The sequence below is a fragment of the Lygodium microphyllum genome, chromosome 9 (genome assembly GCF_053477565.2).
Source record: "Lygodium microphyllum isolate KBCC chromosome 9, Lygodium_microphyllum_v1.1.10, whole genome shotgun sequence".
Lineage (NCBI taxonomy): Eukaryota > Viridiplantae > Streptophyta > Polypodiopsida > Schizaeales > Lygodiaceae > Lygodium > Lygodium microphyllum.
Window position 1 is genome coordinate 113116837 of NC_141143.1, and position 548103 is coordinate 113664939.

General features: G+C 42.8%; 4 protein-coding genes across 12 annotated transcripts; 2 read left to right on the top strand and 2 right to left on the bottom strand.

Annotated features, from left to right (window-relative positions):
- Nucleotides 1-41715: 41715 nt before the first annotated feature.
- LOC148031437 (uncharacterized) lies at nt 41716-45545 on the bottom strand. Of its 2 annotated transcripts, XM_087685756.1 has the most exons (4): nt 45169-45392; nt 44191-44315; nt 42956-43160; nt 41726-42602 (listed from the first exon to the last, which is right to left on the bottom strand). In XM_087685756.1, exons 1-4 carry the CDS (start codon nt 45257-45259, stop codon nt 42001-42003), a joined length of 1023 nt encoding a protein of 340 aa, XP_087541882.1. In that variant the 5' UTR covers nt 45260-45392; the 3' UTR covers nt 41726-42000. The 2 variants fall into 2 exon arrangements, with proteins under 2 accessions (XP_087541881.1, XP_087541882.1); XM_087685755.1 differs by lacking the exon at nt 44191-44315 and having other exon boundaries at nt 41716-42602; nt 45169-45545.
- A 6151-nt stretch (nt 45546-51696) lies between these two features.
- On the top strand, nt 51697-56874 carry LOC148031438 (uncharacterized). Its single transcript, XM_087685570.1, has one exon. It carries the CDS (start codon nt 51697-51699, stop codon nt 56872-56874), a length of 5178 nt encoding a protein of 1725 aa, XP_087541696.1.
- Nucleotides 56875-100338: 43464 nt separating this feature from the next.
- On the top strand, nt 100339-391805 carry LOC148031439 (uncharacterized). Of its 6 annotated transcripts, none has more exons than XR_015691896.1 (22): nt 100339-100435; nt 100530-100638; nt 167598-167678; nt 170872-170979; nt 171075-171188; nt 202368-202457; nt 202733-202782; nt 203968-204076; nt 204173-204241; nt 237022-237084; nt 258145-258243; nt 258323-258409; nt 258528-258602; nt 347747-347796; nt 387410-387461; nt 387581-387718; nt 387829-387894; nt 387993-388052; nt 390781-390852; nt 390928-390957; nt 391073-391298; nt 391667-391805. XR_015691896.1 is itself a non-coding variant. In XM_087684974.1 (21 exons), the coding sequence occupies exons 1-21, from the start codon at nt 100431-100433 to the stop codon at nt 391223-391225; spliced, it is 1680 nt and encodes a 559-aa protein (XP_087541100.1). In that variant the 5' UTR covers nt 100339-100430; the 3' UTR covers nt 391226-391654. The 6 variants fall into 6 exon arrangements, 2 of the variants coding, with proteins under 2 accessions (XP_087541100.1, XP_087541101.1); XR_015691898.1 differs by having other exon boundaries at nt 100410-100435; nt 167593-167678; XR_015691897.1 differs by lacking the exon at nt 202368-202457.
- A 30765-nt stretch (nt 391806-422570) lies between these two features.
- Nucleotides 422571-425483, bottom strand: PDS1 (4-hydroxyphenylpyruvate dioxygenase). 3 transcript variants are annotated; one of them, XM_087684979.1, is made up of 4 exons: nt 424888-425483; nt 423962-424211; nt 423627-423826; nt 422571-423066 (listed from the first exon to the last, which is right to left on the bottom strand). In XM_087684979.1, the coding sequence occupies exons 1-4, from the start codon at nt 425409-425411 to the stop codon at nt 422895-422897; spliced, it is 1146 nt and encodes a 381-aa protein (XP_087541105.1). In that variant the 5' UTR covers nt 425412-425483; the 3' UTR covers nt 422571-422894. The 3 variants fall into 3 exon arrangements, with proteins under 3 accessions (XP_087541105.1, XP_087541103.1, XP_087541102.1); XM_087684977.1 differs by having other exon boundaries at nt 423938-424211; XM_087684976.1 differs by having other exon boundaries at nt 423627-424211; nt 424888-425482.
- Nucleotides 425484-548103: the final 122620 nt, after the last annotated feature.

Below are 548103 nucleotides of genomic sequence, written 5' to 3' on the forward strand. Positions count from 1 at the left end.
TACAAACAGGGAGAAGATCTAAGCAAGCTCATTTCACATATGAAGGGGCTTATGGCACAGCTTGCCTCTATTCAAGCTCCTATCCATGATGAAGATGCCATTGCCATCCTGCTAAATTTTGTGAAGAAGGCTTTTCCAACCTTGATGACTACCCTAACTAATATCCCGAACCCAACTTTAGCAAGTACCATCTAGTCATACCTGGATGAAGAGAAGAGAAACCATACTGAAGGGTCTTCAGCATTTACTTCCCGTGAGCAAGTGTTAGTTCATACAACTTCTACTAAGTGCTCTTTTTGTCACAAAAAGGGGCATATTATGAACAACTGCTAGAAGAAATATCCTGACAAAATGAAGTGCAATAAATGCAAAAAGACCAGACATATCATCAGTAAGTGTCCCGATGTTCCAGAAGTACCCAAGGAATTGGAGGTCAACTTTGCCTTCCAATCCACAGATGATCGACTCTTTTGAGCCTTGTAACACTCTCTACCTATAACCTTTTCTTGTAGCCTGATTTATAAAGGCATCTCATTGAGAATTAAGGGGAGGCATCCTATTTGTATCCAATGCCACCTAGCATTGAGGGGGGGTGTTGAAAGGTAAGCCTAGGAACTCTCCCTACATTAGAGAGGATAAGGGTAGCTAAGTGTAAAAGGGATGGAGGACACGGGAAACCCTAACCTAACTCCTGTAGTGGCTATATAAACAGTCTAAAGTACACACTCAATTGAGAGGAGAGTGTACTAGTTGTACTTTGAGCAACTAACTAAACAAGATCTTGTATTGTACTTGAGCTCTCTCTCTCTTCCCCTTGTGCACACTCTATCAAGCCTCTAACTCTGATTCGCAACACTGTCTACCATTTTACAAGTTGCACAGGAGGGATCTTGGCGCCCTTTTACAAAAATTTTGGGGTGCCTTTCACTTAAAAATGCACTTTTTCCTTTAGCTTGATTTTAGAGGCCATCCTTGCGCCTTTGCCTGTTCCCCGTCATCCTACTTCTTCCATTGCCTCCGTATTCTACCTCTTTTTCTTTCATCTCGAGTTGGTGTTAACATGGATTGTCACTCGGTGGATGGGTTACGTCGGGGCCGGGTGGTCTAGGGATGCCTGTAGGGTTTATCTCCATCCTATGGTGGATGGCCGGCATAGTGTCGTTAGGTGATGGGAGGGATAATGGGGCTCCTCTTCCAAAGAAGTTTGGCAGCCTATTCGCAAGGTAGGGTTGACCGTAAGGCTGCGAGTATGGGAATCTCTGAGGTAATCGACAATGCATGGCGTCATGGTGGAACCTACCGCAATTAGCACAAGGTCATGACCTAGGGTCCTAACACTAGGTTGGCAAGTGGTTTTCGCCACAATATACACATTGGACATGTGGGCGCTTGGTTGTCTCATCATCTCCTACAATTTGGCTATGTACATCTTCATCTCTGCTAGCTCTTGTCCTAAATCAATGCCATTCCCTTTATCTTGAGCACTTGGACCTGATCTCCTGGTTGGCATTGAAGGTCTCTCAGAATTCTTGGAGCTAGAATCTTCTCGATTTGAGCTCTTGGAGCTTCTCTCCTTGAGCTGGTCATCCACTCTAAACTCTTCTCAGAGACTCTTCCCACCAGCGCGTCTCGCTGCAAGATCAAGTTTCTTGCCAAGGCTTTATAGAGCTCTTCACTTCGTATTTCATTAATGAATATTGTGGAAACCGCTCTTTTGGTTAGTCTCTCGCCCATAGGGATTCTCTTGAAGAGGCTCCTCACATGGATCATGTAATCTCGGATGTCCTCTTTCTCTTTCCACTTGACATTCATGAGTCGCACCAGTAGGTTATCAAAGTATCCTGGTTCGGAGAATCTCTTAATGAAGAGATTTTTCAGGCCATTGAAATTGGCTTGCTCAATCACATCTAAACTTGTGTACCAAGTCCTACCCTTGTCACCTAAGCATGGACCGAAAGCTTGCAAGCATTGAGTGAGAGCGATGAGGCCAGTGGGCTCGCAAACCTGCTTGAACTGCTCTACGAAGCTATATGGGTTGTCATTCTATTGTGCTGGTATTTGTCTAGCTTCTTTGCTACTATGGGAATTTTCAATTGGCTCTTAGAGCCTTGGTTGACTCCTAGTCCTGCCAGTAGCGATGTTGTTAATGCTACAACACTCTACTCCACTACCATGTTATCTAGCAACTGCTTCATTGTCAGAAGCTCGCTTAGCGTGAGGTCTCCTTCTAGCGCTCTCTGGTTCTCTGTTTGATTTCTACCTGCTAGGGCTAGCGCTCTCTAGATCTCTTGCATTTCCATGCTCTGGCATAAGCTCCTAGTCTGTTAATCCTAGTTGTAAGTGACTATGCCTTGTAAAGCATTGCGTACTAGTTTCCTCTCCTCCTTAAGGTCTACTATGATGTCTTCTTCTGCAGAGGTATGCCACGATGTTCTAGCCGGGTTTGAGCATCATACTTGCTCACTACTTGTTGGATTGCCTCAAGAAGTCTCCTAGGTTGAGTTCTTTGTTGCTTTTACCATCTGAACTGCCCTCTACCATGTCTAAGATATCTTGTTTATCAAGGTTGTCAATCAGGTTGATGAGGTCGGGTAGATCCACTTCCTCGATAGTGTTGGTCCTTGTTGCGTCTGGCTTTTCTATTGTGTTCTTTGCTGGGTCCTACACTTGGGGATTCGATCACCCATCTATGTCTTGGGATCTTCTCTTAATCGTGGGTTCTTCCAAGTTTTTTATGTCTGAGTTAGTTCCTTGTTAATTACAAATAGTCCTCAGCTTACCTTTACTCTGTGTGTATGTGTGTGTATTCTTTTCCGTGCACTATGCGCAATCAGACTTTTAGCTCTTCTTAAGTGTGTTTTTGAGTGCTAGAAATTAGAGTGAGTGAGAAAACAAGGTGGTTAAGCGGCTTTTGCACTCTCATTCCTAGGTTTGATAGACTTGTATGCTTGGATAATAGACATCCTCGCCGGTTTATAGGGTTTTCGCTGTGCCTTTTGCTCAGTCAAGATTCATCTAGTGGTTTATGACTCCAGTTGATGCCGCTCACAGGCTAGGTCACCAGATAGTCAACTAGTGTTGCCCCTACGTCTATGTCTTGCTGATTCTTCTATTCCTTGCACCAGAAAGGTGTTTCAAGTGTCTGTATGGCCTTTCGAGGTTTGTACGGCCGGTGTCTAGGTGGGTCTAGTAAAAATTTTGGAAAAAATCAAATTTGGCCCAACATGTCTGAATTGCAAGGGCCAAGTGGCCGATGCTAAGTGGCCAAGGGAAGAAGCCATAGAAGTTGTGAGCAAGGTGATGAGGAAAAGAGTTAGTAATATATTAATGTTTCAAAAAGATAGGAAAATTTGCACGTCTCTTCCTTTTATGCCAATGTTAGTGTGACATGGTAATATTCTTAGTTCTACACTCTCTTCTTCCTAGCTTCTTATAGCTATAGTCAAAGGGGGGGTATTTTGTCAATCTACAACCCATGTAAAGTCATCCATGTACTCATTTGAGCATACCAGTAGTGTTTGTCACCATCTACTGCTAGTTGTCTAGAAGAGGTCATGGCTAGTCGTGGGTATCTATCTTGGGGGAGCTCCCATAGTCTCTGTATGAAAGTCATTGCCTAGACCAAGGCCTCAACCACCATGGGTGAGGCTCCCAACTTATCTATGATGAAATCATGTGGGGTTGAGCTCTTTGCTCATATCATGTGTGTGATCATCATGACTAGTGGTCTTTCCATATGCTCCCACCCATCATAGTATTCCTTCTTCGGTCCATCTTGGTCTCTCAAAGGTTATCTCCTCGGGTGAAAGAGACTTGGACCCCAAATAGTTGCCCCATACAGGACTGTGAATGTAATCAGGGTGTCAAAAAGCCACAGTTTGGTGCTCGGTTCATGAGACTATATGTGAGCACATTGCCTCTCCAATGCACCTAAGCCTGCATACACTTTTGCCGAATGAGCCTATGATGTCTCTCTTCAAGAGAACTGTGGTCCCTTCAATGTGACCCCCAAATATGCATACTACATAACCATCTCCATTGGTTCTCCATGGAGAGAGAGAGAGAGAGAGGGAAAATGAAAATGGAGAGAGAGAGAGAGGAGTCTGAGAGAGTTAACAAATAGGCAAGAAAGTTCAAAGAGAGGAGAGGGGTGAAAAAGGGTAGGGAGAGAGACTGGAAATATATATATATATATAGAGAGAGAGAGAGAGAGAGAGAGAGATACAAATGAGAGAGAGAAAAGTAATGAGAAATATAAGAGGAAGAAATCGATGAAAGTGAAATACAATGTATGGGGGAAGAAGTGAGAGGAGTCAATATTGTTTCATGGCAGCATTACACAATAGTGTGACTACAAAACCTAACACTTTGAAATTGTAGAGAGAGAGAGAGAGAGAGAGAGAGAGAGAGAGAGAGAGAGAGAGAGAGAGAGAGCATAGGTGAAAGAAGGTCCCCTTTTCATTTCGTTTGAAAATCCAAGGCCATGCCAAGTGTTTGAAATCCTTTCTCCTTTTCCTAGCCCAAGAATAAAAGAATATATTTCTTTCATCTCTCAGGCATTTATGGAATATGAGGCTAAAATGTTAGCTATCTCTTGAGAAACTCTTCAATGGGCAATAAATAAGGACTAGCCATTATATATGGATGCTTTTCTCCCTTTGAGATATCTTGAAATTCTACTCCCAACCAAAAATAACAAAGCAAGAAACTTTGGCAATTATATTTTATTGGCACCCATCTCTAATGAAATGTGGCTTCCTCTCTTAGTAGAAAAAGACTAACAAGGTATTGTGCTTGAATATATAAGCCTATTATTTCTCTCAGGTATGACTTGATTGTCAAGACCACTCTCCATGTAGACATTTGAAGGGGGAAGATGCCCATCCCCATATGGCCTATGTATTGCCACCAAGGTACATAAAGATTTGAATGGAAAAAAAGATGCCAAATTCTTTTATGGATACATGAACTATTTTAAGCCATTCATAAAATGTGCATGTGATGCCATTGGACATAGAGTTGAGTGTAAGAATAGCTATATATTTTGGTTTGACCATTCATTATGGTATATTATACATAATGTGGAAAAAAAATTGTGGGAATATCCCTTTGGGAATCCATGATTCTTCTCTTCAAATGGATCAATGATGTGCATGATTTCATCAAGGCCTCTTTGGTTTTTGCCTATCGTAGAGAATTAGTTCTCATAATGTGGCCATGAAAAAGTCTCTTACACATAGGGGTTCATCGATAAATGTATCCTCCCATTACAAATGAGTAGGTTTCATAATCATGCTCAAAAAATTGGAGAGAAAATGTGTGCACATAGTTTCTCCTCACTAATATGCGTCACTATTTCTCCTATGCGGGACTCCAAAAATAAATCCCTTTGAAGCATGGATTGCTAGCATTACAACCTTAAATAAAAAGTGACATGATGCAAGAAGTACTACAAGAGATGACTTTATCTAGCTACCTTACGATCATCCTATCTTTGGCCATTAACTAGATGATGCCATCACTTTTTTGATGTAATAAACTTCTCCAATATGTATAATAACTTTTATTTTTATAAAAAAAATTGTCCTTATATAAAGGACACCCTTGTCAACTTCAGATCTCTCAAATTTCTATCATCTCATGCTATGGCTACTTACATATTTTACATGTTGGACATGTCTTCTTCATCTTCTACTCATGTTTTGTAACTAAGTTTGATATGATGGGATGACAATCGATGGTGAAGTGTTGATGCCTATATCTTGTAATAGTGTGTTTTTTCTTACTAGCCCATTATTATGTATGGTTTTTCATTCAATCCCTCATCAAAATTGGTTTATCTTAACTTATTTATGGAAGATTGGAGAGGTTAATCATCTTGAATCAAAAACCTTTTCTAGGGTTTTCCTGGTGATTCGTGAGATACCAACATCAAAGAACATTGTGCATTTTATTTTGATATATTTTACTTTGAACTATGGACTTTTTTTCAAATTTTCACCATAGTAGGAAGTTGATATTCTCTATATGGCTATATTAGCCCCTTCTACACACATTAAAATATCGAGGACATTTTCATTTGATAAGTTTGTTATCTTGTATTTTAATTTCAAAATGCACGCATACATACACAAAGGTACTTTTTAGTTGTATGCTATATAGCACTCCACTCTAGTATTCTTTCTAAGACTATGTTGATGACTTTTAATCAATATTTATTGGTTTTAAATGATTTGGTTTATGTTATTCATAATGGAGGCTAGAATTTTTACCAATGCCTAGAGACATTTATGGTAATGCATCTACATATATAACATATTGTTTTTCTTATACTTGGGCTAACATTTTATGCAAGTCTTCCTTATTCTTACTTTAGAATCTTAAGAGTCTTTTGTATTCCTAAATCTATGTCAAATAACATCTAATGCAATGGTTATTTACCCCACACTTCATTACTTTAATAGAATCATGTTCTTTTGGTCTACCTTTATACATTTCATTTTCCACCTTTTTAATGATAGATTAGTATGACTATACCTAACTTTATAAGATCATTGCTACAAATGTTGTCATACATTCTATATAAACAATATTTACAATCAAATGCTTTCATTCTTTTCATACATCCACAACATTCAACTAACACACCATTATTGGGATTTGAATGTTATTTTTGGTTTTTGTGATTTTTTAATGTTGTAAGAGTTATATTATTGTAGCACTTGAGACTAATGTTTTCTTTCTTTTTAAACATGCATAACGTCATTTTGTTCATGTTTTTTTTCTAATAAATAGATAATTGGAGTCTACAGATTGCATCATGATTGGTATAATGTAGAAATATTTTAATTTTATTCCTCTTTTATTATGAAGCACCTTAAAAGCCATGTTTCTATGTCACTCTATGTTTTTTTTTTGCCTCCTTATTTGATATTCTATTAACAATTTATAAAGTAAGTTACATTATAATGCACTATGTAACATCGTACTTCAGTGTACATGACTTACATTACTACTCTCTCTCTATTTTATCTATAGATTAAAAGGGCTTCTATTACTAAAATATTTGCAATAACTAGGATGAGTTTGATTTCTAGCTTAGTTATTTCTTTTTATAATGGTATTATAAGTGGGTCCTCTAACTATTTATCATTATTACAATTATATTAAAACCTTGGTATCAATTTATAAGTATGGGTTTTCACAATAATTGTGGATATTAACTACCTAGTGGTGCTCCAAACATTTTCTTATAATACTTCTCTTTTGTCATTCTTTTATCCTCTTATTACATCACTTCTCTCCTCTCTTACCTTAGAGGAAACTACCTTCTCTCTCTTCATAAACAACTTCAATCCAATGCATTCTCACAAACCTATAAATGCCATTTGTACTTGGGGACATTGTAATTTCTCACATTCTCTATGCAAAGGACATCCTTATTCCATTCTTGGCAATACTTTTTTTCTTCCTTTACCATCAAACTATTTGCTTGGTCTTATTACCCATGCGCATGAAGCATTCTCTCAGAAACTCAAGAGTTGGTCCTGGTGCGCAGATCGGACGCAGATAGCTCACGTGGTGAATTCCCAAAGGTCCCCAAGAACAATGTACTCTACTTTTTAGCACAAAAACCCATGTAAAAGCAAGCACGACATGAGACAAGAGACAAATTGGGTTCAATCTCCCCCATGCCTTGTGTGAGCGCTTCACAAAGCATGTATTTAATGTATATTTCCAATCTTTATGCTCAAAAATAGCCCAATTACAAAAATATGACAAGCTTTTAGCTTTTGAGTTTGCTTTCTACCAAAAATAGGAAAATAAAGCTAATGGACGGTGCCCAAAGAGTCTGGCACGCCCAATCTCAATGTCCAAATAAAAATAACATATCCAGGCGCATAAGCGCATACAAAATAATAATAAATAATCGATGTCTCTATAGACATAACAAAATATAGGCGTGGCGCCTATCAAAATATAGTCCAAAGGTCGAAAACCCGCTAGACTCCAATGCTTTCCTCCGCCACTGCTGCTATCTCTACACATCAACTGAAGCATTCACAATCGTTAGTAAAATAACACAATTAAACCGACAAAAGTGAATACCTAGCAGTCTTCAGCTACATAAATAAATCAACTGGTTAGAAATAAATCCTAACCTTAATTTATTACGAGTGCGCACTCTAAACTCATAAACGTTTATTAATTTAATATGCATTTTGCGGAATCACCCGCTATGGAATCACCCATGTACACACTAAATTAATGAAACGCCCGAAAAGGACAGGCGTCCCCATCAACTTCTCGCACAAAGAATCCTCTTTGCGTATGAGCCCCGGTCATCTAAGTTTACGGAATCCACCGTAAAACCTCACGGAATCCACCGTGGAATATGCCTCCTGGCATCATACCCCCGGGGTGGGATAGCAATTGACCTCAATTGCTATTAGCTCAATGTGGAGCTAACAGAGTGGGGAAAGCATTTAAGTCTCTAGCGTGCATCCATTGTGCTTCTTCTACAGGATGGTTCTTAAATTTCACTAGATATCTAGAATACCTTCGGCCAGTTCTAGTGGTCATGTAGTCAGTGTCTATAATGGCTTCTGGTTCAAGTATTTCAGTCTCTTCTTCTAGTAAAGGTGGGTTTTCATAGACAGGGTGGATAGGTAATTGTCCTCTAAATGGTCTCAATAAACTAATATGAAATGTATTATGAATTTTCCAATGTGATGGCAGTTCTAACTTGAATGCATTGTCATTAATCTTATGAATGATTCTAAATGGTCCGTAGAATCTAGGGGCTAATTTGACAACTGGATGTCTATCTACACTTTGCAGTCTACGCTTTTCTATTCTAAGCCAAACATAATCATTAACTTTGAAATTCATGGCTTGTCTTTTCTTGTTGGCTTGTTTGGTATATGATTGTTGGGCTTTAGCAATCATATCCTTGACCTCATAAAAAATAGTGTTATGCATAACAGCAATATCATCGGCACTTTGTATTCTATTAGACAAAGATGCAACAGGTGTAGATAATCTATATCCATAAATAACTTCAAAAGGTGCTTTCTTTGTAGATGTGTGTGGTGTATTATTGTAAGCAAATTGTAATAAATGCAAATGAGTATCCCATGTCTGAGGTTTAGAGATAGTGTATGCACGTAAAAGATCTAAAATAGTGCTATTTGTGGCTTCTGTTTGTCCATTTGTTTCTGGATAAAATGCAGATGAAAAATCAATCTTTGTGCCTAGATTTGCAAACAGTGTAATCCAGAAATTATTACAAAATCTAGAATCTCTATCTGAAATAATCACTTTCGGCAATCCATGGTTAGTAAAAACAGTTTTCAAAAATAACTGTGCTGCTTGTGATGCTGTTAAAGTTTTCTTACATACAATGAAATATGCTTGCTTACTAAATCTATCTACAATTGTCCAAATCATGTCATGGTTAGATTTAGTATTTGGTAAGCCAGTAATGAAATCCATAGATATATGTTCCCAAGGTTTAGATGGAATAGATAAAGGCATTAATAGTCCATACTGTTTACCATGATGTCTTTTTATTCTTTGACAAATCAGACATTCAGAAACAAAATTAGACACATCTGCATCCATATGCGGCCAATAAAAATCTTCAGTTAACATGCGTAATGTAGAAATGATACCTCTATGACCTTGATATGGGGGACAATGAATTTCATTCAAAACAAAAGATCGGAATGGAATAGTAACACACAGTCTCTTTTCAAAGAACATGAATCCATCATTATATGACAATGAATCAACAGGAATGAAATTATTTTGAACTAATTTTTGCCAATCAGAATGAAAAGTAATATCCTGGTGATATGTGTCTTTCATAGCAATTAAAGAATCAAAAGATATGATAGAAATATTATGAATTGCAGGTCTTCTACTCAATGCATCAGCAACTACATTTTCTTTTCCAGGTTGGTATTGAATGATAGGATGGAAACTTTGAATGAATGAAGCCCATTTGATATGGCGGTCAGAAATTTGGGGTTGGCTAAGTAGATGTCTAATGCTTTGCTGGTCGGTCTTTATCATGAATTCTGAACCCATTAAATAATGCTTCCATTGTTTTAATGCTTGGACAACTGCTAAGAGTTCCTTGTCATAAGTGGAATATTTAAGCTCAGAGGGTTTCAACTTAGAACTAGAATATGCTATTGGATGGTTGTCTTGCATTAGCACGGCTCCTATTCCTGATCCGCTAGCATCGGTCACAACTAGAAAGAATGGTCTATTAAAGTCAGGCAATTGTAGGACAGGGGCATTGGTCAATGCACGTTTGAGTAAATCAAAGGATTTCTGCTGGTTTTCAGTCCATTGATAAACAATGCCTTTCTTAAGAAGTTTGGTCAGTGGTAAAGCAAGTAATGAGAAATTACGTACAAACTTCCTATAGAAACTAGCAAGACCAAGAAATGAGCGTAATTCATGTACATTTTTAGGAATAGGCCAATGCAATATTGCATCAATTTTCTTAGGATCAACTTTTATTCCTTCTTTTGATACAATATGACCTAGATATTCTATTTCTGTCTTAAAGAATTCACTTTTATCAGGATTTGCAAACAATTGATTTTCTTTCAGTAATTGAAAAACTAATGATAAATGCTCATAATGCTCTTTTTCACTTTGACTGAACACTAAAATATCATCAAAGAAAACAATCACACAATACTGATATTTTAGAAAAATACGGTTCATCATTCTACTGAAAGTGGCAGGTGCATTAGTTAATCCGAATGGCATAACTAAGAATTCGTAATGGCCAAACTGTGTCCTGAATGCAGTCTTAAATATGTCGGATCTATCTAACCTCACCTGATGATATCCAGATTTAAGGTCAATTTTACTAAATATAGAAGATCCTTGCAGTTTGTCCATAAGGTCGTCAACTCTAGGTATAGGATACCTATTCTTTACAGTGATCTTGTTTAATGCTCGGTAGTCAATACACATCCGATAAGTATTATTCTTTTTCTTGACTAAGAGCACAGGTGCACCGAATGGAGAACTGCTAGGTCGAATTAAACCTCTATTTAGTAATTCTTCTACTTGACTCTGGATTTCTTTTTGCTCTATTTGATTGTGCCTATATGGGGCTTTGCAAGGTGGTTGTGTGCCACGTATTAGGTCAATCTTATGGTCTTCTGGACGTGATGGAGGTAAACCTGGTGGTAGGTCTTCTGCAAAACAGTCCTTAAAATATGCAAGAAATTCCTTATGTCTAGGGTGCATATGAGTTTCTTTTGCGTGTAATTCATTCACCCAAATGAGATATGATTTAGTATTCTTGCGTAGTGCACGTTTTGCTTGAGTATGCGAAAGCAGTGGAAACATATGAGATGCATGCATACCAAATAATGTAATAGATTTTCCTTGAAAATTTATATTCATTGTGTGTGTGGAATAATCTATATTGGGATTATGTTGGTGTCTCCATGGCATTCCTAGAATAATGTCGCTAGACTGTAATGGGATAACTAAGAAATTTCTTCTTTCAATATATGGACCAATTTGAATTTCTAGATCTTGAACTTCTTGTGTGCCATTGTACCTAGTGCCTAAAAATGCAGCTTTTATGCGATAATGCGTAGGTACTGTATGCAATTTCAATTCCTTTACCAATTTTGCTAAAATAAAATCATGCGTACTACCGTCATCATGCAATATAATTCTTTCTTTTCCATGCACCATACATTTCATAGTCAACAATGAATGTAAAGTAGGCATACCTGGTAAAGTGTCGGAAGTAGTAGTAGGATCATCTTCTTCTTCAGTGAAGTCCGGCATATCCTCATGCTCGTCCTCGTCCATAGCTCCAAGGTAGTTGATATGTGCTGATGGCTTCTTTGAATGACAATTTGCTGCGAGATGGCCTGGCTGGTGACACTTGTAGCATACGATGGGCTTGGCTTTGGTCACATTATTTGCAATGGCTGGGAGTCTGGGTATATTTGAATTTGCTTGTGGAATAGGCTTAGGATTTGGATTGACAGTGGATGGTAATGCAGGTGGTTTAGGCCAATTCTTGCGGAAAGATGGTGATGAGAAACGACCTGGATTAAACCTTCTGAAATTGGAATTGAATTGTTTAGATCCATAATTACCGTTTGCTTGGAATGGCTGTGGTCGTCGATCTCTTCCACGTAACTTATCTTCAGTGTCGTGAGCTAAGGAGATGGCATCTTCAAGGGTAGCAGGCTTGAACATATTCACCTCAGCGTAGTAATGTCCAAGAAGTCCAGACATGTACTTCCGCTTATGTGTCGTCTCTAGTACGTCTTCAAGCATGCGTAACTGTAGGAGTGCATTCCAAAAACGCTCTGTATACTGTGGAATAGGCTCACGGTCGCGCTGTTGGAGTAAATCCCATTGCTTGATTGCCTTCTCATGAAATTGCGGTGGAAGGAAATTTTGCATGAACTTCTTCTTAAAATCTTCCCATGTAGCAGGACATTCTATACTCTTGCGGACTACAGTCCACCAAAGTGATGCTCTATCTATCAGATGATTAGTAACACACTTGATTTTATCTTTCTCGGGATAAGTTTCCTCATGGAAATAATCATCAAACTGGCTAATGAATGATAAAACAGTATTTCCTTCTCTTATGCCATTGAAAGTGCGAAACTTGAAACTTCGTTTACTTATCTTGGATTCCTTGCGAATGGTTTGTGCTTCAAGAGTGGTGTCGATGGTACGGCGAATCAGATCTTCAGCTTGGGGTTCTTCTTTATCAGTGGACGCTCCTTGTAGCTTTGTCAATTGCGCTTGCAAGGCTTGCCTAGCTCTTCGCTCTTCGTCCAATTGTAGCATGATAAGATCCAGCTTTTGTTCCATGGTAGGCTCGGGTAGGTCGTCTTCAGCCATAGGATCATCCATAAGTGGGGTAGTCATCCTGTAAAACTCAACAAACCTTTCTCACTCAAAATCAGTTAGCGAGATGAGCGTAGCTCAAATTTGGGGTTACAAGGCTATGTATTTTTGGGTATTTTCTTCTTCAATTTTCAGAAATTCTGAAATATTTCTGTCTCCGTTTGCTGAAAGTACTTCAACGAACTTGTAGATAGGTAAAACAGCTTGCTGCGAACAACTTTCCAGTTCTGAGTTTTTGCAAACGAACAAGTCTTCTAGGAGTTTTAAGCACTAGTCAGTTCTGATTTAGTCTGACTTGCAGAGTTGCAGACTTAACAGACTTGCAGGGTTGTTGACTTGCTGAACTTAGCCGATTTGCAGAACTTGCAGGACTTGATTCCAAGTGACTTACTGAACTTGTCTTCTAGAGCGCGAGACCCGGAGTATTTTGACTTCTCTGTCCTGTAGAACTTGCAGAGTATAGAAGGACTTAAGCTTAATAAATTAAGCTTAAGCTTAATAAGCTTAAACAGGCCGCCGTTTTTTTCGTGAAGGGGGGGGATCCGTTTTTTTTTTCCGCCGAAAATTTCGGGGCCCTCCTCTTGCCAGTCGACTGATAATTATGAAGCTTATAAAGCTTCCTAAGCTTTGTCTTAAGCTTTTTGTTTAATGAAATAATGAGAAAATTAGTCAAGCTTATCTGTAACTCCACGACTTCATGAAGGAAGTGTTTGAGTGGTCCTCCGCCGACAGAGATTGGTCCTTCGCAATCTGACAGTGGAAATAGGGGTTCTTGATCGCCAGAAGTCTGCCTGTATCGACGGTTCGCGACGAGATTGACTGTAGAGGCCGTTTGTTCCTAAAGCTCCGCCTTCGCCCGAGATTGGTAGCGATTGGAAGCCCTTGATCTCTGCTCAGCTCTGATACCACTGGTGCGCAGATCGGACGCAGATAGCTCACGTGGTGAATTCCCAAAGGTCCCCAAGAACAATGTACTCTACTTTTTAGCACAAAAACCCATGTAAAAGCAAGCACGACATGAGACAAGAGACAAATTGGGTTCAATCTCCCCCATGCCTTGTGTGAGCGCTTCACAAAGCATGTATTTAATGTATATTTCCAATCTTTATGCTCAAAAATAGCCCAATTACAAAAATATGACAAGCTTTTAGCTTTTGAGTTTGCTTTCTACCAAAAATAGGAAAATAAAGCTAATGGACGGTGCCCAAAGAGTCTGGCACGCCCAATCTCAATGTCCAAATAAAAATAACATATCCAGGCGCATAAGCGCATACAAAATAATAATAAATAATCGATGTCTCTATAGACATAACAAAATATAGGCGTGGCGCCTATCAAAATATAGTCCAAAGGTCGAAAACCCGCTAGACTCCAATGCTTTCCTCCGCCACTGCTGCTATCTCTACACATCAACTGAAGCATTCACAATCGTTAGTAAAATAACACAATTAAACCGACAAAAGTGAATACCTAGCAGTCTTCAGCTACATAAATAAATCAACTGGTTAGAAATAAATCCTAACCTTAATTTATTACGAGTGCGCACTCTAAACTCATAAACGTTTATTAATTTAATATGCATTTTGCGGAATCACCCGCTATGGAATCACCCATGTACACACTAAATTAATGAAACGCCCGAAAAGGACAGGCGTCCCCATCAACTTCTCGCACAAAGAATCCTCTTTGCGTATGAGCCCCGGTCATCTAAGTTTACGGAATCCACCGTAAAACCTCACGGAATCCACCGTGGAATATGCCTCCTGGCATCAGGTCCAATTTCATTGCACTATCTCTCATTCTAATAATGATACAATTAATCAGGCCCATGCAATGATGTGTAGGCTACATTGTCATCATCATTTGCCTTCTTTTTTTTTGGCTTTGCAATTTTGAAGGGCAAAATCCTTCATGAATGAAAGCCAAATCTTATACTTGCTGATAGACATACTAATGTCTATGTATGAGATAGGAGAGTATGTTTGATTAATCCTTAGTTGGTACGTTTTTTTTCCCCTCAATTTCCTTGTGTCCATGTCATCAAATTGAGCCCATGCTCTTAGTGAAACTCTTGTATTATGTAGCAATAGAACCTTTATTGGAGTGGTGGTGTAAAGTGATTGACATGTTTGGAATCAAAACATGGTATCTAGGCTTAAACTAGCTCCCTCAAGACCTCCTAAGTCTTCAAAAGCATATCTAGTTGTGGCAAACCAACCCATGAGTGATTCAAACCTAAAAAAACATCCAAGGAATGATATAACATGCCCAATCAAACCCTCATAAAAATGGGCCCTTTGGAGTGCAAACTATATTTGTAGTGTTTATCCGATAAGAGCTAGTCAAGCTCTATCACTATGCCCGATAGATACCAACTTCCAATACAAAATCCATCATTTGCAACTCAAAATGACTAGATACTCATTCCTAATGCTAGTTAATTTAAGGTAATATCTAATCGAACCATATAGATGCACAAGGTTGAGATACCTTGTCTCCACACCATTGTACAAGCATATGCCCTAAAAGGCAATGCTAATACACAACATATGTTTGATAATTCCTTAAAGTATATATGTTAGTACAAAACCCCAATTGATGCAAGCAATTACAAGTTTTTTAAGATTAGCTAATCAAGGGGGTAGCTAGTTAATCAAATCATGTTGATAGCACCCCAATAATTTACCAAGATCATGTTCATGAAAAATTAGTAAATTTAGTAAAAATGCAATAAATACTCATAGACTTATTGATCAAATATCGTCACCATGACATATAAAATTCGTGCCTCTTGAGTGGCTCATTCAAGCATATGCATCTAAGCAATGTTAGATAAGAGGATGGGTCTATTTTTAGAGTTTTAAAGTCTTTTTACAAAATAAATAAAGGGATTTTTAAATCTAACACATAGATCAACAAATTAATATACTCTAATCTAACCTACAATCACTCACATGGATTGGTTGTCTTTCAACCCATCCTTCTTACTCTATACCAATGAGGTTCCGACTATCTACGGATGCTTCATTACAAGACCTCATGTCTCACTCACATCAATGGCGTATTCTGTTATGGAATTATATTTTTATTGTAGAGTTTATCTTTTTGTTGCATAATTCATGACTTACTGTGTGGATGTGTTACGTACTTGTTGCATTATGCATGGTAGATAGATGAAAGGATACTAAAGTGTTTTTTATGGTGAGTAGATAATTAAATGGAGTTAAGTGGAATTATTATTTTGGAGTGTGCATTTCAATGCGTGGAATTTATGCACTTCACAATGTGAAAAAATATTATATTTTATATAAGCCTATTAGCACAAGGACTTTGCATGCAATATTTTAAACACCAATGCCTTTATAAGCATGTAGAGATGGGTATCATCATTTTAAAATACTTGAGGAATAACATGTTGTATGAAAATATTAAAAAACAAAATAGCATAAGAAAAACTAGCTCGGACCTTATGGCGCATAAGGAACCATTCCAACACTCTCAAAATGGCTCCATGTATGTTGTAGGGTTTGGATCACAAAATGACTTAATCATGAAAGATAAGTGCAACATTCAAGATTGGAAAGTCTATCAATATTCATTTTGAAGTACTTGATGAATAAAATGTACCACGAGAATAAAAAATCAATAATTTTTTGTACTAGAAATCACAAGATTCAATCAATGGATACATTGATAGTCATTGATCTGTAACAATATTAAAGAACATGCTACACACATTGAGTTAGAGACTTACAATGTGTTATTGCATGACATAGAATCTTATGTGCTTGAGGAAAATAGATCATAATTGCTAGACAACCCAAGTGCTCAAAAAATTTAGATCCTCACATAGCATGTATGCCAAGTTTGATCTAGTGTATTTGATTTGAGTCCAATTTAAGCTTGGATCTACCACACTATACCTGAGAGGAAAACCATTCATCAAGCAATATTTTTTAAGCTAAACCAAATTTTGAGCAACATTGGAAAAGAAATATCTCTATAAATAGTATGAAATGAAGATATCATATTTTATAATGTATTATTATGTTGTCCATATAGAAGCAATCCCCATTGTTATTTGACCACAATTTTCCAAAACATGGTTCACTAAACTTAGTAGATTCACCTCTTGTTTACATTTTAGTCTAGAGATAATCTTGATGGACAAAGAGATACATGGTTGACAAATCTTCTAAAGCTTCCAAAAAGCCACATCTTGTTTACATATCATAGAAGTACGTGAGAGGACAAGCACCATCCATGAAGATGACCACAAATTTGTAGTATTCTAGTAGCATGTACAATGACATATGCTTGCACATCATGGAGATATTTTACATCAAGTGAGGTACCTTGGAGATGAATAGTTTAACTTAGTTCTCTCCAAGTGTTGTAGCCCTCAATTTGGCACCCCTATTGAAGGTTGTGTTTAACATGAGCAACATGTTGCCATCATTGTTCTAGAAGTGTTGCCACTATGTATTATGCTAACTTTTGTATTTATGTTACTATCAATATTACTATTGCTATTAATTATTAGTCTGGTGATTAAGGTTTACGAAGTTGTAGTCAATCACTAGGGAGTAAAGCATGTTAAAATGATAGTCCAAGTTTTAATTACCAACGATAAGATAGGAACTCGAATCTCTATATTGGTGGGGCCAAACTATGACCTTTGGTGCATAGATGAGTATTCTCATTTCCAATGCTTCTTCACGATTCCATGTGGCTTGTTTGGCCAACTAGTCCAGATGCTCACATCATCCCTTCACAAAGGCAATATTCCTAAGTCTTTGTTCATTGTAAAGGGTCATTTCTTGACAATTACTACAAGGTTGCAATTTCCCTCATGCACTTGGCCACTCGGTATTCCTACCATGTTTGAAAAGTTTAGATGTGGGTTGTTCATAATCTCCAAAATTGTTGATGACTTCATTGAAGCCATGATTTCCTTTTTGAATCATTTCATGATTATGTCCCCTAGAATTGTCTTGGGGATTGCATCTCAAAAAGAACTTGCACCACATGCAATCAAAAGGTGGGTTACTTTTACTGAAGAAATTTGAATAAATCTCCAGGGTCATACATACAAAAGGGTATTTTGTTTTGCACTTTAAGAAACACATGTAACCTTCTTAAGAAAAGGGATCGTGATATCACTTTATAAAATACAAGTAAAGAGGATTTCTTAATATCTTTTGAGCATGTGTGATATGGGTGATTCCTTATACATTCACCCCTAGAGATTTTGCTCAACTTGTTGTGCTAAGGAGAGGCCACATAACAACATATATTGGTCTACTATGGTGTCTATATATCATCCTCAATTAGGGTTGGTGAGAAGAACACAAGATGTCAAGCTATTACAAAGACTCCATGTGTTGCACCCAAGCACCATTGACCTTGACACCATTCACTTTATTTGTGTTAGAGTCATGCAACCACTCTAAGCAACTACAATTTTTGGATGTGCTATGTGCTTTCCATGAAAATAATGACAATGCCTCAAGTATCCTTCATCATAGGAGAGCTACATGATTTGAGAAAATTCTATTTTGAGTTAGACTAGGCATCTCTCAATAGGTGAGATTATTTTAATATCTTCCATAATTGGAATAAAGGAGAATATATATTTGCGATTGCATTCAAGTGTGTGCAGTGTGTTCTTGATGATGATAGAAATGTGTTGAGTCTTCCATGTGCTTAACAATGGGAAATGAGTGGAACTCTTATTCTTTAAAGAGTCCAACCCTTCCTTAACTAACTAGCTCTCACTTACTCACTCTCTTCCCCTCTCTAAACCCTTCAATTCACTCCCACAAGCATGCAAAATAAAATCGACAATTTTGAGATAGTAGTAGATACACCTCATTCTCCCTCTCATTATAGTGAATTTATTCATTCTCCCTCCTCAACTAACTAGCTCTCACTTAGTCATGCTCTTCCCCTCTCCAAACCCTTCAATTCACTCCCACAAGCATGCAAAAGAAAACATATAATTCTGAGATAGTAGCAGATACACCTCATCCTCCCTCTCATTATAGTTGATTTAGTCCATAGGTGGAGATGGTCTCACAATCCTCATGCCATCTCTCCACTCCAAGCACTCAAGCTATGCTTCCCACCCACTCCAAGCTTAAGCCATCATTGCAACAAGAAGAAGAACAAGAACAAGAAGAACAAGAACAAGAACAAGAAGATGAAGAACAAAAAGAAGAAGAAGAACAACAACAACAACAACATAGTGTCTAATTCATGAAGAAGAAGAAGAAGAAGAACAACAACAACAACAACAACATACAAAGATTTTCTTCTATGTATAGACAACATGGTATGTAGGTACCATGTCCCAAGCCTTACTTGGTAAAAAGAGCCACAAGTTGGACAATGCTTCCACATGGTGTCTAGGCCCCATGTCTTTTTGGCTTAGCATTATGGGATACACATGTCTTGTGCGGTCACATTTTTATCCATAATTGTTGAAGCTTTTAACTTGAGAATTACTAACATGTCACTTTGTGACCATGTTTCAAGCCACACTTGCCACAAAGAGTCACATAAATTAGATTATGCTTACACATAACATGGTGTCTAGGTTCTATGTCTTTATGGCTTGGTACCAATAAATATCATGCTTACTATAATTACATTATTCCCCATAGTTTTGCTAGCATGTAACTAATATTATACTTTTTCTCCATGTCCCATTGGCACTAGCAAGCACAATGATTACCTTATTGTGTTTACACACAACATGTTGTCTAGGTGTCCCATGTCTTTATGTCTTAGTATGAAGGGATATCACGTTTATTGTAGCTACATTATTAGCCATATTTTTTGTAGCTTGTACCTTGAGAATTACTAATACTTTTCTAATGACAATTTTCAAAGCCTCTATTGTCACAAAGAGTTGTAAATGTTGGAGCCATAATGATTATATTATAATGGGTGCACAACATGGTGTTGACGAAATGGCAGCCTCTATGCTATGCCAAACTCCCTTCTGCCACAAAGTGAATGAGATAAGGGTACCACCTAGTCATGGAAGAGCGGACTAGGATGCTATGCAAGAGGGAGAGGAGCTTGTGAGGGAGAAGAGAGGAAAACTAAGAGAGAGAGAGAGAGAGAGAGAGAGAGAGAGAGAGAGAGAGAGAACTACAAAAAATAGATGAATCAATAAGACTTAAGAGGGCACAAGAGATGGAGAAGCCTCAAGGCATAACCAATATACACAATATGGACACCAATAGCATGGGCTTATTACACTGTAGAGAATGCATAAGCTATAGTAAGGGAATTTAACTGCATAAGCTCATGAGAGAGAATTGGGAAGGCTCAATAGGGCTGAAGAAGGCCTCTTGGCTCTCTCTTGCAAATTACAAAGGAGAATGCCTCTTTATATAGGCCTTGAGGGTGTTTAGGGAGGAGGTTAAGATAGAATAGGAATTAACACCACCAAAGCTGCATTAAGGCGGTTCCACCAATGTGGAAACTCCATCTAGATGTTTTGTTGATTAATTTTGTACTTAATCAAGTTCCATCATAGGTGAGTTGTCTCCATTCTCCCCCCCATAGCTTGAGTCCAAGAGCTCTCCTATAAAAAAATATAGAGAATCTTCATAAAATAAGACCATATCTAGCAATAATGGAGAGAGAGTAGTGAGAATTGATCCATTACTACTACAATTAAGGATAATTTGAGGGTGATTTAAGAGGGGAATTCTAATGGTAGCTCCAAAAAATTATAAAAAAATATGAACCAAAACTTCAGCTCACGTGCTAAAACTTTGATGTTGAAAAGTTTTTTTGGATCAGAGTGGAAGTATTTTTAAAAAATCTTACAAAATCATGTGCCTGATTTTTCTTCCGCTAATGCTTCCAAGAAGGGTCCCATTCATTTGAATTATCGTAAGGCTCCAAAGCCATGACATTATGAGCTTCACATGCCCTTTGGATGGCTCCAAATCCATTTCATGTCTTTTCTTTTCACATTACACATTTTCCCTTCACCTTCCTCCATTGATCTTTACTCTTCATCCCCCCTTCGTAAACCGGTCCATGAAATATTTCCATCCAGTGATTTCTTGGATTTCCTAAGAGGTTGTTCCCACCCTCTTCTTTGTTTCAAACCTCCAAATGTACAAAAAATCAACAAAGTGTTAGACCAATATTTTTTTGTAATTTTCTCGGATCAGTGTCAAGGTCCCATGCCTTTATGGCATGGCACTAATCAATACACATATTTCATGCATTTACCTTATTACCAATACTTGTGTAGCCTATAGCTTGAGAACTATTAAGACTTTTCTTTTTTTCCTTGTCCCAAGTCTTAGTGGGCACAAACAAACACAAAGTTTGTGTTATTCTTGTAGAAAACATGACATTAATTTACCAAGAAATTGCTTTGTGTTCATGTCCCAAGTCTCAATTAGCACAAATAAGCAGTAAGATTATATTGTGCTTGCATACAACATGGTCCCTAGGTCCCTTATCTTTATTGTGTTCATGTCCTAAGCAATAAGAAAAACATGGTATCAGCTTAGAACTAAGAAACATTGTGCACAATGACGTTGAAAGCTCATAGGATTTCTCTTTTCTTAATTCATCTCAATCATCTTTGCTGTCACATATTTTTTTCTCTTTTGGTCGGTTCCCTTTCTCCTATAAGTTTCATGTTTAGTCTCCTCCTTTCTATGCCCATAAACAACCACTCTTAATGCTCCATAAAGAATACAATGTATAAAGAACTAATGTTGTAAAAGGCCTTATATGTGTCTTCAAGACACATAACTAGAGATATTTTAAGTCCAAACAAACTAACCATGAGTTTGTGTGATGCCATTTTGACTCTCGAATACACTAATTACCTTTCATGAGATAGGAATATCCAAGAATGTGTCATATTAGCACTCTTTGTATTCCTCGTCTACATTAGAGTGACATAAGAAGAATTCATATTTTGACATGTGGTTATATATCAATGTAAATGCACATGTTATTAGTGACTTCAAGATTAATTACTTGCAATTTTGAGCTAAAAACCTTGATTGGGAATTGCTATGCATTGCTAGAATGGAATCGTGTCGGTCACAAACTGCATCCCCTTTCTTAGGCACAAGAAAGGAGCATTAAGACAATGCATGTGATTTTCCTTGTCGGTTGCCAAGTCAATACGATATGACAAATTAAATCTAGAAAGGAAGATGATCCATCTTGCTTGCTACCAATCCAACAACTCATGAAATACACAAATTTTCAATGGTTTGTAAATATTGTGATTTTGAGGGATGCTTCTTTTAGAAGATGTCTCCATGTTTCAAAAGAGTCAATCATAGCCAAAAGTTTCTAATAATGAATTTGATCATTTATCTCATTTGCTAAGATTTTTCTAGAATAGAAGGCCACTTGTATTCAACCATCATTCCAAACCTAAGGAAGGATAGCACCAAAAGCAAACTTTGATGCATTAGTCTCTCAGAAAAAGGCCGTAGATGGATCTACATGTATCAATATGGGGGCTATAGTGAAGTCTTTCTTAAGTGTTTGAAAATCCTTCTCTACATCAAAATTTCACATAAATTTATCATTTACCAAATGGCATGACATCATTCTCAAAGTGGCCATATCTTGTGCAAAAAGCTATCTTCCACTCATCACATTCTGATAAGATATAAGACCTAGAAAGATCAATATTTGTAAGTATATTTGTTCTTCCAATTCTCCCCAAGAGTTTTTGGATCAAGGAAAGTGAATAACAATTCTTGACGGTTATCTTGTTGAGTCCTCTATAGTCGACATACATATGGAGATCAACCTTTATAAATAGCTTTACTATTCCAAGTTGCTCCAAGATTTATAGGATCAAGGGAAGTGGATAAAAATTCTTGATGGTTATCTTGTTGAGTCCTTTGTAGTTGACACACACATGGAGAGAGGTATCCTTCTTCTTGACAAATAATATTGGAGCTCCTATCAATGACTTCAAGTGCCATATTTTCATAACTCTAGTAATTCATCTTGAAATAGCTTATAGATTAGACTAAAAGGCAGTTGAGTCTCTCTTGCAACTGAATAGAACAATCCTAAAAATGTTGGTACTTGGAAGTACATTTATATTTATCCTTTTAAACAAATATGAGTGTTCTATAATTTTGTGATTGCAAATTGTACAAGTGTGTGTTTACATCATATGATAGGTTTAATTGAGGATTGGAGAACTAATCTAAAGAATCTTTGTTCTTAAAAAAGAAGATCCCTCAAAAAGCATAATGCTAAAGGAAGCGAAATAGCTACAATTGTTGTAACTATCTAAGCAAGATAGTTGGTAGGAAAATTTCCATAACTTGGTATAGATATGTCCAAATCTAGCAAATGACATGTCATTAGAAAATAAACATCCATTAGAAGTTGATCCATCCATAAAAGAGACATTTTGATGAAGTTAGTCCAATTACTTTCATGATAGAATTTTAATACAACAAGCTATCCATTTCAAGTTTTCATTGCTCTTCATGTAAAAGCCATGGAAAAGAATCAAGAATGGTGAAAGGTGAGAAGGATCGAAGCTTGCACTTGAGTGCTATGGTGGGAGAGCAAGAGCAAGAAAGAGAGAGACAAGAAATGGGAACTCCAACTATCACAATGTGTGACCGAGCCTTCCTTTATTCAAACTATCACTAAAATAATAAAGAATAAAGTGATGGTGATGAGCGTCTGCCACCTGCAGTGTGCAGTGGCGGTGACTATCAGTGTAGTAATACACGAGTGGCTAGGCAGAGGCACCTTTACCCCTAACAACCTCCCACCTAAAGGCGAATCTGCCCTAGTGAGGAGTGAAAAGAAAAAAAGGAAAAAGACAGTACAACATGTACACATGTACAACAGGATGAGGAAAGATGTCATCTCATCTCACACCCACTGAGGAAGGCAAAGCACTCTATAGAGAGGCTTTTCGTGAGCAGATCTGTAGGATTCTGGTCAGTCCAGATCTTGACAAGGTCAACAGACTTGTCCTCAACGACCCCACGTATGAAGTGATACCTCACCTCAATGTGTTTCGTCTTCGCATTGAAGACTGGATTCTTGGCTAACTGAATAGCACTCATAGAATCTGAATGCAGTGTAGGGATAGCATTAATACCAAGGTTAGCAACCAAACGACCTAACCAAATGGCCTCCTTGCAAGCCTCAATGGCTGCAACATACTCGGCCTCTATAGTAGAAAGGGCCATGCATTTCTGCACCCTGGACATCCAAGAAACAGCACCTCCAGCATAGGTGAATACATAGCTGGAAGTGGACTTCCTACTATCTGCATGTCCTGCATAATCAGAGTCAGTGTACCCCATGACTCTTGTATCTTGGCTGCCATAGCATATGCACATATCTGCAGTGCCCTTCAGGTACCTCATGATACCCTTCACGATATCCCAATGCTTCTTGCCAGGTGTAGCCATATAGTGTGCCACAACACCAACTGCAAAGGCAATATCTACACGAGTGGCTATCATGGCATACATAAGATTGCCCATTGTGGATGCATAGGGAATCTTGGCCATCTCGGCCCTCTACTCATCTGTTTGCAGACAATCAGCCTGTGATACCTTCACATAAGAAGGCAATGGATAGCCAATAAGCTTAACGTCTTGCATGCGGAAGCGCTCAAGGACTTTATGAATGTACTCCCTCTCTGACAAGTAGAGGAGTCCCTGATGCCTGTCGCGTCGAATCCACATACCAAGTATGTAAGAGGCCTATCCCAGATCTTTCATCTCAAAGCTCTTCTTGAGTTGAGCCTTAAGAGCATCTAGCTCATCATGAGCTTTCCCTGCTATCATCATATCATCCACATAGATTACCAAATTCAATAAAGAACCATCACGGGCTTTCTTCGTGTAAAGACACGGATCTATAGCACTCCTGTTGTAGCCTTGTGACTGTATAAAGGCATCAAACTTATGATACCACTCCCTAGGTGCCTGCTTCAAGCCATAAAGACTTTTCTTCAATTTGCACACTAGGTGCTCCCTGCCAGGTTCTGCAAAGCCCTTAGGCTGCTCCATATAAATCTCATCATGCAAGTCCCCATGTAAGAAAGTCGTCTTGATATCCATCTGGTATAAATCTAAGTCAAGCTGAGCAACCAAAGCCAAGACTAAGCGTAAGGTGGTCATCTTAACCACATGAGAAAAGACCTCATCAAATTTCATACCATGCTCCTACTTAAAACCCTTTGCTACCAGTCTAGCCTTGTATGCTGGCTTGGGGTGTCCTGGGGAACTTTTCAGCTTGTACACCCACTTGCATGGCAAATCCTTCTTGCCCTAAGGCACTGAAACCAAATCCCAAGTCTCATCCTTATGTAAGGAGTCTATCTCAAACTGCATAGCCCTTTCCCAGGAGTAATTATCACCCCTGTGCATAGCCTCATCATAAGTGAAAGGCTCTCATGCATCTGTAACCAAGACATAATGCATCGAGGGTTGAAATCTATCAGGTGGACGTCTATCTCTAGTAGACCGTCTCACAGCAGGCTCTGTTGCCTGCCGAGCTGCCTATCCAACACCCTAACCATGAGCATCTGCTGCAGCTATAGGCCATCCAACTGGCTGTGCGGAAGCTCTCGGCTCCTCCTGAAATATGACCCTGCGAATCTCAATAACAACTCTCTCAAGCTGCCTATGCATCTTATCTTCATGGAAGAATACATCATGACTGCGAATGACTTTCCGTGCCTACAGATCCCAGCGACGGTAACGCATCTCGCATGCATCCCCATAACCAAGGAAAATGCATTTGACACTCTTAGGATCCAGCTTACTTCTCTTGTCCTTGGGCACATGGCAAAATGCCTCACATCCAAAGACACGGATATGCGCATAAGAGAGAGGTTTTCCAATTCATACCTCCTCTCCAACCTGGAAATCCAAACCACTAGAAGGTGATCTATTTATGATATGCATAGCTGTACTAACTGCCTCAACCCAAAAGCTCTGTGGTAGGCCTACATGGCGAAGTATACTGCGTACATTCTCCTGGATGATTCTATTCATCCGCTCAGCCAAACCATTCTAGGGGGGGTGTAGGGGGCGGTCAACTGACGCTTAATACCCATCTTATCACATAACTTCTCAAAAGCACGTGAGACATACTCACCCCCATTATCTGTCCTTAGGCATTTTAGCCTATACCTAGACTTGTTCTCAACCAATCCAAGCCATCTCTGAAACACAGTCAAGACATCGAATTTCAGCTTAATGGGATAATCCCAAACTTTCCATGAAAAATCATCTATGAAAGTAACAAAATACTTTGCACCACCCATAGACTGACAAGGCATGCATGGGCGCACAGACATCCGAATGTACCAATGCCAAGGGCTCACTCATGCGTGGCCTACCAGACTTCTTATGCGTAGACTTAGTATGCATGCCATAAAGACAATGCTCACATGAATCAAAACATGCATAATCAAGGGGTAGTAAGTACTGCAAACCAAAAAGCATTTTCATTCCCTTCAAAGACATATGGCCCAAATGGGCATGCCAAAGAGATACATGTGGGATAGAACCCACAGAAAAAACATGATCAAGGGAAGAAGCGAATACAATCAAGGGATAGAGGCTGCCAGCCCTGGCACCTCTCGCAATCACAAGTTTGCCACGAGTGATCTTCCATGCAGAGTCTCCAAAAGATACATGATAACCTACATCGTCAAGCTGTCCAGCTGACATGAGACTGTGTGTCAAAGCAAGTACATGACGTACATCCTGCATAACAAAATTGCTGCCAGAAGGAAATTGCAGCCTAACATCACCAATGCCCACAATATCAAGAGAGCTATCATCACCCAAGCGCACAGAACCCGAAACAGTATGGTATGAATGAAACCACTCTCGTCAAGGTGTCACATGAAAGGACACACCTGAGTCCAAGAGCCAACACTGTGCATACATAGAGTGTATCTCTGTCATCTGTGAAGCACTAGAAGAAGCTGCAAGGATATAATCATCATGAGCATTCTCAGGCTGCATAACATTGATCTCTTCAATTTTAACACTGGACTTTGTAGGCACTATGCTGCAATTTGAAGACTTATCCTGCACTTTGTCTTTCCCCTTATCTTTGCGCCTTTTATTGCGTAGTTCATGGCATTGTGGCCTAATATGGCCCTTTTTCCCACAGTGGTGACAAGTAACATCTGCATTTCTACCACAGGATTTGCTGCGTGACTTCCCACGAGACTTGGATTGAGATTTCTGAGAATCCCGTCCACGGCCACTACCACTGCCATGCTTTCCATATCCATCATTCCTACCTCTAACTGTCATAGCATGCGACACATGAGAGGCGTCCAAATTCTTACGGTTAACCTCTTCCTGTAGAAGAGCACTCTTAACATTAGATAATTTAAAGGTAGCAGTAGAGGCACATAATGCAGTCTGACAACTGCCATGCACTCTGTTCTTCCTCAAATACATTGTAATGAACCTGTTCTGTGAGAGATAATACAATAATGGACTTGCATAACTCATCAAGCTCAAGCCATTCCTCATCTGGCATAGTTGTAGGCGAATGCCCGCTCAACCTCAATGGTTTGATCTGCGATTTTTGCACCAACACTTGCCAAATCTGGCTCTTCCAATAAGAGTAATTTGTACCATCAAGCTTAGTGATGTTGAAAATAGCACGATCAGTGGACGAACTCGCCATAATGCAGGCTGGAAGACTGCAGACAGCTCAAAAAACTGCTTGTTGTTTACTACAGAAAATGACAAAAAAATCACCAAAATCGAGAGAAAATGGTGAGAAAAGTGCAACCAAAGTTGCTTTCCACCAAGTACTAGTGAAAGTACATCATTTCAAAATATTTCAGCATGAAAAATCCATGTCAGCTCGAAGTTATATGCTTGCTGTAATAAATGACAACAGGGTACTGTGAGAGTCAATTGCTGACCAAATCATTGCACCAAGTCAATAAATGATAGCCAAGACATGACCAGCCATAAACAGGCATAAATCAGCACCAAACAGTCATCAAGACCCTGAGCAAACACCCAAACATGTCACCAAAGCATCTGTCAGTGGAGTAGGCATACCCCCTGGAAAGTAGGGCAAAGTATGCATAACACTGGCAAGACCTGACACCAGTAGGTGTATGCTCACAAGAGTGCAAAGCCCAAGCTCAGGTCAAAAGCAACTCCAAGATATCAATGTATGAACCATGCAACATGTAAGTGTAAGAGATCCCAAAGTCTCAAGTATCTGCAAAATGCTCAAATAGTATAAACCTCCTACTCAATGTCGGTCAAGCATACAAGATGCTACCACTAGAACAAAAGGCGGATAAATGAGCTCAACAACTCAATCAAACCAAATCAAACCACCAAAGACATGTAACCAAGACAATGTTTCAATAGCATCCCAAGAGCATGACGGCTACAAGGCAACTGTAGGTAGCATCCATGAGCAAGACATACATCCCAATAAAGATCTTTGACAACCAAAGTGACATCCAATACAAAATTCCGAAATAGCAAATGAGAATCCAAGCAAGTCTTTAGAGAGCACTAAAGCTCAACAAGTACATGGTACACTGTGCCAAGATAAATACATCAAGTCATAGTATGTACCCAAAGAGCATATAACTATCAAAGCACTGACCACTATCAAGCAAAGACCGATGTCAATAAGTGCGGGCTGAAATAAGCTCAAGATTCCAAAAGCATCCGGATCCAATGACAAGCTCGAAGTCGTCCCTCGATGATCAATACATCATAGCATAACCCAAGACATACACCTGGAACCAATAGGCTTATGTCAAAGCATGAAAGATAGCTTCAGCCCAAGAGTATTTAGCATGCATTTACTATTATAAACTATGTATTTCCAGCCCCACAATCAGGCAAAAATCATAGCATGACATGTAGCTTCAATCCCCCAATCAATTGGGATGCAATAGGCTTTTATAACAGTCTTGAAACACTGTTTTCAGCCACCAAACCAATGCCTAATCTCAAAGAATCAATGCCAAGTATCCATACATGTGCAAGAAGCCCGAAATGGAGCCGGAACAAGCGCTTAATGCCAAGCTGGAGCTAGAGCTGAAGTGGTTGAATGGTGGTTATCCAGGATCAGGCATAGATTTGCATGATGATGTTGCTGCTCCTGCTGGTCCACGTGGCAGATCTAGAGAGGTTGGAGGGCTCAAACATGAGCCAAAGAGGCCTTGGAACAAGCCTCTAGTAGCCCACAACCAGTGGCAAGGAGATATGAAGGTTGGAAGCTTCAATGGTGGCTGCCCTGTTTACCTAGACCTGTGGACTAAAATGAATCTCTGACCTCAATTTTAATGCCTTGATGGTGCCTCAATAGGAGGAGAAGAAGCTTGAGAAGCCGAGGAGTAACGGGAGCTCAAGAGAATGAGCTATGGTTGCCGGGAAGGAGACCCAATGCAAGTGGGGAGTCGATGGAAAGCTAAGAATGCCATGAGCCAAGCTCAAGAGTCGGGAAGACGAGATCTGATACCAGTTGAAAGGTGAGAAGGATCGAAGCTTGCACTCGAGAGCTATGGCGGGAGAGCAAGAGCAAGAAAGAGAGAGACAAGAAATGGGAACTCCAACTGTCACAATGTGTGATCGGGCCTTCATTTATTCAAACTGTGACTAAAAGAATAAAGAATAAAGTGACGGTGACAGGCGCCCACCACTTGCAGTGTGCAATGGCAGTGTCAGTGTAGTAATACACGGGCGGCTAGATGGAGGCGCCTTTACCCCCAACAAATGGAGGATGACTGTCAAGCAAACTCTTCAATAGGCAACCTGCCATTCAATAACATATTCCAACAATTTTGTATTCCTCAAAACTTTCTTTCTCTTTCCAATAACTTTTTTCGACTCATAAATGATAAGACCATCTTCATTGGTTGGATGCAATTCTTTCAAAACTACAATGGATGGACCCACACACTTCTTTAATTTTAGAGACATTAAAGACATCATGAATGTCCATTGAAGAAGACAATTCAAGCTTATAAGCAAGCTCTCCCACTCACTTGAGCATTTGGTAAGGGCCATAAGATGGATGAGCAAGATTATTGTTACCTTCCTCTTTAAAGATGCATACTTAGACTTAGATGCTTTCAGAAAAACCTAGTCACCCCTGTCATATTCCAATACCCTTCGTTTCTCATCGACATAAGCCTTCATGATGTCTTGAGATTTGTGAATATTTTTGTTGCATTGACTCATTAAAGATTCCATCTTCTCAAGTTTGGCCTTATCTTGCATGTTTACATTGTCATGGAAACGAGTGGAAGGCATATATGTACCATTGGGTCCCAAAAAGCTTGAGTATCATGGTAAAAATAGCAAAGATAGGCTTCCAAATGCACTCCATTTGTCCATCTATTTGGGGGTGATAGACCATGCTAGGAGTCAACTTAGTGTCCATGGAAGAAAAGACTCCACAACTCTTTTTTCCATATATTTAGTATCACAATTGAATATTATCTTTAATGGCATTCCATGAAGCTTGAACATACTCTCCATAGACTGATCAACCACTTTTTTGGCCATAAATTAGACTTTAGTAGGGATGAAATGGTTGGGTAGATGGTGTCAACTGATCAACAACCATTTAAATGCTATTCCAACCATGCTTTGTTATGGGTAGTCCCATGATGAAATCCATGCTAATATTAGTCCATTTTTCTTAAGGAATAGGTAGTGGTTGAAATAATCCACTAGGTAGAAGTGTCGAATCTATATTTTGTTGAACTATTAGCACGCAAGACATTCCATGACATACTCTTTGACATCTCTCCAAATACCCTTCCAATTAAAACTCTTATGGATAGTGTTAAATATCTTAAACAACCCATGCTGACATACCACACGTGAAGAATGCATTTCTTACAAAATGCAATGCTTGAAGGACAAATTTGGATACTCTTCATCTCTTCCTCACTGAAATGTTCTCATCATAGTGGCTATGCTTTCACTAAAAAACTAATCTTCTTGTATATCATGAATCCACTCTTTGAACAAAATAAAAATAGAAGAAAGTGAGCATGCCTATATTCTTGAAAAAGCATCTACCACAATATTGTTTTTACGCACCATTTATGAAATGTCAAAATCATAGCCTTGAAGTATAGACAATCATTGTCATTGTTTAGGAGATAAAGTGGATTGCGAAAGGAAATATTTCAGCATCTATGATTATTGTTGATCTTAAAATGGTTGCCATAAATGTAGTGATGCCACTTTTTATTTACATGAATGGCTAGTATTTTCTACTCATAAACATAGAGTTGAAATTCCTTTCCATCCAATTATTTGCTCTCATAAGTAATTAATATAGAATAGCCACAATACCTCTTCCACCGGCATCCACACATATAGTGAATTCCTGATAAAAATCTAGAAAAACTAAAATGGGTGCTAAAACTAACATAGATTTCATGTTGGTTTGTTCTGTGGAATCCCAAAAGAAAGATTCTTTCTTCAATCTCTTAGTTAATGGAGCTACAATACGAGCATAATTTTTAATGAACTGTCAATAGAAAGAAGATAGTCTAAGGAAACCTCTCAAAGATGTAGAAGTAGTAGGCACATTGCACATTCTTTGGGTCCACTCTAATCCCACTCTCATCAACTATGTGGCCCAAATATTCTACCTCATTTTGTATTTTGCAAAGAGTTTGTGTCTTCTTAATGTGTCAAACACCTCCCTTACATATTGTAAATGCTCATTCTTAGACATGCTATATATGAATATATCATAAAAAAAGACAAGGATTGTCTTGAACAAGAATGGCTGCAAAATCTTATTCATTAGAGCATGAAAAGTAGCTAGAGAATTTGATAGACCGGGGGTCATAAGAATTTGATAGACCAGGGGTCATAAGAATTTGATGTAATTTTCTCTCAGTTGTAAATGCAGTCTTATACTCATTCCCCTCTTTCAGGCAAATCTGATTGTACCCTGAATCTTTGTGAAAGCCTTATCATCCTTGAGTTCATCCAAAAGATCCTCAATGCAAGTAATGGGATACTTGTTTTTTATGGTAGACTTATTCAATTCAGTGTCATTAATACACATGCAAAATGTCCCATCTTTCTTCTTCACAAAAAGTATTGGAGAGGCAAAAGGTAACTGGCTAGGTTATATCAAACCCATTTGTAGCAACTCTTTAACCTATCACTCCATCTCTTCACACTTAAACTTTGACAATTTGTAAGGAAGTTTATTCATGGGCTTGGTATTAGGAATCAAGTTATGGGTGATCAACCTCTCTCTTGGGGTGGCAATGAAGATGAGGATTGAAATATGTTTTTGTATTCTTCTAACAATTTACTCAATGCTGAATTCTTATTCGTTTGAATAAGTATGGGCTGATCTTCATTCTCTTTAGAAAGAAGAAAGGTGAATACACAGGACTTGGCATTAATCTCTCTCCTTAATTTCTTCATGGGAATGAGCTCCACATACTTATGATCCACTCCATGCAAGGTAATTGGTTTTCAATTCCAAGAGAATTTCAAATGCATTGCATTCAAATCCATAGTAAATTTACCAATTGTTTTCATCCAATCACATCCAAGGACTATGTTAATGAGTCCCATTTTCAAGGTTACAAGATTAGCTTGTATAGCCCATGATGATGAAAGTTCAATAGGAGTGCATGGGTACACTTCATGATTGGCTTCAAAAGCCCTATATTGGCAACTTGTATCCTCAATGGTGTCTCCATATCCTTAGGTAGTAGTTGTATCCCTTCCAAAGATTTGATATTCACAAAATTATGTATGCTACCCATATCTATAAGAATATAGGCAACTTTTCCATTTACAAGCCCTTTTAGACAAATAATATTTTCACATCTTCTATCCATCCATGCATCATGAGATATCAAACAAACCATAGAAGAACCACCTAGGTCAAAAGAAAACCCATCCGTCGAATTATAAAACTCTTCATTTCTAGCTTCTTTATCTTTATGTGGCCCATCTCCTATAGAGACTAACATTTGAAAAAGTTCACTCTCATTTACTTCCTCATTTGATTCCTCTTCTATGATCATGTTGATTTTAGCTCCCTTTGACTTGCACTTTGTCTTATGGTCAGGGGTCCATTTCTCCCTATACTTAAAATATAATCCTTTGGTATACATATATTTCAACTTGTCATTATTAGACACATGCTTTCCTTGAGAGTTATTGGTTGTAGCATTCCCTCCAAAATTTGTCCTTTTAAAATCTGATTTAAAATTAGCATTATCCCTTGGATTTATTCTCTATTTTGTGCCATAAACTATAGGGAAAGTTGGAACCTTGCTATAATAATTTTGGAATGTGTCCTCTTGTCTAAAAGGCTCCCTTTGCTGGTTGAATTGTTATCCCAACCTAGAAGACTAATTTGAAATTGTACTTCCCACAGTTTTTGATTGAAATGAAGACATGTCTCAACAATACTTTTGGCTATACCATTCAACAAGTTGAATCGTTTTGTGCATGTTCTTGTGCTGCATTGCACCTACCTCTAAAGAAAGATGTAAATCAAGCCCATAGATATACTTATTCAACTTGACTATATCAGTGATTCCTTCTACATACATGGATAATTTCAAGAACATATTTGAGTAATCATGCACAGACATCCCCCTTTGCTTCAAGTCATACCATTTTATTTGCAACTTTTCCTTCTCCATTGAAGATACAGACACATCAAACATTACCCACTTGAATTCATCCCAAGTATCAAACACTTCTCTAATCTTTTGCATATACCTCCACCAAGTGTGGGCATAACCTTCAAGGTAAATGACTATGTAATAAATCTTGGCTTCATCGGTCCTTAGGTAGAGTGTAGAGTACATTTTAAGCTTACAAATCTATTCTTCTCATTTTGTAGTCGAATAATTATCCCCCTTGAAGTTGATAATGTTGATCCTTCTCCTTATATTCACAATCATTGTAAGGTGACTGATTAGAATTGGGATGTCTAAAGGATTGTTATTTCCAAGAGTATTTGTTCCATGAATGTTGCTTATGATAGAGCTATCCATTTTGATTGCTACTAAACCCTTGATGAGGTGACTAACCATTGCCATGATTAAGAGGGTCTCTCAAATGATTGACACTCTCTTGGAAGTTGATCATGCATAGTTCTTCATCTACCATCATGTCTATAATCAAGATTTACCTCCAATCTTCTTGGTATGGTAGCAAGTTGAGTATAGAATGACTTATAAAAGGGATTGCATCAATGTTCATATTCATCCACTCTTATATCCTCTTTATGCCTAATGTCATTCTTTTGGTTGAATTGAGGTCTTGATTTATTCTTGGGCTCATATGAGTCGGATTAATTGTATCTTTGAATCTAGAAGGCTCTCCCTTCTCAAAAATTGTGGAATCAAGAAGTGGAGTAGAAATGGAACTGTTGGGGGTGGAACACTACCAACTATAAGTTATGTTTCCTATGTCTTGATTTCCAAGTTCTTAATAATAGCAATCGCTACATCAAATTTGTAGTCCATTGACTTGTTAAGAATGTGTATACCCCCAAGAATCCCTTCATTCATGCTTTTCAACTCCTTTGACAGTTATAGTAGCCGTTAGAGCCTTGAGACACATGAGAATCTGCATTTTCAAGATAATGATGTTGAGCATTAATTGTGCTTGTATCATTATCATGTTCTTGGCATTGATTTAGTCCAAGATTAGATCCATTAGGCTCAGATTGGTGCGTCTTGACATCCTCATTAATTGTTTCTAAGATCTGGTATTTTCTCTTATTCTAGACCATCTTGAATACGAATCTATCTACAATGATCAATAGTCACAAAAACTATAATAACTTTTGATTGGAGTGTCCAAACGAGGTGATTTTTATCTTGATACCATGGCAACAAATTCCCCTATCCATTTGTGATTAGTGATTTCCATTAGAACTAATCTTATTGGTCCTAGATGTGAAGAACCAAGCTCATCTTGTTGTACTCGACATGACATGTGTAGACCCTAGTTGTCACCTGCATGTGTGTGTGTGTGTGTGTGTGTGTGTGTGTGTGTGTGTGTGTGTGTGTGTGTGTGTGTGTGTGTGTGTGTGTGTGTGTGTGTGTGTGTGTGTGTGTGTGTGTGTGTGTGTGTGTGTGTGTGTGTGTGTGTGTGTGTGTGTGTGTGTGTGTGTGTGTGTGTGTGTGTGTGTGTGTGTGTGTGTGTGTGTGTGTGTGTGTGTGTGTGTGTGTGTGTGTGTGTGTGTAAATAAGTTAGGTAGACTAGACTTAACTCTAGTTAGTATGATGGTTAGTTAGACCTAGTGTGACCTATTCTTTGTTATGTCACCAATGTAATGTGTGTAATTTAGATGGATGTATAAGAAGAAGAAGCATGAGAGTACTTTGCACTTTGAGCTTGCTCTATGTCTATGTCTCTTTCTCTCTCTCTAAATCTTGAACATGGTATGAGAGCTATAAAGCCATGAGACCCTGAGAGCCTATGAGCTCAATATTGGTATTGGGGGAGCTAGAGTCTAAGGATAGGAGCTGCATTTGACCTAGAAATGTTCATTGGGAACCATTGCTATATTTGAATTGATATGTATAACAGATTTTGAGGCTTACATTGGAAGAAATTATGGAGGCTTGCAGAGAGGGTCAATGTCATGCATTTGAGCTTGTTGATAATCTCATTTAGGACCAGCAATCTCCACAGCAAATCAATGTGAATTGGACAAATTATGCTTGTATTTTTAATGCAACGAAGGGGGTAGCACTAAGCTATCAAGGCAAGCATGATATGCCTCAGCGATTGTGGGTATTTTGACTATTTGTGTTGGAGCTTATGTAGCTTAATGGGATGCCAATCATGTCCACCATTAGCAACATGAATTGTAGCAACCATAACAAAGCTGAGATCAATGTGATAGGGCAAAAAATGCACCTAGTTTTCTTGTGGTGTACATTAGATTGGTTGAACTACAAATTGATTGGTCTTGGGCATATTCAATCATTATAGATTCTTGACAACTAATGTGTCATCATTCATGTGTACTTTGGGCAATGGTACAAGGACATGAAGGTCGATTCGGTAGGTTTATCTACATGTAGAGTGTTGTCTTGAATTTATGACAACTCACACTTAAATTCTTAAAGCTCAGTGAAGCTTGATTGGTATCCAAAAATGCTTGGATCTTTGCCACATGAGTTGGGGATGCTTTGTGGATGCAATGAGCACTAAATTCTTAGATCTGGACTGAAATACTACTGGTTATAATAGGGAATCTACCATTGCTAGTTGAGGACTAAGTAAGCATTGATGTTTGTATAGTTATGTGTTGATCTATGAATGTATTGGCCTATGTCTACTATGCTTTAAGAGGGGTTTGAGCTAAGAATTCTCTGGTTTGTGTAAAGTTTACACTGCTGGTAATTATAGACCATTGATTGTCACAGTGAACCTAGAGCATACATACATGTGTATTATCTAGTTAATGAGACTTGCATGCACTGTTAGTATTCCCAAAGGTTATGAGATATGTTAGGAAGAAAAATTTAATGAGTTGGTCTCATTGCTTATTCATGAGAAGGTGAAACAGGGTTTAGCTGCTAGCTCAAGTCACTCGAAAGACATATATGCAATTTTCCACTCTAATCAGAGAGGCCGTGGCAGTCATCATAGGGGCTCATGTTCTGTGGTCAAGGGACTCAGCAAATGCATCTCAGCATATGCAAAATTGGCAAGGTCATAATGCTAAAGGTGGTGGATAATCTTGAGCAAGGGGGAGATCCAACTCCAGAGGTAGAAGAACTTGGCAGTCATAGAGTACGCAGCATATTTCAATGGATTTTATTACTGGTCTGCCTAACACTCAAGCTAATCACGATATGATATGGACTATTGTAGATCAATTTAGCAAACATGCATATTTCATTCCATGTAATAAAATATTAACTGCATCTCAAGTTGCTCAATTGTTTCTGAATTTTTTTTTCACTAACCATGGTTTACCAAAAGTTATTATTTTTTATCGAGATTCTAGATTCTGCAATAATTGGACTACTTTGTTTGCTAACTTAGGAACAAAGATTGATTTTTCATCTGCATTTCATCCTGAAACAAATGGACAAACAGAAGCTACAAACAGCACAATCTTAGATCTTTTACGTGCATACACAATTTCAAAACTACAAACCTAGGATACACACTTGCATTTACTTCAGTTTGCATATAATAACACACCCCATACAGCTACACGAAAAGCATCTTTTGAAATCATTTATGGATATAGATTGCCTACACCTCTTATTTCATTGTCAAACAAAGTTAAAGCTGCTAATGTTATTGCCCACATGCATGCTACTATTTTCATTGAAGTTAAAGATATGATTGTGAAAGCCCAGCAATCATATACTAAACAAGCAAATAAGAAAAGAAAAGCTATGAATTTTACAATTGATGATTATGTCTAGTTACGAATTGACAAGCGAAGACTACAAAGTGTTGAGAAGCACCCTGTTGTAAAGTTAGCTCCTAGATTTTATGGACCTTTCAAAATCATTCACAAAATCAATGATAATGCCTTTAAACTAGAACTACCCCAACACTGGAAAATCCACAACACTTTTCATATTAGTTTGTTATGACCTTTCAAAGGTGAATTACATGTCCATCTTGTTTATGAAAATCCTCCTTTGTTAGAAGAAGAAACTGAAATCCTTGAACCTGAGACTATTCTAGATACCGACTTTATGACCACTAGAACCGACCATAGATATTCTAGATATTTGGTGAAATTTAAAAATCATGCTGTTGAAGAGGCCAAATAGATGCACACTTGTGACCTAGGTGCTTACCCCTTACTGCTCGCTCCACATTGAGCTAATAGCAATTGAGGACAATTGCTATCCCACCCCGGGGGTATGATGCTAGGAGGCATATTCCACGGTGGATTTCATGAGGTTTTGCGGTGGATTCTGTAAAATTATATTTATTTCTGGGGCTCATACACAAGGTGGATTCCTTGTGTGAAAAGTCAATGGAGACGCTTGTTCTTTTCGGGTGCCTCGTTAATTTAATGTGCAAGTGGGTAATTCCATAGCGGGTGATTTCACAAAATATATATTTAAATTAATAGACGTTTATGAGTTTAGAGTGCGTATTCGTAATAAATTAAGGTTAGGACTAAGTTCTAACCAATTTATTTATTTTGTAGCTAAAGACTGCTAGGTATTCACTTTTGTCGATTTAATTTTATTATTTTTCTAACATTTGTGAAGTCTTCAGTTGATGTGTAGAGCAGGTGGCGCTGGGAAGCACTGGGTGATAGCGTGTATTCAAGTTATTTAGAAGAAATTCTCATTTTTGATGGGCGCGCATATTAGGAGTGGCACCAATATTTATTTTGGTACGCTTATTTATTAAAGTGCTTGATATATATTTATTATTTTGTATGCGCATGGATGCACGATTTAAATATTTGTTATTGGACATTGTATTTGGGCACAACCTGACTCTTTGGGCGCCCAACCAATTTATTCTTTATTTTGACAAAATCAAACACAAAAGCTAAAGCGTGCTAATTGTAAATTTGGGCTATTTTTGAACTTGGAGATGAATAATATATTAAATACATGCTTTGTGGAGCGCTCACACAAGGTATGGGGGGAGATTGTACCCAATGAGTTTTCTTGCTTCATGTCGTGCAAATTTTCTCTCTTGGTTTTTGAGCAAAAAGTAGAGTTCTTTGTTCTTGGGGGCCTTCCGACACTCACTACGTACGCATACAGCATCCGATTTGTGCACCAGATACAGGAAATAACATTGAGAATGTGAATGTGTACAAAGAGATGGTTGGTAGCTTGATTTATCTTACCATCACTCGACCTGATCTCTGTTATGCAGTTGGGTTGATGAGTCGGTTCATGCAAAGGCCAAGGAAACCTAATTAAGATATAGTAAGAAGGATTATGAGGTATGTAAAGGCTACACTACATTATGGACTATTTTATGAGTATGTTAAGCCTCTTGAGCTTACAGGATATAGTGATGTAGATTAGACTGGATATGCATATGATAGAAGATCAACAAGTGGGTATGCATTTGGTCTCGGCAATGGCATGATTAGCTAGAGGAATAAAAAGCAACCCAATGTGGCTCTCTTGAGAAGAATTGAAGCATAATACAGAGGTGCAGCCTTAGCTGCATGTGAATTTGTTTGACTAGTTAAGGTGCTAGATGATTTGGGACTACATGTGGATAAACCAATCAAGCTATAGTGTGACAATATGAGCAGTGTGCCTTTGGCAAGTAATTCTATTTATCATGGAAGATTGAAGCACATAGAGGTGCATTACCATTTCATTAGGGAAATGGCACTTGGAGGCAAGATATATATTATCCATGTGAAGACATAAGACCAAGTGGCAAATATCTTTACCAAATTACTTGGTAGAGATAAGTTTACTCATTTTAGATTGCTACTTGGGATACAGGAGGTGACTTGAGCTTGAAGGGTAGTGTGAAGAATCAAGCTCATCAGTCATACTCGACATGAAAGCTATAGGCCTTAGCTATCACCTGCATGTGTGTCTGTTAAATAAGCCACACAAACTAGTATGATGGTTAGTTAGACCTAGTGTGACAACCTATCCTTTGTTATGTCACCAGTTTAAGGTGTGTAAGTTAGATGGATGAATAATGAAGAAGAAGCATGAGAGTGCTCTTGTCTCTGAGATTGCTCTATGTCTATGTCTCTTTCTCTCTCTCTGAATCTTGACAACTAGAACCAAATTTAGTTATTTGTCCAAAACTATCCAGGCACATGTCTAAAGTTTGTTTACACCTACTATGAGTGGTCTTTCCTATGCCAAACCTTGTATAATATTGGATTGCACCTATAAGGTACATGTATGACCTATAGTAACACTTCAAGAGTGGTAAAAATAACTTCAAGTACCTATATAAGTTTGAAATATATATTTGAAATTTTCTATTTATCCTTGTTTGGCTCAAATCCACCTATAGAGGGTAAAAACCACTTGCAAGTGCCTATACGAATCTTCCATACCTTTGTAAATTGCATTAAAAGTCATGTTTTGTCCCAATTGAGTTGACATCACCCTGTAAGACCTGTAATAATGTTGAGGTAAAAGGATATTGCTATAGGGATGCAGAATGAGACCCAAATTCAATGCCATGGTACCATCTTCAATCCACCACCACATTGTACTTGTGTGAAGGATAAAATGGTAGGATGGGCACCTACATGGGTTCCAAGACTTGGGGATGTGCAAATTTCCTCCCCTCCTGATGTAAAAGAGCCAAATCGATTTCATTTTCTTTTCAGCCCAACTTACATTGAAATTTTGCAGCATAATGCATGGCAAGGTCCACTCAGATCCAACAAGTATGGTGGCACCTAAGATCCTAGAGAAGATAAGAATCAAGCTTTGAAGTCTCTCTCAAGAGATCAGGTTAACAAATGAAGATCAAGCCCAAGGAGAATCCATGGAAGCTTCAACCCTGAGAGAAGAAGCTAAAGTGAAAACCTAGAATCTCAAAAGAAAAGGCACTTTAGTTGTCTTCAACTCCAGTCCCTTTCTCTTTTGATAAGAAAACCTTTGAAAATGACTTTAGTTTGATGACAACCTGCTAAAATAGCATCTTAGCTATCATTTCTTCCACAACCTTGACCATGGTTAAGCATGGTAAAGCTTGTCTAGCCAAAATCATGATGTGACCACACCTTGTGACCAAGATCTAACCATAGTTTCCTACCTTCAATGACTACAACTAAATGCTAACACTAAAAATGACTCTCTAACATGATCAAAATCTAAACTCTGATACCAATGTAAAAGATCCAGACTCCATAGCGAAAGAAATACAAAATAGACCCAAGAGATTTATGGAAGCCACGATTAAGATTATCATAGCCTATGATGTAATTATTAATCTAAAGTAATACACCAAGGAAATTTGAGCTCAAGCCTTCTTCTACATCTTGCAAGATTTGAGATGTAGATCTACTTATTAGTAAGAGGGAAGTTTCAAATTATCTCTATTGACAAGTAAGGACCAGTAACTACCAAAGAAGGAACTACATGCCAACCTTGCCACCCAAACATCTTAAGAGGGAAGCCATTAGATAAGAAACTATTCATATATAAATGCATTGCTAAAAAATGTCATCATCTTCTTCTAGTAATAATTTCCAAATTCCATAATTCTGAGAAGCCATATCCAAGTAAAAAAATTTGTACACAACCTCAAAAATGATGTGGTATAGTAGATCACTTAAAATAATATTCTATTAAGTGAAATGTAAGAGGCTTAGAATATCCAACGTTGTAAAGTGCTAGCCTAGATTTAGAAGGGTAATAAGTATACATCTATCAATGGTGATCTTCATTTTCCACTCTGGAGAGATATGGACATATGAAGCAAAGACCTTTCCAACTAAAGTTTATGTTTCAAAAAGCTTGAAGGGAATATGTTCAACCTCATGCCTGAGAATTATCTATAGCCCATGCTTTTATCAACAAGAATTTGAGCTTACAAAACAATGCCAGTTTTTAATTCATGAAAGAATTTTAAATTGAAGATTAAACATAGGAAATCACATGTTAAAACTAGGTTTTATATCTAAATTTTTTGAATAACATGTGAAGTAGCTTCTTCTTGAATATTCATAAGGTGCAAATATGTTGTACAAGAACATCTCATATGGAAAAAGTAATCACTATATACATGAATCCCTTTCTGAAACATAAAAATGAAGCCTTGACATATGTCATGAATGACCATCTATATATATTTAAATGTAGACCCATTGATATCAATGTTTCCATAATTTAACACTTAATTAATGTAGCTGTCATACAATATTTCCAATGTCCAAGCACTCATAATGGTGGATATAATCTCATGTTTGATACATGACATGGATTCTTTCTTCTCAAAATTGTCAACAATTTTGGTGCTACATACAAAGAAATAATATTTGAGATCCTTCTAATAGCCCTTTGGCTTACGTTATAGAACCAAATAGCTATGTTGATTTGTAAGAGAACTATATCCCATTATAGTATATTGAAGGTGGAAGGCTAGGAGCAACTAATGTAGGTTCAGGTTGAGAGTACATTGGTGCATATGGATATTGGGGCTCTCCATTATAAGGTGGCTCAACGGATGTTGGTGGCATAGAGGAGCTATGTGGAGGCTCTTCATATGGATATGGAGGTTCAATGTATGGGTTTGAGTTGGGTGGTTCAGCATATGGATGTGGATATGGGGGCTCTGGATATGGGAATGGCAAGGGTGCCTCTACCTTTGGATATGGATATGGATATGGGGGCTCTAGATATGGGAATGGCAAGGGAGCCTCTACCTCTGGATGATGTGGATATGAATATCGATCATGTGGATGTGGGTTTCTATGGTGTCGATATGGGTATGGTGGTTCTACATGAGGGAAGGGATGTGGATATGGGGATTCTACAAAAGAGGGCCAAATTGCAATATCTCTTGTGTTCTCATTTTGGGCATATAGCTTTTTCATTGTTCTTGTGTTAAGTTTAAATGTGGGTTGTGGTTCAACAAATGCACCTCCTATTTGTATCCGATGAGAAGTTGTTGCTTCTAGTGAGTCACAAAGATTTGGGAGATGTATGCCTGAGAGAAAAAAGAAGAAGAATGTTAGAATAGTTTTATTCTTCTACCAAGGTTATGTCTCTTGTTTTCATGTGATGACTCAAAGGCTATATTCTTAGGGATCCTATGAAATTATCTCTAGGAAATGAACATGAGAGCTTCATTTTAATCATGAACAAACTTGAGCTTGCATGATCACACATATATAATTCATACAGCTATTAGACATTTTGCATTAAGTATAAGAGTGAGCCCCCTTAAGAAATATGATGTTACTAACCTATAGATGCTAATTTGTATACGTGCACAAAGATCATGTAATATTAATAAACTTCATAGATCTTTATCATGTGACAAGCTTTAGCTTTCATTACCTTCTTCAGCAGCAAGCTTTGTGTATATGTCTATGATATTGGGGCAATTACCAACACATCTATTCGAGCATATTCCTTGAAGAAATCGAGGTTCTAAAAGGGCATCACTTGAGAGGCCAACTGAGAGCCTCTTAAGTCCACAAGAGTTTATACATTCATCTGTCTCAATCCATTCAAGGGGCCTTTCTGCCAAGATCATTGAAGTCTGCAATTGTTAAACAACTAAAATTTAGCAATGTGAAAGCATCTATATGATTATTACACATCCTTAGAAGATAATGGAATTTAAACACACTCAAGCTCTTAAGTCATGCAAAAATAGTGCTATATTCGAAGTTCCAAAAATAGTTATACTTGTTAGATCCCACTTGGAATGGTGCACTATGATTTTCTTCTCAATTAGTTTGGAGTATTCTTGTTATGTATTGAAATAGAGTATTCAATGGCCTATGAATGTCTCTTGCCAAGACCTACAAGATACAAGAACCAAGCTAGAATAAAATATCCGATGTGACACAAACCTAGAAGATATGTTGTATCATTCTTGTACTAGAATATTTATTGAAATGAACTAAAATTTTCACTCTTAAATGATATTATATCATTCAACCATCTACAAATGTTCCCTTATAGTAATTGAATGCTATAAAGGGCAACCAAGTCATTCATTCAAATATAAACTAAAAATAAAGATGAGGACCTTAGTCACAAACTTGAAGAAAGGCCCCATGCATTTCCTAGAGGTATTAGCATCTACTTAGAGTGTTGCTCATTATCCTTCGAACTAATAAATATTATCAATCCAGATCACTTGATGCTCTTTGATATTGAATAATCTTTTCCTTGTCAAATTTTAATATTTCCCTCTAGAATTCTAAATACTATGGCTTCTATGCTATTAATGATTCCAAACATGAAAACACAACATGGTTGAAATTTGTGCCTTTATTAGACCTTTAGAGTCAATGCGTTTTTTCTTATTATTCTCTTCCTCTCCTTACAAATATGAATTTTCGACCTAGGGCCAATCATTAACCTCCCACATGGACTTAAAATTTAGCTTTTGGTTCTTAAAAAACACTTATGCAAAACAATCTAATATCTTTATTGAAACTCTACAACTAAACACCAATGAGATCATTCACAAAACGTCATGTTTTTTGTTTTGTGCAAACAAAAGACAATTTGGAACTTGGAACCCATAATCCCATGATGTAATCGATATATGTATGTACCTGGCACTTATAATCCACTTTGCCACTTTGTCGTGTGTATTGCTTCTCAAGCACACATCGTGCACCATTAGAGGCCACAGCAAATGCACAATCCTCCACAGGAAGTTCTTCACACTCAAGGTTTCCTATTAAAGTGTATAGTTTTCTAGTGTGAAAGATTGATGGGAAGTGAGATGTAGAGAGTAGAGACACTAAGATCAAGGATCATGAGTTGAAGGAACATAAAAAATCAATTGATGATAATTGAGAAGTTGTGAGACTAACAAAAGAGAGATCAAAGTTTATTAAAGTCTTAAGAAATGATGAGGTTAAGAAGCCTTATAATACCTACATTTTAAGGATCTCTAAAAGATTAGCATCTAGTTGATGCCTAAATATATTAAGTTAAGACTCGTTATTTGAGAATATAGCTTCAAAAAGGTCATTCTACCTTTTGTTTAAATATAAACCTTATATATATGTGTGTGTGTGTGTGTGTGTGTGTGTGTGTGTGACAAATTTCCAATTTCTTTAATGCTAAACCTAAGCTTATAGGTTTTCCCAAGTTCTCTAAAGAACATTTTTACAAAAGTATATAGTGAAAATGAATTCCCTCTCCCAAAAAAAGTAAAAATTAAAAGGTTGAATCTTTATCTCTTCTCCCCCACCCCACCCCACCGTAAACTCCTTGCCCCCCCCCCCAAAAAAAAACCAATAAAAATCAAACATATTAGTGAAAATGATCTAGCTCTCCAAATATAATAATGATTAAAAGTTAGCATTTTTTCAATGGTCCACCCCCCCCCCCCCCCCCCCCCCCGCCCAAAAAAAAGAAAAAGGAAAAACAAGTATATTAATGAAAATGAGCTGCCTCTAGAAAGATAATAATAATAATTAAAAGTTAAAAACTTTAGAAAACACACCGCCCCAACCCCCCCAAAAAGGAGGAAACCTGAACATAAAGAATGTCACCATGAAAGCAGAGATGGATGGAGTTACCGAGGGTTTGATGAAACAGCAAGAGGAGCGAGGTGAGGAGGAGGAGGCTGCAGCAGCATGCTTGAGGGCTCTTCCACCCACAGCAGGCCATGATGGAAGGCGCCTGTGGCAGACCCAGAAAGACAAGCCTGATTGCTTGGGGCAAACGACAAGAAAGGAAGAAAGAAGGTGCTGGCAATGGCAGCAGATAAGGCACAGACTTGCACTCTTGCTGCCGCTGCCGCCGCCGCTGCTGCTGCTGCTGCTGGCTGTGTGTGTGTGTAAAAGGGTGCTGCGTGAGGACCGCCGAGGACGACGACGCTTCACCAAGCCGGTTTCTTGCAATGGCGCGCTTGCGTCACTTTGCGATGGCTTCATTAGAATCGGTTACCGTTATTATTATATGATCGGTATTCATTACGTCCACTCTCGTGTTACGATTATGATTCAACTTTTAAGGTAACGTTACACCGCCTTGCTAACCCATCTTTATCTATACTATATGTTAAGGGGAGGTCGGGGGCTGCTGCCACGTGGCAGCCCCCGACCCCCCCCTTCCCTTTCGGGGGGGGTGCCACGCGTCGGCACCTCCGTCGTGAGTCGCTCGCCCGCTGCCCTCGCCTCGGCCTGCGTGCGCCCGCGTGGATCCTCCCTCGGCTTGCGTTGAAGCCTCCTCGGCTTGCGTGGCGCCCACCGCCTCCTCCTACGAATCGGCTCCTCGAGCTGCTGCAGGCTGCGAGTATCGATTTAATGCCTCGACCTCCTCGACCTGTGTGGCGAAGCCTCTACCTCCTCGACCTGCGTGCGAACGAATCGCACCCAGCCAACTCTATATAAAGAGCTGCTACGACTCCTCCGAGTATCTTCTTCTGTTGTGCATGTGCGACTCCATAATCCACGTCTGCCACCATTGCTGGGAGCGACTGCTGCAACTCCAGCGAGCTACTTCAGCAAGCGATTGCTTCTGCAGAGGTACCTCATTATCCTCTGCCTATTCATCATCATTTGAGTACCAATTTTTTGCATGCCTCAAACACAATGATTCCAATACACACACACACACACACACACACTCTCTCTCTCTCTCTCTTTGTGGCTCCACCCCCTTGAAAATTTCTATTGTGGAGTAGGGGTCTCTCCCTCTCTCTGCTGAAAACAAAGAAAACACACACACACACACACGTAGGTATACATACTCACCTTCCCTTTCAATGACACACACACACACACATACACACACACACACACACACACATGTAGGTATACATACTCACCTTCCCTTTCAATGTGCCTTAAAAAAATATTTTATGTGTAGAGGCATTGTTTGAGTGCCGCATAAGATTAGAGTTAGGTTAGCTAGATCCATACATTAAAAAAATATTCTAGGTTTGGAGTCATTGTTTGAGTGCCACATAGGGTAGGAGTTAGGTTAGGTAGATTCGTAGATTAGTTACATCCATACTCAGCTCAACCTCCATAGCACACACACACACACACACACACACACGTAGGTATACATACTCACCTTCCCTTTCAATGACACACACACACACACATACACACACACACACACACACACGTAGGTATACATACTCACCTTCCCTTTCAATGTGCCTTAAAAAAATATTTTATGTGTAGAGGCATTGTTTGAGTGACGCATAAGATTGGAGTTAGGTTAGCTAGATCCATACATTAAAAAAATATTCTAGGTTTGGAGTCATTGTTTGAGTGCCACATAGGGTAGGAGTTAGGTTAGGTAGATTCGTAGATTAGTTACATCCATACTTAGCTCAACCTCCATAGCACGCACACACACACACACACACACACAAACACACACACACACGTAGGTATACATACTCACCTTCCCTTTCAATGACACACACACACACAGACATACACACACACACACACACACACGTAGGTATACATACTCACCTTCCCTTTAATGTGCCTTAAAAAAATATTTTATGTGTAGAGGCATTGTTTGAGTGCCGCATAAGATTGGAGTTAGGTTAGCTAGATCCATACATTAAAAAAATATTGTAGGTTTGGAGTCATTGTTTGAGTGCCACATAGGGTAGGAGTTAGGTTAGGTAGATTCGTAGATTAGTTACATCCATACTCAGCTCAACCTCCATAGCACACACACACACACACACACACGTAGGTATACATACTCACCTTCCCTTTCAATGACACACACACACACATACACACACACACACACACACACGTAGGTATACATACTCACCTTCCCTTTCAATGTGCCTTAAAAAAATATTTTATGTGTAGAGGCATTGTTTGAGTGCCGCATAAGATTGGAGTTAGGTTAGCTAGATCCATACATTAAAAAAATATTCTAGGTTTGGAATCATTGTTTGAGTGCCACATAGGGTAGGAGTTAGGTTAGGTAGATTCGTAGATTAGTTACATCCATACTTAGCTCAACCTCCATAGCACGCACACACACACACACACACACACACACAAACACACACACACACGTAGGTATACATACTCACCTTCCCTTTCAATGACACACACACACACATACACACACACACACACGTAGGTATACATACTCACCTTCCCTTTAATGTGCCTTAAAAAAATATTTTATGTATAGAGGCATTGTTTGAGTGCCGCATAAGATTGGAGTTAGGTTAGCTAGATCCATACATTAAAAAAATATTCTAGGTTTGGAGTCATTGTTTGAGTGCCACATAGGGTAGGAGTTAGGTTAGGTAGATTCGTAGATTAGTTACATCCATACTCAGCTCAACCTCCATATTTGAGTCATTGTTTGAGTGTCACATAGGGTAGGAGTTAGGTTAGGTAGATTCGTAGATTAGTTGCATCCATACTCAGCTCAACCTCCAAATTTGAGTGCCACATAGGGTAGGAGTTAGGTTAGGTAGATTCGTAGATTAGTTACATCCATACTTAGCTCAACCTCCATATTCTAGGTTTGGAGTCATTGTTTGAGTGCCACATAGGGTAGGAGTTAGGTTAGGTAGATTCGTAGATTAGTTGCATCCATACTCAGCTCAACCTCCATATTTGAGTGCCACATAGGGTAGGAGTTAGGTTAGGTAGATTCGTAGATTAGTTACATCCATACTCAGCTCAACCTCCATATTTGAGTCATTGTTTGAGTGCCACATAGGGTAGGAGTTAGGTTAGGTAGATTCGTAGATTAGTTGCATCCATACTCAGCTCAACCTCCATATTTGAGTGCCACATAGGGTAGGAGTTAGGTTAGGTAGATTCGTAGATTAGTTACATCCATACTCATCTCAACCTCCATATTTGAGTGCCACATAGGGTAGGAGTTAGGTTAGGTACATTCTTACATTATAATGTAATAGAGGTATGGAGTCATCAGTTGAGTGCCATATATTAAAAGAACGTAAATAAATATTTTATGTGTAGAGGCATTGTTTGAGTGCCGCATAAGATTGGAGTTAGGTTAGCTAGATCCATACATTAAAAAAATATTCTAGGTTTGGAGTCATTGTTTGAGTGCCACATAGGGTAGGAGTTAGGTTAGGTAGATTCGTAGATTAGTTACATCCATACTCAGCTCAACCTCCATAGCACACACACATACACACACACACACACACACGTAGGTATACATACTCACCTTCCCTTTCAATGTGCCTTAAAAAAATATTTTATGTGTAGAGGCATTGTTTGAGTGCCGCATAAGATTGGAGTTAGGTTAGCTAGATCCATACAATAAAAAAAAAAACCAGGTTTGGAGTCATTGTTTGAGTGCCACATAGGGTAGGAGTTAGGTTAGGTAGATTCGTAGATTACTTACATCCATACTCAACTCAACCTCCATATTTGAGTGCCACATAGGGTAGGAGTTAGGTTAGGTAGATTCGTAGATTAGTTACATCCATACTCAGCTCAACCTCCATAGCACACACACACAGATACACACACACACACACACGTAGGTATACATACTCACCTTCCCTTTCAATGTGCCTAGAGAAAACTTAGCTTACACCAATTTTTTGCATGCCTCAAACACAATGATTCCAACACACACACACCTTTTTTTTTGTTTTTTGAAGATGGTCTTTGTTTTCAGCAGAGAGAGGGAGAGACCCCTACTCCACAATAGAATTTTTTAAGGGGGTGGAGCCACAGAGAGAGAGAGAGAGAGAGAGAGAGAGAGAGAGAGAGAGAGAGAGAGAGAGTAGCTTGAGTGCAGCTTACCTGATCACTTTTTCTCCTTGCACCAACCTATCACTCACCTCAACCTCCTTGGTGAGTCCTTTTGTGTAATGGTAGCCATTTCTATAACTTTCTTAAATAGGTCAAAGTTCAAAATAGCAAATGCATCTTTCAAAACTAAAGATGCGTGCTACATTAAAGTGTTTTGATATGAAAGTGTGTTAATATTATTTCTTAATGTGTTTATGCGTGTTATTAATTAATGTATTATGTTTGTCATTACATTGTTAACGTGTATTACGTGTTTTAAGTGTTTGATTAATTAATGTGTGTATGTGTTTTAGTATAAAAAATGTGTGATAACATTGTTATGTTTGTGTTAATAGTATGTATTCATATGTTATCTTTACATCATAAGGATGATATTTGTGGTTCATATTGATCAAGTGCTATGACTTTTTTTTTCCAAATAATAGACATTTTAGCCCATGTGCAAGACCCAAACCCCCATGTGAAAAATGCTTGCATGGTTTCAAATTCTCTATCTTATCTTTACATAGTAAGGATGATTTTAGTGGTTAATATTGATCAAGTGCTATGACTTTTTTTTCTCCAAATAATAGGCATTTTGGCCCATGTGCAAGACTCAAACTTTACATCTTAAAAAGGCTTGCGTGGTTTCAAATTATCTGTCTTATCTTTATATCATAAGGATGATTTTAGTGGTTAATATTGATCAAGTGCTATGACTTTCTTTTTCCAAATTGAACTTAGGAATCCAAAGTTTAGTAGGCTCAATAAAATATTTTTGGAAAGAAGAGTCCCACAATTTGAAGCACAACTATAAAGTCCACATATGATTTCTCACATATTCAGTGCATAACTCTAAGTCACATTCTTTAGGTTCCTTCTAAAAGCTATATACTTGATAGCTTACAAACAATAAAGTATAGCTCTAAGTCTCATTTTCTAGGTGAGTCCTTTTGTGTAATGGTAGCCATTTCTATAACTTTCTTAAATAGGTCAAAGTTAAAATAGCAAATGCATCTTTCATAACTAAAGATTTGTGCTACATTAAAGTCTTTTGATATGAAAGTGTGTTAATATTATTTCTTGATGTGTTTATGCGTTTATTAATTAATGTGTTATATGTGTCATTACATTGTTAAGGTGTATTACGTGTTTTAAGTATTTGATTAATTAATGTGTGTATGTGTTTTAGTATAAAAATGTGTGATAACATTATTATGTTTGTGTTGATGTGTGTGTGTGTGTGTGTGTGTGTGTGTGTGTGTGTGTGTGTGTGTGTGTGTGTGTGTGTGTGATCTCTTAATACTTTGTGTAACCATGGCAGTATGGAGCATGCTGAAACATCTCATGCAAGAAACAATGTCCATGTACCAGACATTGTTTTGTGTACTCCCAATGCACGAATGAATGTGCGTAAAGCCAAAGACATGGCTAGGAGGAAGTCAGTACAGCGTGCCCTCAAACGTGTCAAAGGACACAACACTTCCGTTGTATCCCTAAAGATCCTGCATCGGTTAGATGCAATTGAGAAGCAAATCAAGAGTTTAAACAAACGTCAAAGAGCTTCAAACTCCTTCTGTCAAAAGTTTGGTGATCGCCTTCAAAGAATCGAAAAAATCTTAGCAGAAAAATATGAAGGAGGCTTGGCTGATGGGATAATGTTGCAAGACGAGATAGATGAAATAAAGGGCTATATAGGAGAAATCTATGAGTTGGTTCGTAAGCACTGGCCAGGGTGTTCTTTGGAAGACCATGCAGAAAAGTTACGAGACCTTGCTAAGAGCAATAATCGTATAGAGGATGGAGTGTGTGAATTACTGGCTCAAAGGAATGCAAGCGTGCTTGCACCTGAGAGCATTTGCCTCGATGTGCATGTCACTTCTCTAAAAGTTTGCCTCAATAGGTTCTCTGCAATGTTGAACCTATTGAATCGTCGCATGAGTTCATCATCCAGTGCATAGTGCTCTTAGCATATCAGGCGATTTCAATAACTTTTTGTCGGATCCTCCGATAGATATGTCATTCTATTGTTGGGTTGGAAAATTTTCATGTCATTTAGACTTTTGTATGCCCCATGATAATGACATAATATGCTCTTTCAATTTATATTCTTGCACATGTAAGATTATATTGTTGCTTATGTGATGTTATAATCTTCAAATTTTATATTGAAATAGTGTTTAGAACAAATTTATCTTGAAGAAAAATCTTTGCTAAAGTCTTCCCTAAAAGATAGGAAGAAATTTTAGTGTGCAAGGGACATAAAAGTATGCAATTACTAATATCAAAGTACATTTTTCTTTTTATATCAGGTTTTTCTCGGCAATGGTACTTCCAACACATTCTGTGCCTAGAGATCGTGTATTGCGTGCACGTAGAGAAACACTCAAAATTACTAGACATAAACGTAGGCACGTTGCAAGAGTTAGGACTGAATTACATGTTCGTGACCATGCAAGATATATGTATGAACAACATCATGCAAATGGAAACTATATGGATGTCGGCATCCCAAATCAGCTATATCAAACCAATCAATTTCGGGCTGCATCTTGCTCTACTGCTCATGATTTGGTATCCTTTGAGGTTCAGATGTCTACCGCAGCTCGACAATACAATCCTAATGGTGGCTTGAGTGTGCGTAGGCAAATGCTTAATGTTACGAGAGCTGAACGTATGCACATGGCAATAGTTAGAACAGAATTGCAACAACTGCATCATGCTACCATAGATAGAGATAGATACAATAGCATCCAAGCTACAAGTGACCAAATGCCAGTTGCACCATTATTGCCGTTGAAAGTTCAACCACCTCCTATTCGTCAAGGAGACAATGCAACTATCCACAATACAGATGTTGAGATGTTGGATAACCATGAATTGCTACCCTTCGGAGTGGGGGTATGTAGCACAAGTCCACAAAGAAATGGAAACACAAATAATCCAAATGGTGGATTAAGAAATTGTAGGCAAATGCTTGATGCTACTAGAGCTGAACGTAGACACAGGGCAAGAGCAAGAACGCAATTACAACAATTGTGTCGCACTACAACAAATACAATTGATATAAATGCTCAAATGCCTGGTGCACCATTATTGTCCTTAGATGTTCAATTGCCTCGCCTTATTCAAGAAGAGAATGAAGCTATCCATAATGCTGATGTAAGTACTGAGATGCTACATGACCAGTATAATATTCAAGCTCCTATGTTTCTACCTCAGAATGGTGGATTTTGTTCAATTCTCCATGACATGCCACCTAATTTGGATATTCATCCATCAGTAACAATTTTGCTCTTCCAAAAACCAGATTTGCATGCAATTGGTACCCTTTGCAAGGTTTGTCACCATTGCATGGCTAAGTTGTGGCACGATGAAACTAAAACAATGCGTACAACTTCGATTGGAAAGCATTGCTGTAGAGAAGGGAAAGTAATTTTGCCACCTCTACAACAACCACCACAACCTCTGTGTAATTTGCTTGATGGCACACATCCACAAAGCAGAGAGTTTAAAAAAAATATACGTGCTTATAATAGCGCATTGGCTTTTGTTTCAATGGGTGCAAAAATTGATGAGCTTTTGCCTCAAAATGGAAATGGTTATACTTTTCGAGTTCATGGATCAATATATCATCGGATGGGTTCCCTATTGCCAAGTGAGGATGGACAACAAATGCCAAAGTTTGCACAACTTTATATTTATGACACCGATCATGAGTTATTGAATCGCATGGGGGTTTTACCTGGGCTTTTGCCAGACTTACTACAAGAGCTTCAACAAATGATGCATGATCACAATGCATACGCACGGGCCTTTATAGCAGTTGGTGCAAGCTTGCAACGCAATCCATCAGTAGAAATAAGAATGTCCATTTTTCAGAATCGATCCACGTCTAGACGATATTCAGTTCCCACTGCAAGTGAGGTTGCTGCGATCATGCCTGGACAAGGTGATGATGATACACTTGATCATCGTAGCATTCAAGTTCGCACACGACAAGGCCATTTGATTTATATTTCTAACTTACACAAGGCATATATGCCACTATTATATGTTCTTCTTTTTCCAAATGGAGAGGATGGATGGCATACTAAAGTTCCATATGCATTTATTGATGCTCATATTAATGCCAATAATCTTGCAAATAAAGATTGTATCACTCAAATGCAATATTACGCTTTTCGACTTCAGATTCGAGATGATACTAATGGATGTCTTTTAAGGGGTGGTCGCTTGCTACAACAATACATTGTCGATGCTTATTGTAGCATTGAACAATGTAGATTGGCTTGGTGTCGTCATAATCAAGCAACATTGCGAGTTGAAATGTATAGGGGATTGGCTGATATGGTCAATGGTTCAGATGCAGTTGATACTAATATCGCTGGGATTGGTGTGGGCAGGAGAATAGTATTGCCATCTAGCTTTACAGGTGGACCAAGATTCATGTACCAATTACACCAAGATGCTATGGCAATTGTACGTAGCAAAGGTAGACCTGATTTATTTATCACCATGACATGCAATCCTAAGTGGTCTGAAATTACAGATGCTTTGTTGCCTGGTCAAACTGCACATGATCGACCAGATTTAACTGCTAGAGTTTTTCATTTGAAACATAAGGACATGATGCAGTCAATAGTGAAAAAAGAGTTGTTTGGTAAAGTTGCTGGATATGTGTCCGTTATAGAATTCCAAAAGAGAGGCTTGCCTCATTCACATACGCTCTTGATATTAGAACCACGCTTTAAGCCACTAGAAGCACATCATTATGATAGACTGGTGTACGCTGAGCTGCCTGATAAGGAAAGGTTTTCTGATTTGTATCGAATTATTACTAAATGTAACATACATGGTCCGTGTGGTGAGTTCAATCCAAAAAGTGCTTGCATGGTGGACGGAAAGTGTATAAAGGATTATCCAAAAAAGTTTATACATACAACTACAGTTGATAAATCTGGTTATCCTTTATACAGACGTCGAGAGGATGGAAAAACTCATAATGCTAATGGTAACCTCTTGGATAACCGATGGATAGTGCCTTACAATCCTTATTTGAGTTCCAAGTATAGTGCTCACATAAATGTTGAGGTTTGCTCGACAATTGCAGCTGTCAAATATTTGTATAAATATGTATATAAGGGCCATGATCGAGCAACCATTCGGTTTACAAGTACGCGTGGTTCCGGATCCAATGATATTGCCGCAGAAAATATTGATGCACAAAATATTGATGAGATTGAGAGGTACTTAGATGCACGATATATTTCAGCTTCTGAAGCATGTTGGCGAATATTTGAATTCAAACTTCATGATGAGAAACCCGATATTCAACGATTGCAAATACATTTACCTGGAGAGAATACTATTTCCTTTCGTGACTCTGATAACATACGTGATGTGGTGCAAAATGAAAATGCTCAAAAAACAACTCTCACAGAATGGTTTACATGCAATCGTTTGCACCCTGATGCTAACACAGTTCTCTATCAAGACTTTCCGATGTTTTGGGTTTGGAATGCACGCAAAAAAAAGTGGACAAAGAGAAAGCAAGGAAACACATGTGGTCGAATATACTTTGTTTCACCTACGTGTGGAGAAAAATACTATTTGCGGTTACTACTCACTGTATGCAAGGGGTGCACATCCTTTGAGGCATTGCGTACGGTTGATAATGTGGTATATTCAACTTTTAAGGAGGCTTGCATTGCAAAAGGAATGTTGGAAACAGATGATGAATGGCAAATGTGTTTGTGTGAAGCTGCATTGATGCAAACCGGTGCTCAATTAAGAAATTTATTTGCATCCATCTTGGTATTTTGTTCGCCTGCCCGACTTGGGGCTCTATGGGAAGAGTTCTTAGGTCCGCTGACAGAGGATATAAAACATCGACTCTCCTTGCAAAATAGGCGAAATGTCGATATGCAAGATGAGGCGAATAATCATGCATTGATGCATATTCAAAAACTTTTAGATCAACATGGTCGCAATTTGACAGAGTATCATGGATTGCCTGAGGTGACAATGCAAGAGTATACAAATCCTTTGATCCTTGATGAACAACTATATGATAAAGTAGAACAAGAGAATACATTCTTAACAATGCAAGCTTTGTTGAATGATGGACAAAGAAATTGTTTTATGGCAATAATGAATGCTATTGATAGTGGTTTGGGTAAACCATTTTTCTTAGATGGCCCAGGCGGTTCCGGAAAAACATTCCTATACAAATGTTTGCTTGCAAAGCTTCGCAGTCAAGGTCGCATTGCAATAGCTACAGCATCCTCTGGTGTTGCTGCATTGCTTTTGCCACATGGTCGTACTGCCCATTCAAAGTTCAAAATTCCATTACAGGCAGATAATAATTCTACATGCAATATACCTGTTCAAAGTCATCTTGCAGCACTGTTAAAAGAGGCAAGTCTTATTTTGTGGGATGAAGCTCCTATGTTGCATCGTAATACCTTTGAGGCACTGGACAGAACTTTAAAGGATATAATGCAGTGTGATATGCCATTTGGTGGTAAAGTTATTCTACTAGGTGGAGATTTTAGGCAAATATTGCATGTTGTACCAAAGGGTACCCGTGAGGATATTGTCGGTGCTGCTATATGTTGTTCCAATTTGTGGCAATATTTCAATGTTTTGAAACTTACACAGAATATGCGGGTCGCATCAGACGAGGGTCATTTTGTTGCATGGTTGCAAGACATTGGAGATGGAAAAGATTTGATACATACTAATAATATATTGCAAATTCCACCTGCATTGTTGTTAAAGGGAGGATCTATGCAAGACTTGATCAATTTTGTCTATTGTGAAATGAATTGTGTAATTGATTACAAAACATTCTTTAGTGGACGTGCCATTCTTGCACCTCGAAACAATGATGTGGAAATGATAAACAATCATGCATTGCAGCTGATGCCGGGAGAGGTTAAACAATACTACAGTGCTGATTCTCTGGATAGAACCGAGGAGAACTCATTCCTCTATTCTGTGGAATATCTAAATTCCCTTGACCTCGGTGGAGGTCTTCCTCCTCATATCTTGCTGCTCAAAGTAAATCCTCCAATAATATTGCTCAGGAACTTGAATCCTTCTAAAGGTTTATGCAATGGTACTAGGCTGGTATGCAAGGCTTTCAATAACAAGGTCATTGATGCAGAGATAATTACGGGGACCAATATTGGTGACAGAGTTTTTATCCCGAGTATAACTTTCATCCCAACTACACTGGAACTTCCTTTCTCAATGAAACGCTTGCAATTCCCAGTCCGATTGGCATTTGCAATGACAATCAACAAATCTCAAGGCCAAACGTCATCATGTTTGGGAATATATCTAAAAACCCCAGTCTTTACTCATGGTCAACTCTATGTTGCTTTCTCCAGAGTAAAGTTTCCGGATAGATTGAAAGTCTTGATTAATGAGAAAGAGGACATGGTAAATGGTACAATCAATATTGTATATAATGAAGTTTTACAGAAAGTATTGTAACCTCTGTTTTTGCAAAAGTGTAATGTTTGTTCTCTCATATTATATTTGCATAATGTTTTTATTTTAATACAATCAAAGCCTTTTTTTCTTCTTTGTTCGCATATCTATAAAATGTAGTGTTATACTTTCTTATGCTCTTTTTCAGTAGTGAGTTCTTTGTCGATGAAAAGCAAGTTTGACTTATTTTCTCTGGTTTAATACTTTAATGTTTTAATCATATCTCTCATGTATGGATAGATATTCATGATTTTATGTGAAGTTAGACGTATGTTTGTTTTACTATACATTGTGTTTAAATTATTTCTACCATAAAAGTTATTTGATCTTTCTATTATATTATATTTGCATTAATTTTTTGGTGCAATATCATCAAAGTTTATTTATTATTTTTTAATCATATATTTTTATGTTTTCTAATTTTTATTGATAGATGGCCCAAACAGTATTTGAATATTATCGTGCCTCTCCTTATCAAATGAGACTTCAAGAAGCATTGCGAACTGTTGCTACGGATGCTATTATCCTGAGAACTTTGGCTAGGGTAATCGAAAGATTACCCAATGATGGATTTACTAATGGAAACACTCCTTTATATATAGAAATTATATATTTTGGATGGATCCAATGCTATTATGTTAGACAAACAGATGTTGAGTACTTCATATCTCGGTCCCATACTAGACACATACCGAATGACTGGAGTAAATGGGAGTTTAAAGATTTATCATGTTTTGTAACTTTGCATCAGTTTCATCCAAATTCCGCCGATTGCTCTACTAATGTGAGAGCTAATCTTATCACGTCCCCAGGTAATACTTACCATTTTTATTAATTAATGTTTTGCTTTATAAATTTAATATTCTTATTTCTAAAGTTTTTTTTTCGTTTTTAGATGTTGCAGCACAATCTGGGGCGGGGCGTGTCACAGTTTCGCCCACACATGTTCACCGTGCTAGATCCACGGTTGATAATTCATCTAAGAAGAGAAAGCTTTCTTTTCAATAGTTGATTTTCTACAAGACAACTATCTTTTTGAAAAGATTTTATACTTTCTTTTCCATTTACCTGTTGTCATAGTTGGAATTCTTTCAGTGATATTTAAAAATCACTTTTGCTTCAGTTATGTTTTTCAATTATTATGGTTGAGATAATCGATGTTATTGTGTTGAATTATTAGATTTTTTAATGAAGTTTAAAATTTGCAAGACTACTTGATTCATTTCTAAGTGGAAGAATGTGTGAACAAATTAAAACATTTGTGCTTCACATCCCGGCGCGAAGCGCCGGACTGAGTCTAGGCGCGGAGCGCCTAGTTATTAGTTAAGGGGAGGTTGGGGCGGGTGCCACGTGGCAGCCCCCAACCTCCCCACAAAGAAACGCGAGGGCGGGTGCCACACGTCCAGCACCCGCCCTCGCCGCAAAAATCGCGCCCGCCCTACCGCGAAGCGCGGGGGCGAGTCTAGGTGCGGCCGTGCCTAGTTTGCATTAAAAGCCAAGGTGGCCTCACACAAATCCACGAAACACAACCTTAACCACATTGTATAACCCTTCCAAATCCCCAACCTTCCGTCCTTCACAGCTTGCAATTGGGGGAGGCCGAGGACAATATGGTTACCTTCTCTGGACAGACTTGGGGCGGGGGGGGTCGGGGGGTCGACTCTGCACGGTTACCTTCCACAAGTGCTTTGTTTGGGTCACCTTCTCTAGATTGCCAATATGGTTAGACAAAGAGGTGTCAATGTTGGTTGATGCTTTTTTTTTTGGGGGGGGGGGGGGGGGGCGGCGGAAGTCCTATATACCCCCTCACTTGCTGCATAGAATGGAGCCCTCAAACTAAAGAAAAAAGTGTGTTTTGTGGTTCAATAGAAGGAAGCCACAATCGAAGTCTTGGAAGTCTTTGATGTAGATGGCATTGAGGTGGTCATTGACATCAAATTCTCACCATACCCAAATGCTTGCTCTGTTTGCAAAGAGTACATGCACTTTGTAAGAGAGTATCCAAACAAGAGTATAGAAGGAGAAAGGGTATAGAAAGCTCAAGAGGCCCGAAAGGACATGGAACCTCAAGCACAACTCAAAACACTTTTGACATCACCTATGCCAATCCAAAGAGTTGAGCACCATGAAGCTATATACGTAGATAAGGCAAAAGATATGCAAGTGTAAGAGTCTTCCTAGACTCAAGAAAAAGAGAAGGAAAAGGCACAGCAAAACAAGTCTATGGATCCAACTTAAGACATCATCAAAAAACAAAATATGCAGCCAAAGGCTAATCAAGTAAAAAAGACAATAGCAACACAACCTAAGAGCAACAAGTTACAAATGTAAGAAAAATATATCCTCGAAGAAGCTTGCCTACAAACCTTTGGTGGATTGCTATTACTTTTCCACTTTGGATGGAAAGGATGACATCCTTGATGATGCCTATAACCTATATTAATACTTCAAGTGGTGATTTAAGGTGCATGTTCATTACATGGAACATACATGGAAACCTTTGGTGGATCATAATTACTTTATTACTTTGGATGGAAAGGATGACATCTTGGATGACATTTAGTAGTGATTTAAGGTGCGCGACCGTTACATGGAATATGCATGGGATGGGCTTCCAACATAGGAAAGAGTTATGCTATTCAATTTTGAAAATGAATCTTGCTTTGCCCAAAGATAGACCTTTTACAATCACTCTTTTTGCAAAAGAGTTTGAGTTCACGAAATGGTTCCAATCAGTTGAACAACTCATAACTGCTAAGAGCCATAAAATATTTCTAGAATATCTTTAATATATCTCCTGGAATCTCAAGTATTAATAAATATTTACAAAGTGGGTGTGTGCATGTCTTAGAATAGACATGGGTATGTCTATTTAAATAATTCAATGAAGAAGTCTATGGAATAAATTGCACTTGCCGTGTGTATCCAATTCAACTTACTCTACACATCAACTCTATCAAAAATTTAGAAAATCATGTTAGAAAAATAATTAACTCATTAAATATAACTAGCACAATAATAAATCAAATAATCATTGAAATTTTATTAAATAATCAAATCACGTAGATATTAGTACTTGAGATATGAATATTGTGGCATCACCCATGTACATCTTCACCCGTGTTCACACCTGCAAGTCTCACACCCAAAAAGGATAGACATCCCCATCAACCTTTTACCCAAGACAAAAAGTTATTCAATCTTAGGAATGTGCCCCATGTTAACGAAAAACCATAGAAAGCACTCATCCCATCAACATGCACACAAGGGAGAACCATTGAAGGCGCTCATTCTCTCCTGTAGGTGCCACCTGGCAACATACCCTCGAGGTGGGATAGCAATTGTCCTCAATTGCTATTGGCAGGATGTGGAGTCAATAAATCTAGAGAACCACGCAAAGCACGTGCATCATCCATTGAGCTTCCTCAATAGGATGGTTTTGAGAGTTTACAAGATAGCAAGGAAAAGTATTGTCAGTGCAAGTTGTCATATAATCAGCATCAATGATCATCTTCAAGCAATGGTGGAGGATCATACATAGGATGGGTAGGTCATGAACCTTTAAATGGACAGAGAAGACTAATATGAAAGGTATTATGAATTTTCCAGTGTGGCCTGGCAATTCTAAGCTAAAAGCATTAGTATTAATACAATGAATAATTTTAAATGGTCCATAAAATCGAGATGCAAGTTTAACATTAGGATTCTTCTCAACACTATGCAATCTACGTTTCTCAATTCACAACCAAACATAATCACCTTCTTTAAAACACAACTTGGCATTTCTTATTAGCTTGCTTAACATAAGATATGCATCAGTTATAATATTTTCTTTACCTGGCTGATACTAGATTAAAGGATGGAAAGATTGAATGAAAGATGCCCATTGTATATGCCTATCAAAAATTTGCAGTTGAGAAAGAAGGTGTTTCATACTTTGTTGATATGTCTTAATCATAAATTCTGAGACCATTAAATAATGTTTCCATATTCGTAATGCATGTACTACAACTAAAAGTTCCTTATCATAGGTACTATATTTAAGTTCAGAAGATTTCAATTTACAACTAAAGTACAAAATCGGATAGTCATCTTACATCAATACAACACCAATGCCATAACCACTAGCATCAATAAACAACTAGAAAGAATGGTTTGTTTAAATTAGGGAGTTATAAAATAAGTACGTGAGTTAGTATATGCTTTAGTAAATCAAAGGATCGTAGTTGGCTATCATCCCAATGAAATACAAAACCTTCCTTTAATAACAAAGTTAATGGCAAAGCAAGTAATAATTTTTTTAACAAATTTACGATAAAAATTGGCTAGTCCTAAAAGTGAATAGACTTTATGCACATTTTTAAGTGTAGGCTATGTATTAATAGCCTTAAATTTGCATGGGTCAACTCGTATTCCTTTAGCAGACATAATATGACCAAAATATTCAATTTTTGTTTTAAAAGAAGTGCTCTTTTTTGGGTTAGCAAAAAGATGATTTTGTTTTAGTAAACTAAAGACTAAAGATAAATTATATTCATGTTCTCTTTTTTAGTTTGACTAAAAACAAGGATATCATCGAAAAAGACAATAACACAATGCTGAAATTTTAAAAATATTCAATTCATCATTCTATTGAAGGTGGCAAGTGCATTAATAAGACCGAAGGGCATTACTAGAAATTCATAATAGCCAAATTGGGTCCTAAAGATAGTTTTATAAATGTCAAGTGTAGCCATGTAGATTTAATGATAGCCAAACTTGAGGTCAATTTTGCTAAACATAGTAGCACCTTGCAATTCGTGTAACAGATAATCTATACGAGGAATTGAATATCGATTTTTAACCGTAATTTTATTTAAAGCTCTATAGTCTATGCACACATGATAGGTTTGATTCTTTTTCTTTACTAAAAGAACGGGAGCTCCAAAAGATGAACTACTAGGTTGGATTAACTTTCTATTTAATAGTTCTTCAACATGTTTTTGGATTTCTTTTTGTTCTACCTAATTATGGCGATAAGGAGCTTTACAAGGAGGTTGACTACTAGTTAGAAGGAAAATTTGATGATCCTCGGGTCATGATGGAGGAAGTTGAAGAGGCAAGTCAAAAGAAAAATAATAATTATAATTATAAATTAAATTTTGATATCTTATGATTAACTTAGACTTGGTATCTTCCACTTCATTAATTAATACAAGAAAAGCTTTATATTATTTTCAAATAACATACTTCACCTAAGTATGACTAATTAATGGTTATAGCTCAGTGTTTGTTAGTCCTTCAAGAAAAAGAATTTTATCTTCATGTTGAATATGCATCAATTGCATGCCATAATCAATGTTAGGATTAAATTGATGCCACCAAGGCATACCTAAAATTATGTCAAAAGATTATAACAGTGCTATTAATTTTGTTTATTTTTCTTATAAGGTCCAATGCAAATTTCCAATCCATATACTTTTTTAGTTCCATTATATTATTGCCCTAAAAATGTAGCCTTAATTTTATAAGTGGATAGAACAGTTTTAAGTTGCAAATTTTTTACTACATTTTCTAAAACACAGTCATGCATATTGTCGTCATGTATAAAACAATCATTTCATTATTATGGATTTTACATATAAATTTCAATAAAGTATGGATAGAAATTTTACCAATAATTTTGTCAGTGTCTTTGGAGTTTTCTCCCATAATAAGCATACCTTCATCAAAATCAAGCATCCTTTCAAGGTCTTCAATTGCTTCATCAGCTCCAAGTTAATTCAATTGTGCAATATCATTTTTCCAATCATGAGTGTTGCCCATAAGACAATGACTCGCAATATGGCCAAAGAGATTATATTTATAACAATTTACATTCTTGGAATTGGTATTTGAGACACTTGGATTAACATTTTTAGGTTCATATGACTTAGGTAGATTAGAAGGTAGATGAGAAATCTTGGGATTAGAATTTGAAGTAGGTTGGCCTACATTATTGTAAAAATTTCTCATCCAAGGTTGGCCAATTAGGACTATTCTTTCCAAATTGAAAGTTATAAGCATGAAAAGAATTAAAATGAGAGTTGTTGTTATCCATATCATTTCATGTGGAAGCTGGAAGTTGTCACCGCGATCTTTAGTTTGTTTCTTTTTGACATCATGCACTAAGAGATAGTCTCATCCAATGTGTTGGGTTTAAACATGGAGACTTTAGCTTGGAAAATTTTGAGAGGAAATTTGAGATAGTGTATGGCATCCCACCATAAAGATAGCGTCGTCGGCAGAGGAAATTTGAGATGAGGGATGCTTGAGAGATCGCAGCTCTTGCTCTAGTTGGGCTTAATGTTGATGCCCTTCTTCTAATTGCATGGACAATAAATCCATGCTTTTCTCCATGGTTGGTTCAGGAAGCGGCGATATGGAATCTAAATTTACAGTGCTACTAGATGGTCCTTCATGAGATATGGCGATTGCTTATGGGTTGATGAAGATATCTGAATAATAAAGATGCCTTGTAATTAAAAGGCACTTTGCCTATGGCAATAAAATTTAGGTTTGTAGGTACCAAAATAAAGAGCATCTTCTTGACAAAATGATAAGACATAATAATTTTTAAAATTTGGGATTTTTAATGGTATTTTGATGAAATTTCGCAGCCCCGGACTGACCGTGCAAGAATCCCCTCTTAAAGACTAGAAGTCAATGGTGATTTAGGCTGATCAGAAAAGTCAGCAAGTGACTTGGCCTAGAAGATGTTGGAGGTAGTTAAGTAAGAGATTTTTAATCAAGTCTTTTAGCCTTAATAAAAGAAAGTTGACCTTGTAGGACAAGAACATGTCGTCAATCTAATCATGACGGCCAAAAAATACAACCCCCCCTCTCCCCTCCCCCCCCGAATTGGGAAAAGAAGCTTTAAGCTTCTTAAAGCTTAAGCAAGGCTCAATTACAAAGCTTAAATAAGCTCCTACAAATCTTATTTTGGCCTAAAACTCATAGATTGATGGCGCCATGGTAAGGGGGGGTTGGATTTTTCAATGTTGGACTGAATTGCAAAATTTCTAGGTAGAGATAGAGGGGTTTGGGGTTTGAAGCCTTGGAAATCTAGCCATGAAGTCAGTTTAAGCTAAGATGAACCAAAGAGTTTGATTGCTCCAGAGTGTGACTTGCACGTAGTAAGCAAAAGAAGCTCTCCCTCACTCTTTTTTTCTTATAAAAATGAAAGCATGACTCATGAAACTCAAAATAGACTTAAAGAAGAGTAAAGCAAAATTGAGTGACACACTATTGGGTGCAATTTTCCCTCGTACATTGAGGGGGCATCTTCTCCATGCCGTATTTGTAATATTAGAATGAATCTTACTTTGCCCAAAGATAGGCCCTTTACAATCACTCTTTTCACACAAGAGTTTGAGTTTACTAAATAGATGGTTGCAATTAGTTGCACAACTCATATTTGCTAAGAGCCATAAAATATTTCTATAATATCTTTAATATATATCCTATAATCTCAAGTATTAATAAATATTTACAAAGAGGATGTGTACATGCCTTAGAATAAACGGCGATACATCTATTTAAATAATTCATTGAAGAAGTCTATGGAATAAATTGTGCTTTGCTGTGTGTATCCAATTCATCTTGCTCTACACATCAGCTTGCCAAAAAATTAGAAAATCATGTTAGAAAAATAATTAACTAAATAAATACATCTAGCCATAATAAATCAAATATTCATTAGAATTTCATTAAATAATCAAATTACGTAGATGTTAGCACTTGAGATATGAATATTGTGGACCCACCCACGTACACTTTCACCTGTGTTTGCACCTGCAAGTCTCATGCCTAGAAAGGATAGGTGTCCCCATCAACCTTCAGCCCAAGACAAAAAGTAATTTACTCTTAGGAATGTGTCCTGTGCTAATGGAGAACCATTCAAGGAACTCATCCCGTCAACGTGCATACAAGGGAGAACCATTGAAGGCACTCATCCCCTTGTGTAGGTGCCACCTAGCAACATAAACTAACTCTCCAAGCCAAATGTAGTTACAATGTGGCCTAAAGTTTCACCATTTTCTTGTACATTATGGGATCCTCCAAGCCAATTATGTAGTTACAATGTGGCATGGTGAAGATCAAACTCCTACCATCTTCTTGTACATTGCGGGATCCTCTAGTATCTCACCCACATCAGCACTTAGCTTCACATTATGATCTAATGATACTGAGATTGGCTTATAAATAGCCATACTATACTTTGTCAATATATCCAAGATATACTACCTTTGTGAGAGGGATATCCCATTAGATGTCCTAATTACCTCAATGGCAAGAAAGTACTTCAACTCTGCCCAGTCTTTCATATCAATTTCTACTTGAGAAGACTCTTCACATGCTCCACCTCTTGCATATTATCACCTCCCAACAATCAAATCATCCATATACAAGTTAATTACAATAAGGTAAAAGCATAGGAAGGTGGTACTACCAAAATAAGTTGTCTAGGGCATGACTAGAAAAAGGTGATATTAGGTGTAGATAGGTTCATGGTTAACCCATGGTTAGAAGGATAAGGAATAGAGCTTTGGCACCTTAGGATTTTTAATGGATTTTTTAAAACATGCATGAGTCCACTTATTAGTGTTTCTTTTTGTAATTGTTTGGTAATTGCCTACTAATAAGTTCAAGCTTCTCTCTCTCTCTCTCTCTCTCTCTCTCTCTATGCATGTTTTCTTGGAAAGATAACATGAAGGATCCTTCTCTCTCTATGATCAATAATTCCTAGTAATCAATAGAAAGAGGGAGTTCAACAGTGCATTAGCGTGGCATAGAGCAAATGAGTTCAAGGTATGCTATTGGCACAGTTGCATTGTTGATGCCCATCAAGAGACACTACTCATAGCAGAGTATGGATGTGGGAATATATGAAGCAAAGAGAAAAAGAGAATACCACCAAAAAGTACAAAGAGAGAAGACTCCAATAGGTTACAAGTGAGGTTAGTGAAGAGGAGAGGAGTAGGGTGGCTAGGTTCTTTGCTAAAGAGACTTTTAGTATGGATGAATAGTGGTGAAGAATATTTTTTGCCGCATTTTCCTTCTTTCATTAGTCAAAAAATTCACACATTGGTTGCATGGATCAGAGGCCAAAGCAAATGAGGTGCTTGTTTCAAGAATGTGGTATACCTTGAACTCAATAAAGTAACCCAGTTATTCAAGTAAACTATTTGTCAAAAGGTCCAACATGCTAATGCTAATGGATGTACCCTCAATGATACCACAAGTCTTGCTCTAAGTGTTTGAGTAGCATCCTAACATAACATCCATTGACTCATGGGGTTGGAAGTACTTAGGCACCTACTTACTTGTCTTATAGCTAGGTGATTTCTAGACTAGAAAATAGCTTAGCTTTTGTTTCACCAACCTACATGGATGAGGTTTGAGCCAGCAACCTACACCACAACCAAGTCATCAAGTGAATAACTAGTCATCTACTAAATTTTCAAGTAATGAATTAGTTCTAACAAGCTACAATTCCAATTGAAGAACTACTTGGAAATTCCAATTAAAGCTAGAATATCTAGCTTGGTGGCTACAATTCTAACTATGCAACTAGCTGGTTTGCTAGATAGTTATTACATGAGAAACTACCTAGATGGCCATACTTTCAAGTGTGAAGCTAGCTAGGTAGCCAATCACTAGTTCAATGATGACCAACTAGCTAGCTTGATAATAATCTAGTTGCCTAGAGTATATGGATAGCTATTCACTAGTTTTTAGGTTGAGAGCTACTTAGGTTACTAGTTAAGGGATGGCTATGTTAGGGATGCTTGGCTCAATAACTACTTTGTTAGTCTTGGAATGCTTAGGTCACATATTCTCAGTTGAAGGCACTACCTAGTTAGGGGATGCTTAAAATCCAATCCAAATAATAAAAGTTCAGAAGAGTCTATATCTTTATTCTTCGAACGGCAAATAAAAAGAAAGCAGAAAAAAAATGCCCTAAGACTACATGGTTAAAGAAAAAACAAAAACACCAAAAGAAGATAGCCATCACCTTTGAGGTCCTGGTAGGCTGTAGGGATTTCTTTAATGGGTGCTTTGCGTCTGATGCCTTGCATCTCTTTGGGGTGGGACCTTTTGAGAAGGAGAATAAATGTATATACTCTTTTGGCATTAAAAGAAAGCCACTACTATTAAATAATAATAAACAAACAAACAAACACTTTAGATAGTTGGAAGTTAGGGACCATTGACTAGTTGTTCTAGTGGAACATGGAGGGTTAGCAACTAAACCATAGGAGTCCTATTTGGTGTCGCAATATTAGCTTGCTTTGTTTGGGTTCTTTGTTAGGCATGGACCTTATCAGTGCGGCTATTTTAGAAGCAATATTCCTAGTGGGATAGTAGTGTGGCATTTTCTTGCCTAGAGGGATTATTGTTATTTAGCGGCTCTAAAAAGCTTCCTAGTTTGTATATTCTATGCACTATATGAAGCTCTGTTATGCACTTAAGTGGGGAGAGTGGAAATAGGAAATGTAAGTATGCACAAGTTTTTATATAACTTAACTGAAATATTTGTCTTGTTGGATTTATTATATGACACGAATAAATCTTTGCCTATCTTTGTTAGTGTCTACTAGTTTTCTATGTGTGGTTTTGTAGCTCTTGTAGGTGTGCTTGCAAGGATGATTTGCAATTACGTGAGGGAGAGTATGTTTATTCTTTTGAGGTTGCATAGCAGTGCTCATGGTAGTTGTGTTTGCGATGTTGGATGTTTGTGATGTAGTAGCGTTCGTGAGGACACTTCACAATTAAGTGGGGGAGAATGACAACACCTAGAAACAATGCCTAATAATGCAAAAAAATTAGCAAAATTGTACACAATTGGCACATTGTTACTAACTTTTTACATTAATTTAATGCAAATGCATTGTTCACTGTTGCTGTTGGCCAGGAGATGTCGATACAAGGAAATTCTTATATGAGTGGAAGGTAGAGTTTTAGATAAAATCTAAATGATTTACTTATTGAATCTTAGCTATGACCATTTAAAATTGTCTCTTGGAGTTCACTCAAAGAAAATAAGACCTTGTTACTAATTAGAGATTCTATTGAACGAGATGGAGCCAATGTTAATGCTCATAGACCGGTACCATTTGGCTTTCATCTTAAGCAAACATTGGCAATTGCGTGACAACAAAGGCTTGTTTCATTTAGGAAAACACTTGGACTCTCCATGAATTATTAAGCCCCTGCAAACTTTCAAAGTGATAGTGAAACCGTTGGTTCATGCTTTGAAATGACAAGGTGTCAAATGTGTTCCAAACTTCGCTTTAGGCCTTGTGCTCATTTATCAATCTTTATTTTTCGGAGGAACCAAGTGAGGAAATCCATACTATTGCAATAGATATCATTGCAATGAGAAATTGGGGCACACTCATGTGCGAACAAGAGAAGCTGATGTATAAGCTTTATTGTTTATTGCCACCATCAAAGAAATTGGTTTAAATGTTGTTGCTCCTATTTTGAAGTTAATTGCAAGATTTTAGAATTAGTAGTAATGAATTTTTTTTAAAAAGGAAAAAAACAAATGGTTGCAACCGAGGAGGTGGATGAGGGGCATGATGAAAGGGAATCGGTCCCTTCTTGGTAGTAGGGGGGGGGAGAAGAGAAGAGATTCCAACGAATGGTGTGGAAGGAGAGAGAGAGAGATATGTCAGCATTGGCATTCGTCTCGCTAATGGGAGAGACGCCATGCTTAGCAGGTTGATGGTAATAGGGATGTCGTGCTCAACATCAACGCTACCATTTATTTCTGCACCATCATGACGACAAAGAGAGAGGTCTGCGTTGGCACTAGCTATGGGTATTAGTTACAATCAAAGAAAGAGAAATGCATGCATATATCATTAGTCTTTTCATTGTATCACAAGAAGTTTTGATTTAAAAATATTCCCTCTGAGTCTGTGCAGCAGCACATGACATTTTAATAAGGGAAGGCAATATGGCTGATAATTCTCGCAAGAGGAGAGCTAGCAACACGTACTGAAGAAATGTATCGCTTGAAAATGGTGCTCTAACACCGACTGTATATTATCTCAGAAAGAGAGAGAGAGAGAGAGAGAGAGAGAGAGAGAGAAAGAATCTTCAATTGGGTGCCATCTTGGGAGAGGAGAGAGGAAGAGAGAATGGTGATTGACCTTGAAGCAGAGAAACCACCGTGGAAATAATATTCAAATTTTCTAATTAATGGAATCATTAGTAAGAAATGCTCATGGCCATGAAGAAAGGGGTGACATATTGAAATGCTGATCACAAGAGGAGGAAGAGGGCACCTTCTTGGGGCCCATTGATCTGCAGAGGGAGAGAGAGAGAATGTCTGAGAGACAATGCCAAAGCTAGAGAGACACTGTCATTCTCTCTTCTTCAACTTCATCGCTCTATTTTCTCCTTCATCCCAATATGGAACCTCAATATGCTTGGGCAAACTAAGATTATAGGCTGATACAAGAATTTCTCCTCTTCAAATCGCTCTACTTCGCGCGCATATTGGTGGAGAGATGGGCCGAATTTTCAATTAGTTCTCTTTTCCTAATGAAGACGTCGCCTTCCAATTAGCCATAGGCATGGCTTTTAAGATTTTGATTAAAGCTTCATAACTTTACATTTTAAAGGCCATTCATATTATCATAAGGCGATTAGCGCGTGAGGAGCTGCAAGGAAGTGAAGGTGAAGAGCTCATGTTTGAGATGACTAGGTGGAAGGCAAACCTAGACTGCAGGATGCACACCTTCAAAGACAAGATTTTGAGTTGCGTGTTTTCAAGTAAGCGCCTGACCCATGTAACAAAAATAAGTAATATGGAATTTTAACTTTATTGGTTTATAATTTTTTTAAAATGTATTTTCCAACTCTGAATAGTTGTTAGTATTTAAGTACGTTTGATTTTATACTTTAAAAATAAAAAATTATTAAAAATGCTTTAAAATGGCTTTATAATAGCATAAATGAATTTTTTTAAATAAAAAATTTGGTTGCATAATTATGATTTATAAAAAATTTCCATGATTTTTATAATGTTAAAAGTTTATTAAATTTTTTTAATAATATTTGGAGATCATTTAACATGTTGAAAAATTCAAAAATGGTTATTTTTAAGTAAAAATTTTAGTTTTTATTTAAAATTTTATGTTTTGCATCAATAAAAATTATGATATTTCCATGGAAAAGCTGAAAGTCAAATTTATGTTGTTTGATTTGACATAATTAAGAGTATACAAAGTGTGTTAATCTACGACATAGGGAGAAAAAAAGAAATGTAAGGGTATTTTATGATAGTTGCTAAGTTAGAAAATAACTACAATCTTTAATTGAATTGTAAACAACATTAAATTAACCATTTATTTATATGATGGCTTGAGGGGACATCTGAGCATCTAGATTAAACTTTTACAAGTTACTCATTTTAAAAATGCTTAGATGATCGTTAAGATAAAGAGTGGAGGGCCACTAGGATAATTGATAATTAAGGGGAGATATGGGGGTTTAAAATAAACAATGTATGTGTACACATAAGAGTGCAAAGAGAGCTTGTTTTTATCATGATCGATGTTTAGTAGTGAAGAGGAAAGAAGAACGTTTACTGATTAATAAATAATAAAAGGAATTCATTATATAAAGGCAGAGAAGAGATAATTTTAAAGGAATTTAAATGGAGATGTATAGATAGATCCATTGGATCTATACCCTGAAACCAATCTCTTTAAAGTCAAACACAAAATTTCTTGGATAAACCGCCACTAGTATGGCAAGAGCAATTTATAATGAGCTGCCCTTGAAAGATGGAGAGAAGCCATAGTTTTCTTAGGTTAGTATCCTAGTATAGAGACATGGCCGTGAAGGTTAAAAACAAAAATGAAGTGCAAGAATAAATAAGCTTATTGAGTTCTCGATATTAGATTAGTTGGACTACTACAAATGAGTGTCGTAACTATCGAGGAAGGCTAGATAAATCATAGGAATTAGTTACCAATATCACCTATTCAATGCAACAACTCGCAGGAGTTGTCTTGGCAACCCGGTTAAAAGTGACTCGATCTTTGGCTGGTCATATCACATGTTGCATGTGGATACAAAGGGATGTCATGTAGCAAGGGTGCATTATATTGTGACATTATTAGAGTTTCAAAGTTACTCTTGCCCAGATTTTCAAAAGAGAGAAGCAAAGCATGCAGTGTATCTCCCTTGCAAGCACATGTATTACATCTTCTTGCGAGTATTAAACCTTCATGATATTGTCCATGATTTTATGCACTAGCAAGCTCTAGTTGAGTTGTTCTAGTCATTGTTGAGCCATCAATATTATGCAAACTTGGCAATGCCATGATGTTTTGTGAAGCTTTGCTACATTGCATTCATTTTTTTGGCATTTGCGAGTGCTTATATTTGGTTTAAACATTCTTGAGATATGGTTAGCTCATTAACAAAGACAAGATGTGCATGTGTGAGATTTTTCTCATCTTTATCTAAGAGTAGCCATCAGTTGTGTAGTGAGAAGAAAACCATCTACATTTCAATATGCTAATATAATCTAGAACTTTTCCTTGGGACAATCATCTTGTGTTTCTCCAATTCCATATGAATTTGGATTTTATGTGTGTGTAGTGCTTCTTGTTTGCTTTCTTGAATAGATGTTGATTGAGCTCCCGAATGAGGAGATATTACAAGCTTCTTGCCAGAGACAAGGTATACATGTGTGAGATTTTTCTCATTTGTATCCAAGAGCAATCATCACATCTATAGTGAGGTGAAAACTATCTACTTTCAATGTGCTAATATATTCTAGTGTTTTTCCTTGGGATAGTTGTCCTATGTTTCTCCAATTATTCTATTCAAGTTTGGATTTTTTGTGTGTAGCACTTACTATTTTCTTTTATTAATTGGAATTGGCCGAAATTCCCAAGATTAATTGTGATCATGGAGCTCCTTAATTGATGTATTTGGTCTTACAGTTTCTCATTCCTTGGTTGCACTTATTCTCTCTTTCCCATGAAATGGGAATCCTCCACATGGCTTTACAATGTCTTTACCTAGCTCTTTATGTCATCTTGAATCAAGCGAGTCTTCACCAAACCTTTGCCACCAAAACCTTCTTTTAAGGAACTCAACCACATGCCTGGGGATACATCATGATTAGAAAGATGATACAAGTTCAACCTTCTAAGCTCCAGCCATATTACCGATGAAATTCTTCTTTTGTAGTGCAAAAGGCCACTCAAGAGTTTGAATTTCCCTATGCTTGGTGCATCAAGTATGCATTTATTTTTTGTTTCTTTGTATAGGCCATGTTTGATAATAAGTAGCATTGTGGCTATAAACATACTAAAATAAGACAGAGTAGGGAAGTTGAGCAGAAGTAATATTCCATGCAAGTAGTTCCCAATGCACATGAAGGAGAATACACCTAACTAGGAGCCACAACATAGAGCGTCTTTGGAAAAGAGAGCTCATAGCTTGCAAGGAGATGATTGAGGACCTGCAAGACCTATCAAGGGAGCTGCCAGTACGAAATAGATTACACTTGGGTCATATCACTACTTTGACAGGGCATGCGCGAAGTTTCAGTTTTCTTTCTTTTCAAATCTAGAATATTTTTATTATCAAATCTTTTACTCTTTTCAATATAATGCAAACTATGCCCAATGACCATAGCACCATAACTACAGAGGTCCCAAAGTGGTCCACCTTAGCATGATTTCATCCAATTAGACCCCTATCAATTTGGCACCCATAAAGTGAGTGATTTGCATTTCCAACATGAAAACCAATAAAGACAAGATATTGTGCTATCTTTCCATGACATACTCTTGATGCTTGTTTTAGTCCATACAAGGCTTTGTATAATCTATACACATAATTGGGGTGAACCTTACTCTCATAACCTTGTGGTTGCTCCATGTGCACTTTTTCTTGCAACTCGTTATACAAGAATGTGCCAAATTAAATACTATACTTAGATGAAGCTAATCTTTATGAGAAGTAAAGAAAGCTCAAAGAAAAGGCCTGAGAAACTTCAATTATCTCATAGTATCTACATCTATAGCAAAGGATCTTCCAAGATTATTTGTAGGACATGTAAAAATGTTTGACCCAAGGACCAAGAAAATTGGAACAAAGGAAAACCCATGCAAAAATGACAACAAATTTTGACACAATGAGAACTAAATCCCACAACCGAAGAGAGAAGAGTATATCCTAGCTACAATGGCTATAAAATAATGTACTTGATACAACTATCAAACAAGAAAGTCTCTTTCATAACATTATTCTACTCTACTTGTTCTTTTTCTTTCCCTACTAGATCATTTTCATCTTTCTGCCCAAATCATGCTTTGTAACATAGAAGTGTTATTCACATGCAACCTACCACTCCATGATCTCTCAATAGACCTACTACAAGAGATTCTTTTGGCCCTATCAATGTCTATGTGTATAGACCCATATTTTTTGCAACCGCCTTTTCTTTCACATCATCTTCGCCTGTTTTTTAGTAGTATACTAACTACTTATCTCATCAAATACCACATCTCTACTCACTCATATGTTGCATGTACTTGGATTATAACACATGTACTCATTTTACTCAAGGGAATAACCAACAAATACACAATAATTAGCTTTTGGATCCAACTTCTTTCTTATCTCATCAACACATGTATACTTTACCATGTGAAAAATTTGGTTTCTTATCAATAAACTTCTCCTCTTATGTAACATCATGCAACACTACAATAGTGGAATCCTATTCATAATATACACAGCTATAGAGATAGCTTTAGCCCAATGATAATGATGCATCTTCTTTTTAGCCATCAAGGCTACTTGCATGTGAAGTGCGTTTAAATTATATGCTATTTCAAAAAAGTACCGAATTCATTGGAGAGGTACTCTTCCTCTCCATTTGACTTTAGGCACTTAATCTACACATCTATTTGTTTCTCAACCTCCTTCTAAAAATCCTAAAAGTGAAAGAACACCTCACTTTTCTTCTTCATGAAATACACCCATACTTACATCCATAATACTTACATCCAATCATTGATGCAATATTTTTAGGACCTCACACATCAAAACTTACAGCATCAAGTAAATGCATGCTTGCATTTTTAATCATGAAGAAATGCATACCTTACATAGCCTATTATAATTTCATATGATTGCATATTCTTCCACCGCTACACATTTATTTGGCCAATAAGTTTATGGCATGTCAATATTAGTGGCAACTCATGTATCTTATGCAAGTATAGCAACCTTTAGCTTGAGTATATTTACATCCAAGGTAAACATTTTTTCTAGATGCTTGCCTTTTATAACTACTATGCATCCATTCTTGGGATCTTCTACAAAGCAACCATCCTAATTAAACTTTTCTTGTAATACCTACTCAACCATTTGCTCCCTAGAAGACAAATTCTTTGTAATGTTAGGTATATGTAGAACATCAAGCACACACTTGACTTTTTCATCCTTCATAGACAATGGGAGACTCTCAACATGAGCAACAAAATGCAGTGTATTGTCATGTATTTCCACAACACTAAGCATTTCAAGATTTTTCATTTCTTTAAACCATTCTCCACAAGGTGTCATATGGTTAGAGGCACCTAAATCCACATATCATACATCACCACTCACAATTGATGCATTTGTATTTACTACATTCATCATGTGCTACATAACAAATAACTTTTTATTATCAACCTAATTCTGGTAGATCCAAAACTGTTATGCTACCTTCTCTCATTTTTTTGTTCCCACCTCTTCTCTTTTCTAGACAATCATATGGAGGATGACATTTTGGATCATAATTGTAGCATTCTCTATTATCATAACCCGTGTTTTGTGTACCATATCCTCTATGGATCCCCTACCTCAAGATTGACCTCTACCACCTATACATGGCTACTCTTATGATTCATAAGATGCCCCTAATTTTACCCATAATTGCCACCATTGTGTCTTCTATCACCATGACCTCTACCTCTACTTATGTTAGAGTAGAGCACCTATTTTGAGCTATTTTTGCTTTGTGATGAGGATGCAACAAGACTCAAGTTTCTCTCTTCTAACATCAACATAGATATTAGGTATGAAAAATCAGGAATGGTATCTCTTGTGTTAATGAAGGTTCGTAACTGCTCGTACTTCTCACCCAATCCATCCAAATATGCAGCCACTATATCATCATCATCAATTTACACTTTAATATATCCAAGAGCTTCAATAATGCTTTAATCTTCAATGCATAATCATTGATAGATAGATTGATATGCTTGACATTGTTTAACTCGCACTTTAACTATGACTTTCTAGCTTTAATATTTATAACAAACAGCTTGACAAGGTTATTCCATGCTTCTAGTATAGGACTACTTGTATCTTGTATATGCCCAATCACATTGTCTAAAGCACTAATGGAAAGTCAATATATAGCTTTTAAGCACCCTGTTCCATTCCTTAAATATTTGATCTGCTAAAGCATATCATTTTTATCTGATAACTCTCAACCTTATAATTATCTCATTTAGTGTAGTCCCAGTAACCTTTAGCCATAAGAAAATTGGTTAATCTGAACTTTCAAGCATGGAATTTAGGTACACTATCACATGTATTGATCTTAGTACATAATCATACGCTAAGCAACACATGTAATGTCAAATAGTCTATAAATATTGCCTACCACATCTAACACCTCCAACCTGTTTACAAAAAACCAAGGTTTGCTAAGTTCTCAACCCTTAGTAAATTCACACATAAACAATCTCAAACTCATGAATGGAGGCAAAATGTGCCTGGGATATGGATTTGACTGCACAGGAATAGACTAGAGGTCTATTACACTCCCTTAAGAACTTTCAGCTCACAAAGGAAACTCAACAATTTGAGATCCTATGAGAGAGATCTCCACATGTGTACTCTATAACAAGGCTTTCTTGTAGACTCTTGTCCTTGTGGCTCATAAATCCTCAGCTGCTAGACGTTGCTATAATACCACAAGAAGATGGAGGGAGAGAGAGGGAGCTCGAGCTCTTGCAAGACATGTAACACATAGAGAATGCACACAAGATAAGAAGCTAAAAGACTCAATCTATTTTCTTCCTCCTCCTCTTCCTATTCTTTATGACAATCTACCAAGTATAAAGAGAGAGTATGACATACATAATATACAAGTGGTCTATAGTATGAACATACTAGCTAGAAAAATGACTAATAGATATCTCATAACTTAAATATGTAGACTAAATGTCCAACTATAAAGTATCATTGAAAGCATATACCGATACATAGGTACCAACCACAACATTAATATGAATGCAAAAATAGTCATCTAAGTATATGAGTGCTAGCTCATGTTGTGCTTGTCTCAATAGATATAAGTTATTTTTTCTTCCCTCTCTTTCTCTCTCTCCTTTCTATATTGTGTGTGTGGAGAGAGAGAGAGAGAGAGAGAGAGAGAGAGAGAGAGAGAGAGAGAGAGAGAGAGAGAGAGAGAGAGAGAGAGAGAGAGAGAGAGAGAGAGAGAGGAGAGGAGAGGGAGAGGGAGAGGGAGAGCAAGAGAGAGGGAGGAAATAAAGGAGATGGAGAGGAAGATCAGGGAGGTAAAGAAAAAGAGAGATCAAGGAAGGGGGATAGAGATAGGGAAAGAGGGAGAGGAAGAGAGAGAGAGAAAAATAGAAAAAGAGGGGGGAGGGAGCTGGAGAGGAAGAGAGATATATATATTCAAAAGTGGAAGAGGGAGAAAATTATTAAAATTTGGAAAGAGAGAGACAATGAAGGAGATGAAAATAGAGAGTAACAAAAAAAGGAGAAAAAAGAGAGAAAATTTTGTAAATTTTTAATATAAACTATATAAATTAAAATTTTCAAGGGTGTATAAGAAATATAGTGATTTAAATGTTGTATTTATTATAAAATATTATTTTTATAAAAGCAAAGGGAATAAGAGAGAGAGAGAGAGAGAGAGAGAGAGAGAGAGAGAGAGAGAGAGAGAGATTAAGGGAGAGTAAGAGAGAAAGAAAGAAAGAGAGTTTCAATCAGCTTCTAGCTTTGCCTCTAGCCTCTCAAACTCTTCTCTCTCTTTCTTCTTTCCTTCCTCCGCTTCTTGCTTCGACTCTTTCTTGTTAATCTGCAAATCCACTTTCTCCTTTTTCTTCCTTTCTTCCTCCTGCTTTTCATGTGTCGTCTTCTTCTTCGACTTCTTTGATTTCCTTCTATAGGACTAAGCTTCTTGCTCTACTCCTCTTCACTAACTATCCTTTCACTCAATTGTTCTCTATCATGATGAGGAGATGACTTGTCAGGTGTTTCATCCACTCCCTCCTCTCCATCTTGTGCCTTCTTTATCACTTCCTAGATAAGAGTGGCCAAGGTTCCTCCTTACCCAACGAATGAGGCTTTGGCTGAAGGCTTCTTCCTCTCGGCTCCTTTTGACATTGGGGACTCTCCACCCGCCCGTTTGCTTCCAAGGGCTAGTGCTTTAGTGGATTGGTCAATGGTTTTCTGCACGTAGCCATTCCAATCCACCTCATCGACCAAGTGAGCTACCATGCTCTCCAACACAGACATGCTAATCCTGTGCATAAGCGAGTTGTTGTACCTTTGGCTGGAGAAGAGGGAGTGGATCACCTTAGCCTACAATTTGACTTTTGAGTTGGGGATGTCTTGGATGCTTATGCCATCATTTGTCAAGACATTCTTCTTTTTCATCTTTAGCATGGCATAAATATCTCTCTTCTACCTCTTTTCCACCTCTGAGTGGGATCTGCACTTGCTTGGTTCCTTCTCTACTCCCCACAATTTATTGTCCCATACTCCTTGTCAGGGTCATATGTTCTTAAGGATTCCACACACTTAGTGTGGTCGAGCTCTTATATGAACTTTTTGATATACTTAGCAAGGTTGCACTATTCTACAACCCTCTTGACAGCCTCCTCATTGGCCACCACCTCTTCGATGTTGTGAACACTCTTGAATTTGAGATGGGGTTGTAGGCTTGGTTTTCAAGGGAGAGGCCATACTTCACCCTTTCCTCTTCCGTGAAGGGAAGGTGATGGGCACGGTCTCTTGCTGTGACATCTTCAGCTCCTATCGTCAACATGAACCATGTTTTACCATTAGTGCTTTCCAAAATAGTTACTTGTTGGGAGAAAAGACTTCATGCTTGCTGAATTGAAATGTGTTTAGTACAGAAATAGACTATCCCTTCAAGATTTATTTCAAAATTTTGTGACATTTTCTTCAATCACGAGTTAATGTTTTCCTTTCTTCTCTATTCTTAGGTGTGGATTGAGGCTTTTAAGGTATGTTTTTCCTTTTTGTTTCCTTGTGTGTTTGATTTGACTTTGAATCACCTTACCCCCTTACATCCTCCTCCTTGCAATTGAGAAGAATCCTTCCTAGGATTGAAGGTTAGAAAGTAGAGGGCGTTTAGCACATGGGCATAGTGTTTTATATTGGCATGAGCCAAGCATAGAAGTTTGGATTATATTCCATATGAGCATATCGGTCCATGTCAACAAGTTGGATGCCTACCTGGGTGATGTGAATAAGGACATCAAGCAAGAACTCATCGGAGTCTACGTGACTAGCAATGTGCAGTTCCTCCTCCCGGTGAGGATGCAATCTAAGTAGGAGTGTCCTTGAATGTATTCTTCCATGGGTCGGTCACAAATGGTTGTAAATACCCTATAAGAGGTTGGAGAGACATAAATTGGGTCATACTCTGATGATTGTGTGTTATTGCTCTGCATTTGTCATGATATGACATCCTTCGAGCTCCCAGTGAAGGCAAAGAGTGTACCATTTCTTCAAGAAATGGGAGTTACTTTTAGCTAGCTGTTTCAAGTCTTCTATCACTTGATCGTTGGCATAAGATATGCGCTTTTCATATGAAGTGATGAGGCATTGTTTCTGCACTTATTTGTGGGAAACATCGGTGGCAATCAGCTCCTCAACTGCCTCTAAAACCTTGAAAAACACAAATTCCAATTCTTCCCAAGAAGAAGGGAGTGTCCGTACTTTTGTTGCCATAGGCTCGTCCAAGAGTCCGAAGTCTAAGCAGTCATAACTTTTAGCAAGCAACATGAAGTTGGCATCTAGGTGTCTAAGACAGGCAACCAAGTCATCCCCTGTGTTCTTTGCTAAGTCCAGGGCCACAGTTAGAATCAATCATCGCTCATAAGAGGGTCTAAGGCTAGCAAGGGGGTTAGGGTTTGATAGAACTAGAGAGTTTAGCAGTTGATGGTGGCCACTTTGGTTATTCCTGAGCTTGCAATTGGGCCTTTTGTACAGTAGGCTAGGCTATGGGTGATAATGCACTGTGATATTTGGGTGATGTTTCATGAGCTCTAAGACTAGTCATGGCATATGTGTGAGTAGTAGGCTGTGGTTTGGGTTGATAGACTTGCTCAGTCTTCACTAGTTTGTGTGTTTGTGATTTTGAAGGCTTTGAATCCAAAGGCTTTTGCAACCTTGGCCTTGGATGTGTCATATGGCCTTGTGTGGTCAAAGCTTGAGGAGGGCGGCATTCGATTAGTGCCTTTGGCTATTTTTGCCTTAGGATTCCATATCCAAGCATTACCCTCATAAGAGCCTTGCGCTTGCAATAGGGTCTTGGGGACCCATCATGGCTTGAGCGTACGTCGATGTCTATAGTTGTGTCTTGGCCTCCTAGGGCATAAGGTGGGGTTCTTAGCCATGCGAGGTTGTGGGTGTCTACTCCTAGGTGGCGGTCATTGTAGTTTAGGCATCCATTGAAGTTTTGGCTCATGGGCCTTAGCTTTGAATTCAATGATTTGCTGGTCTTGAGTCTTGGTGGGTTGTGACAAAGCACTACCCCTCTCCTTAGACTTGGCGCAGGTTTCTCTACTAGTGTCTTTGCAGACTTGGAAGGAGTCACACAGCCCTTGCTTAAAGTTGTAACTATGCGAACATTGCCCATGACTAAGTGGATACGCTGTGACTTATAGTCGACATTACAACGAGCTTGCTTCTTAAAGGTTCATGTCCTAACAACGACTCCATGCATGCATCTTTAGTGTTAGGCAACACATAGAAGATCATCGGCATGCTTTCAAACTTAATAGAAACTGCAGCCTTGCACTTTCCCAAGAGTGCATATGATTGGCCCCCATACAAGCTGAGTTTAGCATTAGTGGGTTGTAGCTGCAGTTTGCCAATTTGGGTCTAATGATCTTGAGTTAAGACATTAAAGTTAGCTCCCTCATCGATCAATGCATTGAAGGTGCATGTGTGCTTGGCAGTCACTATTATGCTTAGGTAAGTTGGTTCTACAGCTTCCTCATCCTCATCGTCCATCTCATTGATAGTGGCCAAGGGAAGCTAGCATTGGAGGATCATGCAATGGGTGCAAGGGAGGGTAGTACTTCTTTATGTGGCTGCCATTGAAGAAGCCTATGCCCTCACCTTCCAGGGTTTTGAGTTCTACATTGCCAATTCGGTTGATGGCCCAAACTCTGAAAGATCCTAACCCCTTAAACTTCATTTTTTGTTTATGTCCCTTGACTGAGTACAACAGTACTAAGTTGCCCTATTCAAAGTATCATCGCTTGACGTGCTTGGAAAACTAGCTTTTGTGTCTTGCCTTCTTGCATATTAGCTCATGGGCAGCTAGAAGCTGAGTTTTTGATAAGCATTCAAGCTCAACTAGGCATTCCGTCCATGCCTCCTTCCCATCCCATCTCTCTTGAAGGGCTATCCTCAGGCTAAGAACGAAGAACTCTAAGGGTAGAATTGCCTCATTTCCATAGGTCAACCTAAAGGGAGTTTGACCCATAGCCATTTTATAAGCTCTACAGTAGACCCACAAGTCCGCCATTATCCCGAGTCACTGCACGAAGCAAAGACTACCTTGGTTAGGACATTCACCAAGACTTTATTTGTGGATTCAACTTGGCCATTTTACTAAGGGTAATAAGGCAAAGATTTTTGATGGATGATTAGGAAGGTGGATAGGAAATGAGTTATCACTTCGTTGATGAAGTGTGTGCCTTGGACACTAACAAGTTCGATGGGGCAGCCTAATCATGAGATCACTTGCTCCCATAATAACTTGGCAATGGTCCTAGCATAATTTTTTCTCATAGCAAATGCTTCTACCCATTTCGTTAGATAATCGGTGGTGACAATGATGTACTTAGCTTGTGAATATTGTGTCGCGGGACTAATGGGTCTGATGAAGTCAATCCCCCATTTCTCGAAGGGTTGTCATGAAATGATTGGGGTTAGCTCCATGTGATCCTTACAAAAAGGGACCTTAGTCCATTGGTACTCATCACAATGCTTTACGAATCATGATGCATCTCGAAAAAGAATGGGCCACCACAGTCGGGACTGCAACACCTTGTGGGCTGTCGTGTCTCCACTAAAGTATCCTCCTACGATTTCACCGTGTGTCTCTGTGAGTACGTCATGCATTTCATGCTCACACACACATCTGCCATCAACCCGTCTTGTCCCAATCTATAGAATTGGCATTCTATCAACTGATAGGATTAGATCTTCAGGATGAGTCACCTAAGTCGGGCCTTTTCTATTGGTTGTTCAGGTAGTCTGTGCTCAAGTACTTGGACTATTTTAGCTGCCCAATATGGCATCATGTTGGCTCTAAAAAAATCTCTTTCACTGAATAAGCTGAATAGATGCGCATCTAGCAGTTTGCATCTATAGTGCCTTGTCCAGTAGCTTCTCCTGTGGGGATGTGAGACATATGGTTAGCCATGTAGTGCTACTTTCCTTTACGTACCACCACGGAGAAGTCAAACTCTAAAAGTAGAAGTAGTCATTTAGTGATGTGTCCCTATAGCACAAGATTTATTAACAAGATATAACAAGGCTTGATGGTCAACAAAGAAGGTAAAAGGCGTAGCTAAAAGATAATGCCAAAATTTCTTTACAACAAATATCATGGCCAAACCCTCTCTCTCCATTGTTGAGTATTTCATTTTGGTCTCAGTGAGTTGTATGCTAGAAAAGCTCACTTGGTAATCTAGGTTGTGTTCACCAAGCTAGCACAATATAGCTCTTACGGTGAATTTCAACGCGTCAATGTGCACATGAAACGTGAGTGTCCAATTTAGGGCTTATAGAATTGGTATACTAGTCAGAGCCCTTTTCAATTTCTCATATGCGTGTTGGCATTCCTCAATGCATTCAAATATGATCAACAGCTTGTATAAAGGTCTAGTAATCAATACATAGTTCAACACAAATTGCCAATAATACCTTGTATGGCCTAAGAAGCATTGAACGCCCTTGTAGTCACTTGGAGGTGGAAGATTGACAATGACCGTGACCTTTGAGATGTCTGTGGTGATGCCGTTCTTTGACACTACGTGCCCCAGGATGCATCCATGAATCTAGGATGTAACCTTCCAATCCCCCAACTAGGTACAACCTAAGGGACTATACCTCATTCTAGGCAACTAGCAAGGTGATAAGCTACCAAGAAAACCTCCCTAGACAGAGTAATCAACCCTTTAGCTCCTCCAAGGGATGCCATGTAGTAGGATTTTATTTTATCCACTATCTATCATGTACGCACAATGCTAGGTGGCTTTTCAAACAACACAGCTCACTCCTAGTGACCACATGATCCAAGCTCCATGGTCATGCTACTCCAAGACTTGAGGGATGCCTTGATTACATCACAATCAATCTTAAATAATAGTCCTCCCCACAAAATAAGCATGCCACTAATATTTTATCAATGCACTTTTTAATTGTAGGAAAATGTCCATTCTCAAACGGTAGATTATTTCTTAATTAATACAAAATATAAGCAACAATTTGAATCTAGGATATCATAATTTTGCTCTACAATATGGGATTTTGGTTGCTCAAAGGAATAGTTTTTTGGTCTCTTTGCTTGGTTTTGCATCCACCTCATTAGTTACATTGAGGTGGTGGGGCAACAATAGCGATGGCACAAGTGACACTAGCACTCGAACATTGGCATGGGGCCATGAGGTCACTAATTGATAATGTTTCTCACATTCATGGTACAAGAAGATATTAGGCTCCTCGCTTGAGAAAATTTTTAGTCAAGGAGGGTACATGATGGGTGTGGTGAGACAGGAGATTGTGGATTATCAATTCACTCATATTAATAGTGTCCTCATCTTCTTCTCTTCTTGGGGCCATGAGGTCACTAATTGATAATGTTTCTCGCATTAAAGGTACAAGAAGAGATTAGGCTCCTCACTTGAGCAGGAAGGGTACATGATGAGTGTGGTGAGACAAGAGATGGTGGTTTATCAATGCACTCATCTTAAGAGTATCCTCATCTTCTTCTATTCTTGTGGTTGTTCCTCCCAAGGTGCTTGCTCTCACTCTTGGGCCACTTGCTTGAAGTGGAGAGGGATTGTATATTGTGGGGAGGGATTTTGATGGGTGCTTTTAGAGCTTTTCTTTCTTGGGTGAGAGGGGGAGGGGGGTTGTGTTGGTGGGGGGCAAAGGGGGCAATGGGGCTTATGTGTAAGCTTAATGAAATTTCGTGGGGGGAGGGGTGGGGGTGACATGATTATCCTACACTTGGAGGATTTTTAAATATAAAATTATAACAAATTACTATAAAATTTTCTTAATTCTATGTTTAATCACTTTTGAGGCAATATTCATGATAAAATGGCCAAGATCACAAAAACTAAGAGGTTAAAAGCATCCACCTCCAAAAGAATGGCCTACTTTGCTTTTTCTAATTTTTTTGCTATTACTATTCTTGATCAATGTGTTTTAAAGAATTATATTTGCTTTTTTATTAATGAGAGTGTCATCGGTGATCCTAGTAGCATCAATAGAGGCACTCTACCAAAATGGTGGCCAGTGATTCCAAGGGGCCATGTTCATTTTTAGCATGGCAATAGCTCATGAATTGTTTAATATGATTTATTAACTTTGTTACAAAGATTAATGTTTTTTTATTCTTAAGGGTAGCTCATATGATGTGATTCCCAACCTATATTTTTTAGCCACAAATGGGATAATGAAATTGATCATTCATGAAATTGCACATGGATATTAACCTTTGCAATTGTGTTTGATGGACAAGAAATGGAAATAGTAACCCACTCCCCCTTTAAGAACTTGAGATGTCCTTATCTCAACAAGGACTGGGGGTATTCATTTACAAAGGGGGCTTTCACTAGGTGATGAGGCATCCTCTTTTGGATAATGTTTCCACTACATCAAGTGGTCGATGGTGGTATGGTTTCAAAGATGCCTAGTCTTGGAGTCTAAGATCCTAGTAGGTTGTACTTTCAGGATTCCTATTTTTAACATTACAAATTGTTGATCATTTAGAAGTTGGTTAGGGTTAGATACATAAGGAAAAAACAACTTGGGTAGAAAGCGTCAAGGGCTTTCACATTAGCTGGAAGTTGTTCTACACTTGAAGCAATTGACCTTAAACTACTCTGGTTCCTTATAGTAATAGAAAGTAGGCCTTTCTCAAGGTTGCTCTTTTGCTTCCCTCATGGCATAAGGTTGAGATCCATATTGGGTTTTCTTGAAGGTTTTTTCTCTCAGGGTAAGATTCACATTCCCTCTTTGATGAGACTATATTAGATTACGATGGATTTGTTTATTAACAAGTAATATGGATTTGATGAGCACATATTGTAAGGATGTAAGTCTTATTGACTCTAGACAATGGTTTAGGGAGTATTAAGGCCTAGTAAAAATTGAGCCACATGTTTAATAGTCATTGCCAACACATACTTAATGAAGGCAATAAACTTTGAATAGTACTCTTCTAGGGTTAATTTGCATTACTTTAGACTAGAAAACTCATTCATGCTTATGGATTCATGAGAGGGCACTAGATGACACTTTTTCATCAATCCCTTGACACCTTCCCAAGTTTGAGATGCTTTTGTCATTTGATCATCTTATATCATTGTTTCCACCAAAATTTCACATCGACAATCACATGCAATCGTGGACTTATTGGTAGAAACAATACCAATGGTAGAAAGATAGGCATCCATGGCCTCTATCCAAACCCCAACATCCCTCTCCAATTTGAATCCCTCTCCATTGAAGGAGGGTGGCATCATCTTCTTAAAAGCAGCTTCTTCTCTTACACCTTTGTATATAAGGCATCAATCTAAGGGTAAAAGTTATAGATTGTCCTAAAGTATAAGGAGACTTTGCATAAGGAAAATCACTTTGGATTATTTTGGGAGACTAGTAATTGACTTGCAAGGCAAGATACATGACAAATATCATAAGTTTCAAAATTCAACAATGTTCCATTGTCTAGCAAGTATAAATAACAAGCTTAAGTACTATGTGAGCCAATTTCTCTTCCACTCAATCTTAGTGTGATTGATCAGAAAGAAGCTTGATCTCACCTCAATTAAACCATCACAAAATCATTTTCCAATCAAGTTTTTGTTATTTGTTTTCCTTCATTCCAAGCATCCTCATTCTTCTTTTATTGATAGTATTCACTTGGCACATGAGATGAGAGACCCACATTGACCTCTATCCCTAAATCATCCTCAAATCTTTAAATTTAAAAAGAGTTTAATGGATACTTACTAGAAGTTCAAGTGAATTGCTAACTCGTGTATAGAAGATTATTCTCTGAAGATCTCTAATCATCAATTCATATTATACTTTTTTGTTCAAAATTCTCCTATGTAACCTCCAGTTATAAGTCGATATTTTTTTGTAATTTCTTTTTCTATGATACCATGTGTAAGGTATCTTCCTCAATGAAACCTTAGAGGGGTCCTTGATTAGTCAATCAAAACTCCTTGTTCCATGAGCAACACCATCTACGAACCAATAAAATTGGATGAATGATGGAGTTTCAATTTTATTTCACAATGGAAACATCAGAAGGCCACCCTAGTAGTAGTCTAAGGCCTATCTAAGATAGTCGCTTGGCAACAATGAATAAGAGATAAGAGTAGCTAACATTGCACTTCATTGATAGAGAGAAATTGTTGCTTCCATGGCTAAAGCTCCAATATTTTATCACATTCTTCTAAAGTGATATTAGCTAACTCCCATCCCTATTTAAAGGATGAGATCGCTCAACTCTAATCACAATAATAACATAGAAAGCCACTTGACCAATCAGGTCTAATCATGCATAGGATGGGGTCCTTGGGATCTCCATCTACCCACTTTTCACCCACTCACTTGGTAATATTTAGGTTTCTAAACAATCTATGCTACCACACTATTTTAATATATAGATAACTTCCTTAATTAATCTATTATACAAGGCATGCTAAATGATTCCTTTAAGCATAACACATTAATCAATAAATGCAAAAACATTCTTTCACTAGCAAAGAAATACATTTCCACTAACATAAAAACCAAAGATCCCATATTTAGCAAAACTATCCCACTAGTAACCTACAATTTAGCCTTCCAATCCACCAAGACTGGGTAAAACTATCCACTACTAACCTACAATCTAGCCTTTCAACCCATTCATATTGGATATGCCCTTAAGGACTACATCCTTGTCCTAGGAAGTTGTTGGCAAGATGACGATTTGGGATTTATTCATCCCTCTCTCATCCCCACAATGCTAGGTAGACTTTCATATCATAGGTTCAATCCTAATGTATGGTGCACCCTCAATGGTCATTCTACTTCAAGGCTAAAAGGACACCTTGATTATATCACAACCAATCCTCCATAATAATCCTCCCTAGCTTTACAAGCACAGTGGAGAAGTCAATAGAAAGAGAAAAAGACCCATCACAAATAAGCATGCACTAGAAAATTTAGCAATGCACTTCTTAATCACATCCATTTTCAAAAAATATATTATGTCTTTATTTACACATAATAGCAACAACATTTTGAACCTAGGCCACAACAATTTGGTTCTTGATATGGCATTTTGGTTGCTAGATGGAATATTATTTGTGATGGGCCCCAATTAGGTCTATAAATTACTTGCATTGAGAGTGGAGGGAACAATTGCGGTGGCACAAGGTCTAGTGGCACTTGAATGATGAAGTGGGGCCATAAGAACTATTTGATAATTTTTCTTGCATTAGTGGTGCAACAAGAGGTCATGACTCCTTACTCGACTAGAGAGGATAAGCGATGAGTGTGGCGATGGTGGCTCCTCGATTCTCTTATCAATTCCCTTGTCTCACACTCCTTTACAATGGCTTCTCCCAAGGTGACTCCTTTTACGCTTGCATCACTTGCTTGAAGCAAAGAGGGTTTGCAAGTTGTGGGGAGGGGTTTTTTTCAAGGGAGGGGGTAGGGGGCTAAGATCCCCTCTCGCCCTTCCCCACTTTAAAGATTTGTAGCTATTCCTTGGTACTATGCCCAAAATGCATCTATATAGGGAGTAGAAGTGACTTTGAGCTCTACTTGCTTTCCACTCTACATGTGATTCCCTATACCCAATGGTAAACCCTTACTTGTGATCATAAGGATGTAGACTTGGGGTGTGCTTATGTTGTGCCTTTTCTTTTATTGAGTAGTACAAGAGTATACCTTGCTCTCACATATAGTGTTAACTTTCTGTGCTATGTCAAGTGAGTGATTAAGTGCCATGATAACTTAAGAGAGGAAGGGAGAAGTGGTAGCCATCTATCTCGAAGAGAATGCGAGTAGTTGGTACTTAAAGGAACAAGAGAAAAGACATACCATCTTCTCATGGGAGGAACTGCAAGATGAGATGGACTATTTCATCCCAAACATAGATAAATTCAAGGTTAGGGATGAGTGGGGGAACCTCAAGCAAGCACAAGGGAAGATGAAGGAGTATGTCAGCAAAGTATTGGCAATCGATGCTTCAACTCTAAAACATGAATATGGATACCGTTACATGGATTCCTATTTAGTATGCAACAGTGGGCAAGAAGAGATGTAGAGAGACAAGGACCTCAAAGTCTATCCAAGGCCATGAGAATGTCTGAGGGATTGGTGGACTTGGAAGGAAGGGGAACAACCCAAGGGAACCAAATTAGATTCAACTCAAACCTCACCACCAACACTTAGACCCCAAGACCAAACCCTAGAGATGACCTATTGTCATGAGGCTATAGGTTTAGTGAAGGAAAAGGAAGGAAAAGACATTTGTAATATATATATATATATGAGCTTATGAGATACTTAAACATGATCTTTATAGGATCTTCAAGTAGTAGAACTAGTCCACCAAAATAGCCTAAATTTCCAATATTAAGTTCTAATGACTTATTGAGAACTTTGGATGTATCTAAATATATATAACGACCTATTTTGAATACTACAAGTCATCCAAGACCAAAAATATAAAAAAGTAATGTATTTTATGAAAAACACCATTTTTGGATGTTTTCAGAAGATTTTTGCAATTTTGCCTATGTAGACCTATAGACAATGGTCGTTCCAATCGTTTTGAGTACCTAGATAACCATATTTGGAGTTTGTATGACAAAGTTATGGCCAAAACAAGTAGCAACCAAACTTAGGAGCTACACAAAAATGAAAACTAGAAAAAGCAAAAAACAAGGCATGAAAGGAAAAAGCCTATGCTTTTAGCATGAAAAGCAAAGCAATGAATTTCTATATAAGATGCATAGTTTGGTGTATGAAGGTATAGGTAATCGAAATTCTAAAGATAACTTGTGTCTTAGCAAAAAGGATGCAAGCTTGAATTCTAAATGGGGTGCCTTAGCCCATATGAAGGCTACCTGAATAAGAAGATTGAGCAAAGACTCTACATGACTTTGGCTTAAAAGCTTAATGTCTCCCAAAGAGTAATCATTCTTGTATAGTTAGAGTTTTCTTAAGGGTTTCTCATCATTGTACGGTGCTTGTTTTCAATAATACACAATGTTCTTTGGTGTCTATTCTTCTTGTCTCCTGTCTTTCGTGTTGTCTGATCAAGAACCCCTACGATTAGTGGCTATTCGCAAACACCCTCAACATCATCTTTAAAATTAGAATTCATATCTCAAGAATAACCCCAACCACATCACAATTTTCCTTGCTACCAAGGAGAGAATTTGGAAGGTGAGGAAACAATCATTATAGACCAACTCCAAGTGCATCTTATGGGTTAGTAGGGTCAATGCATCCTAGTGGAGACCCCAAGCCTCAACCATGGGAGTTAGATGTTTCTAGTGTAACAACCCACACTATCATAAAAGATGACCCATGGAGACTCTCACAACATCAAGTGGTCCAGAGTAGAAACTAGGAGTGCATATGGAGGAGATGAGCCACAACCCCCATGCATTCAAGAGATTCCAAATGGGAGTGAGAAGAAGCAAGATCATCCAAGATTGGAAACAATGAATGTATGTCCCCAATGCATGGCAACACAATTAGAAATAGTGCACCACCTATATTTGAAAGGAAGAGTAAGTGAGAAGGATCAAGCAACCATGGTGGATATAGGAGCAACTCACAATTTTATCACTCTAGAGTGTGAAACAAAGCTTGGATGAGATTGACCAAGGCACCATAAGGACTAATAGTAACCTTTGCACAAGGAGAAGCAAAAGAAGTAAAAAAAGTATTTGCAATTCAAGTGAAAGAAATAAAATGAAAGGCTAAACTCAACTTCCTAGTGGTACCTATGGATGACTATGAAGTCATTCTGGGCATTGAGTTTTATGACAAGCATGTTATTGCAATATTTGGGAAAGAAGTCAATGAGATGTTAGTAGATATACAAGGAGAAGGAGTATGAGTCCCATGTAAGGAAATGCAACTCCCAAATAGATCATCAATCAAAGTGAAAATGAAGGAAAACAAACCAAAAGCCTCTTGCCAAGCCAAAAAGCTAGGACCTAGCTACCCAAGAGCTCCAACTCAATCAACCCACTTGTCACAAGCATTAGCTACACATCATGACATGCAGTGCTAAACAAGTGGAGAAGCTAGTGAAGCAAGGGAATATGGTGTATCTATGCATGATAAGACCTATGGAGAATGAGTCAACCAAAGTACCAAAACTACAAGTAGGCAACAAAGAAGTAGAAGAATTGATCAAGGAGTATGAGGATGTGATGCCCTTACAACTACCCAAAGGATTATACCTAAAGAGAGATGTTGATCATAAGATCGAGTTGATCCTAGGGTTAATTCCACCAACTAAGGTCGAGTATCAAATGAATCACACTGAGTTGATGGAACTGAAGAAGCAACTACATGAGTTGGAAGAGCAAGGTTTCATATAGCCAAGAAAGTCACCATTCAAAGCCCACTGTTGTTCATCAAAAAGAAGGATGGAGGACTTAGGCTATGTGTAGAATATAGAGCACGCAACAAGATCACCATAAAGAAAAAATACCCCATGCCCTTAGTGGATGACTTGTTAGATAGACTTCATGGATCCAACTATTTTAGCTGAATAGAATCTTAGGTCAAGCTACCACCAAACCCACTTAGCTGAAGAAGACATCCCAAAGACTGCCTTTTGCACTAGATATGAAAGCTTTGAATGGCTAGTCATAGGATTTAGGCTTAGCAATGGATTGGGAACCTTTATGGGTTGATGGATGGAGTATTCAAGCAAAAGATAGAAGCATTTGTCATCATTTACATAGATGATCTATCAGTCTTTAGCAAAATCTTAGAGGATAAGAAAGAACACTTAAAGATGGTATTTAAGAAACTGAGGCAGTACAAAATGTATGCCAAGATAGAGAAGTGTGAGTTTGCAGTAATAAAGCACTTATAATCCTTGGGGTTTATTATTGTAGGCAAGAAAGAAATCAAAGTAGACCCAAAGAAAGTATTAGTGTAGTACTAGAAAATAGTTTGGGAATTTAGAAAATTTTTAGGTTTCCCAATAGTTTGTAGAAAGATTGTGAAACATTATAGCATGGTCACTGCCCCATTATCTTAGCTTACCAAGGGAGAAGGAAATGTCAAGTGGGGGGATGACCAACAAGTAGCTTTTGACCTTATGAAGGAGTGTATGAGTAGGACCCCCATGTTCAAAGTAGCAAACTTCAACAAAACCTTCAAGATTTCAATAGATGCCTCAAATTATGACATTGGTGGAGTGTTGATGCAAAATGACCACCCAATTGTATATGAATACAAAAAATTCATGAAAGTAGAAACTCAATGGAGCACCTATGAGAAGGAGGTGCTAGTAATGATACATTGCCTTAGGAAGTGGAAGCACAATGTGTAAGACAACAAACACACAATACTCTTCAGTGACAACATCTATATTAAATACTTCTAGTCCCAACCTAAGTTGTCTGCCAAACAAGCAAGATGGCTACCTTGAAAAATTTGGCACTGAGATCAAGCATAAGCCAAGTTTCACAAACAAAATAGCCAATGTACTTAGCTAGAAAGTAGACTTGCAAGCAGTGGGTGTAGCCAACAACAATTTCCTAGTGTTAGAGAAGGAGGCACTAGAGCATGACAAGGAGATGACAACTTGATAGAAGAAGTGAAAGCTAAGAAAACATTGCATGGAATGTATACATTTGAAGAAGGATTCTTCTTCATAGGTAAGAGACTATACATCCCAATAGTGTGGAGTTGGAGAAGATAATCTTACATGAAGTGCATGATGAAAAACTAGTGGCATATAAGGGCCAAACATGAAGGAAGAGGTTATTGACTATGTGAAGACATGTCCAACTTGCCAACTAGTGAAAGCTCCACTCACAAAGGTGGCTGTCTTGCTTCAACCCATGCCGATACCAAGCCACCCATGGGAACATCATAAGCATGGACTTCACTATGGAACTCCTAGAATCCCATGGGCATGCCATCATCTTTGTCGTGGTTGACTATTTCTCCAAGGAAGCACACTTCATCCCAACCAACAAATCACCATTGAATGCCAAGCAAGTAGCCTGCCTTTTCTTCACTCATCTTCAAGTTACATGGACTACCCTAGCCATTGTATCAAATTGGAATGGTCACTTCATAAGCAAAATGTGGAAGGAAATCTTCAAGACTTTGGAGACACAATTTAGGTTTTCATCATTCTTCCGCCTGGAGATAAATGGGCAAACGGAGCAAGTAAACTAGGGAATTGAAGACTATCTTAGAAGATATGCTCTAGTAGATAAAAAATATTGGGCACTCTCCTTAATGTGCTTGAGTTCCATTACAATAGCTCAATCCACTCAGCAACAACTAGGTACACCCCCTTTGAGTTAGCCATAGGGAAAGAGATCATCACCCCTTTGGCCTCAGCCTTCAAATCCACAAAGGCAAAAAATCAAGATGCAAAAATTTTCTTAAGGAAATGGAGACAGAAATGTAGTAGCCAAGTAGAGTCTAGAAAATGCAAAATTACCATGATAGAACAAGCCAACAAGAAGTGGAAAGTAGTCCTTTTCACTTAGGGAGACATGGTCCTTGTCAGCTCCAAGCATATATCCTTACACAATAGAAACCCAAAGTTCAATGATCGATACTATAGACCATACTGAATCACCTAAGTTCTAAATGATGTCATCTACAAGTTGGACCTATAGGAGAGCATCTTTGTGCACAATGTCTTTCATGCTCACCTTTTGCACAAGTTCTATCTAGACACTCAACGGATACAACACATTCCACTACTCCATTTCAACAACCCATTCAAAGTAGAGGCAAGCTTTTGGTGCTAAGAGCACAAGGGTTACCATGAGTACCTCACTAAGTGGAAAGGATGGCCTCTCAAAGAAGCCACTTGAATTTCAGAAGGGAAGGGTCATGAAGGTGGCAAAGAGGGCTTTGCTACCTAGCTCAAGGAGAATTCCAAAAATACATCAAATGTATCTTCATCCCTTACTTAGATTGTACTAGGACTATGAAGCAGTGTATCTTTTCCTTGAAGTAGCTTATACTGGGTTAGCAAAGCATTGTAATAAGTAGGCTCCGTATCGAACTGCTTAAAAGGGACTTTAAGCTCATTCAAAGAGGGGTGAGTGTAAGGTCCCCTCTCCCCCTTCCTCACATTGGGGATTTATCCGTTGCTTGGTGTCGCATCCAAATGCATTTATATAGGAAGTATAAATTACTTTGACTTCTGCTTGGTTTCCACTCTATGTATGTTTCTCTATACCCAATTTTGAACATTGCTTATGTGGCATCATGAGGGTGTAATCTTAGGGTGTGCCTATGTTGTATCTTTTCTTTCATTGAGTAATACAAGAGTATACCTCGCTCTCACATATCATGCTACTTTTCTAAGCCATGTCGAGTGAGTGATCGAGTGTAGGTGCATTACAAAGGGGGGGGGTTGTTTTTATATAGTTGGAATGTGTTTATCTTCAATGATAAGTAGGGTGAGGGTGTATGATTTTCTTATAACTAGAGGCTCCTTAAACACAAGGGTCTTACAAATGACTATACGCCTTTGTTAATGCAATGTTTAATCATTTTTAGAGCATCATTCATGATAAAAATGTAAAGACCAAAAATGCCAAGAGATTAAAACATCCATCTCTAAAAGCATTGATCCAATACACTGGAGTGATTCAAAATGACATGATTTACTTTTTCTACTATATTGTCATGATTTCTAATTGATACATTTTAAGGTAGCTTTTTTTTCTTTTTCATTCATGGTAGCTTTTTTAATGTCCCTAATGGCATGAATAAAGGCAATCTGCTAAAATGGCAGTTAATGATTCTGAATTATAGTATTCATTTTAGCATGGTGGTAGCTTTGAATGATCTAATATGAGTTATTGCATTCACTGCTAAGGCTAATTCTTTTGATATTTAATGATAATTCATTTGATGCAATGTCCAATCTATGTTTTTAAGCCCCAAGTGTGCAATTGAACTACATTATCCACGAACTTGAAAGTGGATATGAAATTTTGATAGTCTCGTTTGATGGGAAGGAAATGAGAACATCACATTGAATCACTTAACATAATAAACTCCAATCTAGATACATTTTTTTATATCATTATTTGCTTAAAATAGGTTAAATTGTTCAAGATCAAAGAATACTTGTATTGTATAATGACAATGGCACACATGACTTATATTTCTAAAAAAGGCTAGCAGGATATTGAACCCAGAAATTGTACGTTCTAATTATAAAATCAAATCAATCTTTTGAAGCACCAAACACAATGGTAACAAAGAAATTAAGGGATAAGGAAGTATATGGGTTCTTATATTGAAAACATCTACTTTCTTCTTACACCTTTTGTGGTGTAGTGATTTCATTTTGTGATTGCCTTAGCAACATCACCTCAAACTAGTAACATACTATAACACATAGACACACCATGCCAATCATACGTAATAATCCACATATTTCTTTCGAAGGAAGAAAAATACTTTTATTCTTTGATTGCTCATTCACAAGCTAGGTGTGCAATAAGAAAGCACACTAAATCTTACTTGGTTTTAACCATTGAGATTCAAGCCTAAGGATCCAATATAACTCTTGCACAATAAGTTTTTATAAAGTTATCAGTTGTTTTGTTGGGGATCTATCACCTAGTTTACCAATGTCTAGATTGGAAGATCACACTACCAATTTGATTCCAAGAATTTGGGCACATTGTAAAGTGCTCCTATAAACAAAATTTGCTAGAGTAAAAGGAAATTCAAACCCAAGTTGAAGAGTTAGTAACTTGCGGCCTTATAAGACATAGCAGTTAAACTTTAAGAGATTGAATTTTTTTGGCCAAGAAAAATAATCAAACTTATTGGATGTTATTAACCATAGAGCTCTCAATAAGATCACTAATTGATAGAATGATGAACCGTGTTTTTGAATCTATCAGTTGTGCTCTTTGTCAATGCCACAATATTCATCTCCATTAATGGCTACCATGCAAGAGAGCTCTCTCTAAAGTGATGAGTGAGATAGGGGTACCCTATTGCCTCTCTTCTCTTTGCACTACTTGCTAAGCCGCCACACCTCAAGAACCTTGAGCTCAAACTCGAGGAAGTTACTATACGTATATTCTCCACAGCACGTGTGTTCAAGGCCTATTTATAAATATCCTTGTTTGTGATTTTTTCTTGAATAAAATAAAACCCTTTTCTATTCAATCAGTAAATAATACATTTATATTACGCCCTTTTGTATGTACAAAATGTATAAAATTGGTATTTTATAAATACTTTATTTTGAACCCACGTGATGCACACACATATTCATGAGTAACTTACCCGAGAGCTCAAAGCAAAAGGTAATTCTCTCAAGGCATTAACTCTCCAAGATGGGAGCAAGTTTGTATCACAAATGTTCACAAATGATAACTCCAATGTAGTGGTTGTATGTCAACAATTACGATGTTGTTGAATGTGTGTCATGATTTTGCCAAGCTCTTAGGTTTAAAAATTTGCACTCATAAAGCTAAGCTAATTACCTAGGTTGGAAGAATCTATTATTATAAACAGAGAAAAGAGTGACTTCTTTCAATCTATATCAAAATATCTAGATCATATTGTTTCAAGAGAAGGTGTTAAAGTCAATATAAAGAAGGTTGGGGCGATTTCAACTTAGCCAAAACCTTAAAAATATTCATGAAATTAGGTTTTTCCTAGGGTGGTAACTTTATATTGCAAGTTTGTTCATAATTTCTCTTTGCTTGCTTTACCATTGGCAATGTTACTACATTTGTAATAACAATTGGGTTCTTATTGATACTTTACCTATGTCAATTGCTTTGTTTTCTTTGAAAAATGTCTTTGTACACCTCATTCTCTTCAATCTTAAGTATATAATCCCCTCTATATGGGACATTGTGATATTATTTCTCCTCTACATAATCTCAAAAATGTTTTTAAAAAAAACCTCATATGGATAAGATTTTCATTGCTTTCGAATGACAAATTAATCAAATGGTAAAAAGAAAACATGTGAAACAATATGGTTTGCTTCTACCTCTTTCAATTCCTAGTTTGCCTTGGCAACAAATCTCTCTAGATTTTATTACTAGGTTTGCTACTAGCCCTTATTTATCGAAACAATATGATCTAGACAATAGTTGACCATTTTGATAAACAAAGCCTATTTCCTTCCATGTAACAAAATCTTGATACCAAGCTACTAATTTATTCCTTGCAACCATTTTTGTGCATCATGTTAACTTAAGGTTATCATCTCTTATTGTGATCCTTGTTTTTGCAATAACTTTTGGGCTACTTTGTTTGTTAATTTTGGCACTAAACTTAACTTTAGTTTTGCATTTCATCTTGAAAATAATCGTCAAATGGAAGCTACTAATAATGTTGTATGCATAGACTATCTCATATACTAACCATTGGCAGACTTACATTCATTTGCTTCAAGTTGCATGCAACAAGACACCTCACACTATAACTAAAATACACACAATTTGAAATTATTTACAATCAAAGAATTCCTACCTTTTCAAATCATATGTCTAATCATATTCTACCTGCCCATGATTCATTCAAGATTACTCTACTATTTTTTAAGAAGTAAAAGAAATAATTGTTGAAGCTCAATCATCTCACATTGATCAAGCCAATTTAAAACAAAAGGCTATGGAATGTAAAGAAGATGGTTGCTTTGGTAGAGAATTGAAAAGTTTTTGTTGTAAAATGTAGAGAAAAACCAAAATGCTAAACTTGCACCTAGATTTAGTGGACCTTTTAAAATCTTGAGAAAAATCGATGATAATGCCTTTAAACTTGGCTTGCCATCTCATTGGAACATTCATAAAACCTTTCATATTAGTCTTCTGCAACCTTTTAAGGGGAGCTTGCATATTCATTCCTTTCATTAACCCTTCTCTTTCTTTTAAATGAGGATATCAAAATCTTAGAACTTGATGCTATCATAGATATGGATCATATAAGCACTTACTTCAGATATCTTGCCAAATTTAAGAGTCACCTAGTTAAGGAGTCCCAATGGATGATAACCCATAGTTTATGCTCTTATCTTGCCTTGCTATCCATACATGTTTAATAGAGGAGAATCACTTTTCTACACTGAGGATATATTGCTATGAGATACTAATTTTCTTGTTAGAGAGATGATAGCGTTAAATTGTTCTCCTCTATGTGTTGAGGCACATTCTTAAGGGGATGACAATATTTGATGGTTCTTCTTTAGGCAAAAAGTTAATAGAGATGTTTGTCCTTTTTGGACACAATGCTTATTCTTTTGTGCATAGATGATAACATCAACACGCACTTATATAATATATGCGCATTAGTCAATATTAGTGTTTATATGTGTTAGGAGTTCTTGCTAGCACTTTATTGTATTTGTGTGCCGATGCAGATCCTTTGACTATTGATTTTTATGATCAATACTATTAACTAATATTTTTAATGTTGTTAAAAATGATCAATCTTATCAATCATCTCATTAGTTTTATTTTGTTAGACTTAGTTTATGTCTAGAGAGAGGTGACGGCTATGTTCACACACAATGCCTAGTTGGGAACTAATTAGAAATTTACACTATTTTGGAATTTTATTTACAAGATAAAACCCTTCTAGGTTACGAAATCCTCAAAACTAATTGGCTCTATGATAAGCTAAGATACCACTTTCTTGAGCAGTGCCTAGAAACCAAAAACTCTACTATCGTAACAACTTTTCTCAATAAGAGAGCCTCTGGAAAATTTCACTTATTTAAAGTTTTTTAAATGTGATACCATTTCTAGTAGTTCACTTAGTACCCTTACAAGGCCTCATATAGGTAAAACTACCAATCCACGAGTTTGTCCTTGGGAATCAAAGTTAGCTTCTCATGCAACAAAAATAGATGCAATATCACGACTACTCTATGCATTATTGGGTTACATATAAATCCACTTATTAATTAACTACAATCGGTTTTAATTTGGTGTTTCTACTCAAACTAAAAAATTCAGTTAGATAATATTAATCGGATATGTCTTTATCCAAAACCAATTCTCATACCTTTTATTTAACGATTCTTAGAATGATTATAGATTAATATTTTTTGCTACATTGTGGCTAATTGGCTAAGGGATGACAATTGGAAGCGAAAAAAAGCAGATTAGGAATATTCTCAAGCAGTAAACAATAGTAATCAATAGTGAAAAAGAGCAAAGTAGGAATATTTCTTAAGTAGTAAACAATAGTCGAGAAGCCTTTGTAGATAAGCTACAATGGGGATGAAAATTAGCTAGTTTGCTATGGTATCTATTCTCAAGCAATAAACAATAGTAATCAACATTGAAAAAAAGCAAATTAGACATATTTTCAAGTAGTAAACAACAATCAAGGAGCCTTTGTAGATAAGCTACAATGGGGAGGAAAATTGGTGAGTTTGTTATGGTATTCATGAGAGTCTGCAATGGTTATGTGAGAGGTTGCCATAGCTACATCACTTGAAGTACTTGAAATAATAAGCATTCCATTAGATCTGGCATTGAGCTTGAGAAAGCTTTGATGGTCGTCTTAAGGAAATGTGTGTTATGGATAGACTCTCTTTATACCCTGTAAGAGATATATATTGCCTTCAAATTCAAGTTCAATTCGGGAAGTAGAATTTGGAAAAAGAACTAGTTTTTAAAACAAATCTAGAGGGGAGTTGTTGTAAAAGTGTGGAAAGGGCTCTTTGAGTGGGCTACAAGACCAACAACAGCAACATCAACAACAACAACAATAGCCACAATATGCACAGCATCAACAACACCAACATCCACAACAGTAACCACAACATACTGGTGCTATCACCCAGTAGGGGACCATGGCACAATAGCTTGGTCAACAATAGTAGCATCCACAATTGCCACCAATCTCACAATCACAACTACTCCAACAGTCGTAGTCAATCTCCTTGCAACAGTTGTCACATCCACAGCCACATTTGTAGCAACAAGTATAGTCATAGCCACAACCACAACAACAACCACATGCACGACAACTTCAACAACAGCTGGAGACACAGTTTTAGTCACATCAATCAACAGCCGCAAACAGTAGCCCTTGTAGCTCTAACAAACAGCTCTAATGCAACATCGGTTGCAATAGTCAGCTATGTTCAAACACAAATTGCAGCAGTAGTAACTCTCTTTGCAACAACATCAACTTTCTTTGCAACAACAGACTCCATCACTGCTTCAGCATCAAGTAGTCCTTCAACAACAGCCACTGTCAGGTCTTCAACAGCAGGTGATTTTACCACAGCAACAATAGCAACTTATTGGGCAAAACAGTCTTTAGGTTTCACAACAGCAACAAAATCTCTTACATATGCGAAGTTGGCACAATAGCAACAAGCTCAATCACAGCAGCAACAACATCACCAGACATAAGCTTCCTTGGCAACTTTGATGCCTCTACCTCAAGCCCCTCCTCAAACACAATCAGCCCATATTGTTCTTCAACCACAGTCTCAATCACAAATCGCTCATCAGCAAGAGGTGCAATAGGAAGCTAGGTCAACCCAACCAGACCAACAATAGAGGCTTGTACATCCAAGTGGTGTGATGCAGCAACAAGTTGAAGAACAAAAACAAGCGCAATCATAGCCAAGTAAGTAATTTTCAATCATCCTTGCATGATTTTTCTAATTTTTGTTGCTTGGCCTTCACAAAATTGAGGTTTTGATGTTTTGTAGCATTTAGCTAAGTGTAGCCCTACATGCTAAAATATTAAGTAACTATTACACTTCTTATGGGAAATTTTAAGGTCAAAAGGGAGGGGTTTGGGGGGGTCAAAAATTTATGAATTGCAGTGCTCTTCACAAATGAATGTCTAGTTTGCCATGCTTCTTATTCATCAATTGTACTTGACTTTGTTCATATACGTGGTCTATAAGTCTTGGATGAACAAGTGAGATTGCTATTTGACTTTAAAGTCTCTTTGGGATGCTAAAATTTGCATAGATTGGATCTTACTTCAAGAGAAATGTTTTTTATGGGCTACAAGAAGACAATGGTGAGTAAACTTTTGTAGCATTTGCAATGCAAGTGGAAAGAGGGGTGGTGTGGTAAAATTTTTTCCCTCTTTTCACCTTTTCACAGAGAGCTCGGTAGAGCCATGCCTCGACAACATGGTGAAGGGATTCAACACCCCTGCTCTCTTTTTCATTACTAATTTTTTTAGTTAGTATTTTTTTAAAGTTTTATAATACTTCTAGTTTTATTAGTGACTTTTTTAAAAGTTTTATTAGTTGGTTTAAAGTGTTTAATCAAGTATTTTAATAATAATTATTGTGAGAATGATGATCAACATCCGTAGTATCTTTTCACACATGCGATTCAAGAAGTGCTCGGTGCATAAGTGATAGCTGGTGTGTAAACGATTGCGAATGGAAGATGGACGGACATTTTATCGACGACGAAAAGTGTCTCCTGCCCAATGTGTAAGCAGGTGGTGGTGCCCAAGTCAACTTTTCCTCTGCCCACCAACTCGGTGCAGATTGCGCGGGCAATGCCTGTGTGCAACGAGCTTTATATCGTTGGTGGGTCATGTGAGGCGGAAAACTTAAAAGCCGTGGGACTTCAAGTGAACGTCCAACTGAATCAGCTGGCCGTCAACTGAAGCAGGCAGACAGACACAGAGAGAGAGAGAGAGAGAGAGAGAGAATATATCATATTCTGCGTCCATCAGTGGCCTCCCCCGCCATGAGGTATGCTCACAGAGCGCCGACCTCCCGTCCTCGGATTGATTTATCGGGTTCCTGGTCTTGTCCTACTGCTTACAGAGCGATAAATTTTTGGCAGTGTCATTGGCGATTATCGCTGGATCAGCCTGCGTCAAACCTCATTGGATGATGAAGCGCATGATCTGGATGCTCTCTTGGCGAAACTGTACGATGACTTAGACTCCAAGGTAAAGCTCTCTGCATCTTCCATAGCCTCAACAGACCTCAAGTTACATGAGCCAAGTAACGCACGTGCCGAGAGAGAGAGAGAGAGAGAGAGAGAGAGAGAGAGAGAGGCTGTATGTGTACTGTCAATCAGACCTCCGAGGAAAAAGGTTTTCCATCCTTGACGATGGAGACTTGTTCATCCGTCATATCTTCGGAAGAAGTTAAAAACATTGCCACATTATTTTACAAGCATTCTAATGGGCTCTGCAATGTCTTTTTGATTCATCGAGAATTAGTGAATCATGCTTTTCATGCACAGTACTTAGATTGGCCAAATTCTGTAACCAGCTGGTGTTATATGTATTGAGGCTACTGTCAATATTATTGCGTCTCCTTTGAGCTGCTCCTTGGATTACTTTCAAACTATAGACACATGTACTGCCTCATCTATAGTCTCTATCTTGAATGCTGGAAATCGGTGGGTAATAGTACAGGCTCAGCTTTTTTAACACATGATTTGTGGAACCTAGCAAGTGTTGAAATCTAGTGATATTCCCTTTGGCATCTTATGTGTGAGCGCCAAAGTCTTGGGGAATATCGATGCTTCTACATATATGATTAACCTACAACCAAAATAATATAGTAGTAAGGAGAGAGAGAGAGAGAGAGAGAGAGAGAGAGAGAGGTGTTAGGTTGGAGTGCTGTGTTTGCATCGAGCAGTATGCTTTCTTCCTTGCCATTGGAATCGTGCTAGTGGTAGGCTAGAGAAGGGCTAAGGGTGGAGATGGCCGACGCCCCGCAGGTCTTGACAGTCCGCCATCTCTGAACCCTAACATTTCTCGTCTTGCTCCGTCGCCAACCTCTTTCCATGGCTGAAGACGCGGAAAAGAGCGGCGTCGATCGTGTCGTCTATGGATCTTCTTCCCCCACGCCAGCTGTCAGCCGCTGAACCCGTCGCTCGTCGCTGCGCCCGTTTGTCCCTGCGCCCGTCTGCACCTGTCCTTCGTACGCCTGTCGCAGCAGCCGTCGCCCGTCTGTACCTGCGCCTGTCATGCTCGCCACGTCGTCTGTACCTGCGCTCGCTTTCGTCCACACCTAGCGTCTGCCCGCCTTCGTCAGACGCTGACGTCCGCCACGCCTGTCGAACGCTCCCCGTCGCCTCTACCTGCTGCACCTGACGTCTGACATCTGATGCCTGACGTCTGCCCGCCTCACGCCTGACGTCTGCCCCGCCGGTCCAACGCTGCCCGTCACCGGTACCTGCAGCGCCCTGCAATGCTGCACCGCCTGTGCCTGACCCCTTGACACCGCGTGTGAAGACAGCAGTATGGCTGGCCTGGACTTGGATTTTCTTGACCGGACGGTGGCAGCCCTTGGCCCTGATTCTGATGCAGAGGAGCCGGAAGATATGGTGCCATGCACGGAGGAGTTGCCGCCGAGTTCTGAACTGCCGCCTGCCAGCAAACGCTCCAAGCATACGCCTGATGAGCCAATGAGTCCTCCGGAACGCTCCTATGCGCAAGTGGCCTCTGATCCTGTGGATTCGCAGGAAATTGACTAGGAGCATTTGCTGGACTTCGCCAATACTCTGCTCGGCGATTATGTCCAGCATAATACCGAATCTTTTTCTGTTGCGGGAACGGATGATGTGCTGGAAGCCACGGTGGACCCCAAATCAGTCTTGCGATCCTTCTCGGTGTTCTATGACCGTGCAATTATACTTTTCTTCACTGGCAGGATCCCAGTGATTTCGCATATTCGCCAGTGGTTGCACCATCTATTGCAAGGGGAGTCTGTTGAGGAGATCTTCCTTGGACCTCGTGGCTTTTATGAGGTCCTGCTGAAATCGGAAACGCATCGCGCTGAGCTCCTGTCCAAGTTGCCGCTATTCTTTGATCGCCGCTTGGTCCATGTTGTGCCATGGCGCCCCATGGCCGACTTCCAGCGTCTGCTTCAACGCGAATGCCCGGTGTGGGTGGAGGTGGAAAACTGTCCGGCGGTCTATTGGCCCATGTTGAAGGATGCGATGGCAGTTGTGGGAACAGTGCTGGTTCCCCCAAGCCTCAGGGCGATGAACCGCAACCGTTTATGCATGCTATGGGACACGGCCAGGAAAAGGCCCGCGTGGCTTCGCCTCAATTGTTCGGGCATGCATCCTTTGTATTTTCGCTTACAATGGAGCAACTTTGCGGGCCACTGCTTTTCATGTGGAAAATTGGGGCATTTCATGGCCGAATGCCCTGAAAAGCAATCGTCTTCGGAGGATGCGCAGGTTGTGCTGCCCAAGGATGACATGGTGCTTGATGCCATGCCCCAGGAAGCCCTTCAGTCTCCTCATGTCATGGATAAAGGCAAACAACAGGTCCTGAGTGTGGATTCCCGTCGCACTGATTGGATTGAGGCACGTCCCAAAAAAGGTAAAAAGTTGGATGCAGGCCTGGCGGATCCTGGGCCTCCCGCTTCCCAGGATTCCGTGCGCACGTATACGCGCCGGAAAGAAATGGCCACTTCACAGCAGGCTGCGCGTCCTACGGCCCCGTCTGCCCCCCGTAATCAGTCTCCAAGGAGAGCCTATACCGACGGCCCCAAAGGCCCACCTGCCAAGCTGGCGTTCGATGCCAAAGGAAATGTTATTACACCCTGGGATCGGCGTTATCCCTGCCCCTCTCCCAAGGTAGTGGATTTCCCTTCTACCTCCAAAGCAGGTCGCCAGAATTCTTTTGCAGTATTGGCTGATTTTTTGGATGAGGGTGTCCTGGATGCTCTCGCGGAAAAGGTGAAATCGAGGCAGCAGGCGCCTCGTTCCTGACTTCCTTCTTTGAGGATACATGAAGATAGCCACGTGGAATGTGCGAGGCATTTGCTCTCGCCATAAGCAACATGCCATGTGGACCGTCTTGCATGAGAACCAGTGGGATGTGTTGTGTGCAGTTGAGCACAAAAGTCACGGTGAAGCAGGAAAAGTAATGGATTGTCATGGATTCCGTCTATTTTATGCAGGAACCCCTGCTACGTACTATTCGGGCGTGCTAATGATTGTCCATGAGAAATATCAGCCTGTCCTTGTCAAAAATGATGTGCAGGGCCGCTTTCTGGTGATCGAAGTCTTATTTGAAGGAGAGATTTTATGGCTGTTGGGCCTCTATGCTCCGAATGATCCCGCATCCCGACGGGATCTTTGGTCCACTTTGCAGGGCTCCATGTCACTCGGCCGAAGGGGGTTTTTGATGGGAGATTTCAATATGTGTGTTGACTCTTCGCAGTCCACTTCAGGGCATTCGGTAATGGATACGCCGGAAAGCCGGGTGTGGAGTTCCTTTGCTTTGCACGTACTCAAGCAAGATCTTTGGTCGTGGCTTCACCCTTCTTTTTCAGGGTTTACTTTTCATTCCGCACAATATGCAACTACCTGGTCGCGACTGGACAGAATGTATATCATGCAGGGCGGTGATTTTCTTCCCGAGATGCTGGAAATGAAGGTCTTGCAGCAATATGCGTTGTCGGATCATTTCCCCCTCCAGCTTGAGATACGGGCACACTCTATTGCACCTTTTGTGCAATTGCTGGATAGGCTTCCTTTATGTTTCAACTCCTCTTATTTGAAGCATTCAATTTTCCAGGGCTATATGCAGCAGCTGATTGAGAGGTTCTTATTGGACTTCGCCTCTGAGGGCTTGCCTTCATTTGCACGGCTGCTCTCTAATGTGCAGCGGGTTGCTCGCCAGTATGGGATCCATCATGCCTCGCTTTGCCGCCAACGTCGACATGCAGCGGAAGACTTACTGGCTTTGGTCCGTTCCTTGCTTCTGGATTCCCCTGATGATGATTTTCTGCTGTCTCTGGAGAGGCGGTTGGCCCATCTTATTCAAGTATTTCAGCTGAAATCTTATCAACAGGCCAAGCTGCGCAACTTGACGGACTCATTGCAAGATAGCGCCTGCCAGTCTCATAAGTTCTTTCGCGCCTTGCATGCGTCTCCGGCTCGCGAAAATATGACCAGACTCCAGGATTCAGAAGGTCGCATGGTCACGGATCCGCAGACCATTGTCACTATGTGCAGAAACTATTTTATGGAACTTCTTGGCTCTTCTTCCTCGCCTTCTAGCCAGGTTACGCATGCCCGCTCGGTCTTCTATCATCTGGTCCGCCAGCAGGTTCCAGTTGATATGCAAGCCACGTTGGAGACGGATATTTGCGAGGAAGAGGTTATGGACGTCCTGCTGCACCTGCCGAATGATAAAAGTCCTGGCTGGGATGGTCTCACTAATGAATTCTTTCAGACCTCGGCCACGCAGTTGGTGAAGCCATTGGTGGCCATGTTTCAGCAGGTGTGGGAAACGGGGGTCATGCCCTCCTCATGGAAAGAAGGCCTTATCAAACTAATTCCAAAGGTCCCTTCGCCGTCAAAGTTGCAACATTGGAGACCAATCTCTTTGATGGGCTCCATGTATAAAATCTACTCCAAAGTGCTGGCGAATCGGCTTCACAAGCACCTTCCAGCTATTGTGCATCCTCTCCAATATGGTTTCATTAAGGGCCGCAACATTCTGCATAATATCTTAAATGTGCAAATGGCTATTGACTATGCGCGGCACTCCGGTCAGGAAGTGGTATTGATTCAATTGGACTTGGAAAAGGCGTTTGATTATGTGGACTGGTCTTTCATTGCAGACCTCATGTCGGCTATGGGCTTTGGTACCCGAATGTCCCGATTGATCTACACCATTAGTGCTGAGGCTTCCTCCAGAGTTATGCTTAATGGTGGGGTTACAGAGCCATTTGTCCTTGCACGCTCGGTCAGACAGGGTTGTCCTTTGAGCCCTCTCTTCTTTGCCCTGGCGACTCACCCGATTCTTTCAATGTTATCCTCCATGGCAGCCTCTGCTCAGTTGGCCGGGCTGTCTCTTCCGTTGGGTTAACACTTCGTCAGCCAATCTTTGGCTGATGACACCTTTATGATTTTGCAGGCGGACAGGGACAACATTCGAAGGGCATTAGATGTTTGGACACTCTTTGGTCAGGCCTCTGGGCTTCGCATCAATGCCCTTAAGTCAGCCATTCTCAGTTGTACGGAGACTGATTTACAGTCCCTAGGCTGGCAAGGACAGGTGGTTTCCCGTGGCTCCATTGTCAGGCATCTTGGATACCCATTGGGGGTGGATGTACGGCCAAAAGACCTGTTGGAGTGGATTTCACAAAAACTGGCGGCGAAGTTTATGTACTGGAAGTCGCAAGCGTGGCCATTCCATGTCCGCCTCAAAGTGGCCCAAACAATCATGCTACCAATGCTAACGTATTTCCTGCCTTTGTTGCCATGGACGCCTACTACTTTGAAGGCCCTCACTTATCCCATCCGTTTCATGCTGTGGAAGAAGGATTCACTGCAGGCAGGCATTTCGTGGATTTCATGGTCACATGCATGTACCCCTAAGCGCATGGGTGGTGGAGCTATTTTGGATGCACACACTCATATGTTAGCTCTCCGTTGGTCCCTTTTCCGTGCCATGTGTGTGGATGATCACCCATGGACCATCATAGCCCGTTATTTTCTTGAGGACAGCAGGCTCCGCCATGGCAACACACGGCTTCGGACCTCCTGGTGGCATGTCCTTAATGCTGACTCTCGTGTTTCCAGTCCCTCTTCCTCTTTGTTACTGCACTTGGTCGGCTCTTGGAAAGTGGTGCTCCAAAAGGCCCGTTGGCACCCAGTAGGGGACCGCTTGCAGACTAATTCCTTTCAGCTGGAATTGTTGGCAGTATCGAGACTCCTTTCATGGGAAGATAAACATCAGCTCAGACCAAGATTTAATCGCATGGCCCGTTTAGGTGTGACGTCGGTTGCGGATGCTACCCTTGCCACTCGCAATGTCCTCGTATCGTTTCGGACTGCTCGGCGACTCTTCAAGATCCCGCGTGGATACCGTGATTTATGGGAGCAGCTTTCGTCGGAGCTTCAGGGTAGGCAACCCTTTCCTGCCTTGGCTGTGGATTGCCCTTGGCAGGATTGGGACCTTGCAGGCCGCCTGAGTCTGGAAAAGGCCTCTACTAATCAGGTGTATCATCTTCTTGTTCAAGATCACCAATGACTGGGAGAGAAAGCTAATACTGTTTGGGGACTGCGGAAATCGCTGTCATGGTGGCAGAAAACGCTGATGGAGGGCTGGCTAAATAAGACACCTTTCAAATGCAAGGTTTTTCTTTGGCAGGTCATGATTGGTGGTCTTCCTCTGGCCTCGGCCCTTGCCAAGCGTCGCATCTCGAATGGCAATTGTTTCTTCTGTACCACACCGGCGGAATCGGATCGACATCGTTTTCTCTCTTGCCCGCTCGCCAAGAATATCTGGTCACTCTTGTCGCACATTTGGCGCGCGGTGGTGGGGTCCTCGCTAACTCCTTTCGACTGGGTTTTTGTGTGCCCGAAGTATCCCGCACCGCCACAGTTGCATGAGAAGATCTTATTTCACTTTTTCAGATATTGGGGATGCTGGCACATTTGGACCACGCGCAATGCTTTTCTCTTTGATTCGGCCTCTAATGTACCGCGACATATTGCCAGGCTTAAAGGCCTCTTGCATTGGCAGCTAGATCTCATCCGACACTCCGACTTGCTCCCTCGGGAGGATTTGCATCCGTGGCATATGGCAATTGCCTCTGGGTCGTTGCCATGATTGGTGTAACCTTTTCAGTGCATTACTACGGGGCTTCCCCACACGTTGGCCTAGGGCCCTCGTGTATCTTGTAATCAGAAAAAAGAGAAAGAGAAAGAAAGAGAAAACCTCTTCACATGATGGCTTTGTGTCATCATGTATCTTGTAATCTTGTAATCCAGTAATCTTGTATTTTTTTTCGTAATTAATACAATTACCTTTTACGAAAAAAAAAAGAGAGGTGTTAGGTTGAGAGAGAGAGAGAGAGAGAGACCGCGTACAACCGGCATAGGCCGTCGCCCGCCTGTATCGTCCCTGCCGTCGCCCGCCTGTGGAGTCCCTGCCGTCGCCTGCCTGTATTGTCCGCGTTCGTTTCATGCGACTGGCTCCGCAGCGCCGTCCTGGTCCTTCACGGATTCCCTTGCGCCGTTTTCCTGACCACTCCCACTGCCACGCCGGCCGACGCCCGTCTGCTTTCGCCTACGCTGCTGTCCGCAGGTACGCCTGCTTATTCTCTTCCCTTCTACAAAGCCGCCCGGCGGCGGTCAACCCTAAGCCCCACAGTCGTCAGCAAGGCAGCGTCTCGACCTGAGTGCTTGCTGATCTACACGGCGAGAGAGAGAGAGAGAGAGAGAGAGAGAGAGAGAGAGAGAGAGAGTGAGAGAGAGACGCGCCACCCCGTCTGCAGCCGCCCTGTCTCCCTGCCGTCGCCTGTCACCGCCCTCGTGTCGTCACCCACAGGCTCCTCGCCTGCATCTGGCAGCCCGTCAGTTGCGCCTCCAGCCCTGCTGTCGCCCGCGTGCACTGCGGGCTCTGCGCCTGGTTCACGCCCGTCCGCCTTGTGCGTCCGGCCTTCTGCCCACGCCTGAGGTCCACCCTCGCCTGTCGGTCGCCCCCCTCGCCTATGCGTCAGTCCTCCTTCGAGATCAGCTCGTCATCCAAGATGGCTGGATTGGATCTGGATTTCATAGACCAAGCGGTGGCAGCACTTGGTCCAGATTCTGATGCTGAGGAACCGGAGGATATGGTTCCGTGCATTGAAGAGATGCCCTCGGGTCCTGACATCCAGCCTGTGGGTAAACGTACCAAGCATACCTCGGCAGAGATAGGTGTTATTCAGGATCGTTCCTATGCGCAGGTTGCTTCGGATTCTGTGGACCCTCAGGATGTGGACTGGGAACATCTGCTGGAATTTGCCAACACTCTGCTTGGCGAATATGTTCAACATAATCAGGAAGCCTTTTTTGACTCTGCACCTGACGATGTTCTGGAAGCTACCGTTGACCCAAAAACTGTCCTACGATCTTTTTCGGTGTTTTATGAACGCGCTGTGATACTCTTCTTCACTGGTCGAATCCCGCTGCTTTCCCGTATTCGCCAATGGCTGCAGAGTCTGCTACAAGGAGAATGTGTTGAAGAGATTTTTGTTGGGTCTCGGGGTTTTTTTGAGGTCCTCTTGAAAACTGAGACGCACCGTGCTGCTCTCCTGTCTAAACTGCCTTTGTTTTTTGATCGTCGGTTGGTTCATGTGGTTCCATGGCGCCCGATGGCAGATTTTCAGCGCCTACTGCAACGTGAATGCCCTGTGTGGGTAGAAGTGGAAAATTGTCCGGCTGTTTATTGGCCGCTATTGAAGGATGCTATGGCCGCTGTGGGCACGGTTCTGGTCCCTCCCAGTCTTAGGGCTGTGAATCGCAACCGCTTGTGCATGTTATGGGATACTGCAAGGAAAAGGCCTGCTTGGTTACGCCTCAATTGCTCTGGCATGCATCCGTTACACTTTCGTTTGAAATGGGGCAATTTTGCAGGCCATTGCTTTTCCTGTGGACAGTTGGGGCATTTTATGGCAGAATGCCCAGAGCAGCAACACATTTCAGATGCGGGCCATGTTGCTCCGCCCATGGAAGATATGGTGTGTGATGCTCCGTCGCTGGATACTATCCACCCGCCCCAAGTTCTGGCTAAAGGTAAACAACAGGTTTCAGGTCTGGATTCCCGTGCCACTGATTGGGTTGAAGTACGTGCAAAAAAAGGCAACAGGATTGTTGCCGGCATGGAGAGTATTGTGCCTACTATCTCACAAGATTCCATGCGTACATATATGCGCAGGAAGGAAATGTTGTCTTCCGAGTGCTCTGCTCCTGCTATGGTTTCCTCAGCCCCCCGTCCTCAGCCCGCCAGGAAAATGTATTCGGATCGTCTAAAGGGTCCACCTGCAAAGCTGGCTTTTGATACCAGAGGCAACGTCATTACCCCATGGGACCGTCGTTATCCATGTTCCAACCCCAAACAAGCAGATATGCCGTCTACTTTCAAATCTGGTCCTCAGAACTCTTTTGCGGTGTTGGCGGATTTCTTGGATGAGGGAGTCCTGGACATTCTCGCCGACAAAGTCAAATCGAGGCAAGCTGTGCCTCGTATCTGATTTTATTTTGCATACACATGAAAATAGCCACGTGGAATGTGCGAGGAATTTGTTCTCGACACAAGCAACATGCCATGTGGACTGCCTTGTATGAGAATCAGTGGGATGTCCTGTGCGCTGTTGAGCACAAGAGTCACGGTGACGCCGGAAAAGTTGTGGATTGCCATGGCTTTCGTTTGTTCTATGCAGGAACACAGGCCATGCATTATTCGGGTGTGCTCATGATTGTACATGCCCAATATCAGCCTGTTCTTATTAAAAATGATGTTCATGGCCGCTTTTTGGTGGTTGAAATTTTATTTGAAGGGGAAATCTTATGGTTACTTGGCCTCTATGCTCCGAATGATTCCTTATCTCGCCGGGAGCTTTGACAGACTTTGCAGACTTCCTTGTCACTTGGCAAACGGGGCTTCTTCATGGGGGATTTCAATATGTGTGTTGATTCTTCCCAGTCCACATTGGAGCACTCGGTCATGGATGCACCGGAAAGTCGTATGTGGCATGAGTTGGCTCTTGCTGTTCTTAAGCAAGATCTCTGGTCCTGGCTACACCCGTCTTCTACCGGGTTTGCTTTTCATTCGGCCCAGTATGCAACAACATGGTCGCGGTTGGACCGTATATATATAATGCAGAATGATGATTTTCTTCCTGAGATGCTCGAAATAAAAGTGTTGCAGCAATATGCCTTGTCGGATCATTTCCCTTTGCAGTTCGAGTTGCTTGCACAACCCATTGCACCTTTCAAGCAATTTCTGGAGAGACTCCCTTTGCGTTTCAACTCGTCCTACTTGAAGCATGCAATTTTTCAGGGCTATATGCAGCAATTGCTTGACAGATTCTTCTTGGACTTTTCCTCTCAGGGCACTGCGTCATTTGACAGATTGCTCTCTAATGTGCAGCGGGTTGCTCGGCAGTATGGGATCTATCATGCCTCTCTTTGTCGGCGCCGTCGACAGGCAGCGGAGGACCTGCTGGTTTTGGTTCGCTCTCTGCTGGTGGACACTCCGGATGATGCATTTCTGCTTGCACTGGCCATGCGGGTGGCTGATCTTATTAAAGAATTCCAGTTAAAATCGTATCAACAGGCCAAATTGCAACATCTGACAGAGACTTTGCAAGATAGTGCATGCCAGACCCATAAGTTCTTTCGAGCTCTCCATGCCTCTCCTGCTCGCGAGAATATGACCAGACTCGAGGATGCAGAAGGCCACCTTATCCTGGATCCACATTCTATTGTGCATATGTGCAAGAATTATTTCCGTGACCTTCTCGGTTCCGCTTCTCCACCTTCAGCCCAAATTACTCAGGCCCGTTCGGTTTTTTATGACCTGGTCCACAATCAGCTTCCGCAGGACATCCAAGCTACTATGGAGTCAGATATTGGTGAGGCAGAGGTTATGGACGTCTTGTTACACTTGCCTAAAGATAAAAGTCCGGGTTGGGATGGTCTCATCAATGAGTTCTTTGAAGCTTTCGCTACTCAACTGGCGAAACCATTGCAGGCTTTATTCCAGCAGGTGTGGGAAACGGGGATCATGCCTCCCTCATGGAAACAAGGACTTATCAAACTACTTCCAAAAGTTCCTTCGCCATCTAAGTTGACACAGTGGCGCCCAATTTCTTTGATGGGTTCAATGTACAAAATCTTTTCCAAAGTAATGGCAAATCGGCTCCATAAGCATCTCCCTGCCCTTGTGCACCCTCTCCAGTATGGTTTCATTAAGGGCCGAAATATTCTGCACAATGTTTTGAATGCCCAATTGGCCATTTATTATGCCAGGCATTCTAATCAGGAGGTAGTACTGGTTCAATTGGACCTGGAAAAGGCTTTTGACTATCTGGACTGGTCTTTCGTTGCTGAACTTATGTCTGCTATGGGCTTTGGTGCTCGGATGTCTCGTCTAATCTACACCATTAGTGCTGCGGCGTCTTCGCGAGTCATGCTGAACGGAGGTGTTACTGAGCCATTTGTCCTTGCCCGTTCCGTCAGACAGGGGTGCCCTTTGAGCCCTCTATTCTTTGCCCTGGCGACACATCCAGTTCTTTCCATGTTATCTCATATGGCCTCCTCCTCTCAGTTGGCTGGACTGTTGCTTCCCACAGGACAGCACTTCATTAGCCAATCTCTGGGGGATGACACCTTTATGATTTTTCGTGCGGACAAAAATAACCTTCGAAAAGCATTGGATGTTTGGGGTCTCTTTGGTCAGGCGTCAGGCCTTCGTATCAATGCGCTCAAATCAGCCATTCTAAACTGCACGGAGTCGAATTTGCAGTCCTTGGACTGGCAGGGTCTGGTTGTTCCTCGTGGCTCCATTGTCAGACATCTTGGATACCCTTTGGGTGTTGATGTTCCCCCAAAGCAGCTTCTGCAGTGGATTTCTCAGAAAATGGTGGCTAAGTTTATGTATTGGAAGTCTCAGGCCTGGCCCTTCCATGTTCGCCTCAAAGTAGCCCAGATAATTATGTTGCCAATGCTCACCTATTTCTTGCCATTGTTGCCCTGGACTACTACGACTCTGAATGCTCTTACTCAGTCTATTCGCTTCATGCTATGGAAGAAGGACTCATTGCATGCAGGTATTTCCTGGATCTCGTGGTCGCATGCGTGCACCCCCAAACGCATGGGTGGCGGAGCTATTTTAGATGCCCAAACTCACATGCAGGCACTCCGTTGGTCTCTTTTCCGCGCCATGTGCTTGGATCATCATCCATGGGTCGATATAGCTCGTTATTTCCTAGAGGCCCATGGGCTTCTGCATGGCAATACCCAAATCCGGAGTTCTTGGTGGCATGTTATTAATGCTGATTCGCGGTTCTCCACTTCTTCTTCATCGTTGCTTACTCATTTGGTATGTTCCTGGAAACATGTCCTTCAAAAGGCTCAGTGGCATCCAACGGAGGATCGCTTGGCTACTAACTCTTTTCAATTGGAATTACTGGCAGTCTCGCGTTTACTTTCGTGGGAAGGTAAACATGAGCTTAGACCACAATTCAATAGGATGGCACGTTTGGGCTTGTCTTCGGTTGCGGATGCCACCCTTGCCAGTCGCAATGTGCTTATATCGTTTCGTACAGCTAGGAGGCTTTTCAGGATCCCTCGTGGATATAGGCCTTTATGGGAACAGCTTTTGACGGTGCTCCAGAGCAGACAACCCTTTCCTGCCCTTGCTTCGGATCGTCCCTGGCAGGATTGGGACCTACAAGGCCGGCTGAATTTGAGCAAAGCTTCTGCTAACCAAGTGTATCATCTTCTGATTAAAGATCATCAATGGCTAGTTCCTAAAGCGAATGCTTTATGGGGATTGCGTAAATCCCGGTCATGGTGGAGGGCAACTGTGATGGAGGGCTGGTTGAACAAGACACCCTTTAAATATAAAGTCTTTCTTTGGCGAGTGATGATTGGGGGTCTTCCACTTGCTTCGGCTCTTTCCAAGCGACGAATCTCCAATGGCACCTGTTTCTTTTGCACCACTACTATGGAATCCGCCCGCCACCGATTTATTTCTTGCCCCGTCGCTAAGAAAGTCTGGTTATTTTTGTCGGCTGTTTGGCGAGGGGTGGTTGGTATCACCCTGCGTCCCTTTCATTGGGTTTTTGGCCAGCCCAAATACCCTACTCCTGCACAGCCCCATATGAAGCTCATGTATCACTTTCTTCGATACTGGGGCTGTTGGCATAACTGGACCATTCGGAATGCTTTTCTGTTTGACTCCGCCTATAATGTTCAGCGGCATATTGTGAGGCTTAAGGGCCTCTTGTATTGGCAGTTAGCTCTTCTCCATCGTTCTGATTTGCTCTCTACGGAGGACTTCCGTCCCTGGTATATGGCAATTTCCTCCGCATCCTTGCCATGACATTGTAACTTGTAGTACTTAGAACCTCTTCACATGATGGCTTGGATTGTCGTCATGTATCTTGTAATCCAGTAATCTTGTATTTTTTTCGTAATTAATACAATTACCTTTTACGAAAAAAAAAAGAGAGGTGTTAGGCTGGTTGAGTCTGGAAAAGGCCTCTGCTAATCAGGTGTATCATCTTCTCATTAAAGATCATCAATGGCTGGGTGTGAAAGCTAATACTGTATGGGGATTGCGGAAATCTCAGTCATGGTGGAAGGCAACTGTGATGGAAGGCTGGTTGAATAAGACACCTTTCAAATGCAAGGTCTTTCTTTGGCGGGTGATGATTGGTGGTCTTCCTCTTGCCTCGACCCTTTTCAAGCGTAGAATCTCGAATGGCAATTGTTTCTTCTGTACCACTATTGTGGAATCGGCCCGACATCGATTTCTTTCTTGCCCGCTCGCCAAGAATATCTGGTCATTCTTGTCACAAGTTTGGCGCGCAGTGGTGGGGTCCTTACTAACTCCTTTCGATTGGGCTTTTGTGCGCCCAAACTACCCCACACCGCCACAGTTGCATATGAAGATCTTACTCCGCTTTTTCAGATACTGGGGATGCTGGCACATTTGGACCACGCGGAATGCCTTTCTTTTTGATTCGGCCTCTAATGTACAGAGACACATTGCCCGGCTTAAAGGTCTCTTGCATTGGCAAATAGATCTCATTCGGCACTCGGACTTGCTTCCTATGCAACAACATGGTCGCGGTTAGACCACATATATATCATGCAGAATGATGATTTCCTTCCTGAGATGCTCGAAATGAAAGTGTTGCAACAATATGCCTTGTTGGACCATTTCCCTCTCCAGCTTGAGCTCCTTGCACAACCCATTGCACCTTTTAAGCAATTTCTGGATAGACTCCCTTTGCGTTTCAACTCGTCTTATTTGAAGCATGCAATCTTTCAGGGTTATATACAGCAATTGATTAATAGATTCTTATCGGACTTCTCCTCTCAGGGCACTGCTTCATTTGAAAGATTTCTCTCTAATGTGTAGCGGGTTGCTTGGCAGTATGGGATCCATCATGCCTCTCTTTGCTGGCGGCGTCGACAAGCAGCGGAGGACCTGCTGGCTTTGGTTCGTTCTTTGCTGGTGGACACTCCAGATGATGTATTTTTGCTGTCACTGGCAATGCGCCTGGCTGATCTTATTAAAGAGTTTCAGTTGAAATCTTATCAGCAGGTCAAATTGCAACATCTAACGGAGACTTTGCAAGATAGTGCTTGTCAGACTCATAAGTGCTTTCGAGCTCTCCATGCCTCTCCTGCTCGAGAGAATATGACTAGACTCCAGGATACAGAAGGTCAACTGATCCTTGATCCGCAGACTATTGTGAATATGTGTAGGAATTATTTCCTCGACCTTCTTGGTTCCACTTCTGCTCCTTCAGGCCAAATTGCTCATGTTTGTTCAGTCTTTTATGATCTGGTCCGCAATCAGGTTCCGTAGGACATGCAATCTACTCTGGAGGCAGATATTTGTGAGGCGGAGGTTATGGATGTTCTGTTACACTTGCCCAAGGATAAAAGTCTTGGCTGGGATGGTCTCACCAATGAGTTCTTTGAGATTTTTGCCACCCAGCTCGCGAAACCATTGACGGCTTTGTTTCAGCAGGTGTGGGAAACAGGGATCATGCCTTCCTCATGGAAAAAAGGTCTTATAAAACTACTTCCAAAAGTTCCTTCGCCGTCTATGTTGAAACAATGGCGCCCAATTTCTTTGATGGGTTCTATGTATATAATCTTTTCCAAAGTAATGGCGAATCGGCTCCATAAGCATCTTCCTGCCATTGTGCATCCTCTCCAATATGGTTTCATTAAGGGTAGAAACATTTTGCACAATGTATTAAATGCGCAAGTGGCGATTGATTATGCAAGGCATTCTAATCAGGAGGTCGTACTGGTTCAACTGGACCTGGAAAAGGCTTTTGATTATCTGGACTGGTCTTTCATTGCAGAACTCATGTCTTCTATGGGCTTTGGTGCTCGGATGTCTCGTCTGATCTACACTATCAGTGCTGCAGCGTCTTCGCGAGTTATGCTGAATGGAGGCGTTACCAAGCCAATTGTCCTTGCCCGCTCAGTCAGACAGGGGTGCCCTTTGAGTCCTCTCTTCTTTGCCCTTGCGACTCATCCCGTTTTTTCGATGTTATCTCACATGGGAGCTTCTACTCAGTTGGCTGGATTGTCGCTTTCCTCTGGATAGCACTTCATTAGTCAATCCTTGGCTGATGACAGCTTTATGATTCTACGTGCGGACAAGGATAACCTTCGCAAAGCTTTAGATGTTTGGGCTCTCTTTGGTCAGGCTTCCAGTCTTCGCATCAATGCTTTGAAATCAGCCATTCTCAACTGCACGGAGTCGGATTTGCAGTCATTGGACTTGGTTGTTCCCCGTGGCTCCATTGTCAGGCATCTTGGGTACCCTTTGGGTGTTGATGTTCCCCCAAAGCAGCTACTACAACGGATTTCACAGAAACTGGCGGCTAAGTTTCTGTATTGGAAGTCTCAGGCCTGGCCCTTCCATGTTCGCCTCAAAGTAGCCCAGACAATTATGTTGCCAATGCTCACATATTTCTTGCCATTGCTGCCCTGGACTACTACTACACTCAATGCTTTTACTCAGTCTATTCGTTTCATGTTATGGAAGAAGGATTCCTTGCATGCAGGCATTTCCTGGATTTCTTGGTCGCATGCGTGCACCCCCAAACGCATGGGTGGAGGGGTTATTTTAGATGCCCAAACTCATATGCTGGCTCTCCGTTGGTCTCTTTTTCGCGCCATGTGCTCGGAGCATCATCCATGGGTCGTTATAGCCCGTTATTTTCTTGAGGATCACGGGCTTCTGCATGGCAATACTCAAATCCGGGGTTCTTGGTGGCATGTTCTTAATGCAGATTCGTGGTTTTCCAGTTCTTCATCTCTGCTTGCCCATTTGGTGTGTTCCTGGAGACTGGTTCTCCGGAAGGCTCAGTGGCATCCAGCGGAGGATCGCTTAGCTACAAATTCTTTTCAATTGGAATTGTTGGCAGTCTCGTGGTTAATTTCGTGGGAAGGTAAACATGAGCTTCGACCAAAATTCAACCGCATGGCATGTTTGGGCTTAACTTCGGTAGCGGATGCCACCCTTGCTAGTCGCAATGTGTTGATATCATTTTGTATAGCCGGGAGTCTTTTCAGGATCCCTCGTGGATACATGTATTTATGGGAACAGCTTTTGTTGGTGCTCCAGAGTGTGAAAGATGCAGGATCTAGAGCATGGCAGTGAGTTATGGTGGATGGAAGGAGAAGTGTGGACTCATGATGGAGAAGACAAAGACACTGTTTGTTACACAAGTGAATTAGGTTCCAAGATTGAGACTTGGACTCATAAACACAATCTTGTGTATGTGGTCAATGACACTGACACTTCACTGAAAAGAAAAGAGTATTATCATTGCATTAAGAAAAGGAAGCAAGTACAATGCTTTATAGGAAAGTAGGAAACTGCAGTAGGTACCACTATGCATATGGGATAGGTTAGCCTGCATGTCCTTAGCCCTGAAGCTCCATACAAAGCGGCTGTTTAGTGAGTGTGATTGCTGATTCTCAACACCCCTCCTCAATCACAACTAGAAATGTACAAAGTGTGTAGAGGCTGTAATGAGAACCACCTGCAAAGTGTGGGCACACCACAAACATGGTAGACACCAGAGGTTGTCGCAGAAAAGGCTAAGTGTGGGCACCAAAACATGATGGACATCTAGAGGCTGTAACAGGGGCCTCACAAAGTGTATAGGGACTGTAATGCCAAGTTATATGAGGAGTTTACAAAGCTTATGGCAGGAAGCATTAGGGCAAGGAAGTACAAGGCTTTTAAAACAGTCTATCAGAGTAATGAGAGTAGAAGGACTGATGAGTCTTGTCCTTCCGATCCTGGTGGTCTTCATCTTCATCTTTTTCTTCATCTTTTGGTCCATGGTCTTCTTCTTCCTTCACAGCTGCAAGATAGGCCTTTTGGGATCTCTTCCTAGCATGACAGAACTTCTCAGTATGTCCGGTCTTTTTACAGAAGTCACAGAAGAGCGGTTCCTTTTTACCTTTGTATCTATTGTTTACATATAACATTTGTTCATCCTTTGAAGTGCTGGGCTCTTCTTTGCTTTTAAGTTTCTTTTCTTCTTCTAACAGAGAGGCTTTAATATCAACAAGTTGAGGATCAGGCATATTGGTTAAAGTGGTTGATACATTATCATAGGCAGGAGGCAGACTTTTTAGCAAGACACCAATACAAACATCTTCATCCATTTTTAGCTTTATTCCTGCAAGTTGAGTAAGCAGGCTTTCCATGTAGTTCAGATGGGATGCCAGGGATGTATGAGGCTTCATATCAAGTCGGAAAAATTCAATTAATAGACCATACTTAGACGATTTTGACTGTGCACCAAATAAGGTATCCAATTTATCCCAAGTGTCATGGGACGTGTCACAGGCATCCACATGATGGATGTAGCTGTCGTCTAATTCTAGTTTGATGATGGCTTGTGCCTTGTCATCATTCTTCTGCCAAGTAACTGCAAGGTCCGCATCTCGAGGTTTCTTCTCTTTGCCGTTTGTGATGGCCCAAAGACCCTTCTTCATCAGGATGAGCTTGATGCGGGTTTGCCAAGTGTGGAACCCGACTCCTTTGAATCGAGCATTTGGAGAGTCTTTTCCCATGTTGAGGTTGCAAGATCAGCAGCAAATCAACACCAGAATTCTGAGATTTTATCAGTAGAAGAGTAGATTGCAATGTGTCAAGAGACACAATTAATGACAGTGTGAAAACACACTATGTCAGTGTTGATGTTGAGCTTGATTCTTCTTGTTCGGGATCGTTCGGTCGTTCTTCAATCTTCTCAAGTCCTTCCTCTCCTTGATTTGATGCTGGGTCAATGGATTAGAGTGGGCTTTAGCTTGGTTTAGTGTCAGGAGCGAGAAAAATGAGGAAAAAAGAAGCTTGAGAGATTTTGGCTATGGCTGACAGTTTAGGGTTTCAGAGAGAGGCCTGGTTTTTTGCAGATTGCAGGAGCTATGGTTGATCATTTCCAAAACTTTTTTTATGGAAATGTAGCTCTTTCCAAGGCCTATCAAAGCCCTATGATCTTCGTCAGCATCGCGACGTGTGCAGGCGAAAAATGACGTACGAATCAGCAGCAGCGCAGTCTGAACAGCGACGACGAATTTTCGCAATGCTGGAGTTACAGGTCACCAATGTTATGGATTGAGGTGCTGGGATGAAGCGCCTTGAAGTGAGGAACAATTTCTCAGAAGGAAGCAAGTGAAGATATGCCCTGTAAGTGGAGATCCAGCTCCTCCAACAGAGGTAGGTTGCAAGTTGGCTATGGCTGCCAAGGGGTAGAGAGTGAAAATGGAGTTGGAGATGAAGTCAAACACTTGAGCTGAGCTGGATAGAGATTATGAGAGACTGAGAGAGCAGAGAGAGGACCTGAAACATGCTAAGCCATGCTCAGCTACGCTCTGATACCATGTGAAAGATGCGGGATCTAGAGCATGGCAGTGAGTTATGGTGGATGGAAGGAGAAGTGTGGACTCATGATGGAGAAGACAAAGACACTGTTTGTTACACAAGTGAATTAGGTTCCAAGATTGAGACTTGGACTCATAAACACAATCTTATGTATGTGGTCAATGACACTGACACTTCACTGAAAAGAAAAGAGTACTATCATTGCATTAAGAAAAGGAAGCAAGTACAATGCTTTATAGGAAAGTAGGAAACTGCAGTAGGCACCACTGTGCATATGGGATAGGTTAGCCTGCATGTCCTTAGCCCTGAAGCTCCATACAAAGAGGCTGTTTAGTGAGTGTGATTGCTGATTCTCAACACAGAGCAAATAGCCCTTTCCTGCCTTTGCTACGGATCGTCCCTGGCAGGACTGGGACTTTGTAGGCCGGCTGAATTTAGAAAAGGCTTCAGCTAACCAAGTGTACCATCTTCTGATTAAAGATCATCAATGGTTGGTTACTAAAGCTAATACTCTATGGGGATTGCATAAAACCCAAACCCGGTCATGGTGGAGGGTAATTGTGATGGAGGGCTGGTTAAACAAGACACCCTTCAAATATAAGGTCTTTCTTTGGAGGGTGATGATTGGTGGTCTTTCGCTTGCTTCAGCTCTTTCCAAGCGTCGAATCTCCAACGGCAATTATTTCTTTTGCACTACCACTGTGGAATCCGCCCGTCATCGTTTTATTTCTTGCCCCCTCGCTCAGAAAATCTGGTCCTTCCTGTCAGCTGTTTGGCGAGCGGTGGTTGGTCTCTTGCTACGCCCGTTTGATTGGGTTTTTGCGCGGCCTAAATATCCCGCACCGACATAGCCACACATGAAGATCCTGTTTCACTTTCTTCGATATTGGGGCTGTTGGCATAACTGGACCATTCGGAATGCTTTTCTTTTTGATTCCGCCTATAATGTTCAGCTGCATATTGCTCGGCTTAAAGGTCTCTTGTATTGGCAGATAGATCTTCTTCGGCACTCTGACATGCTCCCTCGGGAGGACTTACATCCCTAGCATATGGCAATTTCCTCTGTGTCTTTGCCATGACTTTGTAACTCTTAGGTTGTCTGGTTCTTGTAGAGAGTCAGCATGTATACATGATGGGGTAGAGCCATCGTGTATCTTGTAATCATGCAAACTTGTACCTTTTTCGTAATTAATACAATTACCTTTTACGAAAAAAGAGAGGTTAGGCCCTAGGTGCTACACATGAGAGAGAGGGAGAGAGGGGGGGGGGGGGGGAAGAAAAGGGTTTAATTTAAAAAAGACTATTCTCTTTCCTCTTTTTCCCCCTCTCTTCGTGAGGATCAGAGGTATTTGGAATTCTTCCTCTCAAAGCTTCAAAGATGTAAGACTATTATTCTATGAGATAGGAGCCTTTCACAACTAGGTGAGTTACCATAGGTGTGACTCTATCCAAGCAACCTAATAGGGATAAATCATATTTTTGTAGAAATAAGCACCAAGCGAATAGGGAAGCTTTATTTGAATAAGTGGAGGTGGATATGAGGGATTAGCCAAGTCATCCTATGTAGTCTTAGCAATATTGAATGTGAGATACACTCCGTTTTGTAGAGGAAACACAACTAACATAGAGTGAAGTTAGAGAGCTTTTTAGATGAAGACAAAGATAATGAAGAATGCATGTTGTAATGAATGTTGGGTTTGACTCATGCCTATGCTCACGGAGGAGTGTCGGCAATCTGCAGTAGGACACTGGGGCACTTTTTACTCTCCATAAGGGAGGTTTTTCCCCCCAATCACATTATTCTCTATTTGTGTGTTTATGTTACACAGTTTGGTCACTTACTGCACTTCACACACTTTTGGGTGTAAATGCACCTTGAGGCACTTACACAACCTTAAGGTCTAAGAGTTGTCCTTTGTACTTTCACTTACACATTGGGAATTGAATCGTGTGTCTAGCTGGATCTACACTCTCACTCTCTCTCTACTGTTCACTTTATTTTGAGTTGATAGCTGCCATCTCCATCTTTAATATTTGGTATCAAAGCTCCCAGGTTCGCCGAGCTCTTCATCAACTCCAGCTTTGTTAGGTCTAGCTCCTCCCAGCCAGCCAGTAGCTCACCACCCTGCTGCCACCTTTGACTAGCAACATAGCAGCTGCTGCCTACAGCACCACTGTCCAATTGTTGTCGTCCACTTGCACTGCCCCCTGGATCAGCTGCCGCTGCCTCCCAGCTCCGCCTGTGCAGCCTTTAGCACCGTCTGCTCTGTAGTGTAGCAGGTTGCGCCACCTGCACCTGCACCCGTGCCTGTCACCAAGGCAGTCAGCTCTGCCTTGCTCGCCAACCCCGCCCTTAAGTGCCTCCTCCATCTCCATCTACCACTTGTTCGCTAGCTGGCCCCAGGTTCTCCAGCTCATCCAGGCCGTCGCCACCAGTCCGGGTAGCTCAAGCATCGACCCGGCTTGCGTCTCAGAGGTGACAGGTATATTTTATTATTTTTATTCAGGAGGTCAAAACTACAGCTAGGGGCTTTTGCCAGAAAGGTGCATTTCCGCTCCAAAAAGTGCTGTTGGGCACACATTGCAGAAATTTCTTGGAATTTGGGACAGAAAATTTGGGGCTTTTGCATGTTTGGCAGATATTGGGATATTCACTGAAGATTCAGTCTGAAATTGATTGAAATTTTGCATACTGGACAGCTTAATTTTGGGGCTTTTGCATTTTTTCATGCTGTTGAGCAGTGTTCGTGTATTGGACAGTGTGCTATTTGCTGAAACCTGTGGAAATTTCAGCACATTGGATAGTAGTGATCAAGTGTAACACAGTTTTGTAAATTACAGCTTGGTGTTTGCTGTAATTTCTGGAAATTTGCAGATTTTCAAGTTAATCCAGCTTTTGTTATTGCTCTTGTGCCTTTTGATAGAGTGACATTTGTCATGGCCAATCAAGGACAGAGTGATGTATTCACTTATGTATCTAAAGAGGATAGATTGGACAGTAATAACTATTCTTTGTGGTCCTTCATGACAAAGAATGTGCTCATTGTTAAAAATCTTTGGGAGTATGTAAGTGGTGAAGAAGTCTGTTGTAGAGTTGTGGTTCCTGCAACTCCTCCCCAAGGAGGACGTGGTTAGCGGCCAGCTCTAGCTCAACCACTTCCCCAAAGAACAGCTGCACAGAAGGCTTGGGACACTTCGAATGCCCAAGCATTGTCACTTATCGCATTGGTAGTTCAGCGGTCCATAATTCCGCATATGTGATCTGCTACTTTTTCACGAGTAGCATGGCTTATACTTGAGCAAATGTGAAGATTGAAAAAATGAGACACATTTCTTTCTTATAAAAGGATCTTGAAAATGTGAAGATGGATGAAGGTGATGCTATGGAGGATCATCTTAACAAAATTTAGGACTTGCGTGAGCAATTGATAAATGTAGATGAGTATTATTCTGATGCACAGATGATCTCTACTACTTTGAATTCCTTGCCACCTTCTTATTTGGCTTTTCACACGGCATTGAATCTCACAATGAGAATTTCTCCACATCCACTTATCTTTCTTCAGTTGGTTAGTTTGCTACTGGAGGAAGAGCAAATACAGAAGAACAGTGGGGTGGATGTTGTAGCCTCTGAATAGGCTTTTATGGCAAGACAGAAGGGCAAGGGCAGTTAGTCTAGGAATGCTCTGCAGAGTATTGCAAGTTCATGTACTTCACAAAACAACAAGAAGTAGGGGGCACGCAAGCCAAAGAGGGCAAGTGCCATTATTGTAAAAAGCCAAGTCACTATATCACAGAATGTTAAAAACGTATTGCCATGGAGAAGGAGTCTGCGATGTTTGTTTCTGATACACCTTCTATTGCTATTGCTATAGAGTCCGCGTCATTTGTTGTTGACCATGATGACTACTATTTTTACACTTGTAGTTATGATACTTTTTGGGCAAATAGAGCATTCAGCTCTATAGAGGATGCTAGCACTTGGTTCTTTTGATAGTAGTGCTTCTAAGCACATTACATCCCGTTGGGATTTTTTTACCTCTATTGTTGCAGCTCCTGTTGGCAAATCTGTACAATGTGTCAACAATGCATCTTATCTTGTTAGAAGTGTTGGAGACATTGTCTTGAAAGCCATTTTGTAGGATGCATTATATGTACCAGGGAGAAAGAAGAATTTGTTGTCAATTTCTTCTTTACCAAAGTGTGGAATGCAAGTCATGTTTGATGATGGCAAATGCATGGTCAGGGATAAGGAGTTCTTGACTTTGGTATTGATTGGCACATTATGTCATGGAATCTATGAGTTAGATGCTTATTTGACTGATTAGTCAGTCTATTTGGCATCTACTATTACTTCTGCTATGTCATGGGCAGAGTTATGGCATGCTTGCATGGGGCATGTTAACTATGACAGTTTGATGCTTATGCAACGTACTCAGATGTTAGATGGTTAACCTCTCTTGGAGAGACCTCTTGAGTATATTTGTGAGGGATACGTTTTGGAAAAAATGCATTGGTTCTCTTTTCCTCGTGATGTTGCTTTTAAGGCAACGACCAAGTTGCAGATTGTGCATTTGGATGTATGTGGACCTATGTAGACAAAGTCATTGGGTGGACATTATTATTTTGTCATCTTCATTGATGACTTTACTCACTTTTGTTGGGTCTATTCATTTTGGTGAAAAAGTTAGAGGTGTATGATGCATTTTTGGCTTTTATTGCACTTGTGGAAAATCAATGTGGTTGTTGGATTAAGACTCTCTGTTCGGACTAAGGGGGGGAATACACGTCTTCTTTGTTGAATTTTGAAGTAAAAAGGCATTGCACATTAGTATACTAGTACATATACTCCATAGCAGAATGGGGTTGTAGAAAGAAAGAATCGGTCACTCATGGAGATGGCTAGATGTATGCTGAAAGCTAACAATCTACTACATGGTTTTTGGAAGGAAGTAGTCATGTGTGCTTGTCATGTTTTGAATAGGTAACCTACCAAGGCATTGAAAAATGTCATGCCTTTTGGGGCTTGGAACAACCGTAAATCTTCAGTTGGTCACTTTCGTACTTTTGGGTGTCTTGCATATGCTCATATTACCTAAGTATTGAGAAAGAAGTTGGACAATAAGACTGTCAAGTGCATATTTGTGGGGTACAACAGTGAGAGCAAAGGGTACAGATTGTATGATCTTGTTTCCAAGAAAGTCTTTGTCACTAGATATATGATTTTTGATGAAAAATCGGAATTATCTCTTGCTAGTTTTGACACATATCAGACTGCAAATGATATGTTTGAAGGGCTGTTGCCCATTTCTTTTGGTGATATAACTGGAGCTTCATTAAATGAACAAAGTGTTCAGCTAGCTGCTCCATTAAACAATGCAGAAATTCAGCCTATGGCTGATTTGAATGTTCAGCAAGATGCTGAACTTGAGGTTTATCGGGAGCATGTACATAATCAGAAGGCTAGACAAATGTCTAGATGGTACTTGCAGACTTTAAAAGACAGTCATTTGAATGCTTCTCTTGCTGGTCGTACGTGAAGACAAGCACGTTTGTATGATCATGCTAACACAATGGAGTTTGTTATGGTAACACACACTTGATGATGAGGAGCCTGATTGTTTTGAAGATTCACGATAGAGTGTGCATTGGATGGTAGCAATGCAAGCTGAAGTTGATTCTATCATGAAGAATCAAACATGGGATTTAGTTACATTGCCTGTTGGAAAGAAAGCTATTGGTACTAAATGGGTCCATAAGCTGAAAAGAAAAGTGGATGGATCCATTGATAAGTATAAAGCCAGGCTTGTGGCAAAAGGTATGTGCAAAAGAAGGACATTGATTATGAGGAGACATTTGCTCCTACATCCCGTATAACCACCATTAGATGTATGGTTGGTTTGGCTGCCCATTATGATCAGATTGTGCACCAGCCTGATATTAAAACTGCATTTTTACATGGGGAACTTCATGAAGAAGTGTATGTACAACAGTCCATTGGTTTTGCAGTTGAAGGATCCGAACACTTGGTATGTAAGTTGAAAAAGGCTTTGCATGGTTTGAAGGAAGCTCCATGGGATTGGTATTCAAAAATTGATGTCTTTTAACTCAGCCAAAGATTCATTAACAGCTCATCAAAGTCTACTCTTTACATATGCAAAGAGGGGGTATCCTTACTGGTCATGTCTTTATGTGGATGATCTTCTACTCACAGGAACACATGTTGATCAGATTTTAGCATTTAAGAAAAATTTGCAACAAACTTTTGAAACGTCAGATTTAGGGCCTTTGCATTTAGCCCTCCAATAATCTACGATCCAAGAGTCCTAGTACCCTATAGGTAATTAAAAAACACGCCTCACAACTTGCCAATGTGGCATGCGTGGGTTGTGCATATATTTGCTCAAGGCTAAAACAACAAACTAAATATCTAGCATTGTTTTGCATAAATAAATGAGGCATCCCAACTACTAGAGCATATGTATGAATGTCAAACAAATTATTGTTATCATTCAAAGACAGCTTGAGTCCAGTCTCCATCACTGTGCTAACTGGCTTGCAATCCTAGAAGCCAAATCTCTCAAGGAGTTTACCAATATATCTGGACTGTGAAATCCAATGCCTCTAGCATCATGAATAAACTAAATGACAAATGCTTGAGCTATTGCGCCAAACACACACAATGCATGTAAGAGGAAGCTCATTTGTATTGCAAATTGAATGAAGTACACTAAGGTTTCTCCAATCTCCTTCACTTTCCAATGCTTCTTGCTCTCATAAGTGACCAGCAAGCCTTCTTACCAATTCTCCCTTTGATTCATCTAGGGAATCAGCCTTCAATTATCCCTTGGCTGGTCAAATCTAGTCACAAATCTAACTAGGATAGGCTGATCTCTTGGAAAAGCTTAAATTACACAACCAACAATTGTTCCAAATGCTAGGCCTTCAATCTTTGAGCGTAGAACCCAAGGTGGTTGGTAAACCTTGATTTCTACTCTGTAAATTAGGGTTTATAGCAGTAAATGCTCCTAGTGTCCACCATTAATGGCTGAATCCTGTTGAGCGCTACTAAGGAAAAGCTTTTCTAGGAGAGAGAAAGCTAATAAGAGAGAATGTCCTGATTTTTGTCGTGAGAAAAGGGTTGTAACTACTGGCAACACACCTAGACTGCTCCAAATGTGGTTGCCTATAGCCAACAATGGCCGAAATGCTATGGCCAATTGTACAATGGACCAAGGAAGTAGCCACCAAAAGCTAGCAGCTCTCTTCCTATTGTTGCATGGTCACACCTAGACTGCTCCAAATGTGGTTGCCTATAGCCAACAATGGCCGAAATGCTATGGCCAATTGTACAATGGACCAAGGAAGTAGCCACCAAAAGCTAGCAGCTCTCTTCCTATTGTTGCATGGTCTTGGGCTGTGGTCCCTAGCAGCTGAATATCAGATTAGTAGCATCTCCCTATCTCTCACAGTTTCCTCCCTCTCCAAAACGGCTAGGATCCTCCTACAACAACCTCCCACACTCTTTCCCTTAGTTACATGGGAAAGTTTTCCCCTTGGAAACTTTCCAAATGGATTTTATAGCCAGTTAAATTAATTTTAGAATCAATAATGTAATCCATTGTCCTTGCCCTAAAAATTAAAAATCCCTGCAATTCAATTGGCTAGGCCATTTTGACACCCAAGCTATCTTGAGCATTACTTGATGCCTAAATTGGCGTTCATTATTAATTAATGCCTAATTCCTAGTGTCACCACTAACACTTACTGGTCAAATAAATGTCCTAGGCGAAAACTAACACCAAGCACCTCCTCGTACTTGTCTAGTATAACTTGTTACAACTTTTCCTTCTAACAGCCACCACTGACATCTCAGGGTCCTTGGCACATTTGATTAACAACTAAATCAAATTCTCTAAGGAAAGAATAAAAAATTCACATCCCTATGACAACAAGAGTATTCTAGCTCCATTATTTGATTCATTTTTATGTAGCTACATTTTTGTTTTTAAGATGAAGTGCTTGCAAGTTACAACTCATTGCCCTTTAGTTCAAAGAAGGCTATTGGGTGTGTGGAATAGATGGAAACCTATATCCCTCCAAATGACAACCCATGCATTGTGTAGCATGATTCACTTTTTACCTCATCAAGCACATCATTGTGAGCATCCATTGTTGACCTAGGATCTTGAGTAGCTACCACACACCTTGCAGCAATTTCCCTCATCTACTTTATCAACACCCTTGCCACATGGCTATCATTTACAGGGTACCCTATCAGTAGTTGGTTTTTTAATAACTCTCCTCAGACTCACTCACTTGAGCTACCCAAAAGAAGATATCCATCACCTTTGCAACCATGGCAGGCCATTGTGACAGCTTTGGTCCGATGCATTGGTCCCTTTGGGGTGGAACCTTTGGGGCACATGAGGACACACCTTTGATCCCCAATCCCTCATTCTATGCCAACTCTTCATTATCTTCATCCTTCCTTCACTCCACTAGCTACTGCCTGTCACCTGGCTGCCGCCTGTGTCACCTGGCTGCAGCAGCCTACTCCATCAGTCAGATGCTACCCCTGCTATTGACATGATCACATGCTCCTTGAAGACTACAGTTTTCTCACCCAGCTGCATTTAATCTCTGACAGATACCAGCTGTGTTTTGATCCATTGCTGCTCCTACTTCAGTCTGCCCTTTCAGCCAGGATGCATTTTCATCTCCTACTGCTGTCTACATTGACTGGATGTGCTCTCTCGACTGTGCGCTGCTATGTTTTGGTGTTCTCATCTTTCTCCTTAGCTACAAACCCTAGCATATCTCCACACTCCCAAATCGACCTCTGCCCCATTGGGCAGTTGTAATACTTACGATTCCTAGGTTACTCTTGGGCCCATAGGCTACATGTCTTTGGGGTATATACCATCTTAGGCATCTTTAGGATATAATAGGTTAAACTATGCTATTCCTTGTATACATAATGCCCTTTTTAAGCTCTTTTCATCCTCTTACTTCTTCTTTCCTCTTTCTGCTGCACATACACTCTCTTAGATTCATTTAGCATCTCAATATGAAGCACTAGTATGCAGGTTCTAGATTCTCCTCTAAGACTTACATATTCGGTTTTGGCATGTTAGTTAAAAACTAACATTATGGAAATCTACTAGTCCTAGCTCAGTTGGAGGCATGGACTTTTGGTCTTACCTTGATGGGCACACCTTCACATCCTTGATCAAACATGGAGATGAAGGTCGTGTTTCCTCTCCCAAGTCTGAGTTTCGAGGATCATTCCAATTACCATGGTAGTTGTGCTTCCTAATTGTTCTTCCAGTTGAGGTGCTTCTCCTTCTACTTCGATTTACTTCTCCTCTAGGTTCTTCTTCTTCTTGTTAAGCAAGTTCCTACTATGACAATTGGCCAACAAAGAGTTGTTGAGCTAAAAATGCATTAGCCTAACTTAAATAGCCCCAAAACACACTTAATGAATGAATAAATCTTATTATTTTAAAGAGAAACACGATCCTAGAGAGTTATTGTGTCCCACATGCAAAACCCTAATTCGGATATCCTAAACTTTTTATAAATAGACATGCAGCCCACCACTCTCGCAGAGTCTCGTTTTTGCAAGTTTCAAGCCCTTTAGCTTTGTTGTCCACACCACGTTCACGGAGGACATCTCATCTGAAGCTGCCCATTTCTGTCTACATTAGTCTGGCGCCACTTTCTAGCCTCCATTGCGCAGTCTATGTTGATTTCTACTTCTTTGGCTGATCAACCACATCATCTATAGCTAGTGAATTGATGAACTATTGCTTTCTACGGCTATTGTACAGACTGCCTCCTCATCACACCTGCGTTTTTGCTGCCATCAGCCTGCTACATCATCATGCTTGTGTGTTTGCTGCCATTAGCTTGCTGCAAATTTTCTTTCTCCAGGTACCACCGTTTTTAGTCTTTCTCTCTCCTCACAAGCTGTCTGCATTAGATCCAACCTCTCTGGTTATATTTGTTGCTGTTCAATGTTGAGATGTAGAGAGAGATGACATGTAGAGAGGCGATAGGGAGAGGAGACACACCATATACACTCCCAAAGACTACATCATATTGATCACAATCTACATATATATAGGTGAGGCCTAGTCTAGATAGGGTGAGCTATATATAGCTCCAACACCTCCACTCAAACAAAGGTCTCTAGCTACAGATGAAAAAACCCTTGGGGAGCACAAGGGAAAAATCCAACCTCCTATATACAAATGTACAAACATGATCAAGAATGATTATTGTGTGCATGTAAGGTGAATCTGTACATGTGAAGTGAAACTGAATATATATGTACAAAGATGACCAAGAGGTCTAAGGTGTGTGTGTGTATGTGAAGTGTATAATGCCTACAAAGAGTATGTACAATGGCACTACAATATCATAGTAGATTAATTCCCAAAGATTAAAGTTAAGACAACTCCAACTTTGGAGCCCAACAAAGTGAAGCGTGCTTCATTGAGTCCTTTGGTGAATATATCTACAATCATCTGATCACTTGGACAATGTTCAATCATGATCGTGCCTTTCTTTACTTCATATTGAACATAATGATAATGCACTGCAATATGTTTAGACTTGTTATGTTGAACATAGTCTTTAGCAAGACTTATAGCACTTTGGTTATCACATCGAAGTGGTGTACTAGAGAGAAGAGAATGGCCAATATCTGATAGAACTTGTCGAAGCCATACTAACTCTCGAGCCGCTAAAGATGCAACTACATATTCAGTCTCTGTAGTGGAAACAACAACACAATGTTGTTTCTTGCTAGTTCAAGAAACAAGACAACTATTGATAAAGAAACAATTTCCACTTGTAGAATGCATAGATAAGTGAGAGCTTGCCCAATCTGCATTTGTATAACCCAAAAGTTAAAGTGAATGTAGAGAATCAAAGTTTTGTTGGCGTCGATAAACCAAACCAAAATCTTTAGTGCCTTTCGAATACTTCAAAACTCACTTAGCTACAGTCCAATGTTTAAGGCATGGAGAACTAAAATGTTGTCCAAGAGAATTTGCAGTAAAAAGAATGTCAGGGTAAGAATTTAAGCCAACAAATTGAAGACATCCAACAAGATTAGCATAAGGTTGATGTAATGCTAATTGTCCATCATTTTATAGAAAGCGAGAGTTTTTGGTAGAGCTCACAAGACAAGGAGTACTAACAGGATGCGTTGAATCCAAACCAAACTTCTGAATAATATCTTCAATGAACTTTGTTTAACGTAGTAATAAAACACTCTTTTCTCGATAGCATTGAATCTAAATACCAAGACATGAGTGTATATCTCTAAGATCGACTATGTCAAATGCAAAAGATAAAACCTTTACTTGTTGAAGGAAGTTGAGATTATTAGAAACAAGTATGGTATCATCCACATATAGAGCCAGAATAACAAAACTATCATTGTAGCACTTGACATATAAGTTAGGATCTGAAGAACAAGAGATAAAACCTTGTTTTGTAAGGAAGAGATTAATCTTTTGATACCAAGCTTGTGAAGATTGTTTGAGACCATAGAGTGTCCGATGAAGTTTGCAAGTAAGATTTTCCTTATGTTTGACTACAAATCCCTCTGGTTGCTCCATATATATCTCTTCCTTTAAATCACCATTAAGAAAAGTAGTTCTCCCATCCATTTGGTGAATCTCCAAATCAAACTCAACAACAAAAACTAACAAGACGTGATTATTGGCAATACGAACAACAGGTGAGAAAGTTTCTTGATAATCAACTCCTGCATTTGTGAGAAACCTTTGGCAACTAGCCTTGCTTTGAATTTGTAAGATGTTCTATTTTTTTTTTTTAGTTTTATAAACCCACTTGCATTTAGTAGTACATCCAAGTGGTAACTCAGTTAGAACCTATGTATCTTTAGAGAGGAGAGATTCATACTCAGCTTCCATGACCTCCTTCCATTGTTCCTTTTGTAAGGATGACATGGCATCACTATAAGAGACAGGGTCTTCACAAATATTGAGAGTATTCTCAAGAATATTAGCATCATAAACATGACAAGTACCATGCTCATTATCAATTGGAAGATCAACATAAAGCTCAATGCCAAGGTCATCATCAACAATAATAGGTGCAAGTTGTGAATCTTGATTTGAAGAGTCAATATTATCTTGTGAAGGAGGTTCATCATCATATAGAAAAGGAAAAGAAGTGAGTAATGACTTTGTATCATCAATGTCCTCTAGTGACCATGTTCTCCTAGCATACTCTTGAGACCATGTGCTACCCATAAGTTGCTCAATTGAAAATAGCATCACGACTTATAATTATCTTCTTGCAAGATGGATCATAAAACGTGTATCCCTTAGAAAAAGTTGAATATCCAATGAAAATAACTTTCAAACCGGGAGGATCAAGTTTTCTACCAGTCTCTTTGGGTACATGAATATATGCAATACATCCAAAAGTTCGAAAATATCAAATAGGAGTGTCACTTGTCCAAGTAGTAATCGGTATTTAACCAGGAGCACTTGTAGAAAGATGATTTTGCATAAATACTGCTGTTAAGACTGCTTCAGCCCAAAAACATTGAGATAAGCTAGAATGAATGAGCATACATTGCATGGCATTGAGAATAGTCTTGTTTTTACATTCAACAATACCATTTTGTTGTTGAGAGTAGGGAACCGTATATTCATGATGAATATCCTGATTATTACAATAATCATCAAAATCATTTGAAATGTATTCTCCACCATTATCACTGCGAAGTTTCTTGATGCGACAACCAATATGAAGTTCTACAGCTTTTTAATATTGCTTAAAAGATAATAAAGCTTCTAATTTGTTTCGCAAGAGAAAAACAGTGGCGTATCTTGAGGTCATCAATAAAAGTCATGAAATACCGATATTGAGATTTTGATGGAGGAAAAGGTCCACAAATATTAGTGTGAATAAGATCAAGCAAATCTCTAGAATGAGTTGTGGTGGAAATGGAAAAGGGTGAAAATGCTTTTCAAGTGCACAATATTCACAAATATCCATATGAGGACGAGCTTTGAATTCCATACCTTGAACAAGGTCACGCCGATAAAGATCGACAAGCTTGGAAAAATTAGAGTGAACAAAGCGATGATGCCATATTTTGCTGTTAAGATCGCCAGGAGCTATAACAACATTTACAACATCTTCATTTAAAGATAACTCAAAAAGATTACCGTTTCGAGGAGCAACATCTATGGTTTGGCCATCTTTGTCAATGTGACACTTGGTATGGTCAAAACTGACAAAGAGACCAAGATCCACAAGTCTTGCAATTGAAAGAAGATTCCTTTGTAGATCTGGGACATGTAAAAATCCACATAGAATTCTTGTTGAAGAAAGAGTATTGAGATATAAATCACCTATATCTTTGACTTGGCAGGTTGTGTCATCATCAACAAGATAAACCAATTTCTTGACAGGAATAGACTGATAATTATGAAACCATTGGGACTAATATGTCATGTTTTCCATAGCACTAGAATCAATAATAAAAAGAGATCCGTCACGAACATGAAGTATCCTTTCTGGAGAGAGAGAATAACTCATACAATTTGCTTCTTCAGTAGTATTATCATGTGTAGCAGCATATACTCTATTACGATCTAAATCAAAACACCTCTTGAAACATAGATGGGTTGGATGATCACTATTTTTGCAATAGTCACAAGGAGAATAATCTCTGGATAAATGCGCTTGTTTATTTGTAATACCATGTTCTTTATCATATTGTTTCGCCCAACAATCATTTGTAGTGTGACCATTTCTATTGCAATAAGAACAATGTTTGTTAGGAAACTTGAGACAAGAGAAGTTACCACCACGCGCTTGATCAAAGATATAGAAGCTTGATCAAAATTGAATGATCAAAATTGATTCCATCTTTGTTAGATAATATGGTAACAATATTATCATAAGTAGGATCCTTTATAGTATCAAGAAGCTGTGTTACCAATTGCTTTCGTGGAATAGCATTACCAGTAGCAAGCTGATTGATAATGTTCTTAAATGATTTGATATGTGTTGATATAGAAGTTCCAATGTTATATTGTAACTTAGTGAGTTGACTACGAAGCTAAAGTATTTCTGTAATAGATTTCTTCTCAAAATTTGCTATCAAATACTTTCATATAACTTGTGAGAATGAAAGATTACATACATCAAGCATAAGAGATTCTTGAAGAGTAGAAAGAATATACCGACGAGCTGCTTTGTCGCGTCTGATCCACTCATTATAAAGAGTTTGCCATTCTTCAAAGATAGGTCCTTCAGTTACAAGGGTATTATCATAAGCTTGATTAATTGGTTGAGGCGGATATTCATAAACAATATCATGCAAGTCATGGCCTTCAAGAATTAGCAGCATCTTTACTTTCCACCCAAGGAATCCTTGTCCTTGAAAGTGAGGAACAAAACGTTGTTCAGAACGAAATCCGTTGACGATTATTGAATTTGACATAGTTAGCAGAGAGAATACGTACGATATAAGATCACAGAATCTGCACACCATGTACAAAATAACGATACGAAAGTGCAGCACAACAAATCGTACGTAGAAGCTATGTTGTAAGGAAAGATGTTTAGCTAAAAAAGCATACTCCTAAAGAAAGAGACCCAAGGTAGATGAAACATGGGCAAGAATAAAGTGACCCAAAATAGACAAAACGTGTGAGAGAAGAAATTGATTCAACATAGAGGAGAAATATGAACAACAATCAAAACATTATTGCTTTACTTTTTGGCCAAGAATAGATGATGATCTGGCTAATTTTGGTATAGACGCAGAAACGCAAGAGTGTGTAATCGTGATGAAACTTGTGTTGTAGAAGTGTGCATAAAAAGCTATTGTCTTGTTTGTTTTCCTATTTCAAGTCCAGTTTACTTGAAGTGACATAACTTTTGACACAGAACTCCAAATTGAGCTCAGATTTGATAGGAAGAAAGCTCACGAGTCCTAGCACATGACAAAACCTGGTTTTTTTGAGAAAGGCATTTCCTTAAGAGTTTCCCAAATAGAAACTTTTAGGGTGTCCAAGCAATGCATATCTACAATTCAACATATCTGTAATCTAAATGATGATCGAGTTACCTTCTTCTATGCTTAAAATTCATAACATAAGATGCTCATAACATACACAATACATCAAATTTACGCATGAAAAGAATATGAATCAATAATTGAAGAGATACTATATAGATATACTTCCTGGTTATCTTCTTCAAGGAATTGGTAGTAGTCGATTGTGATAGCTGTGATACCATGTTGAGATGTAGAGAGAGATGATATGTAGAGACGTGATAGGGAGAGAAGAGACACACCATATACACTCCCAAAGACTACATTATATTGATCACAATCTACATATATGTAGGTAAGACCTAGTCTAGATAGGGTGAGCTATATATAGCTCCAATATTTAATACATGGAGGATGCCTTTATGCGTTTCGGATTCAATCGGAGTAGGACACACTCTCCAACTTATAACCTCTGCCTTGATCCTAGAGATAGGAGAGTTCGATGTTCAGTATTCACTGCATAATGTATTTGCTACATGAGCACTATATATTCAGTAGACATTCACTTCAGTATTCTCTGTGTTCATTGTCTCTGTGTGATCCTAACCTGAACTGTATTCTATGTTATAAATTTGTACTTTGTCGTACGATTGGTTTTGTGTTTCCTATGTTTATAGCATTTTTTCACATGGTATCAGAGCCAAGCTCTGTTTGAGATATCTAGGACTTTGATCGGAAAGCTCATCTGTAAAAGTAGGAACAATAAAAGGGTCAGATGACTTCTAACACTTCCACACCGCTTCATCTCCACAACCAAACATTTCCAGAAACAATTAGGAGTGGATCTCCCAACTTGCCTCTCATAGATCTAGCATGGTTGGAGAGACTTCAAACTACCATGGAGTACTGACCATATGAGATTTCAGCAACGGAGTACGATCTCATTCTTATGCATAGGGCTTAATAGCAGATTGAAGATATGAGCGAGTTTTCTCCTTTAGCTTCACTGCATAAAACTAATGACCATGCATGAAAACGGAATCTCCACCAGGGATTGGCCATCCACAAGTGGAAACTAGCATGGACTATACACCACTTCCATCATTCATCTTTACTCCAGTGTTAGGTATGAATATATCTATTGATGTTGATTCCTCTTTTTATCAAGGGTTGGGAGATCCTCTTAATGAAGGGACTATCCACAATAATTTTTGGTTTGTGAGCAATGAAGAAGATAGATATTTCTTTTTGAACTCAAAAGAAGGTATTTAGTTGAAAGCAAAAGCTCTCAGTATCCCTTCATCTCCTTTTTCTTCAAATGATTTTGTTTCTCATGGCCAAACTGTGAGAGGGTGAGAGGATTGAACCTCAGTTGAGAGTGCAGTAGACAGTGTGGAGAGTGAAGCATGACACCCAATGCAATAGACTAAAAGAGTGTAAATTGAAAGTACAAAGTACAACTCTTAAACCTTAGGGTTGTAGGGGTGGTTTACACCTGAACACAATAAGTGCCCGTAAGTGTGTGACATAAGCACATAGGAAAGAAGACAATAAGTCTGGGGGAAAAAACCTCTCGTACCGAGAGTAAAAAGTGCCCCAGTGTCCTACTGATCACCAACACTCCTCTGTGACCGTAGGCGTGAGTGAAACCCAACAAACCCTTTGGAGTGAAGAGTGATTAAAAGTACAAGGATCATCTGCCACCAAAGGAGATCAAATTTAAAGCATTGCGAAATGCTTCAACCCCTTGGAGTGAAGAGTGATCAAAAGTACAAGGATCATCTGCCACCAAAGGAGATCAAATTTAAAGCATCGCGAAATGCTTCAAATTTGTCATGAGGAAGAGCTTTGGTGGAGATGTTTGCCACATTATTGGTGGTAGGGCAATAGACAAGACTGATATCACCTGCATGTAGTCTCTCTCTGACAAAGTGATAATGTATCTTAATGTGTTTCGTGCGTGCATGAAACACTGGGTTCCGTGCCATTGCAATGGCACTCTGATTGTCACAGTGAACAAAGGAGTAGGCTTTGTAATAGATACATCGAGATCAACTAGCAAGTGTCTAATCCATATGCATTAAATTGTGGCAGTGAAAGCTGCCTTGTATTCGGTTTCACATGACGATGTGGCAATAGTGGATTGTTTCTTGCTAAGCCAAGATATGCAAGATGAGCCAAGAAAGAAACAATTGCCGCTAGTGGAGTGACGTGAATTATAATCACCAGCCCAATCATAATCACTATAAGCATGCATGTAACTTTAGTGGTTCCCCCTTGGCATAAAGCAATCCAAGAGATCTAGTATCCTGCAAGTAACGAAAGACACACTTAGTAGCTTGCCAATGTGACATGTGTGGTTGATGCATATATCTGCTTAGGGCTGAAACTACAAACTGTATGTCCAGTCTAGTGTTGCATAAGTAAATAAGACATCCAACTGTTGGAGCATATGTGTACATATCAAATAAATCATTGCCATCATGTAATGACAACTTTAGTCCAGGTTCCATTGGTGTACTGATTAGCTTGCAATCCTGTAAGCCAAACTTCTCAAGAAGTTTACCAATGTATCTTGACTATGATAAACCAATACCTCTAGCATCATGTATGAACTGAATGCCCAAATAATAATGCAAAGACCCCTAGTCTGACATCTCAAAAGTTTGCTACAAATTTTGTTTAAATGCTGAAATCTGATCAGCATGTGTCCCTGTAAGCAAAAGATCATCAACATATAGACAAATGATCAGCATGGATCTCCCCTCTTTACATATGTAAAGGGTAGACTCAGATGAGCTGTTTATAAATCCTTCATTGAGTAAAAAGGCATCAATCTTTGCATACCAAGCTCTAGGAGCTTGTTTTAAGCCATTTAAAGTCTTTTTCAGCTTGCGAACCAAGTGTTCGGATCCCTCAACTGCAAAACCAATGGGCTGCTGTCCATATACTTCCTCATGAAGTTCCCCATGTAAAAATGCAGTTTTAATATCTAACTGATGCACAGTCCATCCATAATGGGCAGCCAAAGCAACCATAGACCTAATGGTAGTCATTCAGGAGGTAGGAGCAAATGTCTCCTCATAGTCAATGCCTTTCTTCTGCACATAGCCTTTGGCTACAAGCCTTGCCTTATATTTGTCAATGGATCCATCTGCATTCCGTTTCAGCTTGTAGACCCATTTTGTTCCAATGACTTTCTTCCCAAATGGCAAAGACACCAAATCCCATGTTTGATTCTTAGTGATAGAATCCAATTCAACTTTCATTGTTGCCATCCAATGCACACTCTATTGTGCATCTTCAAAACATTCAGGCTCCTCATCATCAAAGGTGCTTACTGCCATAACGAACTCCATGGTATGTGCAGTATTATGCATACGAGCTTGCCTTCTAGTACGACCAGCCATGGGTGCATCCAAATGACTATCTTTCATAGTCTGTAAATACCATCTAGGCATTTGTCTTGCCTCTTGACTATGCACAAGCTCTTCCTAAATTTCAGTTTCAACACTTTGTTGAATATTCGGATCAGCCAATGGCTGATGATTTGCATTACCTAATGGAACAGCTGGCTGAACATTGAGTTCACTTGCTGAAACTCCAGCTGAATCACCAAATGTAATGGGCAGCAACCCTTCAAATACATCACGGGCAGCCTGATATGTATCTAAACCAGCCAAGGACAATTCTGATTTTTCATCAAATAGTACATCCCTACTGACAAACACCTTTTTAGAAACAGGATCGTAGAGTTTGTAGCCTTTGCTTTCACTACTATATCCCACAAAAATGAATTTAACAGCATTGTTATCCAACTTTTTTCTAAGTACTTGGGGAATATGTGTATATGCAAGACACCCAAAGGTACGAAAGTGCCCAACAGAAGGTTTCTGGCTGTTCCAAGCCTCAAAAGGTGTAATTTTTTTTAATGCTTTGGTGGGGCATCTATTCAAAACATGGCAAGTACACATAACGACTTCCATCCAAAAAATGTGTGGCAAGCTCTTTGCTTTTTGTATACATCTCGCCATCTCCATGAGTGACCGATTCTTCCTCTCTGTGCAACCCCATTCTGCTGTGGAGTATGAGCAGTAGTGGACTGATGAACAATGCCCTTCAGCTTCAAAAAAGAATTCAGCATAGAGGACATATATTCCCCCCCTCGGTCCAAACGGAGAGTCTTTATTTTATAGCTAGACTGGTTCGCAACAAGTGCAACAAAAGCCAAGAATGCATCATACACTTTTGACTTTTTCACCAAAGAATAGACCTAGTAGAAGTGACTAAAGTCATCAATAAAAGTCACAAAATAGTAACATCCACCCAATGACTTTGTTTGCATAGGTCCACATAGATCTGAATGCATGAATTGTAACCTGGCTCTCGCTTTAAAAGCAACATCACGGGGAAACGAAAACCGATACATTTTTTCATAAATACATCCTTCATACAAGTGCTCAAGAGGTCTCTCCAGAAGAGGTAATCCATCTAGCATCTGTGTACGCTGTAAGAGCATCAAGCTACCATAGTTCACATGACCCATCCGAGCATGCCATAACTCTGCCTGTATCATAGCAGGAGTAAGAGTGGATGCCAGGTATGCGGACCGATCAACTGAAAGAGCATCCAACTCATACAATCCATGACATAAAGTGCCAGTCAAGACCAAAGTCATGTGTTCCTTATCTCTCACCATGCATCTATCATCATCAAAGGTGATCTGCAATCCACAATGTGCCAAAGAAGAAATAGAGAGCAAATTCTTTTTGATACTTGGCACAAACAAAGCATCCTGTAAGCGGAGAACAGAGCCATCAATGGCTGCAAGCAAAATCTCCCCAATACCACGAATAAGGTATGATGTATTGTTGGCACACTGTACAAACTTGCCAAATGGAGCTGCACCGACAGAAGCAAATAAATCTTTGTGAGATGTGATGTGCTTAGAAGCACCACTGTCAAAAAACCAAGTGCCTGCATCCTCAGTAGAGCTAAATGCTCTATTAACCCAAGAAGAGTTATAACTGCATGTGTAAAAGCGATAGTTCCTGTTTGCAACAAAGGACGCTGGCTCAATAGTAGTGGAAGGAGCATTAGAAACAAATATCCTTGACTCCTTTTTCTTCTCCTTGGCGATGCGCTCTCTCTACACTCAGTGATGTAGTGGTCTGGCTTCTTGTAATAATGGCATTTTTCCTTCTTGGCTTGCATGCCCCCTTGTTTTTTATTACCCTGTGAAGTGCTTGAAGTCCCAGAGGTCTACGGAGCATTCTTTAATTGGCTGCCTTTGCCTTTCTGTCTAGCCATAAAACCTGGTGAGTCTCATTCTTACAGGTAAGCACTTGCTCCAAAGTTAGCCAAGCTTCTTGTGAAGAAGTTGCAGAGAATGTGAGGGATGATGGACCGTTGAACCGCCAATGCAATTAGCAACAAAGCCTGTGTATCCTGTGTATCCCATGCTTTTTGAGCTGTTGATCTTTGGGGAAGTGGAGTAGGCTGAATGGGCTGAGGTACACGTTGTCCACGTCTTCCCGGAGGAGTAGCAGGAGCCACAACTCCGGGCCTAGCTTCTTCTCCACTAACGTAGTCCGAAAGATTTTTTGCAACAAGCACATTCTTCATCATGAAGTACCAAAGTGAGTAGTTGTTAACATCCAATCTATCCTCCTTGGATACATAGATAAATACATCTCCTCCTTGATTTGCCATGATAGTCAATACCAAGAGAAGGCAAAAGAGCAATGTCCAAACTGAAATAACCTGGAAATCTCCAAAATTTTCAGAAATTACAGCAAATAGCTTGCTGCAATTAGAACACTGAGGTACACTCTATCAAAACTGTCTGTAATGCACGCAGTCCAAGGTGCAATAAATGCTCAGCAACACTGTAGAAGCAAAAACCGCAAAATTTCTTGCCCCAAAATTGTACAAAACAGTATATCTCTGACGAAGACTGCAGTACATGTGCCAATGTCTTCAAAAACCTTAAAAGCCCAAAAATTTCACAAAATCTTTGCGTGAAATGTGTCCCAGACATGTGCAAATGTAGAGATGTGGTGCCTAGACACAATGCTTTTCTGCAAATAATATTTGAAATAAAAATTAATAAAAATTTTCTTTTACCTTGATTAGCTGGACTGTCAAGCAATGCGATACACACTAAGCCAGGCGGTGCTGGAGGCGTGTACTGGAGGCGACGTCAGCAGTCTAGGGGCGGCGTAGGTTGTACAGGGGCAGGTGTGACGAGCTGGAGGCAGGCGTTAGAGGTGGGCTTGGTCAGGCGTCGTCAGAAGTAGGCATGACAAGTGCATGCGTCGTCAGGAGGCGGGTGTGATGGGCATTGACTAGGGGCGGCACAGCCAATGCAGGCAGGTGGGAGTGCAAACAGGCTGCAGGGGCAGTGGTGGGCAATGTAGGGGCGTAGGGGAGCTGCACTTGGTGGATGTTTGCGGGCGGCTCAGGCACAGGTGGGTTGGTGTCGCAAGGCATAGGCGGGTTGCGCTGGTTAGGGGTAGCAATTAAGCGCAGCTTGCGGGGCAGCTGGCGTTGGTGCTGGTACAGGCTGCAGGTCGTTGGCTGTTCTAACTAACAGATACACCTTGAGTGGGTGGCTGCCTCTGAAACAGGTTGGTGGTTACTGAGCAAAGGAAGTGCAGTCTGAGCTGAACATAAAGAGCAGATTGAGCTGTACTCCGCTCTGATACCAAATGTGAGAGGGTGAGAGGATCGAAGCTTAGGTGAGAGTGCAGTAGACAGTGTGGAGAGTGAAGCACGATACCCAATGCAATAGACTGAAAGAGTGTAAACTGAAAGTACAAAGTACAACCCTTAAATCTTAGGGTTGTAGGGGGTGTTCACACCCGAACACAATAAGTGCCCGTAAGTGTGTGACATAAGCACATAAAAAAAGAAGACTAAGTCTGGGGGGAAAAACCTCTCGTATCGAGAGCAAAAAGTGCCCCGGTGTCCTACTGATCATCGACACTCCTCTGTGAGCGTAGGCTTGAGTGAAACGGAACACAAACGGAAGTAGTTGCATCCGCATCCTCATCACAATCATCTTTTCAATTTTATGCATTTAATTGACAAAACGAACCCACTTTATTTCCCATTTCCACACCTGCCACAAATCCTTTCTGGCTTCCACTCATCCCACCGTCACATTTTGATGCATCTTCCTTTTAGTCTCCATTCAATGCACCACATGTTCCACCACCCACCACTTTGGGGGGTTTCATCCACCTAGGCACAGCCATTAGGATCTCTCCCTTTCCCTACCCAGGCAATGTAGCCGTGATGGAGTCTAGGCCTTCCCCCTACACACTTTCGAGATATCCCTTTGGGAGTGCATCCCAAATATATGTGAGTATGCCCCAAGTGATACCATAGTTTGTCTCCATGGCCTTACCTAGTGGCTAGACTGGTCATTCTTCCATTCCCTAGGCAACATTTGGGTAGGGCTTATGTGTCCCGGTTCCTCCACCTTCCCCATTGGCACCTTACAGAAACATTCATATTTTCGTGCCTCCGTATCAATCATCACCCATTGGACACTCATAACCTATGTCTGCCTACCCGCTCCACCAAATCCATCGTATCCACCTCCATATTTTACACCACCCATCTATCCCCCCCAGCTTCCCCTTCATTCTCATTTTCCAAGCATGCTTTTTCAAACAAGACTCGTTTTAATGGGTTGAAATTTACTACTTGGTCCAATTAGATGAGGCATGTATTGGATTCCCAAGGTTTGTGGAAACTTGTTCTCAGCCAAGAACCTCAGCCTAACCCTTGTTGGTATCCATATAAGGTTTTTCGCTCTTGGAAAAGTAGAAATGCCATAGCCATTGTCAAGTTGATGCAAGGTCTCCTTTCTAAATTTCACTCACAACTCCAACATTTTGATCTTGCCTCTAAGCGTTGGGCTCATCTCATTGACCACTATGCGATGCGGGATTGGACCTTTCACATCAACTTAGATCACGAGCTTCAAAACTTCACCATCACTTATAAGGATGACTTGAAAGTCAAGTTGGGTGAGTATTGACGTTTACTTTGCTGAGTTCTCAACCATTGGAGTTCCTAAATCCCTTGACGATCAGGTTACATTATTTCTAAATAAGATGCTACAGAAATATTTCCATTTCCTTCAGCAAGTAATCTCACAGCATTAGATGCCCAAGTTCTATGATTTGAGTATCAACTACTACATTATGCTTGGCTATTTAATCAGTTTCATAGGACATCCTCCACATAGGGGACCTTTGTTGCATCTTCTCTGAAGGGGTAGCAAGGAATGGGCAAGAAAACTCAATGTTCGAATCAATATCCAAATCCAAACCAAGCTTGTTAGAAGGCTAGTAACTTTGACGACGAGTATCATTCAAATGCTAAGGACATTTGTACATTATGGTCATTTGCACGTCCATATGCACTATCACGATGATATGATTGTAAAATGGCACTTGGACAAGCAAACAATTTCCCTATGAGAACGCTGTCCAAGTGGCACCGTTGCATCGCATTTTGCATGAGCATGAAAACTTGCATCTTTCTTTGCATTACCCCATGCATTGGTGTTTTGTTTATGTAAACATACATATGTGTACATTTATTCCTTTTCGTTCACCCTTGGAGTGGTTGACTCTTGATCCACCATACTCGTAGCATAGCACTTAGCAATCTCCAAAGGTAGTTTTTTTTCCCCTATGTTTGCATGCTAGCTTTGCTTGTCTTGCTTGCTCCCATGTCGTATTTTGCTCGTCTCTCCACATATTCTCCATATGATTGATGCACACACATACATACCCTTAAGTAATCCCTAGGCACTTATCCTAGTAGTTTGTGGGATTCTTTTACTTGTTTTATGAAGGCAGTGGAGCTATCTATCCTTATTTTTTGTACTTTGGGACACGAAGACTCAATAGGACGAATACTAATTTGAAACCCTCACTTAATGCTAAATCTTGTGACAAACTAAAACATAGCTCTCTCTAAAAAAACAAAAGGTCCATTGTTGATTTCATCTGCCTTTGCAGGACTTGATAGGTCCCTTGGCAGTCGACAAGCACCCTTGGTTCAATGCCCTAGCCTCTCTAGGGTGATCATTTGGACTTCCTTGGTAAAATAACCATTGCCTTTGTAGTCTTGGTAGGTCATTGGGCAACCAATGTTTACCCTTTGCCCAATAACTTGGATGCTTTGGGATGGGATACCTTGGCATAAAAGAAAATAAACAAAAGGGCTTATTTCTCATGGCTTAGTTTTGGGCTTGAGGAGGGGGTGTTGAACTAAATGTGAGAGTGGAGGTCAGGATTGAAGCTCAGCACAAAAAATAGTAGTCAGTAGAGAGTAAAGTACGACACCCAATGGAATAGAATAAAAGGGTGTAAATTGAAAGTACAAGGTACAATCCTTAAACCTTAGGGTTGTAGGGGGGTGTTCACATCACCCGAACATGGTAAGTGCCTGTAAGTGTGTGTCATAAGCGCATACGAAATAATACCATAAGTATGGGGAAAAAAACCTCTCCTATCGAGAGTAAAAAGTGCCCAAGTGTCCTACTGATCACCGACACTCCGATGTGAGCGTAGACGTAAGTGAGGCGTGAGTGAAATACCCAACAAACCCCCCTGGAGTGAAGAGTGATCAAGTGTACAAGGATCATCCGCCACCAAAGGAGATCAAATTTAGAGCATGGCGAAATGCTTCAAATTTCTCACGAGGAAGAGCTTTGGTGAAGATGTCTGTCACATTACTGGTGGTAGGACAATAGACAAGGTTGATATCACCTGCATGTAACCTCACTCTGACAAAGTGATAATGTATCTCAATGTGTTTCGTGCGTGCATGAAACACTGGGTTCCCTGCCACTGCAATGGCACTCTGACTATTAGTGAACAAAGGAGTAGGCTCCATAACAGATACATCCAGATCAGCAAGCAACCGTCTAATACATACGCATTCAACTGTGGTAGTGAAAGCTGCCTTGTATTCAGCTTCACATAACGATGTGGCAACAGTGGATTGTTTCTTGCTAAGCCAATATATGCAAGACGAGCCAAGAAAGAAACAATTGCCACTAGTGGAGTGATGTGAATCATAATCACTAGCCCAATCAGAATCACTGTAAGTATGTAACTCTAGGGGTCCCCCCTTGGCATAAAGCAATCCAAGAGATCTAGTACACTACAAGTAACAGAAGACACGCTTAACAGCTTGCCAATGTGACATGCGTGGCTGATGCATATATCTGCTCAGGGCTAAAACTGCAAACTGTATGTCTAGCTTAGTGTTGTGTAATTAAATAAGACATCCAACTGCTGGAGCATATGTGTGTATATCAAACAAATCACTGTCATCATGTAATGACAGTTTAAGTCCAGGTTCCATTGGTGTACAAATTGGCTTGTAATCTTGTAAGCCAAACTTCTCAAGAAGTTTACCAATGTATCTTGACTATGATAACCCAATACCTCTAGCATCATGTATGAACTGAATGCCCAAGTAATAATGCAAAGATCCCAAGTCTGACATGTCAAAAGTTTGCTGCAAATTTTGTTTAAATGCTGAAATCTGATTAGCATGTGTCCCTGTAAGCAAGAGATCATCAACATAAAGACAAATGATCAGCATGGATCCCCCCTCTTTACATACGTAAAGGGTAGACTTAGATGAGTTGTTTATGAACCCTTGGCTAATCAAGAAAGCATCTATCTTTGCATATCAAGGTCTAGGAGCTTGTTTCAAACCATATAAAGCTTTTTTCAGCTTGCATACCAAGTGTTCCCAGCCCTCAACTGCAAAACCAATGGGTTATTGTACATATATTTCCTCATGAAGTTCCCCATGTAAAAATGTAGTTTTAATATCCAATTGATGCACAGTCCATCCATAATGAGCAGCCAAAGCAACCATAGACCTGATGGTCGTCGTACGGGAGGTAGGAACAAATGTCTCCTCATAGTCAATGCCTTTTTCCTGTTCATAGCCTTTAGGCACAAGCCTTGCCTTGTATTTGTCAATGGATCCATCTGCATTCCGTTTCAGCTTGTAGACCCATTTTTTTCCAATGGCTTTCTTCCCAAATGGCAAAGACACCAAATCCCATGTTTGATTCTTAGTGATAGAATCCAATTCAGCTTTCATTGTTGCCATCCAATGCACACTCTGTTGTGCATCTTCAAAACATTCAGGCTCCTCATCATCGAAGGTGCTTGCTGCCATAACGAACTCCATGGTATGTACAGTATCATGCATAGGAGCTTGCCTTCTAGTACGACCAGCCATGGGTGCATCCAAATGACTATCTTTCATAGTCTGTAAATACCATCTAGGCATTTGTCTTGCCTCCTGACTGTGCATAAGCTCTTACTGAATTTCAGTTTCAGCACTTTGCTGAATATTCAGATCAGCCAATGGCTGATGATTTGCATTACCTAATGGAACAGCTGGCTGAACATTGAGTTCACTTGCTGAAACTCCAGCTGAATCACCAAATGTAATGGGCAGCAGCCCTTCAAATACATCACGGGCAGCTTGATATGTATCTAAACCAGCCAAGGACAATTCTGATTTTTCATCAAATAGTACATCCCTACTGACAAACACCTTTTTAGAAACAGGATCATAGAGTTTGTAGCCTTTGCTCTCACTGCGATATCCCATAAAAATGCATTTAACAGCCTTGTTATCCAACTTTTTCCTGAGTACCTTTGGAATATGTGTATATGCAAGGCACCCAAAGGTACGAAAGTGTCCAACAGAAGGTTTTCTGGCTGTTCCAAGCCTCATAAGGTGTAATTTTCTTCAATGCTTTGGTGGGGCATCTGTTCAAAACATGGCAAGCACACATGAAGACTCTTATCTAGAAACTGTGAGGCAAGCTCTTTGCCTTCAGCATACATCTGGCCATCTCCATGAGTGACCGATTCTTTCTCTCTGCAATCCCATTCTACTGTGGAGTATAAGCAGTAGTGTACTGATGGACAATGCCCTTCTGCTTAAAAAAAGAATTCAGCATAGAGGACATGTATTCCCCCCCTTGGTCCGAATGGAGAGTCTTAATTTTACAACCAAACTGGTTTTCAGCAAGTGCAAGAAAAGCCAAGAATGCATCATACACTTCCGACTTTTTGACCAAAGAGTAGACCCAGCAAAATCGTGTAAAGTAATCAATAAAAGTCACAAAATAGTAACATCCTCCCAATGACTTTGTCTGCATACGTCCACATACATCTGAATGCACTAAGTGCAACCTGGCTATTGCTTGAAAAGCAACATCATGGGGAAACAAAAAACGATGCATTTTCCCCAAAATACATCCTTCGCACAAGTGCTCAGGAGTTCTCTCCAGTAGAGGTAATCCATCTAGCATGTGCGTACGCTGTAAGAGCATCAAGCTGCCAAAGTTTACATGCGCCATCCTAGCGTGCCGTAACTCTGCCGTATCATAGCAGGAGTAAGAGTGGATGCCAAGTATGCAGACTAATCAACTGAAAGAGCATCCATCTCGTATAAGCCATGACATAAAGTGTTGAGAAATCAAATGATGTATGCCTAGAAGAGGCTTTGTATAAGAGAGATGACAAAAGTTGTATGCTCCAGAAGAGATGTCCAAAATCCCATAAGCACAGAGAGGAAGAGTGGTACTATCCAAAAAAGCTATGTAAGCATATAGTTAACACTCATTTCAATGTAATGGTACTTTCATTTTTGTGTCACTCAAGATTGTGTTTATGAGTCCAAGCTAAATCCATCTTGGAACCTAATTTACTTGAGTTACAATCTTTCACCTCTACCATGTTCCATATCTATAATCTGCGTCCTCCATAGCTAGCCTAGCTCTAGATCTGTGTTTCTCAACATGGTATCAGAGCCATGGCTAAGCTAGGTAGCTAGTGGTGTGTTTTCTTCTTCCTTGCAAGCTCTACAATCTTTCAGTCTATTTCTATTCCAATCTCTCAAGCTATTCAACATCCATTGGTGTGTATGAGGTAAAGGAGCTCCAGAAGGAGGTGTTGTGGTGCAGCCATTGAAGGCTAGTTTACGGTTCATGTTGGTGTGCCCTTGAGGGTAGCTAAGGGCCTTCTTAAGCAAGGGGGTTGCTTGTCCAAAGAAACAGGGGGTCTACTTTCTGGTTTTGAGATCGAGAGAAAAGAGAAGAAGAAGTGGATGAAGCAACAAGTCATTTGCTATTGCTTCAGCTTGATAAATTTGGTTTTTTCACAATAGCAAATCTGAGAGCCATTGCTCACAGAAGCCACAACTAATAAAGAAGATTGTGAAGCAGGTTTTGAGTCAGAGAGAAGAGTGAAGAGAGCCTTGAAGCTCCATACTTCATAGCATTTTGTCACAGCATCTCCCAGCCTATTGCAGTGGCGTACATAGCCTCTACAAGCACATCCTCAGCTCCCAACAGCTAGCCCACAGTAGCGCTTGTCAGTGCATCAAGAATAATGCAAAAAGAAAACCTTGGCTCCAGCAAGTCAGTACCAGCTCCCTTCCTGGCCAATGCGGCGTCAACCTTGGCTACATCATCTCTGCCTCCACCTATTCCGTAAAGCTCGCCCTGTAGTTCCACTCGAACTGCCTCTCACAAGCCTCCAAACCGAACCAGTAGTCCACTTTGTTGCATGCCACTCTTGGGACATCTCTAAGGCTACTAGGTCTTGAAGAACGACAAGAAGAAGGTTGTTCAATCTTAGGTACAAGTCATGAATCTGTGAAGGACTCTGGAGCGTGCTGAAGCCTCAAATGGAAGCCCTCATCACAATCAACATTAATAGATCGAAAGACACCAGAAGATCTGTCGCGAACCACAGCAGAGAAGCGACGCAGTCTGACGGATGAGACTGCGGGTTTGCATAGAAGAGAGTGTGAAAAATAAAGGGTTTTGGTCTATTCAATTTAGCCTTAACATTAAGATTAAAATCAACCCTTCCTAAAGTACCCCCGTTCACACTATATCTCTCTAACCAACGTAGCACAAGCCTAGTTCATGCACGTAGCCTTTGAATTCATTTGTGCAATCATTGTGATAACAGTTCATACTCATAAGCACGCAAATACTCATAAAAGTATTGTTGTTACCAAGACACTTTTTCACATAAAAAATTATTTGCTTGCATAATTATCGAATCCCTTGTAAATCTCAATCTTCTTGTAAAAGGATAGACACTGTCCGAGAGTTCTCGTGGTAAGACCTCCTACTAACGATGACTGAAGTGGAACATATAGCAAAATTTAATGGTGAAGGCTTCCATGCTTGGAAGGAGAAGACCATGTACCATCTTATGCGGAAAGACTTATGGGACTTTTTTGAAGATGATGTAGATAACAAGAAGAAAGATGATGAAGATGGGTTTGTTGAAGAAGACCAGTTCAAAACCAAAGAATGGAAGAAGATGAATAACAAGGCACTAGGCATCATTGCCTGGGGACTAAGTGATGATGTGCTACATCATATATCTGGCATAAGAAATGCTAGAACCGCTTGGGAGGAACTTGACAGAATGTTTGGGATCCAAGTAAAGAACTCAAAGGTAAAACTACTCATGCAGTTTTATAAACTAGATATCAAAGACAGTGCTTCTATGACCATGCACATTAACAAGTTCAAGAGCCTAAAAACCCAGCTTGCAACTCTTAAGAAGAATATTGATGAAGATGAAGCAATAGCCATACTACTTGCAAGCGTAAACAAGGATCCATATGAAAATCTTGTCTACTCTAAGTAATGTTCCAAGTCTCTGACTCAAAGATATTGAGCACTCACTGCTTGATGGAGAAAGTAAATTTAAAAGCAAAGATGTAAAAGAGACCAGCTCAAGGGAAAACCTCTTATACAGTAGAGGAGCTACTGGACCCAAGGGAAGAGGTCGAGGATTCAACACCGACAACAGGAATCGGATGACATGTCATTATTGTGGTAAAACTGGCTATATTGTCAGTGAATGATTCCACAAGAAAAGAGCACAGCAGATGCAGAATAACCACCACCAAAATCAATTCATGAATGAAGAAGAAGAAAAAGATACTTCCGCTACCATCAACAACTATGACAAACTGTTTTAAGGAATTTATTCCCATAGTGGATATTGTAAAAACCCTACCAAAGATGTAAAGTTTCAAGCCTTAACTTGACTAGGCTGCCAAAGAGCTAGTCTCTTGGTCCATGTTTACATGCAGGGGGGGGCAAAAGCTAGCAAGGGTAGAGACTCATCATTTGAGGGGGGGTGTTGAGAAATCAAATGATATATGCCTAGAAGAGGCTTTGTATAAGAGAGATGACAAAAGTTGTATGCTCCAGAAGAGATGTCCAAAATCCCATAAGCACAGAGAGGAAGAGTGGTACTATCCAAAAAAGCTATATAAGCATGTACTTGACACTCATTTCAATGTAATGGTACTTTCATTTTTGTGTCACTCACGATTGTGTTTATAAGTCCATCTTGGAACCTAATTCACTTGAGTTACAATCTTTCACCTCTACCATGTTCCATATCTATAATCTACGTCCTCCATAGCTAGCTACCTCTAGATCCTGTGAAGACCAAAGTCATGTGTTCTTTGTCTCTCACCATGCATCGGCCATCATCAAATGTGACTTGCAATTGACAACGTGCCAAAGAAGAGATAGAGAGCAAATTTTTTTTTATGCCTGGCACAAATAAAGCATCCTATAGGCAGAGAATAGAGCCATCAATGGCTATGAGCACAATCTCCCCAATACCTCTAACAGGGTATGATGCATTGTTGGCACACTGTACAGACTTGCCAATTGGAGCTGTATGAACAGATGCAAATGAATCTCTGCGAGATGTAATATGCCTAGAAGCACCACTGTCAAAAAACTAAGTGCTTGCATCCTCAGTAGAGCTAAATTATTGATCTGCCCAAGAGGTGTCATAACTGCATGTGTAAAAACGATAGTCCCTGTCTGCAACAAACGCGGACTCAGTAGCAGTGGAAGGAGCATAAAAAACAGACATTCCTGACTCCTTTTTATTCTCTTTGGCAATGCGCTTTCTGCACTCAGTGATGTAGTGGCCTGGCTTCTTGCAATAATGGCATTTTTCCTTTTTGGCTTGCGTGCCCCCTTGTTTTTTGTTTGCCTGGGATGTGCCAGAAGTCCCAGAACTCTGCGGAGCATTTTTCACTTGGCTGCCTTTGCCCTTTTGTCTAGCCATAAAAGCCTGCTTAGAGGCTATAGCATCCACACCACTATTCCTCCGTGTTTGCTCCTCCTCTAGAAGCAAACTGACTAACTGAAGAAAAGTGATTACGAAGGAGGTAATGAGTTCAAAGTGGTGGATATCATGTGTGCATCCGAATAGTACTCATCAACATTCATGAGTTGCTCTCGCAAGTCTTGAATTTTGTTCAAGTGATCCTGAATAGAATCACCTTCATCCATTTTCAATGTCTCTAGCTCTTTCTTTAGGAAAGAGATACGAGTCTCATTCTTGCCTGCAAACATCTGCTCCAAAGTTAGCCAAGCTTCTCGTAAAGAAGTTGCTGAATGAATGTGGGGGATGATTGCCTGCTGAACTGCTAATGCAATCAACGGCAAAGCTTGTGAATCCCGTGTATCCCATGCTTTTTGAGTTGCTGTTCTTTGGGGAAGTGGCTGAAGTGGAGCAGGCTGAGGTGCCAGTGGTGCACGTCCTCCTGGAGGAGTAGTAGCTCGAGCCACAACTCTAGGTCGAGCTTCTTCTCCACTGACATAATCCCAAAGATTTTTGGCCACAAGTACATTCTTCATCATGAAGGACCAAAGTGAATAGTTATTTCCATCCAATCTGTTCTCCTTGGATACATAGGTGAAAACATCTCCTCCCTGATTTGCCATGATTTTTCAATTACTGAAAATGTAAAAGAGCAATGTCGAAGCAGAACTTCACTAGAAATCTGATAATTTTCAGAAATTGTAGGAAATAACTTTCTGCAATGAGTGTACAGAGGTGCACTCTGTCAAAACTGTCTGTTATGCACGCAGTCCAACGTGCAATCAGTGTTCAACAATACTATACTAGCAAAATCCCCGAAATTTCTTGCCCCAGATTTTTTCAAAACAGTCTATCAATGACTATGATTGCAGTACATATACCAATGTCCTTAAAAAACATAAAAGCCCCAAAAAGTTTTGATGACTGTATCCAGAAATTGCATTTTATGTGTCCCAGACACGTTTCTGAATGTTGTGCCTATTGCGTAAGAACCCCTACTTGCAGAAATTGCAAGAGATTAAAAATAAAAAAAAAATACTAGACAAAAACGCAGAGCTGTCAGGCACTCCTTCGACGGGTATGGGTTGACTAGCGTTGGGCGTCGCAGGCAAGCTGGCAGACGTGGCGATTGACGTCGCAGGCGATCTGGCGGGCTTGGGGATTGATGGCTGACGACTGATGGCTGATGTGGTGTTTGATGGGCAGGCAGCATGACTAACAGTCGGGACGCGTAGGGTGACGGGTGACGGGCGGCGTAGCAGTTGGCAGGCGACACTGTTGACGGGCACAGGGGTCCGCGATGGGCAAACGGACGAGTTGTGGACGCAGGTTCGAAATGGCGCAGGTAGAGGCAAGCGCCTGACGTCTAGGCGGCAGGAGCTGGATGAGTAGCTGATGAGGCAGGCACTGGTGGGGTAAGAGCTGTCTGACGAGTGCAGGACGAAGTGCTGCAGGACAGGGCGCTGGTCGAGCTGCTGCAGTCTTGTCAAATCCGACGGGCAAAGTTGAAGCTCCCACAGGCTGAGCGGAGCTGAGCTGAACGGAACCTCGGCTGAACAGAGCCAATGTTGCTCTGATACCAAATGTGAGAGTGGAGGTTAGGATCGAAGCTCAGCATAGAAAACAGTAGACAGTAGAGAGTGAAGCATGACACCCAATGCAATAGACTGAAAGAGTGTAAACTGAAAGTACAAGGTACAACCCTTAAACCTTAGGGTTGTAGGGGGGTGTTCACACTCGAACACGGTAACTGCCCGTAAGTGTGTGTCATAAGCACATACGAAATAATACCATAAGTCTGGGGGAAAAAACCTCTGCTACCAAGAGTAAAAAGTGCCCTAGTGTCCTACTGATCACTGATACTCCAATGTGAGCGTAGGCGTGAGGCATGAGTGAAATACCCAACACTAAAAATGCATTAGCATGACTTAAACAGTCCCAAAATACACTTAATTGATGAATAAACCTTATCATTTTAACAAGAAACGCGATCGTAGAGAGTTACTATGTCATACATGCAAGACCCTAATTTGGGTACCCTAAACTTTATATAAATAGGCATGCCGCTCACCACTCTCCCACAATCTCGTTTTTGAAGGTTTCAAGCCCTTTAGCTTTGCTGCTGCCCACACCCCATTTGTAGAGGACATCTTATCTGAAGCTGCCCATTGTTGTCTATATCAGTCTGGTGCTTGTTTCCAGTCTCTAACGCGTAATCTACATCGATTTCTGCTATGTTTGCTAATTAGCCACATTGCCTACAGCTAGCAAATTGCTGAACTACTGCATTTGTAATCTATGGCTACTGTATGGATTGCCTCGTCATCATACGTGCGTTTTTGCTACCATCAGCTTGCCACATCATCATCAACTTGTTGCAATTTTTCTCTCCTCAAGTACGTGCATTCTTAGCCTTTCTCACTCCTCACTGCCTGTTTGCATTAGATCCAGCCTCTCTATCTGCGTTTGCTAATGCTCAACACACAGAGGTTGCCTTCTTGTATTTCGGGATCCATCCAAAGTATGACACACTCTTTAACTCGTAACCTTTGCCTTGATCTCACAGATACGAGAGTTCGAGGTTCCGTATTCATTGCATGGCCTGTTTGCTACATGAGCACTGTATATTCAATAAACATTCACTTCAATATTCTTTGTGTTCATTATCTCAGTGCTACCTTGATCCTAATTGTGTTCTGTGTTATCAGTTTGTCCTTTGTCCTACAATTGGTTTTGTGTTTTCTATGTTTATAGCATTTCTTTACAAAAACCCTCTCCCCAAGCCAAGTATGGGCAGTTTCCAACAACCTTGGTGGCTAATTCTCCTTCTAGCTTTTCCAATTGAGAAATATTAAGTGTTTCTTCCTCTTCTTCATTAGGCTACTCTAAGCCCTTGTTCATTGCATACTCATTTGACATCATCACCTTGTCCTTCGCCATCAACATCCATGGTTTGAGGGGGGGTTTCTTTCCCTACATGGAACATTCTGTTGGGATAAAGGGCAGTGCCTGTGTCCGCTCGTAAGGGCCAGGTTGTACATAGTACATATACCTATCTAAAATCATTATTGATGTACACTTTTCAGTACCACAAATCGTGTCTCTCTCTCTTCTCTCTCTCTCAACTTGCATCTCTATACAGAAGCTTCATTGCAGCTAACTCAACAAAGTGGTATTAGAGCTTGGTTCAGGCAATTAGGAGCTTGACATTTCTTCAGGTGCAGGAGCTTGAAGTTGAAGAAGAGTTCAATGTGAAGAGTTTGCAGACAAAGCAACAAGGTTTGAAGCTTCTTCTTGAAGCTTCCCTCTTCATTTGAGCTTGTTGGCAGCCATCATTGGCCACTTGGGGACCCTCCCCATCATCTCCAACACTTGGACCAGCATTCCAATCTCTTTAGGGCTGAAGGCGTCATCAGCATGGGTATGCAGATTTGGTTTTCAGCATGCTCAGGACTTATAGCAGTTGCTCCTTTTCATTTGGCATCATGGTTGTGCTCCATAATTTGCATCTAATGGTTAGTATTGAGCATTGAAGTGTAGTATTACACTTGGGGTTGATATACATTCAGCTTCAGGTTTGAAATACACAGTATTTAGATTTGTAATAAATAGGGCAACAACTATTTCTTGAGTGAATAATGCTTATGATTCACTTAGGTGATGACTATCTGATGCTCATTTGGTGTTACATGACTTGGAGATGTTATGTCTATGATTAGAGATCATTTTGGGGTGATTAGAGTCATCATTTTCCTTGGTTTTGACAGAGATTTGGCTGCTGGAATAACAGGGCTGAATGACATTTTGATTGCGTATGCATTGTCTTGCTTCTAGACTTGGTCTCGAGCATTCTAAACCATGTATTTATGCTTATGGTTGATGTTACATGCTTGGATTTGATTCCGCAATGGATTTGAGCAGTGATTAAAGCTCATTTTTGGATCAGCTTTACCTACATGTATATTGCTGTACATTTGGGATAGTTTCCTGCATATTCAGGACAACATACCTCATTGTCAAGAAATTTGATATGTTTCTATGCAAGAACATTATGGTGATGTTTTGAGCAGCTTTGTATGATCTTTAGAGCTCAATCTTAGTCAGTCTGAGAGGTTATTTCAGTTCTGAATTTTCAGGACAGATTTTTCCTGAATGTCAGGACTACACTTTTGAATTGCAGGACAGCCACCTGTATTGTCAGGAATTTCAGGACTACACTCTGTTTTTGTCAAGAAATTGAAATGTTTACTGTCATTGAATGCTTTTGAGGCATTTTGAGTAATGAACTGATGTATGTTCTTGCTGCTATATACTGGGGATATTCCTAACATACTACTGAGTGGATTTTAGAGCTTCCATTAATTGGCATCAGCTATCATTTACTGTCATACAGTTATTTGGTCATGAGTCATGGCTAGCAGCAATGACAATCATCTTATGCATATCAAGAAGCTTGAAGGAGCACACAACTTTGCAGTTTGACAAAAGCAGTGCTATAATATCTTGTTGTAGAAGAAGCAAGCAAAGCCAATTAAAGTAAAGGAAACAAAACTAGTTGATGTAGAGCAGGATGACTGGTATGAGGTGAATGAGCGATTGGAAGAATTGTATGCCTAGAAGAGTGCCGCAAGCAAAGTCTACTGGCTGAAGAAACTCATGGATTTGTGTATGAAAGAGGGTACTGCAATGTCTACTCACCTTAGTGAGTTTAACTCCATTTTCAGCCAGCTTGCCGCTTTGAAGTTCAATATCGATGATGAGTTCAAAGCTACGTTCTTGCTTTGCACTCTGCCAGAGAGCTGGGATACCTTTAGAATTGCTATGAGCAATTCTAATGCTATGCTTTTGTATGCTGATATAGAGAGTGCTCTACTCATGGAAGAAATGAATCGATAGAATAATGTATCTAGTAAGTCTTCCAGTGCTTTGCATACTAGAGGTAGATCACAGAAGAAAGGCAAATCTGATAGCAAGGGACGTAGTAAATCACATAATAAGAATATTGAATGCCATCACTGTAGCAAGAAGGGTCACTTTAAACGTGATTGCTATAAATGGAAGAAAGAGAAAGGAAAGGTCAAGAAGACAGATAACAACAAGGAAGAGAAGAAAGAGAGTCAGTCTGCTAAGAAGAGCAGTATAAAGATCAAAGAGGTGAATGTGGTTAGCCATGAGAGTGATAGTTGGAATGAAGTACTCTTCGTCTCTTCATGTTTCAGTCCACATGCTTTGATGGCCGAAATGGATGATGACATGTACACTTGAATTTTGGATTTAGGTACCTCTTTTCATGTCACCCCTCACCGTGAGTGGTTTACAAACTATTGAGAAGGTCAACATGGTATTGTCCATCTTGGGAACAATTATGCATGTGACATTGCAGCATTGGCAGTGTGCAATTGCAGTTTCAGCATGGATGTGTCTTCACTCTTCAGAGTGTAAGGCATGTACCTCAACTCAAGAAGAGCTTGATTAGTACTGGACAGCTAGATGACGATGGATTTCATACCACCTTTGGCGATGGGAAATGGAAGATTTGTAGAGGATCTAGGATTATTGCCATAGGCTCAAAGAGCGATACTTTGTATCCTCTCCATGTATCTAGTGTGCATGACCATGTTGTTGCCGTGACTGAACAACCAAGTGTTTTCTTGTGGCATGGCCGATTGGGACATATGAGTCAAACATGAATGAAAGTACTTTCTTGTTTGGGTTATTTGCATTGTCTTCCTTATGCTAATTTTGAGCATTGTGATCATTGTGTTTATGGTAAGCATGCACAGACATCTCATAAAAAGTCTCTTTCACTGAAATCTTTTCCTCTAGATTTAGTACATTCCGATGTATGTCAGATGCCAGGGCTATCTCTAGGAGGAAAGAATTACTTTGTCACATTTGTCGATAATGCTACTCGAAAGGTATGGGTTTACCCTATTCGTAGCAAGGACAAACTGCTTGACAAGTTTTAGAAATCCTTGGCATTGGTTGAGAACCAGACTGATAAGACACTTAAGTATCTTCGCTCTGACAACAGTGGGGAGTATGTGTCCAAAGCCTTTCAGGCCTTTTGTGATAGCAAGGGGATAAAGAGGGAGCTCAGTGCCCCTCATAATCCACCTCAAAATAGAGTTGCAGAGCGCATAAATCAGACTATATAGGATAAGGTCCATACGATGCTGTCTCATGTTGCATTACCCCATGGCTTTTGGGCAGAGGTTGTTATGACAGCCGTTCATCTGATTAACAGGTCACCAAACAGGTCTTTGGAGGGGAGAGTCCCTCAGGAAGAGTGGTTGAGCAAGCCACCTTCTTATGCTCATTTGCGAGTGTTTGGCTGCGAGGCTTTTGTGCACATATGGAAAGAAGAATGTAACAAACTTGAACCAAAGTCCTGAAAATGCATATTCCTGGGATATGGTGATGAGGGTGAGATGGGGTATAGACTTTGGGATCCCGAGAAAAGAAAGATAGTATGGAGCAATGACGTCATCTTCCGTGAAGATCGCATGCGTAAGTAGCCGGAGAACCTTCGCTGTGTAGGTCAACCTGACCTTCAAGGCAGCCAAATAGGTTTGTTCCTTGGTGCGCAGTATGCTGTAGATTATGTCATGGTTATGAATTGTGGTGAACCATTATGCTTCAAGGAAGCTACGACTAGACCGGATAGTAAGAAGTGGTTCAAGGCCATGTTGTTTGAAATGGAATCACTTGATAAGAATAGTACTTGGGGGCTTGGTGCAATTGCCTAAAGGGCAGAATACTCTTCCATGTAAGTGGTTTACAAGATGAAGGTCACTTTTGGTTCCTCATCAAAGTACAAAGCAAGATTGGTTGCAAAGGGGTATAAGCAGGAACATGGAATTAACTTTGACGAGATCTTATCTCTCGTAGTTAAAATGATTACTCTAAGAACCATTTTGGGCTTGGTTGCAGCTGAAGATATGGAGCTCATACAGATGGATATAAAGATTGCATTTTACATGATGATCTGCATGAAGACATATACACACAATCACCTGAAGGTTTTGTTGCTAAAGGCAAAGAGACGATGGTATGTAAACTGAAATGGAGTTTGTATGCACCGCAAGAATGGTATCATAAGTTTGATACTTTCATGCAATCTCAAGGCTTTCAGAGAAGTCAAGTTGATCACTGCTTGTACACCAAGAAGGCAACAGATGGCAACTTGATTATCTTGGTTTTGTATGTTGATGACATGTTGATTGCTGGTAGGGATACTCATGCCTTGGATTCATTGAAGCAAAGTCTTTATGGTAGCTTTGACATGAAGGATCTTGGTGATGCCATTCACATTCTTGGGATATGGATATTCAGAGATAGATCGAAGGGGTTACTCTACTCAATAGGAGTATGTATCCAAGATTTTGCAGCTTTTTAATATGGAGAGGGGGAAAGCAATCGGAGTTCCATTGCCTCTATATGTGAAACTCAGTGCAGAGAACAATCCTACATCTGATGATGAAAAGGCTGAAATGGCCAAAATTCCGTATGCTTCAGCTGTTGGCAGTTTGATGTATGCTATGGTTGCTACATGTCCTGACATTACCTTTGTAGTGGGAGTGGTTAGCAGGTACATGGCAAACCCTGGCAAGAAGCATTGGGAAGCAGTGAAAGGTATTATGAGATACCTCAAGGGCACAAAGAATTTGTGGATATGCTTTGGCAAGCAGAAGATATTTGTCGTTGGCTTTACGGATGTTGACTATGTTGGACATGCGGACTGTAGGAAGTCCACTATAGGGCATGTGTTTACCTTCATAGGGGGATCTGTCTCTTGGATATCCATACTACAGAAGTGTGTTGCACTGTCTACTACGGAGGCAGAGTATGTGGCTGCCACCATTGAGGCATGCAAAGAAGCCTTATGGCTGTCATGTTTGGTTGCCGAGCTTGGGATTACTGAGGTTCCTGTTCTCCACTGTGATAGTCAGAGTGCTATCATGCTAGCACAAAATCCTATCTTTCATGCAAAGACAAAACACATATAGGTGAAGTATCATTTCATCAGAGAGATACTTGACACTAAGAGCATTGAGTTAGTCGAGGTGGCACAATGCATTGTAATCGAGGATGATAGTAGGGGTTTAAGGGGGAGGTTTGTCATGGGGACGTTAAATTTTAAGATGATTTAATCTTTCTGATAACACTTGATTAAGTTATTAATCAAATGTGAAAGGTTGTTTAGCACATGTGATGCACATGGCAGTTATTCCATGGTAATAGGCCAACAACCTTGAGGATGCAGTGGGGGTGTCAAGTGCAATTGTTGTGATAAGTTATGCCAGCTGGTGTTTGGGGGTCAGTTGATATTAGTTTTGACCTAGGATAGCTGTTTGGCCAATAAGTGTTAGTGGTGATACTAGGGACCAATATTAATTAATTAATTAATACTAGTCTAAGGGTCAACAGAGGTTGGGGACCACTGTTGATTAATTAATTAATTAATACTAGTCTAAGGGTCAACAGAGGTTGGGGACCACTCTAGGTTGCAAATGGCCTAGCTAATTTAATTATGGATGGACATATTTAATTTTGGGTAGGGTCAGAAGGGCTAAAATTAATTTTTAGGATTCTTTAATTTTGAAAATTAATAAAATGGCTAGATAATATAGAAAAATGGGTTTAGAAGGCTACCACTTGACAAAAGTGCCCATGCAAACTGAGAAAACGTTTTTGGGGCTTGGTCTCAGCCATTCACTTAGTTTACAACCAACCTAGGAGAGAGAGAGTGAGTTGCTGGTTCATTTTTTGATCAGAGAACAACAATTTGCTACAGAAGATGGCCATTTGGGAGCCTTTGTAGGCAGGGGATAGTAGGGAGACACTTCTAGGGGCTGGCAACAACGTGGCTTATCATGTAATAACATTTTGGAGATGCCTTGTAGTAGGTGACTAAATTAAATGCAAACTAGAGCAGGCAAGAGACAAATTTTAGGGTTTTCTTGCGAATAAAATCAGATTTCTCTCTCATCTTGGCTTTCTCTCACCTTCTCTAGTATTTCTCAAAAGATCTCGGCACTTCATAGCCATCCTTAGCAGATCTTAGCTAGATTTGGTGGATAGTAGGAGGATTTCTACTGTAAACCCTAAATTTTTGCAGAAATCCGGTTTGACAGTCACCTTGAGACCCGTGCCAATAGAAGGCATCGCACACTGAAATTAGCACCTGAAATTTGTGGAATTGATAGGGATTTCAAATGCTAGCCCATCTATTGTAAATTGGGGCAGCATTTGTTGGTGGTTCCATTTGTGCAAATCTCGGGTGAAAATCAAGGGGCAATTGGTCCAAATTGCTTGCTGATTGTATGTATAGCAAGGGGCTTTTGGATCAGCAAAGGAGATTATGGAATCTCAACTTGTACACTGTCCATTGGCAATTATAGCTAAAGACATACTGAAAGGGGTGCCAGTTTAGGGGTCAATTGGGTTTCTATTATCGAAGGTTGTTAAAGTAATGTGCGCATTTTAGTTTATGCTTAGTTACTAATAGTTGTAATTAAGTGCTTAATTAGGTTTTACCATTCTATCTGAAGAGGAAGGCTAGTTTCAAGATCTCTCTTGGATGCCATGAATCACAGTTAGAAAGCACAAAACTTGGCAAAAGAGGATTGAATAGCTCTAGAGTAGCATCATCCAACCTAGGAAAACATCATTTGCACCAAAACATCCATCGCCGTCTCTAGAGTAGCTTTGATAGTAGCACCACCATCATTAGAACAACTTCATTAGCATGGTAGATAGCATTACCAGCTTGGGAAACAATATGATTAGCACCCAAGCAACTACGACCAATAGCAAGAGGCTATGGGTGTGTAGGTGTGAGCCATGATCTGCCCAAATATAGCTTTCATGTGTGGAGAAAGCTATGTTCTTACCCCTTTCGCATCTTTTTTCTACTTCTCTTGCATTTTGTTAGCTTTCAATTAAACAATCAAATTCATTGTTAATAATCTTCTATGGTTTTAGTCTAGATATTGATATGGATCTCAACCTTGGATCCTTCGCCATTGAAATTTGGTTGCTTGATCTCTTTTAGAAACAAGTGAAAATTTGTTGACTTGAAATGCTCAGGTATGACCAAAGTCCTTGAAAGAAATCTTACAAAAAGGGTTGGCAATGTAGGAAAAAGAATTTGGCACTCAATGTAGAAGAGTTTGAAGCTCGTGGCCTCCTCTTCGTTTATGGCATTGTTTTTGTCTCTTCACCAAAGAAAGCCTTCCAAAATATATGAAGAGAAATCCTGTGAGGGTTTGGCTAATAGGAAGGTTTTATGGTAGGTGAAGGGAACAAGGGTGGTAGGGAAAGAAAGTGGGAGGAGGAAAGGTGTGGGTAGGAGGAAGAGGGAAACTTCAAAAACCAGCAGGTGATAAGGAGGGATTGACGAGTGCTAGCAAGGGTAGGAGGTGGAGGAGAATGCAGTAATGAGGGAGCTTGTACGAGTCTAATTGGAGGAGTCTAATTGGATGTTCATCTAGTCAAGCGATTAGTGCCACGTGGGAGTAAGGAAGGAGGGAGTGTGAAGAAATGCTCTAAACAAAGAAAACACAAAACCAATTGTACGATAAAGCACAAACTGATAGAACATAGTTAGTATTAGGGTAACTTAGAGACAATGAACATAGAGAATATTGAAGTGAATGTCTACTGAAAATAGAGTGCTCATGCAGCAAACACACTACGCAACGAATGAATCTTGAACCTCCAATTCATGTGTCTCAAGGACCAAGGCAAAGGTAATGAGTTGAAGAGTGTGTTTGTGAGGGAGGATAGGATCGAAGCTCAGCACAGAAAACCAGTAGACAGTAGAGAGTGAAGCATGACACCCAATGCAATAGATTGAAAGAGTGTAAAACCAAAGTACAAGGTACAACCCTTAAACCTTAGGGTTGTAGGGGGGTGTTCACACCCGAACACGGTAAGTGCTTGTAAGTGTGTGTCATAAGCACATACGAAATAATACCATAAGTCTGGGGGGAAAAACCTCTCCTACTGAGAGTAAAATGTGTCCTAGTGTCCTATTGATCACCGACACTCCTATGTGAGCGTAGACGTAAGTGAGGTGTGAGTGAAATACCCAACAAACCCCCCTGGAGTGAAGAGTGATCAAGAGTACAAGGATCATCCGTCACCAAAGGAGATCAAATTTAAAGCATTGCGAAATGCTTCAAATTTCTCACGAGGAAGAGCTTTGGTGAAGATATCTGCCACAGTACTGGTGGTAGGACAATAGACAAGGCTGATATCACCTACATGTAGCCTGTCTCTGACAAAGTGATAATGTATCTCAATGTGTTTCGTGCGTGCATGAAACATTGGGTTCCATGCCATTGCAATGGCACTCTGACTCTCAGTGAACAAAGGAGTAGGCTCCGTAACAGATACATCCAGATCAGCAAGAAAGGGTCTAATCCATACACATTCAACTGTGGTAGTGAAAGCTGTCTTGTATTCAGCTTCACATGACGATGTGGCAACAATGGACTGTTTTTTGCTAAGCCAAGATATACAAGACGAGCCAAGAAAGAAACAATTGCCACTAGTGGAGTGACGTGAATCATAATCACCAGCCCAATCAGAATCACTGTAAGCATGTAACTGCAATGGTCCCCCCTTGGCATAAAGCAATCCAAGAGATCTAGTACCTTGCAAGTAATGGAAGATGCGCTTAACAACTTGCCAATGTGATATGCGTGGCTGATGCATATATCTGCTCACGGCTGAAACTGCAAATTGTATGTCTAGCCTAGTGTTGCATAAGTAAATAAGACATCCAACTGCTGGAGCATGTGTGTGTATATCAAACAAATCACTGTCATCATGTAATGACAGTTTAAGTCCAGGTTCCATTGGTGTACAAACTGGCTTGCAATCTTGTAAGCCAAACTTCTCAAGCAGTTTACCAATGTATCTTGACTGTGATAACCCAATATCTCTAGCATCATGTATAAATTGAATGCCCAAGTAATAATGCAAAGATCCCAAGTTTGACATGTCAAAAGTTTTCTGCAAATTTTGTTTAAATGCTGAAATTTAATCAGGATGTGTTCCTGTAAGCAAGAGATCATCAACATAAAGACAAATGATCAGCATGGATCCCCCCTCTTTACATACGTAAAGGGTAGACTTAGATGAGTTGTTTGTGAACCCTTGGCTAAGCAAGAAAGCATCTATCTTTGCATACAAGCTCTAAGAGCTTGTTTCAAACCATACAAAGCTTTTTTCAGCTTGCATACCAAGTGTTTCAAGCCCTCAACTGCAAAACCAATGGGCTGCTGTACATATACTTCCTCATGAAGTTCCCCATGTAAAAATGCAGTTTTAATATCCAATTGATGCACAGTCCATCCATAATGAGCAGCCAAAGCAACCATAGACCTGATGGTCATCATACGGGAAATAGGAGCAAATGTCTCCTCATAGTCAATGCCTTTTTTCTATGCATAGCCTTTAGGTACAAGCCTTGCCTTGTATTTGTCAATGGATCCATCTGCATTCCGTTTCATCTTGTAGACCCATTTTGATCCAGTGGCTTTCTTCCCAAATGGCAAAGACACCAAATCCCATGTTTGATTCTTAGTGATAGAATCCAATTCAGCTTTCATTGCTGCCATCCAATGCACACTTTGTTGTGCATCTTCAAAACATTCAGGCTCCTTATCATCGAAGGTACTTGGTGCCATAACGAAGTCCATGGTATGTGCAGTATCATGCATGGGAGCTTGCCTTCTAGTACGACCAGCCATGGGTGCATCCAAATGACTATCTTTCATAGTCTGTAAATACCATCTAGGCATTTGTCTTGCCTCCTGACTGTGCATAAGCTCTTACTGAATTTCAGTTTCAGCACTTTGCTGAATATTCAGATCAGCCAATGGCCGATTTTCTGCATTTTCCTGTAAACGCCCCGAACAACGTAGTATGCTTAACAATTATGATATTTGCTTATTTTCGAGATTTAATATAAAAGAGAATGAACACTTAAAGCTGAAAATGAAAATTACTCACAAAATTACAGCCATGAAAATGTAAAAGTAATGGAGACAAGATTGAGGGTTGAAGATGGGCAACCCCCCCTGAAGGAATGTATTTCTGCTCAACCCAAGTCCCTTAGGGAAGAGCTCAGTTACAATGAACCTGAGAGTGAGAAGAAGTAATTCTCACTCTCACAAGATCATGCAAAGATGTACAAACACACATGCATTATCTATTATGCAATGATAAGAACTGATTTTTTTACAGTATGAGAGAAGAAAAAGGGGAATTCAGCCTTTCTCCATCGTTGATCAGCAGTACATGGATAGAGCTTGCTTCTTGTAGCTAAAATGGAAGAAAGAGCTCAAGAAGGAGGTGTTGTGATGAATTTACAGGCTTGCTGTCCTGTAAACAGCAGTGATAGAAGAGGGAATATGGAGGAATTTGATAATGAAGAAGTGGGGGATGATGATGGGGATGGATGGGGCCAGTTTTTGGCTATCTGTGGGTGCTGTACATGAGTTTACAACAAAGAAAAATGATGATCAATGAAGAAAAACGAGCTCTTATTTATAGGAGAGGGGAGAGCTAGTACAAAAGGGGAAAGTGGAGTAGTATAAGACAAGTGTCCAGCCACATGTCATGAGATGTGACAAGTGGTGGGACACTTGGAAACTTGTGTGACAAGTGTCTTGACACTTGTTTCTTCTCTATGGCCTTCCTTTTTGTGTTGAATACTGTCAAGAATAGAAACAACCAAATTTAGTAAGCACAGTCAGAGTACAGAACTTACTATTTTTAGAATGACATCCCTATTTTTTAGGACTAGCATTTTTAGGCTAATTCGAGGCTCCTAAATTTTAGAGACCTCCTAAAAGTTAGGGATCTCCTAAAATTTAGGGACCCCCCCAATATAGGTGTCATATGAAAGCTTTTTCCGTGTACATCGCAAAAATGGTATTCGAATCTTCATGTGACTTTCCTATGCAAAGAGATGTGCATTTCAAGCTTTCAGCCCACACATGCACATTATACAAGCATTTCATGATCATGCCATCTTGTTGATTGTAACTGTTTGTTCTGGTGGATCTAGCCCACACTTCAAGGCATCAATCCTTTCTGTGTGCGAGTCTAACCCTGATATGCGTGAGTTCTAGTCACAGGTGTCCAATCGGGTCATATAGGTGGAAGTGTGAACTATCTTTTCTCTAACCCACTGCGTGGGTCCACCATAACCTGTGACCACTCATCAGTGGCCAGCTCCAATGGACTTTTCTTTATATCTAATTAGTGCAAAGGAAATAAATTTAATAAATCATTATATAGACAAATTAATGAAAAAGGATACAAATTCTGTTTCTATAGAGTTGTGACATTTCCAAAGGAGCAGCTGGCTGAACATTGAGTTCACTTGCTGAAACTCCAGCTGAATCACCAAATGTAATGGGCAGCAGTCCTTCAAATACATCATGGGCAGCCTGATATGTGTCTAAACTAGCCAGGGAAAATTCTGATTTTTCATCAAATAGTACATCCCTCTTGACAAATACCTTTTTAGAAATAGGATCATAGAGTCTGTAGCCTTTGCTCTCACTGCTATATCCCATAAAAATGCATTTAACATCCTTGTTGTCCAACTTTTTCTTGAGTACCTTTGGAATATGTGCATATGTAAGGCACCCAAAGGTACGAAAGTGTCCAATAGAAGGTTTCCGGCTGTTCCGAGCCTCAAAAGGTATAATTTTCTTCAAAGCTTTGGTGGGGCATTTGTTCAAAACATGGCAAGCACACATGACGGCTTTCATCCAGAAATTGTGAGGCAAGCTCTTTGCCTTCTGGCCATCTCCATGAGTGACTGATTCTCTCTCTGAAACCCCATTCTGTTGTGGAGTATAAGTAGTAGTTTACTGATGGACAATGCCCTTCTGCTTTAAAAAGGAATTCAGCATAGAGGACATGTATTCCCCCCCTTGGTCCGAATGGAGAGTCTTAATTTTACAACTAGATTGGTTTTCAACAAGTGCAATAAAAGCCAAGAATGCATCATACACTTTTGACTTTTTGACCAAAGAATAGACCCAGCAAAATCAAATTGCATGCAATGTGTCCCAGACACGTTTTTTAATGCTTTGCCAGTGGTGTAGGAACCCTTGCTTCCAGAAATTGCATGAATTAAAAAAAAAAACCATTAAAATATTGGGTCTGAAGTGGCGACGATTGGCGACTGGCGAGCTAGCACTGGACATCGGGCGACGAGCTGGAGCTGGCGGTGTTGGCAAGAAGGGCGCCAGGCAGGCAACGTGTTGTAGGGCAAGGGGCAACTTCCTCTAGGCGTCAAGTGGTACAGGTAGGCGACATAGTAGGCAAAAGTGTCACAGCACCACAGGGGTGTTTGGAGACTGGTGAGCGGGTGCAGAAGGCTAGAGCGGCGTGGTCAAATAGAAACGACTGAGCAGGCAAGGGCCTAGGCAGAGTCTTGGCGAGAGGGAGAACACTGGCACTATTCTAGGCGGGCGTAGGTCATAGGGCAAGAAGTTGCAGGGGCAAGGTTAGGCGGCTCCAGGAAGCAGGTCGAGCTGTTGCAAGTCGTGGTGAATTTGACGGGTGGCAAAGTTGGACTGAGCCACAAGCTCCCAAAGGCTAAGCAGAGCAGAGCAGAGCTGAACGGAACCTCAGTTGAACAAAGCCAATGCTTTGATACCAAATGTGAGGGAGGACAAGATCGAAGCTCAGCATAGAAAACTAGTAGATAGTAGAGAGTGAAGCACGACACCCGATGCAATAGACTGAAAGAGTGTAAAACCAAAGTACAAGGTACAACCCTTAAACCTTAGGGTTGTAGGGGGTGTTTACACCCGAACACGGTAAGTGCCCGTAAGTGTGTGTCATAAGCACATACGAAATAATATTATAAGTCTGGGAGAAAAAACCCCTCCTACTGAGAGTAAAAAGTGCCCCAGTGTCCTACTGATCACCGACACTCCTATGTGAGCGTAGGCATAAGTGAGGCATGAGTGAAATACCCAATAGTGTCGTAGTCCGAACGGATTTCCAAATGTAGCAGGGTAGCCTTCAAGAGCCAAACACTAGCAAATGCAACTCTAGAAGTTGGATCTTATGCAAACAGGCAATGAGGAGAGAGAGAGGCTGAAAATGTAGGTACCTAAGGAGAGTAAAAAACTACAGCAAGCTGATGATGACGTGGTAGGGTAGTGGCAGCAAAAACGTAGGTATGATGACGTGGCAGGCTGGCGACAACAAAAACGCAGGTATGATGATGTGGCAGCCCGTACATCAGTCGTAGATCACAAATGTAGCAGTTTAGCAATTTGCCAACTATAGACAATGTGGCTGATCAGCAAACGTAGCAGAAATCAATGTAGACTGTGCAATGGAGGCTAGAAACATGCATCAGATTGATGTAGACAGCAATGGGAAGCTTTGGATGAGATGTCCTCCGCGAATGGGGTGTGGGCAGCAAAGCTAGAGGGCTTGAAACCTGCAAAAATGATGTTGGGCTGAGTGGAGGGTAGCCTACCTATTTATAGAAAGTTTTGGGATCTCGTACCATGCACCATTTTAAAACTCTCTTGAACTGTGCACCAATTTAGGGTTTTGGTTAATTAAGCATTTTTGGGGCTGTTTAAGTTGCTAATTCAGCATGTAATGCTTATATTAGCTCAACAGGGAGGAGGTGGCATAGGGGAGTGTGAGGGAAAGGAGGATAGGTGGTTGCAGCAGTTAGCAGTAGACTTGGTAAGGGCGTGAGGCAACGATGGGATAGAAGATGACTATGTCAAATTTCAATCCACATCAGCAGTAATTATCACCAGAACTGATGCACATCCCATAGGGGAATACACCTTAGATTAAAGCCTAAGCTCTAAAGGCATCTCACAACTGCATAGCAGATTTGGTTGGCAATATGTTTCTTAGCATTCAAGTTCTGAACTGGTGTACTTTCAGCCTTTAAATGCTGTAATCTTTGTTGCCAGCTGGAATCTAGTTTTCAATGCAAAATAGTGAGCCACATTTTTTACATTGAATTTAAATGAATGTTGGAAGTTTGCACCTCCATTGATTAAGATATTAGAAGAGAAGCATTGCTATTAACAAATAAAATACATATCCTGCAGAAGTATCTAATAATTTTGTGACCTCCAGTCCTTTTAGCACCTAAAAGGATCATCTTTCTGACTGTAGGACAGGTTCGAGCCTCTAATATGATATATTCTATGAGTTTGGACATAGATCGACTTGGAGCTATAGCATCTCATGGCAGTGCCATTGTAAGCACTATTTTTACCTTGGTTACTCTTGTATTTCTGTAGTGTTGTTTTAAAGAAAAGGATCAAATTCACATCTACTTTACGTGCGTGCACATGTGAAACATATGGAATTGGTATGCATCATTGGCCTTCTTGGAGACAAATAAGGAATTTGCTGGAACCTATTCAGTCTGTGCCTCCAAATGAAATTGACATTTTACAAGGTTTTGGATTGGAGTACCAAGGATAACACTCCAGGATGTCGCACATTTAACTGACGCCCATGAAGGCCTACAGACACATCCTCCTCTTCAGAGAAGAGAAACATTCTATTAATAAATCCCCCTGGGAGCTTTCATAGATAAGCATGGAAATGTACTTTGGTATTGGACTAGATCCCTAAAATGTTGGAAAACAAAACTTACCGAACTTGAAAAAAGTTAAATTGTTCTTGAGACAGGTTGTTACTTTGGAGATAAATGACAGGAGTACTACTGGCAGTCCAAAGATTGGAAAAATGCTGCATTGTGTCACCTCAATGTGTGAGATCATGACCCTGAGACTATTCCCCATCTCCCGTGGCACTGCTTGTTCACTACAGACTTTTTGGAGATTTCCTCAGCAAGATTTGGGAAATTCTTCTGGTTCTTTGGCCAGCCTTTGTCTCAACTTTCTGAACATTCTGTGTTCTTCAACTAGGTCACATTTTGCGGACCCATTTGGACTCAAGGGATCGTGCATTTATACATTTTTAGCCATTTTGGACTTTAGCTACTTTTGTTCCTTAATCTAGCAATCTGTAGATCATTGCTGCCATGTAAGTGATGTATATCTCTTTCATATGGATGTGTTTCACTATAGTTTTTGATTTTTTGGAAAAGATTTTGTCTTGAAGCCTTCTATGGGATAATGAACATTGGTACTCTCAGGCTATTCTTTGTCAGCAACTGGGCAGGCTGGTGTTATTATGGGTAGCACATTTGCATGGATTACCTTTTTGGCACCAATGCATCACCTGCAGCACTTTAGTGCCAACAGGCTGATGTGTCACGTTTTGTTGCATGCAATCACTACTCTGTGCTGTCAGAACAGCCCACACAATCCCTTCAATAACTGTTTTAGCCAATGTGTCTTGTGTCTCTGAGGCTCTCCTCTTCTGCAATATCAAATTTTCTTGTAGATGCACTTCATCTTTAATAGAAACCCTCTACAGTTAGGGGGTATGTGTGCATGCATGTGTACAGGACTCACTGAATCAGTTTTCAATGACATGGGATCAGAATCTCATTTGTACAATTGAAGGGGTAAGATGATAGAAACAAGTAAAAGACAGCTTGTGTTACTTGAGAATGATCCAGCAATGCCTTTTTGGACAGCAAGATTCTGCTGAAGCCTAGTTTGATGCTTTGCATGAAGATTTTGTTGAAGGTAGGAATAAGTGGACTGATTCTTTGCCAACTTCCAATTATGAAATAAAATTGCCAAACTGGCCTTTGAAGTACTCAGAAAAAGCTATTATGATTTTCTTGAAAACTTGCCATTGGCTTAGGATATTTACAATGGAGTGCACTTTGTTGCACCTGGTGTGCTACTTAGCCATAGCAAGCATAAACAAATAATGCTGGAAAAATATCATCTCATGTATGTATGGCACACAGATGGCTTACATCTTCCATGGTTGCTTACGAAGGATTATCAGTCTTTGATAAGACATTGTTGCCAGGTTTGGGTGGAAGTTGTGGACTTCCCTGAGTGCAAGAAAAAGCATCTCACAGACATTTGTGGAAAGCCTGAGCAAAGTTGTTTGTCCACCTCAACCTTCTAGAAATAATAATGTTTTTCATAGACTTTGGCATATGGACAGGAAAAAGCTACCTACCATTTCCATTGAAGTTGAGATATGGGTGCCTGTTTTTTCCAATCGAATTGGAGAGTATCTGTTGATGTTGCATGCTTTGCTTGCCACAAATTTATGCATATATTCAAACCGACCTTAAGCGTTGTGTCCCCCATCCCAAGTGCTACTGTTCCTTGCACGGACAATATCCATAGGCAGGACTTAGAATCAAATGTCAACAAAATAGACAAGTTATGCAGCATGAAAAGACGAAGAGAAGGTCAAGCAAAAATATCGTCATGATAGGCACCAGTTAATGTTTTTTCTCCCATGTGAGCGAAAGGCAAGGAAAAGGTTGATTTTGAGGCTTGGCAAGCTCCTTAAAAACCTGTTTCTGCTCATACAATTATTTTCTAACCTCAGAATTGAATCCGGTATTTTAGAGGGTAGACTTCTATGCCATCTGCTTGTATAACAGTCACTAGGTTGTGGTCGGAAGTTGTAAAAAGGGGACCTAATTTATGGATTTTCATTGCAGAGAAGCACAAGATATACATATTCTGATAGTGAAAATGATTAGGTTAGTTTTGCATGATGATTCTGATCTCATGCAAGATGTTTGGTTTTTGACTCTTGTACATAGATGACTATCATCATATGTATATAACATGTTTAATGTACCTCTCAAATGTCAAAGATACAATATAAGAGGCATCTCTGATCTTAATAAATGCAGGCATTTTTTGGCACTATATACATACCATGAAAGAGCACATTCCTCATACTCAAAAGCAGGAAGTATGAGATCACAGATCCTTGGGCTTCTCCATGTCTTTCTTGGCCTTGAGATTTTTTAGTTAGCAGTAGAGGGATGTTGCAACATTAATATTAGCTTTTGGCCTGGTTGCATGCAGGCCATTTCTTTTCCTATGGAACTAGAGTCTGAGCTGTCCTAGCATGTACCTCATTAGTTGGTGGATGCTTCCAGGTAGAGGACTCTTGTTGGGTCACTGATTTGGCTAATTTATAGCCAGTTGCATGTATACATTTCAGTTGTGATTCTCAGTTCTTTTATTGAGAGGTCCCTTCTACCTGGGTCCTGATTGGCAGCCTGCATTCCGGGTACTGTGGTACTTATAGGACACTTGGACACACAAATCATGTATGAAGGAGTTACCATGATAGGTTGGATTGATTCAAAATGGGCAGGTGAGATAGACACCCAGAGCTCCACTATAAATTTTTGTTTTACCTTTGGAGTTTGTATGATTCTTAATTAAGTTTGCTAATGTGAACCTTTGTAGTTCTGTTTTTATATATATATTTTTTATAAAATTGTCACTAATATAGATAAAATGCTACTGTGTTTTTCTTTAGGGTGCACTAGCAAGGGTGCTTCGGGAGGAGGGAAAAAAGAGTTTTGCTCTACGCTTGAACACAATTTCTACATTCTTTATTTTTGCTTTCTTCCAAAATTTTCATGAGGTATGTGATTAAGTGCGAGCTTGCATGGCATCTGAGAAAATTATGAAGAGGAAATCTTCTTTTTTACTAAAAAGACCTTGCTATTTGGACTGCAGCTTTTGGTTGAATACCAAATTGGCCGAACAACCTTGAACATTATCGACCTTGAAAATTTAAGAAGTCAAAATTTATCTAGCGGTTGCTCTAAGATTCAATCAAATTTTGAACAGGTTGTTTACACAGACTAAACGGTTTCTAGGGGTTCAAATTCCTTAATATCCTGGATATACCATCTAATGTACATTCAACATATTAAACAGGTAGGTGAAGTGATATGATTGTAGTTTATTTGCTCTTTCCTTTATTGCTAGAAAGGAAAATTCAATTCGAATCTTCTCAACGATACTCATCATTAGAGCTAAAAAGAAAGAGTGCAAAATCCAATATCATGAATGACTATAAGCATAGGGAATATACACATTCATCAATGACTATAAGCATAGGGAGTGTACACATCCAGAGTTGGCTGCTCTCAAGGGAGAACATTTAGTACAAGGGCTAACAGAGAAACAAGCTGGTGCTCAGTATGCCACACGTTATGAGGAGTCCCTACTCATCCACTCCAAATCTTCGTGCAATCTCTCATTTTTGCCTGTGATGCTATGAATGATCTCTGTCCACATGGAGTGAGGGTCTCAGATGTGGAAGTGTGCTGCTGGTATGTGGTCTCATTGTATCTTGTGTCTAGATGTACGAAGCACTAATACTAGAGATGAGGTACTATCTTTGGTAGTGTCCATAGTTCACTCCCATCAAGGTTAGATCTAGAGCATGGATGACTCAAATGACTGCCAAAGGTGCGCAAAGAGATGCTCCGTTATAATGGTCCTACGTCTACAGTCTAAGCCATTGCTTTCCAAGTCATGATCATCTCCTTCCGAGTGCCCTGAAAAACAAGCTTGAGAACTCTAGTCTGGGTCTCTTGTGCTCCAGGACAGTCCCAAATATCTTGTCTTGGAGTTTCCTCAGTTGCACTAGGCACAGCTATGAATACTTTGCCAAAACCAGCCCAAGTGCCTACTGCCAAAATGCCCATGTGTCATAAGCCAAGGAAAAAGCGTATTCTTCCTTTGCCCAAAGCTGTCCTTTACAACCCCCTTCAAAAGTCTGTCAAGAATTGGTTAGTTGATATCCTCTCTATATGAGTATGGTGCAGCAATTGTAGCCATTTTTAACAACAACCAAACCCCAAACTGTTCTCTAAGTCTCTGAAATATGTCTTTAAATGTCGTGGAAGGTCTTTGGAGAGATACCATCTTTTGATTTGCTAGCAACCTCTGAGAGAATCTATCCTAGTATAGATGAGACCCATGCCCTAGTGTGCCATGCTGATATGTGATGTGATTTTGAAAAGAAAATCCTCTCTTCAACAGTCCAAGCTGCCCTTTGGAGAAAAGAAGTAGAAACTGGCCTTAGAATTTAGTGATGGATGCTACAAACTTACCTGAAATCCCCTCCCCATTTGCAGTTTTGGTTGGTTGAGTGGAAAATTAAAAACCTCAATATAGCATGCAAGACAAGCTATTCCTGAAAGATTATTGCAATGCTGTATTAAAATTTTTGTATTCCTTCTAAAATCTTGGAAAGCGGAGTGATATTTATCCTTCTTTATGTGAGGCGTTGGTTGTGATTTGCATTTTGACAATGTAGTGCTGCCAAGTATTTTAGCAAGACAAGCTATGAAGAGCTATCAAATGCTGAAGTACTAAGGACCACCCAGCTTATCTCCTCCAATCTAGTTTCTTTTTTTTGAGTGACAAGTAGACCCCCAACTTGAGCCTTCCTCCTACTTTTGACAAGTAGTCCCTGTGCTTCTAAAAAAATGTGACCTGTCAAGATGTTCTTGCGCTGATGTGGGAGAGCCAATGTTACATCTTTGATGGACCTTCTGTTTTGTGCCTGCTCTTCAAGATTGTTGTCAATACTTGTCGCCTTCTTGCTCGATTGCCATTGTTGCCAACTCAACCCCATATGCTTTTTTTTTTGGCAAATAAAGTGTGGCTAATAATATTACTTTTAAAAAAAACCTGAATACAAGGAAGTGCTCATGCTCAACAGAATAGATGGAGCTAATGCAGAGTCATAGATATATCAGATGTACAAGCCTCGCAGGTCGGTCTAGGGGGGATAGGAGCAAGAAGCCATGGAGGGGGGGTGTATCGCCATCTGGGGCTGCTTGCTTGCATCATGAAAAACAGATCTTGGCCGCCCCAAGCGCGCATGAAATGACAATGAAGCTCCTGGCGAGCCCTGGACTCGCCCTGCACCTGGTCTTATCGACTATGGAGGGAGTGGATGATGGAGGTCCAGAGCTCTACTAAGGTCGCTTGTACTGAAAGCCTCTCTCTGCCAAAACCCTCCTAACACCGCGCCTTCCAGATATGCCATCCAGTAAGACTCCCTATGATCTCCCAAATCTTAGAGCGGTCTGCTCTAGGCTCTAGTACCTGGTAGATGGGTAGAGCCTCCAAACTGACCACTGCGCACGACCCTGCCTCAATAATGAATATCCTGTCCTGCATCCTGGCCTCATATAGAAGGTGACGGCCTTGACTGACTGCTTGCGAGCAGAAAGCTCCCCATGAGATACATCCAAGACTGGTTGCAATACAACGAAGGATGTGGCATGCTCCTCTCCGAGCTGCGCCGCCTCACACGACCAAAGGTAGTGCTTTGGGGTTTCCAGAGGCTGCTATGTGCAACACTTACAACCTCTCTCCTTTTGCATCTAGGCTAGCCAACTTCCCACCGCCAAGCCTCCATGTGCCACCAACCATAAGAAATAGATACCCTCCTCGGCCTCCAGCTATTCCATAGACGCTGCCAGAAGGTCTTTCGGAAAGGCTCCGTGATGTTGTGCCCCGCCCAATACTTGCTATGTGATGGCACCCAATCCATGCCCTCCTGCATCAGTATGTGTCTGCTAATCCTAGCGGTGTACTCTAGGGACCTCGATGGCTTCTTGGGGATGGTAGTGGCTAACCATAGCCATTCTCCCGGATCCCACTCCAGCTCATCAAGTGGCCTGCCCTCCCAGATCCAGAGGCGGCAGTCCCTGAGCTCCTTCCAGAAGACATAAGGGTCTAGCCGCCATGTCTTCCCCTGAAGACCAATCGCCTGAATCCTCCTCCATGAAAGAACAACTATCCCCTCATCCTGCTGCCCTTGTCAAGGGCTAGACTCCACTCCTCTCTGGCATCCTGATACTCGCTATAGCACCATCTCATCCACCATCCTGTACACTACACATGATGAGGAGAAGCACCAACACGAGGCAATGTACCAAGCCGTTGCTAGGTGGACCTGGTTCACTACTAAGGCTCGGCTTGCTAGGGATAGGCGAGCAGTACTCCAGTAGATCAGCTTTCTCCAAATAGAATCGAGAACTGGAAGAAACTGCTGGGCGGGGGTGATTTCGAGTCCCACTTAGAACCCTAGGTAACAGACAATCTGCCCTCTGCTCACCCATCTAAAACCCAAGTGGACGCCCCACTCCATACTAGAGTCTGGGTCTGTAAGAAAACCAACCGACTTTCGCCAGTTGATTTTCGCTCCCCTTGCAGTATAGAACACCTCAAGAGCCAGTCGCACTCTCTCCAGCATCAACTCATCGTCCTCTATGTAGAGTGCTGTGTCATCTGTATACTCTGAGTCTAACAACTCCGTCTCCTCTCACTGGAAGTCGAAGGGCATGTAAACCGCTCACGCATGACCTGAGGAAGTGAGACATCGTCTCTGCAAAGAGTCCTCTTCTTGCCTGCTACCTATGAGAATCCTGCTAGTAGCCAATCTGTAAAGTGCGGAAACCCCGTTGATCCATGCATGGGGGAAGCCCAACCCCACCATGGTGCCCTCTAAGAAATCCCATCCACCCTGTCGTAGGCTTTCTCGAAATCCAGGAGTAGTATGGCCATTCCCTACCCGCTGTGCTGAGCCCACTTTGTCGCCTCAAAGAAGGTGAATACATTGTTTAGGATGCTCCTGCTGTCCTGGACAAAGCCTGTCCGTGTGTCATGAATGATGTCTGGAAGCACAGGGCGTAGTTGCCTACCAATCATCTTTGCCAATGCCTTATAGGCCACCGATAATAAAGTGATTGCTCTCCTTTGGGAAAGCTCCAGCTGGTCTCCCCCATTGGGGAGAAGACTGATGAGGCATGCCAAAAGACTCCCTAGTATCTGTCGTGAAGTGAAAATCTCCTGGAATGCCATCAGTAAGGGGTCCTTCACCACCTCCCAGTAGGCAGTGAAGAAGGCCTTAGAAAGGCCATCCTCTCTCGGGCATTTCTGCCCGTCGTGTGTGGAAAGCCTCCTCTAATTCCTTCTCTGTGAAGGGGTCTAGGAGGGAGCGTCCCATCTCCTCTCTGACGAGGGACGGGATGTGATCCCAGACCTGCTGTCTGGAAAGCTGTCCTCCAGTTGAGGTTGTCTCTTGTTGGAAAAGGTGTCGGTAGTAGTTGGTGGCAATCTCCATCACCTCGTTTGGGCTAGAGCGAATCCTCCCATACTGATCCCGAAGGCTGTGTATATGCTCTCCTGAGGTGTGGGGCTAGTGTGCCTAAAAAAACTCCTTGCACATCGTGTCCCCCTTCTACGCCTAGAAGGTTGTTGAGGTGTGAAATGAGAACTCTGAGCGCCTCTCCTCTAGGCCGGCTCATGCATGCACGTCCTGTCCATGGAGGATGGAATCCCCTGGTGTCTCCTGTAATAATCCTTGCGTGGCTGCTAGGTCCTGCTAGAGTGCTCTCTTCTCCTCCCAACTCTGTTGCCTGGCTTTTAGGGCTGCCTCCCGGCAGATCCTGCTCGTCTCGGCTAGGACCTTTGCGACCTCCTCTGCGATCTAGTCCCTCTTGCCCCACTCCCTAGTCCAAATGTGCTCAATCTGTCTCTTCATTTGCTCTCTCCTGTAGATCGAGTCAGGGATCCGACAGGATCATGTACGTAGGAAAGATGCTGGGTGATGAAGTGCCAAGTGGATCGGGCAGTGATCGGATAGAGTAGTGCCAGCCAACTGCCCTATCTGGCCTCTGCGAGAGCATCTCCACTCCCCCACATAGAACCTGTCCAACCGCTCCAGCAAGACTTCGCCTAGTTGCTTGTATCCCAACGAGAAGTCCAACGACCTTTCCCTTTTGTGGAAATTTGGGTCTCTCCAAGCATCGGGAGCTCCTACTGCCTGTAGGAAGATCTCCCATGCCTCCTGCTCCAGCCAAAACTCCTCTCCTCGCTTGCTACCTATGAGAATCCTGCTGGTAGTCGATCTATAAAGTGCGGAGATCCCGCGGATCCATGCATGGGGGAAGCCCAACCTCACCATGGTGCCCTCTAGGAAATCCTAGTCCATCTAGTCCCTGCCCACCGTGCTGAGCCCACTCTGTCGCCTCAAAGAAGGTGAATACATTGTCTAGGATGGCCCTGTCCTGGACAAAGCTTGTCTGTGTGTCATGAATGATGTCTGGAAGCACAAGGCGTAGTCGCCTACCAATCATCTTTGCCAGTGCCTTATAGTCCATTGACAATAAAGTGATCGATCTCCCTTGGGAAAGCTCCAGTCGGTCTTCCTCGTTGGAGAGAAGACTGATGAGGCATGCCGAAAGACTCCCTGGCATCTGTCCAGAAGTGAAAATCTCTTGGAAGGCCATCAATAAGGGGTTCTTCACCACCTCCCAGTAGGTAGTGAAGAAGGCCTTAGAAAGGCCATCCTCTCTCAGGCATTTCTGCCTGCGTCTTGTCTGTGGAAAGCTTCTAATTCCTTTTTTGTGAAGGGGTCTAAGAGGGAGCGTTCCATCTCCTCTGTGATGAGGGACGGGATGTGATCCCAGACCTGCTGTATGCTGTCAGATGGGAGAGGATCGAGGTGCAGCTGAAGTGCAGTAGACAGTGTGAGAGTGAGAGACAGAGTTGAGCACGACACCCAATGCAATAGTACTGAATAGAGTGTAAGACTGAAAGTACAAATGATAACCCTTATACCTTAGAGTTATAAGGGGCTGTTCACACCCGAACACAGTAAGTGCCCGTAAGTGTGCACCACAAGCACATACAAAATAGTACACATAATCTGGGGGAAAAAACCTCTCCTACCGAGAGTAAAAAGTGCCCCAGTGTCCTAGTGATCACCCGCACACTCCCATATGAGCGTAGGCGTAAGTAAGGCGTGTGAGATACCCAACAAACCCCCCTGGAGTGAAGAGTGATCAAGTGTACAAGGATCATCCGCCACCAAAGGGCGTCAAATTCAAAGCATCGCGAAATGCTTCAAATTTGTCTCGTGGAAGAGCTTTGGTGAAGATGTCTGCCACATTGCTGGTGGTAGGACAGTAGACAAGGCTGATATCACCTGCATGTAGCCTCTCTCTGACAAAGTGGTAGTGAATCTCTGTGTTTCGTGCGAGCATGAAACACAGGGTTCCGTGCCACTGCAATGGCACTCTGACTGTCAGTATATAAAGGAGTAGGCTCCGTAACAGATACATCCAAATCAGCAAGTAAGCGTCTAAGCCATACGCACTCAACTGCAGTAGTGAAGGCTGCCTTGTACTCAGCTTCACATGACGACGTGGCAACAGTGGATTGTTTCTTGCTAAGCCAAGAAATGCATGACGAGCCAAGAAAGAAACAATTGCCACTAGTGGAGTGACGAGTATCAAAATCACCAGCCCAATCAGAGTCACTGTAAGCATGTAACTGCAGTGGTCCCCCCTTGGCATAAAGCAATCCAAGAGTTCTAGTACCCTGCAAGTAACGAAACACACGCTTCACAGCTTGCCAATGCGACATACGAGGCTGATGCATGTACCTGCTCAAAACTGAAACGGCAAACTGTATGTCTGGCCGAGTGTGGCATAGATAGATGAGACATCCCACTGCTGGAGCATAAGTATGGATATCAAACAAATCACTGTCATCATGTAATGACAGTTTGAGCCCAGGTTCCATGGGTGTACAAACTGGCTTGCAATCCTGTAAGCCAAACTTCTCAAGAAGTTGCCCAATGTACCTTGACTGACATAATCCAATGCCTCTAGCATCATGTACAAACTGGATGCCCAAGTAATAGTGCAAAATACCCAAGTCAGACATGTCAAAAGTTTGCTGTAAATTATTTTTGAATGCTGAAATCTGATCAGCACGTGTTCCAGTGAGCAAAAGGTCGTCTACATATAGACACAAAATCAGCATGGATACCCCTTCTTTATGTACATAAAGGGTAGACTCAGATGGGCTGTTTACAAACCCCTGACTAAGCAAGAAAGCATCTATCTTTGCGTACCAAGCTCGTGGAGCTTGTTTCAAACCATATAGAGCTTTTTTCAGCTTGCATACTAAATTTTCTGAGCCTTCAACTGCAAAACCAACGGGCTGCTGTACATACACTTCTTCCTGAAGTTCCCCATGTAAGAATGCAGTCTTTATATCCAGCTGATGCACTTTCCAACCAAAATGTGCAGCCAAGGCAATCATAGACCGAATGGTCGTCATACGGGAGGTAGGAGCAAAGGTCTCCTCATAGTCAATGCCCTTTTTCTGTGCGTAGCCTTTAGCTACCAGCCGTGCTTTGTACTTATCTATGGATCCATCTGCATTCCTTTTCAATTTGTAGACCCATTTCGTACCAATGGCACGCTTGCCAACTGGCAAAGACACCAAATCCCAAGTATGATTCTTATGAATAGAATCCGATTCAGCTTGCATGGCTGCCATCCAATGCACACTATGTCGTGCATCCTCAAAACATTCAGGCTCCTCATTATCATGAGTACATGCTGCCATAACAAACTCCATGGAATGTGCTGAATCATGCAGTCGAGTTTGCCTTCGAGTACGACCAGCCAATGGTGTTTCCAAATGACTATCTCTCATAGTCTGCGTGTACCATCTAGGCACCTGTCTTGCTTCCTGACTGTGTACAAGTTCCTGCTGAATTTCAGTTTCAGCAATGTGCTGATTTACTGCATGTTCCATAGGAGCAGCTGGCTGAACATTAGGTTCATTTGCTGAAGTACCAGCTGAATCACAAAATGTGATGGGCAGCAGCCCTTCAAAGACATCACGGGCAGCCTGATATGTATCAAAACCAGCCAAGGATAATTCTGATTTTTCATCAAATACAACATCCCTGCTGACAAAAACCTTCTTGGTCACGGGATCATAGAGTCTGTAGCCTTTGCTTTCGCTGCTATATCCCATAAAGATGCATTTTACAGCCTTGCTGTCCAACTTCTTTCGAAGTACCTGTGGAATATGGGCATATGCAAGACACCCAAAAGTACGGAAGTGGCCAACAGAAGGTTTGCGGCTGTGCCAAGCCTCAAAAGGTGTGACGGTTTTCAAGGCCTTGGTAGGGCATCTGTTCAAAATGTGGCAAGCGCACATGACGGCTTCCATCCAAAAACTATGAGGCAAACTCTTTGCCTTCAGCATACATCTGGCCATCTCCATGAGTGACCGATTTTTCCTCTCTGCTACCCCATTCTGCTGTGGAGTATATGCAGTAGTGTACTGATGGATAATGCCCTTCTGCTGCAAATAAGAATTCAGCATAGAGGACATGTATTCCCCCCCTCGGTCCGAACGGAGAGTCTTAATCTTGCAACCAGACTGAGTTTCCACAAGTGCACTGAAAGCCAAAAATGCATCATACACTTCTGACTTCTTTTTCAAACAGTAGACCCAGCACAAACGTGTAAAGTCATCAATAAATGTTACAAAATAGTAACAACCACCCAATGACTGTGTCTGCATGGGCCCACAAACATCCGAATGCACAAGCTGCAATCTGGCTGTTGCTCTAAAAGCAACATCACGGGGAAAAGAGAAACGATGCATTTTCCCCAAAATGCAACCCTCGCATAAATGCTCAGGAGGTCTCTCCAAGAGAGGTAATCCTTCCAACATCTTAGTACGCTGTAATAGCATCAAGCTGCCATAGTTTACATGCCCCAAACGAGCATGCCATAACTCTGCCTCTAACATAGCAGGAGTAAGAGTGGATGTCAAATATGCAGACTGATCTACCGAAAGAGCATCCAACTCATATAACCCATGACACAGAGAACCTGTCAAGACCAATGTCATGTGTTCCTTGTCACGGACCATGCAACGGTCATCATCAAAGGTGACCTGCAAACCACAACGTGCCATAGAAGAAATGGAAAGCAGATTCTTCTTAATGCCAGGCACATACAAAGCATCCTGTAGGCGGAGAATAGAGCCATCAATGGCTGTAAGCTGAATCTCCCCAATACCACGAACAGGGTATGATGCATTATTAGCACACTGAACAGACTTCCCAACGGGAGGTGCACCAAGAGAAGCAAACAAATCTCTACGAGATGTGATATGCCGTGAAGCACCACTGTCAAAGAACCAAGTGTCAGCATCTTCTGTAGAGCTAAATGCTCTATCAGCCCAAGAGACATCATAACTGCAAGTGTAAAAACAATAGTCCCTGTCTGCAACAAAGGACGCGGACTCACTGGCAGTGGAAGGAGCTGCAGAAACAGACATCCCTGACTCCTTCTTCTTCTCTTTGGCGATGCGCTTCCTGCACTCAGTGATGTAGTGGCCAGGCTTCTTGCAGTAATGGCATTTTCCTTTCTTGGCTTGCGTGCCCCCCTGTTTCTGACTTGTCTGTGAAGTGTTACTACTACCAGAACTCTGCGAAGCATTTTTCCCTTGGCTGTTTTTACCCTTCTGCCTTGACATAATAGCCTGCTCAGAGGCTATACTATCCACACCACTGTTCCGTCTAGTTTGCTCTTCCTCTAGAAGCAAACTGACAAGCTGAATGAAAGTGATGGGCTCTTTCGAAATCCTCATAGTGAGGTTCAAGGCAGTATGAAAAGCCAAGTAAGAGGGAGCCAGTGAATTCAATGTCGTAGAAATCAGCTGCGCATCTGAGTAGTACTCATCCACATTCATGAGTTGCTCCCGCAAGTCTTGAATTTTGTTGAGATGATCCTGCATAGAATCACCCTCATTCATCTTTAGAGTCTCTAGCTCTTTCTTCAAGAAAGAGATGCGAGTCTCATTCTTTCCTGCAAACATCTGCTCCAATATCAACCAAGCTTCTTGTGAAGAAGCTGCTGAACGAATATGAGGAATGATAGAACGCTGAACTGCCAATGCAATCAGCGACATAGCCTGTGCATCCCGTGTATCCCAAGTTTTCTGAGCTGCAGTTCTTGGGGGAAGTGGCTGAGCGAGCTGAGGTGGAGGGGGCTGAGGTTGCCCTCTTGCACGTCCTCCTGGAGGAGGAGTAGCGGGAGCCACAACTCCCGGTCGTGCTTCCTCTCCACTGACATAATCCCACAAATTTTTTGCCACTAATACATTCTTCATCATAAAAGACCAAAGGGAATAATTGTTCCCATCCAATCGGTCTTCCTTGGACACATAGGTGAATACATTTCCTCCCTGATTTGCCATTATTTCCCAAAAGGCAATAGAGCAATGTCAATGCAGTACGGACTGGAAATCTGCAAATTTCCAGAAATTGCAGCAAACACAAGTCTGCAATTAATGTGCAAAGGGTACTCTGTCACAAAAAACTGTCACTGATGCACGCTTCCCAAGGTGCAATTAGTGCTCAGCAGCACTAAAACATCAAAAGCCCCAAAATTTTCTGCCCAAAATTTCTGTCACAAATGTCTGTTACAAAAGCCCCAAAATGTGCATTCAATGTGTCACAGACAGACACAGCACGTTTCCCAATGTGCAAACAGTGCAGTGCAACACTGTTATGAATAAATCCCCAAAATTTTGCCAAAATCTCTGTCAAAAACAGTCGGTCTGTGACTGTATCAGCAGTTTAAATGCATCTGTCCTCCAAATACACAAAAGCCCCAAAATTTTCTGACCATTCAGTCAGAAATTTGCATGAAATTTACTTTTCCAGTAAATTTGTGCCAACCGCGTGTGAACCGCCGCTCCCAGAATTTTATTCTGGGCTGAAATAATAAAATTTTTGAAAATTTTACCTGGTCGTGCAGCACGTCGCGAGCTGCTGACGTGACAAAGGCAGGCGGGAGCAGGTTGTCAGACGGGCTGACCAGTCGCGATGGGCAGGCGGGCTGCACGTGGTCAAAAACGGCGGGAGGCTGATTGGCGGGCTGCGCGAATCTGAAGCGGGCAGGCAGGTCGCGAGCAGGCGTTGACTCCGCCTGCACGAAACAGGGCCCTGGCGAAGTGGAGCTGCTCGCGAGCTGACGAGCGACTGCTGACGGGCAGCTGCTGACGTGGACGACTGTAGTGAGAAGACGGGCAGCTGCTGACGTGGAGATTGTGAGCTGCGCGCAGGGCAGTACTGGGCAGGTCTAGAGCTGGCGACTCGGGGGCAAGACTGACGGGGACTCCAGGCTGCTGACTGAGGACAGCTCTGATACCAAATGTCAGATGGGAGAGGATCGAGGTGCAGTTGAAGTGCAGTAGACAGTGTGAGAGTGAGAGACAGAGTTGAGCACGACACCCAATGCAATAGTACTGAATAGAGTGTAAGACTGAAAGTACAAATGATAACCCTTATACCTTAGAGTTATAAGGGGCTGTTCACACCCGAACACAGTAAGTGCCCGTAAGTGTGCACCACAAGCACATACAAAATAGTACACATAATCTGGGGGAAAAAACCTCTCCTACCGAGAGTAAAAAGTGCCCCAGTGTCCTAGTGATCACCCGCACACTCCCATATGAGCGTAGGCGTAAGTAAGGCGTGTGAGATACCCAACATATGCGACGTCCTCTGGCTGAGACTGTCTCCTGCTGGAAAAGGCGTCTGTAGTAGTTGGTGGCAATCTCCATCACCTTGTCTGGGCTAGAGCGAATCCTCCCATACTGATCCTGAAGGGTGTGTATTTGCTCTCCTGAGGTGCGGGGCTAGTGTGCTTGAAAAAACTCCCTATACATTGTGTCCCCCTTCCGCGCCCAGAAAGCTGCTAAGGTGCGGAATGAGAATTCCGAGCGCTTGTCCTTTAGGCCGGCTATGGCTGCTCGGGCACGCTTCTCCTGTGCGTGGAGGATGGGATCCCCTAGCGCCTCATGTAATAATCTTTGCGTGGCTGCTAGGTTATGCCGGATTGCTCTCTTCTTCTCTCCACTCTGTTGCTTGGCTTTTAGGGCTGTCTCTTGGCAGATCTTGCTCGACTCGGCTAGGACCTCTGCGACCTTTGCGATCTGGTCCCTCCTGCCCCACTCCGTAGTCCAAATGTGCTCAATTCGCCTCTTCACCTCCTCCCTCCAGTAGATCGAGTTGGGTCTGAGATAAATGTCATTGAGCGTGGATTGTACGAAAATGGTGTATGGTCTGTAGATACTAATCATGGTTGGGGTATGAGGGCTGCAAATAATTCTTCGGAAGAGCTTTATGCTGCATGTCCTAATGTAAAAGTGACAATTGGTGATGTATAAGAAGAGCAACATTTCTTTGTGCAAGATAATTTCTCATATGCAATGATTTTACAAGTACATCCGTGTTTTGTACCTTTGCTAAATATGCATACACTGAATATGCATCTATTGGTGATTCCCAACCAGTTATGCCATGAATGTCTTGCCCTGCATGAGACATTTCACTATTAGTGACCTTTCTCTTTTCAGCTGCATGGAAAGCACGTGTCCATATTTCAGATTTTGGACCAACCATCACTTGGCCATGCATTCTATCCAACTATAGACCAAAAGTAGAAGCATGTACCGCTACATAAGCATTTCGAACTGCCAAGCCTTCCAACAACTTCTGCATACCTCCCTCTCCGAAATTCAAAGCAAGAGGCAATCCCGTTTTTTGTACATGGATCTTGCCATCTTTCCAAAAGATGAGTTGTCGTGCCAAGGCCTCTTGATAGGCAACACAATCCTTTCTTTTATGCTGCAAACTATCACACTACATACATCTTTTTCTTGGCTTAGGGGCTGCTGCCCGTCCCCTTTCCTCTTGTCCTTTTTCATCCAATTTTGCAACCTTTAATTGAAGATCCCACATGTCTTTGACCAATTCATCTAAGACATCTTCTCTAACAGAGGGAACAATAGCAGGTACAACCATAGGGTTAGCCACAGAAGTAGGTGGCTTATTGGATACATCAACTGTCTTGCTCGTAACAGTGGGCAAGCTAGAGACATGCAGTCTTTCTCTTATGCACTACTCAGAAGCAATCTCTAGGCATTAGATCTCTTGGAGCTTCTTCATAGAACAAAACGTGCATCAAAATTACAGCTCCTTTTGTGTTGCTCGGAATCCAAATTTAGTATTTTTAGATAATCCATGCCACAGACACTAGCACTAATGACTCAGATCACATAGACTCTCTTGATTAATAAGAAAGTCGGATGATGATGCATTCTATGCTTTTTCACACAGTGTCCGCATAGCATCACGACACCGCAAGCCAAGAAGGGAAAGTGCTACTATTGCAAGAGCCAAGTCACTATATCATAGAATGTAGGAAGGGCATAGCCAAGGAGAAGGAGTCAGGGATGTATTTTTCAGATGCACCTTCTACTACTACTAAGCTTGCATCTTCTGTTGCACACCGTGACTATTATTTCTACAGTTGTAGTTATGACTCTTCTTGGGCTGATAGAGCATTTAGCTCTACTAAGGATGTGAGCACATGGTTCTTCGACAGTGGTGCTTCTAGGCATATTACATCCCATAGGGATTTGTTTTCCTCCATTATTGCAGTTCCTGTTGGCAAGTCTATGCAGTGTGCTAACGATGCATCATACCTTGTTAGAGGTATTGGGGAGATTGTGTTGACAGCCATATTGGCTCTATTCTTTGTTTGGAGGATACATTATTTGTGCCAGGTATAAAGAAGAATTTGTTGTCTATTTCTTCTTTGGTAAAGTGTGGTCTGCAAGTCACATTTGATGATGACAGATGTATGGTCAAAGATAAAGAACCCATGAATTTGGTTTTGATTACACTTTATGTCATGGGCTATATGAGTTAGATACTTCTTTAGTTGATCGGTCAGTCTATCTAGCATCTACTCTCACTCTTGCTATGTCACCGGGCAGAGTTATAGCATGCTCCCGTGGGGCATGTGAACTATGGTAGCTTGATGCTTATGTAGTGTACACAGATGCTTGATGGCTTACCTCTCTTGGAGAGACCTCCTGAGTATATATGTAAGGGATGCATTTTGGGAAAAATGCATTGTTTTTTGGTTCCTCATGATGTTGCTTTTAGAGCAATTGCCAGATTACAAATTGTGCATTCGGATGTATGTGGCCCTATGCAAACAAAGTCATTGAGTGGCTGTTACTATTTTATCACCTTTTTTTATGACTTTACTCGTTTTTGCTGGGTCTACTCTTTGGTGTAAAAGTTAGAGGTATATGATGTATTTTTGGCTTTTGTAGCACTTGCTGAAAATCAATCTGGCTGTGCAGGATTAAGACTCTTTGTTCGGACCGTAGGCGGGAATACATGTCTTCCATGCTGAATAATTTTTGAAGCAGAAAGGCATTGTCCATTAGTACACTATTGCTTATACTCCATAGTAGAATGGGGTTGTAGAGAGAAAGAATTGGTCACTCATGGAGATGGCCGAATATATGTTGAAAGCAAAGAGTTTGCCACAGTTTTTGCATGGAAGCAATTATGTGTGCTTGCCATGTTTTGAAGAGGTGCCCTACCAAAGCATTAAAGAATGTCACACCTTTTGAGGTTTGGAATAGCCAAAACCCTTCTTTTCGACATTTTCATACTTTTGGGTGTCTTACGTATGTTCATGTTCCCAAGGTACTGAGAAAGAAGTTGGACAACAAGGCTATTAAATGCATTTTGTGGGGTACAATAGTGAGAGCAAAGGATATAGATTATGTGATCTTGTCTCTAAGAAGGTATTTGTCAGTAGGGATGTGGTTTTTGATGAAAAATCAGAATTATCCCTTGCTGATTTTGATACATATCAGGCTACCAATGATGTATTTGAAGGACTGCCCCATTTCTTTTGGTGATATAGGTGGAGCTTCAACAAGTGAACATAATGTTCAGCTAGTTGCTCCATTGAATAATGCAAAAAATCAGCCTATGGCTGATCTGAATATTCAATAAGATGATGAATTTGAAGTTTAGTAGGAGCTTGTACACAGTCAGGAAGCTAGGCAGATGCCTAGATGATACTTGCAAACTATGAAAGATAGTCATTTGGATGCTCCTATTTCTGGTCGTACTAGAAGACAAGCTCGTCTGCATGATGGTGCTAATACAGTGGAGTTTGTTATGGCAACATATATACTTGATGATGAGGAGCCTAAATGTTTTGAGGATGCACAACATAGTATGCATTGGATGGTAGCAATGCAAGCTGAGTTTGATTCTATCATAAAGAATCAAACATGGGATTTAGTGACCTTGCTTGTTGGGAAGAAATCCATTGGTACATAGTGGGTCTATAAGCTGAAAAGGAATGCAGGTGGATCTATTGAGAAATATAAGGCTATATTTGTGGCCAAAGGCTATGCACAAATGAAAGGCATTGACTATGAGGAAACATTTGCTCCTACATCCCACATGACTAACATTCGGTCTATGGTTGCTTCGGCTGCCCATTATGGTTGAAGTGTGCACCAACTTGATATTAAGACTGCATTTTTACATGGGGAATTTCAAGAAGAAGTGCATGTACAACAACTCATTGGTTTTGCAGTTGTTGGATCCGAACACTTGGTATGTAAGTTGAAAAAGCCTTTGTATGGTTTGAAGTAAGCTCCTCGAGCTTGGTATGCAAAGATTGATGCCTTTTTACTTAGCCAAGGGTTCATTAACAGCTCATTGGAGCCTACACTTACATATGTAAAGAGGGGGGATGCTTGTTGGTCATATATCTTTATGTTGATGATCTTTTGCTCACAGGGACACAAGCTAATCAGATTTCAAGATTCAAACAAAGTTTGCAACAAACTTTTGAGATGTTAGACTTAGGGCCTTTGCACTATTATTTGGGCATTTAGCTCATTCATGATGCTAGAGGCATTGGATTGTCATAGTTTAGATACATTGGTAAACTTCTTGAGAGGTTTGGCTTACGGGATTGCAGGCCAGTTTCTACACCAATGGAGATTGGACTCAAGCTGTCGTTCCATGATGACAGTGATCTGTTCAATATCCATACGTATGCTCCAGCAATTGGATGTCTCATTTACTTATGCAACACAAGGCTGCACATTCAGTTTGTAGTTTCAACCTTGAGCAGAAGGAGATATCAACCTTGTCTATTGTCTGACCACCAATAATGTGGCAAACATCTTCACCAAAGCTCTTCCTCGTGACAAATTTGAAGCGTTCCGCAATGCTTTAAATTTGATCTCCTTTGATGGATGATCCTTGTATATTGATTACTCTTCACTCCAAGGGGTTTGTTAGGTTTGACTCATGCCTATACTCACACAGGATGCCGATGATCCTTGATATAGGGCACCGGGACACTTTTTACCCTCCTTACAAGAGGTTTTTTTTCCCTATATTTATTCTCTTTTATTTTATGTGCCTTAGCAACCCTAAGGCTTAAGGGTTGTACTTTGTACTTGCACATTACACACTCTTTGATTATTGTATTGGGAATCGTGTCTTCTCTCACATACACTCACTTCACTGCCAACTGTACTCTCAACTGAGCTTCGATCTCTATGCATCCTCTCACCATTCACACGGTGCTGCTTGCTGAGTTAATATGATTTATAAATATCTTGAAATAGCTTCAAGCGTGGAAGGCTCTTAACCATCTGAAAACATGACAACTCGTAAAGAGAGTTGTATTCAAGATGTCTTGAACAAAAATGTTAGAGATGCTCGGTGTGTGTAGGCTCCCGTATAGAGGCTAAAGCTTGGAAGCCATGGAACTCAAAGCCCTTGGCTATCTTTGTAGAAAGAAATTGAGTCATGTGGTACGGGCCATTAGGATGTGCCTTACCGTGAGAAATCACTAAACTAGTTTGAGAGTCAGCAACCTTGATTGTGGTCATTGTAAAGAAGATTGCTCATCCAACCAACAAAGATCATGAATGGATATTACTAGGTTGTGACAAGTAGGCCTTTGCAACCACCTCGTCAGGAGAAACCTCGTAGATATGGACGAAACTTGCATCCTCAAATGTCTTGAAGGAGATAATGTGGGCCTCTGTAGACCAATTTAACATGCTCTCTGGCATTGAGAACGATCTAGATTGTGACATTTGACTGGTGGCAGCGTGGGTCTGCTGGCTTCACCACTGCCCTTGTTGAGGGATGCCACCACCTTGCCTTCCCCACTGGGGTTGCTTTCTAACTAGGGGGGATGGGGGTCTAATTCTTGGATTTTGGTGTTATACCTCTTGCTTTTGATCAACACTTGTCATCAAAATGGTGTTCTATCCTAAGCCACATAGCGGTTAGTCAAGTGTGCCCAACGCTCGAATGCTAAATCAAAATGCTGAAGTTGAGAATGAAACTCCAACAATAAGCCTTGCATCAACACAACAATAGCGAAGGCATTCCTATTCTTCCATGAACATATGACCTCGTATGGAACAAGTGCGAGATCAGGTTGGGGTTCCAACCCTTGCACAATATCTCATATGTTCAGGGAGTCAAGAACATGTCTCATCAAATTGGGCCAAGTAGTGAAGTTCAACCCACTAAAACGAGTCTTGTCATTAGAGGCATGTTTGACTAATGAGGACGAAGAACCATGAGGTATCTGATAAGTGGGATAAGATGGATAAGGAGGTGGTGGAGGCAGATAAGTAGGAGGAAGAGAAGGTGGATAGGTAGAAATAGGTTGGAAGTGTCAAATGAGTGCCGATTGATTTAGAGTCATTGGAACATGAATATTTCCATAGGTTGCTGGTGGAGGTGGAGGCACTGAACATGTGATTGGTCCAAAAGTTGGTTGGGGCACAACATAATGATGAGAAGGCCAACTAGATAATGCCATGGAGGCAAACTATGGTATCTATTGATCCACACTTGGAAATGGTCGGATGGTAGGCTGTGAAAAACTTGAAAGTGTGGGGAGGGGAAGATGAGCGTCCATTATGGATACAACACCCGGATGAGGAAAAGACAATGTCCTAAAGGCTACACCTAAGAATGGACCCCCTGGTGTGATGTGTGATGACATGTAAGGTGCACTTAATGGAGACGGAAAGGAATGTGCAGTGGAAGTAGCGGGAGGGATGGGTGCGAGATGAAATGGATTGGTTGATGTAGTTGTTGGAAATTATTTTGCTTCCTTTTTTCCATTAAATACATTGAATGAAGATTGTTCACCTGCTTCAAAATGACCTCGAGAAGGAAAAACTGAAGGAAAGAAGGGGGAGAACTTAAAGGTGTTTGAGTTAATCTTTTTACCCATTGCCTTTCTTTGTGTTAAAAAACAAGAATCTTTCTTCTTTAGGATTGATGAACCAATACAATGTTTGTGTAGTCCCTTCTTCATGAGAATCGCCTACACCTTACTAAAAAGAGGAAGAAAACTCAAAAGATTGAAAGTGTTGTTTTGCATACCTAATAGAGATAAAAGAGGTAGAGATGTGTATGGAAGAGATAAAAGAGGTAGACATGGAGATGCAGGTGGTAGGGAGATGAAGGGTTTATACTCCATGCCAATTTCTACATCAAGATGGCTAGAACTTTGTAGAGCTTGCATCCTTCTTGCAAAAATCATTAGACTAGTGCACCCAATCTAAAGGGGAAAACTCAAATTTACCTTCAATCTATTGTTAAGCCTGATACATGAGATTGAGATCATATTCAGCTCTTGAAATCTCGTATGGTCAATGGACTCCATGGTAGTTCAAAGTCTCTTTAGCCATGTCAGAGGATGGCAGTGCAAGCTATCAGACCGGTCCACTATATCTCATTTTTTGATGGGTTTGGATCTAGAGAATTAAGCGGCGATGGCATGTTTGAAGTCATCTTGCCCTCCTCTTGTTCTTGCTTCTTGTAAAGGCCTTTCAGATCAAAGGCCTAGGTTTCTTCAAAGAGATCCTAGCTCTGATACCATGTAAAGAAATACCCTAATGCAAAACAACAAAGGAAAGCATAGACAATGAGCACAGTTAAGATCATAAATGAATGAATATGAATAATACAAATCTCATGCAACAAACACACCATGTAGTGAAGGAATCTTGTACCTTGAACTCTCATATCTCAGGTAGAGTTAATGAGTTGGAGAGTGTGTCATACTCTTGACGAATCTCGAATTGCAACAAGGCAGTCTCCAAGATGTTGAAAAGTAGCAAACGCTACAAAAGATGAGTGTCAAATGAGTGTTGGATGCATAGAGGAGAGAGAAAACTGCAAACAAGTTGGCGATGACGTGGCAGGTTGTATGACAGCTAGTAGATCAAAATGCAGTAGTTGTTGCAGTCATTGTAGGTTGGGCAATAGCCAGCAGATCCAAATGCAAATGAAGCAGATGCTGCCACGTGGCCAACTGGCAACAGCAAGGAGAGCGAGTAGCAGTAGTCTAGATAGCAACAACAGATGGCATGGACTATGCAATGAAGGCTTGAAATAAGTGCCAGATGGATGTAGACAAGGTTGGGCAGTTAACCCCTCCCGCCTTGGTTCCGCTCTGGCTTTGCCATTAAACCACTCCGCATCATCCCCCCCCTCCACCCTAGCTCCGCTCTAACGCCTAGTGGTCCCCCAATCTTGCGTTGTCTCTTGACGCCCAACCTGATGTTTTTTCTTTTGCCCCCCATTCTCCCCCCTCTACGCTTCCCCAATCTGATGCCCAGCCGCCCGCACCCCCCCCCCCCCCCCCCCCCCCCCCCCACTCCCGTTCGGTCCCCCATCCCATTCAAGTGGCAGCTCTACGCTCCTCACCCATGCGAATCCAATCTGGAAACATCTCTCGTGGCACCCAGTGCTTCCATCATAATCATAAAAGAGAACATAACCCCCCCTCCTTCCCCGCATTGCTCCCTCCATTTGCAGCAACACCCCCCCCCCCCCCCCCCCTTTCAATAGTTTTAGCACTGTGATCGGTGCATTTCTCAGTAGGGACGCGCAATGGTAACCTTTGGTTAGACGTTGGCGCATTCTGCGAGTGCTCCCCAGTCAAACACTTTGCGCATTATCCTCTCGGAGGAACAACTCTTAGCCGTCCATGCCACAGAGCTGGAGTTGAAAGAAATAGCGATCTTTGGTCAGGTTGTTGGACTCTCCCCATCGAGGGTCCAGCTTCGGGATTCATGCTACTCATTGGCACAACGCAAATCGCGGAGGCTGTCCTCATGGGCCAAGGGATCTTCATGGTTCGACTCACCTCTGCAGATGCAACTTGTGAGTTAGTGGAGAGCTCACCCTATGCCTCCACGAAGGGGGTCATTTGCATGGTTCCCTGGTATAGTGACTTCACAGTGGAGACATTTGCGCTCCATAACAGATTTCTCTGACATCCAGTCACTTTACTTTTCCCTGGACTGGCGGTAGAGTATGGCCAGTTAGTGGAGGACTTTGGACGGCTCTTCGGCACAGCTCTTCCTGCCTCCTTCGCGGATGTAGTGATAGCTGCAGGAGTCCCAAAGGTACGAGTGGCCGTGAAAGACACAAAGAGCATACCAACCTGGTATAGTGACTTCACAGTGGAGACATTTGCGCTCCATAACAGATTTCTCTGACATCCAGTCACTTTACTTTTCCCTGGACTGGCGGTAGAGTATGGCGAGTTAGTGGAGGACTTTGGACGGCTCTTCGGCACAGTTCTTCCTGCCTCCTTCGCGGATGTAGTGATAGCTGCAGGAGTCCCAAAGGTACGAGTGGCCGTGAAAGACACAAAGAGTATACCAAAGTTCCTGGAGATTGAGGCAGGAGGTCACTCCTTTAGGTAGCACGCCAAAGTGATTAGGCAACCAGGCAGTGCCTGAGCTGCCATGACTTTGGGCATTAGGCAACAGATTGCACGCGTTTCGGAGCCAAGGCGGCTCCGTTGATAGGCCCGCAGAGGTGGATGCTGACGGCTTCACATGGGTCTAGAGATGACAGAGAGGGAGACGGCAAGGGGGGCCGCAGCCAGCTCCTTAGACATAGCCACGATAGTAGGGAGAAGGAGGGCGACCGATGCCCCCCTCGGCAGAGTACTCCGTAGCCCCCCCTACCTACCCCACCCATTTGGACCGCAATCCTCTCCACATCGATCTCCTGCGCCATCGACTACCTCACCAAAGATTCCCCCCCGCCCCCCCCCACCCGCCCCACTGACCTTGGCGCATAGCCCCCCCCTTCCAGGGCCACTACTACCCCCCCACCTGCCCCACTGACTTTGGCGCATAGTCCCCCCCCTTCCAGGGCCACTACCCCCCCCACACACACCCGCCACCTACCTCCGAGCACCCCACCATCCCTTGATCTTCTTCCCCCCCACCACCTCCCCTCCCGAGCACCCCCCCTGATCCGCACCCAATACATGTGATCCGCCCTAAACCCATCCCCCTTCCTTCCACAGGAGGTGATGAGCCACACATGCCTACATCCTCCTCGCACCAGCAGTCTTGCTCTCCCCACACAGCCACTAGCTCATCTGCCTTTGCCGCCCGTTACACTTTCCCGAGACAGGTGCAACTATTACCACAGGAGTTCTTCCGCAATGGCCCGTGGTCCTACCTGAGAGTTGCGGAGTGCGGAGAGTTCCCACTATCTCTAGAGGTGGGGATCTTTGTGGTTCGTAAGTCAAGGAGGGGCAAGATCCATCTACTAGCACCACCGGATGGACCAAACTACGCTTTTTTCTTTCAATCCTCTCACTCAGGGGATTGGACGACGACAGAGATAAAGGAGGAGGTGAAGAATCAGGTGGCGGACCACATTTCCCAGTCGATGGGAGGAGAACTAGCACTGTTTTCATAGCAGTGGCGGGGTTGCATGATGGACATTAACTCGTGGGCTAGTGCCGAGGTCTCACATTTGAGCATCATCTTTTGAGCCCCTCCACAGTGGAGAGCTCTAGTGGATGTGATCGAGTGGCCCCTGGCACAGGCGGCTCGTTTCTACCAGTGTACAGAGTCAGGACTCTCAGCACGGTTGATAGATGCAATGGTAGTACCATTTGGAGCATCTATCACCCCTATGGTCCCGAGGGCCACCATGGGGGACTGGAGCTCGCCGTCTAGATCTGCGGCAAAGCGTACATGCATGCCCCATAGTTCTTCCTCCTCATCAGCAGCTTCCACACTGAATAGATGCATGTTCGGTTAGTCACAGGTTTCCCCATGAGCTTACACCTTGCATCTTGGAATGTGAATAGTCTCCACTACAGTGGGGCACATGGTTCCAGGAAGTTGATTGTTCGGCAGGAGTTGCAGCCGGCCCTTGTGGGATGGATAGACATCCTACTTCTACAGGAGCACAAGCTCACCCCCACCCAAGCCCATCAGGTAGGGAAGGTTCTCCTAGGCAAGTCACACACCTACTGGGAGTATGCCATTGGTGCTCATGGCATGAGTGGAGATGTATGCACCTCTATTGGCCCGAGCCTTACTGCCTGCGTATGAGATCATGGGGCGATTGTGGCAGGGAGGGTTCTATGGGTCAGGTTGGATATTGGGGATTCCTGCCTCGGAGTCCTCAATGTCTACGCCCCCAGTGAGGTCAGGGCACGCAGCAAGTTCTAGGTGGAGATTGCAGCAGGACTTCTAGAGGTGGACTTCTGGATTGTTGGAGGAGACTTTAACAACCTGGAGGCCTTGGAGGACTAGCAAGGTAGACTTAGAAACTACCAGGGCATGGTTGGGGAGGAGCAGGAGGCATGGGAGGTCTTCCTACTGGTAGTAGGAGCTCGGGATGCTTGGAGAGACCCAGCTAAAGGAGGGAAAGGTCGTTGAACTTCTCGTGGGGATACAAGCTGCTAGGCGGAGTCTTGCTGAAGCGGTAGGACAGGTTTTACGTGGGAGAGTGGGGATGCTCTCGTGGAGGCAAGATGGGGCAGTTGGCTGGTACCACTCTATTCGATCACTGCCCGGTCCTCCTGACACTTTATCCCCCAGCATCTTCCCTAGGTACACGATCATGTCGGATCCTTGACTCGATCCACACGAGAGAGGAGATGAAGAGAAAGATTGAGCAGATTTGGACTAGGAAGTGGAGCAAGAGGGATTGGATCATAGAGGAGGTTGCAGAGGTCCTAGCTGAGTCGAGTAGTATCTGCTAGGAGGCAACCCTACAGGCCAGGTAGCAATGCTCGGAGGAGGAGAGAGCACTCCGGTCGGACTTAGCAGCCACGTAGAGATTATTACATGAGACATCATGGGAACCCATTCTCCATGCACAGGAGTGTGTGCACGAGGAACCATCGCCGGCCTAGAGGGCAAGCACTCGGAGTTCTCATTCCGCACCTCAGCAACCTTTTGGGCGCGGAAGGGGGACACGATGTGCAAGGAGTTCTTTCAGGCACACCAGCCCGCATCTCAGGAGAGTAGATACACAGCCTTCGGGATCAGTATGGGAGGATTTGCTCTAGCCTAGAGGAGGTGATGGAGATTGCCACCGATTACTACAAATGCCTTTTCCAGTAGGAGATAGTCTTAGTTAGAGGACAGCGTTGCAGACATTAGGTCTGGGAACACATCCCGTCCCTCGTCACAGAGGAGATGGGATGCTCCCTCCTAGCCCCCTTCACAGAGAAGGAATTAGAGGGTTTCCACACACAGGACGGGCAGAAATGCCCGAGAGAGGATGGCCTCTCTAAGGCCTTCTTCGCACCACCTTTTGGGAGGTAGTGAAGGACCCCTTACTACTGGCTTTTGAGGAGATTTTCAGCTCAGGTCGAATGCCAGGGAGTTTATCGGCAAGTCTTATCAGTCTTCTCCCCAAAGGGGCGAGATCAGTTGGAGAAATCCTAGTGGAGACCGATCACCTTTTTGCCTGTTGCCTATAAGGCATTGGCAAAGATGACTGGTAGGCGACTCCGCCTCGTGCTTCCAGACATCATTCATGACACATAGACATGCTTTGTCTAGGATAGGAGCATCCTAGACAATGTCTTTACCTTCTTTGAGGTGACAGAGTAGGCCCAACACAATGGTTAGGGATTGGCTGTACTACTCCTGGAGTTTGAGAAAGCCTATGATAGGGTGGACTGGGACTTCTTGGAGGGCACCATGGAGAGGTTGGGCTTCCCCCAGCCATGGATTCTTGGGGTCTCTTCACTCTACAGATTGGCTACCAACAGGGTTTTCATAGGTGGTAGGAAAGGGGAGGAGTTTCGGCTGGAGAGATCGGTACGGCAAGGCTGCCCTCTGGCTCCATACGTGTTTCTACTCTTTGCAGAGGCGATGTCTCACTTCCTCAGATCATGTGTGAGTGGGTTACGCGGCCTCCGACTTCCAGTGAGAGAGGAGATAGAGCTGCTAGACTCAGAGTATGCAGATGATACAACACTTTACATGGAGAACAATGAGTTGATGCTAGAGAGAGTGAGACTAGCTCTCGAGGTGTTCTGTACTGCAGCTCAAGCGAAAATCAATTGGGGAAGTCGGTTGGTTTCCTTATACACCTGACATAGAAACATGAAACGGGGAACGAGAACGGGGAATGGGGATGGGGACGGTGATGGGGACGCCAAACCTAGGGAACGGGGACGTGGGAATGGGAACGACATTTAAAAAGTTAAAATTCATGAAAAAAAATTAATATTTCACTCATAATCCATGTGGACTCTGGAGTGTTAAAACCAAGGTATATAATCCACAAGGACAAATCATTTTAAGTTTTAACTTAAAGATATCATGCATCGTTCTAAAACTACTCATTAGAAATTGAATTGCAACTTACAAGGCTCAATAGATAAGCTATTCAATTATAAATAATAAAATGCATAATACATATGCAATAAATGATAAAATAATGAACAATGAACTAAACTTTAAAGTAAGTTAAAAGAACATGCCTATGGTCCCATTGCCAAGAAACTTAAACGATTACAAATATGAAGTCTAATCTTTGAAAGAACATGCTCATTGCCCCAAAAAAGACTATAAATATAAAGTCTAATCTCTAGATTGAAGCAAAATGCGGCATGCCAAAATAACCCAAAGGGCAACTGCAAGGCTGCAAGACTCAAGTACAAATAGGCTATCATATACAATGTACATGTGTCATGTATCATGAGACTCATGATAAGTAAACTAAATCAAAGATCATCATCATGATCTGAGGTTGCTCGATCTACTCCTGAAGTGCCAGCCTCATCATCATATGTACCATGAATTGCTGCATCTCCCTCAACATCAACATGTGTCTCCTCTTCTTGCATCTCCAACTCTATGAATGGATCGGGCTTTGTTGTCATACTGTTCCATAACATCCTCAAATTAGCACTAACGAATAGTAGATCGTTTGCCCTCTCCACATCAAGACAGTTCCTCTTCTCTGAAGCAATGTGAGCATATGTACTCCACAATTGCTCCAAACAAGAGGAGCTAACTGACTGACTCAAAATACGGATGGCTAGTTGCTGCAACTCAGGACCATCTGAACCATAGTCCTTCCACCACGAAGCTGCCCCAATCTTACAGCGATCCTCCTGTGTATCCCCACAGCCAAAAGAACCCCGAAAGGTCCTATAACATAAAAGGTAATCTTTGATCTTTCGTATAGTGCCATGATAAGGCACTAGACGAGACAATATAAGTCTCCATGCATCCATAACCTCAGTGTCATTCTCCTGACCCTTGCCCTGGAACTCAAGATTCACAACAAATGCAGTTGCATGCATGGGTGAGCTATAGGAGTTCCACCTCGTCACAATTAAATGGCGTATCTCCTCATACGCCTCATCATTTGGTGCCAACTCCTGCAACTTTTCATTCAGCCTATCCATAGCCTCATATACCTTGCCAATGCAAGGCTGCATAGCATCCATAACCCTCAATAAATGTACAATAGGTGATACCATAGCATCTTTCCGCTTTACATCATCCCAAAAAGTGAAGTTATTTGCTTTCTCCAAGCATAAGATACGTGTAGGAGTATTTGCCAATGTTGATGAGGTAAACTCATCACTAAGAAATAATTGCCTTAAGGCACCACTGCATTCTCTTAATCTGCCTAGCATCAAGAAGTTAAAGGAAAATCTGGTATCAAAGTAATTTAAAAGTGTCTTCTTTGGTTGTTCAAGCAATGAGCCATACAATATGAAACTGTGATATGCGGATAATATCCTTGGATAATAGCACCTGCTGCCCTATTTGCGGGCTCTCCATCTACAACAAATCCCACAACATGCTCTGGCCCAATAAGCTCAATATCTGTAACCCACTCTGCTGCAAGTACATTTGCTGACTTTTTTGTCCTCGATGTATCAGGTGAAGATATGAAATACATTTCCCCACGAGAATAAGCAACCATACCATGAATGGATCACTTGCGTGTATCACTCCAACCATCAGCAACAATCAAGGAAACTCCATTTTTAGCCCACAAGCTCTTTCTAGTCACTGCTACTTGCTCAAGAAGGCGCTTTTCCTTGTTGAGCAAAGTGGTGTGTAAGGTCCCTGATGATGGAGGTACATACGAAGGGCCATACTCACCAATCTTCTTACACATCAATTTAAAATAATTTGACCTAGCTGCACGAAATTGAATGTGGTCATAATAAAAAAAGCGTGCCGTAGATGTATCCACCTCTTTCTTCTTCTTGGGATCCGAACTAGCATTAAGTGTGGTGCTGTTGATGCCATGGCCGATGCAATGCTTGCAGTAGGTGTGGAGGTAGCACTTCTTGATACCGACTCTGCTCTAGATACATTTGATGGGGATGGTGTCACAAAAGTTGCAGGGTCAACTGCAACACGTCGTGGTCTAGAGAAGGAAGAAGAAAGAAGGAAGAAGGAAGAAGGAAGAAGAGAAGGGAGAAGGAAGAAGAAAGAAGAGAGGTTGGAGGTAGGAGGAGATGAGGGGACTGGCGCTGATTCCGTGTGCCGGGGGACGGTGATTCCGCGTGCCGGGGGGACCGTTCCGGACGTTTCTTGTCACTACGAGACCCGGACTCTAGTATGAAGTGGAGCGTCCACTTGGGATTTAGATGGGTGTACAGAGGGCAAACCATCCGCTATCTAGGTTTCCAGGTGGGACTTGACATCACCCCTGCCCAACAGTTTCTCCCAGTCCTTGACTCTATTCGAAGGAAGCTAACCTATTGGAGTAGTGCTTGCCTCTCCCTAGCAGGCCAAGCCCTAGTGGTCAACCAGAACCTCCTAGTGACGGCTTGGTACATCACCTCATGTTGGTGCTTCTCCTTGTCTTGTGTTGCTTAGCTTTGCCGCCTAGTGCGGAATTTGCTATGGGCCGGGTCGAACGATTCCAGGGACTCTCGGGTCAAGGTGGTGTGGGTGACCATCATCCGGCATTGGTCAGAGAGGGAGAGCTTGGGATCATTGACTTAGAGTATCAGAGTATGGCCCTTTTGGGCAAGCTTGTAGTCTGCGGTCTCACACCAGGAGGGAAGACCTGGAAGGTCCTACTGCAGGAGGGTCTCCAGGAGTGCAGGCTTGGCGGGGATTGGAGACCATCCTTGAGATGGATCTTCACGATGGCCTAGATCACGGCTCCCAGATCCCCCTTCCTATCTAGCTTACTTCGTGTGTGGCAGGGCCTTTGTAAAACCCTAATTCAAAGTCCCCCAGGTTGCCAGGAGGAGATAGACTGTCAGCTGATGATCTGGAACTCCCAGGTCAGAAATTAGGAGGGGGTACAAATCGGCGAGCGCCCCCACATCTAGGGGGTTGGTTGGGAGGCCGGCCTGGCCCGCACCATCAGGACCTGGCGGGTGGTGTACAGGTTGGTGGATGAGGGGGTGTTGCAGCGGGCTTCAGGTTGCCGGAGAGGAGTCGAGTTGAGGAAAAGGGAGATTGACGCAGCAATACCTCAAGAGTGGCTTGGCCCCTCGATAGGAGAGCCGGTAGAGCTCGGGGAGGTATGGGCGGCAAAGTTTTCACCGACATGTATCCCCCTAGAGGTGGCACGTAGAGTGGGTGACGCCCCGCAGGGGACTTTCTTCACCGTTCAAGAGGGGGGGCATCTGGCCCTTGACAAAGGGCAGCAGTATGAGGGGATAGCTGTCCTTTTGTGGAGAACTCGAGTGGTGGGCCTTCAAGGGAAGACATGGCGACTGGACCCCTATGTTTTCTGGAAGGAGCTACGGGAGTGGCGCCTCTCTGGATTTGGGAGGGTAGACCACTTGATGAGTTGGAGTGGGATCCAGGAGAGTGGCTATGGCAAGCCACTACGGTTGCCAAGAAGCCATTGAGGTTCTTGGAGTACATAGCCAGGATTAGCAAACAAGTGCTGATGCAGAAGGACAAGGATTGGGCGTCATCGCGTAGTAGGTATTGGGTGGAGCATAGCATCACGGATGCTTTCCGACGGACTTTTTGGAGCCGCCTATGGGACAGCTGGAGGCCGAGGAGGGTATTATATTTCGTATGGTTGGTGGCACATGGAGGCTTGGCGGTAGGGAGTTGGTTATCCTAGATGTAGAAGGATGGAGGATGTAAATGTTGCACACAACAGCTTTTAGAAACTCCAAAGCATTGGCTCTAGTCGTGTGAGGTGGCGTAGCTAGTGTGGAGAGGAGCATGCCGCATCCTCCGCCGTATAGCACCCAGCCTTGGATGTATCTCATGGGGAGCTTTCTGCTGGTAGGCAGTCAGCTAGGGTCGTCAATCATCTTCTGTATGAGGCTGGGATACAAGACACGATCTTCCTTATTGAGGTTGGGTTGTGCCTCTACCCATCCGACAAGTACTGGAGTCCATAGTAGACCGCTTTGAGGTATGGGAGATTGTAGGAAGTCTCATTGGATGGCATATCTAGAAGGCACGGTGTCAAGAGGTTTTTGGAGGAGAGAGACTTTCGGTATAGGCGACTTTGGCAAAGCTCTGGACCTCCATCATTCACTCCCTTCACGGCCGATGGGATCAGGTGCAAGGTGAGTCTCAAGCTCATCAGGAGCTCCGTCTTCACTTCATGCGCACTTGGGGCTGTTAGGACTTGTTTTTTGTGATGCAGGCAGGCAGCCCCAAATGGCGATACACCCTCCCTCCATGGCTTCTTGCCCCCATCCCCCCTAGACCGCCGTGAGAGGCTTGTATATTTGATATTTTTGTGACTGTGTATCAGCTCTAGCTAGTCTGTTGAGCAGGAGCACCTCTTTGTATTCAGGGTTTTTCTGAAGTAATATAATTAGCCACACTTTATTTGAAAAAAAAAAGAAAGACAAGGTTGGGCAACTTGGACTGAGATGTTCTTCGTGAATAGGGTGTGGATAGTGAAGCTAGAGCAGTTGAAATGTGCAAAAATGAGATTTGCTGAATGGGAGGGCAAGCTGTGTATTTATAGAAAGTTTGGGACCTTTTAAATTAGGGTTTTACATGTGGGACATTTAAACTTTATTGAACCACTCATGATTCAAAAGAATGGTTAAAATTCATTAGTTAATTTGAGTTTTGGGGTTTTTTAATGAAAGCTAATGGTAATTTAGCTCATCGGGTGCTAAGAAGCTTTGAAGATTTCAAAGCTTACTTGGAGTCATAGTTGCTTTGAGTTTTGGAAATGGTGAAACATAAATGCGTTTCGCACAAGGTGGAGTTTTGGCCCGAGGCTAAAACAATGAAATGGAAAAACTGATTTTACATCTATTTTTAAGAATATTTTAATATTAGACATATAAAGAGAAATAATATCATTTGTATGTTAAACCTCTACACTAAATCACTTAACTTCCTCAACAATAGAGTATACGTGTAACATTAGAAGAGATTTGACAAGTATACATGATTCTACCAAAGATTAAAACAGCCATGAGTTTCAAAAACTTTCAAGATCAAGATTTAGAATTCAATATAAAAGATTGTAGTATACCATGGCCGATGAATGATGATGATAGATGTCAAGATTGAAGACTCAATAGTGAATAGCCATGCATCCATATTAAGTTATAGAGACTCAAAAAAGAGAGTACTTAGTAAACAATGCATGACAAATAAATAAACTATGAGGATTCATGTATCATTGTCAAGTGATTGTAGTATCTCATCCAAATGCCAATGTTCCATGAAAATGATAAACTAACAACAAGTCTACAAAGTATAAGTCTATGAATCGTGATCTATCATCTAATGGGGGATGTAGGATTACAAGGCTGTAGATAGTAGTAGATGTGAAAGGAGTGAAGCAAACAATAGCTAAGGAGAGTGATCAGCTAAGAAAGAGGGTGGAGAGCAGACGAAAACAAGTGGAGACAGTGCGCAATGAGGCCAAATGAGCTAGTCATCATGAAATTGGGGTAAAACTGGAGTCAATGGCCATGTGAGGGTCATAATGATCACCGCTATGCTAAGTGTAGATGTTCAAAACCATCTCACTAGGTGGTCCATCATCAATGTCCACACACGTTGAGCTGGCCATCTCAACGCTCCCCCTCAAGTTCATGTGCAAATTTGCAACTCCAAGCATAGTTGCTGGCATTTCGGGCTCCCCAAAACAGAAACGTTTCAGTCCCGAAACGTGTTTCAGGGCAGGTGTGAGTTAGTTATGCACTATTTGACTTAGTAGGCCTCTTTTCCTGATGTTGATCTACGCTCCGTGTGCATTGTATAGTGTGTGGAAGAAGAAAGAAAAAAAACCAGCAAAAAAACATTTTGGGCTCCATCTTTGTTATTGTGCTCGAGTGAGCCTCTTCTCACATGTACTGTGTGTGTTCAGTGTAGTAGTTTGAGCAAATCCTCCCACCATGCAATTCGTGAGAGGATGGTGTTTTGTTAGGCTACCTTAGTAGGGGAGTCCATGAACTTGTCTAATCTGGATCGCAAGAAATTTTGGACTAAGGGGTGTATCTAAGTGACACATGGTGGTGAGAACACTAGCAATCAGCTGTATAGCAAGGCCTTGCCAACAAGACCTGGTTGGCCACTAGAGCTTGGCTCACAAGGGAGAGGTGGGCTGTGCTCTAGTAGGTCAGCTTCCTGCCAGATGGAGTCCAACACTAGCACAATCTGCTGGGCTGCTGTAATATCAGGGTTCCACCTGAAACGGAGGGTATCTATCTGCTGGCTGATCTGAAACCCAAGTGAACCCTTGCTGGAAATGGGGTCTGTAAGGAGACCAACTTTCACCAGTTGATTTTTGCATCTGCTGGAGCTATATAGCAACTTGTTCAAATAGTTAAGAGTCTGATATCTTAGCTCTCTTCAAATCCCAGAATGTTGTAATTTCAGCTAGGTCAATTTTTTTTTGGACATACATGAGGATGATTAAGCACAGATGATTCTGTAGACATTATTACCATTGTCATATCTTGAAAAGCCAACCATTTGATCTTATCCAATGAGTTTCAATATTACGTAACTCTGCAGGATAAACTTCTTTACTTGTCGGTTTATCTACTCTTTAATCTTGCTCAAGATGTGCAAATTGAAAAGAAAATGAGGAAGTTCAATCTGGTGGTATGTTGCCAACCTTATTTTCTCTAATAAGTCTCAACTTACGTTAACTCCACAGGATAAATTTCTTTATTTGTCAGTTTATCTACTTTTAGATATTGTTCGGTTATGCAAACTGAAAATAAAATGAGGTGTTTCAGTCTTGTGGAATGTTGCCAGAGGCGTGTGTAACAGTGAAATTATTCTCGTTGTTTGGTAATCTATTCTTATTATTTGGTATGTGATGATTTAGATTCGTCAGTATGAAATTAGATATTGAGTTTCAGTCTTTATTGCAGGCTTCTTTGAGCAATTTTCTTCATAAGACAAACGTGCTATTGCTAACCATGTAAGATCCTAATTTTCATCCTTCTTCCAATCATGTCATACTGGCCTAGCTTATGTTATACATCGCACAAGCATAGATGTCTTGTTTTCCAGTAGGCCTGACAGAGGTAAATGGTGCGTAAGAGGGTAGGAATTTGATATTAAATCTTGTGCACAATGTATTGCTATACATAGCTTCTCGTAATCAATAATTATCTCAAAGTGAACAGAGTTAATAAGCTGAAGGAACTGAAACAGCTGGGATGTTTGGTATGTAGAAGTCAAATCAGCTAGGTGGATGTGGAGAATAGGCTGATTTTGTTGTTTGATGTGGGGAAGAGCTTGGCTGCCCTCTTTTGACAAAAATAGAGGCTTCCTATTTGTCAAACTGAAAAGTTGCAAAGAGCGCAGGGAACATACAAATTCATCTTACGATCCCCTTCTTCTTTCTCAAAACAACAGAAAATCTCAATAGATTAGCCCGAGACCAGTGTACAAAGCAGTATATTCTGGGAAGCAATGTGTTCCCTCTTTATTGACTAATACATACTGGAGATATGGAAAATTTCAGCCCCTTCTCTTAGTCTAGGGGTTCAAGCTCATTTAATTGATCAGTCTTAATCATGTAAGTCAAATTACTTTGCCACAAAACCTATTTGCTACTCCTCATGCTGAAATGTTAGTTTCTGGGAACCCAAATTATAAATTTGTCATCACACTGCTTGGGACTTGGTCTATTTGTTTTGACCTAAATACCTACTTCTCAACATGTGGGGCATGGATGGCCGTGCAAAGTCTACGATAGCTCTCAAATTGTCCATGTGCACTTTTGGGAATATAGACTTTTGCCTGTTCTATGAAAATTCAAGACCTTACACAGTTGCACAAGCAGTCTATAGAAGTTAGAGTCTTGGGGTCTTCTCATCTTCCTTGATCAAAGTGTTTTACTTGGTGGAAATGAGATTTTGTACAACCACATGAATTTCACTATATTGTATAGCATCAGGAAAAGAGGAATGTTGCATTCCAGACATTTTTCTCAATGAAGAAACTGCACATTTGTTTAATCACTATGGCATCAGATAAAAACGGTGGTGTTTCTTGCATATAGATTTCTTTGTGCCTTGTTTATCCAGAATTTTGTTATTTAATGATTGGTTTGAGTCTAAATGTTTTCTTGACAAACTTGCAATACTAGCTCTTGCAGAACAGTTTTATTCTTGAAGAAATTAAGTGTATTTAAGGAGAACCTAGACGCTATTAAAGAAAGTTCAGTTATCTTTAAGGTTTTACACATTCTGAACTATGACGATCAGGTTACTTCTCTGAACATTCTATATGACTTCAGTTGTTTTGTATAATAGTTTTTGCAACATCATACTAAACAGTCTCCATTCACTCGTGATTTGCAGTCATTGACAGTCTGCACATTGCGACTTCTTCAAAACCTGTCATTTGAGAGAAGTTTGAGAGAAGAAATGGTACAGAACATTCTCAGGTTTTGAAAATAGTTTATTCTGTAGGCAAGTGACATAAGGATTCATCATCACTAGTACAAAACATAATGAAGTTAGTTCTTCTTGACCAATTAATTGACATGAAAGTCAATCTTGATACTTTTGTTCTTTGAAATCAGGTACTTTTCTCAATGCATGCAAATGACTCTTGGTGTGATGAAGTTTTTCCACTAGTCCATTCTTTTCCTCCCAAGAAAAGATACTTCCATTAATTGACCATAAAAATTCATCAAAGGAGACAAAAAGTGAATGCATGAAATAGACTGCACACTTTAAAAGGCAACACCCTGCTAGCCAAGGCTGATTGGTGAGTTCATACAGCAGGGCTACGGGAAATAACCAAAGTGGTTGAATCCTCATTCTCCTGAAGACTGCCATTCTCTCTGGCATTCTCTTATGTGCACATGATCTTGATAGTAAAAATAACTTATGACAATCTACTATGAAGTCAGGTGAAGTCTATAGCAGCAATAGATGAAAATTGATGTGTTTGGAAACTAGCAATGGAATGTGTTGGATCAAACAGTATATGAGTGATATACTGTACAGTGTCTGTTTGAGGACTGCTCCGAAAAGGAAGAACATGTTAGACAGGATTCAGATGTCCCAAACTATGATGAAACCAATTATCGGCTTCTTATTTGGAGGATTCTGGAGGAGCATCCACTGCTGTAAACCCAAAGCCTGAATATGAACTTGTCTTATATCAAAGCCATATACAAGCATTAAAATTCTCTAATTCGGATCCTCTGGGATGAACGATGGATCTTGAAGACCTGAAATGATTGCCTGACTCGACTGCCTCTCACTTCATTCACCTGGCTGTGATCCATCACCCTGCCTGTCCCCTCCTGCACTGGTGCTCTTTGCCCAGGCAGCACCACTGCCTTGCCTGTCTATCCCTTTCTCCCTGCTTTGCAACACCCCTTCTTTCTGAGGCGATGCCTCAACCCTTCCTGTCTTCTTCTGCCATGGCTTACTGCTGCCAGCTCTGCACCAGCGCCGCCCAGCTCTAATCCTGCTGTCCTTGCCACCACCCTCTGTTCTCACTGCTGCCCAGCTGTCTGCTTAGCCTACTGCCCACCATCATCCTGCCCATCCAACTCTAGTGCTTTGTAGCAGCTCACTTCTGTCCAACAGCAACATCCTCAGCTTCCTCTTCCATGGAGCCCTTCTTCACTTCTTCACCGCAGCTCTTCCTTTTCCACCTCCTCCATCTTTCCTCCCAATGGGCACTGAATTTAGCCCAGCCAGCCCTGGCAGCACATACAGTCCAAGACAATTCAGCAAACCAAAGAGTGAGTGAGAGTGTGAGATAAAAGCTGGTCCTAAGGGACTCTAGTGCAGCTCCCTGTACACCCTTGGCTGATGTTTTCCTGCCTAACTGCTTTGTTCCAGACACACGGCTTTTCCTCAGGGGGGATGAGCAATGGCCCTCGTGGTGTTAACCTTTGCTTGCCGGTTGGTTGGAGATTGCCCTCCCTTGTACAACCCATTAGACTCCATCCAGGAGCTTTTACTAGCACCCTAGAGGTGCTTGGGGGTACAGTTAGGTTCTCCCGAGTAGGTGAAAGAAGTATTTGCTAATAGCCCACTCAATATTGGGTCATCGGAAGCTTACTTTGACAGGTGGGTCAAAGGTAGGGACTATTCTTCTTTAGAGACTAGGAGATAGTGTTGCCATCACCATACCATTCTTTGGCCTTCACATCAAAGGTAGGAACTATTCTTCTTTAGAGACTAGGAGATAGTGTTGCCATCACCATATCATTCTTTGGCTTTCACAAGTACTTTACTCCCTTCTTGTCTAGGATCAACAATGCCTTTTGGAGATGTTATCCATAGAGACAGGACCTTTGATGACATGGTTCTGGAGAGTCCCCCTTGATATCCATGGATTAGGGTTATTGTCCCTACTGCTTCTATCCACATCCTCCTTGGGTAATTAGGGTTCCCTCTGTTCATGGAGGACTCTTGGTACAATCAGTCTCCTACTTCTACCTTCTTGGGAAGTGCTTCACATGCAGGATGATTAGGCATCTTGCAGTAGACTACCCTAGGAGGGACTTCTTGCCAGGATGAGGGAAGTGGCAAACCTCAACCACATAGGAGCAAACGAGACACAAGATGTAGTGATAGAGACAGAGAGAGCATGGATAGGATGGTGGTCCTGAGAGAGGAGTGAGAAATCTTAGACTTGCTACTCACGGAGTTGCACAGTTTGCAGCAAGAAGCCTTCAGTCACCCACCCCATTAGTCCACTAAAAGCATCCCATGAGGTTGAGATGTCACAGCCATGTGAGTAGTTATTGATACACCTGTTGCCCAGCTTCCGTAGGGAACCAGATCCCCAACACATCATAGTTACGGATGTTGTCCTAGCCTACACAAGAACCTCCTTGGTCATGAGCCCCAACTCTGCAGCCAAGGCAGTTCTCGGTGAGAGTGGAGAATGCACTTGTTGGTTTTGCCCCAAATGGCTACTGTGACACAAGATAGTTTTGAACCATTGCTAGTCAATCCTTAACCCAGGTTGATGATTGGATAGTTGGTGGAACTTCAACATGGTGGAGGCCTTGGAGCATAGGAAAGGCAAATGCACAAAAGCATTAGAGGAGGAGAGGAGGCTGCATGATAGGATTTCATATTTCAGATCGTAGGGCAAGATCCTTGGTTCATAGTGGAGTTTGGGAGATCTTCAGTTCTCTAGCAGATACAAGGTAGTAGGAGGTAGGGTCCTTTCCAAGATCAACAAACTTTATGTGGATGATTGGGCTTGTGATAGAGGAGACATAGTTGATATCATTCTTGATACCACTGTATGGGACCATTCACTAGTTCAGCTAGCTCTTTTTAAGAGAGTCTAAGGACCCCACTTTAGTGCCAAGATGTCATAGCACTTGTTCTACAATAACAATCTCAAAGTGTTTCTTGCACCAGTTTTGGGGTCTAGACCTTTCTCAGCTGGATAGGGAGTCAGATACTTGGATGAGAGAATGTAGGAGATCAGCTTCTTCTTAAGGGAGGAGTCCATGAGGAGGAGACATGCCCTTCTTGAGAGGGAAAGTACTACTAGAGCATCATTGGCTGTAGTCATAGTTGTCAGGTACGAAAAGTATAGTACGGTATGGTACGATAAAATACGGTACTAAATGGTACCTTAAGATTTTATAAGGTACGGTACAATATTAGTATGAAAAAAAAAAAACTTCATTATTTTGAACTATAGATGATAGAACAGATGTTAAGAGTCTAAATAGCAATGCTATTGGTGTATGTAAGATGAATACTTGAGGGTAACACGCAAAAACCTCTATGGCATATGCTGCATGCGCAACATGTGCTACAACTTACAAGTACATACATAGGAGTGGATACATCATACATGAATGATCATACAAATAAGAGGCATGTATGGTTGAGAGAGAAGGTTGAGAGAGAGAGAGAGAGAGAGAGAGAGAGAGAGAGAGAAGAAAGAAAGAAGTTATATTAACGTCTATAACAGGCCAAGTTGGCCTATGAAACCAAAATGTTGCATACAAAATGTTTGGGAGATTTCAAAAGTCCCAGTGAAGCTAACGTTTATGCTATGTTGAACTAAATTGAGTAGGTACAAAATGATATCTAGACTAGATACAATCTAGAGGTACTCCCAGTGCAGTGTGGAACTGCTCCTAGGGTGTTCATCCTAGGATGTCCCGCATGGGTCGGTCTAACATGGAGAGACTAAAGCGGCGGGGCAGGGCCCACGAAACAAAAAAGAGAGAGAGAGAAGAGAGATGGCGACCAAGGTGCTGTCGTGCTCTGTGTGCAGCCTGTGTGGAGATGATCGCTGCCTAATTGCCTGATTTAGGGCACGATTTCAGCGTTTCTTCCCTGTTCGTGGGCCCTGCAGCCCTACATGAACTGCCTACCGTTCTGGGTATCTGGATTTTGCTGTTGCGGGACCTCCAGGTCTGCTGCGACCCTACTGTGAATCTGCAGGGACGACTTTGTTGAGGAGAGACAAATCGATTGCACCAGATGACCTACGCCAGTGCAGTTCTGCCCTGCCCCTGTGTGAACAGCCTTCTCACTGCCAGTTAGGTACAGACCTGTTGTGCGAGCAGCCCAGACTTCAGCACAATCCCTGTGCGCCCTTCTACAGGTAGTCAGGCATACATTTTGCTGCTTCAGTTCAACACACACTTGGGCAACTTCCTGCAGGGTATAAACGCAGACAGTTACAGGCCCCCAGACTTACAGGCTTAGACCTGCGGTCAAAAGGCTTGCATACAGGAATCTGCAAGGGTAGAGAAATCTGATTGCAAGGACAGATCACGTCAGGTGAGATTTGCAGGCAACTCACAGGCAGCAGGCAGAGAGAGAGAGAGAGAGTTGAAAGTCATATGGCAGCTTCTACTCAGTTGGCGGGATTGTCTCTTCCTTTTGGATAGCACTTCATTTGTCAATCCTTGGCTGATGATAGCTTTATGATTTTGCGTGCGGACAAGGATAATCTTCACAAAGCATTGGATGTTTGGACTCTTTTTGGTCATGCTTTTGGTCTTTGTATCAATGCTTTGAAATCAGCCATTCTCATCAGATTTATAGTCATTGGATTGGTAGGGAATGGTTGTTTCCCGTGGTTCCATTGTCAGGCACCTTGGGTACCCGTTGGGTGTTGATGTTCGGCCGAAGCAACTACTACAGTGGATTTCACAGAAACTCGCAGCTAAGTTTCTGTATTGGAAGTTGCAGGCTTGGCCCTTCCATGTTCGCCTCAAAGTGGCTCAGACAATTATGTTGCCAATGCTCACATATTTCTTGCCACTGCTGCCTTGGACTACTACTACATTGAATGCTCTTACTCAGTACATTCGTTTCATGTTATGGAAGAAGGACTCCTTGCATGCAGGCATTTTATGGATTTCTTGGTCGGATGTATGTACCCCCAAACGCATGGGTGGTGGGGCTATTTTGGATGCCAAAACTCATATGCTGGCACTCCATTGGTCTCTTTTTCGTGCCATATGCTTGGATCATCACCCGTGGGTCTTTATTGCTCGTTATGTTCTTGAGGATCACGGACTTGTGCATGGTAATACCCAAATTCGGAGCTCCTGGTGGCATGTTCTTAATGCAGACTCGCTGTTTTCTAGTCCTTCATCATCCCTGCTTGCTAATTTGGTATGTTCTTGGAAATTGGTTCTCCAGAAGGCTCAATGGCATCCAGCGGAGGACCGCTTAGCTACTAACTCTTTCCAATTGGAATTGTTGGCAGCCTCACGATTACTTTCTTGGGAAGGTAAACATGAGCTCAAACCAAAATTTAACCGCATGGCACGTTTGGGCTTGACTTCAGTTTTGCAGATGCCACCCTTGCCAGCCGCAATGTGTTGATATCGTTTCGTACAACCAGGAGGCTTTTTAGGATCCCTCGTGGATACCATGATTTATGGGGTCAGCTTTTGATGGTCCTCCAGAGCAGACAAGCCTTTCTTGCCCTTGCTTTGGATCGTCCCTGGCAGGATTGGGACCTTGCAGGCACGCTGACTTTGGAAAAGGCCTCAGCTAACTAGGTGTATCATCTTCTGATTAAAGATCATCAATGGCTGCTTACTAAAGCTAATACTGTATGGGGATTGCGTAAATTTCAGTCGTGGTGGAAGGTAACTGTGATGGAGGGTTGGTTGAACAAGACACCTTTCAAATGCAAGGTCTTTCTTTGGAGGGTGATGATTGGTGGTCTTCCTCTTGCTTCAACCCTTTCCAAGCGTCGAATCTCCAACGGCAATTGTTTCTTTTGCACCACCAGTGTGGAATCGGCCCGTCATCGATTTATTTCTTGCCCTCTCGCTAAGAAAATTTGGTCACTCTTGTCAGTGGTTTGGGAAGCAGTGGTTGGTTTCTCGCTAAGCCCTTTTGATTGGGTTTTTGTGCGGCCCAAATATCCCACACCGGCACAGTCGCATATGAAGATCTTATTTCACTTTCTTAGATACTGGGGCTGTTGGCACAATTGGACCATTCGGAATGCTTTTCTTTTTGATTCAACCTCTAATGTTCAGGGACATATTGCTAGGCTTAAAGGTCTCTTACATTGGCAGATAGATCTCATTCGGCACTCTGACTTACTCCCTCGGGAGGACTTACTTCCTTGGCATATGGTAATTTCCTCTGCGTCTTTGCCATGACTTTTGTAACTCTTTTGTCGTTTAGTACTTTATAAATATAACATCCATTATGAAAAAAAAAACAAAAGAGAGTTGAAAAAGAGAGAGAGAGAGTTGTTAAAAGTGGTGATACAACATGGCTGGTCTGGACATGGACTTTATTGACCAAACAGTGGTAGCCCTTGGTCCGGATTCCGAAACAGAGGAACCTGAGGATATGGTTCCTTGCACAGAGGAGATGCCACCTGCTCCTGACTTCTAGCATGCGGGCAAACGCACCAAGCATACTTCGGAAGATACAACCGATGTCATGAGGACGTGAAAGTTTGATGCTTTGCTTATGTTTAATTGACATTTGATTAAAGGATTAATCAAATGTGCAATTAAAAGATGCACATGTGTTGCACATGTGAGGTGCAAGCTACTTTCTCACAGTTGAAGACCGAAGGACCCTGTGAAAAAGATGGGTGTCAAAGGCAAAAGTTGTAACAAGTTACACTTGTTAGATTCTAGGTGAATTTTGGTGTCAGTTTGCCCCTAGGACCATTAATTGGCCAATAAGTGTTAGTGGTGACACTAGGGACTAGGCATTAATTAATGGATTAATGCTTGTCCAAGGGTCAATTAATGCATGGGACCACTTTGGGTTGCAAATGGCCTAGTCAATTAATTTTTGGATGGGCAAGGTCAATTTTTTGGGCATGGATTAAGGGCTGAATTAATTTTCAGAATTAATTAATTTTGAAAATTAATTAAATGGCTGGAAATTGCTGAAAATTGATTAAGAAAGCTGCCACTTGGCAAAACTTTCTCATGCAAGTGGGGGAAAGGCTAAATAGGGCTGAAGGGAGAGGGAAATCTCGTTTTTTCATTTTTGGAGTTGTTGGAAAGAGGTGTTGGACTGTTGCTGCCAGCTTTTGGGGCCAATTCCTAGCCATTGGAGACCATTTTGGTGATGGAGATTGCATATTCTTGACCTTGGGAAGCTGACAATTGCTGTTGATGCACTTTCTCCTGAAGATCACAGTCTCTGATGCTCCTATTGTTGTTGGTGCATCCATTTGGGGCTGGTACAGCAGCGCAGCAGCTGATTTTGATCAGTTCTTCGCGACAAATCTCAAAATTTTCTCTCTCTATAGTATTCTCTCATCTCCTTCAGCCTATGCTCAGCCATTCTCAGCAATTCTCAGCCATTCGGAGGAGAACTCAGCCATTTTTGGTGGGCTGATCTGCAATTTCTGCAGTAAACCCTAATTCACAGCAGAAATTAGGGTTTAGCAGCCACCTTGGGATCCGTGCTAGAGATTGAAGGCTCAAGGGACTGAAATCAGCAGCTGATAATTGAAGGTTATCAAGGAATTTCAGGAGCCAGCCCATCTCGAATTGATTTGGGGCAGCATTTGGCCAGCCAAGGGTCAAATTGGAGAAGAAGTCCTAGGTGAAACAAGGGGCAAATGACCTAAAAGGCTTGCTGGACATTTATGACAGCAAGAGCAATTGGTTAGCAGGAGGAGATTGAAGAATCTCAAGTCGTACTCCTTCCAATTGAATGAAAGCTAAAGAAATACCACAAGGGGCGCCAATTTTGGGGCCAACAGGGTGTCTACTGTTCAAGAATGCTATGGTAAAGTGTGTATTTCATTTTATGTGCATTTATTCATTGCTGTAATTAACTTTTAAATCAGGTTATCACCACCCATTCCAAGAAGGAAGGCTGGTTTCATGGTTCCATTGCCAGGATACATCAAATCTCTTGATTTGGTGGGCTTGAGGCACCTGATTGCAAGCCAAAGCTTTGTGCTAGTGCTAATTTTTGTGCTCAGCTGAGAAATTACAGCAACATGTCTTCATACAGTGAGATAGAATCAAGCAGTGATGATGCCTCTCAGTATGGACATTCTCATGGAAACGAAGGAAATGCAATGCCTAATCTTGGACAAGGCTCTCATGATGGACAACAAGCTGAAAATGTTGCTGTTGAACAAGATGTAGGGCCTTCAAGCCGTCATGAGGTAGATGACCAACAAAGAGAAATGGAATTCGATGATGCATTCAAGAATCGAATAAGGGCAGCACAGCCAATATCTTTGCTGAATTGGCAAAAGATCCTTAGTTTACTCGGTTCTTGAACACTCCTACGAAGGACAACAAGGGCAAGAAGAGAAAATCCTCTTCTAGAACTTTGGGACAATCAGATGCACCAAAGAACAAGCCAAAGCCTTCTCAAGATGCTCCTAAAGATGCACATGGTCAAAAGCAGTTGGTGCCAGTTGGGCAAGAAATGCATATGCAAGTTCATGATGTAAATGCTAATCTTATGGTTTTTGGGCAGCAAGGTTTGCATGAGAATTTGGGGCAGCCAGCTTACTTTGGTGGTAGCACAATTTTTCATGCTATGGTGGGTGAGCGATCGAATGTGGGAATGTATGGCACACTTCCCCCTAACTTTTAGCAACCAATGCATGGCTTGCATAATCCAATGTACTCGGGTATGGCTCATGGAATGCATAATCCGATGTATGGCGGCATCGGTATGATGCCTCGTGTGCAAAATCACGCATATGGGCAAGCATCGGTACCTAGTCATGCTTTTGGGGCTCAAGGAATAAGTGCTGGTCATGCAAATGCTCTGTTTAATGCTGGCTATCATAGAAATTGCCTCTACAATAGCGGATACACTATGCCTTTCATGTGAGCTTGTTGAGGCCTTTTTATGCTGATGTGCCTAAGGATGTATCTGCTGAAATTCAGTTCAATGTAGAGGAGCTGAATGAGATATTGGTATCCGAGCAGATTTTGGCACATAAAGAGAAAAGGTCAAAGGTAAAGCTTCCATAAGCTATTGGGTGAAGTTTCACAACTGTTCACCAATGGATGCTAAATGTCTTGTGTGTTGTTAAGCACAAGAGTCACAGTGAAGCAGGAAAAGTTTTGGATTGCCATGAGTTTTGCTTGTTTTATGCAGGGACACATGCCATGCATTATTCTGGTGTGCTTATGATTGTATATGAGAAATATCACCCTGTTCTTATTAAAAATGATGTACATGGTCGTTTTGTGGTGATTGAAGTTCTATTTGAAGGAGAGATCTAATGGTTGCTTGGGCTCTATGCTCCAAATGACCCTTTATCCCACCGGGATCTTTGAAATACTTAGCAGACCTCCTTGTCACTTGGCAGATGGGGGATTTTAATATGTGTGTTGATTCTTCACAGTCCACATCAGAGCATTCGGTGATGAATGCTCCGGAAAGCTGTGTGTGGAATGCGTTTGCTCTTGCCATACTTAAGCAAGATCTCTGGTCATGGCTACACCCTTCTTCTACAAGGTTTACTTTTCATTCTACGTAGTATACGACTACATGGTCGCGGTTGGACCGCATGTACATCATGCAGGATGATGCTTTTCTTCTTGAGATGCTAGAAATGAAAGTGTTGCAGCAATATGCCTTGTCGGACCATTTTCCTCTACAGCATGAGATGCTTGTTCAACCCATACACCTTTTAAGCAAATTTTGAATAGAATCCCTTTGCGTTTCAACTCGTCTTATTTGAAGCATTCAATCTTTCAGGGTTATATGCAGCAATTGATGGATAGATTTTTATTGGACTTCTCCTCTGAGGGCAATGCTTCTTTTGAACGATTGCTCTCTAATGTGCAGCGGGTTGTTCGGCAGTATGGGATCCATCATGCCTCTCTTTGTCGGTGGCGTCGACAAGCAGCGGAGGGATTATTGGCTTTGGTTCGTTCTCTACTGGTGGAGACTCCAGATGATGTATTTCTGCTGCCATTGGCTATGCGTTTGGCTGATCTTATTAAAGAGTTTGAGTTGAAATCTTATCAGCAGGCCAAACTGCAAAATTTGACTGAGAATTTGGAAGATAGTGCTTGTTAGACTCATAGGTTCGTTCGAGCTCTCCATGCATCTCTTGCTCGAGAGAATATGACTAGACTCCAGGATGCAGAAGGTCAAATGGTCATTGATCCTCAGACTATTGTGAATATGTGCAGGAATTATTTTCTAGACCTTCTTGGTTCTACTCCTTCACTTTCTGACCAAATTACTCATGCCCGCTCAGTTTTCTATGATTTGGTCCGCAATCAGGTTCCACATGACATGCAAACTACTTTGGAGACAGATATTCATGAGGCGGAGGTTATGGATGTCTTGTTACACTTGCCCAAGGATAAAAGTCCTGGTTGGGATGGTCTCACCAATGAATTCTTTGAGGTTTTTGCTACCCGACTGATGAAACCATTGATGGCTATGTTTCAGCAGGTTTGGGAAACGGGGTTCATGCCTTCCTCATGGAAAGAAGGACTTATCAAACTGCTTCCAAAAGTTCCTTCGCTGTCTATGTTGAAACATTGGCGACCAATTTCTTTGATGGGTTCTATGTATAAAATCTCTTCCAAAGTAATGGCAAACCGGCTCCATAAGCATCTTCCTACCATTGTGCATCCTCTTCAATATGGTTTCATTAAGGGCCGAAACATTTTGCATAATGTCTTAAATGTGCAAATGGCTATTGACTATGCAAGGCACTCTAATCAGGAGGTGGTATTGATTCAATTGGACCTGAAAAAGGCTTTTGATTATTTAGATTGGTCTTTCATTGCAGAACTTATGTCTACTATGGGCTTTGGTACTTGGATGTCTCGTTTGATCTACACCATTAGTGTTGCGGCTTCTTCGCGAGTTATGCTGAATGGTGGTGTTACCGAGCCATTTGTCCTTGCATGCTCTGTGAGACAGGGTTGCTCTTTTGAGTCCTCTCTTTTTTGCCCTTGCGACTCATCCGGTTCTTTCGATGTTATCTCATATAGCAGCTTCTACTCAGTTCGCTGGATTGTCTCTTCCTTTTGGACAACACTTCATTAGTCAATCCTTGGCTGATGATAGCTTTATGATTTTGCGTGCGGACAAGGATAATCTTCGCAAAGCATTAGATTTTTGGACTCTTTTTGGTCATGCTTCTGGTCTTCATATCAATGCTTTGAAATCAGCCATTCTCAGTTGCACGGAGTCAGATTTACAGTCATTGGACTGGTAGAGAATGGTTGTTCCCCGTGGTTCCATTGTCAGGCATCTTGGGTACCCTTTGGGTGTTGATGTTCGGCCGAAGCAACTACTAGAGTGGATTTCACAGAAACTGGCAGCTAAGTTTCTATATTGGAAGTCGCAGGCTTGGCCCTTCCATGTTTGCCTCAAAGTGGCTCAGACAATTATGTTGCCGATGCTCACATATTTCTTACCATTGCTGCCTTGGACTATTACTATATTGAATGCTCTTACTCAGTACATTCGTTTCATGTTATGGAAGAAGGACTCCTTGCATGCAGGCATTTCATGGATTTCTTGGTCGCATGCATGTACCCCCAAACGCATGGGTGGTGGGGCTATTTTGGATGTCGAAACTCATATGCTGGCACTCCGTTGGGTCTCTTTTTCGTGCCACGTGCTTGGATCATCACCCGTGGGTCTTTATAGCCCGTTATTTTCTTAAGGATCACGGGCTTGTGCATGGTAATACCCAAATTCAGAGCTCCTGGTGGCATGTTCTTAATGCAGACTCTCGGTTTTCTAGTCCTTCATCATCCCTGCTTGCTCATTTGGTATGTTCCTGGAAATTGGTTCTCCAAAAGGCTCAGTGGCATCTAATGGAGGACCGCTTAGCTACTAAGTCTTTCCAACTGGAATTGTTGGCAGCCTCACGATTACTTTCTTGGGAAGGCAGACATGAGCTCAGACCAAAATTTAACCGCATGGCACGTTTGGGCTTGACTTCAGTTGCAAATTCCACCCTTGCTAGTGGGAATGTGTTGATATCGTTTCGTACAGCCAGGAGGCTTTTCAGGATTCCTTGTGGATACCGTGATTTATGGGGACAACTTTTGATGGTGCTCCAGAGCGGACAACCCTTTCCTGCCCTTGCTTCGGATCATCCCCGGCAGGACTGGGACCTTGCAGGCTGGCTGAATTTGGAAAAGGCCTTACCTAACCAGGTGTATTACCTTCTGATTAAAGATCATCAATGGCTGCTTACTAAAGCTAATACTGTATGGGGAAATCTCAGTCATGGTGGAAGCTAATTGTGATGGAGGGCTGGTTGAACAAGGCACCTTTCAAATACAAGGTCTTTCTTTGGAGGGTGATGGTTGGTGGTCTTCCTCTTGCTTCAGCCCTTTCCAAATGTCGAATCTCCAACGGCAATCGTTTCTTTTGCACCACCAGTGTGGAATCGGCCCGTCATCGATTTATTTCTTGCCCTCTCGCTAAGAAAATCTGGTCACTCTTGTCAGTGTTTTGGCGAGCAGTGGTTGGTTTCTCGCTAAGCCCTTTTGATTGGGTTTTTGTGCGGCCCAAATACCCCACACCGGTACAGTCGCATATGAAGATCTTGTTTCACTTTCTTAGATACTAGGGTTGTTGGCACAATTGGACCATTTGGAATGCTTTTCTTTTTGTTTCAGCCTCTAATGTTCAGGGACATATTGCTAGGCTTAAAGGTCTCTTGCATTGGCAGATAGATCTCATTCGGCACTGTGACTTACTCCCTCAGGAGGACTTACTTCCTAGGCATATGGCAATTTCCTCTGTGTCTTTGCCATGACTTTTTTAACTCTTTTGTCGTTTAGTACTTTATAAATATAACATCCATTACGAAAAAGAGAGAGAGAGATGAAATGACATGAGATGCTTTATTAACATCTACAAGAGGCCAAAATGACCTGTGAGACCAGCAGTTACCAAACAGACCACCAAGGGTTTTGGTAAAAGATTTATGAATTTTGTTATGGTTTTGTTTGGCATTGCTAAGGCTAAAGTAGCTAGCGATGGTACATTCACTAATTCGTGAACTCTCAGAAGGTACATTAGGCCAAGCTATCCTCTGGCCTAGTTTTATTAGCAATGTGTACTAATGCTTTGGGTTGGGTGGTGCAAAATGAGTTGTGAACAAAGGTAAAATCAACAGGATTAAGCTACTTGATGATTGTCAAATGGTGCTGAATTTATTTATTGATGACACTAACATATTGTGAAAAATGATGAGACATCAATTAGAAACGTTTGGAATTGCTTTAATACCTTATATGTATGGCCTTTGGCTCCAGGATAAATCATAACAAAACATGTATGAGGAGTCTAATCAAGCTTCCACCCCCATCTTGGTTGATCGATCAAGGCTACAAAATCACCACCATCACCACAACAACAACTGTGAACAACCGAAACCACCACCACCCACACAAAAGAAAGAAAAAGAAAAAAAAGGAAAAAAGTGCTTTCTAGATTAAAAGTGTGGAGATTCAAGAGAGTCAATGGGTCCACAGCATAGGGTTGTCAAAAGGCATGACAAATGGCTTCAAAATACTTCACAGCCTTGTTGAGATCCATGACTAGAATGCCTGGTTATGAGATGTGAGGGATGGGATTTCTGGAGCACTGGATTAGAGAAGTTGCAACCCTCTATTCTTTGGCCCATAGCTAGATCCTTGTCACTAGGGCTAGCGAGGAGGGATTCAATATTTGGAGATCAGTGAGACGTGGATGTTTGTCAGTCCCCCTTCTTTCTATTTGTAATAGAGGCTGTTTTCTTTTCTTTTTTCAAGAGAAATGTGGCTAGCTATATTACTCAAAAGATTTTACAATGCTGCACGTGTGCTTAACAAACTGGCTGGAGCTTATACAAAGTCATACTAGAACCATATATACAAGCTTCTCAAGGTGCTTGGGGAGGCATGAGGGATAGAAGCCACGAAGGAGGAGAGTACCACCACTTGGGGTTGCTTGCCTCCATTATGAAGAATAGATCATGGGTACCCCAAGAGCATAAGAAATGGTGTCAGAGCTCCTCACCAACTTGAGAGTCACCCTACACATGATCTTAGCATCTATGGAGGAAGTGGACAATTGAGGTCCAAAGCTATGCTAAAGTCACATATGTGGACAGGCACTTGCCACCTAGAACCAATTGATAGTATGCCTTCCAAATGTGCCACACTATGAGGCTCCTAGTAATCTCCTACACCTCTGTTATAGGCTCTAGTATGTGACGGATGGGTAGTGCCTACAAGCTGACCGTAGCACATGAATCTACCTCAATGAGAAATAGTGTCACACATCTCCATCTTGTACAGTAAGTGGCGATCTTTGCTAATCGTCTCCCAACAAATGGTTCCCCTAGGATATATAACCCAAGTTAGGCGCCAGTAGGCGGAGAATATGGTAGGCTCCTCTCCATACCAGTCGCGTTACCTTACATGACAAGGTAGTGCTTGCAAACTCAATTCTACTCCATCTAGACCGACCAACTTCCAACAACCAAGCCTCCATGTGCAAGTAGTAGCTGCAAGAAGTATGACACCCTTTGTGGCCTCCAGCTATCCCATAGGTATCACCAAAAGGTTCGTCAGAAGGCCTATGTGATGATGTGTTCTACCCAGTGTCTAATGCATGAGGGCGTCCACCTGCCAATCCATGTTGTGTAGGCCAAGAAGCCTTGGGGATTCTTGGCAACTATTGTGGTCGGCCAAAACCACTCTCTAAGGTTCCACTCCACCACATCTAGAGGCTGACTCTTCTTGATCACATGTCCTAGAGCTTATGTTCAAGTTGTCTCTTTCTTAAGCAGAAAAACCCATTTTTAGTATAGGACACAATCTTCATGAGAACATAAAAAAGGAATGTTATTTTCAAGATGTTTGAGTCGTAACCACCACCACATGTTCACAAAGACAAAAACTTCAAATCCTTTCCAAGAATATACTTTCAAGAAAACATTTCCACAATGTTGATCACAAAACTATCAAATGACCCTTATGTACAAAGGTACATGACCTTCATCTCAATTTCTCACATGCTCTAGAAGAAACTTATGAAAGAGCTTTTCACATGTTTGATCATGGACATTTATTCACACCACCTTGATATTTCTTTCAAAAACATTACCATATGGTAATCTCAACTCAAAATAAAAATGAGAACAATATTGAATCCTTTGTTAATGAACTTGAAAAGATGTTTTCAAGAAGGCTTTCTACATTTTTCATTCCACAAGATGTTTTGATTTTTTAAAGATTGTCAATAAACTTAAAATCAAGATTGTGCATAAGACCTTAGAAATAAGGGAAGGAAGATGATTTGATTTTTTAAATCAAAAGGAAGAAAGAAGAGTACAAATTATCATGGCATACAATCAACTTACTTTTCTCCTCGATACTTGAGCTTGTCTTGATGTTGATGTCTTCTCCTTGTGATTGGAGAGAGAATGATGGATCCTCCATTACATCTCTCAAAATGATTTGACTCTAATGATTTCTATTTTCTCAATGCTCTCTCCTTGCATCAAGTCGTTCTCAATGCTCTCTCCTTGCATCAAGACTATTTCCCCTTGCTGTTATAACCATTTTCTATTTCTTTTCTTGCATGATAACAAGTTTCATTCATGCACTCTCTTTTCTTCCAAAAACCCACGATTTCGTTTCTTTTTTTTTTCCTCACTCCTATCAAAGGTTAATTAATTTCCCTTAAGAAATATGCTTGATGGAATAATGTTAGGCTCATTCACACATTTTGTGAAGAAAGTACAACCCTAAAGTCAATGAATGCAACCAAACATTCCAGGATCATATGCAAGATTTTCCCTGCTTTGAAAAGATTTGTGCCTATCCCACTTGTGTGCGCTTGTGTAATCTCTTATCTCACTTCTCAAAAGACAAACAAAACTCCTCTCCACCCAATGCTCTCTCACTGAGACCTCTCGAATAACAATAGCCGTACACGATGAGCCATAATGAAATCCCTTCTCACAATTGTACACGTCCTCCACGACCCTCCAAGTACTTTCTGTCCTGAAAAAAAATCCTTTGCATTGAATGATTAAAGTGCTCAATCACTCATGACTAAAAGAGGATGCATCTTTGGAAAAGAAATGATATGCGCTTTTATCAATCTATGCTCATATGTGAAGATGTATGCAATGACAAATTTGTGTCTAGTTTTGCATTCAGTATTCTATGCATTCATGCATTACATCAAGTTCCTTAATTATAGTCCTTAAGATTCTGAACCTCACCTCTCAAAGATAAATGGGAAGGATCTCTCTTGCTCCCCCTCACGATTTCATGAAAAAATGTTTAACAATAAATCCCTTTTTAATCTTGATAAAGACCTTCATGACTCTTACTCTCCCATCCTCTTTACATCTCACCCCTTGGTTCCTAATGAGTGAATGATTATCCCAATGTATAGTGGCAAGAAGTGTGTGGTCAATGGAAGGTGCAACTCTCAAGTGCTTGTGAATCTAAATTTTTTTACATATAGCTCTAGCAAGGCTCATGCCATACAATGCCATTGATGGTGCTTTCAATGCTTCTTTGCCCTTGGCATGGAAATTATTTGAGAGAAAAAGGGGTATATGAAGCCCTAGTACATGTTAGAAAAGAATGTGTGAATGCTTGTGCTTGCATCCCTTAAGCACAAGTGGTGCAACAAGATAGAAAGGAATAACATACTATGTTTAAGATTCCTTAATTGCCTTGACAAATTGCTCTACATCATGTCTCAAAGCTGGCCAATAAAAGAAATGCTCCATTGCCTTGACTGTGGCATCAATACCTTTATATCCTACATACGGAGGAGTATGACTTTCAGATATCACTCTAGGCCTGAACTGCTTTGTGATACACAGTCATCCAGGCATAATTAGAAACCCATCTCTAAGCATAATTTTCTCACGTCTCTGACCATTGCAAAGCTGATCATAAACATTAACAAAATCTGAATCAATAGCATACTACTTTTTCATGGCATCCAATTCAATGTGGTAGGCCATGCTGATGGTTGAAATTTTTGGCTTACGTGATAGTGCATCAGCCATAACATTCTTTTTACTATCGATTTGTACAATTTGAAAATGAAACATGAGAAAAAAATTGCTCATCTCATATGCTTTTCTAACAACTTTTTCCATGTCAGAAAGTACCTCAATGTTTGATGATCTATTTGCACTATAAAATCAGCCCTTAACAAATAATGTTTCCACGTAGATAATGCATGAATTATAGTCAAGAGATCTTTCTCATAGACCTACAAAGTTCTCTCTACACTATGGAGAAGACAACTCTCATAAGCCACAACTTGGCCACTTGCATTAAAACAACGGTAAAACAAGCATAGGATTTAAAGTCATCTTTTCTTTAACTTTTCAAATGCTGAAATTTTCATTTTTGACCATCTAAATGATGGATTATTCTTTTGCAAAGCATGCAATGGAGATGCAAGTTCAGCAACCCGTGTATATACTTTCTATACTAGGAATATAAACCCAAGAAGCCGTTGATCTCATGTTTATTCTTTAATGGTGGCCATGACCATATTGCTTCAATCTTCGCAGGTTCCATAACGAATACTATCAAGCGATACAAAATGCCCCAAAAACTGGATTTCATGCAAGAAGAATTCACTTTTCTTGTCATTAATAACCAGCCTATGCTTACTTAACTCATTGAACAAAATGTCCAAGTGCCTTCTATGCTGTGCCCCATTCTTTGAGTAAACAATCATGTCATCAAAAAAAGTGTCCACAAATTCTCTATGTGGCTTGAAAATGCAATCTATTATCCGATTAAAAGTGGCAAGAGCATTTGTAAGTCCAAAAGGCAAGACAAGGAACTCATGCAACCTAGAGATGCCCTGAAAGCTATTTTAGGCACATCCTCTAATCTAATGTGTATTTAATGATGCCCACTTTTCAAATCTAGACGGTGGAATATGGCTATCCCCTGCAAGCTATCTATAATATGATCGATTTGAGAAATTGGAAACCGATTCTTTATTATGATTTTGTTCAAAGCATAATAGTCAATGCACATGTATCATGAATCGTTCTTTTTTTGCACTAAAAGCACTAGAGAGCAAAACAGTGAAGAGCTAGGCTAAATTAACCCTTTTTCTAATAGCTCATTCACTTGGGTCATAAGCTCTTCTTGCTAGGCTGTACAAACCTGTAGGGTGGCTTATTAGGTGGGTTACTTATAATGATAAGATCTATGCTATGATCTTCAGGTCTTTTAGGCGGTAGCTACCTTAGAAGTGACTAAGAGAAGCAATTAGCATACATTTTCAAAAATGAAATGCGATCCTTCTCTAACTTTGACATGTTTTCAAATTCTCATTATCAACCTTATCCTTACTAAAAGCTAAGTACATTGAAAGGTGATTTTTTATTACTTTTGAAATGGTTATAGCCAATACAATAGGGGAAAATTCTCGTTTCAACTTTACATCAAGTATATGGGTCTTGCATTTATGCCAAATAGTGATCACTTTCGCATGTGAATCAATCACTATACGTATATGATGGCACCATGGTATACTAAGCAAGACACCACAACCCTCAAGTGGAGCAATAAATAATTTTTCATTGTTCACATATCCTTGAATGTGCAATCGAAGCTTTCCAATGAGCGGTATGATAGGCCCTGCATGGACTTTACATGCCATTTCAACTTTTCCCATGGGTTCCATCTCATCCTCTTTGATGCCTAGATGGGTTGTCATGTTTGTATAGACGAAGTTGGCTTGTGCACCATTATCAAAGAATATCAATGCATATTGATCTTTGATTTTACTCCATGTTTTGTATGACTCAGTAGCATCATCATTGGGCTAATCACTAACACCATCAAGCATCAATCCAATTGATGTTTTGGGCTTCTTACCCTTAGGATCTCCCTGATTTTCTGATTTTTCAGCTTGCTACCTATTGGGACAGTAGTCCTTTGCAATATGACCCTCCTATTCAATTTCTAGCCATTTCTTTGCAGTTTTGACCTCTATTAAACTGGTTTTTAGATTTGCCCCTTTTCTCAACCTTTGAAAACTTTTTATTCGGCTTCTCCCCACTCTTGGAAGCTCGAATCCTTTCCATGCAGCAAAGCATCAGTTGTAGCAGCAGTCTCTATAAGTTGAGACATGCTAGACACGATTAATTTTATGTAAAAATCCTTGATTTCTTTGGGCAGCCCACATACATACTTTCACTTGCTCATGAAGGGGTACCGCACAATAAAAAGTGATATGCAACAATGCATCTCAAAACTTCTTATTGTATTGCTCTAAATTCTTGCATTCCTTTGTATCAAGCTTATTTCAAACTATCATGATGTCCACCTCAAAAGTGCTTGTTAAACAATTCGATGCGGAGTACAGACGCATTACTAAACATGTCACTTTGTGCCCCGGGCATCAAACCAATGCTGCTATACATAAGTTTATTTCCATTATAAGTCATACCTGAATACATTGGGCTTTGCACACCATGCATTGGTTGCTATATACCATAGGAAGTTGTTCCATACATTTTTGTATGCAGTCCTTGTCCAACCATTGCATGAAAAATTTTTCTACCACCAAAGTATCTTGGCTGCCCCATCATTGCATGCATGCCCCGCTATCTAAAATTGATTGGATTGACACTTTTATGATGGCCTTGCATTTGCATACCTTGCCCTGTAGGTACCAACTGTTTTTTTTTCATTGGCTTTTTTGGAAGCTTCATGTGTAGGCTTTGGCACTATCTTCAGTGCACCTTGCTATCTTGGGCCAAAGGTATTGAAGATGACTTTTTTTTCTTGCCCTTGCTATCCTTCATAGGAGCATTGAAGAATGAAACAAATTGAGGATCCTTTGCCAATTTAGCAAAGAGATTTGTTGCTATTCTCATCCTATTCTTGAATTGGTTATCACATTTTTCTTCCCCTTGCTGGTCATTAGCCTCAATTTTCCTTAAAGGCCGTGCATCTTACCCAATAGCAACATTTTTAGCTTGTTGTCCATCATGTCAGGCTTATCCAAGATCAGGCATTGCAGTTCCTTCTTCCCCATGTGAATGTCCATATTGAGAGGCATCATCATCACGGCTTGATTCCATCTCACTATATGAAGGCATCTTGTTGTAATTTCTCAGCTGCTACTGGGCACAAAAATCAGTACTAGCACAAGGCTTTGGCTTACAATCAGGTGCCTCGGGTCTACCAAATCAAAGGATTCAGTGGTGTCGCAGAACTGGAGCCATGAAATCAGCCTTCCTTCTCAGAGAGAGTGGTAGAACTTGATCAAGCTCTTAATTACAGCAATTAAGAAGTGAACATAAATTGAAATGCATACATTACCATAGTAATCTTTGACATTGAACACCTCGTTGGCCCCAAAATTGGTACCCCTTGTGGTGTTTCTTTAATTTGTGTTGCTATTGGATGGAATACAATTGAGATTTCACAATCTACTCCATTGATCCAAAAGCCCCTTTCTCTCACAACTGATCAATAGCGATTTGGGCGGCCAATTGCCCCTTGATCTTCACTCAGGACTTGAAATGGGACCACAAATTGGCCAAATGTTACCTCAAATCAAATGGGATGGGCTAGCATCGGAAATTCTTGATAAATTCCTTAAATTTCAGCTAATGATTTTAGTGTACAATGCCTGTATCTGCTAAACCCTGATTTCCACAGAGAATTAGAGTTTACAGCAGAATTCTTAGTGCTGTCTGCCAAATTTGGCTGAGACACTCTTCAATTTGCTGATAAATGCTGAGATACTCAAAGAATGGACCAGGGAAGGTGAGAGATTGCTGAAATGAGAGAGAAATCTGAGTTTCTTTGCGAGAAAAGTCCCAAAACTGATTGCTGCCCTGTCAATTCTGAATTTAATGTAGTCGTTGTTGTCCTGAGGCCCCGAAATGCTGTCAACTGATCAGCAACGCTGTCATCAGCCCCTAATGGGTGTGTTCCTGCTGTTGCCTGCCTCCAAAGGGCCTCTGATGGCTGTTGCCTGCTGCATCACATGTGCTGTGTAACCTTTCACAGATGATTAACTTAAATTAAAATTAATCAAATGTTACTAGCAAGATTAAAGTATCGAAAAATTTCATGTCCCTATGACATCCTTCCTGGTCTCCACTCCTTGTTGGCAACTAGATACTTGGTGTAAAATCGCATGATCAGCTAGCTCGTAGACCTCCCTCCATACTCTAACAATGTGGGTAGTGCTAGCCTCCCAACGAGCCCATTGGATGTGAGGGTGCTCACAGATCTGAATCCTATCTCAATCCTTAGGTAAGTTACTCATGAATATATGTGTGCATCATATGGGTTCAAAATAAGGTATTTTTAAAACACCATTTTTTACATACAGAAGGGTGTAATATAAAGGGCTTATTTACAAATTGAATAAAAAAGAGTTATGTTTTATTTAGGAAAAATTCACAAATAAGGATATTTATAAATACGCATTGAACGCACGTGATATAGAGGATATACATATAGTAACTTCCCCAAGTCTTGATCTCAAACTTGGGGATTCAAGACCACCAGCTGGTAGTCTATCTCCTCCTGACATATAGAAGGCCTTTGAATGGCCCCAACTAACCCAATGGTGTGAGGGCGCTCATCAATTTTGATCCTATCTTGATCTTTAACTTGGGAATTCCAAACCATCAACTAGCGGTTTATCTCCTCCTAACATACTAGAGGTCTTTAAATCAGGGCCTTGTGCAAGCCTTGCCATACTTGTAGCAAATTGCAAAGAAAAGAGGATCTATGTGGGGTGATTTTGCCCACAATCCGGAAGGCCCTCTTGAAGGACCTTCTATGTTTGCCCACATGGTGTGTGCCTATGAACCACCAGCTTGCTAAGGAGGGCCTGACTCTAATACTTTGGGTTGATAATCCCCATCCCCCCCAAGAGCGATGTTGGATGATAGTTGCCCATACCATCCTAGCCCGAGAGTTCCTAAACCCATTCAAACTAGTCCAATGAGAATTTTGCATGAGGCCACAAAGTTGAGTCACATAGGATATGAAGAAGCACAAGTAGGAAGCAATGTACCATGTTGCCACTAAGAGAATCTTGTTTGTCACTAGGGAGAGGTGGGCCGTGCTCCAATAGGTCAACTTCCTTCTGATGGAGTCAAGTATTGGGAGAAATTGTTGGGATGGGGTAATGTCGAGCTCCACCTGGAAGCTAAGATAATGGATGGTATGCTCCCTTCTCACCCATCTCAAATCCAATTAGATGTGGCACTCACTAGAATTTGGATCCAATTGACCTTCGCCGATTGATTTTCACATCCGTAGTTGTGCCAATCCAAGTCTCACCTACTCCATCATCACCTTATTGTCCTCTACATAGAAAATCGTATCATCTACATACTCAATGCCCACTAGCTCTGTCTTCTCTCTCATTGGGAGTCTTATGGCCTCATAGGCCGCTCATTCTTGACCGGAGAAAGTAGAACATTGCCTTTGTGAAGAATACAAAGTGATATCTAGGGTTCTAGGTGGGGCTCGACATCACTTCTGCCCAGCAGTTTCTTCGAGTTTTTGACTCTATTAGTAGGCGGAAGCTGACCTATTGGAGCACTGTCCGCCCTTCTTTAGTAGGCCGAGCCCTGGTGGTCAACCAAGTCCTCCTAGCAAATAGCTTGGTACATCGCCTCTTGTTGGTGTTTCTCCTCATCTTATGTGGTTTAGCTTTGCTGCCTAGTGCAGAATTTTCTCTGAGCTAGCTCAGACAGTTCTAGGGACTCCCAGGCCAAGGTGGCGTGGACGACCATCATCCGGCATTGGTCTGAGGGAGGGCTTGGGAACATTGACCCGGAGTTTGTGAGATTGGCCTTTTTAGGCAAGCTAGTGGTCCGTGGTCTCACACCAAGCGGACAGACGTGGAAGGTTCTCTTGCAGGAGGGTCTCTAGGAGTGCAGACTGAGGGTTGGCGGGGGTTGGAGGCCATCCTTGAGATGGATCTTCATGATTGCCCCGATCACGCCATCGAGATCTTCCTTCCTCCGCAGTTTACTTCGAGCATGGCAGGGCTTTCGCAAGGCCCTAGTTCAGAGGCACCTAGGATGCCAGGAGGAGATAGATCGCCATCTGGTGGTTTGAAACCCCTAGGTTAGAGATCTGGATGGGATACAGATAGGTGAGTGATCCTACATCCAGTGGGCTGGCTGGGGCTCTGCTCATACTATAAGGACATGGGGGGAAGGTGTACACGATGGCGGATCAGGAGGTGTTGCAGCAGGCATCTGGATGTCAGCGCGAGGAGCTGAGCTGAGGAGGAGGGAGATTGACTCAGCAATTCCTCAGGAGTAACTAGATCTCGAGATCTGAGAACTAGTGGAGGCTGGGGAGGTGTGGGCTGCTAGATTCTCACTAGCAGGTATCCGCTTACATGTGGCAGGTAGAGTGGGTGGTGCCCCCTTGTGGGACCTTCTTTGCCGTGCAGGATGGGGGGTGTCTAGCTCTTGATTGACAGAGGATAGCAGGGTGAGGAGATTGCTATCCTTTCCTGGAGGAGGATTCGTGTGGTCGGACTCCATGGGAAGACGTGCAACTGGACCCTTATGTGCCTTGGGAGGTGTTTTGGGAGTGGCGCGTTTGGATATGGGAGAGCAGGCCACTTGATGAGTTGGAGTGGAATCCTAGAGAGTGGCTATGGCCAGCCACTGTGGTCGCCAAGAAGCCTCTGCGGTTCTTGGAGTACATAGCCAAAATTGGTAGACATGTATTGATGTACGAAGACATGGATTGGGCCCCTTGGCGTAGCACATACTGGGCGGAGCATAGTATCACGGATGTCTTCCGTTGGACATTCTGGCGTCACCTCTAGGACAGTTGCAGGGGCTGAGGAGGGTGTCGTATTTCCTTTGGCTTTTGGCACATGGGGGTCTGGCAGATGGGAGTTGGTTGGCCCAGATGCAGTAGGATGGAGGTTGTAAGCGCTGCCCACAGCAGCATTTGGAAACTCCAAAGCAGTGCCTTTGATCTTGCGAGGCGGCATAGGTCGTGTGGAGAGGAGCCTACCGTATTCTCCGCTGTGTGGCACCTAGCCTTGGATGTATCTCGTGGGGAGCTTTTTGCTGACAGACAAGCAACCAGCCAGGGACATCACCTTTTGTATGAGGCCGGGATACAAGACACGATTTTTCTCATCGAGGCTGGGTCGGTCTTTTGCAGTGGTTGACTTGGAGGCTTTACCCATCCGCCAAGTATTGGAGCCCACAGGAGAGCGCTTTGAGGTATGGGAGATCATAGAAAGTCTTACAGGATGGCACATTTGGAAGGCACGCTGTCAGGTAGTTTTTGGTGGGGAGTGCCTTTCAGTATATGTGACTTCCTTCGCGGCCGATGGAACCACTCCCTCATCATCCACTCCCTTCGCGGCCGATGGAACCACGTGCAGGGCGAGTCTCGAGCCTGTCAGGAACTCTGTCTTCACTTTCTGCGCACTTGGGGCGGCCATGACATGTTCTTCATGATGCAAGTGGACAGCCCCAGATGGCGATCCCCCCCCCATGGCTTCTTGCCCCTGTCCCCCCCAAACTGCCTTGAGAGGCTTGTATACATGATGGATTTGTGATTTACATCAGCTCCACCTAGTCTGTTGAGCATGTGCACTTTGTTGTATTCAGCCTTCTGAGTATTATAATTAGCCACATTTTACTTGCAAAAAAAAAAAGTAGCTCAAGAAGAAAGCCCTATCCAGACCATTGTTCCCCAGGCTAAGGGTAGTGCCAACAAAACCTTTGCAATCTCCTCCTTTGAAAATGGGGCATCAAGTGTGTCCTCTTGCTCTCTGTGACCCCTATCCTAGTGCTTTGCTATATAATCTCTCTATCCCTCTCAAAACCTGGAGACCTTATTGTTGAGCCCAACAAGTCAGTATAATAATCCGTGGCCACCTAACCAACCTCATGTGCCCCTTTGGCAAGGGATCTATCTACTCTCATGAGTCTCCTTAGCCATCAAGTGTCTCCTTATGCTCTCTGTGATCACTCTCCTAGTGCTCTACCATACAATCTTCCTGTCCCTCTCAAAGCCCAAAGGCCTCGTTGTCAAGTCCAACAAGTCAGTATAATAATCTTGCTCTCTGTGACCCCTATCCTAGTGCTTTGCTATATAATCTCTCTATCCCTCTCAAAACCTGGAGACCTTATTGTTGAGCCCAACAAGTCAGTATAATAATCCGTGGCCACCTAACCAACCTCATGTGCCCCTTTGGCAAGGGATCTATCTACTCTCATGAGTCTCCTTAGCCATCAAGTGTCTCCTTATGCTCTCTGTGATCACTCTCCTAGTGCTCTACCATACAATCTTCCTGTCCCTCTCAAAGCCCAAAGGCCTCATTGTCAAGCCCAACAAGTCAGTATAATAATCTGCAGCCACCTGACCAACCTCCTATGGCCCTTGGGCAAGGAATCCATATGCTCTTCCGAGTCTTCTTACACAAGGTATTCCGATAAAGTGGTTCTTGGAACAATAGCACCTAAACCCCCTCTGTCATAGGCCTAGTCATCTACATGAAATCTCCCCGATTGGGAGAAGATCCTAGCCCTAATCATCCTATCTTGTTTGGAAAACTGGAGAGAACTTGCAAACCTTCCAAACTTTTGGCATGAACCAACGGTCTTGTCCTCTAATGTGGAAGACAAAATCCTCCCATGCTGCCTACTCTCCTCTAGTAATATCAATGCATCTGCCTCTTATATCTTGTAGGGCCTCTACCATGTTAAAATTCCCTCCCTACAATGCAAGGATCAACGTGAGGTAGAGATTAAGAGCAGTCCAAAATTGTTCTCTCTTTGTGTGAATATTAGGTGCACGTATAACTGATAGGCCTATTAGTGCCTCTACTCTCACAAACACCCATAGGGCTCTCCTTGCGACAAGGATGCTTGAATTCTGAACTACATGAAGCCAATGCTTACCGACACAAATACAGACCCCTGCCTATATCTCTGAGGCTCGCATAGCAAGCACCCAATATATGTGAAACTCCATCTTGGCAAAAGCTTCCCACTGCACTGAGCATTAGGAAGCCCACTAATCCTCCAACTAATGTGCTATGGAGATCCTACCTCATCAGGCTTCATCCTTCGTGAAATAATCTTTCACCAAAGTCTTGTGAGAGTGGAGGTTAGGATTGAAGCTCAGCACAGAAAACAGTAGACAGTAGAGAGTGAAGCATGACACCCAATGCAATAGAGTGAAAGAGTGTAAACTGAAAGTACAAGGTACAACCCTTAAACCTTAGGGTTGTAGGGGGGTGTTCACACCCGAATACGGTAAGTGCCCGTAAGTGTGTGTCGTAAGCACATACGAAATAATACCATAAGTTTGGGGAAAAAAACCTCTCCTACCGAGAGTAAAAAGTGCCCCAGTGTCCTATTGATCATCGACACTCTGATGTGAGCGTAGGCGTAAGTGAGGCGTGAGTGAAATACCCAACAAACCCCCCTGGAGTGAAGAGTGATCAAGTATACAAGGATCATCTGCCACCAAAGAACATCAAATTTAAAGCATGGCGAAATGCTTTAAATTTATCACGAGGAAGAGCTTTGGTGAAGATGTCTGCCACATTAATGGTGGTAGGACAATAGACAAGGCTAATATCACCTGCATGTAGTCTCTCTCTGACAAAGTGATAATGTATCTCAATGTGTTTCGTGCGTGCATGAAACACTGGGCTCCGTGCCACTGCAATGGCACTCTGACTGTTAGTGAACAAAGGAGTAGGCTCCGTAATAGATACATCCAGATCAGCAAGCAACTGTCTAATCCATACGCATTCAACTGTGGTAGTGAAAGCTGCCTTGTATTCAGCTTCACATGACGATGTGGCAACAGTGGACTGTTTCTTGCTAAGCCAAGATATGCAAGACGAGCCAAGAAAGAAACAATTGCCACTAATGGAGTGACGTGAATCATAATCACCAGCCCAATCAGAATCACTGTAAGCATGTAACTGCAGTGGTCCCCCCTTGGCATAAAGCAATCCAAGAGATCTAGTACCCTGCAAGTAAGGCAAGACACGCTTCACAACTTGCCAATGTGACATGCGTGGTGATGCATATATCTGCTCAGGGCTGAAACTGCAAACTGTATGTCTGGGCTAGTGTTGCATAAATAAGACATCCAACTGCTGGAGCATATGTGTGTATATCAAACAAATCACTGTCATCATGTAATGACAGTTTAAGTCCAGGTTTCATTGGTGTACAAACTGGCTTGCAATCCTGTAAGCCAAACTTCTCAAGAAGTTTACCAATGTATCTTGAGTGTGATAACCCAATACCTCTACCATCATGCATGAACTTAATGCCCCAGTAATAATGCAAAGACCCCAAGTCTGACATGTCAAAAGTTTGCTGCAAACTTTGTTTAAATGCTGAAATCTGACCAGCATGTGTCCCTGTAAGCAAGAGATCATCAACATAAAGACAAATGATCAGCATGGATCCCCCCTCTTTACATACGTAAAGGGTAGACTCAGGTGAGCTGTTTATGAACCCTTGGCTAAGCAATAAAGCATCTATCTTTGCATACCAAGCTCTAGGAGCTTGTTTCAAACCATACAAAGCTTTTTTCAGCTTACATACGAAGTGTTCCAAGCCCTCTATTGCAAAACGAATGGACTGTTGTACATATACTTCCTCATGAAGTTCCCAATGTAAAAATGCAGTTTTTAATATCCAATTGATGCACAGTCCATCCATAATGAGCAGCCAAAGGAACCACAGACCTGATGGTCGCCATACGGGAGGTAGGAGCAGACGTCTCCTCATAGTCAATTCCTTTTTTCTATACATAGCCTTTAGCTACAAGACTTGCCTTGTATTTGTCAATGGATCCATCTGCATTCCGTTTCAGCTTGTAGACCCATTTTTTTCCAATAGCTTTCTTCCCAAATGGCAAAGACACCAAATCCCATGTTTGATTCTTAGTGATAGAATCCAATTCAGCTTTCATTGCTGCCATCCAATGTACATTCTATTATGCATCCTCAAAACATTTAGGCTCCTCTTCATCAAGGGTGCGTCCTATCATAACAAACTCCATGGTATGTGCAGTATCATGCATAGGAGCTTGCCTTCTAGTACGACCAGCCATGGGTGCATCGAGATGACTATCTTTCATAATCTGTAAATACCATCTAGGCATTTGTCTTGCCTTTTGACTGTGCATAAGCTCTTGCCGAATTTCAGTTTCAGCACTTTGCTGAATATTCAGATCAGCCAATGGCTGATTTTCTGCATTTTCCAAAGGAGTAGCTGGCTGAACATTGAGTTCACTTGCTGAAACTCCAGCTGAATCACCAAATGTAATGGGCAGCAGCCCTTCAAATATGTCATGGGCAGCTTGATATGTATCTAAACCAGCCGGGGACAATTCTGATTTTTCATCAAATAGTACATTTGTACTGACAAACACCTTTTTAGAAACAGGATCATAGAGTCTGTAGCCTTTGCTCTCACTGCTATATCCCATAAAAATGCATTTAACAGCCTTGTTATCCAACTTTTTCCCGAGTACCTTTGGTATATGTGCATGTGTAAGGCACCCAAAGGTACGAAAGTGTCCAACAAAAGGTTTCCGCCTGTTCCAAGTCTCAAAAGGTATAATTTTCTTCAATGCTTTGGTGGGGCATCTGTTCAAAACACGGCAAGCACACATGACGGGTACCATCCAGAAACTGTGAGGCAAGCTCTTTGCCTTTAGCATATATCTGGCCATCTCCATGAGTGACCGATTGTTTCTTTCTGCAACCCCATTCTGCTGTGGAGTATAAGCAGTAGTGCGCTGATGGACAATGCCCTTCTGCTTCAAAAAGGAATTCAGGATAGAGAACATGTATGCCCCCCCTCAGTCTGAACAGAGAGTCTTAATTTTACAACCAGACTGATTTTCAACAAGTGCAAGAAAAGCCAAGAATGCATCATATACTTTTGAATTTTTAACCAAAGAGTAGACCTAGCAAAATCGAGTAAAGTCATCAATAAATGTCACAAAATAGTAACATCCTCCCAATGACTTTGTCTGCATAGGTCCACATACTTCTGAATCCACTAACTGCAATCTGGCTGTTGCTCGAAAAGCACCATCATTGGGAAACGAAAAACGACACATTTTTCCCAAAATACATCCTTCGCACAAGTGCTCAGGAGGTCTCTCCAGTAGAGGTAATCCATCTAGCATCTGCATACGCTGTAAGAGCATCAAGCTGCCAAAGTTCACATGCCCCATCCTAGCATGCCATAAGTCTGCCTGTATCATAGCAGGAGTAAGAGTGGATGTCAAATACGCTGACAGATCAACTAAAAGAGCATCCAACTCGTATAACCCATGACATAAAGTGCCTGTCAAGACCAAAGTCATGTGTTCTTTGTCTCTCACCATGCATCGGTCATCAAATGTGACTTGCAATCCACAATGTGCCAAAGAAGAGATAGAGAGCAAATTCTTATTTATGTGCCTGGCGCAAATAAAGCATCTTGTAGGCAGAGAATAGAGCTATCAATGGTTGTGAGCACAATCTCCCCAATAGCTCTAACAAGGTATGATGCATTGTTGGCACACTATACAGACTTGCCAATTGGAACTGCATGAACAGATGCAAATAAATCTCTGCGAGATGTAATATGCCTAGAAGCATCACTGTCAAAAAACCAAGTGCCCGCATCCTCAGTAGAGCTAAATGCTCGATCTGCCCAAGAGGTGTCATAACTGCATGTGTAAAAACAATAGTCCTTGTCTGCGACAAAGGACGCGAACTTCATAGCAGTGGAAGGAGCATAAAGAACATACATTTCTGACTCCTTTTTCTTCTCTTTGGCAATGCGCTTTCTGCACTTAGTGATGTAGGGTTCTAGTTTCTTGCAATAATGGCATTTTCCTTTTCTGGCTTGCGTGTCCCCTTTTTTTTTGTTTGCCTAGGATATGCCAGAAGTCCCAGAACTCTGCGGAGCATTTTTTACTTGGCTGCCTTTGCCCTTCTGTCTAGCCATAAAAGCCTGCTCAGAGGCTATAGCATCCACACCACTATTCCTCCGTGTTTGCTCCTCCTCTAGAAGCAAACTGACTAACTGAAGAAAAGTGATTGGCTGCGCGGCAATCCTCATTGTGAGGTTTAAGGCCGTATGAAAAGCCAAGTACGAAGGAGATAATGAGTTCAAAGTGATGGATATCATTTGTGCATCCGAATAGTACTCATCAACATTCATGAGTTGCTCTCGCAAGTCCTGAATTTTGTTCAAGTGATCCTGAATAGAATCACCTTCATCCATTTTCAATGTCTCTAGCTCTTTCTTTAGGAAAGAGATGCAAGTCTCATTCTTGCTTGCAAACATGTGCTCCAAAGTTAGCCAAGCCTCTCGTGAAGAAGTTGCTGAACGAATATGGGGAATAATTGACCGCTGAACTGCCAATGCAATCAACGACAAAGCCTGTGCATCCCTTATATCCCATGCTTTTTGAGCTGCTGTTCTTTGGGGAAGTGATTGAAGTGGAGCAGACTGAGGTACTCGTGGTGCACGTCCTCCTGGAGGAGGAGTAGCTGGAGCCACAACTCCACGCCGAGCTTCTTCTCCACTGACATAATCCGAAAGATTTTTGGCCTCAAGTACATTCTTCATCATGAAGGACCAACGTGAATAGTTATTTCCATCCAATCTGTCCTCCTTGGATACATAGGTAAAAACATCTCCTCCCTGATTTGCCATGATTTTTCAATTATCGAAAATGCAAGAGAGCAATGTCGAAGCAGAACTTCACTGGAAATCTGAAAATTTCTAGAAATTGCAGGAAATAACTTTCTGCAATTAGTGTATAGAGGTGCACTTTGTCAAAACTTTCTGTTATGCACACAGTCGAACGTGCACCTGTAGCCTCAGAGCAAGGGGCTCTGGTGTAATCTCATGTGTCACTTGGGGTGGTGCTATGGGATCCCTTAATGCAATATTCCTTGGATCCCTAAGAACTCTTCATTGTCTCTCAGACTGCTGCTCCTATCCTTATCTTGTTCCCTGTCTTTATCTTCATCATTGCCTTTGTCTAGTAGCTCAGCTCCTCTCCCGCTCCCTCCCACTCATCTTGTGAGGCATGGGTTCCCCCCCATCCTGAAAGGAATGGGTGAGGCCTAATAGTCTGTCTCCTTTGCTACATCCTAGGGCAGTCTGCAGGTGGCTCACTAGCCTCCAAATGAAGCACTGCCTTGGGAGGCCTGTGTAGTATATTGTCTGGAGGATGAACCCCCCATGCACTGATGGAATCCTGATGGCTCGAGGTAGGGATCCCAATGCAGAAGTAGGGACTGTAACTCTAACTAATGGGTGATGAGGGTACCTCTCCACCACGGCATCAGCAAAGGTCCTGTCCTGCTGGATGGCATGCCCAAAAACTCTACCAATCTGAGCAATGTGAAGCAAGAAGTACTTGTTGAGGCCAGGAAAATAGATTGTGATAGCTGTGCCATTGCCAAGCATGGAGTAATCCTTGCCCTCAATCCATCTATCAAAGAGGGCAAGTGCAGTCTGGGCATCTAGTGGACAAGTTGTGCGCACTGATGCAGATTGCTCTGGTGTGCTAAAGCTGACCCTGAAGCACCCCTTCCCTAACAGAGTTATTTTCATAACTCTTGTAGGGGTACCTGTTAGAGCTGCTTGTATCATGTCTTTCAGTGCATGTATTGGTGTTGGACTATTACCAACCAATCGACATGCTAGAGATGATGCCGTCAAGGTTGCCACTCTATCTCTAATGTTGAGCTCTGCATGAGGATCAAATCTGATCTGTGGGATAGTATTGGTCATGGGAATTGTGAGGGCTGCACTGGAGTCCCCAAAGGTAGAAGAGGGACCAGTTACTATCTCATTGATCAAGTTATGACCTTGCTGCTGTGCATATTCTTATGTTGCTGAGTTTTCTGTGCACTGCTGACCTTGTGGCATCCCTTATGAGGAAGGAAGTGTGATGAGGAAAGGGTGGACGCCATCTCTTAGAAAAAAAGCTGCTAGGGCGGGGCCACGAGAGGCCATGATGGCGGGGTAAGGTGCTAAGTGAGCAGCAGACAGGTTCAGGATAATCAACTTCTTTCCTAGGACCATGAATGATTTTCAGAAGGCCATTGCCACCATGGTCCAAAGGGCCCTGCTCATGCTGATCGCTTCTGGTTTGATGGTAATTGCCAAATTTCATTCATGGCATTCAATTAGGGTTTGTTTAACACCTTGGACAAAGTCGATCGTAGATTCAAAATACGTAAGTCATACCTTTTTTTTTGAGATGTGGTTTACCATTGCCCCTTTTTTCTACAAGGCGTAAAAAAATTGCCATAGATAAACACATCAGTCAAAAAACGTATGATTCAAATAACACAATGCGGGCCCTGTGTAGGGCAGCAGTTATACATGGTCAAATAATGGCAGTCTAATCCAAGGGTTCGTAGAAGGCGAATTAGAAGGTTGATAATGCTAGAATGTGTGTCCCTAAAGGGATGGATGTGCCTGAAATGCTTGATGTTGTCTTAAGTGCAGGTAATCTTGATCCATTTCATCTTGTTTTCACACATGTTCCAAGTGATATTAACAAGCCATGTTAGGCAGCAAGTTAATGCCTTTACCATATTATCATGACTTGTCAGCAGCTATTTCTGTATTTTTGAAAAAAAACACATCGGTCAGAGAGAGAGAGAGAGAGAGAGAGAGAGAAGAAACTCATGCTTTGATGCCTGACTGAAAATTTCAGGTGGATTGTGGTCTTGTACAAATATCTGAAACTCTTCTCCAGCAAAAAAAGCTTGATGAATCAGTACGTACATCTCATTCAATTTATGCTAGCTAAAGCAATGCCTGACAGGTCTAGTTTGCCATAAGATTCTATTATCATCCTGTTTTCAGCACTGTCCCATTACTGACACCAGGCCGCCTAGAGGCATACTAGGCTTTCTGAGACTTCTCACAAATTTTCTTCCCAGAAAGAGGAACAATATAAAAAGGACGAAGGTAAAAATTATTACCAAGATAAAATTTGATGTACGAGATCACATATAATGAATAACAGTAATAAAATCTTATTGAGGGAAATGGCACTCTCCTTGGGTGTCTGCTTAGAGGTGTGAAGTATAAGGCTGATGAAACAGTCACTCAGGCAGGTTGGTTAAACAAATCGTTCGTGGGGTTCCAAGGTAAAAGGAAGTGCTAGTCTCCCAGGTTTGAAGGAGGGCCTCTTGCTCCTTACTCATGTGGTTGGAGTCTTGCTGCAGCCTCTTCTATCTGCCTCTGAGAGTATAGACAGTCTTACTCCAAATGTGAGAAACTGCTTCTGAAGTAGATGTCTGCTAATCTGGTATGGCCTTGCTGTATCTCACTGTCCAGATGTACCAAGCAATGATGCTACCAATGATCCCCCATCTGTGACAATGGCCTTTCATTCCAAATGTGAGAGAGTATATCTGAAGTGGATGTATATTGATGAACTATAGCCTTGCTGGATCTCAGTCTCCAGATGTACCCTGCAATGTGATGCTATCAATGATATCCAAAGGTGACAATGGCATTGTATCCACTTAGTCTGAGAAAAACCATGAGTGAGGATGATCTTTTCTGTGACATCTGATAGGATATGCTTCCCAAAAAGTCATTGTATCCACAGGTTAGTTCTCTGTCCATCACACACACTACTGCTTCCTAGGTCAGTGTCATCTCCCCATGTGTTCTATGCAATAATAGTTTGAGGACTCTCCAAAATGCAGTCTTTCTAAGGGATAGAGCTACATGCATTTGATGCATTAGACTTCCCATCCTAGTGTTTGAGGAATTGTTGGATGTAGAGTTTACAGATGACAGAGTTGTTTACATGGATGGATCTGAGGACAATTTTAGGGCGTTTCTAGTTGCGTTGGAGGTGTATTGTAGAGCTTTAGGAGTTCTTATTAAATGGCACAAATCCTATGGATTTTGGGTCCCCCGTGGCACTTCATTGAGATACTTAAGTTGTCATGTGGGCATTGATGTTTCTTTAGAGCCACAGCTTGCACCCCTAATATTAAGCGTAAGGCAGAAGTTAATGTATCAGAGCACAACGAGATTATCACCGGAAGAGAGTTTGGTAGTGGCAAACCAGGTTTTGATACCAACCATGTGGCATATTACTTCTTGTTGGGCCTTCTCTACGTCATCGATTGACCAGGTGAAGCAACTTGTCAAGAATTTCATTTGATTAGGTAGAGATGGTAGCCCCGTGGGGGACAAGGTAGCCTAGGATATCATCATTTAGCTCCAATCTAGGGGTGGTTTGGGGATTACTGACCAAACCATTCAGAGCAGAGCGCTGATGGTTAAGCTCATTGTAAGGGGCCTCCGTCCTGGCAAGGAGCCATGGAAGAATCTGCTACTATGGAGATTAGAGACCATTGCTTCTGCTTATGGAAGATTGTGGTAGCCTACTACACATTGGATAGTTGAGCACATCTAACTACATGGCTAGGAAGTAGTTGAGGTCACATTTTCTGCATCCATCATACGGGCATGGACATCAGTATCTGCAGGACTTCACCAGCTTGACCCAGCCACTGTTGAAAAGAAGTTGAGGAAGCCACTTCTCTTCAACCAGCTACTCCAGCCAGAGAGAGGCTACACCATTGGAGAGAGGACCCACCTTTCTTGAGGGAAGTTCTCTTTCTGGGGAGCTTCTACCATAGGGGAGTGGTTGTTTTTCTTGAGCTACTGGCACAAGTACTGAGATAGAGAATTCGAGGATCAAAGGGGCCAGAGTTGTAAGGGAGAGCATTAGGGAAGTGGTACCCTTGGAGTGGAGGACTAACACAGATACTTTGCAAACCATAGATTGGGCTCTTTACTAGAGGAGAGCCATTTTACACTGCTAGCCACTAGTGGAGAGTGTATTTACTTTCTTAGTAGAGATGGATGGCAGACTCAAGCAAGAGAATCTGGATCAATTGGATTTCATAGGACACTCTCAATAGAGAATTAGAGACTTCGTACTTAGACCGAGACCTTCAGGCTTGTATGATAGATGGATGGAGATATGGGCATACAAGAGGAGGCCATTTTAGAGACTATAGTGGAACATTAGGGTGTGGATATAAAGAGATCCCTTTGGAAGGATGCCTCATGATCCCCTTCTTTGGGTATACCACTAGGCTGGGGAGAAAGATATCGATGAGCAAGATCAGAGTGGCGCCAGATGCAACTCAGCATTGGGCTGCTGGGTACATCACAGACTTTCCTTGCTGACTTCTCGAGGAAATTGGCGGAGAGTTTTACACTTAGAATGATTAAACTCTTTATTTGGTTACCAGCATATAGGAGCTTAGCAGTTCATACATGACTTGCCTATGGTAGAGACCCTTTCCGAGACATAGAGGCATTGCATATGGGATTTCCTAGAGGTTGAGGAGGGTTGGAGGAGAGCCCTTAGGATGGTATTTCATGGCAGTATAGACTCTATGACTGTTATGTGGGGGATGATCGTTTGGGTTATGGACAGAGGTCCAGCTTGTGGATATGAGAGTGTACAGGGGTGTCATCCCTATCTTGTCTTGGGGCAGCTTGTGAGCAGGATTTTCGTGACGGATTTCTTAGAGACAATGTCGACTCTAGAGCATCATCACAGATTCATTGCTTGGTACATATGGATAGCCAGATGCTGGCAGCTTATTAATTTTTGAGACATCTCTACTATAGAGGCTAGTGATTTCTTGGGCATATCTACTGTAGAGGTTATCTCCAAGTATTGGACAAACATGGTGCATACACTCCGTAAGAGATGGGAGAGAAAATAGAACAGTTTGGAGAATATGAGGAGGAAGAGATGCTTTTCTTGGGACACGGGATTCTTTTACTTACCTTTCCATACCCACATGGTCTGGCATTATAGACCTCATAACTGGTTATTCATTCAGGCCTTGTAATAGACTTCCCCTTGTTACATATCTTTTGGTATGGGAGTCCATTATAGGGCTGCTTTATAGTTTGCATTTTGCATTTAGATATTTTGTTTCGAGGACTCCGGAGTCTTATTCATAGAATTATATAAGATAAAACCAAAACAATTGTATCTCACCCTCTCATCCTACTCTAGTCCTCCCTTCCCTGCACATTATCTTGTTGAGAAACCCTTCACATGTAGTTTGCATTCTGTGTTTTGCGTTTAGGGTTTTGCATTTTGCGTTTAGGGTTTCAGAGTGCATAGCCACAAAAAGAGGTTGGGTGCCCACAATGGGGCGCCACCCTAGACAGCTGACGGGCTCCCTCCGGGCATCACCCTACACAGTTTCTTGCCTATTTATAGGCTGTCTCTATCACTCATTCTTTACGGCTGATTCATTTAGTCTGTCCCCTCTTCTCTCCAGCCTCTCCACTACCCTCACACCCCTTCACGAGAACATTGCGGTTCTTGGTTTGTGGCCTCCTTGTGCTACGGCACCCTTGTTCCCTTGTATCACATTCACTCCATGATTCAAAACTTCATCATTCCACTCGTTAGAGTTTCTTCTCTCTTCTCTTCTCTTCTTGCCCACAAATGCTACTATCTTGCTGGTATGTCATCTTTTGACATGGTATCAGAGCTGGAGCTACTCAAACCGTGGCAAAGATCCTCCACTCCAGTGAAGGCAAAGATTGGGGTCCTGGGTTCGGCATCCACTCCTCTTCTTCTTCCGCTACATCAACATCCTAATTGGCGGCTGCTCCCTCCTACATTTGTTGTTTTCTAGCCTGTGTTCACAGCTGCTGCTGCCGCCTCCACTTCCCCTTTGCTGTGTTTATTGCTGGCAGCTCTTCTGCTGCACCTAGTGTTATTCCACCACCTGTTCTCTTCTCTGCTAGTGGCTCAACGAGACTGTTGGCGGGTCCTCCCTGCTCAGCTAGTCTGCTGGCAGCTATTCTCTACTCAGCTAAACTACTGGCGGCTATTCTCTGCTGTTTGCTGGCGGCTCAGCCAGATTGTTGGCGGCTCCTCCCTGCTGTGCTGCAGCTCAACCAGACGGCTAGCGGCTGTTCTCTGCTGTTGGCGGCTCAACCAGATTGTTGCTCAGCCAGATTTTTGTTGGCTCCTCCCTATTGCTGGCGGCTCAGCTAGACTGCTAGCGGTGATATTCTACAGCCGGTGGCTCCTCCCTCATTGTTGCAGGCTGCATTTGCAGATGGCGGCTTCTCCTTGGCAGCTGGCAGCTCCTCCCTCTGCAGCTGGCAGCTTACTTCCAGCCCCTCCATTGCCCTCCCAGCCCTCAAGGGAGACATTGCAATTCATGGTTCATGGCTGACCTCTTCCTTCTTTAGCAAGGCACACTGGTACCCAAGGCATCTTTACCAACAGATGGCCAGACTACTGGGTGCTCCTACTGTGGCATCATTGGACACACCACTGATGCTTGCTATTCAACCTTTGCTTCCCACCCCCCTGGAGTATATGCATCTCCCACTTGGCACTTCTTGTGCAACCTCTCCTTTCTGGGCCACTGAGATCGTTCTGCATTGGCTATTAGAGAACTATGCTCAAGGCAATAAGACACATCCGATACTGTGCACTTAGTCATTTCGAGCACATGGAGGATCGATTGGCACTATAACCTCTTAGAGATCGTTGCAATGCCAGCGACAGTTTTCTCCCACCTATTTTCAGGTACAGTGGCTACCACAGCCCACGGTTCTGCAGTCCGCTCCATTGAGAGATAGTGATTGTTTGATACCATCTCCTCGTCAGTCCGCTCCTTCAAGAGACAGTGACTACTTGACCCCCTTCTTTTCTTCGGCTTCCCAGTCTGCTTCATTGAGAAGTAACAACTGCTGCCTCATTGCTCAGTCTGAGCCCCACCCTTCACCCTCGCCTACTCAAGTTCGAGAGGCCACCTCTAGGAGTTCTTCACCACCCCAGATACCTTCTTCAGCACGACCGGATATACTTCCTTCATCCTCAAATATTTTGGAGTTCGTGATCCATGAGTTTTTGGATTCCCTATCTACCTCAAAGGGGGATTCAGAGGGGGATGATCTTTCTTTGCCCTTTGAGGGGGCATCTATATCTACTACGACTTCAAAGGGGGTTCCTATTTCTCCAGTTTCAAACGGGGTCCCCACCCATCGCTCAATCCTTCGCACACCTTGGTGGAGGCCTTTTACCTTCTACTCTTGGATGGGGTGGCTTCCTTCCAACGGTCATCTCACCTATTGATACCTAGGATCTCGAGGATCTACCTAGATCGAGGCCTTCGAGGTTCAGCCATGACTTGGTGACGAGGCCTTCGTATTCCTTCTTACATGGATGCACAAAGTTAGTAGCTTCTCTCCTGAGGTAGAGTCCTTATAGTGGATCTTTCTTACCTATCCTCCCTATTAGCCAACATTGCCCTCGCTACTGTCACACACCATGCCCTATCCCTTTCACCAACTTACCTAGTACCTCCCTCACTAACCCCTCACCCTCTCATCCTATCTCTTCTACTTTCGCCCTCCCTTACCTGCTTGTCATATCACCCTCCCCACCAACCCCCCCCCCCCCCCCCCAAAAAAAAAAGGACCCAAAAGAAAAAAAGGGAAATTAAAAAAAAACAAAGTTAAAAATCCCCAATCTCATATAGAGCCTCTCTTGGCCAACTTTCCTCACATGCTCTCCACTCTTGCAAGGCTATGGCGACCCCTCACACCTCCTATCATCCCATCTCCTTTGCTTCTCCCCTTGGCAATCCCTTGCCTCCACATATGTGCATCTCTCTACAAATTTTCCATCTTTTCCAAAGGTTACTCACTAGCGGCCCATACCTCCTCGAACTCTATCGGCTCTTGTATCAGGGGAACAAGCCACTCCTGAGGTATTGTTGCATCTATCTCCCTTCTCCTCAACTCCACTCTTCTTTGGCATTCTGATACTCACTGCAACACTCCTTGTCCACCATCGTGTACATCTCCCGCCATGTCTTGATGGTATGAGCTGGGTCGGCCTTCCAACCAGCTCATTGGATGTGGGGGCGCTCGCCAATCTATGCCCCTTCTTGATCTCTAACCTGGGGGTTTCAGATCACCGGCTAACGGTCTATCTCCTTCTGGTAGCCTAGGGGCTCTAGATTAGGGCCTTATGGAAGCCCTGCCATACACGGAGCAAGTTGTGTAGGAAGGGGGATCTACGGGGGGTGATCTGGGCTGTCATGAAGATCCATCTTAGGGACCGCCTCACCTCTCCGCCAAGCCTCAGTCTACAATTGTGAAGACCCTGTTGCAATAGGACCTTCTAGGTTTGCCCTCGTGGTGTGAGGCCGTGGACTACTAGCTTTCCCAAGAGGGCCATACTCTAATACTCTGTGTCTGTGATCCCAAGCCCTGTCTCTGACGGATGCTGGATGATGGTCACTCACACCACCTTGGCCCGCGAATCCCTAGAGCCGTCTGACCCGGACCAAAGGAAGTTCCGCACTAGGTGGCGAAGCTGCACTACACATGATGAGAAGAAACACCAACACGAGGCGATGTACCAGGCCGTCACTAGGAGGACCTGGTTTACCATCAGGGCTTGGCCTGCTAGGGATAGGCGAGCAGTACTCCAATAGGTTAACTTTCTCTGAAAGAACTGGAAGAAATCATTGGAGGGGGGTGATGTTGAGTCCCACCTGGAACCCCAGGTAACGGACAGCCTGCCATTTGCTCACCCATCTAAATCCCAAGTGGATGCCCAACTCCGTACTAGAGTCCAGGTCTGTAAGAAAACCAATCGACTTTCGCCACTTGATTTTCGCTCCCGTTGCAGTAGTACAGAACACCTCAAGAGCCAGTCTCACTCTCTCCAGCATCAACTCATTGTCCTCTATGTAGAGTGTTGTGTCATCTACATACTCTGAGTCTAACAACTTCGTCTCCTCTCTCACTAGAAGTCGGAGGTACTCACGCGTGACCCGAGGAAGTGAGACATCGCCTTTGCAAAGAGGAAGAACATGTACGGGGCCAAGGGGCAGCCTTGCTGGACTGATCTCTCCAGCCGAAACTCCTCTTCTCGCCTGCCACCTATGAGAACCCTATTGGTAGCCGATTTGTAAAGTGTGGAGACCCCACGGATCCATGCTTGGGGGAAGCCCAACCTCACCACGGTGCCCTCTAGGAAATCCCAGTCCACCCTGTCGTAGGGATTTTCAAAATCTAGTAGTACGGCCAGTCCCTGCCCATTGTGCTGAGCCCACTCTGTCGCCTCAAAGAAGGTGAATACATTGTCTAGGATGCTCCTGTCCTGGACAAAGCCTGTCTATGTATCATGAATGATGTCTGGAAGCACAGGGTGTAGTCGCCTACCAATCATCTTTGCCAGTGCCTTATAGGCCACCAACGATAAAGTGTTCGGTCTTCACTGGGAAAGCTCCAGCTGGTCTCCCTATTTGGGGAGAAAACTAATGAGGCCTGTCGAAAGACTCCCTGGTATCTGTCCTTAAGTGAAAATATCCTAGAAGGCCATCAGTAAGGGGTCCTTCACCACCTCCCAGTAGGTAGTGAAGAAGGCCTTAGAAAGGCCATCCTCTCCCGAGCATTTCTACCCATCTTGTGTGTGGAAAGCCTCCTCTAATTCCTTCTCTGTAAAGGGGTCTAGGAGGGAGCGTCCCATCTCCTATGTGACGAGGGACAGGATGCGATCCCAAACCTGCTGTCTGCAAGGTTGTCCTTTGGCTAAGGCTGTCTCCTATTGGAAAAGGCATCTGTAGTAGTCGGTGGCAATCTCCATCGCCTCGTCTGCTGGGCTAAAGCGAATTTTCCCATACTGATCGCGAAGGCTGCGTATCTCCTCTCTTGGGGTGTGCCGGAAAAAGCTCCCTGCACATCATGTCCCCCTTTCACACCGAGAAGGCTGCTGAGGTGCGGAATGAGAACTTCGAGCACCTGTCCTTTGGGCTGGCGATGGCTGCTTGTGCGCCCACCTCCTGTGCGTGGAGGATGGGATTCCCTAGTATCTCATGTAATAATCTTTGCATGGCTCCTAGGTCCTGCCGGAGTGCTCTCTCCTTCTCCTAGCTCTTTTGCCTGGCCTATAGGGCTGCCTCTTAGTAGATCCTGCTCAACTCGGCTAGGACCTCTATGACCTCCTCTGTGATTTGGTCCCTTCTGCCCCACTCCCTAGTCTAAATCTGCTCAATCTGTCTCTTCACCTCGTTGCTCTTGTAGATCGAGTTAGGGATCCGAGAGGATCGTATACCTAGGGAAGATGCTGGGGAATCAAGTGTCAGGAGGACCGGGCAGTGATCGAACAAAGTGGTGCCAGCAGAGCCAACTGCCCTATCTAGCCTCCGCGAGAGCATCCCCACTCTCCCACATAGAACCTGTCCAACCGCTTTAGCAAGACTCCGCCTAGGTGCCTATATCCCCATGAGAAGTCCAACGACCTTTCCCTTCTGTGGAAAGTTGGGTCTCTCCAAGCATCCCGAGCCCCTACTGCCAGTAGGAAGACCTCCCATTCCTCCTGCTCCTCCTCTGCCATGCCTTGGTAGTTTCTGCCTCTACCTTGCTAGTCCTCTAAGGCCTCTAGTTTGTTGAAGTCTCCTCCAACAATCCAAGATTCCATCTCTGGGAGTCTTGCTTCAATCTCCACCCAGAACCTATTGCGTGCCCTGACCTCGGTGGGGGCATAGACATCGAGGACTCCGAGACACGAGTCCTCAATATCCAACCTGATCCAAGGAGCCCTCCCTACCACAATCGCCCCATGATCCTGTACAGGTGGTAAGGCTCGGGCCAATAGAGGTGCATACGCCTCCACTCCTGCCGTAGGCACTGATGGCGTACTCCCAATAGATGTGTGACCTGCCTGGGAGAACCTTCCCTACCCGATGGGCCTGGGCGGGGGTGAGCTTGTGCTCTTGCAGAGGTAGGATGTCTATTCGTCCAGCAAGGGCCTCCACTCCTGCCGTAGGCACCGATAGCGTACTTCCAGTAGATGTGTGACCTACCTGGGAGATCCGGCTTGGGCGGGGGTGAACTTGTGCTCTTGCAAAGGTAGGATGTCTATCCGTCCAGCAAGGGCCGACTGCAACTCTTGCCGAACAATCAACTTCCTGGAACAACGTCCCCGACTGTAGTGGAGACTATTCACATTCTAGGATGCAAGGTGTAACCAGCCTTCCTTCCGTGGATGGGTGGTAAATCCGTAATTATAACTAAATTACAATGGCAAACAATTAATGCAAATCTGAAAATACAAATTTACCTAGTGATCTTGGACAATGCACACTCGATTGGCTCCAAAATTGGCGCCCCTTTCGGTATTTCTTTAGCTTTATTGAAGAATAAGTTGATTTATAATGGGATTCTCCCAATCCCTTTCGGTATTCCAACTCCCCTTGATGTGATGAATCACCGACAAGTCTTTAATCCGATTTGCCCCTTGATTTGGGCAATCAATTGGCCTTCATCCACTTTGATGGAAATGGAAAATGCCCCAAATTCAATTATTTGCTGGTCCCTCTACTTGAATAGGCTAAAAATAGCTTCAGCCCTGTTTAATCCAAGTCTTGGAGCTTCCAATTTTTCGCACGATTCTCGAGGCTGCTGCTAAATCTTAATTTCTGCTGCATATTAGGGGTTAGAGCAGAGATCTGAAATTTCTCAGCCTCCAAGGGTCCAAATGCTGAGATCTTCAGAGCAAGGCTGTGAAATGGCTAGGAGATGAGAGAGAAAGCTGTAGAGAGAGAAAATTTAGAGTTTTGTCGCGAGGAATGATTGAAAATCAGTCAAATGCAGCTACTGCCCTACCACAATAGCTTGTAGATGCAAAGAACTAAAGAAAATCAGTCATTTACAGCTGCTGTCCTGTCTCAACAACCTGTAGATGTTGTCTTCTGCTGTTAATTGGTCTTTTCCTGCCCTTAGCAGCCTCAGAAAGGTCCTTTAATGGCTACAAATCAGACCAGCAGCCTCCCCTCCCTCTCCCTTGCAGGCTGAATTTATAGAAAAGCTTCTCTGTAGCCTCTAAAGACGTTTTTCAGTCTTGCATGGGCATTTTGACAAGTGGCAGCCTTCCCAAAGTGTTTTTTCAGCATTTTTCATAATTAAATATTAATTTTCAGTCTTTAAATATTGAAAATTAATCTAATAATTATTTTGGTGCTATGAAAAATAATCTGACTGGCCAATAATTAAATTGGCCAGGCAACTTCCATTCCCGAGTGTCTTTGTGCCATCTTTGACCATCAGATTGGCGTTAGGTAACCATTAAACGCAACTTCTGTACTGTCACCAACTAACACTTATGGCCAAATGGATGACTTAGGCCAACAACTGACACCAAATACCACCAAGTGCCTGTGCGGCATAACTTATAGCAACTTTTGCCTTTAACATGCCGTAATTTCTTCGGATCCCGGGCTGGTAAATTTACTTTAACCCCAGTTGCATCTCACATGTGCAACATTTACTTAATCATGCGATTAAAATTAATCCACATGTTACGTGAGGTTTCAAAATACATGTCCTCATGACACGAGGTGTAAGCTCATGGGAAAACCTGTGACTGATCGAACAGGCATCTATTCGGTGTGGAAGCTACTGATGAGGAGAAAGAACTATGGGGCATGCGAGTACACTTTGCCGCAGGCCTGGATAGCGAACTCCAGTCCCCCATGGTGGCCCTCGGGCGGGAACCATAGGGGTGATAGATGCTCCAGGTACCACCAATCCATCTATCAGCCACAGGTTGAGAGTTGTCTCTCTGTACACTAGTAAAAATGGGCCGCCTATGCCAGGGGCCACTCGATCACATCCATCGGAGATCTCCACTATGGAGGGGCTCGAAAGATAATGTTTAAGTGTGGGACCTCGGCGCCAGTCCACCAGTTAATATCCATTATGCAACCTAGCCACTGCTGTGCAAATGGTGCTAGTCCTTCTTCTCCCATCCACTAGGAGATGTGGTCCTCCACCTGAATCTTCACCTCCTCCTCTATCTGTGTCATCCTCCAATTCCTTGAGTAAGAGGACTGAAGGAAGAAGATGTAGTTTGGTCCATCCAATGGTGCTAGTAGATGGACCTTGCCCCTCCTTGACTTATGTACCACGAAGATCCCCACCTCCAAAGGTAGTGGGAACTCTCCGCGCTCCGCAACTCTAAGGTAGGACTACGGGCCACTATGGAAGAACTCTTGTGGTAACAACTGCGCCTGTCTCGGGAAAGTGTGATGGGCGGTAGGGACAGATGAGCTGGTAGCTGTATGGGGAGGGCAAGACTGTTGGTGTGAGGAGGATGTAGGCATATGTGGCTCATCACCTCCTGTGGGAGGAGGGGAGGTGGGCTGGGGGGTGGGGGATCAATTGTATTGGGTGCAGATAAGGGGGGGGGGGGGGGTGCTTGGTAAGGGAGGTGGTGGGGGGGAAGAGGATCGACGGATGGTGGGGTGGTCGAAGGTACATGGTGGGTGTTGAGGGGGGATTGGTGGCCCTCGATGGGGGGGCTGTGGGCCAGGGTCAGTGGGGGATCCATGGGAGGTGGGGGGGGATGGGTGCGGGGGCTGTGGGATCTTAGGTGAGATAGCCTATGGCGCGAGTGGTGGATGTGGGGGATTGTGGTCTTGCCAGGTGGGGCGGGCTGCGAAGTGCTCTGTTGGTGGGGGATCGCCATCACTTGCCCTCTTGCTCCATGCTACCATGGCTCTGTTTGAGCAGTTGACTGCGGCCCCCCTTGCCATCTCCCTCTCTGTCATCTCTAGACCCATGTAAAGCCGTCAACGTCCACCTACGGCCTTGTCAGCAGAACTACCTTGGCTCCAAAACGCGTGTAACTAATGCCCAAAGTTGTGGTAGCGCAGGCACTGTCCTAGTTGCCTAGTCACAATGACCTGTTGCCTAAAGGAGTGGCCTCCTGCCTCAATCTCCAGGAACTTTGGTATACTTTTTGTGTCTTTCACAGCTACTTGTACCTTTGGGACTCCTGCAGCTATCACTGCATGCGCGAAGAAGGCAAGAAGAACCGTGTCGAAGAGCCGTCCAAAGTCCTCCACTAACTAGCGGTACTCTACTGCCAGTCCGGGGAAAAGTAAAGTGACTAGATATCTGAGGAATTTGTTATGGAGCGCAAATGTCTCCACTATGAAGCTGCTATACCAGGGAACCATGTAAATGACCCCCTTTGTGGAGGCATAGGGTGAGCTCTCCACTAACTCACAAGCTGTGTCCGTAGCGGTGAGTCGAATCATGAAGATCCCTTGGCCCATGAGAGCTGCCTCCGCAATCTGCGCTGTGCCAATGCGTAGCTGCCCAACGACCTGACCAAAGATTGTTGTTTCTTTCAAATCTAGCTCTGTGGCATGGACGGCCAAGAGCTGTTTCTCAGAGAGGATGATGCGCAAGGTGTTTGACTGAGGGGCACTCGTAGAATGTGTCGGCGTTTGACCAGAGGTTTCCATTGCGCATCCCTACTGAGAAACGTACTGATCACACTGCTGAAACTGCCGAAAAGGGGGGGGGAGTGTTGCTGCAAATGGAGGGAGCAACGGGGGGAGGGCAGGGAGGGGGGGTTTTCTGTTCTGTTTTCTGATGATGATGGAATCACTGGGCGCCACGAGAGATGTTTCCAGACTGGAGTTGTGCAGGTGAGGGGCCTGGAGTTGCGGGTTGAATAGGACGGGGGACCGCACAGGAGTGGGGGGGACTGGGTGGCAGATTGGGGAAGCGCAGAGGGGGAAGAATGCGGGGCAAAGCAAAAACGTCAGGTTGGGCGACTGATTAGGAGAGAGCACAGGATTGGGGGGGGGTCTGGGATAATAGTGGAGCCAGGGCGGAGGGGGGGGTGATGTGGAGAGGTTTTACTGGCAGAGCCAGTGCGGGAGGGGTTGACGGGCGTGGGCAGCGCTGTGGGAGGTAGCTCGATGGTGCGACAGGCTGGCAGGGGGGAGAGGTACAACACGTCGCAGGAGGGGAACATGCGAGCAAAAGGGTTGGGTCGCGGGGGGGCATTGTGACAAGTCGATGGAAGAGACGGGGGGTAGTGGGGAACATGGTGGCAGTTAGTGATGACGGGCGACAGAGTTAGGACACAGTGAGGATCTTTCTCATAGGTGTCACATTGGCTAGAATGATAAAGTATGGTGCTAATTTACATAACCACCTAGCATGTTTTATTTAGTAATAATTTAACAAATGATATCCACTTATTTAACAATGCCCCCTTTTGTGGTAATCTGCGTAACTTTTAGAATGCCCAATCATCATGACAAAATTTGCTTCTTGCTCCCCTTGGTCCTTGAAAGTAGATTGGGTAGCAGCAATGTTGCCCTCTCCTTTGTTGACTGCTCTTTCTTCAATCTTCAATTTTCCAAATCTTATTGGACACTCCTCAATGTAGTGTCCAAGTTTATGGCAATAGTTGATACTTCCCTTTTTATTTTTACCATTACCTTTACTTTTTATAAGGCCAACCAACTCCTTGATGCTACTTTCCCCATTCGAGTGATTCTTCCTTGTTTGCTCCTCCTATAGTAACAACCCCATAAGTTCTTCAAAAGAGAGGTGTCGTTTATCACCTCTTCTCAGGGAAAGATTTAAGTTCTGAAAACTTCGGTAAGGAGGCAAGGAGTTGAGATTAGGTAGAAGTTAACTCTTCATCAAAAGCTTCATTGATGCGAAGAAGTTGTTTGTTGAGGTTAGGTAGAAATCCCATCTTATCTTATCTTGGGAAGTATTGCATAAGATGGGATTTCTACCTAACCTCAATCTTACATCCCATAGGTAAAAATAAACATGATTGCCACATCTCCTCAATCTTGATAAGATGGGATGTAAGATGCGATTGCCAAAGTGTATCACATAACAAGATAAACATTTGAGTGGGCTTTTCAATTTCTTCAAGATGCATGCATGACTTACAAGAATTTTGGATTATTCATCCACAAGACCATCTCTAGGGAAAGCCTAACAAATAACCAAATATACCTAAAGTAAAAGCTACTTAAACAAGCTGTGAATAATCAATCATCTCTTCAAGCTTCTACCAGAATCACCCTCAAAAGATCAATTGGGTACAACTCAAATCTATGGTAAACTCAACGATATAGCTGCAATAGATAGATAAAACAAAAGAGGATAGCTGGAGTTTATTGATGAGATGGTTGCCACTCAAGATCATGAATAGTAGGCCCTCGAGTATCGGACATGGAACATCAATACCTTGCAAGGAAATGTTGAGAAGATTGAAGACTTTCTGGAAAGGCATACCTATTGTGACTCTAATTGGGGTGCATATAAGAGATGTCTAGACAGTGTCCTTCAAGATGTGCCAAGGCAGGCAATATTCCACCAGCTGGCAAGCCAAAGCTGATGCCTCAAGTGCAACGACTCTATCCTTCTTGCTGAGCTTTGTGTTGCGAGAAAAACTGATGAGCAGAAAAGCATTGATCAAAGCAGGGCTGAGGGATTCACTGGAGTCTCCCCATGAGAGTAGAGGACCAGCTACCGTCTTGTAGATCACCTTGAACTTGTATATCCTAGTATCTTGGATGCTAGAACCATGATCATGTGTAGATTGAACTTCGATTTAGTTTAGCCAAATTTTATTACAAGGTAGGAAATTATCAGGTTCTTCATGATTGTACTTCAATCATGCATGAAGGTTGTGAATAAGCTTTGTGCATATTCTGTAGTGTTCGAACAATATCATGTATCTTGGTGTGTTGTAGTGAGAAAGCATATACAAGGGCATGTTCTGTAAGTTGACAAAAGATTTTGGCATGCTCACTACTGCGGCAATATGTAACACCCCTTTCCCCTCCCTCTGTGTGAAGTAGTGTTAGGAGGGGGAGTGGGTTTTAAGGTTGAAAACCTTAATAATCATTTTATGAGAAAAAGATGAAAAAAATCTTCTTCTTTTTTTTGCAAGTAAAATGTGGCTGATTATATTACTCAAAAAAACTGATTACAATAGAGTGCTCATGCTCAACAGACTAGCTGGAGCTGAAGCAAAGTCACCAGTACATCATGTATACAAGCCTCTCAAGGCGGTCTAGGGGGGATGGGGGCAAGAAGCCATGGGAGGGGGGGGGGGGGGGGGTATATTGCCAAATGGGACTGCTTGCCTGCATCATAAGAACAGACCCTGGCCACCCTAGGTACGCATGAAGTGACCACGGAGCTCCTGACGAGCCCTGGACTCGCCCTGCACCTGATCCCATTGGCGGCGGAGGGAATGGATGATGGAGGTCCATAGCTCTGCTAAGGTCGCAAGTGCTGAAAGTCTCTCTCCGCCGAGAGCCACCTGGCATCGCGCCTTCCAAATATGCCATCCAGTAAGACCCCCTATGATCTCCCATACCTCCGAGCGGTTTGTTGTGGGCTCCAGTACCTGGCAGATGGGTAGAGCCTCCAGACCGACCACTGCGCATGACCCTGCCTGGATCATGAATATCGTGTCCTGCATCCCGGCCTCATACAAAAGGTGACGGCCCTGGCTAACTATTTGCCAATAGAAAGCTCCCCATGAGATACACCCAAGGCTGGGCGCTATACGTCGAAGGATACGGCACGCTCCTCTCCACACGAGCTGCGCGTCCTCACAAGACCAAAGGCAGTGCTTTGGGGTTTCTAGAGGCTACTGTGTGCAGCACTTACAATCTCCCTCCTGCATCTGGGCAAGCCAGCTTCCCATCGCCAAGCCTCCATGTGCCACCAGCCATAAAAAATACGACACCCTCCTCAGTCTCCAGCTATCCCATAGGCGGCGCCAGAAGGTCCGTCAGAAGGGCTCCGTGATGCTGTGCTCCGCCCAGTGCCTGCTGCGTGACAGCGCCCAGTCCATATCCTCCTGCATCAGTACATGTCTGCCAATCCTAGTAGTATACTCTAGGAACCTGGGTGGCTTTTTGGCGACCGCAGAGGCCGGCCATAGCCACTCTCCTGGATCCCGCTCTAGCTCATCAAGTGGTCTGCCCTCCTAGATCCAAAGGTGCCACTCCTTGAGCTCCTTCCAGAAAACATAGGGGTCCAGTCGCCAAGTCTTCCCCTGGAGACCCACCACCCGAATCCTCCTCCACGAAAGGGTGGCAATCCCCTCATCCTGATGCCCTCTGTCAAGGGCCAGATGTCCCCCCTCCCGAACGGCAAAGAAGGTCCCCTTGGGGGCACCATCCACTCTACCTGCCCCCTGAAGGGGAATGCCTGCTGGAGAGAACCTAGCTGCCCATACCTCCCCGGGCTCTATCGGCTCTCGTATCAGAGGGGCAAGCCACTCCGGAGGTATTGCTGCATCTATCTCTCTTCTCCTCAACTCCGCTCCTCTCATGCAATCTGATACTTGTTGCAGCACCTCCTCGTCCGCCATCCTATACGTCTCCCGCCATGTCCTGATGGAACGAGCCGGGCCGGCCTCCCGCCTAGCCCACTGGATGTGGGGGAGCTCACCTATCTGTGCCCCTTCCCGATTTTTGACCTGGAGGTTCCAGATCACCGACTGATGGTCTATTTCCTCCTGGCAATCTGGGGAGCTCTGGATTAGGGCCTTACGGAGGCCCTGACACACACGGAGTAGGCTCCGAAGGAAAGGTGATCTGGGGGGGTTGATTTGGGCTAACGTGAAGATCCATCTCAGGGACGGCCTCCACTCACCACCAAGCCTCGGTTTACAATTCTGAAGGCCCTCCTGCAGTAAGACCTTCTAGGTCTGCTCGCCTGGTATGAGACTGCGGACAACTAGATTGCCCAAGAGGGCCATACTCTGATACTCTGGGACTATGATCCCAAGCCCTCCCTCTAATCGATGTCGTATGATGGTCGCCCACACCACCTTGGCCCTGGAGTCCCTGGAGCCATTAGACCCAAACCAAAGGAAATTCCACACTAGGCGGTGAAGCTGCCCTACGCACGATGAGGAGAAGCACCAACACGAGGCGATGTACCAGGCCGTCACTAGGAGGACCTGGTTAACCACCAGGGCTCGACCGGCTAGTGAGAGGCGAACCGTGCTCCAGTAGGTCAGTTTCCTCCAAATAGAATCAAGGACAGAAAGAAACTGCTGGGCAGGAGTGATGTCGAGTCCCACCTGGAACCCTAGCTGCCCTCTGCTCACCCATCTAAATCCCAGGTGGACGCGCCACTCCGTGTTGGAGTCCGGGTCTGTGAGGAAACCAACCAACTTTCGCTAGTTGATTTTCGATCCCGCTGCAACGCAGAACATGTGAAGAGCTAGCCTCATTCTCTCCAGCATCACCTCATTGTCCTCTATGTAGAGGCCTGTGTCGTCTACGTACTCTGAGTCTAACAACTCAGTCTCCTCTCTCACTGGAAGTCGGAGGCCGCGTAATCCTCTTACACGTGACCTGAGGTAGTGAGACATCGCCTCTGCGAAGAGTAGGAATAGGTATGGGGCCAGGGGACAGCCCTGTCGAACCGATCTCTCCAGCCGAAACTCCTCCCCTCGCCTTCCGCCTATGAGAACCCTGCTCGTGGCCGATCTGTACAGGCCGGAGACCCCGCGAATCCAAGCATGGGGGAATGCCGACTTCACCATGGTGCCCTCTAGGAAATCCCAGTCCACCCTGTCATAAGCTTTCTCGAAATCCAAGAGTAATATTGTCAGTCTCTACCCATTGTGCTGAGCCCACTCTGTCACCTCAAAGAATGTAAAAAATCCGTTAATTGTCGTCGACTGGACATGCGCGGCCACCTCTTTGATCCCATCCCAATTCGTGTTGCCAAATTGTGCAATCGATATTGATCATTGTAATCATCACTGCAACAATAATAGTGAGCGTTAGCATGCCACCAATCGATAAACTCCAAGGCATCCTAAACTCCGAGCATCCTTAATCGTAATTGCGAAATTAATAGCCTGTAGCTAAGGCTTAACAATGTTTTTTAACTGGCGCCAATTTTCATATTCAAAGGGAGAGAGAGGGGGAGAGGGAGAAGGAGAGAAAAAAGTTATGAAGGAGAGAAGAGGAGGAGGAGGAGGAGGAGAAGAAAGGAAGAGGAGAAGAGAATAGGTAGTGAAGAAGAGAAGAGAAGAAGAGAAGAGGTGGAGAAGAAGATAATACGAAGAGAGTGAAGAAGGAAAAAAAGGGAGTGAGACAAAGAAGAGCAAGAGGAGATCTTCATCAACCGTGATTACAAAAGACTTGTCGACCTTTGCACCTCTAGAACCCGCAGAATCGTCAAAGCTCGAAGGTAATGCATGCAAACTCTCTTCTTGTGATGGCTGCAAAGAGATGGTCTTTTGGAGCAAGGAATGCGGGAGCTACGCATATGATCACGAACATGGCCAACATGCCATAACACACAACAAAAACCAAATTCTTTCATAAATTAATGTTCATTTAATACACAACTAGGAACATAAATAAAAGAGTTTCAATATTTGATAAAGAAATTATAGCTTAAGGGAAACTCAACTAAAAAGAAATGTTAGAACAAGGTTATTTAAATTAGAGTTTTAAAAGGTAAGATAATTTGCATAACATTGAAAGTATTCAATTACGAAAATGTGAAAAAAAAAATGTTTAAGAATATTTAGTTTAGCATTTACAAAATTATAAAATTGTTAAGAAAGGTACAAATTGTATTAATAATATTTTTAAAAGCTTTTACACATTTTTAAAATGTTAAGAAGGTGAAATTTGCATCAAGAATATTTTTTAAAGCAAATTATGTAAGTGTTAGAAAAGATAAAAATTTACATTAAGAATAATTATTAGGATTTACAAATTATGTAAAATGTTAGAAAGATGAAAAATGTATCAATGTTTTTTTTAAACATTTGCAAATTACGTAAACATTGGGAATAAATTCTTTAGTATTTATAAATTATATAAACATAGAAAAATAATTTTTCTTGTTATTTATAATTCATTTAAAGTGAATTAGGACAATTAAAGTAGGTGATTAAAAATTGTTGATTAAGAGACTTTTTTTTAATAAAGAAATTTCACTATTATTAAAACTTATTAAATCGAATATATAATTTATTTTTAAACCGAGGATATTCAAACCAATTCACTTCGCCAACATGACAACTAGGTCATGAGATAATCAAAAGGGACAATACAATTTTCTTTGAAAAGAATTAAAGTCTAAAAATTTCTAGGAAAATAATGTGCCTTGTTAACTTGCGTAGTTTCCAAGGAAAAACATGTTTCCAAGATCCGATTAGTTTCCACAAATTAGTATAAATTCTAGATTTGTAATGAGGTCAAGGGTTACCAGAAAAATAATTGCGAACAAAGATAACAAAAAAAGGATCCAATGAAGGAAGCATAATCGGAATTTAGATCTTAAAAAGGGGACTTGGAAAAGATCAATCCGAAGGAAAACTAGAAAAAATCCAAGAAGTTAGAAGAGAGCAGAGTTAGAAAGAATTTGCCTCTCTATTTGTGTAAGAATATTGCTTGAAGAAAAATTACTTGTGCTTGTAAGAGTGCATAAAGGTTTAACTTGTTACACTTAAGAAGTTGATTGAATTGAATTAAAAGCCTAATGTATAAAGTTTTCAACATGATAAAAAGAAAAGCGCACTAGACCTCCCCTAAGGCTAGTTGTGGATTCCTTTTCCAAGGGGGATTATCTTTGCTGCCTTGGGAGTTCGAAACAACCCCGATAGCGAGAGATCGCTCTGTAAGGATATCCTTGGGCAGGAGAAGTTGAGGGTGCCAAGGGGGCTCTAGTTGGTAAACTCTTAGGCTCCAGAACAGTCCAAACCCCTGCGAGACTCAAGATGGACTTCCTGAGGTGCCGGTACTAGTCAGAGGCGAAAATCTTGGGTCAAAGTTAAGTACAAAATAGAAGATACCTCTCCACACACTAACATAAAACTTTCAAAATTGCACTCTTATGAAGGATCTATGAAAGATCTTTGTGCCCTTCTTTCGTATGGGCGGAAGGTGAAATAAGTTTTTCAAAATGGTTGTTTTCATTATTTATGTGTAGTGAATAAACATTGTGACTAAAGGGATTAATGAAGGAAGCTGATTTTATGTGTACAACTAAAATGTGTTAGATAAGTAGATAACTAAAGCTACCCAACCGAGGAAAAGGGAAGAACACGGTTCCTAACAAATCCACCCTAAGGCAAGGTGGTCTCAGTAAGCCGAAAGCTTCTTTACATATTCGATGCATTAGAGTATAGCAAATATTGACTCATAAAATCAATTAGAATCCTGACTCCATATCGTTTTAGGGGAACGGAGTGAGATTTTGCCTTATGGGAAAGAGGTTGATGTACTCTTACTTCCCCTCGTTTCTCACTCTTCTTGAATCAAGTGTGATATGAGTCGGCTTCAGTTCGGGCAATCTAGCACAAGTAGTTGCCTGAAGACCAATACTAGTTAACCCAAAATAGGAGACCTTAGTTTACTTAGAAATCAAAATTCAAGTCGATTCTCATGGCGACGGCCAAGACCTTTCATTGCGAAGTGGGTTCAAGAGAGTCTAGGCAGTAAACCTCGTGTTATTCAAAAGAGTACTGAGCAGCGTCACTTAGAAAATCATCGCGATGGACCACTGAATCATACCACTAAGGATGTCTCAAGCGGGCAGGTCACACAATAGTTCAAGAGAAAAGAAAGCTTTTGCTTTTTGGTTGTCCATGTTGTCATCCAATTAGTGTATCCCTGTTAAGCAGGTGGACATTGATTTTAAATGCACCTGTAGCAGCTTCTTTCTTGTTTATAGTATGGTCTCTTGGCTCACGGCATTTCCTCCTGTCATTTTTCTCTTACATTCATTGGAATTTCTCCTTCAACCTTTCTTAAGACAAGCTCAACAGTTTTTGTTGTTTTGGCTCTGAATCGACACAAGTTGAATTGTGCTGTTCCGAAGTCTCCAAAGCTCATGTTTCTTAAGATTCTATTATTCTGTAGGTTATTTCTCAGGTGTTTGTAAATGTTTATCTAGTTCCTATATGCTGCAGATTACCTGTCACCTGTGGGGTGTGCTTTATAACTTGTCAACTGACTTGGATTTGCGCTTAAAGATTTCAGAGTCCAAGATCCTGCCATTGCTACTAGAGGTATCTTTAGTCTTCTTGAACTGCTGTAAGGATCGGTCCTTAACAAGCTTAAGTTCCAACTTTTTTCTTTTGAAAGCAGTCAATTATGAGCAGGCAAATTTTTTCCGTTCCAGAAGAGTTGATGGCTCTTGTTGTAAACTTAAGTCATATTCCAAAGACTGCCAAGGTATGACACATGTTTCCTTTCCATTTAGACCTGTCGTATGATCCTTGCAGAATTGTGAACCTTATTAATTTGTTGGGCTTATCAGTACTCCTGAACGGTAGTAGTCATGTCTTTGCAGCTGAATTTGGAAAAAGTTTCTATGGACAAGTTTTTGTTATTTGTCCTGCGCTCAGATGAAGCACTTTTGTACAAGGTATTTGTTTCTATTATGAGTTATTTTATGCTGAAGAAAAAGGAGAATTATGGTTGCAAATTTGAATTCCTTCTAGAAAAGTCTCTGTAATTAGATTGTATGTAAATCAATGATAAATGAGTTGGCTTGAGTATTTAATAACCAGGCCCAAAGATATCACCCAAAACAAAAGTGAAGACACTGCATTAAGAGCTGAGAAGGGGGATTGGCCATGATTAATGATGCGAGCCACTTTGGCTAGTCACGTGAGAAAAGTAACTGCTTTGGAGGAAGTGTGCACGTTGTCCTATTCCTCTTCAACATGTGAACAAGATCACTCACAATGATTCTTTGACATCACCTGGGAGCACCTCAGCTGTCCAAATTGCCATGCAATCATGCTCACCACTGCTACCCCAAGATTTCCAAAGCCTCTTGCTTCCTTGTTTTTCAAGCAAATAGATTTCTATCAAAATATGTTTGCCAAAAACACCAGTAAGGTAAAAAAACATCAATCTGAACAATTAGAAAACAGTAAACACAGAAGGAAAGACATATCATAGGTTGACTTATCTAAAGAGAGAATGTCTATTATGTAGAAAAGCCAATGAATGTAAAATCATGTAGGGGACTTCTAGATGAGAATCTCGCCCACTATATTTGAGCGTGTAAATAATCTTCATCCAAAGGTGGGAAAGTGTTTGTGATGTCAACATACATTGTAATTTGTGGCTCAACGGCGTTACTACATCCAGCTTTCTAAATGTATCAGGCCATGCTAGCAGTAATTTATGATCTGTTGCAATATCTTTCATGTTTTGTCAAAATTTAAAACTTCTCAGTGACTTCAACGTTGACACATTGTCATGTGATGTCTATGAAGTGTTCCCTTGCTAATTCTCAGAGCCACAAACTAAACCTCTATCAGTCATCCAAGTGGCTGCTTATCAAATCACAATCATCTTTCCAAGGGCAAAATACCAGTAGTACAACGTTTTTTCTTCTCCTTAGAATCTGCACAAAGGCAATGAGGAACATATGCTTTGTTGTGCCCAAGCCTAGCACCAGTACAAGGCTTCTATGTGGTAGAAGTCAAAGGAATAAAGAAACATTATTCAGCATAGTTTTCCTCTAGTGTACTCTAGAAGCTTGCACGAATCGTGTGTTCTACATGCCCTCCACATGACTTCCATGTGCTAGAAACCAAAGTAAAGTGAATTCTCTTTTGCTTAAAACTGTCTTTGGAAGTCTACAAGCAAAGGTTGAGTGATGCTATACCAATGCCCACCACCTTTTCTCTGGTGTCAGCCTCTCTAGATTACTCTCTTTATTAGTCACACCAAACTTCCTCGAACATCAAAGTATCATGCCCCAAGTTTGGATTTAGGTGATCACAATGAAAACTACAAATTATAAGAAACTGAATTTATATTATGGTTAGTGCGATAATATATATATATATATATATATACGCAAGGTAGTGAAAAGACATTTGTAGATGAGTACAACACAGCCAACATTACAATGTTCCTCATTGAAGATCAATCCACATCTAAACACCTATGCTCCCCTCGTTGTCGTTGAAGAGGTTTTTAGTGCATGTGCAATGGGAACCACCGGTACTTGCGATCTAAGGACAATAGCATTTGTGCTATCATTATATCATGGAAGCAATTGCAAAAGAATATGTTGGAGGAGGGTTAGAGCTTGGAGGAGGTAAGTCTGTGAGAGTGGAGGTCAGGATCGAAGGCCAGCACAGAAAACAGTAGACAGTAGAGAGTGAAGCACGACACCCAATGCAATAGAGTGAAAGAGTGTAAATTGAAAGTACAAGGTACAACCCTTAAACCTTAGGGTTGTGGGGAGGTGTTCACACCCGAACACGGTAAGTGCCCGTAAGTGTGTGTCATAAGCACATACGAAATAATACCATAAGTCTGGGGCACAAAACCCCTCCTACCGAGAGTAAAAAGTGCCCCAATGTCCTACTGATCACTGACACTCCGATGTGAGTGTAGGCGTAAGTGAGGCGTGAGTGAAATACCCAACAAACCCCCCTGGAGTGAAGAGTGATCAAGTGTACAAGGATCATCCGCCACCAAAGGAGATCAAATTTAAAGCATGGCGAAATGCTTTAAATTTCTCACAAGGAAGAGCTTTGGTGAAGATGTCTGCCACATTACTGATGGTAGGACAATAGACAAGGCTGATATCACTTGCATGTAGCCTCTCCCTGACAAAGTGATAATGTATCTCAATGTGTTTTGTGCATGCATAAAACACTGGGTTCCGTGCCACTACAATGGCACTCTAACTGTCAATGAACAAAGGAGTAGGATCCGTAACAGAAACATCCAAATCAGCAAGCAACCGTCTAATCCATACGCATTCAACTGTGTTAGTGAAAGCTGCCTTGTATTCAGCTTCACATGATGATGTGGCAACAGTGGACTGTTTCTTGCTAAGCCAAGATATGCAAGACGAGCTAAGAAAGAAACAATTGCCACTAGTGGAGTGATGTGAATCATAATCACCAGCCCAATCAGAATCACTGTAAGCATGTAACTGCAGTGGTCCCCCCTTGGCATAAAGCAATCCAAGAGATCTAGTACCCTGCAAGTAACGGAAGACACGCTTAACAGCTTGCCAATGTGACATGCGTGGCTGATGCATATATCTGCTCAGGGCTGAAACTGCAAACTGTATGTCTGGCCTAGTGTTGCACAAGTAAATAAGACATCCAACTGCTGGAGCATATGTGTGTATATCAAACAAATCACTGTCATCATGTAATGACAGTTTAACTCTAGGTTCCATTGGTGTACAAACTGGCTTTCAATCTTGTAAGCCAAACTTCTCAAGAAGTTTACCAATGTATCTTGACTGTGATAACCCAATACCTCTAGCATCATGTATGAACTGAATGCCCAAGTAATAATGCAAAGACCCCAAGTCTGACATGTCAAAAGTTTGCTGCAAACTTTGTTTAAATACTAAAATCTGATCAGCATGGGTCCCTGTAAGCAAGAGATTATCAACATAAAGACAAATGATCAGCATGGATCCCCTCTCTTTACATATGTAAAGGGTAGACTCAGATGAACTGTTTATGAACCCTTGGCTAAGCAAGAAAGCATCTATCTTTGCATACCAAGCTCTAGGAGCTTGTTTCAAACCATACAAAGCTTTTTTTAGCTTGCATACCAAGTGTTCCAAGCCCTCAACTGCGAAACCAATGGGCTGTTGTACATATACTTCCTCATGAAGTTCCCAATGTAAAAATGCAATTTTAATATCCAACTGATGCACAGTCCATCCATAATGAGCAGCCAAAGCAACTAGAGACCTGATGGTCATCATACAGGAGGTAGGAGCAAATGCCTCCTCATAGTCAATGCCTTTTTTCTATGCATAGCCTTTAGCTACAAGCCTTGCCTTGTATTTTTCAATGGATCCATCTACATTCCGTTTCAGCTTGTAGACCCATTTTGTTCCAATGGCTCCTCATCATCAAGGGTGTGTGCTGCCATAACAAACTCCATGGTATGTGCAGTATCATGCATACGAGCTTGCCTTCTAGTACGACCAGCCATGGGTGCATCGGGATGACTATCTTTCATAGTCTGTAAATACCATCTAGGCATTTCTCGTCTCCTGACTGTGCATAAGCTGTTGCTGAATTTCAGTTTCAGCACTTTGCTGAATATTCAGATCAGCCAATGGCTGATTTTCTGCATTTTCCAAAGGAGTAGCTGGCTGAACATTGAGTTCACTTGCTGAAACTCCAACTAAATCACCAAATGTAATGGGCAACAGCCCTTCAAATACATCACGGGCAGCCTGATATGTATCTAAACCAACCAGGGACAATTCTTATTTTTCATCAAATAGTACATCCCTACTGACAAACACCTTTTCAGAAACAGGATCACAGAGTCTGTACCCTTTGCTCTCATTGCTATATCCCATAAAAATGCATTTAACAGCCTTGTTATCCAACTTTTTCCTGAGTACCTTTGGAATATGTGTATATGCAAGGCACCCAAAGGTACGAAAGTGTCCAATAGAATGTTTCCGGCTGTTCCAAGCCTCAAAAGGTGTAATTTTCTTCAATGCTTTGGTGGGGCATCTGTTCAAAACACGGCAAGCACACATGACGGCTTCCATCTAGAAACTATGAGGGAAGCTCTTTGCCTTCAACATACATCTGGCCATCTCCATGAGTGACCGATTGTTTCTTTTTGCAACCCCATTCTGCTGTGGAGTATAAGCAATAGTGTACTAATGGACAATGCCCTTCTACTTCAAAAAAGAATTCAGGATAGAGGATATGTATTTCCCCCCTCGGTCCGAATGGAGAGTCTTAATTTTACAACCAGACTGGTTTTCAACAAGTGCAAGAAAAGCCAAGAATGCATCATACACTTCTGACTTTTTGACCAAAGAGTAGACCCAACAAAATCGAGTAAAGTCATCAATAAAAGTCACAAAAGAGTAACATCCTCCCAATGATTTTGTCTGCATAGGTCCACATACATCTGAATGCACTAACTGCAACCTGGCTGTTGCTCGAATAGCAACATCATGAGGAAACAAAAAAGGATGCATTTTTCCCAAAATACATCCTTCGCACAAGTGCTCAGGAGGTCTCTCCAGCAGAGGTAATCCATCTAGCATCTACGTACGCTGTAAGAGCATCAAGCTGCCAAAGTTCACATGCCCGATCCTAGCATGCCATAACTCTGCCTGTATCATAGCAGGAGTAAGAGTGGATGCCAAGTACGTTGACTGATCAGCTGAAAGAGCATCCAACTCGTATAAGCCATGATATAAAGTGCCTGTGAAGACCAAAGTCATGTGTTCTTTGTCTCTCACCATGCATCGGTCATCATCAAATGTGACTTGCAATCCACAACATGCCAAAGAAGAGATAGAGAGCAAATTCTTCTTTATGCCTGGCACAAATAAAGCATCTTGTAGGCGGAGAATAGAGCCATCAATGGCTGTGAGCACAATCTCCCCAATACCTCTAACAGGGTATGATGCATTCTTGGCACACTGTACAGACTTGCCAATTGGAGGTGCATGAATAGATGCAAATAAATCTTTGCGAGATGTAATATGCCTAGAAGCACCATTGTCAAAAAACCAAGTGTCTGCATCCTCAGTAGAGCTAAATGCTCTATCTGCCCAAGAGGTGTCATAATTGCATGTGTAAAAACAATAGTCCTTGTCTGCAACAAAGGACGCGGACTCCGTAGCAGTGGAAGGAGCATCAGAAACAGGCATTCCTGACTCCTTTTTCTTCTCTTTGGCAATGCGTTGGCTGCACTCAATGATGTAGTGTCCTGGTTTCTTGCAATAATGGCATTTTTCCTTTTTGGCTTGCATGCCCCCTTGTTTTTTATTTGCATGGGATGTGCCAGAAGTCCCAGAACTCTATGTAGCATTCTTCACCTGGCTGCCTTTGCCCTTCTGTCTAGCCATAAAAGCCTGCTCAGAGGCTATAGCATCCACACTACTATTCTTCCGTGTTTGCTCCTCCTCTAGAAGCAAACTGACTAACTGAAGAAAAGTGATTGGCTGCGCGGCAATCCTCATTGTGAGGTTTAAGGCCGTATGAAAAGCCAAGTACGAAGGAGGTAATGAGTTCAAAGTGGTGGATATCATCTGTGCATCCGAATAGTACTCATCAACATTCATGAGTTGCTCTCGCAAGTCCTAAATTTTGTTTAAGTGATCCTGAATAGAATCACCTTCATCTATTTTCAATGTCTCTAGCTCTTTCTTTAGGAAAGAGATGCGAGTCCCATTTTTGCCTGCAAACATCTGCTCCAAAGTTAGCCAAGCTTCTCGTGAAGAAGTTGTTGAATGAATGTGGGGGATGATTGACCGCTGAACTGCCAATGCAATCAACGACAAAGCCTGTGCAGCCCGTGTATCCCATGCTTTTTGAGCTGCTGTGCTTTTGGGAAGTGGTTGAAGTGGAGCAGGTTGAGATGCCTGTGGTGCACGTCCTCCTGGAGGAGGAGTAGCTGGAGCCACAACTCCAGGCCGAGCTTCTTCTCCACTGACATAATCCCAAAGATTTTTTGCCACAAGTGCATTCGTCATCATGAAGAACCAAAGTGAATAGTTATTTCCATCCAATTTGGCCTCCTTGGATACATAGGTGAAAACATCTCCTCCCTGATTTGCCATGATTGTTTAATTACCAAAAATGCAAGAGAGCAATGTCGAAGCAGAACTTCACTGGAAATCTGAAAATTTTCAGAAATTGCAAGAAATAACTTTTGGCAATTAGTATACAGAAATGCACTTTGTCAAAACTGTCTGTTATGCACGCAGTCCAACGTGCAATCAGTGTTCATCAACACTGTACCAGCAAAATCCCCAAAATTTCTTGCCCTAGATGTGCTCAAAACAGTCTATCAATGATTGTAATTACAGTATATATGCCAGTGTCCTCAGAAAACATAAAAGCCCCGAAAATTTTTGATGACTGTGTCCAGAATTTGCATTTAATGTGTCCCAGACACGTTTATAAATGCTGTGCCTGGGCCATGGTTCCCTTCCAGAAATTAATTCTAGTAGAAAAAATGTAAAAATATTTAGAAATTTACCTTGGAAATGACAAATTGTTGCTGACGACGGGCGGGAGTGGTCAATGTTGCTGCATTAGGGCAAACGGCTGGTCGTTGCAAGCGAGTTGATGTGCAGCGCTAGCGACTGATGGGTGACGGGCGGCGCAGCAGTGGCGTGTCGTGTCGTCTGACGGCTGACGGCTGATGTGGCCTCTGATAGGCGGGCAGCATGACTGACAGTCGGGGCGTGCAACAGTTGGCGGGGCGTACAATAGTTGTCGGGGCGTACAATAGGGACGGTGCAGCAGGCGAGGGCTAAGGCAGGCAGTGACTGTTTTACTAGATGTCTGGTGGCTATTTGACGACTGTTGACGGGCAGCACTGGCGAGCTGGATACTGGCGGGGCAGCAGCTGACGTCTGGCGCTTCAGACTGAGCAGAGAGTCCCAAATGCTGAACGGAGCTGAGCTCAACAGAGCCAATGCTCTGATACCGAATGTGAGAGTGGAGGTCAGGATCAAAGCTCAGCACAGAAAATAGTAGACAGTAGAGAGTGAAGCACGACACCCAATGCAATAGACTGAAAGAGTGTAAACTGAAAATACAAGGTACAACCCTTAAACCTTAGGGTTGTAGGGGGGTGTTCACACCCGAACACGGTAAGTGCCCGTAAGTGTGTCATAAGCACATACGAAATAATACTATAAGTTTGGGGGAAAAAACCTCTCCTACCGAGAGTAAAAAGTGCCCCATTGTCCTACTGATCACCGACACTCCGATGTGAGCGTAGGCGTAAGTGAGGCGTGAGTGAAATACCCAACAAAGTCAAGAACCTTGTGTAAAGAAATAGTCAAACATAGAATACAAACACAATCGTATGACAAAGTATAGACTGATGAAAGAACCTTGTGTAAAAAAATACTCAAATGCAGAATACAAACATAATCCTATGACAAAACACAGACTGATAAAGGAACTCAATAGGGTTAGGGTAACCCAAAGACAATGAACACAAGGGATGAATGAAAAAAGAGTGAATATATACAATGCTCAATGTAGTAAGCACAGTATGGAGAAAGAATATAGAACCTCGAACTCCCATGTATTCGAAGGATAGGGGCAGAAAGTATGAGCTGGGGGGTGTGTCATACTCTATGTGGATCTCAAAATGCAGCAAAGTCTCTAGGAGTGATTATCAGCTGTAAACGTAGATTTGCAGAGTCCGGATCAGGCTGAACATGTATTGGTAGCTCAGAATAGTGGGCATAAAGCTTGATATGATTTGGAAGATGAAGGTGACAAAAGCTGCCTGCAAAATGCAGATCTTGGCTGTCTGTGTAGGTAAAGGTGACTGTTATAGGCTGCAAGTGAGCTGGCAGGAGTAAACACAAGTGTCTGGTGACTCTCAGTGATGATGATGGCTTGAAACAGTGTAGACAGGATTGAAAGCTGCTGCCTGTAGCAAACAAAAGGTGAGGAGGCTAAAGACTGATCATCGCTAGGAGCTGATGCAGGCTGGTCCACCACCATGAACTAAGGTATTTGCCACGGAGGGTTGTAGATGGAAGTGGAGATGTAGGTGCTAGCTGAAGGAGAACCTAAAAATACAAGCTGGGATGAGTAGACAGGCTGCCTAGTTATAGATGAGTGGATCCTTCCAAATAAGGGTTTGGATTAGGAGACAAACACTCTCTAGGAAAGTGGTTATTGAACGAGACTTTTGATGATAAGCATGTCTTGGGGCTGTAGTAAAGAGCTAATCAGTATATAATGCATTTTTTAGCTTAACAACCCCTCTTAGGCCCAAAACTGGAACTACAAAGGGACTACAAAAGCATAGCTCAGCCCATAATCATCCCAAGGTGTCCCATCCCAAAGCAGCCAAGCAGCGCGGGCAAAGGGTGCATGTTGATTTCCGAAGGACCCACCATGTCTATAAGGTGATGATTATCTTACCAAGGGAGCCCAACGGGTCACCCCAAAGAGGCCAAGGCATGGGACAAAGGGTGCTTAGTGGCTCCCCAATGGGCTGCCAGGATTTGCAAAGGCAATGGAACCACTTTGAAATTCTTTTTTGTTTTTAGTTTTTATTTTATTTTTTGTTTTTCGAGTCTGGTTTGATCCTATGAGTATCAGTGCCCTGGGGGGAAATAGAAGTAATGGTCAGATCCAACATATCACAAAATAGAAAGCAATCCCGTCCACCGTGGGGGTGTCGGTGAAGAAGAAAATATGGATTGTAGGTGTGTTAGAGATTTGGTTATCCCCTGGGCATAGGCAATGCACAATGCAAATTTATGCATTTCCTGGTCAGGTTAGACAGTTTTGCAGCAATTTGGGCATTTGCCAGCAATTGGGTAGGTTTTGAGGCAGGTGGATAAGGTCAGACAGGCTGTCAGGCCGAGCAGGAGTGTCAATGGCAGGCAACAAATTTTTTCAGCATTATTTTATTATTTTATTGCTGGCCATTACTTTTGTGGAGCCATAGTTGCTTTCAGATGCATCTGAAAAAAATCTCAGATGTTTGTGGACATCTGAAAAAAACATTTCAGACTTGACATTCTCTTTTTCATAAAAAATTTGGAAAATTGTTAAACACAACACCAACTCACTTTTCCTATTTACTGGTTTTGAGTGCACGCAAACTGGAAATTGCCTTTCCTGACTGAAAATCCCTGCACAAAGTCCACTAACTGTGGGAAACATAGTTGCCTACCTGGAAACATTGCTGCCGTAAACTCTCTCTCCCTCTCTCTCTTTCTCTCTTTCTCTCTTTTCGTAAAAGGTAATTGTATTAATTACAAAAAAAGTACAAGTTTACATGATTACAAGATACACGATGGCTCTATGCCATCGTGTGCAAAAACTCTCTTTCGCTACAAGAAGTAAACAACCAAAAAGTTACAAAACGTCACGGCAAAGACGCAGCAGAAATTGCCATATGCCAGGGAGGTAAGTCCTCCCAAGGGAGCAAGTCGGAGAGCCGAATAAGATCTATCTGCCAGAGTAAGAGACCTTTAAGCCTGGCAATATGCTCCTGAACATTAGAGGCGGAATCAAAAATAAAAGCATTCCGAATGGTCCAGTTATGCCAACAGCCCCAATATCGAAGAAAGTGAAACAAGATCTTCATATGTGGCTGTGTCGGTGTGGGGTATTTGGGCTGCACAAAAACCCAATCAAAGGGGTGTAGCGAGAGACCGACCACTGCGCGCCAAACTGCCGACAAGAAAGACCAGATTTTCTTCGCGAGAGGGCAAGAAATAAATCGATGACGAGCCAATTCCACACTGGTGATGCAAAAGAAACAATTGCCGTTGGAGATGCAACTCTTGGAAAGGGCTGAAGCTAGCAGGAGACCACCAATCATTACTCTCCAAAGAAAGACCTTATATTTGAAAGGTGTCTTATTCAACCAGGCCTCCATCACCGTTACCCTCCACCATGACCGGGATTTACACAATCCCCATAAAGTATTAGCTTTAGTAACCAGCCATTGATGATCTTTAATCAAAAGATGATACACCTGGTTAGCTGAAGCCTTTTCCAAATTCAGCCGGCCGGCAAGGTCCCAGTCCTGCTAGGGACGATCTGAAGCAAGGGAAGGAAAGGGTTGTCTGTTCTAGAGCATCATCAAAAGCTGTCCCCATAAATCCCTGTATCCACGAGGGATCCTGAAAAGTCTCCTGGCTGTACGAAACGCTATCAACACATTGCGACTGGCAAGGGTGGCATCTGCGACCGAAGTCAATCCCAAACGTGCCATGCGGTTAAATTTTGGTCTAAGCTCATGTTTGCCTGCCCAAGAAAGTAACCGCGAGACTGCCAACAATTCCAGCTAGAAGGAGTTAGTAGCAAAGCGGTCCTCCGCTGGATGCCACTGAGCCTTCTGGAGGACCAGTCTCCAAGAACATACCAAATGGGCAAGCAGAGATGATGAAGGACTAGAAAACCAAGGGTCTGCATTAAGAACATGCCACCAAGAACCCCAAATTTGGGTATTACCATGCAGAAGCCCGTGATCTTCAAGAAAATAACGGGCTATAACAACCCATGGGTGATGATCCAAGCACATGGCACGAAAAAGAGACCAACGGAGTGCCAACATATGATTTTTGGCATCTAAGATAGCCCCACCACCCATGCGTTTCGGGGTACATGCATGCGACCAAGAAATCCATGAAATGTCTGCATGCAAGGAATCCTTCTTCCATAACATGAAACGAATATACTGAGTAAGAGCATTCAATGTAGTAGTAGTCCAATGCAACAATGGCAAGAAATATGTGAGCATTGGCAACATAATTGTCTGAGCCACTTTGAGACAAACATGGAAGGGCCAAGCCTGTGACTTCCAATACAGAAATTTCGCCACCAGTTTCTGTGAAATCCACTGTAGTAGCTTCTTTGGCGGAACATCAACACCCAAAGGGTACCCAAGATGCCTGACAATGGAACCACGGGAAATCACCATTTCCTGCCAGTCCAATAACTGCAAATCCGACTCCGTGCAGCTGAGAATAGCTGATTTCAAAGCATTGATGCGAAGACCAGAGGCCTGACCAAAGAGAGCCCAAACATCTAATGCTTTACAAAGATTATCCTTGTCCGCACGCAGAATCATAAAGCTGTCATCAGCCAGGGATTGACTAATGAAGTGTTGTCCAGACGGAAGAGAGAATCCAGCCAACTGCGAAGAGGCTGCCAGATGAGATAACATCAAAAGAACTGGATGAGTCGCAAGGGCAAAAAAGAGAGGACTCAAAGGGCAACCCTATCTCACAGAGCGGGCAAGGACAAAAGGCTCGGTAACACCTCCATTCAACATGACTCGCGAAGAAGCCGCAGCACTAATGGTGTAGATCAGACGAGACATCCGAGCACCAAAGCCTATAGTAGACATAAGTTCTGCAATGAAAGACCAGTCCAGATAATCAAAAGCCTTTTCCAGGTCCAATTGAATTAGTACCACCTCCTAATTAGAATGCCTTGCATAGTCAATAGCTAGCTGCGCATTTAATACATTTTGCAGAATGTTGCGGCCCTTAATGAAACCATATTGGAGAGGATGCACCAGGGCAGGAAGATGCTTATGAAGCCGATTCGCCATTAGTTTGGAAAAGATTTTATACATAGAACCCATCAAAGAAATTGGTCGCCAATGTTTCAACATAGACGGCGAAGGAACTTTTGGAAGCAGTTTAATAAGCCCTTCTTTCCATGAGGAAGGCATGAACCCCATTTCCCACACCTGCTGAAGCATAGCCGTCAATGGTTTCGCCAGTTGGGTAGTAAAGACCTCAAAGAACTCATTGGTGAGACCATCCCAGCCAAGACTTTTATCCTTGGGCAAGTGTAACAAAACATCCATAACCTTCGCCTCACAAATATCTGTCTCCAAAGTAGCTTGCATATCCTATGGAACCTGATCGCGGACCAAATCATAGAAAACTGAGCGGGCATGAGTAATATGGTCTGAAGGTGGAGAAGTGGAACCAGGAAGGTCGAGGAAATAATTCCTACACATATTCACAATAGTCTGCGGATCAATGACTATTTGATCTTCTGCATCCTGGAGTCTAGTCATATTCTCGCAAGGAGAGGCATGGAGAGCGCGAAAGAACTTATGAGTCTGACAAGCACTGTCTTGCAAATTCTCCGTCAGATTTTGCAATTTGGCCTGCTGATAAGATTTCAACTAAAACTCTTTAATAAGAGCAGCCAAACGCATCTCCAGTGACAGCAGAAATACATCATCCGGATTGTCCACCAGCAGAGAAGGAACCAAAGCCAGTAAGTCCTCCGCTGCCTGTCCTCGCCGCCGACAAAGAGAGGCATGATGGATCCCATACTGCCGAGCAACCCGCTACACATTAGAGAGCAATCGTTCAAACAAAGCATTGCCCTCAGAAGAGAAGTCCAATAAGAATCTATCAATCAGTTGTTGCATATAGCCCTGAAAGATTGAATGCTTCAAATAAGACGAGTTGAAACGCAAAGGGAGTCTATCCAGAAATTGCTTAAAAGGTGCAATGGGTTGTGCAAGCATCTCAAGCTGTAGAGGGAAATGATCTGACAAGGGATATTACTGCAACACTTTCATTTTGAGCATCTCAAGAAGAAAATCATCCGTCTGCATGATGTACATGCGGTCCAACCGCGACCATGTAGTCACATACTGCGCAGAGTGGAAAGTAAACCCTGTAGAAGAAGGGTGTAGCCAAGACCAAAGGTCTTGCTTAAGAACGTCACGAGCCAACACATTCCATACACGACTTTGCGGAGCATCCATTACCGAATGCTCTGATGTGAATTGTGAAGAATGAACACACATATTAAAATCCCCCATCAAAAAACCCCTTCTGCCAAGTGACAAGGAGGTCCACAAAGTATTCCAAAGATCCCGGCGAGATAAAGGATCATTCGGAGCATAGAGACCAAGTAACCATAAGATCTCTCCTTCAAATACAATTTCAATCACCACAAAATGGCCATGTACATCATTTTTAATAAGAACAGGCTGATATTTTTCATGTACAACCATAAGCACCCCGGAATAATGCATGGCATGTGTCCCTGTATAAAATAAACGAAACCCATGGCAATCCACAACTTTTCCTGCTTTGCCGTGACTCTTGTGCTCAACAGCACACAGGACATCCCACTGATTCTCATGCAATACAGTCCACATGGCATGTTGCTTATGGTGAGAACAAATGCCCCGCACATTCCACGTGGCTATCTTCATGTGTATTCAAAAAGAAAATCAGGTATGAGGCACAGCTTGCCGCGATTTAACCTTTTCTGCTAGAATGTCAAGGACTCCCTCATCCAAAAAATCAGCTAACACAGCAAAAGAGTTCTAACGGCCAGATTTGGAGGTGGACGGTATATCTACCGTCTTGGGGATGGAACGGGGATAACGACGATCCCATGGGATAATCACATTACCTCTAGTATCAAAAGTCAACTTAGCAGGTGGACCCTTTGGACCATCCATATATACTTTTCTGGTAGGCTGATGATGGGGAGCAGAGGAAGCCATAGCAAGAGCAGTGTGCTCTGAAGACAACATTTCTTTCCTGCGCATATAAGTGCGCATGGAATCTTGTGAGGCAATAGGCATAGTATCCGTCATGCCAGCATCAAACCTTTTGCCTTTTTTTGCACGTACATCAATCCATTCATTGCCACGGGAATCCAAACCCGAAACCTATTGTTTACCTTTATCCAAAACTTTAGGTAGCTAGGTTGTATCCTGCAACGGAGCATCAAGTGCCATATCATCCATGGGCAGTACAACATGCTCAATATCTGAAGTCTGTTGCTTCTCTGGGCATTCAGCCATAAAATACCCCAATTTTCCACACGAAAAGCAATGCCCTGCAAAGTTGCCCCATTTCAAGCAAAAGTGCAAAGGATGCATGCCAGAGCAATTCAGACGTAACCAAGCAGGCCTTTTCCTAGCAGTGTCCCATAACATACATAAACGGTTACGATTCATGGCCCTGAGGCTCGAGGGGACCAACACAGTGTCCACCACGGCCATGGCATCCTTTAACAGGGGCCAATAGACAGCTGGACAATTTTCCACTTCAATCCACACCGGGCATTCACGTTGAAGCAGTCGCTGAAAATCTGCCATTGGGCGCCATGGCACAACATGGACCAAACGGCGATCAAAGAACAATGGCAGTTTAAACAGGAGATCAGCACGATGCTTCTCAGATTTCAACAGCACTAAATAAAAGCCTCTGGACCCAACAAAAATCTCTTCAACACACTCCGCTTGTAGCAGACTGTGCAGCCCCTGGCGAATATGGGAAAGCACTGGGATCCTACCAGTGAAAAAGAGTATAACAACACGTTCATAAAACACTGAAAATGAGCGTAAGACATTTTTCGGGTCCACAGTGGCTTCCAGAACATCTTCAGTTCCAGAGTCAGAAAACGCTTCCTGATTATGTTGCACATAATCGCCAAGCAGAGTGTTGGCAAACTCCAACAGATGCTCCCAGTCAACATCCTGAGAGTCCACAGGATCCGAGGCAACCTGCGCATAAGAACGATCCTGATGATCCATTGTCTCATCCGAAGTATGCTTGGTGCGTTTGCCCGCAGGCTGGAAGTCACGACCAGGGGGCATCTCCTCTGTGCAAGGAACCATATCTTCGGGTTCCTCTATATCAGAATCTGGACGAAGAGCTGCCACCGTTTGGTCTATAAAAGCCATATCCAGACTAGCCATGGTTTATCACTACGTCGGTCGAACCAGGAGCTCACGGGAAGCAGAAACAACGCAGACCTTTCTCTCTCTCTCTTGGGCAGAACGGACCGTGCACTTGACTGACGAAGGGGCTTAGGTAGTGCACTAGCAGGAACAAACGCCTGCAGGGCAGAGAGGGCACATCCACCAGTAGGGAACACGAGGCCTCTTTCCCGGGCTCGCTCAAGCTCTTGCTCCCACTGTTCGCTGAAAAGCTATTGCTTGCTCTCTCTCTCTTTTTTTTTTCGTAAAAGGTAATTGTATTAATTACGAAAAAAATACAAGATTACTTGATTACAAGATACATGATGACGCTACGCCATCATGTGAAGAGGTTCCAGTACTACGAGTTGCAAAGTCATGGCAAAGACGCGGAGGAAATTGCCATATGCCAGGGACGTAAGTCCTCCCTAGAGAGCATGTTAGAATGCTGGAGAAGATCTAGCTGCCAATACAAGAAGCCCTTAAGCCTAGCAATATGCCGCTGAACATTATAGTCGGAATCAAAAAGGAAAGCATTCCGAATGGTCCAGTTATGCCAACAGCCCCAATATCGAAGAAAGTGATACATGAGCTTCATATGTGGCTGTGCCGGAGTGGGGTATTTGCGCTGCCCAAAAACCCAATCAAAGGGGCGTAGTGTGAAACCAACCACCGCTCGCCAAATGGCTGACAAGAATAACTAGACTTTCATAGCGATGGGGCAAGAAATAAATCGGTGCCGGGCGGATTCCACAGTAGTGGTGCAAAAGAAACAGTTGCCATTGGAGATTCGTCGCTTGGAAAGAGCTGAAGCAAGAGGAAGACCACCAATCATCACTCTCCAAAGAAAGACCTTATATTTGAAGGGTGTCTTGTTCAACCAGCCCTCCATCACAGTTGCCCTCCACCATGATCGGGATTTACGCAATCCCCATAGAGTATTCGCTTTAGTAACCAGCCATTGATGATCTTTAATCAGAAGATGATACACCTGGTTAGCAGAAGCTTTGTTTAAATTCAGCCGGCCTTCAAAGTCCCAATCCTGCCAGGGATGATCCGAAGCAAGGGCAGGAAAGGGTTGTCTGCTCTGGAGCACCATCAAAAGCTGTTCCCATAAATGCCTATATCCACGAGGGATCCTAAAAAGCCTCCTAGCTGTACGAAACGATATTAGCACATTGCGACTGGCAAGGGTGGCATCCGCGACTGAAGATAAGCCCAAACGTGCCATCTGGTTGAATTGTGGTCGAAGCTCATGTTTACCCTCCCATGAAAGTAATCGCGATACTGCCAGCAATTCCAATTGAAAAGAATTAGTAGCTACGCGATCCTCCGCTGAATGCCACTGAGCCTTCTGGAGGACCAGTTTCCAGGAACATACCAAATGAGTAAGCAGCGACAAAGAAGAACTGGAGAACCGCGAATCAACATTAAGAACATGCCACTAAGAACTCCGGATTTGGGTATTGCCATGCAGAAGCCCATGATCCTCAAGGAAATAACGGGCTATAACGACCCACGGATGATGATCCAAGCACATGGCGCGGAAAAGAGACCAACGGAGTGCCAGCATGTGAGTATGGGCATCTAAAATAGCCTCTCCACCCATGCGTTTGGGGGTGCACGCATGCGACCAAGAAATCCAGGAAATACCTGCATGCAATGAATCCTTCTTCCATAGCATGAAACGAATAGACTGAGTAAGAGCATTCAGAGTCATAGTAGTCCAGGGCAGCAATGGCAAGAAATATGTGAGCATTGGCAACATAATTGTCTGGGCTACTTTGAGGCGAACATGGAAGGGCTAGGCCTTGGACTTCCAATACAGAAACTTAGCCGCCATTTTCTGAGAAATCCACTGTAGAAGCTGCTTTGGGGGAACATCAACACTCAAAGGGTACCCAAGATGCCTGACAATGGAGCCACGAGGAACAACCATACCTTGCCAGTCCAAGGACTGCAAATCCGACTCCGTGCAGCTGAGAATGGTTGATTTGAATGCATTGATGCAAAGGCCGGATGCCTAACCAAAGAGAGCCCAAACATCCAATGCTTTTCTAAGGTTATCCTTGTCCGCACGCAAAATCATAAAGCTGTCATCAGCCAAGGATTGACTAATGAAGTGTTGTCCAGAAGGAAGCGACAATCCATCCAACTGAGTAGAAGCTGCCATATGAGATAACATCGAAAGAACTAGATGAGTCGCAAGGGTAAAGAAGAGAGGGCTCAAAGGGCACCCCTGTCTGACAGAGCGGACAAGGACAAATGGCTCAGTAACACCTCCATTCAGCATGACTCTCGAAGACACCGCAGCACTGATGGTGTAGATTAGACGAGACATCCGAGCACCAAAGCCCATAGCAGACATAAGTTCAGCAACGAAAGACCAGTCCAGATAGTCAAAAGCCTTTTCCAGGTCCAATTGAATCAGTACGACCTCCTGATTAGAATGCCTTGCATAATCAATCGCCAGTTGCACGTTTAATACATTATGTAGAATGTTTCGGCCCTTAATGAAACCATACTAGAGAGGGTGCACAATGGCAGGGAGATGCTTATGGAGCCGATTCGCCATTAGTTTGGAAAAGATTTTATACATAGAACCCATCAAAGAAATTGGATGCCAATGTTTCAACGTAGACGGCGAAGGAACCTTTGGAAGCAATTTAATAAGTCCTTCTTTCCATGAGGAAGGCATGATCCCCGTTTCCCACACCTGCTGAAACAAAGCCTTCAATGGTTTCGCCAGTTGGGTAGCAAAAGCCTCAAAGAACTCATTGGTGAGACCATCCCAACCGGGACTTTTATCCTTGGGCAAGTGTAACAAAACGTCCATAACCTCTGGCTCACAAATATCTGACTCCATAGTAGCTTGCATGTCCTGCGGAACCTGATTGCGGACCAGGTCATAAAAAACCGAACGGGCCTGAGTAGTTTGGGCTGGAGGTGGAGAAGTGGAACCAAGAAGGTCGCGGAAATAATTCCTACACATATGCACAATAGTCTGCGGATCAAGAATCGGGTGGCCTTCTGCATCCTCGAGTCTAGTCATATTCTCCTGAGCAGGAGAGGCATGGAGGGCTCGAAAGAACTTATGAGTCTGACACGCACTATCTTACAAAGTCTCTGTCAGATGTTGCAATTTGGCCTGCTGATACGATTTCAACTGAAATTCTTTAACAAGATCAACCAGCCACATTACCAGTGCTAGCAGAAATGCATCATCCGAAGTGTCCACCAACAGAGAACGAACCAAAGCCAGCAGGTCCTCTGCTACTTGTCGACGCCGCCGACAAAGAGAGGCATGATGGATCCCATACTGCCGAGCAACCCGCTGCACATTAGAGAGCAATCTTTCAAATGAAGCAGTGCCCTGAGAGGAGAAGTCCAATAAGAATCTATCAATCAATTGCTGCATATAGCCCTGAAAGATTGCATGCTTCAAGTAAGACGAGTTGAAACGCAAAGGGAGTCTCTCCAGAAATTGCTTGAAAGATGCAACGGAATGTGTAAGCAGCTCAAGCTGCAGAGGGAAATGGTCCGACAAGGCATATTGCTGCAACACTTTCATTTCGAGCATCTTAGGAAGAAAATCATCATTCTGCATGATGTATATGCAGTCCAACCGCAACCATGTTGTTGTATACTGGGCAGAATGGAAAGTAAAGCCTGTAGAAGACGGGTGTAGCCAGGACCAGAGATCTTGCTTAAGAACAGTAAGAGCCAACTCATGCCACATACGACTTTCTGGCGCGTCCATTACCGAATGCTCCGATGTGGACTGGGAAGAATCAACACACATATTGAAATCCCCCATCAAGAAGCCCCGTCTGCCAAGTGACAAGGAGGTCTGCAAAGTCTGCCAAAGCTCCCGGCGAGATAAAGGATCATTCGGAGCATAGAGACCAAGTAACCATAAGATCTCCCCTTCGAATAAAATTTCAATCACCAGAAAGCGACCATGCACATCATTTTTAATAAGAACAGGCTGATATTTGTCATGTACAATCATGAGCACACCCGAATAATGCATGGCCTGTGTCCTTGCATAGAACAAACAAAAGCCATGGTAATCCACAACTTTTCCGGCTTCCCCATGACTCTTATGCTCAACAGCACACAGGACATCCCACTGATTCTCATGCAATACAGTCCACATGGCATGTTGCTTGTGGCGAGAACAAATTCCTCACACATTCCACGTGGCTATTTTCATGTGTATTAAAAACAAAATCAGGTACGAGGTACAGCTTGCCTCAATTTGACTTTTTCTGCGAGAATGTCCAGGACTCCCTCATCCAAGAAATCCGCCAACACAGCAAAAGAGTTCTGAGGACCAGATTTGGAGGTAGATGGCATATCTGCTGGCTTGGGGATGGAACAGGGATAACGACGATCCCACGGGGTAATGACGTTGCCTCTAGTATCAAAAGCCAGCTTAGCAGGTGGACCCTTTGGACAATCCGAATACATTTTCCTGGTGGTCTAAGGACAGGGAGAAGAGGAAACCATAGCAAGAGCAGATCGCTCGGAAGACAACATTTCCTTCCTGCGCATATAGGTACGCATGGAATCTTGTGAGGTAGTAGGCACAGTATTCTCCATGCCAGCAACAACCCTGTTGCCTTTTTTTGCACGTACTTCAACCTAGTCAGTGGTACGGGAATCCGGACCCGAAACCTGTTGTTTACCTTTGTCCAGAACTTTAGGTGGGTGGATAGCATCCTGCGACGGAGCATCACACACCATATCTTCCATGGGCAACGCAACATGGCCAGCATCTGAAGTGTGTTGCTGCTCCGGGCATTCAGCCATAAAATGCCCTAATTGTCCACAAGAAAAGCAATGTCCTGCAAAATTACCCCATTTCAAACGAAAGTGTAACGGATGCATGCCAGAGCAATTGAGACGTAACCAAGCAGGCCTTTTCCTTGCAGTGTCCCATAACATACACAACCGGTTGCGATTCACAGCCCTTAGACTTGGAGGAACCAGAACAGTGCCCATAGCGGCCATAGCGTCCTTCAACAGTGGCCAATAGACAGTCGGACAATTTTCCACTTCAACCCAGACAGGGCATTCACGTTGCAGCAGACGTTGAAAATCTACCATTGGGTGCCATGGTACAACATGGACCAACCGGCGATCAAAAAACAAAGGCAATTTAGACAGGAGAGCAGCACGATGCGTCTCAGATTTCAACAGCACCTCAAAAAACCCTCGGGGCCCAACAAAAATCTCTTCAACACATTCTCCTTGGAGCAGACTGTGCAGCCACTGGCGAATACGGGAAAGTAGTGGGATTCGACCAGTGAAGAAGAGTATCACAGCGTGATCATAAAACACCGAAAAGGATCGCAGGACAGTTTTCGGGTCCATAGTGGCTTCCAGAACATCGTCAGGTGCAGAGTCAGAAAAGACTTCCTGATTATGTTGAACATAATCGCCAAGCAAAGTGTTGGCAAATTCCAGCAAATGCTCCCAGTCAACATCCTGAGAGTCCATAGAATCCGAAGCAACCTGAGCATAGGAACGATCCTGATGATCAACTGTCTCATCCGAAGTATGCTTGGTACGTTTACCCGCAGGCTGGATGTCAGGACCAGGGGGCATCTCTTCGGTGCACGGAACCATATCCTTAGACTCCTCAATATCAGAATCCGGACCAAGCACTGCCACTGTTTGGTCTATAAAATTCAGATCTAGACCAGCCATATTGTATCACGATTGGAACCCGAAGAATAACTGATGCGTGGTGAAGAGCGGGAGAGGTGACCTTGTCCGCCGCAGTCACGACCTGTCCCAAGAGGGCGTGCGGCAGGGCACAACCCTAACAGTCCAGGGGCAGGAGGGTGGAACACAGGGCGCACAGGCCTCTCTCTCTCCCCCCCTCTCTCTCTCTCTCTCTCTCTCTCTCTTTCTGTGTGTCTTGCTGCAGCACAGGTCTCTATCTGCTGAGTCAGAAATCTACACCCCTGAAAGCTGGTTTCTCACACGGCAGAGGCCGACCCTCTACTGTATCACAGAATTCTTTCTGCTGTGCCGGAAACTTAGAAGACTGCGTGCCAGTCGCTCTTAGTACAGGGGCTTCGAAGGCGAGACGAGACGGGGGACTGACGGTGAAGTCTAACGGTGGAGTCAACAGTGCAGCCGCCTGCTATACAGATAGTCGGGGTCGTCGGGCAGGAAAACGGAGCAAATTCGCAGGGTCAGGTCGCTCCTGTGCAGGGTTAGGTCTCAAGGTTAGGTCGCAGGGTCAGGTCGCAGGCAGGGTAGGGAGGCGCTGTCAGGGAACCAGGCGGACGGACGAACAGGGCAGGGAGGCGCTCTCAGGGAAAGGCGGACGGACAAACAGGCGATGTGACGGGGCGAAAGTCGTGATAGGGCGAGCGGGCGAACAGGCGAACTGACAGGATGCGCGAACTAACGAACAGGCGAACGGACGTGACGGGGCATGCAAACAAACTGACGACGTGACGGGACGGAAGAAATCAACGGCAGGGCACCGAACGAACCCTGCACAGGTCCGACGACGAGCTCCCGTTCTCCATCTCTCTAGCGCGCCCTGCTTTCTCTCTCTCTCTCCTCGTACAGATCAGCAGGCACGCTAGTCGAGACGCAGCCTTTTTGACGACTGTGAGGCTTAGGGTTGACCGTAGCCGGGCGCCTCTACAAAAGGGAAGAGAACGAGCAGGCGGACCTACGGACAACAGAGTAGACGAAGGCAGACGGGAGTCTGCAGGCGTGGCAGCGCAAGTGGTTAGGAAGTCCGCGCAAGGGAACCCGTGACGGACCAGAACGGCGCTGAGGAGCAGGTCGCATGAAACGACGGCTAACGATACGGAAGGGCGATGGTAGGGACCCCGGCCTCCAGAACGGGTGACGGCCTATGCCGTTTGCACACGGGGGAAACCAGGCAACGGATGACGATGAGGCGAGCGCCATTCTCTTCCTCTCTCTCTTTTTTTCGTAAAAGGTAATTGTATTAATTACGAAAAAAATACAAGATTACTTGATTACAAGATACATGACGACAATCCAAGCTATCATGTGAAGAGGTTCTAAGTACTAAAAGTTACAATATCATAGCAAGGATGCAGAGGAAATTGCCATATGCCAGGGACGGAAGTCCTCCGTAGAAAGCAAATCAGAACGATGGAGAAGAGCTAAATGCCAATACAACAGGTCCTTAAGCCTCACAATATGCCGCTGAACATTATAGGCGGAGTCAAACAGAAAAGCATTCCGAATGGTCCAGTTATGCCAACAGCCCCAGTATTGAAGAAAGTGATACATGAGCTTCATGTGTGGCTCTGCGGGAGTAGAGTATTTGGGCTGCCCAAAAACCCAATCAAAGGGGCGCAGGGTGATACCAACCACCCCTCGCCAAACAGCCGACAAAAATAACCAGATTTTCTTAGCGACGGGGCAAGAAATAAATCGGTGGCGGGCGGATTCCATAGTAGTGGTGCAAAAGAAACAGGTGCCATTGGAGATTCGTCGCTTGGAAAGAGCCGAAGCAAGCGGAAGACCCCCAATCATCACTCTCCAAAGAAAGACTTTATATTTAAAGGGTGTCTTGTTCAACCAGCCCCCCATCACAGTTGCCCTCCACCATGACCGGGATTTACGCAATCCCCATAAAGCATTTGCTTTAGGAACCAGCCATTGATGATCTTTAATCAGAAGATGATACACTTGGTTAGCAGAAGCTTTGCTCAAATTCAGCTGGCCTTGTAGGTCCCAATCCTGCCAGGGATGATCCGAAGCAAGAGCAGGAAAGGGTTGTCTGCTCTGGAGCACCGTCAAAAGCTGTTCCCATAAAGGCCTATATCCACGAGGGATCCTGAAAAGCCTCCTAGCTATACGAAACGATATAAGCACATTGCGACTGGCAAGAGTGGCATCCGCAACCGACGACAAGTCCAAACGTGCCATCCGGTTGAATTGTGGTCTAAGCTCATGTTTACCTTCCCACGAAAGTAAACGCGAGACTGCCAATAATTCCAATTGAAAAGAGTTAGTAGCCACGCGATCCTCCGTTGGATGCCACTGAGCCTTTTGAAGGACGTGTTTCCAGGAACATACCAAATGAGTAAGTAGCGATGAAGAAGAACTGGAGAACCGCGAATCAGCGTTAAGAACATTCCACCAAGAACTCCGGATTTGGGTATTGCGATGCAGAAGCCCATGGCCCTCAAGGAAATAACGGGCTATAGTTACCCACGGATGATGATCCGAGCACATGGCACGGAAAAGAGACCAACGAAGTGCCTGCATGTGAGTTTGGGCATCTAAAATAGCTCCGCCACCCATGCGTTTGGGGGTGCACACATGCGACCATGAGATCCAGGAAATACCTGCATGCAATGAGTCATTCCATAGCATGAAGCGAATAGACTGAGTAAGAGCATTCAGAGTCGTAGTAGTCCAGGGCAACAATGGCAAGAAATATGTGAGCATGGGCAACATAATTATCTGGGCTACTTTGAGGCGAACATGGAAGAGCCAGGCCTGAGACTTCCAATACATAAACTTAGCCACCATTTTCTGAGAAATCCACTGCAGAAGCTGTTTTGGGGAAACATCAACACCCAAAGGGTATCCAAGATGCCGGACAATGGAGCCACGAGGAACAACCAGACCCTGCCAGTCCAAGGACTGCAAATCCGACTCCGTGCAGCTTAGAATGGCTGATTTGAGCGCATTGATACGAAGGCCTGACGCCTGACCAAAGAGACCCCAAACATCCAATGCTTTTCGAAGGTTATCCTTGTCCACACGCAAAATCATAAAGGTATCATCCCCCAGGGATTGGCTAATGAAGTGCTGTCTTGTGAGAAGCGACAGTCCGGCCAACTGAGAAGAGGCGGCCATATGTGATAACATGGAAAGAACTGGATGTGTCGCAAGGGCAAAGAATAAAGGGCTCAAAGGGCACCCCTGTTTGACAGAACGGGCAAGGACAAAGGGCTCAGTAACACCTCCGTTCAGCATGACTCGTGAAGACGCCGCAGCACTAATGGTGTAGATTAGGCGAGACATCCGAGCACCAAAGCCCATAGCAGACCTAAGTTCAGCAACGAAAGACCAGTCCAGATAGTCAAAAGCCTTTTCCAGGTCCAATTGAATCAATACTACCTCCTGATTAGAATGCCTGGCATAATCAATGGCCAATTGGGCATTCAAAACATTGTGTAGAATATTTCGGCCCTTAATGAAACCATACTGGAGAGGGTGCACAAGGGCCGGGAGATGCTTATGGAGCCGATTCGCCATTACTTTGGAAAAGATTTTGTACAGTGAACCCATCAAAGAAATTGGGCGCCACTGTGTCAACTTAGATGGCGAAGGAACTTTGGGAAGCAGTTTAATAAGTCCTTGTTTCCATGAGGGAGGCATAATCCCCGTTTCCCACACCTGCTGAAACAACGTCTGCAATGGTTTCGCCAGTTGGGTAGCGAAAGCTTCAAAGAACTCATTGGTGAGACCATCCCAACCCGGACTTTTATCTTTGGGCAAGTGTAACAAGACGTCCATAACCTCTGCCTCACCAATATCTGACTCCATAGTAGCTTGCATGTCCTGCGGAAGCTGATTGCGGACCAGGTCATAAAAAACCGAACGGGCTTGAGTAGTTTGGGCTGAAGGTGGAGAAGCAGAACCGAGAAGGTCACGGAAATAATTCCTGCACATATGCACAATAGTCTGTGGATCCAGGATAAGGTGGCCTTTTGCATCCTCGAGTCTTGTCATATTCTCTCGAGCAGGAGAGGCGTGGAGAGCTCGAAAGAACTTATGGGTCTGACAGGCACTATCTTGCAAAGTCTCTGTCAGATGTTGCAATTTTGGCCTGTTGATACGATTTTAACTGGAATACTTTAATAAGATCGGCCACCCGCATTGCCAGTGCAAGCAGAAATGCATCATCCGGAGTGTCCACCAGCAGGGAGCGAACCAAAAGCAGCAGGTCCTCCGCTGCCTGTCGACGGCGCCGACAAAGAGAGGCATGATAGATCCCATACTGCCGAGCAACCCGCTGCACATTAGAGAGCAATCTTTCAAATGACGCAGTGCCCTGAGAGGAACAGTCCAAGAAGAATCTGTCAAGCAATTGCTGCATATAGCCCTGAAAAATTGCATGCTTCAAGTAGGACGAGTTGAAACGCAAAGGGAGTCTCTCCAGAAATTGCTTGAAAGGTGCAATGGGTTGTGCAAGCAACTCGAACTGCAGAGGGAAATGGTCCGACAAGACATATTGCTGCAACACTTTTATCTCGAGCATCTCAGGCAGAAAATCATCATTCTGCATGATATATATACGGTCCAACCGCGACCATGTTGTTGCATACTGGGCCGAATGGAAAGTAAACCCTAGAGAAGACAGGTGTAGCCAGGACCAGAGATCTTGCTTAAGAACAGCAAGAGCTAACTCATGCCACATACGACTTTCCAGCGCATCCATTACCGAGTGCTCCGATGTGGACTGGGAGGAATCAACACACATATTGAAATCCCCCATGAAGAAGCCCCGTTTGCCAAGTGACAAGGAGGTCTGCAAAGTCTGCCAAAGCTCCCGGCGAGATAACGAATCATTTGGAGCATAGAGGCCAAGTAACCATAAGATTTCCCCTTCGAATAAAATTTCAATCACCAAAAAGCGGCCATGAACATCATTTTTAATGAGAACAGGCTGATATTTGGCATGTACAATCATGAGCACACCCGAATAATGCATGGCCTGTGTTCCTGCATAGAACAAACGAAAGCCATGGCAATCCACAACTTTTCCGGCGTCACCGTGACTCATGTGCTCAACAGCGCAGAGGACATCCCACTGATTCTCATACAATGCAGTCCACATGGCATGTTGTTTGTGTCGAGAACAAATTCCTCGCACATTCCACGTGGCTATTTTCATGTGTATGCAAAACACAATTAGGTACGAGACACAGCTTGCCTCGATTTGACTTTGTCGGCGAGAATGTCCAGGACTCCCTCATCCAAGAAATCTGCCAACACTGCAAAAGAGTTCTGAGGACGAGATTTGGAAGTAGACGGCATATCTGCTTGCTTGGGGTTGGAGCGTGGATAACGACGGTCCCAAGGGGTAATGACGTTGCCTCTGGTATCAAAAGCCAGCTTTGCAGGTGGACCCTTTAGACGATCCGAATACATTTTCCTGGCGGGCTGAGGACGGGGGGCTGAGGAAACCATAGCAGGAGCAGAGCGCTCGGAGCACAACATTTCCTTCCTGCGCATATATGTACGCATGGAATCTTGTGAGGTAGTAGGCACAGTACTCTCCATGCCAGCAACAATCCTGTTGCCTTTTTTTGCACGTACTTCAACCCAATCAGTGGCACGGGAATCCGGACCCGAAACCTGTTGTTTACCTTTGGCCAGAACTTGGGGCGGGTGGATAGTATCCAGCGATGGAGCATCACACACCATATCTTCCATGGGCGGAGCAACATGGCCCGCATCTGAAATGTATTGCTGCTCTGGGCATTCGGCCATAAAGTGCCCCAACTTTCCACAGGAAAAGCAATGGCCTGCAAAATTGCCCCATTTCAAACGAAAGTGTAACGGATGCATGCCAGAGCAATTGAGGCGTAACCAAGCAGGCCGTTTCCGTGCAGTATCCCATAACATGCACAAGCGGTTGCGATTCACAACCTTGAGACTGGGAGGGACCAGAACCGTGCCCACAGCGGCCATAGCATCCTTCAATAGCGGCCAATAAACAGCTGGACAATTTTCCACTTCTACCCACACAGGGCATTCACGTTGCAGGAGGCGCTGAAAATCTGCCATCGGGCGCCATGGAACCACATGAACCAACCGACGATCAAAAAACAAAGGCAGTTTAGACAGGAGAGCAGCACGGTGCGTCTCAGTTTTCAAGAGGACCTCAAAAAAACCTCGGGACCCAACAAAAATCTCTTCAACACATTCCCCTTGTAGCAGACTCTGCAGCCATTGGCGAATACGGGAAAGCAGCGGGATTCGACGAGTGAATAAGAGTATCACCGCGCGATCATAGAACACCGAAAAGGAGCGTAGGATAGTTTTTGGGTGGACGCTAGCTTCCAGAACATCGTCAGGTGCAGAGTCAGAAAAGGCTTCCTGATTGTGTTGAACATATTCGCCAAGCAGAGTGTTGTCAAATTCCAGCAAATGCTCCCAGTCCATCTCCTGAGAGTCCACAGAATCCGAAGCAACCTGCGCATAGAAACGATCTTGAATAACACCTATTTCTTCCGAGGTATGCTTGGTACGTTTACCCGCAGGCTGGAGGTCAAGACCCGGGGGGATCTCTTCAATGCACGGAACCATATCCTCCGGTTCCTCAGCATCAGAATCTGGGCCAAGTGCTGCCACCGTTTGGTCTATGAAATCCAGATCCAAACCAGCCATCTTGTATGACGAGCTGATCGCGAAGGAGGACTGACGCACAGGGCAGATGACTGCCGGCTGAGTTAGAAATCGGCACCCCTGTAAGCCTGTTTCGCACACGGCGGAGGACGACCCTCAGGACGTCACACGATCAGGTTGCAGGCGTTAAAAGTCTAGGGCGACCATCACGGTGGCTGACTGGCGAGGGCAGCGTCCGACAGGCGAGGGGGGCGACCGACAGGCGAGGACGGACAGCAGGCGTGGGCAGAAATCGGGCGTGATCAAAAGCCCTGACGCACAAGGCGAACGGGCGTGAATCAGGCGTAGAGCCCGCAGTGCACGCGGGCGATAGCAGGGCTGGAGGCGCAGCTGACGGGTTGCCAGATGCAGGCGGCAAGCCTGTGGCAAACGTCACGCGGGCGGGTACAGGCAAGCCTGTGGCAGACGTCAGGCGGGCGGGTACAAGCGAGCATGTGGCAGACGACACGCGGGCCGGTCGCCAAATGCAGGCGACGAGCCTGTGGCACGATAGGCAGCCGACAGGGCGGGACGGAAGGCTCGATGAAGCAGAGCAACGCGCAGGGGCGAGACGACCGATGCGCAGGGCCATGTGGCGGAAAGGCGACGGAAGCTCAGTCGACGAAGGACAGACACAACAGGTCGAGCAGGACGGAGTGACATCAAGGGCCCTTGGCGATAGGTCAAAACGGCGGCAGCAGGGCACGACGCACAGGCGACGACCCCATCTCCATCGCATCTCTCTCTCTCTCTTTTTTTTTCGTAAAAGGTAATTGTATTAATTACGAAAAAAATACAAGATCACTTGATTACAAGATACATGACGACAATCCAAGCCATCATGTGAAGAGGTGCTAAGTACTACAAGTTACAATTTCATGGCAAGGATGCGGAGGAAATTGCCATATGCCAAGGACGGAAGCCCTCCGTAGAGAGCAAATCAGAACGATGGAGAAGAGCCACCTGCCAATACAAGAGGCCCTTAAGCCTCACAATATGCCCCTGAACATTATGGGCGGAGTCAAACAGAAAAGCATTTCGAATGGTCCAGTTATGCCAACAGCCCCAGTATCGAAGAAAGTGATACATGAGCTTCATATGTGGTTGTGCGGGAGTAGGGTATTTGGGCTGGCCCAAGACCCAATCAAAGGGGCGCAGTGTGATACCAACCACCCCTCGCCAAACGGCCGACAAAAATAACCAGACTTTCTTAGCGACGGGGCAAGAAATAAATCGGTGGCGGGCGGATTCCAGCGTAGTGGTGCAAAAGAAGCAGGTGCCATTGGAGATTCGTCGCTTGGAGAGAGCCGAAGCAAGGGGAAGACCCCTAATCATCACTCTCCAAAGAAAGACTTTGTATTTAAAGGGTGTCTTGTTGACCCAGCCCTCCATCACAGTTGCCCTCCACCATGACCGGGATTTGCGCAATCCCCATAAAGAATTTGCTTTAGTAACCAGCCATTGATTATCTTTAATCAGGAGATGATACACTTGGTTAGCAGAAGCTTTGCTCAAATGTAGCCGGCCTTGTAGGTCCCAATCTTGCCAGGGATGATCCGAAGCAAGAGTAGGAAAGGGTTGTCTGCTCTGGATCACCGTCGAAAGCTGGTCCCATAAAGGCCTGTATCCACAAGGGATCCTGAAAAGCCGCCTAGCAGTACGAAACGATATAAACACATTGCGACTGGCAAGGGTGGCATCCGCAACTGAAGACAAGCCCAAACGTGCCATTCAGTTGAATTGTGGTCTAAGCTCATGTTTACCTTCCCACGAAAGTAAACGCGAGACTGCCAGTAATTCCAATTGAAAAGAGTTAGTAGCTAGGCGATCCTCCGGTGGGTGCCACTGAGCCTTTTGGAGGACATGTTGCCAGGAAGACACCAACTGAGTAAGCAGCGATGAAGAAGAACTGGAAAACCGCGAATCAGCATTCAGAACGTGCCACCAAGAACTCCGGAGCTGGGTATTGCCATGCCGAAGCCCATGGCCCTCGAGGAAATAACGGGCGATAGCGACCCACGGATGGTGATCATCCGAGCACATGGCGCGGAAGAGAGACCAACGAAGTGCCTGCATATGAGTTTTGGCATCTAAAATAGCTCCGCCACCCATGCGTTTGGGGGTGCACGCATGTGACTAGGAGATCCAGGAAATACCTGCATGCAATGAGTCCTTTTTCCATAGCATGAAGCGGATAGACTGAGTGAGAGCATTCAGAGTCGTAGGAGTCCAGGGCAACAATGGCAAGAAATATGTGAGCATTGGCACCATAATGATCTGGCCTACTTTGAGACGAACATGAAAAGGCCAGGCCTGAGACTTCCAATACATAAACTTGGCCATCATTTTCTGAGAAATCCACTGCAGAAGCTGCGTTGGGGGGACATCAACACCCAAAGGGTATCCAAGATGCCTGACAATGGAACCTCGAGGGACAACCAGACCCTGCCAGTCCAAGGACTGCAAATCCGACTCCGTGCAGCTTAGAATGGTTGATTTGAGCGCATTGATACAAAGGCCTGACGCCTGACCAAAGAGACCCCAAACATCCAATGCTTTTGGAAGGTTATCTTTGTCCGCATGCAAAATCATAAAAGTATCATCCGCGAGGGATTGGCTAATGAAGTGTTGTCCTGTAGGAAGCGACAGTCCAGCCAACTGGGCGGAGGCGGCCATATGGGATAACATGGAGAGAACTGGATGTGTCGCAAGGGCAAAGAATAAAGGGCTCAAAGGGCACCCCTGTCTGACAGAACGGGCAAGGACAAATGGCTCCGTAACACCTCCGTTCAGCATGATTCGGGAAGACGCCGCAGCACTAATGGTGTAGATCAGACGAGACATCCGAGCACCAAAGCCCATAGCAGACATAAGGTCAGCAACGAAAGACCAGTCCAGATAGTCAAAAGCCTTTTCCAGGTCCAATTGAATCAGTACCACCTCCTGATTAGAATGCCGGGCATAATCAATGGCCAATTGGGCATTCAAAACATTGTGTAGAATATTTCGGCCCTTAATGAAACCATACTGGAGGGGGTGCACAAGGACAGGGAGATGCTTATGGAGCCGATTCGCCATTACTTTGGAAAAGATTTTGTACATTGAACCCATCAAAGAAATGGGGCGCCACTGTGTCAACTTAGATGGCGAAGGAACTTTTGGAAGCAGTTTAATAAGTCCTTGTTTCCATGAGGGAGGCATGATCCCCGTTTCCCACACCTGCTGAAACAAGGCCTGCAATGGTTTCGCCAGTTGGGTAGCGAAAGCTTCAAAGAACTCATTGGTGAGACCATCCCAACCCGGACTTTTATCTTTGGGCAAGTGTAACAGGACATCCATAACCTCTGCTTCACCAATATCTGACTCTAGAGTAGCTTGCATGTCGTGCGGAAGCTGATTGCGGACGAGGTCGTAAAAAACCGAACGGGCCTGAGTAATTTGGGCGGAAGGTGGAGAAGCGGAACCGAGAAGGTCACTGAAATAATTCCTGCACATATGCACAATAGTCTGCGGATCCATGATAAGGTGGCCTTGTGCATCCTTGGGTCTAGTCATATTCTCTCGAGCAGGAGAGGCGTGGAGAGCTCGAAAGAACTTATGGGTCTGACATGCACTATCTTGCAAAGTCTCTGTCAGATGTTGCAATTTGGCCTGCTGATACAATTTTAATTGGAATTCTTTAATAAGATCGGCCACCCGCATGGCCAGTGCAAGCAGAAAGGCATCATCCGGAGTGTCCACCAGCAGGGAGCGAACCAAAAGCAGCAAGTCCTCCGCTGCCTGTCGACGGCGCCGACAAAGAGAGGCATGATAGATCCCATATTGCCGAGCAACCCGTTGCACATTAGAGAGCAATCTTTCAAATGACGCAGTGCCCTGAGAGGAAAAGTCCAATAGGAATCTGTTAAGCAATTGCTGTATATAGCCCTGGAAAATTGTATGCTTTAAGTAGGAGGAGTTGAAACGCAAAGGGAGTCTCTCCAGAAATTGCTTGAAAGGGGCAATGGGTTGTGCAAGCAACTCGAACTGCAGAGGGAAATGGTCCGACAAGACATATTGCTGCAACACTTTTATTTCGAGCATCTCCGACAGAAAATCATCATTCTGCATGATATATATACGGTCCAACCGCGACCATGTTGTGGCATACTGGGCCGAATGGAAAGTAAAGCCTGGAGAAGACGGATGTAGCCAGGACCAAAGATCTTGCTTAAGAACAGCAAGAGCCAACTCTTGCCACATACGACTTTCCGGCGCATCCATGACCGAGTGTTCCAATGTAGACTGGGAAGAATCAACACACATATTGAAATCCCCCATGAAGAACCCCCGTCTGCCAAGTGACAAGGAAGTCTGCAAAGTCTGCCAAAGCTCCCGACGAGATAACGAATCATTCGGAGCATAGAGGCCAAGTAACCATAGGATTTCTCCTTCGAATAAGATTTCAACCACCAAAAAAGCGGCCATGAACATCATTTTTTATAAGAACAGGCTGATATTTGGCATGTACAATCATGAGCACACCCGAGTAATGCATGGCCTGTGTTCCTGCATAGAACAAACGAAAGCATGGCAATCCACAACTTTACCGGCATCACCGTGACTCTTGTGCTCAACAGCGCAGAGGACATCCCACTGATTCTCATATAATGCAGTCCACATGGCATGTTGCTTGTGGCGAGAACAAATTCCTCGCACATTCCACGTGGCTATTTTCATGTGTATACAAAACACAATCAGGTACGAGGCACAGCTTGCCTCGATTTGACTTTGTCGGCGAGAATGTCCAGGACTCCCTCATCCAAGAAATCCGCCAACACCGCAAAAGAGTTCTGAGGACCAGATTTGGAAGTAGACGGCATATCTGCTTGCTTGGGGTTGGAACGTGGGTAACGACGGTCCCACGGAGTAATGACGTTGCCTCTGGTATCAAAAGCCAGCTGAGCAGGTGGACCCTTTAGACGATCCGAATACATTTTCCTGGCGGGCTGATGACGGGGAGCTGAAGAAACCATAGCAGGAGTAGAGCGCTCAGAAGACATCATTTCCTTCCTGCGCATATAGGTTCGCATGGAATCTTGTGAGGAAGTAGGCACAGTACTCTCCATGCCAGCACCAATCCTGTTGCCTTTTTTGGGACGAACTTCAACCCAATCAGTGGCACGGGAATCCAGACCCGAAACCTATTGTTTGCCTTTGGCCAGAACTTGGGGCGGGTGGATAGTATCCAATGACGGAGCATCACACACCATATCTTCCATGGGCGGAGCAACATGACCCGCATCTGAAACGTGGTGTTGCTCTGGGCATTCAGCCATAAAGTGCCCCAACTGTCCACAGGAAAAACAATGGCCTGCAAAATTGCCCCATTTCAAACGAAAGTGTAACGGATGCATACCCGAGCAATTGAGGCGTAACCACGCCGGCCGTTTCCTTGCAGTATCCCATAACATGCACAAGCGGTTGCGATTCACGGCCCTGAGACTGGGAGGAACCAGAACCGTGCCCACAGCTGCCATAGCATCCTTCAATAGCGGCCAATAAACAGCCGGACAATTCTCGACTTCTACCCACACAGGGCATTCACGTTGCAGGAGGCGCTGGAAATCTGCCATTGGGCACCATGGAACCACATGAACCAACCGACGATCAAAAAACAAAGGCAGTTTAGACAGGAGAGCAGCACGGTGCGTCTCTGTTTTCAAGAGGACCTCAAAAAAAACCTCGGGATCCAACAAAAATCTCGTCAACACATTCCCCTTGTAGCAGACTCTGCAGCCATTGGCGAATACGGGAAAGCAGCGGGATGCGACCAGTGAAGAAGAGTATCACCGCGCGATCATAAAATACGGAAAAGGAGCGTAGGACAGTTTTTGGGTCGACGGTAGCTTCCAGAACATCGTCTGGAGAAGAGTCAGAGAAGGCTTCCTGATTATGTTGAACATATTCACCAAGCAGAGTGTTGGCAAATTCCAACAGATGCTCCCAGTCCACCTCTTGAGAGTCCACAGAATCTGAAGCAACCTGCGCATAGGAACGATCCGGAATAACACCTATCTCTTCCGGGGTATGCTTGGTACGTTTACCCGCAGGCTGGATGTCAAGACCCGGGGGCAATTCTTCAGGGCACGGAACCATATCCTCTGGTTCCTCAGCATCCGAGTCCGGGCCAAGTGCTGCCACCGTTTGATCTATGAAATCCAGATCCAAACTAGCCATCGTGTACGACGAGCTGATCTCCTGTTGTGCGTTCTCTCTCTCTCTCTCTTTTTTTTTTCGTAAAAGGTAATTGTATTAATTACGAAAAAAATACAAGATTACTTGATTACAAGATGCATGACGACAATGCAAGTCATCATGCGACGAGGTGCTAAGTACTACAAGTTACAATTTCATGGCAAGGATGCGGAGGAAATTGCCATATGCCAAGGACGGAAGTCCTCCGTAGAGAGCAAATCAGAACGATGGAGAAGAGCTAACTACCAATACAAGAGGCCCTTAAGCCTCACAATATGTCGCTGAACATTATGGGCTGAGTCAAACAGAAAAGCATTCCGAATGGTCCAGTTATTCCAACAGCCCCAGTATCGAAGAAAGTGATACATGAGCTTCATGTGTGGCTGTGCGGGAGAAGGGTATTTGGGCTGGCCCAAAACCCAATCAAAGGGGCGCAGTGCGATACCAACCACCCCTCGCCAAACGGCCGACAAAAATAACCAGACCTTCTTAGCGACGGGGCAGGAAATAAGTCGGTGGCAAGCGGTTTCCATAGTAGTGGTGGAAAAGAAACAGGTGCCATTGGAGATTCGTCGCTTGGAAAGAGCCGAAGCAAGCGGAAGACCCCCAATGATCACTCTCCAAAGAAAGACTTTATATTTAAAGCGTGTCTTGTTGACCCAGCCCTCCATCACAGTGACCCTCCACCAAGAGCGGGATTTACGCAATCCCCATAAAGCATTCGCTTTAGTAACTAGCCATTGATTATCTTTAATCAGGAGATGATACACTTGATTAACAGAAGCTTTGCTCAAAGGCAGCTGGCCTTGTAGGTCCCAATCCTGCCAGGGATGATCCAAAGCAAGAGCAGGAAAGGGTTGTCTGTTCTGGAGCACCGTCACGAGCTGTTCCCATAAAGGCCTATATCCACGAGGGATCCGGAAAATCCTCCTAGCAGTACGAAAGGAGATAAGCACATTGCGACTGGCAAGGGTGGCATCCGCAACTGAAGACAAGCCCAACCGTGCCATCCGGTTGAATTGTGGTCTAAGCTCATCTTTACCTTCCCACGAAAGTAGACGCGAGACTGCCAGTAATTCCAATTGAAAAGAGTTAGTAGCCAGGCGATCCTCCGTTGGGTGCCACTGAGCCTTTCGAAGGACGTGTTTCCAGGAACACACCAAATGAGTAAGCAGCGATGAAAAAGAACTGGAAAACCGCGAATCCGCATTAAGAACGTGCCACCAAGAACTCCGGAGTCGGGTATTGCCATGCCGAAGCCCATGACCCTCAAGGAAAGAACGGGCGATAGCGACCCACGGATGATGATCATCCGAGCACATGGCGCGGAAAAGGGACCAACGGAGTGCCTGCATGTGGGTGTGGGCATCTAAAATAGCTCCGCCACCCATGCTTTTGGGGGTGCACGCATGCGACCACGAGATCCAGGAAATACCTGCCTTCAATGAGTCCTTCCAGAGCATGAAGCGAATAGACTGAGTGAGAGCATTCAGAGTCGTAGGAGTCCAGGGCAACAATGGCAAGAAATATGTGATCATTGGCAACATAATTATCTGGGCTACTTTGAGGCGGACATGAAAAGGCCAGGCCTGAGACTTCCAGTACATAAACTTGGCCATCATCTTATGAGAAATCCACTGCAGAAACTGCTTTGGGGGAACATCAACCCCCAATGGGTATCCAAGATGCCTGACAATGGAACCTCGACGAACAACTAGACCTTGCCAATCCAAGGACTGCAAGTCCGACTCCGTGCAGCTTAGAATGGCTGATTTGAGTGGATTGATACGAAGGCCTGACGCCTGGCCAAAGAGACCCCAAACATCCAATGCTTTTCGAAGGTTATCCTTGTCCGCACGCAAAACCATAAAAGTATCATCCGCCAGGGATTGGCTAATGAAATGTTGCCCTGTAGGAAGCGACAGTCCGGCCAGCTGGGAAGAGGCGGCCATATGTGATAACATGGAAAGAACTGGATGTGTCGCAAGGGCAAAGAATAAAGGGCTCAAAGGGCACCCCTGTCTGACAGAACGGGCAAGGACAAATGGCTCAGTAACACCTCCATTCAGCATGAGTCGCGAAGACGCCGCAGCACTAATGGTGTAGATCAGACGAGACATTCGAGCACCAAAGCCCATAGCAGACATAAGGTCAGCAACAAAAGACCAGTCCAGATAGTCAAAAGCCTTTTCCAGGTCCAATTGAATCAACACCACCTCCTGATTAGAATGCCGGGCATAATCAATGGCCAATTGGGCATTCAAAACATTGTGTAGAATATTTCGACCCTTAATGAAACCGTACTGGAGAGGGTATACAAGGGCAGGGAGATGCTTATGGAGCCGATTCGCCATTACTTTGGAAAAGATTTTGTACATGGAACCCATCAGAGAAATGGGGCGCCAGTGTGTCAACTTAGATGGCGAAGGAACTTTTGGAAGTAGTTTAATAAGTCCTTGTTTCCATGAGGGAGGCATGATCCCCGTTTCCCACACCTGCTGAAACAGAGCCTGCAATGGTTTCGCCAGTTGGGTAGCGAAAGCTTCAAAGAACTCATTGGTGAGACCATCCCAACCCGGACTTTTATCTTTAGGCAAGTGTAACAAGACATCCATAACCTCTGCTTCACCAATATCTGACTCCAGAGTAGCTTGCATGTCCTGGGGTAACTGATTGCGGACCAGGTCATAAAAGACCGAACGGGCCTGAGTAATTTGGGCTGAAGGAGGAGAAGCGGAACCGAGAAGGTCACGGAAATAATTCCTGCACATATGCACAATAGTCTGTGGATCCAGGATAAGGTGGCCTTGTGCATCCTGGAGTCTGGTCAAATTCTCTCGAGCAGGAGAGGCATGGAGGGCTCGAAAGAACTTGTGGGTCTGACATGCACTATCTTGCAAAGTCTCTGTTAGATGTTGCAATTTGGCCTGCTGATACGATTTTAACTGGAATTCTTTAACAAGATCGGCCACCCGCAGGGCCAGTGCAAGCAGAAATGCATCATCCGGAGCGTCCATCAGCAGAGAGCGAACCAAAAGCAGCAGGTCCTCCGCTGCCTGTCGACGGCGCCGACAAAGAGAGACATGATAGATCCCATATTGCCGAGCAACCCGCTGCACATTAGAGAGCAATCGGTCAAATGAGGCAGTGCCCTGAGAGGAAAAGTCCAAGGAGAATCTGTCAAGCATTTGCTACATATAGCCCTGAAAAATTGTATGCTTTAAGTAGGAGGAGTTGAAACGCAAAGGGAGTCTCTCCAGAAATTGCTTGAAGGGGGCAATGGGTTGTGCAAGCAACTCGAACTGCAGAGGGAAATGGTCCGACAAGACATATTGCTGCAATACTTTTATTTCGAGCATCTCAGGCAGAAAATCATCATTCTGCATGATATATATGCGGTCCAACCGCGACCATGTTGTGGCATACTGGGCCGAATGGAAAGTAAAGCCTGGAGAAGACGGGTGTAGCCAGGACCAAAGATCTTGCTTAAGAACAGCAAGAGCCAAGTCGTGCCACATACGACTTTCCGGCGCATCCATGACCGAGTGCTCGGATGTAGACTGGGAAGAGTCAACACACATATTGAAATCCCCCATGAAGAAGCCGCGTCTGCCAAGTGACAAGGAAGTTTGCAAAGTCTACCAAAGCTCCCGGCGAGCTAACGAATCATTCGGAGCATAGAGGCCAAGTAACCATAGGATTTCCCCTTCGAATAAGATTTCGACCACCAAAAAGCGGCCATGAACATCATTTTTAATACGAACCGGCTAATATTTGGCATGTACAATCATGAGCACACCCGAATAATGCATGGCCTGTGTTCCTGCATAGAACAAACGAAAGCCATGGCAATCCACAACTTTACCGGCGTCAGCGTGACTCTTGTGCTCAACCGCACACAGGACATCCCACTGATTCTCATACAATCCAGTCCACATGGCATGTTGCTTGTGGCGAGAACAAATTCCTCGCACATTCCACGTGGCTATTTTCATGTGTATACAAAACACAATCAGGTACGAGGCACAGCTTGCCTCGATTTGACTTTGTCGGCGAGAATGTCCAGGACTCCCTCATCCAAGAAATCTGCCAACACCGCAAAAGAGTTCTGAGGACCAGATTTGGAAGTTGAGGGCATATCGGCTTGCTTGGGGTTGGAACGTGGGTAACGTCGGTCCCACGGAGTAATGACGTTGCCTCTGGTATTAAAAGCCAGCTATGCAGGTGGACCCTTGAGACGATCCGAATACATTTTCCTGGCGGGCTGGTGGCGGGGAGCTGAAGAAACCATAACAGGAGCAGAGCGCTCTGACGACATCATTTCCTTCCTGCACATATATGTTCGCATGGAATCGTGTGAGGTAGAAGGCCCAGTACTCTCCATGCCAGCACCAATCCTGTTGCCTTTTTTGGCGCGTACTTCAACCCAATCAGTCGCACGGGAATCCAGACCCGAAACCTGTTGTTTACCTTTGGCCAGAACGTGGGGCGGGTGGGTAGGATCCAACGGCGGGGCATCACACACCATATCTTCCATGGGCGGAGCAACATGAGCTGTATCTGAAACGTGTTGTTGCTCGGGGCATTCAGCCATAAAGTGCCCCAACTGTCCACAGGAAAAGCAATGGCCAGCAAAATTGCCCCATTTCAAACGAAAGTGTAACGGATGCATGCCGGAGCAATTGAGGCGTAACCATGCAGGTCGTTTCCGTGCAGTATCCCATAACATGCACAAGCGGTTGCGATTCACATCCTTGAGACTGGGAGGGACCAGAACCGTGCCCATAGCGGCCATAGCATCCTTTAATAGCGGCCAATAAACAGCCGGACAATTTTCCACTTCTACCCACACAGGGCATTCACGTTGCAGGAGGCACTGGAAATCTGCCATCGGGCGCCATGGAACCACATGAACCAACCGACGATCAAAAAACAAAGGCAGTTTAGACAGAAGAGCAGCACGGTGCGTCTCTGTTTTCAAGAGGACCTCGAAAAAACACCGGGATCCAACAAAAATCTCTTCAACACATTCCCCTTGTAGCAGACTCTGCAGCCATCGGCGAATACGGGAAAGCAGCGGAATGCGACCGGTGAAGAAGAGTATCACCGCGCGATCATAAAATACCGAAAAGGAGCGTAGGACAGTTTTTGGGTCGACGGTAGCTTCCAGAACATCGTCTGGAGCAGAGGCAGAGAAGGCTTCCTGGTTGTGTTGAACATATTCACCAAGCAGAGTGTTGGCAAATTCCAACAGATGCTCCCAGTCCACCTCCTGAGAGTCCACCGGATCCGAAGCAACCTGCGCATAGGAACGATCGGGAGTAACGCCTATCTCTTCCGGGGTGTGCTTGGTACATTTGCCCGCAGGCTGGATGTCAGGACCCGGGGGCAATTCTTCAGTGCACGGAACCATATCCTCGGGTTCCTCAGCATCAGAGTCCGGGCCAAGTGCTGCCACTGTTTGGTCTAGGAAATCCAAATCCAAACCAGCCATCGTGTATGACGAACTGATCTCACAGAAGGACTGACCGACACACTCTCTCTCTCTCTCTCTCTTTCTGTGCACAGAGCAGAGGGTACGCGATTCCGGACGCTGCCTCTCTGACGAAGGTCAGGTTTAGGGTTTTCACAGGAGTTGGGAAACAGGGCGTCTGGACAGCTCCGGGAGCAGGCGCGACAGTCAGCAACAGACGTCGACTTGTAAAGGGGCTGAAATCTGGCAAGGCGCACCTCTGCAGGATGTGCGGGCGGAGCTGGGGCAGGGGGGGGCACTCTGGCGAGGTGTGGCCTTCTGGCGACACCAACGGGGCCTGTAGGCAACGGCGGCAGGACCTGCAGGCAACGGGACCTGCAGGCGGGACGACGGGGCCCGCTGCGGGACGACGGGACCTGCGGGACGACGAGACCTGCGGCGGGACCTGCAGGCGAGGGCGACGGGGCCTGCAGGCGAGGGCGGCGGGGCCTGCGACAGGCGTAGCAACGGCAGGAACCTCTCTGTCGGCGAACGGGCGAACGGGCACAGGGCAGGGCAGGGCGAACGGGCAAACGGGCAGGGCAGGGCGAATGGGCGAACAGGCGCAGGGCGGACGACGAAACGCGACGGTCAGACGACCGTCAGTAGCGCGACCAACTCAGGCAACGCCATCGCGATCCGTCATGCTCTCTCTCTCTCTCTCTCTCTCTCTCTCCTCTCTCTCTCTCTCTCTCTCTCTCTCTCTCTCTCCAAGCCACAGAAAACCGAGCCTACTTTCAAGGCGCAGGAGAGAGGGAAAAACCTTCTCTCTCTCTCTCTTTTTTCGTAAAAGGTAATTATATTAATTACGAAAAAAATACACGATTACTGGATTACAAGATACATGATGACACAAAGCCATCATGTGAAGCGGTTTTCTCTTTCTCTCTCTCTCTTTTTTTCCTGATTACAAGACACACGAGGGCCCTCGGCCAACATGTGGGGAAGCCCCGGAGTAATGCACTGAAAAAGTTACACCAATCATGGCAACGACCCAGAGGCAATTGCCATATGCCACGGATGCAAATCCTCTCGAGGGAGCAAGTCGGAGTGTCGGATGATATCCAGCTGCCAATGCAAGAGCCCTTTAAGCCTGGCAATATGTCGGGGTACATTAGAGGCCGAATCAAAGAGAAAAGCATTGCGCGTGGTCCAAATGTGCCAGCATCCCCAATATCTGAAAAAGTGAAATAAGATCTTCTCATGCAACTGTGGCGGTGCGGAATACTTCGGGCGCACAAAAACCCAATCGAAAGGAGTTAGCGAGGATCCCACCACCGCGCGCCAAATGAGCGACAAGAGTGACCAGATATTCTTGGCGAGCGGGCAAGAGAGAAAACGATGTCGGGCCGATTCCGCCAGTGTGGTACAGAAGAAACAATTGCCATTCGAGATGCGACGCTTGGCAAGGGCCGAGGCCAGAGGAAGACCACCAATCATTACCCGCCAAAGAAAAAACTTGCATTTGAAAGGTGTCTTATTTTGCCAGCCCTCCATCAGCGTTTTGTGCCACCATGACAGCGATTTCCGCAGTCCCCAAACAGTGTTAGCTTTCTCTCCCAGCCATTGGTGATCTTGAACAAGAAGATGATACACCTGATTAGTGGAGGCCTTTTCCAGACTCAGGCAGCCTGCAAGATCCCAGTCCTGCCAAGGGCGATCCACCGTCAAGGCAGGAAAGGGTTGCCGACCCTGAAGCTTCGACGAAAGCTGCTCCCACAAATCACGGTATCCACGCGGGATCTTAAAGAGTCGCCGAGCAGTCCGAAATGAGACGAGGACATTGTGAGTAGCAAGGGTAGCATCCGCAACCGACATCACACCTAAAAGGGCCATGCGATTAAATCTTGGTCTGAGTTGATGTTTATCTTCCCATGAAAGGAGTCTCGATACTGCCAACAATTCCAGCTGAAAGGAGTTAGTCTGCAAGCGGTCCCCCACTGGGTGCCAGTGGGCCTTTTGGAGCACCACTTTCCAAGAGCCGACCAAGTGCAGTAACAAAGAGGACGAGGGACTGGAAACACGAGAGTCAGCATTAAGGACATGCCACCAGGAGGCCCGAAGCCGTGTGTTGCCATGGCGGAGCCCGCTGTCCTCAAGAAAATAACGGGCTATGATGGACCAAGGGTGGTGATCCACACACATGGCACGAAAAAGGGACCAACGGAGAGCTAACATATGAGTGTGTGCATCCAAAATCGCTCCGCCACCCATGCGCTTAGGGGTACATGCGTGTGACCAAGAAATCCAGGAAATGCCGGCCTGCAGTGAGTCCTTCTTCCATAGCATGAAACGGATGGGATGAGTGAGGGCCTTCAAAGTAGTAGGAGTCCATGGCAACAATGGCAGGAAATCATTAGCATTGGAAGCATGATTGTCTGGGCCACTTTGAGGCGGACATGGAATGGCCACGCTTGCGACTTCCAATACATAAACTTTGCTGCCAATTTTTGTGAAATCCACTCCAGCAGGGCTTTTGGCCGTACATCCACCCCCAATGGGTATCCAAGATGCCTGACAATGGAGCCACGGGAAACCACCTGGCCTTGCCAGCCTAAGGACTGCAAATCAGGCTCCGTACAACTGAGAAGGGCTGACTTAAGGGCATTGATGCGAAGCCCAGAGGCCTGACCAAAGAGTGTCCAAACATCTAATGCCCTTCGAATGTTGTCCCTGTCCGCCTGCAAAATCATAAAGGTGTCATCCGCCAAGGATTGGCTAACGAAGTGCTGACCCAACGGAAGAGACAGACCGGCCAGCTGGGCAGAGGCTGCCATGGAGGATAACATTGAAAGGACCGGGTGAGTCGCCAGGGCAAAGAAGAGGGGGCTCAAAGGACAACCCTGTCGGACCGAGCATGCAAGGACAAATGGCTCTGTAACTCCACCATTAAGCATAACTCTGGAGGAAGCCTCAGCACTGATGGTGTAGATCAATCGGGACATTCGGGTACCAAAGCCCATGGCTGACATGAGGTCTGCAATGAAAGACCAGTCCACATAATCAAATGCCTTTTCCAAGTCCAATTGGATCAATACCACTTCCTGACCGGAGTGCCGCGTATAGTCAATGGCCATTTGCACATTTAAGATATTATGCAGAATGTTGCGGCCCTTAATGAAACCATATTGGAGAGGATGCACAATAGCTGGAAGGTGCTTGTGGAGCCGATTCGCCAGCACTTTGGAGTAGATTTTATACATGGAGCCCATCAAAGAGATTGGTCGCCAGTGTTGCAACTTTGACGGCGAAGGGACCTTTGGAATTAGTTTGATAAGGCCTTCTTTCCATGAGGAGGGCATGACCCCCATTTCCCACACCTGCTGAAACATGGCCACCAATGGCTTCGCCAACTGCGTGGCCGAGGTCTGAAAGAATTCATTAGTGAGACCATCCCAGCCAGGGCTTTTATCATTCGGCAGGTGCAACAAAACGTCCATAACCTCGTCCTTGCAAATATCCGTCTCCAAAGCGGCTTGCATATCAACTGGAACCTGCTGGCGGACCAGATGATAGAAGACCGCACGGGTATGCGTAACCTGGCTAGAAGGCGAGGAAGAGGAACCAAGAAGATCCATAAAATAGTTTCTGCACATAGTGACAATGGTCTGCGGATCCGTGACCATGCGACCTTCCGAATCCTGGAGTCTGGTCATATTTTCGCGGGGCGGAGATGCATGCAAGGCGCGAAAGAACTTATGAGACTGGCAGGTGCTATCTTGCATTGTGTCCATCAAGTTGTGCAGCTTGGCCTGTTGATAAGATTTCAACTGAAACACTTGAATAAGATGGGCCAACCGCCTTTCCAGAGACAGCAGAAAATCATCATCAGGGGAATCCAGGAGCAAGGAACGGACCAAGGCCAGTAAGTCTTCTGCTGCATGTCGACGCCGGCGGCAAAGCGAGGCATGATGGATCCCATACTGGCGAGCAACCCGCTGCACATTAGAGAGCAGCCTTGCAAATGAAGGCCAGCCCTCAGAGGCGAAGTCCAATAAGAACCTCTCAATCAACTGCTGCATATAGCCCTGGAAAACTGAATGCTTCAGATAAGAGGAGTTGAAGCGTAAAGGGAGCCTATCCAGGAATTGCACAAAAGGTGCAATAGAGTGTGCCCGCATCTCAAGCTGGAGGGGGAAATGGTCCGACAACGCATATTGCCGCAAGACCTTCATTTCCAGCATGTCGGGAAGAAAGTCATCGCCCTGCATGATATACATTCTGTCCAGCCGCGACCAGGTAGTTGCATATTGTGCGGAATGAAAAGTAAATCCTGAAAAAGAAGGGTGAAGCCACGACCAAAGATCTTGCTTGAGCACGTGCAAAGCAAAAGAACTCGACACCCGGCTTTCCGGCGTATCCATTACCGAATGCCCTGAAGTGGACTGAGAAGAGTCGACACACATATTGAAATCTCCCATCAAGAATCCCCTTCGGCCGAGTGACATGGAGCCCTGCAAAGTGGACCAAAGATCCCGCCGGGATGCGGGATCATTCGGAGCATAGAGGCCCAACAGCCATAAAATCTCGCCTTCAAATAAGACTTCGATCACGAGAAAGCGGCCCTGCACATCATTTTTAACAAGGACAGGCTGATATTTCTCATGGACAATCATCAGCACGCCCGAATAGTGCGTAGCATGGGTCCCTGCATAAAACAGGCTCAGGAACGAGGCACCTGCTGCCTCGATTTCACCTTTTCCGCGAGAGCATCGAGGACACCCTCATCCAGAAAATCAGCCAATACTGTAAAAGAATTCTGGCGACCTGCGTTGGAGGTAGAAGGGCAATCCACTGCCTTGGGAGAGGGGCGGGGATAACGCCGATCCCAGGGTGTAATAACATTTCCTTTGGCATCGAACGCCAGCTTGGCAGGTGGGCCTCTGGGGCCGTCGGTATAGGCTCTCCTTGGAGACTGATTGCGGGGGCCCGACGGGGCCCTAGGACGCGGAGCCTGCTGTGAAGTGGCCATTTCTTTCCGGCGCGTATACGTGCGCACGGAATCCTGGGAAGCGGGAGGCCCAGGATCCGCCAAGCCTGTATCCAACTTTTTACCTTTTTGAGGACGTGCCTCAATCCAGTCAGTACGACGGGAATCCACACTTCGGACCTGTTGTTTGCCTTTGTCCATGACATGAGGAGACTGAAGGGCTTCCTGGGGCGTGGCATCAAGCACCATGTCGTCCTTGGGCAGCACAACCTGCGCATCATCCGAAGACGAGTGCTTTTCAGGGCATTCGGCCATGAAATGCCCCAATTTTCCACATGAAAAGCAGTGGCCCGCAAAGTTGCCCCATTTTAAGCGAAAATACAAAGGATGCATGCCCGAACAATTGAGGCGAAGCCACTCGGGCCTTTTCCTGGCCGTGTCCCATAGCATGCATAACCGGTTGCGGTTCATCGCCCTGAGGCTTGGGGGAACCAGCACTGTTCCCACAACTGCCATCGCATCCTTCAACATAGGCCAATAGACCGCCGGGCAGTTTTCCACCTCTACCCACACCGGGCATTCGCATTGAAGCAGACGCTGGAAGTCGGCCATGGGGCGCCATGGCACAACATGAACCAGGCGGCAATCAAAGAATAGCGGCAACTTGGACAGGAGCTCAGCGCGATGCGTTTCCGATTTCAGCAGGACCTCATAAAACCCGCGAGGTCCAAGGAAAATCTCCTCAACCGACTCCCCTTGCAATAGATGGTGCAGCCACTGGCGAATATGCGAAAGCATTGGGATCCTGCCAGTGAAGAAAAGAATAACTGCACGGTCATAGAACACCGAGAAAGATCGCAAGACTGATTTGGGGTCCACCGTGGCTTCCAGCACATCATCCGTTCCCGCAACAGAAAAAGATTCGGTATTATGCTGGACATAATCGCCAAGCAGAGTATTGGCGAAGTCCAGCAAATGCTCCCAGTTGATTTCCTGCGAATCCACCGGATCAGAGGCCACTTGCGCATAGGAGCGTTCCGGAGGACTCATTGGCTCATCAGGCGTAGGCTTGGAGCGTTTGCCGGCAGGTGGCTGTTCAGAACTCGGCGGCAACTCCTCCGTGCATGGCACCATATCTTCCGGCTCCTCTGCATCGGAATCAGGGCCAAGGGCTGCCACCGTCCGGTCAAGAAAGTCCAAATCCAGGCCAGCCATACTGCTATCTTCACACAGAGGACGAACTCTCTCTCTCTCTCTCTATCTCTCCCACAGAGGACGAACTCTCCCTCTCTCTCTCTCTCCCTCTCGTTGTCTCTCTCTCTCTCACGCGCTGTGCAGGTCCCGCAGTCCTGCAAAATCAGTGCACCACCCGGCTGCAGCAACAGGACTGCAACGACGAACAGGACAGACACGCGCCGATGAACCGGGGCGCCGTGTAACGGGTGAAACACAGGAGGCGTAAACGGGGCTGCGTCAGCCCTGCACGCTGACGCAGAGCGGTCAACCACAGGCGGCGCACTCTGCACAGGTCAGACGTCGACAGGGCAGGTGCCACGGGGTCAGGCCCAGGGCAGGCGTCGATGGTGCAGCAGGGCAGACGTCAGACGTCGACGAAGGCGGGCACACCCAGGCGCAGCCGACGTCCGGCGAGCAGGCGTGAGACGTGGATGAAGGCGGGCGCAGGTCCAGATGACGGGCAGAGACTGACCGGCGCAGGTACCAACGGGCGGGCGTACCTGCGACAGGCGTGGCGACGGCTGGAACAGGCGGGCGCAGCCGCGGCAGGTACCGACGGGCGCAGCAGCGGCAGGCACGGACAGGTATCGACGGGCGCAGCACGGCAGGCAGCGGCAGGCACGGCAGGCACGGACAGGTCCCGACGGGCGCAGCACGGCAGGCAGCGACAGGCGCGACGGTCACTAGGTCACGGGGGTTGCAGGCCCGCCATCGATCCTCTCTCTCTCTCTCTCTCTCTCTCTCTCTCTCTCTCTCTCTCTCTCTCTCTCTCTCTCTCTCTGTGTAAAGTGGCAGGGCTGCTCTGCCTCAGTGTGCAGGGCTAGATTGCATGTGCAAGAAGAAAATGGGCTGTCGGCAACCTCTGATGTCAGCAGGGACAGAGTCGTGCTGCCGTTACCTCCAGTCTCCCAAACAACACGATCACAGGAAGGCGGGACGCAGGACAAGTTGGCGCGTGCTAGGCACAAACGCGGGAAGCATAAGACAGGGGCGCAGACTCGATTCTCTCTCTCTCTCTCTCTCTCTCTCTCTCTCTCTCTCTCTCTGTGTGTAAAGTGGCAGGGCTGCTCTGCCTCAGTGTGCAGGGCTAGATTGCATGTGCAAGAAGAAAATGGGCTGTTGGCAACCTCTGATGTCAACAGGGACAGAGTCGTGCTGCCGTTACCTCCAGTCTGCCAAACAACACGATCACAGGAAGGCGGGACGCAGGACAAGTTGGCGCGTGCTAGGCACAAACGCGGGAAGCATAAGACAGGGGCGCAGACTCGAACGCCGGATGCTGGTCTCGCTGATGCGACGGAGAAAGCAAGGGGCCCTGTTCTGTCGCACGCAACCTGTTACCTGTGGCGAGCTGACAGGTGGCTGATGGACGGCTGGCGCGTGACGGCACCCAGGGCGGAAGGCGACGGCGAAGACCCCCAGACGCAGGGCGGACAGGCGACGACGGCGACCCAGCCCCGCAGGTCAAACGGCCGACGGAAGGGCAAGGGGCTCAGGCGATAGCATCCGCGCGATCGCGACTCTCTCACTCTTTCTATCCCTCTCTCTCTCTCTCTCTCTCTCTCTCTCTCTCTCTGTGTCTATGTGAGCCCCCACAGCTCGGCTCACATAGACAGAGAGCAGTCACTGACTTTTTCATGGATACACGACAGAATATGGTAGATACCACTACTACTGCCACACAGCCTACAGGAATACATCATCATTGGACCTCATCTTCTGTAGGTGTCCCTTTGGATAGAGCAGTGGCACTTAGCCGGTCTAGGCGCCCACGTCCACCCGGACGAAGGCCTAGACATCCACATTACAGACAAATTAAAGCCATCATTGAGCGCCACAGGAGACAGATGCCAAGACGCCTTAGCTATGCAGAGATACACTTCCCTAGAGAACAGACATATCATTGATGGAGAGTTTTCCTTTCTCTACCCTCACTTTCAGATCACTGACATGTTTCCCTTTATAGGACACTATTTCATTTCATTTCATTTCCTTTTCAGTCTTATAGGCATGTTCTTCATCTTTCTTCTCGTTCTAGATGAGAAACACACCATCATCATTGTATGTACTGTTTTGGTCTCATAGGCCACATTGGCCTTTTAGAGACGTTAATATACTCTCACTCTCACTCACTCTCTCTCTCTCTCTGTGTGTGTGTGCAAGAAATTGAAGTTCTTCCTCTCTCTCTCTCTCTTTTTCTTTTTTTTCGTAAAAGGTAATTGTATTAATTACGAAAAAAATACAAGATTACTTGATTACAAGATACGTGACGACAATCCAAGCCATCATGTGAAGAGGTGCTAAGTACTACAAGTTACAATGTCATGGCAAGGATGCGGAGGAAATTGCCATATGCCAAGGACGAAGTCCTCCGTAGAGAGCAAATCAGAACGATGGAGAAGAGCTAACTGCCAATACAACAGGCCCTTAAGTCTCACAATATGCCGCTGAACATTATGGGCGGAGTCAAACAGAAAAGCATTCCGAATGGTCCAGTTATGCCAACAGCCCCAGTATCGAAGAAAGTGATACATGAGCTTCATATGTGGCTGTGCGGGAGTAGGGTATTTGGGCTGGCCAAAAACCCAATCAAAGGGGCGCAGTGTGATACCAACCACCCCTCGCCAAACGGCCGACAAAAATAACCAGACTTTCTTAGCGACGGGGCAAGAAATAAATCGGTGGCGGGCGGATTCCATAGTAGTGGTGCAAAAGAAACAGGTGCCATTGGAGATTCGTCGCTTGGAAAGAGCCGAAGCAAGCGGAAGACCCCCAATCATCACTCTCCAAAGAAAGACTTTGTATTTAAAGGGTGTCTTGTTGACCCAGCCCTCCATCACAGTTGCCCTCCACCATGACCGGGATTTACGCAATCCCCATAAAGCATTCGCTTTAGTAACTAGCCGTTGATTATCTTTAATCAGAAGATGATACACTTGGTTAGCAGAAGCTTTGCTCAAATGCAGCCGGCCTTGTAGGTCCCAATCCTGCCAGGGATGATCCGAAGCAAGAGTAGGAAAGGGTTGTCTGCTCTGGAGCACCGTCAAAAGCTGTTCCCATAAAGGCCTCTATCCCCGAGGGATCCTGAAAAGCCTCCTAGCAGTACGAAACGATATAAGCACATTGCGACTGGCAAGGGTGGCATCCGCAACTGAAGACAAGCCCAAACGTGCCATCCGGTTGAATTGTGGTCTAAGCTCATGTTTACCTTCCCACGAAAGTAAACGCGAGACTGCCAGTAATTCCAATTGAAAAGAGTTAGTAGCCAAGCGATTCTCCGCTGGGTGCCACTGAGCCTTTTGAAGGACGTGTTTCCAGGAACACACCAAATGAGTAAGCAGCGATGAAGAAGAACTGGAAAACCGCGAATCAGCATTAAGAACGTGCCACCAAGAACTCCGGAGTTGGGTATTGCCATGCCGAAGCCCATGGCCCTCAAGGAAATAACGCGCAATAGCGACCCACGGATGATGATCATCCGAGCACATGGCACGGAAAAGGGACCAACGAAGTGCCTGCATGTGAGTTTGGGCATCTAAAATAACTCCGCCACCCATGCGTTTGGGGGTGCACGCATGCGACCACGAGATCCAAGAAATACCTGCATGCAATGAGTCCTTCCATAGCATGAAGCGAATAGACTGAGTAATAGCATTCAGAGTCGTAGGAGTCTAGGGCAACAATGGCAAGAAATATGTGAGCATTGGCAACATAATTATCTGGGCTACTTTGAGGCGAACATGAAAGGGCCAGGCCTGAGACTTCCAATACATAAACTTGGCCACCATTTTTTGAGAAATCCACTGCAGAAGCTGCTTTGGGGGAACATCAACACCCAAAGGGTATCCAAGATGCCTGACAATGGAACCTCGAGGAACAACCAGACCCTACCAGTCCAAGGACTGCAAATCCGACTCCGTGCAGCTTAGAATGGCTGATTTGAGCGCATTGATACGAAGGCCTGATGCCTGACCAAAGAGACCCCAAACATCCAATGCTTTTCGAAGGTTATCCTTGTCTGCACGCAAAATCATAAAGGTATCATCCGCCAGGGATTGGCTAATGAAGTGTTGTCCTGTAGGAAGCGACAGTCTCTCTCTCTTTTTTTCGTAAAGACTCTCTCTCTATTTTTTTTTCGTAAAAGGTAATTGTATTAATTACGAAATAAGTACAAGATTACATGATTACACGAGTACAAGAGGCACGAGGGCCGTAGGCCAACGTGTGGGAAATCCCCAGACTAGGGTACTAAAAGGTTACACCAATCATGGCAAGGACCCAGAGGCAATTGCCAAATGCCAGGAATGCAAATCCTCCCGAGGGAGCAAGTCAGAGTGCCTGATGAGATCTAGCTGCCAATGCAAGAGCCCTTTAAGCCTTGCAATATGTCGCGGTACATTAGAAGCCGAATCAAAGAGAAAAGCATTTCGGGTGGTCCAAATGTGCCAGCATCCCCAGTATCTGAAAAAATGGAATAAGATCTTCATATGTAACGGTGGCGGTGTGGGATACTTCGGGCGCACAAAAACCCAATCGAAAGGAGTCAATGAGGACCCCACCACCGCGTGCCAGATTTGCGACAAGAGTGACCAGATATTCTTGGCGAGCGGGCAAGAAAGAAAACGATATCGGGCCGATTCCACCGAAGTGGTGCAGAAGAAGCAATTGCCATTCGAGATTCGACGCTTGGAAAGGGCCGAGGCAAGAGGAAGACCACCAATCATTACCCGCCACAGAAAGACCTTGCATTTGAAAGGTGTCTTATTCTGCCATCCCTCCATCAGCGTTGCCTGCCACCATGACAGTGATTTCCGCAGGCCCCAAACATTATTAACTTTCACACCTAGCCATTGGTGATCTTTAATGAGAAGATGATACACCTGATTAGTAGAGGCCTTTTCCAGACTCAACCGGCCTGCAAGGTCCCAGTCCTGCCAAGGGCGATCCATAGCCAGGGCAGGAAAGGGTTGCCTACCCTGAAGTTCCGAGGAAAGCTTCCCCCATAAATCACGGTATCCGCGCGGGATCCTAAAAAGTCTCCTAGCAGTCCGAAACGATGCAAAGACATTGCAAGTAGCAAGGATAGCATCCGCAATCGAAGTCACACCCAAACGGGCCATGCGGTTCAATCTTGGTCTAAGCTGATGTTTATCTTTCCATGAAAGTAATCTGGATACTGCCAACAATTCCAGCTGAAAAGAATTAGTCTGCACGCGGTCCCCTACAGGATGCCAACGGGCCTTTTGGAGCACCACTTTCCAAGAGCCGACCAAGTGCAGTAACAAAGAGGAAGAGGGACTGGAAAATCGAGAGTCAGCATTAAGGACATGCCACCATGAGGCCCGAAGACGTGTGTTACCCTGGCAGAGCCCGCTGTCCTCAAGAAAATAACGGTCTATGATGGTCCACGGGTGATGATCCACATACATGGCACGAAACAGAGACCAACGAAGAGCCAGCATATGAGTTTTTGCATCCAAAATAGCTCCACCACCCATGCGCTTAGGGGTACATGCATGTGACCATGAAATCCAGGAAATGCCTGCCTGCAGTGAATCTTTCTTCCATAGCATGAAACGAATGGGATGAGTGAGAGCCTTCAAAGTAGTGGGCGTCCATGGCAGTAATGGCAGGAAATACGTCAGCATTGGTAGCATAATTGTCTGAGCCACTTTGAGGCGGACATGGAACGGCCAGGCTTGCGACTTCCAATACATAAACTTCGCGGCCAGTTTGTGTGAAATCCACTCCAGCAGGTCCTTTGGCCGTACATCCACCCCCAATGGGTATCCAAGATGCCTGACAATTGAGCCACGGGAAACCACCTGGCCCTGCCAGCCTAATGACTCTAAATTAGGCTCCGTGCAACTGAGAATGGCTGACTTGAAGGCATTGATGCGAAGACCACAGGCTTGATCAAAGAGCGTCCAAACATCTAATGCCTTGCGAATGTTATCCCTGTCCGCCTGCAAAATCATAAAGGAGTCATCAGCCAAAGATTGGCTAATGAAGTGCTGCCCCAAAGGAAGAGATAACCCTGCCAGCTGGGCAGAAGCCGCCATGGAGGATAACATTGAAAGGACCGGGTGAGTCGCCAAGGCAAAGAAGGGAGGACTCAAAGGGCAGCCCTGTCTGAGCGAGCGTGCAAGGAGAAATGGCTCTGTGACCCCACCATTAAGCATAACTCTTGAAGAAGCCTCAGTACTAATGGTGTAGATCAATCAGGACATGCGAATACCAAAGCCCATAGCAGACATAAGATCTGCAAGGAAAGACCAGTCCACACAGTCAAACGCCTTTTCCAGGTCCAATTGAATCAAGACCACTTGCTGATTGGAGTGCCGCGCATAATCAATAGCCATTTGCACATTTAAGATATTATGCAAAATGTTGTGTCCCTTAATGAAACCATATTGGAGAGGGTGCAGAAGAGCTGGAAGGTGCTTGTGAAGCCGATTTGCCAGCACTTTGGAAAAGATTTTATACATCACGCCCATCAGCGAAATTGGTCTCCAGTGTTGCAGCTTTGACGGCGAAGGGACCTTGGGGATCAGTTTGATAAGGCCTTCTTTCCATGAAGAAGGCATGACCCCTGTTTCCCAAACCTGCTGAAACATGACCACCAATGGCTTTACCAACTGCGTGGCCGAGTGCTCAAAAATTTCATTAGTGAGACCATCCCAACCAGGACTTTTATCCTTAGGCAGGTGCAACAAGACATCCATAACCTCCTCTTCGCAAATATCCGCCTCCAAAGAGGCTTGCATATCAAACGGAACCTGCTGGTGGACCAGCTGATAGAAGACCGAGCGGGCATGCGTAACCTGGCTAGACGGCAAGGAAGAAGAACCAAAAAGATCCATAAAATAATTTCTGCACATATTGATAATGGTCTGCGGATCAGTGACCATGCGACCTTCCGAATCCTGAAGTCGAGACATATTTTCGCGAGCTGGAGAAGCATGCAAGGCGCGAAAGAACTTATGAGACTGGCAGGCACTATCTTGCAATGTGTCAGTCAAGTTATGCAGCTTGGCCTGCTGATAAGATTTCAAGCTAAATACTTGAATAAGATGGGCCAAACGCCGTTCCAGTGACAGCAGAAAATCATCATCTGGGAAATCCAGGAGCAAGGAACGGACCAAGGCCAATAAGTCCTCTGCTGCAAGTCGACGTCGGCGACAAAGAGAGGCATTGTGAATCCCATACTGCCGAGCAACCCGCTGCACATTAGAGATCAGGCGTGCAAACGAAGCCAAGCCCTCAGAGGTGAAGTCCAATAAGAACCTCTCAATCAGTTGCTGCATATAACCCTGAAAAATTGGATGCTTCAAATAAGAGGAGTTGAAGCGTAAAGGGAGCTTATCCAGCAACTGCATAAAAGGTGCAATAGATTGTGCCCGCATCTCAAGCTGGAGGGGAAAATGATCCGACAACGCATATTGGTGCAAGACCTTCATCTCCAACATCTCGGGAAGAAAATCATCCCCCTGCATGATATACATTCTGTCCAACCGCGACCAAGTGGTTGCGTATTGTGCGGAATGAAAAGTAAAACCTGAAACAGAAGGATGAAGCCACGACCAAAGATCTTGCTTAAGTACGTGAAAAGCAAAGGAGTTCCACACCCGGCTTTCTGCCGTATCCATTACCGAATGCCCTGAGGTGGACTGAGAAGAGTCAACACACATATTGAAATCTCCCATCAAAAACCCTCTGCAGCCAAGTGCCATGGAGCCCTGCAAAGTCGACCATAGATCCCGCCGGGATGCGGGATCATTCGGAGCATAAAGTCCCAGCAACCATAAAATCTCGCCGTCAAATAGGACTTCGATTACCAGAAAGCGGCCCTGCACATCATTTTTAACAAGAACAGGCTGGTATTTCTCATGAACAATCATCAGCACGCCCGAATAATGCTTAGCATGTGTCCCTGCATAAAACAGACGGAATCCACGACAATCCACAACTTTTCCTGCCTCACCGTGACTTTTGTGCTCCACTGCACACAATACATCCCACTGATTCTCATGCAAGACAGACCACATGGTATGTTGCTTATGGCGAGAGCAAATGCCTCACACGTTCCACATGGCAATCTTCATATATTTTCAAAAAAAGGAAGTCAGGAACGAGGCGCCTGTTGCCTCGATTGCACCTTTTCCGCGAGGGCATCCAGGACACCCTCATCCAGAAAATCAGCCAATACTGCAAATGAATTCGTGCGACTTGCTTTAGAGGTAGAAGGGAAATCCACTACCTTGGGAGTAGGGCAGGGATAAGGCCTATCCCAAGGTGTAATCACATTGCCTTTTGCATCAAACACCAGCTTAGCAGGTGGGCCCTTGGGGCCCTCGGAATAGACTTTCCTTGAAGACGGATTACGGGGGGCGGACGGGGCCATGGTACGCGCAACCTGCTGTGAGGTGACCATGTCTTTCCTGCGCGTGTACGTGCGCACGGAATCCGGGGAAGCATTAGGCCCAGGATCTGCTAGGCCTGCGTCCAACTTTTTACCTTTATTTGTCGTGCCTCAATCCACTCAGAGCTAGGAGAATCCAAACCCTGGACCTATTGTTTACCTTTATCCATGACAGTAGGTGGCTGAAGGGTCTCCTGTGTCTGGGCATCAAGCACCATGTCATCCTTGGGCTGCACAACCTGCGCCTCCTCAGAAGACGGTTGCCGTTCCGGGCATTCAGCTACAAAATGCCCTAATTTACCACATGAAAAGCAGTGCCCGGCAAAATTGCCCCATTTCAGGCGAAAATGCAAAGGATGCATGCCAGAACAATTGAGGCGAAGCCACGCAGGCCTTTTCCTGGCCGTATCCCATAACATGCATAAATGGTTTCGGTTCATAGCCCTGAGGCTTGGGGGAACCAGCACTGTGCCCACAACCGCCATCGCGTCCTTCAACAATGGCCAATATACCGCTGGACAATTTTCCACTTCCACCCACACCGGGCATTCTCGTTGAAGCAGACGCTGGAAGTCAGCCATAGGGCGCCATGGTACCACATGGACCAAGCGGCGATCAAAGAATAGTGGCAACTTGGACAGGAGCTCAGCTCGATGCGATTCCGATTTCAACAGCACCTCATAAAAGCCACGAGGTCCAAGGAAGATCTCCTCAACATACTCCCCTTGCAATAAATGGTGCATCCACTGGCGAATATGTGAGAGCACTGGGATCCTACCGATGAAAAAAAGTATAACTGCACGGTCATAAAACACCGAGAAGGACCGCAAGACTGATTTTGGGTCCACCGTGGCTTCCAGCACATCATCCGCAGCCGCAGCAGAGAAGGTTTCATTATTATGCTGGACATAATCGCCAAGCAGAGTATTGGCAAAGTCCAGCAAATGCTCCCAGTCTATTTCCTGCGAATCCACAGGCTCAAAGGCAACCTGCGCGTAGGAACGGTCCTGAGGACCCATTTGCTCGTTTGAAGTGTGCCTAGAGCGTTTGCCTGCAGGCGGCAGTTCAGAACCCGGAGGCGGCTCCTCCATGCATGGCACCATATCCTCCGGCTCCTCTGTATCGGAATCAGGGCCAAGGGCTGCCACCGTCCGGTCGAGAAAATCCATATCCAGGCCAGCCATACTGCTGTCTTCTCGCTTTCGCTCGCTCCCTCACTCTCTCTCTTTCTCGCTCTGTGCAAGTCCCGCAGACCTGCTCTCTCTCTCTCTCTCTCTTTTTTTTTCGTAAAAGGTAATTGTATTAATTACGAAAAAAAATACAAGATTACTGGATTACAAGATTACAAGATACATGATGACACAAAGCCATCATGTGAAGAGGTTTTCTCTTTCTTTCTCTTTCTCTTTTTTCTGATTACAAGATACACGAGGGCCCTAGGCCAACGTGTGGGGAAGCCCCGTAGTAATGCACTAAAAAGGTTACACCAATCATGGCAACGACCCAGAGGCAATTGCCATATGCCACGGATGCAAATCCTCCGGAGGGAGCAAGTCGGAGTGTCGGATGAGATCTAGCTGCCAATGCAAGAGGCCTTTAAGCCTGGCAATATGTCGCGGTACATTAGAGGCCGAATCAAAGAGAAAAGCATTGCGCGTGGTCCAAATGTGCCAGCATCCCCAATATCTGAAAAAGTGAAATAAGATCTTCTCATGCAACTGTGGCGGTGCGGGATACTTCGGGCGCACAAAAACCCAGTCGAAAGGAGTTAGCGAGGACCCCACCACCGCGCGCCAAATGTGCGACAAGAGTGACCAGATATTCTTGGCGAGCGGGCAAGAGAGAAAACGATGTCGAGCCGATTCCGCCAGTGTGGTACAGAAGAAACAATTGCCATTCGAGATGCGACGCTTGGCAAGGGCCGAGGCCAGAGGAAGACCACCAATCATGACCCGCCAAAGAAAAACCTTGCATTTGAAAGGTGTCTTATTTAGCCAGCCCTCCATCAGCGTTTTTTGCCACCATGACAGCGATTTCCGCAGTCCCCAAACAGTATTAGCTTTCTCTCCCAGCCATTGGTGATCTTGAACAAGAAGATGATACACTTGATTAGTAGAGACCTTTTCCAGACTCAGGCGGCCTGCAAGCTCCCAATCCTGCCAAGGGCGATCCATAGCCAAGGCAGGAAAGGGTTGCCTACCCTGAAGCTCCGACGAAAGCTGCTCCCATAAATCACGGTATCCACGCGGGATCTTGAAGAGTCGCCGAGCAGTCCGAAATGATACGAGAACATTGCGAGTGGCAAGGGTAGCATCCGCAACCGACGTCACACCTAAACGGGCCATGCGATTAAATCTTGGTCTGAGCTGATGTTTATCTTCCCATGAAAGGAGTCTCGATACTGCCAACAATTCCAGCTGAAAGGAACTAGTCTGTAAGCGGTCCCCTACTGGGTGCCAACGGGCCTTTTGGAGCACCACTTTCCAAGAGCCGACCAAGTGCAGTAACAAAGAGGAAGAGGGACTGGAAACACGAGAGTCAGCATTAAGGACATGCCACCAGGAGGTCCGAAGCCGTGTGTTGCCATGGCGGAGCCGCTGTCCTCAAGAAAATAACGGGCTATGATGGTCCATGGGTGATGATCCACACACATGGCACGGAAAAGGGACCAACGGAGAGCTAACATATGAGTGTGTGCATCCAAAATAGCTCCACCACCCATGCGCTTAGGGGTACATGCATGTGACCATGAAATCCACGAAATGCCTGCCTGCAGTGAATCCTTCTTCCACAGCATGAAACGGATGGGATGAGTGAGGGCCTTCAAAGTAGTAGGCGTCCATGGCAACAAAGGCAGGAAATACGTTAGCATTGGTAGCATGATTGTTTGGGCCACTTTGAGGCGGACATGGAATGGCCACGCTTGCGACTTCCAGTACATAAACTTCGCCGCCAGTTTTTGTGAAATCCACTCCAGCAGGTCTTTTGGCCGTACATCCACCCCCAATGGGTATCCAAGATGCCTGACAATGGAGCCACGGGAAACCACCTGTCCTTCCCAGCCTAGGGACTGTAAATCAATCTCCGTACAACTGAGAATGGCTGACTTAAGGGCATTGATGCGAAGCCCAGAGGCCTAACCAAAGAGTGTCCAAACATCTAATGCCCTTCGAATGTTGTCCCTGTCCGCCTGCAAAATCATAAAGGTGTCATCAGCCAAAGATTGGCTGACGAAGTGTTGACCCAACGGAAGAGACAGCCCGGCCAACTGAGCAGAGGCTGCCATGGAGGATAACATTGAAAGGACCGGGTGAGTCGCCAGGGCAAAGAAGAGAGGGCTCAAAGGACAACCCTGTCTGACCGAGCGTGCAAGGACAAATGGCTCTGTAACCCCACCATTAAGCATAACTCTGGAGGAAGCCTCAGCACTAATGGTGTAGATCAATCGGGACATTCAGGTACCAAAGCCCATAGCTGACATGAGGTCTGCAATGAAAGACCAGTCCACATAATCAAACGCCTTTTCCAAGTCCAATTGAATCAATACCACTTCCTGACCGGAGTGCCGCGCATAGTCAATAGCCATTTGCACATTTAAGATATTATGCAGAATGTTGCGGCCCTTAATGAAACCATATTGGAGAGGATGCATAATAGCTGGAAGGTGCTTGTGAAGCCGATTCGCCAGCACTTTGGAGTAGATTTTATACATGGAGCCCATCAAAGAGATTGGTCTCCAATGTTGCAACTTTGACGGCGAAGGGACCTTTGGAATTAGTTTGATAAGGCCTTCTTTCCATGAGGAGGGCATGACCCCCGTTTCCCACACCTGCTGAAACATGGCCACCAATGGCTTCACCAACTACGTGGCCGAGGTCTGAAAGAATTCATTAGTGAGACCATCCCAGCCTGGACTTTTATCCTTCGGCAGGTGCAGCAGGACGTCCATAACCTCTTCCTCGCAAATATCCGTCTCCAACGTGGCTTGCATATCAACTGGAACCTGCTGGCCGACCAGATGATAGAAGACCGAGCGGGCATGCGTAACCTGGCTAGAAGGCGAGGAAGAAGAGCCAAGAAGTTCCATAAAATAGTTTCTGCACATAGTGACAATGGTCTGCGGATCCGTGACCATGCGACCTTCCGAATCCTGGAGTCTGGTCATATTTTTGCGAGCCGGAGACGCATGCAAGGCGCGAAAGAACTTATGAGACTGGCAGGCGCTATCTTGCAATGTGTCCGTCAAGTTGCGCAGCTTGGCCTGTTGATAAGATTTCAGCTGAAATACTTGAATAAGATGGGCCAACCGCCTCTCCAGAGACAGTAGAAAATCATCATCAGGGGAATCCAGAAGCAAGGAACGGACCAAAGCCAGTAAGTCTTCTGCTGCATGTCAACGTTGGCGGCAAAGCGAGGCATGATGGATCCCATACTGGCGAGCAACCCGCTGCACATTAGAGAGCAGCCGTGCAAATGAAGGCAAGCCCTCAGAGGCGAAGTCCAATAAGAACCTCTCAATCAGCTGCTGCATATAGCCCTGGAAAATTGAATGCTTCAAATAAGAGGAGTTGAAACATAAAGGAAGCCTATCCAGCAATTGCACAAAAGGTGCAATAGAGTGTGCCCGCATCTCAAGCTGGAGGGGGAAATGATCCGACAACGCATATTGCTGCAAGACCTTCATTTCCAGCATCTCGGGAAGAAAATCATCGCCCTGCATGATATACATTCTGTCCAGTCGCGACCAGGTAGTTGCATATTGTGCGGAATGAAAAGTAAACCCTGAAAAAGAAGGGTGAAGCCACGACCAAAGATCTTGCTTGAGTACGTGCAAAGCAAAGGAACTCCACACCCGGCTTTCCGGCGTATCCATTACCGAATGCCCTGAAGTGGACTGCGAAGAGTCAACACACATATTGAAATCTCCCATCAAAAACCCCCTTCGGCCGAGTGACATGGAGCCCTGCAAAGTGGACCAAAGATCCCGTCGGGATGCGGGATCATTCGGAGCATAGAGGCCCAACAGCCATAAAATCTCTCCTTCAAATAAGACTTCGATCACCAGAAAGCGGCCCTGCACATCATTTTTGACAAGGACAGGCTGATATTTCTCATGGACAATCATTAGCACGCCCGAATAGTACGTAGCAGGGGTTCCTGCATAAAATAGACGGAATCCATGGCAATCCATTACTTTTCCTGCTTCACCGTGACTTTTGTGCTCAACTGCACACAACACATCCCACTGGTTCTCATGCAAGACGGTCCACATGGCATGTTGCTTATGGCGAGAGCAAATGCCTCGCACATTCCACGTGGCTATCTTCATGTATCCTCAAAGAAGGAAGTCAGGAACGAGGCGCCTGCTGCCTCGATTTCACCTTTTCCGCGAGAGCATCCAGGACACCCTCATCCAGAAAATCAGCCAATACTACAAAAGAATTCTGGCGACCTGCTTTGGAGGTAGAAGGGAAATCCACTACCTTGGGAGAGGGGCGGGGATAACGCCGATCCCAGGGTGTAATAACATTTCCTTTGGCATCGAACGCCAGCTTGGCAGGTGGGCCTTTGGGGCCGTCGGTATAGGCTCTCCTTGGAGACTGATTACGGGGGGCAGACGGGGCCGTAGGACGCGCAGCCTGCTGTGAAGTGGCCATTTCTTTCCTGCGCGTATACGTGCGCACGGAATCCTGGGAAGCGGGAGGCCCAGGATCCGCCAGGCCTGCATCCAACTTTTTACCTTTTTTGGGACGTGCCTCAATTTAGTCAGTGCGACGGGAATCCACACTCAGGACCTGTTGTTTGCCTTTATCCATGACATGAGGAGACTGAAGGGCTTCCTGGGGCGTGGCATCAAGCACCATGTCGTCCTTGGGCAGCACAACCTGCGCATCCTCCGAAGACGATTGCTTTCAGGGCATTCGGCCATGAAATGCCCCAATTTACCACATGAAAAGCAGTGGCCCGCAAAGTTGCCCCATTGTAAGCGAAAATACAAAGGATGCATGCCCGAACAATTGAGGCGAAGCCACGCGGGCCTTTTCCTGGCCATGTCCCATAGCATGCATAAACGGTTGCGGTTCATCGCCCTGAGGCTTGGGGGAACGAGCACTGTTCCCACAACTGCTATCGCATCCTTCAACATGGGCCAATAGACCGCCCGACAGTTTTCCACCTCCACCCACACCGGGCATTCGCGTTGAAGCAGACGCTGGAAGTCGGCCATGGGGCGCCATGGCACAACATGGACCAAGCGGCGATCAAAGAATAGCGGCAACTTGGACAGGAGCTCAGCGCGATGCGTTTCCGATTTCAGCAGGACCTCATAAAAGCCACGAGGTCCAAGGAAGATCTCCTCAACAGACTCCCCTTGCAATAGATGGTGCAACCACTGGCGAATATGCGAAATCACTGGGATCCTGCCAGTGAAGAAAAGTATAACTGCACGGTCATAGAACACCGAGAAGGATCGCAAGACTGATTTGGGGTCCACCGTGGCTTCCAGCACATCATCCGTTCCCGCAACAGAAAAAGATTCGGTATTATGCTGGACATAATCGCCGAGCAGAGTATTGGCGAAGTCCAGCAAATGCTCCCAGTCAATTTCCTGCGAATCCACAGGATCAGAGGCCACTTGCGCATAGGAGCGTTCCGGAGGACTCATTGGCTCATCAGGCGTATGCTTGGAGCGTTTGCCGGCAGGCGGCAGTTCAGAACTCGGTGGCAACTCCTCCGTGCATGGCACCATATCTTCCGGCTCCTCTGCATCAGAATCAGGGCCAAGGGCTGCCACCGTCCGGTCAAGAAAATCCAAGTCCAGGCCAGCCATACTGCTGTCTTCACAAGCGGTGTCAAGGGGTCAGGCACAGGCGGTGCAACGTTGCAGGGCGCTGCAGGTACCGGTGACGGGCAGCGTTGGACCGGCGGGGCAGACGTCAGGCGTGAGGCGGGCAGACGTCAGGCATCAGATGTCAGACGTCAGGTGCAGCAGGTAGAGGCGACGGGGAGCGTTCGACAGGCGTGGCGGACGTCAGCGTCTGACGAAGGCGGGCAGACGCTAGGTGTGGACGAAAGCGAGCGCAGGTACAGACGACGTGGCAAGCGTGACAGGCGCAGGTACAGACGGGCGACGGCTGCTACGACAGTCGTACGAAGGACAGGTGCAGACGGGCGCAGGGACAAACGGGCGCAGCGACGAGCGACGGGTTCAACGGCTGACAGCTGGCGTGGGGGAAGAAGATCCATAGACGACACGATCGACGCCGCTCTTTTCCGCGTCTTCAGCCATGGAAAGAGGTTGGCGACGGAGCAAGACGAGAAATGTTAGGGTTCAGAGATGGCGGACTGTCAAGACCTGCGGGGCGTCGGCCATCTCCACCCTTAGCCCTTCTCTAGCCTACCACTAGCACGATTCCACTCTCTCTCTCTCTTTTTTTTTTTTCGTAAAGGGTAATTGTATTAATTACGAAAAAAATACAAGATTATTGGATTACAAGATACATGACGACAATACAAGTCATCATGTGAAGAGGTGCTAAGTACTACAAGTTACAATTTCATGGCAAGGATGCGGAGGAAATTGCCATATGCCAAGGACGGAAATCCTCTGTAGAGAGCAAATCAGAACGATGGAGAAGATCTAACTGCCAGTACAAGAGGCCCTTAAGCCTCACAATATGCCGCTGAACATTATGGGCGGAGTCAAACAGAAAAGCATTCCGAATCGTCCAGTTATGCCAACAGCCCCAATATCGAAGAAAGTGATACATGAGCTTCATATGCGGCTGTGCGGGAGTAGGGTATTTGGGCCGGCCCAAAACCCAATCAAAGGGGCGCAGTGTGATGCCAACCACCCCTCGCCAAACGGCCAACAAAAGTAACCAGACTTTCTTAGCGACGGGGCAGGAAATAAATCGGTGGCGGGCGGATTCCATAGCAGTGGTGCAAAAGAAACAGGTGCCATTGGAGATTCGGCGCTTGGAAAGGGCCGAAGCAAGCGGAAGACCCCCAATTATCACTCGCCAAAGAAAGACTTTGTATTTAAAGGGTGTCTTGTTGACCCAGCCCTCCATCACAGTGACCCTCCACCACGAGCGAGATTTACGCAATCCCCATAAAGCATTTGCTTTAGTAACTAGCCATTGATTATCTTTAATCAGGAGGTGATATACTTGATTAGCAGAAGCTTTGCTCAAAGGCAGCCGGCCTTGTAGGTCCCAATCTTGCCAGGGATGATCCAAAGCAAGAGCAGGAAAGGGTTGTCTGCTCTGGAGCACCGTCACGAGCTGTTCCCATAAAGGCCTATATCCACGAGGGATCCGGAAAATCCTCCTAGCAGTACGAAACGAGATAAGCACATTGCGCCTGGCAAGGGTGGCATCCGCAACTGAAGACAAGCCCAAACGTGCCATCCGGTAGACGTGAGACCGCCAGTAATTCCAATTGAAAAGAGTTAGTAGCCAGACGATCCTCCGTTGGGTGCCACTGAGCCTTTCGAAGGACGTGTTTCCAGGAACACACCAAATGAGTAAGCAGCGATGAAGAAGAACTGGAAAACCGTGAATCCGCGTTAAGAACGTGCCACCAAGAACACCGGAGTCGGGTATTGCCATGCCGAAGCCCATGACCCTCAAGGAAAGAACGGGCAATAGCGACCCACGGATGATGATCATCCGAGCACATGGCACGGAAAAGGGACCAACGGAGTGCCTGCATGTGAGTTTGGGCATCTAAAATAGCTCCGCCACCCATGCTTTTGGGGGTGCACGCATGTGACCACGAGATCCAGGAAATGCCTGCATGCAATGAGTCCTTCTTCCAGAGCATGAAGCGAATAGACTGAGTGAGAGCATTCAGAGTCGTAGGAGTCCAGGGCAACAATGGCAAGAAATATGTGATCATTGGCAACATAATTATCTGTGCTACTTTGAGGCGAACATGAAAAGGCCAGGCCTGAGACTTCCAGTACATAATCTTGGCCACCATCTTCTGAGAAATCCACTGCAGAAGCTGCTTTGGGGGAATATCAACACCCAATGGGTATCCAAGATGCCTGACAATGGAACCTCGAGGAACAACCTGACCCTGCCAGTCCAAGGTCTGCAAATCCGACTCCGTGCAGCTTAGAATGGCTGATTTGAGCGGATTGATACGAAGGCCTGACGCCTGGCCAAAGAGACCCCAAACATCCAATGCTTTTCGAAGGTTATCCTTGTCCGCACGCAAAATCATAAAAGTATCATCCGCCAGGGATTGGCTAATGAAATGGTGTCCTGTAGGAAGCGACAGTCCGGCCAACTGGGAAGAGGCGGCCATATGTGATAACATGGAAAGAACTGGATGTGTCGCAAGGGCAAAGAATAAAGGGCTCAAAGGACACCCCTGTCTGACAGAACGGGCAAGGACAAATTGCTCAGTAACACCTCCGTTCAGCATGACTCGCGAAGACGCCGCAGCACTAATGCTGTAGATCAAACGAGACATCCAAGCACCAAAGCCCATAGCGGACATAAGGTCAGCAACAAACGACCAGTCCAGATAGTCAAAAGCCTTTTCGAGGTCCAGTTGAATCAACACCACCTCCTGATTAGAATGCCGGGCATAATCAATGGCCAATTGGGCATTCAAAACATTGTGTAAGATATTTCGGCCCTTGATGAAACCGTACTGGAGAGGGTGTACAAGGGCAGGGAGATGCTTATGGAGCCGATTCGCCATTACTTTGGAAAAGATTTTGTACATGGAACCCATCAAAGAAATGGGGCGCCAGTGTGTCAACTTAGATGGCGAAGGAACTTTTAGAAGCAGTTTAATAAGTCCTTGTTTCCATGAGGGAGGCATGATCCCTGTTTCCCACACCTGCTGAAACAGAGCCTGCAAAGGTTTTGCCAGTTGGGTAGCAAAAGCTTCAAAGAACTCATTGGTGAGACCATCCCAACCGGGACTTTTATCTTTGGGCAAGTGTAACAAGACATCCATAACCTCTGCTTTACCAATATCTGACTCCAGAGTAGCTTGCAGGTCCTGCGGTAGCTGATTGCGGACCAAGTCATAGAAGACCAAACGGGCCTGAGTGATTTGGGCTGAAGGAAGAGAAGCGGAACCGAGAAGGTCACGAAAATAATTGCTGCACATATGCACAATAGTCTGTAGATCCAGGATAAGGTGGCCTTGTGCATCCTCGAGTCTGGTCAAATTCTCTCGAGCAGGAGAGGCATGGAGAGCTCGAAAGAACTTATGGGTCTGACATGCACTATCTTGCAAAGTCTCTGTTAGATGTTGCAATTTGGCCTGCTGATATGATTTTAATTGGAATTCTTTAAGAAGATCGGCCACCCGCAGGGCCAGTGTAAGCAGAAATGCATCATCCGGAGTGTCCATCAGCAAGGAGCGAACCAAAAGCAGCAGGTCCTCTGCTGCCTGTCTACGGCGCCGACAAAGAGAGGCATGATAGATCCCATATTGCCGAGCAACCCGCTGCACATTAGAGAGCAATCGGTCAAATGAGGCAGTGCCCTGAGAGGAAAAGTCCAAGGAGAATCTGTCAAGCAATTGCTGGATATAGCCCTGAAAAATTGTATGCTTTAAGTAAGAGGAGTTGAAACGCAAAGGGAGTCTCTCCAGAAATTGCTTGAAGGGGGCAATGGGTTATGCAAGCAACTCGAACTGCAGAGGGAAATGGTCCGACAAGACATATTGCGGCAACACTTTTATTTCGAGCATTTCAGGCAGAAAATCATCATTATGCATGATATATATGCGGTCCAACCGCGACCATGTTGTGGCATACTGGGCCGAATGGAAAGTAAAGCCTGGAGAAGACGGGTGTAGCCAGGACCAAAGATCTTGCTTAAGAACAGCAAGAGCCAAGTCGTGCCACATACGACTTTCCGGTGCATCCATGACCGAGTGCTCCGATGTAGACTGGGAAGAATCAACACACATATTGAAATCCCCCATGAAGAAGCCGCGTCTGCCAAGTGACAAGGAGGTCTGCAAAGTCTGCCAAAGCTCCCGGCGAGATAGCGAATCATTCGGAGCATAGAGGTCAAGTAACCATAGGATTTCCCCTTCGAATAAAATTTCAATCACCAAAAAGCGGCCATGAACATCATTTTTAATAAGAACAGGCTGATATTTGGCATGTACAATCATGAGCACACCCGAATAATGCCTGGCCTGTGTTCCTGCATAGAACAAACGAAAGCCATGGCAATCCACCACTTTACCGGCGTCACTGTGACTCTTGTGCTCAACAGCACACAGGACATCCCACTGATTCTCATACAATGCAGTCCACATGGCATGTTGCTTGTGACGAGAACAAATTCCTCGCACGTTCCACGTGGCTATTTTCATGTGTATACAAAACACACTTAGGTACGAGGCACAGCTTGCCTCGATTTGACTTTGTCGGCGAGAATGTCGAGGACTCCCTCGTCCAAGAAATCTGCCAACAGCGCAAAAGAGTTCTGAGGGCCAGATTTGGAAGTTGACGGCATATCTGCTTGCTTGGGGTTGGAACGTGGGTAACGACGGTCCCACGGAGTAATGACGTTGCCTCTGGTATCAAAAGCCAGCTGTGCAGGTGGACCCTTGAGACGATCCGAATACATTTTTCTGGTGGGCTGATGACGGGGAACTGAAGAAACCATAGCAGGAGCAGAACGCTCGGACGACATCATTTCCTTCCTGCGCATATATGTTCGCATGGAATCGTGTGAAGTAGTAGGCCCAGTACTGTCCATGCCTGCACCTATCCTGTTGCCTTTTTTGGCACGGACTTCAACCCAATCAGTAGCACGGGAATCCTGTCCCGAAACCTGTTGTTTACCTTTGGCCAGAACTTGGGGCGGGTGGGTAGGATCCAGCGACTGGACATCGCACACCATATCTTCCATGGGCGGAGCAACATGAGCTGCATCCGAAACGTGTTGTTGCTCGGGGCATTCAGCCATAAAGTGCCCCAACTGTCCACAGGAAAAACAATGGCCAGCAAAATTGCCCCATTTCAAACGAAAGTGTAACGGATGCATTCCAGAGCAATTGAGGCGTAACCATGCAGGCCGTTTCCGTGCGGTATCCCATAACATGCACAAGCGGTTGCTATTCACCGCCCTGAGACTGGGAGGGACCAGAACCGTGCCCACAGCGGCCATAGCGTCCTTTAATAGCGGCCAATAAACAACCGGACAATTTTCCACTTCTACCCACACAGGGCATTCACGTTGCAGGAGGCGCTGGAAGTCTACCATCGGGCGCCATGGAACCACATGTACCAACCAACCATCAAAAAACAAAGGCAGTTTAGACAGAAGCGCAGCACGGTGCATCTCTGTTTTCAAAAGGACCTCAAAAAAACCCCGGGATCCAACAAAAATCTCTTCAACACATTCCCCTTGTAGCAGACTCTGCAGCCATTGGCGAATACGGGAAAGCAGCGGGATGCGACCAATGAAGAAGAGTATCACCACGCGATCATAAAATACCGAAAAGGAGCGTAGGACAGTTTTTGGCTCGACGGTAGCTTCCAGAACATCGTCTGGAGCAGAGGCAGAGAAGGCTTCCTGGTTATGTTGAACATATTCACCAAGCAGAGTGTTGGCAAATTCCAACAGATGCTCCCAGTTCACCTCCTGAGAGTCCACCGGATCCGAAGCGACCTGCGCATAGGAACGATCCGGAGAGACGCCTATCTCTTCCGGGGTGTGCTTGGTACGTTTGCCCGCAGGCTGGATGTCAGGACCCGGGGGCAATTCTTCAGTATACGAAACCATATCCTCGGGTTCCTCAGCATCCGAGTCCGGGCCAAGTGCTGCCACCGTTTGATCTAGGAAGTCCAGATCCAAACCAGCCATCGTGTATGATGAACTGATCTCACAGAAGGCCTGACCGGCACTCTCTCTCTCGCTGTCTCTTTCTGAGTACAGAGCAGCGGGCACGCGATCCCGGACGCTGCCTAACTGACAAACGTCAGGTTTAGGGTTTTCACAGGCGCTGGGCGCCTGGCGTCAGGGGTAGGCTACTGTGGATAGGGCGGCAGACCTGAGGATGGCGGGATGATCGAGGGCGCAGGGCAGAGGCCTTGCCAGCAGAAGCCCTAAACGCAGAGGGCAGACGAGCAAGGCGCTGGTGCAGAGCCCGCCACTCAGGCGGGCGACAGCAGGGCGGGGACCGCTGACGAAGGGCCGACCAGCAGCGGGGCGGGGGACTTAGTCACATCCGACGGGGCGTGGGAGACACGCGACTGGGCGCCAGGGAGCTGCGGCCGACGGATCGTCAGGGGCGGGCGACAGGTGACAGGCCTGCGGGCGGCGGGCAACGGACGACGACACGGACGAAGGCGAAGCGGCGGCTACAGGCGACGACGTGGAACCGACAGGCTATGGCGGCGCGACAGGCGACGCGACCTCCCCACAGCCATCCTCTCTCTCTTTTTTTTTTGTAAAAGGTAATTGTATTAATTACGAAAAAAGTACAAGATTACATGATTACATGATTACACGAGGGCCCTAGGCCAACGTGTGGGAAATCCCCGGACTAATATACTAAAAAGGTTACACCAATCACGGCAAGGACCCAGGGCAATTGCCAAATGCCAGGAATGCAAATCCTCCCGAGGGAGCAAGTCAGAGTGCCTGATGAGATCTAGCTGCCAATGCAAGAGCCCTTTAAGCCTTGCAATATGTTGCGGAACATTAGAGGCCAAATCAAAGAGAAAAGCATTTCGGGTGGTCCAAATGTGCCAGCATCCCCAGTATCTGAAAAAATGAAATAAGATCTTCATATGTAGCGGTGGCGGTGTGGGATACTTTGGGCGCACAAAAACCCAATCGAAAGGAGTCAGTGAGGACCCCACCACTGCGCGCCAGATTTGCGACAAGAGTGACCAGATATTCTTGGCGAGCGGGCAAGAAAGAAAACGATGTCGGGCCGATTCCGGCGTAGTGGTGCAGAAGAAACAATTGCCGTTGGAGATTCGACGCTTGGAAAGGGCCGAGGCAAGAGGAAGGCCACCAATCAGTACCCGCCACAGAAAGACCTTGCATTTGAAAGGTGTCTTATTCTGCCATCCCTCCATCAGCGTTGCCTGCCACCAGGACAGTGATTTCCGCAAGCCCCAAACAGTATTAGCTTTCACACCCAGCCATTGGTGATCTTGAATGAGAAGATGATACACTTGATTAGTAGCGGCCTTTTCCAGACTCAACCGGCCTGCAAGGTCCCAGTCCTGCCAAGGGCGATCCATAGCCAGGGCAGGAAAGGGTTGCCTATCCTGAAGTTCCGACGAAAGCTTCCCCCATAAATCACGGTATCCGCGCGGGATCCAGAAAAGTCTCCTAGCAGTCCGAAACAATGCTAGGACATTGCGAGTAGCAAGGGTGGCATCCGCAATCGAAGTCACACCCAAACGGGCCATACGGTTAAATCTTGGTCTGAGCTGTTGTTTATCTTCCCATGAAAGCAATCTGGATACTGCCAACAATTCCATCTGAAAAGAATTAGCCTGCAAGCGGTCCCCTACCGGATGCCAGCGGGCCTTTTGGAGCACCACTTTCCAAGAGCCGACCAAATGCAGTAGCAAAGAGGAAGAGGGACTGGAAAGTCGAGAGTCAGCATTAATGACATGCCACCATGAGGCCCGAAGCCGCGTGTTACCCTGACGGAGCCCGCTGTCCTCAAGAAGATAACGGGCTATGATGGTCCACGGGTGGTGATCCACACACATGGCACGAAAAAGAGACCAACGAAGAGCCAGCATATGAGTTTCCACATCCAAAAGAGCTCCACCACCCAAGCGCTTAGGGGTACATGCATGTGACCACGAAATCCAGGAAATGCCTGCCTTCAGGGAATCCTTCTTCCATAGCATGAAACGAATGGGATGAGTGAGAGCCTTCAAAGTAGTGGGCGTCCATGGCAGTAATGGCAGGAAATACGTCAGCATTGGTAGCATAATTGTCTGAGCCACTTTGAGGCGGACATGGAAGGGCCAGGCTTGCGACTTCCAATACATAAATTTCGCAGCCAGTTTTTGTGAAATCCACTGCAACAGGTCCTTTGGCCGCACATCCACCCCCAATGGGTATCCAAGATGCCTGACAATGGAGCCACGGGAAACCACCTGGCCCTGCCAGCCTAATGACTGTAAATCAGGCTCCGTGCAACTGAGCATGGCTGACTTAAAGGCATTGATGCGAAGACCAGAGGCTTGACCAAAGAGCGTCCAAACCTCTAATGCCTTGCGAATGTTATCCCTGTCCGCCTGTAAAATCATAAAGGAGTCATCAGCCAACGATTGGCTAATGAAATGCTGCCCCAAAGGAAGAGATAACCCTGCCAGCTGGGCAGAAGCCGCCATGGAGGATAACATTGAAAGGACCGGATGAGTCGCCAAGGCAAAGAAGAGAGGACTCAAAGGGCAACCTTGTCGAACCGAGCGTGCAAGGACAAATGGCTCTGTAACTCCACCATTAAGCATAACTCTTGAAGAAGCCTCAGTACTAATGGTGTAGATCAATCTGGACATCCGGATACCAAAGCCCATAGCAGACATAAGATCCGCAAGGAAAGACCAGTCCACACAATCAAACGCCTTTTCCAGGTCCAATTGAATCAAGACCACTTGCTGATTTGAGTGACGCGCATAGTCAATAGCCATTTGCACATTTAAGATATTATGCAAAATGTTGCGGCCTTTAATGAAACCATATTGGAGCGGGTGCACAATAGCTGGAAGGTGCTTATGAAGCCGATTTGCCAGCACTTTGGAAAAGATTTTATACATCGTGCCCATCAACGAAATCGGTCTCCAGTGTTGCAGCTTTGACGGCGAAGGCACCTTGGGAATCAGTTTGATAAGGCCTTCTTTCCATGCAGAAGGCATGACCCCTGTTTCCCAGACCTGCTGAAACATGACCACTAATGGCTTTACCAACTGCATGGCCGAGTGCTCAAAAAATTCATTAGTGAGACCATCCCAACGAGGACTTTTATCCTTAGGCAGGTGCAACAAAACATCCATAACCTCCTCTTCGCAAATATCTGCCTCGAGAGTGGCTTGCATATGAAATGGAACCTGCTGCTGGACCAGATGATAGAAGATCGAGCGGGCATGCGTAACCTGGCGAGAAGGCAAGGGAGAAGAACCAAAAAGATCCATAAAATAATTTCTGCACATATTGATGATGGTCTACGGATCAGTGACCATGCGAGCTTCCGAATCCTGGAGTCGAGTCATATTTTCGCGAGCCGGAGAAGCATGCAAGGCGCGAAAAAACTTATGACTCTGACAGGCACTATCTTGCAATGTGTCAGTCAAGTTATGCAGCTTGGCCTGCTGATAAGATTTCAAGCTAAATACTTGAATAAGATGGGCCAAACACCGCTCCAGTGATAGCAGAAAATCATCATCTGGGGAGTCCAGGAGCAAGGAACGGACCAAGGCCAATAAGTCCTCTGCTGCATGTCGACGGCGACGACAAAGAAAGGCATTATGAATCCCATACTGCCGAGCCACCCGCTGCACATTAGAGAGCAGGCGTGCATACGAACCCAAGCCCTCGGAGGCGAAGTCCAATAAGAACCTGTCAATCAATTGCTGCATATAACCCTGAAAAATTGGATGCTTTAAATAAGAGGAGTTGAAGCGTAAAGGGAGCTTTTCCAGCAACTGCATAAAAGGTGCAATAGATTGTGCCCACATCTCCAGCTGGAGGGGGAAATGATCCGACAACGCATATTGCTGCAAGACCTTCATCTCCAGCATTTCAGAAAGAAAATCATCCCCCTGCATGATATACATTCTGTCCAACCGCGACCAAGTGGTTGCATATTGTGCGGAATGAAAAGTAAAACCTGAAACAGAAGGGTGAAGCCACGACCAAAGATCTTGCTTAAGGACGTGCAAAGCAAAGGAGTTCCATACCCGGCTTTCTGGCGTATCCATTACCGAATGTCCTGAGGTGGACTGAGAAGGGTCAAGACACATATTGAAATCTCCCATCAAAAACCCCCTGCGGCCAAGTGACATGGAGCCCTGCAAAGTCAACCATAGATCCCGTCGGGATGTGGAATCATTCGGAGCATAGAGTCCCAACAGCCATAAAATTTCCCCTTCAAATAAAACTTCAATTACCAGAAAGCGGCCCTGCACATCATTTTTAACAAGAACAGGCTGGTATTTCTCATGGACAATCATCAGCACGCCCGAATAGTGCTTAGCATGTGTCCCTGCATAAAACAGACGGAATCCATGACAATCTACAACTTTTCCTGCCTCACCGTGACTTTTGTGCTCCACTGCACACAACACATCCCACTGGTTCTCATGCAAGACAGACCACATGGTATGTTGCTTATGGCGAGAGCAAATGCCTCGCACATTCCACGTGGCAATCTTCATATATTTTCAAAGAAGGAAGTCAGGAACGAGGCGCCTGTTGCCTCGATTGCACCTTTTCCGCGAGAGCATCCAGAACACCCTCATCCAGAAAATCGGCCAATACTGCAAACGAATTCGGGCGACCTGCTTTAGAGGTAGAAGGGAAATCCACTGCCTTGGGAGTAGGGCGGGGATAACGCCTATCCCAAGGGGTAATCACATTACCTTTTGCATCAAATGCTAGCTTGGCAGGTGGGCCTTTGGGGCCCTCTGAATAGACTTTCCTTGAAGCCGGATAACGGGGGGCAGACGGGGCCATAGTACGCGCAGCCTGCTGCGAGGTGACCAGGTCTTTCCTGCGCGTATACGTGCGCACAGAATCCGGGGAAGCATTAGGCCCAGGATCTACCAGGCCTGCATCCAACTTTTTACCTTTTTTTTGTCGTGCCTCAATCCAGTCAGTGGTAGGGGAATCCAAACCCCGGACCTGTTGTTGGCCTTTATCTATGGCAGTTGGTGGCTGAAGGGTCGCCTGCATCGGGGCATCAAGTACCATGTCATCCTTGGGCTGCACAACCTGCGGCGCCTCAGGGGACGGCTGCCGGTCCGGGCATTCGGCCATAAAATGCCCTAATTTACCACAAGAAAAGCAGTGGCCGGCAAAATTGCCCCCATTTCAGGCGAAAATGCAAAGGATGCATGCCGGAACAATTGAGGCGAAGCCACGCAGGCCTTGTCCTGGCCGTATCCCATAACATGCATAAACGGTTTCGGTTCATAGCCCTGAGGCTTGGGGGAACCAGCACTGTGCCCACAACCGCCATCGCATCCTTCAACAATGGCCAATATACCGCTGGACAATTTTCCACTTCCACCCACACCGGGCATTCTCGTTGAAGCAGACGCTGGAAGTCAGCCATAGGGCGCCATGGTACCACATGGACCAGGCGGCGATCAAAGAACAGTGGCAATCTAGACAGGAGCTCAGCTCGATGCGATTCCGATTTCAACAGCATCTCATAAAAACCTCGAGGTCCAAGGAAGATCTCCTCAACACACTCCCCTTGCAATAAATGGTGCATCCACTGGCGAATATGTGAGAGCACTGGGATCCTGCCGGTGAAAAAAAGTATAACTGCCCGGTCATAAAACACCGAGAAGGACCGCAAGACTGATTTTGGGTCCACCGTGGCGTCCAGCACATCATCCGCAGCCGCAGCAGAGAAAGTTTCATTATTATGCTGGACATAATCGCCAAGGAGAGTATTGGCAAATTCCAGCAAATGTTCCCAGTCAATTTCCTGCGAATCTTGAGGTTCAGAGGCAACCTGTGCATAGGAACGGTCCTGAGGACCCATTGGCTCGTCTGAAGTATGCTTGGAGCGTTTGCCTGCAGGCGGCAGTTCAGAACCCAGAGGCGGCTTCTCCGTGCATGGCACCATGTCCTCCGACTCCTCTGCATCGGAATCAGGGCCAAGGGCTGCCACCGCCTGGTCGAGAAAATCCATATCCAGGCCAGCCATACTGCTGGCTTCTCGCTTTCACTCGTTCCCTTACTTTCTCTCTTTCTCTCGCTATGCAAGTCCCGCAGGCCTGCAAAAACAGGGAACCACCCGGCTGCAGCAACAGGACAGTGAGACTTCAACGCGGCTGCAACAAGCTTCCACGCTGGCGCAGTGCAGCCGACCACAAACAGAGGGCTCTGCACCGGGCAAACGTTGAAAGGGCAGGCGAGGCATGAAAGGGTCAGGCACAGACCAGGCGTCGCGGGGACAGCGTGGAAGGGGGCAGAGAGACAGGCGTAGGCCAGGCGTCAAGGGGCAGCTTGGAGGGGCGCTGCTCGCTGGCGCAGCACCAGCGACCAGCAGCGGCGCTGACGCAGATCAGCAGTTTGAGGGCGACGGCAGGGGTCTCTGTCGTTCAGAGCAGGCGGGGAGAAGGGGCCTCGTGTCCAGTCCTTGAACGTCGTGGCGGGACAGGCGAGCTGCGACCTGGAATGCGACGGGAGTCTCCTGCGAGTAGCGCGCGAAGAGTCCTGCCTGCTCCGTTCGACGGTGGCTGTGGTGACGAATCCGTTCTCTCGCTCTTCTCTCGCGGTCTGTGGCGTCGACGGGGTCAACGGACAGGCTCAGGGCGCCATCGCGCGATCATCTCTCTCTCTCTCTCTCTCTCTCTTCTCTCTCTCTCTCTCTCTCTCTCTCTCTCTCTCTCTCTCTCTCTCTCTCTCTCTCGCTCTCTCTCTCTCTCCTTGCAGCTTCTCTCTCTCTCTCTCTCTCTCTCTCTTTTTTTCGTAAAGGGTAATTGTATTAATTACGAAAAAAAATACAAGTTTACTTGGTTACAAGATACATGATGACAGTAAGCCATCATGTGTAAAGGCTCCAGTACTACACTACAAAAGAGTTACAAAAGTCATGACAAAGCCACCGAGAAAATTGCCATATGCCAGGGAAGAAAGGTCTCCCGAGGGAGTACCCCTGAGTGCCGAAGGAGATCTATCTGCCGATGCAAGACACCTTCACAATATGTGCCGGGACTTTAGAGGCTGAATCCAAAAAAAGGGCATTCCGAGTGATCCAATTGTGCCAGCATCCCGAGTATGTCTCTTTCTTTCATGAAATCCCCAGAATCCAATACATCCCACTGGTTTTCATGCAAGACGATCGACATGGCATGTTGCTAGTGGCGAGAGCAAATGCCTCGCACAATCCTCGGAACTATCTTCATATGTCTTCAAAGAAGGAAGTCAGGAACGAGGCACCTGTTGCCTCGATTTCACCTTTGCCGCGAGAGCATCCAAGACGCCCTCATCCAGAAAATCAGCCAAAACTGCAAACGAGTTCTGGCGACCTGCTGTAGAGGTAGAAAGGACATCCACTGCCTTGGGAGCGGGGCGGGGATAACGCCGATCCCAGGGAGTAATGACATTACCTTTGGCATCAAACTCCAGCTGAGCAGGAGGGCCTTTGGGCCCGTCGGTAGAGACTTTCCTTGGAGACTGATCACGGGGGGCAGACGGGGCCGTAGTACGCGCAACCTGCTGTGAAGTAACCATTTCTTTTCTGCGCGTATACGTGCGCACGGAATCCGGAGAAGCAGTAAGCCCAGGAGCCGCCCGGCCTGCATCCAACTGTTTACCTTTTTTGGAACGTGGCTCAATCCAGTCAGTGTGACGGGAGTCCAAACCCCGGACCTGTTGTTTGCCTTGATCCATGACATGAGGTGACTGAAGGTCTTTCTGGGGCGGGGCATCCAACACCATGTCATCCTTGGGTAGCACAACTTGCGCATTCTCCGAAGACGATTGCCTTTGAGGGCATTCAGCCATGAAATGCCCCAATTTACCACATGAAAAATAGTGGCCCGCAAAGTTACCCCATTTCAAGCGGAAATGCAAAGGATGCATGCCTGTACAATTGAGGCAAAGCCAGGCAGGCCTTTTCCTGGCCGTGTCCCATAACATGCATAAACGGTTGCGGTTCATTGCCCTGAGGCTGGGGGGAACCAGCACTGTGCCCACAACCGCCATCGCATCCTTCAACATTGGCCAATATACTGCCGGACAATTTTCGACTTCCACCCACACCGGGCATTCTCGCTGAAGCGGACGCTGGAAGTCGGCCATGGGGCGCCATGGCACAACATGGACCAAGCGGCGATCGAAGAATAGTGGCAACTTGGACACGAGCTCAGCTCTATGCATTTCCGATTTCAACAGCACCTCATAAAAGCCGCGAGGACCAATGAAGATCTCCTCAACACACTCCCCTTGCAATACATGGTGCATCCACTGGCGAATATGCGACAGGACTGGGATCCTGCCAGTGAAGAAAAGTATAACTGCACGCTCATAAAATACCGAGAAGGATCTCAAGACTGATTTGGGATCCACCGTGGCTTCCAAGACATCATCCGTTCCTGCTTCAGAAAAGGATTCATTATTATGCTGTACATAATCGCCAAGCAGAGTATTGGCAAAGTCTAGTAAATGTTCCCAGTCAATGTCCTGCGAATCCACAGGATCAGAGGCCACTTGCGCATAGGAACGATCCTGACAACCCATTGGCTCATCAGAAGTATGCTTAGAACGTTTGCCGGCAGGCGGCAGTTCCGAACCTGGCAGTTCAGAACCCGGAGGCAGCTCCTCCGTGCATGGCACCATATCCTCTGGCTCCTCTGTGTCGGAGTCAGGGCCAAGGGCTGCCACCGTCCGATCGAGAAAATCCATATCCAGGCCAGCCATACTGCTGTCTTAGCGGAGGCTGCAGGTCCGACTGGCGACAGCAGGGCAAAGCACGCAACTGGCAGGCCTCTGAGATGCAGGCTTCGGACCTGCAGAAGAAGGCGACGGGACTGCAGATGACGGCGAACGGAACAGGCAGCGGGGCTACAGACTATGGCTCCAAGGCGCAGGCGACTCCTCGCTGTCGAGCACTGTCTCGCTCACGGGCACGCGCAGAGGCACGTAGGCGAAGACATGGACCTGCGGAGGCAGACGGACAGAGGCCAAACGGCGACTGACGAATCGCGGGCAGGCGGCGGTGGCTCAGGCGACGAGGGCGCAGACAACGGGGGTTCAGGCAGACGACGGGGGCCAGGCGAACGGGGCTCAGGGACTCAGGCGACGAGGGCGCAGTCGACGGGGGCGCAGGCAGACAACAGGGGCGCAGGCGACGGGGTCTCAGGCGGCCAACGAAGGTCCGGGGTCCAGGAGGAAGCGGAGGGCGGGACAGGCAGGTCAGACGACCTTCTGCAGGTCGTCAGACACAGGCGGCGCCAGCGCAGACGAACTCCCCGCCATCGCTCTCCTCCCGCCGACCTCTCTCTCTCTCTCTCTCTCTCTCTCTCTCTCTCTCTCTCTCTCTCTCTCTCTCTGTGTGTGTACAAAGGCAGGTCTGCTTTCTTTGTCTGTGCGTAGGGGCAGATAGCACGTGCAACAGCAGGATGTACTGTCTACAGTCTCTGCTCGTCAATAATCTGCTGCCTCCTAGGCACAAATCTGTCCTTGTAAAATGTCTATCTGCCTGTCCCTATACTGTCGTGTCCCGGCCTGTGCAGGGACGTATTCTGCAAGCACACCCTTTGATCCTGGCGATTCTCTGGTCAGGGCTTCCACGATGCAGCGCAGCACAATTACAGGTAGACAGTGTGCAGGTCACGTGGGCGGGCCAGGTAGGCAGTGTGCAGGTCACGTTGACGGGCGCCAAGGGCCAGCGCAGGCGACAGCATCCCCGATTCGCTCTCTCTCTCTCTCGCTTTCTCTGCCTGAGCCCTGCGCACAGGGGACCATGCAGAGTTGCACAGGCCTGTGCACGTGATGCTGGTTGCGCAAGAAGGCAGAGGCGCAAGGCTGGAAACAATTCGCTGTAGCGAGCTGAGATGCGACGAAGACAACAGGACGATCTGCAGGAACGCAGCAGCTATGGCGATCGCGACCTCCTCCAGCAGTCCGTTGCCATCTCTCTCTCTCCTCCCCCCTCTTTTTTTTTTTTCGTAAAAGGTAATTGTATTAATTACGAAAAAAGGTACAAGATAACTTGATTACAAGATACATGACGCCAATCCAGGCCATCATGTAAAGAGGGGCTAAGTGCTACATGTTACAAAGTTATGGCAAGGGGGCAGATGAAATAGCCATAAGCCAGGGACGGAAGTCCTCCCTAGAGAGCAAATCAGAATGCCGGAGAAGATCTAACTGCCAATACAAAAGGCCCTTAAGCCTCGCAATATGTCGCTGAACATTATAGGCGGAGTCAAAAAGAAAAGCATTCCTAATTGTCCAGTTATGCCAACAACCCCAATATCGAAGAAAATGATACATGAGCTTTATATGTGGCTGTGCAAGAGTGGGGTATTTGGGCTGCCCGAAAACCCAATCAAAGGGGCGCAGCGTGACTCCAACCGCTCCTTGCCAAACAGCCGACAAAAAGAACCAAATTTTTTTTGCGACAGGGCAAGAAATAAATCTGTGGCAGGCTGATTCCACCGCAGTGGTGCAAAAGAAACAGTTGCCATTGGAAATTCGTCGCTTGAAAAGAGCCGACGCAAGCAGAAGACCACCAATCATCACTCTCCAAAGAAATACTTTACATTTGAAGGGGGTCTTGTTCAACCAGCCCTCCATCACAGTTGCCCTCCACCAGGACCGGGATTTTCGTAGGCCCCATAAAGCATTGGCTTTGGTAAGTAACCATTGTTGATCTTTGATCAGAATATGATAAACTTGATTAGCAGAAGCTTTGCTTAAAGGCAGCCGGCCTTGTAGGTCCCAATCCTGCCAGGGATGATCTGAAGCAAGGGCAGGAAAGGGTTGTCTGCTCTGGAGCATCCGCAAAAGCTGTTCCCATAAAGGCCTATATCCCCGCGGAATCCTGTAAAGCCTCCTGGCTGTACGAAATGAGATAAGCACATTGCGACTAGCAAGGGTGGCATCCGCGACCGAAGACAAGCCCAAACGAGCCATCCGGTTGAATTGTGGTCTAAGCTCATTTTTGCCTTCCCATGCAAGTAAACGCGAGACTGCCAATAATTCCAATTGAAAAGAATTCGTAGTGAAGCGATCCTCCGCTGGATGCCACTGAGCCTTTAGAAGGACCCGTTTCCAGGAAAATACCAAATGATTGAGCAGCGACGAAGAGGAACTGGAGAACCTCAAATCAGCATTAAGAACATGCCACCAAGAAGTCCGGATTTGGGTATTGCCATGTAGAAGCCCATGGCTCTCAAGGAGATAACGGGCTATATCGACCCATGGATGATGATCCGAACACATGGCGCGGAAGAGAGACCAACGGAGTGCCTGCATGTGAATTTGGGCATCTAAAATAGCTCCGCCACCCATGCGTTTAGGGGTGCAGGCATGCGACCACGAAATCCAGGAGATACCTGCATGCAATGAGTCCTTCTTCCATAGCATGAAGCGAATAGACTGAGTAAGAGCATTGAGAGTGGTAGTAGTCCAGGGCAATAATGGCAAAAAATATGTCAGCATTGGCAGCATAATTGTCTGGGCCACTTTGAGACGAATATGGAAGGGCCAGGCTTGAGATTTCCAATACATAAACTTGGCCACCATTTTCTGAGAAATCCACTGCAGAAGCTGCTTTGGTGGAACGTCGACACCCAAAGGATACCCAAGGTGCCTGACAATGGAGCCACGAGGAACAACCAGACCCTGCCAGTCTAAGGACTGCAAATCCGACTCCGTGCAGCTGAGAATGGCTGATTTGAGCGCATTGATGCGAAGGCCGGAGGCTTGCCCAAAGATGGCCCAAACATCCAATGCGCGCTTGAGGTTGTCCTTGTCCGCCCGCAAAATCATAAAAGTATCATCCGCCAGGGATTGGCTAATGAAGTGCTGGCCTGAAGGAAGCGATAGACCGGCCAACTGAGAAGAGGCTACCATATGGGATAACATGGAAAGAACTGGATGTGTCGCGAGGGCAAAGAATAGCGGGCTCAAAGGGCATCCTTGTCTGACGGAGCGGGCAAGTACAAATGGCTCAGTAACACCTCCGTTCAGCATGACTCGCGAAGATGCCGCAGCGCTAACGGTGTAGATTAGACGAGACATCCGGGGACCAAAGCCCATAGCCGACATAAGTTCAGCGACGAAAGACCAATCCAGATAGTCGAAAGCCTTTTCCAGGTCCAATTGAATCAGTACTACCTCCTGGTTAGAATGCCTTGCATAATCAATAGCTAGTTGAGCATTCAATACATTGTGCAGAATATTTCGGCCCTTAATGAAACCATACTGTAGAGGATGCACAATGGCCGGGAGATGCTTATGAAGCCGATTCGCCATTATTTTGGAAAAGATTTTGTACATTGAACCCATCAAAGAAATGGGGCGCCACTGTGTCAACGTAGATGGCGAAGGAACTTTTGGAAGCAGTTTAATAAGGCCTTCTTTCCATGAGGAAGGCATGATCCCGGTTTGCCACACCTGCTGAAACAAGGCCTGCAATGGTTTCGCCAGTTGGGTAGCAAAAGCTTCGAAGAACTCATTGGTGAGACCATCCCAACCCGGGCTTTTATCCTTGGGCAAATGTAACAAGACGTCCATAACCTCTGCCTCACCAATATCCGACTCCATAATAGCTTGCATGTCCTGCGGTATCTGATTGCGGACCAGGTCATAAAAATCCGAACGGGCCTGAGTGATTTGATCTGAGGGTGGAGAAGTGGTGCCGAGAAGGTCACGGAAATAATTCCTGCACATCTGCACAATAGTCTGCGGATCCATGATAAGGTGACCTTCTGCATCCTCAAGTCTGGTCATATTTTCTCTAGCAGGAGAGGCGTGAAGAGCTCGAAAGAACTTATGGGTTTGACATGCATTATCTTGCAACGTCTCTGTCAGATGTTGCAGTTTGGCCTGCTGATATGATTTCAATTGGAATTCTTTAATAAGATCCGCCAGTCGCATGGCCAGTGCGAGCAGAAAGGCATCATTCGGAGTGTCCCCCAGCAAAGAACGAACCAAAGCCAGCATGTCCTCAGCTGCCTTGCGACGCTGCCGACAAAGAGAGGCATGGTGGATCCCATACTGCCGCGCAACCCGCTGCACATTAGCGAGCAATCGGTCAAATGACGCAGTGCCTTGAGAAGAGAAGTCGAAGAGAAATCTGTCGATCAATTGCTGCATATAGCCCTGAAAGAGGGCATGCTTCAGGTAAGACGAATTGAAACGCAAAGGGAGTCTCTCTAGAAATTGCTGGAACGGGGCAATGGGTTGTGCAAGCAGCTCAAGCTGCAGAGGGAAATGGTCCGACAGGGCATATTGCTGCAATACTTTTATTTCGAGCAGCTCAGGAAGAAAATCATCATTCTGCATGATATATATACGATCCAATCTCGACCATGTTGTTGCATACTGGGCAGAGTGGAAAGTAAACCCTGTAGAGGACGGGTGTAACCAGGACCAGAGATCTTGCTTGAGGACGTCAAGAGCCAACGCCTGCCACATACGACTTTCCAGCGTATCCATCACCGAATGTTCCGATGTGGACTGGGAGGAATCCACACACATATTGAAATCCCCCATGAAGAAGCCCCGTCTACCAAGCGCCAAGGAGGCCTGCAAAGTTTGCCAAAGCGCCCGACGAGATATGGAATCATTCGGAGCATAGAGGCCAAGTAGCCATAAGATTTCGCCTTCGAATATAATTTCAATCACCAAAAAACGGCCATGAACATCATTTTTAATCAGAACAGGCTGATATTTGTCATGGACAATCATGACCACACCCGAATAATGCATGGCCTGTGACCCAGCATAAAACAGTCTAAAGCCCTGGCAATCTACCACTTTTCCGGCTTCATCGTGACTCTTGTGCTCAACAGCGCACAGGACATCCCACTGATTTTCATGCAACACAGTCCACATAGCATGTTGCTTGTGGCGAGAACAAATTCCACGCACATTCCACGTGGCGATTTTCATGTATACTCCAAGCAAAATCAGGTGCGAGGCACTGCTTGCCTCGATTGGACTTTGTCAGCGAGCATGTCCAGGACTCCCTCGTCCAAGAAATCTGCCAACACTGCAAAAGAGTTCTGCGGACCAGATTTGGAAGTAGACGGCATATCTGCTGGCTTTGGGATGGACCGGGGATAACGACGGTCCCACGGGGTAATGACATTACCTCTGGTATCAAATGCGAGCTTCGCAGAGGGACCCTTAAAACGATCCGAAGACATTTTCCTCGCGGACTGATAACGGGGGCCAGAGGAAACCATAGCAGGAGCCGAGCGCTCAGCCGACTGCATTTCCTTCCTTCGCATGTATGTACGCATGGAATCTTGAGATGTAGTAGGCACATTGCTCTGCATGGCCGCAACAACCCTGTTGCCTTTTTTTGCACCTACTTCCACCCAATTATTGGCGCTAGAATCCAGCCCCGCAACCTGTTGTTTACCTTTGGCCAAAGCTTGGGGCTGATGGGTAGCATCCAGTGATGGAGCATCACACACCATCTCCTCCATGGGCGGCACAGCATGGCCATTATGGGAAGTGTGTTGCTGTTCCGGGCACTCGGCCATAAAGTGCCCCAATTGTCCACAGGAGAAGCAATGCCCTGCAAAATTGCCCCATTTCAATCAAAAGTGTAAAGGGTGCATGCCAGGGCAATTGAGGCGTAACTAGGCAGGCCTTTTTCTTGCAGTGTCCCATAGCATACACAAGCGGTTGCGATTCACAGCCCGGAGACTGGGAGGGACCAGAACAGTGCCCACAGCGGCCATAGCATCCTTCAATAGCGGCCAATAAACAGCCGGACAGTTTTCCACCTCGACCCAGACCGGGCATTCACGTTGCAGCAGACGCTGAAAATCTGCCATTGGACGCCATGGAACCACATGAACCAATCGGCGTTCAAAAAACAAAGGCAGTTTCGACAGGAGAGCAGCACGGTGCGTCTCTGATTTCAACAGGACCTCAAAAAAACCCCGGGAGCCAATAAAAATCTCTTCAACACAGTCCCCTTGCAGCAGATGTTGCAACCACTGGCGAATACGGGAAAGCAACGGAATTCGACCAGTGAAGAAAAGTATCACAGCGCGATCATAGAATACCGAAAAGGAGCGTAGGACCGTTTTTGGGTCCACGGTGGCATCCAGCACATCGTCAGGTGCAGAGTCGGAAAAGGCTTCCTGATTATGTTGAACATAATCGCCCAGCAAAGTGTTTGCAAATTCCAGCAAGTGTTCCCAGTCCACTTCCTGAGAGTCCACCGAATCCGAAGCAACCTGGGCATAGGACCGATCCTGAGAAACGCCTATCTCTTCCGAAGCATGCTTGGTACGTTTCCCCGCAGGCTGGATGTCAGGACCAGGGGGCATCTCTTCATTGCATGGAACCATATCCTCGGGTTCCTCCGCATCAGAATCCGGGCCCAGTGCTGCCACTGTTTGATCTATGAAGTCCAGATCCAAACCAGCCATCGTAGATGATGATTTGCTCTCGAATGAGGACTGACCCTCTGTTTTACCGTCTCTCTCGCTTTCCCTTTTTCCTGTACCGAGGCGCTGTCCAGGGGTGCACTCAGCAAGGAGAGCTAATGAAAACCGAGGTTTACCTGTCTCCGTGCAGGGGCAGACAGGCGAAACACAGGCCGGGCGGTCTCCACAGCAGGACGGGACAGGCTGGGATGTCGGTTAGGGGTCCGTCGGCAGCGTCCGGGAACAGGGCGTCAGGAGGATGCTATCCTGAATAGGGCAACAGCGAGAGGGCAGCTGGGCGTTGACAGGGCGGCCGGAACAGAAGATGCGAGCTCCAGGGGCAGGGCGACTGCTCCCGCCTGCTCCAGGAGCCGGACTGCCTGACGACGGCACCAGGGATGACGCCCGCAGCGCAGGGCGCAGGCATGGCTGGTCGAAAGAGGCAGAGACGCAGGCCGCGATGGTGGTGACGAACTCGAACGGCTGGCGAACAGGGGCGACGACGGGCCTGAGGCAAACGCGGGGTGGCGACAGGTAGGGTTTTGCAGGCGGCGGCGGCGCAGGAAAACGGGCCCGCAGGTCGCGCCAGACCTAGCTATGGCAGGGCGGCACGGCGCGGGAGCAGCAGCCCGTCATCCCTTCTTCTCCTCTCTCTCTCTCTCTCTCTCTCTCTCTCTACACATTCTCTCTCTCCTCTCTCTCTCTCTCTCTCTCTCCCTCCCCCTCTCTCTCTCTCTCTCTCTCTCTCTCTCTCTCTCTCTCTCTCTCTCTCTCACATACACACACACACATGCACACACCATAGAGACAGGGAACGGCCGTTCCAGCACATAGGAATGGATTAACGCATTTTGGGAGGTCCAAGCCCAAGAAACCCTGGTGGAACGTTCCAAACCATTCCTTGTCCTGTTCCAGGCCGTTCCAGGGCCGTTCCCTATTTGGAATGGCCGTTCCACCAACTGAATTTTTTAAAAAAATGGTCGATTGACGTCCGTTTAGGTCATGATTTGTTGGCTCGACATCCCCTGTCACTAGCCCAACTCTCCCGCCTCTCTCGCCTTTGTCGCCTGCCTTACCGGACCTCCTCGTCTACTCTTGCTTCTATCGCCTGCCGCACCCGCCTGCTCCAGCTTCTCCGGCCTGCCCCGCCTGCCTCGCCTAGGCCCTGCATGCTCTCACCTCTCCCGCCTGCCTCTCCCAACTCTCCCACCTACCTCTCCTGCCTGCCTGGCCAGACTCATGCCCGCAATCAGGTTAGGTTCGAGGAATCTCATGTTGAAATTTTGGCTGAAATTTTTGCAATTTCATTGAACTTTCAACTTTGGCTGAAATTTCTGCAATTTCATTGAACTTTGACACATGCATGTTGAAATTTTGGCTGCAAATTTTTGCAATTTCATTGAAGTTTATTGATTATTTGTCACTTTTATATAGATGGCAGCATTGACATCTTTGGGATCTTCATCATCCTCACCAAGTACTTCGTCAACAACTAGACGAAGTCGAAGCACTACTTGGTCATGGTGGGATGAGGAAGATGCAGGGGTGCCATTGAGAGATGGAGGGGCTCGCCCTTGGAAATACAAACTTTGCTCTTATGCTTTCACTAATGGGGCTTATAAAGTGAGAGCCCATCTTCTACATGAGGAAAAAGAGGTTACATAAGAAAGATCATTCTACATTTTCCTTATTATAAGCGGATTCAACAAATAGATTGCAACGCCACCTAGATGCTTTGTATGTCTTTTGTAGAGACAGAGGCCTCATAGTAAACCTTAAGAAGACCAAAACCATGGACTTCAACACTTCAGCAAAATGGGTGACTGGATCTATATATCACTTCACATTTGGAGGAGACATAGTGGAGCATGTGAGGGAATATGTCTATCTGGGAGTCACCTTCTCTAGCCCACGATTTACGTTGAGAGGGGCATGAGAGGCACATCTAGCACGAGGCTATGCAGCACTAGGGGCACTCGAGAGTCAATGTGCTCACATACAGTTCCAGGAGCCTCGCACCAAACTATGACTCTTTGACACCCTAGTCACTACACTAGTATATGGAGCAGAGGTATGGGGCTATAGCTTGTACCATAGGTGTCTCAGTCCACTTACTAATCAGATTGGAACAAAGAGAGATTATTATGATGGTTCGAATAGCATGGAGAGGCAACTGATCATGATGATAGCATGTCTTGAATCATTGCCCCAATTTAGCGCATTCTATTCCACCTTGATTGCTTCACGTGGACAAACACCCTTAAGTGGGAGGAGTTGGATTCGATGGTTCTAGATCAGAAGGAACAACTCAAAGGATAGACTGCTCCAAAAATGAAGATATTGGCAGGTCAATCTTCTGAGAAAAAGGGGGAGAACAACAAGAAGATGGAAGAGAAGACCAAGCAAGACAAAGAAAAGAAGATCGCACATTTGTGGCAAGACAAGTCATTGGAAGAAGGATTGCCTTAACAACAAGGACATGAAGGAATTAGGAGCGGTGCCTGCTCCTGCATCATTGGCCTTTTTACATTTGGAGGTAATTGAGGATTTGACAATGGTGGCTTCTAATGCAGGGATGATGGCCCCATAGCCTCGTGAGTGGATTGTGGATATTGGCACTTTCCACCGCATAACTCCTATAGATGTTATTGCTCATATGTATTCAATACATTGAAAATTTTTCATTGGTGACAAGTCTTTGGTCCCTATCAAAGGCAAAGATGATATGCAGATCATTCCGGATGGGCATGGTGGTACTCATACATTAGAGGTTCTCTATGTACTTAGTTTGGGATATCATCTACTTTCAATGAGCAAGATTTGTGCACTTGGCCTTATTGTCGAGTTCAATAAGGACTCTTGAGTTCTTGATGGAGCTTTGAGTCAGGTTCTTTGTGTAGGTTACAAGTAGAATGCAATCTACTAGATGTGGACTTTATCAACCTCTCTTCTTGTTTCTTCATTAACACAAGCTAAGCTATGGCATATGCTTGGTTCAGCTGCCTCGACTACGAGTACCTTAGGAAGGCAGCTCGTGGATAGCTTGTCCGTGGATTGCCGGAGACTAGGGTGAGCCATCCTCCATGTGTCTTCCATTCATGGCAAGCAACATAGAGATGCAATTCCTAGCAAGGGTTCACAAAGGGAAAAGGAGCCCTTGGAGCTTGTTTCGACGGACTTAGATGGACTGATGAGGATGGAATCCCTTAAGGGAAGTTTGTATTTTATGCTAATTAATGATGATTTTAGCAAGATGACATGGGCATTTTTCTTGGAGTTGAAGTCAAAAGAAGTCTCACATTTTAAGGATTGGTTGATTTTCAAAGAAAACTGGTTTGGTAGGAAACTCAAGTCCCTGCAATCCGACAAAGGAGGAGAGTTTGTCTCCAACGAGCTTGCCAAGTTTTGTGTAGATCATGGTAGTCACTAGGAGTTTGCCAACACACACACACCCCTCAAGAGAATGGCATATTGGAGCGGAAGAATGGGAGTATGATCAAGATGGCATGGACTATGATGGAGCATTGGTAGATACCACAACATTTATAGGCCAAGCAAGGGCCACTCCTTTCCACACTCCTTAATCAGTCACCTATGTTGTCCATGGTTGGTATGACATCTTTTGAGGCTTATTTTGGTCTAAAACCGAGTGTGTCTTATTTCAAGGTATTCGGCTGTGATACCTATGTTTACATCCCAAAGAAACAGAGCAATAAGTTTGAGCCAGCTTCCAATAGATTGGTATTCGTAGGATATAGCTTGTAGTCATAGGGATATATTCTTTATGATTATGTTTTACGTAAGGTCTACACAAGTTGAGATGTTCAGTTCGTGGAGTTTTCAGCTGTAGAGGGGGGGTGAAGAGCACCCTGTACTTAAAGATTTGGCCAATTGTTTGGACACCTGAGCCAATGCCTTTGGAGCCTATATCTCTTGAGGCTCTATCATTAGTGGAGGAGGAGATTGATTCACCATCAGATTCACCCCTAGAGTTAGCACCAATGGATGTTCCAGAGACTTCATTAGAGGCAAAGCGACGAGGGGAGTATCGTCCTCCTCCTCATTGGGCACATGATACACTCCATAATATAGGGATTGAGGGATTTCTTGAGGAGTTGTAGCTACAGGATGGCCCATGGCGATCTTGGAGGAAACAGACACACTCCATCAAGCTTGTTTGTACGAACTACTATTCGATGACTCGTGCCATACAGGATAGAGAGCCCACCTCCATGAAGGAGGCTTTGTAGTCATAGCATTGGCGGAAGGATATTGAGCATGAGTTGGAGGCCATAGAGCAAAATGGCACTTGGGGTCTTGTTCCATAGCTCGTTTATAGGGAGGTGATTGGAGTCGAGCGGGCCTTCAAGACGAAATACCACATTGATGGCACTCCGAATAAGCACAAGGTGTGAATGATTGCTAAAGGGTCACACAACAGCCACAAGTGGATCTCCATGATGCATTTGCACTTGCAGCTTGGATGGCTACCATTAGGTCCGTTTAGCCAACCATAGGAGACGGCTAGTTTTTTTGTAACTACCTTCTATTAAGTAAAACATCAAAGAAGATGACGTAATTGTTGTGCTACTTAATAGTGTGGAAAAACCTAACAAAGGATATGAACAAGTGATAGCAACCTTGAGAAATGCACCTGATAGAAAACTCAGCTGGATGGAAGCTACTCTTTATGAGCAAGAAAGCAAACTCAAAGAGAAGACTCATGAAACTTCACTAAAACAAACCCATAATATCTATACTCTATAGCAAAGGATCTTCCAAGATTGTCTGTAGGACATGGGAAAGTTGGACAAGGAGCAAGATTGCTAGCACAAGCAAAAGCCCAATTGCAAGAATTGCACCAAATTTGGACACATTGAGAAGGATCATTGGAATCAAATGTCCAATTATGTATAAGAATCATTATCTTTTAAACAATGTAATGAAACACTTTTCTAAAAAAGTTGTATTACCTACACTCTTTTGGCAATGTACAAGCTAATAACCTTGCAAGCATTAAAAAGGGAAACCTACATCCTTAGGTGAAATTATCTAGAGGATAAGCTGGCACCAAGGGGGAGCAACGTGGTTTTGGTGGGGGGGGGGGGGGAGGGGGGGGTAGAAGGTGGAGTGAGTGCTAAAATGAATGATGCTAGTTGTAGTGCTACAAGCACATGTAAGGCACTCTATCCCGTAAGCAAAGAGGGTAGAGTGTGTCCTAGCTGCAAAAGATATGAAAGAATATACTTGGTACAACTATCAATCAAGCAAGTCTCTTTCATGTTATCATGATTGTCTACTTATTATTCTTCGTTTCCCCCCGTAGCTTAGTCTCATCTTCTTGCTCAAACCATGTTTTGTAACAAGGCTTAATTGCTTCTAGTTGCACACTTGATGTAGAGGGCAACTCAAAAAGAGATGGGGACTCGTCAAGTCTATTCTCGAAGGAGACAAGTACTGCCAGAGAACGGAACTCCATAGTAGTGAAATTGCTGGAACAATCAAATAATTCCTCGAGTGTAATAGGGGCAGATGGTCCAACTACCATGTGACCAGCAGATTTACCCTACTTTGGTGGAGGATGACCCCCTCCTAGCTGTGGGGGTGGGGATGAACTGCCCGTGCCTTATGTGCTCAAGTTCCTAGCTGCGTAAGAGGGTCAAGTTTTGGGCAGGGACTGCCCTGGGCCTTGGAGCAACACTTGTCAAAATAATGAGCCTTTTGATAATGCTTCCTAGTGCCTTACATGGTAGAGATAGTTATAGAGAAAGTGTGGAGAATAATACAAACATTTCTCAAACTTGGATTGGTCTCTTCTCCACATGATACATGTTATTTGGGGTGATTCCAACAAGTAGAGAGAGAGTACTCACTTTCACCATGGAGGATAGTAGCAAACTTACGACAGTGGATCTTTGACTTAGTCAAAACTTATAGGTGGTCATCGTCAAAGGATCAAATGGTAGCTCACTCTCATAGGAGATGGTACATGGATCCTGACCTGATTACTTGCACGATGCATGGATTAGACACCAGGCCTATCAAAGGAGACCCGTTTAAAGATTGCAATGGGATATAGGAGAGTAGGCATTGAGGAATTCTTTTCTTGATTGACCTTGCTAGTCTAATCCCTTGGATAACTAGGCTAGAGAAGAGGATTCAGATTAGCAAGCTCAGAGTGACATCAGCTATCACCCAATATTGATAGGATACTTGGCAAGAGCTCAAGAAGTAGGAAGATTTCACTCATTTAGAACCATATAAGAACCTGGTAATTGACACATGGCTTGTTATGGTAAGAGAAATTCAAATATAACGATCTTAGTCAAAAGAGAGTAAAGTAAATGCAAGGATACAACCCTAGATAACAATAAATAGTTTCATATATGGTTGTGTCAAAAGCCAATCAAAGGTCTATTGTTCCAAGCCATATGTGGCTCTACATCGCTCCTCGGATTCACTGCATCTACTGCAAGTGACCAATATTTTGTCAAATCCTAGCCCATATTATAGTGTGCAGACTTTGATATGCTATATTTAAAAAGAAGATAGCATGTTTAGGTTTTAAGTTATCGTTCCATTTTTGCATAAAATTCCTCAGAGGAGAAGAGGCATTGTGTCTATATCCATACTATGAGACCACCATGGCTTCTTTGATCCTATTCATATGTACCTTGTCCCCAATTTGTAGGTGCCATCAAGCAGAGATACTTTTGGGGGTCTCAAAAAACAAGTTCTCTTCACCGACTTGGGCCCTAGACTTGTTTGAAGGCTTGTCTCAACTAGCACCCTTTGATCAGCCTAGTATAGAATCCATCATACGAGTAGGTGTTTGGGTCAATGTCTTTTCTTGGGGACTTAAATCTCATCTTGCAAGGTTGAAGGGCTACACATCTTAGAAACTTTCCACGGGAGTAACACGGGTGATTAACGAGATCAAGTTAATGACTTAAATAAGAGTGATCAAAACAAGTAGATTGGCTAGGTGACCTTAATCCAAAGTTCACCATGAATGTCAACATGGGGCTTTGTGACCATTGTAAGATCTTTTCCCCCCTAAAAAAAGAATAATTGTAAAGAGCAAAGCACGCTAGAGAAAAGTACTGTACTCATGAGAATAATTTTATTGAAGTTATTATGAGTTATGGTACAGTCCATTCTTATTTTAAGAGATGTGGAAGTAGGAAATTTGTGATTGTGGTACTACAACTTTATGCAACTAAGTAATGAACTATTGTATGCTTTTGTTTTAGGCAATGAAGAATTTGAGCTTCTTGGATGATTTCAGAGATCGGTTCAATGCGTAAGATGCTTTTCCTCTTCGATACCATGCCTCAATGTGAGTTGTTTGATTAGCTTTATATCTAAACTATAAAAAATAGCTATATCCAAGATGGTGATATATAAGCTCTCAGATTGCTCTTTGCCACCATGAACCTCTTCTTAGTTTAAGAAGTAATGGTCAACCCTACTGATTAGCAACGCCATAGTTTAATTACGGTTAAATTGCTGTTGAGAACTTAAAGTATGAAGAAAGTAGGTGGCATTTGCCCTTTTGCATGGTGATCTAAGTTGATGTTCTCGTCTCTCTGCCAATCTCACCCCCACCTTGTCAGCCTACAGTCATGCCTGTTTCTTCGACTCCAATAGCTCCCTTCTGTCCAAAGCTTTACCTTGCCAATGGTGAACTGCTCTCCTGCAAGGCTCTTCTCCACCTTCAATCTACCCTTCCATGGGCACTGGATTGAGCCCAATATGTCTTGGAAGTGTATGCAGTCCAAGGTGTTTATGCAGTGCAGGATGCTATACCCATCAACCTGAAGAAGGAATGAGATTCACAAGTGAGTAGCTAGTCCTCTGCCATTGCCATGGGACTCAAGTTAGTAGCTGCAACCTTGACTGATATTTTCCCACCTATTACCATGGTTACTTGCAAGCAAGACCACCTGAAATTTCGCAGTTTATACTTTGCACTCAAGACCACAGTCATACCATGCAGTTCGAATCTCAACAGTTACAAGCCATAGAAAGTGAACGAATGCTCCATTTCCAGGCTTCCAGCCACTGCCACCCCACACAGGCACTGCACCTGTGTAATTTCCAGCAATGCGTTCTTCTCATCTGCGCGCTCTTCTTCCCATTGCCTCCTCATCACTCCGTGCACTCCGTCTCAGTATGCCATATCCCTATACTCTCTCTCTCTTATTTCATTGGTGTTTCTATGCACCAGATGGAAACATGTTACACTATTTAGCCAACATTTGTACATTCTTCAAGCTTTGTGTCTTGCGTCTACCCTTTATTTTCCTTGTACTTCATCCACCAAATTCCTTTTCCCTCCAAATAACAAACACCACCTTGATGGACCCGCCTTTGAGTATCTTGCAATTCCTGTCTCTCATGGAGACCCTCGATGCGGACGAGAGCACAACATCCATGCCTATTGTTCTCGGCATGTTTTTATATTTCTTCATACTGTTTCCCATGCTTGCACAAATAATGGTTTCCTCTCTGTCATTGTTTCATACTTGGTGGGACTTTCCAAGGCAGCACACATCCTGGTTCCATGCGCAGCAATCAGTATGGATTTATGAGCTTCATTTGCGCAATGAGATGTTCTGCAGAAGATTCAGATTTCCTTAATGCTGCATTCGAAGACCTACTGCAGGAACTGCAGCCTCACTGGCCTAGGCAAGGTGATGGTGATTTCGTTCGACCCCCCACCGAGCCTGAGAGAGCCCTCAGTTGCTTCTTCATCTGGCCCACAATGACTCCATGCACATCGCCAGCACCTCCGGCATTGGTGAGTCCACAGTCTACAAATACTGTCACATAGTGGTTGACATCTTGGTGATCAATCTGAGATTGACCTAATCTCCATTCCATCCGAGGAATGACTTAGAAATATCATAGCAGACTTCCAAACTATCACTTAGTTTCCTAATGTGTGTGGTGCGATTGATGGAACTCACATTAAGCTCACTCGTAAGCCTGATATCGAGCACATCCCAGCTCGATACTGGTGCAGGCATCACTTCCGCTCTGTGCTCATGCAAGCAGTTCGCAACACACAGAAACATATATGGGATGTCTGTGCGTTGGCTACGGGTGGAACCAAGGATGCAGTACATGTGAAGGCTTCTTCACTTTACAGACACTTCAAAAACAAGGTTATTCTACAAGAGCCAGCTATCAACCTTCAAGGTGTGCAGTGTTACCCTATTTGCTAGCAGATTCAGGCTATGACCCTTGCACCCACCTCATCAATCCATTTCAGGAGGGCCATCCCCCAGCCACAGGTGACTGGAAGCTCTTCAATCAGCATTTGTCCAAGGGACAAGTGCGCTTTGAGCAGGTCTTTCGGATGCTGAAAAATCGTTGGTGCATCCTAAAGGATATAAATGTTGATCTTCACCACATGCCCAAGTACATTGTCGCATGTTGTGTTCTACACAACATGCTTGTGCAAAATGTGCACGAGGAGCATCATGATGATGACTTTGATCCCCATCCTAATGATTTTAATATTGTTCATAATGTCACGAGGTGTGAAGGTGTCAAGGTTCAAGTCCCCCCGACAGCTGTCTTTGAAGAATGGTACGATCATGTCCTGAGTCATGACGTGTGTACAGAATATGTAATGCATGCATCCTTTCTCAATGTACTGAATAAACCACATCACAGCAAATTCCTTCGTTTCACCAACTTTTCATGCCTTTGTCTTATGTTTATTTAGTATATGTTTAAATAATGAAGTGTTTGTGTTTCAATTTCACATGCATTCGTTTCAACATGCGATCCAGGTCATCTTTTGTTTATTCATTGTCCATGTGCATAATTAATTTTCTGCTTTTTCAAATCCCACGAATGTTGTTAAGATTATCACATTCCTTTGAGTTCGTGATTTGACTACATTCCCACTATTACTTAGACTTCCATGAGACAATAAAAATTTGCAAGAAATGCAACAATAGAATGCACAAATAAACAAATCCGATAGCCTATCATGATTGAAACTGCATCCAAAATCCAAACCATAACTAATGATCCAAGCTCACATACATGCTCCTCCTAAGAAAAATCATCCCAACCATCATGTCACTTCACTGCTCCTGGCTATCTGCTGCATTGCTCTTGTGAGGACCTAGCAGCTGTGCCATTTGCAGTTGCATCTCCATGTGCTCCTCCATTTGCATGTGCTTCTCGAGGTCCATGCGGTGCATCTCCACTCAGTCCATGGATGCTCCCAATGCTTGCACTCCAATGATATCCCAACCCCTCCAGTCCCAATGCAATCCTTCATTTCTTCATCTTCTGCCCTCGTACAGCATGCCTGATTGCAGAACCAAGAACTCCATCATTGTTTTGATCAGCAGCCTTTGGCAGGGTAGTATCTTTGATCAAAATATCCTCATCTGCACCCTCTACTAGAATAGGAGCAGCACCCCCTCCTGATCTCCAATTATTAAATCTTCATCCTCCGCCAGCGATATTGCTTCAGGTACAAAATCCTCTCCAGTTAGACCATCATTCAACCCACTGACCTTTGGTATACCCCGTAATAAATCGGTCGTCCTGCTGAAGTATTCCCATCTTGAGGGCTCGCTACTAGAAGAGGACTATTTCTGCCTTTCCTTCAAGAAGGATTTTTTCATATTCTCCCATTTATACTTACACTAGTCATCTGAGAAGTCTGTCCCGCACTTGTGGTTTAAATCACAGGCAATATCTGCCCAATCCTTTGCTTTGAAATTAATCTTGTTAAGAGATATCCATTTGTCCTCATACAAATCAAGGAGGACAACAATTTGAGAGGGAGAACATATTTTTGTGCTCTTTCTTTTCTGACCAGATGTTTGCTTGGTTGGCAGGACTTGAACAATAACAGAAGACATAGCCCAAGGCAGATTTCTTTTGAGGTTCCACTGCTTGTATTGGGATGAGTGCCTCGGCAGCCCCCAATGGAGGAAGAGCTGAAAGCACACATTCGCGATCCATTGCAGGATAAGATGCTCCTACTGTTGAAGTTGGAGGTGGCCCAATGAGAGCCTCATGCATAAAAGTTTGAAGGAAGATCCAAGGGGCAGACTCCTAGTCGTTGAAGACTAGGTGCTCTCAACGTAGTTGTTTTGATACATGAACGTGGAGAACTGAGAATCCAGATCACCATCCTCGAGAGCAATGGAAAAGGCTGTAGAAGAGCGAGAGAGGGAGATAGTGTTGGATAGAATGGCACGGGGACAGAAGAGTGGTTTCTGATTGTCCATTATAGTATTGACCTGACACATCACGTAACACTTGTTATGACTCGAACTTGGTGCAGTCAAAGACAAGCATAATTTGAAGATGTATTTCCAAGTGGGAGCGCAAGTATTTCAGGTTTGAGGGGACTCTCAATCCAGGGCAGAAATGAGGGAGGCTGATAATGAGCTGTTTTGATGGAAACACGAGCAATCACCAGCCGACCAAGCATGATTAAGCTGGAGCTGGAGCAGTTGCCGATGACAGAAGTGTTTGTGACTGGATGGCGACCAGGCAAACAGATAGCCCATGATCAAGCTGGACCTGCAGCAGCAGCAGCAAGATGATGGTGACCAAGCTAGACCTGGTGCAGCTGCCAATGACAGAAGTGTTTGTGATTGGATGGTGACCAAGCAAACAGATAGCCTGTGATGCAGCCAGATCTGGAGCAGCAGCAAGACGATGGCGATGGCGATCAGGCAGCAGGAGGCTGGTGCTGCACGATAGATGAAAGAGGACGAAGGCTTGGAAAACAGCATTCATTTAAGGGTGCATGGCCTTGCACCACTTGGAGAGATGGAGCCTTTGGGTGATCATCCCCTTTTTACATGGTCAGCTATATCCTAGGTCCTTTTTTCCATTGTTCTCCTATCTTCCTAGCTTCCTTTTTACCGCCCATCTACATTTATAATTTGCACACCTCTCCTTGATTTAGGACTTTCTTGGACTTCTCGTGTTTCTTTCCGATTTTTCTTGGCATGCCTTCGTTCTCCATTTTGCTTTTTCCTTGGCCTTGTCTTCTGCTTTAGATTTTCTTGATTTTCCACCTTGTTCATCTGAGGGTTAACATTACCCCCCTCCTAGTTGAGTACCAGTCCCATGGCACTTACTGAGTGGTAAGTTGGACGGTGCTGCTGAGGTAGCCAGGTGGCTTTTTGAGTGTATATACAAGCCGTGTTGGAGGTGGGTCGGAGGGATTTATGGAACTGGAAGGTGCTTGAGTTGGCATGCCTTCGTTCTCCATTTTGCTTTTTCCTTGGCCTTGTCTTCTGCTTTAGATTTTCTTGATTTTCCACCTTGTTCATCTGAGGGTTAACATTACCCCCCTCCTAGTTGAGTACCAGTCCCATGGCACTTACTGAGTGGTAAGTTGGACGGTGCTGCTGAGGTAGCCAGGTGGCTTTTTGAGTGTATATACAAGCCGTGTTGGAGGTGGGTCGGAGGGATTTATGGAACTGGAAGGTGCTTGAGTTGGGAACGAACCCTGGTGTTGGAGGGATTTATGGACATGTTGGAGGGATGCACGGAAATGTCTGTCCTCAGCCATCAGTGCTTTTATTCCAGCAACGCATGAGTTTTCAACATGTGGCACACATGGCTGATTGAAGATGCAGTGAGTCATGTAAACACTCTCCGTGGCAATTGGGAAGAGCCTATTTAACCAGGATGTTACAGAATATCCTTTGCCACGTCAACAATGTTCTTACTATGGTAGCCACCACATAGCCACAGTTGGTCATGTGTGCGGGCTATCACTGGTATCTTTGGGAAACAATTGCTTCAAGTTTTATTTCAGCTCACGAGACCAAATGCAGGTAGGACGTTTCACAATCCTGGTTAATGACTGTAGGATGGACAAGGAGAGGGACTAGGAGTCTTGAGCAGCAGTAGAGGTAGGCAAGAGAGTAGTGAGAGACCTCAAGCTTTGAAGTAGTCTTGAGCAACCATGGGAGCATGGAGGTCTATTTGATCTAGCCTTCACTAGCTACCATTGACTACAGCTGAAGAGAAGAGGAGCAGCCTTTTCTCTTCAATCACCATTCGAGATCAGAATTGGGGCACATTCTTGGACAAAGGACTTTCCTACCTCGGGGGAGATTCTCTGCACAGGTTGCTACCTCAATGGGAGGCTGGTTTACATTTCAAGAGCTACTGCAAGAGACTCAAAGGTAAAGACTATAGTGTCTCAGGGGAGCCAGGGCTATGATTGAGGTTGTCACAGAGGAAGTACCTCTTAAATGGCAGATTACACACATTTCAGACCTAGGTTGGTCTCTTCTCCATAGAGGACATCCTTCTGCGGTTACTGCGACTAGCAGAGATAAGCCATTCACTTTTTTGATAGAGGAGGATGGATGCCTCCAGCGAGAGAACTTGGACATCATAGAGCTCATATCGGACTCTCCTAGAGCTTAGGAGGTATGGAGGAGAGCCCTCAAGATGACATTCCACGGAACAACAGAGACCATGGTTGTGACCTGGGGGTCTATAGCCCGGGTTACTGATAGAGGCCCAGCATATGGATATACGGATGTTCAAGGGAGTTTGTCTTATCTTGCCGACTTTCCTAGCTGACTTCTAGAGCAGATTGGATGATAGACTTAGACCTAGGAAGATCTCATTGGTTTTGTGATTGTCAAGACATAAGAGCTTCAGCTGGCACTTGGCTTGGTTATGGTAGGTACCCAGTCATTTGTGCTCGATGTGGAGAGCCAAAGGAGATGCAAAGACGCATTTTATGGGACTACCCCAAGCTCAAGAGGTTTGGAGGAGAGCCTTCAGGAAGGTTGTTTGTGGCACAATAGAGGCTCTAATTGTGACACGAAGGACTATAGGTTGGATTATGGACAATGGCTTATAGAAAAAGGTCTAGCGTGTGGCTATGAGGATGTTCAAGAGTCACTCCTATCTCATTTCTAATCAGCCCTTGAGTAATATAGCCACGCCAACACATACAGAGTGGAATGAGGGGCATTGTCAGAAATGAGAGATGATGGCTAGTATTATTGCTAGGTTTATTTGACCATCGGATGTAGTCATGCTGTTGATTTATTGGATATATGAAAAATAGATCTATAGCACTATAGAGACTCCCTAAGAGGTTATGACATATATTATCATACTCTCTACTAGAGATGGAAGATACTACAGAGTGACTCAGAGACCATGAGGAGAGATGTTTTCTTTAGGATCTAGAATTTCGGCACTTTCTTTGATTTTGAGTCACACATGATCTTGCATCATAAACCTTTGGATAAGTTATTTACTTGGGCCTTGTAATAGACTTCCTTTTCTGTTTTATGTTTGCTATATCTTGGAAGTCCCTTACTGGCTAATGACCTTGGACATTTTATCATGAGGGGATGTGCTGATAGAATTATTTTTCTTTGTTAAAAATGCATGATATGAAACTAAGGTTTCCAAGGTCTCTTACTTCTTACCCAACCCTATAAGCTGCTCAAATATACCTGGTCCTAAAAATAGAGAAGTATCTACAATTCTAAGTTAGTGCAATTCACCATTTACAACATGTCTCCCCCAGCTAGACTCAATGTGTAATGCAAAGGAGCGATACCACATAAACTCAGTTTCTTAATGTTAAGAAATTCTATTGTGCATATAAAAACTTAAACCTGAATTTTTAATGCTAAGAAATAAAAACTTTTTTTGTGCAGCTCCAAAGGAGCGCTTACTTAATACCACCTACATTGTGTGACAAGAATTTTCTAGCCAGTACAATGTCTCTTGTGTGCAAATTGCAAAAAAACGTCACCTGGAAGGAAAGGATTGACCCCAATACTAGCCTTCATGTACATCGAGTAGTGGCAGTTTTGGGAGAAGGTCTGAATTTGATGCCCCCATGCTCTGAGGAGTTCTATCACAATAGAACACTAAGAATGTCTTGCACCGTAAATAACCTCTAACCATGGAGCAACCACATCACAGATAACAACCCCTACCAATGTCATAGAAGCCACTTGCACATTAATAGTGCCACCAGTATGACCATGAATTCCAAAGGCAGAGTCGAAGGTAAAAGCATTTATGTTATGCTAGATATGCCAAAAGCCCAGTTCAATGCACGAAGTGGTACAAGTGGGGTTGGTGACAGACTGCCTTGGACAGCAAACAGAGTGCAAAAAGTACAAGCTCATAATGCTGCATGGCAGCGTTCAACCTCCCCCAGTGACCCCCACCCACATGCCAGTATCCCTGCATGCATAGTAAAAGGCAAACTTGCATCTACTGCAGCTGGAATCTGCACCAGTGGGAAGGAATCTGTTTGACTTCACGTGTGGTTTAAATGTGCACCTTTTTTATATACCTTCCTAGCTTCAGTGTCTAAAGGGTTATGCTCAGACAGCTCTTTTCTTTTGGTGCACACTGTCTGCCGTCCAAGGCAGTATGTAACCAGCCTGAGAATGCTGCAGCTGCAGTGTGTCAAGATGGGGTATTCTTGCTGAGACCCATGCTCAATTATTAGTTCTTTGCAATGTCACTGAAGTTGGAACCTGGAAATGAAATTCCATATGTGTCTGGCAACTGGACAAGCAATGATGCAATCGCCACACAAAAGACATGCTAGTCAATAGCAATCTGCGTCGCCATACCATGTCAGTAGGGAGGCCTTTAATGAGGGCTCTCTACATGAAAACCTTGCCTCGATACATGATCTTTAACTTCCATAACTATAACAACTAGCATTCCGCGCGTTTCTTTCTCTCTCTCTTTTTTTTTTTCCATAAAAGGTAATTGTATTAATTACGAAAAAGTACAAGTTTACATGATTACAAGATACACGATGGCTCTACCCCATCGTGTGTAAAGAACACACTGTCTCTCTATAATAACCAAACGACCTAAGAGTTACAAAGTCATGGCAAAGACGCAGAGGAAATTGCCATATGCTAGGGACGTAAGTCCTCCCGAGAGAGCATGTCAGAGTGCCAGAGAAGATCTATCTGCCAATACAAGAGACCCTTAAGCCTAGCAATATGCCGCTGAACATTATAGGCGGAATCAAAAAGAAAGGCATTCCGAATAGTCCAGTTATGCCAACAGCCCCAATATCGAAGAAAGTGAAACATGATCTTCATATGTGGCTGTGTTGGTGTGGGGTATTTGGGCTGCACAAAAACCCAATCAAACGGGCATAGCGAGAAACCAACCACCGCTCGCCAAACGGCTGACAAGAATGACCAGATTTTCTTAGCGATGGGGCAAGAAATAAATCGGTGATAGGCGGATTCCACACTAGTGGTGCAAAAGAAACAATTGCCGTTGGAGATTCGACGCTTGGAAAAAGCTGAAGCAAGCAGAAGACCACCAATCATCACCCTCCAAAGAAAGACCTTATATTTGAAGAATGTCTTGTCCAACCAGCCCTCCATCACAGTTGCCCTCCACCATGACCGGGATTTATGCAATCCCCATAGAGTATTAGCTTTAGTAACCAGCCATTGATGATCTTTAATCAGAAGATGATACACCTAGTTAGCTGAAGCCTTTTCTAAATGCAGCCTGCTTGCAAAGTCCCAGTCCTGCCAGGGACGATCCGAAGCAAGGCCAAGAAGGGTTTGTCTGCTCTGGAGCACCATCAAAAGCTATTCCCATAAATGCCTGTAACCACGAGGGATCCTGAAAAGCCTCCTGGCTGTACGAAAGGATATCAACACATTGCGACTGGTAAGGGTGGCATCCACGACTGAAGTTAAGCCCAAACGTGCCATGCGGTTTGAATTTTGGTCAAAGCTCATGTTTACCTTCCCACGAAAGTAACCGCGAAACTGCCAACAATTCCAATTGAAAAGAATTAGTAGCCAAGCGATCCTCCGCTGGATGCCACTGAGCCTTCCGGAGGACCAATCTCCAGGAACATACCAAATGGGCAAGCGGAGATGAAGAAGGACTAGAGAACCGAGAATCCGCATTAAGAACATGCCACCAAGAACTCCGGATTTGGGTATTACCATGCAGAAGCCCGTGATCCTCAAGAAAATAACGGGCTATAACGACCCATGGGTGATGATCCGAGCACATGGCGCGGAAAAGAGACCAACGGAGCGCCAACATATGAGTTCGGGCATCTAAAATAGCCCCTCCACCCATGCATTTGGGGGTGCACGCATGCGACCAAGAAATCCAGAAAATGCTTGCATGCAAGGAATCCTTCTTCCACAACATGAAACGAATAGATTGAGTAAGAGCATTCAATATTGTAGTAGTCCAGGGCAGCAATGGCAAGAAATATGTGAGCATTGGCAACATAATTGTCTGGGCTACTTTGAGGCGAACATGGAAGGGCTAGGCCTGAGACTTCCAATACAGAAACTTAGCCGCCAGCTTGTGTGAAATCCATTGTAGTAGTTGCTTTGGGGGAACATCAACACCCAAAGGGTACCCAAGATGCCTGACAATGGAGCCACAGGGAACAACCATACCCTGCCAATCCAATGACTGCAAATCCGACTCCGTGCAGCTGAGAATGGATGATTTCAAAGTATTGATGCGAAGACCGGAAGCCTAACCAAAGAGAGCCCAAACATCTAGTGCTTTGCGAAGGTTATCCTTGTTCGCACGCAGAATCATAAAGCTGTCATCAGCCAAGGATTGACTAATGAAGTGCTATCCAGAAGGAAGCGACAATTTAGCCAACTAAGTAGAAGCTGCCATATGAGATAACATCGAAAGAACTGGATGGGTCGCAAGGGCAAAGAAGAGAGGACTCAAAGGGCACCCCTGTCTGACAGACCGAGCAAGGACAAATGGCTCGGTAACGCCTTCATTCAGCATGACTCGCGAAGACTCCGCAGCACTGATGGTGTAAATCAGATGAGACATCCGAGCACCAAACCCCATAGTAGACATAAGTTCTGCAATGAAAGACCAGTCCAGATAATCAAAAGCCTTTTCCAGGTCCAATTGAATCAGTACAACCTCCTGATTAGAATGCCTTGCATCATCAATCGCCAGTTGCGCATTTAATACATTGTGCAGAATGTTTTGGCCCTTAATGAAACCATATTGGAGAATATGCACAATGGCAGGAAGATGCTTATGAAGCTGATTCGCCATAACTTTGGAAAAGATTTTATACATAGAACCCATCAAAGAGATTGGGCGCCAATGTGTCAACATAGACGGCGAAGGAACTTTTGGAAGCAATTTAATAAGTCCTTCTTTCCATGAGGCAGCCATGATCCCCGTTTCCCACACCTGCTGAAACAAAGCCGTCAATGGTTTCGCCAGTTGGGTAGCAAAAACCTCAAAGAACTCATTAGTGAGACCATCCCAACCAGGACTTTTATCCTTGGGCAAGTGTAACAAAACATCCATAACCTCCGCCTCACAAATATCTATCTCCATAGAAGCTTGCATGTCCTGCGAAGCCTGATTGCGGACCATATCATAAAAAACTGAACGGGTATGAGTAATTTGGCCTGAAGGTGGAGAAGTGGAACCAAGAAGGTCGAGGAAATAATTCCTACACATATTCACAATAGTCTGCGGATCATGGACCATTTGACCTTTTGCATCCTGGAGTCTAGTCATATTCTCTCGAGCAGGAGAGGCATGGAGAGCTCGAAAGAACTTATGAGTCTGACAAGCACTATCTTGCAAAGTCTCCGTCAGATATTGCAATTTGGCCTGTTGATAAGATTTCAACTGAAACTCTTTAATAAGATCAGCCACACGCATTGCCAGGGACAGCATAAATTCATCATCTGGAGTGTCCACTATAGCAGAGAACGAACCAAAGCCAGCAGGTCCTCCGCTGCTTCTCAACGCCACCGACAAAGAGAGGCATGATGGATCCCATACTGCCGAGCAACCCGCTGCACATTAGAGAGTAATCGTTCAAACGAAGCAGTGCCCTGAGAGGAGAAGTCCAATAAGAATCTATCAATCAATTGCTGCATATAGCCCTGAAAGATTGCATGCTTCAAATAAGACCAGTTGAAATGGAAAGGGAGTCTCCCCAGAAATTGCTTAAAAGGTGCAATGGGTTGTGTAAGCAGCTCAAGCTGCTGTAGAGAGAAATTGTCCGACAAGGCATATTGCTGCAACACTTTCATTTCGAGCATCTCAAGAAGGAAATCATCATTCTGCATGATGTATAACCGCGACCATGTTGTTGTATACTGGGCGGAATGGAAAGTAAACCCTGTAGAAGAAGGGTGTAGCCAAGACCAGAGATCTTGCTTAAGAATGGCAAGAGCCAACTCATGCCACCTACAACTTTCTGGCGTGTCCATTACCAAATGCTCCGATGTGGACTGCGAAGAATCGACACACATATTGAAATCCCCCATCAAAAAACCCCGTCTGCAAAGTGACAAGGAAGTCTGCAAAGTATGCCAAAGCTCCCGGCGAGATAGAGGATCATTCGGAGCATAGAGGCCAAGAAACCATAAGATCTCTCCTTCAAACAAAATTTCAATCACCACAAAGCGGCCATGTACATCATTTTTAATAAGAACAGGCTGATATTTTTCATGTACAATCATGAGCACACCAGATTAATGCATGGTATGTGTCCCTGCATAGAACAAACGAAAGCCATGGCAATCCACAACTTTTCCTGCTTCACCATGACTCTTGTGCTCAACAGCACACAAGACATCCCATTGATTCTCATGCAATATAGTCCACATGGCATGTTGCTTGTGGCGAGAACAAATTCCTTGCATATTCCACCTGGCTATTTTCATGTGTATTCAAAGAAAATCAGGTACGAGGCACAGCTTGCCTCGATTTGACCTTTTCTGCAAGAATGTCCAGGACTCCCTCATCCAAAAAATCAGCCAACACGGCAAAAGAGTTCTGACGGCCAGATTTGGAGGTAGACGGCATATCCGCTGTCTTGGGGATGGAACCGGGATAACGACGATCCCATGGGGTGATGACGTTACCTGTAGTATCAAAAGCCAACTTAGCATGTGGACCCTTTGGACCATCCGAATATACTCTCCTAGTGGGCTGTTAACGGGGAGCAGAGGAAACCATAGCAGGAGCAGAGTGCTCTGAAGACAACATTTCTTTCCTGCACATATAAGTACGCATGGAATCTTGTGGGACAGTAGGCACAGTATCCACCATGTCAACAACAAGCCTGTTGCCTTTTTTTGCGCGTACATCGACCCGGTCATTGCCACTGGAATCCAAACCCGAAACTTGTTGTTTACCTTTATCCAAACCTTGAGGTGGCTGGGTGGCATCCTGCAAAACAGAGCATCACACACCATATCTTCCATGGGCAGCACAACATGCTCAGCTTCTGAAGTGTGGTGCTTATCTGGGCATTCGGCCATAAAATGCCCCAATTTTCCACAGGAAAAGCAATGTCCTGCAAAGTTGCCCCATTTCAAACGAAAGTGTAAAGGATGCATGCCTGAGCAATTAAGACGTAACCAAGCAGACCTTTTCCTAGCAATGTCCCATAACAAACACAAATGGTTACGATTCACGGCCCTTAGGCTTGGGGGAACCAGAACAGTGCCCACAGCAGCCATGGCGTCCTTTAACAGTGGCCAATAGACAGCCCGACAGTTTTCCACTTCAACCCACACAGGGCATTCACGTTGCAACAGGCGCTAAAAATCTGTCATTGGGCGCCATGGCACAACATGGACCAAACGGCGATCAAAGAACAAAGGCAGATTGGACAGGAGAGCAGCACGGTGCGCCTCAGATTTCAGCAGCACCTCAAAAAAGCCTCCGCGCCCAACAAAAACCTCTTCAACACATTCCCCTTGAAGCATACTGTGCAGCCACTGGCGAATACGGCAAAGCTGTGGGATCCTGCTAGTGAAGAAGAGTATCACAGCGCGTCCATAGAACACTGAAAAGGAGCGCAAGACATTTTTTGGGTCCACAGTGACTTCCAAAACACCTTCAGTTGCAGAGTCAAAAAAGACTTCCTGATTATGTTGAACATAATCGCCAAGCAGAGTGTTGGCAAACTCCAGCAAATACTCCCAGTCAACATCCTGAGAGTCCACAGAATCAGAAGCAACCTGAGCATAGGAACGATCCTGATGATCCATTATCTCTTCCGAAGTATGCTTGGTGTGTTTGCCCACAGGCTGGAAGTCAGGACCAGGGGGCATCTCTTTTGTGCACGGAACCATATCCTCTGGTTCCTCGGTGTCAAAATCCGGACCAAAAGCAGCCATCGTTTGGTCTATAAGAGCCAGATCCAGACCAGCCATATTGTACCACTGCGTATGCCGGTCAGAGGCCGAGTGAAGAGCTCACGGGAGGCAAAAACGCACAGGCCTCTCTCTCTCTCTCTCAGGCAAAACAGGCCCTGCACTGGACTAGCGGCTGCAGTCGTGGGTTGTCCCAATAACGCGAGTGACAAGGCACAATCCTGACAGTGCAGGTGCAGGAGGGCGAACCACAAGGCGGGCAGACGACGGGAGCCAGGCAGGGACGAGGCGACGTTCAACAGGGCCCAGGTCCGACGGTAGGACTGGAGAGTCGACGGCGGCGTAGGGCAGGAATCAGGCATAGGCAAAAACCCTAACGCACAGGGCGGACGGGCGTAGAGCCCGCAATTCAAGCGGGCGACAGCAAGGCCGGAGACGCATGTTAAGCGACTGAAAAGATGAAGAGAATTCCCGAAGAATACAGTCCAATACTCAAAGGGCATGAGATCCTTTTTTCCTCCCAGCCTTGCCTAGTTATTGCTAGCAACTCTCATCGTAATCCGATTGTCAACCGTCATTTATTGGTGAGTCCTACTATTCCTGGACTCTCTTTAATTCTAGGCTCCCCTAAAACCCGTTCGGGCGCCCAAGGCCTCGGACGGTCATCCCTCGTGCCTGTTTCCCGTAATTTACCTTATTAATATAACATTTCCTTCCCCTTAAGAATCGGTTTTGTCCTCGAAAACAATACTTGGAAGGTCTAACTGTAAATTGGGAAACCTTTTCCTTAGGGTACTTACTCACTCCCATGTTGAGCTTTCTTCTGAACAATCTTTCCACTTAACCAAACATTCTTGATAAATAGTATTCCTTGTTCATCTGTTACGAACATTTAATATTCTTTCTGGTTCATGTGGATTAGATTGGTCATCTTATAGCTCCTCAATATTATCATTTAAGATTAGATTATCCAAATCACCCAGCTTCTTCCTTAACTAACTTACATGAAAAACTGGATGTATTTTACTACCAGCAGATAGTTGGAGCTTGTAAGCCAGTTCTCTCACCTTTTTAAGTATTGTGAAAGGACCACAATACCTGGGTGAAAGTTTTGGACATTGTCCCGTTTTCATGGTTTTGGTTTGTTCAGGCACCTTAAGATAGGCCAATTCTCCTTCTTCGAAGAAGATGTCTCTTCGGTGAGGATCTGCATATGCTCTAGCTCGATTTTGAGCTTTTTTAATATTTTCTTGAGCAAATTTTAACATACTATTCATATCCTCCAAAAAATCCTTAGCTGCCTGAACCTTTTCCTTATGCAATCCTACTGCATGAGGAGCTCTAGGCTGAAACCCATACATTAACATAAATGGACTATATCTAGTGGAAGAGTGCTTGGCACTATTATATGCAAACTCTGCTATCGGTAGATACTCTTCCCAATTAGTTTGCCTTTTACTTACAAATGCTCTAAGCATATCTTCAAGGATTTGGTTAACCCTTTCAGTTTGCCCATCAGTTTGCGGGTAATCCGCCGTACTCATGCTAAGTTTAGTATCCAACTTCCTAAATACCGCACGCCAAAATTGACTATCAAATTTTCTATCCTGATCAGAAACTATATTTGTCAAAAGGTCATACAATCGGTATATGTTCTCTACGAACAATCTAGCCAATTCTAGTGTTTTAACATCAGTTGAAGTTGGAATGAACCTAACCATTTTGGTTAACCTATCCACAATCACCCACACAGAGTCGTGCCCCCTCTGTGTTCTGGGTAATGCAACAATAAAATCCATGGAGATACTCTCCCATTTTCGTGAAGGAATCTCTAGTGGATGGAGAAGTCCTCTCATTTTCAATCTTTCAGCTTTATTAACCTGGCATTTATTACATTTGACCACATAGTCAAGGACGTCCTTATTCATTCCAGGCCAATAGAACTGCCTTTTAATAAGACTATAAGTCTTATTAACTCCTGGATGTCCCGCGCTAGGGGTATCATGACACTCAAAGAGTATCTGGCGCCTAATTTCTGTATCTTTCGGGACACATACCCTACCCTTGTAGAGTAAATAACCATTATCAATGGTAAAATTCTTCCACTTGAATCCAGTTTGAGCAACCCCTGATGCTCCATTTCCTTGTTGAACATCCTCAGATATTCCTTCCTCAGTAGAAGCACTTTCATTTGGATTCCCATTTTTCATTGCTTCCCATATGTTGGAATATGCCGGATCAACCTAACATTTCCCTTTTAAAGATTCAAGCAAGTTAGAAGTGAACTGAGTAAAACTCAATTCATTTATGATGGGCATTCTGCTACGTGCATCAGCTACTATATTATACTTTCCTTTTCTATATCTTATCTCATAGTCGAACTCTTGGAGGAGTTCGGCCCATCTGGCTTTACGCCGGTGTAAATCCGGTTGATCATTAAGCCACTTAGTGCTTTCATAATCCGATAAAATCAAAAGTTTGGCACCGTACAGATAGTGCCTCCATTTCTTCATTGCATGTACTATTGCATACAGCTCCCTCTCATAAACAGAATAATTCTATTTTGCACGGTCTAATTTCTTGCTTTCAAAAGCAACTAGTCGACCTTCTTGTAATAAGACCGCGCCTATCGCCTTATCACTGGCATCAGCTTCAACCACAAATGGTTTATTGGGATCCACAATAAATAGTACTGGAGCTGTAGCAATAGCTACCTTAAGTTTTTGAAAACTTTCATTTTGGTCTGTTCCCCAATTAAAGCTCTTTCCTTTCCCTTTAAGTTGGTCTATCATTGGAACAGCTATTTTGGCATAATCTCGAATGAATCTACGATAAAATCCAGATAAACCTGGGAAGATCTACAGCTCTTCCAGGTTCCTTGGAGATGGCCATTCAATAATTGCCCTTACTTTTTCTGGATCCATCTTGATTCTCTCTTTCGAGATAATATGCCCCAAATATTTGACCTCTTGTGCGAAGAATTCACATTTAGTTTCCTTCGCATAAAGGAAATGTGTTCTTAACAATTGGAATACCAATTGTAAGTGTTCCAAATGTTCTTCTCTTGATTTACTAAAGATCAAGATATCATCCAAGAAGACTACTACAAAATGTCCTAGATAGGGCCGTAAAACACTATTCATCAGCTTCATAAAGGTAGCTGGTGCATTAGTGAGGCCAAAAGGCATCATCAAAAAATCATAATGCCCGTATCTAGTACGGAATGCTGTCTTAGGAACATCTTGTGCCTTAATTCTTACTTGGTGATAGCCTGATCTTAAATCTATCTTTGTGAAGAATTTTGCCTCTTGTAATTGATCAAAAAGATCTTCCATTCTAGGCATAGGAAATTTATTCTTCACCGTTATTTTATTCAGTGCTCTATAATCAACACAAAGTCGCATAGAACCATCTTTTTTCTTTACTAATAAAATTGGCGAAGCCAAAGGTGAATTACTGGGTTGCATAAACCCTTTATCAAGGTAATCCTTAATTTGCCTTTCAACTTCTTGGTGCTGCGTTTCACTTAACTTATAAGGTGGTTTAGAAATAGGGTGAGTATCCTTATTTGTGTCAATTGGGTGATTTATATCACCCCTATCTGGTGGAAGGCCACTTGGTAAATCAAAAGGAAACACATCTTTAAAATCATCTAACAAACTACTTAATTCATTATTTACATTCAACTCACAAACATAAGAAAATTGTTGCTTAATATTACAGAAAGTAAAAGTGTTTGGTACGGGAAGAGACCATAACATGTATACCTCACAAACTTCCTTATTTATCAGCTTCTGAACCTCAGTGGAACACAACAAAGGATTATCAAATACTTCATGTTCACCTTGAATGACAAAAGTCTTACCATCCCTTTCAAATTTCAATGTATTATGATGATAACTACGTTTTAAGGATGGTTCCAATCCCCATAGCCACTCCCTTCCTAGAGCAATATCGACTCTTTCCATGTTCATAATTTGGAAATCAAGTTTATCTTTATATCCTTGAATCTCAATTTCCAAATTGGATACCATTGTATCCCATATTTTATTGTCTTGACCTTGTATCATACGAACAACATATTGATGCCCACTCTTTTGTTGGGGAAGTTTCAATTTTTTGACGAGTGCATAATTTATGAAATTGTGGGTAGCAGAGTCATCAATCATGACTCTAACCCTCTTTCCAACTATCAATCCATGCACTCTAACTAAATTATGTGGCCCAAAGGTAGGCTGCCACATAGAAGTTGACATACAACACTTATGTTGTACATCCATGTGCAAGACCTCTAAAGATTTATACCTTCCATGCCCCTTTAATTCTAAGGTCTGCACTACATGGATTTGTTTTTCCTTTGCCTTGCCCTTGTCCTTATCCTTTCCTTTGTCTTCCCCCTTTTTCCTTTGAGGGCCAAGCAACATGGTTAGGGGATAGGCAATTGAAACACAGCTTTTCTTTTTTGGCCTTATCAAAGTCATCTGGACTTAACTTTGGCCTTACATATTGTTTCTTTTCAAAAGGTTGTTTTTTACCCTTTAAAAATGGCATTTTCCTTTTAAATTTGCCCACAAATTTTAAGGTTTCCAATTCCTTAGACTTGGGCTCCGTATCAGTGAGACTAGTGAGTGTACCTGGACGCGTACTATCTTCATTGATTAATGCAAATTTAATTGCCTCTTCCAGCATCTTAGGTGAACTCCTTTTTACTTTCTTTTTACAGGCCTTATCTAGTCCCCTAATGAATCCTCTTGTCTTTTGAAATTCATCTATTCCTTCCAATTTGAGGATTATCTCACAATATTCCTCCAAATATGTCAGCAGGGGTCTTCCCTTTTGTCGACATAATCCCAATCTTCCCAATTTCTTTCCATTTCATTTTCAGGAAGGAATTCTTTCAAAAAGACGGATTCAAATTGAGCCCAAGTTTCAGGTATTTTATTTGCCTCCTTTAAAGTTCGCCACCATTTATACGCTTTTGGCCCCAAAGTTAAACTGGCCTCAGTGCTTGGAGATGTGGTGGAGTATTTTTAAGTTTATGTAGGTCTTCCCATTTTTGGAGAAAATTAAAGATAGTGTCTTTATTTCTATCTTTTTCCTCCCCGTGAAACTGAGGGGGTTTCATATCTTTTAGAACTGGATTATCCCTCAACTTGTGGTGGGGTTCCTTAGGATCTCGCATAGTCACATCTAAATCTTTCGATGAAGATGGAATATCCGAGGTTTCTATCTTATTTTTATCCTTTTCTAGTAATAAAGTTAATTGAGATTTTATTTTAGTGAGTGTTTTGAGTTAAAAATTCCATTTGAACCGCCTGTGCCTGCACACGAGCAGTTAGATCATCAAATTGTTCTCGTGTGGCAAAGAATTATTCCCACTGTTCTTCTTGCATCTCCGTTTCATGGGAATCTACCATAGGGTGGTCCCCAGAACTAGAACCTTCCATTACTCCTTCTTTCCCTTTTTCTGCCATTAATACACTGGAATTGGAAAGCAAAAATAAGAAATTTGCATACAAAGTAAAATACTTCCCTGGTTATAATGATAGGGCAACTGTTGCTGGTTTTATTAATAAGCCCGAAGAGTAAGGAACAATTTTTGTCTTCCCGGACTAAACCAGTCACGCTGGAAATGAAGTTCTTTGGCAGAAACGGAACAATCACGTGAACCACCAGTATATCTTCTATGTATAAAACGGGTCTGACTGACTTCAGTCAGTTGGTAACGAATTTAACTCCTGGCTTTAGTCGGGTGGAGACGAATCTACTGTAAAACTACTCTTCGAAGACAGTCGTGTGACGTGTAGGACTTGAAGTACCATCTCATGCTTTACGTTATGACTTACAGCAGTCGCCTCACGCTTTCCGTCTCCCTGCAGCGTGTCACACTTTTCGTAACGTCACACGACCACAACCTACAACTTCCTGCGGCGTCTTTAAACGACTGACGGATGACGTGTCCGTTAAATCGCTTGGCCCTTACGCTTAATCACCTGACCCTCGAAAACGCTTGGAAAATACTTCGTAAATAACTAACAAGATTAGGACCCAACGGCTACAGCAGGATGTGATGGCGGCTCTGATACCAATGTTAAGCGACTGAAAAGATGAAGAGAATTCCCGAAGAATACAGTCCGATACTCAAAGGGCACGAGATCCTTTTTCCTCCGAGCCTTGCCTAGTTATTGCTAGCAACTCTCATCGTAATCCGATTGCCAGCCGTCATTTGTTGGTGAGTCCTACTATTCCTGGACTCTCTTTAATTCTAGGCTCCCCTAAACCCCGTTCGGGCGCCCAAGGCCCCGGATGGTCATCCCTCGTGCCTGTTTTCCATAATTTACCTTATTAATATAACAACGCAGCTGACGAGCCGCCAGATGCAGGTGACGGGCCTGCGGGCGACGGCAAGAGGGTGGCTGCAGGCGACGACAACCAGACTATGACGACGCATCCGCCATCCTCCCTCCCCTCTCTCTCTCTCTCTCTCTCTCTCCTTTTTTTCTTTTTCTCTCTCTTTCTCTTTCAAGTTTTTTTCTCACTCTCTTTTCTCTCTATATATTCTTTTTTTAAGCTTCAAGGGTAGCGTCGATGGTACGTCGAATCAAATCTTCAGCTTAAGGTTCTTCTTTGTCGGTAGACGCGCTTTGTAATTTTGCCAATTGCGCTTGCAATGCTTGCCTAGCTTTTCGTTCTTCTTCCAATTGCATCATGATTAGGTCCAGCTTTTGCTCCATCGTAGGCTCAGGTAGGTCGTCTTCAGCCATAGGATCATCCATATGTGGTTCCGTCATCCTGTAAAACTCAAAAGACCTTTCTCACTCAAAATCAGGTTAGTGGGATGAGCGTAGCTCAAATTCGGGGTTACAAGGCTTATGTATTTTTGGGTATTTCTTTCTCAATCTTCAGAAAATCTGCGATTTTTCCTTCTTCGTATGCTGAAAATACTTCAGCAAACCTGCGTATGGGTAGAATACCTTCCAACGAACAACTTTGCAGTTCGGAGTTTCTGCGCAGGAACAGCCCTTCTAGGAGTTTTGAGCACAAGTCAGTTATGACTCCAGTTGACTAGTCTGACTTGCAGAGTTGCAGACTTATGTGACTTGCAGAGTTGCAGAGTTGCAGAACTTAGCCGACTTAGTGAACTTGCAGGACTTGATCACAGTTGACTTGCAGAATTTGATCTCTGAGGCGCGTGACCTGGAGTTTGATGACTTGCAGGAGATGACTTGTCTAACTTGAGTAGTTTAGCTTAGCTTAATGGATTAATCTTGGAAAGCTTAATCGATTGATTTCGTGGGGGGGGGCGGCCGTTTTTTCCCAGGCGGCGAAAAATTCGGCAGCCCCTCTTATACTTCGTTGACGATTTTTTTTTTAAAAGACTATTAAGCTTCTTCTAAAGCTTATAAGCTTGAAGATTAAACTTTAGAAGAGAGGAGATATGGAGTTTCTCACTGTATATCCACAACTTGTTGATAGAGATGAACGAGTGGTCCTCCGCCTGTATTGCCTGGTCCTTCGCGATCTGATAACAGAAACAGGGGTTCTTGATCGCCAGAAGTCTGCCTGTATCGACGGTTCGCGACGAAATTGACCGTAGAGCCCGATCATTCCAGAAGCTCCGCCTTCGCACGAGATGGGTAGCGATTGGAAGCTCTTGATCTCAGCTCCGCTCTGATACCACTGGTGCGCAAATCGGTTGTTGTATGCTCACGTAGTGAATCCCGGAAGGTCCCCAAGAACAATGAACTCTACCTTTTTGCACAAATTACAAAGTAAAAAGCATGAATGACAAGAGCAAGAGACCAATTGGGTTCAATCTCCCCCCATGCCTTGTGTGAGCGCTTCACAAAGCATGTATATTTCCATCTTCATGCTCAATAATAGCCCAATTTACAAAAATATGACAAGCTTTTAGCTTTTGAGTTTGCTTTTACAAAAATAGAAGATAAAGCTAATGGACGGTGCCCAAAGAGTCTGGCACGCCCAACACAATGTCCAAATAGAAATAACATATCCGTGCGCATAGACGCATACAAAATAATGATAAATAATCGATGCCTCAATAGACATGACAAAATATAGGCGTGACGTCTATCAAAATATAATCCATAGGTCGAATACTCCAATGCTTTCCTCCGCCACTGCTGCTATCTCTACACATCCACTGAAGCATTCACAATCGTTAGTAAAATAATGCAATTAAACCGACAAAAGTGAATACCTAGCAGTCTTCAGCTACATAAATAAATCAACTGGTTAGAAATAAATCCTAACCTTAATTTATTACGAGTGCGCACTCTAAACTCATAAACGTTTATTAATTTAATATGCATTTTGCGGAATCACCCGCTATGGAATCACCCATGTACACACTAAATTAATGAAACGCCCGAAAAGGACAACCATCCCCATCAACTTCTCGCACAAAAAATCCACTTTGTGTATGAGCCCCGGTCATCAAAGTTTACGGAATCCACCGTAAAACCTCACGGAATCCACCGTGGCACGGAATCCACCGTGAAATATGCCTCCTCGCATCAATACCCGCTGAAACAAAGCCGTCAAAGGTTTCGCGAGCTGGGTGGCAAAAAACTCAAAGAACTCATTGATAAGCCCATCCCAGCCAGGACTTTTATCCTTAGGCAAGTGTAACAGAACATCCATGACCTCCGACTCACAAATATCTGCCTCAGAGTAGATTGCATGTCCTGAGGAACCTGATTGCGGACCAGATCATAAAAAGCTGAACGGGCATGAGTAATTTGGCCTGAAGGCGGAGAAGTAGAACCAAGAAGGTCGAGGAAATAATTTCTACACATATTCACAATCATCTGCGGATCAAGAACCATTTGACCTTCTTCATCCTGGAGCCTCGTCATATTCTCTCGAGCAGGAGAGGCATGGAGAGCTCGAAAAAACTTATGGCTCTCTATATATTATGGCTCTAATGGACGGTGCCCAAAGAGTCTGGCACGCCCAACACAATGTCCAAATAGAAATAACATATCCGTGCGCATAGACGCATACAAAATAATGATAAATAATCGATGCCTCAATAGACATGACAAAATATAGGCGTGACGTCTATCAAAATATAATCCATAGGTCGAATACTCCAATGCTTTCCTCCGCCACTGCTGCTATCTCTACACATCCACTGAAGCATTCACAATCGTTAGTAAAATAATGCAATTAAACCGACAAAAGTGAATACCTAGCAGTCTTCAGCTACATAAATAAATCAACTGGTTAGAAATAAATCCTAACCTTAATTTATTACGAGTGCGCACTCTAAACTCATAAACGTTTATTAATTTAATATGCATTTTGCGAAATCACCCGCTATGGAATCACCCATGTACACACTAAATTAATGAAACGCCCGAAAAGGACAGGCGTCCCCATCAACTTCTCGCACAAAAAATCCACTTTGTGTATGAGCCCCGGTCATCAAAGTTTACGGAATCCACCGTAAAACCTCACGGAATCCACCGTAAAATATGCCTCCTCGCATCAATACCCGCTGAAACAAAGCCGTCAAAGGTTTCGCGAGCTGGGTGGCAAAAAACTCAAAGAACTCATTGGTAAGCCCATCCCAGCCAGGACTTTTATCCTTAGGCAAGTGTAACAGAACATCCATGACCTCCGACTCACAAATATCTGCCTCATAGTAGATTGCATGTCCTGAGGAACCTGATTGCGGACCAGATCATAAAAAGCTGAACGGGCATGAGTAATTTGGCCTGAAGGCGGAGAAGTAGAACCAAGAAGGTCGAGGAAATAATTTCTACACATATTCACAATCATCTGCGGATCAAGAACCATTTGACCTTCTTCATCCTGGAGCCTCGTCATATTCTCTCGAGCAGGAGAGGCATGGAGAGCTCGAAAAAACTTATGGCTCTCTATATATTCTCTCTCTCTAAGCCATTGTTAATCTATCTTTCACCCAATCAGAGTTCTTCAAACTACCCTTATGCTTTGCACCTTGTATTACCATCTAAGCTTCACAATGGAAGTGCATGGGTGGATAGAGCCATCTTTGTATTAGTTATTTTGAAATTAAAGCAATCTCTATTCTTCCTATATTTGATGTGTGTCTTGTACTCCTTGCTTAAATTGTGTCTGTCAGATTGTGTCCACCTGTGTCATGTATTTCTACATGGTATTAGAACCTAGGGGGCTTTGAGGAGTGAAAAGTACGTGAGAGGCAAGGGCTTTAACAACGAAGATAAGAAATGTTGTCTACTACATCAAGTAGTGGTGTTGCGCATCAAGTAGTGGTGGTACTGTATCGGCAAATCAAACACTAAGGATTCGTCCACCAACCTTCAATGGAGGCAAGTTAGATGGTACAAACTATACTTTATGGAAGTTTCAAATCACAACTATCCTTGATTTTTATGAGCTTTTGGAGATGGTGCCAGGGACTGGACCTAGAACCACAACCCACCCCCAACCCATCAAATTCGAGTGTCATGATTCCTCCAAATGTAGATCTTCTACGAGCTTAGAAATAAAGGAACACAAAGGCATTGTGTGTCTTAGTTACAAGTTTTTCTGACAATGTTTTGACCTTGATTCAGAGTTGCTTTTAGAACTGATCTTGGCCATGAGATGAGGTTCATTAAGATGGGTATAGAAATTATCAACAGTGCTAGCAAAGTTATTATCAGCAAAGGAGAAAGGAGGAACAATTTGTATGAGCTAAGTGCTCTTATAGCCATCACTGGTGTAGGCACAAGTAAACTTTGGCATGAAAGATTTGGTCACATTGGTTTTGTAGTATTGAAGGACATGCATAAGCAAGGTATGGTTGCTTACCTACCTGTGGTAAAAGTGAAATGAAGGAACCATGTGAACATATTTAATTAAAAGGAAAATTTAAATTTAAAATTTAATCTAAGAGAGTGAGAGAGAGAGAGAGAGAGATTACGAAAATGAGAGAGAGAGAGAGAGTGTGTGTGTAAGAGAGAGAGAGAGGCGATGACGAGGCGTCTGGTGCGTGGGCGATGGCGGATCTGTTTCCCCGTCTAGCGGACGCGTCTGTTGCCTTCGACTAACGATTTGCCTTGCTCGTGTCATCGCGCCCACCCCTCGTCTGCTACCTTCGACCAACGTTTGGCCCTGTTCGTGTCCTCGCGCCCAACCCTAGCCAGCGACCTGCTATCTCGTGCCACCTTCTTGCCTACGTCGCCCTGCTCTGCGACGGACGGGTCACCAACACAGGGTCTGTGCCCTGGTTACGGTGTCGCGTCCTGCCTGTCCGTTAGCCTCCTGTCCCTGCTGACGTCGGCCTGGTGATCTGCATTGCCCTATCCTATTCTGCCGTCCTCAGTTCTGTGCCTGACAGCGAGGGTGTGACGATTGGCCCGTCTGCGAGACCCTGCACGCACGACTGTGCCGAGTTCCCTGTCCGCCGGTCCCTGCGTCTGCAAGAAGACCTGCCTCGCGATTCCTTATGTCGGTGCGCCCGCCTCGCCCCTCGTTTGACCCACCCTGCTGAACCTATGAGGTCGGCTAACCTGCCCTGCGGACCCGAGACGTCGCCTGACCTATGACGTCGGCTGACCTACCCTGCGACGTTGCCCTTGGCTGCGCGCCCTGACAAAGAGAGACGACAGCAGTATGGCTGGCCTGGATATGGATTTTCTAGAACGAACGGTGGCAGCCCTTGGCCCTGATTCTGATACAGAGGAGCCGGAGGATATGGTGCCGTGCATGGAGGAGATGCCTTCGGGTTCTAAACTGCCGCCTGCGGGTAAACGCTCCAAGCATACTTCTGACGAGACAATGGGCCTTCAGGAACGTTCCTATGCGCAGGTTGCCTCTGATCCTGTGGATTCACAGGAGATTGATTGGGAGCATTTGTTGGACTTTGCCAATACTCTGCTTGGCGATTATGTCCAAAATAATCATGAAACTTTTTCTGACTCCGGAACTGATGACATGCTGGAAGCCACGGTGGACCCGAAATCAGTCTTGCGGCCTTTTTCGGTGTTTTATGACCGTTCTGTTATACTTTTCTTCACTGGCAGGATCCCAGTGCTTTCCCATATTCGCCAGCGGCGGCTGCACCATTTATTGCAAGGGGAGTGTGTTGAGAAGATCTTCCTTGGACCCCGCGGCTTTTATGAGGTGCTGCTGAAATCAGAGACACATCGGCGGGCTGAGCTCTTGTCCAAGTTGCCATTATTCTTTGATCGCCGCTTGGTCCATGCTATGCCATGGCGCCCTATGGCAGACTTCCAGTGCCTGCTTCAACGAGAATGCCCGGTGTGGGTGGAAGTGGAAAATTGTCCGGCGGTCTATTGGCCATTGTTAAAGGATGCGATGGCAGTTGTGGGAATGGTGCTGGTTCCCCCAAGCCTAAGGGCTATGAATCGAAACCGTTTATGCATGTTATGGGACATGGCCAGGAAAAGGCCTGCGTGGCTTCGCCTCAATTGCTCTGGCATGCATCCTTTGCACTTTCGCTTGAAATGGGGCAACTTTGCAGAACACTGCTTTTCATGTGGTAAATTGGGGCATTTTATGGCTGAATGCCCAGAAAGACAACCGTTTTCCGATGATGCGCATGTTGTGCTGCCTAAGGATGACATAGTGCTTGATGCCCCGGCACAGGAGGCCCTCCAGCCACCTAATGTTGTGGATAAAGGTAAACAACAGGTCCTGGGTTTGGATTCCCATAGCACTGATTGGATCGAGGCACGTCCAAAAAAAGGTAAAAAGTTGGATGCAGGCTTGGCGGATTCTGGGCCTAATGCTTCACAGGATTCCGTACGCATGTATATGCACAAGAAAGAAATGTTCTCTTCACACCATGCTGCGCGTACTATGGCCCCTTCTGCCCCCCATAATCAGTCTACAAGGAAAGTCTATACAAACGGTCCCAAGGGCCCACCTGCTAAGCTGGCGTTTGATACTAGAGGTAATGTGATTACACCCTGGGATCGGCGTTATCCCCGCCCCACTCCCAAGGCAGTGGATATTCCATCTACCTCTAAAGCGAGCCGCCAGAATTCTTTTGCAGTGTTGGCTGATTTTCTGGATGAGGGTGTCCTGGACGCTCTCACGGAAAAGGTGAAATCGAGGCAACAGGTGCCTCGTTCCTGATTCTCTTTTTTGAAGATATATGAAGATAGCCACATGGAATGTGCGAGGCATTTGCTCTCGTCATAAGCAACATGCCATGTGGACTGTCTTGCATAAGAACCAGTGGGATGTCTTGTGTGCGGTTGAGCACAAGAGTCACGGTGAAGCAGGAAAAGTTGTGGATTGTCATGGATTCCGCCTATTTTATGCGGGGACACATGCTATGCACTATTCGGGTGTGCTGATGATTGTCCATGAGAAATACCATCCTGTTCTTATTAAAAATGATGTACAGGGCCGCTTTCTGGTAATCGAAGTCTTATTTGAAGGAGAGATTTTATGGTTGTTGGGCCTCTATGCTCCGAATGATCCCGCATCTCGACGGGATCTTTGGTCGACTTTGCAGAGCTCGATGTCACTTGGCCGAAGGGATTTTTTGATAGGAGATTTCAATGTGTGTGTTGACTCTTCTCAGTCCACTTCAGGGCATTCGGTAATGGACGCTCCGGAAAGCCGGGTGTGGAATGCCTTTGCTCTTCACGTACTTAAGCAAGATCTTTGGTCGTGGCTCTGCCCTTCTTTTTCAGGGTTTACTTTTCATTCCGCACAATATGCAACTACTTGGTCGCGGTTGGACCGAATGTATATCATGCAGAGGGATGATTTTCTCCCTGAGATGCTGGAAATGAAAGTCTTGCAGCAGTATGCATTGTCGGACCATTTCCCCCTCCAGCTTGAGATGCTTGCACAACCTATTGCACCTTTTATGCAGTTGCTGGATAGACTCCCTTTACGTTTCAACTCGTCTTATTTGAAGCATCCAATCTTTCAAGGCTATATACAGCAATTGATTGAGAGGTTCTTATTGGACTTCGCCTCTGAGGGCTTGGCTTCCTTTGCACGGCTGCTCGCTAATGTCCAGCGGGTTGCTCTGCAGTATGGGATCCATCATGCCTCTTTGTCGGCGACGTCGACATGTAGCGGAGGACTTACTGGCTTTGGTCCGTTCCTGCTGGTGGACACCCCAGATGATGAATTTCTGTTGTCACTGGAGATGCGTTTGACTCATCTTATTCAAGTGTTTCAGTTGAAATCTTATCAGCAGGCCAAGTTGCACAACTTGACTGACACATTGCAAGATAGTGCCTGTCAGTCTCATAAGTTCTTTCGCGCCTTGCATGCTTCTCCTGCTCCAGAAAATATGACTAGACTCCAGGATTCAGAAGCTCGCATGGTCACTGATCCGTAGACCATTGTCAATATGTGCAGAAATTATTTTATCGATCTTCTTGGTTCTTATCCGTCGCCTTCTAGCCAGGTTACGCATGCATGCTTGGTCTTCTATGATCTGGTCCGCCAACACGTTCCACTTGATATGCAAGCTACTTAGGAGGCAGATATTTGCGAGGAGAAGGTTATGGATGTTTTGTTACACCTGCCTAAGGATAAAAGTCCTGGTTGGGATGGTCTCACCAATGAATTCTTTGAGCATTCGGCCACCCAGCTGGTGAAGCCATTGGCGGCTATGTTTCAGCAGGTTTGGGAAACAGGGGTCATGCCTTCCTCATGAAAAGAAGGCCTTATCAAACTGCTTCCAAAGGTCCCTTCGCCGTCAATGCTGCAACACTGGAGACCAATTTCTTTGATGGGTTCGATGTATAAAATCTTCTCCAAAGTGCTGGCGAATCGGCTTCACAAGCACCTTCTAGCTATTGTACATCCTCTCCAATATGGTTTCATTAAGGGCCGCAACATTGTGCATAATATCTTAAATGTGCAAATGGCTATTGACTATGCGAGGCACTACAGTCAAGAAGTGGTATTGATTCAATTGGATTTGGAAAAGGCTTTTGACTATTTAGACTGGTCTTTCATTGCAGAACTCATGTCTGCTATGGGTTTTGGTACTCGGATGTCCCGATTGATCTACACCATTAGTGCTGCGGCTTCTTCAAGAGTTATGCTCAATGGTGGGGTTACAGAGCCGTTTGTCCTTGCACGCTCGGTCAGACAGGGTTGCCCTTTGAGTCCTCTCTTCTTTGCCCTGGCGACTCACCCGGTCCTTTCAATGTTATCCTCAATGGCGGCTTCTGCTCAGCTGGCCGGATTGTCTCTTCCTTTGGGACAGCACTTCATTAGCCAATCTCTGGCTAATAATAGCTTTCTGATTTTGCAGGCGAACAGGGACAACATTCGAAAGGCATTAGATGTTTGGACGCTCTTTGGTCATGCTTCTGGTCTTCGCATCAATGCCTTTAAATCAACCATACTCAGTTGCACGAAGCCTGATTTACAGTCATTAGGCTGGCAGGGCCAGGTTGTTTCCCATGGCTCCATTGTAAGGCATCTTGGATACCCATTGGGGGTGGATGTTCGGCCAAAGGAACTACTGGAGTGGATTTCACAAAAACTGGCAGCAAAGTTTTTGTATTGGAAGTCGCAAGCGTGGCCATTCCATGTCCGCCTCAAAGTGGCTCAGACAATTATGCTGCCAATGCTAACATATTTCTTGCCATTGCTGCCGTGGACTCCTACGACTTTGAAGGCTCTCACTCGCCCCATTCGTTTCATGTTATGGAAGAAGAATTCATTGCAAGCAGGTATTCCGTGGATTTCATGGTCACATACATGTACCCCTAAACGCATGGGTGGTGGAGCTATTTTGGATGTTGAAACTCATATGCTGGCTCTTCGTTGGTCTCTTTTTCGCGCCATGTGTGTGGATCATCACCCGTGGACCATTATAGCCCGTTATTTTCTTAAGGACAGTGGGCCACGCCATGATAATACACGAGTTCGGGCCTCCTGGTGGCATGTCCTTAATGCAGACTCTCGATTTTCCAGTCCCTCTTCCTCTCTGTTACTGCACTTGGTCGACTCTTGGAAAGTAGTGCTCCAAAAGGCCCGTTGGCATCCAGTGGGGGACTGCTTGCATACTAACTCCTTTCAACTGGAAGTGTTGGCAGTCTCGAGATTACTTTCATGGGAAGACAAACGTCAGCTCAGACCGAGATTTAACCGCATGGCCCGTTTGGGTGTGACTTCGGTTGCGGATGCTACCCTTGCCACTCGCAATGTCCTCACATCATTTCGTACTGCTAGGAGACTTTTCAGGATCCCACGCGGATACCGTGATTTATGGGAACAGCTTTTGTCGGTGCTTCAGGGTAGGCAACCCTTTCCTGCCCTGGCTGTGGACCGTCCTTGGCAGGATTGGGACCTTGCAGGCCGCGTGAGTCTGGAAAAGGCCTCTGCTAATCAGGTGTATCATCTTCTCATTCAAGATCATCAATGGCTGGGTGTGAAAGCTAATACTGTATGGGGATTGCGGAAATCGCAGTCATGGTGGAAGGCAACTGTGATGGAGGGCTGGTTGAATAAGACACCTTTCAAATGCAAGGAATTTCTTTGGCGGGTAATGATTGGTGGTCTTCCTCTTGCCTCGGCCCTTTCCAAGCGTAGAATTTCGAATGGCAATTGTTTCTTCTGTACCACTACTGTGGAATCGGCCCGACATCGATTTCTTTCTTGCCCGCTCGCTAAGAATATCTGGTCACTCTTGTCACAAGTCTGGCGCGCAGTGATGGGGTCCTCACTAACTCCTTTCGATTGGGTTTTTGTACACCCAAAGTACCCCACACCGCCACAGTTACATATGAAGATCTTATTCCACTTTTTCAGATACTGGGGATGCTGGCACATTTGGACCACGCAGAATGCCTTTCTCTTTGATTCGGCCTCTAATGTACCGAGACACATTGCCCGGCTTAAAGGTCTCTTGCATTGGCAGATAGATCTCATTCGGTACTCGAACTTGCTCCCTCGGGAGGACTTGCTTCCCTGGCATATAGCAATGGCCTCTGGGTCCTTGCCATGATTTGTGTAACCTTTTTCGTGGATTAGTACTGGGATTTTCCACACGTTGGCCTAGGGCCCTCGTGTATTTTGTAATCATGTAATCATGTAAACATGTACCTTTTTTTCGTAATTAATACAATTACCTTTTACGAAAAAAAAAGAGATTACGAAAAGAGAGAGAGAGAGAGAGAGAGAGAGAGAGAGAGGACATGAGAGAGAGACGAGGTCGCGGAAGGCTATGGAGGAGCTCGATCTAACGCCGCCTCGCCCCTGTACCTGTTCTGCTGCTATCTGCCGCCGTCTGGCCGTCGCCCGCAGGTCCGTCGCCTGCCTCTGAAGCCGCCGTCGCCCGTAGGCCCGTCGCCTGCCTCTGAAGCCCGCCGTCATCAGCGCCTGTTCGTAGCCGTTTGTAGCCGCCGTCTGGCCCGTCGTCCTCGCTTCCTGCCTGCAAACGTCCGCCTGCGCGCGGGCGCCTACCTGTGGAGGCGCAGGTTTCGCCGCCGACGCCCGTGTTGGCCAGGTCTGCTTCGTCCCTGTCTCTTGCTGCCGTCGAGTCGTCTGCTGTGGTCTTCAGGTTGCGACCCGCTCGCCCCCTGCTATGCGACGGTGCCCCACTGCACGCAGTCCTGCCTCACATCCCCCCTCGAACGTTCCATAGTCACCTGGTTTTGCGCTCTCAGCTACTCGCCTGCCTTCACACGCCCTGTTCGTCAGGGGTTCATCTGCGCGTGTTTGTCCTATTCTCCACAGGAGCCCTGTTGCAGTCCTGTTGCTGCAACCGGGTGGTTCCCTGATTCTGCAGGTCTTCGGGACCTGCACAAAGAGAGAGAGAGAGAGAGAGAGAGAGAGAGAGAGAGAAGAGAGAGAGAGAGAGAGATAGAGAGAGAGAGAGAGAGAGAGAAAGAGGATGCTACCCTTGCCACTCGCAATGTCCTTGCATCATTTCGGACTGCTAGGAGACTTTTCAGGATCCCGCGCGGATACCGTGATTTATGGGGGAAGCTTTCCTCGGAACTTCAGGGTAGGCAACCCTTTCCTGCCCTGGCTATGGATCGCCCTTGGCAGGACTGGGACCTTGCAGGCCGGTTGAGTCTGGAAAAGGCCTCTACTAATCAGGTGTATCATCTTCTCATTAAAGATCACCAATGGTTGGGCGTGAAAGTTAATGTTGTTTGGGGCCTGCGGAAATCACTGTCATGGTGGCAGGCAACGCTGATGGAGGGATGGCAGAACAAGACACCTTTCAAATGCAAGGTTTTTCTGTGGCGGGTAATATTAAAGATCACCAATGGTTGGGCGTGAAAGTTAATGTTGTTTGGGGCCTGCGGAAATCACTGTCATGGTGGCAGGCAACGCTGATGGAGGGATGGCAGAACAAGACACCTTTCAAATGCAAGGTTTTTCTGTGGCGGGTAATGATTGGTGGTCTTCCTCTTGCCTCGGCCCTTTCCAAGCGTCGAATCTCGAATGGCACTTGCTTCTTCTGCACCACTTCGGCGGAATCGGCCCGACATCGTTTTCTTTCTTGCCCGCTCGCCAAGAATATCTGGTCACTCTTGTCACGAATCTGGCACGCGGTGGTGGGGTCTTCACTGACTCCCTTCGATTGGGTTTTTGTGCGCCCGAAGTATCCCACACCACCACCGTTACATATGAAGATCTTATTCCATTTTTTCAGATACTGGGGATGCTGGCACATTTGGACCACCCGAAATGCTTTTCTCTTTGATTCGGCTTCTAATGTACCGCGACATATTGCAAGGCTTAAAGGGCTCTTGCATTGGCAGCTAGATCTCATCAGGCACTCTGACTTGCTCCCTCGGGAGGATTTGTATTCCTGGCATTTGGCAATTGCCTCTGGGTCCTTGCCATGATTGGTGTAACTTTTTAGTACCCTAGTCCGGGGATTTCCCACACGTTGGCCTATGGCCCTCGTGCCTCTTGTACTCGTGTAATCATGTAATCTTGTACTTTCTTCGTAATTAATACAATTACCTTTTACGAAAAAAAAAAAAGAGAGAGAGAAAGAGAGAGAGTGAGGGAGCGAGCGAAAGCGAAAAGACAGCAGTATGGCTGGCTTGGATATGGATTTTCTAGACCGGACGGTGGCAGCCCTTGGCCCTGATTCCGATACAGAGGAGCCGAAGAATATGGTGCCATGCACGGAGGAGCCGCCTCCGGGTTTTGAACTACCGCCTGCAGGCAAACGCTCCAAGCATACTTCAGACGAGCCAATGGGTCCTCAGGAACGTTCCTATGCGCAGGTTGCCTCTGAACCTGTGGATTCGCAGGAAATTGACTGGGAGCATTTGCTGGACTTTGCCAATACTCTGCTTGGCGATTATGTCCAGCATAATAATGAAACTTTCTCTGATGCGGCTGCGGATGATGTGCTGGAAGCCACGGTGGACCCAAAATCAGTCTCGCGGTCCTTCTCGATGTTTTATGACCGTGCAGTTATACTTTTTTTCACTGGCAGGATCCCAGTGCTCTCACATATTCGCCAGTGGATGCACCATTTATTGCAAGGGGAGTGTGTTGAGGAGATCTTCCTTGGACCTCGCGGCTTTTATGAGGTGCTGTTGAAATCGGAATCGCATCGAGCTGAGCTCCTGTCCAGGTTGCCACTATTCTTTGATCGCCGCTTGGTCCATGTGATACCATGGCGCCCTATGGCTGACTTCCAGCGTCTGCTTCAACGAGAATGCCCGGTGTGGGTGGAAGTGGAAAATTGTCCAGCGGTCTATTGGCCATTGTTGAAGGACGCAATGGCGGTTGTGGGCACAGTGCTAGTTCCCCCAAGCCTCAGGGCTATGAACCGAAACCGTTTATGCATGTTATGGGATACAGCCAGGAAAAGGCCTGCGTGGCTTCGCCTCAATTGTTCTGGCATGCATCCTTTGCATTTTCGCCTGAAATGGGGCAATTTTGCCGGACATTGCTTTTCATGTGGTAAATTAGGGCATTTTATGGCCGAATGCCCGGAACGGCAACCGTCTTCTGAGGAGGCGCAGGTTGTGCAGCCTAAGGATGACATGGTGCTTGATGCCCCGACACAGGAGACCCTTCAGCAACCTACTGTCATGGATAAAGGCAAACAACAGGTCCGGGGTTTGGATTCCCCTAGTACTGACTGGATTGAGGCACGACAAAAAAAAGGTAAAAAGTTGGATGCAGGCCTGGCAGATCCTGGGCCTAATGCTTCCCCGGATTCCGTGCGCACGTACACGCGCAGGAAAGACATGGTCACCTCACAGCACGCTGCGCGTACTAGGGCCCCGTCCGCCCCCCATAATCCGTCTTCAAGGAAAGTCTATTCAGAGGACCCTAAGGGCCCACCTGCTAAGCTGGCGTTTGATGCAAAAGGTAATGTGATTACACCTTGGGATAGGCGTTATCCCCGCCCCACTCCCAAGGCAATGGATTTCCCTTCTACCTCTAAAGCAGGTCGCCCGAATTCGTTTGCAGTATTGGCTAACTTTCTGGATGAGGGTGTCCTGGATGCTCTCGCGGAAAAGGTGCAATCGAGGCAACAGGCGCCTCGTTCCTGACTTTCTCTTTTGAAAATATATGAAGATTGCCACGTGGAATGTGCGAGGCATTTGCTCTTGCCATAAGCAACATACCATGTGGACTGTTTTGCATGAGAACCAGTGGGATGTATTGTGTGCAATGGAGCACAAAAGTCACGGTGAAGCAGGAAAAGTTGTGGATTGTCATGGATTCTGTCTGTTTTATGCAGGGACACATGCTAAGCACTATTCGGGCGTGCTGATGATTATCCATGAGAAATACCAGCCTGTTCTTGTTAAAAATGATGTGCAGAGCCGCTTTCTGGTAATCGAAGTCTTATTTGAAGGAGAGATTTTATGGTTGCTGGGACTCTATGCTCCGAATGATCCCGCATCCCGACGGGATCTATGATCGACTTTGCAGGGCTCCATGTCACTTGGCCGCAGGGGGTTTTTGATGGGAGATTTCAATATGTGTGTTGACTCTTCTCAGTCCACCTCAGGGCATTCGGTAATGGATACGCCGGAAAGCCGGGTGTGGAACTCCTTTGCTTTGCACGTACTTAAGCAAGATCTTTGGTCGTGGCTTCACCCTTCTGTTTCAGGTTTTACTTTTCATTCCGCACAATATGCAACCACTTGGTCGCAGTTGGACAGAATGTATATCATGCAGGGGGATGATTTTCTTCCCGAGATGCTGGAGATGAAGGTCTTGCAGCAATATGCGTTGTCGGATCATTTTCCCCTCCAGCTTGAGATGCGGGCACAATCTATTGCACCTTTTATGCAGTTGCTGGATAAGCTCCCTTTACGCTTCAACTCCTCTTATTTGAAGCATCCAATTTTTCAAGGTTATATGTAGCAATTGATTGAGAGGTTCTTATTGGACTTCGCCTCTGAGGGCTTGGCGTCATTTGCACGCCTGCTCTCTAATGTGCAGCGGGTTGCTCGGCAGTATAGGATTCATAATGCCTCTCTTTGTCGCCGACGTCGACGTGCAGCAGAGGACTTATTGGCCTTGGTCCGTTCCTTGCTCCTGGACTCTCCAGCTGATGATTTTCTGCTGTCACTGGAGCGGCGTTTGGCCCATCTTATTCAAGTATTTAGCTTGAAATCTTATCAGCAGGCCAAGCTGCATAACTTGACTGACACATTGCAAGATAGTGCCTGCCAGTCTCATAAGTTCTTTCGCGCCTTGCATGCTTCTCCGGCTCGCGAAAATATGACTCGACTCCAGGATTCGGAAGGTCGCATGGTCACTGATCCGCAGACCATTATCAATATGTGCAGAAATTATTTTATGGATCTTTTTGGTTCTTCTCCCTTGCCTTCTAGCCAGGTTACGCATGCCCGCTCGGTCTTCTATCATCTGGTCCGCCAGCAGGTTCCATCTGATATGCAAGCCACTTTGGAGGCGGATATTTGCGAAGAGGAGGCTATGGATGTTTTGTTGCACCTGCCTAAGGATAAAAGTCCTGGTTGGGATGGTCTCACTAATGAATTTTTTGAGCACTCGGCCACGCAGTTGGTAAAGCCATTGATGGTCATGTTTCAGCAGGTTTGGGAAACAGGGGTCATGCCTTCTTCTTGGAAAGACGGCCTTATCAAACTGATTCCCAAGGTCCCTTCGCCGTCAAAGCTGCAACACTGGAGACCAATTTCGTTGATGGGCGCAATGTATAAAATCTTCTCCAAAGTGCTGGCAAATCGGCTCCACAAGCACCTTCCAACTATTGTGCACCCTCTCCAATATGGTTTCATTAAGGGCCGCAACATTTTGCATAATATCTTAAATGTGCAAATGGCTATTGACTATGCGCGGCACTCCAATCAGCAAGTGGTCTTGATTCAATTGGACCTGGAAAAGGTGTTTGACTGTGTGGACTGGTCTTTCCTTGCAGATCTCATATCTGCTATGGGCTTTGGTACTCGGATGTCCCGATTGATCTACACCATTAGTACTGAGGCTTCTTCAAGAGTTATGCTTAATGGTGGGGTTACAGAGCCCTTTGTCCTTGCACGCTCGGTCCGATAGGGTTGCCCTTTGAGTCCTCTCTTCTTTGCCTTGGCGACTCACCCGGTCCTTTCAATGTTATCCTCCATGGCGGCTTCTGCCCAGCTGGCAGGGTTGTCTCTTCCTTTGGGGCAGCACTTCATTAGCCAATCTTTGGCTGATGACTCCTTTATGATTTTGCAGGCGGACAGGGACAACATTCGCAAGGCATTAGATGTTTGGACGCTCTTTGGTCAAGCTTCTGGTCTTCGCATCAATGCCTTTAAGTCAGCCATTCTCAGTTGCACGGAGCCTGATTTACAGTCATTAGGCTGGTAGGGCCAGGTGGTTTCCCGTGGCTCCATTGTCAAGCATCTTGGATACCCATTGGGGGTGGATGTACGGCCAAAGGACCTGCTGGAGTGGATTTCACAAAAACTGGCGGCGAAGTTTATGTATTGGAAGTCGCAAGCGTGGCCATTCCATGTCCGCCTCAAAGTGGCTCAGACAATTATGCTACCAATGCTGACGTATTTCCTGCCACTACTGCCATGGACGCCTACTACTTTGAAGGCTCTCACTCATCCCATTCGTTTCATGCTATGGAAGAAAGATTCACTACAGGCAGGCATTTCCTGGATTTCATGGTCACATGCATGTACCCCTAAGCGCATGGGTGGTGGAGCTATTTTGGACGCGGAAACTCATATGCTGGTTCTTCGTTGGTCTCTTTTTCGTGCCATGTGTGTGGATCATCACCCGTGGACCATCATAGCCCGTTATTTTCTTGAGGACAGCGGGCTCCGCCAGGGTAACACACGGCTTCGGGCCTCATGGTGGCATGTCCTTAATGCTGACTCTCGATTTTCCAGTCCCTCTTCCTCTTTGTTACTGCACTTGGTCGGCTCTTGGAAAGTGGTGCTCCAAAAGGCCCATTGGCATCCTGTAGGGGACCGCTTGCAGACTAATTCTTTTCAGCTGGAATTGTTGGCGGTATCCAGATTACTTTCATGGGAAGATAAACATCAACTCAGACCAAGATTTAACCGCATGGCCCGTTTGGGTGTGACTTCGATTGCGGATGCTACCCTTGCTACTCGCAATGTCCTCGCATCGTTTCGGACTGCTAGGAGACTTTTCAGGATCCCGCGCGGATACCGTGATTTATGGGGGAAGCTTTCGTCGGAACTTCAGGGTAGGCAACCCTTTCCTGCCCTGGCTATGGATCGCCCTTGGCAGGACTGGGACCTTGCAGGCCGGTTGAGTCTGGAAAAGGCCTCTACTAATCAGGTGTATCATCTTCTCATAAAAGATCACCAATGGCTGGGTGTGAAAGCTAATACTGTTTGGGGCCTGCGGAAATCACTGTCATGGTGGCAGGCAACGCTGATGGAGGGATGGCAGAATAAGGCTCCTTTCAAATGCAAGGTCTTTCTGTGGCGGGTAATGATTGGTGGTCTTCCTCTTGCCTCGGCCCTTTCCAAGCGTCGAATCTCGAATGGCAATTGTTTCTTCTGCACCACTACGGCGGAATCGGCCCGACATCGTTTTCTTTCTTGCCCGCTCGCCAAGAATATCTGGTCACTTTTGTCGCAAATCTAGCGCGCAGTGGTGGGGTCCTCACTGACTCCTTTCGATTGGGTTTTTGTACGCCCAAAGTATCCCACACCGCCACCGTTACATATGAAGATCTTATTTCACTTTTTCAGATACTGGGGATGCTAGCACATTTGGACCACCCGAAATGCTTTTCTCTTTGATTCAGCTTCTAATGTACCGCGACATATTGCAAGGCTTAAAGGGCTCTTGCATTGGCAGCTAGATCTCATGAGGCACTCTGACTTGCTCCCTCGGGAGGATTTGCATTCCTGGCATTTGGCAATTGCCTCTGGGTCCTTGCCATGATTGGTGTAACCTTTTTAGTATACTAGTCCGGGGATTTCCCACACGTTGGCCTAGGGCCCTCGTGTCTCTTGTACTCATGTAATCATGTAATCTTGTACTTTTTTTCGTAATTAATACAATTACCTTTTACACAAAAAAAAAAAAAAACCTTTTATGAAAAAAAAAAGAGAGAGAGAACCTAGGCCCTACACATGAGAGAGAGAGAAGGGGGAGGGGAGGGAAACTGAATTTTAAAAAAGAGGAGAAAAAGAAAAAGAGAGATTATAAGTGAGAGAGAGGGGATGGGGTTTTAATTTGAAAAGAGAGAGCAAGAGAGAGAAAAAGAGGAGGGGGGAAAGGGGCTTTTAATTAAAAAGGGAAGGGGGAAGAGAAAAGGAGAGATTACACGTGAGAGAGAAGGAAGAGGAAGGGGTTTTAAATATAAAAAGGAGGTTTAGAAAAGGGGGTAGCCTGTAGGTTTGGGAAGCCCTCTGGAAGTTTGGAGCTTTCCGAACCTACAATGAAAACAATATAGTAGTAAGATATATCCCACCATTTTTTATAGCCAACCACACCTCATTAGACTTTCGACAACCCAACTTTTATCCTCTATCATCTTACAAAATGTGGCATTTTCTAAAAGCGTAGCGAGAAGGCCCAATCTCACCAATGCATAGAGTCCTCAAATTTTGGAGGCAGCTCTCCAGGAAGTACATCAGAAAGATAATCAACGTACCAATCCAAAACTCATGTATCCTCGAAGAGAGGGTTTGTGCGCACATGTTCAAACCTTCTGCCTTGGCAGCTTCTCTTTTCCTCTTTCTCCTTTCCCCTTTCTTTCACTTTAATTCCTCCCCCAGCAACCCCCTCCTGCCTTCTCGTCTTTCGCACCTTCTTCCCCCTTGTCCCATCCCTAGCACCCTTATTCTCTTTGTCGTCATAAATTCATTATCCCCACACACTCCTCCAGCCCACCTCCCGCAAGGGAATGCCCTCACCTAAACAAGGCCATCTTGTTGGATAACTACTTTAACAAGATAGTGGGAAGGAAGCTATCCAGATTGTATCAAGGTGGTGCAATACAGGAGCATTTCTGGCACACTAGATGTATTCACGGTGGGGTTCAGCTGACATCATGATCTGGTAAGTTGTGGATTAGTGTTTTTGCTGCCTGGCATGTCATGTAGCTAGAACCTGATTTATCTGCATAAAATGTAAGTTGATAAGTTGTCTTCAACCACAGAAAGCATATGGGCATGCACTCTTCAATACAGATTTTGATCTCTCTGAGGTTCATCTTTATACCATAGTCATGTCTAGCAGGTTGAATTTTTAGAAACTGCACAGTCACATGTTTCTGATTCAGATGCTAACCTTTTCTATTTTGAGTGCCTATTTCAGACTCTTGCCTACTATGGTTACTTCTCTCCTTCAATGCGAGCCCTGTATACAGGTTATTGTGATGAAATAAACTTTATGCAACCCTTCAGTTGTGTGAAGAGAAAAGTATGACACTCTTCTTTTTACTTCAATAATGATTTAGTGTTGTGTTGATTTTCTACAAATTCAAAGGTTGAAGTGATGGGGATATTAGATAATATAGCCTGCACTGAAGTTACACGTGATGCACTACTACTGGATACTGGCCTGCTTCATTATTTATCAGCCCACTTGCAAGTTTCAAACACGGAGGATGACATAAACCTACAGGTATGTTAAAGGGATCTTAATCTTCTTGGATGTGTGGAAAGAATATTGCTGGATGCAGATACTCCAATGTCCATGAGGAATGATCTTCCGAGGTTGTTTATACCCTGCAGATAATAATTTTCATCAATGGAATGTGTTCTCATAGCAATGCACCAATCATATCAGAAGCTGGACTGGTGATTGCTTTTAGCTTGCCATTAAACTTGAGTGTTCCAAACTATTGAGTGGCATTGTGTTCTCAAATTTTTACATCTAACAAGCCTGTTTAGAACAGGTATCCAATCTTTGTGATGTTTTCCTGGATAGGCGCGATGACAGAGACATTGTTTTACAGGCAAGGTCAACAAATCTTAAGTAGTTGTTAAAATGTATTGTTTGTAGCATTTGGAACAAGTGACAACAAATAAATTTCAATGAATTATAGACCTCCCAACTGGTCATTCATTCAGGATTGTAGTATACTTCCCCTTGTGACATACTTTTTGATATGGAAGTCCCTTACAGGACTGCTTTGTATTTTGCATTTTGCCTTGGGATATTTGTTCGGAGTCTTACCAATAGAATTTTTTCTTTTCTCTTTAAAAACTCCAATGCAAGCTCAAGACTGCTGATATTTTAGAATTACAAGCATGAGTTTTATCTATACCATCACTTTTGACGGCTTGCCACCACTGCGTGCCAATACTGACCTGCCACAAACCTACCCCAGGGCACAGTCCTGCCTGCCCACCAAAACTTCCTGCCTGCCTTCCACCTGCCTGCCTGCCACAACAGCCCTACTCACTACCATCCTGGCCAGCGAACCACCACACAACAGCCCTGCCTGCCACCATCCTAGCCAGCGAATCCTCACCCTGATAGTGTCAACCAGCACTTTCCCCGCTCACCACAATCTTGCCCTTGTCAGCCCCTCCCTCTGCCTCTACTGCCCTAGGCTTTCCCTTCCATCCATGCCACACCCACATTACACACATGTATGTGCCTTCCGCTTCTTCATCCACCCTCACAGCCTTCGTCCAGTTGCTTGCTCAAGCCACGTCCATCTCCCATACTTCAGCGCATCCCCCTTGGGCACCAAAATCAGTAAAGCAGAGCTTGGCACCAGTTGTCCATTGTCAGAGCCAGCACCATTGTCACATGGAGCTAGTGTATCACACAAGACTGCAGCTGGTCCCCCGCCACCACCAGGGGGCTCCATTGTAGCCCCCTGTGCACACTCGGCTAATGCCTTCCTACTGATTCACTTCGATTGAGACACAGAGCTGGCACTTAAGGATAGTTTGATGGTCCTTGAGGCGTCTTCTCTAGCTTGCACATTGGTTTTTGGAGACTGTCCATCCATTTGCATTCTCAAGGAATCCATCCAGTTGACTCTTATCAGCACCTGAGCTAGGGTCACATGAGTGGTATCCTTGGGAAAGGGGTGCTTTAGCCTCCAATTCAGCTCACCCAAGGAGATGGAGGTAGCGCTTGCTACCAATCCACTTGATGTTAGATCTTCAATAGCATACGCCAACAGATTGATCAAGGATCAAGACTACTCATTGCTCGAAGACAACATTGCCATGACCATCTCTTTTCTTGGCCTCGATGAGCGCTTCACACCATACCATTAGGCTTTCCAAGATTGGCAGCACATTTGGCCATGTCATACAAAGAGGGACTTTTACTGATGCAGTCTCAAGAGGCCTTCATAGATACCCACCTATTCGAGTCATTGTTCCCACAGAGCCCTTACATCTGCTTCCCTAGACCATCAAGATTCCCTCCGTCTACGGGGGTTTTCTCACCCAGACTGTCACATACACCAGACTTCTAGGCCAGTGCTTTGCACGTAGGATGATCGGACATCTTGCAATGGAGTGCCCCAAGACTCGGCAATACTAGACCTCCTTCACAAATGAGGGAGGTGAGAGACCTAGGACACGAAGGAGTGACAAAAAGCGCGAAAGATGATGCAATGCTAGATAGAGGAGGAGACAGCACTAGCAGTAGCGAAAATGCACAAACGAGGGACATGGGCAAGAGCACCATCTCTCAGCAGAGGATATCTCGATGTTGGGGAAAGCTACTATCTAGCCAAAGTCACAACAGAGACCATGGTGACGACCTGGGGGACTGTAGCATGGGTCACAAAAAGAGGCCCTGCATGTGGCTATGAGGATGTTCAGGGGAGCTATTCTTTTCTCCCCATTGGACGGCATCTGAGCAGGATCCCCACTCCAGATTACTCACAGGCACAGTGGACCCAGGGACAACCACAAATGGGAGTTGATTGACAGTGTCACAGCCTGGTATATTTGGACTGTGAGATGCAGTCATGTTATTGACCTTCTAGATGTATCCACAGCCAGAGACTCTATCAAGGATATGGATAGATCATTCACAATCTGTGTGGGAGATGGGAGAGGATGCAGGGCAGCTCTCAGAGGATGAGGAAGAGAAGAGAGGCTTTCCTATGGACAAGGGACTCGGGCACTTACTGCCCTCATATGGTTTGGCATTACAGTCAACCAGATTGGTTGTTCACACAACCATTGTATTCTATGATGTACTTAAGTTACTCTTCACAGAGTTCCTTGTACTTTGTATTTAACCTCAGGCTTTTCACCGAGGTGTTACTAATAGAAAATTCTTTTCTTGGGAGAAAAAAAAAGTTGTATCTATGCTTGTCTCAAAGGAATAGTATTAAACCTTGAGATGTCTTTCACACTAATTTTCATTTGCTTCCCATACTCTTCAATGTTAAGCATGTACAAGGAATCTTTTGATTTGAACTGCTGCTTTCTTTTCAGTCTCAACCATTGTATTCTATGATGTACTTTAGTTACTCTTCACAGAGTTCCTTGTACTTTGTATTTAACCTCAGGCTTTTCACCGAGGTGTTACTAATAGAAAATTCTTTTCTTGGGAGAAAAAAAAAGTTGTATCTATGCTTGTCTCAAAGGAATAGTATTAAACCTTGAGATGTCTTTCACACTAATTTTCAATTGCTTCCCATACTCTTCAATGTTAAGCATGTACAAGGAATCTTTTGATTTGAACTGCTGCTTTCTTTTCAGTCTCTATACACTTTCTATCAGTTTCTGCTCTTTGACTCCACAAAGGAAGCTTTGCTCTGCCAATTTGACAAGGTCTGCCAACATTATCCCTTAACATCACAGGATTTTGACTTAATTTATGTGGTTCTGAAGGGAATTGAATTTCAGGTGATGAACTACATTCTGGAGCTTTCGAAGGTGTGCATCAACCTGTACTGATGCCTGACAACAATGTTTAATGATGGATTGTCAGTTCTCAATGACATAATCCAGTTTGAAACATCTTGTGTTTTGGAAACCCTTTTGAATTCAGGATGATAACAAGGGCATAGTGGTGATGGCGGATAATGTTATTAATGCTATCACCAATGTAGACGAATCAATGTTTTCTCGAATAAGGAGTATGCGCTTCAACATGTACAATCAAGGATGGTCAGAAATGTCAGACTTCCTGTATGACTTGTGAAGGTCAGAATTTATTTGCAACTTGTGCCATACTTCAAATGGAGCACACTTGAATGAAAGTGTCAATCCTCCAGGTAAACATAATCTCCAAGTCCCTGTGGGCTATCAACATTTACAAAATCACAACAATCTAAAAGTTTCAAACTAATAAGCTGTTAATCATCCAATATGTGCCAAAATTTGCACAAGTGTTGGGTTCCTGAATGGAAAACAAGGGTTCAAACAAAGGATGTTCCAGCATGTTCACATGTGCTGAATCTTTGCCAACTCTAGACAAACCATGTGTGTGAATTTACTCAAAAGTGTTGTGAATTTTCTTTGAAAAAAATGAAGATTGAGCCTACTAAACCTTCAAATCTGCATTTCAATTTTTAGAAAAGAAAATAGCAAGTTGGCATGCCATTAAAATCATCTTTCGTTGATACTTACTGTTTGCATGCAGGTGGACAGAATGGTCATCATCCGACACTCTACAAATCCATCATTAACAAGACACTCATGCCTCATCCTCAACGTAGTGCCCTGATGCTTGGAGCTATGATCCAATCATGAGGTTGTCAGTTGAAATATCCCTTGGCAAAATGGCTAAGAGCACCTATCATATGCCTCATATGTTATAGTTTACCTTGGTTTTGCCCTTCCATTGCAATCACTCCCTTCTTGCCCAACCCCTTTTGCCATGGCTTTTCCTTTACATCATAGGCCTTTCATATGTGCAAAGTGGCTCTTTCTAGAGGATGAGAGGGTGGTGTGTGTGAGTGGTGGGCCCAAGCCTTTGTCAAAAGAACAGGGTCCCTTTGCCTCACATTGAACATGCAGCATCACATTAGATCAAGTTGGCCATTAAAAATTCACTCTCTTTTGTATATCAAGAGCGTAACTCCAATCAATAGAAAATATTACTTCCTTTGAGACTTCAAACCACAATGTTTGGACTAGTTTTACCTGATGGTTGTGTAATCTGTCATATAAGCTCAATGGATCAACTCAGGAACTAAAGTCTCAGTCTCACGTAGTGATGTGGTTGTGGCACAACATGAATGTTTGCACTTTTGGACAACCAGAGGCATTTTGCAGATTGCATACACCCGTAATACTCACACATCTATCAGCATACATCTATGGGACTCCTAAAAAACAGCATTGCATCATTCCCACAGCAAAATGCTTTTTCAGGCAGCTTCTTCTGCAATTCTCTGTCCTTGCATCTTGCACTGCTCTCAAGCACACAATCTGCTTGATTTGGTCCTATGCACCAACATTTACCACATAGTTCCTTGCAACTATAGTTATCTTCAATATTCAATTATAGGCATGATAGTAAAACACATCCACATATCTTCTAAATAATCACATGCTTTGCTCCATTTTACAGTACAACCATTTCTCTGCACTAAAAGATTCTACAATCATGGTGAAGCACAAGAAGTCAAAGTATTGTGCATCCCAAGTGACTACATCAGATACCACCAATTACCTCTGATTCCAATACCAATCTCGCTTTCCAGTCTCTTGATAGTTTCTTCAGCATGTACTTTTTGCCCCGTGTCCAGGACTCCAATGTTGCCTTGAGTCTTTAGACTGCAATCAACATGATACTGCTTGCAGATACACCTTCACCTTTCAGCTGCATTTGCCAAAACAATCCAGCAACTTGTCATCACTACCATGTTTTCCATGTGCTACAATCATCTCATGCAACTATATTTTGAATAGTTAGACCAACAACACATGGCAACTGAGCCAGACATTTGAATAGGGCACCGCCAATGTGTTGCAAAGACAGAGTGCTCTTTCGAAATTGCATTTACTGATTTCAACATGCAATTCGTAGCGTGTTTCCACATCTTCTGATCTGCAAGCTTTTCAGGCAACAGATTAAGGTAGCAGAATCAAGAGACGGACCATCAAGGTGCAATGAATGCAGCCCATGAGATTTTCTTGATATGGAAGCTCATTAAGCACCCTGCAAACTTCTGCATATACATACATTGCCTCAAAATCTCTTATTACGGAGTTGACCATGTCAGTGAGACAAAACCAAATACAGCTAAATCAAGTTATGTAGGGCAATGGAGCTTAAGCATCATAATATAGTGTTAGTATATGGGTCTCCTTTGTCTTAAACATACTTCCATTGTATATAGCTATAGCGATACCTTATGAGGTTTCTTAAAAAAAAATTTCAATCGTAGCGATAGAAAAATCCATGCATATGATCTCACATGTATTCCATCTTATAATGGAAACCTTTACATGTGAGCTGCACGGTGCTTAATACAGGTCACTGCCATAGTAGAGGACTGGCTGGTTTTCTTCTATCCACTATGAAATACCTAAGAGAGAAACTCCTTTCCCTTTGATAAGCTGCATGTGTGGTCATATTTGTGTCTTTCCTCCACTCAAGAGGCGCTCCCTTCTGGTTATTTACATCTAGGTTGCATTTATGTGACTATATTATTTGCAAATGTATTTAATACAAACATATAATCTATATGCCTTAACTACAACATATAAATTATAATGCTCAAGCCTTACTTTTAATAGAACCAAAGATCAAGCCATCATCATTGTTACGCTCTACCACTCTCATCTATCATCTATTTTTAAAAATTTAAAAGATCAAGCCATCATTATGGTTATGCTCTAGAACTCTCATCTATCATCTCTCTAGGTTTTAAGAAATTGAATTTAGCATTTTGTGCATCTTGATGTAGCATGCTTGAATCCTACATCCACATCTTAGAAAAATGAATATATATATTAAAAACAATTAAGTACATAAATAATAAAAAATTAGAAGTGTTTTTGTGCAATGTGGTCGCATCTTGCACCACCATGCTTAGGGGTTAAATTTTGAAAACGCGACACTAAGAATTAGCGCATCTTTGTATTACGTGCTTGTGTCCAACACCAACATGCTTAGGCTGCAAATGCCCTAGAGAATATTGTTGTATGTGAAAGTTGTAAAGTGTCCTTTATTAGAACATTGTTGATGTGTCCCCTACATATTATGGTCATACCTAGGGGATTATGTTGATTTGTATAATGGACACATTCCCAAAATCAATGCATGTATAATGGACAAGATGCATTTACAAAATGTGTTAATTTTCATTATTGTGTTGCTTGTTAATTGAGTTTCTTTGTCACATTGCCTTTTTCCATTGAAAAACCTTTTGAGTCACCCATATTACAAAGGAAGTTAAGTTATGGATTTCAAAAATTTCCCACCACCAAAGTATGGTGTGATGGTCCATAAAGGCTCTTTCACAATAGCAGCAAGGATACATAGTAGCACAATGTCCATTTTGCATCACAATCTTTGTGTATTATCCAATTTCCTTTTATAATTTTTCTCCTAAAATACTTTCTAGCACAAATCCTATCAGGATCAAGACTACTACTCATGTGATATTTGCTTTGAATACTATTATGACATAGGCTCCTTTCCTAAATTCTCTCCTTGGGATATTTCAATTTCACTCAAATAAGTCATGTTATATACATGAGACATGCATACACAAAGACTATAAATATATCATATCTTGGATTCTATAAATAAAACCTTATAAGATTGTGTGCATAGGCAGAATGCATCATTTTATAGCATAATATTTATTTATTAATGCTTGTCATATTTGTATTCTATAAATCATACTTAAGCCTATAAGACATTCCATCTTAGGATTTGCTTGCCATCAAATTCTTGTTGAAAGCTTAGTTTACTAACAGTCCTATTACCCCAAAGATTTCCAATCATACTAGAGATCCATCTAGGAACAATAGCATCCAAGTCTATGTTTCGATCATGGACATGAACAAATCTAGAACTTTTAAAAGATTCAAGAAAGTTTCAAAAGATTTTAAAAAGATTCTAAAAGATTCCTTGAGAATTCTAGAAGAGCGCTTATGTTAGCACTTACATCAATATTGCTTATATTAGTAAAATAGTTATGTCATTGATAATGTCATCATGCTTATGTTAGTGATTATATTATCTCATATTTAAAAGCTTTCCCTTAACCTCCTCAACTTTAGTATAAATAGGGGTCTTGGCTACCACAAGCCCAAGCCCTTAGTCTTGCCAACACCAATTTTGTGAGGCTCCTCTCTAGTTCTAGTTCAAGCCATGTATCTCTAGTTCTCGTTGAAGAAAGCAATGTATCTCTAGTTCATGCCTTGTCTTTTATTCAATATAATCTTGTATAAGATCTTGCTTGTCTTGTGTTATGAACCTAATCCTATTGTAAACATCATTATATCAAATCTTATATTGAGAAATATATTAACATACTCGATCTTCTTGAAATAACAAAGTTATGCTTCTCCTATTATTCTCTTGCAAGTTGTGAGGTAACAACCCTTATCATGTTCTTATCACCCTCATCACAATTTGGCAAGACTCCATACTTTGATTTTGCCTAGTTGTAATAGATTCAATGATAGATAGTGTCATCACCATCATAATACTTAAGAACAAATTCAAGGACTTCATACTAGTAATGTGCGATTACAAGCACAAAAACCTCAAACTTTTGGGATTAGCATCCAAGACCTTCAAAATCAACTCCAAGAACTATGACAGACAAGTCTATAGCAAGAAGGTTCTTTGGTATCTTGTAGCCCCCCTCCTCCTAGCTATATGAAGGAGCTAAAGATTAGCCTACCTAAAAAGCTCAATTGGACCAAGTCAAAATTCAAAGGCTTTTTGTAAAAGATGTGGTTGTTCATCCACATGCACAGCCTAAAGAATATCCTAGATGCTTTTCAAGTGGGACTTATTCGCATTCTCCTCTCAGATACAACCCTCTCTTGGTTAGTACCCTTACTTGAAAAAGAGTCTCGTTCACTTCATAATTTGAAAGCTTTTGTTCGAGAATTCTCAACCACCTTTGGAGATATTGATAGAGCTAGAGCTATTGAGACCAAAATAAGAAGTCTATGATTGGGATCTAGATCAACATCAGTTTATGTATTTGAATTCTAGAAACTCACTTATGATTGTACTTGGCATGAAGGTTATTTTATTAGCCAATTTTTGTTGGGGGTTGAACGATGATGGTGATGGATCTCTTGCCAAACATTCAAACATAAAGCAACTTCATTTCTCAAGCAATAGAATAATGATATGAAGGATCTCCTATTGACAATGCCAAAGGTTTACACATTAAGTAACTTCATTTCTCAAGCAACAGAATGTGAAAATTGGCTATTTAGTAGAGGCCAAGAAAAGTGTTATGGGGCTTTTTTAGATACAATGACAATAATGACCTCCCAAGGGAAACAAGAAACCAATGTCAAGCCTATTAGGTTGATTTAACTCAATTCAAGCCATTGTCAACTCAAGAGAAGCAACAATGATTTGCTCTTAGATTATGTTTGTATTATGGCGGGTATGGGCATATTTCTCAATGTTGTTCTAATAACAAACTACAAGTGTGAAGTTCTACAATGTCCTCATCTTTGGAAGACATGGATGCCAGGGCCATGCTATTGGATGGAAACCAAGAATTTTTAGAAGGCTCTTCCTTGTCTATCGATGCTATTGCAAGTGCTATCACTAAGAATTTATGCACCACATTGAAAACTAGATGTTGAAGCACTTTTGGGTCCTAGAGCTTCTACATGTTGTATGGATCAGAAGTTTACAAGGCGGCATGGTATTAAAATCATAGTGAAATCTAGCACATCTCCTACAAAAGGCATAGATGGTTGTCCTCTTGCTTCACAAGATGTGAGGTACGAGAGTTATCCTATAAAAGCAACATCAAGAGACTCTATAACAAAAGTATCATTGAATATCATATGTTTCTCAAGCAATCCAATCATCATCATGCCAAGATAGACCAATCATTATTGGTTTATCTTTGCTCAAGTTGCACAATCCCGATATCAAATGGAGAATTCAAAAAGTTGAACCAAGGAAGGCACAATTTACTAAAAAAGAGAGTGAAAGACCAACATATGTTAGGGAAAAGATATTCATGAAAACAGCTAAGAAAATTCCTCGTTTCCTAACATATACTTTGCAAGTCCATGTCCCAACTTATGTTTGGGACAAAGGTATTCATGAGAGTAACTAACAATAGTCCTAGTTTCCTAATATATGCTTTGCCAACTGAGTTGTGATCAACAAAGATATGCAAGCTCTTCCACACTGGTAACATGATTATTAAAATGTGTCCCCTCATTGGCACCCAAGGACAGGTCTAGGTTAGTTGTCGGGTCGCCAACAACAGTTAGTAGCTATATTATTATGTGTAGTTCATGTACTCGATCCCTATGAATTCAATTCAGGCCTATACGTGGTTTTATCTCTAAAATAGGACTATTACAGATTGCTAGACTATTCTCAACACAGCCACAAAAAAAAAATCCTGGTAATGTGGAAAAAACCTTGTAAAAATAGCATACACTAAGCCTTGTAAATAATGCACTAACTAGACTTAGGGAAGGACTATAAATGGGGGAGAGATTTGCTATTGCAAGAACCTTTTCTCTTTATAATCAATCACACTAGGTGAGTTAAGCTAACACAAAGGAGATCTCCAAGAGATATCAAACATAGAGGAAGGAGATCTCCAAGAGAGAGATAATTAACTTGTGCAAGGAGAACTCCCATGTCCTGAATTTGTATCGGTCTTCTCTAGACTATCTTTCACTTAGTGCAATGGTAGAGATATCCAACAAGATTTGGAAAAACTTTGCCCTAGTACCAAGCTTGAGTGCATCAAAGAGAGAAAACCACCTCACCATTAGGTCCAAGCACAACCACAAGGCCAAGCTCATGCATCAAAGAGAGGAAATAATATCACCCTTAGGTCTAGGCATGAGTGCAAGGCCAAGATGTACACCAATGAGATCTCCAAGAGAGAGATAACTATCTTACAGAAGGAGAACTCCCATATCCTTAATTTGTATCCATGTTCTCCAAACTATCTTGCACTCAGTGCCATGGTAAAGATGTCCAACAAGACCTGGAACATCCTTCCCCTAGTGCCACGCTTGAGTGCATCATAGAGAGGAAACAATCTCACATTCAGGTCTAGGCATGAATGCAAGACCGAGCCATACACCAAGGATATCTCCAAGAGAGAGATAACTATCCTGCATAAGGAGAACTCCCATGTCCTAAATTTGCATCAATCTTCTCTAGACTATCTTTCGCTTAGTGCGAGGTTAGAGATATCCAACAAGACTTGGAATATCTTTTTCCTAGTGCCAGGCTTGAGTGCATCAAAGAGAAGAAACAATCTTACCCTCAAGTCCAGGCATGACTGAGGGCTAAGCTCATGCACCAAGGAGATCTTGACCAGAGAGAGAACTATCTTGCGCGTGGAGAACTCCCGTGTCCTTAATTTGTATCGGTCTTCTCCATATTATCTCACACTTAGTGCCATGGTAGAGATATCCAACAGGATTTGGAATATCTTTGCCATAGTGCTATGAAAGAGAGGAAACAATCTCGCCATTAGGTCCTGACATGACCATAAGGCCAAGCTCATGCATCAAGGAGCGCAAAAACAATATCACCCTTTGGTCTAAGAGATCTCCAAGAGAGAGGTAACTATCTTGCACAAGGAGAACTCCCATGTCTTGAATTTGTATTTGTGTTCTCCAAACTATCTTGCACTTAGTGCGAGGCTAGAGATTTCCAACATGATATGAAACATCTTGCCCCTAGTGCCAAGCTTGAGTGCATCAAAGAGACAAAATAATCTCACCCTCAGGTCTAGGCATGACAAGAAGGCCAACCTCATGCATCACAGGGACAAAACAATCTCACCCTTAGGTCTAGGCATGAGTGCAGGGTCAACAAGCTCTACACCAAGAAGATCTCCAAGAGAGAAATAACTATCTTGCACTAGGAGGAGCCCCATGTATTGAATTTGTATAATGTCAAAGTGTACAAGTGTACAAGTGTACCTTATTCTAAGGGGACTTGACACGAATTAGGTTCACAAAGTACACTTATTTCTAAGCATCATCAATTTCTGTGTGATCTAACAGAAATCCAAGAAAAATATTAAAGAAATTTTCATGTCAATGTTGAAGTGGAATGGCAAAAACTATCATTGATTTCTAAGTGTGTAACTTGATAGAAATCTAAGTACAATGTCAAAGTGCAAAATGATGACAAAAGCTACTTACACTGTAAAATATTTTAAATGGGTCACGTTTAACTAAGCTATGGCATCAAACAACTTTGATGTCAAAGTACTAGTCATAGTGCGCATTAGTGTAATAAAGGTAATGCACTCAGTGCGAGGCTAGAGATATGCAATAAGATTTGGAACATCTTGCCCCTAGTGCCAAGCTTGAGTGCATCAAAGAGACGAAACAATCTCACCCTCAGGTCCATGCATGACTGCAAGTCCAACCTCATGCATCAAAGAGACTAAACAATCTCATTGTTAGGTCCACACATGAGCACAAGGCTAAGCTAACAAAAAGGAGATCTCCAAGAGATATCAAACATAGAGGAAGAAGATCTCCAAGAGAGGGATAATTATCTTACACAAGCAGATTTGCCATGTCCTGAATTTGTATCGATCTTCTCTAGACTATCTTTCACTTAGTGCCAGTGTAGAGATATCCAACAAGACTTGGAATATATTTCCCCTAGTGCTAGGCTTGAGTGCATCAAAGAGAGGAAACAATCTCATCCTCAAGTTTATGTATGGCTGCAAGGCCAAGCTCATTCACCAAGGAGATCTCAAAGAGAGAGATAACTATCTTGCACATGTACATCCTGGTCTATACTATGAAGAAGAATAGATACAGCCTAGTCTATACTATGTGACAAAGTGGTACAAAGCTGAAGCTCTCAAGAAAGATGATGGCAATAGTGTGGATCGATTCTTGTATGAGAATATCATTACTCACTTTGATAGTCTTCTTGAGCTAGTAAGTGGCTATGGCATCCACTTCCTAAACAAGATCATGAAAGAGCTGACCAAGGTGACCGAGGTCTACAAGATCTGACATCAAATTCAACACCCTATTATCCTTGAGTCAATGACCTGGTTGAATTCAAAGTCAGCAACTACATTCTCTCTTGAATTATGACAAGGAAAATTATGGCACATTGTCATGATTGGGATGATATATGTATAAAGATCCTCTATGCCCATAGAGCCTCTCACAAAGCCATAATAGGATAGACACCCTTTCAATTGTTCTATGGCATAGAAGTTGTCATTCTCATTGAGCTCAAACTACCCTCTCTGAAAGTGGCCATCAAAGAGCATCTAGGAAATTATGAGTCCCTATAGCATTAGCTATTGCACTTGGAATATTTGGATGAGATTAGATTGATGGCCTTATAGTGCATGGAGGCCACACAAACCCTTTGCAATGCCTGCCATGATAACTTCATCGAGCATAAAGAATTCAAGGAAGAATATCTCATTCTCATGTATGATTCATGCTTCAATAAGTTTCCTTACAAACTCCAATAGCATTGGAAGAGACCCTACAAGGTGCTCACAATAAACCCTAACAACTATGTCTAAGTACAAGCAATTTTTTATGCCCCCGATGGTCTATTCCTAATCAATAGCTATTGCTTATAGAAGTACTTTCCTCCTTGGAGATCTTGACAATTATAGTAGCTAGTCCCTTTTTCCCTTGGGTGTTGCTTCCTATTGCTATCAATCCTATTATTGATAGCTATCATTTTCATTCTACTAAAGTGGTACCATTTGTTCGTCCCCTTATCTCCACCACCTACCACTATTTTACTATACTCCCCTTTAATCTTCTAGATGTGGCGTGGATGGATTTAATAAATGGTACTGATCATAATTTTTTGTTTAAAAAAGGAAAGATTTGGCTATGGGAGAAATGGACTCTAGTCATTGCCATATCGACCTACTCTTTGGGAAAAGGTGAAAACACCATCGAGAGTAGGAAGAAAAACAAATGAAAAAAAGACTATTATGGGAAAAAATGAACAAATTCATTGTTATAGAGCAAACTTTGCTTCGACAAAAGGGGGTGACACCCTTGGGGTGGGAAGTTGGCTACGGAAAAGGTGGTGATACCCTATAATCCTAACCCATTGGATCATCAAGGGATGTTTCCAAGCTACATTTTCGAAGCCACCTCCATGGGTGCACTATATCTTACAACTCCTCTATGTATCTGAATCTTTGTTGTACTTTCTTCTATAACCTAATCATCTAATTGTTCTTACATCTCTCAATCCCTTAGAGTACATGCTCTCTGATGCTACCAATACATTCTTGATTTATAAGCTCTCTCCTTGGGTATGCCTCTTCCTCAGCAAAATTAATCTCTATTATTACATCAACAAGTGAATCTTTATCAATAATAGAGTGACTTAAGCTTTTATCCCAATCGGATGGAGGGGTTACCCTTGGTATCCATCAAAATAGTGCGAGATAGAGGGTGGGATGAGTGACCAATATTTAGCTTTCAAATCAAATGAGAGGTGAGATGTACCGTATGCCGATGCATGGCATGATGTACAATTGTACAATCTATTTTGCAAATAAGACACACAAAATTTACACAAGTGCTTGTGAGGATTCAATCAATGGGTGTCAGTAATTGTGTCATCCTCTTGTATCTATCAAAAGAGTGTGAGATAGTGGGGGGATTGAGTGTGACCAGTTGTCTCTTCAATCAACTAAGAGGTAAGGATTGAGGAACATTATGACAAATGTAGATAGGTATAATCTTGTTTTCCTATAGGTACATGAGATGGGCCTCTACAACTACCACACAACATCTATTTTTACACTTCATGATAATGCTCCTTGGCCTTCCTTCTTACACTGATGGCAATCAGGTTAGGCTACACTGTTGCACCAACAATTGTTCATGTTGGCATGCTTCCTTTGAACCCTCAATCTTATCATCATCTACACCGAGTGTGTGACAAGGGTCTATCTTTCTTCTTTGCATGGTGTGAGCTTTTGGGGTGACTGCTTGATCTATCGTTTCACATTGAGTTCCTGGTGAGTTTGAGTGATGAATTTTGCATGGAGAACAACGTGGTGGTATCCAACAATGGAATCTACCTCCTTGGGTGCTGCTCATGGTCTCCCTTCTATGATTGAGGTGTGCTATGGCGAGCCATGGAATTTTTCAAAGTCTTCTCTGTATCAAGAATCTACTCCAACAAATTTCTAAATAGACCAAGTAATTCTATGATTAAGGCCTTTGACTTAATCTTCCTCAACATTTTTTGAATGTTGTGTGGTATTATTTCCAATGGATGAAATAGTGAAAGGGTTTTCATTTATGGAGAGTTTGCTAATATGCCTACTAACACTTATTGGGTTTTGAGCATGAGGAGTTTGGGAATTACAAGACTTGTCAAGAATATTTTACATATGTTGACCATACTTAGATGTTTCCAAGTCATTTATTAGTTCAAGGACAAGATCCATCAAAGCATATAGTGATGCTTTACATAGAGGAGTTATGGATCACTTTACATAGGGAAGAAAGGGGTGCATTACTTGGTTTTTTGTCTCATGCTTTGTGGGAGAAGGCTATCGTGAATTTTCTAAGGCTAAATCATGGTAAAAATAGAGCACAAACTTGTACAAAATGAGAGACTTCAAATCATCAAGAGAAGGCTATCATGAATTTTCTAAGGCTAAATCATGGTAAAAACAGAGCACAAACTTGTACAAAATGAGAGACTTCAAATCATCAAGAGAAGGGAAGGAAGACAAATCAAGCTATGTCAAAGGTGAAAGGAGGGATGCTTGAGGCCATCTTGAAGCAAGAGAAAAAGCTAAATGTCTACTGTATATGAGAGATTTCGTGGGAAGAACAATAGTATTTCATTATTGTAACCAGAGTAAAACAAGGATAGCACTACTACTATCCATAGTAATGCAAGCCTTTCATGCTTATTCTTAGGCAATTTTGTGTACCCAAGAGGAGGGTATTTGTGGATAGATTTAGGCATGTTTTTACCTACTACTATATATTTTTTGAAAGAGTGTTTTGAAAAGTCTATGGCATGCTATAAATAGGGATAAAATAGGGTTTACTATTGTAATATATTTCAGCATACTTCTCTTACTTACAGGGCTCCAAACAAGAATCATCTTCTTGTATACATTAGATAGACACTTGGTACATGCTAAGAGAAGTCTTTGGTTGAATTTTGGACATCAAAATCTTGAGAGTTCACTATTATAAATCATTAAATAATAGGGTTGAAGTTAGTGCTTGAAGGAAACAAAGGGTTCTACCCATTTTTTCATATGCACAGTATCAGTTGGAATCATTCCTAATTGATAGAATCTGACATGTGATGAGTGATATATTGGGATATATTTTACTTTATGAAGTCTATGATTGCAATTGGATCTTATGTATAGTAAATATTTTGACATAAAAATATTATTGTTTAAGCCATCAATTCAATTCAGGATATTGTCCCAATAGTCAAAGTTTGAGTTGTTGTCTCAAATACATGTGTGCAAGGGTTTCTCTTTGTTGACTAAGATCTAATTCAAAGACTTGAATATAATTGATTTGGGGTGATTCTAGCACCTCAAATAAATTTTCTCTTTTTTCTTCTTAAACCTTTTTATCCTTATTCTTTGTAGCTCTTCTCTTTGAATCCCTACAATTAATACCTTAATACCTTTGACTTAGGTGGTAGTTCGGCTTTGCAGATCTGTCACACTTCTATTTCAATTTTGTATGGTCGCAAGCCATGTTTTAAGGCACTACTCTTATTTATCACCAAAAAAAGAGAAAGAAGAAAAACAAAAGAGCAGAGAAAAGAAATAGCAGTGACAAGCACTATACTACACCTAGGAGTTCTCAAATTAGGTGTGTCTAATGGCTTCAATGGGGTATCTCTATCTTTAACCCCCTAGCCCTCTCCCATTTCACATTTACTATATGCCTAGGGAGTGTTGACTCACCTTGGTTAGACATGTCTCCTTGAGTCATTTGCACTTTTCATTTCCTCATATCATTTTCCCAATTCTAAAAAATTGGCTCTAAAGAAACCCAAAAATGGTATTTTAGTAAGAGGGGATCACTTTCATCAACTATCACATGTCATTGATCTAGCAAAGAACCATGTTCTTCAAGAGTTATTTGGATTGGATGCCTACCTTTGTCCATTGTATATTTTCAAGTGTTCTTCCTAAACTTCTTTAGAAACTCCATTTTCCTTGAACAATAGCAATTTTCCCCATCCTCATTAGTTGACACTACCATGCCTGATTAGTGTGATCATCCACAAAAAAAACCCATGGGGCAGTCTTCTAACTATAGAATAGCCTATGTAAGCACATGTATGCACATAGTATATTTGCACCATAATCTATACACGGCTTTGGGTCCTCAAGCGTAGGATAATATTTTAAGCTTGCTTGGATTTTTTCCATCTCGCAAACCAACAACATCATCTATCTTGTGCACAAGATAGAAGACTAGGAGACTCCCCTAAGAAGTGCATGTGTATGAGGTTTTACTTTGTAGGTAAAAAAGTTTGTGGAGACTAATGAGTCATCACTCCAATTCATCCCCAAAGGCCATTCAAGTTCTCTCTATCAAAAGGAACATCAATCCAACATACCCACATCAACAACAACATCTTCTATACGTTTAATCACCAATAACATTGTCATCTCTACCATCTACCACTGTACCAATATACCATGAGTAAGAACATCATCTTCTTCATCAATAATAGTTTTTTGTCAACATCTTGCATTACTCCTCCATAAAGATCATTAATTCTTTAGAAATACTTCATCAATTGTCCTAGCAACTCACATGTAGCTTTCATGTGAGTGCCATAGGATTGTTAAGGGGTAATGTTAACAAATCTAGAAGAGAAAGTGCAAGTTCTAAATTTATTTTTGAGCACTTATATTACTTCATGGATATGTTGTAATATTTATGGTTGTATTATTTTGTGAGAGGGGCTCATCACTCATGTACACATTACATTATTAGCCACACTTGTATTTGTCACACCTGCAACTATCGTGTGGGTTTGGCACATGGATTTCTAATGAAAATAGCATAAAATAGGTCTAATTAGACTAATGTGTAAGCATGTACTGAGAAATGATTGGACTAGAGCCCACAAAGAGGGTAGGACACCCAAGAGAGGGTGAAAAATTTGATTCACTATTATGAAAAACCTAAAATGCAAAGTTGGTTTTGCAAACCTTGATTGACATGGGTGCAAATCCTAAAATGAAAAAGGGGTGCAAACCCTAAAGCACAAATGGGATGCCACCCTAGAGAGTGTTAACCCTAACTTTGGTATATATAAGGGTGGGAGGTCTCAATTATGTTTACCCTTTTGTTACATTCATGTTGTAGAAGCTTTTGTCTATTTGTCTCTATTGTTGAGAGTGAGGGAGAGAGAAGTGAGAGGTGTGTTAAGTAAGGAAATAAGGGAAAGTGAAGCTCTATATCTTCTTCTTGCTTTTCTTTTTCTTCTTCTCATTGATGATAAGAGGGTTGATTTTGGAGTTGTGTGTGAGATTGTTAAATTTCAAGAGAGTAAAGGACTAGGCATGATGAAGCTCTTCTCCATCTTCTTTATCTCCTTTTTCTTCTCCATCTTCTAGCATACTTGGTGGTAGATGCAAAGCAACAATGGCATTGGATTGTGTTGCTCGAGTCATGGAATCATCTTCAAGCCGTCAAGATTTTTTATCACAATGCAGAAAAAGATAAGTCCTTGAGTTCACTATACATCAAAGCTAGTTGCTTGGATCATGGAACCGTCTTTGAGCCTTCAAGCTTTTTTATCACAATGTAAAAAGATAAGTTCTTGAGTTCACTACACCTCAAAGCTAGTATTTTATTATTATGTTATTGGGTTGGAGAGAAGGATGCATTCTTAATTAGAGTGGAGTGTAGAGAAGACAAGATGAGAGGTTTTCTTAAAGATATTTAACTAGAATACAAAAAGATAAGTGAGTGAGTTCACTACACTTCAAAACTAGATTCGTGCTTTATTGTGTTGGAGAGAAGGATGCATGGTTATTTAGAGTGGAATATCAACAAGACAAGGTGAGATATTGTTTGTAAAGCAAGTTGCAACTTTTGAAATAATAAAAAGTCCATCAAATGTTGTGCATTCCCAAGACTATTGTAATCCACATATCTTCAAAAATGTAGATATGACATTCCTTGAATCATTGGTCACTATCCTAGGTGATGGATTTATTATTCTTCAATTCCTCCCACTCTATGTTCTCAACCTAATCTTTTGACTCCACATTCTTCTTTGCCCAAACCTATCCCCACTCTTTTAGATCAATATATATCATCTATGTGGCCTTATCAAAATTGGGCCACATGATACATATGAGGAAGGGCCTATTGGTAGTCTTATAAGCACATCTATTGAACATGTCTTTAAACTTCTCAATCCATACACTCACATCCTTATGGCCTAATTTGGCACCAATCTGCACAATGGCTCTAATGAAGGATTTGATTTTTCCTTGATTATAAATATATATGTTGCATCCTATAATACATCTAATTCTAGTTCTTTGCTAGGAAGAATATAGAGGTGTGGCTTATTGGCAGGGGTGTTGGTCATTTCCACCTCGAAGACTTGTACTTCTGTAACAACCTCAATGTCTATTGCATGAGACAAATCTTCATCCTCCTAACAAGCAGTAGTGCAAGATGTTCTCATCATTGCTAGGGTTCATGATAGTCTTGATGCACTGGGTTGTGCATCCATTATAGGATCCTATTGCAATAGACATGACTTGAGGAACACTATACCTCCTAGAGCTTTAACATGGCCTCCTCATTCTATGCACATTGGACTATCCTAAATTGTAACCCATGATCTTATCAAGGTGTTATATCTTCATTTTTAGGCATCTATGAGGATCCATGACAACCCTATAATTATGACCCACACTAAGGATGAACATAAAATATGATAGAGAAACCACGCACACATGTAGTATAAGACAACATCTCTCATTCTTTGCTTCTATGAGTGAATGCCCCCAAAAATCCACAATGGATATGAATTAGCGGACTATATCACTATATCACAAACATGGAAGACTTCCCTTGGTTGAACACCATGGTCTTTTATTACAAATGCCAAACTGGTTAGGGTTGGTCCGTTCCAGCCCCTCCTTGCATATAAAAAGTTACAATCATACACTCCATGCATCCTTGTCTTGGTTCCTAATTATAGTCCAATGATTGAGGTTTACTAGCCAAGACATCCTCACCTACTCAAAAAAATGAAGACAAGTTTTATGTATCATTGGAAGGGCATATATAAATGCATAAAATATGCACAGAGTGAATGAAGAAGTTCACAGTCAAAGATTTATTGAAAGAATGGTGTTGATGTGCAAATAGTCCTTGCATTTTGAATGAGTGAAGCTCTAATGAGGATATACAAAGCTATTGGCACTAAGATGTCCATCATCGTACTAATAATAGAAACATATAACACAATGTTCATCCTAAGAATGCTTGAAGTGATAGCTAAAGAGAAGACTATGCACTAGGAAAATACAAACTTAAATGTCATTCACATATCATGGAAAAGAGAACATGCATTAAATGACATATAGTTGTTATATGCTTTAACCACCATAGTTTCATGCTTTAACATAGGTATTTACAACTTGCTTTAACCACCCTAGTTGCTTCTAAATTCATGGAAAAAGCCAATCCTTCTGGATTGGATTAAAATGTATGCGACTAAAGAGACACTTAATTGCACACACCTTGCATTGTCAATTGGCCTTTGTCAATATAGCTCCTCAATCATTCCTCAACCATCAATCATTATTACTTGTAACAACTAGTTGTGCAAAACATACACAATGGATTGTAAAGCAAGATGTTTAATTTTTAGGCTATATCTTCAATTTAATGACACTTTAGTAACCTTGTTTGGATGTGACATTTCAATAGATATTTCAAAAAATATATTAATAGTCCATGATCAAAGAGACGACCACGATGGAGATCTAAAAAAGACAGCATATTTTTTTCCCCACTTCACAACTATAGGGATTAGACCTAAAAGAGAATCTCATCTGTGTAGCAAAATTGAGTAGAAACCTATGCGTACATTTTATTCATCAAAATCCTTCTCCAAAGCATTACAATTCCAACATTATCTATTTATCCCACGTTAATATCCTATATTTTTATATGTGTGGAACACAACTACAATTGTTAAGCTAATGCATGGTGTTATGCTCAAATTTGATTCTCAATTAGAACAATTTTCCCATGCATCAACAATTTGTTTTCATCTCACCATTATGTTGCTTTGAATCCCATATAATGGATCACTCTTGACCATGAGCTCTAGGAGCTCCAAATTTAATTTGGAGATGATTTTCATAGTCAGTTTAGGAGAGTCCTTAATGACATGATATTTTGCTTCTTTGTCTAAACAACATTTGCAAATTTTTGTTTGTAGTACAAAATGTGCATTTTCCTTTACTTTTTTGAGTAGTCACAAAAGCTTGATTTGTAACAAACATAATGGACCTATTTGATCAAGATTCTTCTTCTTGCAACAAAATAAAAACCAATTCATCCAATGAAAAAGCATTTGGATTACCTTTTATCGTCAAATAAAAGGTAGAGCCAAATTCTACTAAGAATTAGGAAGATCATTGAGAATAGTCTACACAAGTGAAGTGTATGGAAAAACCCCATCTACAACAATAAATTGCTCCTTAAGATCTTTGTCTTTGTCAATAAATTGTCCATGGAGTCACCTTCATCCATATGTTCACTTTCTAATTTATTACCACAAGTAAGCAATGTGAGTCTCATTTCTTCCTTGATACGAATATGCAAGTATATCTCAAGCATTGTTAGTTGTCTTACATAAGCAAATATGTGGGATCATGGTATATATAACAAAAAGTGCAATCAAAGAATGAGCCTCTACATACCTCCCATCCCAATGAATCTACTCAAAAGTAGGTGACGGTGATGGTGATGCTCTAGTATTAACTAGAGTAGAACTAGAGCCTACAATAGTCTCAACAACACTTATTTCTATTGTTTCTTCATCACTTGTAGCCTTAGAAACACCATGAAGTTGTCTTCCAATTCCATGCATAATGTTCCAAAGACCCCTTCCAACCAATATATTATGCATCATATGAGCCCATAGGCAGATATTTAGTTTTATCCAAGTTATCCTCAATAGCCAATATACAAAATACATCCTTGTAACCAAACATGGTAAATCATGGTACTTAATGTGAAAGTTGTTTGTATAGAGGAAAATATATAGAAAACCAACATGTACTAGGTAGCACAATATAAAGAAGACTATAAGGGCTCTTACATGTAAAGTTGATTTCTATCAAAATGGGGCTTTCTTTCTTGTGACCCTACATTGTAGTTGGTTTTACACCTATCATACCATTTTAGCTTCTATACAACTAGGGATGATCATGCATGTGATACTATTGGCATTGGTGATGTTTTCTTGCAATTTCCTAATGTACTTCTTTTGTTTTGCATGTTGCATGTCATATCTTGACTTTGACTAGAAGCCTTTTTTCTACTATAGGAAATAGGATAATGCTCATTATCGTGTCTCTTTTGGTGGTTCTTCTTGGAAGATTACTTGTAGTAACCTCATTTTTTCTAGAGGTGCCAAAGTTGGATGTCTTTATCCCTTGCTTATCTCCAATTCTATGGATCAATACCACTGTTAATATTGATTTCCCTAGTGTGCTTTAAAATATTACCATGGAGCTCAATAGTTGGGTCAACACATCCAATTTCAATAGGCTGAAAAGCAAATGCCTTCCCATACTTAGTTAACATTTGCATAAAACAATCCTTTTCAGCTCTACCAAGAGGAACCCATCACATCCAACCTTCAATTCTTTCAATGAATCTATAGTGAACTTATGTCCCACACCTTGTAGGTCACATAGACTTGGATGTCTAGAAATTGTCTCATTTAGCCTATCACTATCAGGGGGTAAAGGCAAAGCCATAGGCCTAAACCTTTTTGTCAATTGTTTTATATTTTCTTTCCACCACTGCTAGTGATGCCAATAATCTCACCAAGCATAAATTCAACCCTGCTTTCAAGATTGCATTACTCAAGCACTTTCTTCATGTTTGTAGTAGTCTCAATATTAGATTGTAACTTATAGCCAAGCAGTTTGCCTCTCTTCTTTCTGTCTTGCTTCTTCTCATGCAATGCCTCTTCCATTATATGTCTCAAAATGTCTTTTTTCTTATTCTGCTTCACTTTGCTCCATGTCATGTACTTCAAAGGACCTATAGCCTCATCATCTCTTCTTCCCTTTTCCTCTACAATAGCATCCATGTTATGCACCTTAGCCAAATATGCATATGCTATAAATGAATTGACTAGAGCATCACATCCAATCATACCCCCACATTCTCTAACTAACGTTTGTCAAATTAGCCTTCGTTATCTTTCCCTTCTCTACACAGTCTAAAGCATGCAAGCATACTTCAAATTTAGCATAAGCCTTACTTGCATTAAGAGAACCATAAGATTTTTCAATCTACAACCCGTATGTGGCAGCATCTATGGTTGCAAATGAATTCCTTACAGCCAATTCTTCCAACCGCTTTTCCATACCACCTCTGCCAAAGTTTGGCTCAAGAGGTGGTCCTCTTTTAATTGCATGAAATTTTACATCTTTTCAAAACAAAAGTTTCTTTGCATCTGCATTATGATAAGCCATACAATCCTACTTTCCATACTGTAAACCATCACACCATATACAACGTCTCTTAAACCCTTTTGTTATAGGCCTTTGGGCTATTGCTCATCCCTTCTCTTCCACTTTTTCATCTAATTTTACAAACTTTGAGTGAAGGTTTGCAAAATCAAGTGAAGGTAATGCAAGCCCTTCACTATTTCATCTTAAGCATTTCCTTTTTGTGTTGTACCAGCACGTATAATGGGCTAATAATCCATATTAACATATGGCTTTGTTGCTATTTCAAGTGCCTTCACAAAAACTATAGGAATAGACCCCATTCCCAATCTCAATTTCATCCTTTCTTTCTTAACACTCATATTTTCAATAGTTGAGACATATGCCCAATTAGTTTTTAGCCACTGTTTCTGAGGCCTCATCTTCTAAATGGTCAGTCGATTTCTCTTGCAACACAGGATCTATAGCTTTCAAGAACAACTCGGCCTTCTGAATTTTCAATGATTTCTAGTCATCTACATTCAAGTGTGCATACTAGCTTTCAAATTCATGCAACAAGGTTGTAGCTACAAGACCCTTGTTAGGTCTCTCTACCCAATCTATAAAAGTATTCCATGTGACTAATCCTAGGTCTTCGAGGAAAAACTCCTCTCTGAGAGCATCTCTTCTATACAATTTAACTAGTCAATCTTGCCGAGCCTGCATAGCAAGGTGGGCAAAATACCGACTCCATGCATTCTGAGAAACCCCCCATAAAAGTGCATCTTGCTTGCATACACCTATATATATGACGATACATTTTTTCCATTAAAGCATTTTATCTCATGTTCCATTGCTTGCAAAAAGCACTCATAGCTACAACATCAAGCTTTTGAGAATCTTACCTTCTTTGCAATTGTTGATATGGTTGCTATTGTGACTATAACAACAATATCACCTACTACAATATATCACTTGATCCAAAGCCTAATGGTTTTTCCATGGCTACACTTCTTTTGCCGATCTTCATGTTGGGTTCATTAGTGTTGGAGCATGTAGGATTGAAAGTCTACCACAAGAAGTAAGAGACACAAGGGTATAAGGAGATTGAGAGATGGAATAAAATTAAAGAAAGAGATTTTAGAATTTGGGAGATTTAATGGAGATAAATAGAGGTGAAACCGAGTGACTTCATTTCATTTGGCTCAATATAGAGCAATCAATTTGCAATACATCCAATAGATCTAATAGATATACCCAAGACAAAGGCACATGCACACACTTGGGATGATAGCCCGACACAAACTGAGACTATGGCTTAGTATAGATACTGATACATGAATAATCTTTGCTGAAAATAAGTATCATCTCAAAATATCATGCATACATTAATTTATTGATGGAAGATGATAGGTGGCACCACCCTAGAGACAAGACACATGAATAGGAATGCATAAATCCCTATAAATACCTTCTAAAGGCCTTCAAAAGCACTTCAACCCTATAATAATAGTTTTATTATAGCAGCAAAATATGGTATTGATGCTACCCCAAATCCAAGAGAAACTCTATCTTTCTTGCCTACACTAAGTCTACTAAAGGTAAAGATCAAGAATCAAGCAACAAAATGCAAGTGAAACCTTGTTTGAGCATCAAATCTCCATTTCTAGCTTCCTACCTTATTCTCGATTATTAATCACAACCCAAAATAGTCCACATGAAGATCATAAACACATTAAAAATCCTCTTTGATAATCAAGAAAGGTTTCTTTGATGTTTGCGACCAAGAATCAAGTGAGAGATCTCTTCAAAAATCCTATAAGAGATCTTTTCACAGCCCAAAATAGTCCACATGAAGAGCATAAACACAAAAGAAATCCTCTTTGATAATCAAGAAAGGTTCCTTTGATGTTTGGGACCAAGAATCAAATGAGAGATCTATTCAAAGACCCTATAAGAGATGAAGATATTTAAGGATAGTTTGCTGACATGTCTTCCCTTATTCAAATCAATCCCAACACTCCCCTCTCCTCTCCAATACATGAGCCTCAAGCCCACTTACTTTCTTTTTCTCTTCCTCCCACCTTTCCCTTGTGTCCTCTCCCAGTTATAGCATACCATCTCCTTCACTTTTCTGGCCACGTTGGATAGTAGCCACCCAATTGGTCTTGTTGGAGTTCCTAAATTTACGCTAAATGATGGTCTTCTTAGTCTCATGCTTCATTCTCCATCACATAGCCCACAAAATAAGTCATTTAAGTGACTACTAATCACTACTCAAAGCCACATGGTCATTAACTCCCAAGACTCCTTGACTAACTTCTATTATCATGACAATGAGCAAGTGAAAGGAGTCCACTAACTAAGAAGTTTGTCATTTACCATTTTGTAGACAAAGCATGAAATCTTCACATAGTATACTCCACTTTCACACTATGTTGAAAATCCCATGACACTATGGTAGAATCTCACAGTCCAACAGGGGCAAGTCTTAGTCTTATGGGAAATCCTATAGTAAGTCTCATCATTATAAGTCCTCTTTGATATGTCATTATTGTGGGCAACAGGGTTGCATTAGACCGTAATGCCATAAAATGCACAATGATATGCAAAAAGACAAAGGTAAGGGGAAATTACAAGAAAATGCAAAGTCCAGTGAGATTGTGCCTAGTGAAGATAGAGGATATAAATTCCTTGGGGTACAATTCCAATGATTACATTTTTGTTGATACTCTACATCACCATTGGTTTCATAGCTACCATACTGTTATAGGTTCTGTTAGATTTGGAGATGAGATTGCATTGGATATCATTGGCATAGGTGACGTTAGACTAGTTTGGTACTGGTGCTCCTTTTGTGCTTCATGATATACATTATATCTTGGCTTTGAGAAAAAATATTATTTCTATTGGATAGTTGGATGATGACATGTTCCATGTATCTTTTGGTGATTCTTCATGGAAGATGACTTGTGGCAGTCTTGTTTTTGCTAGAGGTGCCAATGTTGATAGCCTCAACCCTTTGCTTGTTTTTAGGTCTATTGACCATGTTTTGGTTGTGACCAATCTTCGACATATATCTTTATGGCATTGCCGCCTTGGACATATGTCTTTGAAAGGAATGAAATAATTGATTCGTTTGCAATATCTCCCACCCTTGGATTATTCTTGTTTTTTATTAATATGATCATTGTTTGTATGTTAGATAGACTCATTATTTGCATAAAAAATATGATTTTACATGTATGGGTGAGCCTTTGGCTCTTTGCACTCAAATGTTTGTGCTTTCATGTCTTGCATTCCTTGGGTGGCAAAAATATTTTGTTATATTCATAGATGATTATTTGCATAAGTTTTGGGTCTATTATATTAAGAAAAAATCCAATGTTTTGTCTACATTTCAACACTTTTTTGCCATGCTTGAGAACTAGTCTAGGTATAAGTTGAGATGCCTATGGTTGACAATGGGGGTGAATATGTCTCTAAGGATTTTGTGCAGCTTTGTGATGAGAGGGATATTAGGCGTTAGTTGATCGTCCCATACACCCCGTCCTAGAATGGTGTTGGAGAGCACATGAACATGATTATGAAGGAAAGAATCCATAGTATGCTTAGTCAAGGAGGCTTACCACAACACTTTTGGGCTGAGACAGTTAACTACTGCTGTGCATCTCATTAATAGATCCCCATGAATTGCTTTTGGTGGTAGAGTTGCAAAGCAAGTATGGTTTGGTAAACCTCCCTCATGTGCACGCTTTTGAGTCTTTGGATTTGAGGATTTCTACCATATTTCTAAAGACAAGCGCAATAAGTTGGATCCGAAGTCTATCAAATGCATCTTTCTAGGATATGGGTGGGTGATGCATGTGAGATAAGCTATCACCTTTGGGATTTGCGGGCTCGAAAGGTTATTCTTGCAGCTATATTATTTTCCATGAGGAGAAGATGTATATGAGACTCGAGTAGGTGATTGAGGTACATAGGGCGATCTTCCAAGAGGAGCCTCTAGTTATCACTAAAACTAGTGAGACATCTTATTGCAGTTGTTGATGATGTAGTGGCCCATGATATGCTTATTGTGTAGGATCATGATGTTGGGGACAGAAGAGAACATGCTGTATAGGCCCCACAACTAATTTTGAGATGCTCCACTAGAGCTTCATGTCCTCTTGATCACTATGAGCCCTCTATGGATTATGTCATGGTGACATGCTTTAGTGAGTCATTTACCTGGGCAAACGTGATTCTCATTCTTGGGAGAGGGCTATGTAATTTGAGTTTGATTTTCTATGGAAGAACCATATATACGACTTAGTTTCTTTATCTGATGGAAAGCATGTGCATTTCCATACAAGTGGATATACAAGTTAAAGAGTACCCCTAGTCACCCTAAGCCAACACATAAAGCTAGATTGGTTGCTACGAGTTTTAAGTAAGAAAAGGGAGTTGAATTTTGATGAGATATTCTCTCTTATAGTCAATATGACTATGCTACACTTGGTATTGGCGTTGCTTGCTCAGTTGGATTTGGAACTTTATCAAATGGATGTTAAGATTACTTTTTACATGGGAATCTACATGAGGACATTGATATGCATCAGTCTAAGGGCTTTGTGAAAAAAGGTAGGTAACACCTAGTGTACAAATTGAAGAAGAGTCTTTGTGGGCTTAGGTAGACACCTAGGGAATGGTACCATAATTTTGATGCTTTCATGTATTTATAAGGGTCTTCTAGCAATGATATCGATCATGTTTATACATAAAGAAGGCCCATAACGATAACCTTATTAATCTTGGTGCTTTATGTTAATGATATGCTTATTGTTGGGAGTACTCATGCTGAGTTGAATGATTTAAAGACTCAACTCAAGAAGAGCTTTAAGATAAAGAACATGGGGTAGGCCTCACATATACTTGGTATTTTGCGCATTATGTGCAATTGCTCTAAGAGAATTTTCTACTTTTCCTAGAAGGAGTATACTCAAAGAGTACTTGAGAGATTCCATATGCAGGATGGTAAGCATTTTGGCTATCCTTTATCTTCTCATGTGAAGGTTATTGTCCTCAATCATATGACAAGAGGGCTAAGATGGCTAAGGTTTCGCATGCATCTACAATGGGTAATTTGATGTACACCATGATAGCTACTCACCTTAATATAGCATTTGCAATGGGAGTTGTGGCATGCTAATGGCTACATCTAGTAGACAAAATTGGGATGCTATGAAGGGCATCATGAGATATCTTAAAGGCACTACAAATATGTGCATTTTCTATGGTAGCTAGGATACAGGAGTGGTGGGTTACACTGACTTAGCCTATGCATGATGTGCAGATAGTAGGAAGTCCACCTCTAGATATGTGTTTACCTTTGCTGGAGGTGCTATCTCTTGGATGTCTAGGGCTTGCACGGCCTTGTCTACTACTGAGGCTGAGTATATTGTAGCCATTGAGGCTTGCAAGGAGGCCTTATGGTTAGACCATCTTGTTGTAGATCTTGGTAGGAATATGTCTCCTATGATGAGTGACATTCAAATAGTCGTAATCTAGTCTTTTATGCAAAGACAAAGCACATTGAGGTGTGCTATCACTTCATTAGAAAGGTGGTAGAGGACAAGCCCATTGAACTTGTCAAGATCCCTATGGATATGAATCCTATATACCTGCTTACTAAAAGTCTCCTAGTGGAACATTATTCCTTCCTTAGAAAGGTGATGGGTGTAGGATGAGATGATGTCTTTTCTCATCCTGTTATAATCTATATACATGTACTTTTCTCTTTTTACTTTTTCCTCCTCACTCAAGTATATTTTCCTTTGAGTGGGAGGTTATTGGGGGTTAAAGGCTATCTATGCCTAGCCACTTACATTTACTTGTATATAGTACTCGTACACTCATGCACTGTAGGTAGCAGGCACCCATCAATGTCACTTTATTCTTTATTCTTACTTATTATGATAATAGAATGAGAGAAGGTAGGTCACACATTGTGAGTGTTGGATTTCCCATGTATCGATCTCTCTATTCTTGCCTAAACCTCCATAGTTCTTGCTCCCTTCTTTCTTCTGCTTGTGCATTACTTCCGGCTCCACCTTTCACCATATATCCCAAAGTCATGAAGGATAAGTACAATGGACTGTGAGAGGGGATTGTCTTAAATGAATAGAAGTATCTAGAGAGAAACCATTTAGGTTGAGAGACATTGAATATGTTGATGTTTTTATCATACAATGGTGAGAAAAACCCTTGTGTAATGGATTGGGGTGTCATGTGTCTTGTGGGGGATGGCTTGAAAGAGCATTATAAACCCAAATGTGGTAACATAAGGAAGAGGTTTTCTTCTTATTCCTTTTGATAACATGTGATGGTCCATGAAGTTTTTCTTTCAATATAACAAAGAAATTTCTCTTGGCTTGCAATTATAATAGCATTTGAAGCCTTACAATGTGGATTGTTCTTTTACTTTAGTTAAGTTCTAAAACATATTTTTAAGTTTTCATAATAAGCTTTTCAAATTTATATATTAAAAATAATTTTTAAAATTGCATTTCCATTGCGGCCATGTTCTCAAAAGACAATGAAAAAGATTTGCTTTTCCCAAAGAAAGATAACCTTGAAGAATGTCCTTCTTTAGATACTAGGCTCTTAACTTCTAAATCATTACTTATCATGTAAAGTCAAATACATTAGATCCAATGCATTTGGGATTGAAAGGAGAATGGGCCTTGTTCTATGGGTAGCCCCTTCTTTTCATACTCCACAATATCATTGATACATGTGTGTAAGGCCATGGAGCTATCTTGAACTTTCTCTCTCCTAACATCTAGAGCTACTAGTGGGTATGGTTCCTAACTTATGAAATCTTTATTAGTCTAGCCCCATGCTACTAGGGTGGCTAAGCAGTAATTTTCTCTAAGATAAAAAATTTGTTGAATGTCATTGAACAATACATATCTTTTTTTGTTAATAAGGTAGGTATGAAATGTAGGGATACAATCCAAAGGGCCTTCTTCAATCTCTGTGCTCAATTCTATCTCCTCTTCTTCTACCTTGTAGTATTATGACTCTTGAATATAGTAGGATCAAAACCTTGCACTAGCTGGTTCTTAACATCCTCTTGAAACATCTTTGCCTTCTCTTCAATCTCCTTATTTATATTTGTAGCATTTCCCCCCTTATTCTCTTGCCCTTTCTCTAAAGGAGAATCCTCCATATATGGAAGAAACACAAGAAAACCTATGTCTTTTTGAATCAAAAGACATTGTTTTTTACCCCTATAAAAAAGGCAATTTGTTTCATGCCTTCTAAACTCTTCATCAATATGATAATACATAGTAATCAAAGTTATCTTGGGAGCATTGGTTTCTTGGATCACATCATTAAAATGAACATAATTGTCAATTGTGAGTCAGGAGCTCTTACAAATCAAAAGGGACATTGAGCATATTTCTAATGTACATAAATTTGGATGAGTTTCCTGTCTTTTGCAGGAAATAAAAAAGCCTATCATCACAATTGTCCTCCAACTCCTCTTGCTCCATTTTCTCAAGGATTTCCCTCTCTTTGACATCTAACACCATGTAAAAGCAAAAAATATGTAAAGCACACCCTTAACAATAACAAAATTTGAATAATGAAATGATATGTCAAAAACCTAGGTCTTAACGTATGAAATGTGAGTTTAATAGCAAGCAACAGACAGTAGGACCATTGAATTTGCATTTGATATACCACACACCTTGACAAACTATCACGTTTTCATACATTTTTTGACAGGTTTTCTCTTTCTGACAAATGAAATGCAATCTATAGGCCTTGTTTTTATTGGATGCATTGATTTTCGCATTTCATACATTGAGATTCGATTTGGTGATTGATAACTATTTTTCTTGTCATTTTGTTGATTTTGTTAAGTTATGGCTAGAACTAAAGATACTACAAGGAAGTAGAAGGTTGATCCTAGGAACATTGCTAAGAAGATCCATTAGTCCTCTAAGCTATCCATGTCACCAAAAAAGCATAAAAATAGATTTTCACAAGGTGGGTGTGAGATGTCTTAGGAAAATCAAAAAGGCAATGAAAGCTCTTGATAATGCAATTTCAAAGTTGCCATTCTAAAGAGCGGTTAGGGAAATATGTGACACACATAGTCTCAATATTTGCATGCATCTGTGCTACCCATGCACATAGGGTAACACTTATGGATACAAATATGATTATCCTACAAAGATTGAGATATAGATTATCCAAGATTTTAGAGCCAAATCTTGTTACAAATGAGAAGACATATAATATTCTTAATGTACCAACAAAGCATGACACGTGTCCTAAAGTGGAGAATGTCCCATATGAGAGAGACACAAGATGGCATGAGGAGGAAAATGCTACAGAAAAACAAGCAGAGAAATGGAGGGGGCATAAGAGTAAGAGAAGATAAGAAATCAGAGAACCTAGGACCTCTAGAGGATGAGCTTTTTGACATCCTTGATAGAGTCAAAACCAACACATTTCAATGTATATTGCTTCTTGTTTAGTGATATAGGTAAAATAGATGATATTGTTTTTTTGGACTTAGAATATGTGCAGATCCTTAAGGAAAAGAGGAGAGAAGTAAATGAATCCATCCTTCTTGAAGGCATAATATATCTAAATTTGTTTGTTCTTAAGAAATGATATTTTACTGGCAATAATTTTCTTCCTATATACTAACTATTTTACTACTTTTACTAGGTGTATGATATAAACTATATTTTGATATACAGCAAAAGGTTGAGATATTTGATCCTTCAATCTCCCACTATATGAGGCTAAGTGAGGTTGAAGTAAATGCATTTGACTATTGGCTCAGTAGAATTGATTTTGATACCTTGGAGCTTGTTGTGATTCTATATCATGAAAAGTAACTTATTTGGCATTTTTTCTACTTTCAAAAGAGTTTATTATGCTAAATTATTTGCCTATAAAATTTTCCTAGTCTCATTGGAGCTTGATTGTCATAGACTATGTAGATAAGCAATGTTTTTTAATCAATTATTTGAAAGGAACACATGAAAATGCTAAGATGTAAGTTGAATTTATCCCAAGGCGCCTTGATCATTTGAACCTTTATTTGTTGTGAGTACTCTAAATTTTATTATTATTTTATATAGAGCTACAAAAAGATTAACGAGAGTTCTATACAAAAAGCCTCATGTGCCTTCTAATCTACAAAAGATTGATGGTTATGCAAGCCTAGTCACTTAGATGCTTAAGTAGGGTCAACAGTGAGATGAGAAACAGTTACTTTTAAGCTCAAGTAACCATTGGCAACACCTGGCATAACCCTTGTCTCCATGATCATCAATCTTTGAATAATCGTAGAAATCTTTCATAACAATGAACAAGGTGACATGCTCTGCATTGCTGTTAGCTCTCAAGTGGACTTAGGTACTATTGAACAAGTTGGTATGCTCTACATTGCTGATAACTCTCAGGTGTACATCCCTGAAGTCATCACCCAAGACTTAACCCTGCAACCCAATGTTTCCACTCTAGCATTCTTATAGCATTCTTAGCTACCATTGTTGACACAAATAACCAACAAGGATAGATCATAGAGGAGCTTTATCTTTAGGGCTATCTCCTTGGATAGAGCAATGGCATTCAATCAAGAAAGATACCCATGTCTACCCAAGAGGAGACCCAAACACCCTTCTTATTGAACATCACAAGAGAAATGTCGATGCACTTCAAGCGCATAGAGCTAAATTTTCACATGAGGGAGAGGTTTCACCAAGGAAAAGTGCACTTCTATCATGTGAAAGATAGAAGTGTACCTTTTCACATGAAAGATGCACTTTGTTGTATTATACTAGTCTCATAGGCCACATTGGCCTTTCAAAGACATTAATATTCTCTCTCTCTCTCTCTCTCTCTCTCTCTCTCTCTCTCTCTCTTTGTGGCCTGCACTCCTAACCTACCTCTATGCTCCTACTTTTTCATTCTCTGAAGCGAAAGGTTAGGACAAACAAGAAGTCAAAAAGTAAATTGAAAAGCTTAAGACTCAAAGATCATGAGGAGGCTTAGAAATGTTATCCCCCTCATTAATATAGGCAATCCATGCATAATTGTCAAGAGAGGGAAGCATGCCGTTGCACAATAACATAAGTAGCAAGACCAAAAAAACTAAGGGAAGCATGTCATTGCAAAGTAACATTAGCAACAAGACTAGATCCAAGTTTTTCAACAATCTAAAAACTAGTCGAAGTCATTATAGGGCATCAAAATCCGGTTAGCTAACATGGATAAGCTCACCCCTATTTAACTCCAAAACAAAGTGCAAAACTCACCAAGTTCAAGTAGGCCACCAAATTGGAGTGTGAAATCTACCATGAGGGAGAGACTTCCATACCTCTCTCTCTCTCTCTCTCTCTCTCTCTCTCTCTCTCTCTCTCTCTATGTGCTACCCTAGTGGTAAGCCACTTGTTTTACCAGCTCTCTCATCCCATTTGGTTCATATCCCACTTTAATTCCTAAACTAAATTACCGTGCAAGTTTAGGCATTGAACTCTATCCACCTTAAGTAACCAAGCTATATACCCAACTGCTCTCTGTGTGTGTGTGACCCTTGAGCTCTCTCATCCCATTTGGTTCGTATTGAATATTAATTCCTAAACTAAATGACCGTGCAGATTTAGGAATTGTACTCCATCCAACTTAAGCAACCGAGCTATATACCCAATTGTTTTGTGTGTGTGTGTGTGTGTGTGTGTGTGTGTGTGTGTGTGTGTGTGCAATCCTACCCATATACACCTTCCATACAAAATTCTACATTCACCACCATTTTCTCCTTTAATTCAGTTAGATGTGAAATGATTTTGTATTGATTGAATATTGGGGCATACATCAATACCTGTAATCAAGGGACACCCAACCCTTGACCACAGATCTTTACAAGTGGTCCCCTTACAATGTCCATCTTGGTGCTGGTCCAGCCAGGTGGAACCATAATCAACTTCATACATCATACATCATACAAGGTGCTGTGCCCCTACCTGCAAGAATGAAACCTGTGACCTTGGGTTTATTACATCATTTCACTTCCATGTGAGCTAGTGGTTCTTTGCTCTCTTAATTCATTTGACTTTAACTCTTCCTCCATATGCCTACTAATATCAGCATTCTTGTCTCTAACAAGATTTTTTCACTGAGAGTTTAACTCAGATTTCCACCCACTGTCATATATTGTTTTATGATTCATGAAACAATACGTAAATTCATTGTTCCAATGATGTACAGTTTTCAACAAGAGCCTTAGTATGCATCAGCAGGGCCATAACGAATATTTTAGCTTTTAATTCCATGGATCAGTGGATTCACTCTATGTTGCCCTCTGCTATCAACTTAGGGTCCTCTCTTACTCAAGCTTTGTGCATACTTGGTATGCAGTTTCCGATGCTGTCTTGCTTTTAAGGGACATTATAAGCTTGCCTGAATGGACACCCAGATGCATTTCTCATTCCTTGAGATGCAGACCATATCATTCCTTAAACTTTGTTTAAAACAATCACTCCCCATTTTCCTTTGCCTTACTTTCACACTATAGCATTAAAATTGCTACGTTAGCCACCAAAAAATAAATTATGAAGCCAGGAAAACTGCATCATCATGCAGGAACAGGAGTAATGAAACTATACCATTTACAGATCATGAAGTTGGCATTCCGTACCACCTCCAACTTACCAACTACAGAGAATAGGTCCGATTGATAGATAATGAAGTGGCATCTTCCACTTTCAAGTAAAGAATAAAGCCATGAGAAAACACTAATCTTACAGCATATGGTCCGATTGATAGATAATGAAGTGGCATCTTCCACTTTCAAGTAAAGAATAAAGCCATGAGAACACACTAATCTTACAGCATATGGTCACAACATTGCCAAAGTGTGATCTTTGCTACCATCATTTGCCTCTCCATACTCTATATGTACTTACAACCCTCGGATTATGCCCTTGCAGTCCCATCAAGTGTCTTCTCATACTCTTCAATGGATTTAAATAGCTCAGAAAAGTTTCCTTTGCCGAAACCTCCACAGCCTCCTTTTTGAACAAATTTACCATCTTCTCTAGCTTCCATACACCCAATTCGCTGTATCATTTCTAGAAAAATGGTAGGCCTGCCATCCACAAGGTCAGTGAGTATCAAGACAAAAATATATATCAGAAGCAATTGTGAGCATCAATAACAGAAATGCAAGTTCAAATTAAGTCTATCACTGCCCCCTTTTCCCCTGCTAACCAAAAAGCAGTTAATTACCATAAAAATAACTGTGTTGCTAGTTTAGAAACAAAGCTTTTTATTTATGTTATATGGTTTATGCTCCTTTTTCCGCCCCAAAAGAAGATAAAATCAAAAACATTGAGTGCTGCTTCTGGCTGCCAGCTTTCACCAACCAGTGGCAGTTTCCAAAAGCAGAATTCAAGTGTTAAGGGTTCGGTCTATCACTGGTTCACTAGTATATATTTCCAAATATTCTTGACAAAATATATTCCCCAGACGGTTGAAACAACTGTCCCCTGCAATGTATTAGCTTCAATTAATAAGTATTGGCCCTGCCAGGTCACTTCCTTCGACCCTTATGGTGTTACGTTATTTCTCTACCTGTCGGTCTTTATTTGAATATAGGGCAGAAATATTGCTGCAGAGAAACAACAAAGCGAGTCTCAGAGCTGTTACCTATCACCCACAGGCTTGGTGAAAATTTGAAGCAAAACACCCTGGTCATCTTTATCGACCAAGATACCCAATTCCTCACATTCATTCATTTGCTCCTCTGTCAGTATATCTGCAACCCTGTTCCTTAAATTTCGATAATATGTTGATGGAGGCTTTGGCATGAAATCAAAACCTCCAAGGTGAGTCCTCATCCTCATTTCCTTCAGTAAAGAAAAAATATCATCACAAAGCAGAGCAAGGTGCTGCAATCCAGGGCCCTCATTATATTCAAGATAAGTTTGAATTTGTGATTTGCGTTTAGTTCCAAATACAGGTTCATTGAGTGGAAGGAGGACCATCTCATTATTGCTTGCAAGGACCATTGAATTCAAACCACTTTCTGCAGTGCCAACATCATCTGCTGTAAATTCAGCAAACTCATGAAATCCTGTAAATTTGGCAATGTACTGAACACTCTCCAGTAGGCTGTGGACATTCCCAACAGCGTGATCCAGTCTCTTCAGACCATAAGAAAGTGGGGGAGATTCAACCTTCTCATAATTAGGAAGAAAAGGGCCAGTAAACCCATTGAAAAAGCTCACATACCTGCATAAAGTAAAACTGTTTCAGCATGCATATTCATACGCCCATAAATGCACAGCACAATGACAGGGGGAAACATAACATATATACATGCCTAGAAAATGCACAGCAAAATAACAAGGATTAAAACAAAACATGACATCTTGAAAGAATCCCAAAACAAGGGCAGTACATGCATAATGTAGCAAAGATACCTGTACGTAACATTCAAACAAATTTCAGTAAATTGGACACAGAGTACACATAACCCTGATGTCCAATTCTTGCAAAAGCATTTTCTTGGCTTTCTCACTAATAGCCCAAGCAAGGTCCAGAAATCATCCTTTCTTGTTGGACCATGAAGTAGACCCAATGGAGTTAATGCTGCCCCCAACAAAGTCATTTCTAGGACATTTTTGGATCCAAAACTTCCATTTTGCTTTGCAAGCAAGAGTTGCCTTTTCTATCACACAATGATGCGCCAATTGCCACATTCGGTTGCACCCATTCAATTTCTTAATCCAAACTTCTAGGGAAGCATCCTGAACTGTTCCACAAAACGTTGGATGATTCCCAATCCACCACCCACAGGAAAACAGCACAGCGCTAAAAAAAACACCGAGATTGCATGAAGAGACAATTAATGCACTTTACAATCAATCAAGATTCTCATTACGAGGACGAATTCCAAGAAAAATACCTGAGGACCACATCTCCATACAGCTTCACCTCCGACAGCATCGCTCCTCTCCCCGAAGCGTCCTCTACCAATTTCTGTGGTTCAAACACCGGGACCGCACCATTTTCCACACTAGCCCTGAAAGCCTCCTCTGCATCATCAACCACAATCCCAACGGCACGAACTCCCAATCCATGGCTGTCAAAGAAACGCCTGGCTTCCTGGCTCTTCCAACCAGGGTGCGGCATCCGGGAGCTGGACTGGTCGACAGCATCGGTGTACGGGGCAGAGAAGGCGAACAGGAGATCCTGCGACTGGACTACATAGGAGCAGTAGGTCTGGTTTCCGGTAGTCTGGTCAGACTTGGCGGTGAGGGCCATGCCAAGGCCCCAGGAGAAGCGCCGCCATGTGTTGGAGGCATCGCCGCACCAGAACTCGATGTGGTGGAAGCGATGGACGGGGAAGCGGTCGGAGAAGGGGTTTTGGCGGACGAAGTTGCGGCAGCCGACGAGGGAGAAGCCGTCCGGGCCCTTGTCGATACCCATGGGAGGAGGCGAGTGGGGTGTGGGCGAGAGAGAGAGAGAGAGAGAGGAGAGCTGGATATAGAAGCCTAGTAGAGTTCGACCAGTCATCTCTATCGTGCTTTAGTTGCCAAGTAGGACTCCCAGTGAGAGAGGGGCTGTCGGAACGTGTGCGGATGCCTTCTGCCACGTCATTAGTCTCATCATCATTATTATATTCTTGACCTTATTGGGCATGTAATACCCTTGCTCTTATTATTTTGCGACTGATACCTAAGAAATTTGTGGGTATCAGAGCTCCGCCTTCGTCTGAGGACTATCTCCCATGGGGTCTTTATGACCCAAGGAGATGGGATCAATGGTGGACACTGCACCCGAAAAAAGGACGGAATCTTGGTCGCTCCTTTTTCAACAAGTAAACCCATAAAGTACAGTAATCCCAACCCAATAAGTAAATCCAGCATGTCGGAAAAGAGCAGATTTCTGGGAGTTACATTGTGATTTTAGAGATAGTAAACGCAACTAGCCGGTGACCTCGGGCTTTGTGGAATGACCGTTATTCCGCATGAAATAATTGCATGGAATTCACCAAACCGAGGCGGCGATCCTCAAGACTATCTCCCATGGGGTCTTTATGACCCCAAAGAGATGGGATCAACGGTGGACGATGCACCCAAAAAAAGGACGGAATCTCAGCCGCTCCTTTTACGACAAGTAAACCCATAAAGTACAGTAATCTCAACCCAATAAGTAAACCCAGCACGTCGGAAAAGAGTGGATTTCCAGGAGTTACACCGTGATTTCGGGGATAGTAAACCTACTCAAGCTATCAAACCCGACTAGCCGGTGACCTTGGGCTTTGTGGAACGGCCGCATTTAAAATTTCATGGGCCCACATTGCCATTGAATGGTGTTGACGGTTGGGGTGTCCCTCTTAAAATCGTAGATTCAGACCTTGACCAAAAGTAAACCCAACTTTTGTAGTAAACCCACATTGCGGGTTAATCGTGCTGAGGGAAGGACTCGTGTTAAGATACAAGACCCATACTACAACAACACATTTGCTCGAGAAGTGGAAGATCCCCTAAGGTGATGGAGGTTCCAACGTGGTTTAATGCAATACTTAAGAATGAAGGATTGGTGGATCAGATCCATTACACGGACAATGGTTTCTTCGAAGCCATATTTGCCGAGAAGGAAGCTACATTGCCAAGGGTCTTGGGAAGCAACTATACATTTTCCCCCCTTTCCAGTCCATTCACGAATTGTTTCTCCCTATTATGGGATACCAGTCTCAAGCAACAAGAATACATTGATATTGAGGTCCCATATGTGGGGGATGTCAGTTTCAAACCCTCGTGGAGCAAGTTCACAGGCTCCTACCATAGTTGGGGACTTTGGGGTCACTACTTCAAGGAATTCGCAACCGCCAGGATGAAGAACAACCTCCCAACGTTGCAAAGCCCTCGTGGGCAGAGGCAGCAAGACCAGGAAAACAGTCAGATGGGAAACTTCCCCAAACTAGCAAAGGCAATGATACTCAGGAAGTGCAGTTGAGGGATATCCCAACATAGGGAACCTGCTCATAAAGACAATCATCTGCTAGTACATCAGTGGTAGAAGCATGCTGCAAAATGCTCATGAAACCTCAATGGATGGGAAGACATAAAGGCACCAATCAAGGATGCAAAAGCTCCCACATGAAGAAGAGTCCTAGCCAACTGCATTACATAACCAACCACAGTACAGTAAAGCATAAGACATCTGTCATAAGAGCATATGATATTCAGCCATGAAATCTGCCCATAACCATATGCATATGCATAGCTTTGCAGTACATCATGCCATCAAGGAATATCCAAGTCAAGTAAAGACCGACAAGTGGTAAAGCATCCTGCAAGAGTCAAGCTCTAGGTGAAGCCCAAACTTCTATACAACAACATCCAAATAAGTGGCTCTGTAAGGTATACAACAGTAGACCATGTGCGTAGACGGGTAAGCATACATAGCATCTGCGCTCTAAGATGGATGGGCAACAAGAGCCCAACTAGCATAGAAGCTAGACAACAGAGGAGTAAGAAAGCCATAGCTGTAAATCCCAAGCACTATCCAAGTCCACTGATCAGTAAGTATCCCGGATATCAAATGCAAACGAGCAATCACAGCTCATACATAAGTTTGCATCACCCAAACATCAGGATCCATGCATCGAAGCACCAAGGCCAGATAGCATCAAAACTACATATGGAATAAGCCAACCAAATGTCAAACTGCTCAATGGAATGCTCGATGAAAGTCAAGAAAAAGCCAGAACATCTGCCATCCTGCAGCCAAACCCAAAAGCATCCACTACATACATCATTCCCTAACGGGTCGTACAAGCATCACTCAAGTGATAGGTACTAGTGAACCATCTCAAGTGACTGCCATCTGCAAATAAAAAATGACAGTGAAACCATAAATTGAGCTCTAAATCTCAGCTCAAAGTGATTCCAGAGCATAAAACATCAGTGTGGCATCATTCAAATATATGAATACATCATCCCAAGTAGCCGGGAGCACCAATAGGCATAGCCGAGTATAGCATTAAATAGCTTCAGCCTTGCTCATAATAGCAGCGAAATGACTGCTAAAAAAAGGTAATCTAGGGCCAAACTCAGCACCAAAACCAAGTCATAACATGAGCACAACATTCCCAAGCATGGGGGGTACCAACCAGGCATACATAGGCATCCAATGACCATAAACCATAAGCAACTGCGCTTCAGCCCTGTTCATAATAGCAGCATATAACCTGTGAAAACTGAGCAAAATAGTGCTCAATTGAAGCTCAAACCCAAGTCAAACCATAGGCACATCATCTTCGAGTATCCGGGCACCAAACGGGACCATTCAGGCATCAAATGCCAATGCCACTAAGCCCAAGCAACAAATGCCAATGTTACACTACTGTGTAATGTCTGTGAGCTACTGTAAACAATCCTGGGACTGTGCAAATCAGACCCAAAACATCACCCAAGTCAAATGCAAGTGTCAATGCTCAATGCCAAGTGCCCGAGGGCTCCAAATGAGCCAAAATCAAGTGCCAAAGGAGGGGGAGAGTTGTTGTTGTGACTGTCAATGCTGAAGGCACATATGGGAGGGCTACGTGATTGTGCCAACTGTAAATGCTGGTCCTGAGGCTGGAAAAATGGTGGCCAAGATTCGGAGGGGTTCGGTTAAAGCCAAGGAAGGCCTCAAACAAGCCAAAGGTAAGGGGGGAGCAGCCAAGCTTCAAGGTGAAGCTCCAATGGCGGCCACACTTCAAGAAACCCTGTTGTACCTATGAATGTTTGAGAATACCTATGAAGGAAGATCTCGAAGCTCGCGTGCATGGCTGGGAAGCACTCCAAAGATCCCGCTCTGATACCAGTTGAAGGGGATGCAATGGCAGTGGAGAAGGAGAAGTGGAAGACGCGGGAGAGAAGAACACACACAATGTAGGTGTTGTCCAATTGAACTGACAGCCTTATTGCACTATCATATCATATATGAATAAAGAATGGGCGGTCACAGTATAAACGGGTAGGCCCAGAGGCCTTTTACCCCAACACCTTGTTAGACAATGTGTTAAATACCATTGTGGCCACAAAAGGGACTGCCACCTCCAAACAACAGGTTGTCTTCTTATAGCTAGATCTACAAAAGGCCTTTGACAGAGTCTCAAGGAGATATATAGAAGAGGTCATGATCAGGATGCCTTTTGATAGGAGAATTGCACACTTGACATTCCTCTTAGGAGACTAAGCTGAAGCCCCTATCTCTCTAAATGGTTCTTTGCTTGACCCTTCTGACTATCAAGAGGGGGGTCTACCAAGGATGCCCTCTCAGCCCCCACTATTTGCATTGGCCACACACCTCTATTTTGTCTTATTGACTTGTGTGGAAAAAGGTCAACTTCAAGGGCTCATGTATCATGATAAATATCTTATTGGGCAAGGTTTCACCGACAATTTGATGATGATATTGAAAGTAGACCAAAGAAATCTAAACAAGTGTGACAGAAGACTGTCTGAGAGGACTAGGATGGAAAGCAAAGATAGTTACCAAGGGCAATACTTTTATATATTTTGGCTTTCTAGTAGGACTAGGTTTTATGGAATCAGAACGTACAGGCTAGACACTTGAGAAGGTAAGGAAAAAACTCAATTGTTGGTCTTCCAAGGCATGGCCTCTTCATGTTAGGCTTAAGATACTCAAGATTTTTGTCTATCCTGCACTAAATTTCTATTTGCCTCTAATTGCGTGGAGCTCCACTACACAAAAAACTTGAGATTCCTTGATCTGCAAATTCCTATGAAACAAATCTCACAAGAACAAATACTTGGTGCCCATGGCTGAGGAAAGCCTAAAAGAAGAGCTTGAGCTAGGTGTTAAATCCATTATGGAGGCAAGATGCAATCAACAACCTATTTCAACCATCGGCATCATGCAATACAAGCTGAGCAAAAAGCTCATCAAATCCGTGTTAAATCCTTCCTCTCCTGAGGTTGACATAGTCAATAAAGCATGGCAAGTTAAAATTTCAGAAAGGCAATTCAATGAAATTATGAGAGGAATATGGTCTTTGAAGCTGCCATTAAAGGATAAAGTGCTAGCATGGAAAGTGGTGCTGGCATCTCTCATCACTGGGAGTAAACTCAAGAGTAGAGGCATGGGTCCTGCTTTTGTGGTGAAGAGGACACTCTCAAGCATGCCTTATAGGATGGTTGTATTGCCAAAACCACCTGGTGAGATATCTTGCAAAGGCTTGGGATCCAAAGAAACAACCAAGATAGTTTGATGTTTTTGGGCTTGGTAACTTCGTGGCAAACCCACCATCTTTTGGCCATCAAATTGCGAGCTTTTTCACTCTCCAACTCATCTAGGAGGCCAAGGTTAAGAGAGAGCTTGAAGGTAGTAATGCCAAAGTTGGATCAGAATGTGTCTTTTCCAAAGTAAAATGGTATCTTAGCATCTCATGTTCATTAGGAAAACTGAAATGTTGCCAGGAGGCATATTCCATGGTGGATTCTGTGAGGTTTTTATTCCATGGTGGATTTCGTGAGGTTTTTATTTCACTGTGGATTTTGTGAGGTTTTTCGGTGGATTCTATAAAACTATATTTATTTGCAGGGGCTCGTACACAAGGTGGATTCCTTGTGCAAGAAGTTGACGGTGTCAGAGGGGTTTTTGTCGAAAGGTCGAATCCACCGAGGATCAAAAGTGGAAGGAAGTAGAGATAGGAGATGGAAGAGAAGATAGAGAATACCCAAGTGGTAAACACTACAAAAACAAATCACAATGAATTGAATCAATATGTATTGAAAGAACCCGAGATCTTCGCACTACTCAGAAGCAATCTCCAGGCATTAGATCTCCTGGCGCTTCTTCGTAGAACAAAACGTGCATAAAAATTACAGCTCCTTCTCTACTGCTCGGAACCCAAATTTGATGGCTCCGTTGGCTTCGAAAGGGGGGTAAAACCCAAGGACACCTGATCACGGATCTCCCAGATCACTCCTTCTGCTTCTTTCAGTTCAATCTGCAGTTTTCAGCCTGTTTACAGCGATCCTGACGCGCACGATTTCGTCAATCTGTCCTTCTTATGAAAATCCCCTAATTGGCTGAAAAAGCAACTAGCTTTTTGCATGCCATTCTAATCTAGAAGATTTTTCTAAAATTTTCAGATTTTTACAATAAATAATATCAAAAATAGACTAAAATTATCCAAAAATCTAGTATTTTTGGATAATCCATGCAACTCACACTAGTACTACTAGCTCTGATCACATTGAGTCTCTTGATTAATAAGAAGTCGAATGATGATGCATTCCATACTTTTTCACACTGTGTCCTCATAACATCACGACATCCACCCCCTCTGAACTTGCACATCCTTCGGTATGTGCCAAAATCCTAGTTGTCTCCGGATTCTGAGTCCTCCTCATCCTCTGCAACCATATCCTTTACTTCTTCATCTTCCATATCTTCCTGGCTAGTCCCTGTATCATGGCCACTATTTAATTCCAATTCTGGCAACTCATAGGCAGTAGATTCCTGCCTTTTGAATAATTTGATTCTTTTCCCTGCTACCAGAAGTTTTATGGCTGTCCCATCCATCTCATTTAATGCATAAGTAGCATTATCAAACACGTGTCTTACCACATAGGGTCCAAACCATCTTTTGGAAACTTTACGCATGGCACTATGTTGGTTATCTAAACTGCTATCATAAACCAATACCCAATCCCCATCTTGTATGGTTCTTGGTCTCAGTCTATGTCTTTTGTCAAACCGTTTCTTGTTCTGTATCCTTGCTGCCATTAACTTTGTAGTTGCTGCCTCTATGTCTTCTGACTTTCTTTCCAACTGTCTAATTTGTAAGGCCAACAACTCCTCTCGATTCAAGTCCTCCTCCCAAGGCAACACACTCCATGTGACTGTCATCTCTTCTATCGGCATGATAGGTTTTTGACCATACATCAACTCTGTAGGCATATATCCTGTAACAGCACTATGAGTTGTTCTGTCAGCCCACAAAGCATAAGGGAGCAATCGTGGCCACTCTTTTACCTTCTCTCCACATGCTTTTTCCAATGCCTTCACAATAGGTGGATGACCTCATTCACTTTTGCCATTTCCTTCAGGGTTATAGGCTGATGTTAAAGCAAGCTTTATCCCCAACCGTGCAAAGAAATCGTGAGCCTCATCTGCATCTAACTCACCCCTATCTGCTGTAATTTTTTTCCACCACATAGCCATATCGACAAAATATCTCTTTTAAGAGAAAAGTACATACGGAATTTGTCATCTTAGAACGTAGAGCTCTTCCTTCCACTTGATTAGTCAAGTCTTCACGAGTAAGCACAAGATACCTCATTTGCCAAAGACCTATAGGCATTGTGACCAAATCCACCACCCACTTAAAATGAAGAGACAATGGATATGTGGGTTGCAATCCATCCCCATGTCTCACAGTTGAATACATTTGACATGTCGTACATGTTTCCACAAAGTGAGCAATATCCTTATACATACCCTGCCACCAATATCTTTCTCCCACAAGCTTTCATGAAATTCTTGCATTACTTTTACTTGTGAAGCTCTGTCACCCAAAACTCGCAATGGCTTACCCTATTTCTTTTTAGCATGTTTCCATAAGTATCCATCTTTTAAGAAAAATCCATAGGCTTTCCTCTTGATCTTCTTAAACTCCTCATCTGACCATTCATCTCTCTTTGTTAATGTGCTGAGATATTGACCAATTCTCAGCTACTCTCCTGCATATTTGTCTTCCAAAAACACTTCTACACAAGATGCAAAACATCTAAAGTGTCTTCTCTTTGTTGTCCAAGCTTCTATTAATGCTGTAGTAACACCTTGCATTGCTAAATTCACTCTTACAACATCATTTTCAGCCATAAGAAAGTCATCTTCTTCCTCCTCATCCATCATTCCATCTTCATTCTCATAGCGTGCTCGAGATAACATGTCTACCAATTGGGTTATCTCTTCCTGCAATATGCTGAAATTCAGGGTTCAAAGATTTGATGTATGCAATCCACCGGAGCATAGCTATGTCCGAAGTAGCACAACTAGTAATCATACCCAATACCGATAAAAAATCGGTCTCAATGACTACATAAGCACCCATTAAATACTCCTTATCACATTTAAGGGCTATCACAATTCCCCATAATTCTCTTTTAACCTGTGGATATCTTCTCTATCGTTCAATCAATACTTTAGCACCAAAGCGAATTGCATATCTTTGTCCTTCCTCATCATCTTGCCCAATTTCCCATCCAATCCCGATTGGGCTTGTATCAACAGTAATAATGATAGCCTTTCCATGTGAATAGTTAGCCTTTCTCAATGTAGGAGCAAATTTTAAGAGTTGCTTCAATTTCTTCATTGCTTTCTGATGCTTCCTTTCCCAATGAAATTTCTGACCTTTCCTTAGAAGCTGATAAAGAGCATCGGCTACATGTGCAAAGTGAGGAATCCATATCAAATAGAACACACATGCATCCAAGAATCTATGCACCTCTGATACATTTGTGCATACATCTTGCATTCTATCAATCCCATCTATTTTTGCTGGTGATGGCCTTCGCCCATAAGGCCCACACATATGCCCAACAATCAAAACCTCTTCAACTCCAAAGACAGACTTTTGTCTAGAAAGAATTAAATGCACCTCTTCTAGACGTGTCAAAATCCTCTCACAATCCACAATATGATCAGCAACAAACTGTCTACATCCATGAGCATCCATCTCTTCATTCTTTTCATCCACTGCACACCCTTTGATTGGAACATCATCCAAGAAGGGCATAGTCAATTGTGGTATAAAATCCTTGAGTACCCTATTCATAGCATTTGTCATGTGTGCCACTGAGTTTGTTGCACCCTGTGGGAGAGTACACATCCGTACTAACCCCAAAGGAGTCTTCATGGTTGTGATATCCCTACTTTCAATTGCAAGCTAAAATTGATCATAACCCGAGTAAAGATCACCCAAAGAATAGATTGCTCTGCCAGTAAAAGCCTCTGCAAATTCATCAACCACAAGTTCTGCACCCACATTTCTTATGGTCACTTTATTGACCGGTTTCATGTCTTGAATAAATCTCAAAGCCCCATTATTTTTGGGCACAGTAAACCAACGATTTGAGTACGGAGCTGAAGAAGGCTCCAAGATCTTCATGCGAATCTTTTCATTTAGCAAATCCATTAGCTTTGGCAAGTAAGCTTTAGGCACTGGAATAGGCCTCAAGTTCCATGGTACATGTGGCACAGTAAATATGACCATAGGAGAGAGAACATTTGGATCCACACAACCTATTTTACTTGGCTAAAATGCAAATGCCTTCCCATGTCTAGCCAACAACTACATAAAACAACCTCTCTCAGCAGGCAAAAGAAACCCTTCTACACCAACTTTCAATTCCTGTAATGTTTCAGATGTAAACTGATGACCTATATCTTTAGGATCTCATAAGCTTGGCTGCCTTGACACTTTTTCATACAAACCCTCACTCTTTGGTGAAAGTGGCAAAGCAATTGGTTTCACCTTTTTGTCAACTGTCTTATACTTTGTCTCCACAAGTGCTTCAGCCCATTGTAATCCTTCCTGTTGAGCAAACAATGCTATGACATCATACATGTCCAAAGAACATACTGACAACACTCTGTTTTCAGCCACATTTTCTGCATGTATAATTGCTAAATATTCAGCCATAGTGTCAGTAATATTCAGCCCATAAAAGATGCCTGAAATGCCATCATTTTCAGTCTAACAGCCCCAATGCTCTCAGTTTCTTAATAGCCCGTTTCATAGATATGCATTTAGCCCTACACATAGCTTCCATAGGCTTAAACCAACATGAACTGTTTGCTGTAAACTGAGAATTACCAATAGTAAATACATGCTTCATTTCATCAAGAGGCGAGTACACCCTCTGAATAGCACTACTGTAGCCCCGCATTATAGCATGGCTTAATGAAAATCCAGGTCTTTGAATTCCCTTGCATTTGGAACCAAAGGAGACTCTCAAAGCGTATCATGATTTCTAGGATGATTAACACAAATAGTAAGAAATTGGGCTGCTTTTCTCTCATCCTTGCTTCTGACTCTTGCATAAGCAGAACCATCATCAAGCACCTTTGTTTCCATACACACACCTGTAATATAGGCCTGTCCCAAAATCACTGCATATGAGGAATTATCTTGCACAAAGAAGTGTTGCTCTTCCTATACATCACCAATCGTCACTTTTACATTAGGACATGCAGCGTAGAGCTCCCTTGAAGAATTATTTGCAGCCCTCATACACCAACCATGATTAATGTCCACAGGCCATGCACAATTTTCATAAAATCCCCGCTCAATGACATTTATCTCAGACCCATGGTCAAGTAAAGTAACACAAGGAGTTCCACGTTCCCCTATTTTCACTACCGCTTCAGTGGTAGCTCTAGCCCAATGATTTCTTGTGTAGTGACTTCGAGGAATAAATCCTAGAGTCTCTTCTCCATATTGTTGCATTTGCCTTACTCCACCATGCATATTGCTATAAGACAATGCATTTTCAACCACTTTTTTCTCTTTTCCACATGTTGTCCACAGATTAGTAGCATCTTATATAGATAATCCAGTACTTACTTCATGCTCATATTCAGCCCGAATACCCAACAAACCGGTTTCCTCTTCAAATTGTAGCAATGCACTAGTGACATCACCAAGAAACAGACGCTTTCTTTTATTTATGTCAATGATCTCATCATGAAATTCTCGCTTGGCAATGCCAAGCACCTCTCCCAAGGTAAATTCCACCCAACTATTTAAGATCCATTCTTCAAGAACCTTCTTAAGATCTGTGGTTGTCTCAATATCAGATTGCAACTTATATCCTAGCTGCTTGCCCTTCTTTTTGCCCTCTTGTCTGTTATCCTGTTTTTGCTCCTGACTGACCTCTTCCATAACATGCTTGGGAGGTGGATGATTTGTAGCTTTAGGCTGATCCACATTTCTTCTTGTCATTCTTTTAGATGTCCTTGCAATATCTTCATCTCTTTTTTGTTTTTCTTCCACAAGTACATTCGTGTTTTGTACCTTTGCTAAATATGCATACACTGAATATGCATCTACCGGTGATTCCCAACTAGTTATGCCACGAATGTCTTGCCCTACATGAGACATTTCACTATCAGTGACCTTTCTCTTTTCAGTTGCATGTAAAGCATGTGTCCATATTTCAGCCTTTGGACCAACCATCACTTGGCCATGCATTCTATACAACTGTAGACCAAAAGTAGAAGCATGTATTGTCACATAAGCATTTCAGACAACCAAGCCTTCCAACAACTTTTGTATACCTCCCTTTCCAAAATTCAAAGCAAGAGGCAATCCCGTTTCTTGTGCATGGATCTTGCCATCTTTCCAAAAGATAAGCTGTCGTGCCAAGGCCTCCTGATAGGCAGCACAATCCTTTCTCTCATGCTGCAAACGGTCACACCACATACATCTTTTTCCAAGTTTAGGGGCTGCTGCTCGTCCCCTTTCCTCTTGTCCTTTTTCATCCAATTTTGCAACCTTCAATTGAAGATCCCTCATCCCTTTGACCAATTCATCCAAGACATCTTCCCTAACAAAGGGAACAATAGCAGGTACAACCATAGGGTTAGCCACAGAAGTAGGTGGCTTACTGGATACATCAACTGTCTTGCCTATAACAGTGGGCAAGCTGGAGATATGCAATCTTTCTCTTCTCCTATCCTTATTCACAAGTGCAGTGACAACTTCCTTGACATATCTCCACTCTGTTTTCAAACTTGTCTCTGTAGTCTGATTCTCCAACAAATCATCAAGCTTCTCTTGAAGCTCAGGATCAGCTACCTGTAGAAACAATTCAATTTTCTGACTTGCAAGAGCTTGCTATTATGCAAGATCTAATTGCTCAAATCGACTTTCAAATTCTCTTAACAATTCCATAGCCACAAGACCCTTATTGGGTTGTAAAACACACTCTTGAAAAGTCTTGCACGTAATCAAACTGGTGTCCTCAATGTAAAATTATTCCCTGAGTGTCCTCTTGAAGGCTACCCAATCTGCATCCTGCAAGTATAATTCAATAATCCGTGCTTTCAGTTCATGAACAGTAACACATACAAAATACCGACTCCATGAGATTGAGCCACTCCAAAGAATTCCATCTTCTAAGCATAGGTATGTACATATGCAGATACATTCTTACCATTGAATAACTTCACCTCACGCTCAACTGCTTACAAAGCATTCATCACAACACTTTCTGTTTGAGTTGAAGCTTGCATCACCTATTGTTGTTGTTGTACCCACATAAGCATATTCATATTTTGCACCAACTATTGCAAAGCATCATTGGAGATTGTATTCGAAGGTTCTCCCATCTTATCTTTCCTTCTTCTGTGGCGACCTTTCACGTTGGGTTCACCAATGTTGGAGGGGTTTTTGTCGAAAGGTCGAATCCACCAGGGATCAGAAGTAGAAGGAAGTAGAGATAGAAGATGAGAGAGAAGATAGAGAATACCCAAGTGGTAAACACTACAAAAACAATTCACAATGAATTGAATCAATATGTATTGAAAGAACTTGGAATCTTCACACTACTCAGAAGCAATCTCCAGGTATTAGATATCCTGGCACTTCTTCGTAGAACAAAACGTGCATAAAAATTACAGCTCCTTCTCTGCTGCTCGGAACCCAAATCTGATGGCTCAGTTGGCTCCAAAAGGGGGGGGGGGGGGGGGGTAAAACTCCATAACACCTGATCACGGATCTCCAAGATCACTCCTTCTTCTTCTTTCAGTTCAATTTGTAGTTTTCATTCTATTTACAGCGATCGCGACGCGCGCGATTTCGTCAATCTATCCTTCTTGTGAAAATCTCCTAATTGGCTGGAAAAGCAATTAGTTTTTTGCATGCCATCCTAATCTAGAAGCTTTTTCTAACTTTTTCAAATTTTTACAATAAATAAGATAAAAAATAGACTAAAATTATCAAAAAATCTAGTATTTTCAGATAATCCATGCAACTCACACTAGTACTAATAGCTCAGATCACATTGAGTCTCTTGATTAATAAGAAGTCGGATGATGATGCATTCCATACTTTTTCACACTGTGTTCTCATAACATCACGACAACGGGGATGCCTATCCTTTTCGAGCATTAGATTAATTTAATGTGCACGTGGGTGATTCCACAACAGCAGGTGATTTTGCAAAATACATATTAAATTAATGGACATTTATGAGTTTAGGGTGCACTTGAATTAAATTAAGGTTAGGATAGAGTTCCAACCTATCTAATTATTTTTGTAGCTGAAGACTGCTAGGTATTCACTTTTGTGGGTTTTATTTTATTATTTTCTAACAATTGTAAATGCTTCAGTTGATGTGTAGAACAAGCAGCAGTGGTGTTGGAAAGCATCGAGCGATGGCGTGTATTTCAGATTATCTAGAAGAAATATTATTTTTGATGGGTGTATGTCTTATCACTAAAGGTGTGGCATCAATATTTATTTAGGCACACTTATTTATTAAAGCGCTTGACAAACATTTATTATTTTTGTGTGCGCATAGGCACTCGATTTAATATTTCATTATTGGACATTGTATTTATGCACAGCTCAATTTTTGGGACGCCCGAACGCTTTACTCTTTATTTGGGCAAAAGCAAACACAAAAACCAAAAGTATGCTAATTGTAAATTGGGCTATTTTTGAGCTTGGAGATTAATAAATCTATAAATACATGCCTTGTGAAGTGCTTACGCAAGGCATGGGAGGAGATTGCACCCACCCAATTAGTCTTTTTGCCTCATGTCGTGCAAACTCTCTTCTTGCTTTTATGAAGCTTTTATAGAGTTCTTTGTTCTTGGGGACCTTTCAACGTTCACTATGCGTGCATATAGCATCTGATTTGCGCATCAGCAGTATCAAAGAGAAGCTGAGATCAAGGCTTCCAACCGCTTACCATCTCGTGCGAAGGTGAAGCTCCTGGAACGAACGGGCTCTATAAGCTGTCTCACAATGAACCGTCAATACAGGTGTATTCCTGTGACGATGAAGAATCCCCTATTGCACTCTCAGATCACGAAGGACCACTTCCAAGAGAGGTGGAGGACCACTCGAGAAGTCTCTTTGTTAAGAAGTTTTTTCTCAGAAGGAAATTGTAAATTGTTAAGCTTAATAAGCTTAAAAAAAGAGCTTAAGCTTAGAGAGCTTAACTAAGCTCTCCAAAATCTCACGATCCATGGTGGCAGCATGTACTCACGATCGCCAAATCTATCCAAAATGTGTCACTGTCCTGTCGAATAATTCACAAAACAAAATCATTAAGCCTTTACAAAGCTTAAGGTTATTAAGCTTACTAAATCTTAAAATTTTCAATCTTCAATCTCCTCCATAGTGGGTGTTCACATTGTGCTACTTCCGAACCAATTTTGTAGACCCATCAAGCCTCTGTTCACACATGTAATTTGGCAGAATTGATTCACAAGAAGCATGCAATTACACGTAGTCTATGCAGAAGAATTTTTCACTTGGAAGAAGACCTCGTCATCAATTGCCGTACCCGTGAAAAAGCAAGATTGTAAAAGCAAAAGTCATTTTAAAAAAAGCAAGCCTTGTAAACCCAAATTTGAGCTATGCTCATCCTTCTAACGAGATTTTGAGTTATTTGAGATTTTTGTAGGATGTTCAATCAAAACATGGAAGATTTTATGGGCAAAGGTGATTTGCCAGAGCCGACTATGGAGCAAAAATTGGATCTAATTATGATGTAACTTCAAGAAGACAAAGTCAAAATTTGCAAGCACAACTGGCTACACTTCAATGATCCACTCTCGATCAATGTTATTCGATGTACGATTGAAGCGGCACTCGATGCACAATCTCTCAGGAAAGAAGCCAAGATAAGTAAACAAAATTTCAAATTACGTACTTTTAATGGGCAGCATGATGGCAAAATTGTTCTCGCTTTCATTAGTCAGTTTGATGACTATTTTCATGAAGAGCAATATGCTGAAAAAGATAAACTCAAATGTGTCACTAACCATCTAGCAGACAAAGCATCGTTATGGTGGACTGTTGTTCGCAAAAGTGTTGATTGTCCCTCTACTTGGGAGGCCTTTCAAAAGAAATTTTTGTAGAATTTCCTTCCATCTCGATTTCATGAAAAAAAAATCAAATAGTGGGATCTTCTACAACAAAGATATCGTGAATCCATTCTGCAATACACTAAGTGTTTCTAGAGTGCCTTATTACAACTTCGACGAATGGTTGAAGATGTTGCTGAGACAATCCACAAGCAGAAGTATATGTCTGGTTTGCTTGGTCACTTCTATACGGAAGTGAATATGTTCAAGCCAAAGACTTTGGAGGATGCGATTTCTTTAGTGCATAATGCAGAAGATAGAAATTTGTGGATAATAAAAGCGACCGCAACAATTTTCAACTAATGGTAACTTTGGCACAAAGCAATTCAATTCTAGCTTCTGAAGATTCAATCAAAATCGCTTTGTTCCTTCTTCTTTTCGTAAACCCTGGACTTGACCTCCTGCTTTACCATCAAACACAAATTCAAACCCTAAGCCTTCTCTCTAGCCAAATCCCAATATACCCAAATTTCCAGCCCTCACTAATAATGTTTCCAAAGCAAAGCCTATAGTTTGCTACAAGTGTCATCAACCTAGACACTTAGCAATGAACTGTCAATCTAAGAAGCAAGCTGTTCAAATCAATCACTTGGGAGTGACTGAAGACGAAGACCATGAAGATACGCCAGACTTCACTGAAGATGATGATGATATCGGCGATGCTTTAGATACTTTACCAGGTATGCCAAATCCTCATTCATTATTAACAATACAATGTTTTGTGCATGGTCAAGAAAAGATTGTTTTGCATGATGATGGAAGCAATCATGATTTTATTTCTGCAAAGTTGGTAAAAGAATTGAATTTACCTAATGTTCCAACTTATTATCACATAAAGGTTGCATTCTTATAGGCACTAGATACAATGGTACACAAGAAGTTCATGATTTAGAAATTAAAATTGTTAATTATGTTGAGCGCATAAATTTCTTGGTTGTGCCTTTGCAAGCTAGTGATATTATTTTAGGAATGCCTTGATGTCACAAATATAATCCCGACATAGATTATTCCACACATTCCATGAAAATTCATCTTAACAGAAAACAAATCACGTTACATGGACACCTTTGATACTTTTTCCTTGCTTAGTCACACACAGGCTAAATACGCATTGAGAAAAGGTAGCAAATTATACTTAGTATGGGTGAATGAAATTGAAGCTAAGAAAAATTAGATGCATCTTAGGCATGAGTAATTTCTTTCACAATTCAAAGATTGTTTTGTTGCTGATTTACCCCCTAGTTTACCACCTATACATCCCGAAGACCATAAAATAGACTTAATCACTAGTTCTCAACCACCATGTAAAGCATCTTTTAGACACAATCAGATTGAACAGAAGGAAATCCTAGCACAAGTTGAAAAATTGTTGAACTGAGGACTCATTAGGCCCAATATTTCTCATTTTGGTGCACCTATCCTATTTGTTAAAAATAAAAATAATACCTATAGGATGTGCATTGACTATCGTGGCCTAAACAAGATCACTGTTAAGAATAGATATCCGATCCCTAAGGTAGACAACCTCATGGATAAACTACAAGCGGCCACTATTTTTAGCAAGATAGATTTCAATCGAGATATCATCAAGTACGATTGGATAAACTTGACATTTTCAAGACTGCATTTAGAACTTAGTTTGGTCATTATGAATTTCTTGTTATGCCTTTCGGTTTGACCAATGTACCAGCTACATTCAATTGTATGATGAATCGTATATTTTTGAAGCATCAGAATTGTGTGATTATTTTCTTTGATGATATGTTGGATTTTAGTAAGAATGAGAATGAGCATTGTGAACATCTATCTTTGGTTTTCAAATTGTTGAAAGAGAATCAATTATATTGTAACCTTGACAAGAGTGAAATTTTCCAAACCCAAATTGAATACTTAGGTCACATTGTTTCTTATGATGGTATTCGTGTTGATCCCAAAAAGATAGAGGCAATTTTGAATTGGCCAATCCCTAAAAATGTGTATGAGTTACGTTCTTTCTCAGGTCTTGTCAGCTTTTATAGAAATTTTGTGAGAATTTTTTCATTGCTTGCATTGCCTTTGACGAAATTGTTAAAGAAAGGTGTTGTGTATCATTGGTTTGACAACCAACAAAAGTCTTTTGATTTATTGAAACATGCTTTAACACATGCACCTGTTTTGCAATTATCTGATTCTAATTGACCATTCTTTCTAGTAGTCATCATTGATGCTAGCGGATCAGGAGTAGGATCTGTCCTCATGTAAGATTCACATCCATAGCCTATTCTAGTTGCAAACTTAAACCCTCTGAACTGAAGTTTTCCACCTATGATAAAGAATTTTTAGTTGTAGTTCAAGCCTTATGTCAATGGAAACATTATCTAATGGGATCTGAATTTATGATCAAAACATACCAATAAAGTATCAAACATCTCCTTAGTCAACCACAAATTTCTGACGTCATATTAAATGGGCTGCTTTCATTCAAAGTTTCCATCCACTTATCCAATATCAACCCGGAAGAGAGAAATTTATTGTCGATGCATTGAGTAGAAGACTAAGTATCCATAATATTTTTGTTCTATCTCTTGATTCCCTTATTCCTATGAAGGATACCTATGACCATGGCCCTAGTTTTCAAGCTAATTGGAACAAATTAGTTGCTAATAACTGGATTCCAATTGATTCTTTGTCTTATTCTGATGGATTTATGTTTTATGAGAAAAGATTGGGTGTTTAATTATTTTGTAGCTGAAGACTGCTAGGTATTCACTTTTGTGGGTTTTGTTTTATTATTTTTTAATAATTGTGAATGCTTCAGTTGATGTGTAGAGCAGGCAACGGTGGTGTTGGGAAGCATCGAGTGATGGCGTGTATTCAAACTATCTAGAAGAATTATTATTTTTGATGGGCATGCGTCTTATTGCTAAAGGCATGGTGTCAATATTTATTTAGGCACGCTTATTTATCAAGACACTTGATAAATATTTATTATTTTTTATGTGCATAGGCGCTCGGTTTAATATTTCATTATTGCATATTATATTTGGGCAAAAGCAAACACAAAAGCCAAAAGCATTCTAATTGTAAATTGGGCTATTTTTTAGATTGGAGAATAATAGATCTATAAACGCATGCCTTGTGAAGTGCTCACACAAGGCATGGGGGGAGATTGCACCCACCCAATTAGTCTTTTTGTCTCATGTCGTGCAAACTCTCTTCTTGCTTTTATGAAGCTTTGTAGTTTATTCTTGGGGACCTTCCGGCGTTCACTGCGCGTGCATACAGTATCTGATTTGCATACCATGGACAACAGAGACATGTCCAAAATCATGAATTCTATTGGCTAGTTGTCTTGGTTTGTAGGGAAGATATTTTTCACATGTGCTATTAATATTATAATATATCATTCAGTTTCTAATATCTTCTATATCTCCAAACTTGGTTATTCCCTTGTTTGGTGATGTGCCACGATGTCACTCACTTGAAACCTTCATTCTCTAATATTGGCTTTTGTTTGGTTTTTAACTTGTATGACTTCGAACATTCATAGAAGAGTTTAAAGAGCCAGTATAGTAACTCTTGTAATCTTAATAGTTCATGTGTATTCGTGACATTGGCATTCCAAAGTGGACTGTGTATATATCTTGAGTTTGTTGTTCTACCTTGTGAATCTCTGAAGCATCTTAGAGGACATCAATATCACAGGTGCAAGCACGCGCATGCGTGCATGCATGCACGCACACACACACATACACACACACACACACACTCTCTCTCTCTCTCTCTCTCTCTCTCTAATGTTTATGCACACCAAGCAATCAAAGACCCTACCAAAAGTACATTATGTGGGACAATCTATAGAGGTAGTATCTACTTTCAAATACTTGGGGATTGAGATACTTGTAGACCACACATGGCATACATGTGTTGAGCAGCGGTTAGCGACAGGGAAAAGTAAGTATTATCACTTTGAAAATGACTGCAGTCATACAGATACTAAATACTGAAAAATACGCTGTATGATTTTTTATGCATATATTCTACATATGGTATTATATGGAGTGGAAGTGTGGGGGGGAGCATCTCCTCATCTGCATGGAGCGACATTGAGAAGCTACAAAAAGCTTTTATTCGTAGACATTTGGGCATCAAAAGCACCACATCGTATGTACTTAGGCTTTTGGAAATTGGCTATTGGCCAATTGAGGTACATGCTATGATCCGAGTACTGAGATATGCCACCCAAGTATGTCAAATGGATGACAGTAGACTCCCCAAACGAGCATGGGATGCTAGCACACGCCTATAGAAAATGTGAAAAAGTAAAGTGCTTTCAACAGGATGGGTGTTGGATATGTGAAAATGGTTTAAAGGGTGGGGAGTGGATAGATATCTAGATATGGCATTCGAAGATATATGCATGGACACATTTCAATCAGACCTCTTATGAGCGTATCAAACAAAACATCAAAGCAAGGGAGCAAATGGCAAACTTGCTTATTACAATATGCATATCTATCCTTCATGTTGGGAAACCTACATGCAGGCAGAGGCACACGTAGCCAGACATAGACAACCCACTCTAAGTGGTATTTAGACGGAGTTCGAACTCGATCACATACTTTCTTGATCAAGACAGGTGCATGGAGCGGATAGGCAAGAGAGATGAGGTTATGCAAGCTGTGTGGACTACAGAGTGTAGAATCAGAGGAGCACATGATTATGACATGCCCAGCATTGGCACACATATGGGGTGACTTTGATATCCCTTTACAGGGGCCACTTCACCAATTTCTGACCACTACTCCTATATTGAAGTTAGGGGTTCTCATCACCGGCATGTTACGCTTTCAGGAGAACCATGCTGCATAGATTGTTCTTTCATTGTAGCTACCCTTTCCTACCATGGGGAAGGAGAATCATTATATATCTAGAAAGGTCTCATGGGTCATAATTTGGCCTTCTGTGGACGATAATAAACTACTCTACTCTACTCTACTACTCTCTCTCTCTCTCTCTCTCTCTCTCTCTCTCTCATATAAAAGCCAAGGCTATGCTTCTCATGTTCTACTAATAATACTATGTTTCACTCTCACATTCCTAATGCATACCTTTCCAATGCACTTTATGCCATCACTCTTTGATGAACTTCTAAAGTGAACAAGAGCTAGTGTATTCTAAGTGGTGAGCAAAATGCATGCTCCAATATGGTAGGAGTTCTTAGTACATGAAATAACCAAAATGATGTAACAAATACTCCAATACAAACTTGGTTCTTTGTAGTGCATACAAAGAGACGACTGTGCCATTAACTTCACCTAGAACTCATGTGGCCTTATCTCCAAGCAACTTGCAGCACAACTCCTTGATTATTCCTCAATAATATATGTGCATAACCTACTCGAGTATTATTAATCAAGAGAAACCAATGTTGCATGTAAGTAAAGACATGGACATTTTTCATGATCCCTAGCGAGACTAGCTATTGACAAACTACATGCCATCAAATCACCTATAACTTGCATTTTCCCTTCAATTACACAATATGGACCAAATTCATACTGTTTGCACAAGCACACCTGCTTTAGAGTTGATCTCTTCCCAAGGCACTAGAAAGCCTGCCCCTCCTAGATGCGCATATGGAACCTTCTAATCCATCAACTCAACTCAGCAATCATAGTAGGCACGTTCACAATTATCCCCAGCAATGGTTTACCCACAATTTTGAGACTTGCACCTAAATTGGTCCCATAGCCTTATGTAGGTCATTTGCACCATTTTAGTTCTTCACTTGAGCAAACAATTTGAAATTTCAAGAGAATCGAGGTTGCATAGCACATTGCTATTCAAGCTAGCGTGGGCCTTGAAAAGTAGCCCTTAATAAGCAACCTGTTGTCTAATGTAGCTTTTTCAAATATCAACCTAGGTTGTACAATCTTGTCCAAAAAAAATTTAAGTGTCATCATGGAGTCTTAGAATAAGATTATATGCAAAGGCACAAACCTCCAAACAATGAGCAAAAGTCTGTTAAATGGTTCAATCAATTGCATTCTCAAAAACAAGTTATGGTCAACATATGATTTCTAGTTCTACAAACAGCAACTTACTTAGATTAAAAGTAATAGTAGCTCTCATTTAGGGAAAATTTTCTAATCAAATTGATTCCCATGGAAGCTAGAGAAAATTTATCTTAAACATTTTAGCTTCACGATTCCATTGACAAAACTCTTTATTACAAAGAATCAACTCCATTTTACAACAAGATGGAACTTCCAAGGACAAACTAGCAATAGGGGACAAGTGTAGCATCTAATGTCAAGGGCAGTGGAATTTCATCCTGAAACCTTGATGTAATCAATGACCTGCTTGAAAATTCTTGTCATGATGGTTTCAAGACCATACACCTGAAATCAAGTCAACAAGAAATATATGAATTCAACAACTTTAAAAGGTTGTGGAAAACACAAGACATTACACTGAGATGCTAGTCACAAAGGCTTATACCTTGATGGGAACTTTTATTTCCTCACTCAAAGCCCGCATATTTGCCAAACCTTGCAAGTACACAAATTAAGGATGCATACCATCAACATGTAGCTCTTTTGGTCGAAGGAGATGTACTTTGGCAAGGTAAAATTCAGTGGATTCGGCCCAAAGCTACCACTTTCTTGTGGTGTTGTATCATTCTCTTCAACATAAGTATCATGCATCTCATCCTCCATGCTCGATGTTTCATTCGATTTTTCGTCATTGGTATCATCATCACCAATCTCAACATCACTCTCTAGAATCCATTACCATTGACTAAACAAGCACATATCACCAATCAGTTATCATAATGTCACAATACATATATTATGAGCATGAGCGGAAGAGATAGAGTGAAATACACCTTGATGCAGAGGCCATCTTTGGAGAAATGTGAAGATTTTCACTTCTCGGGCAAATGTGTTGTTGTAGTATGGGTCTTGTATCTTAACACGAGTCATTCCCTTAGCACGCCTTGCCCGTAGGGTATTTTTACTAGTTATATCGAGAGCAAAAATGGCACCCACAGTCCTTGATCGAATTTGCACACTTCACAAGTAGGGTTTATTTTATTTTTTGGGTTTACTACAAAAGCTGGTTTTACTTTTGTTCAAGGTCTAAATCTGTGATTTTGAGAGGGACACCCTAGCCACCGCCAACACCATTCAATGGCAATGTGGGCCCACAAAATTTTAAATGCAGCCGTTCCACAAAGCCTGAGGTTAGCTAGTCAGGTTTACTAGCTTGATTGGGTTTACTATCCCCAAAATCATGGCATAACTCCCGAAAATCTACTCTTTTCCGACATGCTGGGTTTACTTATTGGGTTGAGATTACTATACTTTATGGGTTTACTTGCTGAAAAATGAGCGGCCGAGATTCCGTCCTTTTTTCAGGTGCATCATCCACCATTGATGTCAACCCTCAAATGAACAAGCTCGAAAATCCAAAAAAGCTAAAGCGGAGGACAAGGCCAAGGAAAAAGTGGTACAGAAGACGAAGGCGTGCCAAGAAAAATATGGAAACACAAGAAGTGCAGAAAAGTCCTAAAATAAGGAAAAAGGCGCACAAGAAAAAATGGAGCTTGGAGCGTGGAGCTTGAGGATGGAGCTTGCTTAAAGCTTGCACTTGGATCATGGAGCTACCAGAGTGAGTGCTCGGGAGAGGAGGTAACTCGATCATGCATGTAGGTAAGCTCACTACACCCATAGAGATGGATAGCGCATTGGCTATGTGAGAGGTAGCCATTAGTGCTCGGCTTGGAACGCTTGAAACAATAAGAGGTTCATGGGTCTTGGCAGTTGATTGCCTCTACATTTTGGTTCCATTGCCGAGACAAACGAATTCAAGCCTTGAGTGCTTGCGCGCTTTGAATCGAGCATTGAAATAGGGTTTTTTCTGAATCGGTGCTTGAGGTAGATAGGTAAGAAGCGAGGGAGTTTGAAGAGGTATTCGATCCCCTTAGCATTAGGTTTTTGGTTTTCTGGATTTAGAAAAGCATGTGGAGTAGTGTAGGTATTTACTTTGTGATTTGGATGCATTAGGGTAGGAAAAAACAAAGAAAAAAGAAGAAAAACAAGCATTAGGGTTTCTGCTATCATAACAAGGAAAGAGGGTTTGATTCGTTTTGCCGATTTGCATTTTGGAGTTTATTTTCTATTCTAGGTATATACAACTCTTCCCCTCTACTCATAGCTTTGATCTGGAGATGCATGTGATAGGCCGTGACCTAAATCGTGTGATTTGAGTGATTTATTATTGCGTTAGCCAAAATTGAACCACGTTTGGCCCGTTCGAGTGACAAATATTTTGGACCGAGTCCCAGAATAGGCCCTCGGCCCTCCTGTGTTTGGCCATTTGGCCCACCACCATTCGGATGCTTAGGACTTGACCCGTTGAATCAACCATTTGGCCCATCTTACTTGGGCACGTGAAAATTCGGCCCTCGGCCCAAACCCACTTGGACAAGCTGACATTCGGTCCCCGTCCGAACTCACCATTGGGACCTCGGCCCACCTGACTTGGCCCTCGACTGTTCAGCCATTCAGCCCTCGGACAACCACGTTTGGATTGGCCAAATATGACATTCGGACTAGTTAGATTTGGCCCTCGGCCATTCGAATAGGTTGAATTAGACATTCCATCCTTGCAATTCGAACCTGTTGGGCCGAATTTGGATTTTTTCAAAATTTTTAACTTATAGATTCTGAAATCGACATAGAGACCATATAGAGTTGAAAGCACATCTTAGATCTATCACTAAGCTAAAATCTAGAGTAAGTGGTTCAAAACTTGGCTACGAACAGTCCTTCAAATCGCACATGGTGTTTACCATAATGGCCATGCGGGCCAGGGGGATTGCTTCCCGGGACCCCCACAGAGACCCCCTCCACACCTCCCCCCAGGAGGATGGAGAGAAAACATGCACCATGATAGGTCCTTCAAATTAGATCCTAGGATCAAACTCACCACAAAAATAGAGCACTATGTCGATGCTCTCATCGATGAAGGAGCTAATTTTAATATCTTGACCTATGAAGCATGGACCCTACTAGGCCAACTAGAGCTCACACTGACTAGTGCAACTCTTAATCCTTACGGGGGACACCCACAAGCACTTATAGGGAAGTGCAAGATCCTTGTAACTATTGAAACAAAAAGCTTGCCTATCATATTCCATGTTCCACCAAATAGTGCAAATTGTGAAAAGGAAACCCTCCTAGGAAGACCCTTCAAAAGGGTGACCAAGTGTGAGGCCGATTATGTAGCACAAAGGATACACTTGACACTATCAGGTGTGAAGATAATCGCAACCTTTAGTAAAGGTGACCTCACCAAACCTCAAGGGAAAGGCAAGGAACTTTCTAACATACCAAGCAAGCCTAGTAATGAGAGAAAGGACTTGTTGAAAGAGTTGGTACAAGCGCATGTTGAAAAGAGAGAACCAGTGAGTGGGGCCATGCTTGAAATAAGAAGGTCAGGAGACAATGCCAAGGATAGGCTTTGGACTTACAAATATCATAGAAGACCACAAAAGAAACCCAAGCCTTATAGATGAAGGTATAGATGGAGAGCCAGCACAATGCCATGATGGATATCCAAAGTGTGGCTACGTGCTCAAGGGTATTATGCAGGTAACAGATGGATTTGGATACCAAAAGCCCTACTAAACCACCTCTATCAGCTGAAGGCCAAGACATATCAAGAGCGAAGAAGAATAGGAGGAAATCTAAACGAAAGAATAAATCTCGAGTCCAAAACATTGGAGTGACTGAGCCCCTTACGATTGAAATAAAAAACCAAACAGGACTATTCAAAGGATAGATCCTCAGCCTGCGTGCTTAGAAAGTGAATATCAGATGTAATCGTTGAGGGTACGCAAAAGCCACTAGTTCCCAAGGAGCCTTTGATTTCCTAAGAGGATAACAAGCATCATAGGTGCAACATTGCTCATGGTAAGATTGATTGCTCAACAAAGCAAATGGCAGAACCATCTAATAGCCACGAGCAAATCTTTCAGCCAGTGCCAAGTCCACCTAGGAGCCCCAAGTCTCCTACACTCTCTTTTTCGAAACTGACACAAGAAGCACAACAGTAGTTGTCTAGTGTAGTTGCTCAATCCCAATCTCTATCTCCATCTAAGGTTCCAAATGTCCAAGATGTGGGACATGACACCACCCCTAATTCTCAACCTAGGGATATGCCTGTGCAATCCATTATGGCTAGCTCTCGATCTACAGCACAAGTGAATACTCAAAGGGCAACAAAAGACACAACCACTTCCAATCTACCTAAGGACTTGACACCGTAGCCTACCAACAATAGCCAGTCCATTGAACTAGCCGCTACTACTTCCAATTAGGAATCACAGCAGTCACAGCCTTCGACCGTGACAATGCCGCTTGTGGAATGTGTCCTTAGCAATTCACATACAGAAGAGGTATCACAACCAACATCCTCGACATCTCCAGCACTTTCGAAGCACCTAAAACCTAGGCTTGAGGAGAAATCTCTTAAAGATTTGGCCAAGGAGATGGCACATCTAACTAATGAGCCAGAGATGAAGTGCATGATGAAGATTGATCACAAGCTGACGGCCATCACACGTGCGTACATCCATGTGGACATTGGAAGGCCAACATCAGAGCATACAAAGCTCATAGCTGAACCCTTGACTTGGGTCGAGCAACAACATGTTTGCTCCCGCTATGAAGCTATTGCTGAGGAAGTCATAAAGGACATCCCAAAGGCCACAGCTAGAGAATTGCGCTTGATACCCTCACTCTATATTGCCCAATGTGAGATAAACAAGGAAAAGCTTGAAGCAATCAAGCAAAAAGGGAAAGGACAAGGTAAGTTTGGGCATAAATGATACTCCAATCAAAGTTTGGCAGCCAAAATTGGCCACTGACTAATGACACTCACTAAGCAAAGGAAGGCCCTTTGGACATCAATGCATGATCCCACATACGTTGCCTCAACCTCATTACAAGTGTTGGCAGTGGTCCATGAGGTCCAGCTTTCTGCCATTGTCCAAAAACATCCCTTGTAAGATAAACTACTTCTATAAGAAGATCTACACGTAGCTAGTAGGCTAGGAGTAGGGAGCATGGTTCTTGATGTTAGTGCATATGTCTTCTGCCTCACTCAAGACCCTCCAATCCTAGATCTCTATGCTTCCCATCAATACAACCCTGACTTCTTCAGCTGGTTCCGTCCAAGCCTACATGACAAGAACCCTAAACTGTCTCTTGGCTCTACACTAGAGTCACCCAAACCTCCTGAGCAAGAGAAAAACAGCTCTAAATACAACACCTGCACTGATAAGAAGCAATTAATGCATGTTCCAACAATGGGTAAGGACAAGAGTCTAGAGCACATGCCTGCTGACTAGGAGAAACTACCAATGCAATCGGATCAGGAGCTAAATGCAAGGGAATTAGCTGAAGAGCTAAACTCCCCCAAAAGAGAGGTAGTTGTACCCTCACAACCTAGCGAGGCTGTCCAGTAGGCCGTGGCTATGTCCCATGAGGACACACCAAAATTTTGAGGCTCGACCAAGCGCATCAGCGACTGACCTAGTTCAAGGTCCTGAACCTTTAAGGGATACACCTCAATCGCCCAAGAAAAAGAGGAGAAAACAACGGCAGTCGCAAGTGGTTGTAGATGCCAAGAAGATTGAGACCAAGAGTGCTGAAGAGTTGAGTAATAAAGCATCGAGTCCACTGACGAATGAACCCATTGCCATCTCTCCTAACATCTGTGAAACCTCAGACACATCCATGTGTTCCAATAAGTCAAAGCAACCATTACCATCAATGGTTACTTGCAACACTCAATCCATCAATAACAAAACTTGCATTGACCAATCAAGAGTGGATACAACACTGTCACAATAGGTTGACAGAACTATACCAATCACATCTGAGGGAAACCACGACACAATAGTAGCAAAATCTCAGGAGGAGAAATATGAAAACTCTAAGGACATAAGCAATCCTATCATTGGCTAATCTTGCTCATCTAGGCCTGAGCCCCCAGCCATGCTAAAGCCTAGGGGAACTCCTAGAACCTTGCATGAGATAGCAACCAAGCAAGCCCTCATTGAACATAGAAGTGTCAGAGAATGCTTGACTGAGTCGGATGTTAAACTCAAATTATTCCACGTATCTACGTCCTTGCAAGCATGGGTACATTCCCTAAGGAGCAGCTTGAGGAATACTTGCCATATCCTCTATCCTTGGAAGAGTAGGAATATCTTAATGACCACTATGACAAGCTCCTATATGAATGCATGCAACTCATCTCTGATGAGGAGGCTGACAAACTACGCTTAATTGTGACATTCAACGAAGCACTTTGCAACCAAATCTCTTAGAGATAGAGCAACTAAAGCGACGATCCGAGGGTCCAAGTCAATTTGAAAAATGTTGGTTTGAAAATCGCACTACAATGGCCGAACTTGGAGCCTAGATTATGACAGTCTCAGAGCAGCGATTGGCCAAAATGGGGGTCTCAAAGAGACCCAACCTATTTGGCGTTAACTTCCTTCCGAGTACTAACTGCCATTCGGGGTATGGATTTAGACGGAACTAGCCAAGATAATTCTCTGGTTGATAAGATTCTCATTGAGGAGGAGCTACATGTTGCGAGTAGACTCGGACAAGGTACCATGCTATTCGATGTTGTGAAATATCTGTTGATATTGAGTAGGCTGGATGAGTATTGGATGCATGTGCCACACTCCCTAAGTTCTACAACTAGTTTTTATATTCATGAAGTGACATGGGTTTATAAATGTATATATAAATAAACAATGTGTTTTGTGACTGTGTATAGATAACACATGAAAAACAAAGTCAACACACACAAGTAATGATAATCGAGCACAGGTGATATGGATCGAAGTCAACACCATGGGATTCAGATAAGTGATGTCTCTTTGAGCTAACGTGTTCATTATAGTTGAAGCATATGACTTGCATATACTCTCATGAGTCGCTAAGTGAATGTAGGATGACACAGGTCTCGGTATGGAAGCGTTCAAGGTCCAAGTCACCACAAGACCACCAACCCCACAAAGAACCATTACGGAGAAAGTGATAGAAATACCAAGAGCAAAGAGCCATGATGGAAGCCCCATTGGAAGAGAAAATCAAACTGTAGAAAGCGCACAGTGCATTTGAGCATGGCCCAAAGCATATTCATTGGCTACTCTTTCTTTCTTGGCCAAACTCAACATCCGGGTAGGAGCCATGCTCTCAACAATGACAAACATTTCTTCATCTACCACGATGCAATTCACCACCATATGCTCTATCCATTGTCCATGCATAGCTCGCTGCAGTCGCTACCTCAATTGTATCGATATCTCACATGTTACAAAGAGGTTTGCAAAATCTTAAGTGTATCTCTCCATCTCAACAACTATTCCTCTAGCATCGAGGCTAGTAACACAATCATCCTTGTAATATCCATTTTTCATAGCCTTTGGATCTGGACATTTCTCAAGTCCAAATGAGAGGATGATAGCCTCAATGTATTGCATTGGTTGTATTCATTTTATCCCAAAAAAAAGAGAGAGAGAAAGAAAAGAAAAAGAGAGAAAAAAAAAGAAAAGAAAAGGAAAAAAAAAAGAACACTCACGATCATAACACATCACCTAGGGGTCCTCAAATTAGGTACGTCCAGTGACTTGGTCGGCTGGCTCTGTCCCTAATCCCATAGCCCTTTCACACATCCCCCACAATTGTTCAACGCACATCAAGGGCAGGACCTACCTAGGGAGCTCGTCTCACCTATGGTTCAACTTGTCACCCTGAACCATTTGCACGATTCTTTTTCGCACTCCATCTCAGTGCCATTGCAATCAATAGTGGTAAGCAAGGCATGGAAGACCATGGAAAGTACATTGTACTCTTCAACCACTACAAGTAGCCACCGGCTACCAAAGCTAAGGCATCAATGAGCTCAATTATGCTACATCATGTTGTCAAAATCACAAATGATGTCTCAAGAATCCTTCAAGTGTACTTCTCCTCAACATAGATAAATTTTCCCACCCCTTCGAACACTTGCTTCATCCACCCATTGCTATGAGGAGCCAAACCAGTAGTCTTCTAACTACGTAATATCTAAGTATACACGTGCACTCACATAATATTTGCACCACAATATATACATAGTCTGGGTCCTCAGGTGCAGGACAATACTCTCAGCTTGCTTAGAGTTTGACCTATCTCCCAAACTAATCAAGCTCCATCTTGTGCACGATAAGAAGACTAGCACTACCCCCAAGGAGAGACCACATATGAGAGGTTTTCAATTGTGTAGGTATTGAAGACTCCAACAAAAGTACCGTCAGCTCTTCATCAACACTCAACTTTGAACTATTGTCTGTCATCATCATGCAAGCCCACCAACGAATTGTCATGTGCAGAACCCCCAAAAACCAACACCTGTGCCAGCCATTAGTGCAATTCCCAACAACGAACTGCCCTATCACCAACTCCAACAACCCTACCATCAGCCACCTCGGCCAAACAACGTGCCCCCAATGACTTTCATTCGCACCACCACCAAAACTCCTCCAAGGCTAACCACAGCAGTCCCTTCCACCCACGTCTTCAGTGCATGCCGAAGCCTGCTACCTACGCCAATGAGTGCCATGGGACTGGTACTCGTCTAGGAGGAGGGTAATGTTAACCCTCAAACGAATAAGTGGAAAAATCTCGAAAAGCTAAAGCGAAGAACAATAAGGCCGATGCAAAAGTGGTATGGAAGACGAAGGCACGCCAATAAAATTATGAAAACACAAGAAGTGCAGAAAAGTCCTAAATCAAGAAAAAAGGTGCAGAAGAAAAAACGCAAGTCAATACTTTGTTAAAAGAGCGCAAGGCGCATCATGCTTTAATTTAAGAGCGCTGTGCAATTTGTAAAGGTAGATGGGATGTAGGAAGAAAGTTAGGAAGATAGGAGTATAATGAAAAAAGGGCCTAGGCCACGGTCAGCCATGTAAAAAAGGGGATAAGGGGATGACCACCCAAAAGGGATTTAAGGTTCTTTATATAAAGTTGAAAAGTGAATGAGAAGCTCATTCTTGTGTGTGGCCAAAAGTGGCTCTCCTCTTCTTCTTCTTCTTCTTCTTCTTCTTGCTTGCTTGAGCTTGTACTTGAGAGAGGGAGTGGAGAGTGTGAGGGAGTGAGTGTGTGAGGGTGAGGGATCGGGGAGGAGAAGCTCTTGATCTTCTCCTCTCTTCTTCTCTTCTCTTCTCTTGCTCGTGGCAACGGAGCTTGGAGTGTGGAGCTTGAGAATGGAGCTTGCTTGAAGCTTGCACTTGGATCGTGGAGCTACCGGAGTGCTCGGGAGAGGATGTAACTCAATCGGGCATGGAGGTAAGCTCACTACACCTGTAGAGATGGATAGCACGTCGGCTATGTGAGAGGTAGCCATTAGTACTTGGCTTGGAATGCTTGAAACAATAAGCGGTCCATAGGTCTTGGCGGTTGATCGCCTCTACATTTTAGTTCAAGCGTTCCAAGCTGAGCACTAATGGCTACCTCTCACATAGCTGATGTGCTATCCATCTCTACGGGTGTAGTGAGCTTACCTCCATGCCCGATCGAGTTACCTCCTCATCACTCCGATAGCTCCGCGATCCAAGTGCAAGCTTCAAGCAAGCTCCATCATCAAGCTCCATGCTCCATGCTCCATGCTCCAAGCTCCATTGCCATGAGTAAGAGGGAGAAGAGAAGAAGAGAGGAGAAGATCGAGAGCTTCTCCTCCCCGGTCCCTCACCCTCACACACTCACTTCCTCACACTCTCACACACACTCTCTCAAGCACAAGCTCAAGCAAGCAAGGAGAAGAAGAAGAAGAAGAAGAGGAGGAGAGTGACTTTTGGCCACACACAAGAATGAGCTTCTCATTCACTTTTCAACTTTATATACAAAACCCTAAATCCCTTTTGGGCGGTCATCCCCTTATCCCCTTTTTTACATGGCCGATCATGGCTAGGCCCTTTTTCTATTGTCCTCATATCTTCCTAGCTTCCTTCTTCCTACCGCCCATCTACCTTTACAAATTGCACGGGTGAGAGCCTAGCGCTCTTAAATTAAATCATGATGCGCCTTGCGCTCTTTTACAAAAGTATTGACTTGTGCTTTTTCTTGTGCACCTTTTTCCTTGATTTAGGACTTTTCTGTACTTCTTGTGTTTCCATATTTTTATTGGCACGCCTTCATCTTCCATACCACTTTTGCCTTGGCCTTGTCCTCCGCTTTAGCTTTTTTGGATTTTCCAGCTTGTTTTTTTGAGGATTAACAGTTGATCCCATCTCTTCGGGGTCATAAAGACCTCGTGGGAGATAGTCGTGAGGAGCGGCGATGTGTTGTCAAGTCGCATCTAAAATTTTGTGGGCCCACATTGCCATTGAATGGTGTTGGCTAGGGTGTCCCTCTCAAAATCGTGGATTCTGACCCTAACCAAAAGTAAACAGAGCCTTTGTAGTAAACCCAAAAAACAAAATAAACCCTGCTTGCGAAGTGTGCAAATTCGATCGAGGACTATGGTTTCCCTTTTTGCTCTTGGTATAACCAGTAAAAATACCCTGCATGCAAGGCGTGTTGAGGGAATGATTCGTATTAAGATACAAGACCCATACTACAACAACACATTTTCCTGAGAAGTGGAAATCTCTGCGTTTCTCCAACGATGGCCTCAGCATCAAGGTGCATTTCACTTTATCTCTTCTTTTGGTCATGCTCATAATATATGTATTGTGATATTGTGATAATAGATTGGTGATGTGTGTTTGTTTAGTCAATGACAATGGATTCTAGAGAGCGATGTTGAGATTGGTGACGATGATATTGATGAGGAAACATCAGATGAAACATCGAGTGAGGAGGATGAGATGCATGATACTTATGTTGAAGAGAATGATACAACACCACAAGAAAGTGGTAGCTTTGGGTCGAATCCACTGAATTTTACCTTGCCAAAGTACATCTCATTCAACCGAAAGAGCTACATGTTGATGGTGAGTGACTTGAACGGGGAGAGATCTATCACACTGGATGTGCTTTAGCAACTCAACAGGAGGGAGTTGCTAGACTTGAAGAGATGGAAAAGGATCAAATAAACTCTTTGCGGATCAGGTTGTGCTCGCCTTGAGATCGAAGCCCTCACTCCACATTGCATGCTTGGAGGATTGGGAGAGCATATCCATTGCAAATCATATAAACAAGCTTACATGTGCTCACGAAGGTGTTAGTGTGACAATCAAGTCTGTCAAATCAAGGTGGTGTATTGACATGCAAAGCCATGGCATTCCTCTCCCCTATGTCAAGGAGCTTATCAATTTGTGTGCTTGCAAGGCTATCACAAAGTCCCATCGATTTGATGGAGTTTCCTTGTATCCATTTCATGTGGTGGAAAAGAAAGTACCTATCATAGAGCTTGTGTCAGAAAGATCGCCTATGGAGCGCAAGTTGTAGGAAATCATGGTTGAGCACAAGGTTAGGTTGCACAAGCTTCAGTCGACCAAAAAGCATGGTCCATGCAAGGTGATTGTGGAGTTTGCATGCCATCATAGTGGTATTGCCACTCGTAAGGGCTCCCAAGTTCATAGACTGAGAACATCGAAGAAGTGTGGTTGCCCATTTGAGGTACAAGTGGAGTATAAAGATGGTGCCCAAGAAGTCACTATAAGGGTTTATGCCCTACGAGGGTCATCTTCGTGGTTCTCGTGCAGATTTGTATCACTTCCTAGTGCATCCTTGCGTCATTGATTGCTGCAAGGAGGGCTTCTTTGATGTTGGGACGTGCCACCATGTTGCAAAGATGATTCTTTCAAAGGAACAATTTCACTTGCAAAATGCCTCTCCATAGGATCGGGCACCTTCAGGTTTTTTGAGAGCGGAATTTTGGTGCCGGGAAGTGCTTAAAAATAGCTAAAAATTATGAATATCAAGAGAAAAATATTCAATGTCAAAGGCGGCGGCTCGATCTAGGACGATTTTAAGCGTCAAAGTGCTTTAAAGGCGCCCGAGCGACACTTATTGATTTTTCATAATTTTTCGGACAGTCGTGCGGGTTGACACGAGCTACTGGCCAATGCGGGATGCTAAGCCGGATGCCCAGGATTTTTCAGAGCTCGATTCCGAGTCCGGATGGGGAAATGGCCAAGAAATCGGTCAAGATACGAAGAGGTGGACAAAATTTGGCCAAAATGGGCAAGTGACCCTTGGGAGCCCAATTTTAAATGTAGCATGAAAGTTTGATGTAGGAGATGGAAAAAAACGTGGAGAAGAGGAGGCGCCATACTGCGCCGAAAAATGCGCTTGAAGGATGATGATGCCATCTCCAGCCTGCAAACAACCCATGCCAATCATCATTGCCCCTCATTCCCCCCTGGATGCCAATCACTTCGCCGCCCTTCGCCCGTCAAATGATGCTCTCTTTGAAGATCTCTGATTTCAGTCTTTCTCTCTCCTCCCTCTCTCTCTTCTAAAGGCAAGTTCATGTGGGAAGAAGAAGGAAGAAGAAAGAATGACGGAGGCTTGTTCGGCATGGATCAGATTGCTCCACGGGCTGGAAATGGTGATTGGTGAGTGTGCTGGACATGAAGTGCTGCTGATTTTCAGATTTGCAGCCATGGACATGAAACCCGAAACACGCAAATAAGCGGTAATTCAAAATTTTCAAAGAAAATTTGAGATTTTATGGCTTTGGATTGATAAAATGTTGTTCATGTGGGCTAAAAATTGTGTATGTTGCTGTTTTTCATGAGTTCTTGCTAGTCATAATCAGAAAATCAGAAAAATATGCATCTTGTGGTTAAAAATAATACATTAAAACACGTAAAACATGAAAAATCAAGGGAAAATGATGGGTTTTTGGCATAAAAATGGAAAAGTAAATAGGAACACCAACTAAACTTTCATTTTTCTGCAAGAAGGAACTAAGGGCCACAGCCCATAACCTGTTTTGAATTTTTAGTAATTAAATAATGCAGAAAATAAGGAAAAATACAAGAAAAGGGTGGAAAAACCCTAAAAAATAGGGGAAAAATATATTTTGGGTTTCGAAAAGTAAGGATAAATAAGAGCAATGTTTGTGAATGTTTGTGGGGACTGAAGCATGAGGATTTGCCTCAGTTCAACCCCACCTTCTTGTTCTAGTGTGTCTTTTTTCATTTTTTTCACATAAAATGATGATAAAATACCCTATAAATCTATCCAACGATGCAATATTTAAACGGGAAAGGGCAGAGGAGTTGAAATATGTCTAAATACCATGTGAGATGATGGGAAAGTTGCTGATTTCTATGCATAGCATTTAGGACGGATGATAATTAAAATTAAGAGCTTAGTAGCACGAGGATAGGCCCATGCAACGAAGCACCAACGGTAGTTGGAAACCATTAAAAGAATGTTTTTGCACTTGTGCACGATACTGTTTTGCTAAATGTTTGAGCACTAGGCATCCACCAAATGCATAGAGCATGAAAAGAATTTAAAAGAGTATCAGTGACCAGCTCCTGGATATGCATTGCAATTGGTTTATTAGAACATGACCTACAATGAGAGGCAGTGAGGTACCCATGTTGTAGGCTAGTCATGGGGTCCCAAAGGGGAAAGCAAGTGAGGAAGAAATGGTACACTCCTGGACACGCTTATTTGGTACCTTGAGCGACTTTTGTGCGAAATGTTTAGATGTTGAGCGACGCATCGAGGGGCCAATCCCCAAGGTGTAGGAGAGTCGTAGAGGGTTGACGGCATTCAGCCGTAGGAAGAACCCCATGTGTATGTGATTCGAGCCTTTTGGCTATGTGAAAGGGACTCCCTCTGAGGAGTAATATTGGGTTAGGATCAGTTGGACTACAACGTATTACAAATGTAATGTTTAGGAAAGCAAAGATTTTGATAGACGCTCCTGGCCGCGAGGCCGAGGGGTTGTCTTGTGCGTAGTGACGAGGCCCGGCTAGTGCATGAGCCAGTGCCGGCCCGTTTTTAGGTCCATCAGTGGTGCGTCTGCCGGGAGCCGTTTAAAAGTGGCGGTTCTCGAATCCTGGTTATTTAGGGACCAACTAGCAGTTTATGCCAAAGGATACTGAGATTGATCCGTTATTTATTGATAAGCATCGTCTAGCAGAAATCCAAAAGCAAGAAAGAGACGAAAGAGCTAGGCGACGTGCTGAAATTTTTAGGAGATATTCCCCTAAGCGTAGCGGTGCTGAACCCTTACGAGGGAGTGGATCTAGTGGTCTTGGGGCCACAAGCAGTAAGTTAGGAGAAGGTGGAAGCTCTAGTGTTTCCCTTCCTTCTATAAGCTAGTCCACGTCAAGTACGGGAGGTGTAACCCCACCGTCCCCTATTCCTAGTGCAAATCCAATCCTCGTCATGGCGCAGCCTATTGCAATTCCAGCAGGAACGACGGATTTGCCGGCTCTAGGTTACCCGCTACCCATTTTTAATGGGTTAGTTGAGGAAGATCCGGAACTCCACATTAGGGAGTTTCAAAAGCTGATGTTTAATTGTCGCATCCAAGAAGAAGGACATTTAATGATGTTCTTCAATATGACTCTCAAAGGAAGAGCCGCTATATGGTATCATGGTTTAGAAGCCGGAACCATATTGAATATTGATTCATTTTATGGAGCTTTTCGAAGGGAGTTTGCCCCTGAAAGGGGTGGGCAATATTGGTTGCATGTACTCAACGTGACCCGCCAAGAACCACACGAGGATATTCGTGCTTATGCGAAGAAGATAAAAGAGGTTTTCCGTAAGTTGGACACCTCTATTCCTATCCCCGCAGCTGCCCAATTGCAATATTTCCTTCATGGTTTGGACTTTAATATCCAATTGCAGTTGAGTAGTGTCCCCTTGGGGGATATAGATACTGCCATTACACGAGCACAAGAGGTGGAATCCTGACTACAAACGGCCTATGCTTCTCGAGGCAATTCGAACATGGGTTTAGTATTGGGAAATAATGTGGCAATGGCCAATGGCAGTAGTGGTCAAGGGATGGCGATGGCTAACCCTAATGGGAGAGGAAACATGATGCAGAATGTCCCTTTATTACCAGCTCCCCCTAGCATGTCGATGCCTATGGGCAGTCAAATGATTCCAAACGGTGGAAGCCAGGCGGTCAATTCTAACACCATGCCTGTGGCTCAACAACCAGTGCCTAATCGAATTGTTAGGCCGATGGAACGACATGGTAATGACCAAGGCTATGAGTCGAGTGCTTCCAATGTTCTTGGCGAGGTTAAGGACATGATGAAGCATTATACCGACATGATTACGGAGCAGTATCGACAAATAGCCGTTGATGTTAACTTCCTTAAAAAACAACAAAATTTGATAGGAAGTAGATACCCAGAGGAGGGTGCACCTTCGAGGTTTAGTTGCAAATGGTGTGTTGGGCAGCACTATCCAAGAAATTACCCAAATGTTAAGTGCGACATCTGCGGAAAATCCGGCCATTTAGCAGCTACTTGCTGGAGTAGAATCAGTTCCCTCCAGCGAGGTAGTCGGCAACCAGGGCTTGTTAATCATCGTGCGCAAGGAAATGATTCCCAGCGAGAAGATGGGCCTAAACAAATACTTCAACGACCAAAGACTACAGTAGAAGAGCTACCAAGTGGTAGTGGGGTTAGTTTGATTGAGGCTGTACGTGTTAACGATGCTGAAACTTCTAATCTGCGAGCTGTCCTTACAAGAGGTCAAAAGGGTAGAGAGGCCGACAAGGATAAGCCTGTCGACGGAAACCCTAAACAAGGCGACAAAGGAACGCAAGTTTTGGATCCTGCCATGGAAGGGGGACCTTTGAAGCCCGTAGAAAGTAAAGCCAATAAGGAACCACCAAAGAAGAAGGTGAAAGTTAAAAAGGAGGCATTAAAACCGGTTCAGCGACCTAAAGAGCAGATGGTTTGGCGTGAAAAGCGAGCTCTATCAAACTATCATGAATTCGATTTGGCGAGCTCTCTTTGCGAAGTCAAGCCGGATGTGAATCTTTTACAGCTTATTAAGCTTTCCCCAGGAGTACGCAAGGAATTTAGAAAGATTTTACGTACCGGGTATATCGTAGAACCTTTGGGTATTGCGCGAGTTGGTGATGACTGGTTCGAGCATGCTGAGAAGCATTGCCCAAGGGTTGCAGCCTATGTCGATGGGATATTAGTAGATTATGCCATTGTCGACACGGGATCATCTGTTAACATTATGAGTTCTGAACTGATGGAAAGGTTGGGTCTTGCGATTCAGAAAGATACCTCCACAATTCTCAGAATGGCAGATGATAGTTTGAGACAGCCAGAAGGCTGCATTACTAAGGTCCATGTCACTGTTGCAAATGTAGAATGCATGTTGGACTTTAGAGTGATTCGTTTTGCAAGCCGTCCAAGTTACCAAGTATTACTCGGATGACCTTGGATCTTGCAAGCGGACTGCCAAGTAGATATACCCGCCGGTCGGCTAATATTCGGCAGAGGTGCCCAGCGTGTGGTGGTTGATGCTTATCCTGAGTCCCCGTAGAGTGAGAGAGCTCCTCTATCTTCTACAGAATTGGAGACACTAGAAGATTTATCTGCCAGTGATACATCATCGAGTGATGAGTCTAAAGAGGGATCCACCACGGAAGACATCTATCAGATCACTTTGAACGAGCCGATAGAGGGCCAAGTTCATATAAGTGATGCAGATGTTATCGAGCTAGACCTTGGTACGCTTGGTGATTCGCGGCCAATCAAATTAGGTTCTATGCTCAGCTCAGCAGAAAGGGAGGATTATGTGGCCTTGATCCAGGAATTCCGTGATATCTTTGCCTGGAGTTATGATGAGTTGAGAGGCATCCCTCCTAGTCTTGCTGTTCATAGAATTCCGTTGAAAGAGGGCAGTCGTCCTATACGGCAGAAAGTAAGGCGTATGCCTTTCGAACTGAGGGACGGCCTATTTGAAGAGTTACAGAAGCTTCGAAAAGCGGGTTTGATTTTTCCTGTGCAACACACGGAATGGTGTTCGCCAGTTGTGATTAGAAAGAAGAAGAATAATCAAATCCGTTTATGTGTAGACTTTAGGGAGCTAAATAAGCAGACAGTTAAGGACTACTACCCGTTGCCATTTATTGACCAGATTTTGGATCAATTAGCGGGTAGGGAGATATATTCGTTTATGGATTGCTTTGCAGGATACAACCAAATGGCAATTGCAGAAGAGGACAAGTTGAAAACAACTTTCATCACTGCATTTGGTACTTTTGCATACCATGTGATGGCCTTTGGTTTATGTAATGCGCCTGGTTCGTGGCAACGAACAGCAGATAAGACATTCGGTGACATATCCCCTGAAGAGTTGAAGGTGTTTATTGATGACTTAGGGGCTGCCACCGTGAGAGAGAGGTAGTTGATCATTTTAAGAAAATGCTTTGAGCGCTGTAGACAATTCTGCATCGCCTTAAACCCACGGAAGTGTGTTTTTGGAGTACCTTATGGACTATTGCTGGGTCATGTGGTCAGTTCGGTAGGAATTGCGACAGACCCCGAGAAGGTCAAAGTTATAGTTGCCATGGGTCCACCACGCACTCCAAAGGAAGTTCATAGCTTTCTGTCTTCGGTTGGTTATTACCGTAGATTCATAAACGCCTTGGCAGAAAGAACGTTGCCGCTTACAAATTTATTGTCCTTTAGCTGTTCGTTTGTATGGGGTGACCCTTGTAAGGTAGCATTCGAGGATGTGAAACAAGAGCTAGCAAGAGGGCCCATTTTAAAAGCACCTAAAAGAGGTGAGGTGTTCTATATATTCTCAGCAGCCACCATGTATAGTATCAGCTGCTGTTTAGCCCAAATTTGGGAAGAGAAGTGGTACCACCCGATTGCTTTTGCTAGCCGGAAGCTGGGGGTATCCGAAATCAACTATACTTACATGGAGAAATTGTGTCTAGCGATGGTCTTTGGGACCAAGAAATTCAGGCATTATATTCTCTATGAGAAAGTCGTGCTTTATACGAAGGCGGAAGGACTTCGATTATTGATGAATAAGCTACAGCCGCCTGATCGTCTAGCAAAGTGGTTGATCACTTTGCAGGAATTTGATTATGAAATCAAGAGTAAGCCACCAAGGTTGCAAGGCATCGTGGAATGTCTTGTGGACTTTGGGGAGCCGAAAGAATCTGTGGCTGAAGGTAGTGACATGGAGTTGTTGTTTAAAATAGATACGTCATCTATTTCCTCCTGGTATGCTGCAATAACGCATTATTTATTGACGGGAGAGGTGGGATCCGAATTATCTAAAGCTGAGAGAAGGAAAATTAAGCAGCAAGCGTTAAAGTTTGCTTTGATCGCAGGTACATTGATGATATCTATCGCCGGTGTGTGATGCCTGACGAGGTGCCATTCATTTTGGAAGAGTGCCATGATTCTGCTTGCGGTGGCCATTTTGTTGGACGGCTTACAGCACAAAAGGCTTTAAGAGTAGGTTATTGGTGGCCTGCCATCTTCCAGGATGCGTTTGCGTATGTTAAGAGATGCGATATTTGTTAACGACATGATAGTCGAGAGAATAGGAAACGATCACTCACCCCTATTATGGCAATACTTCCATTTGAGAAGTGGGGAATAGACTTTGTGGGTCCTATTACTCCGTCGTCGACTATGCAAAAGAGGTACATCATTGTAGCAACTGACTACTTCACAAAGTGGTCAGAAGCACGTGTAACAAGGAAAGATGATGCTAAAGAAACTGCTAGTTTCCTTTTAGAGCAGATAATATGCCGGTTTGGTTCGCCGAAAGAATTAGTGTCGGACCGCAGAACCCATTTCCTGAATAAGGTGATCAAAGGTTTGACAGAGATGTGGCAAATCAAGCATAACAAGACAATCCCATATAATCCGCAAGCCAATGGGCAAGTTGAAAGCACCAATAAGCAGCTTGTGGGCATCCTGTCCAAAATTGTGTCGGAAAAGAAACGGAATTGGGATAAAAAGTTATACGTGGCAGTGTGGGCTTATAATACGACCTTCAAACGAGCCACTGGCCATACCCTGTTTAAGTTAGTATATGGGGAGGAGTGTGTCTTGCCTTTAGAAATTGAGCTGCCGACTATTCGGTTTGCCATCAATCATTCTTTGAGCGATGAAGACGCACTTTTTGAACGCTTGACGACACTGGCACATTTAGATGAGCTTAAGTTGCAGAGCTTATTGCACCAAGAAGTGGCGAAGCGCCGAATGAAGCAGTTACATGACATCAAAGCCAAGAAATACACCTTCAAGAAAGGACAGCTTGTTTTGTATTATGACGCACGACGAGAATTATTTCCAGGCAAGCTAGAGCCCAAATGGGATGGGCCCTATAGAATCATTAGAATAGGAAAGAATAAATCTACCGTCCTGTTAGTTGACCTTGAGGGGGTAGAATTTAAAAATAAGGTTAATCTTAATAAGATTAAAACTTATTATTTCTGATTGCACTAATGCTATGACTGCCTTGCAGGTCTAGGGAAGATTGATCAAATATCTGCAAGGAAATCGTGATAGAGGTTGATGGGTCGTCTGATCCCTTATTTAGAACACCCATATTTAGAACAGCGGTATCATCAGGGAAAGCTCATTTGGTGGAGCAAAGGATATAAGGTGACTGATCAAGAAGGCGGGACATTTATTTGGGAGATCAAGGTCTTCTGCCATCACTGCCTACAAATTTTAACGAGCATCCCTATTGAATTCAATGACGATGGAGGGATGGAGCCTACAGTCCACCCATTGAATATGCTGAATTTCAATTACCATAATTACGAGTAGAGTTCCGGATGGCGGGATATGTAAACCTTTTATGGACGTACACCTTGTACTTTGATGGGGCGTCCAGGGGTCCATGCAAAAAAGGAAGTGTAGGAGTTGTCATCCGAGACCCCCGACGACGCATTGTCATGAAGTTAGCTGCTTATCTCAGGGTGAATTTTACCAATAACATGGCAGAATACAAAGCCCTGATTATGGGTTTGAATATTGCAAAGAAGGGTGGTATCCACCAGTTCTTGGTGAAAGGGGACTCTCAGTTGGTTTTAAATCAACTCAATGGGACGTACATGGTACGAAACCCCATCCTTTGCATGTACCATCATACTGCCATAGCCCTGCTAGACGAATTCGATAGAGTGTCTTTTCAGCCGATTCCACGGAATTGGAATTAGTTTGCCGATTCATTGGCTAATTTCGCGTATGAAGAGGACCTCTTCTTTAATTGTGGCCCTTGTGCCGATATATCTATTGATGGTGAGACAGGACCTGGTCGTTTGTGGGGTATGCTTTCTGAACATGCCCTCTTTGGCAGACGATGGTTGATTTGGGTGATGCAGAGGGTAAGCGAGACTCATCTACCTTTATTATCTTGGACCCATAGACTGATTAGACGACATGTGATGCGAACACCTCTTGCAATATACGCAGGAGGGATGGGTCATAATTTAATGCACCTAGTTTAGGGCTACAAGCCTCTGTTCTCCTGGGAATAGTATGCTTTGCTGTCTATCATAGTTGTTTCCAGGAGGATGTTATGCATAGTCATGTTTTGTTTCATTAGGCCAAGAGGGCCGATTCAGTTTGGTAGTGAAGTGTTTCATTTCATTAGGCCAAGAGGGCCATTTGCCTGTCTAGTGCAGGTGCGTTTAATTGGGTTTTTGTTTTAAGTGCTGTGCTAGACAGGTTTGAAGGCAAGCTTGGAGGGAGCCTTTGTCACGGCATCGATGGAAGCTTCTTGTGGCCAATCCAGGTGATACCTCTCCTTTACGAGTACCTTTCTTTCCTGTTATATGTGTATTTGTACTTGTCGAGGGGATATATTTTTGTTGGGGACCGGCAACCAAGGCATGAAGTCCCAGGTTCAGGCTAAGTATGTTTGAGGGAGGTCGGAGTAGTCATTGCCTCCTGTAAAGACATTGTCAGGCATCGAAAGACCTGTTTTAGACAGACGTCCTAGTGGCCCTGTTCTGCTAGCCTGTTAGGCAGCCGTTCTCGGAGTTCTTGTTAGTAGTGAGGCAGTTAGAGAAGCCTGCCAGAAGATAATCATAATGATGCCAATAAACCTTGAATATCCTACAAGATGAATATAAATACGATGGGGTGTAAAAAGGGGTTCTAACCCCTAGCAAAGAAAAGAAAAGGAATGAAAATATATAAGCAGCTGATCATTGCCTTGCGAAGGCTTGGTAGGTTCCTGGGGACGAATCAGACCCGGGGCCGATACCTTGTTTTCCTAGGGGTGGCTTCTTGCTGGAAAAAAAAATTGACAAAACAAGGAAGGTTGGAGCGAAAATAAAAGTGAGCGTTAGAAAAGGATTAAGTGTCGCCTTGCGAGGGCTTGGTAGGTTCTTGGGTGCCGAGACAAGTCCTGAGGCCGATGCCTTGTTCTCCTTGGGTCACTACGCTCAGCTCCCTCCTTTTTACATGCCCAAGTATGTTCATCCAATAAAAACCCTAAAAGAAGAAATGTACTGAAAGAAAATACTCCTTGATCAGGCTATAGGCGTCCTCGCCTTGTAGGAGCTCCTAGTTGTGTTGTCTTTAGTTGGTAAGTAGTTCAGACTACCGTTGAGGGCAACCTCTTTGACAGTTCTTTTTAGTTTAGCTGTGTTGGAATAGTTGGTTAGTGACTCGCTTCGGATCTTCTATTAGATGATGCTAGGCCTACTCCTTGTGGCTGTCATGCCTTGGTTCTGCCCAGGGGTAGGGGGAGCATTGTGCTGAGTTTTATGATATATTTGTTTTGTAGCAGCTTGATGCTTCTTTGGTTGTTTATGTGCAGATATGTTCGTGGATTCGACGGGCTGAGTCGCCCTATCCCGTGGTCGCCAATGAGAGCGGAATTTTGGTGTTGGGAAGTGCTTAAAAATAGCTAAAAATTATGAATATCAAGAGAAAAATATTCAATGTCAAAGGCGGCGGCTCGATCTAGGATGATTTTAAGCGTCAAAGTGCTTTAAAGGCGCCCGAGCGACACTTGTTGATTTTTCATAATTTTTTGGACAGTCGTGCGGGTTGACACGAGTTGGTGGCCAATGCGGGATGCTAAGCCGGACGCCCAGGATTATTCAGAGCTCGATTCCGAGTCCGGACGGGAAAATGGCCAAGAAACCGGTCAAGATACGAAGAGGTGGACAAAATTTGGCCAAAATGGGCAAGTGACCCTTGGGAGCCCAATTTTAAATGTAGCATGAAAGTTTGATGTAGGAGATGGAAAAAAACGTGGAGAAGAGGGGGTGCCATACTGCGTCAAAAAATGCGCTTGAAGGATGATGATGCCATCTCCAGCCTGCAAACAACCCATGCCAATCATCATTGCCCCTCATTCCCCCCTAGATGCCAATCACTTCGCCGCCCTTCGCCCGTCAAATGATGCTCTCTTTGAAGATCTCTGATTTCAGTCTTTCTCTCTCCTCCCTCTCTCTCTTCTAAAGGCACGTTCATGTGGGAAGAAGAAGGAAGAAGAAAGAATGATGGAGGCTTGTCCGGCATGGATCGGATTGCTCCACGGGCTAGAAATGGTGACTGGTGAGTGTGCTGGACATGAAGTGCTGCTGATTTTCAGATTTGCAGCCATGGACATGAAACCCGAAACACGCAAATAAGCGGTAATTCAAAATTTTCAAAGAAAATTTGAGATTTTATGGCTTTGGATTGATAAAATGTTGTTCATGTGGGCTAAACATTGTGTATGTTGCTGTTTTTCATGAGTTCTTACTAGTCATAATCATAAAATCAGAAAAATATGCATCTTGTGGTTAAAAATAATACATTAAAACACGTAAAACATGAAAAATCAAGGGAAAATGATGGGTTTTTGGCATAAAAATGGGAAAGTAAATAGGAACACCAACTAAACTTTCATTTTTCTGCAAGAAGGAACTAAGGGCCACAGCCCATAACCTGTTTTGAATTTTCAGTAATTAAATAATGCAGAAAATAAGGAAAAATACAAGAAAAGGGTGGAAAAACCCTAAAAAATAGGGGAAAAATATATTTTGGGTTTCGAAAAGTAAGGATAAATAAGAGCAATGTTTGTGAATGTTTGTGGGGACTGAAGCATGAGGATTTGCCTCAGTTCAACCCCACCTTCTTATTCTAGTGTGTCTTTTTTCGTTTTTTTCACATAAAATGATGATAAAATACCCTATAAATCTATCCAACGATGCAATATTTAAATGGGAAAGGGCAGAGGAGTTGAAATATGTCTAAATGCCGTGTGAGATGATGGAAAAGTTGCTGATTTCTATGCATAGCATTTAGGACGGATGATAATTAAAATTAAGAGCTTAGTAGCACGAGGATAGGCCCATGCAACGAAGCACGAACGGTAGTTGGAAACCATTAAAAGAATGTTTTTGCACTTGTGCACGATACTGTTTTGCTAAATGTTTGAGCACTAGGCATCCACCAAATGCATAGAGCATGAAAAGAATTTAAAAGAGTATCAGTGACCAGCTCCTGAATATGCATTGCAATTGGTTTATTAGAACATGACCTACGATGAGAGGCAGTGAGGTACCCATGTTGTAGGCTAGTCGTGGGGTCCCAAAGGGGAAAGCAAGTGAGGAAGAAATGGTACACTCCTGGACACACTTATTTGGTACCTTGAGCGACTTTTGTGCGAAATGTTTAGATGTTGAGCGACGCATCGAGGGGCCAATCCCCAAGGTGTAGGAGAGTCGTAGAGGGTTGACGGCATTCAGCCGTAGGAAGAACCCCATGTGTATGTGATTTGAGCCTTTTGGCTATGTGAAAGGGACTCCCTCTGAGGAGTAATATTGGGTTAGGATCAGTTGGACTACAACGTATTACAAACACAATGTTTAGGAAGGCAGAGATTTTGATAGACGCTCCTGGCCGCGAGGCCGAGGGGTTGTCTTGTGTGTAGTGACGAGGCCCAGCTAGTGCATGAGCCAGTGTCGGCCCGTTTTTAGGTCCATCATTTTTCATGATCCCAAAAGAAGTGTGAACTTTGCCATATCAATTGCACCTCGAAGGTATGTTACGTTTGTTGAAACTTTGGTTCTATGCCAATCAATTATTGTTGGCACCAATTAGATATGGGGTATTGTAGGCAAAATTTCTAAGGACAATTGGACGACTATGTACATGGAAGCAGTCCATCTACGGGACTTGAAAAAGGTATTGCACATATCCCTTTTCACGTTCGTATATTACAACAATCATTGTGCCTGTGTAACGAAGCAACTTTGGATCATGCAGGTGTTGTACTGTTAGCCTTACAATCCCCATGCGAAAGAGGACAAGGATAAACCATTCATATTGGTTATCCAAGACGAATGGATGCTGGAGATGAGCAAGAGGTTCTCAAGGAACAATGCATGGGCAATTGACACTACCTTTAAGACCAATGTGTTTGTCAACCACTTTATGCCGCCATCCTACCGAACCAACATGGAATGGGTGTTTCCATTTGGTTCATGTTATGCATGAGCAACAATGGTTCCAACTAGGAGATTGTGGCATTGCAAATTTCAATGCAGGTAGTTCTCTTAAGGATGGGTGATATTCACCTGGCTACTCTTGTCATTGAAAAGTCCCAGTAAGAGCTAGAGGCCCTCTCTAGCATTGTTTTAGATGATCCTTTCTGTTGGCATACAAGCAGCCTTGATGGTGGTAGATGTTAGGTTGCGTGCCACATAATACTTTGTTGGTTTCACACAAAGAAGGCATGGGTTGAGAATCTCCTCCTCCAAGTATGCATTAGCTTCATTTGATGCAGGTTGATTAGCTTGCATTTGGTGAAGATGGTGGCCCAAGTTTGGTCGGATGTTTCCCCATGGCAATGTAGTCACCACTAATCTCATTGAGAGGTTATGGCAATTCATAGAGTACACACTCCTTGATACGCAAATCAATAGGTCTGCCTTGAATCTACTACACACCCTTGCAGGTAGCTCAACTTTGGGTTCTAGGATGGGTGGAACCGCGATCGAGTTTTTTAGATAAAAGTAGGAGATAGGTAGCATATTCAACCTATAACATAGCTTTTTTTATGACTATGTGTGATTGAGTGCCTTACATGATTACTTGTGATAGCTCTCTGAGCACTTCATTGTTTATGGATCAAGCAAGAGTCACACTGCTAGGTTGGCTATGGGGGAGAGGATACTCCAGTGTTATGAGAGGGACTAGTCCTCACTTCAAGTCATGAACGAGGGAACGATGCTCTTCAAGATGGCCAGTACAACACACAAGAGAAATGGTACCATGTGAGTATGTAGTCAAATTACTATAATTGTGCTGATTGGGTCATTGATTGCAAACACTTATATAGCTTGAGGCTGATCTTAGAGAGGCACTTTCCACACTTTCACCAAGTTTTTCCCATCATCGATAGCTTGTGGGCAATTGGTCATGCACCAACTAGCGTACCTACATCCGAAGGCCCTGATTTAGAGGAGGGGTGCATGAGGAGGATCTCGTGTCCTCTATAGAAGACCTGACGAGGCTTTTCAAGAGGATTGAGGATGAGGTTCCTTCATATAGCTCATCACAGAGAGAGGCTTGCTTGCGGCAACTATAGAGTGTCAAGAGCTCTCTTGATCACATGTTTGCCCTTTAAACAGAGATTGATATTGTGGGAGCTCTCACTCAACCACCAAGACCCTTGGACCGCTTATTGTTTCAAGCATTCCAAGCCGAGCACTAATGGCTACCTCTCACATAGCCGATGCGCCATCCATACCTATGGGTGTAGTGAGCTTACCTCCATGCCGATCGAGTTACCTCCTCTCTCGCGCACTCCGGTAGCTCCACGATCCAAGTGCAAGCTTCAAGCAAGCTCCATCCTCAAGCTCCACACTCCAAGCTTCATCGCCGCGAGCAAGAGAAGAGAAGAGAAGAGAAGAGAAGAAGAGAGGAGAAGATGGAGAGCTTCTCCTCCCCGGTCCCTCACCCTCACACACTCACTCCCTCACACTCTCACATTCCCTCTCTCAAGCACAAGCTCAAGCAAGCAAGAAGAAGAAGAAGAAGAAGAAGAAGAAGAGGAGAGCCACTTTTGGCCACACACAAGAATGAGCTTCTCATTCACTTTTCAACTTTATATACAAAACCCTAAATCCCTTTTGGGCGGTCATCCCCTTATCCCCTTTTTTACATGGCTGGCCATGGTCTAGGCCCTTTTTTCCATTGTCCTTCTATCTTCCTAGCTTCCTTTCCACCGCTCGTCTACAGTTACAAATTGCACGGGTGAGAGCCCGATGCTCCTTGAATTAAACCATGATGCGCTTGCGCTCTTTTACAAAAGTAATGACTTGCGCTTTTTCTTGCGCGCCTTTCTCCCCTATTTAGGATATTTCTCATTGTGTGTCTTTGTCTTCCGTTTCACTTTGCCTTGGCCTTTGTCTTTTGCTTTAGCTTTTCGGGATTTTCCACATTCGTTTGTTTGATGGTTAACATTACCCCCCTCCTAGACGAGTGCCAGTCCCATGGCACTCACCGGTGTAGGTAGCAGGCTTTAGCATGCACCGAAGACGTGGGTGGCAAGGGCGTTTGTGGTTGCCATGGAGGAGTGTTGGTAGTGGTGGGGAGAAAGGTCGTTGGGGACACGTTGGTGGTTTAGGTGGCTGGTGGTAGGGCTATTCTTTGCGGGGATTGCACTGATGGAGGACAAGTGGTGGTTTGTGGGGGATTCTACACATGACGATTCTTGGCGGGCTTGCAGGATGATAAAGGATAGGAATTCAGAGTTGAGTGTCAATGAAGAGCGAACGACACTTTCGTTGGAGTTTTCAATACCTGCAATTGAAAACCTCTCATAGGTGGTCTCTCCCTAGGGGTAGTGCTAGTCTTCTCTATCGTGCACAAGACAAAGTTCAATTAGTTTGGGAGACAGGTCGAACTCTAAGCAAGCTGAGAGTATTGTCCTGCACTTAAGGACCCAAAATGTGTATATACTTCGGTGCAGATATTATGTAAGTACTCATGCATACTTAGATATTACGTAGCTAGAAGACCATGGGTTGGTTTCTCGTAACAATGTGTGGATGAAGCAAAGTTGTCCATGTTGAGAAGAAGTACACGTGAAGGTGTATGAGACATCCTTTGCGTTGTGACTGCATGACGTAGCCTAATTGAACACAAGGACACCGCACTTTCGATAGTTGGGAGCTATTGGACTCGCTTGATGAGGACGGTATACTTTTCATGGCCATTCATGTGGTGCTTACCACAAGTGATTGCAATGGTAGTAAGGCAGAGTGCAAGAGGGAATTGTGTGAATGGGTCAGGGTAATAGGTCTAACCATAGGCAAGACAAGATCCCTATGTATGTCCTACCCTTGGTGTGCCCTGAACAATTGTGGGTGATGTTAAGGGGCTACGGGACTAGGGACGAAGCCAGCCGACCAAGGTCACTGGATGCACCTAATTTGAGGACCCCTAGGTGCTGTGCTGTGATCGTGAGCGCTTGTTATCTTTTCGTTCTTTTTTTTTTCTTTTCTTTTTTCCTTTTCTGTTGTCTTTTTTTGTTTCTTTTTCTTATGTTTTTTTTTTCTTTCTTTCTCTTTTTTTTTTGGCCTGCCTGAGTACAACCATTGCAATATGTTGAGACTATCAGCCTTTCAATGGGTTGGAAAATGTCAAGCTTCAAAGGCTCAAGAAATGGATATTACAGTGATGATTGTGCCCTAGCCTCGTTGTTGGAGAAGCAGTAGTTGGGAGATACACTTGAGATATTGCAAACCTCTTTGCGACACGTGATGTCGGTACAATTGAGGTAACAACTGTTGTGAGCCAACTGTAGAGCTTGACCCAGAAAGAGAGCGTAGCCCATGACTATGCTTTTGGGTCATGCGATGTGGGTACTCGCAAGGGGGATTTTTCATGTTTGGCAGTGTGGTTTTATCGCGGTTCTTTGTGAGGTTGGTGGTCTTGCGGTGACATGGGCATTGAACACGTTCGCATGAAGACGTGTGTCATCCTGCATTCACTTGTCACTTCATGAGAGTATATGCAAGTCGCATGCGTCAAGTACAATGAATAAATGCATTCATGTCAAGATATTACTTTTTCAAAATCCTATGATGCTGATTGCGATGCCTATTCCGGTGCTTGTTAAAGACTTGGCATATATTAGCAATAGGTGAGGAAAGTGTGTACAAGTGGGAAGCCTGCCCCTTTAACCATCAAAAGACAAAAAGTTATGGCAGGATGGCCTTTGCTAAGTTGGGAGCTACTCTATTTGCACAAGGCGGGGTGAGCCTGGGTGGTCAGGCGACTGAGGCTCTGCTGGTGAGGGACTCCTGTGAGGTTGGGCAGGGAAGATGCCGGTCGGGACCTGAATGGTGTAGTCTCTGGCCGCAACTGTTTCCAAAATGCTTTTGAACAATGCATCGAATTCTTCCTTGTCTCGAGCTGCCCTTTTTGCCTTTGAGCACCTAGTGCCCGAGCATCTGTTGGGGGCTTGCACAACCGGTGTTGCCATGCCTTGTGTGCTTCTTTGAGCTTCTATTCCCCTGGCCTAGGGATTCTTTGGCCTACTTTTGGGGCGGTGTCGCTTGGGATCTCCTTTCTTTGCATACCTTTTGAGGCTAGGCACGTAGTGCACCAGTGGAGGAGCTTGTGCTGCATGTTCCCTTCGACGGCGGAGAGCATCTTTGCAAGCCAGCTGCCCTGGGTGCTCCATGTCTTCCATGTAGGGGGACTTGCAAAATGCGAACCAAGGATTAGGCCTTGATACAGGATAAAACCATTTGCATGGATGGGATTATAGTGTGGGTTATCAAGCGCATATGATGAGAAGGGGAGGGGTGAGGCATGCAGTGTTCGTTGTAGAGGGATGGCCCCCATGATGATTGTTTCAGCCTGTTATACAACAATAGAAAACCCTACTGTTTTCCTTCTTTTTTCCTATCCTAACCTTAACCTAATGCAACAAAAATCAAAACCAGAGATGGAGATGGATGGTCCTACTCTAATATTTAACAACAAATCAAAAACCTACTTGCTAAGGACATCGAATACCTCTTCAAACTCCCTTGCTTCCTACCTATCTACCTCAAGCACCGGTTTTGGGAAAACCCTACTTCAATGCTCGATTCGAAGCGCGCAAGCGCTCAAGGCTTGAATCCATTTGTCCTGGCAACAGAACCAAATTGTGGGAGCTCTTGCTCAACCGCCAAGACCCGCGGACCGCTTATTGTTTCAAACGTTCCAAGCCGAGCACTAATGGCTACCTCTCACATAGCCGATGCACCATCCATACCTATGGGTGTAGTGAGATTACCTCATGCCGATCGAGTTACCTCCTCTCTCGTGCACTCCGGTAGCTCCACGATCCAAGTGCAAGCTTCAAGCAAGCTCCATCCTCAAGCTCCATGCTCCAAGCTCCATCGGCGTGAGCAAGAGAAGAGAAGAGAAGAGAAGAGAAGAGAAGAGAAGAAGAGAGGAGAAGATGGAGAGCTTCTCCTCCCCGGTCCCTCATCCTCACACACTCACTCCATCACACTCTCACACTCCCTCTCTCAAGCACAAGCTCAAGCAAGCAAGCGATCTAAGCTACCCTCCTCCCCTATGCCTTGCTACAATAGTCAATAGTTAGTAGTGCTCTTCAGCTCCTCTTTTCTCTATGAATTTGTAGCTCCTTCTTCTTCTCTACATTTATAACAACCTTATAGTAGAACGTAAGAGAACATGCCACTTTTAGGCAATGGGGATGAGAAGTGTCATGACTTGCACGCACATGCGCACACACACACCCATGCACACATGCATGCACGCACACATGTGCACATGCATGCACACACACGCATGCACACGCACACGTGCACACATGCACGCGCGTGCACACACACACACACACACACACACACACACACACACACACACACACACACACACAGATACATAGAATGCGCATTATAGTTAACTGTTTTGTAAATTTTAGTCTTTTAGAAAAGAAAATTGCTAGAGTGCACTTGCTACTATAGCCTATTCAATATCACTTAATGGCACCTATTTAGATTTGGTTTCTAAATTGTCCCCTCAACACTTGTATGTGTGAACCCGTGTGGCAATGACATACTTTCTTATTCCTCTCAACAATTAAATCGGCTAGGACACTTTATCATCCAAGTGATCTTGAGCACTCATTAGCCCAACATTAGCATTAATTAATTAATTATGCCAATTTCCCAGTGTCACAATTGAAATTAATGGCTACTAGGCCAACTTTTGACACTCGATACCACCTAATACTTGCCAAGCATAACTTATTACAACTTTTACCTTTGGCACCAACTGATATCTTAGGGTCTTGGGTCCAACAGTGTGAAATAAAGTGCACCTCACAAGTGCAAGTTACATTTTCACATTTTATTAACTTTTAATAAAATTCTAAGTAAAGCAATAAACTTTCATGTCCTCGTGACAACTGTTTGATTGGCGTGCAAAATATAGAGATTGTTTTTTAGCCTTTTCAAACTAGGATCCAAAGTGCACGGTAATAAGAAACCATTACTATCGTGCATGAGAAGTACCATAATCCCCTACATCTGATATTTACAAATCATTGGGCTAAGAAAGAATCAAAAAGACACTTTTAAAAACACAAGGTAGTGGAAAATAAGAGGAGGTTAGCATTGGCTTGGATCCTAAGCCAATGCTAATGACTGCACATGGTCAAGAATGGATAAAAGCCCAAAGTAGGGTAGAGCATGAGGTCTTCAACAACCTACAATGTAGGTTAATGTAGGGAGGCACAATGAATCCAAATGGAGTGATTTGGTTTGCAGCATTTTGGGTTAGGAGGCATTGAGACATGGGAAGCAAGCTTTGTAAGTATCTTTTTTTGTTAAATTTTTAAATGTGACTATTTAGCATCAATTATATCCAGTACTCGTGATGTTTTTATTTTGCAATTAAGTATTTTTAGCCACTATTGCTAGCCATCATCACAAGATGACTCATAAGTGTCATCATAGTAGGCTCAATATGTGGACACACTTGTGGCTGCAAGTCATCATCATAAGGTAGCAATGCACTGAGGTAGTTGGAGAGGGAGGGACCAAAGCAAGGGGTGATGCAGATCAGAGAGAGCACCATGATTAGGACAGTGATGGTGATGAGGATAACGAGAGAAATGATACAGAGAGATGGGGTTGTGGTCATAGCTCATCGTAGGACATATGGGCTTTGATGTACATAGTAGCATGTTAGGCACTAGAAGCCATATTAGTAGCTTCATATATATCTTTAATATATTTCAAGTAATGCAGCTACTCTTATTCATTCTTGTTATATCTAATTTTCTCAATTAATGTTAATATGTGCAATCTTTTCTTAATATGCATATTCAATTTGTAAAATTGACACTCAACCTAATGAGTAAGCAAGAAGGGAAAAAAAAAACATTAGAGCTATTGGTTCAAGTTAGCAACTCCTTGGTTTTTTGCTTCTCAGAGTGAATTTATAATCACATGAAACATCAAGCAAAAATTGAAAGTCAAATCCTATGCACTTGAGCATTTGAGTGAACCTAAAATTCACATATAAAAGTGTGGAAAAAGTTGTGTCTATGTTTCATGAAATAAGTACGATTCTAGAGGCGGGTCTCTTGGCCCACTATCTATCACAACTTTAGATGCACTCATAAGTTTTCTTTCTCAATCAAGAATATATGTCAATGTTATCGCATGTGGGTCTATTCCCTTGTAGTGTGAGTTCCCTAATCTTATAAATTGATATTCTTAGCAATTGTGCTCTCTCAGATCTCTCTCTATCTAGAAAAAAGTGATTTGATAATTAAAACACAATTTGAAAGATTACAAGATTTGTTTTTCATGGTTGATACACAAATTCAAATTTCTCTAGCATATCCCCTGGGGAGTCCACCTATAAGAAATCATTTATATAATGTGCGTTCAAAGGATACTAAGAAATACCCTTTCTTTACATGTTATAAGGCCTTAAAATGATTCCTTTTACTTTACCAAACTTATGGATTTTTTTCAAATTGTAATTAAAAAACCCCTTTTGTAAACATAATCCTGTAAATTTTACAAAATATACAACTCTTTCTTTTGAACTCACATGGTATAAGGTGGTCCCCTCGGGGCATATCCCAATATTTATCCCATATAGAGACTTCTATAATAAGATATGGAGAAACATCATCCTCGCTACCATCCCCTTCCACTGTACATGATGAATATGAGGAGCACATGTCATATTGATGTAATAGTTGTTCAAACCATGAGCAATATGTCATGGTGATGAGGAGTCATTTGTCTTATATCACCTTGCATCTCCACCACAATAGGTTTTCATGCCCTAAAATTTGTTGTATTTCACCATACCAAATGCCAGGCATGGGCTACTTATTACACATGATCTATGTATCCCACATAACTTGAAGGTTTATCAAGGTCTTTTAATGGTCATATATATCATTATGATGCATGGCATCAATTTTCTCAATATATTTAGAGCATGAGTATCTATGGGCTTTGTGCTATTGCAACCTCTTTCTCCAAATAACATCCTAGGCATCATGAGGAATAATGTTTCTACATTGATTGGTAGATCTATTTCCCTAGGGAGCATAATAGGTTTAATTAAAAGCCAAGAAAGAAGTGTAAGAATGAATTGTACTATTGTCAAATGTGCAAATAGCCATGAACTTGGGATTTCCCTACTTATATAGTAGTTCAGGCAATCACATCATTGTATGATGGGGATGAGCTATTGGTTAATAATGGGACATGTTAACCGTCAGACGAACAAGGTGGAAAATCTAGAAAAGCTAAAGCACAAAGGCCAAGGCAAAGTGAAATGGAAGACAAAGGCTGTTAGACGAACAAGGTGGAAAATCTGGAAAAGCTAAAGCAGAAGACAAAGGCCAAGGCAAAGTGAAACAGAAGATGAAGGCGCGCCAAGAAAAATCTAGAAACACAAGAAGCACAGAAAAACTCCTAAATAAGGAAAAAGGCGCGCAAGGAAAAGTGCAAGTCAATACTTGTGTAAAAGAGCGCAAGCGCATCGTGATTTAATTTAAGGAGCACTAGGCTCTCACCCGTGCAATTTGTAAATATAGACGGGCGGTGGAAAGGAAGCTAGGAAGATAGAAGGACAATGGGAAAAAGGGCCTAGGCCACGGTCGGCCATGTAAAAAGGGGATAAGGGGATGACCGCCCAAAAGGGATTTAGGGTTTTGTATATAAAGTTGAAAAGTGAATGAGAAGCTCATTCTTGTGTGTGGCCAAAAGTGGCTCTCCTCCTCTTCTTCTTCTTCTTCTTCTTCTTGCTTGCTTGAGCTTGTGCTTGCTTGTGTGAGAGTGTGAGGGAGTGAGTATGCAAGGGTGAGGGACCGGGGAGGAGAAGCTCTCCATCTCGATCGGCATAGAGGTAAGCTTGCTACACCCGTAGATATGAATGGTGCGTCAGCTATGTGAGAGGTAGCCATTAGTGCTCGACTTGGAATGCTTGAAACAATAAGTGGTCCATGGGTCTTGGCGGTTGAGCGAAATCTCCCACATTTTGGTTTCGTTGCCGGGACGAACAAGCCTTGAGTGCTTGCGCGCTTCGAATCGAGCATTGAAGTAGGGTTTTTTCCCGAACCGGTGCTTGAGGTAGATAGGTAGGAAGCGAGGGAGTTTGAAGAGGTATTCGATCTCCTTAGCAAGTAGGTTTTTATTATTTTGGACTTGGAAAAGCATGACGGAGTAGTGTAGGTATTTTCCTTATAAATTTTCTTGCATTTAGAAAGGATAGGAGAAAAACGTTGGAGAAAACAGTAGGGTTTTCTATTGCTGTATAACAGGCTGAAATAGGGAAAAGAAGGGCAAGAAATAAAATTTTGGGTTAAATGCTAGTAGGGGAAGCAAGATTGAGGTGAGTGCAGGCCTGGATAGGGTGATAAGGGGCCAAGAGTGGCAAGAAAGGCCACATTGTGCATTGTAGGGTTTCAGGAGGGCAGGAGAGAGAAAGAAAGCTTCGTCGCATAGATCCGCTTCGATTTGGCCATCCGGGAGTTATTTTCCCAGCCCAGGTAATTCTATACCTTCCCCTACATGAGTAGGTTGGATCTGGAGCTGCTCGACTAGTGAGAAGGCCTCCAACACTTAGCGCGACGAATTTTGTGAAGTCCAGTGAAAAAACGCACAGCGCTTGGCATGTCCGAGTGACGGCAATTCTGGGCCGAGTCCCAGAATCGGCCCTCGGACCACTCCGCCATTCAGCCCTCGGCCCACTACCACTCGAACCACTTGACTCGGCCTACTTGACTCGGACACCCACCGCTCAACTCGTCCGAATTGACCATTCAGACCAACTTTGAAATTCGACCCTCGGCCCTGCCGACTTGGCCCAACCCCACTCGGACAAGTTGACATTCGGCCCAACCGAATTCACCACTCGGACCTCGTCCCACTCAGCCCTCGGCCCACTTGGACACTCGGCCCTCAGATGGGCCGAGTCGGGCACTCAGCCCCTGCAATTCGGACCTATTAGGCAGAATTTGGATTTTTTCAAATTTTAACCTGTAGACCCTGAAAGTGACTGAGAGACCATATAGAACCGAAACCATATCATAGATCGATCACGTGACTGAAACTTAGAGCAAGTAGTTCAAAATTTGGCTATAAATGGTCCTTCAAATCGCGCGTGGTGTTTACCATAATGGCCCTACGGGCCGAGGGGGACTGCCCCCCCAAACCCCTGCAGAGGGCTCTGCCCCCTTCGCACCTCCCCCAAGTAGGTTGGAGAGAAAATGCATGCCATGACAGGTCCTCCAAATTGGACCCTAGTGTAGTAATGGCTCTACACGAGCATGGATTCTCACTTGCAGAAGAGCAACCAAAAGCCCATACCCGAACAGAGACAAACAGAGACCCTAGAACCTCAATGGGCCAATCTAGCCAACAAGGGCAAAAAGGCCACACTGCAGAAACACATACGTGTTACATTCGGACTGCATCTGGTTAAAGCGGAAAGCAACAACATGAAGCTACAACAGCAAGAATGACTAGATATGACAGTCCTGACGATAGATGCTCCTTGAATAGCACTACACTGACGATCCAAGACACTAGTGGAGAATCCACATCTGGTCTGCAGTTGGGGACTCAAGGGCATTTGTCAGAAGGCTTAAATTTACAAGCCAAGACCCAGAAGATGAAGACATAGTACCACTTGCTTATCTTAGGGTCAAACTCATTGCGAAAAGAGAGCATACTATTGATGCTCTGATTGATGAATGAGCAGATTTTAATGTCTTGACCTATGAAGCATGGACCCTACTAGGCCAAACAGAGCTCACATTGACTAATACAACTCTTAGCCCTTACAGGGGACACCCACAAGCACTCATAGGGAAGTTCAAAATCCTTGTGACAATTGAAACTGAAAGCTTGCCTATCCTATTTCATGTTCCTCCAAATAGTGCTAATTGCGAGAAGGGAACCCTCCTTGGAAGACCCTTCAAAAGGGCGACCAAGTGTGAGGCCAACTATGTAGCACAGAGGATACACTTGACACTACCATGTGTGAGGATAGTCACAACCTTTAGCAAGGGTGACCTCATCGAACCTCGAAGGAAAGACAAGGAAGGTGCTGACATAACAGTCAAGCCTACTAACGAGAGCAAGGACTTGTTGGAAGAGTTGATACAAGCACAAGTCGAACAACAAGAACCAGTGAGTGAGGCCATGCCTAAAACAAGAAGGTCAAGAGACAATGCCAAGGACGGGCTTTGGACTTACAAATATCATAGAAGATCCCAAAAGAAGCCCAATCCTTATAGACGAAGGCATCGATGGAGGGTTAGCACAACGCCACGATGGATATCCAAAGCGTTGCTATGTGCTCAAGGGTATTACGTAGGTAACCGATGGATTTGGGTATCGAAACCCCGTGCTAAACCACCTCTATCAGCTGAAGGCCAGATTGCATCAAAAGCAACGAAGCATAGGAGGAAATCTAAGAGAAACTCTAGGTCTCGAGGCAAGAAACCAAACATGAGTGTTTGAAAGAAAGAGCCTCAGCCTAGCATGCTTAATAAGGAGATGTCATATGTAACCATTGAGCGTGCACAAAGACCACTAGTGCTCAAGGAGCTTTTGATTTCCCAAGAGGATGATGAGCACTAGAGGCACAACACTGCTTGTGAGAAGGCTGATTGCTCAATAAAGCAAATGGCACAATCGTCTAATAGCCTCGAGCAAATCATTTAGCCAGTGCCAAGTCCACCTAAGAGTCCTAGATCTCCTACACTCTCTTTTCCCAAACGGACACAGGAAGCACAACAGCAGTCGTCAAGGGTGGCTACTCAATTCGAATCTCTATCTCCATCTAAGCTTCCAAATTTCCAAGAGGTGGGACATGACACCATCCGTAGCTCTCGGCCCAAGGATATGCCTGTGTAACCTAATCGATCTACACATGTGAATGCTCAAGGGGAAACAAAAGACACGATCACTTTCGATCACCCTAGGGACTTGACACCGCAATCCACCAAGAGTAGCCAGCCCATTGGACTAGCCGCTACTTCTTTCAATCAGGGATCACAGCAGTCACAACCCCTGGCCGTGACAACGCCCCTTGCGGAACATGTCCTTAGCAATTCACCTGGGGAGGAGGTGCCGCAACCAGTATCCTTGACAACTCCAGCACTTCCAAAGCACCTAAAGCCTAGGCCTGAGGAGAAACCTCTCAAGGATGTGGCCAAGGAGATGGCACATCTGACCAATCAACCTAGCAAGGCTATCCAACAGGTTGCAGCTACGTCCCATGAGGGCACACTAGAGAAGGGGAAAGCTGAGGCCCAACCAAGCACATCAACGGCTGACCTAGTTCAAGTTCTTGAGTCGTTAAGTTATGCACCTTCACTAACCAAGAAAAAGAGAAGAAAACAACGAAAACAACAACAGTTACAGGTGGTTGTGGGCCCCAAGAACATTGAGATCAAGAGCGCTGGAGAGCTGAGGAATAAAGCATTGAGTCCATCCACCAATGAACCCATTGATGTCTCTCCTAATAGCGGTGAAACCTCAGACACATCTGTGTGCTCTGAAAAATCAAAGCAGCCGTTACCATCAACGGTTGCTTGCAACACTCAATCCATCGACAACAGAACTCACGTTGACCAATCAAGAGTGGATACAACACTGTGACAACAGGGTGGCAAATCTATACTAGCCATATCTGAGGAGAACCATGACCAAATAGCAGCAAAACCTCAAGAAAAATGCACAATCCCTGAGAGCATAAGCAATCCTAGTGTTGAACAATTTTGCTCATCTAGGCCTGAGCCCCCAGCTATGCTAAAGCCTAGGCAAACTCCTAGAACCTTGCATGAGATAGCAACCGAGCAAGCCCTCGTTGAACATAGAAGTGTCGTAGAATGCTTAACTGAGTTGAATGCTAAGCTCAAAGTGTTCGCACGAGTCTACATCCTAATAGACATGGGCGCATTCCCTAAGGAGCAGCTTGTAGAATACTTGCCATTTTCCCTATCATGGGAAGAGCAAGAACATCTTGATGAGCACTATGACAAGCTCCTGCATGAATGCACGTGACTCACCTCTGATGAGGAAGCCAACAAACTACGCTTAATTGTAACATTCAATGATGTGCTCTGCCAACCAAATCTCTTAGAGATAGAGCAACTAAAGCGACAATCAGAGGGTCGATGTCAATTTGAACAACGTTGGTTTGAAAACCACATTGCAATGGCCGAACTAGGAGCCCAAATCATGATAGTCTCAGAAGAGCGATTGGCCAAATGGCAGTCTCAAAGAGACCCAACCTATGTGGCACCAACTTCCTTTCAATTGCTAACTGCCATTCGGGATACGGACTTAGCTGGAACTAGCCAAGAGAACTCTTTGGCTGATAAGGTTCTTACTGAGGAGGAGCTACATGTTGCAAGTAGACTTGGACAAGGTACCATGATACTTGACGTTGTAAAATACCCGATGTTATCAAGAAGGCTACCATGAGTACTGGATGCATGTGCCACACTCCAGTACAATCTCGAGTTCTACAATTGGTTTTTATTCTCGTGAAGTGACATGGATTCGTAAACATGTACATAAATAAACAATGAATTTTGTGACCTTGTATAGATAATATCAACACACACAAGCAATGATAGTCAAGCGCAGGGAGAAGAGTTGGGTTTGACAGACTAAGCTCCTTAGGTCCTCCTCTCACCACACATTTAGAAGTCGTGTGACCATTCCCGCCTCCAATTGGAGGGCATGCAATCCTCATTATTGCCATAGGAAGCCTTGACCAACATCTCTAATGGTGTAGATGGGGCACCGTCCCTTTCTATACACCTTTCCCCTTTTTTCGGTCTATCCTTCCAGGGATGAGCCCTGCTCCACTCCATGACAACCACTTTTTGCAACTTAGCATAAGCCAAGATCTGCTAATGGCTGAAGGCAAAAAGAACATCATCATGGGGGCCATCCTTCTACAACAAACACTGCATGCCTCACCTCTCCCCTCCTCATCATATGCGCTTGATAACCCACTGTATAATCCCTTCCATGAGAATAGTTTTATCCTGTCTCAAGGCCTAATCCTTGGTTCGCATTTTGCAGGTCCTCCTACGGTAGCCGACATAGAGCACCCAGTGCAGCTGGCTTGCAAGGACGTTATCTGCTGTCGAAGGGAGCATGCAGCACAAGCTCCTCTGTCGGAATGCTACGTACCTAGCCTTAAAAGGTATGCAAAGAAACGTGGCCCCAAGCGATATCACCCCGGACGTAGGCCAAAAAATCCCAGGTCAGGGGAATAGAAGCTCAAGGGAGCACACAGGGCGTGGCAACACTAGCCGTGCAGGCTCCTACCAGATGCTCGGGCACCAGGTGCTCAAAAGAGGAGAGGGCAGCTCGAGATAACTAAGAATTTGACGCATTGTTTAAAAGCATTCTAGAAACAGTTGCGGCCAGGGACTACACCATCCAGGTCCCAGCTGACATCTTCCCTGCCCACCCTCACAGGAGCCCCTCATCGGCACAGCCTCAGTCACCTGACCACCCAGACTCGTCCCGCCTCATGCAAATAGAGTAACCCCTATGATATATAAGCTGCTTAACAAAGGCCATCCTGCCATAAGTTTTTTTCTTTAAATGGTTAAAGGGGCAGGCTCCCCACCTGTATACACTTTCCTTACCTATTGCTAATATATGCCACATCTTTAACAAGCATCGAAATATGCACCACAGTCAGCATCATAGGATTTTGATAAAGTAATATCTTAACATGATTGCATCTGTTCATTGTACTTGATGCATGCAACTTGCATATACTCTCTAACAACGAGGCTAGGGCACAATCATCACTGTAATATCCATTTCCTGAGCCTTCAAAGCTTGACATTTTCCAACCCATTGAAAGGCTGATAGCCTCAACATATTGCAATGGTTGTACTTAGGTAAGTCCAAAAAAAGAAGAAGAGAGAGAAAGAAACAAAAAAAGAAAGAAAGAAATAAAAAAGAATAAGAATAAGAAATGAAAAAGAAAGAAAGAAAAGAAAAGAAAAGAACGAAAAGATACGAAGCACCCACGATCACATCACACCACCTAGGGGTCCTCAAATTAGGTACGTCCAGTGACCTTGGTCGGCTGGCTCCATCCCTAGTCCCCTAGCCCTTTAGCATCACCCACAATTGTTCAGGGCACATCAAGGGCAAAACATACCTAGGGAGTTTGTCTCGCCTATGGTTAGACCTGTCACGCTGACCCATTTGCACGATTCCCTCTTGCACTCTGCGTTAATACCATTGCAATCAATTGTGGTAAGCATCGCACGAATGGCCATCAAAAGTACACTGTCCTCATCAAGCAAGTCCAATTATTCCCAACTACCGACAACGTGATGTCCTTGTGTTCAATTATGCTATGTCGTGCAGTCACAACGCAAAGGATGACTTATACACCTTCACGTGTACTTCTTCTCCACATGGACAACTTTGCTTCATCCACACATTGTTATGAGAAACCAGCCCGCGGTCTTCTAACTACGTAATATCTAAGTATGCACGAGCACTCACATAATATCTGCACCAAAATATATACACAGTTTGTGTCCTCAAGTGTAGGACAATACTCCTAGCTTACTTAGAGTTCGACCTGTCTCCCAAACTAATTGAACTATGTCTTGTGTACGATAGAGAAGACTAGCACTACCCCTAGGGAGAGACCACCTATGAGAGGTTTTCAATTGTAGGTATTGAAGACTCCAACGAAAGTGTAGCTTGCTCTTTATCGACACCCAACTTTGAATTCTTATCCCTTATCATCCTACAAGCCCCCAAAGAATCGTCATGTGCAGAATCCCCAACAAATTGACACTTGTGCTAGCCATCAGTGCAATCCCCAACAAAGAACAGCCCTACCACCAACTCCAACAAGCCTTTCACCAGCCACCTAGGCCACCAACGTGCCCCCAAGGACCTTCCTCCACACCACCACCAATACTCTCCATGGCAACCACAGGTGTTCTTACCACCCACGCCTTCGGTGCATACTAAAGCCTGCTACCTACGACAGTGAGTGCCATGGGACTAGCACTCGTCTAGGAGGGGGGTAAATGTTAGCTGTCAGACGAACAAGGTGGAAAATCTGGAAAAGCTAGAGCAGAAGACAAAGGCCAAGGCAAAGTGAAACGAAAGATGAAGGCCGTCAGACAAAGAAGGTGAAAAATCTGGAAAAGCTAAAGCTGAAGACAAAGGCCAAGGCAAAGTGAAACGGAAGACGAAGGCGTGCCAAGAAAAATCTAGAAACACAAGAAGCGCAGAAAAGTCCTAAATAAGGAAAAGGGCGCACAAGGAAAAGTGCAAGTCAATACTTGTGTAAAAGAGCACAAGTGCATTGTGATTTAATTTAAGGAGTGTGGGCTCGCACTCGTGCAATTTGTAAATATAGGCGAGCAGTGGAAAGGAAGCTAGGAAGATAGAAGGACAATGGGAAAAAGGGCCTAGGCCACGGTCGGCCATGTAAAAAGGGGGATAAGGGGATGACCACCCAAAAGGGATTTATGGTTTTGTATATAAAGTTGAAAAGTGAATGAGAAGCTCATTCTTGTGTGTGGCCAAAAGTGGCTCTCCTCTTCTTCTTCTTCTTCTTCTTCTTCTTGCTTGCTTGAGCTTATGCTTGAGAGAGGGAGTGTGAGAGTGTGAGGGAGTGAGTGTGTGAGGGTGAGGGACCGGGGAGGAGAAGCTCTCCATCTTCTCCTCTCTTCTTCTCTTCTCCTCTCTTCTCTTGTCTTGCTCGCGGCGATGGAGCTTGGAGCATGGAGCTTGAGGATGGAGCTTGCTTGAAGCTTGCACTTGGATCGTGGAGCTACCGGAGTGCGCAAGAGAGGAGGTAACTCGATCGGCATGGAGGTAAGCTCGCTACACCCGTAGATATGAATGGCGCATTGGCTATGTGAGAGGTAGCCATTAGTGCTCGGCTTGGAACGCTTGAAACAATAAGCGGTCCGTGGGTCTTGGCGGTTGAGCAAAAGCTCCCACAGGACATAGCAAAGATCTCTAAGTGCTCCGATGAAAAAGGGTCTTGTAAATTATGGAGATGATGGTCTTTCATTGGTGTTAGCTACATAGATAGCTAGAAAACATAAAATAAGCACTACTATAATAACTCAAGAATCTTTGTAAACACTATTTTAGGGAATTTGGGAATTCTCATATAGTTTGGGAATTCCCAATATAGTTAATATTTGGCCACATGGTCAAATCTTGACCCCTTACTTGAAGGTGGACTCTACCCTAATTACTATATAAGTTGTCTTTCCAAATACCACTTTGAAGCATGGGTTAAGATTTATCCACATGGCCAAATCTTTACTGCTTATTTGAAAGTGGGATTTGGGAGATTCCCAAATTCTCTAATATGGTGTTTGTAACATTTGGTATTGATCTATGTGTTGTATTGATCTTATCACAATTTAGAATTTGTCATACAAGCTCCATAAAATGATGATGAAGAGCATTTAAACCCTTCTAGGAGCCTTCTAGGGAAACTAATGTATCAAAGACTTCAACTCAGAATATTTTGTGGATAGTGATTGTGAAAGTTAAATGATTATTCATGGCAAGAAAGTTGGAGTGGAGGGAGAGGATGGGGGTTATAAAAGAGAGTCATGAAGTAGCAAGGAGATATAACACTTACTAAGCATATCAAGGTCCAAGAAGGTTTATCATAAGAACATGTCTTTTTGAGCCTCAAAAAAGGATTAACTCTTGTATAATGGAAATGGGAGGAATAACAATGTGAAAGAATAACCTTGCGAGCTTGTAGATCCCATAGGCAATAGCGCATCTCATTTGCATTTCCATGACCAAGAAAGATGTATTTCACAAACTTAGTATGCACCTTATTGTGCTTGTCCTTGGGAACATGGAAGAATGCCTCAAAACCAAAGATGTGCAAATGAGTATATGATGGAGGCTTCCTAGTCCATACCTCCTCTATAACCTAGCAATCAATAGTAGTGCAAGGGGACATATTAATCAACTGTAGGGCAGTAGTAACTGCCTTAGTCCAAAAGTGTTATGACAAGCTTGCCTAGCTAAGCATACTATAAAAACTCTCATGAATTATCATGTTCATGCATTCGGCAATACCATTCTAGGGAGGGATACAAGGGGCGATCAATTGATGCTTAATACCCACTCATTACAAAATTTCTCAAAGGTTTTTGAGACATACTCACCCCCATTGTCAGACCTTAGGCATTCTAGCTTGCACATAGATGGATTCTTAACAAGAACAAGTCCATTATGCTGAAAGGTAGACAAGATATCAAGTTTTTGCTTAGTAGGGTAAGCCTAGACCTAATGTGAGTAATCATCAATGAAGGTGACAAAGTTCACACCACCTAGTGATTGACAGGGCATGGGACCACATATATCCAAATGGACAAGAGATAAAGACTCACCCATGTGCTTCATGCCACTATAAGCTAGACATCACCAATACCAACTATCTCCAATGCTAGGTCATTACCCAAATAGACAAATCTAGTCATACTTTGATAGGAGTGAAACCACTCTCTATGAGGGGTCACATGAAAGGAAGCCCTTGAATCTATCAACAAACACCAAATATATATTGACAAAGCATCAATTAGTTGTTAAGCATCCAAGGAAGAGGTTACCAATATGAGATCCTCGGACACATCAAGCTGCACTACATTAATCTCCTCAATCTTGATGCTAGACTTGCTAGGCACAATGCTGCAGTCATGATTCTTCTCCTGCATTGGCTCTTTACCCTTTTCCTTGCACTTGTCTTTGTGCATTTTATGGCACTATGACCGAATATGACCTACTTTCCTATGATAATGACAAGTAAGACAGGACTTAAAGCCCCATGAGACTTACTCTCAAGGAGTCCACCTATAAGAAATCATCTATATAACATGCATTTAAATGATATTAAGAAATACCATTTCTTTACATGCTATAAGACCTTAAAATGACCCCTTTTACATTGCTAAACTTATAGATTTTTTTAATTGTAATTAAAAATCTCATTTTGTAAATATAATCTTGTAAATTTTACTAAATATAATATCCTTTCTTTTGAACTCACGTGGTATCTTACATGTTCTATAAGGTGGAGTCCTCGAGGACTTAGTGCGAGACTATCCATGTGTCCTAGATGAGACCTTTGAGACTCTCTACCATGGCTCTTGCCGTCCTGTCGACCTCTTAGAGTTAATGCATGTGACATACGAGAAGCACCCACATTCTTTTTCTGTTCACCTCTTCTATCAAGAGGGCACCTCAACATCCTACAATTTTAACCCATCCTTTGAGGTGTTAGCACATAGAGCCATACGAAAAGTGCCCCACGACTCAAGTGGCATACAAGTAGAAATAAAGGGTGCAAACTATCCTTAAACTCAATCTCTTGTGAAGCTAGATGATTGATGATGCAATGAAAATCATTCAAATGTGTAGACATAAAAGTCCCTTCCTTCATGCAAAGGTCCATCAATTGTTTCAACCAATATATTTGAGATACAAGACTCTACTTGCCATAAAGATTCTTAATATGTGTCCAAAGCTAATATGCAGTCTAATTGTCAATCACAACATTGTAGTGAACGTGCTTAGAGAGTGATAAAATAATTGGGGACCTGCACCATAGCTCATCCAATTTATCCCAATCCTGGACATCAATGTTTTTAGGTTTGGCAACCTCATTTTTTAGTGGTATAACCTACAATTTCTACATAAAAACATATCATATCCATGTCTTCTAATAGCTATAGTTGTCCCGTCAAGTTTTTCAATATTGAAGATTCCAATATCATGAGAGCCTCCAATCATAATGAGACCAAGCAAGGCATAGAAGGGCAAAATAAGCTGTTGTAATTTCCTACAAATGAGCCCCAAAACCACTACAAAAGCAAGCTATAAACAAGAAAGATTACCAAGGTAATGAGCTCTATCCACAAGCTGTAATAAAAAATTGTCAAATACAAGTGATTGCCCTCATAAAGAATGCATAGATAAAAAATGACAAGCTATGGTAATAAACTGTAGCAATAGATCAACAACCCACTTTGAGCAATCAAGATGAAAAAAAGCTAGAAACAACAGGCATTGAAGACTGTCACAACTGCAGTGTGTCAATAGCCATCTCAGGGAAGTTACTATATGTATATCCTCTACATCACATGTGCTCAAGGCCTATTTATAAATATCCTTATCTGTGAATTTTTCATGAATAAAACATAACCCTTTTTTATTCAATCTATAAATAACTCTTTTATATTACATACTTCTATATGTAAAAAATGGTATTTTAAAAATACTTATTTTGAATCCACATGATGCTCACATATATTCATGAGTAACTTACCCAAGGTAGCCATACATGTTATAGGCATATACATAATGCACAGGGTAGGTCTCAAGGGTAATTGAAGAGAAATTCGAGATGCACAACCCTCTGAGCAAAGCTCGATACATAACCCATAATAATATAAATATAATTGATAATACCGAGACACACGTAAGTACCAAGTCTAAGTCAAGAGATTAAATCAGTCCATGTTAGGGTAATTGCATTCAGTACATATCAAGAGACCATGCACATGTCACAATGAGTCCCACTCTCTCATTGTAATACACTCGAGCTCAATTACAAATACCAATTGCTCTATGTAACATCCAAGTGACAAGTACGGCTCACACTGGAACAAAAGTTGAGTGCTAAATGAGCAATGTAAGCTCAAGACATTAAATATATGACATCTGAGCATCCAAGATACATGAAGCATAAGTCGAGAGCATAAAACCCAATATATTCTTTAAGTTTGTAAGGTCAATGATGGAGATATCTAGAGCATAAGACTAGAGTGCAAAAGCATCCAATGTAGCTCTAAACAAAGCCTCAAATGTCACCATAGACACGTCGAATCCCATACATCAATGCCAAGTATGCACATAAGCATATGTCATACCCAAGAAGCATGTAAGCCTTCAAATGCATAAGGCTATCAAGTTGAATATTTTCTGCCCACTATTTATACAACAAAGAACTATGCTTCAAACTAAGCAAAGAAAGCTCAAACCTATCCAAAAAGCATCTCAAGACATGTACCAATCATCCCAACATCAAGACATAGGTGTATGAGCATCAATGAAGCTCAAACAATGAAGTAATGGCTATCCTTGTTTGTATTATAGCAAATTGTCTTCACTGTATAGACAATGGCTGAGATATGCACTTGCAAAGGATGCTCCAATAGGCCCAAATAATGTCGGGAGAGGTGCCAAAGCTTTGTCAAATGCCGTAGGAGCTACAATGCCTACAATAGTGCCAAGGATACGAGCTAGAAAATTGGCACAAATCACACTAAGTGTATTGATGTGGCCGTTGGTCTTATTGCTTCTCAACTGAGCCTCAAGAAATGGCAAACAAAGTGTATTTGAACCCTGGATCAAGCCTCAATGGGTGGGAATAACCACAAGAGCAAGATTCATACCTCGAGAAGAAGAGATCTAAACTACCATGGAACCTTCAAGATAAAGCTTTGTCTTGAGCTAAAGAAAAATGAAGGGAATAGCTCCTTGATCTCAATTGTGATACAAGTTGAAGGGAGTGAGCCTTGAGTAGAACCCCATGAGCAGAAGCAAGAGCTACAATGGAAGGAGCAAGAGACAAAAGATGTGGGAACTCCAATAGTCACAAGGTCTTCCCTTATTGAAATGTCATTGAAAAAATAAAGAATGAAGTGATAGTGATCGGTTCCCACCACTTACAGTGTATAGGTGTGTAGGTACTATCAGCATAACTAATTCATGGGTGGCTAGGCACAGACGCCTTTACCCCCAATAGTCATATTGTATCTTGTTGGGCTTGTCGAACCCCTAGATCTTGTTCCAATTCATTGTTTTTAGTACACAATCTAATTGACCAAGGAGATGAAGGAATACATGAGTAGAAGTAGTAGTGCTTGTTGGAGGATTTTAACCTTATTCCATTTTATATAATCCTACAAAGTCTTGTTTCTAGAGGTAGATATATTACCAATGTAATCTAGCTAAGTTATGGCAATTATTTAATAGGTTGACAAGTGCCAGTTATTAGAGCATTCACATAACCTGATATGCATGGCTACTTGCTTATGAGTATCCTTGGTTTCATAATTGACCTGGATCTAATAGAATATTTGGTGCGCAGATCGGTCGCCGATAGCTCACGTGGTGAATCCCGGAAGGTCCCCAAGAACAAAGTACTCTACTTTTTAGCACAAAAACCCATGTAAAAGCAAGCACGACATGAGACAAGAGACAAATTGGGTTCAATCTCCCCCATGCCTTGTGTGAGCGCTTCACAAAGCATGTATTTAATGTATATTTCCAATCTTTATGCTCAAAAATAGCCCAATTACAAAAATATGACAAGCTTTTAGCTTTTGAGTTTGCTTTCTACCAAAAATAGGAAAATAAAGCTAATGGACGGTGCCCATAGTGTCTGGCACGCCCAATCTCAATGTCCAAATAGAAATAACATATCCAAGCGCATAAGCGCATACAAAATAATAATAAATAATCAATGTCTCTATAGACATAACAAAATATAGGCGTGGCGCCTATCAAAATATAGTCCAAAGGTCGAAAACCCGCTAGACTCCAATGCTTTCCTCCGCCACTGCTGCTATCTCTACACATCAACTGAAGCATTCACAATCGTTAGTAAAATAATACAATTAAACCGACAAAAGTGAATACCTAGCAGTCTTCAGCTACATAAATAAATCAACTGGTTAGAAATAAATCCTAACCTTAATTTATTACGAGTGCGCACTCTAAACTCATAAACGTTTATTAATTTAATATGCATTTTGCGGAATCACCCGCTATGGAATCACCCATGTACACACTAAATTAATGAAACGCCCGAAAAGGACAGGCATCCCCATCAACTTCTCGCACAAAGAATCCTCTTTGCGTATGAGCCCCGGTCATCTAAGTTTACGGAATCCACCGTAAAACCTCACGGAATCCACCGTGGAATATGCCTCCTGGCATCATACCCCCGGGGTGGGATAGCAATTGACCTCAATTGCTATTAGCTCAATGTGGAGCTAACAGAGTGGGGAAAGCATTTAGGTCTCTAGCGTGCATCCATTGTGCTTCCTCTACAGGATGGTTCTTAAATTTCACGAGATATCTAGAGTACCTTCGGCCAGTTCTAGTGGTCATGTAGTCAGTGTCTATAATGGTTTCTGGTTCAAGTATTTCAGTCTCTTCTTCTAGTAAAGGTGGGTTTTCATAGACAGGGTGGATAGGTAATTGTCCTCTAAATGGTCTCAATAAACTAATATGAAATGTATTATGAATTTTCCAATGGGATGGCAGTTCTAACTTGAATGCATTGTCATTAATCTTATGAATGATTCTAAATGGTCCGTAGAATCTGGGAGCTAATTTGACAACTGGATGTCTATCTACACTTTGCAGTCTACGCTTTTCTATTCTAAGCCAAACATAATCATCAACTTTGAAATTCATGGCTTGTCTTTTCTTGTTGGCTTGTTTGGTATATGATTGTTGGGCTTTAGCAATCATATCCTTTACTTCATCAAAAATAGTGTTATGCATAACAGCAATATCATCGGCACTTTGTATTCTATTAGACAAAGAGGCAACAGGTGTAGATAATCTATGTCCATAAATAACTTCAAAAGGTGCTTTCTTTGTAGATGTGTGCGGTGTATTATTGTAAGCAAACTGTAATAAATGCAAATGAGTATCCCATGTCTGAGGTTTAGAGATAGTGTATGCACGTAAAAGATCTAGAATGGTGCTATTTGTGGCTTCTGTTTGTCCATTTGTTTCTGGATGAAATGCAGACGAGAAATCAATCTTTGTGCCTAGATTTGCAAACAGTGTAATCCAAAAATTATTACAAAATCTAGAATCTCTATCTGAAATAATCACTTTTGGCAATCCATGGTTAGTAAAAACAGTTTTCAAAAATAACTGTGCTGCTTGTGATGCTGTTAAAGTTTTCTTACATGCAATGAAATATGCTTGCTTACTAAATCTATCTACAATTGTCCAAATCATGTCATGGTTAGATTTAGTATTTGGTAAGCCAGTAATGAAATCCATAGATATATGTTCCCAAGGTCTAGATGGAATAGATAAAGGCATTAATAACCCATACTGTTTACCATGATGTCTTTTTATTCTTTGACAAATCAAACATTCAGAAACGAAATTAGATACATCTGCATCCATATGCGGCCAATAAAAATCTTCAGTTAACATGCGTAATGTGGAAATGATACCTCTATGACCTTGATATGGGGGACAATGAATTTCATTCAAAACAAAAGATCAGAATGGAATAGTAACACACAGTCTCTTTTCAAAGAACATGAATCCATCATTATATGACAATGAATCAACAGGAATGAAATTATTTTGAACTAATTTTTGCCAATCAGAATGAAAAGTAATATCCTGGTGATATGTGTCTTTCATAGCAATCAAAGAATCAAAAGATATGATAGAAATATTGTGAATTGCAGGTCTTCTACTCAATGCATCAGCAACTACATTTTCTTTTCCAGGTTGGTATTGAATGATAGGATGGAAACTTTGAATGAATGAAGCCCATTTGATATGATGGTCAGAAATTTGGGGCTGGCTAAGTAGATGTCTAATGCTTTGCTGGTCGGTCTTTATCATGAATTCTGAACCCATTAAATAATGCTTCCATTGTTTTAATGCTTGGACAACTGCTAAGAGTTCCTTGTCATAAGTGGAATATTTAAGCTCAGAGGGTTTCAGCTTAGAACTAGAATATGCTATTGGATGGTTGTCTTGCATTAGCACAGCTCCTATTCCTGATCCGCTAGCATCAGTCACAACTAGAAAGAATGGTCTATTAAAGTCAGGCAATTGTAGGACAGGGGCATTGGTCAATGCACGTTTGAGTAAGTCAAAAGATTTCTGCTGGTTTTCAGTCCATTGATAAACAATGCCTTTCTTAAGAAGTTTGGTCAGTGGTAAAGCAAGTAATGAGAAATTACGTACAAACTTCCTATAGAAACTAGCAAGACCAAGGAATGAGCGTAATTCATGTACATTTTTAGGAATAGGCCAATGCAATATTGCGTCAATTTTCTTAGGATCAACTTTTATTCCTTCTTTTGATACAATATGACCTAGATATTCTATTTCTGTCTTAAAGAATTCACTCTTGTCAGGATTTGCAAACAATTGATTTTCTTTCAGTAATTGAAAAACTAATGATAAATGCTCATATTGCTCTTTTTCACTTTGACTGAACACTAAAATATCATCAAAGAAAACAATCACACAATATTGATATTTTAGAAAAATACGATTCATCATTCTACTGAAAGTGGCAGGTGCATTAGTTAATCCGAATGGCATGACTAAGAATTCGTAATGGCCAAACTGTGTCCTGAATGCAGTCTTAAATATGTCGGATCTATCTAGCCTCACCTGATGATATCCAGATTTAAGGTCAATTTTACTAAATATAGAAGATCCTTGCAGTTTGTCCATAAGGTCATCAACTCTAGGTATAGGATACCTATTCTTTACAGTGATCTTGTTTAATGCTCGGTAGTCAATACACATCCGATAAGTATTATTCTTTTTCTTGACTAAGAGCACAGGTGCACCGAATGGAGAACTGCTAGGTCGAATTAAGCCTCTATTTAGTAATTCTTCTACTTGACTCTGGATTTCTTTTTGCTCTATTTGATTGTGCCTATATGGGGCTTTGCAAGGTGGTTGTGTGCCAGGTATTAGGTCAATCTTATGGTCTTCTGGACGTGATGGAGGTAAACCTGGTGGTAGGTCTTCTGCAAAACAGTCCTTAAAATATGCGAGAAATTCCTTATGCCTAGGGTGCATATGATTTTCTTTTACGTGCAATTCATTCGCCCAAATGAGATATGATTTAGTATTCTTGCGTAGTGCACGTTTTGCTTGAGTATGCGAAAGCAGTGGAAACATATGAGATGCATGCATACCAAATAATGTAATAGATTTTCCTTGAAAATTTATATTCATTGTGTGTGTGGAATAATCTATATTGGGATTATGTTGGTGTCTCCATGGCATTCCTAGAATAATGTCGCTAGACTGTAATGGGACAACTAAGAAATTTCTTCTTTCAATATATGGACCAATTTGAATTTCTAAATCTTGAACTTCTTGTGTGCCATTGTACCTAGTGCCTAAAAATGCAGCTTTTATGCGATAGTGCGTAGGTACAGTATGCAATTTCAATTCCTTTACCAATTTTGCTGAAATAAAGTCATGGGTACTACCGTCATCATGCAATATAGTTCTTTCTTTTCCATGCACCATACATTTCATAGTCAACAATGAATGTGAAGTAGGCATACCTGGTAAAGTGTCGGAAGTAGTAGTAGGATCATCTTCTTCTTCAGTGAAATCCGGCATATCCTCATGCTCGTCTTCGTCCATAGCTCCAAGGTAGTTGATATGTGCTGATGGCTTCTTTGAATGACAATTTGCTGCGAGATGGCCTGGCTGGTGACACTTGTAACATACGATGGGCTTGGCTTTGGTCACATTATTTGCAATGGCTGGGAGTCTGGGTATATTTGGATTTGCTTGTAGAATAGGCTTAGGATTTGGATTGACAGTGGATGGTAATGCAGGTGGTTTAGGCCAATTCTTGCGGAAAGATGGTGATGAAAAACGACCTGGATTAAACCTTCTGAAATTGGAATTGAATTGTTTAGATCCATAATTACCGTTTGCTTGGAATGGCTGTGGTCGTCGATCTCTTCCACGTAACTTATCTTCAGTGTCGTGAGCTAAGGAGATGGCGTCTTCAAGGGTAGCAGGCTTGAACATGTTCACCTCAACATAGTAATGTCCAAGAAGTCCAGACATATACTTCCGCTTATGTGTCGTCTCTGGTACGTCTTCAAGCATGCGTAGCTGTAAGAGTGCATTCCAAAAACGCTCTGTATACTGTGGAATAGGCTCACGGTCGCGCTGTTGAAGTAAATCCCATTGCTTAATAGCCTTCTCATGAAATTGCGGTGGTAGGAAATTTTGCATGAACTTCTTCTTGAAATCTTCCCATGTAGCAGGACATTCTATGCTCTTGCGGACTACAGTCCACCAAAGTGATGCTCTATCTATCAGATGATTAGTAACACACTTGATTTTATCTTTCTCAGGATAAGTTTCCTCATGGAAATAGTCATCAAACTGGCTAATGAATGATAAAACAGTCTTTCCTTCTCTTATGCCATTGAAAGTGCGAAACTTGAAACTTCGTTTACTTATCTTGGATTCCTTGCGAATGGTTTGTGCTTCAAGAGTGGCGTTGATGGTACGGCGAATCAGATCTTCAGCTTGAGGTTCTTCTTTATCAGTGGACGCTCCTTGTAGCTTTGTCAATTGTGCTTGCAAGGCTTGCCTAGCTCTTCGCTCTTCTTCCAATTGCAGCATGATAAGATCCAGCTTTTGTTCCATGGTAGGCTCGAGTAGGTCGTCTTCAGCCATAGGATCATCCATATGTGGGGTAGTCATCCTGTAAAACTCAACAAACCTTTCTCACTCAAAATCAGTTAGCGGGATGAGCGTAGCTCAAGTTTGGGGTTACAAGGCTATATATTTTTGGGTATTTTCTTCTTCAATTTTCAGAAATTCTGCAATATTTCTGTCTCCGTTTGCTGAAAGTACTTCAACGAACTTGCAGATAGGTAAAACAGCTTGCTGCGAACAACTTTCCAGTTCAGAGTTTTTGCATACGAACAAGTCTTCTATGAGTTTTAAGCACTAGTCAGTTCTGATTTAGTCTGACTTGCAGAGTTGCAGACTTAACAGACTTGCAGGGTTGTGGACTTGCTGGACTTAGGCCGACTTGCAGAACTTGATTCCAAGTGACTTACTGAACTTGACTTCTGGAGTGCGTGACCTGGAGTTTACAGACTTGTTTGCCTTAACTGACTTGCAGAGTTTGGAGTAACTTAAGCTTAATAAGCTTAAGAAGGAGAAAACAGGCCGTCGTTTCTGATCGTGAAGGGGGGGGGGCATTTTTCTCCACGCGGAATTTTCGAGGGCCTCCTCTTACCAGTCGACTGATGATTGTGAAGCTTTATAAGCTTCTTAAGCTTTGTCTTAAGCTTTAAGATAATAATAAACTTGATTATGAAAGATCTTATCTCTGTTTGCAACGACTTGATGAAGAGAATTGATGAGTGGTCCTCCGCCGATAGAGCCTGGTCCTTCGCGATCTGACAGTGGAAATAGGGGTTCTTGATCGCCAGAAGTCTGCCTGTATCGATGGTTCGCGACGAGATTGACTGTAGAGGACGTTTGTTCCTGGAGCTCCGCCTTCGCCCGAGATTGGTAGCGATTGGAAGCCCTTGATCTCTGCTCCGCTCTGATACCACTGGTGCGCAGATCGGTCGCCGATAGCTCACGTGGTGAATCCCGGAAGGTCCCCAAGAACAAAGTACTCTACTTTTTAGAACAAAAACCCATGTAAAAGCAAGCACGACATGAGACAAGAGACAAATTGGGTTCAATCTCCCCCATGCCTTGTGTGAGCGCTTCACAAAGCATGTATTTAATGTATATTTCCAATCTTTATGCTCAAAAATAGCCCAATTACAAAAATATGACAAGCTTTTAGCTTTTGAGTTTGCTTTCTACCAAAAATAGGAAAATAAAGCTAATGGACGGTGCCCATAGTGTCTGGCACGCCCAATCTCAATGTCCAAATAGAAATAACATATCCAAGCGCATAAGCGCATACAAAATAATAATAAATAATCAATGTCTCTATAGACATAACAAAATATAGGCGTGGCGCCTATCAAAATATAGTCCAAAGGTCGAAAACCCGCTAGACTCCAATGATTTCCTCCGCCACTGCTGCTATCTCTACACATCAATTGAAGCATTCACAATCGTTAGTAAAATAATACAATTAAACCGACAAAAGTGAATACCTAGCAGTCTTCAGCTACATAAATAAATCAACTGGTTAGAAATAAATCCTAACCTTAATTTATTACGAGTGCGCACTCTAAACTCATAAACGTTTATTAATTTAATATGCATTTTGCGGAATCACCCGCTATGGAATCACCCATGTACACACTAAATTAATGAAACGCCCGAAAAGGACAGGCGTCCCCATCAACTTCTCGCACAAAGAATCCTCTTTGCGTATGAGCCCCGGTCATCTAAGTTTACGGAATCCATCGTAAAACCTCACGGAATCCACCGTGGAATATGCCTCCTGGCATCAATATTTTAGGACAATCTTTGCACAATCTTAGTACCAAAAAAGTCAAGATGCCATAATTGATTATATGTCCTTGGTTGTACAAGAGTAGCTAATATTTGCTACAAAAATGGATTCTACATATCGTGTATGAAGTGGTGATACATAGGATAGATATATAATATTTAATCGTGAAATTCTTTTATAGATATAATAAAATAAGCGGGGGTTCACTGAGTGTGTCGAGCCCTAAGTATACACTAGCTGGTAACTTGGGAAGATGCTCGACCTTGTAGTTGTTGGCCTGAGATTTAGGAGTTACAATTACTCGACTCAGTTGCAGAATTTTAATGACTTTATGATAGAGCCACCAATTAAGGGTCATTGTCTCGTGGTCCGTGTACACCCATGGAATTTTTCTAGATCCTATGGAACATGTAAAGTCAAGTTAGGCAAAGTCTTTTTGCCAAATGCAACTTCCATAAATCACACTCAATACTATCTGTTGAATCGACATAGATGAAGAAATATGGGATGCAATTCTCCATCCTTGATATTGAATTCAACAATTTGGATTAAATCAAAAGTTTTGAGGGACAACAGTCCACATCATGGACGTATAGTGTATTTCTTCCCATAGGGTAAGGTTGCATCAATAGCCATCTCTATAAATTACCAAAAATAGGTCACAAATTTTTGGTGACCCGTCCTGCACTAATCAAGAAGTATGAGATAATATCTCCCATATTAGATTATCACTTTTCTTTCATGAATTGCATCATATGAGCATTTTCTTAAAGCAGTTTGTGGCCATAAGGATTGATGCCTTGCACTATTTCTAATGGATTTAGCATCCATTCAACATTATCGCATTCCACTTATTAACATGCCATGTCTTTTCCTTGAAGATAGTTATTCATGATGCACTCTACATGGATTTATTTCTATAGAGTAGACCAAAAATCTAATAGATCTAGCTTTTTGGCACAGATTTTTCCAAAATGAAGCACACATTAGTTTATATTTTATCTTTATTCCAAGGGACATACAAGATTCTATATAGACTAGCTTGCATCAGGACTCAAAAAGGAAAACTTTACACCAAATCTTGGATTTGAAGGAACTTAGGATTAGTATATTGTTATTGTGAGATTTTGTACAATAATTCTAAAGTAATTAAAAGGTTCATTCATAGTGTTAAGTCCTAAGTATTCCCAGGATAAATCAAGGAACTCTTCTATTTGATAATTACTGGCATGAGGTCAGCCTACAACTATACGATTGGGCTACATGACCCTAATAATGCGGCAATAAGCCAATCGAGTCAAGGCCATTGACTCACCCTCTCTTTGGATTATAATGTTTGTTTGACTTTTGTAAAACACATAAAATTGAACTAATTGCAGATGCTCAGCCCATCGTATCCTCCATAAGTCCATAAGCCTTATAAAGACTTATTGCTAGAAAACAAGTCAATATGCTTATGTAGCATATTGTGCCTAATTCATGATGCTCCATGATAGTCATACTTGGCATGTTTAACAACCGATTTGATTTTGGGATTGAAGTAGCAAGCTTATGAGAGCTGTGAAAGGTGGAAATGAGCTAGATACTTTAATAATTTATTATTGGATTGGGGTTGTTGAGGAGAGCAAAAAGAAGAGAGCTTAAGACAAGATTCCAAGCTATTGCAAGACCAACTAAGGAAGGATTTTGATAACCATGACAAAATCAAAAAATAATGCATGCAACGTATGAAAAATAGTGAAGATGAAGTCAAAGAAGGCCAAAGTAGGGTCACAACATGAGTGCCAAATTTATTTGATGGTGAATTATTATTTTTGGAGCACTTCCATAATTATTTTTGGAAAAATTACAAAACAAGAAACCAAAGGTAATACTATATTAAGTACACATCTCCAAAAAATAATGCAAAACAATACTTGTGTTGGAAGACTAGCATGTCATTCAGTAGGTAAATAGTTGGTGTAGTATCTATGGATAGCACAAAATACACTCAATTCAAGACCCAATTAATAACAAAGAGCTAATAAACAAGATGCCTGAGGCCATAAGGTCTTGTAGCCTTATAGATAGCCATAAAGATGTTTTGCTAGCCCTTTTTGAAGTAGAAAGAAGATGAACAAGGAGGCTAATCCTTCAATTGATTAGCACCATGAAAAAGGAGAATTAACTTGAGTGGAAAAGTGCATCGACAAAATGTTTATTGCATCTTGTAATTTGTTACTTCAAAGACTAAGTTCTAAATGTTGGAGTAGGTTTTTCTTAAATAGATATTGCAAGTGGGAAAGCTAAAGTTGAGTTCTTAGAGTCTTGATATATCAATTGAAATACCTTGCTTTTATATTGATCTTGTGAGCCAAGTAAGATGTCCATGTCATGAGTTTTGTCTCAAAGAAAAGTTGTAAATCTATGATGGTAACCCATGTATTTGATCATCTTCCTTGAATCCTCATTTAGTTTTTGCAAGACATTATTGTATGAGGATTCACTGCTCAAGAATGACCCCAACACGTACAAAATGCTAAAAAATCAATGTGCATAGCCATTTGACAAAGACGTCATAGACCATGACATTGGTGATGACACGAAGGATTTACTCAAAAATTGGTTTGTAGGTAGTGAAGAGTACAAGAAAGGGAATGAGTCTTACCTTCAAAATGAAGCCCTCCAACCTATCTATCTTACTTCAAATTTGGCATGACTAAGCATAAGTTAATTATCATCAACCTCCAAAATTGATATTCTTGGAGCAATGCATCTATTATGGCACTATGAAAGTAATTTTAGTATCCGTTATAGCATCATCATTCTATTTATGGTGATGCTCATATAACTTTTTATCATTCCTTCTTTGTAGGTGCCTCTTGACTAGGTTTCTCCCCATGAACAACATCCTCCTAAAGCCAAGATATGAGATCAAGAAGATAATGGTGTAACTTGGTCTATACTACAACATTGACTGACATAGATGAGTCTAAATCATGTCTAAGTGTTTAAGGTACAATAGAAGGAGGATGGAAGATTCTACAGGTCCTAGTGGATGTGCATAATTGATTAAACCTAAAAGGACTAAGTCTGTATTTGTTGTTCTAGGGTTTACAACTTTGGTTGGCCTAGGAGTGGCTAAGTGATTTGGCCTATGTATGCTAAGGGCTTAACATACAAGTGTGTTATAAAAAATACCCTACCAATGAATGGGTTTGAGCGACCTACATGTGAGTTACCTTAGAATTAAGTCACTCCAACTTATATTGTGGGAGAAATCTTAACTAGGAGAAGTGATAACCTAGGTATAATGTGCGCTTGTGTGTGCCTACAAGGGGTGAGAAGAGTACCTAAGGTTTTTTGTCCTCAGGGACCCTTGTAAGTTTGAATGGCTAAACTTGTGTAGTGAGGTTGGTTACTTAGCATATAGTTGGAAATTATGCACATCTAACTAAGAATGTAGTACATGGCTCTAAGAATGATAATTGTATTATTTGTGCACATTGTATCTATTTCTCACATTGTGTTTGTCACACCTACAACTATCGTCTAGTATATGCACATGTATTTGTCATTGTATTAGTATAGGCTAGGAGTATGCAATGAATATTGACCAACCTAGAGCCCATAAAGTGGGTAGGATGCACAAGAGAGAGTGTAAACCCTAATTCACAATTGTGGAAACCGTAAAATGCAAAAGGGGTGCAAACACTAATTCACAAGGGTGCAAATCCTAAAATGCAAAAGGGGACACAAACTCTAACCTTAAAATGGTATGCTACCCTAGAGAAGTGACCTAACCCTAATCCTAATTTGTGTCTATATAAGTGTGGAAGGTCTCACTTGTATTTATCCTTCTGGTGTATCCATGCTACATAAGCTTTATTATTGCAACTATTGAAGCTTTCTATTTTCTTCTTCTATTCTATTATCTTGCCTCCATTGTTGAGAGTAAACGAGAGAGTGAGAGTGAGAGGTGTGTTGAGCAAGGGACTAGGGATGGTGAAGCTCTACATCATCTTCTTTTCTTATTCTCTATTAGCTTCTCGACTCATTGGTGTGCTTACTAGTGGGATGCGAAGAAGCAATAACATCAAATTATGTCTCTTGTGTTGTGAAACCATCTTCGAGCCATCAAGCCTTTGGACTACAATGCAGAAATATAAATTGGTGAGTTCACTACACCTTGAAGCTAGTCTTGTATCCTTACTTTCTTGGTTTGGAGAGGAGGATGTATGGTTAGTTAGAGTGAAGTGTCGAGAGACAAGGTGAAAGATTGTCACTGAAGTGAGTTGCAGCTTTTGAAACAATAGAACTTTGTCCAATGTCCCAATTGTTATGTGTTTAGCCCAATTTTTTTTATTTTTGTGCATTTAGTCCAAGCCTAAATTTTCAATTGGACAGATCTCTATTGTTTTAGAAGTTGGAACTCACTTCGATGACAATCTCTCACCTTGTCTCTTGATACTTTACTATAACTAACTGTGCATCCTTCTCTCCAAACTAAGAAAGCAAGGATACAAGACTAGCTTCAAGGTGTAGTGAACTCACCAACTTACCTTTCTGCGTTATAATCCAAAGGCTTGAAGGCTCAAAGATGGTTCCACAACCCAAGAAACACAATGTGATGTCATTGCTTCATTGTATCCACCAACAAGCACACCAATGAGTCAAGAAACTAGTAGAGATTACGAAGAAGATGACATCCTTCCCTTAGTCCCTTATTCAACACACCTCTCGCTCTCACTCTCTCCTTCACTCTCAAAAATGGAGGTAAGATGATAGAATAGAATAAGATAATAAAAAGCTTCAATAGTTGCACTGATAGAGCTTATGTAGTAGCATGGATGCACCAAAAGGGTAAACACCAGTGAGACCTCCCACCCATATATAGATACAAATTAGGGTTAGGGTTAGGTCACTTCTCTAGGGTGGCACACCATTTTAGGAATAGGATTTGCATCCCTTTTGTGTTGTAGGGTTTGGAACCTTGTGAATTAGGGTTTGCATCCCTTTCGTGTTTTGTATTTCTACAACTGTGAATTAGGGTTTGCATCCTCCCTTGGGTATCCTACCCACTTTGTGGGCTCTAGGTTGGTCAGTGTTCATTGTATGGTCCTAGCCTACACTAATACAATGACAAATATGTGTGCATATCCCACACACAACAATTGTGGGTGCAACAAAGTGCGACATATACAGTGTGGAAGATAGATTTCGGCTCTCACAAAATAATACAATCATGATATCCATGAAGTACTAAGTTAATACAAGTGCCCAAAAATAATCATTAAAGTGCTCCAAAAATTATAATCCACCATCAAGTAAATTTAGCACTTATGATATGGTCTTGCTTTAACCTTCTTCGACTTTCATCTTTGTAAAATACTATTAACATTGATCCGGGTTTTTTACAACCTGGATTACTACCACAAAATTTTGGCCAAAGCCCCTATCAAGAGCCTACCATATCACTCTGGGTTTACTCTTCAAGCACTAGGTATGCTACATTGCTTCTCGATTATGATAACTCTAGCAAATGGGAGGAACAAGTTCTTAGAAGGCATGTCAATGTAAAGGGTCAAAGGGATGGTTATCTTAGTGAAGATGAAAATGGATTACACCTAGGAGTTGAGTGAATGCATAGATTTTTTCAAAGGACTAGCCTCCAACTACACATGGGCCCCGTCTGCATCACTAAGATTTGGAATCTATCACCATCATTAGAGGACACCTCACCCTTGCACACAAGTCAATATCCACATCATGGTGTCATTTGGATCTTGCACAAAAGCTTACAAGCATGGACCCCTTTTGTCACATGCTTATATGTATTTATATACATATGGGATACTAAAGTCAAAGCAGCTTTTGGAAGCCTTTTTTATAATCTCAATAACTCCCAAGAAAAAGCTAATTTCAAGAAAATTCTCGCGAGGGCCGATCGGTTTCGACCTGGTCTACAAAGTTGCAGAAGAAACTTTTTTCAAATTCCTCACGGATTTGAAGTTACGAAGGCGCAGACTGCTGGCTACATGCAATGTTCTTCTCTCTTTCACCACACCAACTTTCCACTCTATCCTTCTTGTAAATATATTATAATAATGTGCTTTGGCCACCCACCTCTTGTAATCTAGCTCCATTTATCTATTTTGTCTACCACCACCCTTGGCTTCTTGCATGATGACCAAGGTGGGGACTTGTCCCATCCACTATGCTCCATATTTTCAAAGATGCCATACATCATCTAGGATTATGTTAATCAAGAAGATTAGCTTAATCTAATCCCTCATGGAGGCTATATAAAGAGCCCATGGAGAGAGGGAGGGGAGGGGGGAGAATGACAAGTCCATGAGAGCATTCTAGAATACCCTCATCTCTTTGAGGGAAGCTATGAGTGAGTTCTTTTATTATGTAGCATAAGGCAAGCTTCCTCTACCTCTTCTCCTCTTGTCTCCCTCTCCTCTCATCTCTCTCTCTTATATTCCAATATGGTGTCTAGTACATGTATTCTCTCTTGTAAATTTGTGTCTTGGTTCTCTTGATTCTCTTTTAGAAAAGAGGGAGGAGGGAGAATGACAAGTCCATGAGAGCATTCTAGAATACCCTCATCTCTTTGAGGGAAGCTATGAGTGAGTTCTTTTATTATGTAGCATAATGGCAAGCTTCCTCTACCTCTTCTCCTATTATCTCCCTCTCTTCTCATCTTCTCATTCCATGTAGCATAATGGCAAGCTTCTTCTATCTCTTCTCCTCTTGTCTCCCTCTCCTCTCATCTCTCTCTCTTATATTCCAATATGGTGTCTAGTACATGTATTCTCTCTTGTAAATTTGTGTCTTGGTTCTCTTGATTCTCTTTGAGAAAAGAGAAGGAGGGAGAATGACAAGTCCATGAGAGCACTCTACAATATCCTCATCTCTTTGAGGTAAGCTATGAGTAAGTTCTTTTATTATGTAGCATAATGGCAAGCTTCTTCTACCTCTTCTCCTCTTGTCTCCCTCTCTTCTCATCTCTCTCTCTTATATTCCAATATGGTGTCTAGCACATATATTCTCTCTTGTAAATTTGTGTCTTGGTTCTCTTGATTCTCTTTGAGAAAAGGGATGTCCTAGCCTATCCTCCCTTTGGCTAGGTGGTGCCCCTCTTTAGTTCTCTTAGTGAGGATTGGAGGTTGGATGGGTAAGAGGCAATCCGTTCATCATTTCAGCCCTCATTTTTGGTGCCCCCGCTGAGGAGTTCTCAAGCTATGCTCTACAACTTCCATGAAGAAAGAAACATCTAAGGAGTTGTCCTCTTCTTCAACGAGTGTTTGTCAAGAAATCACTAAGGAGGAATCTTCATCAAACCCTATTCAAGGGATTCGCCGCTCAAGAGTACCGCAATGGTCTCCAAAAGAAGCTCAAGAGAAGAAGGACCTTTATCGACAAACGGCACGTATGCGGGTAAAGCAAGTTAATTACACACATCCTTCTTTGCTTCATGAGAAATCTTGCTCTCATCAAGTCTCTACGTCAAGGCATTGTGTTGAGTGCTTGGTGTCTAGTGTAAAGACACTCCCTACGGAGCTTCGTCTTCAAGTGGTGAAGGCGCTTTCAAATTCGGGGATTAACAAGTTTTTGGAGGGTGAGTTACACATCAATGGTGTGCGGTATTGGCGAGAGGCTACATATGGTGATGCGCTTCAACTACTACTAGCAAGAAGACTCAAAGTAATTGAAAAGATAGCTATCGAAGCCTATGAACTTTACAAGGCTGATGATGGTCACACAAAAGCTACGCTAATCAGCGGTAAGCAAGTCCTTCGCATCTCTCGAATGGTGGGATCTAAGAGGCCATAGCTTCAACGACACGCTTCATGAAAGTTTGTAGTGTACATTTGTAGTTAATGCATAAATGACTACTCCTACTTTCTACAACTTTCAATCGGTTCAAAACATTCGGGTGGATGTGTGCATTAGTAGAAAGATACATTTTCAGCAAAGGTTGGTCTTCTATTTTGGAGCTGAGAGGTTGAGAGAGATCTTGTTGTCACCTGATCCCATAATACTCCCTATTTTGGATTATAACATCTCCTTTAATGTACACATATTCATTCTACTCTAAGTGTATCCCATGAACCATAGGGACTTGTATGGACCTATCCGTCCACTTGCTAGACAAACCGTGCATATAATCGTTAGCACAAAGATCAGGTTTCAAAATATTATAAGGTGCTTATTGGGCCCTCGTCGTCTTGCTGAGATTAATGCATCTGTAAATCCATTTATTCTACCCTTAATAAGATATGACTTGGGCCTAGACGTGTTCATCTTTATTTTGTATTGAGCTAGGCCAACATCTTCCTATCATGGCTTTTCCAAGTTTTTTTGGGCACAAAGGGGAGAAATCTCTGGACTTTTTGGATGACTTAGAAATGGCCTTCCTAGTCACAGGCCGGGATGACAACGCAACCAAAGTACGGGCCTTCCCTTTAGTTCTAAAGGGTGATGCTCGAGTGTGGTATCAAGCTCTCCCAGAGGCTACAAGGGGTAATTGGGAGAATCTCAAGACCGCATTCATGCACAAGTACCAAGATACAGAGCCACCTGAAGATATTTGGAGACAACTCTTAGATCTTCGCCAAACCATAGTAGGGGAGTACCAAACCTATGAAGGCATGTTTATAAAATTGTGGGATAAATGGACAGCCTCTTTAGCTGAGGGAGAAAGAGTACCTGATTGCCTTAAGAAAGATTGTTTTCTAGCCGGACTCCATCCTCTACTAAGGGAGAAGGTCAAAGGAAAGTTTCCCACATCATATGAAGAATCAGTCACTTATGCGAGGGAGAAAGATAGAAAATTGAAGTATCAAGCCCAGTTGAAGGGGGGAGTTGAGCCCATGCAGGTTTTACCAACCATGCCAAGGCCTAGAGAAATAGCAGAGGCCCCACCTGAACCAGAGATACCACAGCAAGAGCTCCTACAACGCATTACTAATCAACTTGAAAGCCTTTCATTAAATTTGGTGCAAGGAGTACGACCCCCTCCCCTCATAAATGAAGGCAATCGAGGTCCAAGAAGACAAGAAAGAGAGTATGTTTGCTATAATTGTGGGGAGACTGGCCATGGTATGTACTTTTGCCCTCATCCTAGGCGTTTTCCAGGAAATGGGTTCCAACCAAGAAGGAGGGGACAACAAGTGACACCACCTAGGGAAAGGTTTGTTCCACCGAATCCAAGGCCTCCACCACCGGTTCAAGTTCTCCAGCATCCTCGACCACTTGCAGAGGTGCCGCCCTTGCCTGTCCAACCGCCAGAGAATCATGATGTTAGGATAATTAGTTTAGATGAGAGTGATGTCAAAGGGAAGGCCAAAGTAGTAGAGGTTGAAGCAATGCCGGTGAAGAAAGCCCGGAGAATTGAGAAGATGGAGCCTACACCACCAAAGGAGGTTGAAAATATGGAAGAGGAGGCAGAGTCATCAGTGGCTGCAAAGACACGCAACAGTAAAAAGAGGAGGGCTCGCTCACGCCGACACATTGAGCCAGATGATTTTCCCTTGGGTAAAGGTACTAGAGCTTATGATTTGCTTGCTGATGTGAGGAATCAAGGGCCAAAAATTTCATGGCCACAATTACTACATCTATCTCCAACAGTGCGGCGACAATGGTCAAAGATGGTAAGCATTAGACCCATGAAGAATAGACATGTGAATGCAATCCAGGCTAGAAAGATGAAAGATATTGTACCTCTAGTGGAAGCCGAAATCAATGGGCAGAGAGTGTCAAAGACATATGTGGATGGAGGTGCAGAGATTTGTGTCATGACGGAAAAGTTGATGCATCGTTTGGGATTAGAGGTAAATGAAACTACTAAATTTGGGGCCAAAATGGCTAACAATGTGGTAGTAAATTGTTTGGGAGTTATAAAGAAAGTCAAGGTAAAGGTGTGTGGAGTGCAATTGGAGCTTGACATGTATGTGATGCCAGTGAAGGGGGATGGCTATCCGCTCATTCTTGGGCGACCATGGCTAATGGGAATGAAAGCCAGACAAGATTGGGAGACAGGGGCTTTAGAGCTCAGGCCACAAAAGGGGCTGCATAAAAAATGGAAGAGCACTATCTACAACATGAAGGAGGGCCGACAGGAGGATCTTGTGTTAGAAACCACCGCTGATGAATGGAGTTCCAGCGAGGGTTGGTCATCTATGACAGAGGGAGAGTCTTCTAATGAGGAGGAAGAAAGCTCTCTAGAAGTGATGGGGATTACATTAAAAGGGCCTTCTAGTAGTGAAATTCCGCAGCAGCTTCCAAAGGTCGAGAAGGAGGGGTTAGAAAAAATGTTGGCTAAGGATCTATCAGTTGAGGAGAAGGCAGCCTACATGGAAGTGGTGATAAAACATTCTGCACTTTTTATTTCTGATTATGAACACATCACAGGTGTGACAGCAGTACAACATCACATTAATCTAAAAGAGGGAGCACGGCCAGTGGTGCAGCGACTACGACGATTGGGAGTAGTTCAACAAAACGCTCTACTCACTGAGGTGCAACGACTTTTAAAGGCAGGCTTTATCTATCCAATAGGGGACTCAGAGTGGGTTTCACCTGTGGTGGTGATACCCAAGAAGAATGGAAAATGGAGGATTTGTGTGGATTACAAGCCGCTAAATGCCGCAACTAAGAGAGATCACTTTCCTCTTCCCTTTCAGGATGAAATACTTAACGAGGTGGCCGGGCATGAGAGATACACTGTTTGTGATGGGTATTCAGGTTATTTCCAGATCCGAATAGCTGAGGAGGATCAACAGAAGACCACCTTCATTATACCTTGGGGTTGTTTTGCTTACAAAGTAATGCCATTTGGATTAACAAATGCCCCAGCTACCTTCCAGCGATTCATGAATTATGTCTTCCAGCCATATTTTGGGAAATCCATCAGGGTCTTTATTGATGATTTTTGTATTTATAGTTCTAAGGCTCTACATTTAGGGAAGGTGGATGAAGCTTTCAACCGACTCGCACAAATGGGGGGGCAGTTAAACCATGAGAAGTGTCGCATTGGCGAAAGCAGTGTAACTTTGTTAGGGCATGTCGTAAGTGAGAGGGGCATTGAAGCAGATCCAAACAAAGTTAAGGCCCTATTGGCAGTGCCATCACCATCTTCTGTGAAGCAACTAACCTCTTTCATTCAGAAGGTGCGATATATGGGGCGGTTCATTCATCTCCTCTCCCAATTAATATTTCCACTGCAACAGTTAACCCACTCTGAGGAGCTCCTGTGGAGTGACGAAAGCGAAAGGTGCTTTCACGAGGTGAAGAAGGCTCTTAGCACCCTTCCTATAATTTTACAGCCTTGTTGGGATCAAGAGTTTTTTGTCAACCCGAGTTTTGGGGACAATGCTCTAGGGGCAGCACTAATACAAAAGGATGCTAAAACTGGACTAATGAGACCGGTTTACTTTTCTAGTAGAGTAATGACAGCATCAGAACGAGGGTACAAGATGGTCGAGGTAATGGTTTTGTCTCTAATGTTTGCTATAAGAAAGTTTCGTCCTTATCTTCTCCCTAGGCCATTCACAGTGATCACGACAGAAGAGCATTTTCCCTATGCCTTACAGCACATGGATGTTTCAGCTAGAATCGCTAAGTGGGTGATACAACTCCAAGAGTTTGACTACACCTTCAAGGTGGAGGATTCTACTCGAGCTTGCCTAGCTGATTTGTTGACCCATAGATGCCATCAAAAGAAGGAAAATGAGAAGGGAAAGGTAAAAGAGGAGACACCTCCTCTTGAGGAGCCGCCACGGGTGGAGAATGCCCATGCCCTCTACTTTGATGGAGCCTACAAGCGTATTAAAGACAGAGCGGCAGCAGGAATAGTGGTGTTCAGTCCCATAGGTGACAAAATTTATGGAGAAGGTATCAGCTTGGAGGATGTCCATTCTAACAATGAGGCAGAATATCAAGCCTTGCTTTTAGGTTTGAAGTGGTGTCTCTCACATGGTATCACTCGGCTTAATGTTTTTGGGGATTCTATGCTCATTGTTAAGCAAATGAAAGGAATCTGGGCTTGTAAAAATGATAACTTAGCAGTGAAAATGAGGGAAGCTAAAACTCTCATGAGAAAGCTACAGAAAGCCCAAATCTATTTTGTGCCAAGGCGCACAAATGGCGACGCAGATGCTCTAGCAGCTGAAAAATTGAAAGAGGCAATGGTGGGCATCATTGCCGTAAAGCTTCCCTTGTTTCAAGGAAAGTTTCAACTACAAGATGTGCTTTATTTTCTCGAGCAAGGTGAGGCACCTACACATATGAGTAAAAGTGAGAAAAGGTGGCTAGCTACTAAGGCCACTAAATATCGCTTGATAAATGATGTGTTGTACTGCAAAGGAAAGGATGCAGTGCTTAGAAGGGTGCCAACAGCAAAGGAGATTATAGATGTGATTAAGAGCTGCCATGAAGGGGTTTGTGGCGGACATTTTGCTCAAGAAATAACCAGCAGAAAGATTCTCCAAGCCGGTTTTGTGTGGCCTAGTCTACATCGAGATGTGCAACATTGGTGCCGCACTTGTGACGATTGTCAAAAGGCCGGACCAAGGAAGCTAGTGCATGAGGAACAAAATCCCATAACTACATATGGCCCATTTGAGAAATGGGGGATTGATGCAATAGGGCCACTCCCACGAACTCAATCTGGCAAGGAATACATCATAATGGGAGTGGACTACATGACGAGGTGGGCAGAGGCTTCAGCAACTAGTAGGATCACAGCCCAAGAAGTGGGAAAATTTGTGTTTGAAAATATTTGTTGCAGGTTTGGCACACCTTTGGAAATTATCTCTGATCGGGGTCCTGGTTTTAGGGCAAACCTAGTAGGGGAGCTAATGGAAAGGCTAAAAATCAAGCACAGGCATTCTACTTCCTACTATCCACAGTGTAATGGTTTGGTCGAAAAAGTGAATGGGCTTATTTGTAAGATAATTACCAAGCAGGTACACATGCACCCCAAGCACTGGGATAAAAAATTGAATGCAGCTCTTTGGGCCTACAGGACTTCATTCAGAACCTCACTTGGCTATACTCCATTTCACCTCGTCTATGGCCAAGAAGCTTTGCTTCCTATAGAGGTGGAACTGGCCAGTTTGCGTGTTTTAGTAGCCAGTCAAGAGAAGAATCAAGATAAGAAGTTAGAGGAAAGGATCTTGGATCTAGAGAGGCTGGAGTTAGATAGAGAAGCAGCAGTCCAACACTATTCCATGCAGGCTGAAGAGAGGAGGAAGACCTTTAATAAGAAGCTGGCTAGCAAACACATAAGGGAAGGATCACTTGTGCTACGTTATGATAATCGCTTTGATAACAGAAAGGATGCTAAACTTGTGTTCAAGTGGGAAGGGCCATTCATGGTCATAAGGAGATATCCAAATGGCAGCTATAAGCTAGGTGACATGGATGGGAAGGTTCACAAGACAAGGGTAAATGGATGGCGACTGAAGCCTTATTTTCAAAGAAATATGAACACTTTGGAGCAGTCATTCAATGAAGAGCCACCAATGAGGGGGTGTAGTCCTCCTTGCTCTATTGGACCATCATTATCAAGCTAGAGGCATGAATACCTCTAGCCTAAGGGGAGGGCTAATGATCCGGGTTTTTTACAACCCGGATTACTACCACAAAATTTTGGCCAAAGCCCCTATCAAGAGCCTACCATATCACTCTGGGTTTACTCTTCAAGCACTAGGTATGCTACATTGCTTCTCGATTATGATAACTCTAGCAAATGGGAGGAACAAGTTCTTAGAAGGCATGTCAATGTAAAGGGTCAAAGGGATGGTTATCTTAGTGAAGATGAAAATGGATTACACCTAGGAGTTGAGTGAATGCATAGATTTTTTCAAAGGACTAGCCTCCAACTACACATGGGCCCCGTCTGCATCACTAAGATTTGGAATCTATCACCATCATTAGAGGACACCTCACCCTTGCACACAAGTCAATATCCACATCATGGTGTCATTTGGATCTTGCACAAAAGCTTACAAGCATGGACCCCTTTTGTCACATGCTTATATGTATTTATATACATATGGGATACTAAAGTCAAAGCAGCTTTTGGAAGCCTTTTTTATAATCTCAATAACTCCCAAGAAAAAGCTAATTTCAAGAAAATTCTCGCGAAGGCCGATCGGTTTCGACCTGGTCTACAAAGTTGCAGAAGAAACTTTTTTCAAATTCCTCACGGATTTGAAGTTACGAAGGCGCAGACTGCTGGCTACATGCAATGTTCTTCTCTCTTTCACCACACCAACTTTCCACTCTATCCTTCTTGTAAATATATTATAATAATGTGCTTTGGCCACCCACCTCTTGTAATCTAGCTCCATTTATCTATTTTGTCTACCACCACCCTTGGCTTCTTGCATGATGACCAAGGTGGGGACTTGTCCCATCCACTATGCTCCATATTTTCAAAGATGCCATACATCATCTAGGATTATGTTAATCAAGAAGATTAGCTTAATCTAATCCCTCATGGAGGCTATATAAAGAGCCCATGGAGAGAGGGAGGGGAGGGGGGAGAATGACAAGTCCATGAGAGCATTCTAGAATACCCTCATCTCTTTGAGGGAAGCTATGAGTGAGTTCTTTTATTATGTAGCATAAGGCAAGCTTCCTCTACCTCTTCTCCTCTTGTCTCCCTCTCCTCTCATCTCTCTCTCTTATATTCCAATATGGTGTCTAGTACATGTATTCTCTCTTGTAAATTTGTGTCTTGGTTCTCTTGATTCTCTTTTAGAAAAGAGGGAGGAGGGAGAATGACAAGTCCATGAGAGCATTCTAGAATACCCTCATCTCTTTGAGGGAAGCTATGAGTGAGTTCTTTTATTATGTAGCATAATGGCAAGCTTCCTCTACCTCTTCTCCTATTATCTCCCTCTCTTCTCATCTTCTCATTCCATGTAGCATAATGGCAAGCTTCTTCTATCTCTTCTCCTCTTGTCTCCCTCTCCTCTCATCTCTCTCTCTTATATTCCAATATGGTGTCTAGTACATGTATTCTCTCTTGTAAATTTGTGTCTTGGTTCTCTTGATTCTCTTTGAGAAAAGAGAAGGAGGGAGAATGACAAGTCCATGAGAGCACTCTACAATATCCTCATCTCTTTGAGGTAAGCTATGAGTAAGTTCTTTTATTATGTAGCATAATGGCAAGCTTCTTCTACCTCTTCTCCTCTTGTCTCCCTCTCTTCTCATCTCTCTCTCTTATATTCCAATATGGTGTCTAGCACATATATTCTCTCTTGTAAATTTGTGTCTTGGTTCTCTTGATTCTCTTTGAGAAAAGGGATGTCCTAGCCCATCCTCCCTTTGGCTAGGTGGTGCCCCTCTTTAGTTCTCTTAGTGAGGATTGGAGGTTGGATGGGTAAGAGGCAATCCGTTCATCATTTCAGCCCTCAACATTATCCCCCTTTGAGATGAGTGTTAGTCCCATGGCACTCATGTCTGATAGAGAAAAATGAATGTTGTTGATGAAGAACTTGGACTCTTGAAGGTACAGTGTTAGATGGCAATGACAACAATATTGTTAGGGACTTGACTCGGCTTCAAAAGTTGGTGTTGTTGCTTGAGAATACACTTGGCTCATGATATCTCTTGTGGGATAAAGCTTGAATGGCTAGGAAAAAGAATTGGTGATCAATTGTTGAAGTTGGGAGAGTTGATATTGATGTAGAAGTGAGGACACTTGCTTTTCCACAAACTAGTATACCCGCAAAGAAAAATCTCACATGTAATCATTTTTTACGGAAACACAATTTCAGTGAATTTGGGAATCTTTCAAGTCCCATTCTTCATTATTTAGAATATTGGGACTCCAAAAAGACATATTTAAGTTTCCCAAAGCTATCATGTGACACATCACGTTATGAAAAATGGAATCTATGGGAAAAAGTGTTGATGGTGAGAGAAAAGGGAGTTGTTGATGAATATGTTGGAGAGACACCATTAGGGAGATAGACAAAAGAGGGAGGCCAATCCAGTAAGCTCTTAAAGCACATGGTTCTTCATAGGATCGAATACATGTATAGGCAATGGAATGGGCCCCTTTTCACTTGAAAAATCATTTTTTGCCTATTTCAAAGTTGATTGTTTGACACTGGGATGAGTGAACCGAAAATAAAAAAGTGCAAGCCACTCATGGAAACATGCCTAACCTGGGCAAGCTAAGACTCTGTAAGTATGTCTTGACCTTGATGTGACCTAAGTAAATGTGGGGGAAAATGGGAAAAGGACTAGGGGATTAGAGATGGAGCCGGCCAACCAAGGTCATTAGATGCATCCAACTTGAGGACCCCTAGGTGTGGTATAGTGCATATGTCTCTTTTTGTTCTCTTTTCTCTTGTTTTTTTTCTCTTTTTTTCATTCTCTTTTTTCGATTTCTATTTTTTTCTCTTTAATTTTTTCTTTTTTTCATAGTAGTACAACTTGGTAGGCAATCTTTCAGAGTTAAAATGAAAGAAGAAGAGATCGAAAGGCTAATTGAGCATAGTTAACCTGGCTCAAAAGAGGACTAGTGCACTGAGGTGTATATAAGAAGATGAGAGACTGAGCTTGGACATTGAAAGCACATTGTCGCTACTATGCAAATGCTTCCAGACCCAATTAAGTGATGCAGAATGTTACCAAGAGAGAGCTTAGAAAGTGCTTCAAAAGGTTCATGAGCTGTTGTAAATGCATTGAGGCTTGGTAATCCTGTTTATATAGCTTATAAAGCAACATACAAAGTTATTGAAACAGATGACAGGGAGTATTTAACACATCTATAAAACTTTCAGGAGGATGTCATTCTTTTCATAAGCATATAGTGCAAATAGCTTGTTTGCCATCTCATCAGATGCTACAACTTGGAGCTATTTAACTAGCTTGAAGATAAGCTTACCCCAAGTAAAAAGGACATATGATTGAGTTCCAATAACTTCCTACAATCATCCTCAAGCTTGACATTATCAGCAAACCCATAAAGCATGTTGTACATAACTCTCATGAGCTTATCATGAAGGTCCAGATGTGGCTCTATTGGCAATTGGTTGTCGTTGTTAGTGATAAGTTTTGCCTTGATAACTATTGAGAGTTGCCCTTGTTCCTGTTATGCCTATTAAGTACCTTTCTGTTCTTTAGAGAAGCTCCCAATACATGCCACCTGTCAAAGAAGTTCCCAGTATATGCCACCTGTACTCCAGCAGCATTACTTACCCTGAGACATTTTCCTAGAGCTAGATACTCTGCCACCAATCCAAAGAAATAGCTTAATGGCTTACAAAGGAATCAACTTAAGCTTTACAATACCTGCCATATTGACATCATACTCTCCTTGACACAAACTTGCATTCTCACTGTAATATTCAGCATTCAATTTAGCCAATAGAGCATCGAATGCACTTGCATCTCCCAATTTAGAGAATGCTTCATCTCCAACTGTTGGCTTGTTTGCAACCCATTTGCAAGTACCACTCTAGCAGCAAGGGTTCTGCCATATGCTTCTTTAATCAGATCAACACTAAGGAATAGCATAAAGACATTTGATCTTATCTCTGCACGCTGGTATGGTTTAAGTTTGGCTTCTTTTCTTCAATGTGCTTCCCAAATGCCATACTCTGCAATGCAGCTTCACCATTGCCTACTGCCTTTAAAAGAAAAGCACAGCTGTTATCACATATCTTTTTGCCAATGGAGCTCTATCTTAATGCTCAGATCTGTTGAGTGCTTGAGTGTCATGTTCAGAATAGTTTTAATGAAACTCTTTTGGGGAATATGGGAATTTCCCATAAGTTTGGGACACATGGTCAAATCTTTGGATTTCTCATAACTTGAACATTATAACTCCAAATCGAGCGCTCTATAGCTCAATAGATTCCATTTTTCAAGTGCTTTCCAATGACAGGTCACATCATACAGTTTTGAGAAACTTATGGGCATGTTATCCGGGTGCCACCTTTTTAGTATTCAAAAAATGGGAATTGGGAGATTCCCAAACTCACTAATATTGTGTAGTAGGATCATCTTTGGTTTTGTAGATTCAGTGTCTCCTCATTGATTGAAGGATCGATCTACATCTTCTCTCTGTGCTATTCAAGTCTATTACTAAACTCCCCAATCGATGGATTGCATTCCACCAATCTTATAACAAGAACTAAACCTTCATACAAGGATATGAACTATCAAATGCATTCTCAGCATCTCAGTATTTCAGAATTCTCAGTCTCAGCAAGAGTATTTCAGAATTCTTAGCATGAATATTTGATGGCCTGCTTCCTCACTAGTTTCTTCCAGTGACGTAACCAACTTCATGTGAGAACTTAGCCATCCATTGCATTCGTTGGGACAAGCTGTCTCAGCATGAGGTAAGGTCCTCAACTGGTAATTCACTGAACCCTTTTGTCTTGCATGAACTTGAGTTGCTGCTATTGTAGCTGTTATATTGTTCAAGGAGACACATAAATGTTGTGCCACCACTTTTGAAGTGCAAGAAGATTGTGAATCTCAGCGGCACAAGAAACCTTTAAAGTATGAGGAAATAGCAGACTGTATGCTTTCCAAATCACAGGATCATTTATGGTGCATCCCTTCAATGGTAATCCCTTGGCTTGATGGAACACAAGGCTTCAAATTGCCATGGGAGCTGCCGAGGGCTTGCATTTCTTCAAGATAGGATTCTGAGATAGATAGTATACAAGAATTTCAAGTCCATTAATATCCAAGTTGTCAAAGATTTCAATGCAAAGCTCTCTGACTCTGGGTTCACAAGAAGTTGTAAAGAGCTTCCATCAAACAACCTAGCTCGTCCTTTTGCACTGCGAGATGATGCTTATGCAGCTCGTAAGACACGATCAGCAGGTGAGCTCTCGACAAATCTGTGGATTCTAGTTCTGCCATCATGCAACTCTAGCTTTGAAGCAATCGGCCTTTTGAGCTCTCTCCTAGTGGATCGATCCAATCACAAAAATTGTTATGATATTTGCAGCCACAGAAACTAGGTAGCATCAGCTCATGTCTAGTCTGTTAGACAAATATCTTCAAATACAACAATTATGGAGGCCCCCTTTGAGCCTTCTGTTTCTTGATACTATACCCAAAGACCTGCCACAAGACGCCCTGCTTTCTTGATGCTATCTGCAAAAGTCAAGAGATTGAAGCTTGTAGGTTCCTTTGAGGAAGTCTTGCCTTGGAAGATGCCTTTGAACTTGTTCATCCAAGAATTTAACATTCCATAAGAAGAATCACTGAAAAACCTATTGCCCCTTTGGAGACCTAGGAACAAGCAAGTTGCTACCCTTTCCTTGGCTAACATAACTTATAGAAGATGCTTGTTGCACTTTCTATTTTTGAGTCTGAATTGTCTTTAGTCCTTCCTTGCTCTCTTTGAATGATCTTCACTACACGTTCTATGTGGTTAGAAAGATCATCAATAGAACCTCCCTCTTTGTAAATTTCAATGTAGAGAGCTGCCAACAACCTCTGGTTTCAATACAAACTATAATGCTTGTGATAAGGCTCCTTTTGACAAGTATAATCTTGCTTATGAAGCTTCCAAATGCAATGGCAAAGCATTAAAGCTCAATAGTTTAGTAAAATAGTTGATATATGCAATTGCATTGTTGTTTATAGGTCTTCAGATCTATGCAAACTACACTAGTTGATCAACTTGACATGGCACTACTCCTCTTCAAGCTTATGAAGAGAGGAACACTCTTACATCAATTGCCTTGGTTAAGATTTCTTGTGTTGTGAGAAAGATGTAGATTTATGCATAGATCTTTGCTTGAAAGCTTGAGAAAGATGGGGAAAGAAACTATTCTTCAAAAAGTAACATGACTTTTACTTGTCTTTAATCCTTGTAACCTACTTTTGACTAAGCACCTCCAAAATTACATGAAAATTGATGAAAAGCTGCTATTTTGACCATTCATTGCGATGCTTGTCCCTTCTTGGTCCAAAGATATCCAAACTTGCCTTCTTCCAACTGTAGGTGTGTTGCAAGTCATTGCTAGTCACAATCCATGTCATGTACTTACAATACTTGTTTGAAATAGAATTTTCTAAAAGAAATTTTTGAGAAATGGATAGAGAAAAATGGCTAGAGTGGATAAAAAACCTAGGGCACTGATACCACTTGTCACGAAGGGACCTAAGAGGAGAGAGAAGACTGCAAGAAAGAAAGAAGAAGAGTCTATAAGAGAGAGAAAGTCTAGATGAGGAGAGAGAAACATTGAAAATGGATAGAGAAATATAGAAAAGAAGGAGAGAGATGGTTGGTAGCCATGAAAGGATAGGAAAGAATCTTAGAAGGTCAAATGATAGAGTTTTATTATTCCAAAAAAAAAGAAGATAGCTGTACATATGTCCTTCACACCTTTTATATGCCCCTACTCACTCTCTTACAAGCTCTTCCTTTGAAAGAAGTTTGTCACACAAGGGATCTATTTTAGCAAGTTTAGAAATATTGACACCACTGACAGTTGCAAGCATTCTCAAAGATGTAAGGACTACCTATGTTGAATCATGTAGGGAAGTCGAGTGTGCCATTCTTTGCCCAACAATAGTCATTAGATGACTCCCATACCTTGCAACTAAATCTCAACTTAAATATCATTTCCTTTCAAATTCACTTTGACCTTCTGCTTTTTGGGCCAATGCCACAACTTCTTTCCTATTTTCTTGACACTACTAGGATGGAACACAAGAATCAAGCAATGCTTCTCTTGATCTGCCTTGGTTATTTTCTTCATGACTTCTCCTATGATTGCTGGATGTTAACCAACAAATTTGTGATTGCTCAAACCATGTCAGAGGCTTTTCTAAGAGCTTCTCATCCTTGGTAGTCTAAATTCCAATGTTGACATGAATATGTGCATGAGTGAATGAAGTCAATAGTGTTTCATCTACTTCCCTGGAACTCATAACCTTGGTTGGCCCATATTTTCTAAAGGCTCCATGAGAGATATCTTAACTATCCTTAAATGCACTAGAGCTTTTGGTCGAGAAGAACAAGACTTGTAAATAATTGAATTCATTGTGCTCTTTGAGCTAGAGCTTGTATGTTCTTGTGAGGCTAAAGCACTAGAAGCTTGTTCCACAACTGGAGAGATAGCTTGGGTCATAGCCAAAGGCTGTGAGGTGTGGGTTCCACCTCAATATTGGAAGTAGTAACTTTTGAGCTAGTGGATTGGTCAATTGTGATAGTCAAAGAGGACTTTGCATTTGGATCTGCGAATTGATGGAAAGTAGTCTTGGTCTTGGAATTTCCAAAAAGGTTTTTGACAATGCTTGTAGAGAGAGGTGGTTGATCCATTGACATTTTCTTGGTTGTCCCTTGTACATTCAATTTCTAGGATTGAGCAACTACAATAGGCTATCGTTGCTTGATTTTCAATTTGAGCTTGGATGACAAAGGTTCTTTGTTTCTAGGAGACTCTAGCTATTTTAAAGGATCAACAATAACTAAGGGTTATTGCTTGTCAATACTTAAGGACTCTATCTTCTCCTTCTTTGGACTGGCTGTTTTAGCATGAGCAACATCACTAGAAAGTGGTTGCTTTCTTTCTTGCTCTTGACTCGATGACTTCACAAACACACTTCTAGGTCCTCGTGTGAATTAGCACCTCAAGTGGTTGCTCTTCCAAAATTGTGGATGATGGTGTCACAAGAAATAACTTTTCATCAGGGCTTCTCAAGTATCTTGGTCCTTGACCTAAATTAACATATGGGTCTCTTTCTCTTTTGCTTAGATTTCGATCAGACTTGGGCTATGGTCAGTGGAGGTGGCTTTGCGAGTAGTTTTGGCAACTAAATCTAATAACTTCTCACACAAAACCCTTGAGTACATAGTAATGCTTTGGGAATCCATCTCAACATTATGCTAACCTTCCATCAATGCTTTGTTTGATAGTATGCCCTAGGTCTCATGTTCCTTCTAGATGAAATTCTCTTTTCAGTAGTTGGAGAAGTTGGTGTAGTGGTCCTAGCAGCTTTGGTCTTTCCCTTGATTGTAGGAGGAGTCTTGCTCATCAATGGCTCTCTCTTGTCCTCATGTGCCTTGAGTGGCTTCTTTAGAACTCTCTAACCATCCTCATGATGGTTTTAGCTTGACTTTAAGACATGTTTCTTGCCCTTATCAAGAGAAGAGAGAAGGTTTCCTTTACTAAAAGTAGTTACAATCTTTACACTTAGCAAGCTAAGTATATGTGGTGTGCCAGGTACTCCATTTCGCATTGGGTTGCATGCTTGAAAGGTCTTCCAAGCATGACTCCCTTGTCCATATCTTCTTGGTTTGAAAGCACATGGAAAATGATAGGTAGGCTCCAATCTCTATAGTTTAAAGAATCTCGCATTGTCCTAAGAGGGAATAAGGTGATCCTCCATAAGTTTTGTGTTAGATATGATTAATGCCCCACCCTCATTAGGTGCTACCAATGATCCATGGTGCTCAAAGTTGTAAGGCCCCCATTATGAGGAGAAGCCAAATGTGATCCCGGACATTGGTTGAGTCCTGACTTGTATATCAGATGAGGTCTATGTGACCGGATGGCAAAAAGGTGACTGTTGTGGGTCTAATCTTTGGGTTAGACGGAGTGGTTAAGCTGGTAGCAACTCGAGGCACATTGCATTGAGTTGCGTGGTAAGGGAGTTAAAAGGGGCCCCTATTGTGGGGTCCGGGGGCCGCGGAAGCGGCCCCTGGCTGGGGGGTCCCAGGGGGGCCAGCGGCCCCCCTGGCGGGGGTCCGGGGGCAGCGCCCCCGGCCCGATGGTAAAGGGAATATTCCCTGGAATATTCCCTGGCCGACTAGTGGAGGCTCATATGGTAGGTCGGTCAGCAGGCCGACCTAACGACCTTCGCGGGCTATAAAAGCTAAACCCCTTCGCAGCCATCTTACACTCATCTTTCACCCAGTCAGAGTTGTTGTTCCAGCTAGCCTTAAGCTCTTCACATATCTTCTGTCTAGATCGCCATCTAAGCTTCACACAGTGGAAGCGCACGGGTGGACAGAGCCATTTTTGTATCAGTTGTTTGGAGTTAAAGAATTTTACTGATTCTCCTCTTATCTGTTGTGTACTCTCTATCTCTTTCTCAGATTCTGTTCGCTGCGCCGTGTAATATTTTACATGGTATCAGAGCCCAGGGGGCTCTAGAGATCGGAGAGAGTGCAAGAGGCAAAGGCTTCAACAGCAAAGAGAAACGATGTCGACTCCGGGAAGCAGTTCTGGCGCATCAGGAAGCGGTGCAGGAGGTGGTGCTGCTGTACCGGCTATTCAAACACTGAGGATTCGTCCACCAACCTTCAGCGAAGGCAAGTTAGATGGTACAAACTACACCTTGTGGAAGTTCAAAATTACTACTATCCTTGATTCTTATGAGCTTCTGGAGACTGTGCTGGGGACTGACGCAGAACCACAGCCTACCCCCGACCCATCAAATCCTAGTGTGATGATTCCTCCGAATGCAGATCTTCTACGAGCTTGGAAACGAAGGAATGCAGATGCATTGTGTGCCTTAGTTACAAGCTGTTCTGACAGTGTTTTGACTCTGATTCAGCATACAACCAAAGCGTCAGAGGCTTGGAATGTACTAAGGAGTCAGTATGAAACACGAAACCAAACAAGGATTCAAAACTTGGAGAATCAACTAGCAGCGGAGAAGTTTGCTGAAGGAGAGACGGTTGAAGCATTTATCACTCGGATTAAGAATCTGCGCGACCAGATGGCTGGCGCTGGGATACAAAAGACTAGCGAAGAGCTAGCTCGGAGGTGTCTTCGGATTTGTCCACAAAAGTTTGATGGACTAGTAACTGCCCTTAATACTCAGGTGAGACCTCAAGCTTTGACTTTTGAGGAGTTTTGTGCATTATTAATGGAGGAGGAGTTGAGGCTGAAAGCCCGAGAAGGAAGCAACAATGGAGATGCTGCATTCTCTGCCAATGCAAAAGGCAAAGGTGTTTCCTCCACCAAAAATGATGGTGACAAAAAGAAGAAGGGCGGCAAGAAGAAGTTTCAAGGAGAGTGCTTCTACTGTAAGAAGAAAGGACATGCAATTGCAGATTGTCGTGTCAAGAAGGCAGATGAAAAGAATGGTACCCTTAAAAGTAAAGGGAAAGAGACAGCCAATACGGCTGAAGCAGAGTTGGAATTATTCATGGCGACCATTGAGGAAGTGTGCTCCTCGGCGCAAGAAGAATCTACCACTGACTCTTGGGTGTTGGATAGTGGGGCCTCCCGTCACATGACCAACAAGAAAGGTCTATACAGTTCTATGCAGCCTCTACAAGAATCCATCACTGTGACGGTTGGAAATGATGCTAAATGCCCTGCTGCGGGCACAGGTACTATTTCTTTTGTTGCTGCAAATGGTGAAGTCAAAAAGCTTTCAAATGTGTTGTATGTTCCCGAAATCAGAAGAAATCTCTTATCAGTTGCTGCCATAACTGATCTTGGTCATGAAGTAAGGTTCAAGAAGACAGGTGCAGAAATTATTGATAGTGCTGGCACAATTGTTGGCAAAGGAGAAAGGAGGAACAACCTGTATGAGCTAAGTGCTCTTACAGCCACCGCTGGAGTGGGCACAAGTAAGCTTTGGCATGAAAGGTTTGGACACATCGGATTTGCAGTATTGAAGGAGATGCAAAAGCAAGGTATGGTTGCTCACCTACCTACAATAACTGAATTGAAGGAACCATGTGAAGCTTGTATGATGGGCAAGCAACAGAGAAAGGCATTTCCACAAGAAAGCAAGAATAGAGCACATGCTCCTCTAGAGTTGGTGCATGCTGACTTGTGTGGTAAGATGCCTACACATGCCTTGGGGGGATCTTCTTATTTTATGTTGATTATCGATGACTATAGTAGGAAGATGTGGGTGTACTTCCTTCGTGATAAGGCTCAAGCTTTTGGTAAGTTTAAAGAATGGCTAATACTTGTTGAGAATGAAATAGGGAAAAGTGTGAAGAAATTTAGAACAGATGGTGGTGGTGAGTTCAACTCAAAGGAGTTTGAAGGCTTTTGCAAGAGCAAAGGGATCAAGCGTCAATTGACGACGCCTCACACACCTCAGCAGAATGGTGTTGTGGAACGCAGGAATCGTACCATTGTGGAGATGGCAAGATGCATGCTAAAGGGCAAGGGATTGCCTAACCATTTTTGGGCTGAAGCTGTTAATACTGCAGTCTACATTCTAAATCGGAGCTACACAAAGGCTCTCAAGGGAAAAACACCTCATGAGGCTTACACTGGTAAGAAACCATCTGTTTCACATTTCAGAATTTTTGGATGTGAATGTTATGCACATGTTCCAGATGAGAAGAGAAACAAGTTACAACCAAAAAGCAGAAAATGTATCTTCTTGGGTTATAGTGATGAGCAGAAGGCTTACAAGTTATATGACCAAGAGGCAAAGAAGATCATCGCGAGCCGTGATGTGGTGTTCAAGGAGGAGCCGCATACAGTGGAGGAGGAGAAGGCAAGGTCTTCCACTTTATCATCAAGCGAAGAAGTAGTCCACTATGAACCTGTCCCGAGAGCTATCCCTATCCTTAAGGAGGAGGAAGCATCATCTTCAGATGATGAGGAAAAAGTTCACCAACCTGACATCACCCCACCGGAAAAGCCATTGCCGCGCTGGGTGAAGCAGCTCTATGACCACAATAATCCTATGCCTGCATCTGTTGAGGAGAAGGCAGACGGACCAAGGAGGTCTCAGAGAATAGAGGAGCAAAGGAGGGCTTCTGCTCACATAGTCAACATGGCCTTGATGGTTGAGATTATGAGAGAAGTAAAGGAGCCAACTGACTTAGAAGAAGCACTTGCAGATCCATCATGGAAGGCTGCTATGCAGGCGGAGTATGACAGCATAATGAAGAATGACACTTGGGAGCTAGTGGATCGGCCAGCAAAGCGGAAGATTATTGGCACCAAGTGGATCTGGAAGGTAAAGTACAAGGCTGATGGTACCTTAGAAAAGTACAAGAAGTGGCCAGTGTACCAAATGGATGTTAAGTCAGCGTTCTTAAATGGTGACCTCAAGGAGGAGGTGTACGTGGCTCAGCCACCAGGGTTTGAGGCCCCCCATTCTGAGAACAAAGTGTGTAAACTGAAGAAGGCATTGTATGGGCTGAAACAAGCCCCCAGAGCATGGTACCAACGGATAGATAGGTTCTTTTTAAACCTAAACTTCAAAAGATGTGCCTCAGATGCTAACTTGTATGTTTACAGGGATGGTAAAAAGTCTGCAGTGATTGTCCTATATGTGGACGACCTTCTTATTACAGGTGACTATGAAGATATGATCAACCAAACTCGAAAGGCTTTGAGTTTTGAGTTTGAAATGACAGACTTGGGCTTGCTGCACTATTGTTTGGGGATTGAAGTCTGGCAAGAGCCAGGAAAGATCTTCATCTCTCAGAAGAAGTATGCATGGGAGATCTTGAAGGCATTTGGCATGACCGAGTGCAAGGAGATAGCTACACCTATGGAGGTGAATGTAAAGTTATCCGTTGAGGATACATCAGCACTAGCAGACATTGGGAGGTATAGGAGGTTGGTCGGCAGTCTAATCTACTTGTGTAACACCAGACCAGATATCAGTTTTGCTGTTGGTGTTTTGAGCAGGTTCTCAAACAAACCTCATGAGAGTCATTGGAAGGCTGGGATGCGGGTGCTCAGATACTTGAAGAAAACTCTTGACTATGGTATCACATACAGTTTCGGAACTTCTCTTGTGGGGAACTGTGACTCAGATTGGGTAGGAGACATTGATTCCAGGAAGTCAGTTTCTGGTTATTGTTTCTCTTTGGGTTCAGGAATTTTCTCTTGGATTAGTAAGAAGCAACCAACAGTGGCATTGTCTTCTACCGAAGCAGAGTACAAGGCAGCTTGTTTTGCTGCATGTGAGGCCGTATGGTTGAGAAGGATTCTATGGCATATGGGAGTGCAGGATGAAGAACCAACTGTGCTGAGATGTGACAATCAGAGTTGCATCGCCATTGCCAAAAATCCAGTGTTTCATGCACGCACCAAACATATAGAGATCCAGTATCACTATGTGCGTGATTTGATGGAGGATGGGATAGTGGAATTGGTCTACTGTCCAACAGAGGAGAATGGAGCAGATATCTTCACCAAAGCACTTACGAAGGATCTGCTTCAAGTTCATCTTCAGAGACTCGGCATTGGGCCGAGGAGATAGTTCACCTATGGGTGGACATTGAGGGGGGGTGTTAGATATGATTAATGCCCCACCCTCATTAGGTGCTACCAATGATCCATGGTGCTCAAAGTTGTAAGGCCCCCATTATGAGGAGAAGCCAAATGTGAGCCCGGACATTGGTTGAGTCCTGACTTGTATATCAGATGAGGTCTATGTGACCGGATGGCAAAAAGGTGACTGTTGTGGGTCTAATCTTTGGGTTAGACGGAGTGGTTAAGCTGGTAGCAACTCGAGGCACATTGCATTGAGTTGTGTGGTAAGGGAGTTAAAAGGGGCCCCTATTGTGGGGTCCGGGGGCCGCGGAAGCGGCCCCTGGCTGGGGGGTCCCAGGGGGGCCAGCGGCCCCCCTGGCGGGGGTCCGGGGGCAGCGCCCCCGGCCCGATGGTAAAGGGAATATTCCCTGGAATATTCCCTGGCCGACTAGTGGAGGCTCATATGGTAGGTCGGTCAGCAGGCCGACCTAACGACCTTCGCGGGCTATAAAAGCTAAACCCCTTCGCAGCCATCTTACACTCATCTTTCACCCAGTCAGAGTTGTTGTTCCAGCTAGCCTTAAGCTCTTCACATATCTTCTGTCTAGATCGCCATCTAAGCTTCACACAGTGGAAGCGCACGGGTGGACAGAGCCATCTTTGTATCAGTTGTTTGGAGTTAAAGAATTTTACTGATTCTCCTCTTATCTGTTGTGTACTCTCTATCTCTTTCTCAGATTCTGTTCGCTGCGCCGTGTAATATTTTACATTTTGATGACTACATTTGTTAGGACTAGTTTAGATTGACCAATCTCAATCCATACATCATAAGTTAAGATGTTATAATTGTAACTTTCATTAATGAGAGCATCAATGATGAGCTCTTGCTTGGTAGTTGGTTTGACCCTAAGATATGTGAGAGGTATTAATTTGTCATCTTCTGGGGGTCAGTGTTGGTGGCTTTGACCTTTTGGATATTAGGCACGATAGACCTAGTTAGGGTGCTATTGGATGCCCTACATATCAGACAATAATGATACATGTGAGTGATGCTATACTCAATGGATCTTAGGTTAGCCTTTGTGAATGTTTCTATCCCCATCTTGTTGACTAGCTATGGCCTAGGCTCTTGAGTTGCTAGCTCAATCATATATCAATAGACAAATGGATGGGAAGGTTTCTCTTTGTTGTTGACTCCTAAGATTTTAGGACTCATAGACCTATGGTCTAGTTTGCTATGAGGCACGTCAACTGAGTGTTAGGCTCTTAAAAGCCAGATGACAAACTTATCAACTCTTCTTACAAAGTCAAGTTCTTATCATTTCTTGTGTGTGTTTCTATTCTTCTGAATCTTTGGAATGATGTGAATTCAATTTGGTATCCTCAATAGCTTGGTCAATAACTTCTCTCTTATTGGGCCCTTGTTGTAGTGATTGGACTTTAGCTCTTGGTGGAATCTTGGATGATTTTCCCCCTTTGACTTATAGTGGGTCTTATTGCTAGATATAGAGTTATCCTAATGTGTATGTGGCCTAGGTGTGCAATGTCCGCTAGGTCCTTGTTTTGCAGCATGACAAAGTATTTCCTTAGTTTAACAAGATCCTTGTTGAGTTCACTCCCACTAAAGCTGAAATGAACTTGGTGGAAGTGAACTTGGTGTGCAATGGCCGAAATGAACTTGGTGGAAGTGACCATAGTAGAAGTGAATTGGTGGGTGGCTTAGTGGACATGATCTTATTGGGTGTGAGTGACCTTGGTGGAAGTGAACTTATGATGGAAGTGATTGTGGTGGAAGTGAGTTCCTTGGTGAAAGTGAACTTGTGATGGAACTAAATTTAGTAGAAGTAAAGTTGGTGGAAGTGATCTTGTGGTGGGAGTGAAGTTGATGGAAGTGATCTTGTAGTGGAAATGAATTCCTTGGTGGGATCGATCATGGTGGAAGTGAAGTGCTAGTGTAGAAGTGATCTTAGTGCGAGTGATCTTGTGCTGAAAGTGAATTCATGGTAGAATTGAATTTCTTAGTGGAAGTGATTGTGGTGGAAGTGAAGTACTAGTGTGGAAGTGATCTTAGTATAAGTGGTCTTGTGGTGGAAGTGAATTTGTAGTGGAACTGAACTTTTGATAGAAGCAAACTGCATAGTGCAAAAGATAGTGATAAAAGTGATCTTAGTGTAAATGATCTTGTGGTAAAACTAAATGTTATGGAAGTGATCGAAGTGGAAGTGAATTAAAGTGTGTGACAAGAGAGGTATGAATTGTGATCAAATGAAGTTACAAGGGCCAATAGCAATTGACCAACTCAACATCTAGAAACAATCAACAATCAACCAAACAATGAAAAAAAATGGCCATGCATTTTATTCTTGTATTGTGAGTTTAGCATTTTTTTTGAGTTTTTCTCAACTTTCTTCCTTCACTTCATCCATAATCAATCACCCATAACAAGTAAGATGTACCTATAATATTAACACATGCAATTTAAAGTAATAAATGTTGAGTTTTGAGTTTTGAGCTTTGCATTCTTGTATTTTGTGTTTTGCATTTTTATGTTATTTTTGCTTCAATGCACACATAACCCAACAAGCATAACAAGCATGATGTATGTTCAATCCACAATAATGTCACATGTTTTATTTAAGTAAGAAAAGTTTGAGTTTTGAGTTTTACATTTTGCATTTATTACATTTTTATGTTGTTTTTTGAGTTTTATTGTATTTTTTGATTTGAGTTTTGTGTTTTTAGCTAGTCTAACTAATCCAATCTTTCCAATCTCAATCCAATGAATCGGTTCCTCGTGATTCGACCTTCCTAAACTAGCTGCATGGGTTTTGGAGTATGCTAGCCAAGAACATGGACAATCGATATCCCATCTATCCATCCATGCTCATGCACAAGCCTCCTAGAGCGCCACATGGTAGGAGTGTGAGTACCTTAGCAGTTGCATCATCCTTTTTCCTAGCAATAAAACCAAAACATTGGGCTAAATGCATAACAATTGGAATATTAGATGTACTTTTATTGCTTCAAAATTTGCAACTCACTTCTGCAACAATCTCTCACCTTGTCTCTCGACCCTCCATTTTAACTAATTATGCATTCTCCTCTCCAAACCAAGAAAGCAAGAATACAAAACTAGCTTTGAGGTGCTCACCAGCTTACCTTTTCGCATTGTAGTCCAAAAGCTTGAAGGCTCAAAGTTAGTTCCATAACCCAAGAGGTACAATTCGATGCGTTGCTTCTTCACATCCACCAACAAGCATACCAATGAGTCAACAAGCTAATAGACAAAAAAACGAAGGGAAAGAAGATGATGTGGAGCTACACCTTTCCTCAATTCTTCTCTCAACACACCTCTCACTCTCACTCTCCCATTCACTCTCAAAAATGGAGACAAGATGATAGAATAGAAGAAGAGAATAAAAAGCTTCAATAGTTGCATTGATAGAGCTTCCATAGCATGGATGTACTAAAAGGATAAATATAAGTGAGACCTCCCATTCTTATATAGACACAAATTAAAGTTAATGTTAGGTTATTTCCCTAGGATGGCACATCATTTTAGGGTTAGGGTTTGCACCCCTTTTGCATTTTAGGATTTACATCCCACTTAGCATTTTAGGATTTGTGTCCTTGTGAAGTAGGATTTTCCCTTTTACTTTTTAGGGTTTCTACAACTGTGAATTAGGGTTTGTATCCTCTCATGGGTGTCTTACCTACTTTGTGGGCTCTAGGCTAGTCAATATTAATTGCATGCTCCTAGCCTATACTAATACATGACAAATACATGTGTATATCCTACACAATAGTTGTGGGTGTGACAAAGTGCGATAAATAAAATCCGAGAGATAGATCCAATGTGCATGGTAATTTAATGTCCATGAAGTACATCATAATACAAGTGTCTAAGAATAACAATTCACAATCAAATAAATATTGCACTTATACTAAAACTTGCTTTGACTTTAACCTTCACAAAATACTATTACCAATTGCATGATGTTGGTTTTTTGAAATTGCAAATGTTGTAATGTCAGAAATCACATAGATTACTTAAATTATAGGTGATAAATTAACTAAGGACAACTACAATGTATGGTCCTACTACATGGATATTTCTTGATGGGGAGAGGTCTATGGGACCTCATTACACGTGAAGATGTATGCCCGAAACTCTCTGATGAGCCCACAAAGGAACAAAAGAATACATATAAGGACTAGATGAGTAAAGATATAAAGGTCTTGCACTAGATATCTAAATGCATTCAGAGACATTGATTTCGCACATTAAGAAGGCTAGTACATGCAAAGATGCTTAGTAGATCATTGAGAAAATATATGGCACTTACATAGAGGCAAGGAACATACTACTAAATCAGAGATTGCATGGTGCATGGCATGGGAATCACAACATTAGTAACTATGTTGTAGAAATAAAACATATTGTGAAAGACCTTGCTTCTTTAAATACACATGTGGATGATGACGATTTGGTATTTGTTACTCTGAATGGACTTGGATCTACGTAAATGTGCCCTAGTACCTCCAATTCTGTGAGAGGTGACTCTATGCCTGACTTTGAGGAGTTGATTGCTTTGCTGATAATTGGCACACTCTCTCTTCTACTCTAAGAGTGACCCTTAGGGCTATTTATATAGCCATTGGATGAGCTAGGCTTAGGATTTCCCCTATCCTCTAGTCCACTTACACATCACCTTCCCTCATACACCCTTGCTTACATAGGGTTCTCATGCTATAGTTCTAATACCCCCCCTTCAATGCCAAGGTGACATTGGATTACATAGCATGGAAATGTTCCCCCTCTCAATCAATCAATGGAATGCCTTCATAAAGTAGGGTGGATGTTTATGGAAAGATGATAAAAATAATACTAAAAAAGATGATCATCGAGTGCTTTGGAGACATAGTTGGCCTCCAATTCCTTTAGTGCTTTAAGGGAGTTAGGACATTTACTGGTGATATGTCCTGTTTTCTTACATTTGTTACACTTCATCTTGTTTGGATATTTTTTTCAGTGGTTGCTTACAATATGTTTGTTTTTATTGCAAAAGGAACATTTAGTAGAAACGGTACGAACTAAGAGTCGATCAAGAATCATTGAGGCAGATGCTGAGCTAGTGCTGCCTTCCTTTTGATTTCTTGTCTCCTCATCCAAAAAATATTGAATGACACCTTCAAGTGTAGGGTTTGGTACATTTGTGAGAGTAGCTACAAGAGTTGGGAAGACTTTCCGTGCAACTATGGCAATATCATGCATCCCCCTAGAGAGGATGACTAGTTTTTTGATTTAGGAGTAAAACCATAGGACACATCATGTAGAATGGTTTGATAGAAATAAAAAAATACAAAGTGAAGAGTATGTGGCATGTAGGAGATTATATATTTAATAAGATAACTCATATTGGTAGTGTTCCTTTGGTGACTAGAGATGGAACAAAGAATAAGCTTGGGGATGTTTTGTATGTGCATGCTACTATCACTAAAAATTTGGCTTCAATTCTAATAATAGGCTACAAGCTAAGGTTTAACAAGTATGTTTGCTTCATTGAGGAGTTTAGAAATGGAAAACTTGCCACAATTATTACTCGTGCTAAAAAGAAAGGCAAGTTTTTTGCTGTGGGTGTACAAACTCTTATCATACAGAGTTCTATGTATGTTAAGATTGGACATGGACAAGATCAAGATGTCGAGTTATGGCATAGAGTAATTTGGCGTTTTAACTTGCAAAGGCTTAAATAAATGTAGTCTAGACATGTTACACATGAACTCTTGTAATGGTACATTCAGATATTTGGGGTCCATGTTAGAATGTTTCTTTGAGTGGGAGATACAAGTTTTATATCACTTTTATTGATGATTCCTGCAAAATCACGTGGATGTATTTCTTGCAACATAAAAGCGAGGCCTTTGAAAAGTTTTTAGAGTTCAAAGCCATGGCAAAGAAGCAGTTTGGGAGTTACATAAAGTGCTTGAGATTGGATTATGAAGGAGAATATATGTCAAATGAGTTCTCTAACTATTTGAGAGATCATGGAATCAAGAGATTGGCTACATGCAAGTACCATGGCAGAATGGTATTGTAGAAAAAAATAACAAGATTATTGTAGAAGTTGCAAGGGCTATGATGAACCAGATGCACATGCCTTTGACTTATTGTGCCGAGGCAGTACATACTATAGTCCATATTATGAATAGAACACCTACAACTTTGACTCATCATAGGTCTTTGTATGAGAAGATATATGGAAGAACACCTATAATTGCATATCTTAGGGTGTTTGGTTGTGTATGCTATGTTCATGTTCATGATGATTTGAGGAAAAATATGGAGCCAAAGGCTATTAAATGCATTTTCCTTGGATTTACTACAAACAAGAAGAAGGGTTATAAATGCTATGATCTTGTCACTGAGAGGTCTACATAAGCAAGGATATAAGGTTTAGCAAATATGAGCCTTAGTATAGCCCAAAAGCTGTAGTTGAGATGGATGTTTATGAGTGCAACGATGATGATGATTATGGAAAGAAAAGTGCGGTAAACAACAATCAAGGAAATCAACGTATTAAGGACATGTTTGTACATCAAGACCATGAAGAAAGTAGTGGGAGTTATAGACCATGAAGTGGCAGGTTGAGAACTATACAAAAGAAGACAGAAATTGCACAAAGGAAGAAGCATATGGGTGAAATTTCAAAGGATGAATCTATGGAAGATGAGTTTGGGATACCACATGTGAGAACTCTAGAAATAAAGAGTGCAAGAAGGTATGTACCACCACATGTAGGAGTAGTTGAGACACCATCTATTGCATCTCAATTGAGGAGATCATATAGAGTAAGGCATCTTGTTGAAGAAGCAATTGGAAGCAAAAATTGGAAGAAAGCCATGGATGAGAAAATGGATGCATTGACCAAGAACAAGACATGGGATCTAGTTGAGTTGCCTTATCGCAAAGGCAATTGGTTGCAAGTAAGGTCAAATGTAGATGGGATGGTTCATTGGAAAGATACAAAGCAAGGTTGGTTGCAAGTAAGGTCAAATGTAGATGGGATGGTTCATTGGAAAGATACAAAGCAAGGTTGGTTGCAAAGAGTTATGCATAGACATATGGATTGGACTATGAGGAGACACTTAGTCCAGGGCAAAGATGACTACAGTGAGATCAGTGAATGTCATAGCTTTGATTTATGACTCAAAATTATATCAAATGGATGCCAAGAATGCTTTCTTGAATGGTACATTGGAAGAGAAAGTATATATGGAATAGCCAAAAGGGTATATACACCCTAAGTATATTTTTGCAAGCTAAGAAAGGTAATGTATGGATTGAAGCGAGCACCTAGAGTTAGTGTGAGAGGATCAATAGGTTCTTATGTATCATGGGATTTAAGCAAAGCATGGTTGATTATTCAATTTATGCCAAACACGCAAAAGATGGAATGGTGGTTGTGGTCATTTATGTTGATGATCTTATCATTATAGGTACTTTTGAAAGAGAGATTGTTGAAGTAAATCATGGGCTACATAATGATGTTGACATAAAAGACCTTGGTCTATTAAGGTACTTTATAGGCATTGAAGTGATTGACACTCCACAGGGAATTCGGTTGGTGCAAAGGTAATAATCATTCGAGATGTTAGAGAAGAATGGGATGATAGTATGTAAGCCAATGGATACACCATTGGATCAAAACATAAAGATAGTTGATGATGGGCAGTATATTGAGGATGTTACTATGTTCAAAAACATGGTTGGTTGCTTGATCTACCTAACCATAACAAGACCAAGGCTTGAGTTATTCATTGGGAGTTATAAGTCAATTCATAAAAAATCCATGCAAGTCACATTTAGATGCAGTGAGGAGAGTCTTGAGATATATGAAGAAGACAATTAGCTTTGGCTTGTTCTATGAGAAAGGGATCAAGTCTACATTTTTTGGATACACAAATGTAGGCTCAATAAGAAGTATCGTGGATAGGAGATCCACCAATGTTTATGCTTTTCCATTTGGTTCAACCATGGTGAGTTGGAGCACTAAGAAGCAACCCACACTTGCTTTGTTAAGCACAAAAGTAGAGTATAGAGGTATAGCATTGGCAAGATGTGAGCAGACATGTCTAAGACTACTTCTATGTGATATGGGGAGATAGTTGGTGGAGTTATCATGTGTATTTTGAATATTCTAACAGGATGACTAAAAGGAATTTTCTAGGGTGGAACTCCAAGCTTGCAAAGGGGCTTATGGCTATAGAATTACAAAGAGAGTTTGAAAGATAGTACGAGCAATTAAGCATTGTATAGTAATTGACTTTGGAGATACATAAGGTTCTTCTTTTTTTTGCAGGCTATAAATCCACATCTTTAGATAAAATTGGAGAACCTTCTTGAAGATGATGCTACAGAGCAACGATTAAAGAGTGATTGACTAGCTAATGTGCAAACAGATGTGTCCAAGATAGTCAAGAGGCTAAGAAGGAGAGAATAGTTGATTGCACCATGAGCTTTGGCTACCTTTGCATGGCTTGAGTCTTTGCCTAAACCATAGCCTCTTGCACCTACTTCAACACTAGCAAAGGATGAAGTCGTGGATGAGCTTGTAAATAATATAAGAGATCTACAGATAAAATTTGTTAATTTAAAAGATCTTGGGAGAGCTAATCCTTTGTAGAGCCTACCTAGGAGTGAATTTGTTTGCAAATGTATGTGGCATGACAATATTGAGCATGATTGCAAATGCTATGAGGAAAAATCTAATTTCCTAGAAGGATAAAAAAATATGTGTCGATGAGACAGGTTTGCCTATTGGCACAAATTTTGGCAAGGGTGGCATGAAAAAGATTTTTAGAGGATATGTCTACAAGATCAACTTATGCTATAGCTTATGGATTGCAAATTGTGAACAAGTCCTAAGGTGTTAACCCTCAAACAAACGAAGGTGGAAAATCCGGAAAAGCTAAAGCAGAAGACAAAGACAAAGGCCAAGGCAAAGAGAAACGGAGGACAAAGACGCACAAGGAGAAGAGTCCTAAATAAGGGAAAAAGGCACACAAGGAAAAGCGCAAGTCAAAAATCTTGTAAAAGAGCACAAGCGCATCATGGTTTAATTTGTGGCGCATCGGCTATGTGAGAGGTAGCCATTAGTGCTCGGCTTGGAATGCTTGAAACAATAAGCGGTCCGTGGGTCTTGGCGGTTGAGCGAAAGCTCCCACATAAGGCAATAAAATAGAGCTTTGGACCTATGCCTTGCAGACTATAGGTAAGGGCAAGGTGCCTCATCAGATAGAGTTGTCTAGTGTAGGCTAGACTATTAGATCATAGATTGGATGCGATTGTCCTGTAAATATCTACATTGTTTATGCTTCTCTCTCCAAAACTTAGAGCATAGAGGTGATTGCTGAAGAGAAAAGAAGCAGATATGATGGAAACCTTGTCACTTCGAAGAGATTAACTAGAGGGGGTGAGGAGTTTGCACCTCCGACTAGGCCCATATCAATAGAGCAAACTATGAAAGATGTCCAAAAGAAAGGTGAAAACCAAGATTCGAAGCCAAAGAAACAACCAAGATGTAAACTACTCTCAAATAGAGTTGATAATAGATTTAAAGAGAGTGTTGGAAGAAAGGATTTTGAACAACAAGGTTGAGTTCACTATAGATGAGATCCTTAGGATTGCAAAGTTGGAGTTTCATGAAGAAATCATCAACATCATAAAGAGGAAGAGGCAGTTTGTGGGTGAGCCTACCTAGGCCATGATTTAGAGTGAATAGGAGTCTATCACGTAGGGTATTTAGATTGAGAATTTGGATGCAAAGAGTAATTTTGATCATGTGATTGTTGACAATGTTGCAGGATGTAAGAAGACAATGAGGGATGTACAGCCTCTACAGTACACAAAGGATGAAGAATCAAGTATGAAACTGTGCAATCATTAATCTAGGAAGCATTGGACCGCAATGACTACTACTGAAATGGTGGTCAAGATCAATGAGTTAGAGATTCCATGCATTACTTTGATTGATCATGGTTCTAAAAAAATGTGATGGTTTTGAGCTTATATGAGAGTAGGAAATGGTATGTTGATCTTGAGCATGGATGGTGGACACGTGCAACTAATAACATTGTTGGGGAGCTCTATGTAGCCTATAGTATTGTAAAGGTTTCTATCAGATATGTTTAGGATGAACACCCTTTTTTTGAGCAAGATTCTTATTCATATCCTATTATTTTGGGATAGCCTTACATTACTTCTGCATGGATGGAAATCAATGTCATGGATTATGGATTTACCCACATGTGGGTCAAAAGTAAAGATGGGAAGAGGGATATACAATTTTTGATAGTTTGTGTTTGAAACAAAGATATGCAACGAGATATCCTTTGCCCCTCAAAGAGCTAGATTTTCATTAAGTACCACTACTAGGCAGGTATGGTAAGGGAAAATCTCTCACCTTTAGGCATGAGTACTTTTTCTTGTAGATTTATTGGTTTGTATGCAGAAGGTTCCATGACCTATCGCAGAGTGACAAAGATGCTAGGCAATATATTTGCAAGAAAGAAAAAGAGTGAGAAGTCATAGTTTTTGTGGGATGATGAGAGCATTACTAAATTGTATGATGGTCTTTCATATTCAGATATTGTTGCATAAATTTTAGCTATGTTGAAATTAAAGATAAAGCATGATTCTAATCTTGTTCAGATGTATTCCTTGGATATATATCATGTCATTGTTGATTTTGTGCAGCAAAAGGAGTTGTGTTTTGGTGAAGAGAGAGCTAAAGCTAGAGTTGAGATGAAGTATAAAATAGTGGATAATAAGGTAAAACATGTTGCAAATCCATTGCCTCCAGACAGTGATGAGTAGATAAACATGGTTGCAAGGCACCCAAACTTGAGGAACCCAAAGAATGTTGTACACAAGTTTTTAGCTAAGTCATGGAAAGAGTTAAACATTGAAAATGGGGAGTTTTTTCTTCGTGTAGAGAAACAATATTTTGAGGAGATGATTGTAAGGCATGGCAAGGCATTTTCTTTCCATCCACATGAGATTGGATGTATTGATCTAGGTATCATAGCACCTATGGTTATCTTCAAGATACCTCATATTCCTTGGAATTTTTGACCTATTCTAGTTCTTAGAGCCCATCTACCAAAGCTAGTTGACTTATTGAATGAGAAGATTAAAATGGGGATACTTGAGCCTTCTTCTACACCTTATTCAAACTGATCATCTACACTTCCCAAAATAATGGAGCTCTCAAGTTTATCTACGACATGCAGCTGATGAATAAAGTAATCACAAGCAATGTTGGGGCAAGGCTAGTAGTGGATGAGTTTGCTAAGGCCTTTGCAAGTAGAGAGCTATTGACCCTCTAGGCGATCTTCACTCACAATATGATCAATTCCAATTGGCTTTTTGGAGAGTAGATATTCTAACTACGATGAAGACTCCCTTGGGCTTGGTCAGGATATTCGTATTCCACTGTAGGAAACTACGATATAGAGAAGATTATGGAGAGTTGTTTATTAATGCTAGAGTTTAGGAGATTTCTTAATGCATGTGTCTTCTATATGATTTGGATTTTGTAGTCTATTCATATTGTAGATGAGTTGTATCAATTGCTCAAGAAAGGGTAGAAATTATTTTGGGATAGAAGATATATCAGCGGCTATAAGAAAAGCTTAAGAAATTGTTGTGGGTTGCACTATCACTCAAGAAAGAAAAATATGCATGCAGTAGATTGATAGTGATTATAGTGGATACCATTCCCATTAGGATTGGATGGGCTATATGGCAAGATGATAGGCAGAGGTAGTCTTCGTAGATCAAGAGAGAGCTATGGGGTGTAGTGATTGCCCTAAAGTATATAAAGAGTGCTTTATTGCAGCTCTTGTTGCTGTATAGGCTGATTGTTTACCCTTGCTTCAGATGATCACTAGTTTTTCTACACCCAACATTTATATGCTTAGATGGATAGCCTATATAAAATCTATGAACCTTGAGTTTAAACATATTGCAAGAAAAGAGAACACAATTGCAAATATGCTATCAAGAGCAAGATATGAGGATGAAGAGAGCTTACTTGCAAATAATGTTGAAGTTGAAATTTCAGCCATAGTTATAAACCATGTATGTCATGTATCATCAATGGAAGCTTTTGAAGAAGCATTGTATATAGATGAATGGCTACAAATTGGATAGTACTTGAGCACATTGAATAGAAAGGCTAATTGGACTTATGCATAGTTCAAGAGAATAACACGAAAAGCTAATGGATACTTTTTGAAGGATGGGCTATTATGCAAACACCCAAAGAAGAGAGGTGGGCTACAAATTGAGAGTAGTCTATGATAGATCTAATCAAGTACAGGTGATGAACGACTTCCATCAAAGCTTGTGGGTAGGTCAAAGAGAAATGTGAGCAACCTTTGAGAAGATAAAAGAATGCTACTGGTGGAAGGAGATGTATAGAGATGTTTCTCAATTTGTTGAGACACGCAAAGATTGTCAGATGTATTCTTTCGTCAAGCACAGAGATGAGCTACATCCTACCTATCCAATGTGTATGCATTACAAGTGGGTCATTGACTTGGTGACTATGCTAGTTGGCCTATGGCAAATGATGTGTATGCATTAGAAGTGGGTTTTTGACTTGGTGACTATGCGAGTTGGCCTATGGGAAATGATGTACATTGTCTTGGCAAGAGAAGACTTAACCAATCAGGTGGAAGGTAGAGCATTGAGGGAAAAGACCATTAGTAGTATATGTAAGTTCCCTCTTAGGTGTTTTGTAGGTATGGGTGTGCAGGCAAAGTGACAGTTGACAAAGGTGAGCTAGATACTGAAGCAATGGATTTTTTCTCTAGGCTTGGCATCAAGTTAGCCTTGACATTACATTATAACCAAGAGGGGGATGAAAAGAGCGGAAGAGGACATCTTCCTATAGTTAGGGCTTTGGTTAAGGCTTACAAAGGAAATATCAAAGAGTGGCCATAGTTGTTGCCTTATTCTCTATGGGCAGACTAAACCACACACAATGCAACCACCAGGTGTATGCTTGCAGAACTTATATATGGACAGAATCTAGTGATGATTTTGATAGCTTGAGAGAAGACTTAAAGATAGCAAACACTGAAACAAGCAAGATTGAAAAATAAGGAGAGATTTACTAGCAAACACAAGTTAGGGCCTATAGCAATAGAAGAAGGGGATTGGATTTTGGTCTATGAGAGTATTCTTGAGAATCAACATAGCACGATCAAGGAAGCAAAGAGATGGTTTGGACCTTATCTTGTAAAACATGCCTATGACAATGCAATATATGCCTTGACAAAGTTGGAAAGGACTAGCTTGAGGATACGCATAGCAAGGAAGAGGATCAAAATATTCAAGAAGAGAGTAGTAGAAGCCTATGAGCTAGAAGACCTTGAGGAGGAAGAAGAAGACACAATACATGTTGACATTGCATAGGAAGAAGGATAAGAACTTACAGAAGATGAAGAACTTGAAGTAGAAGAGAAAGACTTTGAGTTGACAATTGATCGTGGAGATGATGATAAGTAGCAGTGGATATGATCGTATGTTATTGTAGTTAGTGGTTTTGAGTTGATTTGGTATTTTCAAAATCTAGTATAATCAAATAGTTTTTTATGGTGGATCCACACATATAGGATTAGTTCTTACACCTAAGGAATAGATCTTTGACGTTTTGTTGTTAACCAAGTCCATATGTGGAAGATACCGGCTCCAAAATGTTAATGTCTGCAATGGACCGCAAGCAGGAAAGTGAATTGTAGGTTGTGCAAAATATTTTTTGGGATGAAGCTTTGAGAATTAGATCATAGTGTCTTCATAGAATTATATATTGGAATCAAGGCTATAGTTTTGCTTTAGAAGACTTTGTGATCCAAGTTATTGATCAAAAGTTATGAGTAATTTTTTGCATGGTGGTTCAAATTGATAGCTTTTAGATCACGGTGTGACAAACCATAATGGATACATGGTATTGTCACTATCATTCCAATGAAAATGCCACATGTAAGTGAGATGATACAAAGTTGAGGGTCCTAGTTGCAAAGTAAAAAGATATTCGAGAGAAGAGAATTGGAGGAGTATAAAGAGCTAGACCTTGAACATAAAAAGGAAGAGAATGATATTGAAGAAGATGAAGATATAGAGCTTATGGAGAATAAAGAGGGCTCTAAACCTACAAAAGAATTACGCTCCTAGAGAATATGTTATCCTGGCACTATATGTCCATTGATTAAAATTCTATAAGATTCTCATTTATGTTAGGATTTCGTGTCTCTTAGGTAGAGTGTGATTGACTGCGTTTATGAGAATTGCAATTAGTCTACTAAGAGCATGTGACAAGACTTAGAATCAATCTTCATGTCTAGGTGAAAGATCAAGTGGATAAGGAGTTGGTCAAGAGATTCAAGAGATGGAAGAGACTAAATCCAAGTGGCCCAAAGACAAAGTAAGTGGTAATGTAAGTGTTTATGGAAGTAAATGGGCAGATGGACATGAGAGTAACCAATAGAGTGCAAAAAAAAAAGCATAAGAAGGGAGCATTAAGTCATGAATAGGAGATCCCTCTCATGATTTTAGGATGTCGAAATGTAGCTTGTTGGGTGCCATCATCATTGTGAACAACAGGAGAAAAGGTAACAAGGTAAGAAGATTGAGAATCTCCAACTCAAGCACAATGGAAAAGAAGGTAAAAGCATGAAGAAATTAGGCCATGCACTTGGATGTTCTTTCCTACCTCTAGAAATAGAATGAACTCAGATATTTTGGGGAGTTTTAGAGACAATTTTTCTATTGTATACCCAATCTTTATAGGGCTGAACTTTAGAGAACTCAAGATATAATGTTTCTTATCTTATTATGAGTGCTTTCATGCCAGAAAAGAATGTCTAAAATAGATAAGAAAATAGAAAAATATGAAGCTTTTGGTACCTATTGATGTAGGTGTTTTATATCATATTTTTTTTCACTATAATAGAGTATTCTTTAGAGATTTTTGTTAGAGAAACCAGGCTAAAGTACAGTCAGTTATCCATAATCATTCTGTTTTTTTTTTTGGTTCATGTATGATAAGTATAGTCATTCATTGTGTTGCTATGGCAAAGAGTTTTGGATTGGATAGAGTGGTCAAACAATCATCTTGATAAAGTTTCATCTAAGCCATCATCTTAGACATAGAGTTTGTAATTTGAGAAGAGTGGTTAGCAATATATAGAGTTGATTAAAGAGCAATACACAGTGTGTTTTGGGTTCTTTTGTTTCTTCTATCTATGCTATCTATTTCCTTTGAACCACAACAATTAGTGGCTTCACACAAACCCCTCCTGTCTGCCCCCCCCCCCCCCCCCCCCCTCCTCGACAATGTTAGCTACTAACAATGTTTGAAATAAAATGTTTGATACATTTATAGTTTTTCTATGGTAGGGCATAAAAAGAAACCTATACATCTAACACAAATAGAATTTCTAAACAATAATAAAATGTTAAATCACATGGCAAAAAATGATTAAGATAGAATATCCATGCTTAAAATCTTGTTTACAATGCACAAAGTGTGTATTTATTATCATGCTTAAATATACATTTATAGTGAGTATATATAGACAAAAAAAATAAGAACTTTGAATAAAAATACTAAATAGGAATAAGCACAAAAAGAGGAATTCCTTTTTAGAAAAGTAGAGAAGAATAATCACAAAATTAGAAACTCTAAGCAAAAATACTAAATATTCCTAAAGAAGAACAAAAAGCCTATGCCCAATCATAAGTTCTAAACAAACAAAAAAAGTTATGCAGACCATGCATTCTTGAACATTAAAAGTGAAGCATACCTTAGATATTTTGAGAAAAACTTATTTGCTTCATCTATAGATCTTGGTGTCTTGCATTTGATTCTACTCATAGAGCAATGTTTAGACTTAAGGAAGCTATATGTCTATATTACTGACTATACTTTCTATCACACAGTGAACCATATAAAAATATACATACTTGACTACTTTACTCATGTGGATCCATGCCCTAAAATATGGATATTCACATAGTAAGGCTATTAGACATGAGGTTAATCTTCTAATGTTGACATCATCATATTGAACACTACAATGGACTATACTATCAATCTATAGGAGAGAGAGAAGATGAAGCTCTCAATACTACATTCTATGAGATTATGCTATCAGTCTCATCAAGAATCAAACTCCTTAGGGAAAAGAAGAGAGTATTGATTTTTCTCTCCCTTGCACAAGGAACTCTACTTGTAGCACATATGTTGATAGGGTTCAGACTTTCAATGGTCAAAAGCTACATTTGTGATTGTAGAATTATGATAGTCTACGACATAGTTTAATCTGTTGGTAGAGCAGAGTTTAAATGTTTATAGCAACCATTAACAGGGTCAACATGTTTACACTCACAAGTTCTATGTTTAAATTACAAATAATCCATGTTTAAGATCATGCTCAAAGGTAAATGTTTACAAAAGCAAGCTACATTTATAGTCACATTTAAGCTCCAAGCAATGTGTGTTTATAAATAAGCCTTAAAAGGTGTTGACATTGCATGAATAGAGAGAAAGAGGGACCTCAAATAGCAAACACATTAATAGAAACACTAATAATAAACCAAAACCCAAGGCTAATTCTCAAGCTCTAAAAAACCAAAATAAATTTGTGCAAACCATAGGTTCTTTAAACATAGAAAGTAAAGAAAACCTTAGATATTTTGAGAAGAGGGTTCTCTCTACATTATGAAGGCTCCTACACCTTAGATATAAGCTCTAGCACCTCTCAACACCTTGGATTCTCTCTCTCTCTCTCTCTCTCTCTCTCTCCACTTGTTTAGTTTTTTTTTGCTCCAAATGTCCTCTCTTTTGCAAGTTTAGGAATGTATAAATTCAAAGTAATGGATATTTCGACAAGTATGCATCTAAAGACTCATTTGAAATGTGAGAAGGATCAAAGCTTGCTTGGAAGTGAGCTATGGTGGAGAGCAAGAGCAAGAAGAGAGAGATACACAAATGGGAACTCCAACAGTCATACTGTGTGATCGGGCTTCCTTTATTCAAACTGTCACTAAAAGAACAAAGAATAAAGTGATGGTGACGGGCGCCCGCCACCTGTAGTGTGCAGTGGCGGGTACTGCCAGTGTAGTAATACACGGGCAGCTAGGCAGAGATGCCTTTACCCCCAACAAACTCCCACTTAAAGGAGAATCTTCCCTAGTGCGGAGGGAAAAGAAACAGAAAGGACAGTACAATGTACACATGTACAACAGGATGAGAAAAACGTAATCTCATCCAACACCCATTAATCTCCTGAGGAAGGCAAAGCACTCAGTAGTGAGGCTTTCGTGAGCAAATTTGCAGGATTTTTTTTGGTGGAGATCTTGACAAGGTCAATAGACTTGTCCTCCACGACCCCACGTATGAAGTGATACCTCACCTCAATGTGTTTCGTCTTCGCATTGAAGATCGGATTCTTGGCTAGCTGAATAGCACTCATAGAATTCGAATGCAGCATAGGGATAGTATCAATCCCAAGGTCATAAATCAAATGGCCCAACCATATGGCCTCCTTGCAAGCCTCAGTGGTGGTTGCAACATACTCGGCCTCAGTGGTAGAGAGAGGCATACATTTCTGAACCCTGGACATCCAAGAAATAGCACCTTCAACATAGGTAAAGACATAGCCGGAAGTGGACTTTCTACTATCTGCATGTCCTGCATAATCGAAGTCTGTGTAGCCTACAATTCTTGTATCCTGGCTGCCATAGCAAATACACATATCTGCTATGCCCTTCAAGTATCTCATGATACCCTTTACGGTATCCCAATGCTTTTTTCCAGGTGTAGCCATATAGCGTGCCACAACACCAATAACTACAAAGGCAATATTTGGACGAGTGGCTATCATGGCATACATCAAACTACCCACGGCTGCTACATAAGCGATCTTGGCCATCTCGGTCCTCTGCTCATCTGTCTGCGGACAATCGGCTTGTGAAACCTTCACATAAGAAGGTAATGGATAGCCAATAGGCTTTACATCCTGCATGCGAAAACGCTCAAGGACTTTATGAATGTACTCCCTCTGTGAGAGAGGTAGAATAGTCCCTGATGCCTGTCACGCTTAATGCGCATACCAAGAATGTGAGAGGCATGTCCTAAATCCTTAATCTCAAAGCTCTTCTTCAACTAAGATTTAAGAGCTTCCAGCTCATTATGAGCTTTCCTTGCTATCAGCATATCATCCACATAAAGTACCAAAATAAGCAAGGAGCCATCATGGGCTGTCTTCCTGTAAAGACACGGATCCATATGACTCTTGCTGTAGCCCTATGACTGCATAAAGGCATCAAACTTATAATAAAGTACCAAAATAAGCAAGGAGCCATCACGGGCTGTCTTCCTGTAAAGACAGGGATCCATATGACTCATGTTGTAGCCCTATGACTGGATAAAGGCATCAAACTTATAATACCACTCCCTAGGTGCCTGCTTCAAGCCATAAAGACTTTTCTTCAACTTGCACACCAAGTGCTCCCTGCCAGGTTCTGCAAAGCCTGCAAGCTACTCCATGTATAGCTCATCATGCAAATCCCGATGCAAGAATGCAGTCTTAACATCCATCTGATACATGTTTAAGTCAAGCTGTGCGACTAAGGCCAAAACCAAGCATAGGGTGGTCATCTTGACCACAGGAGAAAAGACTTCATCAAAGTCAACTCCATGCTCTTGTTTAAAACCCTTAATGACAAGTCTTGCCTTATAAGCCGGCTTGGGGTTTCCAGGGATACTTTTCAGCTTGTACACCCATTTGCATGGCAAAGCCTTCTTGCCCTAAGGCAATGCAACCAAATCCCAAGTCATATTCTTGTGCAAGGAGTCTATCTCAGACTGCACATCCCTCTCCTAGGAGTGATTGTCACCCCTGCACATAGACTCATCAAAGGTGAGAGGCTCTCTTGCATCTGTAATCATGACATAATGCATCAAGAGCTTAAATCTATCAGGTGGACGTCTATCTCTAGTAGACTGTCTCACGGCAGGCTCTGATGCCTATATATCACTCTGGCCACGTGTACCAAAACTGCTATTGCAGGCTGACCAACCGGCTGTGCAGGAGCACGTGTCTCTTCCTGGAATATAACCGTGTGTATCTCTACCACCCTCTCAAGCTGCCTATGCATCTTGTCTTCATGGAAGACTACATCATGGTTGCAGATGACTTTTCGCACTTGTGGATCCCAAAGGTGATAACCCATCTTGCTTGCATCTCCATAGCCAGGGAAAATGCATTTGACACTCTTAGGATCCAGCTTAGTACGCTTGTCCTTGGGCACATGACAGAATGCCTCACATCCAAAGACACATAGATGCGCATAAGACGGAGGTTTTCCAGTCCATACCTCCTCTGCAACCTGGAAATCCAAACCACTAAAAGGTGATCTATTTATGACATGCACAACTGTATTGAATGCCTCAATCTAAAAGCTCTGTGGGGTAAGCCTGCATGGCTAAGCATACTGCGTACATGCTCCTAGATGGTTCTATTCATCCACTCAGCCAAACCATTCTCGGGTGGGTTATAGGGGACGGTCAATCGACACTTAATACCCCTCTCATCACATAGTTGCTCAAAAGCACGTGACACATATTCTCTCCCATTGTCAGTCCTAAGGCATTTTAGCCTAAGCCTAGTCTGGATCTCAACAAATGCAAGCCATCTCTGAAATACAGCCAAGACTATTGACTTAAGCTTAATGGGATAAGCCCAGAAATTACGCGAAAAATCGTTAAAGAACATCACAAAATACTTTGCACCACCCATAAACTGACAGGGCATGGGCCCACAAACATCGGAATGTACCAATGCCAGGGGCTCACTCATGTGTGTCCTACTAGACTTCTTATGCATATTCCTAGTATGTCTACCATAAAGACAATGCACACATGAATCAAAACACGTGTAGTCAAGGGGCAGTAAGTACTACAAACCAGAAAGCATTTTCATTCCCTTCAAGGACATATGGCCCAAACGAGCATGCCAAAGAGATACATGTGGGATGGAACCCACTGACAAAACATGGTCAACAGAGGACCCATCAACTACAAGAGGATAGAGGCTGCCAAGTTTGGCACCTCTAGCAAGCACAAGTCTGCCACGGTTGATCGCAGAATCCCCAAAAGAAACATGAAAGCCAGCATCATCAAGCTACCATGCAGACATAAAAATGCGTATAAGCGCAGGTACATGACGTACATCCTAGTAACAGAAAAGTACTGCCAGTAGAGAACTACAGTCGTACATTCCCAATGCCAACAATAACAAGTCACCTGTTATCACCCAAGCGAACTGAACCAGAGACAGTGCAATAGGGGTGGAACCACTCACCGCATGGTGTAACATGAAATGAAGCACCAGAATCCAAAACCCAGCATTGTGCATACATAGAGTGAACATCAGTCAACGACGTAGCATCACAAGAACTAGCTACAAGTATGTACTCCCCATCGGAGTCATCAGTTTGCATGACATTTATCTCCTCGATTTTCACACCGGATTTCACAGGCATAATGTTGCAATCAGAGGAATTTTCCTATACTTTGTCTTTTCCCTTCTCTTTGTGCTTCTCATTGCGTAACTCATGACACTGTGGTCGTATATGACCCTTCTTGTCACAATGATGACATGCCACATTAGCATTTTTCCTAGAGACTTGCTGCGCGACTTACCACGCGACTTAGACCTAGACTTCTGCGAGTCTCTGCCACGGCCATTCCCATGATCATTCTTGCCATTACCATCTTTGCCTCTAACAATCAAAGCATGCGACACACGAGAGGGGAGTAACCTTATCATTAATTTAGGTCATACCTTGCGAAGTCAAGTTCTTGAGAATAGCATGGAACCAGCTCAAATGAGCAAACATTGTCAT

Coding starts and splice junctions, on each gene's coding strand:
- LOC148031437 (XM_087685755.1), bottom strand. CDS start 45,525: ATGAAGCCATCGCAAAGTGACGCAAGCGCGCCATTGCAAGAAACCGGC. Junction 43,161..45,168: donor GCTGTTTCATCAAACCCTCG/GTAACTCCATCC, acceptor TAACAATTGCAG/ACTTCAATGATCTTGGCAGA. Junction 42,603..42,955: donor AAAGCTTGCTGCTGAAGAAG/GTAATGAAAGCT, acceptor TTTTTCTCTCAG/GCATACATCTCCCAAATCTT.
- LOC148031439 (XM_087684974.1), top strand. Junction 100,639..167,597: donor ACGATGACTTAGACTCCAAG/GTAAAGCTCTCT, acceptor ACTGTAGGACAG/GTTCGAGCCTCTAATATGAT. Junction 237,085..258,144: donor AAAAAAAGCTTGATGAATCA/GTACGTACATCT, acceptor TATATGCTGCAG/ATTACCTGTCACCTGTGGGG.
- PDS1 (XM_087684976.1), bottom strand. CDS start 425,411: ATGGGTATCGACAAGGGCCCGGACGGCTTCTCCCTCGTCGGCTGCCGC. Junction 424,212..424,887: donor TATGGAGATGTGGTCCTCAG/GTATTTTTCTTG, acceptor TACTTTATGCAG/GTATGTGAGCTTTTTCAATG. Junction 423,067..423,626: donor ACCAAGCCTGTGGGTGATAG/GTAACAGCTCTG, acceptor TGTGGATGGCAG/GCCTACCATTTTTCTAGAAA.
- LOC148031438 (XM_087685570.1), top strand. CDS start 51,697: ATGGTACTTCCAACACATTCTGTGCCTAGAGATCGTGTATTGCGTGCA.